The sequence below is a fragment of the Paramormyrops kingsleyae genome, chromosome 15 (assembly GCF_048594095.1).
Source record: "Paramormyrops kingsleyae isolate MSU_618 chromosome 15, PKINGS_0.4, whole genome shotgun sequence".
Taxonomy (NCBI): Eukaryota; Metazoa; Chordata; class Actinopteri; order Osteoglossiformes; family Mormyridae; genus Paramormyrops; species Paramormyrops kingsleyae.
Genome location: NC_132811.1, coordinates 12,336,582 through 12,913,297, shown reverse-complemented (window position 1 = coordinate 12,913,297; position 576,716 = coordinate 12,336,582). Strand labels below are relative to the sequence as shown.

The window sequence follows — 576,716 nt, the reverse complement described above, 5'->3', positions numbered from 1 at the left end:
GCCTATAAGATGGGCCTCGAACCCACGACCCTGAGAAAAAAACGTCTCATGCACTACTAACTAAGTCAGCACACATAATTTTTCAAATGCGTTTTTATTACTGTAAAATTATGCCAAAAATATAACGACAAAAATAATTCGCAAAAATGCAGCTAGCTTAAATGAGGGGTTCAGCAGTGGAAGCCATCGCTGACGAGGTTTATCTACCAGTCACCGTGAACCACCCAATGTCAATGGAGCCAACACACACACACCACATTAGAATTCCTACAAATCGGATTTGAGGGAGCTTTTAAAATTACGCTTGTCTCGCACACGTGAGTTTGGGAAAATTTCGATCCGCATTCAATTATCAATATTAAGTGGGCAATTGGTGGGTCCAAACATATTTCAGGAGGGCTGCACCACCATCTTCCTGTATTGCGGTGTCATTTTGGACTATGCGCGGCCGGGGGAGAAAGTCCCCTGGTGACAGAGTTTTCCCGCCGAGTTGATTTAAAGCAGACCTTGGGCTGGAGATTTTTGCTGGACCTGGAAACAGCTCTTGGTGAGTTTATGGAAGAGCACCAAGTGGCAGGACGGCAAGGTGGCACAGTAGGTAGCGTGATGTCACTGAAAGCACTAGACACCCAAATGTGTTAAGCGGTCTAAGAGCACCAATTTAATTCTTAGATGTGATTATAATTAATGTACTGTTCTTGACATGCACTGTCCGTATTTAATCACAGACAAGTTTCAAATCACGTTACTGTTTATTAGAGTGACGGGTGGAGTTACAAAGCACCCTGTTTTTGGGAAACGCTTTTTTAAAAAAAAGTTCACTACGCTTCTCGGAAACTGGCTCAGGTAATATCAGGACCAGTCAGTTCGACAGGATTCACCAGTAACCGCCTATGAGGCGGAGACTGGCGTCTGCCCGGGGACGATCTGAAGATTTTAATCGCCTGTACTGATATATTACACCTGCTTCCTGTTCATTCGTACTGTTCGTTTCGCTCTTACTATTGTTCAGTGCTGTTTTATGGTCAGCCTAAAAGCAGCCATTGCTCAAGAACCTCCTGCAAATTTATTTGTTGTATAAAATATCCACTTGTATAACAATAAGCTTCAAATTGCATGCTATGTATGTCCCTTCAAGTAGGTCATTTTGAATGCAGTGGGTAGAAACAAATGTACTTTAAATATATGGTTTAAATATGGTTGACATTTTTTGACTAATAATGCGTGTTAATGACACACTTCCAAGGTAATCCAGTTGTGCAAAATGAGATATACGGATTTTATGTTATCAAAACATCTTTAGAATGACAGGAGATGTTGAACAAACAGACATACAGAGGAGCAGCTGAATGATTCGGCTGTCCATCTCCAGGAGATCATCCTGTGGATGAATCTGCACCTACATTGTCCATCCATCCATTCACCATCCTGCCACACCTTGCTTAAATCACTATATTCTGTCTTCCATGTTACTTTCCTTAATTTCCTTCGATCTTCTGACACAAAAGTTTTTTTTTTTTTTTGTCTGTGTTTAGTACCATCTGTCTTCATTGTTCCAATGAATGTTTCAGGCGTTTCCATGGCACTGGTCAGACAACTTGTGTTGGTTGTTGTGCTTTGTTAAATTAACACTTTATTTTTAGGCCAAACAGTTCACTGTTTTGTATTATTAGCCTGAAGTATATTTTCCTACAATTTTCCACACCCTTTTTGGTAATAATAAGCAAACTTCTGTCTCCCCAGTTCCTCATCCTTTTGCAAACTGGTTATAACTGAGAACGAAACCCATTACTGACCTGTCGTTTTGTCCTTGACTCTGCAAACCAGAGCCCTTCTTACCTGGAACGTCTCCTACACTGAGCAGATTAGCTTGTCTTCGAGATCACTTCCATCTTGAGTGTTTCAAGCGCCTAATCAGGGCCTTTGAAATGTTTTTATAGCCCTAGCTTGCTCCGTGCCTTTCCACAACTTTATCTGAAAATTGTTTTCAAGGTGCCTTGATCTTCATCTTAGCTTTGAAAGCCCTGCACAAATGTGGGATCTTAAAATTATTGCCTGCATCTGGAATCCATTCAATGCTTTGTCTTAATTCTGAAGGCAATTGTAGCTAATTTTCCTAAAATGTTATGGGGGGGGGGGGGTGGAGAAACAACAAAGACTTTTTGTAAAACAAAACTTAATTTTCTTCTTCTTCAATGTACATAATAGGGTGTGGCAATGGATTGTAAGATTGTACATCCTTCATCCTTTTATTTAGTACAGGATGAGAGCATACGAACATAGGGCATATTGCACAGTGCTGTGCAGGGTAAACAATATTATGGGTGTAACGATGCTGCCTTCTCACGATTCGGTCCGGGGATGATTCAGGGCTCACGGTTTGATGCACTCACAAATATATTCAACAAGCTCAACATCTCACAGTTCTTATTTATTCATTTTTGTGCGTGTACATATAAAAAGAGCTATTTTCAAACCTTTTCTTGTTTTCTAGCAGTTTTTCTCTTAATTATTGTACAGACTCCAGGGCAAAATGCAAAATCTCAAAGTAAAACTGAGGTTTTGCTTATTGCGCCCTCTGGCGTTAACATTAATAAATGATTTCGTGCCTTGTTACACCCCTACAATACACACATCATGATTTTGAATCGCGAAATTAGACCCCTAAACAGTCTGAAAGTTACATGTGCGCCTGCTTTAGTCAAAATATCAATCAGTCGTTCTTTACTGGTGATGTTATGGACAAGACAATATCGGTTTTACCACGGTTTAAACTTACACCTTCCCGAATACTTTACTACGGTACGAAAACCTCCCAAACAAACCTAGATGATTTGCATAAACCCCAGTCGGCAATGCAATAAATGTCCTGTGCATTCTCTGCGGTAGACAAAATATTTATTTGCTAAACGAAACAGTGTTGAATATGCTGTATTTATCTTTTTTGCTTGTTTACATGCTGTAACATTCTGGAGAATTTTCGATAAAAACACAGAAACCATTGAAATTATAAAGATTTTTGTGCAGTTTTAAAAGCCATGTCTTTTATGTGTTTTTGCTCTTGTAAAACCTTTCCCTTGTTTTCTCTGTATGTCACACTGTAGGTAAAGGGTAATGTTATTCCCTGCCACTGTTTAGTTGTGTATGGGTGGTAGGACAATAAAGTGCACCCGTTCATCGTGAAATTCCATTACTTGTCACCAGGGGGAGAACGATCCCATTTTTTCCCCATGTGTTCTTTTCAGACGCCTTACTTTGGTTTGCTTTTGTTAATGGCACGTATTGATGCCATTTATACTGCTCAGTGGTACCGAACTGGAACATGGCACGCTCCCTGCATCTTCAATTTCAAATCTAAAGAAATTGAAAAATTATTCCCAGTTTACTTTTCCCCATTTCTTCAGAGACCCCTAACAAGCAGAGTACTACAGAACTTATAAAGCATATAATTTTTTCTAGAGCACCATTTTGAAGTACTTTGGGTCATTTCAACAACCTCTCGGAACTGGAAACATATTACTTTTTGGATACAATTGAGCTTTTTGACCACAGCGCCTCCTGCAGTGAGACTTTTTGTACTGCCGCCAAGAACTGTCTTGCATGATTTTATTCTACATCAGTTTCTACATTCTACATAGTTTATTCTACATCGTTCCTGAATCGTGTTTTCTTTGTACATATTTTTTGCAATTCTTTAGATTCCTTGCACGGTTCCCCTCAACAGTGTGCTTAAAGGACACACTTCCTGAACGCTGTCTGTGGGATTCACCCCCTGAATATTTAAACATGTCATGGCACTCTTCCATTGGACAAGAGGGGACTGCAAAGTCTGGACCATGTCACTGGCTGCTCCTGTGCTATCAGGCAAAGTTTGCTGGCTCAGAGTCTCTGGGGCCCGGCTGGGCGGCGATGGCCTGTCCTAAACTGAACCCAGAATCTCGGCTTTTCCCATTATGCCTAGGAAGTTCCAGGTGCTGGGTTCGAGTGAAGTCCCAGCACGGCGTCTCCCGCCAGCCCACGCCGTGGATTCTTTCCTGGAGACCCTTCACAGCACGGTTGCTCAGCGCCACTCGCAAACACAAACATCGTGCTAGAATTCCCCTCTCATTCTCCCTGAAATGCTTTCATAACGCAGGACAGTGACATTCGTTAAATCCTACAGCTGAATCCTAGCAAAATAATACAATATTGGGTGGTCTTGTGCCTTTTTTGTTTCCAGTAAGCTGTTTGCATCTATTTCTGTATGTTTCTGGGTCTCACTCCTTATGTTCCTTTGCTCGTGTCTCTGCAGACGGAAAGCCTCGCTGTCGTATGATCGAAATCTGCACGTCACCGCTTCACAGGAACTGCTCAGAGTTTTCATTATAGACAAATCGTTTAATAATGTCTTACTGCTTATTCATCAACCTGAATATGCCTCAACCCCCCCCCCCCATAGTTATTTCCACTGGCAAAGTCAGTTCTTATCTTGTGGCTTGGAATTGTCTTTATTCAGCTCAAAATTTCCACATTTATTAAAGCCAGGCAACACAAGGCCGAGGCCAGGGAGTTTGTGTCTGTTTTATAGGAACCTGTGTCTGTCCCCCTCCGGCTGCTTCTGTGTGTACTGGGGGTTTAAGGGGCCCCACCTGTTAAGTGATGATGCAGTACATTCAAACATTGATTGAACGCCTGGAGGTATGAAGGAGTCTGCTGGCCTACTGGACCGCGTTGCCTTTTACTACCGAATGGGTTACATAACCAGCTAAGTGAATAATTTTGCTGAATTCACAGACGGTCTCTGGCTGGAGGTCGAAGTCTCCCGTTCTATTCATCCGCACAGGGAAGCTCCATAACCTTATAGCTTCTTTATAACTCTGGCTGTGGTTCGTCATCAGGAAATATATAAGTGAGCATGGAACCAGTGATGGTTAAGGCCAGGATGATGTTTTTTTTAAGGCCGTGGGGGGCAGCGTGTGGCTCAGCTAGTTAGGACGTTGTGCCTGTGATCGGAAGGTCGCCAGTTTAAATCCCACGATCATCAGAGCGATTTCACCGTTGGGTGCCTGAGCAAGACCCTTAACCCCCAGTTGCTTCAGGAACCGTCTGACCCTGCTTTCTCTGGAAAAAAAACAGTGCATTGTTTTGGATAAAAGCATCTGCTAAATGGATAAAAATGTAAATTTTATTCCCATTGGATAGTATAATTTTCTCTGTCACGGAGATGAATTTAGATGTTTGCTTTTTTCCCCCTTGCTGCAGAAAAATGCAGCGTTATCCTTCAGTTTTTTTGTTGCATTGCACTGAGACACACATATGGAACAGTTTTCTTTCATCACAAAAACAAAATGATAGTGAAAGGCAACACAGAGTCCCATTTGTACTCTACTGGCTGAAGTCTCACCAGGTGAAAGAAGGAAACTTCAATCAGTATGGTTGGGATATAACTTCTCTTCTGTCAGCGGACTGTCAGGCCAATCTTTATAACATCCCTTTTATTTATACAGATATCTGGATTTATGCAGTGTTAAATGAGGAAGCCTGCTACTGATGTCAAATTGTATAGACTGTGATTATGACCATGGAATAAATTGTATTATATTCCAGAAGGAAGGTCGGGAGATTCCAGGAGGAGATAGAAATTTTAAACAAACAAGACTATACAATATACACTCACCTAAAGGATTATTAGGAACACCATACTAATACGGTGTTTGACCCCCTTTCGCCTTCAGAACTGCCTTAATTCTACGTGGCATTGATTCAACAAGGTGCTGAAAGCATTCTTTAGAAATGTTGGCCCATATTGATAGGATAGCATCTTGCAGTTGATGGAGATTTGTGGGATGCACATCCATGGCACGAAGCTCCCGTTCCACCACATCCCAAAAATGCTCTATTGGGTTGAGATCTGGTGACTGTGGGGGCCATTTTAGTACAGTGAACTCATTGTCATGTTCAAGAAACCAATTTGAAATGATTCGAGCTTTGTGACATGGTGCATTATCCTGCTGGAAGTAGCCATCAGAGGATGGGTACATGGTGGTCATAAAGGGATGGACATGGTCAGAAACAATGCTCAGGTAGGCCGTGGCATTTAAACGATGCCCAATTGGCACTAAGGGGCCTAAAGTGTGCCAAGAAAACATCCCCCACACCATTACACCACCACCACCAGCCTGCACAGTGGTAACAAGGCATGATGGATCCATGTTCTCATTCTGTTTACGTCAAATTCTGACTCTACCATTTGAATGTCTCAACAGAAATCGAGACTCATCAGACCAGGCAACATTTTTCCAGTCTTCAACTGTCCAATTTTGGTGAACTTGTGCAAATTGTAGCCTCTTTTTCCTATTTGTAGTGGAGATGAGTGGTACCCGGTGGGGTCTTCTGCTGTTGTAGCCCATCCGCCTCAAGGTTGTGCGTGTTGTGGCTTCACAAATGCTTTGCTGCATACCTCGGTTGTAACGAGTGGTTATTTCAGTCAAAGTTGCTCTTCTATCAGCTTGAATCAGTCGGCCCATTCTCCTCTGACCTCTAGCATCAACAAGGCATTTTCGCCCACAGGACTGCCGCATACTGGATGTTTTTCCCTTTGCACACCATTCTTTGTAAACCCTAGAAATGGTTGTGCGTGAAAATCCCAGTAACTGAGCAGATTGTGAAATACTCAGACCGGCCCGTCTGGCACCAACAACCATGCCACGCTCAAAATTGCTTAAATCACCTTTCTTTCCCATTCTGATATTCAGTTTGGAGTTCAGGAGATTGTCTTGACCAGGACCACACCCCTAAATGCATTGAAGCAACTGCCATGTGTTTGGTTGATTAGATAATTGCATTAATGAGACATTGAACAGGTGTTCCTAATAATCCTTTAGGTGAGTGTATATGTGGTTAGTCAGTATCCCAGGTAATAAAATTAGAACAGAACATATACAGAGCTCACAGAAAGTCTTGGAGGGTTGCTTAATTCTGTAAAAATGTTGCAAATTTCTTGGTTTCATAACAAGAGTCCATCGACAACCAATGTTTAACATGTCTGCACATACAATATATTGACAAAAGTATTGGGACACCTGGCCATTACACCTACAGGAACTAAATCCATTCTAAATTCATAGGCATTAATTTGGAGTTGGTCCCCCCTTTGCAGCTATAACAGCTGCCACTCTTCTGAGAAGACTTTCCACAAGATTTTGGAGTGTGCCTGTGGGAATTTTTGCCCATTCATCCAGAGGAGCATCTGTGAGGTCAGGCACTGATGTTGGACATGAAGGCCTGGCTCACAATCTCCATTCTATTTCATCCCAAATGTGTTCAATGGGGTTGAGGTCAGGGATCTGTAAAGTTCTTCCACACCAAACTCACCCAACCATATCTTTATGGACTATGCTTTGTGCACTGGGGCACAGTCATGCTGGAATACAAAAGGTCCTTCTTCATCTGTTCCCACGAAGTTGGAAGTGTAGAATAGTCCAAAATGTCTTGGTATGCTGAAGCATTAAGAGCCCCCTTCACTAAAACTAAGGGACCTTTCCCAAAGCCTGAAAAACAACTCCATACCATCATCCTTCCTCCATCAAACTTTACAGTGGGCACAAAGCAGGCAGGCAGGTAATGTTCTGGCATCTACAAAACACAGGCTCGTCCATCAGATTGCAAGACAGAGAAACGTGATTCATCACTCCACAACACATATTAGAACTGCTCCAGAGTCTAGTGGTGGCATGACTTACACCACTCCATCTGATGCTTGGTATTGCGTTTGGTGATGTGAGGCTTGAAAGCAGCTGCTCGGCCATGGAAGCCCATTCCAGGAAGCTCCTGGAGCGGTCTTTATGCTGGGGTTAATGCCAGGAGGAAGTTTGGAACTCTGCAGTTACTGAGTCAACAGAGCGTTGGCTTTTACGCACCGTACGCCTCAGCACTTGGCAACCCCGCTCTGTTACTTTTTGTGGTCTGCCACCTCGTAGCTCAGTTTCTGTTGTCCCTAAATGCATCCACTTTGCAAAAACAGCCACTTACAGTTGACCGTGGAATATCTAGCAGAGAAGATATTTCACCAACAGATATGCTCCAAAGGTGGCATCCTATGACAGCACCACGCTTGAATTCACCGAGCTCTGCAGATCGACCCATTGTTTCACAAATGTTTGTAAACCTGACTGCATGGCTAAGTGTTTGATTTTTTTTTTTACACCTGTGGCAATGGGTCTGAATGAAACACCTGAATTCAGTGATTAAAAGGTGTGACCCAGTACACTTTTCCATATAGTGTATCTTCCGCACAGATATTTTCTTTTTATGTGTCATATTTTTTTGACTCATTTGACTTCTGACTCATCCAGTTCTGTTTTTGCCTTTTTGCTATTAATTGCAACTGACACGCAAAGGGATACTGAAGTTACTGAACACGGACATTTAAAGTTTTATTTCATTGCAAAGGTGTTACTGATTAAAAATCATCCAATGTGACTACTTGTCAACCTGCTGGCCTGAGTTTTTAACACAGAAGAGGCTCCTTCTGAACTATAATTTCGGTTTTACTTGAAACTACTGGTTGTTCCCAATTATGTATTCATTTGTAAACAAAGCAATGATTTTTGCTATAGAGCCAATAAATCTGCCATATTTATAAGAATTAAGCAAGTGTCTCAAGACTTTCTTTGAGGACTGTATTGAAAACCTGTATAAAACCTGTATAAAGCCTTATAAAACCTGTATAAAGCTCGCTCATCTGCATATCGTTGTTATTTTATGGGTTGTGCTTTCTGTGGCACCAGGTCCTATCATTTTCCCTAAAATGAGCACTTGTGAGTCTAGAGAAATGCCATATTTTGTAGCCTTTGAGATCTGAATTCTGAGGGGTATGGAAATTTTATGAGTTTACAGGACAAGCTCTGAATTTTGAGGGAGATGCGATCCAGTTGTTTTTTCCCTCAGGATTTAAGTGACCCACTCTGACTGAACACCCTTAAGTAGCACAGTGATTTAGTGACTTATTTCTGATTGAGATTCTGCAGATTGCATTTCTGGGGTGGGAGACTTACTGATGTGCAAATGTATGGTAGATAAAAAGGGGTAACAATTAAAAACAGCAAACAATGGATTAAAAGTTAACTGTTAAACCAACTGATAATGTCACACCACGCTTGTATATACTCAGGGATGTTTGTCCAGTCTGGAGGTGCATGATAAGTCCACTGAAGCACATGACCTTGTCCATGCCTCCTCGACTCCATGACCCTCCTGATTACCCCACAGTCGCAGTTGCTTCCTGCCACCCCCGCTATCTCAATTAAAGCAAAACAGGACTTCTTAAGAAGATATGTGGTGAAGCACTTTAGACTGTTTTCTTAATCTGTGACTCAAAGACTGATACCTTCATCTGAAGTACAATCAGCTGTGACCCCCCCCCACCACCACACCAGGCCACATCTGCTGGGCGGCTTGGCAGAGGGAGGATGCGTGATTTGTAAGGGAAAGCTCCTGGGGGAGGCTTTTGACGGGGGGGGCAGAGGTGAAACGGACAGGGAGAGTCCGGCCCTTCCTGCGTTCCTAAGGCCCAAGATCCTGCTGTTTTGGGAGCAGTCTGAGACCCTTTACTTGCCCCCCTCCTTCCGAAGGGTGGGGCATTCTGCTCACCTCCCCATGGAATCCTCACCCCTCCCTTACATGCAACAGTACATCAAGCTTGCAGTTTTTGAGAATCTACGCTTTGCATCCAATAAAATTCGGGGCAGATCATATTAGATACAATATGGTACATATTATGGAAACCCCTATCCACCCTCTATCTTTGTGTTGCTAGTATAAGGCTGTAAATATTTTCATATCAATGTCAGAGCCCCCATTTTGCTGGGAAACCCTGTAAAATCTGTGCCTATTCCTGCCAGTATTTACATTAAGTCCGTATGCCAAGGATCGCGGATTTTTATGAGGTCATTCTTGTGCAAGGAAACAGAGTAGCTGCTTTTGTACATTTTGTACATTAGCGGAAGGACTGTGGTAAACAAAAGTAACAAAGTACAACAACACAAATGCAACTGTTACACAGAATACAAAACAGTATTACGGGAGCACTGGAGCGTGGGGTAGCGGACCTGTGTAAGAGACTCAGGCCGTCATCGGCAAAAGGCAGCTAGTGATGGCATGTAGAATTTGGTTTGCAAACTGCTCTGGGAGAAGTTGTTCCTTAGTCCGGCTTAGCAGACATAATGTCTGTAAAATGTTATTCATCCTTATTTACTGCAGACATATAAAATCTTTGGAGATATATGTTGGGGAAAAAACGGATAAGATGGTGTTCGGCGGGGAATGCAGGTGATCAAAATCTCAATCATCATCGCCACAAGCTCCCTTCTGTTGTACACAAGCATCCGCATCCACACACAGTGTCTGAGGAACACACTGAAACTGACGATGCTGAAGACTCCTTATTGACTTTCAGCTCTACAATGTTCTTTTGAGTCCTGGGTGTGAATGTTGCTGTTGCCCTGATCACTGTTGATGTGAAAGTGAAGCTCATGACTATTGACTGTTAATTATAATGACCTATAATTGTTGATTGACTGAACACAAAATTGCAGTTAATGACACAATTTGACTGTGGAAATATTGCATACATGTCATTATGAAGATCCAATGAGTTTTGATATATGTGAGATGCAGCATGCTGAGCATCACTGTTGCTTCACGCCCTGTGGTGTGTGTGTGTGTGTGTGTGTGTGTGTGTGTGTGTGTCCTGTGATGGATGGACAGCCCATCCAGAGTGTCCCCTGCCTTATACCCTGTGTTTCCATCTGGCATACCAGGAATTTTCCCAGTGGACTGATGTGTTTGTTGGACAGAAAAAAATATTGTGGGGGCCCCAATTTTTAATCCCAGTCCAACGCTTCCCCATATTGGATAACTGGACAATGGATGTTATTATTTGACATTTTGGTGCAATACAAAGAACACTTCTGAAGTTATTTTATTTCATTTATAACAGATTTGTTCAGACAGGGGCCTCACCACAAACCGAAAACATGCTGTTATCGTAAGTGATGTGCACACATGGCTGTGTTGCTATGCACAGCTCCAACTCCATTGTCAAGTTTGCAGATGATTCTGTGGTGCTGGACCTCATCTCCAAGTTCTGCCCAAGCTTGATGGGCCGAATGGCCTCCTCACGTTTGTAAATTTCTTATGTTCTTATGTGTGTGCTTGTGTAGGCCTGTGTATATATAAATATATTAGTCTATTTTATTATCCATCTTAAATGATCACTTCTGTATATTTAGTATATATAGTCTTATTTAACTTTTATTGTCCATTTTACCAGCCCTCCCCACTTCTAACCATTTAAATAAAATTAACCAACAAAAATTTATTAATTGTTGTTTGTCTCTCAGTCTATATTAGCATCTCACAATGAGTTGTATCTGTATAACTATGCATGCAACAAATAAATCTTCAACCTTGATGTGGCTGAATTGCCCTTCGTGTCGGTTACATCCTGGAAGGGAGGGATATCAGTCAGTGTCAGGCCACATGTATGCGCACACACATGTTTTTGATCTATGGGAGGACATGGAGAACATGCAAACTGCACACGCAGGAGCCGGGGTTCAGACCAGCCCTGCGGGCTGTCCATCAGAGGATATCATTACATTTATTACAATAATATTTATTTCATGGAGTAACTGTGCCAGATGTCACCCGTTGGGTCTGGCAGCAGGGTGACGGTGATTCTGTGTACAACTCATGGAAGATCTGTCACCCACCAACGTTATTCATGGGGTTTGGATTTGGCTGGTATGTTTAAAACAATCCCCCTAGTTTAACTTCACCTGGCAACCTTTTTGTACTATATTATTGAAGGGGCCATTCAACGTTTGGGAGGGTCTTATATTTTTATATATTAAGCACATTTGGGATATTTTTTGTGCATACAGTAAGTGATTCTGCTGCAAGATTTTGTGATGCACACAGCCTGAGAATGTAGCACACGTCCTCACAGAGGGCAAAGAAGCTAATTAAGGCAAGCTGGCTGATTTGGAAAGTTCACCATCCGCATCTGCAGCTGAGCTTTGCTCATCGTTTGGCGTTAATGAGTACAGCATCCTGCCAAATCCTACAAAATGGCCTGAAAATGTTTCTGGGACGCACTGCAGCAGATGCCACTGAACGGGACAGCCAGCAAGGCTCATCTCTCCCTGACGGAGACAGCGCGGCATGCGAAAGCAAACATGAGCTAACAGATTTTTCAGAAGCAACAATGACCAGATCTGTGATGTACATGTAATTGCACGAATGTGTCACACATGTCTGATGGTTTTGAGTGCGAGGGAATATTTATTTTATGCAAAGATGTACTGTGATGTTTCTTATCTGTGTGGTGAGCATCGTTTTTGGTGAACTAAACTTCGTAATCATTTACATGATAACCCTGGCTGTTTTCACCACATGAAGATTATATCCAAAATCTCCTATCACCCATAAGTCTGTCAGACCAGTGGTCTGTTTCCAGGCTTTTAATCCTGTCATGTAACTCCAAGGAGCAAAAGCACTAACCTGGAAGGAGGTATTTGCTGGGTAGTGCAAGTCCTCAAGGGCAGTGTTTCCCAATCTGGTCCTTGGGGACCTGCAGACAGTCCACATTTTTGCTCCCTTCCAACTCCCAACCAGACAGTCCACATTTTTGCTCCCACCCAGCATCCCAACAATATAGAAATACATTTTAAATAAATGCAGTCTCTACTCATTACAATCCTAACTAGTATTTTCTAATCTGTTAGGGAGCTGGGAGGGAGCAAAAACATGGACTGTCTGTTTGGGAGTTGGAAGGGAGCAAAAATGTGGACTGTCTGTAGGTCCCCGAGGACCGGATTGGGAAACACTGCTCAATATGTAGTGCAGCCTGGATGGGGACTCCCCTGGAAAACCACAGCATGACAGCGTTTGTGACTCCAAGTCTTTGTGCCTTTGTTCTTTATTGTTATGACATGCTAAAGATACGGCTGTTGTTAAAGAAGGTATTTCCCTAGTTATGTCTAACTGTATCATACATTTTTACCCCATATGAAATTTATTAGCACTATTGCTGACTGACATGTGATTAACAGACATCTCTCTGTCTGGTCGTTCCCAGCAGGGACTCTCAACCTAACCTTGGACACACTACATATACAGTACATTGTTTTTTTTCTATTCCAGCTGAGCTTCTCATGTTCTCGCTGATCCTGGTGGAGATGTTTTGGCAATGTTGAGTCTGACATACATTATCATTTTGGTCAAACTGCATGAGACTATTTTCAACGTTTGTCTGTATTTGCATATTTAACAGGATAAGCATTGGTATTCCTGTAGTGTTGCAGTGGATAAATTGTTGATGGATGGATGTGCACCAGTCTCTGACTGGATATAACACACAAGACATGTGCCATTTGCACATGGCACTAAAAGAGCAGACCAAACACTTTTTTGCATTACAGGGAGTGAAAGTAAAATTGTTTTCGATCACGTATTTCAAGGAAAAATAATAAGATTTTATGTGATTCTCAAGTAATATATACATTTTTGACAAATTACTAAATCAGAGAGAGGCCTTTTTGGGCCCCCCTTGACCCAGGGCCCAGGGACAACTCACCTAGTCCCCCCCCCCCCCCCCCCCCCCCATCACCAGCCCTGGTCCAAAATTTACATACATGCATCTTGAGAAGCTGATGTCACAGTCTCTAGGTGAATCAGATTCTCTTCAGGAGTGGTGAGCACCATGCATGAGCATTATAAATCTTTAAACGAGATGCATCACCAAGGCTACTATGACCATTAGGCCAGGTAGCGTTCCCATACTGCACCACGGTTCAAAGCGTTTGCATTAGCGCGGCGTCCGTCCTGTCATGTTACATTTTAACGGTCTGCCGCGTTCAGAATCCCAGGTGGTGTCATTACGGCCGTGGAACTGTGCCCTGAAACGTTGCAGGTTCTCTGTGTGACACAGAAAAGGGGCTTGGAAGCACAGGTTTATTGGGGGCGGTGCCGCCGTCTTTGCAGTTTACGAGGACAGGGTCGTTGCGGTGCGGAGCGGAAACATGGAAAAAGCTGTTTCGGCCAGAAGGAGAAATAAAATGAAACTGCGCTTCTGGGAAGCAAAATGAACTCTTTGGGTCTGGATGGAAGTTATTAGGGACAAGAAAGAATAGAGGGAATTAATTTATACCTTTAGTCACCAAAAAGGTGCAATGAATCAATATTACTGACCCAAATCACCTGACCTTCCCTTCTGAATGGACCGAGCCTGTACCCGCCTTCATAACATATTAAACTCTCTGGAAAATGTGTGAGGTTGTGGAAAATATATCTGACGCATATTATTAGCAGAAAATTTTTAGGAGGCGTTTGCAGACAAAATATGAAGGTCCTGTGAAGCGTTTGGATGGTATGTGTGCAATAGGTGGAATTTAGATCAGTTTGGTTAATGCAGCCCCTTATACATACAGTGATTTGTGATTAAATGCAGTTAGCAGCTTCCAGTGCCTGAGCGTCACTGGACCCTTTGGTAGTTGGGAAATATCCAAAATGAGTTTTCTCAGTCTAGGTATCTAAGACGATAATATATCTGCTATTATCAACTAATTCCTGTTGCGTTTAACCCTCCATCATGGGGAAATCCCAGCCCCACTACCCAGAACTCTTTAAAAAGATTGGGCAGATTAAATCATTCTTCACTGACTGATAAAGTGTAACACTGGTGTATCTTACCCTGGTACAAGGCAGGCTGAAGTGAGACCAGAACATTCTTTCCTGGTTGCCAGATTTGGGTCAGAGATCCAAAATGAGCATGTGCCCTAAGAGAACAAAGAAGATACTTTCTAAAGGGGTGTTTTATTTCTCCTCGTTCATTCTAGCACAATATTAAAAGTTACTCCAATGGCTACAAATGTCTGGCAATGGAGAGATCAGGTCAGCCAAGCGCAGGCTGGTCATGGATTTTTAATTCTTGGTACATTCCTCAGATATCAAATTCTGTACAGTATCGATGTATTATAGCTTTTAGAGAAAACTGTTTTGCATTTTTAGAAGGATGTTTTTCTCTTCTGTGATCAGAGGGCATTGCAATGGGATGACTGCTCTTATGGAGTTAATGTCCACTACTGGGCAAAAATTGGCCCAAACCCTAACTGGCCAGCATTAAGCTGTGGCCCATATTTTTCAGCACTGCTCCTAGTGCATCTGTGACATTCATGGACCCCCCAGGCTCACAGGCGACCATATAGTATCACAGTAACAATGTAAACAATCACACCTCATTGTACAAATATCCATCAATCAGAATAAAAAAACAAAGCTGACATCTGCTTATTTTATTAATAATCTACACAATGGTTGTGTAGGGGTGTTGGAAAGGTGCCCACGTCAGCACGATGAGTAGGAGAGTGTCTCGGGGTGGCTGTTTTTTTTTTTTGTATTTCCATGCCTATGCAGCTGGTCCTGTGGTAACTGTCGCATGCCGCTGATATCTGATAAGGCTTCTTTTTGGTTCCTGTTTTTTTCCCCTTTCATTCACAGGATATGGAACTGATTGCAACCCCCTTTGTTAACCATGGCATGAACAGGAAGGGTCACCCCTGCGCGGTGCTGAATGGGGCCGTAATGGTTTCTCAATCCGCACGAGGACAGTGTCCTCCGTAGCTCCACCCCTGTGAAGTATGAATCATCGCTGATTTCCCTGAAGGATAAGACGCCAATATGAGTAAGACTGCATGCGTGATTAATCTGACGCCATCGCTCGAGCCAAAAATGATGCGCTGATCATACAGATGTTGTTTATTTGGTCACCAGAGACATTTGCTCAAGGTGACGTATGTATCTATTAGCTATAATGTAGTTTTTATACACCAGGGGTTTCAGTGAAGTAATGCACCATGAAAATCTTGTCTAACAGCAGCTCTTCTCTTTGGATCAGAACCAGAGATTATTTCAGATCTGTATTCACACATGTTCTTTGTCCTGACTATTCATTCTGTTGGTAGTTGAGCTCATATTGAGGTTGTCTATATTTTCCAGCCTAGCTGTGTCTGCTGTTTCAAAATATCAGCATTAGTATCACCAGCATGGTGGAGCAATTAAGCCTGGGAAAGATGGAGGCGAGAGACTTTTATTTAGATGTGGTTTGATGTTTCCTGCCCTTGATCTTTTCCTATGCAGCATTTTTTCTCTCCCAGACACAAAGTCCTCAGTATGTACTCATTTCAGTTTTTTTTTTACAGGAATCCCAAATAGCTGATTATCTCTATCTGCTTTTTCAGAAATAGTCAATCCGTTGTCTCATTTTGATTGAGAACTCTTACCACCAGCTCAGAAGGACTCGGCAACTTCTATCAATCAGAAATTTTGGTTTGCATGTTAGCGATGCACTATTGTGTTTGTCTGTTGCCTTCAGAAAATAGGAAAATGCCACCAGATGGGAACATGAGGAATGGGTACTGCATTCGAATCGGAGGCTGGGAGTAACGTGGGGTGGCTTTTCATTTACTTCCTATGGGTCCACCAGTGTTTATGCAAGTAGGCATCAGACAGTTTGGTGTAAACAGCCTGAAATGCTGGAAGTGAAACATGCACGAGTTACGGTTGTCGATAGGCAACAAGATGGTTTCCAGAAGTGATTTTGCAGATCCGGCCACCATGTGACGTACCAGATGTATAGACCACCTGGAGGGGGTCACAGTGGTTCCACTTATATTATGTACTGTTATACAATGTTGGACATTTCAGGTCCAGAAGCTACAAATCCAGACCAAGATTTAGTTTCTTCCAGCCAGCTGAGTATTCTGTGACTGTGACTCTTTATGCTCAGCTGGTTGGTAGAAACAAAATCTTGGTCTGGATTTGTAGCTTCTGGACCTGAAATGCCCAACACTGCCATTATACGGGACACTTTCATGCTTTACGCTGCTTCCATTCATTAGTCACTCACTGGTTTATCCCAATGGGTAGGGAAGCCAAGAATCTTGGTGTAGCAGAGCTCATTTGTCGCTTTGCTCGTTTTATATAAAAGGGACTCACAGGGTACTTTCCTTTCAGCTGGGAGGGTAGCAGTTACTTCAAGGTGATTGAGGAACAATAGCAGTGTCTCTCTGGGAAAAGCCCTGCATCTGTCTGATGTAATCGACTAATTACAGACCAATATCTTCTTCAGCCCATCTGCCTTTGCTAACTCCCAAATTCACACGATTGCTGAGAACTTATGAATGGGGTTGTAAACTGGCTTTTTGATGTACTGAGAAATCCAGGTAGATATAATCTGTCATAGAGTGACTTTTAACTTTTTTTTTTTCAACATTTCCAGCTCCAAACACAAACCCAAATTACCGTATCAGGCTGCAAGTTGCCACTTTGGCACATGTGAGGCCACCAGGAGATGGATCTCCTTCACACTATCATTAGATTTCTTTAACTGTGTGTGGTTTCCAGTAGCGATGTACAGCTGATGCAGATCAGCATTTGAGTGATGTTTATGAAGACCAGGTCTGCTCCTCTAGGTGTTTCTAGCCTCCGTGAAGCAACCTTGGCAAAGCTAGTCTTGTGTTTGAGATGACAGAGCCCAGGTTTGATCTCAGGTAACTGTATAGCACAGCGTGCGAGTGACTTTTTTGATGTGGGTCAGTTCTTCCTGCAACTGCTCACCTTTACGGCACAACAGGTGTTTCCAACCCGTTTGGACCTGTTAGACCCGGTTGACTTTGTGCATGATGAAAGCAGGGCAAGAGTAAAGTACCATGCCTTTAAGGCAGAGGCGGCCAGTGTTATTCAGTGGGTACACCTATATGTAAGCCTGAAAGACACAAAATTAGATTGCTATTGATTTGTCACAAATGTCTTATGCAAATAAATAAACAAACAAACTGTACATTGATCTGACAACAATTCAAAATTACAGGTACTCCACAAAGCACTTTATGTATATAGACGGCAGGGGCAATTCTACGAATCTGCCCTGTAGCAAAAGCTTGGCACTCAGTTGTGTTTTGTGTAGAAATAGGAGAAGCGGTCTTTAACTTCCTAAACCTTGAATACGTTATTATAGTTTGCTGCGTCTGTTTATTACACTCTATTAAGAAACCGGCAGTGCTATTAAAAGTGGTTAAAGTTTATAATCACGCTATGATCTTTTTAACTGGGTCAGCACAGTAGTGAAAAGCTTAGCACCAGCCCACAGCCGCGAGGTTCAGGGTGCTGCGTACCGCTCCGCGTCAGTTCCATCTGGTTCCGGCGCCGCTCCGCACTCCCCTTATCCGGACGCACTAAGCACCGCTGCTTGTGGAATATGGCACGGCGTGCGAGTGAGCGTGTGTGGTGCGCGTGCCTCGTGACGAGCTGGCACCGTCGTCCCGGGGCGCGGCGCCGCCCTGTTCCTCCTGGGACGGGCTCCAACTTACTGGGACGCCTGCCTGGGCGGCCGCTTGCGGAAATTCGCCAATGGATGTTTTCATTTAAGTCTGATGATTTAAGTTCCCAACCGACAGAGGAATGTAGAGGCGTGATAAATCAGTGGTTTAAATGAACAAACAGTTAGAATCCATTTCAGGCTTTCAGTCGTATGATATAGACTCTTATATTGCCTGATCAATTTCAGATATAATACATTTAAGAGTCATTTAAGTCAGTGCTGTGATTATTAAACTTATTTTATTGGAAACATCCATATAGACACAGTGAGTGTGCCTTAGTGAACAGTGAGTGTTCCTTAGGGCACAGTGGGTGTTCCTTAGTGTACAATGAGTGTTCCTTAGGGCACAGTGGGTGTTCCTTAGTGTACAGTACATTGTTCCTCAGGGCACAATGAGTGTTCCTTAGTGTACAGTGAATGTTCCTCAGGGCACAGTGAGTGTTCTTTAGGGTACAGTGAGTGTTCCTTAGGGCACAGTGGATGTTCCTCAGGGCACAGTGAGTGTTCCTCAGGGTACAATGAATATTCCTTAGGGCACAGTGGGTGTTCCTTAGTGTACAGTAAATGTTCCTTAGGGCACAGTGGGTGTTCCTTAGTGTACAGGGAATGTTCTTTAGGGCCCAATGGGTGTTCACTAGTGTACAGTGGGTGTTCCTTAGGGCAGAATTCCAGCCAGTACGGCTTCAGATCCATTAAGCCTTTCTTCCAGTTGGCTGGGTATGATTGGCTTTTCACCTTTTGCCCTGGGCTCACCATGGGCAATGAGGTCTCCTATTCACAATAGATGAATGTAAGCTTTGTCGTGAGGGCTGTTTGGACCATGGTTGGTCCGTAATTTGAGTTGCATCATGGACTTTATTGGAGCTATGTTTCCTTTTTCCAGTATAATTTTACTGTTCCTTATTACATATTTATTACACTGTCACTTTATGATTTATTGCTTTCACTGTCTTTATAATGGTGGAATTGACCACCTAGCATTTCACTGCAGGATAGTTGGACTGTATCCAGTGGCGTCGTTAGGCCTATTTCAAGGTGGCTGAAGCCTCCCTAAAATATTCTTAAGCCCCCCTAAATAATTTGGTGGTTTTTTTTAAGTTTTTTTTTTTTACTTATTCTATTTATTTTTATTTTACAAAAATTGCAAATTCAATATAAAGACGCAAGAATATGAGTTTAAATAAATAATAATATAAATCTGTCACTATTCACTTGAATATGATCATAAATCTGTTGGTTCCTTTCACTTTACAGCTTCGTTATCCAATCCGTTCCAGTTGTTCACAGGGAACGCCCACATTACTGAAAATCCAGTCCACGTTTTCACTGCTACTTTACACTCCGCTGCATCTACACCTGCGGACACACTAGGGTACATGCTGCACACAGCAAGACAACATGCCTATACGCAAGTTTTTCAAGAAAGTAAGTCTTCATCACTGCTGGTAATAACAATTAGTTACTGTAGCTCCAGCTAACAGCAGAGAGTCCCATGTAATTAACCCCCTGGGGTCAGCGGTCCGGCGGTGGGACGCTTCAGCATCTGGGTCACGACAGAGTGATTGACCGATTTGCCACTCTTAAAAACAGACGGCATTCTTTGATGCTTCCACCCACCAAGTAACTGGTGCAGCCATAAAAATTATGTACTTTATTTTCAGTTTTTTTCTTGTTGTTAATGCAGCAAACACATTTCCTGTGTTTTGTTGTTGTACTGTATTAAAAAACAGACTGAAATAAAACAACAAATCTATTGGTGGCCTAAGATGTTTAATCTGTCCAAAAAAGTTGAAAAGCAATTTTTCAGTCTTTGTTTTCTGTTTGTGAAATTTTGTGCTCATGCGCTACGTTTGTTCATATCGTGTGCATTTCTTGGGGGCTAAGCCCCCCCTGTGACGCCCCTGACTGTATCCCTCACATGTGACAAATAAACCCCTTGAATCCTTATGCATTGACTAGACCTCCTTTGCCTAATGGGAATGATGGCAGTGGTCTTATAGCTGGGAAACTAGGAATGGGGGGGAGGCTCCTGTTTCCTGAAGTGTGGGGGAGGGGGAGGCAGTGCGTTAACATTAATGAATAATTCACAGCTAACTGTAGTTACAAAAAATGATGGGCTGTAATCTTTATTGGTGGACCACTGTCTTCTCTTTCTTCTGAGGGACCTTCATCCTGGGAGCTCATGCTATTCCAATATTGCTCTGTTTTCAATAAATGACTTCCCAGTTAGTGGGAGAGTCATATGGCACCAACTCATGGGCGTAAATTATGGGGGGTGGAGAGGTTGTAACCGCCCCCAATAATCAAAACCGGCTAATACAACCCCCCCAAATAATCATGTCTACCCCTAAATGGGTGGAGACCTCAACTCCCCCAATCCCAAGAAGCATGTGCTGATGAGCCGGTGACACCTTCAATGGGACTGCAGTCAATCATACACTAAGATGACAATGCATACATATACTTACTAACCTGACTTTACAATAAAAAAAAATTCTCAGAGGTAAATCTGTGGAGGAATTTTTGACACTGGGAGACTCTGTGACATCATCCTATCACCCTTTACATCACCGGGATTGAGTTCTGATGCCATATTTGATTAATTAAAATAAATCTAATTGTAACAAAGTATCAGAAGAATTCATGTCAACTGTTTTTCCCTCCAGATTGGAACGGACTGACTTGAAGATATTTAATTGCATATATTGTGGCACTGGGCTGTTTACACTTTGGTTGGATTGCAGTTTAATGTAAGCCAGGACCGTAATATATTACTCCTATTTACTGACCAGATCATGTTACTTAAAAATGTAAACTATGTATTAAATACACGTACGTTTCACATCCAGGCGGATAAGAAATTTCCTGTCGTCCTCCCTCCCACCCTCAATAAGATGAACACCAGCTGAAGATGAGACTAGTGGTGGTGGGGGGTGGGGAGGGCGTGGCCATACTTCGCTAACTTAAAATGAAAGATCCCATTGACCTTTCACATGCTGTTTATTTTACGCCATAGGAAATCTCACTAAATTAACTTTAGAACTTTAGCTTTAAGAAATATTCCTCAGAAATAAAAGAATATTTATCTTATAGTATGCAATAAAAGTTGGAATGCTGAAGAATTTTTGGCATCGTGTGGCTCTCCTTTTTAGACAAACACGTATATATTCATCTGAATTACATAAATCTGCGTATGCAAAATTAAAGGTACGTCAATGTAAGGCACGTGCGTATCATAAACATGCTTCCCTTTAAATTTAGCCCCAGGTATAACGTTGAACATAATTTATCTTTAATGAATGACGTATTCAAAGGAAACAGACTGGCTTCAGCTGCAGAGCACGTACTGCGTAGCTGGCGGACTGAGCGGGTTTTTAAATGCTGGTGCTCAGATGAAGATTCTGGATTGAAGCTCGAACGGCGTCTCAGCAGCTTGGCTCTGCTATTTAACTTTCCGTGACGGGACTTTGTTCTGCTGGGTTGGAGACAGATCAGCGGAGGGGGGAGACGCTGGCCGTTTCATTGCATCCGCCGGGGAGGCTAGGGAGGTGATTTTTGTGGAGGAATTTATGACACGAGGAGATTGCGTGTGACGTCTGTCTTATCTCCCTTTCTGCCCTCTCACGAGCAGGATTGCGTCTGGGGTACTTGTTTAATTACTCGAAATATCAAAGGAAAATTAAGTATCCGAAGGATCCAAGTAAACTGCTTTGCCATGCAATGTGTAAATGACTGACTTGACGAGATATACAGTAACTTAGCTTACGCTAGCCACTCTGCCAAGATGTAGTTACGCAGGAATCCATTCCTTAACGGCGCAGATGTTTTGTTTTTCCCATGTTACCGTAAAAAACACCGTTAGAAAAAGTGCCATTAACCCCTAACTTATTATACAGCTGTTTCAATGGTTAGAGACGCTTGCTAAGCAAATGTATGGCATTAACGGTAATTTAGGGGTAATTTCGAATGCCAAAGGGATGAAAATTGTATTGATGTTATATGAGTGTTAGGAAAGTTCTTTAACGACTTTTGTTCTAAATTGGTCTGTGAAGAACAAAAACTTTTCTGTAAGTAATGTGCCGTGAAAGGACAGTGGTCACCTCATCAGTGAATAAAATGAGGCAAGAAAATGTACATTGATTTGATTAAAACAGGTTAGAATCCTGACTGCGACACACTATAAAGCGCATCGGAGCCGTCAGCTGGGTTTGTGGCTGTTCTCATTTATTGCGGTCTCCTAAAAACATGATTACGCCCTTCAGAGACTTTAACGTCATAATAGGATTTATCAACGCCATTTAGTCTCTGTCATTTCTCAGAATGGTCGGGAAAAGTTTGGTAATACTGTTACACCAGTCACGTGTCACATTAATACACAGAATTCAAAACGCTCTTAAATTATATGAAGTCTCATGAGATGTTTATGACTTTATAGTCAGACAGCTGGGTGAAATTTGTGCTACTGGCTGAAAACCGGGAGTGAAGAGAGGTTAGCGGGAATTACTTTTTTGACCACGAAGGACCAGGGATCCTTGAAGGTCTTAATGATGCTGGTTAATTATGTCTGATTTTTAAAAAGTTTTCCAAACTACATTGACACTGCAAATGTAATCATTACTTATTTACTTTGTTTATCTGTCTTGATTTATTTAGAATATCTCTATTTATGATCTCCAGTATGCTTTCTGAGTAAAACTTTGTAATACCTTATATGGTAGTGTATAATGAGTCCCAGTCCATGCTGTAGAGCCTGGGTGGGCAATCTTATCCGCAAAGGGCTGCTGTGTATGTGGGTTTTTGCTGCAAATCCGTAATTAAATTACTAATTAGAGGACTGATTGGCTGAAGAGTCCTAACACCTGGGTTTGAACAGCTGACCTAAAGGTTATCCCAAAAACCTGCACACACACTGGCCCCTTGCGGATAAGATTGCCCACTCCTGTTGTAGAGGCTCAGATATGTTTCAGGTTCATTTATCCTTCCATTGGAAAAGCTCACAGTACTCATGGGGAACAGGATTAACTAGGATCTGGCCAGCCAACAATGATAATACCTGAGCACTGACTGAATTGAGTTTTAGTTCAATTACTGTGTTTTCATGGTGATGGAGTGGAGCGTTGATTAACACTGTTACCTCAAACCTCTGAGACCAGGGTTCAAGTCTTAACTCCACACACGTATGCATGTTCTTCCCGTGTCGTCGTGGGGTTTTCTCCGGGTACTCTGGCTTCCCTCCCGCAGCGCAATAATATGCTAAGGTTATTTGGAGTTCCTAATTATTATTGTGTGAATGGAGAGTATGTATAAATAGTGTAGGTCCCCTATAATGGGTTGGCGCCCCATGCTGGGTTATTCCCTGCCTTGTGCCTGTGGCTTCCAGGATAGGCTCTAGATCCCCTACAACCCAACACAGGACAAGCAGGTATAGAAAATGGATGGATATTGTATTATATATTTTTTTAATTCTTTGAATATACTCATGGGTGAAGTGACAGGGGCCCTAAAAATTGTAACATAATTGCATTGGTTTGGGTGGGGGCCCAATATGGTATGCTGATATGCTAACAAGGGGCCAAAAATCTCTAGTTGTGCTCCTGCATATACTTCTAGCTTTTAATACAGGCTATAGCCATGTCACCGCAGGGCCACGGGTGTCTTCAGGGGAAGGACTAGGTGGGAATCATTTATCCCTGAGCACTTGCAACACAACGCTGCTCAAATTTGTGTCATAGGGCTGGTGCCATAAAGTGGCTGCTAACTACTAACCTAAGCCATATGGGTCTTGTGTCAAACAATGGCCTACTTGAACAGGGAATGTAATGACCGTGCCCAAGTCGGAGTCACCACCGTGCCAGTGGCTCTGGCAGCCACAGCAGAGGTCTGGTCTCGTCTGGGAGGGCTGACATCACGATGGAAAAGCCGGAAAAATCCCAGCATGGCCAGATGCTCCGGGCGCCTTGGAATGTAGCTCTCGAAGTGTCGTGTGGTAGAGGGCGGAGTGTTGAAAACCACACTTTTTCCTCTTTTAATAGAAATCCTGACCTAATTGTCTAACACAAAGTGTGATGTGTGAAAAAACATACAAGCTGCTTTTCCCTGAGCTGCATGGAATCATGCTGAGTCTTTGCTTTGCTCATTGGGAAAACAGGGTAATTTCTCCATTGTTGCAATGGGTATATGACAACTTCCCTACTCTGCTGTCATGGTTTCTGTCCTGTCCAAAACTTCTGATACTCTAAAGCCTCTTATACTGTAGCATTTTCATTCTGCCTTAAATATTAAAATTAAACACGAAAGTTTGTGAGACTAACCTAGCAAATTTACTGCAGCGTCACAACTGATGGAATGAGTGGAACTGAAGGAAATAAAAAAATATTTAGTAATGTTTAGGCTTTGGTGCTGCATTGGCTTGGGTATCATGTGTGTGATGCCCTGTGTTTCCTAGTAGGATCAAGTTTGACTGCAACTCTGTACTGAATACGTGGTCATGAAAGATCATCCATACATCCATTTTCTGCTACTCATCCGAGGTCTGTTGTGGAGCAGCAGTCTGAACAGGGAGGTCCAGACCTCCTCCTCCCCAGCCACCTCCTCCAGCTCCTTTGGGGGGGATACTAAGGTGTTCCCAGCCCAACCAAGAGATATAAGCTCTCCATTGTGTCCTGGGTCTGCCCCGGGGCTGCCTCCTGGTTGGGTATGCCCAAAATACCTCCCCAGGGAGGTGTCCAGGAGACATCCTTGATGGATGCTCAAACCACCACAATTGGCTCCTTTCGATGCAGGGGAACAGAAGTTCTACTTTGAGCCCTTCCTGAAAGGGTGAGCCCAGACGCCCAGAACCTCTGCAAAGGAAGTTCATTTCTGCTGCTTGTATCTTTCAGTCACTATCCAACGCTTGTGACCATAGGTGAGGGTAGGAACATAGACTGACTGGTCAATTGATAACTTTTGACAGCGTCTGCATTACATCGGCCTGTTGATCTCCCACTCCATTCTTCCTCCAAGACCTGGAGATGTATGCAAGGTTAATGGATGGATGGATATCTGATTTATTAAAAATGTCATTTTCTACTGTATAAAATTTGTAGCAAGATGCTTCAAAGTGTTACATAGCCTGCAGTTGAGCTTGAAGAAGCTATTGGAGAGATTTTTTTCTTCCGTGCTTGGGATAGGATTTGTTTAACAGAATTTAAAAATTGTAAATGTTTCCATGTGGAATGTAGGATTTTTTTAATGGTCATTGTTTCTCTTTCCTTTGAGACATGAACTTTTGCGGATGGCACGTCTCTGTTTTTCCAAAGGAAGTGTTGCAAATCTGCTGCTCAGCCTCTGAAGGAACATCTCACCATCGTGTCCTCCTCTGGGGAGGTGCCACGTATCCAGATTTGGGTCTCCGTACTTCCTAAATGTCATTCAGCGAGTGATTGCCAGTAGGTATTCTGAGCCTTTAAGCCCATTTTCTCCAACATTCATCACGGAAACAGAGCAGTTTCGTGGAAATGGGCCCAAGCTCCCCCTGATGGATTCTGGTGTAAATGGATTGGGGGGGGGGGGGTGGGGGGGCTATGGTGTGCTCACTTAGGTTGTGGGGAAGCTACTGTCAGTCCTTGGTCCTCTCCCAGGATCTTAGCTTGCCTGCTCATTTCCTGCTCCTCAGCCCAGGCTCGGTACTGTGAAGGTGAACATTGATCATGCATTCAGATCTCCAGCCAATGGGTCCGTCTCTGTCAGAACTGCCAGCTCTTGTTTCGTGTCCCAGGAAGTATTTTAGACACAAAGATCCATTATAGGTGACACACTGATTAATAACCATTAATTCATTAAACTATGCGTTCCTTTATTCTGTTTATGCCATTACAGAAGCTCAGATTGCAGAGAAATATTGTTTTATGTCCCAGGCTTCAAGGTTTGATTTGCCTTTGTTCATGTACTGGGATTATTTTCACAGAGACTGCTCTGTCATAATTTTCCACTTGTTGACTAAGCAGTTGTGAAGTGTCTGTTGTGGGTTTTAATAGTGGGCATTGTTCTTCATTTAGAACATGGAAAATACAGCTGTTTTAAGACAAAAGGATGATTATTAACCTGAAGCATCCGTTTAATCCATTTGTATGACTTTTTGGTATGAATACACTGAAGCTTTTGATGGTAAGCATCTAATTCAAAAGTGTCGATGGGATACCTGGCAGAATTTAACTGAGCCGACTCACAAAAATGTTTGAGGGCAGAGCAAAAAATGATTGGTTCAGAGAGATAGCCAATCAGATTATAGAGGAGATGGGTAGAATCAACTAGAGGAGGCGGGACCAACCAGTCAAATGCCTCCTCTAGATGCTCGGACCCATCTCCTCCCTCGAGCTTCATTCACATTAGATGCTAAGCTAAGCTATACCTGATATGTGGCTCCATTCATCTTCCTTATCCTGCACTGGTTGGTGGCCTGGAGTCCATCCCAGGCAGCATAGGGCACAAGACTGGGGTCCACCATGGATTGGATGCCAGTCCAATATGGCTGAAGGAGACACTTGCCCACATGTCTTTGAGATTCCAGGAAACACAGGGAGAGTATGCTAACTCCACACAGACATAGCAGGGGTGGGCCTTGAACCCACAACCCTGGTGATGTGGTGTGTAGTTTTTCATTGGCCAAAATGTAATATTTCTGTAATTAATTAACGTGTATTGATAATGGGCTTTCATTTCGGATAATGAAGTGAAACCATGAAGCCTCCACATTAGTGAGGAATCCTTTATATTACACACTGGGTCAGTACCTCTGACCGCCACAGGTGGCATAGTCAATGGTGTAAGTTTAACTCTGGGTATTGCAAACCTTTTGTGTGTCCTAGGTTGTTGTAATTGCTCAGAATTAACTTTCTTCCTTGCTTTCTTTCCTACTATCTGAAAAAGAACGATAAATCTTTTTCCTTTATTAACCTTTCTGTGTTGTGAAATATATCCATACTATCCCTTTTTTAGTTGTTATGCGCTGAGCGAACATACACTGTGGCTTGTCAGTGGGCATGGGTCCTTGGGTTTGTTGAGCATTAACCAGTGCGTGTTAATATCATTGGGAAAATCACGTTGAGTAAGCTTGCGCTCCTCCAACTAGCTCACTAGAAATTCAGCTATAAAAATCAGTGGACGTGGCATTTTGTCAGTGAAGTTCATGCATGTATGGGACCAGATGTGGGGCTCATCCAGTCGACCTGGAGGGTCGGTACCATTTCCCCCGTGAGGATTACTGTGTTTCGGTTTGGCTGATACTCTCCTCACACCAGGAAGTTCTGCTTGAGAGTTTTGGCATCCTGTCTAACTCAAGTCAAAGCAAATGAAGACCCACCGAAGGTGGCTGGATTCCTAGCTTGGCCTTCGTCTTTGGTTTACTCTCGTCGTTCCCACAGCTGACGTCACGTGGAAACCTCACCTCATCAGAGGGGCTCAGTGGTAGGGCGTGCCTGTTGTCTTGTATTAAGAATCATTTGTATAGATTTGTTGTACTCCCTCTGTTAGTTAAAGAAAACCCAGCTATGTGTAATTAAATCCGCATGTCTGCCCTAAAGCAAAAGGGTGTTTTATCGTTAAATTAATGACTGTATTCCTCAAACTTTGCATGACAAACCTCCTGACATTCCAATTAAAAACCAGTTCAGCTCTACAATAGAAACCGAGAACTAGTTTGTTGCCAAATTGTTTTAGACTGTAATTTTAAATTGTAATTTAATGTTTTGGTTTCAAATAATTCAGCAGTTATCAAACCAAGATCTTGATAGCAGTTTAATGAAGAATTAGACATTCAAGAAATATCAACAAGCCTAAACACAACCAGATTACTTCCCTGATGCTTTTTCTTCTCTGTTTCCTTAAAAGACATCTAATGCTGTTCTGCTGACAATCCTGGAGAGATTTGTAAACGATGCTTACCAACTTCCTGTTTGTTTGGACTTTTTAGACAAGAAAAATGCATTTTTGGTTGCGTGTACCGGTTAATTACTGTATTGTCTAACATTTTAACATGTATTTGTCACTGTTTATAGTTTATTGTAATTACTCCAAATCACTTAAGTGTACGCTTCATGATAGAGACTCCCTTGTTGCTATTAAACTTTATAATTCAATCAATTTTCTTGATTGGCTATTTTCTAATTAGGGACCTATGGCATCCATCTGAAATGCATCTGCTGTAAAAAAGATGATTGGCTGGTTAATGAAGGATGGATGGACACGTGCCAAAGCACCATTAAGTGAAGCTACATTCTGGAATGTCTGGGGTAGTCAGAGAGGTGGGACGGTAGGATGTTCAGGACCCTTCCTTGGGAAACGGTTTGGTGTGATCTCCAGTCCTTAGGGCACTATGTTTATTTTGTAAACAAGGTTTACCAAGCAACAAAAAGCAGTAACAGCCAGTGGGAGCAGGTTTACTGCTTTTGGGAAGGGGGAGGGCATTTTATGATGTGTTCTCCGTGAAATGTTTTTTTTTTTTTTTGTCTTTCTTCATATGAAGCTTGATCCAGCATATTCTGTAGTTGTAGATTCTGAATGGGGGGCTTGGATAGAGAAGTGACTACTGTTATTTTTCATGGGCAAACACTCTATACACTTTAATCCTCCAGATTTTTTAATATGACCTTTTTGGGCCTTAAATTAACTTCAATGTCAACCAAAGCCACAAATGATCATAAATATTTACTTGCTGACCACTTCTGTGAAGTATCACTGATTTTATTTCCCAGCTCATTATTTATCAGAGTTTTATAGGTTACTTGTACAGTACGCCAGAATCTTTCTGTTTAATGCATTTAAGTAAAACATAAACACTCTGCTACTTCATTATCATCATGTCCAAACAATTTTGCCCAGTCATTGTATCACAATGTAACCAAAAGTTCTGCGGTGTTTGACAGGGGGGTAGCTTCTGGACAAAGGTAGATAGTTCAGCTGCAGACAGACCAAGATTTTGTTTCAACCAGCTAGTTGAGTACTTTGTGACTGTGACTCTTTGTGTTGCAACCAACTAGTAGAATATAATCTTGGCCTGGATTTTTACTTTCTGGACCTGAACTAACCACTTCTGCTTCTGGACGAGTCTCTCCAAGCCTGGGAGCAGCTGCTGAGTCATGGCTGTTGTGGGCTTGATCACTGCTTCTTCACACTGCTGGTGAACTCCAAGGCGCAATGAGAGTAGGGAACATTTTCAAAGGTACATCTCCTCTTTAAACCCCCTTGGTCAGTATTCAATGGACTTTCATAACATTTCAAAGCTTATTTTACCAATACTTATGGATAATGCCTGAATATTTCCACAGATTAGGCCTTAGCATCTTTCTAGACTTTGCATAGTATATGAGGTTGTTTTTACTTCCTAACATAAATATTTGCTTTTGATTTTAACATTTGATGTTAAAATGGATGATGGCTGGGTATCGAAAAGATGCTCGAAACATTTTCACATTGCTGGGTGATTTCCAGCTGAGAGAGTTTCGACCAAGTCTGATGTCTGCAATCTACACCACAGCACTACAGTTCCCTCCCCCTTCCTCTCCCTTTTGGTAAGAACTCCCCCCTTTAGAAGCTTGCTCTGGCTTACAGTGGTACCAAAAGGCATTATATTTGACCCATTAAATCCAAAAAAACCCAACAGTTTGTTAAAAGCCATATATGGGATGTGATACTCTTGAGATAGTTGATTGATTTAACAATGTGATTTACTGCAAAACTCTCCTGTAATGCAATGGCTCTGCTCAAGTAATCTCTCTCAGCAATCTGCTGTAGTTTATTTCATGGGGGTCAGTGTGTGGCTCAGAAACTTAGAACGCTACCTGTGATCAGTAGGTCACTGGGTCAAATCCCAATCTCAGCACAGTGATGTCAATACTGGGCCACCGAGCACGGCCCTTAACCACCTATTGCTCCAGGGATGGCCTGCATCTGCCCCGGCTCCCTCTCAAAGTAAACATGCATAACTTTGGATAAAAGCCTCTGCTGCATAAGGAGAACTTAAAAAACAAACGCATATAATAGATATCCTTCAACACCATGAGCCAGCACAGCACTGCTCCTGGCTGATTAATCCACAGGAGGATTCAGCAACACCACATCTGTGGGAAAAGTTAAATTATCACGGTTAATTTTAAACTTTATTCCCAGGCTAAATTATCCTCTCCTGGCTGAAATTCCGTATGGTACAGTCATTCGACGGGAAGTAAAAATTCTGTCTTGATTAGTTGCCTTTTTTTGTAGTTAGAGGTTTGTGTCGCAATGGTGATCCTCTGGCCTGCTCGCATTATTAGCTGACTGGTGTGGCTGAATTCCAGCTGTATTTCTTCATCTGGAAATGTCCAGTATCCTGGCCGGATGGTTTGCATGACTGGTCACAGGAAAGCAATGTGGGCTAATTTAAGGCCCTACATTTCAGCTTTAGTCATACCCTGTTCCCATCATCCCTGTTCTGTTTAATGTTTGCTTGTTTAGAAAAAAAAAAAAAAAAAAAAACAGGCTGCCATGGAAACCACAGATTTTTTTAAGCATTAATGTCATTGTGCGGCTCCCATAAGCACTAAATGTGTTTGTAGTTGCTGGGTTATATTTTCACGTAGGAAACTATGAGAATTGGTAACTGAAACTGTGCTGCAATAAAGCAGGATTTAGTCATACGGAAATGGTCACTCGAGAGAGAGTCCCCTGGCAGGCGTGCTGAGCAGAGCAGCGTGACACAGAAACACTGGCAGCAGATGTATGGCTGACTGGGAGGAAAGCCTCTCCTTTTGGGGATGCAGAGGACAAGCACGGCACCAAAGAGAATACCAAAATGAAGGAGCTGAACCTCCAGGTGCATTTCTCGTGGGTCTGGGAACACTGCAACTAACTGAACAACTTATACCTGTGCAGTTGGTGGGTGGTGGGTGATCTGCGGTTCTGTGGGTTAGGCCTGTGATCAGAAGGTTGCCAGTTCAAATCAGACTCACATTGCTGTTGGGCCTTACTTAAAGGGGCAGTTCACCCCAAAACTGAAAAAAAAGATATGTTAAAGATGAGCAAGATGCAATATGTGCAAAGAAGCATTACAAATGTACCTGTAATGAAATGGCAAATAAAGCTTCTTTTCTGTACTGGTGACCAGATTCACCGACCTGAGATGTATCAAAGTCCTAACGTGTCCCCCCCACACCTCCCCCCCCCCCCAAAATACCCTGTATGTCATCTACAGCTACATCCTGCCTAGTGTGAGACTGAGTCTTTGGGGATTATCTGTGAGACTCTGGTGTGTTTGTTTCAGCTCTGGATCTTTGACTCTCCGTTCATTGACTTCACTGCATGACAAAAACGTCTAAATACCAGTCCTGTTGTGTGCTACGTACCGGTGCAAATGCTTTTTAGACAACCCAGCTCTGAGGTACTCTTTCGTGCTGAAATACTGCTGTATATCTGAACTTTTTCAGGCAATGCAAAACAATGTGCTTATCCATTCTGTCAGCTAAAACTTGAATGCATTGTGGAGACTACTGGTATTTTCTTATCTAACCAAACTGTATACTGGTCATCAGTAGCTCCCAGGCACTCTGTGGCTCAGTGTGCCTGTAATCAGAAGGTCCCTGGTTCAAACCCAGCCTCAGCACGTCTGCGGGTCCTTGAGCAAGGCCCTTAACCCCCAGCTCCCTGGGTGCCCCAACAGGTGGCTGCCCTTCGTGGACAGCTTACTCTACAAAGACCAAGACAATTAAAGACAATTTCCCCACGGGGATTAATAAAGTATCTGTTTTTGGTACTGGAAATACTGGAGGAAAGGAATGGTAAGCTGTTGAAGGAGTCAGCAGTAGAAGGACAGTGAGAAGTCAGTCTGTCAACCAATCAAATGGTTTTCACAGTCAGCAGATCGAGGCTTTCACAGTCAATAGAAAAATCTGCAGAGTCACAGCACAGCAATGCTGGAATAATTGTATCTTTCTGCTTGCTAGCTGACAATAACAAATGCAGCATATATCAGAGTCCAGCAGAGGACTGGACTGTGAGGCTGTTCTGGATGCAGTGGGCCTCATCACAACAACGTTTCTAGTTCATCTGATGTCAAAGGTTACTTCTAACATTTTCTGTGCAGCTAAAATACTTCAGAGAGTTTGACTATTTAATCACATAATTCCACACTGCAATCTGAAATGAATATCACACTAGATACATAGCTGCAAACTGAAACATGTGAATTATACGCAAAGCTCAAGGTTTGTGGAGTCATGAATAACGACTGTCAGATCTATGCTTTTATTTCAACCAGTGTGTATCATATTAAGAGCATCTGCATAGTAAATCAATGTTATTTAATTTGACGTTTTTCCTAATGCTGATGCTGGCTGATGCTGAGTCAGTATAGTCAACCTTAGCTACTCTCTAGTATAACTGCAGCACGTTGCCATGAGTTGTGGTCAAACTGCCATTTTTCTAGCAATATCTGTCCTTTCCTGGTGACAAGAACATGGCCACCACGTATTATCATTCTCTTTCTGTGTGGTAGTTCAAGAGTCCTCTTAAAAATGGAATGCAGCAAGGGTGAAAAAGCTTCCAGTTTCTAGGGTTTAAAATAGGGATGGGCCGATCCACATTTTTTCAGTTCCGATCTGATATACAACTGCCGATACCGATATAGATTCCGATAAAATAGCTCTTTTTACTTTGTTATACTTTATATATTCATTTTTTAGGCTAGTAAATACAGATAGAAAAAATGTATGACAAAAATATTTAATTATGCTGCTACAAACATACCTAACGTACTGTTCCATCTCGTTTGTACGTGTTGTTTTAATCGTTTTTGAGGCATTTGCAGTTCAATATGAATATCTTCAAAACAAGTATACACAAGTGGCGAATGCTTAAAATCTTAACACAATTTTTCTCCCATTGGCGTCAGCTCAGTTACACTTTGTTGCGATGGCAGCCCCTCTTGTAACACAAGCTGCAGCGAATTTGCAGAATAGTCCATATTGGCTACTCCTAAATCATCCATTGCTTTTTTTTTCTCGCTCAGCTTTGTTAAGTGGGACTGTCCATTAAACGCTATTCCCACCTCTCAAAACTTTTTTTTTTTTTTACAAAGATTGCAAATCGCTGTACTACTAGTTTCCGTTAGAAGCGTAAAATACTTCCATATCGTCACGTCTTATCTTACGCTTCTCGTACTGCGAAGGGTATGCGCATAACGTCACAGCAGGCGGACGTCACTGTACTCACATCCACTGAGTAGCAAAAAATACTGAGTGGTAGCGTTAGCGTTCGATTTGAATGCCGCACGAAAAAAAAACATGCAAAATGGGAAAGAGCTGTCGTGCAATTCATTGTACAAATAGATTTAACATGAAATATGAGCTGTGTTTTTAGAGATTGCAAAAAACTAAATTCGTAAGTATAGGACGTGGATCGGTGACGCATGGCCGATAACCAATCCATCAAATAGTTCTGGATCGGTGCCGATATCGATCCGAATATCGGATCGGTGCATCTCTAGTTTAAAAGTGGTGGACAAATCTCTTACCTGTAATCCTGCCCAGAAAAAATGGTCAGAACTCTATTCAAATGAATGCATCTGCAAAAAGAAACAGGATGTAACTGCAAGTAATGTTATCTGTGAAGGAGAGTCTCATCCGAGTAGATTCCATCGATGTGTCAATTTCCAAGAGCCGCTGATCCGGAGGTTCTACCAGAACCCAGCATGCTTCCCGTGTCCAAAGGCCAAGGAAACCTTAAGTAAGAATGTGCTTGCTAACAAAGTATTGATGGATTTATGATGGGAAACAGGAAATCCATCAGCAGAGTGGTGCTCAGAAGACAAAAGCAAAGCAGATACAGTGTGCATCTGTGTTTATACATCAATGCATTTTCCATCCATCTTCCAACAGCATATCCATGACATTCATAAAAACAACCTGCATCCATAGTAGTTCAGTACTTGTGGCACAGTGCCTCACTGAATAGTGCTGCTACTTCACACCTTCTGGGTGGTGGGTTCATATCTGGCTTCTGTTCTGTGTGTAGAGTTTGCATGTTCTCTTTGTACCACGTGTATTTCCTCCTGCAGTCCAAAGACATGCTCTCAGGCTAACAGGTGTCTCTGAATTGCTGAGGCTTTTGTGTGTGTGACCTGCATTGGGCTGGCATCCTATCTATTGTGTACCAAGGCCTTGCACCCTCTGCTGCCTGGTGTAATCTCCAGGCAGAGGTGTAGGGGCAGGACAGGCAAAGCAGGCAATGGCCTGGGGCCCTGAGCTGGGAGGTGGGGGCCCCCGAGGGCTGCCTATTACATAGTACTTTGCAACAAAAAATCTGCTTTATTTGTACATTCTGCTTTTCACAGTAAAATGAAAATAGAGGAATTCTGTTTATTAAATTGTCTTTGTTGATATTATTAGTTTAGACTTAACGCGACAATAAAGCTAATCAATTTTACCATGCGGGGGGAGGGGGAGTTGGACGGCCCCATGGAGTTTTTTTGCCTACAGCCCCCGGAGTCCCTAGAATCGCCTCTGGCTCCAGGTGACCCTGACTAGGATAAACAGTTGCATGACGATGTTTAGATGCATGTCCAGTACTCTGCTTTGATATATTACGTTGATTAACTGTCCCGGCCATTTACTTCCAAGATCTGTCCAGCTCCTCACCACTTACCCTGGACAGTGTCGTGCAGAAAGTGAGGCAGCTGAGGTTACAAAGCAGGGGCCCCTCCCTGGACCATGATGCCAGTCCACCGGATACTTATACTCATAGCAATTCAGAGACACTGGTTAGCATGTTTCGCATGTTTTTAAAATTCGGGCAAAACCTGGAGAACCTGGAAGAAACTAGTGCATGATGACTGGTAAACAAAAATAAAAATTACAGGAGTGGAATATGCTGTATGGTGATGTTTAAGTATATGCCATTCAAAGCCTGTGAGATATAATGCTTATTCATAACTGAACTGGAGCTTAGATATCAACAACACCAAAAATAACCACAGAATATGGCTTGGCACCATTTCTTAGGAACATCTGAAGGCTCTTCTGTGGATGCAGTTACAGCCACAAGTTTTGTAAATGCCCTTGGCACCTTGCATGTTGGCTTGATCTGATTTTTCTCTTTCATATATTTCTGCAAGCATTTACAAGTCACTTAGGAATTGCTCATGTATATGTTATGCTTTCTCGGTAGATTTGCTAAGTAGTATACTCAATTATTCGCAACCCTCTCTAACGTAGGTTTGGCTATGTGCTCTGAATCACGGTGCTGCCAACGAGTCCCGTTTCAGGCTCTGCAGGCTGGTTTTCTTTCGGTGCTGATCTGCACTTTTCCCAGTCGCTTTCCAAGCCCTGCAGAGAAGCATCACTATATAGCATGATGCTGTGACCGCAGTGGTCGACATGTTTGTTGTTTGGTATTTACTGCGGAAAGTTCCTAATCGCCACATTTATGTCTGGCCTGTGTATCTTGTTGCAAATACAACTGTAAATTTTTTATTTTATTCTTTCCACTCTCCTATTCAGAGTATTTTTGTGATATATTGTTGACCAGCGCCTGTCAATTTAGTCTTAATGTGCTGTTGAAAATATTATTTGAATTCTGACTTTTTCTCTCAGAATTCTGACTTTAATGTCAGAATTCTGACTTTTTCCTCTCAGAATTCTGACTTTTTTTCTAAACTCAGAATTCTGAGAAAAAAGTCAGAATTCTGAGAAAAAAGTCAGAATTCAAATAATATTTTCATGGTGGCCCTAATCCTCTTCCGTAGTTTACTCTGTTTTGTTCATTTGGTTTTTGAATGAATATCAAATATCATCCTTAAATGACAAAAACCTGCAGTCTGATACTTTGACCGCCAGATGCTTATAGGGTAGAAATTTTGTACAGCCGTGACCCCAATTTACCAAATATTATCCTCTCACTAATTCAGGTTGCACACAGTACCGGTGCTGACCGGGCACCCCCCCAGAAATCGGCCGGCTAAGTCAGTGCCCGCTCAGAAGATGGCGCCCCAGGCAGCTGCCCATGTCGCCTAATGGACCTACAGTACATACAAACAAATCTGTATAATTCAACAAAGAAAATATAAAACCTGTATATATCCAACGATTGTGCAAAAGGGTGCACATGAAAGTGGGAAACCTTTTTGTTACTTTTCAGATATTGCCCGTACCACTACCTAGTATTGGTAATAGAGAAGGTATTTAAACCATCTAGGCCTAATTATCGTGATAGTATTGTTTGTTTATGAACTATTGCATTAGGCCTGCCTAATTCAGAACCCCCCTCCGACTAGTTATGGTTGCCTCTAACTTATTTGTTTAATAACTTTCAGAAACACACCAGATTAATTATATTGTGGGTTTTTAAAGTTTTAAAATCCAGCTGAACAACAAATGAATGAACTCAATGAATAAAATATTAGATTAGTAATTGAATGGGAGTTAATGGAACTATGGTTTATGGAGGCAGTGACGGTGGGGAGGAGAATAAGGGGTTTAAAGCATTGGACAGAGTAGGAGTAAAGGGGGAGTCAGGTTTCAGTGTGTGAGGGCCGCTTGAGTTTGTGAAGTACTGAAGCTGTCTTTGTTTCAACTGGGGACTGAGTCAGCCAGGAGTGAGTCTGAAGGGGAGAGAGGGGGAGAAGAGGTACGGGGACGGGACTCCGCGGCAGAGAAGGAGCAGCACGGGCTAACTGTTGCTGCACGCATTTTCAAGTGAACTTCGCTAATCCGTGAATGACCGAAGATGCAGTCTCGGTAAGAAAGCACTTTGTAACATTAATCTATTTCTTATTTGTTTTACTTATTTCATTTCTTTATCTTACCTTTTTCTTTCATCCGCAGTCTCGCCCAGTGGTCCCTTGGTCTGTGTGTCGTTCTGTGCTACTGCGGACTTTCGGCTGAAGTTGAAGTATTGGAAGGTACGTCTTAGTCTTTATAAGAATGCGACAACTAATGTGCGCTTGATATGCATATTTGACTTCGTAAGGTTATCTGATTTGATATTTCGTGCGCTAAAAAGATTTATAACAATTGATTTTGTGCGACCAAATTAAAAAATACGCACGTTTTGTTCAGAGACTGCAGTTTATCCCAATATTTCCGAGCTAGAGAAGGAAACCAAAATTTCCGTTATAAATCTCAGAAGAGCATCATTCGCTAAGAACGATATTGGGACCGTCAGTCACTGCTGGGACGGGACTTTGGCGATAACAGCTCATATCAGATATGGTGGTACGAAAGAGCATCCCCATGCGTCTCAAGCCCCTTCCTGGAGATAACCTTACCTCTCACATAAATCAAGTCACACTTTGCTCAGGCGTGCGTGTGTATATATGTGTATATATGTGTATACACACACACATACGTCACACATACGTAATATCTTAGGTGTCCCAAATCACCCTAATTCACATCATTGTATAAAACCATGCATGTACAATTCTTATATTGTAATATAACAAAAAGAGAACGGTTCAGGGGCTTAGTAAACTGAGAGGTTTAGACGCGCCTAGTGTTCGCTCTCACTATATTATGCTCTCAGCGGACTCAGCTGCATTAAATCTCCATGGTGCTGAAGTACGCCCGAGCGCGAAAAAACTCATAGCTTCTCATATCATACTAAATCGTTAACTCGATACGAAACGTTAATCTTATCATCACCGCTACTATGTTTTTTTTTTTTTGTTTTGTTTTTTTGCTGTCCTTAAGTCCCTTAGCTATACTAAGGCAAAGAGGTGAGAGAAGCATCTGTGACTCATTGACGTCTGAAGAAAGCCACCGTAGAATGATTCACCAAATAGAACAAGGACTAATTTATCTGCGAGGGAAATGCTTCCAGGTTTTGGTACAAGGGAAACAACAGTTTCTAAAGAAGTGAACTATGTTCTGATGTCGATTCTGATTCTGTGTATAAAAACCTAATTATTGCTGCACCCTTGTTAATTTATTAACCTAAAAAGACGACTGGCATCACTCCAAAAAAACTATCCTCTCATTTGCAATGCATCAGCCTGTCTTATCTGGGTGGCGCAGTGGGTAAGGCACCCCTTCCAGGTTTGGTGTTTGAATCCGGCCCTTTTGCTGAGTGGGGTTTCTCCAGATGCTCTGATTTCCTTCTGCAGTCCAAAGACATGAACTGGCATTTTTAAACTGCCCGTGGTATATGTGCCGTTTGATGGACTGGCTTTTTGTTCAGCCCGTACACCTGCATGCTTTCATCTCCTGGTACACCTGCAACCCTGTAAGGATCAATGGATGTATGGAAGAGGCACACACAATCCAGGCTTTAAGAGACAGCTCTCTTCAACAGTAATTAATAGCATGCAGGCCTAAACCAAGGCTGGAAATTAAACTCGGCATGGACCAAACACGGACTGGCCAGTGGGAAGTTTGAAAATCTTTTTGATGGGCTGGTCTTTCCTTCCATTCCCCGTCATTATATAACCTGTATACTAGAGGTGACCAACCTGTTAGTCGATCACAGTGGATGATCAATGCTTTATGTAATTGGTGGCCAATCAGGTGATTGTAATCGGCTAAATATACTAAGGGAAACCCCTTCACCCCCCCCCCCCCCCCCCCCAGTCATTCGCAAAATAAACTGAGGGACCCCAAAAAGCCAGACTGCTTTTTGGTTCCAGTCTGTCCCTGACCTGAACAGTAGCCCACTGGCTAGTAAAAAAATGCATGATGGATTGCACTCCTCACTAAGATAGCTCAGTTGGGTTCCACCCCTGGTGTAAATGCTAAAATCCACTTTTTAGTAACAGGAAGGACCCATCTGTGGGAACGTGGACCAAAGCACTGACTTGTATGGAGAGCTCAGCATCACTGTCTCCAGCTGCTCCAATCATGGGCAAAATTAGCACTTGACCTGCTGCTGCCATTTTTCCAGCATTTATGACCATGACAATTGGCTTCATTCATAGCCTTTTCAAAAATGATTCAGTGCTTCCTTCTGTTTACGCCGTTCAGTTCTGTTTCGATCCCAGGCTTGGCATTGCTATGTGCAGGAAGGATGGTGGTTTCTGATAGGAAGTGAGGCCTGTCTGTCACCTTGATTTGATTAGTAAAAATAGACTCAAATACCATTATTCAGGTAGCAAATATCGCTAAATTCAGTCTTTGTCCATCTCGCTCTCTCATGAAACACCCCGAGGTGAGAATGAAGGTCACACATTTTTCCATCGCCCCCTGGAGTTGTTTTTAGGGCTAAGGGCCTTGCCCAGGGGCCCCACGATGATATGATTATTTTGAAGGCCACAAGATTCTACCCAGCGACCTTCCAGACACAGATACAGACGCTTAAACCACAGATCCACAACCCAGATTACAGCATTCACACTTATGTCATCACATGAAATGTATGCACAAATGATTTGTATAAAAACATGATATATTGTTTCCCGTGTTTAACTTACATCATGTCAGTCATAAGTAAACAATTTTAAAGGGTTTCATTATTTAAAGTGACAGTAGCATGAATTTGTTTGACAATAGTGTTGCTACTAAGTGTCCTGGCTGAGAAGGTAAATGCAATAAAGGATTAACAGACCAATTAGACCCACTCCCTCATGTTGGTACTGTAATCATCTCTTTGCGATAGACTGGTATTCAGTGGCAGTGTTTGCCACCACTCAAACCATGAGTTCACGTAGGACCCCAAGATTTAGGTGGCCCCAGTTGGCCAGAAAAAGCCACTACAGCAAATGTTAAATGAAGATGTTCCTTATTTAGGATATGCTGAGGCAACACGTTCCACTAACCATCTAGCTATGGCCTTATAACTATTCAGTAACTATTTATTTAAATTTTGAAGTATATGAGGGGGGGCTGGGAGCCCCAAAGTGACCTTTTGAGTGGGGGCCCAGAAACAACAGACCCACCCCTGCTGGCATCGTACCAAGCGTGTAACCCACACATATACAGTACCCTGTGCTTCTTGGGATAGGATCCAGGCCCCCACTGTGACACTGACCAGGATAAGTGGCTAGAAGATGGATGGATTCCACATCCATGTGTTCTGCATAATTCAATTAAGATGTGCCTAATTATAGATAAACTATCCACGTTTCAAGAAAAATTGCAATCCAACTATCCTCAACAAAAATTACACATCATATAATCCATCATCCTGTGTGTTAGCGAAAATTTGAAAGATTATACTCTATTTATTATTGCACTTTATGTAATGTCTCCAGTTATCAGAGGAAGTCAGAAGAAATTACTGTAAAACAGCTAAATGTTTGCAGTTAAATTTCCATGTCAGCTTTATCTATGTCTTGATTGTGCTACAAATGAGGTTAACAGAAAAATGACATATTTACTAGCATGAAAATCTGGAAACATATTTTTTTAGATTTGCTTAGATTAAGGTTGTGGTTTATAGTCTTTGTTTTAAAGGCTGAAGTTGGGACATTCAGCGATTATTGTCAGTGAAACTTTAACCTACAGTTTTTCCCCTCAGTGCAGTTCTGAATGCTACAAACGATCTGTGCTGACATCTGTGTGGGTAATCTTGGGCCTCTGACCGGATCTCAAGGGGAAATGAATGTTCAGGACAAATGCGTCACCTTGGCCAACAATGTTTAACAACTAATGAAGGCCTTAAATACAGTATGAACATGATCTTATATACCCTCTCCAAGCAGCCCACCGACACCACCAGCTCTGAGAGCACTGGCGAGTGAAGGGTTCTTCTCTGAAAAAACTGCTGTTTTCTGTTGCTTGTATGAAAGTGGTCCCAGAAATATGAGAAACCTGGCTTTGTTTTGAAATGCCGGCCATTAAGAGTGACCGGCCTGTGATGGATTCGTTTCTGGGAACTGGGAAAATGGTTTGAAAAAAGGCAGATACCATATTGTATCTGAATCACTAGTGGGTTTAAGTGGGGCACCCTTTTTATGAGATTATCATCCCCTTATAATAGAGGTGGCCTTCAGTTTAATCAGCCGCCAGATATGAGGCCTAGTAAATGAACAGTTAGAATTTCTGAGTAACATTACCCCAATGGGCATCAAACACAGCAGGATCTGTCATTTGATGTGAAGGCTATAAGATGCAAGTAATGCATGAGTGACGTTCTTCATCCTTCTTCTGAAACCACGCATCCAGTCTGTTGTCACGGTGAGCCTGGTGTGCATCCCTGGTAGCACAGGGGACACATACTTACACTCTTACATACTTACACTTAAAGTCCTTCATAGAAAACCCATGCAATCACACAGAATTTAGTAGGAGAAAACCTGTATATGCAGAACTTGGATGCACAGGTGGAAAGATCAGGTCCAGAAAGTACAAATCCAGACCAAGATTTTGTTTCAAGCAACCAGTTGAGTTCTCTGTGACTTTGACAACCAACTCAACTGGTTGCTTAAAACAAAATCTTGGTCTGGATTTGTACTTTCCGGACCTTTCCACCTTGGCCTGGGTGTGTAATTCTGCTGGGTGTGTAAAATCTGAAGATCTGCCTTTACTTCACATGAAAATTCTAGACCTTTCTTTTCAAAACTTCAGGTTAACATTATCCTCCCAAACTTCTCCTTGTTAACCTACCCGTTCCTTGTTTGTGTGTACTTTGGCCAGGCTAATTATAGGTTTGAGGATTAGTTGATGAAATATTTTCTTCAGCATGTCTGGTGGCAAACTCAGCATGGCACTAAACGGAGACTGAGCGTGATCTGTATCACTGGGGAGGTAAAGTCTGTCTTCTGCCCCTCCTCCATGCCAGGCCTGAGTTTGTGTGTCTGTGTGTGTGTGTGTGTGTGTGTCTGTCTGTCTGTGTCTGTGAGCGAGCTGACTGTGTGGGTCTAGGCCTTAGAAGGGTGGGCATACGCTACGGCTGGGTGCCTTCGGGGCTGGGAATGTTTACAAGAATCCGGCAGTCCAAACAGTGGTGCCGGTTTCGCCGTGCAGGGCCTGGCTGGGTGTCTGGGTAAACCAGTCAATGCTGAGAGGAGTGACCCACAGCAGATAGCTGTGATTGGCCATTTTATTTATGATGAGAAATAAATAAAATCCTTTATTGGCCATTGCACAAGTAAGAGTAGAGGTGCATTGGAATTTGTCTCCTCACCAACCCCATCTTGCTCCTTAGAGGTATATCTCAGAGGTCACAGCACCGGGCCTACCTTCATACAGCACCCCCTGGAGCTGGGGGGGGTGGTTAAGGGCCTCGCTCAAGCACCCACAGCCACATGCCTGTTCTGTTCAGGCTTGAACCAGTGATGCATGGTAGGTTCTAATGGACCTGTTTCAGATGCAGCAACTTCAAATGTCAACAGCATCCTCACCATATATAGGTCTTGTTTAGTACAGTCATGCAGGTCAGCTCAGCTCAGGCCTCTGGTAGACTTTTAACGTCGAACATCTCCTTGCATATGTAGATGTTGAGAGCGGGAGATCTTTCACGTCATGGCTTCGCCTTTCAAGCTCTGTGGGCTGATTTTATTCACATTTATGTCTCCCATGAAGCCGCTGAGCACTTTTATTCTGTCTAGTCATTTATGGTTTTATGTAAACTGCATAAATGAGCAACTGTGTCGAGTCTAAGTGTTGTTTTGGAATCACTGTGCTGGAGCGCCAGGAAGCTAGCGCAGTTATATATTACACATCGTTTGGAGGTTTCTGGTGGTCTGAGCTCAGTGGGAATATCTAAGCATGATCTATGGTAAAAAAAACAAGCCGAAAATCAGGGTACATCAGCAGACATTCATGTTTTCTCACAGTAGTGTGAGCCCCCACCTTTTTATAAAGAGTCAGCATGGGTTAACAATAACAGGAAAGGGTGTCTTGGTGGTTCCATGGCTTCTATGATGTCATCCACCTGGTGCGTCAACAACTAGGCATCTGGCAACCGTTTGTGTCTCTTATGTGAGGGAATCCCCTTCCCTGAATATAGCTGTCTGTCCTGACTCACTTCAATTATCTATTGCTTGTACCTGAACATGTGTTGAAGTCGTGGAGGAGATGTTCTCTATGCTTTTGTATAGTTTTGTATACTTCTGATGACAGTTTAATTTTTTGAAAATTCAGGTTATTTATTTAATGGACTGAAGGCAGGTTGGAAGGCTTTTCCATATTTGTGAGATAATCTATCTCACCATAAATCCTGTGCAGCGGAGGGTACAACACTGAGGTACAGCCTGGACAGGATAGCTGTCCATCACAGCGCACATATGTAAAGGAATGACAGAGAGAACAAACAAACCACACACACACACACACACAAGCCTCCACTCCCAAATCCGTGAGTCAACAGCACTACCCACCAAGCCACTGTGCCACTGTTCTTAAAAAGCCATCCAGTACATAAATGGTAAATATTTTCATGTCCTTTCGGGGTGTGACCACTGTTCAGGTGCCAGCAACAGATGTCAGAGGCGGAGAAGCCAAACTGTATATTGAGGACTGGAAAATTAGCATCAGAATGGGGACCAGCGTGAAAGCAAGTTACTGTTCTACGGGGGCTGCTGAATGTCCACCGCAGGATTTATCGTGTAACTCCTATGCGAAACATTTCCTTTGCTTTGGACGAAACCCTTGAAATTAAGTGAGTGCTTTGTGCAGCAAGTGTACGCCCCTCCCTTATCCCGCCTCGGGGAGCTTATTAGTTTGACTAAATGTAATCACAGCCTTGGTGACAGAAAATATCATTTGGATTGACATGGTAATAAAATCTCATTAAAAGTCCAGGGAGCGTCTTCAAAGAGAGTTTGTTTGGAAAGCCAGACGTCTGGCATACTCACGGGAGCTGCATGTTGCCTGCTGCCTGGTGTTGTTTCTTCTAGAAGGGTCACCGCCCTGCTGGGCTTAGACTCATCCCTCCGGTCAGATGCTGGCTTGCTGTTTCCCAGCAACATGTCCTCTGTACCCCGTAGGATGAATTTCCCCAGAATATTTGTCGGCGCACTTGGAGCTTTGTGTTCAGCTTTAGGCTTTGGACTCGCTCTTCATCTAGAGTTAATGGCGACTCTTGTCCATGAGGGCTTGGTCTGGCAGCGTCGTCCGCCTTTTCCGATTGACGCGGAGCTCCAGTTTTGTTTTCCAGGAAACATCTCCCGTTCACTGCTGGCAATCTGTTCCCAGTCATACTCGTTTCTTCAGTCTGGCTGGGGTGCCCAGCACCCGCGGCCGGTCCGGTCAGAGGTCCATTCATGCCCGATCGCGGTCGCGTTGCTTGACTCGACCGCCACCCACTGTGAGGCCCTGACTCCCGCCGTTCTCACTGTGACCCCTTTAATTCACTGTGACGGGAGTTTCCCTGATGAGACATCCCATAATTCATTTCTCCCATTTCTGTACAGGCAGAGCCGCGAGCTCCTGCTGCGGTTTGGAGAGAGAAGCCAATTCGTGGCTGCTCACTGAGGACTGGCCACAGCCATTAGCAAACTCTCTCAGGAGCATTGCTATTGGTTTTAAGGTGCACCCACCAAGGTTAGAAAATAAACATGCTCACCTGGAAATATCTGTCCAGTACCTATACTTTATCTTAAGGGAGCAGGTCAGTCTAGCAGAGTCAAAATGCAAGAGCTATACAGGCCAGGGTGAAGTTTGAAGTTTGAATTAGTTATTGGTCGGTATTGATGAAATTTTGTGGTTTGAACTCATAATGTCATTTAGCAGAACACTGTCCTTCCTGCCTCACAGATAGACAGACAGACGTTTGAGTTGTCAATGTCTCCTTCAGTAAAGTTAATACGCTATTAAGAGAACTTCAGTATATTTTATGGAAAGCTGTTTGGAGAGTGAAGCTTTGAGGAGTGATGTTCCAGTGCTTCAGTCAAAAAGTAAAAGTCAAAACAGCTGAATTTAAATACAGAAACCGTATGAAATCATCCTTATGCGATGCGCTACAAAAACAGCTGGGGATTCACTGTTACAGTTTTTAATTACATCCAGTTTTTTAGAGGCTCACTCTAAGGTTAGCATTGTTGCCTCACACCTCCAGAATTGGGTGTTTGGGTCCTTCCTTTTCTTTGTGTGTGTGTGTGTGTGTGTGTGTGTGTGTGTGTGTGTATGTGTGTGTGGGTGGAGTTTGCATGTGTGGTTTCCTCAGGGAGCTCTGGCTTCGTCCCTCTTGCTCGAAGGAGGTTTACTTACACAAAAATGTTCTGAGGGCAGAATGAAATATGATTGGTTCAGAAAGATAACCAGATTGTGGTGGAAGTGTGTCCAAGCAAGTACAGGAGGCAGGACCAACCAAGCAATTGTCAACTAGAGATGTCCTCATTTTTCATTCTGCCCTCAGAACATTAGGGTGGCATGCCATCCAGGCTGCACTCCAGCCTTGTACCCTTTGCAGCCTGAGACTAGCTTCACTCTCTCCCAGTGACCCTTCTCTGGATAAACGGTGCATCAGAATAAGATGTTGGATGGATGCCTGGGCAGTCTCTCAATTTCTGTATCTGCTGCATCACAGTTCAGATCTCGGTCGGCAGGCTCCCAAGGACAGCTTATCCTGTTCTCTCCTTATGCATATCTCTTTGTGAGGGCTGTGTACTGAGAACTTAAACTTTCTTAAAAACTTAAAGAAAAATAACTAGACAAATATGGTGAAGGACAAGTATAGGAATGTGTGTGAAAAGGTTCTTAGTCTATATTGTAATAAAATTTAAGCCACGTTCTCTTGTAAATTTAGTGCAAAACAGCTGTACCCTGGGGTTCTGGAAGTCCTCCAAGAATATTACTCAACAAGTCATTTATAAAATTAAGCTTTTGGTCTGAGTACTCAGTTTTCTCTAACACTTAATGTGGGTGTTGAGCTGGAGACACTGGGTTGATACAAACTTGGCCGTTATTCAGTGGTGAGCCCAAACAGTTAAGGCAGCACTTAGATGTTCAGTGGAATATCAGGAGGATCTCAGAATGAAATACTTTCTGTTGGATCTGTCATGTTTGCCCGTCTTCTGCGTGTATGAGGTCTGCGAACGTTGCCGTCCCCAATTCATCACCGGAGTCTAGACATTATGGCTTCTACCTGAGCTCTATATCTACTAAACCCATCAACATCTTCGCCCACCACACCTCAGACGTTGAGCTGGCAATAGTCTTGGGGAAGACCCCTCCCCTCCCATGTTAACTGCCATCTTGTGGTGTCCCCCCCCCCATGCATGGAGGACGATCCAATCAGCATGCAGAATGACCCCGTCAGATCTGGCAGCAGCCATGGGGAGATTCTTCATTTTTTTTTTTTTAAATCAGCGACACCATCTCCAGCAGCTGCTTTCTGTCTTGCATCTAGACAGCTCATCTCCAGGGAGAAGATAAAAGCCCAAGTTCAGCCTTTGTTTCTTCTTGTCGTTGAAAAAGTTGGAACACGAATGCCCAAGTTTCATGTTTAAGGACTTGTTGGCCGGGGAGGTTGCGGCTTGAGAAGGGGAGGGCGTGTCTTTACAGAGTCGAGCGACGTCGCTGGCAGCAAGACCATATCACTGTAATGTTTTACCTGGAGTGCATCTAGTCGCACCGAGGCAGTATACAGGCTGAGGCCTATTTTATTCCACATCTTGGTAAAGAGCAGTCTGACTGAAAAAATACCATTGGGCATAAACATGGTAATTGTCGCACACTGAGATCTGTGATCTCAATGTATTATATATTCAACTGATTCTATAATATATCCTAATACATAGATACTGTAAAATATTAAATATAATTTTCCTTGCTATTATTATTATTATTATTATTATTATTATTATTATTACAGTGGCATTATTACAGAGCGTTTCTGCTCTGGCTCCACGTGTTCTCCACGTGGAGTTTGCACGTTCTCCCCGTGTCATCACGGGGTTTCCTCCAGGGTCTCCAGTTTCCCCCCAAAAGCATGCTGAGGTGATATGCAGTTGTCAAATCATAGGAATGAATGCGATGATTGTGCCCTGCAATTGGTTGGCGATCCATCCTGGGTTGTTCCCTGCCTTGTGCTCATAGCTTCAGGGATAGGCTCTGGTGACCCTGCAGAAGACAAGCAGTACAGGAAATGGGTGGATGGATGGATGGATGGATGGACGGATTATCCCCTTTTACTATTCTCTGTTCTATCGCAGGCTTCTATTTGGTCTTTAACAAAAAAACTGTTCTAGGTTTTTTTCAAACCTCACTTTTCAAAGTTAGGTTAAAAAAGACTAGTATAATAGCATAAAGCAACCTTTATAATGATGAGAAGATCAACAGGATGTGGAGACTGGATAATGGAACAGGGTGATTTTATTAGTACGCAAAGGATGAACTGAACAATGCACTAAACAAACGATTTTTAACTCGGACGATTACAGCCTACATCCAGGAGGATTGGATCATTCCTTCCAGACACACACACACTGTAATGCACAATGATCTTGCTTGTCCCCTGACCTTGCCTCTACCCCAAAATATTGGCACCCTGTGTTATAAATGATACTTCAGTAGTGTAGTAATTTTTTGTGGTGCATTTGCAGTTGGGACAATTACTTTGCAGAGAAAGGCTGGTCTTTCTTGAATACAAGAGACAGAAATTTGTCGATGGGCATCTCTCTCATTTCAAAATTGTGAGGAACTCTCGATGGGTGTCATGGCAACCATCAGCACGCTCTACGTGAAACATCCATTGGAGTTCTATGTTCCGCCCGTGATCTGTGTCAATTCTGAAAAGATTCTTGGGTTTAGGGGGGTGAGGGAGGGGTTGTGGTTTCCTGCTGGAAGGGAGCGCTGCTGATCTGGTTTCTGCAGAGTGATTTTACACAGGGAGACGATCAGCTGACGGAGCAGACTGCTGCAGACATGGAGAGGGGATGATCTCTCACTGAACCCTCAGTTTGCTGCTGGTTATTAGCGACTGTCTGCTGCACTGTTTTACACTTTACAGAGAAGGAATCTGGAAGAAATCAGGTTTCTTAAAAGTTGATTTCACAGTCAGCCTGCAGATCTGTTTTTGTTAAGTCGCCTTTATTATTGTATTATACATCAGTTGATGGATCTCTGATACTTTTAATATGAAACAACTGGCTTTTGTTTAGTGATGTTTTCTCCTCTTAACAAGGACCTGATTTACAAAAAGGCGCTGTAGGTTTTGGCGTGCTGCTTGCTTTCCATAGGATGATGCAATCTTCACTTCTTTATTGTAACTGTGAAGTCAACTGAGAGCTGCTGGATTAAATCTTAACTGAGTTTGGAAGTACTATTTTTACGGTCCCTTTGGGGGTTATTGAAAAGAAAAGTGATTTATTTTTGAGGATTCAGGTTAAGTGTGAAAGAGCAGAAATTGTTGCCCTTCTTCTGCTCTGTGGAACATGAAAGACACACTCCATCACTCTGTATCTATCTCTTAGCAATAGTGACTCCATCCCCCCCCCCCAAAGACATTGGTGGTACAGCCTGGTGCTGTGTTCCCTGATAATGCATGAATGATGGACAGAGTGATTCCCAGTTGAGCGCCTTGGCAAGTTTGGCAGGGATACTAGCACTTGATTATCTATTACCATGCAGGCTTTTTCCATGCTCTAGGAGTCCCGTGATTAGCCAGCTTGTGAAAGTAATTTAAATTAAGTTATATAGATCCACAGCAGTAGTATGAACATTCACATTGTGTTGTCTCTAAATATAAATGTCATATCTGCAGTCTGTTGGGCTTTTCATATGCTTTCGCGATTTTGCATTTTAACCAGATCAGACTTGGCCATACCACAAAATTCCACATGCCACGGGACATCCAGCCACACAAAGATGACTGAGGAACATGGGGTTGCATCATTTTCTTTGGCTCGAGCGTATCCTACCGTCTGTTTAAGGAGCATTCTGGGATTCAAATCAGCTGTGCTTTCTGGAGGACCTGTTCTAGGCGTCACTTGAACGCAGAGACACAGGCCAAAGTTCCCAGTCTACTGAGGGTCGAGTGGCCAGTCATCACACTGTAGTGCTGCGTATTCTGTGTGGGTGTGTGTGTGTGTCCCAGGAAATTGCACTCCACTTCTCCAGCTGAGAACAAGGAGCCGGTGAAGGTCTCTCTTTAGTTTATCACAGTGTTTCCCAATCTGGTCCTCAGGGACCTACAGTCGGTAAATGTTTTTACCCCCCCCTTGAGGTCCCTAACAGACAGTCCACATTTTTTTTCCCTCCCAGCTCCCAGTAGAGCAGAAACATGGACCGCCTGTGGGTCCCCAAGAACCGGAATCATCCAGATGATTTCCCGATTAGCAATTGTGACCCTTAAGTCTGTTGGTCAGACCCTGTGGTTCTGGACTACCAATCAAGATCAGGAGTTTGTATGATGCAGAGTGCAAAGGCTGGATTGGGAGTGTGCAGAGTATAGGCTTTATTACTGTGTGTAAGCTCACAAGCCACTCTAATGGAGGGAGAACCACAGATGGTACTGTGCTGGTTGTGAATTTTGGGAACATGCCCAGTCGTCATTCTCCAGACCTGTAATCGGTGCCCCCTGTGGCAGGTAGATCTGTCACAGGTGCAGATTAAGCAGGCTATGTAACCCAAGAGTGGCTGTTGTCCTCCTTATCGTCCCTGTCAATCAGTATTTTGAAATTAAGGGTCTTTAATGGCTGCTGATTTGATGGTCTTTGACTGATAAGAGTGATGTTGGGAATCTTGTAAATGCATTTAGCTGTTGCCCATCTGTTTTGAGCTTCTTAGGATTAATTTTTCAGAACTGTTTTAGTGTGATTACATCAACCTTCTGCGGTATATCATACTTATGATAAGAATTACTGAATAGCCCATAGCAATGACGGGTCAGCCAAGTACCCTGGGTGCGTCAGGGTCCTTGAAACAACACATTCATTTAACAATTTGGAAACAATTATGTTGGTATGTGCACCTTTTGGCAGGTCTGTGTGTGCACCTTTGGGAAGGTCTGTGTGTGTACCTTTTGGCAGGTTTGTGTGTGCACCTTTGGGAAGGTCTGTGTGTGTACCTTTTGGCAGGTCTGTGTGTGCACCTTTGGGAAAGTCTGTGTGTGCACCTTTGGGAAGGTCTGAACAATCATGCTCAAGAATGAGCAAACCTTTCCTGATTTTTGCTTGCAACTCTTGTACAGATCCAAAGAAGATGTGAACATTCCATTACACCTCAAACCTGTCTGTTTACCAAGGCATATGTCAGCTTCTTGAAACCTGTCTTCATTTCAGCAGATGCTTCTCCTAGAGATGGTGGAGGAGATGGAGGGAGAGGACACTTTTCACACTTGCCCTTAAAAGACTTTAGAGGCAAAGGTTACATTTTGGAGCCACACTAGCAAGAAAGGCAGCAATTTGAACCGCCCTGCCATTTCCACAGTGGTTTGTTTTAAATGTAGCCCACAGCTGGCCAAACACAGAGCTGGCTAGTTAGAATGCCTTGTCAGGTTTATGACAGACAGACAGACTAATTATCTTACATTTTACATTTTGCTTTAAGATTGTATAAAGTTCTTATTCAGAACAGGCATATTCTTCTTAAAAACTTGGAGACTGACAAAGTGAAACTAAAGAGCAAAGCAGAAGTTATAGTTTCTAGAAAATACGACCAGAATTACAGTAGAGGACATTAAAGCCATAGATTTGATGAAATTGTTATTTTAAATGATTTAAATGTTTTGTATGCGACTTTTGCATAATGTCTTACGCATGCTATATCTAAAAGTGGTATATTGAGTTTAGCTAACATAAATATATAGGTATAGCTAATCTATCTTTAAAAATAACTCATGGGGAGTTGATATATATATAGGAATATTACCCACATACAGAAAAATAAGTTATGCTACGTCAATCTACAGCTGACTTGGAAACAATCCAGCAAAACTATTATACTAGCATAAACATTACTTTTAATGCAATTAATATTTTCCAGATGATAACAAGAATGAGTCTGTGGTGTGGGAATGTTTGCCGTGAATCCTACAGATGAGATAACATTAAGCACAGCTGTGTATAAGTAAGATTTACACACTAACAGACGCCAACTTGTTCTCATCATTAATGAAACAGACCAAAATCATCCGAGGTCCCAGACCTGGAGAGAGAGAGAATAACGTCAGCTCTTACGACCGCTTTACCGTGAGAAGTGATTCAAGAACGCAAAAGGCCATGAAATAGCAGCTCCTTGGGGACTCCTTCAGATGACAACAAAGAAGACTCATCTTTATTCTAAGCATAGTCAGCTCTGGGTGAATCTCTACCAGAGCTTTGATATTACACGCCCAATAATTTCCGCTAACGTTGCTCATATGTTCTTATGCAATTGAATGTGCTACGCAGTTTTGAATTTGTTGGCACAGATACATCATCATTCTTTTCACTTTTTCAGTTTGACACACTCATGGTTTCGTTGACTGGGACAGAGTATTAAACACTGCGCTAAATGTCTGTTTCACTGTCCAAAGCCACTGTCCCTTGTTCCAATAATATTTCTTTATATCGTATTTAGCCTCTGTTCTTTAGTTTCACACAAGGTATTTATAGTGCTTGCCTCTAATTTCTCAGCCTTTACACGCCAGATTATACAAACTTCAAAGTGTTTTTAATAAAATTTTTGTAATAAGAAGGAATGAGTGGAGTAGTGGTCGAGTCAATCCATAAAACAAAGTTCTGTCATAAACATGACGTTTTCACTTCTTGCCGGTTACGGTTGATATATCCCAAGTTCCATATGTTTGGAATAGCTGGATTGTCTTCAAATCGATGGTCTCTTAGATCTCAGATTACCTTTAGTGGGGACCCGCAATGCCGTTCCACCCCATAGCGTCTCGTTGTGTTCTTAGCCACTCTAAGTCAGCTGTGACGGGCCATACTGTGGGAAAATCCATGCCAATGGAATCCCGTATACAGGGGTCGCAGGCTAGCATCCATCTTGACAGAGACCAACCTCACATCGGCTCACACGGTAGTGTGTGAGTGGAACACGTATTCATCTCTGACATTGTTTTCTTCATAACCGAGCAGGGTCGAGCTAAGATATTCTGTCACAAGATATAACTGAGCCTAAGAGTCTGTATTTTGGTCATAAGTCAATTTTGAGGAACGATGCAGTTGTGGTCTTTTGCTTTTGTACAGAAGCACAGATTAGCAGGTCTTTTGTAAGCTCACTTGCAGTGCATGTATCGTCTGAGATGGAACGAATGCCAGACTCCAATTACTGCAAACTTAGCGTGGGCCCACTGACATCATGCAGACCATGTCACCGGCAGGAAATGAAGTCCGCAAGTGCAGCGCTCCAGCTCTCCCTGGGCGCGTCACATACCATCGAGCTTTGTGCATCGTGATAAACATCTTGTAATGGCTTCAAAATGCATCTGTGGAAACCTGTCGTTGTGCTTTTCTGGAGCTCTGCATCCATGATCTGTCTGTCAGCCCTACCGCAGAAAGTCGATCACGCCCATACTCACGTTTCATAGTTGCTCTGCACTTCGCCACATGGAATATATAAAAACTCACGTGTTACGTAGCCTTCTGATGTCAACAAAGCAGATTGGGGAGCCAAGCTTATGATATTCTTCTATACAGTCTATTGTGTTTCAAAATATTGTATCCAGTGCAAGGGCATAACTTTGGGTTAAGCGTTGGGGGGCGTTGAGGTCTCCTCCCATTTAAGGGGCTCCAGGGGGTTGTATTGACTGGTTTTGATTATTGGGGGGTTACAACCCCCTCTCCTCCATAATTTATGTCCATGGTTTAGTATATCCGTACAATGCAGGAGAAGAGGTTCCACTTGTTATGTCCAAAATGTTAGACTAATTAGGCAGTAGGTAACATAATTAAGGGTTCCAGTGCAATATTAGCTTCAAGCCTTTCTGCAGTTCTCATAACCTGGTCTGCTCCAAAATATCCAATCAGATACACTAATTGAAAAGCTTGCTTTGAATGCAGGTGTCAGCTGAGTTTAACCTCAAAGTTTTGTCAGTGGGTTAAAGTAATCCTGCACCATCTATGAACTTCATTTGGTCAGCGATGACAGCAAGGATGATACCACAGCTAACAAGATTTCTCTAGGAATCCGTGTCCTGCAGAGAGAACAGCCTCGCTTGTTCTTCGTGAATGTTGGACGTCCGTCAAGTATTCGAGCTCAAGAGCTTCTGTTTAACAGTCACGACCTCACAGTCCATTTTAGACAGCCCTGGGCAACCAAAAGATGTAAGACCTTTCTTTTGCAGCTTGCCAGAATTACATTATGTTCTGTTTACTTCTAATGGCAAAGTGTGTTTTCTCTACCCTGTGCCATAGAAGGTCCGTCAATAATTTATGATGGAGGGGTCAACACTCTCGAGTGTAGGTGGGTCACGTCCCCTTTAATCCCTGCTGCTAGCACTACTGTATGTCGTTAACAGCAGGAAGTGACCTCCAGACCTGCAGCCCTCAATGTGTTTGCTGTGGGTGGATCATAAAACACAAATTAAGAGGTGCTGTTCACTGCAGAGGAATGAGAGGGCTTCCAATGAATATGTGTGGACTTTTCAAGGCTGCGGTTTTGAGTCCACCCTGGAGCCCCTCCTTGTTGGTGGATGGGTAGTTTCTGTAGCCATCTCTCCTGAGGGGCTCTGGCCTGCATTCTTCCTTGAACTGAGGCAGGCATCTCTTATTTTGTTGTTGAGAGTCTGTGGGGATTAGCATATGCATCTGAAAATTGCTAATGTGGCCTAGAAACAAACGTCGTGTCAGGAGTTCATTTAAGAAATTTTGGTCCAGCTTTTCTAAAAACAGTGTAAAAAAATACTGAGAGGTTTTTTTTTTAACAAGTTGCTCAGACACATGTTGTTTTTCAGCTAGCTGTATCTTCCAGAAATGCCTGTCGGACTTTGCTGTAGGTAGATGTAATGCACAGATGTGAGAAATTGCTAGGCTGTCGCAATCTAATGTGCGTCATTGTGGTGAATCGTCCTTTACCCATTTCTGGCTGCTGTGGGGTGTTCAGCTATTAGATGAATAGCCCTGACTCAGGTGAAATGTGGGGAAAAACGGCTCACAGAGCTGAGGAATTCAGGGAGGCTGCCCGGCTCGTTTCAGCCAGCTGTCGCTTACCGATGCTCAGAGGCTCACATGTTAAAGAGGCTTAACCCCGCGTGTCAGTGTGCTTTTATGAAAACACCTTTAGGGGCTACTCGTGTTATGTGTGTTCCCCGAAATGTTAAGTCACTGAACGCGGTGGTTGCAGTCTGTGGGGTTCCATGTGATCCATGGCGGTGTTCAGGGTGAGGAGCCTCAAGGTAATTACTGGGTCATCGATTCTGAGCCAAAACTTACATTTCAGAGTCCCGTCCCTATGTTTGACTACATTTTTGGTGTTCCGGGGCCGTGGGAGTCTCAGCAGGACAGGACAAGGTTGTCGATTCGAATCTCACGATTGGCACAGTGGCTTCACTCCTGGGCCCTAGAGCAAGGCCCCTAACCCCACCCACTCTAGGGGCCCTGCTTTCTGTCTATACTTCACTTTGCATAAAAGTGTCTGCCAAATACGTAAAATGTTAAAAATTAGCCTTTAGACATTTAGCAGATTCATTCATTGCAATCCTTTCACAGAGACACACACCACCCATTACTGTAAAATAATAATTATTAGTATTATTTCCATCACCTACAATGGGTTGGCACCCCATCCTGGGTTACTCCCTGCCTGGCGCCCATAGCTTTTGGGATAAGCTCTGGACTCCTGCAACCCAGCATAGGATAAGCAGGTATGGAAGATGGATGGATGGATGAATATTAACGTCATGTATCTTCCATATTTTATTTTCAGACATATTGAGTATTGAATTTATTTCTTGTTGGCGTCTGTTATTTTCATTTCATCTTTCTGTTAAAACTGAATGAGCAGGGGACACACAGATAACCATGTGATCTTGCCGTGAGGCTGGCTGAGCAGCCTGCCCTCCCCTACCCTTAACTCTAACCCCCCCCCCCAAATTTCCCGGGCTCCCTTAACCCTTTCTCTCAGTTCCACCCGCTGACACGGATATTGACTGCGACTTGTCACTCAGTGTTCAACAGATTACTCTGGCCCTAAACCCGGAGGGGGGCTGTGTTTGCAGCCCATTGTCAATCAGCGCTATTCTTCAAGTGGTTCGGTGGGGAGGGCTGGCCTGGTGGGGGGGTTGGGGCCGGCATTCAACATTCCAGACATTGCTGCATATCTTATGCAAATTCCTCTGTTGGGGTTCCGGAATTTACATGGAAACACTAGAATGAAGAGTCGAGTTGTGGAGCTGTGAGGAAATATTAGTGCAGATTGACCCCCAGGCTGGTTTACAACGCTGCATGCATGGCAGTCTGGTACTTGAGCCCTCAAACTTGCAACGCATTAGTTAATAAAACAAAAGTATCTTGAGGGAGCCATTGGAATATCAAGACTCAAGACTAAAGAGTTCTTTATTGTCAACACTTCCATGTAGCAGTGCATAGTGTATCGAAATGCTGTTTCCCTTGGGCACCCTATGGTGCTGCACATAATTACAAACACAATAGATTAATGTAAAACATGAACAACACTATACAATCAGTAAATAATATATAATCATAAAGTGCACAAAACTATGTTTGATTTTGTGCATGTATGCGGTGTAGTAGTAGAAATATTGAACCTTACTACATAAAATTTCACTGCACAAGTTGAATACAGTGTGTACTTTTCATTTACAGTGTCATTGACGTGGGGTTGAGGGCTTTGCTCAGGGGTGAAATCACTCTTCCTTTTGTGGAATATGAAGCTTCAGATCACAGGAGTCCTAACCTACAAAACTGCACGCCACCCCAAGAAAAGAAACTGCGCCCGAACAGGGACTTGAACCCTGGACCCTCAGATTAAAAGTCTGATGCTCTACCGACTGAGCTATCCGGGCTCTGGAATGTAGGGGTCCATCCCACATTCTTGGAGGTTTGAGACCATATGCTAACTATTGAGCCCCTATTGCCTACAATGAGGTGCTTCTCATTTTTATGGTGTCCCGCTATCCACTCAAGACATATAGAGATATCTCAGAAAGAGCATCACACTGGTGCTCAATGAGAAGACGCAAAATGTCTTCAAATATTAAAGTAAGCTATTTCATTCTGTAATATGATAACCAGTTTGAACATAATTTACATAATGCATCACAACATTTACTCAAGGATATATTAACTCATTTTACTACAATAATCTGAGTCAAATTCTTAAACCACAGAAAGTGACATTCAAATAGTTGAGGTAGTCTGAGCAGTAAAAGCGATTATAGCTCTAAGGAGTAGGTTAGCCTGGCTGCCCGCAGTAGCCGCTGTTATAAAAAGCTCAAAGCATCAGCCCATGGAAGGTGACTGACGATTTTAGCCAAGGAGACGCTGAAATTTATCGTTGACATTTAGATGTTAGACTGGAGATCTGGCTTCTTTGAAAGAGCATACCTGACAGGAGAGCAATATTGTGTTTTCTTTCCACTTTGGTTGTTCCTGCTCAGGCTCATTTCCAGAAAACCGTTCAAACACAAACATGCTTGTTATTGTGTTTGGGTCCAAGCCTAGATGCTTAGTGGTAGCTGTAGTGCAGAAATGACTTAATAGTTGCCTGAAGACACATATTATTTAATGTGCAAAGGTAATGGAATTTGTGAATTCAGTGCTGGGAGCTAGTGGGAGGAGGGCTGGGGCAAGAGGCGGGGTCTTCATAACCCCTCAGGTCTCCATGGTTACCAGCATTGTGCCTACCAATGCCTCTAATAATAAAATAGTTAGTGTAATGTCGGGTCAGCCGAATTGAAATGGCAGAGATGTGTAAGTGCATACCCAAGATGATTTGTTTCTGCACCTTTTTCAAGTTTAATTGGCTATAGCCTGACGTTTTGTTTGGCTTTATGGGCCTTAAGCTTTGGTGAAACTTGCTGGCTTTGGCACTTAGTCGACTGACTGGGAGTATTTATCGTGTTTAAATCTGAAGGCCTTGAATCAGGAATTATGGAATTCCAGCGTGGTCTTGCAGTAAATATCCCCAATAAATATCAGCTACATTCATTTAAGCTCCTTTCTTTTAATGTGGCCTGTTAAGTGCTTTTAATTTTCAGTTCTGTATCTCCCCAAACACACATATCCCACTTGAAAGTCCTTCAGAGAGCCCCGTCATCAGATTTTGCTATGATGTTAAACGCTTTGTGTCCGACGTGTGCATAAATCTGAAGATTCCCGCAGCAGGTGTGCCGCCGGGCTGATGCCAGAGGTCAGTGGTTAGTCCAAATCAAAGGAAGCTTGACAATTAAAGATGGTTTAAGGGTCACCATGTGCCCGCATTAAACCTTCAGCCTTCATCTTGGAAAAATATTCCAGTGGCCTTGTTATATTATTTTTAGTTATAACGTCAATTAGCTAGTGATTCTCGCCAATTCAGCTTTAGCTAGTAACCTCCAGGTCACAAGACTCTAACTGTCGGTCTTTAACCAGCATGTGTTACGGTACATACATAGCGTTTTCAGAATTCAGTATTGATTTTTGGTGATGTAGTGTTTGTCTGATTAATGCTTAGGAAAAGCAATCTCAGTGTAAGTGTAAGATGTGAGAAAGAAATAAGGAGCAGCAGTGCGACCCTCAAGACGGTAGGAACATTTCTGCTGTCTGCATTCTTGGGATTGATGGATCTTGGTGTTTATTTCAGTTCGGTTTGTTGTAGTTACCAAGGTGGTGCTCATTCAAGCCTTTACTTTTATTTTTCCATCCAGCATGTAATGGAAGAATGTGTTGCTTAGTTTACTAGTCTAGCACAGTTCAAAGAACAATGCTCTCCTCAACTACATTCTTCTCAACAATGGTCCCTCCGGCTGATATCTAGAAAGAAAATTAGCGCTTTGAAATTCAGATATTCTGATTCCACATCTGAGCTTTGATGGCACTTCATCTCATGGCCTCTTGACTGTACTGCAGCCTGTTATCAATATTTCACATTATGTTTTCCTAATGTAAGGTTTTGTAAGTACGCGTATTCTCTGTGCATAGAGCCACGACTGTCTGATGGTAAAAGGCCTCTATCCAGTTATTCACATCCGTTTGGCTGGATTTCTATGCTGACAGCAGATGTTCAGAAGTTACCTGAGAAGCAGAAAGCTGAACGAATATCTGACTGGTACCTTTAAAGCAGCATTACTCAACCCAGTCCTGGGAGACCCCCAAACGGTCCGCATTTTACCTCCCTCCCAGCTCCCAACACACTTGTACCAGGTATCTGTTGATCTTGATTGTTTGTTTCATTCTTGATTGTTTGTTTCATTCTGGATTGTTTGTTTCATTCTTGATTGTTTGGCTGCAGTACACTGGGATCTTTGATGGAGCAAAAATGTGGACCGTCTGGGTGCCCTTGAGAAATAGGCTGAAAAGCACTGCTTTAAAGCTTATGTCTGAGCTTCCGGAAAACATAAGATAGCCTTAAAGCTAAGGAGCAAAGTTTATTCTAGCATAAAATCACAACAGGTCATCAGCCTGTGGTTCTAGTTCAAGGCGTGATGACCGCCTACCTGGGAAACCCCATGATCCTTCTGGACTCCTGCTGAACCTGCTTGGGGAGATTAGAGACAACCAGCTCCATTTGATATGCATTAAACACTTTCACACTTTTAATTGAGCTTGCTGATTAAACGAAATCCCCCCCGCCTTCCTAGCAAATAACGGGCCCTCCTTGTTTTCTCTCGTTATTGGTAACAAAACAGCTGGCTGACAGACTCCAGTCTTACAATGTGCTCAGAAACATTCAGAACTTTCCCAAACAAACTGAGTCAACCATCTATGGCTGATGTACATGCAAAGCAAGAAGGAGCATCTAGACAGCTGGTAGATGTACACTGATGTCAGTATTGTAACGACACCAGCTGTAAAAGTTTTTTTTAGACAGTTCTGCCTTCAGCCGCACTGGAGTTAATATTGTCTGGCACTACCTGCAGCAGATACACTCACTGTTCTTAGTGACAGAAAGTTCACAGCAAAGCCCTGGAGCCTGTACTATAGAGGCTATTATGTCGAACAAAGGAAAAGTTATTGTCAAAAGAGTTCCAGGAAAGTTGGAGTTTTCTTACAGTTGGCCAAGTTTACAAAGTCTGAGCGAAATACACTATGTCACTGTGTGTTGAGGGTGTCCGAAGAACCAATGGGAAATTAAACCTTTCTTAAGCTTAATGCACATACCCACACATACTGCTTCCAAAGAAAGGGCCTTCTTTTGTATCAGCATAGCTTACCGAGTCACTTGTCTTCCCTTTCTTGTTGTGCTTGGATACAAGCTGAACAAAAAGTCTATGAAATTCAGCAAAACACCAATCTGTTTTCCATCAGTTGCCTTTGACACATGTCAGTCGGTAGAACTTCTTGTTAAATATTTGGGGATGAATGCTGAATTTGTGCATTTCTGCTGGCTGTTTTGGGATTGGGGGGATAGTCATTATCTCCTGTTCTTCATTTGGTGTTAGGGAACAAACACAGAACCTACGCCTGGGTCCAGTAAACAAGGCCAGATGGCCTCTTCACAGTGCTGCCACATCAGCAGAAAGCTCTCGCCTGCCTTGCCGAGACTTAATTTATTTTTCTGTTAATCAGAGCCTCCCCATCCAAAAAAATACACTTGCCCGAGCGAACCCAAGTGCAATCTGCGACGTGGCCATTTCCCATGAAGTGACAGGAAGAAAGCTGCTGTTTTTCTGTGCGTCTCCAGGGAACACTGTGTCAATAAATATGGATTTACAGTCGGCCCTCCGTATCCATGGGAGATTGGTTCCAGGACCCCAAAAGTCCCTTACAAAAAATGACATAATATTTGCGTATAACCTACACACATCCTCCCATATACTTTAAAGCAGTGTTTCTCAAACCAGTCCTCAGGGACCCCCAGATCCCACCTTTTTGCTCCTTCCCAACTCCCAGGGAATTGGGAGGGAGCAAAAATGTGGACCGTCTGGGGATACCCAAGGAGTGGTTTGAGAAACACTGCTTTAAATCATCTCTAGACTTATAATGCATGATACAAGGTAAATGGTTGTTATCCTGTACCGTTCAGGGAATAAGAATAATGACAAGGTAAAAAGTCTGTACAGATGCAGCCATCGTAGTGCATATAGAAAATATCATTAAAAATAGTGAATTATTTATAAATGAATTATAAGTTCTCACACTGCAAATTCAAGGTTTGCTTTTCGAATTTTTTTGGGAATATTTTCGATCCATGGTTGGTCGAATCTTGAATCTGCAGATGAGGAACCTGCAAATACAGAGGGCCGGCAGTTTTCTTAGGCCGAGTTCGGGTCGGGCAAAAAGAATATCTTTTATTGTTCCTTGGGTTGATTTTAGTTGCTTCCAGACCACATGACATAGTGTGGCGGGTAAGGTTTATCACCCCCTGTGTGAAGCTTATCGCCCCCTGCTGGCGGGTGGTGGATTCACTGTGTGCCATTGCATGACAGCAGCTTGGTTTGGGAACAATATTCATGGCGTTCTGTTACTATGTTTTCTGTTTAAATTGCTACTCATTCCTAGTCCCAAATTGCTTCAGGGTACAGCAGAAATCTTGAGTCTTGGACTCAAATCTGTTCCCAGTCTCTCTTCAACCCTCTTCTGTGGCATGGTTACACAAAAAATAAACATCAGCCGCTATTGAATATCCTTACGCTAAAGCCACATATTAAAGCAATCAGCCTTAATTATCTGGATGTTGTTCTGGCTACAGTTTTTACCTGCAAGTAAAAGGTCAGGGGAACCCAGCAGTGTGTTTTAGTTGGATGGTTTGGGGAATACCCTCACTACTTAAAGTCGTAGTGTGTGACATAAGTACCTTGATGAATTTGAACGTAAAGACTTTGCTTTTAGCTACTGGTGGGCAATTGCTGGGTCTAAGAGCAACTGAAATGTTACAACATGTAGTGAAGGAAAACAATTCAAGGTGGGAAAGTGGCTCAGTGGTTTGGACTGAAACCTCAAGGGAAAGAGGTTTGAATATGATGGGAAAATCACTCTCTCAGTGTATATTGAGTTCCTACTGTATGTTCTCGCAGTCTTTGTGTGAATTGGCTGGGTATTCTTTTCTGTGAAGAACCTAGAACCCTTAGTTTGGTTGTTGGGAATTGGCAGCATATGTTGAAGTGCTATCTCTATTTTTGATGACACTAGATAAATTAGTATTCATATCATCTGTTGTTGATCATTTAATATAACATAATGTGTGCATTATAAACAGAGGTGGAGATTTTAGGTCCAGAGAGTACAAATCCAGACCAAGATTTTGTTTCAACCAACCAGTTGAGTACTCTTTGACTGTGACAATATATATTCTCCTAGTTGGTTGAAACAAAATCTTGGTCTGGATTTGTACTCTCTGGACCTGAAATCTCCACCTCTGATTATTAATAGCTTATCTGCTGTAGGGCTTACCTTATATAGCCCCATCTATGCTGCTAGTTTGCACCATGCTGTTCAGTCAAAATGCTTATTAACTTTTACTGTAAATGCTTCTAATCACTTTACAGTCTTTTAGAGCTTTCATTTTGACTCTGTTCCCCTGGTTACTGGGTTGGATTCCATAGTTTTTATTTGAAACAACTTTTATAAGAGGAAATTAAAATGTAACTTGAACATGATGTAGGAATGAATATTTTTGACCCAAATCAGTTGTCAGTTGTTGTGTCGTCAGTCCCATTAGTGCCCAGATTAAATGTTAAAAATAAGCAGTAGCTGTACTCACTGGTAAACAAATTGATTGTTTAGACTCAGTAGAGGAATTTCAATGGTGATCCTCAGCTTCCAGCTACTTTATAGCGAGCTGCAGAACATATGCTCGAAGTCAGCATGGGCAGGGAGTATAGCATTGGGTCCAGCTTTGCGTGGGGATAGTAGGTTGGGCAACTGGTACCACACAGACCTACAGATGGTTCGAGGGAGGCTCTGTCCACAAAATGGCCCCGTATGTCAAAATCCACTTAACGGGGGTAAACTTTGTGTTGGCTGATTATTAGCTATCACTGATGAATGCCAGATGACAATATCCCTATAGCCTCACACAAAATGGACAATTGTTCTGTGGGTCCCTGTTTAATGGGGAACATGTGGAGAGGTGCAGATAGAGGTGGGGAGTCAGGAAGGCGTGGGAAGAGGTGGGGCCGGGGTTTTAGGTGGAGAGCAAGCAGATGTTCCAAGCTTCCAATTCCTGAATTTCCCTTTCGCGAACTAGCTGAATTACAGGCAGAATCCAAGGATTTTTTGGTGGGAGGTGGAGAGCTTTGCTCTGGGCCCCAATGGCAATATTGATCTCCTGATTCCAGGATTTGAACCAACAACCTTCTAACAATACAGTAAGTAACCAGTGTGGAAGTAGTAAGTAAGTATGGAAACCAATACACACACCAGCCTTACCTGTTAAGCCACACCAACCTCATGGATGTTGGGTATGACACGTCAATGGCGCACAGATAAGATGGAGGTCACAACATAGAGAGGGGTGCCATCTGTGCCATCTGTGCCATCTGTGCCATCTCTTCACTGTCCTTGACTTTATTTGCTCATGCTACACTAATAAGGAAGGCACAGGTGTTTCTGGAATGAGTGGAAATACTGGAGGACTACATTAAGCGAGTCATACAGAGCAGCACCACGTCGATATCTCAAGTCTGAAAGAGCTAACTAAAATAAAATAATGTAAAATAACTTGCCAGGTTGTGTTTCTGGCGGGGGGGGGGGGGGGGGGATCTTGGGTCAATGGCTGAAACTTGATATGCCTGGGATATTACTGACTGGATGTGAAACTGAATGTAGCTTCTGGAAGCTCTAGGTCTCTGTAGAACCGCATCTCTCTCCTGCTGTTTTGCTGCGTGTCGGTTTTTATGCGGGCAGATCTGAGGCCACCTGTGAGTGCTCAAGCTGAGCCTAGTCTTACAAGTCAAAGGGAGGCTGCTTCCGGGCCTGAATTAAGGCAATTAGGCTGAATTACTGTGCAATTTAAGACCAAATGGCTTAAAAATAATACAATTAAATTAATAGACCGATTTATTTTCTTGCTGCTACTGCTAAAGGTTGTATGTATTTGGTTTGTATATATTTTGGGGACCATATACTGAGGTGTGTTTTTCTGTTTTGCAGAGGAGTCTTCAAAGGCCCAGCTTGACCTGACGGAGTTAATTGGCGTCCCCCTGCCTCCCTCGGTCTCCTTCATCACTGGTTATGAAGGCTTCCCGGCCTACAACTTCGGGCCCGGTGCCAACATCGGTCGACTGACCCGAATGTTCGTGCCCGATCCCTTCTACCGGGACTTTGCCATCATGGCCACTGTTAAACCGACCACTAACCACGGCGGAGTTCTCTTCGCCATCACTGACGCTCTCCAGAAGGTTGTGCACCTCGGTGTGGCGCTATCCCCGGTGGAGGACCAGACCCAGAGGATTATATTGTACTACAGTGAATCGGGGTCCTCGCGCTCCCAGGAAGTGGCGTCCTTCAAGGTGCCCGACATGTCCAACAAGTGGAACCGCTTCACGCTGACGATGCAGGAGGACGAAGTGCGACTCTACATGGACTGCGAGGAGTACCACCGCGTGGCCGTCCAGAGGAGCCCCTGGCAGCTTCGGTTCGAAGCCAGCTCTGGCATCTTTGTGGGCAATGCGGGGGGCACTGGCCTCGAAAGATTCGTGGTAGGTTTTGTGAATCGACCTCTATGTGTAGCTATTGGGCTCCTGTTGGCAATAACTTTACATTTTAGCATATAACCTATTTAACAGACACCTTTATCCAAACGACACACATTTTTTTGTATGAAAGGGTCTTGCTCCGGGGCCCAATGGTGAAATCACTGTGTCAAATCTGAGACATGAACCAGTGCCTTTCTAATTAGGGGTGCCATAAAAGGAGGGAAGTTAGGATAATTCCAAGGGCCCCTGGGTGATGGGGGCCCTAAAATACTTGAAACATAATCGATGTTTAGACCCAATGTTTACTGAGCACTTCAGTGTTAGGGCTCCTCCTTCCCACCTCATACAGTTGAGACCAAGCCAGCATCATGCCTTCTTTGACTACCACGATTTATCTTCCACCATGTTGGGTTGCTGTTGATACTAGCCCAACAACCGAATTATCTTATTAATTCTTCTTAAAGGATTAAAGATATGGCGTTTTTCTCTGTAGCTACAGTTCAAAGCGGATTTTTTTTTTTCGTTCGGCCATCATGTGGCAGTTCAAAAAACCCCGGAAAGTAGTAGCAGAGTGCTCCGGCAGGCGTTTTTAATTAGATTTAATTTCTGTTGCATGGGAATGAAAAGGAGGAATGACTGAGTGTTGATCTGAGTTTCAGATTTGCCCCTGGACTATCGCAGACTGCCCAGCATTGGCACATCGCATCCTGTTCACAAAGAATGAATTAATTCATGGCGAAGCTTGTCGGCCACCTTGGAGTGAATGCCTGCTGTTATTCACATTGTTGGGCCATAAGTGCCAAGCCTAAGTTAAAATTAAGCAGACAAATAAGGCAATTTAGCAAGGTCTTGTGGGCTAGTGTTACATTCCGTCTGCAGACACTAATGAGACTTACATGTAAAGTTAACCAGGAGCTCCACACATCTGCGGGAATGGTTGTTCTGTCATTGAGCGCAAGCTTTGTTTTGGGGGTTGTGAGGATGGTTCTTGCATAAGCTCCCGATGCATTAACATCTCTGAAAAGCTGTTTGCTCAATCCCTTTCGTAAGACGAGACAAAGAGGTCACTAGGTGACTCTCTCTTGTTTGAGGTCACAGATTTGTGGTGGGGGAACGTCTGAGGTTTTGTGAATGATCTTTTCAGCTGTGATCGCTGAAAAGCGAGGAGTGGCTATTAGACTGCCTGTGGATTTAGAAAGGCATTTTCTACAAGGCATTTGTGATTTCATTCAGAAATATATTAGCTGGGCTCTGATTCACAAATCTGCCAGACGGCTAAACGGCACGATGCTGTAAGTGGTCAAGAGGCATTTGTTGTGGAATGTGGCGCAGATGGTATCAGTTTCAAATGCTTTATAGGTCCTGGGAGGGTCCAGCCTGCCTGGTCTCCCCCTCTTTCCAGCTTCCGTCAGTCGGCCCTATATGCTCATAAAAACAGAAGACGGCTGTGAGTCCCGCCACTCAACAACGCAGTGGCAGTTGAAGTGTAGCCATATGCAAGCTTCCTCATTGGCGCCCCCTTCTGGCAAGCTACCCAGTTTTACTTTGTCTCTGACATATACATGTCAACATAGTAGCAGCACACACAGTCAGATATGGGTATGGATGGTATGGTCATGTCCCTACCAATATTGTGGGAGGACCGCGTGTTTAGGGACAGGGGGGTTCGGGGCTGATGTGGTCCCTACCAGTGTTGAAACCAAATCTATGCCCTGCTGACCAGAAGGTGCCCCCTGAGAAGATGCCACCCTAGGCATTTGCCCATCTTGCCCTTGGCAGGACCCACCACTGCAGCAAGATCACATTTGAATGTCACAAATGGGCAGGGGTACTAGCGACTTACGACTTCAGGAGAAAAGCAGATACACAGGGAGTCTTTGCATCCGGCTTTGCCATAAACATTATTACACAAGCCCGCGTCATTTGCTTGGCAGATGTTTCCATGCCAGGCCTGACGGCTTCGTTTTACAGCTAAATAGTGTCAGTTAAGATTCCCCCTTAAAGGTACAACAGCCGTTCCCTTTCAGGAATTGCTTACCCTGAGAGCTCGCCGTCCATGGATTTATATCCTCCATGTGTTTCTCCATACGTAAGGACAATCAATATCAAGCTCCAGGAGATCCAAGAATTTTAAATACTATGTTCTCTGAAGTACCATGACCCTGTGTTGGATGACTGTTGTAGGATGGATGGAAGAATAGATGTTCTCTGTAGTACAACTTAAATGTAAATATATGTAGCATGATAAATCCAGATCTTAAAACTGACTGGCATTGGTCCCCTGTGAATCACGTTCAGATACAATTAATGACCAGGGGTTCGTTCCCTAAAAGCATAGCTACTAGAATAGGGGTGATTCTAGGATTTTTTCAGTCTGGGGCACATAAGAGGAACCATAATTTTGAAGAGGGTTCTGCCTTAGGATTAGCCAATGATATCTTTTAATTGGTGAGTGACAGGGGAGATGGTGCTCTGGGAACCAATAAGCTTTCAACAGGTTTAGCCACGCCCCTGAGCCAGAACAACGTGTCCGTAGAATGTTTCCACTCACCTTAGATCACAGATAAGTGAGTCTGTCACTGTGATTCACCGTGGTATTTTCAAGCCAGATGAGTCAGTAATACCGCCCCCATCCAGAATCTCAGCGGGCAATCAAGTACTGCAGTAAAATGGGGACTCTGGTCTCTGTTCCCACACACTCATCCTTACCTGATAAGTTGTACCCATTGATTCAATCCCAGGTGGGTGCTGTACCTGTTACCCTGGCAACAGACTAGTGTATTTATCCCACCGGGGATCAGTGAAAGCAGAGTCAACTCTTCGCTGGAGAGTGTGAAGAAAGCTGGGGGTGGGTGGCCGGGGAGGGGGCCCTGCATGTTGTTTACAGGACTGAGCATGTGTCATCTGCGCTTGTTTGGAGCGGGCTGGTAAACACACTCCCACATCCTGCGGTGACATGTGGGGGGGCTTCTCCATGTGTTCCTGTCACAGACGGAGAGCTGGGCCCAGTGGGACGTGTCTGCGTGCATTTTAAGCAAATGATCGTTTTGTGTCTAGTTTTATTGTGGAAGCAGAGCATTTGTGGACAAGCGAGACCACATGCCAAGGCATTCAGATATTAACTGGCTACACATGTACTTCAGGAAATGCATGCAATATACACCCATCTGACTGTCTTCCCACTGCATATCCAGTTCAGGCTCCCACGGGGGCGGGGGGGGGGGGGGCGGGTGGCTCTCAGGCAGCAGAGGAGGCAAGGCGACAAGGGACCGATTAACTGATACACCTATTCTGATTCTGAGTTTGTGGCTACTTTTACTTAATTGCTTAATTTACTTAATTAACCTAGCTCTGAAAGAATTTTTATGGGGTCACGCCATTTACATATTGTGCCGTAAGTGTTTTTGATTATTTTTTGATTATATAATCATATTCAGAACCAGTCAAAAGTTTTTGCACACACTGGGATTTCTTACATTTGCATGTTACTTGCTAAATTTACTAAAAATACACTCAGTAGTCCTTGCTAACAGATACATTTACAGTATGTTCACCATTTGAGTATCTTTTTTGGCAAGAAAATGTCATATCTTTGATTCATCGAAGTAGCCTCCTCTAGCAGTTATAACAGCAGAGCAAATTCGAGGGATTATTTCTACAAGGGACATTAAATACTGCTCTGTTTCATGAGATGAAAGAGTTAACTGGTGCATTTAAAGATAAAGGACAACCTAGAATTTGACTATGTCATCACCACATAACCAGTCAATAGGATGTCAGACATGCACTGTTACATACTCTTTCCATGTTATAAAAGAAACTTTTCTTTTACTTATATTTTCATTTATAGTTGTTCACTCAACTTTCCAATGCTTAACAAGAATGAAACATCTGCAGTTTATGAAAAAAAAATGGAAAAGTGTTGTGGTGTGCAAAAACTTTTGACTGGTAGTGTATATTACTGTTAGTTGCGAACATGCATATTGAGTTCTGCAGTTCAACGTGTTGTTTTTGGTTAGAAGGCATTATTGGTTATAAGTGCATTATGGGGGAATCCAGCGACACACACCGTGGTGTGACACAGCTGGACATCACACCAGTGCACTGCTGTCTGACTCCTCCCCTTTCTCCTACACTGCTGCTCATTCCTGTCATATTACTGACTACTGTGCTCTTATGCTTGCGTTCAGTCTGGGCTGTGGATCCATTTCCTTTGCTCTGTTCATCATCATCTCTTCCTTCTCCCTGCTCTCCATCTCCAGTGTCCATTCCAGCAAACCTCTGTGTGTGTCTCTTTGAAGCATCTCCCTTCTCCTGTTTCCATCATGTTATTAGTTTTTTGTGAATCTGCAACGCAACTATGGCAACCTTGTTTGCTTTCAGATGCTCTTCAGATGGTTACATTAATCCCCCACACGGTCTTCTGCTGAGCAGCTGGATGTGGGCTGTCATGCTGCCTGGGCCTTTCTTTGGGGGTGGGGGGAGGGGGGGGTTGCTTTTCTGTAGGCCAGGATGGCAACAAGGGGACACAGTGACAGCGTTCAACTTTATCCAACATGTCCAGCAGGAACTGTAAAGGTATCAGTGGACTTTGGCAGTCAGGGTGACTCATCAGACTGGGACACCCAGTGAGCAGCCAGGAATCATTAACGGATTAGTAAAGCGGCAGACTGGTGTGAGAGCTGGCTGCCTCTTCACGAGTGCTGGCAAAGGCCTGATATTCACACCACATTCTCCATTGGGATGACCCAGCCAATAAGAATTCAGGCGTGGCCAGATGTCCCCTGATTGGCTGTACAGAGCCACTCAGGGGCCTGTGGCCATCGAATCAGAATCATCTATCCCAGTAACCCAGACTCTAGGCCTGCTGTTGTTTTGCACATGGTCCAGTTTTCCAATTTCTCCAAAAAGCCCATCATCTAATCGTGCGTTTGTGTTTCCCGATCTTTGAGGAAGAACAATCCGAGTGAGCTTGCCTTCTCTAAAAATTGTCACAGGTTTTGCTTTTCTCCAGCAGCTGTTTATAAACTCTGCAGCTGTCCTTGAACTGGATGTCAGTCCTCATGTTGCTCCTGTTCTCTGGCCTTAATGTGGCCGGTAAATTAAAAGCAGGTATTAATATTATCGTTTCTGGAAAGCACAGGATGGGACGCTTTGCGAGGAGAAGGGAGATGCTTCAGAGAGACACACACAGAGGTTGCTGGAATGGACACTGGAGATGGAAAGCAGGGAGAAGAAAGAGGCGGTGGGGGGTGAGGGGGGGTGTGTTCTGGGCAAACTGCATTGTGATCAAACCAGTTAATAGAATATGGGCATAAAAGGAAATAGATTCTTACAAAGGAAAACCAAAAAACAGGAAAGCAGGTAAATGGCTCTTTGTGAAATATTTCAGGTGACTTTGCATATTGCGCAGATCGGAATTGCTTTGGCCTCAATCCATAGGCAACATTCTTCCTGTCGTCAGAGCCAAGACTTGGAGTGGGCCGGGTGAATGTGGCTATGTAGCTGTCATCGCAAATCTGTCTCTTACGTTCTCTTACTCTCTCCCCCTAGGGATCCATCCAACAGCTGGTTCTCAAGTTCGACCCCAGAGTCGCAGATGATCAGTGCGAAGAGGATGATCCCTATGTGAGTGCTCTGGGCTGCCTTTAAATACGGGATACAGCTGTGGAAGTTTCTGATAACTCCAGCGAAAAGCAGAGGGATAGCACACTCTAGTGGTAGAATAAGAGCAACGCGGCAATGAGCATCTGGAACTTTGGTTTGCCGCGAATCTGGTGCAATTACTCGCTTTAGCAAAAATGTTACAAACAGAATGAACCTTAGTTGTTTTTTCTGACTTGAGAATCTGCATTTGATCGCTACATTTTTTAGGTCACGGGTGGTTCTAACAAGCTAATGCAAAGTGCATTAAGAAAAGAAACGCCTTGTAGCTGGATTCCAGTTTTACCCCGAACCACATGAGATATCTGCGTCTCGGAGGAATTAAATATAAATAACACTGTAAATATAAATGTTAAATAGCTTTGAATTTATCCAACAATGTAAAACTTTTCTTTTGTAAATGACAAAAGATCTATGCCTTGGCTCAAAAGAGGCAGCTACTGACAAAAGAAAAGAAATTATTCAGTACACGACTTAACGTGAAGCTCCTGGTATTAAATGTCCACCGGCAAATTTTATGAGCTCCATTTATCAGCGGTGAGTTGCCACAGTTTTTCAGGAGAATTTTTTCCCCCAGGAGACGCGCTTGACGTAGAGAAGCTAAATGAGAGCGATGTCCGAATGTCACCCGGTGACCGTCTCGAGGAAAAAAAAGGGGGATAACAGGCCACGAGGCTGAGGCACGTGCTCTTCTTGCAGGCATCGGGTGACGGGAGCGGGGATGACGTCACAGACTCCAGGGAGGTGCCGGATGAGCTGAAGAAGCAGGTCGAAGAACGGGAGTACGCTTGGGTGAGTGAGTGCCATAAGAGGAAAAATCTGGAGAACGTTCCTGGACAGATTAGGCCATGGAAAATTTTTTGGAATTTATGAGTCCTTCTAGATTCCGAGTTTCAAAGCTTTGTGGGTCTGCTAGCAGCTGGGACCGTGGAGACCTGCCACTTGTAGAGGTCCATGATGCCTTTGGACTTTGTATGAAGGTCTACATTTCCTGTCCTGGAAAGCAGCTGGTGAACTACATACTCTGGTATCTGGACCCTGTGCTTAGTATCTTAGTGCTGTGTACACCACAGATTAGAAGCTATTATTTACCCTCGCCATATGGATCTTGTTAAACTGTTTTGTATTTTCTATTAAGAGGCTTGGACATTTGGCCCTAAAACCAAGTTTACTTTGAAACATCTCCCATCATCTGGCCATGAGGGTGGGATCATGGCACCAAAGCTGACCTGGACCCTTGCAAAGACCCACATTAGATGCTCAGTCGTACACTGGTTTTGGCCCCCACAGGGTCAAAAACACACAGCTATCTGCACTAAACACTTGGACTAATAATGGTCATCCCTCACACATTATCATCAGCATGCCTTTTAGGAAGCTCTCCTCTGAACTGCATGTTAAGGTTGTCCTGATGACTGCTCTCGTTTGGTTAATGTTCCGAACTGCAAATTGCCCCAAATGGAGGAAAAAAATATAACATTCAAGAACTGCTGTACGCATTTCTGGATGTTTACCGGTCAAATGTGGGGCCAGAATCTGTTAAGAAGGTGAGCAGGAGACTTATGGACCTGGAGCCTGCAGAAAAGCTCCTGATTTATTCACACAGATGCTGGTCAGTGATACTCTGTCTAGCACCCCTTTCTGGCTCAGTGCAGTGTTTTCTAAATGCTTTTCGAAGTGCCACATGTCATCAGCTGCATGAGACTTGAATTTAGTGCAGATAGACAGCACCAGGTCTTTCTGCATTACAGCATCGGCCATTGTGATAGATGCAGTGTTGGACTGACACACTGCATCCATAAAAGCCCATCCCTCACTAGCGAATTAGTGTGTGTATCTTATATAATTTAGTACACGATGCGTTTATTCATAACGACTGATGCATATGAATGCAACTGGATTGTTCGGTTAACTCCCAGCCAAACTCGTTTCGGGGCCCTAAGGCAAATGTGATTAACCCAGTTTGTCATTTGTCTTCTTCCATCCCATTCTGATAGGCTGATCAGATTGGGCGCCCCCAGGTGGTCACTGGACCTTAAGCAGTCGCTTAATTCACTTATGCCTTGGCCTGAACCATAGATCAGATATATTTAGTAAGGAATAACAGAGAGGTTGATAATAGCCATTTACATTATAGCTGACCTTGTGTGTCGTAAAGTGTTCTGACCAATGGGCTTCTGAGCATGGAGCAGTGGGTGGCGGTCACATGTGCTCCCAGCATGCACCACTTCAGTTGACTGGCAATGCTCGCTTGGCCTGAACACCACATTGAACCTCAGGTATTTGCCCTTTTATTTGCGGGTGTGAGTCCCACAGCTCATAAATAGGAAAGCAAGATGGGGGGAGAATGTGCAGCCCTGCAACAAAGAGCACTCAGTGGGCAGTCAGTCGCTGTGTAGCGCCCCTTGCAGGAGACCAACCGGAAGTTCACTTTTAAGTAACCTTTGCTTCACTTTTGTTTTCCCCGTTTACGTCAGTCATTCTAACGTCCCTGGTAATAACACTAAGCAGCCCTGTTATTAAACAAGTAACATCTTCCCCAGGAAACATGTTTACACTGATATAAACAACTGTGCGCATCCATTCATCTTCCATAACCACTCAACCAATACAGGGTCATGGAAAGCTATGAGTAATCAGGCTGAAATATGCAGTCATTTTTTGCCTTTAAATGGTATCTCCATTTGATGCATGCTGCATGGGCTAAAATATGCAAATGCTATATTCAATTAAATTCAGTTCAGCTTATTTTTATAAGCTGAAGCACGCTCTCCAGCATACGTGCCTCAGAGTGCTTTAGATATATGTATGTAAACAGACACAGTACACAGTGTAAGCAGAAAAGCCAGAAGACGCTGGAAAACGGGGTGAATCTCAATATGAGTACTTGACCGTACTCATCAGTAGGATATATCAGTTGCTTCCTTGCCAAATGAGAGCAGTCCCATGATCCATTGCACCTCAAGTTCGTTCTTGGAAGGCAAGATAGCGAGACTGGTCTTGCCAAGACCACAAGTATGGTCTTTACGTTCTTGGTATTAGGATTCTCCCTGGAACAACAACCTCTTCGGGTGGACTGGTGGGGGAGAGATCCTCTGGGGGTCAAAGGTCAACTGGCACACTAACCATGTTAGTTTATTTAAATGTCCTTACATGGAGGAGAGTTCCGCTATAATTTTGATACTATTTTTGTCTGCCTCTCTAGTCAGAGAACAGCCAGGGTGCGCCAGTCCCAGCCCCACCAACAGAGCCCTACCATGATGAGGATGTGACTGAGTACTCTGGCCAGCCGACCCCCAGCGAGGAGCAGACCACCGTCCAGCCAACCCCCACTGCAGAGCCAACCACGCAAAGTGAGAATCTGCACCCCTCTCAGCTGTCTGCGTCCTCTGGAGGTCCTGGGGCAGGGCAGGCTGCCACAGATGAAGCCAAACGAACTCTCTCAAAAAATAACAAGTTTAAAAATAAATTATCATTTATCTTTTATAATCAAGACTGCATTTGAACAGGATCTAGGTTACAAGTTATGTCTCAGATAGGACACTGCGGTGTGGAGCTGAAGCTATTTATAATTAGCACGTACGGATGCTCGTTACTTTATGTTATTTTGACTTGGTTCAGTAGCAATACACATTCAGGAGTCCCAAACTCTGAATTCATATATGTTCGCATGCTAGTGATATGTTGTACGCTACATTTTACTGATGCCGGGTGATGGCTAATCCACACAGCCAGCGATTACAAGCATAAACATCTCATACAGTGTTTAACAACATATCGTACAGTGTTTTTTTTGGTTTTCATTTGTTTACTTTTCAATTAGTTACAGCAGTTTATTTTTGATTTATTTACTTATTCAATGACAGCAGTTATTTATTTAGCTATTTATTTATCACATCATATTTATATTTGAGTTGCGGTATTTTATGCTTTCGATGGGCTCATCAGAACGCAACCCCATCGTATGTCAAGGAGCATGTGTAGTATACATTTATGGTTTGTTTTGGTTCATGATTGGTGAAGTGGTAAATACCACTGGAGCCACTAGGGGGAGACAAAGCTTGTGGTTGGTGATAAATGTTCACTTAAAGAAGAAAGCATTACCATAAAAGGAATAAGTACAGTTTAGTGCCTCAGATTCCCCCAGAAACTAATGTGGCATGAATTCGCAATATCCTTTTTTAATCTTAAATCAGCTGAGGCACCTGTTTTGGGGCCAGGGAGATTTCAGCCATTGCATTCAGCCAAGCACAGTCTACAGCCATCCCTGTGTATGGGATTTATTGGTGTAGTTGCTCACCAGCAATGTCGGTTGGGTGCCTTTGCAGGGTCAAGTCATACCGAGGAGGTGGAGGACAGAGAAACATTCCAGACTGTGAGTGGGCTGTCTTCACTTTGACAGAGAGAATGTGCTCTTTTGGTTGTCAGGTTTGTAGAACCTGTTTCCTGTGGGTCTCTAGATGTCTCCAGGACCCAAGGGGGAGCCGGGCGATCCAGGAGTAGCTGGCCCACCTGGACCAAGGGGCCCATCGGGCCCTTCAGGAGAACAAGAGGCCCAGCCGGGTCCCAGGGGCCCGAAAGGACCCCCAGGGCCCTCTGGAGCTCCAGGAACACCAGGGAAAGATGGACTCCCAGTGAGCTATGTTCACCTCTTCTGCACCTGGTCGAAAAGCCCCTTTCATGCCCCCCGCGTCTGCTTAGTTTGGGATTTTCGGCACGCGCTGGAACGCAGCTCGCTTCAAAGGCTCTTGTAATCCGGCAATTTGGACTTCGGGCGACGCGCTTTAATGTGAGGTTTTATGACGCCTTTCCACTGACTCCAGGAAAGGAAAAAAACACAGTTCCGTGTCACCACGGGAACAGTCAGGGTGGCGACTGGAGTAACACAGTCCCTCTGTAAATCACATTCCTCAGTGGGCTTTTATTAAGTGGCGGCTAATTCCCGTCACTTTGGCACTGTGAGAGGGGACAGTGAAATGCAGCACCTCATTGGTTGGATAAAGGAGAACACAATAGCAGTGAAAGTTAGCCAGTACACTCTCCCTTTTTTTCCTGTTAAGAACACTCAGTCCTCTCTCTATAGCTTGGCCCGTTCGACTCCTTTGTTTCTAAATCTGTTCGGCGACGTTCCCGTTGGTGGCTTTCATCGAAAACAAGAGAAGAAATCATTAGCAATATTTCTGTGTAACTGATTAATATTCATCTCAACGTGGCAGGTGATTCGCTCAGTTTCCATTGTAGTTGACGATGGTGCATCTTGTGGTTGAGTCTGTGGTTTCCTGTAGTGCGGAAGATGTGTTATAATTCATAATTGGGTGACACAACAAACGAATAGCGACACCTGCCAGTGGAGTCCGGATGCAAGGCGCTGATGGGATCACAGGGCAGAATTTGCAGAACTTACTTTGTAGGTCTTTCTTCCCTTCAGCTCCATCTTATTTGGATCCCTGCTCATACATTCAAACATGAACCAGGGACATTAGTATTCTTGAGTCTGAAGTGTTGTTCATCTGGCTAAATGATTGACTTGCCAGAGGGTGTAATGCGTTTTTTCTCTTCTTTTTCAGGGTATCCGGGGTAAAGATGGAAAGCCAGTAAGCACCGTCTGTCTGCAATTGACATTTATAGTCATTCTAATGAGTGCTTGTATGGTGAGAAAACAGACCCAAATATGGGCAGATCTGTCAAGCTCCAGTCCTCCCATTGGCTTCCGCTGGCTTTCTGGTGTCAGGTGCTCCGTGTGAATTACCTGTGCGCTTGATAGTCACGAAATCCCCTCTACTTTCTTGGATTCTCCATGTTGAAAAGCTGGTATTTACCAGTTCAGATTCTTTAGTTGTGCCACATTGCAGATGCTTTTTCTACAGATGGCCTTCAACGTGTTGTCATTCCTAATCTGCGGATGTTTAAAGGCAGGGGAGAGATGTTATGTCTTATACGTCACCAAGAATGTAAATCCCGAATTGGCCTGAAGCCCTTCGTGTTCCGTCTCTGACCCTCACGTTCTGCACCTACCCCCCGAGTCAGCCAGCCCCTGTCCAGCATCTAACGTGCAGCATCTAACGGAGCCAGTAATGGGAAGAAATTATGAGGAAATGTTTCGTGAAAAGATGAAAACAAAACCACTCCCCGGCATCATTAATTTCCCAATTACAGCAACTGAAGCGCAGTCACCTGCCACACGCACTACGATGCATACAAACACAAACTCACCGCTGCCTTCAGGGTATTCCGTGCCATTCTGTTCCGCATTATAGTGAGACTCAGAGCTCCCGCAGTCCTCTGTGATCGATTAGCCAGGGCTGTGGCCGTCTCTGGCGGTATGTGGAGAGCACACTTGTTGAAATAAGAGCAATGGCGACCATACAACCCCACTCACTTCCAAAGACTTTGTGCTGCCCCTGGGGTTCAAGGCATTTACGTTTACCAGTGTCTCAACAGCCCTCCACATGGTATTAAGTCAGCCTTGCCTTTTTGCATGTGGTGCCCCCCCACTGGAGAAAATAATGCATTTTTGTTTCTGTCCTCTCATGCATTCAAGTTAACATGATTCAGCTTATTTATATAGTAGCTTTGAAAGTTATCGTACAATTAACTATCGTTTCTGGAATGCAGGCTGTCGACAAATCCTCAAAAGCTACATTCCAGCCAAGGGGGATGCAGTAGCTAGAATAAAGCTGTTTTTTGTTTTAGGCTACAACTTCTCATGGATTGATTTTTCATTTTATTAAATTGAGCATTTTATGTTCCCTTCGCATGCAGGGTGAAGAGGGACCTCAGGGCTTCCCTGGCCTTCCAGGAGAACCTGGACTCAAGGGAGAAAAGGTATTACCATTCATTTATATAGGACATGCCTCTGTGACATACTAATATACTCTACGGCATGTTCAGCAAGTGTGCTGGACTGTCTGCCAGCTGATAGTAGGGACAGTTCAGTACACTTCAAAGGTGCGTGTCTGCTATTACTCAACCACCAAAGAAATGAAGCATGCATAGATTTTACACTCGACAGGAAATATTTCCCAGAATGCATTGGCAAGTGAAATGGAAAGGCAGAATGACCATAATAAGTACCGGTTGTGTTTATTGAAAACACTCATATGTTCAAATAAAATAAGCTTGTATTTTTAGAACAAAATAGCTATACGTCACGTTACGGTACTCCGGCAGCAAAACAGATGGCTTAGAAAAGTGTGCTAGCATGTAGTTTAGCATTCAAATTAAAACATAGAACTAATGTATTCAGGAGATATCTACATGTACTAATTGTATTTAATCAAGGCTGCACCTGGTCTACAGGACCAAATCATTTTTTTATAACCTTAGCTTTATAACTTGAGTAGGTTATTTTTGTGACATGAGGTCATTCATTTATCTGTGGCAGAATGAGCAAAAGGGAAAACACAGACATTTTAGAACCAGCACAAATGTTATTAAAGCAAAGGTTATGGGGAATGTTCTGGAAATGCAAATTCTGCTGCTGTTTCGCATTTAGTGTCCTCTGTACTCTTCTTCCTTGACCTTGCAAGCCTTGAAAAGGTCAACGTGATTATATCTGATTGTTGTTTATTCTTTCTGGATTCCCATAGGGCGATCCCGGTGTGGGTCTTCCAGGTCCTCCTGGACCGCCAGGACCTCCAGGCCTGGCTAGCCGGCCCAAGTTCTCGGTGCGTACATCTCCACCAAATTATTTATTGTACCTGAAATTTTGTTTGGGGTGACCTCTGCCCCCCATCTGGCAGAATGAAATGCGGCTTTGTGAATGCAGTGAGGTGAAGCAGGGAGTGTCAACGAAGACGCGTTAGAGCAAAAAGTGTGTAACGTGCAGCTGCGCTGATTTTCAGGGGGATGTGGAAGGCTATGGCTCAGGGTTCGAGGACTTTGACAGCGACACTGAAGTTATCAGAGTGAGTCTGGCAATAGCCATAATTCTGTTTTATTATTAAGGATTCATCTGTTTACATCTCATCTTAATTGTTTAAAATAATTCTGTAAAAAAGCATGTTATGTATGTTTCTTACAGGTCCTGGAATGAAAAAATTAAGTCTTGAAATGTAGTCTCTGTGAACTCACACTTCAAGGCTTTTAATGAATAGCTTCTTAATGAACCATGTTACGGTCTTGTGTAAGATCACAGTTATGGTCTAGCTCAGGTTTCTTAAACTCAAATTTCAAAGAATCTGTGTGTGTGGATCGTGTATTTTCAACATTTCACTTAATTACTTTGATTAATCTTTAATCATAGTATTAATTACTAATACTGATTCATCATTTAAAAATAATAGGAATTCTCTGCACCTGTTTTGTTGCATATTCAGAAAATTGTGCGTGGGTCTTATTAGTTTCTTCTTGGCTAATTGCTAACAGTTGGAGTGGCAACCAGCACATGCGGCATCCTGCTGGATTTGAGTATGATGTCTTTGTTCTGGACTGTTGTCACCACCAGTGTCAAACCTGTAGCTGATTGGATGCTTTGAACATCCTTTCTTTGTCTTTTCAGGGCCCCCCTGGTCTACCAGGCCCCCCCGGCCCACCAGGAAAGCCTGGTCCTCCCGGGCCAAGAGACGATTCTGCCTCTACAGGGGGCCTTCAGACGGGGCCTCTTGGTCCTCTAGGGGCCGCAGGAGAAGATGGAAAGCCTGGCGAAATGGGGAAGCCTGTAAGTACCTCCTAAATGAGCCTGATCTGTTTATAAGTTATTTCCAGTGTTGGTTTGTTAAATACTGACGCCAAAATCAGGAAATAGAAATCTGACATCTAATCACACCCATATCAGACATTTAAAAAAAAAATTATACAAGGTACAATACATGTAAACAAAATACTTCATGTGGAAACTATGGGACTGAAGACCTTGAAATAATATTACTATCGATGTGCTTTTTTGCAAAAAAATCACCCTTAGCCTATGACATGGGTGATCATGATCATGTTAAACCCATGTTGTGTCTTATGACTAAACATTTGTGGCTTCCTAATTTTATGACCACTCAGACTACACTTAATGAGATTCTGGCAAATCAGCCGTCAGTCAGGACAGGCTATAGGTGCATAAACTGATTAATTGATAAACGAATTGATTAAGAACATATTTCAGAATGTCGATAATTGTACGTGAACTTCATGTTTGGCTTTTTTGAAGGTTGCCTGGGCCCATCTCTATCTGAAGAGCGTGTTATTGGGGTAGAATCTGGTTTCTGTTTCATTTCGGGCTCCATGTTGCAGCCAGTAAATCAGCTCGCTGAACCAGTTACATCAGAGGGGACCCACTGTCTCTCCGGCCCCCTACTGGCTTCTTATTCCTGGGCCCCAATGCTCCTCGCTGAGTGTGGTTCCCCCTCACTGGCTCGTGTCTGTGAAGCATACCCAGATGGCCAAAGGCTGGCGGGCCCAGCTGTGGACCATAAGCAATCAGTCCCACGTCTCTCTGTTAATGAAGTGTTTTCTCTCTGGATCCTGTCGTCTGGATGTGTTTGTGATGTCGGCGGTGAGGCTGCCGCTTGTTTTTCTGCTAGCAGCTCTCGGGAAGGATCTGTGGTGCAGGTTTTCGCACACGAGCTTGCGGTGCTGGATGCAGGGGAAGCCGTCTCAGAGTTAACGAGAACACGCTCAAGGACTCCTGTGCATCAGCTAGAGGGTCGAGCACCTGTCCTGACTGCATGGACCAGTGTTATAGAAACCGCACAGCCCTAGGGCTCCTGCTCTGCCTCCTGCTCTGCCTGAGGACTTCACACGTTCTCCCCGGAGGGGAGAACACCCTAGGAGGTTCCCTTGCCTCATGCTCTATACTGCCTGGGATAGAATTAGAATTTGGTGATCAGTGGTTATGGTTGACACACCACAGCACACAGTGCACAACAGCGAAATGTGTCCTCTGCATTTAACCCATATGTGACTTTGTGACATAGCAGGGGGCAGCTAATTCAGCACCCGGGGAGCAAAGCTTGGGGACGGGACCTTGCTCAGGGTACCTCAGTGGTGTCTTGCTGGTCGGGAATTCAAACCTTTCAATCTTTCAATTACAAGTGTGCTTCCCTAACCATTAAGACACCACTGCCCACCAGTGGTGCTCCTGCCTCCCCTTCCCCCAGTACCCTGTATTGAGTAATTGGTTAGAAGATGGATGGATGGATGGATGGATGGAAGGAAGGAAGGAAGAAGCATCAGTGACTAAACCTGCCATAAAAATATGTCATCATGCCCCAGTGGGTTGGACAGCCAGTTGACCTTGGACCCTCAGAGGATTTTTTTCTTCCACCAATTTTTCTTTCTTTCTTTCTTTCTTTCTTTCTTTCTGTACCATTCTGCATTCTGTGTCTGAAGACTAACAGTTGACTCCGGTTGTTGAGTTCTTAGGATCTACCACCGAATGACCATAGACAACTAACCAGAAGCTAAGAAAACAGACACTGGCCTCATTACAAAAGTAATGTTGTACCTTCCCGAAAATTTGGAGGTGGTCACTTTAAACTTCAGGTGATCATGTAACCATAGAAACAGAAGGATGTGCTTAATAAATTGAGGCAATATGTTATCACCAGTCAAAAGTTACAGGAGTGATGGGCATAAGCCCGCAATGAGTTAGGTTTGTGTTTCAAGCCATGGATTAGTTGATCTCACTTCTCATTGGTTACTCTGTTGGCTCCCATTGGGTTGGACAGGGCAGTAATTGACAGATTACCACAGGTTCCAAAGTCTCATTTTTACTGAGTGCTGCTGTCAGAGAGTGTCAGGCTCCTGGTATGAGTTTGTGGGGTTGACCCTCCTACCCCATTCAGGACTGTCACAGGGAATCGGCCTTTTCAACCCGATCCAGATGGAATCTTTTAGTTACTCGCAGAAACACATTTTCTCAGATCTCTTTGCAAAAATGAAACAGTGGCACAACTGCATATACTTAGCTTTTCTTGTTTGTTTGTCAGCTGGTGACAAAACCAAGTGTGACAACCTGGAAAGCTTTTTAATGAATTTATTGCATTGCTCTTTTTCAGATTGACTGCATTTTCACCTTTATATATAAGTGCAAGTTCATTAGCAGCAGAAAATAATTCATATTTTACATAATTTCACTGTTTTTTCTTTACCAACAGTTAAACACGCACATTGAAGCTATTATTATAAGCTCAGAGCATCCGTAGGCATTTGTAGGTATTGTTCACCTTCTAGATCCTTCTAAGGAGTTCTAAAGCTGCTGGTTGGCTTTTTCAGGGGGCTCCTGGGCTGGATGGAGCACCTGGGCCAGAAGGACAGAAGGGCGAGAAGGTAAAGCCTCCAGATGTGAAGGATATACCAGGCTATGTGTAGGAGAGATGAACCAAGTAGATTTTCATCATTTTCTTTCAGAAATTGCCCCATTAATGAAGCGTGAATATAGAATATATTCTTGCCATATTTCTATGTTTTGACTCGCTAGTACTTGATGCTGGAGTTGTTGATTTTGCTGAGGTAATAACAATTATATCACTCTCACTCTTTAATAGGGTGACCAGGGCTTGACTGGACCTCCTGGACCGAAAGTAATTTCAAGTTTACTAACTCAGAGCTGTGGTTTTTGCAAAGACATTATTCAAGTGAAATGGCCCTGATTATCAGGGATGTGTGTTTCAAGTTTGATGGAAAAGGTCTGACCTTTGGATTCTTGCTACTCAGGGTGATTCAGGAGAACCTGGGGCAACAGGTCTTCCAGGACCTATGGGAGCAGAGGGTCCGGCTGGATTCCAGGGCCCCCCTGGGCCTCCTGGGCCACCAGGACGAGGCTTCGGTTTAGATCTGCAGGTGTGAATTTCCTCCTCTTGTTTACAGAGGCTGGATTTCTTTCCTGCCTTCTCATTGAGCTTGTTCTGAGGTGTTCTGTGGTGTGTTGGCTCTTGCAGGACTTGGAGGGGTCTGGAATTCTGGGCATGTTTGAGGGAGCTGGACCCAAAGGACCACCGGTAAGAGGATCTCCCCTCAAGGCTTCCTCTGTATCTCCCTCCATTCCGATCGTGCCAGCTCTCCACCACATCGAAATGGCTGGCAGTTTGCAGGCATGCAAAATCATGTGTGCTTGAAATAATTTTTTGGCCGCGATCTTCGGAAGGGCCTACCTCAGGCGGCCGGCTCCGGATCCATGGGTTTATGTTAGATAAACTGTGGACTGAAACATGAGGTCAAGCAATGCTCCTGAACCACTCCCCTTTCCATCCTTACAGGGTCTTCCTGGTCCTCCGGGTCTTCCAGGACCTAAGGTAGGGTGTTTTCACAGCCCTGGACCATGATTTTATGTCCAGTTCTCTAGCTAATGTGGTCCCAAATGGCCAGTAGTGATGCATACTCCTTCCCCACAGGGCAAGGATGGAGCCGATGGGGTCCCTGGCATCGGGCCCAAGGTATAGGTCTCCCATGATCCTTTGCCACCCATCCTGTTTGACATATCCAGCAGTTACAGTTAGCAAGACTAGGCAGTACATGGTCGCTATAGTGATGTCATCAAAACGAAGACTGGCTTCACTTTAAGTCATCACCAAGCACCTCGCGTTTCCCAATCGATTTTCCCTTATTAGCAAGTGTCAGAGGCAGGATGATGATAAGCATGCCTAGCTAAGTTTACGTCACATTAATGAATTTATAAGTCGCTTTCATCCAACTCAACTTGCAGAGAGCAAATCAGTGTCATCATCAAGGTCAATTAGCATCCCTGGAGCAGGTGCCCACGGGCTTAACAGTGACACGATTAGTGTGTGACCAATGGGATTTGAACCCACCAGCTTGGCAGGGGCACATATCCTTAACCTACTCAACAACACACTGGCCTCTATTCATTTGTCTGTTGTGGGTATCTTTTCACCCTTTGCCTTTTCACCATCTAGGGCTCACCTGGAGATCCTGGGCAAAAAGGCCTCCCCGGCCCTGCGGGGTCAACCGGCTCCCCGGTGAGTGCTCCGCATGTCCCTTTAGGGGAGGGGCCCAAAGTGAATAATAATGCTCTTAACATGGTCTTAACCATAGGTGACACCAAAATGAAAGTGTTTTTTTTTTTTTAAAGAAAAGGTAGTGATGGCCAAATGAAGCTCCATGAACCATTTGCTATATTTTTTGACCCCACTAGATGGTGCTCTTGATTTGTTTTGGAGCATGCCTTGAACCTTTTTTGAACACCATCTAGCGGGTTCAGAAAATACAGCGAACAGTTCATAAAGCTTCATTTGACCATCACTAGGACATTTGAGGAGATGCCCCTGTCCACTTTCTTCATACAGCTTTTTTCTCTACAGGGAGTAAAAGGAGAAAAAGGTGATGCAGGTCCAAAGGTACACCCCAGTGTCATTACTGTCATTACAGCTCTGCTCATGGCGCTTTGACTTACGAACAAACTTGGTCATCATGGATGTGCCTTTCTCTGCCAGGGGGAGCACGGTGCAGATGGGATCTCTATCACTGGACCTCCCGGGCCGCCTGGACCTCCGGGATCCGTCATTAACCTTCAGGAAGTAAGAGGCTACCATTCACTACAAAAGATGTTTGCATAGTATTTTGGCGATAGTGCTAGTGCACTGCTATACTGGCACACTGCTATACTGACACACTGCTATACTGGCACACTGCTATACTGACACACTATTATACTGACACACTGCTATACTGACACACTGCTATACTGGCACACTGCTATACTGACACACTGCTATACTGACACACTGCTATACTGGCACACTGCTATACTGACACACTATTATACTGACATACTGCTATACTGACACACTGCTATACTGGCACACTGGTATACTGATACACTGCTATACTGGCACACTGCTATACTGACACACTATTATACTGACACACTGCTATACTGACACACTGCTATACTGGCACACTGCTATACTGATACACTGCTATATTGACATACTGGTATACTGACACACTATTATACTGACACACTGCTGTACTGGCACACTGCTATACTGACACACTATTATACTGACACACTGCTGCATTGGCACTACTATATTGACAGACTGCTATAGTAACACACTGCTATATTAACATATTACTATATAGACACTCTTATACTAATACACTGCTATAGTGACACACTGCTATACTAGCACACTGAGTCAGGGTAATATTCACACTCTGAGCATTTCATCACTATATTCAGATATTTTTTCAGGTAATATTATTAAAAAGAATCTTAGTTCAATGTCCAACTAATATTTCTGACTAACAAGGTTTTTCACCAGTTTTCCTCAGTCTGTTACGAACATCCCCCTTCAGTCACCTGACTAGTTAATGTAATACCAGCAAAGTCAACAGACGACTGGTCGCCTCTGTGTGATTGTAGGTGCTGTAGACAATAGCAGTTCAGGTGCCCCCATGATTTTCCTGATTGCCTCCCCCCTCCCCTGCTCTCCTAGCTCCTTCTCAATGACACCGAAGGGCTGTTTAATTTCACTGAGATGCTGGCACCCCAGGGCTCTCAGGTGAGTAGAAGTGAACCCTTCATACCCTGTGTAATGCTCTCTGTTAATCCATCACCCAAATACAACATGCAAGCTGGAACACAAGCTAATTTCCACCTGATGTAAATTTTGCTTGTTTTTATATTCTTGGTAAACTTGGGCGGTGCTCTGATTACAGATGCTGGCCTTTAGAATATCTGCATGAAACATGGCTTGATTATGGCAATGACCTCATCTTAGTCTTTTAGTTTTGTCCCTGGTACGTTGTGGCTGGATAAGTACCACAGTATTAATCACAGTCAAGCACACGTCATGTGACTGGTTGCTTTAATCAGAGTGATTTATTTTTTTCCACCTCATTTATTTGACCTGATCTGTAATTGCCACCTGTGCTCAGGGACTGAAGGGACCGAAAGGGGACTCTGGAAGTGCAGGGATCCCGGGACCTGCTGGCCCTAAGGTGAGGGAGGATGTGGGACCGGAGATGTGGGACCGGAGATGTGGGAATGAGGTTGTGGATAGGCAGCTCCATTTAGCTACGAAACTGGACTCTTAATTAGAGACCAGATATAACCTGCCTCCTGCAGAATGCCTTGTTCAGCAGTTAAAAAAACCCCACTTCACTTGTGTTTTATAAGCCGTACAGGGAATCCATTAGCAGGCATTTTAAGAATTAATTCTTACTTTTGTGCTCAGTTGTGGTGGATTTTAGATTCTCCACCTGTGCTGCTGGGTGACACTAAGCTTTGAGTCTCTGTTCAGGGTGAGAAAGGAGAGCCGGGCCTCATCATCACTGCAGAGGGCTCACTGATAACAGGACCACTGGGGCCAAAAGGAGTCAAGGTCACTGTTTTGCTTCCAGGGTCAAAGGTCATGATGTTGATTGAATGAGTGCTCCTGTGCTCACGACATATATCTGTTTTTCTCGGTTCTTTAGGGGGAACGTGGCTTGTCTGGAGCTGTAGGAATCATGGTAACACTTGTTTTTATGGAAAGACATTGACACTTATTTAATCCTGAAGGAGGATTATGGAAAGTAATGTTTTCACCGAGTTTAGAACCCAGGGTTGTCAACTTTCATGCATCTGGCGTGACACTCACGGTTTTAGACTCTCATGCCAGAAATCTTACAGCAAATTAGTATTATTCTGTTTATTAATCTATAATTAGTTACATCAAAAGTATTGGGGCAGTTTGCAGTCCCTACAGACTATTTACAAAGTCATAAAACTGTTACATACATGTAAGTGCATGTGCAGATTTGTCTTGAATTGAAAATCTCCCTCCAGCCAGCTGACCAAGTTGGCAAGCTTACAAGCCAGGGACCTTTCATGTGTTAGACTAACATGATAACCTGTTCACTACAGAAACTCACATATAAAGAAAGCTGCTGATTTTATGAATGACTAGTCACCAAATGACACTTTATTCTTACATGGTATTTCATTTGTTTTCTATTTGACTGCTGCCTCCAGGGTGCCGTAAGGGGGAGGAAAGCTAGGACGATTCCAAGGGCCCCTGAGCGACAGGGGCCCTAAAAAATTAGGAAAATAACTGGATTGGTTTGGACTGGGGGGCCTAATATGATATGCTTTCATGGGGCCCAAAATCTCTAGCAACGCCCCTGGCTGCCTCACCTATAACTGTTCTCGATATCTGGCCCCGTCTGAATGTTTAGCTATTCTCACACTTGCCCTAAAATGAGCTGCACTTGGACTCTCGGTCAGGGGAGACTGTGTTGTTTTACAGGGGCCTATCGGACCACCAGGGCCTAAAGGAGAATTTGGGTTTCCCGGCCGGCCAGTAAGTACAGCTTCCTATATGTCAGCTTACACGTGTTGATAAGTAAGTGAGGGACACCGTCACGTAAGCAGCTTGCCGTAGCCGAATCTCAGGAGACGTCTACGGCCTGCTCTGTGTTTGATCCTACACTGTATGCCCTCTTCACTTTAGGGTCGTCCCGGTATGATTGGAATAAAGGGAGAAAAAGGAGAGACGGTGGGCCTGCCGGTAAGTTTGTCCTTAGCTGGAACCTCAATGTGACAACAGCAAACATGTGCAGCTGGTGATTTATATTATCCTCTACTACTGTTCAGATCATGTGACTAGTTTCTTGGGCTCTCATTGGCTCACCGCATTCTAAAGGGTTTCCTCAAGAGAGTAAGCACAGAAACTTTTTAACATTGTGGATTTTGAATGTCGAAAGTCTCTGCGGTTCTTTTTCAGAGTCAAGTAAAAAACAACAGCCTGATTCCCAGACAAATAAAACAGTGGATAGAATATAAACATCCCAGTAAACGGTGTATCTCCCCATCTAGTGAGATCTCTTATGCTGACCGCATCAACTATTACCAAGGTTTCCCTCAAACCAGCACTAAGCTGGAGCCAACCAGGCGATTACGTAAGTGTGCGTTGTGATTTGACATTATCACCAGCACTCAGCAAGATTTTTACGAGGTACCAGCCATTCCCTCTCCGACTTGGCTGAATCACTGTCGGTTTTGCTGGAATTGGAACAATTGAGTTCGAACTGCAGGGCGTTCAATTTGTACACCAGACACGCTTGTCAGGGAAAGATAAAACTGATTCTAGAAGCTCAGTGTTTGTTCATCTCTAAGAATGACTGGAGGTACATTGTACACACATCGCCACAGTAGGCGGTGTTCCAGAGAGACGACCTCAACTTTCACAGTGTGTTGCAACCTAGTGACTTTCCAAAGTTCCAGAATTACCACGCAGATTCTGACCTCAACACAACTGCAGAGCCAGGGGTGAAACAAACAATTAATGTGGAGCAGCAAGCCCTGTTAGATAATTTTGTTTTGAATCTGGGGTTTAAGTTTAAAGTTTTTATGTGAGCCATGTAGGACTATCTAACCTATGATATGGAGAATGTCCAGACATTGGTAATCTAATTTAAATACAGTGGAAACCACTTATTGTGATCACAGATATAGTGACCAACCACTTATATGGAGCAAAAAGCTTGGGACAAAATCATTCCTGTACACATACTATTTAAATAATTCACTTATAGTAATCAAGTAGTCCTCTTACAGTGTTCATTTTGGGTCTTTTTAAACGTGACAACATATGGAAAAAATGAAAACTGCGGTAATTCTTTTTTTTATTTTTACTTTACTTTGATAGCCCTACTTTGCCTTGCGGTAACCCTTCTGCTTCTGGCTTAGCTACCTGAGGCTAATGCTGTGTGCACAGAAAACATGACGGGACAAAGAAAGTCATTTCGTCTCAATGATAAATATAGACTCATCAAAGCTTTTGATAAAATGCCAAAAACGAGCCACCGAGATGTAGCAGCGAAATTACAATAAGCGTTTTGAGACAATGTGAAAATGCACTGTATAAATAAAACTGACTTAAATATTATTTCAGCACTATACTGTATTATAGTCTATTGAATTATATACAGTTCAGTAATTTAATTTGTGCAGTACTTTCATTTGGAAAGCGTATGAAACAGCTGTACTGTATTTTAAAATCGTCAACAAAATTAAGAACGACGCTGTCTGTTTTATTACCTTATATTCATGTAATGAATATATAAATTGGACGGTAATCTGCCTTAGATATAAAGAAGAAGAAAAAAATCGGTTGTACTGATCATCCGCTTATAGTGATCAATTTCACCCCAACAGACGTGATCACTATAAGCGGTTTCCAATGTAATCAATTACTGTAATTAAAATGGAAATCCAGGAGCATCACTAGAGATTCATGATAGAGGGTATAAACCTTTACTTGGCAGGTCTGTTTTTAGTGAAAATGAATGAGAACAGACTATTTTAATTAATTAGTGTACATTTATTGGGGGGTGGTTAAAATATTTCAGAAGGATAAAGCCTGGTGAGTGCAGTCCTCAATAGCCACAGATCGGTGATTCAGGCAGCTGTGAAATATGTTTTATTTTTGTATAATTCATCCGTCTCAGTATGACATATGATGTGAATCTATGCATTTTAATGGTGATTTAATGTACGAGGGTCAGTTTACGTGCTGTGTTAAAAAGAATAACCTGTTTAATGAGCTCCTCCCATTCACAGGGCCCTCCTGGCTCCCCCGGACCCCCAGGGCGCCCAGGCTTCTTCAGCTGCCCCAAGGGGGTAAGTCTGAGTCCCAGCTCAGTCAAAGACCTGCAGTATGCTTTGAATTTCTGCCAGCCTTTGCCTAATTCTTGACGCTGAGGTGCTGTCCTCTGAATTTTAAAGACAGTTTTCCAGATCCCACCCAGACCTCACTGCAAAACTCCAGTAAGTGATAGAGAACCCTTTGCTAAACAGGGCCGGTGTGTCCGGGTTGTCTTGTCACTCGCTGTCCCCCTCGCAGTGTCCCCACCATCTGTTCTCTGCTTCCACCCTGTCTCTCCCCTCCGCACACCAGCATTCTGACGATCGTCTCCCAATCAGGATCTTTATTGCCACACGACCAAGGCGGGTGGAAATCTTTGTCACCACAGCTTGCTATGACAACAGACTACTAACAATTAGGGCACAATGCAGACAGAGAGGAAGGGCACAAGATACCCAACAGGGATGGAGTAAATGCAAGGTGTGTGCTCAGGGGTTCTGTACCCCTTCAAAGTCACCTTGGACCCCCTCCACTAGACCAGGCTAGCCAAGCCTGGACTGTGGCCCTATACATGCTGATTAGGGTGGTCAGTGCAAATTCAAGTAGTGCAGGACAGAACGTTAACACAGGCACAGTACAGACAACAGATAGATAGAGTCCCATTAGAGGGTGGAAAATGTTACAGTAAAACAGACTATAAATCTGCATGCATAGGATGTGTGTCCCCTGCTCTGTGTTGGTGCGCAGGGGCTGGAGAGACAGCTGGGAGCGGGGCGGGGCAGGCAGACTGGGCACCCCTCCCCAGAGCATGTCGCATGACCCGTCCTGCCTCTGGGTTTGGTTCTGTTGTGGCTTTTGTCTCACAGTTAAGGCTAAGTGTGGAGATCCAAGATTGTCCTCAAAAAACAAAATATGCATTGTCTGTTCTGGTCAGAGCAACTCACAAGAATGCTTCATCTCAGCGGTCAGAGGGCACGAAGTGTGGTCAAAACTTTGCAATAAATATTTTGTCAAATTGGTAGTAACTGCTCATTACTTTTGTCCGGGCCAATATCAGACACAATGTTGGTTTTTGCATATTTTTGGAGGAGGACAGTTTTGAAATAACTTTATTTATATGAAAAAATGTGCGTTTGGGATCTGTATGAGTTTAACGTGACTGCATCTCTGTGTACCAAACAAAACTCCAAATGTTCCTGTGACTAACATTTATTTCAAACGATCCCAAACCTGTTAGTGTCACGCTATTGGGATGCATTTTTCTTTTCAGCCCATTTGGGTTTAACATTTTGTGCTTGTTACTCTAAAACAAGCCTAAACGTCTCCTACTTTTTAGATGTTTCTTGCTGTATGTTAGAGATTAGAAGTGGCTTGTAAGCTTTTCTCCTGGCCTACTTACTTAACATTTTGTCTTATTCAGATTAATGGCAACAGGGAATCGACACCAGGTGAGTTAAAATGGATTTGTGTGACGAAAATAATAAACCTGGATTATAAATTGCAGTGGTGTTTACAAAACAGTGAATGTTTAATGCAATATGTGGGTTAATGGAATAAGTATTAAGCTATAAGGCGAGTATTTTACATATATTGATTGAAGTGTATAGGAAGGACGTGGTGTTTACCTGGCACATTATGATGCAGATGTAGGGACAGCTGTTATTGGCTGAGAGGACCTGAGTGCCCCTTTTTGATCTTTGATGATCACGCTAAATTAACTAAGGGTTCCCTCCCCAGTCAACAAATTCCACCGAAGGTGTCAAGGCAGACTGAGCAGGGCGTTGAAAGTTTGCCTTTACTTCTAACTTTCAGCACATGCGTTCACCATCCTGTTCTGTCTCCTTAGAATCAGGAGATGGATGTCAAAGGACATTCGTGGGCACCAAGGGAGACAAGGGGGAGGCCGGGTTCCCGGGACAGCCTGGAGAAACAGGTACGCTCCAAACCCCCCACGGGCGATTCCCTGGTATCTTTCACTCCATCACTGTCTCATAGCTGAAAAAAAAAAGATAACATCATTTATTGCTGCTGCTTATCAGATATGTTTCCTTCCACAGCTTCCTGGAATCCTCCAATCTCCAGGGTAAGGCCTTTTTTCATATAGTACTGTGCAAACGTCTTAGGCTGCCAAAGGAAATCATGTTTAAATGAGCTTCATGTTGGTGTAAAACTGTATGTCAGAGCCTCTCCTAAAGTCACCCCAGTATTTTCAGAAACCATCTAAAACACCCATGAATTTTTTACTCGACCACTACTACACCTCATATGGTTAATCAATACCTCATTAACTTTTTAAAACTAATTAAATTAATTAATTCAGAGAGCTGTTGGGGAAAATTAACAAATACATGGAATGGCTGAGATGCCCCTGAGGAGAGGCTTGGTAACTGAAGCCATCCAACAAGATACCAGTAACTTTTTTGGAGAACAGGAGAAATTATTGTTAGTTTTTATTGTGTCACTGTTAATTTGCAGGTGTGGTGGTGTAAAGGTTAGGGGAAATGCACTTGTAATCGAAAGGTTGCTGGTTTGAATCCCTGACCGGTAAGGTACAACTGAGGTACCCTGAGCAAAGTACGGCCCCCACGCACTGCTCCCCAGGTGTTAAATAATACCTGCCCACTGCTATATCACATAGCATTGTTGTGCTGTGGTGTGACGATTTTTCACTTTCCAATGCTAAACTGTATTTTTTTTCTAAGCAAGTATATACTTACGACGCAGATAAATAGTTTTTCACATTTCCTTTTACTGCCTAAGACTTTTGCATAGTGCTGAACGTACAAAAGTCAGGAGGTGCCCTACTTGCAGGTAGCAGATTGTCTGTGTGTTTGTCGCTGGATCTCATGTCTGTCGGTTTTGTAACGAGCTGCTGTGGTTTGTGGCTTAGGCAGCGAAGGCGGGAGTTATTGCCTCCACATACTTGCATCAACACGTTATAAAGTTTGCATTTTCATATGGGATCTGCAGGCATATTTTTATGTGGTGTAAAACGGGATTAATATCCGTCCTCCATTGTGCCCGAGCAGTAAGGTCTGTTGCCAGCATGGGCGTCCATCGCTGCACCCCTGGGCTGCTGGGCACTGTGCTGATGCCCCCTGTCTGACTCCTGTCTCTGCCCTGTGCACCTCCCAGGGGGAAAACGGGGACCAGGGCTACAAAGGAGAGAAGGGAGAGAAGGGAGAGGCCGGGGTAACAGGCCCGCCAGGGCTGCCTGGGAAGTCAGGCCTCGTGGTGAGTCATGTTTCTATGGATACCACACGGTGGGCATTCCTCTATCGCCATGGTGATGAGAGTGCCTCACCAGCTAGCCACATCTGTCTGATATAAAGACCTGGGACTAGCAGCACATAACACAATATGGGCTGGGTGCCTTTTTTTATAGCTGGAAGCAAAGCATTATAGGTAATTGGTTTTCACCTGGCATTATATATTGTCTGGTTTAAATTGGATAAAACGAAACATTTGTTGCACTAATGGACCTTTGGATGCTGGCCTTCTGGCTGAGACTGGTTGAAAAATGAATAAGAAAGGCTCTCAGCATTCCATGGCAGGACACGAGTGTCCTTTCAGACAATGTATCCATCCATGCTAGACCAGTAATACTAACTAGGTATCCATGGTGAAGCCACCTGGATTCAAAAGCTATTGGAGTCATGCTTCCAAGCTCCGCACCTTCATGACAGCAGAGGGAATTCCCTTCTGGGTGGTGAATTAGTTATACTGGTGATAAACTGGATTTGTGGGGATGTGTTTTGTCTTAGGGGCCAAAAGGAGAGTCTGTTGTTGGGCCCCAGGGCCCCCCTGGAATGCCAGGCCTACCTGGCATACCTGGATATGGTAGACCAGGACCACAAGGTCCACCAGGACCCCCAGGACCGCCAGGTCTACCTCCACGCTTTGGGTCAGGTATCAGTGCATTATTATCTTATATATGTAATAAATATATATTCAGAATTAGTCATTGTTCCCCTTCTAATAGCAACTAATGTCCTCTCAGGCTTATGAGACCAGTAATTTATGAGGCAAGTAATTTGTGTGATGAAGGTATTGAACAAAGAATAAGTGCAAATTTTTGTGTTCCAGCTGTTGCAGTCCCAGGACCGCCTGGCCCGCCCGGCCCGCCTGGACAGCCCGGATCCCCAAGCAATGGGAATTCGGTGAGTGGGCACATTAACATGGTCAGGGCCCCCTCCCAGTATGTTATACGATGGTGTAGCCGTCAACACAGGGCCAGTGCAGTGTTCTTAACAGTAATAATTGTTGACCAGGGTAGAGGTGGTGGATGGGGGGATTGAAATTTAATTAATAAAGGTTAGTTGAGGGCCCTTTTTAAGCGGAAGACCCTGGGATTCAGCCCGGGTAAGCCCATGCATTAAACACATCACTCGGCGCTTTGGTTACTAAAAGTTACCCAAGACCCCCAAAATAGCAATGCCAGAGCCTCGAGTCCCTCATTTCGCAAGCTGGAGGGGGGGAGGATTGGATCCGCCTTAGCAGATTTCACCGATCTGGGGGGTGGGCAAAATGGGCAGGTCAGTAACCCGCAGCCCCCTGCACATCCCTGTTCCCATCTTCTAACTACTTACCATGAACAGGGATGCATGCTTATTCTGGGCAGTATAAGGTATTGGGGTTAGTTACTCCCCAGACAGGATGTAAGTTCATCACAAGGCTCTATTAATGATCATCCAGTTACCCAAAAAGAGCAGAGAACAGCTCGGCCTTTTGAGGAAAACGCGGAACCCCCGGTTCCTTAGAATGTTTCTGTGCTCAGGTCACTTAATATGTGGCTCCTGTCTCAGGTGGTGACATATAAAAACGTGGAGTCTTTGTTCAAGCACGCACACCAAGCCGCAGAAGGGACAATGGTGTACATCTCTGACAAGAGCGAGCTGTACATCCGAGTACGAGAGGGCTGGAGAAAGGTCCAGGTAACACCCCCTGCCTCTACACAGTGTCCCATGTGACTGAGAGCCGTCGGCCATCTTAATGATTTTATCCAATGAGAACAGACGTACCTTTAGTGCCAACACGAACAATAACAGCAACATGCCGGTTCCTCGGTGTCCACTGTTGTGATAATCCCACCCCTCCCCCCACAGATGGGGGAGTTGATCTCCATGCCGGCAGATAGTCCATCCGCTGCTATGCCGAACGGCATGGGCCGGCCCGGGGAGTACAGCAGGCCCGACGTGCTCAGCCGGGTATGACCGCATGCACCTCCTGCACCACACAGCCAGGCTATCTTGCCGGGAAGATCCCTAACTGGGGCGATTTTCCCTGTGAACTTTCTGTATCTTGCCATAATGAGAGGTTTCACTCACTGATAAAAATGTAGATATAGAAATTCATGAATACTAGAGTTGTTCTTGAGATGTGCAGCTACCATGATCTCCAACAAGAGTTATGCGTGTGCATATATAAATGTATCAGAACTTTCATTACATTTAGTCACTCAGTCACTTTATTCAAAGTGACATACATTTCTGAGAAGCCGATTCAGACCCTGGAGCAATTGAAGGTTTAGAGCAGGGGTGGGGAAGCTGGTCCATGGAGGGCCGGTGTGGGTGCGGGTTATTGGCATCGCCTCTCAATCAGCCAATAATAGTGGATCCCCAAGACTGAAGTTCAGAACCACTGTTTTATTATTGGCCGATTGAGAGGTCATCCAAAAAACCCGCACCGGCTCTCAAGGGACAGGTTCGCCACCCCTGATTTAGAGCCCAGTGGTGACATCACACTGCCAATCATGGGCTTCAAACCAGCAACCTTCTCATCACAGACAGCATCCTAACCCACTGAGCCACACGTCACCCCCCCGCCACACACAAATGGAGATCCAGCATGAGAGTATCCTGAAATATCCTGGCCCTTCTGGCCCTGGAGGCACAGTTCATTTTTCGGTCACCTGATGCGCGCCATGTGTCCCGCAGGAGCCGCTGGGCTACCTGCCCGGATACAACATGCTGGCACATACCATCCACACCGGACCGGGGGTGAGTGCAATAAAACCGTCACCTGGGTGACTGCAGCCCCGTTGCATTCTTCAGATCCGGACGCTGTCGCCATGGAATTACAACGAGGCGACAAAAGCGTGTAATTTCATCTTTGCGTCGGCTCAGAAACGCCGACGTGGCTCCTGTCCAGGCCCATAATGACTCCCGAGTCAAAACGCGATTTCGCTGTGGTCGACTATTCCCGTTTTAGGACTAAATTGCCCCCTGTCTATATGCAGCGTTTAGAAGAGGCCACTGGATTTCCGAGGCTGGTTAGACACATCTACATGCCTGCAGAGCTGGTCGTACGATTCTAGGCCTCCCCTGACCGCCTCTGTCAGCAACGTTTCTCTCCGATGCACAAGAGTAAACACCAGATCGAGGCAGATATTGCACCATGGTGCCACAATACCCTGTCCTGTTCTGAGACTGGACAATGTAACAAATTCACTTTGAATTAGCGCTTCACAGGAAGGCAACACATCCTTTAAATATGACTAAAGCATCACACTGATGATTACAAAGATCAGTGTAAACATACTGTACAAAAGTCGTAGGCAGTCAAAGGAAATGTTTAAAGCTATTTTTCTGGGTAGTAAGTATATAGTTGTTCAGAACAAAAGCACAATTTAACATTAGAACATATGCAAATTAAGAATAACACAATAAAAACAAACATGAATTTCTCCTGTTCTTCAGAAAGTTACTGATATTTAGTTAGATGGGTAGTTGAACACCGCTTCAGTTCCCAAACCTCTCCTCAGGGGACCCCAGCCGTTCCATGTATTTGTAGAATGTCACCAGTGGCTCTCTTAATTAATTAATTAAATTAGTATTTACAAGTCAGAGAGGTATTGCTTAGCCATATGAGGTGAGCTAGTGAAGTCATCAGGGGTGCATTGGATGATTATTGTAAATACTGGGGTGACTTTAGGAGAGGTTTTGAAATGGTTAAGCCAACAGACTTTTACAGGCATAATAGCATAGTTTTACCCCCATGTGAAGATCATTTAATCATCATTTTATTTCACTGCCTGAGACTTTCGCACTTAAAATTAAAGATGACATTAAAATGATCCAGAGCGTAAATCATCTGAAAATAACAGAATTTAAGTTTTAGTGATTCTGGGAATAAAGATGTGCATAAATGTTTCCCCAGTGCGAATGAAGGTAGCTTGATTTCTGTGAATATTTAAGGTATGTGTAATTCATTTCGAAAATGCAACGCGTGTGAATGAATGTGTCGTGTTTAAGGAGAGACGCAGCATCACCATAAGTGTGTGAACCTTGCTCTCCAGCTGCACCTGGTGGCCCTGAACGCTCCGTTCTCGGGGGACATGGGAGGGACCCGCGGGGCAGACTTCCAATGCTACCAACAGGCACGCGCCATGGGCTTGGAGGCCACCTATCGGGCCTTCCTATCCTCACACCTGCAGGACCTGATCACCATTGTCAGGAAGGCCAACCGCCACAACGTGCCCGTGGTCAACCTCAAGGTGTGGTAGCGCTTGTTCACCGAGGTTTATCTGACATAGTTTCCTGTCTGGCAATGGGAAGGCCAGTGAAAGGAAAGATAAGGATTCTAAGGAGAATCTGTTTTACAGTGAGTTACTTAGCTCATTGGATAGCACCATTGTCCAGGGTTTTGGGTTTGAATTCTGCCTTTGCTGTGTGTGTGTGTGTGTCCACAATGTGATAAAAACCTGTTATTTTGACATTGGGGGGACCATATTTTTGGTCCCCACAAGGAAAAGCTCAATTTTTACGTTCTACGCTTAAATATGTTACGTTGTTTAGTATCTGTAAATTGACCATAGTGCGTAAATGTGTGTGTGTGTCCTGTGATAGACGGGCATACCTTTGGGTTAAAGGTCTATGGTAGCGATGGCCAAATAAAGCTTCATGAACCATTTGCTGTATTTTTTCGCCCCACTAGATGGCGTTGCATTGGGGCATGCTTTGAGCCCTTTTTTGAAATGAGCACCATCTAGTGGGATTGGCAAGTATAGCAAGTGGTTTTAGAAGCTTCATTTGGCAATCACTAGTCTATGGCATTTGCTGGTCCCTGCTTGTAATGCCCCGTGTGTTTATTATTGCATGTAGTTACAATGTTGGAAAACAACAAGTTAAGTTCAGGATCTGGGGATTTTATGCGGGTGATACCTGTAACTGGAGATGCCGATGAAGGTGGAGACTTTACCACCAGCTTCAGGAATGCACAAGCAGGGCCAGGCCACAGGGGCCTAAACGTAGATATTGTATAGGAATAGAATGGAGTAGCACCATATTGGAGGTCACTACACCCTGAACCTGTACTAAATTATATTCCTCTCTAATGCTCAAGCAATCTTTTGAACAGTTTTATAAAGTTTTTACAGTCAGTGAGCAGCAGTCGGTATTTTTGTTTAACAGCACCAGTGTGAAGGACTGTATTACTGCTGTAAAAGCAAAGCTGGCCAGTCAGGCAGGAGAACAGCCAGTGCTGGAAAACAAGAGTTTTCCATCATCTTTCCAAGAAATACAAACGGTTTACTCTCTATTACTCTGTTACGGGTCATTAGAGTAGCACGTTACAAGTGCCTTTTGGTGTTATAAGCATAAGGCCTTATAAGCCTTATGCTTATAAATCCTATAAACGGCCCTCATCAGGACAGATAAAACATATCAAATAAATATGGTGCTGCTTTGTTTGGTTGTTCTTGCCATATTCCCCCAATCCAGGCCCTGATCATTCTCTCCTTCCCACTGGACAGGGGGAGACACTCTTTACCAACTGGATGTCCATCTTCTCCGGAAACGGGGGTGTGTTCCAGCCAGACATCCCCATCTACTCCTTCGATGGCCGGAACGTGATGACGGACCCCTCTTGGTGAGTGAGCCGCTTGCACGCCGCTTTGCCCGATGACTCTGCACAGTTTGGGGCTAATCACAGGTTATGTGTGCCTCTAATGGTCCAGCCTTATCTGTAATGACGCACAGTTATCACTCTCTGTGTGGCAACCAGATGTGGCCACCCTGTCAGCTACTTAAGGTGGCTGTATGTGTCAAATCATATCCAGACAGAACGAAATACAGCATGTCGGTAAGATCAATCTGTCGCATACTTAAAATGACATAGCCACCTTGCTCATTCTATGTCACTTTGGAACCATAGAGGACACAGAATGTTTTTGATGCAATGGACCCACATACAGATCGCAAATATGCGGCAGCTCTTTTAAAATGCACGCCAATTCCACGGCAAATGTTATACAGTTACAGCATAAATTGAATTGTATTATTTAAAGTACAGTGCACTGCAAAGCATGCTGGTAGCTGCATAATTAGTCCTGCTGACCAACCCCATGGCATCACATTTATGTCAGCCAATTGAGGGCAGTGGGGGGGATCAAAAAACTCCCATAAGCAGTAGTCAAAAACTCCTATAAGCGCCTGGGTATTTCTCAATATGTGTACTTGACTGTACTTGTGTTCTCGTGTACCCATTTTACGTCATCTTCCACTGCCAAAGACCAGTTCCAATACTCAAGAACAGAAGTACAGAGGATGGTAAAAATCACCAGATGTCATAGTTGTCCTGCCTGAAATACTAAGGATACATTGGTTGCATCCTTGCTGAGCGAGACCAATCCCATGATTCATTGCATCTCAAGTTGGTTCCTGGTATTGAGAAACACCCTCTATTGATGTACCATCACAGTCCCACAGGCCCCTCACAGTCAGACTCGTGTGAGTTCCTCTTCATATTCTTCAGAAAACTTGGAGCTCTACATAGTGGAATCTTTTACCAACACAACCCAGTAAACAGACAGTTATTTTTGTCAATGACAAGAAAAGTAGCGATATGTCGGAGGTTTGTATGAAATGAGAAGTTAAGGGGGCGGGAACTTGTGACCACAATCCAGAAGGCAGAGGCTGCGGTGGCCGCGGGCCAGGACCTCCTCAGACGGTCATGGCTGCCCCCGCCCTGCTTGCTGCACTGTTTGTTTCTATTCATACATCAGCACGTTAAATATAGCAGCAGTTATGCTACACAATCTAATTCACTGAGACACGTTTGAGGCTCAGGAGCCAGTTTCTTGGCATGGCTGGGCTTGTAAAATACTGTTTTTGTAAAGGCTGGCCAGGGCTTCTGTCCCGATTCTCAGCATACATGGTTCCTGCCTGTGAAAATATCACAGAGTATCTCACTGCCCCGACTGGACATGAAAAAGCATTGCATCTTTGGCTCCTTTGCGGGAATGTTATCAGGATGTTGTCAGAACGTTTGCGTGGCTGATCACGACCCACGTTCCGCCATGATTCCGAAGAAACGTTCCAGCCGGTCCAGTTTTCTTTCAGTCATTTCGAATCAACTTTATCATCATGTTTGGTTCAGTTCCCCAGTCTTTCTGGCACTTCGGAGGACTTTTCAGTTTAATATCTTATTTGGGGGGCCTTCATTGCTCCTGTCAGCCTACCAAGTCCTATAAGTCGCCATGGTTACCTTTCTGTGGCTAGGACAGATGTCCTGGTGAAGGATCTGCATCTGTGTGTCATCGGGGTGCTGAAGAGAGCTTGGTCTTGTTTAGGGCCCTATTCCAGTGAATACCTCTGTAATGAGTCCTTGTACACTACACTATCTCTCCCCCCGTGTAGATGTACGTACATGTTAGAGCATCCTGCTCACAACGCAAAGGACATGGGTTTGAATCCCAGGAAACACACATTAATTCGTGACTTAGAATTAGAATGCCTGTATTGTCATTGTAACAAGTTACAACGAAACTCAATGCGTGTGATTCCCCAGTGATGCTTTGAGGTACATATGAATATTAAAGGGGGAAAGATAAACTAGATTAAGATAAATAAGAAAACAACCATGAATGTATAGTATCCAAAATATGTAAGAATATAATTAATGTAGAAGAGGTACAGAAAGTGATTGTGCTTATGGTATACAGCAGCATGTTTGGCAAACCTATACATTTCACATTGTACTATATACTATATATTTATGTAGTATGAGGCAGCAGTGCAATTATGACAGGTGAATATAATGTCAACTAATTATACACACACACACACACACACATATATATATATATACACACTGTATATAGAGATGTGCACTTTGGATAAAAGTGTCAGCGAAACAGCTAAATGCTTGTGCGTATGTGTCTGTGTATCTCTGAAACATGGACTTGGTGTTGCAGGCCCCAGAAGATGTTGTGGCACGGCTCTAACATGCTGGGGGTGCGGATGACGTCCAGCTACTGCGAGGCGTGGCGTGCGGGTGACATGGCAGTGACAGGTCAGGCCTCCATGCTGCACGGCGGCCTGCTGCTGGGCCAGCACTCCCGTAGCTGCTCCAACCGCTTCGTGGTGCTGTGCGTGGAGAACAGCTACGCCCTGGATGCCAACGGGAACTGAGGGCAACTCCCCCAGGCCAAAGACATGGCCTGTAAAGGGCGGGCGGAAAATACCAGTCGCCCCCTACAGCCTGTTCACATGTAGCTTTCTGAAAAGGTGTAAATATATGTAAATTGCTTCCGGCCTAGATCACTGCATCATCGCCAAGCTCTGCTCAGCAAGGGCTCGTGGAAGCTTTACTTACACAAAATTGTTCTGATGGCAGAATGAATAATGATTGGTTCAGAGAGATTACGAGTCAGACTGCAGATGAGGTGGGTCCAAGCAACTAGAGGCAGTGGGACCAAGACATCTGATTGGTTGGTCCCACCTCCTCTAGTTCATCTATTTCTACCCTCAAAACATCTGATTGGTTGGTCCCGCCTCCTCTAGTTAATCTATTTCTACCCTCATAACATTTCTGTGTAAGTTAAACTCCAATGAGCTCAGCGAGGTCATACCAAAGAACAGATCTTTCACCAGACAGCGGATCGCTCTTCCCGAAGCCACTCATCACTATATGCATCAGTTTGGGCTGGTTCTTGAGAGTTTTAACACGAGGCTTTTACGGTCCTGGCTGGTGGACAGAGTTTGTGTGGTTTATTTTGTCTAGTTGGCACTATTTGTACATCTTCTGTCTGAGTTGCCACTGTTCTCTGGGTCAAAGTACGATTATTGTTCAAAAAAATGTGGTTCATATTTCACCATGGAAACCTTTTGTGGTTTCTTAACCAGGTTAAGTCAGTTAGACATACTGCATAATTTAATATTCCATGGCATTCACTACAAATTACAATCTTTCTTGTTTTTATTTTTTGTTGGCAGGATTTTTAAAGTGGTATGTTATTGATAGGATGTCATTTGCTAACAGTTTTTTATTTCTCTCAGTATTTAAATTAAATGCAATGTTTTATTTATACTGACACAGCACATAATCTGAACAAAAAGTGATTTAGTTTAAATAATTTATAGTTCACTGAATCAGACTGGGACCTTCATTCAGAACAATGTCTTGTACAGTAACAGGTTTAGGTTAACAAATTTTGATTGTTTTATATAGTTTTTGTAAGAGATACCTCGATTTTATAAAACATGGCAAAACTTTTTAAAATAAATTCCATTGCAAGTGTTTCGATTGCTGTCAGTTTGTGACGCCAGATAGTCACACTTGTCCAAGAGAAAATGAGGAAAGACTAATGTTAGTGCATAGAAAATGAGTATATTCATGAATCTGGTGCTCATTAAATAAATATTTTTTACAAACCTGACTGTTTTATTCCTGCAATTACTCTCAGGTTTCCCGCAAAAACTACAAGCAGTTCGCACTGCTGTCAGTGACTGGGGCTCCGCTAACTTGCGCCCAGCGCACGTTCAGTTGTCAATGGCTGGGGCATCTGTGCCAAAAGTCGGATGCCATGGGCAGGGGCGGAGCCAATTGCCACCCCCAGTGCCACCCCGCTGGAAATGGTAAACATTAAAGGCAAAGATTTGAGCGGAAAACTGTAATTTTCCGAGTGCCCCTGAAGGCATCCCGACGCAGCAGTACCCTGTGCGTGCTGCTTAGTGACGTGTCATTGGCTGAAAGCTCTGGCAGTGGCGCGCGTTCCTACATGATCCAAAACACACCCGCGGTATTGATAACAGCAGGAGTTAAGCAGGTATTTATAACATATTACACCATATTACCAATTCCTAATGAGAAGTGGTCACACACTTGCAGTACATAAAAAATAGCAGCATGAAACCGTTGCGAACTGTCTGCTCCATGTCTCGTTTAAATTAGCCACGAGCCCTGCTCGTGCTGATATAGATCGTCTTTTAGACAGCGTCATTGTACATATGTATGTTTTAGTGCACATGCTGAATTATAGTGTTGTTTAATTTTTTTTACACAAAAAATGTGTGTCGGTGTGGTAAGTGTATATGTGGAGAACCAGTCATTAGTTTTCTACTGCATGTAAGCAGGCTATGCATGTCATACTTCACTATACTGCAATGTGAGGGTTTAATTAGCTACATAGATTAATTAATCTATTTAAATAAATAAAAAAAATATTTTTTCCTTCATTTATCATATTTATATGGCCCCCTCGGCCCCCCTTAAATAAAAGTCTAGCTCCGCCACTGGCCATGGGGACAGCATGAAAACAATGGAGCGCAGCTGGAGAAGCGCGCTGCCTCTATAGAGCCCAGCCTTCCCGAAAGCTACAATAATAGAAATTATGTTTTCTTAAGAAGAAGAAAAAAAACGTTGGGGAAGAATAATTAGAGGCCAATGTCCGCGAAAAGAGTGGCGTAGCGGATCTCAGATTTGCTTCGTTTCTTCATCCCGCGTTGTTTCTCCTGGCCGCAGTTTCATGCGATGACATTTTAACTCCCAGCTGGAAAGATAAGAGGCGCCTTTGATGTGTCTGCCTGCAGCTCAAATTTTAAATAAGATCGTAACAAATGCTCCAGGTTAGCTGGGATGAAGTAGAGCGATGTGCTGACTCGGAGAGCTGGTAATGACAGAGGCCCCCGCCAATCATTTAAGATGCGGCTGAGTGAGATTGCTGCCCTATATCTGGCTGCCGACTCACGCATCTGGCGTGGCACTCACGCTTTCAGACTATAACGCAAGAAATCTTACAGCAAATCTATATTATTCCATTGTAAACCTAAAATTTGCTACATCAAAAGCGTTGTGAAAGTTTGCAAACCCTGTAGACTATTTAAAAAGTAATAAAACTGTTACAGTTAAATGCGTGTGCTGATATTCTCGAATTGAAAATCTCACGATAGCCGGCTGACCTTAGTTGGCAACCCTGTCTATATTACTAAGTGATTTTATTTATTCAGCGCAGTCATTACACCAGCAACACAAACTGACTCCTTTTTCTGTTATTGTGGTCAGCATGTTTAAACCACACACTGATAGTCACTGAGTCAACGTTTGAAAAACACTGGGAGGTGTGCAGGACCATGTCTTTCCGTTGCTTTGTGTAGGACCAGCGGAACAAAAACCGCAAACTCAATACTTAGGCCCAATTAACAAAAGCATCGGGAAGGAGAAGACGAACTGGCAGGCAGACCGGGGAGAGGAGGTTAAAAAAGAAGGGTAAGTGATTGACACTGAATAATTGACTCTTCTGTGCAGGTCGCCAGTTACCCCTAAACATTTAGCAGTGCCGCGGGTTGATTTCTGTACAGTACTTCCAAACCGGACAGACGCACCATCCATTCTTGAAATATCTAAATCTGGACACGGACACACAAGAATAAAATGTGGTTGCTTGATTTCTTGTAACTCTGAGGCTTACTGTCCTATTCGTCCAGCTTTCAGCCATAACCACGTGAATCCCCTGTTCGCAACCTCCCCTCCCGTCGCACGGGTTTTCCCGCTCGCCGGGGTCCTCCGCCTCTGAACACACCGACTGGCATGCACACAGGAAGGGTGTTTCTACGAAAAGAATCCCATAACTGCCAGCTTGGGAACCGTGGCGGCAACTCGAGAATGGGGTAGCTTCTGAAACGCAACCTTTTGAAACGACCAGTAGTAGGAAAACATTCTGCTTGTCAGGGCAGAGGTGCCGGATTTTTTGATTAATAGAAGCAGATCCGTTTTGACTGCAAATAAATTCGCTTACGTTACGATTACCGCCACCTATATTACCAGTTCTGGCCAGCAGATGGCGGTAATCCTTTTCTCCTAATAGGGTACAGGCGCCCAGCGTACGGAGGGGCAGACCTATGTTAATTATTCCACCCAGCCTCCAAAATATGCATTATTAATCAGGCCATATTAATACAATATGCGGTATAACTTTGCAGCGCACACTGATGACAATTTTAATATCCTCAAGAATTTATCACGCCAGAATAGAAAAACAAGTCACCCCCATTAACGGATTGTTGGACTCTTGATTTGAGTTTGGCAGAGCACAATTCCAGAGACGCGCTTTCAGCCCGTGAAAGTGTTAAGAGATTTATAGCCGTGTTATGAGTGCCATTGCTTGCGTGTCGCAGTTACACTGAACATCAAATCGCCCTTCCCTTCTCCTTGAAAAGTTCCAGAATCATCTTGTTGGGGGGGGGGGGGACCGTTATCAGGGACCATTTTCTCTGAAGCCTCTGATAGAGAAGAAAAAAAAAACAGTGGACTTAACAAAGCAGAACCTGGAATTAGACAGAGCTGCACTTAAATTTCAGGCCTGCTAGTTTCCAAGCTTAGACAGAGCGGCAGCAAGAGTCACATTCTATTGATGAAAGAAGCCTACTTCATTGAAACAGATCTCCTTCAAAGTGAAAGCCCACTTGTATTCTTGGTGGGTTTACTTTAAAGCACATGCGGGGACACAAACACGACTATTGTAGTACGTCTCTATAGCCTGTTTGCTTTCTAAAATATAAAGTGTTGTTTTGTATATACCTTTGTGTTTAGATAATCTGCTTAAGTAACAGAAATTACATTTTATCTTAATTTTTGCCCTTAGTAACATAGCAATTACTGTATTTTTTGTCCCCATTGATTTTTACAAGTAATATAATATACAGATATCAAAGACTGCATGTTTTGACAGTGTGATTGGGTTTCATTCACACCCAGCTGTCTGCCCAGTTCAGTAAATCCTTCTGCCAGAAACAATACAGGTTACGTACGACCTGTTCCCACACTTCTGACAAGCGTTGAAATATTCCATAACGAGCCCCGGAGGATAGAGCGCCCTGGGATTATGGTGGATTCTTTTAGGGCATCTATAATGCAAGTGTGGATGTATTCCCATGTTCCTCGATATTGTCCTGCCTCTTTCAGAATGTGCTTGCGGTATGAGTAAGAAAGTACAGCAGCAGGTTGCAAAAACATGGTGGTGTGATGGACATCCAATGGGCTAGAGGCAATTCTAGGATTTGACTCTTAGGGGGGCACGTCCTCCAGTGTGGGAACCACTCTTTAAAAAGAAGCACAGAACACCACCCATGATAAAATTGCTCAGAATCAAAATCAGAAAACTTTATTAATCCCAAAGGAAATTGCTTACATTACGACTGCACAACACACAGAACAATAAAATGAAGTACAAAGATTGGTGTAGCTAAATTAAATTAAGCAAAAATGTTCTGAGGGCAGAAGGAACGATGATTGGTTCAGAGAGATGACCAATCAAATTGTACAGGAGACATCTAATTGGCTGGTCCCACCTCTTCTAGTTGCTTGGTCCCACCTCCTCTGCAATCTGATTGGCTAGCTCTTTGAACCGATCATTGTTCATTTTAGTGTAAGTACAACTCCCATGAATGATAAAAAATTGCCAAGGGGGGAGGGGCTACAGAATGTGTGTGAAAATACAGGACAAATTGCTAAATTGTTTTAAAAAAATAATTTGTCAGGGGGGCTGAGTCAAGTAAATAGGACGGCTGAAGCCCCTCTAAAGAGGGTCTAGAACTGCCCCTGGAACAGACCTAGATTATTTTGCTTTGAATCTGCAGATTTTGGTTGCCGTGTTTATATCACTTCTAGTGGTGTCTTATAACAGGGCAGAAATACTATGTACCATCAGAGGCACAGGGCACACTGACCTAACGCTTGCGCCTTCATGTTCCTGGGGATTATATTGCTTCAAGTTCCCCGTCTCTCTCTGGCACCGAATCGTTCCTCAGACGAAGACGTGTGAATCGCCTGCAAGGTAATTGTTCTGTGACAGCATTCAGAGCTGCTGTCCCTGGGGCCGTGTCCCATCGCCGGGGGCCTGCTGGTGGCCCCCCTCATCTGTTTTTGCAGTTGTGACTTACCACCAGATGCCACACTATGGAAAGGCCACACATCTGCAGGGTGCCTGGGGTCAGTCATGTGACCTCCCCCCAGTGCAAAGGTCAAAGGGCACCTGGATCTCTCCCACCGGCACTTAGAACGCCACAGGATGCGTTTTTCTGAGCGCGGGACATGCCAGGCGGATGGTAACACAAGGGTCCGCTTGTTTTCTCTGGCCCACACCATAGCAAATCGACAGCATGGCAGCGAGGTTATGGAGACCTGTGGCAGGATTCAGCAGCTCCAGATTGAAAGCTACTGTTATACCATAGATATAAATATGTCCCTCAAATAAATTCAATGTCCAACTTACAAAACAAACTGGACGAACTATGTTGCTTTTCCCAAAAGTAAAGTGTTAAATTATGTTACATCCATACACTGTATCTGGCTTTATGGTTGTAAGCAATTTTGTGTTCCATAACATTTTCAATGGTACATTAATTTTACTGTTATTACAGTTTTATCTTAACATCCTAAAACTGCATTTTGTCTTTTTTGTGTATACATAGAGTACATTAACCTTTATTTTACCAAGTATTACCAGATGTGCAAGGTACTTATAACAGCAGCAGAGTTTTGTACACCGAAACATTCAAGACTTTAGAACAAACTATATACACATAATCGAATACATTTTTTGGTATTCTCGTGTTAAATTCTTCATATGAAATTAGAGTAACTACATACTTAGAGGTGGTTTTAATATGAGAATTAAACATATTTATATTATTTATTTTTCTTCTGTCGAAGGCATGTCAAAAACATCTCGGCTTCATCAATGACCATCTGCACGCTTATGGGCCTGATACCTCAGATATTTTAAACGAGATTCTCTGAAAGAAGTCAACTCCGTGAGTAGAAATTAAACGTATAATTTCATGTATTCATGGGAACATCCTTGGAAATTTAAATAATTTCAAAATAATCCTAGAGTCAAAAGCTTTAACAATTACCATTTCTTTGTCACAAAGCGACTGAGAAAACCCGCAGGCTTTTAAACCGATTTTCACCTGCCTGAATCACATTAACTGCTCCGCTTCCTTTCATGTCAGCCGCGGCCCAGCCCTCGGTTGACCGAGGCGTGTGGTTCTGCCAGGGGAGTCCCCCCCCGCCTCCTGCACATGCTCAGTCGGGACCGTGACCGCGGGCCGGGTCCATTTATGCTGCCCGGCCGGAGCGGAGCTTCCAGTACTGCGGACGCTGGGGTGCCGGAGTGCGATGTTCTCATGGAGCTTGTCGGCGCGGCGCACTTTTGCTCACGTTTCCTTTCACAATGCACTTAGGACTTCAGTAAGATGTTTGTGTATTTTGAGATTATCCTTTTCTCCTTCGCCTTCATCGTCTGCGACTTTGTGTATGCGCAGGGTAAGGAGTACTTTGCTTTAATTTGTGCGGTTTAGCGCCAGCGTGTTTAATCTGTCACGTTTTGCCCCGTGCTGACTTTTATAGGCTAAGCTGTAAAGGTAGCACTATCTCTCATTTTTTACCGATTTAAACCAGAGTACAGTATTTATGCGACTTGAGCGATTTATAGCGAGCTGACATATATAGTTATGAGTCCGCATGCTTTATTTCTGTATAATTTTTGTCATCTAGTAATAACAGGCTATATGTCTTACTGACCTTTGCATGAGAAATAATGTTTCCCTTCCACAGTGTTGTAAAGCCTTGATTGTTACTGTGGTATGTGTGCGTCTTTCTAAACCCTAAATTCTCCGTCACACCGTCTCGTTATCCACTATTCCTTAGAATTTAGTAGCTGATCCTCTGTACTGTACTGCACGCTTTCACACGTGTGATGTTCAGTCTCGCCCGGAGCACTTTTGGCACTTGTATAACTTTTTAAAGTACTTTTTTGTACGGTGTTGCGCTTTGTTGTATGAGTCCGGTACTGCGTGTTTAGGCGATCCTCCAGAATACCGCATCTACAGCATCTTATTACTGCTTCATTGGTAACACGTTTGTCAACCCGTTATTTATTGATTTTATTTTGATAAATAAAAACGTAAGTCCCGCTGTTTTAAGCGATGCCACCAACTGCAAATGCAATTTTAAAATTCGTCAAGCTCATCGGTCAGTTTTATTGTCTCCGCTTTGCGAATGACATTTAACTTTGAATACATATTTAGTGATTCAAGTTTAGTGCTGTTTTCAGCGCGCCTGTGGGGAATGGCTGTAATCCACACTTGTTACACAAAAATCTTTAAATATGGCCAAATATTCGCGGTTTTCGATTCTCTGTTACTATTGAACTACAAGACTAGGTGGATGAGTTATAGCAACCAATTTAATTAAATTTATGTAAACGTACACCTAAGCGATGAGAGAGGTGAGATATAACTGTTCCTTTAATACCTCCGTCCAGTGCGGTATATTTTGCCTCAGTGGGTTTGGTTTCCGTTCTTAAGACGCGTTTAAATCTCCAGCGTTGCCTTTTTAGTTGAAAGTTAGAGCAGTGCTTCGCAAGCCATTACTTATGTAATGAGGGGGCCAGTTACCTTTTGCAGACTATACATCTGCAACCAATTTGACTTCTTTTAAGTTAAACTTAGGAGAAATTAATATAAATAATTTGTAGTCAGGTTGTTTTTTGTGATATGGTTTATGTAAGCGTAAATACCACAAACTAATCACGCTTTTGTTGTCTGTAAAATGATTTGAGTAATATTTTATATGTGAGATGTTCGCATGCATTCCCTGAAGAACGTGCTGGAATCGGCTTGGTTCTGTGGAAGATGCTGATGACTAATGGCACCCGACTTCAAAGCAAACTTGTAAAACGAGTAACTTTTTTTTTTTAAACCGTGTTTTGTTTTTTAAAAAATCGAAGCTGGCGTGTTATATTGCGTAGTATTAAAAAACGCGTTCTTGGCTCGTACGTCGGCGCTGTGAAGCACATTTCAATGTTGATCTTTGTGCTGAAGTTTTGCCGTGTTTCGCACGACATACAACCTTTGCTCAGCTGCCGACTTCATTTGGATGTCCAATTAAAATATACAAAATTGAACGTATACCTTAAAATATGGTGTCAATTTCAGAACAACACGAAGATTAATATCAGTTTTTTACAATGTTGCATATCAAAAGAATGACGGTCACTTGGCTTGACTAATTTAGTACGAATTACAACATGAAAAGTAGGTGGGACGTAATATTTGGAGTAAGTCGTGCCTTCACAGGGACCGGGGTGTTAATCTGTACAACATGAAGCCAGGCTTTTGACAGCATACCTCGGAGAAGGGGGATTATGAGCAGATGTTATATAATTGTGGGGGGGGGGGCATTGTTTTTGTTTAATCCAAGGCCAGAAAGATTTGAGCCAACTCTGCTCACCCCCACCACTCTTCACCTGAACATGTGCAGTTCATTACATTGATTTTTTTTTGTTGTTTTAGAGAAGAGGGTTTTTTTTGGGGGGGGGGCTTTGTATTGTTTTGGTCTCTGCTAGGCTTTCTTGGGTCTAGATTGGGCACATTTACATCTGGAGTTGTTCTTTAGTACAGGGCCCACTGACTTGGGGAGGGACCTTCTGAATTTCTTCTTAATTCTTTTAAATAATTACAGTTCTGAAAACAAAAACATGAATGGAAGGTGTCTGGAGGGCATTTGACCTCTGCGTACTTCAACATAAAACCCCAATTAACTCATTTGTTTAAAGTCGTAGACTCCTATTAAAGGAAGCCAATGATTAGAATTCAGTGTTTTTTAAACATAAACACAGCCAGAAAAAAATAGTACAGCAATATTCAAACAATATTAATGTATCCCCTATGGTACAAAGATGTTCCCCGGGATCCATTTCTGTAACTTGAAAGCTAGGGTACAACTGGCAGACCCGTGTGGGTACAGCACTAGTGACAAGTAATTGTAACCTCATAAGTACAGATTGGTGAGTTTTTCTGACAGTGTAGAACAGTCTTCTGGTCTAACTGTTTAATTCACACTGCTTACATTATGTAATAATAGCTGAGAAATGCGAGCAGTTGAATGGTATGGGTGGGCAGTCCATGTGCTGGAACGTCATCAAAGCACCAGGAGGTAGATATTGCGGCTGTAAGGTGATTTACTTCATGGCTGGATGGTCACTAAACAGGGACCACAGTGTGAGATAGGGCTACCCAACATCTGATGATGGTTTAGCCCAAGATAAAGATAAAGAGGTTTCTACTCTGAAAATATTTCAGGGGAGGTCAGACGTGAAAAGAGCAAGATTTTTTTAAAGGCAAAAGAAAGAAATGTCTCATTCCCCCCTTTGGATCATTAAAAAAGGGCTCCTGGGTCATAATCACTGCAAATGATTTGCTTTTTTCCATGAATATTACTGTATAGAACGAGCCTTTCTTTGTTAAGGTTCACATCCTCGAACAACAACAAGGTATTTAAAATGTGAAAACTATTTATAAATTATAACAAGAATGTTTGGGGGCACGACAGGCAAAAGTCACATCCAGTCAGAAACATGGAAAAATGGGTTTGTTTCTCATTACAAATGTTGTCTGTTTGGAGAAGCTTTTAGCTCTGGTGTTTGGCCATATCAGAGCTGCTCAATTATGCCAAAAATCATAATTACAATTATTTTGGTCGGTATTGATATCACGATTATTTAACACAATTATTCATTGACTTTGGAAATATCATGCATTTATTGAACTTTTTTTTGACAGTGGATTTCCTTGAACTGGAAATATAATTTAACTGAGAAACAAATAAAAAGTTGTAGCTGGATTTTTAACACATGACAAAATGGGAGCATAATTGCAAAATGCAATGCAGCACGACAATCGATTTAGCTTGATTAATTCATTTTTATAATTGTTTTATAATTGCAATTCAATTAATCGCCCAGCCCTAGGGCATATGCTGTGGAAAAGTGTAAGTTCTTCACTTTGTCACTATCTCCAGGTGTGGTAATCTCCGGCAGGTGGTCTTGGGTGCAGCTCATAACCATGACTTAGTTTAACCTACGTTGATCCACTTGATTATGAATGAGCTTGTAGGCTATGGAATGTGGTTCAGAAGTGCCGAATGAATGATTTAGGTTCTTCGTTTTTCAAGTGGGTATGAAAAATGGATGATTGAATGTCTTTCACGTCTAAAGGTCCTCTCACAGAGTTGTATCTCAAGTGAATCAGAACGTCTTATGGGGGTCAGTATCCAAAATTATTACACGCCTTCACTTAATAAACTTATAAAAATAAAGAGAGGAAAAGTAATGCAAGTTAAAGTAGTTCTTCTGAAATATATCAGTCAGATTTTCATGTAAAATCTGACCTGCTGACCTTGATTACACAACAGGATCTCTGACTGTATGTATCAGCTGTTCCCTTGAGGTTGTCTCTCTGGAATGTGGGGATGATATAAATTACTGGAGAAATTGGTTTTCATGACACTGTCTGCCCTGGAAAGGACTTATTCTGTTAGATACAGTTGTGTAATATGCACAGAGGACCGAGGCTCTGTCACACCTCCACAAGCGTAGGCCTACAAGAATGCGGTATCAAGGTTAGGGTTATGGTTAGGGTGAGGGTTAGGGTTAGGGTGAGGGTTAGGGTTAGGGTTAGGGTGAGGGTTAGGGTTCACACAGACCAAAGAAGCATACAGCTCATATTAAAAATGAAATTACTCCATGATGGACTGTCGTCCCTGCAGGATCAATCCTTCCTCATGTCCTGAGCTTCCTGGGTTATGCCTCTGGGCCACCACCCCGTGCTAGATAAGGGGTTTTGGAAATCGGATGGATTCTTCTTCTCCAGCATTCCCACTTTGGTTTTTGAGGCTTCATCATGGCTGAATTACTTTCTGTTTTATAAATGGACAAATAAAATACCGTTTTATTGTTCTGTTAAGTCTGTGATAGGCGGAAATATCTCCAACTGCAAAAGGGGCAGGGTATATGAAATCGTCAAATATTGTCTCATGAAGTTGGAGGGGAAAATGGAGGATGGTCAGGGTGAAATAGAGAAAGCTTGGCTTGTCCAGTTAATGCTTGAAAATTCTATATTATCTATAGGAAACTACAGTACTTATAGAAGTTGTCATAAAAGCTTCCTGCTACACTTATAAATATTTACTTTTTGTCCATAGCAATATATATATGTTTTTATTTGAGAAAGCTGGGTCAGACAATTTCTGGGGTAGTTGGGGGGGGGGTTAAGGGTCTTGCTCAAAGGCCCAACAATGAAATCCATCTGGTGAGGCTGGGATTTGAACTGGGGACCTTCCAGAATCACAGCATTATAACCTACTGGGCTACAAACCAGCTCCCATATAAATACTGTTTTAGGAGTAAATTTTCAACTATTAGTTCCTCCAGGGACAGTGTTAAAGTCTCATGCAAAACATCTTGTACAAAATGTGAAAAGGTCTTGATGGTCTGTTTATAACTTATTTTCACATCTAGCTTTATGTCTTGAGCTGGACAAATAGTTCTAGTCATGGTGAGCGGAGGATGAGAAACAGGCTGTTGAATGAGGTCCTACAGAGGTATGCAGGCCCTTCCAGGTCGACGTGTCAGCTTGTGATTGGTCGCAGCTGTTTACTTCTGGTATGTGACGTTGCCATGGTATTTTTTTATGCCCTGAGAAGCAGCAAGCCACTGGGAGATGCTGGAAATCAAAGCTTCGTCTGCAGCGAAGCTGTAGGTATTTTGGGGCACAAGCTTCAGGTTCAGGCTTCACAAATGCAAACTAATGTTAGGAAGTTCCTGTGTCATTCACCAAATCATTTTGCCTGCTTTATTATTGGCTCATCCTTGTTATAGCCCCCGCCCCTTGTGCATTTTCTCGAGCATCCTTGCTTCAGAATCCTCTGTTCCCTCCCACTTTTGAGTCTGGCTAGCTTGGCTCCTGCTGGGACCGTCGTGTTTCCTCATTTCTCCACATGGGGTGCGTTCATTAGGTGTGTAACCACCCTTTGTGCTCTTGCCCATAACTCTGCTGCATCTCTGTTAAGCAGTACGGGTTAAATTAGGTTAGGTACCTCTCATGAGGGTAGTATACTGCAGGAAACTCAGTCTGGCAACCTTCAGTTAAGTTGCCAGCGTGTTATGTTGACACTGAGCCCATATAAACCTGAGAAGTTCACACCTTCCCTGTGACTGATCACAGACACGTCGGGATGATAGGGGATTAGACATGTGTGCCCATGTTTCAAAGGTTCTGGGTTCAGATCCCATTTCCAGCTGAGTAATTATGTCACTTTTGGTCCCTTGAACAAGGAACATAACCTCAGTTTCTCCAAGGATACTATCTCACCCTGTTCTGTGATCTTTGCATGTACGTTGCTTTTGTCCAAAGCATGTTTCTTGTGTTTGGCTTGCTCCGGAGGACTCAATGGTTCACTGCAGCTTATGTAATTAAAACAACAGCTCGTTTAGCTTTTAAGAGGCGCAGCTACAGCCGTCCGGAGGACGCAGTTGGCTGCCAGATTTTTTTCTCACCATCGCCACAGAGCCTGAGCTACATGTGCCAGGATTGGTCCTCTGAGGAGAATCATAGAAGTGACCTGTGTTGGACGACTTGCATACTTAGTGGGTCCAGCTGTTAATTCAATTCAATTCATATTTATATAGTGTGCTGCAATCCGTTGCTACAACATACAGCTCTGGAAAACATGAAGAGACCACTCTATATGTTTTAAAAAATCTGCATTTTTAAATCCTGGTTTAATCCTGGTTCTGCTAGCAGAAGGCTAGATTGAGCAGCAGGCTGCTTCCAGGCTCAAAATTTCTAAGATGGAACACAAGAACAAGGTGAAGCAGGAGACACTGGGAACAACCAGAAACTAGCCAGGCAAAGGGGATACGTGACTTTCTAATGCCAAAGATGACAATTAACTTATCTGAGAATTTCTTATGAATCATAGGATGACATCAAGTTACCTTCAAAAGGAATGGGAAACATTAAGTGCAGGTGTGAAGTGCACTGTTAGGACAGTTCGTATCAGGCTCCTAAAAGAAGGACTGAAGTCCCATGAAGCGAGGAAGAAGCCCTTTGTTAATGAGAAACCGAGAAGAACCAGGCTGCAGCTTGCAATATACATATATTATTCACAGACACACACCCATAAATTGAGAAATGACTGAAACAAAAAATTGTGTTGTGATCTCTTAAATTTTTCCGCAGCCATATATATAGAATCATACAAAAATAGGGAAAAGGGGAGACAGAAAGAATGAATGAAAGAAAGAAAGTCAAATGAGAACAAATATGGAGAGAAAAAAATTTCTGGGGGTATAAGGTCAACTGGCTGACCAACCCCCCCAGGGCACGCTAACATTATGGAAAAAAGAAAGAATGGACCTACTTGTTAAAAGCGAAGTGTGAGCTGAAGTAACTGCTACAGCCAAAGCCCATCAATGATTCGGTTCTCCAGGCCGGCCTGTGTGATTTGGCAGATTGAAGGCTTCACCCACAATGCTACGGTTCATAAATCACATCTACAATGTCACGCTTCCACGCTGTGTCATCTTCCAGATCCTGGCGTTGACCCCTCCACTCCACTTAGAAGACCATGAAGCTTCTCGCAGCAAGAGCCAGTTCTCCGCAAAGACATCCTGAATATGGTGTGATCGATCCATGCGATTTGAACGATGGACACCAAATAACAGTGGTGCACTTGGCCCCGTTCATTCCCTTGACTTGCATGCTGAGAGGGATGGAGGGAGAGAAAGGCAATTGGACGTCACGTTGGTCATGTGACGGCCAGGCCCTCCCACACCATGCGGCACAGCTGGGCTCCCAGTGCCTGGGCTCCACTTGAGCCCGGTTGGCCGCTGGACATGGGCCTTTCCTGCCGTACGATTCACTGGTGTCCTTTTATGGAGCACTCATACATTTTTTTTAAACTCCCCCCCACGAATTAGCGTTTCCCGCGTAGCTGAGAGGAAGAGTTTCCAAAGCGTTCACCCTGCGGGGGAAGGGATGGTCGCAACGGGTGTTATTGAGGTTTGGTGCAGGGGGTTCCATTGCTGTGGTTTCTTTTGGGGGGGGGGGGGTGAGTATTTTTATTTCTTGGAAAACAAGTGTGCAGTGGTAACCCTTCCCCATGTACCACATGTTGGTGAGGATGTCTGTGTAAACATAGACTGAGGAAGGCCTTCATATTGGATTAAATGATCTTGCGCCCCCCCCCCCCCCATTTTGCCCTGATGTTCATTGTGGTTCATTCTGGTATCTGCAAGCAGTGTTTCAAAAAATAAAATACCACAGTCCACTTATATAAAACCAACAGAGCCCCAGAGGGCACAGAATTCAGATCAGCTCAGTTCATCCAAGGTCTCTCTCTGAATCAACGGTCGGCAACTTTTATCGTCGCCACAAGCCTAACCCCCCCCCCCCCACCACCATGGCTGACAAGTTTCACCATCACCACCTGCCAAACACGTAGCTCCAGAGATTATTTTCCATGCAGAAGTAATTCTTTCTGTAAATAAGGTTGGAGACCCCTGTTCTAAATTCTCACTACATTTTTTTGTTGTGTAGACACTGGTCCTAGTGTGTAGATGCACCTGCACCGTACCAGGTCCGATCCACTTTTATCTCCAGAACCACTTAAAATGTAGATGAGTGGTGTGTTTAGAGAAACCTTTCTGCACACCACTGTAGTATTGGCCTGTTTTTTTTCCACTTGTGACCTTCCTGTTAGTTTTAAAGAACCTGGCCATTCTCCTCTGACCACTCTCACTGACAAGGTGTTTTCGTCAACAGAACTGCCAATGGCTGTTTTTTTTCGTTCCTCACAGACTATAGTATGTGAAAATCCCAGCATGGTGGCTGTGTTTGAAATTCTAGAGCCACCAACCACATCTGGCTCCTAGAATCACACCACGTTTAAATTCGCTTAGATCACACAATTTAGCCATTATAATGCATAGCAAAGAGTAACTGAACATCTTGACCCTGCCTGCTTGCTGTATGTATTCCCCGTGAGCCACTCTGCTTACCGAAGTCTCTTAAATGCAAATAATTTATAAATGGCAGATTACATTTTTCTCTTGCATTTTATTTAATTTGATCAGTTGGTTAGTGGGTGTACACTAGTAGCCAACTGTGGAAACACCTAGCATTTTTGGCATTACGCTTTAAAAATTACTACATGAATATTGACAGTAATGTTTATAAACAGGAATGTTATAAATATTGTACATTGGATGATTAAAATAAGTAACTGGAGCAAGAGTTGAATAAAGTTCTGCAATCTCTAAAAACTGGAAGCGTTTCCACAATTTTGGCTCCTAAGGTACAAAGTGGATCGTGAGTCTTTACAAATAGGACCTGAAACAATGAATATGTGTGGTACAAATAAACAGTTTATTGCAGCAAGCCTTGTCATAGCATTCTGTAACTGAGATTCTATTCTATAATTGGGATTCTGTCCTGTAATGGAGATTCTTTTGTCAATTGCCTACATTGCCTACCCCTAGTCAGTACCGATACATTTCATTCATGAGATAATTTTCCAATTCCTGATTGGCCGCTGATTCTGCATGGTCGTTTTCTACTATAGACAAAGCAATATGTATGTCTATCATTCAAGGCCTTGCACCCATGCTGTGCTCTAGATGGGTGACCAAGCACCAGAAAGGTCACTGGGCCTGTTGATTCGTAGGGAATAGTGTGGCCTGGTTTATCTTGTTGTCAGAAGATCCCTATACTCCTGTCTACCCACGGATTGAAAACAGCTTCACCGCCCACTCCAGTTCTGCTCTAATGGCTTGTACCAGACATACTTGGATACATTAGACATGAAAAAACAGCACTTAGTGCTGGAAATGTTTTATCTTGACATAAGAAGCAATGTTTGCTGTTATTCTTTTAGTGCAGGGCCTGGTACAGGGACTGCGTTTAGACGGACAGGTAGAATGAAGTTGATGAAAGAGCGCAGCTTGGAGCAGATGCAAATGGAACAGGATAGCGTCTGGTCTCAGATGAAAGCCCCGAAGAGGCTTCCATTGCCATAACGATGAGGTCTTCTTCAAAAACATAAACAGATGATAATACATATATTGGGGAATTATCTTCCTCTGTGATTATTTCGAGTAACATCCCTCTAATGTCCGGGGTGAATTTTGTCTTTCGATTTTTCCGCCGCTTTGTCTGTTTTAAATCTGGGATATCATTCACCAGTCCGGACCTTTCTCTGGGCAAATGTCTGCCTTTCTTTCATTCGGCCTTCCTTTTAAGGAGGTGTCATATTTTAACGTTTTGGAAGAAAGGGTTTTTCGAGTCCCTGCATGGAAATTACATACCGGGGATCTTTAGATGGATTTTCTGACCCAGTCGCTGGGACAGGATGGGCAAATGATGGCATTCAACATCTTAAAAGGACTGGCACAATGTTCTGTGAACCTCAATGTAGATAAATACCAGTAAACTGAAATTCGTGTATGGAAATCATTTTAAAGAAGAATTTGAAGCCTGCTACTTCTACTCCCAGCATATCTGAACAAGAATAAATGTATGGACAAATACGTTGTAATATGGTCCACATTGACTGGATTTATATGATTTATTGGGTAAATGATCAAATACAGACCAGGAAGGTAAAATAAATGGTCGGCCAGGCATGAGTATATACACAGTGTCTTCTTTTGTTTTTAAATATCTGTTGTGTAAGTTACGATCGGGCACAGCAAGTGAATGTGTGTTTGTGTCATGAAGAGTTTGTTTAGGATTTTTTTGTCGGGTTGGTGTGGATCGGAAACTCGGATGTAAACATACGGGAGAGAAGAACCAGGCTGGGATCTGTCTCCTGCCTCCCTGGGCAGACACGCTGGCCCTGGCTGCCAAGCTCCATACCTTGTGTCTGCTGGGAGGCTCTTCCTGTCACCCCGGCATCCATTCCAGGGCTCCTCTCGGCACAGCCTTCTTCGGTTTAATGGGGCCGAAACTGGTTTCAGTATTTAGAATCAGTAATGACGCGTCTTTGCTGCCTGGGAAATTAAAATGATTAATTGAAAATTCTGCTTGGCTACAGAAGTATTTTCAGCCTTGGAAAAGATGGGCAATAAAGCACACCTGCCACTAGAGGTGGAAAATTCAGGTCCAGAAAGTACAAATCCAGACCAAGGTTTTGTTTCAACCAACCAGCAGAGTACTCTGTGACTGTGATTATACTCAACTGGTTGGCTGAAAGAAAAACTTGGTCTGGATTTGTACTTTCTGGACCTGAATTTTCCAACTCTACCTTCCACAGCTGGTGATTCCCGGGAACAGTTCAAATCTCCTAACATGCATTTAGATCCTACCTCTTTGCCAATAGGTTGCTTTATAAAGACTATCAAAAGAAAAGACCTTCAGCAATTGGGAGGATTTGGAGTTTGCTAGTCGGCATTGACTGTCTCCGACTTACGGAAGTTTGAGCTGCTGATGGCTGAGCCTTCAGAGCTTGCAGACCCTCTGAGGTCCTGCTAGCAATGTGCTCACCTCTCTATTCTCTTTGCTGTCCCTGCAGATTCCTCATGCTGTCACCATGCTGCAGAATTGTCACCTTGCAGAGAAGCCTGCGAGCAGGTAAGCCATGGGGAGACTCAAGCCTGCAGGGTGGGTTGGGGGGGGGGCTTCTCTCGGAGCCTTAGGGCCAGCTGAAGCTGGAAAGTACATCAATAATACCGAAACGCTGATTTCTACCTTGGAGGTGTACATCTCAGACTGCCACCTGAACCCCAGTATCTTCAAAAAGAATTACTCTTGAGAATTCCCTAAACGTAACTAACTTTTAAAGTTTTTTTTTTTGTAATTCATCCAGTCTGTGCAAGGAAAAACCTAGTAATAGTAATAGTGACTGTTTATGGCCTTTTTCCCATGATGAATAGTAGAGTGGATCGTTACAGAAGCCAACCATAAATGATTTTCTCGCACTTGGCTGGTTGAGTTGCACCATCGAGGTTCACGTCAGGGAAAGGCAAGCTGCCAGTAGCTGGTGACGTGCAGGAGGGAAGCGTGCAGCTTCACTGCATCCGTGGTCCATTAAGCTGCAGCGAGAAGGGCAGCGCAGTGAGGAGCCAGCTGCAGTGAGTGCTGAGGTGTGACCATGAGTTCCCGTGGAAGGTTCTGGTTAGGTTGTTTGATGAGAACATCGATGATGCCTCTGTTCTCAAGTGAGCCTGCTTTTCTCTCTCTCTCTCTCTCTCTCTCTCATTATTTTTCCCTCTCTCTCCCTCTTCAATCATCCGGAAGACTTTCATAGATTCCTATCAATCAGTCTGCCTCCCCCCCCGCAGCAAACAGGCACATTAACATGGTCAGAGGTCCCCTTTTTAGTGGAGGGTCCTGGGCTGCACTCTGGGTAAAGCCCCTACAGTAAAACACCCCTGTCGCACGGCGGCAGCCTTGTGACCCCTCCCTCATCGCCCAGAGCCAGGGCGGTCTCCACCCCCTGCCATGACCTGCCGGGGAGCATCAAAGCTAGTCCTGTTAGCCTTCACAGAAACCTGGGGCCGGAACGCTGACCTCGCGTTATCGCCGTCCATTTACATCCCAGAGGGACCATTCCTTCCAAACAGACAGTGCCATCTTCCACGATTCAAGGCCACTCATCTGTATCTCAGCAGATCTTTTTTTTTCCCTCAGCAGACATGTGATAAATAGCCAGCATTGGCTGTTACTCTTTGTGGAACAAACTGAGGTTTTTTTGCAATGTTCTGAAAATCTTTCTGACTGATCACCAAGAAATTATTGCCTCTGGGATTTTTACGATAAATCCTGTAGGGCTGTACAATTGTGCGATTCATTTGTAATTTTTGACCTTTGATGGATAAAGACATAGGAGGGTTTTTGATCTATTCCAGGTACTTCTGATCAGGAATTTAAGCACTCTCAACATGAAGGTGTCTCCTGTCTTGGCTTCCTGTGCATCTTCTGCTTCATATCGTCTGCAGAAGCATGGCATGACATGCATATTCGCCGTATCCCACGTTGCTGTACACTCCACTACACTTTGCTGATTCATCGTATCCCAACTGACTGGATATGAACCAACGGGACAGTTTTCACACTGGGAATAGGCCGAGAGATATTCCAGAATGTGCAGTTAATTTTCATAGCTGTGAATGGGGTTTTTACTGGTCCGTCGCTTAAAGCTTCATGTGGCCATTGTACTGGACGGCTTCCACACCGCTTTGGCGAGACCGCTGACGTCCCCTAATGGAGACTAACAGGGATTTATGATATCATTAAGAAATGTAATAGGATTGCAAAGGAAAAGAAAAATGAACAGGAGAAGCTGAGAAGAGGAGAAAAGATACCGCACCATTGCAGTGTTACCTAGGGCATCATAAACACTCCTGTTTCCTCCTAAATCATCGAGCCTTTGGGGAGGGCGGTCACTCCCTCAGTTGTCACTCGTCACACTCTGCCTCCAAATTCTGATTGGGCTGTTCTCCCGCCCTACTGTGGCCCTAACAGCTCAACCAGGCCCAGCTGGGTTTCAGTACCTGGGGAACTTGTTAGTGCAGGACTAGTGATCCAGTTAACCCATCTCAACCATTTATCTGCCTCCTATTATCTGTAAATGCCAACTGGATGATGACTGAAATTTTCTAACATTCATCATGCTTCTCTTATGACTTCCAGCTGCCTCTGATAAAAAGTGAATCGCGTTTGAAACACCTTCTCCAGCGATTACCCAGCTATTGCCCCGAGTCTATGGTAAGCACCTTACAATGACACATTGGTTATTGACAAAGGTTAGTGTTTGTTGTCATATGAGGGTATGTATGCAATACTGTAATACGCAAAGGGATTGATCATTGATTTGAAAGCCTATCCGTCGTTTGCAAAACTCAACATATTCATTAGTACAGCAAAATATTAAAGGTGGCTTCCATGCAAGTTTGACAGTTCCCAGCCCATTTACCACTAATTATAAGCCTATTACCTTGTGCAGCTTTTAATTTATAACAGTAGACAATCTATTAAAACCACATTGCAATTAGAGAGCAAATCAATGGCTTTTATTTTCTTTGGCCCAATCACATCATCCAGTCTCGCTGGCCGAAAAGGATTCTTTCTATAGTTTTTAGAGCGTTGCAGCCCATTCCAGGAAACCTTGAGTACCCCCTCCCCCCACCCAGATGGGTCTCACACGGCTGCCTCAAATTGCAGAATGTAATTTTCCTGGAGAGTGGTGTGAAAGTCTTGTAACAGGATTTTTAGAGAGCAGTGCTTGGCTTGTGCCTTGCTGGGTCCCTGATCCTCTTGAACTGCATCCTATACCTCATGTAAATCATTTTCCTTGGAGTCCTGGCAACGATGGTGTCTTGATACAGTTCTTCTTTTCGTGTGCCAGGTGGCATTAAAGGCCATTTTGATGCTTCGTAAAATAAATTTCAAGCAATATTCCGTCCATTTCGTTAGCTGTCATGCACAGATTTGCCTTATAGTATAGATCTGCTTTGAACTAATTTGGTGTGCTGTCCTCACGGTACCAGTCCTCGATGTTTTTAGTAAATGTCTTCTTTTTATTATTATAATCACTAGTGCTTTATCTGTGTAAAATATTATCAGCTGATACTGTTTATAGCCTCTTTTTGATTCTTTTGCTGTAGCACTGCACACTGGAGTTGTGCGTTTTTGAGGCCACAAGGTGGCGTACTGTAACTGGGAAGCAGTTGTATGGGGATGGCATCTTCAAATGTCTTGAATTCTTCAGGCGAACTTGAACTTGTTTTTGTTGTTTCAACAGCATGAACTTTGGATCTGCATCAACTCCACGTTGCCAGGTAAGGTTGTTTCTGAACGAACCACCAAGAGATATGCGTTATATATATATATATATATATATATTGACCCAAGCAACTTTCATAATAAAATTACTAGAACTTCAAAAGGTGACCTTTTGGTGCCCGGTCAAAGTCCCCAGTCACTAATCACAACGTTATGCTTTGATAAAAGTCAAAGGAGGATAAATGTGAAATCGAACACTCTTCATCGCTCATAGGGGCGTCCAGGAAGTTGGACAGTTGGGTGGGCCTTGGATGCTGTGAGCTGGCCATCTCTGCAGACTGTCGCCGTCAGTGCACACTGGTAAGGCCTATCGGGCCCAAGGAGTGACATCACAGAGGACTGAAGGACACCCATGGCCCAATTTTGTGTTCATCTTAAAGGAATTTGTATCTAAATTAAAAATTAATGACCTTCCCATTTTCTCAGTCGAAAAAATGCATTTTAATACAGTACATCTAACCTAACAAACATCATAGCCTAGCCTAGCCTACCTTAAACATGCTTAGAAGACTTACATTAGCCTACCGTTGGGCAGAATCATTAACGCAAAGCATATTTTATAATAAAATGTTGAATATCTCACACGATTTATTGAATAACAATACCCATCGTAAAGGACCATCATAATCTGGGGAGAGTCGGTATATATCTTCATAGACTGGTACCCAAGTGCATGCTAATGGCCCTTACACTGTCTGCGTATCCACTGTCTATGAAAAACCTCTGATTGCTATAGATATTTGTTGTTGAAAAGGTTTAAGTCAGGGGTACCCAATCTTATCCGTAAAGGGCCGGTGTGTATGTGGGTTTTCGCTGCAACTCCCTAATTGGATTACTAGTTAGAGGACTGATTGGCTGAAAGAATCCTCACACCTGGGTTTGAACAGCTGACCTACAAGTTATCCCAAAAATCTGCATACACACCGGCCCTTTGTGGATAAGATTGGCCACCCCTGGTTTAAGTTAATGTTTTACTCAGGTGCCACCATCTGGTTGGAATGGGTAACTACCTTTAATGTTCACATGGCTTGTTTCTCTCTTGACCGGCAGGCATCATCCAAGAATGACATCATTAAAGTATGCAAAAAAGACTCGGAGGTAAACACTCTGGCTTTCTTGTGAAATGGCCCGTGAAAGCCATGTGTACTGTAAACAAGTTTAAAAAAATGAGGGCCGAGTGTGATTGCACTGATGGAGGCAGAATGCTCGCAAGTACAGATGCTGTGAGCCCTGAGGTTCTAGGTTCTTTCCAAATGAGAACCTTAAATAGAGACTGAACCAATAAGGGATCTTACTTTACTTGGGTGCTTCCTGCTTTGTGCCCCTTGCTGCCTGCAACGGGCTGCAGTCATGGATGGATGGATGGATGGGTTTTTACTTTGTGAGCATCAGACGCTGAATTTTTTTCAGTGTAACTTCTCCTTTGCTTTGTTTTATATTTACAAGGCTTTCTGTACTATTTGTCTAATATCATCTGACCTCTTTTATTATCAAGGCCTCACTTTTGGTATTACAGCTTCTGAGTGATATCTTACATCACTTTCACTCTCCCTTTAGAGGAAAATGTTTAGCTGTCTTACCATGAAGACATCTCTCCTGAGGAGGGACACATTTACCGGAACCTTTTTTGCATGTTCTCCTTTAATTTTGCTAACATCGTTGTCACACAAAAGAAACTAACCGACAAAACATTCGCTTCTCACCAGATTCCTTCCAGCTTACTGTAGATGACCACTTTACTTTTCCCCTGATTTACTCCATGACCAGTTGGAATTGTGACCAAGGGCATTGCTATGATTTTGGCTGCTCATTCTGAAGTGGTGAAGAGAGGGAGGTGCATTTTAATTTCCAGATTGTGTGTGAGAGAGTAAAGAAGAGGTTAGTTCACCATGTCGGTACAGTATATGCTATATAAGTAAAGACTAGAGTCATGGAAATATGGAGTGTTTAGACAGAGGAGCTCATATTGTGGTATAATGGAACACAAACAAAATCCAACACAAACATGGTGAGTTCAGTCCACCATTGCGATTCACTTTATCCGCCCTCATCTTGCCCTCAATTTTAACAAATGTAGCCATTTCCTAAATGCACTTTCTAAATCTGTGCCCTTCATCTGTCTGTGGGATGTCATTCAAGGTCAGAGAAAAAAACCTGCTGTATATAAAAGTGTGGATATCTAAAGACCCTTAACCTGACTGAAGTGAAATATTTACAATATTTATGTTGTATAATTCAGGAAGCTGACATCTAAAAATGTCCCATAGCGGTTTTATATCATGAATGTCTGACAGGCGAATGATGTATTTACTTTGTCATATTAATTTTTCAGAAACCCCTGTACAGCTGCATCACCAAAAATGAAAGTAAGTTGTATGTTTTTTTTTCATTTTGGCATTTCTTTCGCTTTGTAGGACTGCAGAGTGTTATGGGTCTTTGTAGAATTAAAAATACTGCAGTTCCTGGTCCTTCTGCCTTTTTTCTGCCAACCTAAACCTACGACCAGAAGCTGGACATGTGTGTCCTTGTATCTGAAAGGAACTTGTCAGTAGAGAGATGTCCGCTCTCTGCCTTGACTTGCTGTAGTCTGACTACAGTTGTCAACCTCTCCTAAAATCCCTGTTTGTATGTCTGGGGGGTAAAACCTTACATCCATCAACCTTCAGAATGACTCTATGTGTCCTCAGTGAATTAAAGGTGCTTTTTTCGTGACCAACCATTTGATGGGCTGAGATGATTCATTTTTGTTGTTGTGGTAACTGCACTATACGTCCTTATCTAACTAATACTCTCCCAATCCTGTGATAGAGTTAAATAACCTTGAAATGCCAAAGAGATATTCAGTGTGCCTTGGGAAAAGAAATAATTGCTTTAATTTACATGAGAAAAGTAAAAAAAAAAAAACTGTTGATTTCTAGTGACGTTTTTGCTTTTCTGTATATTAAGAATGTAAGAGTTTGAAAGGAAATGTTTACATTTAATTTTGCAGCGTTAGAGTGTGGTGGCTCAGTGGATCGCTGTTTTGTCCCAGACCTTCATGGTTGGGGGTTTGAATGCCATCTCCACTGTGTGTGTGTGTGAAGTTTGCATGTTCTCCCAGTGGCATGTGGAAGTTCTAAGTGGTCCATTGTTAATTTATTATCATCTATAAATATGTATGTATTTCTAATACAGTCAAATGAAAACAAATTAGTTTTATTTATAAAGAACATTTAGCACAACCGCAGCTGTCAAAAATGCTGCACAACTTATAAGAATATTCTGAAGATAAATACATATAGAACAAATAACAACAAATACAAAAACCATCTCATGCTAGTTTAAAAGCCAAGGAGAAAAAATGGGTCTACATTTAAAAATAATCACAGCTGGAGCAGACCAAATATGAAGAGGAAGACTATTCCAAAGCTTAGGGCCGACCAACTAAAAGACAGGGCCACCTCTGAGCATCAGTCGTGTCCTTGGCATGATCAGTAACCTTTGATTGGAGGACCTAAGTGATCGGGAGGAAGAGTAGGGATGCCGGAGATTGGTGAGATTGGAAGGGGTGGAGCCATTCAGAGCTTTTAAAGCAACCGATCAGGTTTTTAAGTCGATCCTTTAGCGAATGGAAAGCCGGTGAAGAGCAGCTGAAATTGGTGTGATTTACGTTATCGTCTGCCTGCTTGGAATCTGGCTGCAGCATTCTGGACTAGCTGTAGACAACCAGGAGACAGCTGTATACTGTTTTCTGGATTTTCTGTTTATTTCACTTGTTTGCATTATACATAATGTCTTTACATCTTGTCTGTTTGTCAATATTTATTTATTTATTTGTCGGTGTACTACACACTTGCTGCTGTTTGCATCCAAATTTCCCCCTAAGATCAATAAAGTCAATTTTAATCTTAATCTTTGACCCAAAGATGTGCAGTTAGGCTAACTGATGTCTCAAAACTGTCTGTTTTGTGTGTACATATACACTCACCTAAAGGATTATTAGGAACACCATACTAATACGGTGTTTGACCCCCTTTCGCCTTCAGAACTGCCTTAATTCTACGTGGCATTGATTCAACAAGGTGCTGAAAGCATTCTTTAGAAATGTTGGCCCATATTGATAGGATAGCATCTTGCAGTTGATGGAGATTTGTGGGATGCACATCCAGGGCACGAAGCTCCCGTTCCACCACATCCCAAAGATGCTCTATTGGGTTGATATCTGGTGCCTGTGGGGGTCATTTTAGTACAGTGAACTCATTGTCATGTTCAAGAAACCAATTTGAAATGATTCGAGCTTTGTGACATGGTGCATTATCCTGCTGGAAGTAGCCATCAGAGGATGGGTACATGGTGGTCATAAAGGGATGGACGTGGTCAGAAACAATGCTCAGGTACGCCGTGGCATTTAAACGATGCCCAATTGGCACTAAGGGGCCTAAAGTGTGCCAAGAAAACATCCCCCACACCATTACACCACCACCACCAGCCTGCACAGTGGTAACAAGGCATGATGGATCCATGTTCTCATTCTGTTTACGCCAAATTCTGACTCTACCATTTGAATGTCTCAACAGAAATCGAGACTCATCAGACCAGGTAACATTTTTACCAGTCTTCAACTGTCCAATTTTGGTGAGCTCGTGCAAATTGTAGCCTCTTTTTCCTATTTGTAGTGGAGATGAGTGGTACCCGGTGGGGTCTTCTGCTGTTGTAGCCCATCCGCCTCAAGGTTGTGCGTGTTGTGGCTTCACAAATGCTTTGCTGCATACCTCGGTTGTAACGAGTGGTTATTTCAGTCAAAGTTGCTCTTCTATCAGCTTGAATCAGTCGGCCCATTCTCCTCTGACCTCTAGCATCAACAAGGCATTTTCGCCCACAGGACTGCCGCATACTGGATGTTTTTCCCTTTGCACACCATTCTTTGTAAACCCTAGAAATGGTTGTGTGTGAAAATCCCAGTAACTGAGCAGATTGTGAAATACTCAGACTGGCCCGTCTGGCACCAACAACCATGCCTCGCTCAGAATTGCTTAAATCACCTTTCTTTCCCATTCTGACATTCAGTTTGGAGTTCAGGAGATTGTCTTGACCAGGACCACACCCCTAAATGCATTGAAGCAACTGCCATGTGATTGGTTGATTAGATAATTGCATTAATGAGAAATTGAACAGGTGTTCCTAATAATCCTTTAGGTGAGTGTATGTGCCCTGTAATGGACTGTTATTCTACCCAACCTTGTGCCCTATTTTGCTTGGAATAGGATCTGGTGACCTTGTCGAGGAAGTTGGATTGGTTGATATTTAAATTTCTGAAACTTGTACATACATTGGACTTGTGTTTTAGGTGTATAATAATTTGGTTGATTATAGTTGTGTATACCCAGATTGTTGGTCTGGGTGTGCACAGTTAATGGTTTGTGTTGGCTCTTCTTTGTGTTTTCGTGTGTGTGTGTGTGTGTGTGTGCGTGTGTATGCACATGGTTCCCCAGTGGGTTCCGTGTGCTGCAGCTACGCAGGAAGACACACCAATTGCCGGGAGTTTTGCCAGGCCATCTTCCGCACTGACTCCTCCCCCAGCGTCTCCCAGATCAAGACCGTCAAGGAGTATTGCCAGGACGTCAGCCCCCAGCTGATTGGCTGTGTGGGAAACTACACCAAGTCCTACCCAATCAGGAGCCCCGTCGACAGTGAGTACAGTCACTGGGGTGCCCTGAAGAGCTCTGGGGCTTTTCCGATCAGCCACCCACTGCTGACCATTCCGCCATGGTGGAAATCGTAGGTTCTAAGTGGATGTTTCTTTTCAGCCGTGCTCCCGATTAGCCGGGGCTCCGTGTACTTGTGGGATTCAGCCAGGGTTACTGTCGATAACTAAAAGTAAAACTAAAACTGTTAAAAAAAACTTAGCAAACTTAAATAAGATAGGAAATTTTTTTCTTAAAAAAAACTACAACTAATTGAAAACTATAAAGAGACATACCTGAAATAAAAACAAACTGGGACGGCTGAGTGGCACAGTGGGAGCAGGGTTCGAGTCTCCGCCATGGCTCCATGTGTGTGTGGAGTTTGCATGTTCTCCCCGTGTCGTTGTGGGGCAGGGGTCTCCAACTCTGGTCCTGGAGAGCTGCTATCCAGTAGGTTTTCTATCCCAGGTAAATACCAGGAATAGGTCTGGCTCATCAGAAGCCAAGTAGGATAGAAAACCTACTGGACAGTAGCTCTCCAGGACCGGAGTTGGAGACCCCTGTTGTGAGGTTTCCTCCAAATGCGCTGGTTTCTCCTCACAGTCCAAAAACATGCTAAGGTTAATTGGAGTCACCAAATGGAGTGTGAGTGAATGGAGGGTGGTGTGCCCTGCGATGGGTTGGTGCCCCATCCTGGGTTGTGCCCTGCGATGGGTTGGCGCCGCATCCTGGGTTGTGCCCTGCCTTGTACCCATAGGCTCCAGGCCCTTCTGCTACCCTGAAGAATAAGCGGTTACAGATAATGGATGGATGGATAAAAAATAAACATCAGATATTTAAACATCTGATACCCTTTTAAGCACTATTTAGCTAAGGTAATGATTTGTTAATCTTTAACTACCATTAATAAGACCTAGAACATGTTGTGCACTGTGTATTTATGTAGGATTCTCCAAAGATCAGACACATAAAATATCTCTATAACCTTGTATATCCCTAGAAATAAAATTCCTAAAACTAAAAATGAAACTAAAATATATAACAAGTAAATAATAACTAATAAAACCATACTAACTAAATGTAAACAATTTCAAATGAAAATTGAAAATGATATGAAACCAAATTAAATATCAACACTATAATAACACTGGATACAGCAGCTGTGACACTGGCCCCCTGCCCCCCCCCCTGCCCCCCAGGTCTGTTCTGCTGCGACCGAGCGGAGGACACACACTGCCAGAGCGCATGCCGGCGCATCCTGCGCACACGCACCACGGAGCAGGAGATCATCGACGAACTGATCTCCGAGTGCGACCGGCAGCCCCTGCCCCAGGACCCGCTCTGGCAGTGCTTCCTGGGAAGTGCACACTCACCGCCCATCAGCGACCCTGACCCCCCCTCCACCGGCAGAGTGGCCTGCGCTAAGCTGCACTGCTGCTCCAAAGCCAATACCTCATTGTGTAGGTCAGTGGGCGGCCTGCTCCACCTGTCACGGAAATAGGGGCTTGACTTTCTGAGCATTAGCAAAGCTGGCGCGGTTATAATGGACGGAGAGTGGTTATAATGGTGGATTTAAATGCATGTATAGGGCCAAGCTCAGCATTAGATTGTGACAGGCCCAGTTGCAGATCTAAGATCTAGGGTGGATTCTCTTGGGGGGCGGGGGGTGTTTGGTTGTAAAGTGTTCAAAAGTTCTGTCTTTGAAAATTTTGACTTCCTTTCAATTTAAATTTTTTTTTAATCTTTGATTGATTAGCATTTGCCCAGTCTAGGGATGGGCTCCGGTGGTGCCTGGGGGAGACAGCCCCCACCCATGGACCTGCCATGTGACTATTTTAATGACCTCCTACTCAGGGGCGATTCTAGGATTTGACCCTTAGCACGGCTCAGCCCCCTGAAGGAATACGTCACGTGACCCCCCATGATTAATTTTTCTGAGGAGGGGGGGGGATCCCCACAATTTGCCAAGGCCGCGGCACAACATGTAGTTTATACAAAAATATGGGACACATTACTTACTTATTTAGAAAACTATATTGGGGGGCTGAGATAAAAAAAAAGGGAGGTCCGGATTGGCCTATGCACCTCCTTGTTTCATTTGTTCTCAATATTAGTATTTACTTTGTTATTTGATAGATTTAATGCTTCTATTGTTTTATTTGTTCATACGTTACTTGTATCCGGAATATAGTTCTAATAAACAAATCCTAAAAAACAAGCAGGTTTAGTATACAGTCATGCACTGCTTAACGACGGATGCGTTCGGAGAAATGCGTTGATAGGTGAATCCGCCGCTGTGCGAACATCATGCAGTGTACTCACACTATGCATTACAAGGTATATTGTTTTACAGTAAACTTTTTTTATAAGTAGAAAGAGTACAACTAAAATAACAATAAATAGTATAGTATACTAAATAAATAAACCAGTAACACAGTTGTCATTGTGAAATTAAATGAAAATGAAATGATTATACTTTTGATCCCTGTACTGTACATAAGAACATAAGAAATTTACAAACTAGAGGATGTCATTCAGCCCATCAAGCTCGTTTGGGGGGAACCCAACTAAAGTAATAGCTGAAAGTTGTGAAAATCTTATCTAGCTCTGGTTTAAATTAACCCCAGGTTTTAGCTTGCAGTACAATAACAGGAAGACTATACCATACTCTAACTACATGCTGCATTAAGAAGAGCTTTCTCAGATCCATTTTAAAATGTTCTCCTGCTAATTTCCACCTATGGCCAGGAGGTCTAGTATTTAAACTAATATTAAAGTAGCCATTTGGCTGAACACCTTACATTTATGTATGTTAAATTTCATCTGCCAGGTTATTAGCCCAGTCACTAATCAAATCAAGATCCCGTTGTAGCCTCTGTTCCGCTAGTTCAGTATCTGCTACACCACCCACCTTGGTGTCGTCTACAAACTTAACCAATTTAACTGTACATATTGGTGTCAATATCGTTAATGTAAATTTGGAATAACAGTGGTCCTAATGGACAATAAGCCCTGGGATACCCCACTATGTAACCCCACTACATAATTGTATGTGCTACACTAGCAGTGCATTGGTTTGTTTTCACTAGCATTGCCACAAACACGTGAGTAGTGAATTAATCTACGATGTTACAACAGCTATGACGTCGCAAGGTGACAGGAATATTTCCATTAGCCCCAATATAATCTTATGGGACCACTACCGTATTCCGTATATATGTGGTCCGTTGTTGACCCAAAACGTCGTCTGTACTATGTAGAGCCAGTGGAATGGGGTTATGGATCGTGTTCCTGGTGACAAAGTGCCGTGGGACTGGGGGTCTCGCTGACACGTGCTGTGCCCGCAGGGAGATGTGCCAGGACGTCAGCACCAACTGGAGGAGCCAGACCTGGCAGGAGTTCGACCAGATGTGCGAGTACAACCCCGTGGAGGCGGAGCTGGTGACCTGCTTGGCTGACATCCGTGAGCCATGCCAGCTGGGCTGCAAGGACCTCACCTACTGCACCAATTTCAACAACAGGTAACCCAATGAGAGCATGTGCAGCAGCCACAATATGACAGACAGGAAGGTCCTACAGAAGCTGCGATGTAGCCGATCACAGCGCCACCTGCTGCACCAGTCGAGATTGCAAGAGAATATTATTGGGTGAATTCAAACTTGTTATTGTTCATTATACTTTGTCAGTCCCACATTACCATTTTGAAGTGTGCAGTTTTGTAGTGCGCTAGTCTATGGTGCAGCTTTTAAAGGAGTAGGGAGTAATGGAAATGACGATAACCAACCAAAGCATACTTGCTGGAGGGTGATGGCTGTCCAGCTGAGACAGCTTCTGCTTGACATTGGGCGATGAAGCCCGAGGGCCTCAGTTTATACTAGTGATACTAGAACAGTGTTTCCCAATCCGGTCCTCGGGGACCCACAGACAGTTCACGTTTTTGCTCCCTCTCAGGTCCCTACCGGGAGCAAATATGTAGACTCTTTGGCAAGGATCTGGATGGAATCAAAAATGTGGACCAGCTATGGTCCCCGTGGACCGGATTGGGAAACACTGCGCTAGAAATACGTAAATTGGGTAGCATGATTCTTATTTGTATGCGTCCTTGTACTTTCTATGCCAGGAGACTTTGTTTTCCCAACTTTGTCCAGTGCTTGCTTGGCACTACCAGTGTGACTGGGGGGCATCGCCTTGCTGTTATTTTGTATACTGTTGTGTATAATGGTGGATTCTTTCTATAAATTCAGCTATTCAGTAAACCTTCTACACTTTTAGGCCAGAAAGCAATGGTGGGAAGCTCTCCTTATTAATAAACCGTGGCAGTAAGTTAAATGCCTGATTATCCAGGCCTATTAATGAGTAGATGTTGGTGTACATTCTACACTCCAGATTTCCATTGGCTGATGTCTTTCTGTGAGTCTTCCAGTCACAAGGCGGAGTCTCCAGCTTTGCAGCTCAACACAGTCTGTATTCGGGATGAATAAGGAGCGGCCTTTGGGTAGCTGGAGAATGACATGTCCACTCGGTAATGGTAGCGTGTCATTGTGGAAAAAAAACATGGGCGCTCCAGAATACTTGTCATTTGCAGCATGTGACTGCAGCAAACTGGGTCGCCCTCCAGTCAAGGAGAGGGCTGGGCGAGCTGTCGGGCTTGGGGAAGACCAAGGGCAGAGCACCGCCTATTTCAGCATGCCCTCGTGTGGGAGCTGATCAAAGGGTTGAGCAAACATGACACAGTCTGTTGACGTGCACCATGAGGGTAATTTGGATAGGAGAGGGGGGTCTGAGGCAGTGATGGGAATGACCTAGGGAGGTTTAGACAAACCCACGGGGGGCACCCTTTGAAAGCTTAAGGAGGACTGTACAACAAAACAACTGTACATCACACAATGGATGCAACCTGAGACTCAACAGGGTTAAGTTGGCTTTTCGGACCATTTTCACCTCACATGGTTCTTCAGGTATCTATGGCTACCTCTTTTTTCTATGGTCACTCATGTGGTTTCCAAGCCATGCTACAAGCACAGGCTCAGGTATCAGATCATGCCTGAAGTGACCTTGCCCCGTCTTTCTCTCGTTTGGGTCTCTCGTTTACACATTGTTTCTCGCCTTCATCCGTCTGTGTTCTTCTCTCTCTTGATTTGTTTATATGGAGCTTATATGGATGCTGTTTATGCATCAGCTTAATTAACATTAAAATAAATTTCCCCCGATTTACTTTACGCAAATCGAGAGTGCGGCTTTGATCAGCGACACGTCTGGACCCTCAAAGACTGCTCGCAGAGGGCCTGGAAACAGTCCGGAGACTCGTCCTTTGTTTTCACTGGAAGATGCCTTTGAACCCCTATTTATATGACGGGATGGCTGTTTCCACTGGGAGTTCAGACAAACAAACGCTGACTCCGATTTGCCTTTGAAGAGCTCTTGGGGAAGGTCGTCCCAACTGCTGCTTCTGGAGGGTTCAAAGCCATAACTGGGGTGTCTTTACCGGCGGCTGCAGAGTGGAGCCCAAATGGGCCCAGGGTACCAATAGCTACGTTCTTCCGGAACGGGGGGATCACCTCGCCGAAGGGTGTTATGGACCTATCCTGACCCTAATAACAGCGGGGATTTACGCCACCCCTCGCCTTCCCCCTAGCTGAACAAATAAATTCCACACCCTGCTGCTTTTGTTGATGTAAAGGTGGTGCAGGGCGTTTTTCACATTCCACCCACTAGGGGGTGGCACAGTCTCAGGTCAATACTGGTCCGTCACTTTGGAGATCAGTGTCCGATTCTCAGAGAGGAAATCTCTAGCATCATGCCGAGAATTCCAGCAGATAGAATTGAGTTATGGTCCAATGATGCCCAAATTCTGGGGCAACTTGTTCCCCCCCCAATGACCCAGAATCACTGTGGTAACTTGCTCTAGGAAAACTTTTGTTACGTGGCCAAATGGCCTCACGGTTTTACCAATGTCCTCTGAATGGCCATGCCTTTGTTTTTTTTGTCAAAATCTCATTCTTTTGATAGAAAAACACTATGAAATATGATCATTTTAGCTACAATGAATAAGTTTAAGGCAATGGAAAATGTCTGGTAATCTGATTAGGACCAAAACCTATCCATCACCCTAACAATGGTGAGGAGGTTATGGCTGGGAGTGGCAGCTTTACTGAAAGGCTCTATTCTTTATGGACTGAGGAGGAACTTCCTAGTTCAACAGAGCCGGAGTTTTACATGGCACAGATGTAGCAGTTAGCCGCTAGGAAATCGGCATCTGATGATCTGACCACACCAACCTCGGACTGGAAATACCCCTCCACCCGCGAGCCGGGCCACACTGGAAGGCTATGAAAGGCCAAGACTCTCTGGAATCATTATGAAAACAGCGCCTGGCGCTCCAGGTTCCTGGAGAACCCTGCCTCCGTGCTGGGCATGCATCTGCGGCTTGGCTGCTTTCCGTGAGGGCAAATGGCCCTGGAGGAGATGCACGATTTGGGAGGATCCGCTTCTGGGCTTTTGCAAAAACAAATGGAGCGTGTTTCACAGCCTCTTTTGGAGCTGTCGCTCGTGATGCTCGATATGAACTGCTGGACCTTTGGGTGTGAGTCCTTGAGGGCCCCCTTGTGTGCCAGCTATCCTAACACCATTGCCTCCATTCTTCCCCCTCCTGGCAGGCCGACGGAACTGTTCCGCAGCTGCAACGCCCAGTCTGACCAGGGGGCAATGAACGACATCAAGCTGTGGTCCAACGGCACCATCCACATGCCCTTCATGAGCATCCCGGTGCTGGACATCAGGCGGTGCCGGCCCGAAATGTGGAAGGCGGTGGCCTGCTCGCTGCAGATCAAGCCCTGCTACAGCAAATCACGTGGAAGCATCATCTGCAGGTGAGCCATGCCCCCTCCCAGCCCTGACCAACCGTGTGGTTTGGAGGCCTCCCAATCCCCCCCCCCCCTTTTGATTGTATTTCCTTTACAGGGTTTCCTGAGAATTGCCCCCAATTGCCACGTGTTCTGATCTTTTCTCAGCTCTCATCTTTAATGCCGTCCAGATTCGTCGACTCCACGGCTGAGAGAATATCCGGTTGAGGCCCATTAAATGTTCAAATAGTTTTTCTAGCCTAATGAGGATAATTAATCGACTTAAGCGGGGTATGGAGTCTACGTTCAACCTTTAAAAAGAAAAAAAACTGAACCACAGGGTTCCTTTGTTGTGTCCTTTAAACATCATGGATGCCATTTGTAAACACAGGGAAAGAGACCGGAGGTTGGCCAAACCCAGTACGTTCTAGTCCCGCTGCCTCTGGTTTTAAGTCGTTATGCATGGATCTGTGGTTTTATCCCCCCTCCCTATAATTACAGGGCTGCAGAGGGGCTGGATGAAAATATAAAAACTACGGTAAACCACCTGTGCTGGTGCTACACACTGATAGATTCTGATTTTCATAACTCTACATTGTAGTCCACATTACCCCGATTCGGGCTGCAATTGGAAGGGAATTGATTTAGGTTAGGATTTACATTTTCCCAGTGTAGAGCACTGCACTACCAAAACAAAGATTGTGGGCTTAAATCCCAGAATCACAAGACAGGGGACGTGATGTCAAACTGTCCATTGTGCCAATGGATGGTATGAGGTTTCCCCTGATGTTGAGAGGAATGGGAACTGTATCTCAGACATGGGGAAGATGTAAATTTTGGGACACAGCATCAGTAGTGTGCCTTTGAACCACAGGGTGTTTCGGCCTTTCAACACTAGACACCCTCATCAAAGGTGGCCGGCTACAGCGTGATCAGGCCTGAGCTTGCGTCTTCTTCCCTAAGTCAAGCCTCGAGCTGACCGCCTACCTTGTTCCCCTCTTCCTGGAGGGTTCTGACCTGGGTTCTTTGAGTGGGGGGGTGAAGTGGGTGGGGATTAGTGAGTGGGTCATGTTGATGTTCTATGAGCTCAGCAAGGGTCCTTCCGCTTGAACCATATCCACTGGCTGCTACTTTTGGCCGCTTCAGAGATTGATTTAAGAGAGAATACCTTTAAAAAGTGTCATTTGTCATGATGGCCAAATGAAGCTTCACAAATCATTTGCTGTATTTTCTGACCCAAGTAGAAGTGACCCCACTTCATAAAAGGGCACAAAGCAAATGAAGAGCACCATCTGGTCGGGTCAAAAAAAAACAGCAAATGGTTCATGAAGCTTCATTTACCCATCACTAGTAATTTGGGGGGTCACTTTTGATTCAGTTCATAGTACCTGCCACTCCTTCTTTTAGCGAATAGTGCTTGCGTATTACTTGTGAGACCGAGTAAACACTATTCCAGTGATGTATGTACTGAAATTAAGTAGAGATGGGCCAATCCACATTTTTTTAGTTTCGATACAATTACGATACACAACTGCCAATACCGATACAGATTCCAATACGAGAGGTCTTTTTACTTTAATATTTTAATATAATAAATATATAATATATATATTTGTTCTTTATATATAATTAATATTTTAAACTATCAAATACAGATTCAATAAAATCTTTAACTAGGCTACTAGAAACATACATAGCATTCTGTTCCGCCTCAATTATACATCGTGTTTTAAGCGTTTTTGAGGCATTTGCAGTTCAATTTGAATGTCTTCCAATCAAGGACACGCAAGTGGCGAATGCTTAAAGTCCCCACAATGTTTCTGTCACTGGCACCAGCGTAACTTACACTTCTTAGCAGCCCCTCATGTATCACCAGCTGTGGCGAATGAGCAGATCAGCCCAAGCCAGTGACTCCCAAACCATCCGTTGCTTTTTTCATATAACTCATGTTGTCTCGCACAATTCCATGCGCTTCGTTTAGTGGGATTTTCCATTAAATGCTGCTCCCGCCTCTCAAAGCTTTGCCTTTACAACGATTGCTAATCGCTGTGCTACTAGTTGCTGTTAAAAGTGTGAAATATTCCCAGATCGTCACCTTATCTGTTGTTCTTACGCTACTTGTCCCTCAAAGATGATGCCAAAAACTAAATAAGTAAGTATCGGACAGTATCGGACAGGGATCGGTCATGTATGGCCAATACCCGATCTGTTAAATAGGCCTGGATTGGCGCTGATACCGATCTGAATATCGGATCACTGCATCTCTAAAATTAAGATAACACCTCGCCACCTGCAGTTTTGTGGATGGGAATGCTCTTCTACTTAATTACCTGGACACTAATTCGTTCTCCACCCACCTTGGAAAAGCAGCAACATTTTCTTGGCTTGCGGGTCAACCAATTTGAAATCACTCAGTTGTAGCATACATGAAACCATTCATACTTTGTTTAGCTTCTCTAAACAAAAGACGTCTAAATACTGTCAGATTTGGAGAGTGCCTGTGATTATTGTAAAACAGACGCGCTTCTCTGGATGGTATGACTCCTTTCCTAGTGTGTGTGTGTCTCTGCTCTGGCCAAATGTGCAGTTTTCCCTCCCTCTGATGTTTTTAATATGTTATAATGTTATAATTTTAACAGGATCACATTCTGATGCCATTGCTGGAATCCCAGCTGGCTTCCTTGAATAGGCTGTATCACAAAAAAAAACTAAATAAAAACACATGCTGGACAAGATGTTAAACGAAACACCGAAATGGCAAGTAAATTTAAACAGATCTCTGACAATTTCTGCTAGGAGCTGGCGACTGCTAATTACAGTGATCCTTCAGACGCAAAAGGAGGTCTTTGCTTTGACTGCATTTATAGCTGCGTGACAGTTTGATGCCACAGCCATCACATAATAAATGAGATGTTTCTTCCCCCTCATTTGAGGGGCAAATTGAGTGAAGAACAACCGTTCAGACAGAAAAGAAAAAAAAAATGTTAATCTAAATGCAGTACGTGGTTGATGTCCTGGTCGGGCCCTTATTAAAATCAGTGATGTCAATGGGTGCCTCTGACATCATACCCTCCAGGTCAGACTGTGTGGACATTCTGACCCAGTGCGGCGACCGCCGGCGGTTCCGGGAAGGACAGACTCCGGAACGCATCTGCGACATGCTGTCGCCCACCGACGACCCAGAGCGCTGCATCCCACTGGAGAGATACCTCAGTGAGTTTGTATCCAGCTACGGTCCGCAGGAAGCTGCTCAGAAAAATGCCCGCAGCATTTCAGACCCTCCTCAGATGAGATATGCAAATCGGCCCCAAGAGCTAACCAATCATTAAGCCAGAATTGCTCAGTTAGTTAGTGATCTCCAGCTCCTGTCCTGGAGAATTAAACGCCAGGAACACACAGATGTGCTGCATCAGAAGCCAGGTAGGATAGAAAAACGACTGGATAGTACCTCTCCAGGACCAGAGCTGGAGACCCTAGATTTAAATAATGAGAACTTAAACTACCTGTTAACAGATCATTAATATCTCATTGTTTTACTTCAGACTTCCTGATGGGACATGCATTCTTGGTTCAGATATGCATATAAAAGGCTGATGGGTTGTAGTATCCCATAATCAGAGGTGGATAGTTCAGGTTCAGAAAGTAAAAATCAGGCCAAGTTGAGCACTCTGTGACTGACTCTTTAAACTTAACTGGTTGGTTGAAACAGAATATTGGTCTGGATTTTTCCTTTCTGGACCTGAACTATCTGCCTCTGCCCGTAATGACCAGAATCATAATCACCATTATTCCAGATTTTGACTTTGACGTATTTTCGTTTAGTGACCGGGTTCCGTTCCAGCAACCAGGTCGTTTAGCGAAATAGTCATTAAGTGAAGTGACTGCAGAGATTGCTGGTTACTGCTGTCTTTTGCCGATGAAATTCTCGTAAAGTTACACCAGCGTTACTCTTACTCTGTTATACGTTGTTGTCAGGTGTACAAAAGAATTCTCACATTGGCTAAAATAATTGTTTTTAATTACCGTTGCATTTGCGAATGGTTGCTAACGGAGGCAGTTGCTAGACAAGGAGAGGGTGTAATAATACCGGGAAAAACGCAGACGAAGATCGGTGTTGCCTAAGGACGGGTGTACTGCCGCCTTACAGGCCCCAGTACGCTGAAGGACGTCATGGAGGAGGTCCTACACCCCTGCAACCCAAACCCCTGCCCCCTCAACCAGCTGTGCGAGGTCAACAGGAAGGGCTGCCATCCAGGCCTGGAGTGCTTGCCTTACCTCTGCGTGCCAGGTGCCTCTCCCATGCCGGTCCAGATTTCATCCCAGGGAGGAAGAGCATGGTCCTCAAGGAAATACGAGTCAGATGTTCAATTAGTGCATGAATTTCGTAAAGAACATCTGAGATTTAATATTCACATTCAACAAGAAATAAATATGTTAGTTGTATTGGGATGTTTATTTTCATAATTTTTTTGCTCATTGTTGTCCTCAGTAATTTTGAATGTAATACGCTTCTTGCAAACGTCAGACCCATCCTGCACTCTTGCATATGAATATACTGTAAAATTCATCTGTTTTTCATGCTTTTAATATATTTTGAACCATCTATACTTGTGCCGTGTATCTCGTTAAGTGCTGAAGGTCAGTATAACTGCGCTGGAAAGGTCAGGATAATCTTGCATGCCACCTGTGTATGACCCCTGTGCTGCTGTGACCTACACGCCACCCCTGTGTTTCGGTGTCCCATCTCTGACTCCCTAAGCGTCTGCGTGGTCTCTGTCTCCACAGGCTGCAAGCTGTGTGAGGGCTCAGAGTTCCTGGTGCATATGGAGACTCTGATCCAGGTGCCCTCACTCAACGGCCAAGCCGGCTGCTACGAGCTCTGTGTCTGTGGGCAGAACGGCCGGCTGGAGAGCTGTATGGAGATGCCCTGCGTGGATACCTCCAAGACCTGCACCGTGGGAGGCCAGAGAAAAAGTGGGCCCCCCACTCGCCGGCACCCCCCCACGCCGCACCACAGCGATTCGTCTCAAACCTGAGTACCACAAATCCCCTGTATTCAGTTGCAGTTGCTCCCAAAAGTGTGTTTATCAGTGTTTATCTACAGTAAGTCTTTTGGGGTTACTGTCTGAAAACCTGAAGCTCATTAAGCGCATTTAACAGATGCTTGCTGGATCATTTGGCAAAATTATGGACTCTCTTTGGTCTGGTGAGCTAACACTAAGACCAATCAGCTAACGCAAATAGTAGCCAATGGTGGAGCAGTTAGCAGTAATCGCGTGTAGCGCTAATAGCAGCTAGCGCTAATCGTAATTATGAGAAGTGTACCTAAAAGTCGCTCCACAAGAACAGTGCTGCAGTGGGCCTATCTAGCCAAACCACTCCAGCTGGGGCTATATTTGGTGTTTGGGACTTCAGTGAGGAGTGTTTTGTAGCAGGCACATGGCACATGGACCAAAAACACCCCCCCCCCCCCCCGCACACACCATCATTTACACCAATTTTGCACACAAGCACTAAATTTAAAACGGAAAAAGAAGCAACCGCACTTTGGCATTTCCTTCCTGCGGTGATTTTATGGTGCACCCACAACAGCCGTCACCGGGGGCAGCCCTTTGCTGCTTGTTTAGCGCTGGTGTGCATGTGTGTGCGTGTGCTGCCAGGCAGGAGGAATCCAGCTGGAGGGAACATTGGCCTTCTGTGAAGCTGCGCCACCTAGTGGCCAATCTCAATAACTTTTTTGAAAAAACCTATTCAGTCAACAAAAATGTTTTTTTTTTTTTGGGGGGGGGGGGGGGTAGGGGGAAATGCACAGGTTTAAAAGGGGGTGTCTTAATGCACAGGATTACCTGGGTTGAGGAATCTTGTTCAATAAAATTTGGAGTTGCCTGCTGTCCTGTATTCTATGGGGTCGTCCCGTATTGAAAAATAAAATACGATTAGTCTCACATTTTTGCTTCCAGACCGACCCCCCCTACAAACCCCCCCCCCCCCCCCCGAGTCAACGACAACACTATAGTAGAAATGTTAGATAGCCTCTGACCATGTAAATGCACCTCTGGATGTAAAGCTGTATTTTTAATGTCTAACAGACACCCGTCCTGTCTTTTCCGACAGATCACGGGACGTCCTTCATGGTGGACTGTCAGCCGTGTTCCTGCTATGCTGGGGAGGTCATCTGCTCCAGGCGGCAGTGCCTCGGGGCGGACAGCTCTGAGGACGAGCGGCGTCGCTTCACAGGTGGGGGCACGATCTGCCTGTACATATGTAATTCAACGTAAGGAAAAATATATGTGCATAAGTTACTGTTTCAATGTGTTTGAATGCCTGCTCTGTGTGGATTGGCATCCCATCCAGGGTGTCCCCTGCCTACTGCCTTCTGCTGTCTGGGATGGGCTCCAGCTTCCCATATTGGATAAACGGCTGCAAAAGCATATAATTATAATATTTATTGCTATATAATTACATGTACTTCAGTGGAGTATGTCAATATACCACTGCTAATGAAAACCTTTTGGGGCTGAGAATCTGAGACTTTACATCCAATAATGCACTTCACGCTTCACAAATCTGCAAACTTCTTGACCCTTTCATGTCCCTTACTGTCAGAGGTGTGTCTTCTGTGTGTTTTGGTCCTCCGAACACAAGGGGGCACCATTAACTGCACTAACTGCGGCCCCAACCCCCCACAGGCCTCCCGTGCCACTGTCCCGACCAGTTTGTGCCGGTGTGTGCTTGGAACGGCCGCACGTACCCCAGCGCCTGCGTGGCACGGTGCATGGGCCTTCAGGACAGTCAGTTCCAGTTCGGCTCCTGCTGGGACCACTGGCCCTGTTCCCCGAACCCCTGTCCAAAGAACCAGAGGTGAGGGGCTTCCCAAATCATAACGTGAGGCAGACCAGAAGGGTCGCCTGACCGATAAGGTAGTATGCCGTCTGCTTGGATCCCAGGGGCAGGCTGTTACAACCTTTGAACAAGGTACTCAACCTGAGCTATGTTTAAAAATATCCAGCTGTATAAATGGGTAGAAAATCGTTAGCACAGAAAAAAAAGTGTCCGTCAGAGAGGTAAAGGTGATGAAAGTCTGTGTGTGACAGAGCTGCCAGGGAGGGGGAACCACAGCGGGCTTGTTATCCTACTGTGTCACCTGCACAGGGCCTTTGCCTTATGTGTGTTTAAGGACCCCCCCCCCCTCCCCTGGCTCTGCTGATGAGGTGATCCTGTTATGGCTAATTTGTCTCAGCAGTGTATGAGGTTGTTTGTTCACATCAAATCCTGGGGAGTTTTGCTCGGTGTGCTGGTCATCATTAAATACTCCCCCACCTTTCGGGATCTGTCCCTCAATGCCGCGAGCTCTCAAGGATTAATTTCCCGCCTTTTTTCGTTTAGGTTTTTAACTGGCCTGAAGCAGAAAGCCCCGCCACCGACTTCCTTTTGAACTGGGGATGTCTAGGGGCTATAGCCTAGGGCCCCAGCAAATATCAGGGGCCCTGCCTGGCAAAATCAGGGCCCCCACCTTGGGAAAGAAGGAACGGATACTTAAATGAGCAAAACCTGAGTGTCCATGCTGATGTGAGCCTAGGGCCCCCAGATGAAAGTGAATGTGCCCCTAGGGACAGGGGTAAAAAACCGTGTCACCCCTCAACGTGTGTTCTTTTACACGGATGCACTCGTGAACAGGTCTAACCCAGTGTGAGGCAGGGGTCTGCACAGAGAATCCCCCTATGTGTCCAAACACAAGGCCTTTTTGGGGATGATTCGGTACCAGAACAGGCGAAATGAACGTTCCTCATCTCTCGCAAAAGACGCCATTACTTGGGACGCTGTGTTGTTGCCGTTGGGTATAATGTCTCTGCTTTACAACAATGGAAACGTGCTTTATGTTTACTGTGGCTAAATTTCCAAAGGGAGGGCTTTTTGGGTCATGGCCAACATTTGTTGTTCCATAAACAAGCCTGTTAAAAGTGAGATCTTTTAATAAGGGCCCTGGATATATGTGTGTGTGTGTGTATACACACGCACACTATGGTTTACAGCTGTTGTCTTTGATCTTAATTTACAATAATGAATACAATTAGGTAACTATTTCGTTATGTTGCAAGCTTGCTTTTAGTGTGCCGTCTTGAGTAGCAGAGAGGTGATTTCTGGTTCATGTTCACAGAATTAATTAGCATGTTATTATATAGGATGTGAGGCAGGGAGTGACCTTGAATCTGTCCTTTAGGTTGTTAATCTTTCTTCCAGTGAAATAAGTATTTACACTTCTTCTCTAAGAGACATACAGGTCTGGAGGTTAACGCAGTTCTTCAGAAAAAGCCAAGATATATATATTTTGCAGCAAATGACTCAAATTAAAAACTCTGTAATGAGGCTGTCCTTTAAATCCCGGGTACTTTGCCTTGTTTCCTGCCTGCTTTTAAATCCTGTCATTATGCTGCGTTAGGTAAAAGCAGCTCTCCCAGACAGCACAGTAATCTGCGTTTTTTTTTCCCTCTTTATTGGTTGTTCCCTGGTGTACGGAAATCAAGGCTGAGTGCAAATTTCCTGACAGCGTGTCGCTGGCTTTCTCGCCTCAGATGTATCCCGAAACGGAGGGTGTGCCTCTCCAACACCACCGAGTACCCCTGCAGGCAGTACGAGTGTGTCAGCAGCTCGCTCAGCTGCGATAAGACCGAGCTGGACCCCGCGTGCGATGCCGCCAATGTGGAGCACTCTAACCTCTGCCTTCTCTACCAAAGAGGGAAGACCCCAGCCTACATGGGCCACTGCCAGGTACGCCCACAACCAATGGTGACTCTACATGTCAGGTGACCAGCTAGAAGTTTCAGTGCCTGCTGTCGTGGGTGGGATACCCTCATGGCAGGAGTGTGTCTTCTGTGGCTTAAGTGATAGCTGGCCAGTTTGGGACCAGTCTTGGACCTTCAGTGTTCAGTGTGATGTTTAGTGAATCCGGGGACCACTGCTCCTCATGGGCTTCAAGCTTCATTGACCACTGTTCCTCATGGGCTTTAATGACTGCTGTTTCTCATGGGCTTCAAGCTTCAATGACCACTGTTCCTCATGGGCTTCAAGTTTCAATGACCACTGTTTCTCATGAGCTTCAATGATCGCTTTTCCTCATGAGCTTCAAGCTTCAAGGATCGCTGTTCCTCGTGGGCTTCAGTGACAACTGTTCCTCATGAACTTCACTGACTGCTGTTTCTCATGAGCTTCAAAGACCACTGTTCCTAATGGGCTTCGCTGACCGCTATTCTTCATGAGTTGCAAGCTTCAATGATCATTGTTCTTTATGGGCTTCAAGACTTGGTGACTGCTGTTTCTCACGAACTTCACTGATTGCTGTTCCTCATGAGCTTCACTGACTGCTGTTCCTCATGTGCTTCAATGGCTGCTCTTCCTCGTGTGCTTTACTATCTGCTGTTCTTTTTGCTTCACAGACTGCTGTTCCCTCTGGGCTTCAGTGACAGCTAGCCTACTTTAGACAAAGCTGAAGTTACATCTTCAAGTTTCATGCTCCATTGACTTTTTTCTTTCATATCCACATTTCAGAAGCCACTCTGATTCCTGATATGTTTGTTGTGAGGTGCAGAAATCGATTAGGCTGCTTTTGCATGCAGTGGCATGAGCTCTGTGGAATGCCTTCGGCACAGGTGCGTTACTTTCACTGTTTAGCTTGTAGCTTTGATTAAAAAAAAAAATAACAACCTCCTGGATTTACGTGATCTCACCGGTGAAAGGAGAATACTAGACTTTCTTGTGGGTAATGAGTGACAAGAGAGGTAAGAGCCATGAGAAGTGAGGAGAGACAAATGGTATCCTCCATGGAGGAATCAGCAAAAGCACCACGTCCTGACTTAGGTTTAGTCTCCCTTAGACAGACCAGTCAGCCGCACAGGGCTGAACCCCCTTTTCCTAATCAAGGTAACAAGACTTTGAGGAAACATCAGTACAAAACACCTGCTCCCTCCAGTTTCAAGTCTGTGTGTGTATAATCGCATCTCAGCCACGCTTTTTAAAATGAACATAAGCATCCGTCATTCCCTGCAAGGCCACTTGCTCGCCTTTGGGGTTAAACAGACGCATGCCTCTGTGACGCTGCTGGTCGAGTTACAGTGTCTGATTGAAACACAAGATGAAATGCCTGACCTCCACATTCTCCTCCTTTGCTAGATGTTATGTCTTATTTAATGACAGCGGCTAATATGCTGATCCGTTAGGTGCATCTTCACCCTGCTACCTGCTTGCTCTTTTTTTATCATCCTCTCCTGTCTGTCTTCTTGGCTAAGTGACTCCAGGATCACCAGATTTGTTATCATTTGGGGTAGCTGTTGTTTGGGGTAGATGTCATTTGGAATAGCTATTGTTTGGAGTAGTTATTGTTTAGCATAGCTTTCAATTGGAGTTGCTGTCATTTGGGGTACCTATTGTTTGAGGTAGCTGTCATTTGGGTTAGCTATTGTTTGGAGTACCTATCATTTGGAATGGCTTTTATTTTGGGTGGCCATCATTTGGGATACCCTTCATTTAACATAGGTATCTTTTGGGGCATCGTTTAGAGGAGCTGTTGTTTTTGCTAGCTATTCTTTGAAGTACCGATTGTTTGGAATACCTATCAGTAGGGGTATCTTTCATTTGGAATAGCTATTGTTTGGAGTAGTTATTGTTTAGGGTAGCTTTCAATTGGAGTTGCTATTGTTTGAGGTAACTATTGTTTGAGGTAGCTGTCATTTGGGATAGATGTTGTTTGGAATAGCTCTCATTCTGGGTGGCCATCATTTTGGATACCCTTCATTTTTAGGTAGGTATCATTTGGAGTAGCTGTTGTTTTAAGTAGCTGTTGTTTGGGGTGGCTATTGTTTGGAGTCGTTATCATTTAGAGAAGCTATAGTTTGGGGTAGATAAAGTTTCATTCCACTTAGCTGTTGTTGCTACGCTCTGCTTGTTCTGAGAAACACTTAAATTGGAAATGTCTGATTTCAGAACACCTCTGAAGGCAGACCACTCATTAAACACTGTTTTTGCTTTCATGTTACCGAATGAGCAGGAATTCTGCGGAGATGTTTGTGCCAAATTAGAGCCAAATTAGGAAGAGGAAGCTGACTCTGCTCCCTTTTCAAAATGGTCCTCAGAAAGCCCCCCCCCCCTTGAAAAAGGGCCGCAGGAGGAGCAGGGAGGATGTAGAGGGGTGTGGCTAACCGCAGGGTGGCACCTGTGTGCCCCACAGGATGCCTGCAGGCTCTCGCACCCCGTTTGCGGGCACAACGGCGAAACCTACACCACGGTGTGCGAGGCCTACTCGGACCGCGTCGCTGTTGACTACCATGGGCGCTGCCATGCCGTGGGCACGGTATCTGAGTTCTCCTCCGACACTGTCTGCGGCGCCGTGCGCTGTCCCCCCCTCTCCACCATGGACTGCAATCCTGTCACTCCCCCCGGTAAGTATACCCCATCTCCCTTGTGTCATTAAGAATGCAGAGATGGTCACCTACAAATCATTTAACACATACCAATAGAACTTTATTAATAAAAACCTGAATTATATCCATGTTTCTTAAAACAAAATGGTATACCAGTACCACAAACAGACTAGTGGACATGACTATACACCCTCCCCTTTGTTCTGATGATTCTGTGGTCCATGCCCCGCCCCCTTCACCAGCCACTCACATTCTCTCTGTCCACCCGTGAACAAATAATAATTTATTTTCAAAATGTCAGAGGCCCATATTAAACAAAAGGCCAGTATTTGCACATTAAATGCTGGTTTAATTGATCTGGAACCAACTGGGGGTCATTTCCAAAGGCCTTGTGTTTGGGTAAATTTTACATAACATACTAGGGTTTTGTGGGATTACTTTACACTTAATCATAAGGGCAGATAAATCCAAAAGATTAGTCCCTTGGTTGTTAAATGACCGGCGTGTTTCAGTGATTTTCTGCTTTTATGGTGAGAGTTGTTCCTTGCAGTTTCCCCATCACAAGTCCTCTTAACGTTATGAAGATGTCCTCTAGAGGTGTTTCGGTTCCAGTCTGGTTCCTGAGTTCTCATGGGTGGGGAAGGAATAGCTAGCAAGCTCAGAAGGCATGATAAGCGGGCGTGATGCTCGGGAGAATGTGCCGCATTCGGATCCCTGACCTGGTGGGCTGGGACCTTCAGGTCCGGCTGAGGATTCTTGGTCTCTGTTCTGGGAGGCAACGGGCATAATGCCTTGTTTTCACAGGGGCCTGCTGCCCACTTTGTGCCGGAATGCTGCGGATCGTGGTCAACGCCGGCCAGATGGACGTCTTCGCGAAGGTGAGGGAACCTGCTACGCTGGATTCTCAATGCCGGGGCTTCATAGAATTACCTGAACACGCCGTAATTGTTTAAATGACGTGCAAACAGTGCGCACATGACTGGGCAGGAGTATGGGATGTTAGATAACGTTATAACCATGGATGCCCCCCCCCGTAGAGAAAATTCTTTGGAAACATACCACGCGCCCCCAAACCATCTGCCTTAATTGTTCTGTTTAATTCCAAATACAGAAAGGCAAGTCTGCCTGCTATATCGGGCTGATTCTGATCCTAAACACAATGTATTCTGCGTAATGTGATCATAAAAAAAAAGATTTGACCCCCCTCCTCCGCTCTACTCAGGTACTGGTAACAAATTAAGAAAATCCATTAATGCATATCCCGGAGTATTAAAGAAGAAGCCTGGGGTTTTTGGTTCTCCTACACGTGATAATGTTCCGCTACTGTCTTTGGGTGAATCTCAATTTGTGTACTTGACCGTACTTGTGTTCTTCTGTACGTCATCTTCCATTGCCGAAGACCAGTTCCAATACTCAAGAACAGTACTACAGAGGACAATGAAAATACCCGGCCCAAATATCAAGGATACGTCAGTTCCATCGTCCCTAAAACAAAAACTATCCCTTGATTTAGTGCAGCCCGAGCTTGTTCTTGGAAAGCAAGGTGGCAAGACCGGTCTTACCAAGACCACAAGTATGATCTTTGTGTTCTCGGTATTGAGATTCACCCGTTTAATTCTGTGACGCATAGCAGCGTTTACTGCTACAGTTTGTACTGTCAGTCAGATTCAAATCTGTTGGTAAAAAAGTGCCCACAAGAGGGCAGTGTGGTGCTTCCACTCTTGACACAATACAGCCCCGGGGGACGCACAGGTGCACAAGATTGATTATCCACTTGAAGAGTATTTGAGCAAAACTTAATCGTATTTGCCTGTTTTTGTGGTGGGATGAGTGCCTGATTGATTCACCCACCCACGGTACAGTAAAATAAGTAAATGAGAGGATTCCGAGGACGTTTTCAACCTGAGGTAATCCTTCGTGAAACACACCCTCAGCTATCCCTGAAGTTTGTATAAACCAGGGGTGGCCAATCTTATCCGCAAAGGGCCAGTGTGTGTGTGCAGGTTTTTGGGATAACCTGTAGGTCAGCTGTTCAAACCCAGGTGTGAGGACTCTTCAGCCAATCAGTCCTCTAATTAGTAATCCAATTAGGGAGTTGCAGCGAAAACCCGCATACAGACTGGCCCTCTGCGGATAAGATTGGCCACCCATGTTATAAACAGTCAACAAATATTTCTGCTAAATTATTGCAACCTTCCAGAATGTTCCCTGTTTAAATAACCATGCCACGGCGCAGTTGTTGACGTGACTGCGGCCTCCTGCGTTGCAGCTGAACGACAACCAGCCGGTCACCGTCCACGACATCCTGCGTATCCTGAGGCTTCACGTCTCGGTCCCGCAGTGCGACGTCTTTGGCTACCTGAGCATCGACTCAGAGATCGTGATCCTCATAGTGCCCGTGGACCAGCAGCCTACTCCCCTGCAGGTAGGGGGCGCCGTTTGCTGTGCTGTCTGTATGATGCCATTACCATACACTGGTGTGCGGGTTGTACCTTTCTTATAAGCCCAGGGGGGGTTGGGCAGCCAGTTTTTATAATTACATTTAATTATTTAGCAGATACTTTTATCCAAAGCTAAGTATAATTCAGAAAGCAGGGTCAGACAGTCCCTGGAGCAGCCATGGGACTCAAACCACCAACCTTCTGATCACATATACAGCATCCTAACCCGCTGAACCCCTCACCACCTTCCTTGCTAGTTTTTGGTTCCTCTCCTCTATTGCCTTCTGACTTTTTCTTTCCATCTTCCCTTTTTTCCTGTTCCATGTACCTTTCTGTACAGATAATGTTATAATGGATTTCCACACTTGGGTCTAAACCCAAAACCCAGCCACTTAATCCAGCCCTTACAGCACCGGCCCCCCTCAGCTACTTTATTGAGTGCAAACATCGTCCTGATGGATAACTGACAATTCTTTACTACTGCTTACGTTACATTATGTAACCATCACATTACTGCACCACCCATAGTAGTGCTGGTGCATCATGGGAATGTCACTCCTGTATCTGACCTTAGGATATACCTTTCTGTCTGAGAGGTCATTCTACTCTACGCCCGTAAACACATCTATTATAATTGGCTGCAGGAGAATCATGTTTCCGTGGTGATCCGCTCATTGTACCATAAACATAAACATCTCACCCCCAGCCAGAGAATTAGAGGAGAAATTGTCCCTCTGTTTATGAAATCTTCCGTCGCACCACTGTCCAGGGGGTGGGTTTATATGAAAGGTTCTGAACGGGCCCAGTTTGTCAGCAGGCCGCTCACATACGAGCGGCACATACTGCTCCAGTAATCAGAACAAAGACTGAGTCAAACCACCGATAGGCATGGCAGCCCCGGTCAACAGGTTAGACTGCTTCAGTGCCGAACATGAGATGGTCTGGAGATGCCTGGAATATGAATGGCTGCCAGTTCAATTAGAAAGGCTGACAGTCATTAAGGAACATTAAAGGGAAGGTCTTCGGATGCTGGATTTCAAACACACTAAAAAGACGGCTATCATTTCAACCCACAGTTTAGTTCTAACGACATACTAATTTCATGTTTGTATGTGGTTGTCCTGTGTGTAGTTGGGGTGGGTGGGCAGTTCACTTTGTAGCCTCAGATCTCAGGTGTCATGGGCTTGACTCCTACTGTGGGTTTTGTGTAAAGTACCTGGGTACCTGGGTCATTTTCCTCAATAAATTGTTTGTTTTTCCCCTCCATAATTTTCTCACCAGACCAAATCCAAGTGCTGGAAAAACTGAACATGACTTTATAACATCAGCCAGAAACAAGGAACTGAGGGAATTAACACCCCTGGTCACATGACTCCCTAGATAGCCACGCCCCCTTACAGTCATATTACCTTCTCTTGTGTCAATCTAAGATGTTGTTCTCTTCAAGTCTTCACCTGCTTTTGGGGTGGCTTATTTTAGAAGGGCTTAATAAATAGAATTGCAAGAAATGTTTAAATGAAGTGCTACTTCTGTGACTGTAACAGTATTGTGTGATTCATTAAGAGGTGATTTCATCCTCTTCCTTCTAAATGGCCACTTGGGTTCTTCATCAGTAGCTGGTTTTTTCTCCATTGAGAATAATTTAGATTTAGTTTCCTCGCACAGCTAAACTCTAACAGTTCAGACCAGTCAGTTTTCTGCGTGGCCTACAGGTGGCGCTGTGCTCTGCCAGGCATGTACCTGAGATGATAGTTCTGTCTCTCCTCTCCACCCCCCCCCCCTCCAGATCGAAGCCTGCAGTAAGGAGGCTGAGAAGATCGACTCCCTGATCAACTACGGCAGCCCCTCCCTCATGTCCCACGTACCCCTCTCTGCATTCCTGACCTCGGAGGTGAAGGTCTCCACCATCAACTCGTCAGGTCTTCCTGCAGCCAGGTCCCAGGCCAGCTGCCTGGTCTTCAGCCTTCTCCTGATGGTGATCGTGGGCCTTGGAGGCACCTAGCTATCAGCTCTCTACTGCCTCCTGCAGTTGGATGTTGAATATGAACCCTGGACATGCTTTCAATCCAGACACAAAGCTCTTCCTTCCCATGACAATCAGCATCACTCCTAAACTGACTAATCAATTTATGTATAAGGAGCAGCTTGTGCCAGCAGCATCCAAAGGGGTCCAACAGAAAAGGAAATTACTGAATCCCAGTCCTTGTTTTTAAATAACATTGTAGCACTTTGTCGACAAGAGAGGGACCAAGCAGCACGACCTCTATGGGGAGGTGACGTTTGGGTGATAGACTTACACTATAACACAGGTACAGCATTCATTCAGGTTTTACATAAAGGTTAGGAACGCTGAACTGGAACGAGGGCGGGCAGAAACGTGAAGCGCAATATTCTAGAAGGAAAAAAATGAATCTGTGCTAATCTTTATATGCCATACCAATGAATTTTTATCTCGGAATGAAGAACTATAGTCATGTTCATAGAAGTGAAAAACAGCATTTATCGAATAGACCCAAAGTATATGCTGAATATCTATATAACTTAATGCAATATTTTTATAATGTTGTCGAGAATCTGAATGGTTATATTTTGAAAAGTGGCTCAAGACTGACGTTTTTGTATCAATGTAACTGTCATTATTCTTGCATGCTGATGTGCGTATCGTGTCGTTCCTTTCAGTCTGTTCTGCCCAAGGTGGCTCCCCCTTGTCTCATTGTTACCGTTACCTTTGTCGTGTTTTATGTTGTGTTTGTTTTTTTTTAACTGTCTATTTCCTGTTTTCCGAAATTAAATGCGATCGTGCGGATAATATAGAAACCTGAGCACTTAAGCCCAACTGTGTCTGCGTGTCGCGTTACTACATATAACCGCACGGTCTGCCCTACTGTCAAAAATCCATCGAGGTATTTCAAGTACGATATCCGACGTACGTCGAAATCACAGCACTTGCCGTGTGCAGTCGGATTGTCTTGTAGAGGGAGTCTCCTGTGTCACGCCAAATTTTCAGGTGATCTCATTTTACTCTCCATTCACACATTTTCTCCAAGGAAGAAGACGTATCAAATTAATGGGGAAAAAAGCACGGGCCTCACATGAATAAAAAGATATTAAGAACTTTTATTGTTGACTGAAAACATCATAGGACAGTGGATGAAATGTGACCATTTTAGCAAATAACTATGCAATATTTTTTTAAGTATGCAATAAGTTTGATTTGAGACATTCTTTTTGCAATTACATATTATGACCACAAGGGGGTAATAAAACAGTATTTTTGTGCACGGTCTCACCAGTCTGCTACGGTGACCTGCAACAGAGACCTACTTCTCAAATAGTCGTATCAGGTGTCTGATTAAACCTCTGCTGGTTCCTTTTGATCCACTTTTGATTTACATGCTCAGATGCGCAAATACTTTCTTCTTGTATTCCATGATCAAATGAAAAGCTGTACGCCTTTCTCATGGCTCGCTGACGGGGAACAGGAGAGGTGAATGTGTGGATGCAGGAGTCATTTGTGGCTGAGCTCTTAATCAGCTGCTGTTGACCTTCTGCCCATGTCCGATACCCTCCTGCAGGGATATGAGGGCCTGCTGTGATATGAGGGCCTGCTGTGATATGAGGGCCTGCTGTGATATGCTCCCTAGAAAGAGAACCTGTCTATTGAAGGATGATGCCTATAATTGCACAGTGGTGGCAAAATCACAGGTGGGGGATTGAGTATAATGGCCTGTCTACATTTTTGGGTAACTGGAAATCCTAGGAGTACAGATTTAGGGAGTCATGCTCTGTTAATCCTTCAGAGTGAAGCCCTAGTTGTCCAGAAAACATGGTCAACCTTGACTGCTGTATTTCACAGAGCCTTTAAGCTGCTGGGGATCGTTAGCAGGCGGCCGTGATTCTTACTTGTGGCTCATTTACGTGTCTAGGGAAGAGCCGGCAGAAGCAGCCCGACGATGAGCTCACCCTGGTGTTTTTGCCCCCGATCTGCCCCATAGAGGCCACCCCTGCCCCAGAATGATGGCCAGAAACCAACAAGGAATCTACACATTAGCGTAATGGACGTGGCATGTATCAAATGCAATCATAGGTGCCGGAAGCCGACGCAGGGAGAGTAATCTGAATTAATTGCTGCGAGAATCCAGCACTCTACGATTCTTTTAAGGTCAAGGGATTCATGTACTCAGCTTTTTACAGTGTTTGTGAAATTAGAGCCATGGTCTCAATTAACCTTTAAAGGCTGGAATCATCTGTTGTCCTGACTCTGATTCTAACGCCACCGACAAATATAAATCAGCGTTCATGACGTCAAAGCTACCTGTCTGATAGCAAACGCACCTAGTGCTGCGGCCACTTCCACAGGCCTTGTCCCGGTCAGGAGGACAAAGCTTCCAACATGGGGCCCATCTGCAGCCTTCATGTCCGCTATGATTAGTGAGCAACGGCCCCCCCGGCGCTCGCACCTGTCAGCTGCCCCCACGTCGCCCTCGGCCCGCCCGCTCCTGCTTAAATTCGCCTTCGCCTCCGCCTCTGGTGTCTCTCTCACCTTCCATGGGCTGCGCCAGGCCCCGTCCTCATTCAGCAACCTCCTTCCTCTCTTTCTGCCATAAACTCGACCCCAGACCAGGCCTTTTGGTCCAGATATTTGCCTCTCACACCTCCCTTTAGTTCTCCTAACGGTTCTATCTAACCGTTCATTTGCCCGGTTCCATTCAATCACCCACATTTACCCACTAAATCTGCTTTCTGTTCCTGGATACAGAGCAAACAAGACTAATTCTCGTCTCTATGACAAAAAGCATTCCTGACCCTTCTGCTCATTCAGTGCCATGTGACGACGATGCATGGCTTTAGACTGTCGTCTTTTCCTCTTAGATAACAAGGCCCCTTCTTTCACACAAACTGAAGAATGCAAGGCAGACACGGGAGAATGCATCCTTTTCCCTCTGAACTGAAGTAAGCTATGTCCGGCGAATGAAAACTAAACGTACTCAGCTAACAAAGAACATATTTTCTGCATGCCTGAATCACTCGCTCGCTTTATGCGTGACCTGAAACTCATCTAACTTTGCACACGAGTATCGTGAATGCAGCTGAAAGGTCATCTCTGTAAAGAGCTAGGTTTCTCACCTAAGACACAGTACAACCTCCTTCAAACAGTATGCAAGGCCATGATGGTATCTCAACAGGAAAGAAGCCATATGTCTAAAATTATAGACTATTTTATATTGGATGTTTCCGCAAATGTTAGGTTGTCATAATAAAGCATAATAAAGGACCTTTCGTGGAAAGAGAAGCTGTAATGATTTATGCAGAAAGGACTTGCTTTTTATTGTACTGTAATTTTATAAATGGCAGGACCTATGCATTTCTAGACTTTATAGTATTTCTATGTCTAATTGGCAAATCATCTGTTGTTGTTTCATAACTATGGGAGGGGGGGGGGGGGCAACCCGGGAGCTTCCCAAGTCCATAATCATTAGTATCTTTATTTGTTTCCTTTCCTTTTTGTTTATGAAGTATATAAATACCCAGAGACCTGTCAGATAACATTATATAAAGTCAGCATGGCAGCACCGTGAGTGAATGAAATTACTTGTATAGAAAGTAAATAGGTCATGCTTTTGGGCACATGATATTTTGTGAAAGAGCACACTGTCATCGTTGCTAAGATGCTGTCTGAAAACACCCTTGTGTCAAGTTAATCGTAACACAAAATGTAAGGATAAATGTTTACATCATTTTGAAAACTCATAAATATCATTTACATCATTTTGAAAACTCATAAATATCAAATATATCCAATGGTTAAAGCTTTGAAGGCTATTGTCATAGTGTGGATGTATCTATGATAACGTAATCAGGACTACAATGGCACACGCGTGGCACTTTCTGGTTTATGGCTTTTAACATAATTAACCCAAACCTGTCGTCTCCCTGCACCCCTCCGAGAATCTTTCCCAGAGACAGGGGTGGGGTGGTGGGGGTCACTGCTGTTGGCTGGGTTCCAGATGGCTGGCCTGGGGAGGAGTGGGGATTTCGACAAAGTCACACCAACCAGAAATAGGGTGGGAGATAATTTACCCACTCATCCGTGATCTGTTTTAGGGAAGCCTATTCCAGCATTGGCCAATTTTTCAGCAAAATCAGGGAGTAGAATATTATGTGGCATTAAAGCTATATATTTCGATATGTGGCGTTCTGCTGTGATTCGGCCTTTGGGTATAATTTACCCTCGTGTACATAACTACCGCTAAAGCCTATGGGCCTGGGAAGGTGGTCAGACAATGGCTCAGTCACTGGTCCCTGTCACTGCCTGTAGACTTTGGGGGGAGGGGTGTGAACGGGTCAGAGGTTTTCGGTCTTGGTGGATCTGGAAATAAGTAGCAGAAAAGTCGAATAGGATAAAACAGGACAGTTATCTGCCGGCATTATCTCTATCTACACCGTGTTTTACAATGATGTGCAGTTCCACAGTCACTTGCGATATTTTTTAGTCATTGCAACAGAGATTTTGAAATGCTGCCTGTCGATTGTTTTATTTTACTAGCAATACAGCTAATTTTTACCCATGCGGTTGTCCGTTGCATGAAAAGCACTCCAAACCCCCAGCGGTCTCGATTTCCCGATTGCAGTTTTTTGATTCAGCTTTTGTAGTTTTTTGTATGGTTAAATGCCAAGCTGATTTCTTTCGGAAAGCGATAAAATGTTCTTGACGAAAGTTCTCTCTAATATGGTAAATTTGTAGAGTATTTCAAAAGTATAAACCAACAACAATTTTTTAAAAAGCTTAAATTTGACGCCGGAGGCCGTCATCGGCAAATCTCTGATCTCAGGCATGAGGATAATGGTCGTGAAAAGTACCCATGACGGAAAGACATTAGGTTGGTCATGGATGATATCAAATGTACCTATGGCTTTTTTAAAATAAAAAGAATATATTCTCACCGCAAATGGCTTTATATAGCCTACCAAATTATACGATTTTGCTGCTGTTTGATACACGTCTCCTGAAATATCATATTTTGTCCTAACACCTCACAACTGCATAGGCTACATTATATTAGGCTATACATTATTTTTAAATTAAAAAATGCTAAGAGGTTATAACGACCGTGAAAGAAATGCACCCGAAGAACACTATGAGTGGGTCCGATAACCCGGGTATTTTAAACTGAAAATAGGATATGTTTACAGTGTGCAATAAATGATGCGAACTTAAGAGTGTCCTTCATTAACTTCTCGAGTTACGCTTTCCATTTCCAGACAGTACTTATTCCAGCCCGGTGTAGACACACTTTGGTAGATATATAGTTCGCTAGCTACGTAGCAACTGTGGATAAGTTTGGTTTACAGGGGGACCCCTGCCAGCAAAGTTTGTCTAGTTGACGAGCGTTTTAAAAATCTAACGAGTATTTATTCTTAATATTCATTTCATAATGATTCTAATAAACGATTTACAAGCGATCTAAATGGGAATTCCTACTCAACTTACTTGCAGCCACACAACGTTCTTCGCACGTCTATAATTAGAAAGTTAACAGTAAGTTACGGCTATGAAGACACATGCTACCGGAGTGAAACGCTTATTATATTTGTACAGGGGCAAGTTTAGCTGGGCGAGTTTCGAAGCGGGGCTGTTCGATCTGGGCGGGGCAAGGTGGCCGCGCTAGCCAATCAGATCGCTCTCTGCTCTTCTCAAGCAAAGACTAGAGAAGTTGTGAGAGGCACAGCTAGTCTGGAGTAAGTGTGAACCACAATGGATGCGGTACCTTGTGCTCTGGTGTTAATGGTCCTGTTCATGGGAAATGGCATTCAGGAAACTCGAGGTAAGCGAAAAGGGGAACTGAGCCGAATGGGGGATTCTTCTTTCCATCTTGATGACGGGGCGTGATTTCGGATCTTGCGTTGTTTCTCTTGGTCTTTGTTACAAGATGCGTCTGCCCAAAAGACTCCAGTCTTTCCAAAGATGGCGCAGGTCAGAGAGATCTGCACTGTCAGGAATGTTTATTGTTAGGGGAATATCCCTGGGTGGGAGCAAAAAAGCAGTGGCGGAAGATCTAGAAGTCACCCGCACCTAACTGTGCCTTAGCCAAGGCAGTGACGAAAGCGTTATCTACAGTGGCCAATTCATTTGCAACCTGCTGTGCTTCAACGCTGTCGGATTTAATGCTTCTCAGGAGCGCATACTCAACTGGAATTCAGGGTGTTCACTGGCTGTTGTTATCACACCTAATAATTAGGGTCTTGATGCATGGTGAACGCTGGCCCCCGCCCGCCCTGAAGATCTTCGCGGCGAAGTACTTGTGGCCGGATAATTGTCCCAAGAGGCATGCATATTTGGAGAATAGCCGTGAACTACAACAAATGAATTAAAATTAAAAACACGAGTTGCAGCGCGTTATTTTGTAGCCTACAGAGTAATGCGTGCAAATGACCGGTCAGGGTTACTTTAAAACCCGTGTGAAATCATGCAGTATTTATCTCACATAGTAGCTGCTTTCTCCTAAAGTCTTTCATTCGTTTATTTACAGAGGTCATGAAAATGCGCGCTCTGTACAACTAATACGTTCGGATATGTTGTTGATCAATCAGAGAGCACGCGCTGCCATTCATGCTCTGTAGCTGGAGTTCTCGTATTTTTGGATCGTTTCGAGAAAACGTGCAGTTTTTTTCGCATTATCTGTACTACATCTTAACTCATTTAAGTCACGTTTTGAAAGTAGTAGCTTTCGCATAGAGACCCGTTATGCCATTCGCGTATTTCTGTAAGGTATCGAATATATTATCGTGCACCTACTGTTAACTGTCATGTTAATGTAATTAGTGTTCAATTTTACTGCCCTTTTAAAACACTGAATACATGCCGAAGACCACGAGAAGTCGAATTTGTTGTGTATGGCAATTAGCAAAACACTGAGAACGGAATATATTGTGTTGCACAAGTGCATCGGACGCGTATACAGCATCCACAGATTGCCCCTGTTCAGAGATCGATTAATGGGAGTGCGAGCAGTACAACTTTCAAAAATTTTCAGGATGATTCGGTTGCACAACTTCAAACGAAGGAACAAAATGTACGCGAAAATCTCGACGGGAGATCGCTGTGGTGGAATGGGGAGGGGGTCTCCGGTGTAGGGAAGCGGGGTCTGCGTGAACCTGGCGACGCGAACATGAATGAATCGGGTTCCATTTGCGTCACAATGCGCCGAATTAAACGGACTGAACAAAGCCTCGCGCGGGACCTGTCCCTTCGTGTTTACCATGGTGTCAGCAATGCGCCATGTGTCTTTTACGTGTGCATGTATATATGGCTCTTTCCCACTCACTCTGTCACCTGCCATTCATAGATGCGCCATGCTGATATTTGATAACGGCTGAACGAAATACGTGCATTTCTCCGACAGGCGCAGTGAATGTAGTTATTTAGTTTGCTGGATTAAACGTGGTGCACCGCTTCATAGTCTCGTGCTTTTGGTGCGACACAGGCAACATATACGTTTTCATAATTGGGATTGTCAGAGCGAAAGCCTATGGATGCCATTGGGTCTGCATTAAGTACAACAGCGCAGACGAATCCAGCTGTTCCACACACAACCTGTTTGTGTCTTGGGCTGGTGTCTTCACAAGTACGAAAATGTGCTTCACGTGCCAGCAGCTTCACGGTGTATGCTTTGGCGTGTTTGTTGCCCATCTGACGCGAAAACGGCGTTTCTCGCCTTGCACTGCCGTTGCCGCAATAACTCTGTGACTTTGGAGGTGAGAGAGGTGTGTCATTTAGGTGGTGCATCTCCGGGAATCCTATCGCAAATATTACCGACCTCCGCAGCCATGTTAACTCGAAGAATCACTGGAATCTTCAGGGCTATACAATTAAACCATTTTAAGATAATATTGATATATCAAGATTAATTCTCTCACACGAAGACCTTCCTATAAGCAACAGCCCCAGTCCAGATCTGCGTCTGTTGTATCACAAATCTGCAACAGTGCGTTACAGACAGGGTATTGCCAGTATAAGATGACCAATGTACAGTATCTCGTAAAAGAACACAAATTGCCCCGCATTAAAGTTAAGAGAGCCATACTCGATTGCGGAAGTTGTACAGGTCTCTGATGTGTTTGGAGTGGAGATTACCAAACGCATTTCGCATGTTACTGAGAACTGTATCTGAAACTTTTGAAACTTAGTTTCAAATGTGGGACGATTCTACCTGTAACAATCTTTGTTGTGTTTGTTAGCATTAGAAAAGCACAATCACCGAAGGTAATATCGTGTAATATTTTAACTTCTTAGCAGTAATATATACAAAATATTCCAGATATGAACTAAATATCTATTCTCCTAAGTGAAAAGTAGGGGTTAGGAAACAGTTCCTCGTTGGATCTTCTGTTTTTTCCATATCACTGGTGCAAGAACTAAATCCGTAATACCGGTGGTTAAAATTTTTATTTGTGAAGTGTAGGTTGGTGTTGCGAAGAGGCAGAGACTTCGTGACTTCATTCGTTTTTCATGTATAGCGATCTTGTTTACCGTCATAACGCCGGCGTTTTTGTGCGCGTTTTCCCTGCATTGCCTAACCTTCTCATAGGCAAAGCCGCATTTGAAATGTGCGCAGTCAATTTGGGAAACTGGCCGCTGCGCTTATTAGGCGAAGTAAGTGGGTCTTGGTAGAGAGTTTTCTGGATGCTCAAACTGCAGGTTTGTCAGGGGTAGGGAGGGCTTACGTCCCCAGGAGGCAGCCTGCCGTTTTTTCCCTGCAGAGTAATAATAAAGAAGACAGTCTCTTGCTCACATTCCGACCGCTTGTAATCCTACTATAAGGGGGTGGAAAGTTACCGTTTAAATTGTCATTCGCGCAGCTATCTGAATCACGGCTCTGCCGGCTCCGAATTGCCTAGAAAAGGAGCTTAGGTCTTGTGTTTCAACCACCTTTTAAAGACCCTTAGGCGACGCTTTTCTGTTCCCCTGTGGTCATCTTTATTTCGGCAGTGCGTTTGAGCCTACCGTCTGAACTCGTGCCCTTAGAAATACTGCCATTTCAGTTATCCTTGTCCGTTGGCTACTAGCGATAGGTTAGCCTAGAGACCTAATCTTTAAGAGGTTCATCATATTAAATTCTCTGAAATTACGATAATCGCAGCACTATGAGGTTTAGGGAAACGCAGATCTGGACTGGGGCTGTTGTGCTGTGTGGAATTCTCAAACTAGGGGCATGGTTGTTAAAATATCTCAGCTAAACAAATCGTTGGGGGTTAGTTCAGATTCATTTGGAGCTACATTCAGGGCATTGACACACTGGCCAATGCAGGGGGGAGGCAGCACTTTACAGGGCTCTTTGAATAGGCCTACATAAAATATACAAAAAATTGGGCAGGGTGGCCCCAGGTCACATTTTATCTGGGGGCCCAGAATTTCTAGCTATACTCCTGGTGGAGGCTGGTTGTAAACTGGGCTCTGTTGGACGGGGGGAGAAGGCATTTATGATGGGTAGGGCTGCTGAGCATATTGGATATGAAGAGGCTGCTTGTTGTAATCTGCTGTTAAGTGGCTCATCTGCGGCGTCTGCTTGGGTGCCATTATTTGAGAGTGAGCCCTAAATTTCATTCTTTAAGTGGACGGTAAGGTCACTAGTGCACGGCTGGGATGGAAATGCACCAGGCTTGTGTGCTGATGTCCACCATTGGGGTCACCCCTCCATTGCTCTTTGAGGAAACCCTAAAGTTTTTGGGGCGGTCTGGACATGAGGCTGGCGGCCGGGCGGGTGGTTGGGGGTGGTTGTCTCTGGCAGATGCCACTGATCTATCCCCCCCCCCTCCTTTGTACCCAAGGCCACATCTGGTCAGGACAAAAGGGCTGCATTAATGGCTGGGGGGCCCCAGAGTAAAGGCTATGACCTATGCAAAAGACTCCCAGAGCTACAGCCAATAAAGGCTGGGAACAGGGGCTCCTTGGGCGGGGTGGGGGGTGGGACTTGTGCCATGTGGTCACAGTGACTCACACCCCCTTCCTCATTTTCCCCCTCGTGGTGCCTGCACACGGATCCGGAGGCAGCGATGTAGGATGGGCTGGCGGGGGAGGGGGGGAGGGAGAGGGGAAGCGGGGATCGCTGTTGCCAGGAGACAGGAGTAATTAATTCTTCTATGTGATGTCGCAATGAGTTGAGGCCAAATGGGGGCTGATGGGAAATAGGGTGGGGGGGCTTGTGTGAGGGGACACCCCCAACCCCTGCTGCTGAGTTCCCGAGTGCTGTCCACTGCTGCAGCCTTGGAGAGGCCTGATCTCACACGTGTTCCAAGAAGCCAGTCTACTGAACTGGGCAGCTTCTGAAGCCACGTTGTGTTTGGGGGACACTGGGGATGCACTGCGGGGGCTGTCCTCTTTGTTGGGGAGACCCTGCTTTGCTCACGTCTCCCCTCCCCCAGTCACAGTGAATCGTAGGCATTGCTCAGTTATTGCTGTGGATCTGAATGCTGAGTCTGCAGTGGTCTTGCACTTTGGTGTACTCTGAATTCTACTGGCCACCAAAGACTGAAATGCTGGTATCAGTTTGTCTTTTACCAAATCAGGCCTTGTGATGCACAACAGGAAACCATTCAGGTTCTGCATGCTGAAAACATAATCCTATGTGTTCAAAATGAAATCCTTTTGTTATTGAATGTAAATCAAATCTATATACATGCAAGATAGGATTCTGAAAGCATTTGCAGTACACATGTGCCAGTGACTGTTTTGGTCAGGAAGGCCTTCAGATTATTCTTGTATACCAAAACAGTAGGGCTGCTCGATTATGGTAAAAATCATAGTCCCGATTATTTTGGTCAGTTTTAAGATTATATGATTATTTAACATGACTACTCATTGACTTTGGAAATATCATGCATTTATTGAACTTAAAAATATTCCCTTTTAAACAGTGGATTTTCTTAAACCCTAAATATAATAAAAGCAGGGGGGAGGTGCTGGGTTTATAACACAAGACAAAATGGGAGCATAATTGCAAAACAAAATGTGGCACAATTATTTTAGCTTTTGTTTTGATGATCGTTGGAAGCCAAAATCATAATCGAATTTAAAATTTGATTAATAGCCCAGCCCTACGAAACTGTGTCCAACCATGGAAATTTAATAAAAATAGCGTTTGTGACCAAACAGTTACTGTGATGTAGTGATGACATGGCTGGCGTGTGCAGAAAACAGAGGAGGTTAATGGGCTAGTATTTTAAATAGTATTTTTAATCTTCTTGATTTGACAGCCTCTTTAAATAAGAGATTCTTTAGCACATTTCGCAGTGGGTTTTATGAAGAAGCAGCTTCTCTTTCCGTAGATTGTATTTGCATCGTAATCAAACTGTTTAGTGTTAATGTCGGTTGTGTCTGGGTTCTGCCTCAGACAGAACAAGATAGGGGTGTATCCTGGAAGGAACAGTGAGGAAGTTATGATTCAAAATAATAATTATCTTCATGACCCTTTTGACCTTGACCTGGATAAAAGGTTGAAGGATGGATGGATGGATGGATGGATATAGTCATTTTGACATTGGGGTCACTCCCGGCCGCACGTATTAAATCGTGTCGGGTCTGTCAGGTGGAAAACAGCCAGGTGTGTGTTTCGGATTCTGGGGTTTGAAATACAAGCTGCGTTCCAGGTCTGAGGGGAGAGACGTGCTATTAGCATGGACAGGGTGGGGCAGGGGGTGAGGACAAGGTGGGGTAGTGATGTGAGTGTTAGGGTGGTTGGGGGTGTGAGGACATGGTGGATAGAGGTGTGAGAGTTTGGATGGATGGGGGTGTGGGGGACATGGTGGACAGGGGTATGTTCTGAGAGTGGTTCTCCTTCCAGTATCTCTACCCCGCATCTGCTGTTTGGGGGGGGGGGGGGACTCCTGTCTTTCCTTATGCGCTAATATTCATGTGAAGCCTGTCTGCACCCCCTCCCCCACCACTGAAACTTCCATTGCCAGGGACCACTCACTTCTCAGCAGGAATTGCGTCAGATGGACTGCCCTGTGGCAATGCCCCCATCCGCACACATGCTGACACATACTCTGGTCTGAAGGGGTTTACCCAGCCTCTGGAGCATTTACCTTCAGCTTGTCTCATGGTATATATGGGTGAGCGACTTGGGGGAGAGGTTGGGGGTTTGGGGGGTACAGTTAAGGGAGGGTCAATTGCGTATGTAAAAGCAGTTCTGATTTGATCTACTACCAGTGGGAGTACCAATGGACAGCTTCAAATACAGATTTATTCTCGTATCTGACAACCTGATTAATTATTCAGGTTTTGCTTTGGGTTTCTGCCAAGAACAGCTCCTGGTGCCGGTCCGAATCCCCCCATCCTCACCTGCCGAATTTGCTTCGCGCGGATCCGACTGCGACCTCTGGCGCTACAAGTCCGCTTCCAGGACGTCTCAGCTTGCTTACCGCCCTCCCCATCCCGAAATAGTTTTGGCATCAGCACCATCTCTGCCATCTCAGCCCTGCCCTTTGCCAGGAGCTGACCTGCTGCCCGGGTATTTGGGCGCGTCCCCTCCCGGAATGCGTGTCCGTGCTCTTCTATTGATGCTCCGTCCAGAGAGGAAACTGCCAGTTGTTTTGTAAACTGGTTTCCTTCTGTGTATATGCCTTTTCCGACCTGTCACATTTAAATCTTCACGTTAATATATTTTCCTTTGCCTGCGCGCGTGTGTGTGTGTGTGTGTGTGTGTGTGTTTGCGAGGCTTTTCCCAGGCAACTGCTCACCTTACCCAACTGAAGTGTGGCAAAGGTGTCTGAGAATCGCATAGCAGCTGCGATGTTCTTGGAGGAGAAGAGAAAAGCGCGAGGTCCTGATTATGGCTGTGGAGGGAGCGGCGGGGCTCCGTCACGTGGCTGAAGTCTGCACCGCGACTCCCCCGGAGAAGTGTGCCTCGCTAGCGGTCTTGACCCTAACCCACCTATTCACTACGTTTCGCAGCGTGATTCACCCTTCTTTCGCTAAGGTTTCTTGTTACTGTATAGGTACTGCTCATCCAATGGTGTGATGCACCCCCGAGGGAAAGGGATCGGGCCGGGGGGGGTGTTCATCTTAAGATCCCTGTGGAGTCTCTCGAACCCAGGAAAACAAGGGAACTGAAAGCCAAATTCGATGGGAGGGACAGTGGGGGGGGGGTACCTGTGTGATTTGGGTCTGCTAGTGAATTTGAACCCCGCCGGGATTTTTACCATCATCATCATTCTTCTTTGTCTTCTTATTTCTGTTTGTTTGTTTATTTATTTGTTTGTTTATTTATTTAGTGAAACAATGGGCCCATTTGTCCGTGTTTGTCATTTATTCTCATACATGCGAAAGCACGTTTAGGTACCCTTATGCTGACACACCGGGTGTGAAAATGCTCGTTAAGGAAAACGCAGGTTTCTGCAGAGCGGTAGCACGGTAGGTCGAGTCTATCGATGCTTTTCCACTGGCATACAGGAACCGAGCCGTACCCAATACCCAATTGAAGTGGTGAGCCTTTACAGGAAGCCATGATCATTTTTTCAGAGAAAGCGATGAGGAGAAAAGTGAAAACTTTATGAAGTCTACAGGTTTAAAACATAATTTAGTAACCTTGTGTTAGGAATGTACTGTCTATTGTTTTGTGTCAGCCTGAATTGCTTTGGAGAAGATATTCAAGTTTTAAATTGGGTATTTGTGGAGGTGGGTGAAGGATGCAGTGCTTAAAATTGTGTAGCTTGTAATTTATATATGATTTTCTGCATTTTACATTGATATTTATGGCCTATGTTAAATGTGTTTGGCCCATCTGCCATTAGAGTAACGTTATTTTATCGGGTGCTATTTGCTTTTGGTGAATCCTCACAAAAGCAAATGCTTTCTGTTTTTGTATGTGGCTTTTACCCTTATAGATGTTTGTGCAGTGTGTGTGTGTGTGTGTGTGTGTGTGTGTATTTTTTTTAACAAAGAATCCTCCTCATACAATGCGAAGGCTTTGCGGATTAAATTACCGCGGACTCTATGCTCTACTCGCTTTTCGTGAGGTGTAATTTTGCAGCAATGCACGTACAATCTTCAAAGAAGTGAGTTCGAGCGTAACACTCTTAGCAATTTATGAATCGTCCTCAGTTTGTTTCAGGGGAAATGTGTCTGCTCCAGTCACAGGCAAGTCAGCACTATGAAGACCGCTTAAACTGAGCCCCCAACACTGCTTAGATACAAGAAAACCCCTCAAAAAAATAAAAAAATAAATAAATATATATATATATATATATATATGTATTTAATTATTAGCAATAAAATTATTTTCACAGTTAGGCCTATATTTTCATTGTCGCTGCGTGTGTACACACGGCAGAACGTAACACCTGTCACAGGTCTTTTTTATCGTGTACGCATATAGGCTACATAAAATCGGACAAAATCTGTTTTCCTTTTTTATAAGAACATATACTTCTGTTTCTCGGTCAGACCACAGGAACACGACAGGAAGATATGTACCGGTACCTCTAATTGCATCCGTTTTTGCTTTTTCGAGGTCAGTACTTAAGCGGCCCGGGTTGTTGTCGAAGCCTGCTGAACGGAATACAATCTATTGGATTAATGCATACGGAATATCATTAAAGGCGTGTTTTATTTTATAAACCGCAACATCTGTGCTTATATATAATTTTAAGCATTTGTCCGTATTTAAGTTTTGAGTAAAACGTCAACTAAAACTGGAAGTACACCAACTGTATTCATCCATTTAAAAAGCGCACAGAGGGTTAAGCAGCAACTGACAGGTGAGATATTTAAATTTTTCATTGTAGTTTGTAAGCGAATTTGATGACTACATGCAACGCAAATGTATTGAATCTTTTATGCATATCATTATGAAATTGTAAGTACTTTTTGTGGTGTGATATCCACAAATCAGAGATATTATTTGTGGGAAATTATTACATTGTAGCTCTGTCTTATGTGGATGGGCCGGCTACCGAGAGTTACCCCCCCCCCCCCAAATTTCAATCAGAAACAATTTGATGGAAATTTAGCATACTGAAAACTCCCAATAAATGCTAGGTTTCGTGACTTGTTAACAATGTTACGACTTTATTTCATTGACACAGATGCCGTCCTCCGTCTTTTAAAATGAATTTATGCGTGACCGTTCATCTGATACTCCTCAGATTAGTGTTCTCCACATTTGTGCCTGCTGGGAGAAAATGCTAATTGCCTCACATTTATTCTTGTGTGTATTTTGGAACCGAAATGAATTTACTATTAAGATAACTGTCAGAGAGCTCCTGGTTTAACTAATGGCGCTGCTGACGCCAGCCTCTGGCCCAGCTCTCCCTGGGATTTCAGCGGCTGTTGTTTCGTGTTTGTCTGCTTCATCACCCACAGTTCCGCGATAAGGGCTGTGTACTTGTACTTTAGACTGAACAAACTCTCCCGGCTGCCTGTCCGGAGCTTAGGCGCTCCGACGGAGTCTGGACTGACGGATGGTCCTTGTCAGCAACACCGCAGAACCTTTAATGACGTGACTGTAGCGGTCCTGCTGATTATGGTGCGGGGATAACTCGAAGAAGGCAGTAGTGTGGTTAATCACCACCCCCTCTCTATTTCAGATTATTTCCAAGGCACCCGTCCTTTTGCGTCACCCCCAGATCGTCCTTGAATGATAAGCGAGCTCAGCCCGAAAGGACGCCGTGGAAGTATGGCTGAAGGGTTGTCTGATAGGGCGGAGGGCGGTAGTCTGCTCCTCCAGTATGTAGCAAACTCGCTGGCCATAAATTCATATGACCCTCTTCCTATCTTAAATTTTAGCCTGCTCCAGACCTCAAACACCGTAGGGTCAAGCCTTTCACTACATCCTTTACCTTTGGGGGCTCGGGGGAAGGGATACAGTAAATGTATTATAAATTTAATTTATTGCATATTACACTAAATGGGCAATGTGCAATGTCCAGACATCGTGGTTCTTAGCACTTGAAGCAGCCCCTTGAGACGCGTTTAGTGAAATGCATTAGATCCGAGTGGGGCAGCGGGAAATAACGCAGATTCCGGCCAAATGGTTGCGGCGTCGTTGCCTCATTCTTGTTTACTCTCAAACAAAACCCAGCCGGCTTCACCGGCTCCTTTTCCCCCTGCTTCGCTCGGCTGTTCACGCTGCGCTGTTTTTCCGTATGATCACACGGCGTGAGTTTCGCCTAATATATTTATATTTTTACAGTTCTCCTACTCGAAATGGTGTGTCTCATATTTTGGGATCCGGTAGTGGAATTGCCATTGTGTAATGCGTCACAATTGCGGTCAGAGGCACTATGTGGCTGTACTGTTTTGCAGGAACCACGTTACGCGTGTTTCGGATGCGAAGATCGTGCAGTGAATTATGTATTAAAACCGGTGTCTGACCAAGTTGTTAATGTCTGTTTGTTGGCAGTTTCCCTTTCCCATTGGGAACGGATTTATTCTTGTTCCAGGTGCTTACCGCAGGCTATTCACAGCACGTTTTAATAAATACATGCAAATAAACACTGAACAGTACCGGGTAGTGTTTTGTAGAAGTACAGCCGCAACTTCATCCTATATAGCAAAGAGGCACTGATATTGACCACACATCTCTTACTAAGTTACTAAGGATAGTACTGGATAGTAGGCTACTGACAAAGATCATAATAACGAAAACAATCCTCCGGAATGTCTTGCACTGTGCAGGAATCTGCCCTATTTCCTGTGGTATGCGTCGATGTTATATATATAATATATGTATGTATGTATATGCATAAATTACTGGAATCTGTTACTGGAATCTAAACATTGATATGCCGCCTTAGAATCTTTACGATTCACATCCCTTCTTCTTTTATTTTTCTTAATCATCGTCAGCGACATTCTGCAGTTAGCCCGACTGGGTTATTGGTGATTAGCAGTAATGCGGAAAATTGGAGTCTGCGGTTAAATCGGCTGGCCCCTTTTCCCTTGCCCATGGTGGCGCACCTCCGTGTATGTGCCTCTGATTGATCCCGAATGTGTCAATGCTGAGCCAGTCGAGCATGGCTTTAGGCACCAGCATAGATTGAGTGTTTCTCCTCCCTGTGTTGATCTCTGGTCTATTTGGGAATTTCGAGAATGCCTGTCATTCCGGATTGTTTGTTTTGGCTTTTTATAACCTGTCCCGTTCAATGCAGACTCCAGACAGCTTTAACATCATTAAAGAAGGCCAAGCAGAGGCACCCTCACCACATAGTGCTACCATAAGCAACACTAATCTTTGGGGATTCCTGGTCCCTGACTGTTCTAGGTGCTTTGCCTTACATACATTACCTAGAACGCTGTGGACTGTCTGGCAGAGAACTGGGAGGGAGCAAAAATGCGGACCATCTGGGCATCACCAAGACCTAGTTTGAGAAACTCAACTCTGTAGCAGAGGATAAGCAAATACTGTAATTAAACAAACAATAAGACATTGCTTGGGGGTTTAACCTGGGAGGGGGGGTTCAGCTTGAGACAGTCAGTGTGAATATGACATATTTTGGATATTATTTGCTGCTGTTTCTTCATATAGCCTACAGTTCAGTCAAGTGAGGAAAAAAAACTCCAGATCAGCCTTCTTTCTGCCCCCGTAACACCTCCTACTGTCTCCATGGGACTGAGCAAATGCCTAATGTCGGGTCAGAATGACAGCGCCCCCTTTTGGTAGTAAAGTGCATAGGACTGTTCTTGAGCAGGGTTTGTCCTTGGTCCCCCTCCCACCATGGCATGGCCAAGGCCTTCTGGGTCAGTCGTATGGAGTGTCTTTTGGTAACAGGACACACCGGCTGCCATCTGGAATGTCTTTTTGCATTTTGTTTATTTTTCTGTTATTTGCTGTGTCGCCTCTGTATGGACTTTTGAGTGGTTGCCCTGACCTTTGCAGGATGGCCATTCAGATCCTCTTTCTCCTGGCTTATGACAGAACGACGTAACCTTGTTCCAATTCAAAGGCTGATCTCTGTTTTTCTCCTCTGTCTTCGGCTCCCTTTCTCTCTCTGTCTCTCGCTATTTCCCCCTGCCCCGTTCTCGCTCCCTTTTTTGTTTTCATTTGCCATCTGATTGTATCTGGTTTTCTTTGCTGTCCTGGTCCACGTTTTGATTTGTGGTCCGCGCATTAATTGAATGTTTTCTATGGCTCTGTGCTGAAACCAGAATTCCCAGAACAGAGCTGTCAGGCGCCTCAGGTCCTCTGTGGGTTACTTTCTCTGCGGCCTTGAGCCGGCTCAGCTTGGGTAAATAACTCTGTGGTAAATAGTACGGATCCTTTTCAGTAAAGCTATGCCGCGACGCAAATAAAGAGCGTGAAGTGGCATTTGCTGATGTTTACAGTCCAAGGCCGCTTCCTGGGGAAATGAGGTGTAATTTAATGGCACTATTGAGTTCTCGGAGAGAGAGAGAGAATCCGCTCATGTACGACTGAGATGTTATGTAGCGCCTGCGTGTCGGCACCGAAACTCTTGCGTCAAACGGGAAATAGCTTCCGAGCCACGCCCCCTGGCTTGCATCAACTCAGGGCCATGGAACTGATTAGAGATGCACCGATTGTATCGGCGAGCTATTGGTATCAGCCGATATAACAACAATCAGCCGATGGTTAAAAATTAGCTGATATTTACTGCCGATAATTCCCTTTAAAATGGTATCCCATACTGCTTCGCACACCCGTGTATTAACCAGTTAGAAAAATGTCTGCTGTGTAGAGTTATTTTAATGTTGGCGAAAATGACGTTACAAATGCATTTTGCAGAAATTGTTCTGATAGAATGTAATGAGAAGGATCTACCAATAAACATTTCAACACCGCACTTTAAGGTGAGACAGGGAAGAGTATGAAGAGTTTCCAAAACACAAATCCTGCAGTACTGCAGAGTAACGCCGGCCCATCAGTAAAGCAAACATTTGATAGCAAAAAGACAATTCAAAGCAGACAGTGCAAATCAAAAGGTATTACTCAGAAAATTACAGTTTATCACAACTGGTGATCAGCCCTTCTCTGTTATAAATGTTATAAATATATAAGGTGTATACAGTCGGTGTTTTCTTACCAAAAAATAAATACTTTTACATATTTTTCGAATGTAATTAATTTTTACATTTATTTGGGTGGAGTGTGCGGAAGTTATTGGTGCATCACTAAAACTGATTATTAAGAGAATCGTTGCCATTGACACTTAGCTATGTGGAAAGAATTGTGCTTATATGAAGGATTTTCAAAGATGGACAGTGTTGGGGTTGGGGGACACGCGGCCTCTCCATACCTCGGCAGTGTGTGGAGATCCACTCGGGTAAGAGAGGAGCTGGGAAGAGTTCCCTTCAAGGACAGAGCCGCGTGCCGCCGCACCTCCTAACAGGAGGTGTCATCGGGGAAATTATCATCAACCATGAACGCTTGATCGTGGATGGATGGACAGCAATCCGGTAGCTTAAGAGCTGTCTGTGTTTTGGTGTAGTAGATGAGTCTTTTTGTTGGTTGGGTCCAAAGCTATGGAGGTATTAATGTTCCACCCCTTTGGCTTTGCCCCCCCCCCCCCCCCCCTGTCTCTTGCAGCCTTACAGTGCCACTGCCACACATGCGCCAACCTCACCTGCGTCACGGACGGCGTGTGCCACCTGGCGGTCACCCGACAGGGCGGCGGCGTGACGGTCCAGCGCACCATGTGCATCGCCGAGAAGGACCTGATTCCGCGCGACCGACCCTTTGTTTGTGCCCCCTCCCTGAAAGACGACACCGTCTACCCTGTGTGCTGCAGCACCGACCTCTGCAATAAAAACCTCAACCGGAGCTTCTTCCCTGGTAGGCATTGGAGGGGGGGGGTTAGGGTTATGGTGGTCTATTTTGTTTCGGGAACCACCCCGCAGTCTATAATATATAATTTGCCTTCATCTGCCATAATATTTGCATTTCATTCATTTAAAAGACGAGTGCAAAGTGACATTTTTTTTGACAAACAAGGACAGACAGTTCCTGGAACAATTGGGGGTTAAGGGCCTTGCTCAGGGAACCAACAGTGACATCATCTCCCCATGACAGGCACAGTCTCCTAACCCCACTGAGCCACATGCCTCCCCCATAATCATTATGTCTGTCCTACAATTTGACATCATGTTTAACAGCCATTAAACTGGCTTCTCCATACACTACCACTGAAAGCTAACCTTTACCTACGCTTACGTGGCTTTTACCAGAACTGTTCTCTGATGGGGTCAGGGCTGTGCATGATGTATGTGTGTTATCATCTAATGCGGCAGAATTTTCCTGTGATAGAAGTTCTGAAATAAAGCTGATATTTTTTTTTTTATCTGATTGCCATTGGTCAAATCTTTTTGATTCTCTTGAATATTGGTGAAACTGATTCTCCGCCGAGATTTTTAATTGATCTTATTCTTTTCCTGCATGGTTTGTCTATGCATCCGGAAATTAAAAATCAGTATAATGACGTGAAGTGCAACCGGAAAATATTTGCATAAGTAAAGCAAACATATGTTTCGGAGAACTCAAAGATTCCCTCCTCGGCTTGCATCCTGCCTCTGAAAGCTTTGGGTCACACATCGTGTTCCTGGCAGAGTACTGAACTCGCGTGTTTGCATGCGTCGCAGAGCAGAAGCTCTTGAATATATCGATTCAGTAATGTTACTCCTGTATGCCCTATCTCGTACTGACGTCACTTGCTGGTTCACCTGCGTAGAGGATGATCCGCATCCACCTGGATGAGGAGCAGTGATGTAGGAACCGTAGCTAATAATTGAGCTTGTTAGTGGTTAATGTTAGTTGTGTTGCGTTGAAGTGTGCTTCATAGTACCTTACTGCAAAAGCCGTGCCGTGATTGAAGCTCTCTGACCACAGATTTATCGATATCACCGCGGGCAGAAACGGAGGGAAATGGCTTCTCTCTGCCGACCGAAGAGTCAGCGAGAGCAGAGTCCCACGTTTCGGGCTGGAGTGTCCCCAAGTGGGTGCTGTTCCGCTCCCAGAAGGATGACAGCCCGTAATTACGTGACTTTAAAAGTCCCCTGGGGAACGGGGTGCAGATCTTTTCGCTAGTTACCGAAATTTTGCATGTGTCTCCACTTTTACACCTTCTGAGAGAACTCCTGCCTTTTGGAAAACTGCCATTCTGTAATGATTTTTCTCTTAAAAGGGACCCCTCCATATTATTAAACATGTTCTTGACTCTGTTAGACAAGAAATGTTTGCAGAGCAAGAGCGATCTGCCTTTTTCGAATATGGACAGTGATTTAGGGACTCGAAGGCATTTTCCTCAAAACCTGAACAGCACACGTGTAGAACTGGGCTGAAAGGAGATAATAACCATGTTTTCCAGGATAATGGGACCATCTTCCTGTTTTCCCCACTGAAGATGTACAATAGCAGGCAATCTCCCAGGATACCTGTTTTTACACTCCATTTTACACCGGCCTGCTTCCGGTTACCTGCTGGCTAGAGACGTAAAGATACTTCACTGACATTATTGGTGGACTTTCTGCGGGGGGGGGGGTTAATGCTTGTGATAATGAAGAACGGTGCTGACATCATGCCTACGGTAATGACGCTTTACTGCGTCTAATAGTCAGCCTGTTTGAGATTCATTAGATGTATGGGGTTGACCCGTCTGTCACCATATGTGTCACGCATGTCAAGCTGTCTACTCAAGCTAAGTCAGATTGCATAACACCCATACAAATATGCCCCTGTAAAACAAAAAATCAAAATTAACATTTTGTCACTAAAGCTGCCAGAAGCCGCATCTTACAGGACAGTAAATGTCACCGGACCCGCTGTTGACATTTTGCCGGGGTCACCGTTGCAGTGAGTGCTGTCACATCCGTGAAAACGCCCCTGCCAAGTCGATTGGTCTGCCGTGAAAACACGGGCGCTCAAAAGGTCAAACACGCTTTGCTGGGGCGGGGGGACAGAGGCTGACTTAGGAGGAGGGATGAAGTTTTGGTTTTTAATTAGTTGCCTCAGGTGCGAGATGCCCTCGTGTTGCCTTTTGTATGGTATTCCTGCAAAGCCTTGCTTGATTGGCCGACCAGCGGTGACATGGGCGCGGATTGGATGGCGTGTGTCACATGATCATTCTGCTGCTAACGATCACAGACCAGCCGGTTCTCTGGCTTCAGCAGCTAGGCTGGAACACTGGGAAGCTCTGCAATGAGGGTACCTCAAATCTCAGAAAAACTATTTCTTGACAGACTGTTTGAGTAAAAAGTTTCATTAAAAAAAAGCAGGATATTGTGTTAATTCTCCTCATGGTGAGACTCCATGTTGTGGCTGGCTAAGGCAGGGAAATTACATTTTCTAATATTTCTGTTCAGCACAAATTTTAATTTCTAATTTGTATAAATGCTGTTTTCTGTGAACTCTGAGTTCACATACTTTTCATTCTCTACCATGAGTTTCTTCTGTATATCTATTTTTTAATTTGGTGTCTTGGTATTTAAATGTAGCATTTGTAGGAATCCAAATGGAGATTCATTGTGCAAGGATATTCTATTCTGTTCTATTCTGTTGGCTGATATTAAGCGCAGCACAGTGGCTGAGTGTGTAGCACTGCAGCCTCGTCCTTGCAGGTGTGCGGCTTTCAATACCCCCACCTCTCTGAGTGTGTTTGCTTCCCTGTTCCCTTTCATGCGTGTCCTCTGTACAGCCTGGTTTTCTCCGGTCGTCCATGATCACCTGTTTGACTCCAAATTGCCCAGAGTGCGAGTTCCTGCCCTATGATGAACTGGGGAGTGTGTAAATGCAGATGCACCTGCCCTATAGACGTGTTATTTTCAATTTCCCGTTTATTGTTAGCACTTTACGTAACTGAAAGACATTTACTGTAGAACAAGTTAATAAATATTGGTAATATTATTTTAAATAATAATAATTTCACAAATAAATCTATAGTTGTTAACTTTTGTAATTGATTAGCATGAATAAACTACTGATAAAAATTAATGAAAAGTCATCTAACCAATTCATTAATTGATGGGGGAAAAAATTATTTGTAAACTGCATGACAAATGCCTTGATTTTGGGAAAAGCCACAACTTTTGGTTATTGGTATGCTGCATGATGAAAGCTCGCCCCCCCCCAGTGCATGCGAATGAGCTCATTCCCACCGCTGTGTCCCCCCCCCCAGACCCCCCCTCAAAGACCCCGCCCCTGGGCCCCGTGGCGCTGGCAGCTATGATCGCAGCCCCCGTCTGCGTGCTGTGCTGCGTGCTGGTGCTGGCCTTCTACATCTGCCACAGCCGGGCCGTCATCCACCAGCGCGTGCCCAGTGAGGAGGACCCCTCGCTGGACCCCTTCATCACCATGGGCACCACCCTCAAGGACCTCATCTACGACATGACCACGTCCGGCTCCGGCTCGGGTGGGTATCGGTCTGGCACGCGAACGGGGATATCGCTCGATTTATGGACAGACTGGCTGAAATGGATACGGGGGGGGGCACCCCAAAGGGGCCCCATTAAACTCATCCTCGCATCTCCACTCCGTTGCCCTGGCACCCGGCCTCCCCATCCTCGGCTCTGAATGGGCGATTCAGAATTGCTGCCTTCATTCCGGCGGGAAGCTCCACCCGCTGGAGCTGGTGCCCGGTGAAGGCCGCTTCAGGCCGTGCTTCTCATTCCCGCATGGCCGCCGCCTCCTGCTCTCTGCCCCGGCAGTGCGTATGGCCGCTCGCTCTGCAGCGTTTTTTCCGCTCCTAGGCTAATGGCTCGTTTGGACATTCCGGCGACCACCTGCTGCTTTCTCTTTAATTATGTCTTCCTGTAGCGCCCACCCCCCCCCGAATTTATGGCTAGGTGCCTCTGGTCGAGGCTTTTCCGAATCCTCTAATTTGACCAATTGAGTTTTTTCCACACGCACGTTTTTTGGGCCCCCGTGAACCCTGCGATGCCTAAAGTGCATCTGAAATGCACCTGCTCCTGGCTGCACTGTAATGTTTTAATTGCCATGCATTGATGCACTTTAGGCGTGGAGTCCATCCACCGCGTGTCCCCTGAGGAACCAGCATCTGGTACAGGGTGTACCAGTGGTTCCTGGGATGGGCTCCAGACTCGCAAAGATCCTGGACGGGATAGATGGGTTTATAGACTTGTACTGACGTATGTGACCCTCGCGTCAGGCCTGCCGCTGCTGGTGCAGAGGACCATAGCCCGGACCATCATCTTGCAGGAGAGTATCGGCAAGGGCCGCTTCGGCGAGGTGTGGCGCGGCAAGTGGCGGGGGGAGGAGGTGGCCGTCAAGATTTTTTCATCGCGCGAGGAACGTTCCTGGTTCCGAGAGGCGGAGATCTACCAGACTGTCATGCTACGGCACGAGAACATCCTGGGCTTCATCGCTGCCGACAACAAAGGTGGGGTCACCGTGGCAACCGAGGGGGGTATTACCTTCACTCTACAGGGAGGAGCCTAACAATAATAATAATAATAATAATAATGATAACAATAATAATAAGAAGAATGACGATATTGATAGTAAATAGTAAATTAGTAATAGTCAACAGTAATAGTCATTTTTTTCTGAAATGTTACTATATATTTGCTCATTTTATATTATAAATAATATTAATTATATACCTTACCTGGGATAGGATCCAAATTCTCTTTAACCTTGTACTGGATAAGCATGTAGATGATGGACGGATGTATGGATGAATGGATGGGTGGATGGATGGATAATAAAATATAAATAATATCAACATAAGTAATATATTGTAAATGTCTTTATGCACGCTGGTATTTCGTGGTTGTACACTGCTTGAATTTTGCTTTGACCCTCTGCTAATTGAGATTTCAGAATGCATCCTGCATCCGAACTTCTTCTTGTGAATAATTATGAATTATTTGTATTTCTGACTCTATTCACCGTACACTGATGTTACGGATTTTGCCTTTTTTCTCCCCCAAAAAGGTCTCCTGTTATGTTTCACTCCCTCACCCTCGCTGTTTTTTTTTTTTTTTTTTGTTGAAATTTCAGATTAAATCTAATTAATTTCCGACACTGTTGCTCCAAAGCTTATAACGAAGATTTAGGGACATTTACAAGTGGATTGGAAACAAATTAAGAGCCTCACCCAGGGGCGAACGTAGCATATTGTGCAAGAAATGAGAGAGAGTGAGAATGAAGCTTTAGAAAAGGGGGCCGTCTCGCAGTCCAAGGCCAAAATCCGGGGGGGGGGGGGGGGGACACTAATTTTAGACCAGCCATAAAAAAAAAAAGTGTAGGCGTAAGAACACAAATGGAAAGTGGCATGGTGATCCCCCTGTTAGACCTGCTAGGTCAGCCAGCACTATTATTCACCATGGTTTGAAAGGCAGACTTCTGACTTAAATCCCCCTCCAGATAACGGCACGTGGACACAGCTGTGGCTGGTGTCTGACTACCACGAGCACGGCTCGCTGTTCGACTACCTGAACAGGTACACAGTTACCGTAGAGGGCATGATCAAGCTGGCCCTGTCCACCGCCAGCGGACTGGCCCACCTGCACATGGAGATCGTGGGCACACAAGGTTGGTGTACATGTTTTGGGGGACGGGGTCTGTCGTTTGGGGCAGCCCTTTGGCTAAGAGTGAGATGTGTACATTTCTTTTTTGTACTGAGCTGGTTTGTGGAACCTGGTCAGTTTCGCTCCATGGGGTTCAGAAAGTGACAGTCCCTTCTGCATCTTCCCACTGGAAAACAATGAACCCTCTATCTAATTCTCTACCGCCCCCTGCTGGCTGTCTCCATCAGGAAATTTTAATTTTCTAAAATTATACTTTTTCGTCTGCTCAACCTAGGCAAGCCGGCCATTGCCCACCGGGACCTGAAGTCCAAGAACATCCTGGTGAAGAAGAACGGGACCTGCTGCATCGCTGACTTGGGGCTGGCGGTCCGCCACGACTCGGCGACGGACACCATAGACATCGCTCCCAATCACAGAGTGGGAACCAAAAGGTGCAGGGGAGCGGGATCAAGGATACTCGTCTAGAAGGTCCTTGAAGGCATTGCTCACGTTCTACAATCTGCCTTTCAGGGCAATTTAAGCAGATTCTTCTGGCCTTGAGCGACAGACATGCCTGTCTGTTATTGGCTGGCACATGAGTGTGGGGGATGGGTCCAGCAGGGGATTCGTTGAGGATCTAGGCTTCGCTTTTTCGCTCTCGATGAGATGAATCCGTCACATACCTCATTTGTTGGGAGGTCCGCTAATTCTCCAACATTCCTGGTTGTACCCCTGCCCCCCCACCTTTGCTGGTGCACCCTACTGTTACGGGAAACCCAGCTCACCACCTGAGCCCTATCTTAAATTAAATGGGGGGGCATCTTTTCCTTGATGCCCTGCTTCCCTCTGCACTGTACAGCCCTACATCCACTCAGGTGCTGTTGTCAGCAAGGTGGAGGGAAAGCAGGTTCTGCGAGACCCTCTTATTTTAGGACGCTGTCTTTTTCTCTCCTGGGACAGCGACTGCGTCTCTGGTTCTTCTGCACACCCATCCCTCAGCGGTCCCTTTCTCAGGTTCTGTGTCCCCGCTAACGACGTGTCTCCAGTGCTCCGTTCCCTAGCAATGCGTGACCTCATGCCCTGTGACATCATCACCTGCTCTGTCTCTATCCCCCTTTACTCGTCCACGTTGGCTGAGCAGAAGAAGACTGACAGGCAACAAGAACTGGGAATGGTCGTGCGGGGGGGTTTCCATCCCCTGTGGTGACCTTGTCAGAAAGACTCCCAGGGATCAGCCCTGTTGTTGATGCACAATGTCTCCTACGGGAGTGAAAGGGTTAAATATCTTTTCAGACGCTCCTTGGACCTTTGTTTAGTGAGTGTTTTTAAATAATAAATGTTACAATAAAGTTGCATGAATGATTAATACTGTTGGTAAAAGTAATAACGGCCATACCGCAGTGAATAAAGACTGAGAAATGTGCTGTGAAGAGTGACAGCTCTGGGAGCAGCGGCTATGCTTCATTCCCGGGGGCCGGCATGACTTAATGAGCCAGGCCCATTTGCGAAGCGACCGGCTGACCCGTCTGCAGCGCCGACCCGTTTTCTACGGGAGCCGAAACACAAATTTACACCGAAAAAGTGTGAAAGTACAAGACTCAGTTTTGATAAAGGGAACTGATTTAACCCATCAGTTGGACCTGTGGCCAGATCTGTTGAAAGCACTTTGACCGTATAATTTCTCCCCAAACAGATATATGGCCCCAGAGGTGCTGGACGATACGATAAACATGAAACATTTCGACTCATTTAAGAGGGCTGACATCTACGCCATGAGCCTGGTCTTCTGGGAGATCGCAAGCCGCTGTTCCATTGGTGGTAAGATCAATGGCCGCGATCCTCGTCTGCCCAGAAACTCCGTTCCAGAACTCCTTGTAGCCAGTTCTGAAGAGAATCCCATGGCTTTTCCCTTTTTTTCTCCTTTATTTTTTTTTCAATCCTGCTGACCTCAAGCAGCATTAAGTTTTCATTCAGAGTTTTCTTACTTTGGCTGTGATCACTCATCCATCTGTCCATTATCCTGGTTAGGGTCATAGGGGTCATTATAATGTTTTATGGAAATGATTCACTGAATTATAAATATTTCATCCACAAACTCTGAATTATTCACCAGCTTTCCACAGAGCCTTGCCTGAATGTGTTCTCCAGTAGTCTGATCTTTCCTCTAGCCCTGTACCACATTAGGAAACATGGCACCACACCCATCTCATGGTTCTGACGTGTTACATTCAGAGTAGAACCCAACCTTGGTCCCCTTGTGTACAGGTATCCATGACGACTACCAGCTGCCTTACTTTGACCTGGTTCAGTCGGACCCCTCAGTGGAGGAGATGAAGAAGGTGGTGTGCGAACAGAAGCTCAGGCCGAACATCCCCAACAGGTGGCAGAGCTGTGAGGTTCGTGTCCTTCCCTGCCTGCCCTGTAGGGGGCGACAGAGATGCCCTAAGATTTCCTTGCCATTCCCCTGCTGTTCTTCCTCATTCCTCTAGGAATTTGTGTTTAAAGCAAGAGCTACTGCTGGCTTTTCATTTCTTAATTACTCATTTCTTACCAAACCAAGAGGCCACCTGGGAGATTTATTTGCGCGATTAATGTTTTGGGTTGCCGTGCGCGTAATGAAACACTTTGATACAGAGATCTCAATGAGCATTTACCAGGGCTTCATTTAGGTCTCCTGTCCCCTGGGAAAAAATGAGACACAGTGGCTAGACCGCACTGCTTCTCACATGTCTCCAGGCCCGACCCCCCCATTCTATCATGGAGGTGGAGTCCCGGCATTTGTGATCTGTGTGCCTTAGGAACAGGCTAGAATTAGAATGAAGCCATTTTACAGTAATAACATCCCGTAATTCAATCTCTGACCCGCTGGAGCAGCGAAAGCGGGCGAGCCGTTTAGGGAAGCTCCTGCCAGTGAGGCAGATGCGTATGCCCGTCTGGGGATCGGATGCCGTCCACGGTCTTCTCAGTGTCTGCCGGAGGAGGCGTCCTCCGTTTCGTAGTGGACTGGCTGGATTTTGGATCTGTTGAATCAGAGCAACAGATTCCTGCTGCGAAATGACCAAATTTTATTTTATTTTAGATATTATTGGAAAATGAGAAGCTAAATAAAGAGCCTGGTTTTCTGTCATGCTTCTTTTCCTGATGATATTTTCTGTGATGGGGGAAAAAAATTGACCCGCTGGCTTTTTGTTTTTTGCCCCCATAACCCTGCTGTTTACATAATGATGGTGGGCTTTTTTGGGAAATCCTGACGGAGGGCAGTGGTTACACTGACGGAGAATGATGCCACTGGTGTATTTTTAAATAATGAATTATTTTTAAAAAAGTACTCTGATTGCCATATGGCTAGATATGCTATTGACTAAAGGTCACTTTCAGGATATAACTGAATCAGATCCAAGCCTCCTGTGGACTGCCGATATGCACTTTTAACAGCCTCTCGTAGGAATGCTGGGCCTGTTGCGATTCTCAGGTGCTGCTGTGAATCCAAAGTGTACTTAAGCGAAGGAACTGTTCCTGATCTATACAGGAACTCTAATGCAGGCAGCTTCTGAGGAACATCTCAGGAGCCATATTTGTTCATCATTCAAATCCTTCCTATCGATTATACTACCAATATTTTTGATTATTATTTTTTTAAATTTTATTTTAATATTATTTTATCAATATTTTGATTTTTTAATTCAATTTTATAACTTCCTGGCAATTAACCCAAAGCAGAAGAGAGGTTTTTTTTTTACACAAATGTTTGTTTTTTTTCTATTCGTAATTATTTATCGATTTAGTTGTGATTAACTGATTCTGCTTACCTGCCATTATCAAGCATTTGAGTGCTTCTGCTTAAACACAAGTCATTTATGGCTGTATGAAAGCCCTGCCCCATTTGCATGGGTGCTGAACTCGTTAAATTCCCTATCCGTTCGTGTCTTCTTTTCCCCCCCCGAGATATTCCAGAGCCTTTATACGCATTGTAAGCTGTGAGACGCTGAGGTTTTCAGCAGATTCCAGTGGTACATACCCCCCCCACCCTTTTTGTTTCATTCATGTTCTTAAGAATTCTTCGGATTTTTCACAGTTTCGATTCGCTGGATCCTGCAGAAACTCGCGTAGCGAAATCCTGGACATTATGCACGCCGTTTTGGAAAAAAGCCATTGCTGGGCAATTAAAAACGAAGGAAATCGAGCGAGGGGGGTTTGGAGAGAGCCGGCAGAGCCAACAAATCGATATTTGTAAGAAGGCACACTGGTGTTTGCCTGACACACGCTCTCTGTGTGATTTCCTTCGGTTTCATCACCCGAGAAACGCTACAGCTCTCCAGTTAGCATTGCGGTTGAAAAGGTAACAATGATATGCTAGTTGTTAGTTCTGCAGGTCTGAATTGAACCAAGTAGTCCTGGGTATTGTGAGGGCCGCCTTGAAGAATAGACGACTCGCAACTCAGGGCTCGGCGGGGCTTGAAGACAAGAATGAACATTATTAGTTATGAAGCAGCCTGCGGTTTTTCGTGAGAGCCAGGCTCTCCGGGAAGGCCTTGGGGGCCTGACAGCTTGGTGTGACCGTGACCTCACCTGCCTGTCTTCACCCCTGTGTCTCTAGGCTCTGCGAGTGATGGCCAAGATCATGAGGGAGTGTTGGTACACCAACGGGGCGGCTCGTCTGACAGCACTGCGCATCAAGAAGACCCTGTCCCAGCTCAGCCAGCAGGAGGGCATCAAGATGTAGGCCAGGAGGGGTCGAATAGTGCCCCCCATGTTTCTTCAAAGCTGCTGCTCCTCCTCTGCCTCCTCCTCCTCGTTCTGGGAAAGAGGAACGAGCCATTTGACAGAGGGTCCTCAGTCTGACCCCCCCCCCCCCCCACCCAAACATCTCATCTCAGCGCCTAGACTACAAGGCTTCAGGAGAGGCTGTACTTTCCTACCTCACCGAGGTAACAGCGGCTGGATCACTGACTGATAGAGAAAGGCAGGCTTACATCATACAGGCGTTACCTCCATCCTTCCCCTGATTCTCCGTGGACTTCTCATTGTGCCTCTGGACCACCTTCCCCACCCCTCTGAACACACAGAGCCTCCTCACCTCCCCCCTCAAGAGCCATAGACCAGGGTTTATTTCTAATCACCTTTGGCTCTGTCCGGAGAAACTGCAGAAAGCCGATACAGGGAAGGCAGAAGCGCCATTACAAAACACACCTTAAACACGTGGTGTGTTTGCATTGACCAGTGTGAAGAAATATCCCCCAGAATGTTATACATAATTGATTCTCTGAATGGGTGGATGAAGTCTGTTACCTGGTTGCTAAGAACCAGTGTTTTAATTCATTTTTTTTGTGCTTGGAAGTCGATCATCTGCTACAGGATTGTCTCTTTTCAGAAGTGATAGTGACAGATTTGTGCTCACCCCTTAACCCATATGATATAGATCATTGTTTCATTTTTTATTTGAATCAAACTCGACATGACCTCATTCAGTCTTGGCAAACATGCTATGACATATGCAAAAATTATATATACTTCTGTATATTTTATGAATTTACACCAGAAAGTGCCACTTCGGAATCAGTCTCATTGGCCCCCATGCGTTTTTTTGTGTGTGCGTGTGAGAGTGTGTGCACAAACGTTTTCAGCGGAGTCATACAGGTGTCGGCGGATGGTATGCAGTGTATCGATTATCGACTGCCTATGCCTGTCTCCTCTGGCCTGCCCCACCTCGTTTGGAATCAGCTTGGGTCGGCTCTAAACTCCACCCCTTTTTTCTGGGCAGCGCTCTACCGTGTTGCTGAGACTTATGGCTGCTCTCTTGCCGCCGAGCTTTGTCTGAACGGGGTGCGGTCAAAGCGTCGCTTTAAGAAAACACTTCTCAAGATGCTGTACAAATGTGCATGTACAAATGTGCATGATTTTTTTTTAACCTGCTGAAATTATGAACTCATGATTACAGTAATATAACAAATAGACATATATGTCGTGCCATAGGTGTTACAGCATTTTGTAGATTTCCCCCCCAGGATGGAGTGTGTGTGTGTGCGTGCGTGTGCGCGTGTGTGTGAGAGAGTGTGAGTGAGAGAGAGAGATTTAAAATTAACTATGTTTATGGTAAATTACTTAATTTGACCAAGCCTTAAGGGACCAATGGAAGGCTTAATTTTCCCCTTTTTTAATCTGTTTATTAAGTAGGTACTATGATCTGTATGACAAACAAGTAAAACTAAAACGGAATAAAAGAGTGTTGTGCTTTTACCGTATTATTGTATCCATAGCCATGCAGACCGAAACTGAAGACTGGTCCTTTTCTGCACACTTGAAAGTTGTTACTGTCGGTACCTCACGCTGCTGTATTCAGGATGCCCTTTAAAGAAAACCTCACTTTGTTGGTGAAGAATATTCGTAAAATTTTAGCGGGCAAACAAATGAAAATGCATATACGAAAACACTGTTCATTCATTTTTAACCGTTGTTTTAATGGCAACAAGTGCACTTGTGGGGAAAACGTCGCATGTGTAAGCGCAGTCATGCGGCCACGAGTTATCGTTCATTTTCTTTATGTATATTTTGAAGCCACTGTGCTGCTATTGTTTGTGCGAGCAAGGACAAAGAGGGAACAACACTCCTTATCGGCAGCTGCGTTGTTACATACGCCCTTTAGTAGGTGTGCCACTAACATTTAGTCCTGAGCCTGTTAACAATGGTATGGGGCAGCCACAACTTTAAAGGTCTCGATTATAACGCATTATTATTTAGTTAATGAAAATTCTTAATTAAGCAGTTACTTTTATACAAGTGTGAATGGTACCATTTTGTCCTGAAATCGACTCTTCAAATGATGCCAGTACTATTTTGATTCGTGTTGAAAATGTATACGTTCAGAATTAAGTATTACACATTAGTGTTTTGGTGTTAAAATGGGTCAGCAGCTGTTGCCTGTACTACGAAGCGGGGTTACTGGCTTATCGGGGTAACTTGTCGGATTTAAGGTAGTCTGGGCAAAAATGTAAGTGAACGCATAAGAAGTCCATTTAAACTGTGGTACCTTAAATCCGACAAGTTACCCCGATAAGCCAGTAACCCCGCTTCGTAGTACAGGCCACTGGAGATGTAAGCTTATCCTAACCTATGAACGGTGAGATGCGTGTTGCGTCTTACCTTATTAACAAACAATGGTCAGTGGTGCAAATATATTTTTTATTTTTAGAGAGAACCAGTAGCAAGCCACATGCTCTGGGACACGGCATTTTCATTATACCCAGCTACTTCAGCCACGGGTAGCTCATTTCTGCGCAACGTGCCACTACTTAACCACCAGCAGCCTTTTTTGTTTTATATCAAAGTTAACCAAGCTGAAACATACACATCCAGGTATTCCTCAGCGACATGCAGGTATCTATATGGTCCTGATCGGACCAGCACACCAGCTATGACTTAAACCATATGTACACCTCTGGTTTCTTTAGCGGAGGCTTGTCGAGCCTTAAGTGTGTGTACAGCAGCGACATTCTTTTTCTTTGGAGGGGAAAGGGTACGGTCAGACAGATTAATTAACCGGCAGGCTGCGACCCAAAATCCGAAAGAGATCCGGCGACCCCACGGGTGAGTCGCTGTCTAGCGGGTCGCAGTCGATTCATTCATATTGCGCACGACGAAATAAACGTGACAGCGCGCATGCGTCAGTCGGTTTCTGTCGGATGTTTGCAGGCGCAAATACCTGGTCATCGAGGCCCAGGGCCGGAGAGACCAAGTTATATTTCCGATCGGGAAAAGGAACGGCTGCCGTCTGAACGGCGTAATTGTGAGGAAGGAAAGAATGAGCCTCAGGTCACAAGGGGGTGTAATTAGCTTTAAACCTGCAAGGTTTTTTTTCCCCTCTTTTTTTGACTGAGACCATTGTGTACAGATAGAGGAAAGCTTTTACATTTTTAGTGCCTATAGTTTGATTATATTTTTAACTGATCTTTTCCACCTGGAATGATGCACTGCATGAACCGAATTCTGACGTTTGCATCACTTTTTATAATTTGTAAATAGAAATATTATCGATGTTTAAAATATAAAAAAATGGCTTATGTGTTTACCTCATTGTACATAAACATATGTTTACTTTGCTTTCTTTTCTAAGAAACTTAAATAGTAAATTACATCAGCCGGTAACACTAGTCATGCATTGTATTGTGTTTCTGTTTTTCCGGAATTGGCTAGTCGTTACGGAATACTCAATTTTCTGTATTTGAAAGCTTTTCTCAAGTTAATTACGCGGTTTCTGAGTGGAGGCGAATGTAAGGAATACAATGCAAAATGTCTTGTTTACTTTGGGTAAATGCATTGAGTTCTTTGGTGTGTACGAGGAATGAATTATGAGAAATGGGGAACATAGCGATGACTGATGCTTAAGTTCTAACAGTGCTTGTAGAAAGTTGCAAAAATAAAATATGTTTACTTATATTTTGCAATTTTTTCTTCCTGTACCAAGTTGCATTGTAGCTGTTAGATATTACTAGAATGTTGACCTAATTAAAAAAAAAACACCCCCCAGCTGACATGACGTAATCGGATGGTCTAAAATACATGTAAGGACGTGTATCTATCTGACATCATGCGATATACTTGGCTACATTAAAACGAGAACTTGGCGTGCCATAGCTACGTGCTAAATACAGAGACGTCGTCAGTCGATATAGTTGGGTAATTGAACAAACTCAATTATGTTAGGAAAGTAGTGCTTGCAAAATTAGCTGCAGCTCTTCGGAAAAGAGGCATTCTTTTCATGAAGGCTGAAGTTCTGTTTGATATAGGCTTATGTAATATATTTTCAGCGTAACCTATAAAAGAATACTTGTGCAGTATACCCATTTTAGATAAATAGTCTAGATTAACGAAACCAAAAAGTATATTAGATTAGATATACATTTTGAAAAATAAAAAGATGACACATTAAAACTACACAAAGAGGTTAGACAATACGACAAAAGACGACTGAATGTCAGGAAGATCCCTTTATCATCCACTTTCCTTTGGAAAGTATTGATTATTTTGTTTTACCTTGCATTAGGCCTACATATTTAAATGCATTCATCCCATCCATGGTGTTACCGTCGTTGTGCCCTGTAATGGATTCCAAGATCACCGCGCCTTTACTTGCATAATCGGTTATAGAAAATGAAGTGGATATTATATGCAGTATGAAATCACGAGGGCGCTTCTACAAGTGCATACACAATTTTCATATTTATGTAAAACAGCACACGTTGACGGTGTCAAACGTGCCGTGTATTAAACCAAGTAACGAATTAGACATTTCAGATAACGGAACGCACACTTTATTAAAGATCATTTTATGTAAAAAAAATAATAACATTCAGTTCGTGACGTTCAATTATTTCTACTCGATAAAAAGCAATACTTTATGTGGCAGAGAGTTTTAAATATGTTTAGATGAACCCGATTGTAGATGAGCAATGTAATAACCTCCAGAAATTTCCTAACGGATTACGGTTCTTCTTGTGGCATGTAGGCATTTAAGGAGAGGCAGGCCAGCGTAAAATGCCTGAATCAACTGACCCATTGAAAGTGCACAGTATCGTTTACGACTAGCCTACTGGGACAATGCTTTGTATGGTGTGACAAGTAAGACCATTCTACAGTAATCTCCTACAACTACTCTAGTTTCAGTTCAGATATTATTGTACCGAAGGGCAAAACGGCTTATTTACATGCTCTATAATCAGTTTCAGGTTTGTATATTTCTTGCATTGAAAGATAGCTTGAGTACTAAAATTATGCATTCGCGGCTGCAATTAAGACTGTAGCTCATAATCACTGGAGTGGTTTCCACGTTCTGAACTTAACTGAATGAAAATCTTATAAAATGTAAATAATATAAATGCTTTTCTTTTCTATAAGGAGAACACATTTTCCATTAACGTAATTCCCTTGACATAATTCGCATTAAATAGTAAACATACGACACTCATGAATGTATAGGCCTACATACAAAATAAAACAATTTGTGGCTAAACTTGTGTCGTTCTGTAAAATAGGCGATTTTTAAAAACTAAATCTTTTGAGTGAACGGAAATCATTTCGGCAACTGTACTAATTCGTTTATTTCGCTCAATGAGTGATTAGTCGTTCAGTTCCTTCAGTTTTCGCTGAATACTTTATGGTTCAGTTAATTGAGGAGTGAACTACAGTAGATGCTGTTTAGGAAAGAGAGACCCGCTCTTTCGCCACCCACTGGTAAATCACGTAAAGAAGTCTGTCAGACGCGGAATGGCAATTATAATTTAACTAACATCCAATGACATATGCAATGACATATATATATGCGATTAATCGGTTTTAATAATAAACATTTAATAAATGCAAACACTTTAAATATATTTTTATTAAAAGGGATCACCCCCATTTGGAATATATCCAAAGGAGACCTGCATGGGGATTGGAAATATCAGTGGCTACCTGTCAAAACGACGGATTAATGAACGATTCTTAGCAACTTCTTTGAAATCGAAATAAAAGATTAACTGGTAAAAAAAACATGATTTTCATATCTAATTGTGACATCACAATGTCCGAGACAATCAGGGGAGAAACCTGTAAACGCAGTGTTATACTGCACTCTACTGGAACGATTGGTAATGTCGCAGTGAGAAGTAATCCCTCTGATACATGCAAGCCTGGTGTTCTGTCGAGTTAGGCTACCGTAGTGCTAATCGATAGCCCTAACCCTAACTCTTACCCTAACCCTAACCCCCCAGAAACCCCTAAAACCCCTACCCTAACCCAAACCCCTAAAACCTAACCCTAATCCCAAAACGGTGGAACTGCACATGCGCAAAAAGGCTCGGTAGTACGTCTCGATAGGTAGCTCAACTCGTCAGAACACAGGCATAACATAACCGTAAATAATTATATACCGGAGCATGTGATCGGCCGGCATCAACTACCTGTTACCCCTTTTAACTTTTTAGGTTGTTAGTCAATGTAATAACGAAAAATACACTCATATTCCTGTGCTACGAACGAAATATCACATGTAAAATTAAGTATTAGAGTTCAGTCACGATCATAACCCCAAAGATTGCTCAGAACAGCTGAGTCAAAGAGCAATGTGGCGAGAACCAAACACTATGAATGAGAAACATTAATTTATTATGATTTTTAAAAAAGAAATGCGATATGGCGATTTTAAAAAGCACTGCAAATATGGTGCATTAGTATTTGTCTTAACATTTGCTTTCATTTTATTTGGGCATTTAGCTATTGTGTATCTGTATTATTCCGATGTTCAGAGATGTGCAATGTCTTGGTACTGTTCTACATCACTATGGATTGCCTGTTACCACGGAGATAATTCCTGCAACCTTGTCCACTCTCTCGAATCTTAAGAAAATTAATATACTAAATTTAGTCATATGCAAAAAATGTTATGAAATTAAAAGGAACCGGGTGCAAATTAATTTGATGTAGCACTTATAATAAACCAACATAATTTTATTGTGAAGAGTAACATATGAAGGCTAACTGCGGTGTGATATTTGAGTGTAAAGGTTAGGATTTCCAGAATACAATGTATATGCAATGTTGCAGTGAACATCTTTGATCTTTATCAGATTAATAATTTAACGTTATTAGGACTTAATTCCAGAAAGGATTCAATTGTAAAAAACGCTCGTTTTTCCACCTGTAATGATACAGATAATTAGTAGATAAACCGTGAAATAGGTGTTGGTGTTGGGTTTTTTGGATTATGTTGTTCTCTGTAGCATTGGCCACTTGTTATTAGTAGGATAGTGAGCCAGCTTTAGTGGAATCATTTCTGTTCATTTTTATATTACCCACTGCATATTCCTCTGAGTATATAAATCCCAGGCTTTTGCATCAAGGATATGCAAGAGAAATATATCAAGAGCCTTGTGGCGAAAAGCAAAATTAATCAGTCTGGAAACTGCTTTGTGGGATATTCTCTACATAATCAATCACTGTCTAGAAAGTGAGCCTTTATCAAAGAGTCTAGAGGAAGGAGAGGATGCCTGAAATCACATGTTGAGTTTAAACATAATTCTTGACTCTCATTTATTGCATTTCATGAAAGATATGCAACCGATTCCTATGAGGATCATAAAGATGCCGCGCTGATCACATTGTAGAACACCTCAGTAAAACTGAAAACAGCTGTAAAATCCTTTGGACATTTTGATAGTAATGTACATTTTTTTGATGACAGTTCAGCAAACCTTCTGCAGTGGTAGATGCTGTAGAACTAACTCAAAGGCACAAAACTTTATACCCTATACTTTATATCTTACACATGGATGAACTGCAAATTGGCATCTTTAAATTGCCCCATGGTGTGTGATTGTGTGCCCTATAATGGACTGGCATCCCATCTAGGGTGTCCCCTGCTTCGTGGCCTTAGCTTCTCTGTGATCCTCCACTAGATGGACCGATATTAGTCATTTTGAATAAATGGAGCAAGTAAATGGAAATAAAGCAGAAATGTAACTGGATGAAAAGGCAGTTTGATAATGGGATTTTTATATCAAGTAGGTGATTTTGTGGCCAGAACAGCTGGTTTTGTGTCCATTCAGAAATCAAAATTGGAATCTTATTCCCCAAGGGGGGAATGCAGCAATGGGCTTGCATCTTGTTGCAAACCTTCATATTGAGCATAGATGGCGATAAAGAGCAGAGCACTATGCAGGATGGGCGTGGCACCGAGGCTTGCAATAAGAGTAATGGCTACCCCTCTGATGAGATTCAGTCAATGTTATTACTTATCAACACGTTGCACTTCTAGTCCTCGTTTTAAATTAAATGTATAGTAATTTGCGGACATTCAGCAAGCCTTAATAGTTTTTATTTTGGTGTTTAGGGGACATGCCCTATGTGCAACTAGAAGGAGGTTTTTTAATAATGATAAGGTGATGATGAAATGGTGCATATTACCTGGAAAGCTGTCAGAGTACTTGTTTGTTAAGTGGTATTTTATTTGACCGAGTACAGTGTTATGGATGTAACCTGATCTCGCGGCACAGGAGAAGTTAAACTCTAAATATGGGATTGTAGCCTTATTTAAATGCATCCAAGGCATAACATTGATGCAAACATCACAGCCATGTAAGGAGGCCAACATATTGAGCAAATTGCATCTCTGATTCGAAGAATTTGGTCGGCGTGTACATGTGTGTATGAATACAGTACCAGTCAATGAAACAGTCGGAAATTACCTGGACACTGGCATACTCATTGCAGAGGATACTTGTCAGGACTAGATGGTCAAATGAAAAATAATTCAAAATTCTAAATTAGGAATATTGCTTATGGGAATGAAGTCCACAGAAAAGGCTTTAATTCTAAGCGAATCATCGTGAATCTTTCTCTAGCCTTTTTTGTCCCTGATCTGGCCGCAGTGCCGAAGCAGCATTTCATCAGCTGCCTCCCTGTGCTCTTCCAGACCCCCTCCTCCTTGCCCATTGCCCCACCCAATCGTCCCCCTCCCCACCAGTGCTCCTGTGGTCTGCTGACCTCATCCCACCCACCAACATAGATCGCTCAAGCTCACGGGATCCTGACGGAACGTCCACACTCTGCCCAAGCCTTCCGTCGGCCAAGTTGCTTTTTATCACGACCGGCCTGTCATTTCTGGCTGAAGTACTGCTGCTTATTTACCTCTAAACCTCCAGCGCATTTGCCGTGCTGTGCATTTAATAAAGAACTCGGGTGCCGTAGCGGCCTTTGCCAGTCAGCTCTTCTGGTTGTAGGTTGTTTTTGGTTATATATTTTCACATTATTTTTGCATTAAAACACTGAGGACCCTGTGGGTCATTCCTTCACAGCTGTCTTGCTCAGAAAATAAGCAACTTCCTTTTCCTTTTCACCCCAATGCAAAGATGTTCCGCTCATTTTGTTTATTTACTTACATATCGATTACCTCCCTCACAGCAGATTGCCTGGCTCTCCAGATTATTAACCCTTAAAAAAACAGACATTTTGAAAAAGGAAGAAAAAGATGAATGCACATCAAAGGATAAGCCTATGATTGATATTACAGTCATTACTTAATCTGTGAAATAATATGTAGGTCAATTACGGTGAAATATAATGGAAGAAATATTTATTAACCATCATTTGGTAAAATAGAAATAAATCACAGGAAATGCTTTTCTGTACTATCCTGAAAACCGCCCTTTAAAAAAGCTGTCGGTGGACAGAAGGATTGTAATCCTCGCTGTCTTAAATGACTCAGTAGCTTGGGAGGGTCCTGACAGTGTGAGTTGCCCCCCCCCCATGACTTCAGTGCCACAAATCATCCCTACCTTCCATAGACAAGCCCAGAAACATAGGACATTGAGCCAGGATAGAGTGCTGTGTTACTATTGAGCCTTGTGCTGCGTCCCTGCATTGTGATGTCATAATTTGACAATGCAAACCCTTCCTGCATTCTCAGCTGCTTGTTGGCGATTAAACAGAAGCTGTGTCGTTAGGGCAATTTGTAAGGGCACAGCACCTTCGTAGATAAAATCTTGTTCAGCGGTCTTACATACCGGCTGTAGTCACTGTCTTGGAAAGACCAAGGAGAGATGACTTCATGAATATTTATGAGGGAGTCACTCCCTGGCTTAATAGGGAAGAGGCTTTGAAAATGCATTTAGGTGCAAAATGACAAATCAGCACTGTACCAAATAAAATGATTTTGTTTTTTAATTTTGATGCGCTGTTTTTTTGTGATGCATTTATTTGCAAGAATTAATGAAAATGAGAGTAATATTCTCAGTCTGCTCCTTGCGTGCTCGAATCAGAGACACATGCTGGCAGGTACTGAACTCCAAACACTGTTATATTGTGCTTCCAATCTGTCATCATTAATTTAAGAGAAGGATGTTGTGCAAATCTGATGAAATCTACCAGAGAGAAAACCTGCAGGGTGGGGGGGGGGTAGTAGGATCTGAACAGGATCTCTGCTCTAAATGAACTGGGCATAACTTTGGGTTGAGCACTAGGTTCAAAGGGGGTCCAGGGGGTTGTACTGGCCGCTTTTGATTATCGGGGGGGGGGGGGGGGGTACAAATTTAATTGAAAAATAATGGTAGTTTCCCTTGAATTGTGCAATTTATCTTATCTTAAACTGTATCTGCACTAATTTAGGACAAGCGTTGAGCAATTTTCTCAGTTTCTACCAGCAACAAAACTTGTGGTAGGTGAAAATGATCATATTCACATAGTTGGTTATGGTGGTTCTAGAGGTGGTCCTTTGCTCTGCTGTAGTGACAACATGTAGTGTAAGATGTTCAGACTTCTGTCCGTCATGCATCCTGAATATGGGAGATATCATCAGGGCTGTCACAGATAATGATGATAAATGTATATTAATGCAAGACTTCAGGAAGAACACAAACACTTTAGCAATGAAACACATTTAGCATGTGTCTGTCAGTTGTAAATTGTAAATACCATGTTAGGTTAACAGTATGAATGAAACTCCATTATAATTACCGATGACTTTTTTCACTATGGACAAAGGGCCCAATGAAGCCACTTGGCTAAATATCGACCAGCTGCCATTGTGTCTTAGTCCGACACTGTGGCCCTCATACAGTCCGAGGTGCCTCAGAGCAAGATGGTACTGTATGCACCAGCCCAGGGCAGGTTTATCTGCATACTGAATCTCAAATATCACTGCTGATACTATCTGAACATTAAAAAAAATACTACTGTCTGTGGCAGATGACTCTAAGTAATTGTGTAAGCCGTCGTGTTCTCAGAATGCCAGAGATGCATCTGGTGTCTGTTCAGTTGTGAAGAGCTGGAACGCCAAGTGAAATGAATCATTTAAGTGTCACATACAATGTGTTGGGTGGTGCAGTGCGTAGTTCTGTCGGAGGCCTCATGCCTGCAGGGATAAGGGTTTGAATCCCAACTCCTCCACTGTGTGCTACGAGTTTGCCTATGACATGCAGTTAGGCTAATGGACAGCTGTAAATCACCATTAGTGTGAGTGTGTGCGTGTTCCCTGCCAAGTTCTGGCTTCTTATTCAGAGTGTATCGGTGTCTCATGCCTTGTGCTACCTGGGAGAGGCTCCAGGCCCTGTATTAGTTGGAAAATGATTATGTAATGTGTTAAAATTGAACAGATCAATCATAGATTAATCCTTAACTACCTTGGAAGCACTGCAGAATGATGACCGTCTAGAGAAAAAGCTGCATGCACGTCGAGTAAATCAGTCACTCCCAGACCTAGTCCAAGGACCTTGCAGTATGTGTTGATTTTGGGTCCATAGTTACCACATTATTTGTATCTACCTGTCAACAACCAGTGGTTTATTGGAGGGCGAAAAGAAGAGCCGCTATTGTTCATTTGAGCTGTTCTTAAGGACAAACATATAGCAGACTCTTTCGACGTTTAGACTTATCTGACGGGTCTGCAATAAAACCAGCTCCTCTGGTCACTCATCTATGATTTCAGAAACACTTCCGTAACTTATTGTCTGTGAAATTAAAAGATATGGCCCATTAGAGTGAGAACAAAAACACTGTATTATCGTATAGCGAGTAATTATAGTTTCACTCTAACCATTCAGGTATTTTCCACGGCAATGAATGAAACGGTATGAGTACAGAATTGCTTGTCACCGTAATAGAAGCAAAACCGTGAAACAAAAAATAAAATATGTAATGGTATATGAAATAAAACAGAACTGGAAAGGAAATTACGTCCACGTTATTTTACTGAAACAGACATGAAATGCATGCAGGACGTAGATGGTATTGTCCAGCAAAATCACGTGCCCTGTCAATGGGAAAATAACGATTTGGGAAGGTTTATGGATTTTTTGGGGTGTATAATCCGCTCTCTGCAAATCAGTACGCAGCAGTAACACGCCATCTGTTAGCTCGGAAGCTGTGACTCAAATATTGTTAAGATCGGCGAAAGAGATTCGAAGCGCTGGGCTGGTGGCGTCGGCGCCCCTCCGGAGCCTGTCGTCCGCTTCGATGGACTGAAGCTCTACTCTCTTCATCCACCAGAATCAAAGCTGAAGTCCGCAAATATGTGGGATCCCTCTTTTTTAAAAAAGTAAACCGGCCGCATTACACTTTCGCTGGCTGAATAATAAATAACCAGTGTGTCATTCGTGCGTGGTTTCGCGGGGAATTGTGCAAAAAAAATGATGAATTTGAGTGCAAGAAGCCGGGAGCAATAGAGGAGGAAACTGCATTTGCTTTTCAATTGATGGAACCTTTTGAATTTGGAAACGAAGGGGATTGAACGGTCAAGGGTTTAATTTGGCGTAATACCGGTGAGCAGTGCTGCACTTTTTTGTTTTGTTGTTCCTACTCGGCAGGCGGGAAATGTAACATTAACTCCGTTTTTTCAATTCGACTTCTTTTTCCAAACACTGTAACTGTTATTTAAAAAAATTATTGAGAATAGTTTTGCGTGCATGCGTACTGTATACGATTTGACTGGCAGCAAATATAAATGCCAGTATTTGTTATACAGCTCCGAAATAGCGCAGTCATACACCTGAATTTATATCTTAGTCATTGCTTGCATTTCTAGAATTTAGTTAATTTATCATTCTACACATTCGAGTCATTGTCATAACGTGGATTTTATCATTTGCACGGGGACGCGTTTCAAGCCCGGAGATACAGATAAACAACACAACCTTTAATGGCACTCAACATCTATTATTAATTTTGACAGATGGGAGCTGCCTTTTTTCACAGGTGATTCTCTTATATTTTATATACGTAGGCATAATACCAAATAGGGCATACTTAAACATCATTGTGTTACAGAAACACAATTCTGAAACCACTATATTTCCCAGATACAGATTTAAGTACTTTTGAAAATTCATAGTGTTAGTGATACGGTACTAACGCATAGGAGAACATCGAGAGACCATTTGATTAACTATATAATAGACGGTTGCTTAAAGTCAAATGCAGACTTACGACCCAATCAATTCAAAAGAATGTGAAATTTGCTTTAATTTTCATTGACCCGGTCTTTAAACCCTGCAAATCTACGAGTTCGGGCCGTACGTATCGTCCCACCGTGAAGTCCCTTCAAATCCTTCTGCTCGGAAAACGCGTTTCTTTAACGACTGACATACGGAAGCTTCCGTGGTAACTTTGTCTCCGGTGAGCCGCCGTAGAAATGGGAGAGAACATGTCGAAGAGGTTAAAGCTGGTGTCGGGCTCGGACTCGGAGATGGAGGAGCGCTCCTTCGTCAACCCATTCCCGGACTGTGATCAGGGGGTCCTCACATCCTCCAATTCGGCGACGGAGGATGACGCCAGCGAGCCTTTCGATGCAAATGGAAAGGTGAGAAACTTTGCGTTTGTTGTTATAATTGCATTGAAGTGTTTGTTTTGAAAATGTGCACTGGCAAGTTTCCTGCCAAGGCCGTTTATACCATTATTATATAGCTATAATAACACTATAAACAGCAATGAATAATATTGTTTTTGCGTTTGCAGGCAACCTCTATATTTTCCCCTTCAAATTAATTGAAGTATTGTGCTTAATGACGTTGATGACAAGTTAAAAGCTAATTTCTTTAATTTCCTTATGTAGGTCTCTGACACTTTCTAATTCCCCCTGCGTGCGTCTGTTACCAGCCCTCAGATGAATGATGTTTCGTAGGGACGTAACCGTCTGTCACAAGGTTGCATGTTTTAATAATTTTGGGAGTATTTCATAAATATTAGCCAGCTAATCCGTTTAATTGAGGACCACAGACTGTTCCCTTGTTTTGATTTTTGTCAAGCACCCTTTAGTTCTACCTTTATACTGTTGGAAGGTAACTAGCGTATGCACTACATCATGTAACTTTTGGGGCAGATCATTAAGTATTCAAAACAATTTGTTTCCATTCAGCTGAAAATGAGAAGCATATTATGTCATTTGTTGTTATGAGAAAAATAAACATCCTGGGTGTAATAAATGGAGCTGTAGTGTCCACCATTGTGTGGGATCAAGACACTGTTACTTTTGAAATCTGTCCAAATGTTTCACAAAAGATGCTTGGCTTTTTCTCATATTGATGAATTTTAATTAGGAGTGGAATTCATTTTTATGAAATGAGGACAAATTTGTTCATTTTAGTAACATGGCAGGGAACAGTAACTCATGTTGTGGCATAGTATGTTCTGACTTTTGTGATTCTCTTCTATTAGTGTTCATTGTTTTTGCATTGTTTGTTAATGTTAGTACTGAAACCATGAAAGTTTAGTGTTTGTTTGTTTGTAATTTAGGGAATTAAAGATCGCTGTCATGTTGTTGCACTCAGCTGTGCCGAACTTGTATAGATTTGTCATTCCACTGTGTAGCCAAGTGCTACAACCCACGTAACAGATTGCTCAAATATAGCCAAAGCCACAGCCTTTCATGCTGTGTGTATTTATCCCGTTCCATTGGCCAGACATGCTTGTCGTCTTACTGCCCACAAATACTCACATTTTCCCTTGTAATATAGAGTGGAATGGAATATCCTTTATTGTTGTCATCCACATACAATGAAACTCGGTAACTGTTCTCCACCAATACTATGAAACAGAATAAAAACATAAATACATATATAAAGAACAATAAATTGCAGTAGTGCAATCATATGATTAGAATTAGCAGTGTTGTATACATATAGCAATATGTGAAGATGAATTTTAGAATTAGGCTATTGTCCCCATATTTCGACCTGGATAAATCTCAGAAAGAAGGGGCAGCCAATTGAAAGGCTTCTGGAGGATTTATAGATCCTTCTGAACACTTGGTTTGCCAGTACAGAAGATCCAGAATCTAGTATGTAGGTTGTCTGTGGGGGCTGTGCTGTATAGGGGGTTAGTGTCAAATATTAGCCATCGCAGTTTGACAGATGTGATTATCCAAGGGCATAGGATGTAGGAACTGGGGGGTGGGAGGGGCTTGTACCCCCTAATATTTAATTTGGCTTTATTCATCCCCCCAAAAAAATAGACCTTTGCATTTAAATTAAGTTGTGTCCCTCCAGTATCAAATTCCATCCTATGCCCTTGTGGTTCTATATGGATGTTTTAAGATCAAACTCAATTGAACCCCGCCCCCCTGGAGTTCTAACATTCCTCACCTTTCAAATTACAAATAAAATCGATGGTTACTGTTTTTGAGGCTGGTGATGTCAAATGCGCTGGGAACTCTGGAGGTAATGAACGAAGGTTCATTTCCTGCTTGTGAAATTAAGTTCTCACGGCTACTGTGAGGTCTTGCATCAAATCTTCAGCTGATATTGCCCCTGGAAGGATCCAAAGTAGGGTAGGATGCGGAGTTTCAGCCTCATGTAAGCTCAGTGATCGAGGGCCGCTTCACTTTCAGGGCCTCAACAGGAATCGCCGTTGTGTTGGGAAGAGGAGTTTCTTCATAAAGCGTAAAAAAAACAAAAAAAAAAAAACATGTGCAGCTGCGGCTTCAAACTCTCCGCACTTGGGCCGGTGCTGAGGCAGGCGTGGGAGGAATCGCATTTCCACATCGCTGCAATATTCCTCTCATCTGAGGTGGAGTCCTGGATGAATCGGCGTATTCTGTCAGGATTCGGAGTTTAAGAAGTGCCACAGAAAACAGACAGAAAACGAGCAAACCTGAGGGACTGATGGAGGTGTGGAAGCTGATTGGCCGGGCACTGTTTAATTGGCGACACGCCCAAGTCACTGGGTCCATTGTTTGCCACTGCAGCCTAATGACAGAAATTGATGAGGGACACAGCACTGGATGGGCTGTCCTCTGATCTCCTTGGTGGAGTAACGAGGCTGCAGGGGCCAACTTCAATCGAGGCCTCGTGCTTGCAAGCTCATTCCCGCCAGCCAATTCTCGGGTCCCTTCAGACACGAGATTGGAGGTGTTTCTTCAAAGATCCAAGCTCCCTGTGAATCGACATGGTCTGGAGCCTCCCGCGACCTGTCACGCTTGAGCAGAGCTGCAAACCGCCCTCTTATTAGCTGGAAACCTGCTTTGCGTAGGCCGGTTGCCGCGGGCTGTTTTGTGATTCTAATGGTGTCGTCTGAAGGCTCCGAATATAGGAAATAGATGTAATTTACTCCATCCAAAAGCTCGTTGTGTTCAGAATGTGCTCTAAGGTTTTCTTTTCCCCCTCAAAGTTTAGTTCGAATCTATATGAGGATTTGGGCATCAATAGATAACAGATTAAAACAGAATAGTGAAACTACATGTATCCCCAAAGGGAAGGTCTCTTTTTGCCGATCTCATTTTGCTCTCCATGAGGTACACAGACACTTATACAGGTGTGAGGAAGCTTGGGGGTCACAGCGCAGGATCAGCCAGCATGCAGCACCCCTGGAGCTGGGGATTAAGGGCCTTTCTCAGGCACCTAATGGCGGCATTGGTCTCTTCACTCCAGGATTTGAACCAGCGGCCTTCCGATCATGGGCCCTACCCTTCCTGTATCCACAGATTTCTTTTTGTAAATAGGGGCTATTAACTAATGTTTTTTACCCTCTATGACTACATTCTTACAGAAAGTAATAGTTGGGGCCCTTTTTGGCTCTTGAACACCGTCTATTCCATGAGGCATAGATGTATTATTTATATATATATATATATATGTATGACCACTCTGTGTGGACAGTAACTGCTGTACTGAGTAGTTATTTTCTTTACTGTGGTGCTCTTCCTGTTAATGAGTCTGGCTGTTCTCCTCGGACCTTCGCTCATTAGCTGGGTCTTTTCACCCACAGAGCTGCTGCTCACTTTTTTGACCATAACGCCATTCTCCGTGATGCGGTAGAGTGTGAAAATCCCAGGAGGGTGACTGTGTGAGATGCTGGAAGCACCACGTGAGGCACCAGTAACTGACAACAGCTAACGACGTCTCTTAGATCAGGTTGATTAGTTGCTATAACATTTATCTGCAGAATAACAACCTCCTTTCTCTCCAGGGGTGTATACATGGGCGGGGCCACCGGGGCACTGGTCCCAGTTGAAAGCTGATTGGTCCCTGCAGTGCCCCCTCCCCTGTCACACCGATTCAAAACATATCATTGGCTAATGGTACAGTTGGCCCCTCTGAATGAATTATGGCCCATACTATACTCTCACCGTGAAAAATTCTAGAAACACTTTGACTTTTTTACGTGCTGCTGTTTGCAGGAGAAGGCTACTTGTGTTAACGAGCAATTAACATTTCACATTCACTGTATTTGGTAGAGCCTTTTGTCCAAAGCAACATCCAAAGTGAGGCAAATATCACATTACAAACGTATAGCTGTCAAGGAGTTTGACGAGGCATTAGTGCAGCTAGGCTGAGCGTCCAATGAATGCCCAGGTTCGAGTGTAAGCAGCCGGTATTGCTGGCCGATATTTAAACTTCATCAGTATTCAGAGTTAGCAGCACCAGCTCTAAAGACAAATACAGAAATAATTTTCCGTAGTGGAGGCCGAGGGATGCTGTCTGCTCATTAACCGCTTACAATCTCACTACGGTCTCCCGCTTTGCTGGTGCGCACCTGCCGGCATGATACGACGTAGCTGCTACACATTCATGAGATGTGCCCACAGCCCATGTCATCCCCCTGTCTGAGCACTTGTCCCTCAAGGTCTGTGCACGTCACATGATCCATCAGGTATTTGCCTTTTTAAACTCCTCGTGATTCTGACCAAAAGCCGCAGCGATCTTTGCCTTCTCTCCCACCTCCGATCTGTGACGTGATCCACTGTTTATGCATTAATTACTCGAGTGTGAAACCTGCCTGCTGACTTATGATGCAAAGACTTTGTTTGCTTTAATGAGAAACATATTGGCTGTGTGGAAATACAGATGTTTCACAGAACAATTTAGCTAATTACCACCTGCTACAAACCCCTGGCTTTCATCCTTTATTTCTACCCAATATTTACAGCAAATCTTCCGATTTAAAGGCACATAAATCATTCATTTAATTAAAAGCTCTTCTAAAATGTGCATGTAAGTGTGTAGAATTGAAGCTTTAACTGTGTGTGTGTGGCTTTCTGTAAAAGTTTTTCCAGCATTAACATAATTTCAGACCCCAGGCAGACATGACTGTGTTTATTTCATTGTTTAGCTGGCCTGTGCTCACAGTGAGCGGAATTTGATGAATCTCCGTGTGTTTTACTTAAGAGATTTTAGCTGATGTCTCCCGATTCCAGTATTTTGGGGAGGATATCTTATGGGGCAGTGGAGATCTCGTTGATAAATGGTATCGTCCCCATAGATAACAGTCTTGGTGAGATGTATTTTACTGGCTCACATTAGAGCCGTGTTCTCGCTACGGTCCCATAACTCGGAGGACAGTTGTGGAGGTGTATTCCTGTTTTCGGAGCCTCGTAATTGCGATTGTCCAGAGATATTGAAATCGAGTGACAGTGGGAATGTTGTAATAGCAGTGTGACTGTGTCGGAGGTCCTTATTAGTGTCATTCAGGAACACCATGGTAATATGTGTACTTCCAGGCACAATTAAGAATGAAGTTGGAGCGGTTGCTGAGTGAAGAGAGATGAATAAATTATTCATTTTGTTTTCGGAAATTAGCCGAACTCTTTTCCCCACTAATGGGGGAGTTTTGTTATGTGTGTGTCACTTATCAAAGCAGAGAAATTTGCACAGGCGTTTGATGGCAAACTTCAAATGCACGCTATTCTCTCATGATAATGAATGCTCTCTTACAGGCAATTTTTTTTCATCCTTGATCTACCATGTCATTTCCACCTTTCCAAGCTAAATGTCATTTATTCATTTATCGTTTTGTGAGTGTCCAGGTCTGTAACCTGCTGGTTGATCTGCTGGCACTGGAAGATTATGCTAAATACTGGTGTGGATGACAAGGGCAAATTTGTCATTTTTCCTTGAAAGGGGAACAAAGTGTATTCTGTGTATTGATCTATTTGTATTTAAAACTGTATTTAAATGAAGCTCTGCCTGTTTATGCTTACAATGTAGTTGATATCTTTGGTAACACTTTACTTAAAGCAATCATTAAACTGCATTATACATTCCATCATAATGCATTATTATGCACTCATGAAGTATTATAAACACAGCTATAAATATTTATAAAAAGGCATGACACATAGCCATGTTTATTATGCATAATGTATTATCTATGCAGATCTCGTCTGTAATGCACTATAGATACCTTCACCAGTGCAGTACAAAGCATCCTTAATTCTTATGCTGACCATTATAATACATTATATAGGTATCTGTAGTGCATTATAGATGAGATTCATAATGCATAATACACATGGCTATAATATGCTATGCCTTTTTATAAATATGGCTGTGTTTGTAATACTTTATTAATGCATTATAATCCATTATGAAGGTATGTATAATGCATTTATATGACTGCTTTAAGTAAAGTTTTGCTATATGATTTTATTTTATTGGATCTATAATAGTCAGTTTTTTTTCCCATTTTTTTGATTAGTCATGACAAGTACACACCTGTCACTCACTGCAGCATGTTCTGCAGATGTACCGTTTATTTTGGTAGCATGTAGTGGTGATCTTCCATAGCAGGATGTTCATGGCTGGCTCCTGGGTTAAAGGCCCTCCATGATGGTAGGAGAGATGCGGAATGTATCACTCTGATCCCGCGGCTGCCGGAGCAGGGATTTGATCAAACAAAGCTCAGCCTGTGTGCCCCCATGGTGTCAGGCGTGCCGGGGGGTGCCTGCTCTCAACTCCCTTTTGTTTCGGCGTGTTTTGATCAGACGTCCCTCAGGGCAGGCTGGGTAGCCTGTCAAAGGCGCTGCTGTATGATCTCGGCGGGTGCTGTAAGCTTCCCTTTGTTACCGTGAACTCCTTCGCTACCGTACCCTCGTGTTCCCAGCATCCTTTGTTCTCATAGCAGCCGGCAAATACCGGGCTCTCTGTTGTCCATTTTTCTCCAGTATTTTTTCTGTGTCTGTTTTGCCCCCTTTACTTGGTTTTTGTGGAACTACTACTATGACATCATTCGGGTTTCTGTCACAGCCAACCTGTGCTATCCCTGTGTGCTGTGAGGTGTTTATGCATGTAGTGAAAGGACCTGGGTGGGTCTCAGCAGGTTAGGATGCTGTGCCTGAGATTGGAAGGTCGCCGGTTCAAACTCCTGTGTTGGCTGAGTGATTTTCCTGTTGGGCCCCTGAGGAACCCCAATTTCTCCAGGGACTGGTTCACCCTGCTTTCTCAGTTGTATGCTGGTGGATGTTACCATGGGGTGTAGAAATGAGGGCTTTGGGTGTGGCCTGTGGTTCTGCTGTTGAACTCAAGGGTGACTCTGATAGTGGCCTGGCGATAGGCACTGGCTGGAGCACCCATAGAGATTCCTGGCGAACGGCAGAGACCGTCACTGAAAATGACTGAAACTGAGGTTTAGATATCTGAGGGGAACTATTTGGGGACGAAGCAGTGATGCATTGAGATTTCTGAGGGGGATGGATTGGAAGGTATCCACCATCATGTCTGTGCCATTATTGACTGGTGTGCCATCTTTTCCCCATAGATCAGCGAGACCTTCAACAAGAAGGTCCAGAACAAAATCAAGGATCTGCTGCAACAGATGGAGGAAGGCCTGAAAACCGCTGATCCACACGACTTCTCAGGCTACACTGGCTGGACGGGTCAGCTGGGGGCTGTGTGGTGCTCCGCTGTCTGTCTGTCTTTCTGTCTCTCTTGTGCTCTGCTGTCTGTCTGTCTTGTGCTCTGCTGCTTGTCTGTCTTTCTGTCTGTCTTGTGCTCTGCTGCCTGTTTGTCTGTCTTTCTGTCTGTCTTGTGCTCTGCTGCCTGTCTGTCTGTCTGTCTTGTGCTCTGCTGTCTGTCTGTCTTTCTGTCTGTCTTTCTGTCTGTCTTGTGCTCTGCTGCCTGTCTGTCTGTCTGTCTTGTGCTCTGCTGCCTGTCTGTCTTTCTGTCTGTCTTGTGCTCTGCTGCCTGTCTGTCTTTCTGTCTGTCTTGTGCTCTGCTGCCTGTATGTCTTTCTGTCTGTTTTGTGCTCTGCTGCCTGCCTGTCTGTCTTTCTGTCTGTCTTGTGCTCTGCTGTCTGTCTTGTGCTGTCTGTCTGTCTTGTGCTCTGCTGTCTGTCTTGTGCTCTGCTGTCTTTCTTGTGCTCTGCTGTCTTTCTGTCTTGTGCTCTGCTGTCTGTCTGTCTTGTGCTCTGCTGTCTGTCTCTGGATGGTGCTCTGCTGTCCATTTGTCTGTCTCTCTGATTCAGTATATAACACAGCGTATCTTCAGCTTAACATCAAACTTAGCATTAGTGTTTTTTCTTTAGTCTTCGTTTTGGAGGCTTTGAATGGTCCAGTAGAAGGATGGATATGGTTTGACTGGTGTTAATAATCTTAATGGTCTTATTGGTCCTGCCCTTCCCAACAGGGATCGCGCTTCTCTACCTCCAGCTCTATCGCCTCACTCAAGACTCGAGTCACCTGCAGAGGGCGCTGGACCACGTCAAGCGGACCCTGCGCAACCTGAATGGCCGACGGGTGACGTTCCTGTGCGGCGACGCCGGGCCACTCGCAGTGGGGGCCGTGGTGCACCACAAGCTGAACAACCGCACCGAGTCAGAGGACTGCATTGTCAAGTACGCCCCCCCTCCCATCCCTGTTCCCCCCCCAATTAAGCACTTAGCCTTTTGGGGGCGGCTTTCTCCGAGTGGTGTACTTAATTAGAGGGGCTGCTGGTTTCTGTGAATGAGCCGATGTCAGAGATGTGAATAATTCAGCGACATGCTTCCGCAGTCCTGGTATGAGGGTGAGGCGGGTGCAAATCATGAATAATATTATGCCTCTAATTAATGTTGTTGCGATTTAGTCTCCCGTTCTCAAGTAGCCATTTTCACAACATTTTGCGGAGATTAACGCTGCATTTTTTTTCCACTGGCACATTTATTTGACGCATTTTGATGCTTAGTAATTTAATCAACTATATTAAAACAAGAAATACTGGGCTGGGGGGGGGCTCTCCAGATCATCTCAAAGCATCTTGCCCATCTGGTTTTCCAGGGTTTTAATGTGGGGGTGTAACCTGAAGTAGGCTGTGAGGTGGGCTGATCGCCTGGTTCCCTCTTGCATCCCAGACACCCTCCTGAAACAGTTCTTATTGCTAATAATTGCTAATGTTTGTTTTAGCACAATAAGAGTAACAATCGAACATACTGATGAGTTCAGGTGGTGTGTGTTATGGCATTCATTCTAGCATCAGTAATAACACTTAATAATATTACTATGATAATAATAGCAATAGCCGTAATAATAATAGGAATCGCATGTCACAGCTCCACCTGACTCTGTTCTCCTTATGTCTGTTTTTCTCTTATGTATATGCTGTTAATTATTATCACTGCATTAAAAGAAGCTTTAGCACTACTGAAATTGCCTTCTGCAAACAGTAGGGGGCGCGGTTGTTTAGGCTTCACACCGAGTGTAATCTTTGTGTTGTCAGATAAATGAGATAAATCATCTGTGGAAACCCGTCGTGTTTTTTCTGATGGATATTGACTGTAAGTCATTTTTCCTCAGTGTTACTGTGCATAAAATCAGAGTTTTCGTTTAATGATATGAATATAAAGTGTCTTAACCCGAAAGCAAGTTTAAAGTCAATTTCTGCTCCTGATGCCTTCTGGCAGTGAAAGTCGTTGTGAAATGCTTATACCTTTCAGCAGCTGTATGATTAAATAGCAGTTAAATTGTGCATTGAGTTGGTGGAGGCCTTCGTTAGTGTGATTCCTGAACAGCTCTTAAGACTTTCGGCAAGGCCCACATCTCTGTTCTCCCTCAGTTTTGCAGAATTGCCAATTTTTTTTCCTCTGGCACTTTGTGATGAAACTGCCTTGCTGTGGCAAAGCATTATGGGAAAGTGGCTGGCATTTGGGTAGAATGGCCACTCCTGTGCTGAATGGCAGTGATGGATCTTCATTGTCCTTACTGATGTTTATTTTTTTTGATCAGTCGGTGAGTGTTGGGAATGGCTGGTGAAGGGTTTACCTGTTGTATCTCATGTCCCATGTCCCTCCTGGTCCCAGGCTCCTTCAGCTCCAGCGCTCTGTCACCCTGGACTCGGACATCCCCGACGAGCTGCTCTACGGCCGTGCCGGGTACCTCTACGCCCTCCTCTATGTCAACAAAGAGATCGGCCCCAACACAGTGGAGGAGGCCGTCATCTCCAAGGTGACCGCTCCCTCCTGTTTGCAGGGCGGGTGTGGGTCGGGGTCAGTCGTCACCTTGGGGGCTCATTCTGCAACCTCCACCTCTGGAGTGCTTGAATGGGGGAGGGGGGCTGTCGTGGTGGCAAAGCCTATATTATATTATATTTCATTACAGGAGTCCATTGTGCAGCAGTGGTACCAGTATGGGGAGTGTGCTGCTGTGGATCACGCGTTTGTGTGTTATGTATATGTTACATTGTGGGGACTAAGTGTCCCCACAATGTGAAAAATTCTGTTATTTTGATGTAAGTGGGGACCATTTTTTTAGTCCTCACAAGGGGAAAACTCAGTTTAATAAGAATCTGTGACTGCAATCGAAAAACTAAAAATGTCAGAAGTATTGTATTTGTATTTGGTTACTTATGGTTAAGGTTAGGGCTGGGTGGGGGGTAAAGGTCATCATTGTTGGGATTAGGGTTTTGCTCATAGAAATGAATGGTCCCTACAAAGATATGAATACAAATGTGTGTGTGTTTGTGTCTGTGTGTGGATGGAGCCTGGTGCTTGAATTAAAGCCGGTTAGCGGTGGTGATGCCTTGTCTGTGTGTCCCTGGCCAGTAGCCGTCTTATATCTCTCCAGTCAGAGCGTGCCGGGCTTCCGCAGTCTGCTGTTTCAGTGTTTGGGAGCAGAGGAGGTGTCTCTGGCTATTAAAGCTGCTTGCCAAACACGGTGTAAACACTGACCTTATGCAGCGGGTGAAAAATCCTTGCAGATTCAGAATCCAACCTAGAAGCAGGAGGCTGTTAGATGCACCCTCTCCGACAGACTGTTTGATGGGCTCTTTCATCCACCTACACTGGCCTGCACCCAGCTCCCTGCCATTAACTCCACACCCAGCATTGCACCGTTCCACAAACATCTGATGCATTGTCATAGTCGGTTATGTCTACTGTTGACATTTATTTGTTTTTCTTTTTTATCGGTATTCCCTTTTTTGTGTCCCAGAATTGTCTTTTTAATTTTGCTGCACTGCATTGTGACATCGTGGCGATTTCAGCGGTCTGAGCGGGTTACTGACGGGTTCCTTGGCGGATCTTGCCCAGTCTGGTGTTGCCTTGATGACCGACGTCAGATCGGGTTGTATATCAGTGGTTACACGTGTAAGTCTTCATCAGACCTCTCCGACACCGCATTGACCGTGTGGCTAGTCAGGACTGCAGCCCCCAGTCACTCCAAATGTCACCAGCTTGCAGCAGCATGCTTGTCTAATGTGGTAAATTAATCACGTGGAACTCCATGTGGCGTCTGCAGTGAGCCCATTAGAAGGGCATTGGGTGTGGCAAGGGGGTCGGTGGTATTCATACAGGGTCGATTACCCATAATTCCTGGATTCAGTAGGACCCCAAAGAACCTGACTGTCTAGGTCTCATTCAGCCCCATTAAAGTATATTTACCTTGCGTGTAAGTACATGCGTACAGCCTGATTTGTCGATTAGCTATCACTACCACCAGGGGGTGCTGTGTAAACCGGGAAGGTGGTGTGAGATACCAGATGGGGGGGTGGGGTTTTACTGGGAGATTCGGCCTGCTGCAACGCATCCTTGCTGCCATGCAACATGCTCCTGCCCCCCGGCCCCCCGCCCCCCCGCCTTACCTTGTGATGCTGGCAAGCCGCTGCTCCTCCGTATCCAAATGGAGACGTCCTCGGCTTGGTTTGGTGTGGGGGGGCTGGCACTCATCATGAAAACGTGTCCCGCTTTGAATCCGTTCCCTCGTGGCAGGTGCTGACACTCCCGTCCCCTCCTGCTGGCATGGGCAGGAGTAATGCTGCGCGCCACAGGCTTGACAGGCGTGTGCGGTAGGCGGGTGAGCGTCCTCTGCTGGACGTCGTCGGGATTGCAGAAACGATCGATGAGTGGGTGGGCTGCTTTTGCACGTACATATAAATGACAAGTTGAGGGTCTAATTTGGTGTTTTGAGAGAGGCAGGTTTGGTACCGGTCCATTTATGTGTTTACATTAAATACATTTTCCAGTGTTTTTTTTTTCCCCTATGGAAGATTCTCTTCCCCTTCTGACCCTGTGCTGCTGGTTTTTCATCCTGTAGTTTTTGGATGCTTTTGATCTTGCTGCTCTATGCATATTAATTTCCCTTCTGGAATTAATGAAGTTTATCTGTCTGTTTATTTGTGCAGCCATTCATTCCGCTCTCTCTGTCGAAGAAGCGGCTGGATTCAGTCGGCCTTTGCGGAGAATAATGGGCGACTGCTGGTCGATGGCACTGTCTTAGGCTGCGTGTGGCTTCATTACACATTCTGCTGACGCCCCCGTTTCTCTGTGTCGGTCTCTCGCCTGCTTCTCATCCAGACGCTCAGGTTGCTGACGCTGGAGAACCGTGGTCAGGCTTGGGCTTGCGGTTCTTTATGTATGGCCCGTCTGGTGCGGGGAGGGGGATCAACACATCTCCCCCATGCCCATTTTGCATGAACCCCCCCCCCCCCATCCTCCACAGCTCCAGAAGAGAACATCCTTCTAATGCTGCAGAAGTTCAAACAAGGGCATAGGTTTGGTGGGGTCCAAATCAACCCCCAACACCCCGCCTCCCTGAACACACACAGTACTCCCACCATATCAGTATGGACATGTCCAGGTCCCTACCCAAATCCAAAGGTGCTGCTAGAGATTTTGGGCCCCATGAAAGTGTATTATATTTCATGCCAGATCAATCCAGTTATACTCCAATCCATTTTTTAGGGCCCCTGTTACTAAGGAGCCTTTGGAATCATCCGATTCCCCCACCTTTTATGGTGCCCCTGCCAAAATCTGCCTTGAGTTCATACCAGCCATCTGTTGGGACATCCTTAACTGAAGACAGTACTTCGGGTTAAACAGGAGGTGAAATCTGTCACGTTACTTGATTTACGGATCTTTCCCTGGTTGCAGGTTCGAGCACCAGGCGCAGTTTCTGTGGCATATGTTAAAAAGACTGTAATTGTGTGTGTGTGTGTGTGTGTGTGTGTGTGTGTGTGTGTGTGTGTGTGTGTGTGTGAATTGTGAGTATGTCAGGCCATCTGCAAAGCAATTAAAGCGCAGCCATTTACTTCTGTCGATAAGCTGGTCCAAACTGGTATTGATCCATGGATTTTTTTTTTCCTTGCCTGTCAGTCATCAAGCTGAAAAGCCCCCCCCCCCTCCCACCTACAGTTAATTTTTAAATGCATGCAGTAATTGCTTGGCTCTCTAAATACACTTAATCATTTTGGTATAGATCAGCGTTTTCTAACCCTTCGCCATCCACAGCGAACGCTGCTTTTAATTAGACACGAGTTATTAACTGAAATGCCCATTTTAATTAATCCATCTGTCTTTGTGTTAGTTATTTGTGGCAGGCCTGTTTTAGCAAAGTAGTCTCGGAGATTAATATCAGTAAATTTAATTTTAGTGAATCCTGAAGTAAGATTTTATTTTATGGAGTAACGTTATGCTGCGGGTAGAAGTATATAGTGTAGTTCCTGGCGTAGTTCCTAGCACAGCTCCTGTCTACACCTTTAGTCATGATGCTCAAATCGTGTAGCTGGATGTGCTGTTTGGGTGGGTGTGACTTACGTAAGAGCGCTGCTAGACTAGACTGACATTATGGGATTCAAGCCCCGGATGATAATGGAGACCTTAAGCCCCTCCCACTGCCCCTTCCACAGCTGTCGACATTGGTGACTCATTGATGCTTTGGAGGTGATCCGTCATGTAAACCCCATCAGCAAGGAGACTCTAACATGGCAGTCATCAATACCTAAGCTCACCACAGTCTGGGGGTGGCAGTGATCTCCTAATGAGACCCTGCAAATTGATGGTTAACCCTTCGATCCAGTGGGGGATGAGCAGAATGTGGTCGAAGGGCATTAACTGTGTACTGATGCTGTTGTGATGATCATATGCATTAGCGAACCTGTTGACTGCTTTTGCAGTCCCAAATCTCACCCTTTGTCCGTCCACGTGTAGGGTAAATCACGCAGAGATCGTTAGTTCACGCATTTTTTTTTCTAGTGAATTGTAGTTTAAGTTGAACAGGATGACTGAAAGATTGCTACACTAGTGCTAGCTGTTTTAATACCTGGCTAGTCCTATGTTTCAACAGTAAGACCAGCTACTGCCTTATTTTAGTGCTGACACTAACTGTTCCTACATTTCAGCATTGGCACTAGCTATTTTAGCGTTAGCACCTGCTGTTCCTCTGTTTTAGCGTTAGCACTAGCTGTTCCTCTGTTTTTAGCGTTAGCACTAGCTGTTCCTCTGTTTTAGCGTTAGCACTAGCTGTTCCTCTGTTTTAGCGTTAGCACTAGCTGTTCCTATATTTCAGCATTTGCACCAGCTGTTGTAGTGTTAGCACCAGCTGTTGCTTTATTTTAGCGTTAGCACTAGCTGTTCCTCTGTTTTAGCGTTAGCACTAGCTGTTCCTCTGTTTTAGCGTTAGCACTAGCTGTTCCTCTGTTTTAGCGTTAGCACTAGCTGTTCCTATATTTCAGCATTTGTACCAGCTGTTGTAGTGTTAGCACCAGCTGTTGCTTTATTTTAGCGTTAGCACTAGCTGTTCCTCTGTTTTAGTGTCAGCACCAGCTGTTAGTATTGTACCAGTCAGCCTTTTGATGCTGGATGATCATGGTGTGATTTGGCCATGATGAGCCCCTTGAGAGGGACCACGGTGGGGGTGTGATAGCATATATGTGTAATCCTGCTGTCCACTGGTGCCTCTTGAGGTCGGCAGAATAATCACCCTGAGTGAAAATAAATGGTTGACCCTGTACAATGGATCCAACGATGACACTCTCACCTATGTGTGTAAAATTATTGTGCACCTATACTCATACAAATGCAGAATTAAGGTATCATCCTGAGCTCTGCATGTGAAAAGGTGAGATGAGGCCTGACACTTTGTCATAATTCAGCTTTCCTTAATATTGACAAGGTCCTCCGCCCATGTCCTAGATACCAATTGCAGTTGAGGCATTGCCCGTTGCTCCACCTGCTTTTCTCAGCCGGCCGCCTCATTGGTGTATACACCTGTCATTCCAGCAGGAGCGTACCTGAAGAGCTGGAAACGGACAATGCATTTGCTGGTGTTTACGTTTCTCCGGTGTTCCCAGTCTCCCTCACTGCCTGGTCTATCTGTGCGGTTGCTGGCATTGAGAGCAGCCTTCCTGCAGTCTGCTATTGGTTTGGGCTGGGGGGGGGGGGGGGGGCAGGGGATTATGGGAAACCCAGAAGTAGCTAATATCCTGTGCCAGTCGAAATAGGGTGAGACCACTATTCTTTTTCTGTGGGGGTGGGACACTTGTGAAATGGGGTGGAATGTGTGCTGTGACCCAGCTCCTTGAAGTTGGTGGGTATCTTACAGGGAGAGCAGTGACGCTCTCCAGCTAGATCACGGACACGGGGAGTACAGACAAGCACACTTTTCTGGAAACATATTAAAGGGACCCGCCGTTCAGTGAGTTTAAATGAGCTGCTTTTTGGAACTAGAATTACTGTGGTTTACCCATTTTCAGCACAGAACTTAAATCTCACATTTATGAAGTTTATAACTACCTTTAGCTAAAAAGCAGAGGAGCACCAGTGTGTGAATGTGTACTAAATCTGATTTAGATGTAAGGTAAAATAACTGACTTAAGCTTTAATGATGGAGATTAACTTTATTGGCCTTTAAACTGGTTGTGTGTGGCTCTGGACTGGCATCCCGTCCAGTGTGAACCCCGACCTTGTGCCCTGTGCTGTCACGCAGTCCCCTGTCCAGAGAAGCCTTGCAGCTGTCCATGGTGCTGGCAGTTCATCCGCACTCTGGTCTTATCTCACCCTAGGTGGTGGAGGCCATCCTGGAGTCGGGGAAGAGGCTGTCCACGGCAGAGAAGAAGACCGAGCGCTGCCCCCTGCTGTACGAATGGCACAGGAAGCAGTACGTGGGGGCGGCGCATGGCCTGGCAGGCATCTACTTCATGCTGATGCAGGTGAGAAGTGGGTGTGGGGACACACCTGGGGGTGTGGTTTGTGGGGGTGTGGCCATGCCTGGGGCTGTGGCCAGTGGGGGCAGCGACAGGTGAAGGGGTGTGGCCAGTGGGGGCAGCGACAGGTGAAGGGGTGTGGCCAGTGGAGGCAGCGACAGGTGAAGGGGTGTGGCCAGTGGGGGCAGCGACAGGTGAAGCGGTGTGGCCAGTGGGGGCGGCGACAGGTGAAGGGGTGTGGCCAGTGGGGGCAGCGACAGGTGAAGGGGTGTGGCCAGTGGGGGCAGCGACAGGTGAAGGGGTGTGGCCAATGGGGGCGGCGACAGGTGAAGCGGTGTGGCCAATGGGGGCGGCGACAGGTGAAGGGGTGTGGCCAGTGGGGGCGGCGACAGGTGAAGGGGTGTGGCCAATGGGGGCGGCGACAGGTGAAGCGGTGTGGCCAGTGGGGGCGGCGACAGGTGAAGGGGTGTGGCCAGTGGGGGCGGCGACAGGTGAAGGGGTGTGGCCAGTGGGGGCGGCGACAGGTGAAGGGGTGTGGCCAGTGGGGGCGGCGACAGGTGAAGGGGTCTCGTTCGCATCATTCTGACATTGTGATCAGTCCTTAAATACTGGGAATATCTCCTCATATACAATTTACATCACTGTTCTTAATGGGACGCCTTATTTTTTTGTTTCATTTTTAATATATGCATAATGCTGCACTCTGATTTGTCAGATCATTTTTACACATTAGTTTAGCAAGTTGGATCATGGTCTGGAGCGTCAAGTGGCCCTAGATCAGTATTTTAAGGGATGGATCAGCTCTGCTGTTTGGCAGTAAACCAGATCTCCTTGCCTTTAAATGATGGAGAGCCCAATGCTCTTATTAAGCTCCTGTGCACCCAGCTTTCCAGTTTTGCCAGTGGGGTAGGGTTCTGCCAGCCCTCCCCCCATCCTGCTGGTGAGGTTCCCTGGGTCACTGCTGCGGAAAACCTGCGTGTAAATGGGTCAGCAAAAATGTGTGAATTTGTACTCGGGGATGAGATCTGGGTATTAACTTTAGATGTTCATTTTCATGCAACGTGTATAAACCCCCTGGGATGTATGTGCGTTTGTGATTGACATGTTTCTGAATGCGACGTGGCCCCAAACAGTTCAGGTATTGTTAAGGGGATTAGGGGGTGTGTTTCACTCAAATCAAATAAGCCAAACTGCCCGTGTTGGAAAGCAGGATGATTGCTGTTTTGTTTAGATAACCAATTCGCTGGTCTTGTGGGCACTGTGACAAACATCTGAATCTCTGCATGTCTGCGGAGTCCTGGACTTCATGTACATCATCACTTTGAGGAATCTGTTTCTCAAAGTATCTCAACACGGCTCTTTGAGCTCCAGGAGAATAGAAGCTGCTTCACTGCAGGCAATTGTGGAGAGAAGCATGAGTTTTTTGTGGTTAATGTTAGAGTATAGTTAAACAGAACAGAACCCAGGCTGCACTAGGACCCTGGAGGACCTGCAGAGCCTTTGTTTAGAACCTGGAGCCAGAGGCTTCCCAACACTGCCAGAAGAGCATCTGCTCCACTCAGTCAAGCAGGGAAACACGCTTCCTGTGTGGACAGCTGCAGCTCGGTAAACATCGGAGGCAGAGAGATGGGCGTGGCGCACGCTGTTTAGGACAGATGCAGGTGAGGGTCATTGGCGGCAAATCTGTGGCCTCCATTGTGTTCTGGAAAGAGCTGTACTGCATTTGGCCGGGAATGTTGTAGACCCTTTCTGATGATGGTGATGACTCGCGTGAGATCCTTTTCTTCGGCTCTCTGAAGTGCGTGATGTGTGATGTCGTCAGATGCTGAGCGGGCCGCAGTCTGCAGAATGCATTATTCACGAGGCTCTCTCTGCCCTGAACGCTTTCCTCGGAATCGATTCGGGCCTCTGTTTTGCTGTCTGGGATTCCCGATAACTGCCGTTTGAAGCGGGAGCTTTTCCACTGCACCTGGTATCCAGCGGGAGCTTGGAAAAATTGAGAATCCCCCCCCCCCCCCCCCCCGCCGGAGCATTTCTGAATTGAGACTTGAAAGTTTGAGTACCGCGAAGATTTCGACTCGAACATGCCGGAGAATTCCGGACTATCGTAATGCCAGCCCAGCCCTCTGTACCATTTGCCGCTTTCGCTGTCCTCTAAATCCTTGCAGCTACGTAGCTCTGAGTGACTAACCTGGACAGTGTGCAGAAGGAGGGGAGCTTCAGACCCGCACCAAGGTGCGTCCAGGGACCAAAGGCCTCCCCCACATCTCAGCCTTTTTTCCCCACTCCTTTGACATCCTAACAGTAAGGTACCCCCCCCTCAACAGTAGTATGCCCCCTGTGAGACATGCTGATCTAACTTGACACAAAAAATCTCATTCATCCTCTCAAGCAGGAGAAGACTCAGAGTAAGTACAGTAACCCAGCTGGGGTTTTTGAGACCTGATCCTCTACTGCATCACACTCCTTGCATCTAATTCCACCATTTTATAATTCCCCCCCCCCCCCATTCATATGTTATTCTGTCCCAGTAATGCCCCAAAGGTGACCGAGCTGTAAACCTGGAAATGGTGTCCTGGCAGATGTTAACCAGTCCCTGGAGCAGTTAGGGTTAAGGGCCTTGCTCAAGAGCCTAATGGTGAAATTACTCTGCCAGTCACAGGACCTGAACCAGGGACCTTCTGATCCAAGTCATGGAGTCTTATCCCACTGAGCCCAACCCCGTCTTTGACGTATGATGTGTGACACGCACAGCTTGGGATAATCCTGTTTCCCCAGCGGAACCCTCAGCCTCTATCCCCAATGTGGCTCTGCATCACTGTGTCTAACTGAGCGAGCAGCTATCAACACCGACACCAACAAGGACATAACGATTCGTCAGACTGCCACTGGTGGGTCAGGAAGTTTGGCTGGCAGTGAGCCGGTCAGACACTGGTCGGCTTGGTAATAATAGGTCTGTCTGGGACAGGACTGGGGCGCTGGTGAACCTCAGCTGATGTCGGGCTTCGGGGACGTCCAAGGGGTGCCTGGGCTGGTCCCTGCGCGTCTCTGGCATTTACAAGGGACTGTGTTTTGATTATAGTTTCATCGATGATATACAGAATCACACATAAGTCTTCCTGTTGGTACAAGAGGTACTCCCTACCTCAATTCTGATCCCCGGTAATTTTTCCTCCAGATCGCTGTACGCTGGGATGATATATGGCCCTATTATTCAAATCACGGTCCTCGAGGTCCGAGCACTGCTGGTTTTCCAGCCTTCCTTTACCTGTGAGCCAGGCGTGAAGCCTCTGACCAATCAGAATCAGTAATTATTAAACTAACTACCTGGGAGAACTGAAAACAAGGCCTGGATTTGGAATCGAGGTCCAGATTTGAAGAACCCTGACATATGGTCAGCGTAAACGGTGGTGGCGGTCTGCACCATTCTGGAGTCTGAGCCCCTAGGAGACACCCCCCCCCACGCACTGATGTTTCTCTGCATCTTCACAGCCGGGGGCCAAGCTGAGCCAGGAAGTTCTGACGGAGCTGGTGAAGCCCAGTGTGGACTACGTGAGGCACAAGAAGTTCCGTTCTGGGAACTACCCGTCGTCGCTGAGCAACGAGACGGACCGGCTGGTGCACTGGTGCCACGGCAGCCCGGGGGTCATCCACATGCTCATCATGGCCCATAAGGTGAGTGTTTGCCGTGACTTCCCCCCCCCCAGGTCTGCTCACAGTTCCCTCGGTGGTTAAAAATAACCCTCCCGCCTCTCTGAGTAATGTGGCGAGGTCTCCGGCCCAGACACGATCGGTTACTCTCCGCAGAGCGGCCCAGACACGATCGGTGACTCTCCGCAGGCTGGGCTGCTCTCTAAACCCGTCCCCCTTATGGTAGATGCTCCAGGAAGATTTATGCGCCCGTCCGCATCCTGGCCCTCTCTGAATAAGACAAAAAAAAACACCATTTGTTTGTCTAAGACTTGGATCCTACACCTTAGCTTGTGCCCGGGAGATATTCTGGGGACCTACCTGTAGGGGGTGCTGTGGAGGTCCCTAGCTGACTGGGGACTGTTGACCAGCCACTGGGCATGAATGTTCCTGCCAGAGCAGCTGGAGTAACTGGGACAGGGAATTGGGGGCACACTAGTACCCATGTACCTGTTAATGGGCTCTCCAGGGTCATGACACGCGTCTGACCCAGAAGGCCTTGCTTCACATCGCGGTAATGAAAATAAGCTAACTGCCACTGATATTTACTCCGCCCTGTAACCCCTCCTCGTGCTCGCCTCATTTTAGCCCTTACGTGTGCACATTCATGGAGAGGACGACCTTCTGCGGTCACGTGCTGCCGCCCGTCCCAGTTGCGTCGACGGTTGTCCCTTTATTCTTTGTTGCACCAGAACCATTTAGAAGGCAGTAAGCCGCCATTGTCGGTGGAGATTGATGAGGAGCCCAACTGGCGCCCAGCTTTGGGTCTGATGTAATTTAGATGAAATGCCCGGAGGAACCTTATTAAACACAATGCTGTAGGTAAAGAAGTCTGGAACTGAGTATGAAATTCCCACTGCTGTCCATCGTAACCAGGCTGGTGTCCTTGAAGAAATGGGTGATCTGCAGTGACACCTGGTGGTGGAAGTGGGTATCGCCAGTCGACTTTAAAAATGCCGCGCTGCTCAATCGCATTCAGATGCCTGTTCAGTTGGGAGGAAACGTGGTTCTTTTTTTTTTTTCCTTCTGCTTCTTTAATGAGGTCACTTCGTGGCATCATCTGTCCTTTCGAATCCACTCTAACCAGTGTGCATGCTGCCGGTCCTCCCAGATAACTTCCCCGGTAAATGATGACTTGGAGCACCAAGGAAAGTGGAACGAATTTCATATTTTGAGAAAAATTTCTTTCAGACAGCTTGTTACGCTTTGCCAAATGACAAGGGGATTCAAATCCATTTACTGCCACCACATGTTTATTTTGTTGTTGCCTGAGATGAATAAGCCTGTAAAAAGATCCCTTTTAGGATTTATATCTACCACCTCCGCTTTGTGTATGTGTGCAGTTTGCCTGTTCTGCCTATTTTGCAATGGTTTCCTTCAGGTACTCCCTGTGTGTGTGTGTGTGTGTGTGTGTGTGTGTGCGAGAGGTGTGTGTGTGTGGCCTGGCGGTGGACTGGCATCCGGTCCAGAACATACCCCAGCCTTGTGTCCTGTGTTGCCTGGGATCAGCTCTAAGCTGTCTGTGACCCTGACCAGGATAAATGGTTAGAGGATGGGTGGATGGATGGATGGATGGATGGATGGGTGGATGGACGGACAGACAGATGTTAAATCTACACTCTGCCTGTCAGACTAGCTCATGTAGAAGGCTGTGGGTTCTTGTGGTTTTGCTTCATTTTGATGCTTTTCGCTTTTTTTCTTTTGGAGGGGAGAGATTGTCTTGTAGCCATTTGAGGGCTGGCTTAAAGTTCCTGTTTGCTCTCGGCCTGCTTTTATGATCATGGGTTTCTGGTACCCTCTTAGTCCAGTAGCCCTCATAGGCGGGCGGCAATATGAGGATTCAGATGGCGGTTATTCCAGTGAATGGCAGCTCTTTGGTATGGTGACATGTTTTGGGTTTGTAGAGGGGGGGGATCTTGTGAGTATGGTTACACACTGCTTACAGTCAGAGATGTTTAAGGTGTACTAGAGGGCACTAGGTAATCCATCTGACTCACCTGTCCCGCTGAGATTGAAACAAGAAACTGTCCATTTTTTATTTTTTGAGCCAGTTGAAGGGCTTGGTAATTAGTAATGTTCAGAGTTGTTCCAGACAAACTAGTAACGGGTCAGGTGTCTGGTCTTCCCATTTCTGTTGAAATTGGTTTGATAGTTTCGGTCTTAACTAGGCAGGGCTGCCCTGTGGATATAGGCGTGAATCTGCTCTCCATCAGCATGTAAGCGTGCATCAAATGTGAGGAGCTTTGTAGAACTTGGACCTCTGCTTCGTTCTGATGGGCTACATGGGTAAAAAGGTCATGGATTTTTAATAGCACCCTATATAAAAGTATGTGTGAGAGGAAAGTGACTGGTGAGCAGGCCTCTGCGGTGCTGCCTTCCCTTCCCATCCCTCCATCTTTGCCAAGGCTGAATGCCAGCTTGTTTGTGGTCCATTTCCACGTTGTGTGTTTTTGCTAAACTCTCCTGTAGCCCTGATAATGAGCACAGAAGTTGCCCTTTTCTAGAAGTCCAGCCAGGTTAATTAGAGTCTGGTGTCCACCCCCCCCCCCCATGACCCTGCCCCCAGGTGTTTAAGGAGGAGAAGTATCTGAAGGACGCAGTGGAGTGCGGTGAGCTCATCTGGCAGCGGGGTCTGCTTCGTAAGGGCTACGGCATCTGCCATGGCACGGCGGGCAATGGCTACGCCTTCCTCTCCCTCTACCACCTGACGCAGGAGAAGAAGTATCTCTACCGAGCCTGCAAGGTATGGCTGCCCCCCTCTGGCTGGGGGCTGAACTGCAGCCCTTCTCGGGTCACCTGAGGACAGGATGCTGGTCCATTTTTATGGGCTTGTGTCCATGTAAATTGCCTAGATGGTTTTATAGTACAGTAATGTTTTGGTCAACGAACAGACCACATATACAAAAGTGGTCCCATGAGATTATAATGGAGCTAAAATGTTCCCATCACTTAGTGACATTGTAGCTGTTGTAACGCTGCATTACATAATTTATTACTCGCATGTTTGTGGTGATGCTGGTGTAAACAAACCTACTGCTCTGCCAGGCATGTAAAATTACAGCGCATACAATAATACAGAGCAAGCATTACTTGACAGTGATAACTATGTGAGCTGTTAATATATGTACCACATTGTTCATTTGTTGTTATTTTAGAATGTACTCTTTGTACTGTAGCCTAGGTGTGTAGCATGCTATTCCTTCTCGGTTTGTGTACTCCATCATGTTCACACATTGCCTAACTACGCATTTCTCAGAAGGTATTCCTGTCGTTAAGTGACACGTGACTGTAAATTTATATTATTTGAAAGCTTTTTATTGTGGGGGAATAGAAGTATAGTTCCCTTTTATGATGGAACCAACAATTAATTGGAACAAGCAGAAAAATCAAACAAAGGATAGATAGCATGAAAGGATGTCTGTCTATCGGTAGGCAGGTAGGTAGATTTCACTGATTGATTTTGGAAAGGAAGAATTAAAACAGAGAATGGGGTGCATGTTATTCTGCAATTCTACAGTTACTCACAGCATACACCTAGCATGTACTTAATACTCCTAATGAACAGCACTTGCATAACACATGAAGAGGAGGTCGCTGCTAATGAGAGAGACCACCTTTGGGTACACTCTCCCAGGTGTGTCGTCATTGGGTCACAGACTGGTTGAAATATAATGAACGATATTCAATGGACATTATTAGATTAAGTGTTGAGTGTTGGATGGGGGTGAGATGCCCCGGGGTTAAATCCCCCCACAGCTGCCATGTGGGGGGGGCAGGGATGTCCTGGTAACAAGCAGGTAGACAGAGGTTCCCCCCTCCCTCATCTGCTGAATATTTCATAACTACATTACCTGCAGAATTCCTGACTGCCACTGCATGTGGTGAATAGTGAGATTTGATATAGAGAGAACATCTCCGGTATCCCAGCATGCTCCTTTTCTGTTTTGTACCCTGAGGTAGTTTTTTTGGGGCTTCGAAGAGGCGCTGGTGTTCAGATATCTACATGCGTTGAGTCTGTGACCTCAGTTTTGTTCGGTGAGGGGCAGGGGTGACATACACTGTGGCGGACAGCCATTTAAGACACACAGGAGACGCAGTCACTGAAGAAACAGTTCATTAGCAGCTAACCGTGTTCAGGTCTGCATGTCGCAGAGCTGCGCTCGCGGGGTGTCAGCCTGTGGCTTCCAGCTGCAGCCGGAGATCAGCTGAGCATGGTGGTGAAGTGGGCGGCTGCGTCAAACCAGCATGGCCTGGCGATGACGCTGAACTCCGGGGCGGGCAACTCCCATAACGTCTAAGTGTTTGTTTTCGCCTTGTTCCAGTTTGCCGAGTGGTGCTTGGGGTACGGGACACACGGATGCCGCATACCGGACAGACCGTACTCCCTGTTTGAAGGTAATACACCTAATCCTCTCCCTGGCATCTCCTGAGCGTCACATGGGCTCTCAGTGTCTTTAACGAGCTCCCTCTCCACCGCCTGGGTGTCTGACGTAACCGCTCCTGCCAGTTCGCTGGAATCCATTAATTTCACCATCTTCCAGTTCCTGGAACCTGAGCTGCTGGCCAAGTGTCCATATTACATGCGTCTAGCAGCTGGGTTCTGTCTCCGGTAGCTCAGCCGGGTAGCTGGTAGTCATATCACCACTGGAACCTTGAACAAGGTCCTTAACCCCAATTTCTTCAGGGGTCCCAAATGCCTGGTAACAGGCTGCCGCACACATCAAGAGCAGAATCCCGCGTGTGATAAGTTATGCCTCTGCTGTCCGGCCAGAACGCCTTGCACAGGCTAACGCTGTATCGCCGAGGCGTGGCAAAGGCGAGGGCTTCGATTGGAGGAGCCAGTTTATCGCAAAGTGCATTGAGGGAAGAAATATGTAGAAGACGGATGAGAGCAGCTGGCAGAGCTTCTTGTCGGTCTTTGTGGCCACTTCCTGTGACCCCCCCCACCCCAGGTCATGTGTAGCCAGTAGCATCTAATGCCCTCCAAACCCAATGAGGTATAATCTGACCATTTATTGACCATTGAAATCTCTTCTTGGTTACTGTACTCACCTGACTGTACTCTCTGTCCTCCCCCCCTCTTTCAGGTATGGCGGGGGCTATCCACTATCTTTCTGATGTGATCGAGCCTGAAACTTCCTGCTTCCCGGCCTTTCAACTTTGATCTCTGCTTTTGGGTGGATCTCGGACTACCTGGGTTGGGATGACTCAGTGCCCCGGCGTTGACCCCCCCCCCCCAGCCCATGCATGCTTCTCTTGTTCCCCCCCCCCCCACCCCACCAGTTGCCCTTCCCTCATATGAGCGGCCGCTCTCACTGACACGCGCAGTCAGAACGCTCAAACTCGGTTTGTGCTGAAATATGTGGTGTTTTTTTTCTGTCCTTTTTTATATTCGTGTCACGAATGAAGCTGAAATCACCGCCTTTATAAACGAACCTTTTCCTTTTCGAGCGACATGCTCCCCCCATATTTTAAAACCGGATTCATTGTATGATTAACTCGCGCCATGTTTCTGCTCTAAATGAATGTCGCTCCACTGTTTGCGTTTACTTCCTGTTCTGTTCACATGATACATGCCATCGAAGCCTTTCCTCACGATAGATTAAACACTGGATCAGTGTAACCATGATGTGAGTTACTGCGTCTCTCTAAATAGTTTCCCATTCCCACTGGTGCCATTTTTCCGGATTGATCCAGTGAAGCAGGTGCTTTGTTTGGGGGCATCAGCGTGTGGCGTGCAAGCTGCCTGCCTCTCGTTTCGGAGATGGATTGAAACGGCGGCGGCATAGTTATAATTGGATTTATTAAAAAAAAAAAAAAAAAAGGAATGTCCAATGTTCAAATGGCAGCTTTTTGCAGTGTGTGCAGAACTGCTGCAGTGCCGGCTGGGCCGCGTGACGGACCGTGGCTCGTGCCGCCTCCCGCGATCGGTTGAAATCATCCGTCACGGGTTAGCCCCCCCCCTCAGCCTCGTGCGGTACTTGCGTCCTGCTTTCTCAGTCCATAGGAGATATGAAGAAACAAGCATTTCGCATTAGGGTGCCTTTTTGCCATCCAATCCCTCGTCTCTGTTTATATACAAGTGTGAAAATCGCAAGTCCGGGGTCTTTCGAAATCTGGAGTCTTTGATGAAGGCGTCTGGGATCCAAATGGAAGGGGACATTTATCTTTCAACCAGAACCCTGCTTTTTTTTTTGCCTGCCTTATAAAAAAATCGCAAACACTGTTATATATGTGCATTGTTATTTTGCCCATGTTTACAGTGTGTCAAATCCAAACAGTATTTTGGTTCACGGGGAATATGTGATATTGAAAAGATGGAAAAAGGTCAAATGTTGTGGATCAAGACAGAAAAAAAGTCCTGAAATTTCACTGAATGACATTTGCTTTTTTCCTTCTCTTCAAAAGCTTTACACATCTTCAGATCTAAAACAGACCAATCTGAGTGTCCAGCAGAGAGATCAGCCTTTCCCGCCTTCATGCCTCGATGATTTATTTATGTTAACCCCGTGTATGAGGCGAGCCTGAATGTGAATTTTCCCTGATGTTGACTGGTGTAAGCAGCATGGTTTTAAGCAGTGTAATAGCAACACCTTTTGGATTTATAACGCTGAGCCAAAGAGCTTCAGACCACGGGGAAAAAAATCCATCAGCCTGATATATGAATGGCAAGATAGCCGCAAAGGCGTTTTTAACGAGCCGTTCGTCATGCTCCTGGCTGAGGACTTAATTTAAATGTGTACCGGACCTGTCCGCTCGCTGCTGATGTGAAATTTAACCCCCTTTTAGAGGATGAGATCCCACTTTCTTGCAGACATCCGGTAATTTTCCAGTAGCTGCGGTGACGTCCAGAAGCAAGTTTGTGAGGGCATTGCGAATATTTTATACGTTTTAATAAGCTGAGAATTTTACAGGTGGTCTAGGTGACGGCGGGGGTGAGAATTATGAGCAGTCGTAATTCAGTCGGGAACCAGATGCCGTTAATTAAGCATGAAGGGTGGGTGGGACGACTGAAGGATGACATGAGGGGAAGCGTGAGCCTCGTCCGATTTGGTCAAATCTCTTCATAAATTCGGGAAAGCGAGCCGGATTGTGGCAGCATCCGGGCTGCATCATTCCATGCACTTCCATCCAACTCGTCACTATTCTCCAAATTAAACTGTTAACATGAGATGTTATCCCAGAGATGGTTACCTGTGGGACGGCACACTCATGTACTTGGTGGAGGGAAAAAATAAACAAATGTTGGAACTGGTTATCTGACTTGATGGCTTTATTTTGCTTCTTTTAAAAGGTAGACGCATTATTCGCAGTAAAATGCAAAACCCCTTCCACTAATTGTATGCACTGCCTTGCTCGAGGGACGTTTATTCCCATGTACCACATGAGTGGCACGCATGCTATATTTCCTTAAACATTTTTTCCTTAAACCATTTAGATGTCTATCATAAGCAGTGAGGTTCCGCATCATTACCTATTGCAAATTAACTTCTCTACACTCAAGGCTTTTGTATTTATTGTTGCTAGTTAGTAACTTTCAGCATGTTATAGTCTGCTTCATTTTTTAGTGAAGGTGTTGTTTCCTGTTTGTAATCTTTGCCGTTTCTTTAAATCTTAAGTCTGATAATATCTTTACTTCCGGGAGTCGAGACAAAGCCGTTCCATTCTGTCTTCCTTTGTTTGCAGACACGGTTTGACCTGTTTTCCTCCAGTAGGCTTTGGGCCGCGTGTCCTTGGCTTGTGCAGCGTCCCCCGCTCTCTGCGGTGCGCGTCTACTCACTGGCCATCGATCCGTTTGCTTTCAAGTCTTTTCTGTTCTTGTTTGTTTTGATCCAGCCGTTTTGTTGACAGACCTGCAGTAGCTGAATGCATGGAGGCCAGCACGTTGGGACTGTGATACCTGATCTTTCTCCAGGTCTTGAAATCGAGAGTGACCACCTAATGCACACATTTGAAACTGCTTTACACTGCATTTTCCTCTTGGATTTACCCTTATTTAAATGAATTATAACCACTTCTAAGCTCAGATCAGTTATAACTAACAGTGTCTTTGACCTTAAGACCTTTTCATTACCCCATGTAACATGTGGTCAGTACCATGCTATAATAATCATTAAGTCCTACTGCTGCCGTTGACGTAATCGTGATCCCTGTCCTGAGGAGTCAGTCAAGATTTGTCCTTCGGACTCCAGTCTGAAGAGATGGCTACGTGGGCCGAACCAGCAGAGGCATGTACAGGGCAATTGCCCTTAACTGAAAGCTGATTGGCCCTCGGAGTGCCCCCACCCCTGTCACTCACCCATTCAAAATACCATATCATTGGCTAAAGATAAGGTTGCCCCCTTTGTACGAATTGTGGCCCTTCAAGAATCCCAGAATCTCCCATGCCAACTGCTTGAAACTGTCATATTGTGGGTGGGGTGTAAATCAGGGTGTGTGGAAACGTGCTGCTGTAGGATGGAGAAGCACAAGGTGCTTTGCATGGTCACTGGTCCTTCTGCACATGATGTCCATTTACCATATGCATTCACCCAAAGTGACCGCAGTACAGGGAAGGATTACAATTTAGGCATGTTTCAGTGGATTTGAACCTATGCCTCTTTCACGTTGTTAGAACAATACTCTATTTGCTGAGCTGTAGGAGCTGTCTGAAGGTTTTTCCTCATGTCTTTCCAACCCCAAGCACTGCTCCCCGGGTGCTGAATTAGCTGCCCCCTGCTATGTCACGATGTCACATATGGGTTAAATGCAGAGGACACATTTCATTGTTGTGCACTGTGTGCTGTGGTGTGTCAACAATGAGACAGGAAAAAAAAAAGATTATGCCTCAATATGGCAAAATACTGCATGTATATGAGCGTATATGTTCACATTACACATTACAGCAGTTCTTTATGTTTGACAGTTGAGTGTACATTAGCTACTGTTTACATAAGCACTTCTCACTCTGTCTTATTTTCTTTTTTTTTACGGTAGCAAAGGAAACATTTGCAAACTGACTTTTATTCCCTAGAAGAATTGAGCTTTATTTTTTAGTTTATAAACAGAACGTTAGTTTTGTTTTGCAGAGAAATTCAATGATTATTCCACCACTCCACCAGCAGAGAAGGTGAATCTTAAGTACCTCTGTCCAAACCCATTTCCAGGTTGCATAGTTAAACATGGTACACATAATTATATGTGTGGTCAAAATGAAAGATTTTACATATTTTTCATAAACTCCCTAACACATTTTTAAAAATTGTGTCAGCACAAAAGAGGCCACACAATTTGCAGCCTTTAAAAGGACCAAGTCTGGATTAATGTCCAGTGGATTATGGGATTGTTTGGGGTTTTGTTTATGTAATTTAAAAATGACGTTGTACTATACAAAAAATAGATGATATACACTGTAACTTCTCTAAACTGCTAGCTGGGTTACTATTAACATTAGCAAAGTTATTTATCTGGGGGCTTTTCCACTAAGCAGGATTTGTTGCTTAGCCAGATAACTTGTCGGATTTCAGGTCGTCTGATCATCATGTGTAAGTGGAGGAAGATAAAACCCATTTTGCCCAGACTGCCTTAAATTCAACAAGTTATACGGCTAAGCAACAAATCCTGCTTTGTGGAACACCCCCCTGGTCTGTAAATTATTCATGGAAATGTAGTTGCTTTAATCACCATGCTATCTTTGTAAATATGAGACTGAGGAATTATTCAGTCTCTGTCTGACTAATGGTTAATTGTGTTTTTGTAATTTTGGTGAATGAATTTGAGTAGAATCATTTAATCCTGAGGGGTCTTTGTTCTGATGGGCCCTAAATTGTTGCACACAAACCATTTTAAAACAGGCAGGTCCAGCCCTGCTGTGTTGTGTCATTGCTATGATGACTACCACAGGGAGGATTGTGGGACAAGTTTGATTCCTGACAGACACCCTGGTAGGGAATGTTTATAAATCTCTGAAATCCTTTCATCTCCCCCAAACAAAAATAGCCACCATATCAGCAACACTTTCTGATGATTTTCTGCGTTTCTTTTTTTTTGTTAATTAAAGCTTTTGTCTTCAGCTTAAAAACACACAGCCTAGAGCAGGGGTCTCCAACTCCAGTCCTGGAGAGCTACTATCCAGTAGACTTTCTATCCTACCTGAGTTCTGATGAGCCAGACCTGTTCCTGGTATTTACCTGAGAACAGGTTTGGTTCATCAGAAGCCAAGTAGGATAGAAAACCTACTGGATAGCAGCTCTCCAGGACTGGAGTTGGAGACGCCTGGCCTAGAGATTTTAAGAGGGATCAGGTCACAGACTATCATCCAAACTGTTGCATTTATTACACGATCCAACTGCAGGCATTTGAATACATATCGACATCAGGCCACAGTACCCTGTGAAACACTTAATTCACTGTCCAGCGCACAGATTTTCAGCTCTTGTAGTATCCTTTGAAAAATGCCAGAATTCTCTCTCTGCTTGCAGCAAAAGTGCAAAATAAAGGTACTGTCACAACTCTACCGTGTCTGCAAATTATTTCATTTTATATTCCTGTACATCAGAGGCCTGTGAACTCAGAAGTCGGTCAGTTAATCGCAAGCAGACAAGCCGGACCTCCAAACTCTGCGGGGACCTTTAACTGCGTAAATGACTCTTGTTTTTCTGAGACCTGCCTGCTTTGTTGTTGTTCCCTTTGGCGTCCTGCAGTGTTTTCTCTGTAAAATAGTTTCCCAATTCCCACAACCTCTGGTCTTCTTTGCACACTTTATTGCCTCCAAATAACCCTCAGCCTGATTGGAATCCTCATGTGCTTCTCCCACTGGCGAATGGTGCTTGCAGCCGCGCCTCTTTTGGTAAATGATCGTTTGCTTCATAACACCAAAATGTGCTCCATGGATAATTTCCTTCTCGCGCATTGCCGGAAGGTGGAGACGAAACGCGCGATTTCAGCCCTAATTTGAGCTGCTGCTAGCGGAGCGTTTACCTCCTGGAGCGAAGCCATCTGCTCGGAGACCGGGGGCCGAGCCACGCCGGTGGAAACACCGTTGACGTCACTCGCCATGATTACATTAAAGCTGTCGTCTTCTTCGGCACAACCGCTATCCTGCACTGAGCATATTTTCCCGCCATTTTAATCTTCTGTCAGACACAGTAGCACAATTCTCATACACAAACACACTCATACACTCATGCTGATGTGTGTACACACTACCCAGACAGGAGGGATCGGCAGATTACTTGAGTCACCTAAGCAATAGTCTAGTTTTCAGGTAAAACCAGGTCAATCCTACCCATTAACACAATGATGCAAGCTTGTTAGCGGGAGTGTGAGAAATCGACTAAGATGTCACCATAAACAGACCGATTTGAAAAGACTAAATTGGGTTTAATGTGAAATTAAGAGAACAATGGAAAAAAAATGCATTCAACAGTCTCATTATAAGCACAGAAGGAATTTCACATCCAGGCTTGGGTGTCATGTGACCTCCGGTGGTTTTCCCGGTTTTCGTGTTTGGGGGCACTATGCTCGGGAAGGCTGGGGGGGGTGACAGGCACTCGTTACATTTGGGGGGATCATCGCGACCCTCCTTCCCGGCGATGAGCTATCCAATCAGACGAAAGAAAGAGAGAGAGGCTGGGACACGTCGATCAATCGCCGGAGCCTGAGGAGACGTTACTTCTTCTCTGGGGTTGAGAAGACCTGCTCGTAGGGCGGGGGTGAGTGGTTGCAGTAGGATGGGGGAGGCGGGTAAGAAGCCATCATGTGGGCGGAGCTTGGCTGCACCTGGTAGGCGGGGGCCAGGGGTGGTACCATGACGTTGCTTGGGTCACCGTAGGTCTGCATCCCAGGAGGCTGTGACCCTGTGTGCCCCCCCCCAAAAAAAAACAGCCAGTCAACAAGCACACAAACCTCAGGGAACACAACATCATCAAGCAGATGCTCTTCAGCGAATGAGAATAACTGGGTCGTCACAATGTGAACGGTTTCCAGGTTACTTCCTGCCTTTTGACAGGAAGTAGGAGATGTAGCTTACAAGACAGAGTGCTGACTAAGAGCAGCCTGGGGCAACAGGGATGGGTGCTTTAGCACATGCTAAGCTAATTGGTCTCTAGTAGGCAAGTAATGATTCACTCAGTTCACCATTTGGTTCGATTCACAATATTGGGCTCATGATTTTCACCCACAATGTTTTTGGGAAAAAAAAATAAAAAATTACATTTTCCTACTCTATCTACGGCTACGTAAATATTCCTTTTGTTAAATTAAAAAAATACTTCCATTTAAATTTCTTAACCAACAATAATTATTTACAAACAGTTGTAAAGGTTGGCATAAAATAACCTATTAACCAAAATATTTCTTTTATTAAAAATTAGTAAGTTAATATCAGATAGATCTTTTCTTAACCATTTTGCCACAGTGTCAGTTCCACGGGTTGCATTAGCTGTTTGCACCTTCTGCTGTCTAAACAATGCAAAGACAGCCAGGAAAAAGGAAGAGATCATGCAGCCTAATAATTGCGATTCATTTTTATTTCCTTGATTCGAATCATCATAAATTTGTACTGTGGTTTATTGTTGCACAATGTCATTACATGCCTAGTCGCTAGTCAAAATAAAGTGCGGTACCACATTTTGTTTTCCAGTCGTGTATCTTAGATGCTTCCACAAGAGTGGGAATATATGAACATCAAAGTTAAGATTAAAGCAACCAATAGACCGCTTAATGCACAATGACCCTCGCTTGGTTTTTTACAAAGGAAATCTGCGGTTAAACGAATGATGGCTAATTGCATAATGATGTCCAAAACATACAAACATACAAACATAGTTGCTATCAAGTCCTGAAATATGAAAACATAGCAAACTGGAACTGTGGCAGTAGAAGAGAAAATTAGCAAGAAAATAAATGAGTAAATCAGTGTATATCTATCCATCCATCGAACTGCATTCCGAGATCTTTAATGTGGGTGAGAATTGCGATCTGTATAATTTTCTGTATTCATTTTCATAAGCTGACAATCTTTGGCCAATGTCAGCACACGTGCTGCATTAAGGCTTAAGCTGTACGTATCCATCAAAAATAGGTAAGACATACATAAAAAACAGATAGTGGATGTATATAGTAGGAAGGTAGAAAGATTATTATTATTCAAGCTATAAAACAACATGCCGTTGAAAGGCAATCTGAAAACTATAATCAGATATCTACCGTGAACTAAACCCTACGCATGCTGAACACATGGTGGCGCCATCCTCCCAGCTGATCCTTTATATAACATCCTAATGAGTCAATTAGTTTAATCAGGGTCACCTGGGTTTTGTTAACACTGCGTGGCAGCCTGGTGATCAGTTGTCATGGGAACACCAGCGGTTACCTGTATCCAGCTCCATGCAATTTCTCTACCTCTCACAGGCTCACAATATATCTATCCATCTACCCATCAATCACCTTCTGAGACCTTTCATCTGGGTTAGAATTGCGGTCTATATAATTTTCTGTATTAATTGGCCCATGCATGATTTTTGTTTTCTTCCGTTATGTAGTTCATTGACAAGAAATTTTAAGCCTTTAAGGCTTAACCATCCATATCCATCAAAAATAAATAAGAAATACACCTTTATTTCTAATAGGGAGTCATTTCAGAGTTAACGATAGGTATGTATAGATATATTAAACATAGACTGGCAATTACATTACGACCAAAGAGCATTCCCTTTAAATCAGACCTTTTACATTAGGGCTTTGAAAGTTTCTCATAGTTGGACCAACAACACACACAAAAATAGTGTCACAAGGTGATGGTGGAGTACTTCAGCTCACAGTCTGCTGCCTGCATCTGTCCATCTGCTCACGCTGTCATGCGAGCGCCATCGTGCAGCACTTTTTTTTTTTCCACTGCTGAAGAGCAACAAGTAACAAGCCAACGTAAGGCATCCACAGTAAATGGTTATAGACGGTTAGAAAAGTACTTGTGGGTTATTTTTCCTTCCACTGCGTTTTGACGGCAAATTCAGCTATAGGCTTCACAATGCTTATCCAGGACTGAATTAGGGCAGAAAAAAATTATGCTGTATCAATGAGGGGGAAAAAACTGGGCCCCATACAGCTCAAGGCCCTGGACAAGAGGCTTTTCCATCTTAGCCTCTACATAAGCACAGGTGGGGCATCCACTAGAGATTTTGGGCCCCATGGAAACATACAGTATCATATTGGGCCCCTGGGGCACCTTGGTCCTAACCCGCCCCCCCCTTTTTGGTGTCCTTGAGTTCAAGCACGAAAAAAACAAACTTTGCCTAACTTTGCACAAGTGAATTTGGCCTGGGTAAAGCTGTCTTTAAAGCATCGTTCAAAGGTGTTTCCCTGTTTACTTTTTGAAACATGCCGTCAAGTTCGCGCCCAATCAGTGTGTTTGAAACCCAGGAGGCTGGAGCCCCCCAAGCCTAAATAGAAGCGGGGATGCCTTTCTGACAAATGGCAGCATTTGTGACCCGGGGAGTAAGCGCCGCTAGAGTCATTAGCGCCGTCTTTCGATACCCTGGGCCTGAGCTTGGCTTGTTAACTCGTTAGCGGGGAGGTGGACAGACAGTGTCAGCTGTGTTAAATCATTCCTGATTGAGAGGTCACGGTACGACAAGGGGTTACTCGCCCCTGCTGTCCCTCACCAGAAAAACAAAGTATAATTGACTTAATGGGTGCTGAAGAGCAGTAGCAGAGGATGGAAGGCTGCCATAGTGGATGGGGAACCTTAAATGGGCAATCTCCCTGGCATGGCATCTCCCCGCCCCTGAGAGCGGTGGGGTGCTGTCAGTTTGCTCAGCTGGATGTCAATCAGCAATTACAGCCAATCCCCTCGAGGACACATCACTTTGACTACTCTCTCTCTCTGCCATACTCCCCGAAGGGTGTTTTGAGTTCTGCCTGCTGTTGACATGCAGACAGTCTTCCGTTTGCCTTGCCAAAAACGTCCTCGAGAATTTCAGCCGTAATGACACGTCACTGGCACGCGTGACATACTGGAATTCATATGCATTTATAATCACCACGAATAACACTGGCGATTCTTAAAGTTGGGACTTGTCAGTGTAATACCGGGCACTAATAAATCATTTTGTATATAATTGTATTAATCAACTACAAGCAAATGTACCCTGAGCTAATTCAGTGTATTCTTCAGATTTTAAAACTTAAAAAAAATTGATAGAAAAAAACAAAAAAAAACAAACCTAAGTCCATCAAGCAATTTTCTACATGACTAACTGTTATAATTAAAGTTATAATTAAAGTCAGACTAGAAACAAGAGAAATCTGCCAGGCTCCTGTTTTCCTACAGGAGGATCGTAAGAAAGGCTGAGATCCCTAAAGCAGAAGTGGGATTGCAGAACCATCTGATCGTGGCAGTTTTTTTTATTGCATTTTTTCCTCTGGAGTATTACACTTATTCAGAGGTAATATTAACAAGTGTTCCTGAGCCACTGAAAGTGCTGAAGCAGGAAAATATGAATCCCTTTTTTTTAGTGTGTCCCCCCCTGCGCCCCCCCCCCCCAAAAAAAAAATAGTCACTGCATTTCAGGCACGGCACCCAGACTGGACTATCCATCACAACAGACGATGTGCGAAGTAGTAAGTAAGCTGATGGGATTTGGGCCTGCTCGAACCCGGAGCCGTGCCAGTATATGAGGAGGAGAGGGGGACTATTGCTTGGGTGGCTGCGGTGACAGGCAAAGGATCGTCACTAGGGCTATTTTAGGGAGACTTTAGCGACCCCCCCCCAAATAAATTAATTAGTTGAAATCAGTGGTCTAAACCCATGTGGCACCATAGTCAAGCTTCACTACCAGTGCCTCCCCCACCAAGCTGTGGTTAACTTTATTGTGGGGGGGGGCGGGGGGGCAGTTTGGTGCTCACAGTTAGCTAAATTGGTGCCCGCTCAGTGGTCCAGAAATTGCCCACCTTGCCCTTGCCAGGATCTGCCACTGGTTTAAATGCTGAGTTCCCCTTCACATTCAGTAAAATCAGAACCCCCCCAGTACAGGCATAACCCCCCTTTTCATAAATTTCCAGGGTTTCTAGGGAGAGGGGGGGGCGCTGGAGGAGCTGCCAAGTGCAGGGAAAGACGCTCATCGCTGATGGCAGACAGAGGATCAGTCTGCACATGGATATGACTGAAATGCTAATACTGCGTTCACACATCCTTCTCCAGTTCCTCAGCATCTTCCCAGCACTACATCCTGGTGCCTCACACAGCAGCACAGATAAATACACCGGTGGGTACGGTAGGAGGCTACAGCTCGCTCTGCTGTCTTGGTTTACCTCTATCCTCCTTAAAGATGGATAATCCGGATGGGGATCGTGATTAGTTTAGCCAATGGGATGCAATTACAAGCTTTAATCACTGTGTTTACATTTATATAACAGGATTATCCTGATAACAGGATTATGAGTATTTAAATTTTTTTCTATCTGTTTGACTTTCCCCTGGATAGTCTTCAGGGAGAATAGGTTATTCTCTTTGGCTGTGAAAGTTTTGACATGACAGTCACATCGGGAACTCATTGTGATTTTTGGAGAATGCAGGTTAACTTTCTTCAGAAATATTTTTCTTTTTAAAAGCAGTGAAGGTTTGACTTGGGTTTGTAAGCCACAGGGAAGCAGGCAAACCACTTTTGTAAGTCTCAGTGTGACAGTTTTTTAGTCCTAAGGACCAGTGCCTTTCCTGCAGAAAATACACACTGTTACAGTATAAACCACTGATACTTTTCGTACACATGTCCTGCATTTAATCCATATCAACTATGCAACCCAAATGCATAACTCAAGGAGGGTATAAAGGCAGGAGAAGTGGTGCTGCGAGCATTAATCAAACGGCACACTCTGGAATTTATCCGTGACTCACAGGCTTTCCGTACTGCAACGGCAGCAGAATGTAATCTGCTCTCTCCTATTAAAGCACACGGCAGCATGTGGACGAGGCCTGGACACAGTGTCTGTGCAGATGGTGCAGTCGGGGGGGGGGGATGGAACGAACGAGGCGGCGGGCCTTCGTTATGGGCATGGCGGAATCCGTGTGATCCTGTCCACGTCATACATGGTGAAAGATTGCTCACTCGGGGAAGAGACATGTGACCAGAAATGAGGGAAAATTAAAAATGATTCAACGCCATTAATACACTAATCAGCTGCCGTGGCTGCTGGTAAAATTTGGCGACGGGGAAGGGATTATGACACTGGAGGATTGATCAGCCAAATAAGTTTAATCGTTCCATCTTTCCCGAGGTGGGGTGGGGTCCCTGATTTTGTTGGTGGGGGGGATACTGGTAGTGAAGCTTGACTCTGGTGCCACATGGGTTTAAACCTCTGGGGAGTATGTTATACTATACAGTATTCTATAAAGCTCATCACTGTCATTACAGAGTATGTTATACTATACAGTACTCTATAAAGCTCATCACTGCCATTACAGAGTATCTTATACTGTACAGTACCCTACAAAGCTCATCACTGCCATTACAGAGTATGTTGTGCTATACAGTACTCTATAAAGCTCATCACTGCCATTACAGAGTATCTTATACTGTACAGTACCCTACAAAGCTCAGCACTGCCATTACAGAGTATGTTATACTCTACAGAACCGTAGAAAGCTCATCAGTGCTACTAATCAGGGTTTAAAGTAAATATTTTCAGGGTTGTCACATCCTGCCGGCCATGTCCGCCTGACCCTCCTGTCTCCTTCCACATGTGACCCTGATGAGCCACACTTGATGTTTGTTGCCCCGCATTAATCTATATGTTTAAGTACCTGTTTGTCTCGTCCTTGCTAGTCTGGTCATTAATGTTGCTCCGCCTGTCAGCTTGTGTCCTTCCCATATCTAGCCTTCTTGTTTTGATCCCTCATGGTCCAGATCATTTCCAGTCCCTGTTTGTTTAGTTTTGTTCTAATAAAGCCCCTTTTGTTTCACCCAAAACGCCTGCCCTCGAGTCGAGCTGTGACAATGCTAAGCTGAATTTGGGATAAGCTGAACTAATTTGGATAGGACACTTATTGAAAAAAATCTGTCCAAGAGAATACTGCAGTTGAATAGTTTAACTATTGCTGTTTTAAGTATATAATATTAATCTTGCCACAAATCAATATATTGGAAACCATCTATCCATCCATACGTCCATATACGCCCATCCGTCGATCCATCCATCCATCCATCCGTCCATTCACCCACTTTCTCCTGGACAGAGTCATGGGACATGAGTCACTGATCAAACTTAAGGACCATCTAGTAAATACATTTCACAGATATGATGCTTTTGGACACACACACACACCACACACACACACCACACACACACACACACCACACACACACACCACACACACACACACACACCACACACACACACACCACACACACACACACACACACACCACACACACACACACACCACACACACACCATACACCACACACACACGCACACACACAACATTCATATCTCTGTGGGGACTCTCCATTCATTTCTGTAGGCAAAACCCTAGTCCCAAGAATGACAACCTTACCCCCTACCCAGCGCTAACCTTAACCATAAGTAACCGAACAAAATGCAAGATTTTTTGATTGCAGTCACAGACTTTTATTAAATTGAGTTTCCACTTGTGGGGACAAAAAAAACATGGTCCCCCCCAAGGTCAAAATAACAGGTTTTTATCACAGTGTGGGGACGTTTGGAGATGGGGGTGTACATTATGTGGCCCAAACATCATGGTACAGTATAAATCATAAAACAATAAAACTTCTCAGTTTCAAAATTTGATATGTTGTCTTTGCTTGTTTGTCATTTAAGTACGGGTTTATATGATTAGTAAATCATTGCATTCTTACGTTTTTTCAGAGCGTCCCTACTTCTTTAGGAAATGGGGTTGGAATATATATATATAACCCCCCCCTCCCAGACACACACAGCAGAGCTACCCACTGAGCTGCCCCCCAGCATCTCAGCTTTCACATAATGGCGCATGTGAAAAGCATTTTGGGGAAAATATTTTTAAATAGCTTTTGAAACACCCGGGCTCTTTCAATTTGGTCTCTTTAAATGTCATTTTCCATCAATTTTGCTGTTTTAACAAGGATGGAAAATTTACGGCACCTCTCCAACATGTTGGCTTGCTCTTATAAAAAAACTACCATCTACAAAAAGAAAATTAAAATTTCAGCATATAAATTTCACTAAAACAGGCGTCTCCAACTCCAATCCTGGAGAGCTGCTGTCCAGTAGGTTTTCTATCCTACTTGGCGTCTGATGAACCACAGCTGTTCTCAGGTAAATACCAGGAACAGGTCTGGCTCATCAGAACTCAGGTAGGATAGAAAATCTACTGGATAGTAGCTCTCCAGGACTGGAGTTGGAGACACCTACACTAAAATATCACTATTTTATTATATTAACAAATCTAATTTATATATCAAAAATGTATGAACTTCAGCATGCAGGGGCTCAGTGATTAGCACTGTGGCCTCATACCCCCAGGGCTGGGGGTTTAATTCTTGAGCAGCTTTGTCTGTGTGGAAACTGCATATTCTCCAGTTCCCATCCAGTCCCACATGGACTGCTGTCCTTAATCGTCTGTTGTTCATATGTTGCACTGAGCCAGAATCCACTATCCATCCATCCACCCATTCGCTGTAACCGCTTAACCTATTCAGGGTCCGCTGGGGATCTGGAGCCTATCCCAGAGGCTACGGAAGCAAGGCAGAGAACAACCCAGGATGGGGTGCCAACCCCTCACAGGGCACACACACACCATCCACTCACACACACCATTCACCCACACACACACACCTATGGGGTAATTTGGTAACTCCAATTAGCCTCAGCATGTTTTTGGGCTGTGGGGGGAATCCAGAGGAGCTGGAATCCTGTCCTAGGAAGTGGAGGGGGGCACCCTGGATGGGATGCCTATTCATCACAGGGCTCTCACGCGATGGGTAATTTACAGATACCAATTAATTAGTTAATTCATTCTTATATTGTAGAAGCAAATCTATGTCAAAACACTGGGAAATATGTACATTCTGCATCTGACAGTTGGGCATGGGATGCGAACCCATAACCTTGGTGTTTAAAAGCACAAACAACTATTTCCTCAGGTGGCTCAGTGTTTAGTAGTGCTACCTTACTAATTCTGGGATTGAGGGTTCAAGCCCCACCCCTGCTCTGGGGGAGGAGTTTTCTTGTTCCCCATTCGTGCCATGCAGGGTTCTGCCCCCATACCCTTATCTCAGCTGGCATCTCTGAATTATCTGCAGTGTGTGTGTTTCACCTACAGAACCGACACATCATCCAGCTTGTACTGACTTCCGGCACCACCCTAAGTAAGATGGATGGATGAAATGCTTGAAATTCTCACTGCGAAGTTCTGTGTTGTCTATTTAACTGGCTTGCTAATTATTCTGGAAGACTCGCCTGTGTTGTAGCGTTTACATTCTGTGGACCATGGGATCCTCCCTAAACTCCAGATAATCATCCTGCCATCCTCATACGTGATGCACACTCAAAGTGAATCCTATGTTTTGTATTCTACACGCTAGCAAATGCGTTGTTGGTTTTGCAGAGCATCACCTGGTGCCGGCTTGCCGAACTGACTGCATAACAGATGAAACAGATTTCCCTTAGCCGGTAGTTGTCAATCCTGACTGAAAAACCTTGTTTTTCCTTTATTCATCTGTTCTCAGCCTCTCCATTTGTCTGGACCCCTCACCGCGGCTAACAGCCAATAACAGCAATTCCTTCAGCTTCCTTGGCATCTTGCAAACGCCGAGACCTCGCCAGCATCATGTAATCGCAGCCTGTGGTACAGTAATGGGGGTGACTGCATGCTGGCCTTGAATGGTAATTATCCCTCGGTATCCTTAGCTGGCGGTGGGGGGGGGGGGTTGTTTCAATGACATTACATGTCGATCAGGTGGGGGGGCAGCGACGGGGAGCCCACACACTCGCAGACGTGACGGAGCTGGATCGAAAGAATCATACCGTGAGCACGGACGGAATCAGGGATGACAGGCAGGTATAAAAATAAAAACGCAACGAGTCCCCACCTACGAGGCCTCGGTTTCGTTACGTTAAGTTTCATCTGTTACGGCTCTTCAGAGTGGTTCAGCCAACTGTCAGGAAAAGTTTGGGGATGAAGTACGTCACCGAAAACCGTGACAAAATCTCGCCACGGTAACGTAGTCATTCCACCACGCAGGAGGGATTTAAGTGTGATGGTGGATTAACTAGCTTCAGGTAGCAGCTGCTACAGAGCTATCTGGGTGCATGGGATGGCAAAATTGGCTTCCGGCATGTTAGTATTGGTGCTTCTGCATAGCACCGGTATATAAATATAGCAGTGACGATACCGCAGTGACGATACCGCAGGGACGATACCAGAGGTCTTGGCGCTTCGAGGCATCCAGTTATGGTCAACTAAAACTAAGAAAACATTTTCATAAACTGAAATAGAATAAGATACAAAAGTCAAATAAAAAACTACATCTAAACAAAAACTAAAACTATTGCCTCGAAAACTGCTTCGAATACTATGTAGATTTAGTAATGATTTGTTCATTTTTATGACCAGTAATAAGACCTGGAACATGTTTTGCCCATTTTGAGGACATCACTGCATAATGTGCGCTGCTTATTCACGTAGGATTCTCAAAAAATCAGGCACATAAAATGGCTCTTTCAGTGTATCCTTAGAAATAAAACGACTTAAGCTGAAATTGAAACTAAAATAATTTCACCCTGGGATTAATAAAACATTTCCTCATCTTAAAATATATAAAACTGAACAGAAATACTGTTCAAACTAAAAACTAATAAAAACCAATATAATCACAGTGTAAATTAATGATAAATAAATTGGATTCTAAATAAGATCTGTAAATAATATAAAAATAAAAACTAAATAAAAAAAATCAAAACTATAACAAAACTGGTGGGAGGATGTAGTGAGTTTGGGGGGGGGGGGGTCTCACAGTGAGTTTGGGGGGGGGGGCTCTCACAGTGAGTTTGGGGGGGGGGCTCTCACAGTGTCAGATGCACGGCTGGTGTGACGGCCAGATCCCTGCTCACCTGGGGTGGAGACAGGCTGTCTGGTGAAGAACACGTTGAAGGCAGGCTCTTCACTGACGGGCGACGGGTAGGACCGTCTGCGGATGAAGAAGCCGGCTCCACAGCAGAAGAGCACCCCCATCATCAGCAGCAGCCTGATGGGGAGGGACGCAGGTTAGGAGACCTGGCGGGTGCAGGATGCATGCCCTGCCCTGACACAGAGCTCTGCTGTGGTGCTGCTGACTCACTCCCCAACCCACCTGTTACACCATATCAAACATTGTCAACATTTCCCACATGCTGCAATAAAATTGCAATTCTTTACTGTCACAGATTGTCTTCATGGTAGGAGATGCTCACAACATAACCTCAGTAACTTACAGCACCTTCTAATCAACTACCTTCCACACAGAGCGGCCGCTAGCACCCGGGATCATTTTGACCTTATAGTACAGTAAGGACACTTTGTCTCATTATTTTTGTAGTTCTGCAATGTATGCAGAGGAATACAAAGGGGCAGGGCCACAGGGGACTCACCCTAGCTGAAAGCTGATTGGCCCCCTTCCCTATCACTCACTATTTTGAAACATATCATTGGCTAATGATAAGATTGGCCCCTCTGCATGAATTATGGCCCGTCAGATGCCCCCTGCCAAACCTGAAAAGATCCTAGAATTGCCCCTAGATTGTAAAAGGCGACTGACTTTCATGTGACATCATGTACTCACGTCAGGTTTTGTTTACAGATGATCTTCGGTTGACCCAGTGGTGTCCTGGGAATTAAAGCACATTGGCTATTCTGTCAGTGAGCTGTAGTCTGTGGCTCAAGCTTGTCAGGGTCAGACCCTGCGACACCCTTCGAGACACATGAGGCTACATGGCAGATGATTAAATATGCCGGCATCTGCTCTGTGAGTCCAGGTTTTCAATCAACAGTCTGTTACGTGCTGTTTAACGTGCTTACAAGAAACCAAGAAATCGAATAAATGAAAAACTAAAAAAAAATAAAAATTCACATTCCTATATAAGTACAAACTTACAGAGTACTTCATATCAGAATTCTGCTGGTTGACCTATCACATCAATAGATATAGTCTGACAACTTTAATAAGTGATAATTTATTCCATTAAATATGAATTGGATCACAGTGGTGAAAGCTTTAGATAAAGCTGCCCAAATATCCAAAACTGCAATATAATTTGAAAGGCTGTGCAATAATAATCCTTGCTGTGACCCTAATCTCATGGACTTGCCTTTTCATATATCCCAATGTGGTTATAAAGCCGACCGCCATGCCTATTAACATAATAGTGTAGCTCACTTTCTGGAGACACGTGTGCTAACAGCACAGCGGCTGCCTGCAGTCCAAACCCATGTCTTTATCTTTGTGTTTAAAAGCAGAATAAAGTGAATTTCAGGTCCTAAGCTGTAGGTTTGGTAAGGACTTTGGCTCTTCTGGATGACGAGCAGAGGCACAGGACATGGAGATGAGGGTCCTCAGGGGGGTACCCAATGTTGGGGGGGGGTACCCAAGCAACAAATTAAACTATTTTGCTCTCTGAGTTAAGCTAATGAAGTCGCAAAAAATGGACCATCGCTTCTTCTAATGTATACAGCGAACTTTACACTCCTAATTATTAACAAAAACATGAGCACAATGGTGTGTGGCTCATGGGGTTAAGTGACTGTGCCCATGATCATAAGGTTGCTGATTGAAATCCGATGGCTAATAGGGGATGATCAGATGGTTGTGGGTTCAAATCCCATGGCTAGTAGGGGATGATCAGAAGGTTGCTGGTTCAAAATCACATAGTAGGGGCTGATCAGAAGGTTGCTGGTTCAAATCCCATGGCTAGTAGGACATGATCAGAAGGTTGCTGGTTCAAATCTCATAGTTAGTAGGGAGTTGTTATTGTTCGGCCCAAGGCTATAGTGGAATTAAAATTTGGCTCTGGACTTTGGGGTTCCCCATGCCAGATTTTGCTGAGTGTGCCAACTCACATACCCATCGTCCCACTGGGAAGGTGCCCAGTAGGCCAGATGGCCAGTGCAGCCCTGGTTGGGCCCTGGAGCAATGTCCTGATCCCCTCGTTGCTGCAGGGACTGGCTGAACCTGCTATCTAAAAGGTATTAGATAATTAAAACATAATGAGTAGATGGGCTTCCCCTGACACACCCATGCCCTCCATGTGTTTCATGTGTTACTCATAAGATCTCCTCTAGACCATAAATACCTCATTAAACTTTGCTCATAAGGACTAGACAGAGAACTATGAAACTTTTTTCCACTCTCTACTGCCATGTTCTTAAGTTTATATTATCACTCCTAGATGGAAAATGTAGACATCCCCTAAAGGGCCAGTGAACCCCCTAATGTCTATAACCAGCTCTACCAGATTAGAAAAGCATTATCATCACGGCTAGCTGAATCTCCCGGCCCACGGTATACATATAGGCCCCTACTCTCAGCAATGTTCCTGCTGCAGAAGTTGAGGGCCATGGCTGAGTGCCTACACTAATAGTGTTTCTGCTATTACGTGATGTTACGCGAAGTTCAGAGGCCTTTCCTTCCACCTCGTTCCCATCTTACAGATCCTGCACTTATTTTCGCAGAGGTTTCAAGGTGTCTTTGGGTCTCCCTGGCAGGGAGTGCTCTCCCTGTCATTGGAAAAGCCAGGCAATTTCTCCCAGTCGCTGATCTTTGGGATGAGCCAGAGACTGTTGTTACTCTTATCCCCCAGTTGTTCCTGGCTCAGTATTCAGCTGTGCACCATAGCTGGCCGGCCAACGCATCCATCTGCCCGCACCAAGTGCCAAAGTATACAGACTGCTCTGCACCATGATTGTACCAGAGCCCATCAGAGGATTCAAGATTCAGGAGATTTTTATTGTCAGTCCATCAATATACAGGCATACACCTGGGATGAAATAACGTTTCCCTGAGCCCCATGGTGCTATATTTACTAAAAAAATATACTACAACATGCTAAGATTGACAGATCGTCTCATATATACTTCAGATACTACATTTACAGATTGACTAAACAATATACATCACATACTACATTTATACAATGACTAGACAGTGTACTTCACATACTACATTTACACATTATCTAGACAACATACTTTACGCACCACATTTACACAGTGAGCAAACAATGTACCTCACAAACTACATTTGTTTATTGACTAGACCAGGGCTCATCAACCTTTTTGAAACTGAGAGCTACTTCACGGGTACTGAGCCATACGAAGGGCTACCAGTTTGAAACGCCCTCCTAAACTTAAGAACATAAGAATTATACAAAACAGAGGAGGCCATTCGGCCCATCAAGCTCACGTCCCTTTGGACGAAGGGGTCTACCAGTGAGTATTACCCCGTTTTCTCCCTCCACTATCACCAGGTTCACCAGTGTAGTAATTCATCCAGTAATAGTTACCCACGCTGTAATGACTGACACATTGTGCTTCCTTGTCGCTTGTTACATCTGTAACTGGCAGAGTTGCTATTAGGCAGATTAAAAGATGCTACTGTCCAGCTGTTACTCCCAGCAACAGTTGCTTGGATTCAGAGGTAATTTGCTGATGTTTGTCACCCACGGTAAGTGAACGCCCTCTCAGAACATGCTGCCCTGCGCAATTGCTCGTCTTGCCCTTGCCAAGATGCGCCACTGCCCTGCACATTGTTTAATGAACTGAACACAGTCCCCGGACCACAGGTCTATGACATTCACAAACGTCTTTATGCTCGACAGGTACATGCACCAAGATAGAGATCTTATAAATTTTTCAGAGCGTACAAGTTGTTCTGTGGGCGTTAAATAGCTCCGTTTGTACAATCTAATAAGGGAATGTTGCCATCGAAGGTAACTCTAATCCCCGTAAAAAGCGCTGATGATTCACATGCAGTATTCTTAGAATAACTGAATTATGCGTAGGTGTGTAATTTTTTACTTCAACGATATAATCGACGTGACATAAGGAGTGGACAGTTTCTAAAAGACCATAAATTTGCCATGGTTTTCTAAAGAATATATGCTATTCTGCCTATGTCCCTGTTCCTTAAGTCAGTGTTTGTCAGATCAACCTCCAAACCCACCCTCCAGACCCCCCCATCTAGTACAGATTTATCTTCTGTTCCAGCACCTGCACACCTAGGGATGGATCAAAGGTGGGGTTAGAGGTGGCCATGGCCCCCCTAGCAAATACCTGGCCACCCGAATTGCCACCCCTCCCAAAAGAATAAGACCAAAATATGGAGCATTTCTATCTGTAAACCAGAGCTGCACAACCTCTCAATTGTGGCATTTGTGTCTTTAACTCGATAACAAGATGATTAATGGATAATGCTCATGATGGGCAAAATGCACTGAGAGATACTTTGTTATCTCTCCTGGAAGTTTTGGGAGTCGCTCTCAAATTGACAACAGCTCAGCGACACCCGTGAATGATGCGGAATGTCCCGGATATCCGTCGCTCTGCTATTCAGTCGCAATTTTACCAATGTTACCTCACCCCACCTGGTTAGCAAATTTTATTTCCACCCTCTAGCCCCAGTCAGCAAATTTTACTGTCAACACTGTGCAGTCATCAAATCTATGGTATTACCCTCATACTGGCCAAGCCTAGCCAGCATCCCCGTCCGGTTGTCCCTCATCTGTCTCCCTGAAATCAGCATGCCTTAGATGGGATGTCTGAAGACACAAATAGCATAAATGACAAAGATTAAACAATCACAGCATGGAAGATGGACACTTAGAACAGTTATACAGAATTAAAAATCTGAGTAGGAAAAAGGTAGAGAACAAGAAAAGAATTAAGATTGACTTTATTGATCCCTGGGAGTAATTCTAGAAGTTCTGAAATAGGTTATATGAGTTAGCTATGGATGAAAAATGAACCTCGGGGGACTCAGTTGTCCCCTGCGAAAAGGTGCTTTGGCACTGTGTTACTAGGCAACATCCCGTTGGTGGAGAGGACGAGATGCATTGGCATTGAGCTTCTTCCACTTCAGCCTGAACTCCTTATGGGGTAGGGGGCATCATATGCTTATGTGGGTCAGCCGTTAGCGGATAGCAGTTAGCATCCTTGGGCATGACAAAATGCATGTCATTGCAGTGTAATGCTAACTGAAAGCCCCCAGTCGTGGTCCTGTAGAGCAGCGGCGGGAAGCTCTATGGTTCAGATTGCCCGCAGACATGGGCCCTGTACGCCAGCCCCAGTGCCCAGCAATACACCTGCACTTCCGCTCTTATTTAGTGATATCACTGATGTTTTAAATCAAAATATACCTTGCAATTATACCTAGTTATCTGGCTGGGGTATTACTAATGAAATTCAGGCAATTTGCTCAATGGCACAGCTGATTTCCCAAAATGTCATTTCAGTCGCTGTAGAATAAACCTCACTGTTGCGTCCCCAGCATCTCTTAGGTCACAGACTGTGTACTTTTGCTGCCCCTGACACAGGCTTACATTCAATCAGTCTGTCTCAGTTTAATTACTGTGTGTCTTGAGAAACAGAAGACATATCGCAGTATCAAGCCTCATGACCCATAACCTCACCGTAACCATTCTGACAACAAAAACGGTGCCAGAAGCCACTGACAAGCTGTCTCAGCTATTGAACAGAGGAAGCTATTCTGACACTTTCCTCTTGTATGATATATTGGTTGATTATTTGGTTTTAGAGGTTTTAAAAACACACACACAATTACCGAGTATATAAGTAATATTCAGGCTGGGAGGGGCTTCTGATGTCTGGCATGGTAGCGGTGTGAGTATTTTGGCTTGTCTCACGCCCTATAGGGTCGTCGTAGTCAGGGGGGGTGGGGTGGGGCAGTACCTAATTGTATATAAGTTGGCGTCCGGAAGGGAATAGTGTCTGAACTTAGGCGATTCGGCAAGCCAGCTGAGGTGGGGCAGCGGGGCTGCATGGTTAATCTGCGCCCCCGCCCCCCCCCCCCCACTGTTTCACGGATTAAAGCGGTTCGCACCGCGGGATGCCGGCATATGCAAAGGTTATTCTCCCAGTAAGCCTGTTGCAAGCAAGATTTGCTGCGGTCCCATTTGGGACATTATTCCATGTGTAAACTGACGTTCTTTGGGTCTGCAGTCAACGGAGCAGTAGGAGCAGGTCCATGCTGCTGTCATCTGCCGGGGACAGGTAATATGTATCCATTTGGACCATCGGTTGGCCAGTGTATAGTGTTTATGGCTGATTGTGATAATGTGTTCCAGGGTTATCCTGGGGCGCTGCACTTCACTGCTGTTTTGTTTTATCCCTGTGATGCGGCTTTTGTAACGTTGTAGCCTCAGCGCTTCTTGCCGTGTGTTTGGTCATCCGGCCGAGTGGGGGCGGTGTGGAGTAGTCCCATGCGGATGAGCTGCATGTGCACGGTCGTGGGGCTGGATTTATCGGGGATTCGGTTTTCTTTCTTTCGGCGGCATAGTGCTGCCGGAAGTCCTTTGATTATTTGTATTTCCCATTTGCACGTATTTGTTTTGGGTAAGTTTGTTATTTTTTATTTAAATGCATGTTAGCTTTTGGTTTTGCTTTGTGTGTTTTTGAATGATTTGCCTTGTATTGGGGATGTTTATTTGGTTTGCAGTGTGTTTCTTTTCGTCGTATATTTTGGGGTAATTATATTTGTACATGCCTCACGCTGATTAACAGACCGTGGAGTGTAATTATAATCCCAATCCTCTGTTGTATTTATATTTCAGGGGTAGCGGCCTGAGTCGGGTCCTGTCTCGCTGGTGGTGGTCCTCACTCTAGCTGGTGCAATTTACTTGGCCTAGGTACCTATTGTGCAGGTGCTTGTAGGGGGGTAGGGGCCCTGCGAACCGCCCAGAGGTCCAGTCTGAGCGAGTGTCATCTGTCCTCGATTGGGGAATGCAATGTTGTGAGCTCTGGAACCAGTGCTAACTGCCCCAGGGGTATAGCAATCCTGTGTTGGGCCAAATAAACTGTTGATTTGAGCTGCGTCTCTGTCCTACTTCGTTACACGAACGTCTATATCTATATTCCTGGGAGTATGTCTCTGGGTGCAAGGCTTGGGGTGGCGTAGTCTGCAATTTTGGGTATCTCTTCAGGGTCTTGGTTATGGACTGCTCATGCCACACCATCATCAATGTCAAGAAAATACAACTTCCCATTACAGCCAGTTATGAACCACTGGTCCAGTGCTGCTCAAACGGAACCCACAGTGCTGCCTGAGAACCCACATTATTTCTTGGTCTGTAACTCACAACAATTTACTGTATCAGGGGGGTGGCAAATGTAAAACTGGTGGAGTGGGGGGGGGGGGGGGGGGGGGCGCTCAGTGGTAATAATAATAATAATAATAATAATGGGCTGCATGGTGGTGCAGTGATTAGCACTGTTGCCTCCCTGGTTCCAGGCTCCATGTGTGTGGCATTTCCATGTTCTCCATGTGTTCTTGAGGGGTTTCCTCTGGGTATTCTGGTTTCCCCCTACAGTCCAAAAACCTGAGGTTAATTTGAGCTGCCAGATTGCCCACAGGTGTGCCTGTGTGAGTGAATGGTGTGTGACTGTGCCCTGCGATGGGTTGGCGCCCCACCCCCGGGATAGGCTCTGCAGCCCCCTCAACCCTGAATAGGACTAGTGATTACAGAAAATGAATAATAATTTAATGAGTAATAAAATATCATAATTAAAAATATATTATATACACTACTGTGCAAAAGTCTTAGTCAAAGAAAATCATGTTTAGATGATCTTCATGTTGGTGTAGAACTATGGTATGTCTGTCAAAGTGTGTTAGCTTAGCCATTTCCGAGCCTCTTTTAAAGTCACCCCGGTATTTGAAGCAAACGTCCAACACACCCACACATTTTCTGACTTGACCACTACCACAAATCATTTGGCTAATCAATACCTCATTGGGTTATTTAACAAATTTTGCTAATCAATTAAATGAACCGGTGGAGAAATGTAACAAACACAAGGGATGGGTGAGGTGCCCCTAAGAAGGGGTTTGGAGACTGTGATCTAGCCATCCCACAAGATATTATAGAAACTTTTTGGAGAACAGAAGAAATTCTGGTTTATTTTTTGTTACTGTTAATTTTATTATTTTCTACTGTTGAATTATTTTTTTCTGAGCACATACTGTACACACTTTCTCCACACTTTTCTTTGACTGCCTAAGATTTTTGCCCAGTAATGTATATAAAAACAAGCCCATAGGGGATGGGAAGCGCTAATTGATACGTAGGGAGGATCCAGTAACGCACAGAACAAATCCTTGATGTTAAACAGCAAAGGGAGACTGGAGCTCCCACTTAATAAACCCCTCTTAGCCTGGAGACATGCTGGATTTCATTATTTTTAATGGAATTTTGAAGCTTTGAAAACATAGCTGAGCACCATTACAGCCGACGTAAATCGATAACGGTTTCTAAACAAGCCAGTGAGACATCAGGGGTAGAAATGTTTTTTTTTTTTTCCATTAACAACTTGTCCCCTTTCCATAACTCAAAACAAATTTTTCTAGAAGGCACAGTTTGATACTAGCTTGTAAGAGTGAACATGAAGCAGGCTTTTGAAATGCAGCCATCCATTACTGCATACCCACTATAGAGTCATAGGCAGCTTGGAGCTCACAGGCACCTCAGACACCTTGGATGGGATGCCAGTCCATCACCAGGCACACAGACATACATACGCTCTGGGCGATTTAGATTGGGTGTGGGGGAGGGTACAATATGTGGGAAAATATAGGACAGATCCCATATCCTTGAGGACCAATACAAGATACAGTATTTTATTTTTCAGTATAGGCTGATCCCCGAATTTGCAAGATAGGTGGAACCTCTACCCCCATCATTCTGCGGACTGGGGGTTTGGAACCCCTAAAAACTGGATGCACCAGTCCACCTACGTGCCTGTTATTGCGATGCAGAAGGAAACTGTAGTACCCAGAGGAAGCCCATGGAGACAGGGGCATATACACAAACTGTGCACACAGAGCCAGGGGCAGGAATGGAATTCGCAATCCAGGAGGTGTGAGTCAACAACACTGCCGATTGTCACACTATTTAATGAGTTTACAGAGGTTTTCCCAACTATTTTCTCCAGCGTGCTTCACTGGGGTCTTTGTTTCATGTACTGTATGATTTTACAGAGTTCCATCAATCCCTTGCAGAATTTACAGGGTACACTGATGTTCCTCGGTGCTAACTCCGCAATAGCTTGTACATTGTGTCTCTTATTTGAACCAACCCTTGATAATAAGGACTTCTTTAAGGATCAGTGTAGAGTACTAATGTCATTTGCAGCATGCTCAAGTGACCGAAAAATTAAAAGGGTATTTTAATTTGAAAAGCAATTTGCCGAATCAGGAAGGATGACATCTCTTGCACATACTTATCCAGTTCAGGTTAACACCGGAGGCTTAGAACCTATACCAGGCAGCCTGGGGTTCAAGGTTTACACCCTAGACACATTTTGGGTAATTTAGCAACTAGCTCACCAAGGCATATCTGGACTGCGGGATTAAACTGGAGAACCTGGAGAAAACCCACACAGCATTCATACTTACAGAGCCTGGGCAGGATTTGAGCCCCAAACCTGGTGGTGTGAGACGGAACCACAGGGGTACTGGCCCCAGTTGAATGCTTATTGGCCCCTGGAGTGCCCCACCCCCTGTCACTCACCAATTTTAAACATATCATTGGCTAATGATACGGTTGGCCCCTCTGTGTGTATTATGGCCCCTCTTATGTCCCCCCACCTTAAAAAATCCCTACAGGCAAGGCCGCTATCCACTGAGCTACCATGCTGCGCTTAACTTTAGATGCGATGCCAGTGTTAAGATAGTTCTCAAAGTAAGAGCTTGAAAAACCTGCTGAGTCAGGAGGAAAGAAGAGATGAAAGCTCAGTCCGTCACACCTCCAAGGGCGGCTCTCTATCGGTCACATGGCGGGATGGCGGGGAGCTAGATGGATTGGCCCCTGGGTTCTCCAACCCATTTTCATTGGCATTGAGCCATGTCAGTCATACAAAACAAATTGCAGTTTTACCATATTTACTTATGTATGTGTGCAACTAGAATTTTTGTAGCTCCCAGGATGAACTGCATGCAAATGTACATACAGTCCATCCTCTTCAGATGCCCCAACACCCCCCCAATTTTACTCTTAACCCCAGTGTCCCCTCCTCCCATGCCCCCTGCCATGAATTAACCTGGAGGCTCCGCTGCCTCTGTACGATCCACAAAGTGAGACGCAAAGTGAGATGGGGTGGTTCTAAATAAAATCTGCATTTCCTGTCTCCTCTCTGTTATTTTTGGTCCCGTCTCGCTGCAGGATTGCTAATGTGGTATATTAGCTAACGGCACGAGACACGTCTCATCTGTGTGGGGGCGAAGCTTGCAGACGGAAGACTGCCTACGTGTACGCACACACGCGCACACACACACACACGCGCGCACACACACGCACACACGCGCACACACACACACACAAAGCCAGCACACGGCTGGAGACCGCCAGCTTCCTGACACCCCTGACAGCAGAATCGGGACCTGCTGTGAAACGGGGCCCCTCCACAAAGACAGCCAGCAGCGGGGGCCATTCTTATCAAGCATGGCTGCATATCCAGAAAACAGAAATCTGTCCCAAAATACAAAGTTAAAAGTCTGCAGGAAATAGTGCCAAAAACAAAAATCAAAAACAATACAGTGGCTCAATGTGTAGTGGCGCAGGCACACACGCTGAGGGGGTTGGATCCCACATTTGCTCTGTGCGTGTGGATTTTGCATGTTCGCCCCCTGCATTGCGTGGGTTTCCTCCTGCAGTCTGAAGACAGGCACCTACATGAACTGGTGACTCAAAAATGCCCTTTTTTGTGGGACCTCTGATGGTGTTACGCCCCCCTTGCTTTCTCTTATGGCCGCTCTGATATGCTGGGATCACCTTCAGCCCGGTGACGGCTGTCGTGACCCCCCCCTCTTACCCCCCAAACTGAGACTCCAAGCTGCCAACACAGGCCCGAGAGCCTGCAAACGTCGCACAGCTACGGAGGGGGGGGAGAGGCAGCTGGCAGTGGGCTGCAGCACCGATGGAACCATGAAGGGCAGAAAACAAAAAGTTTCTCTGCAATATATAACTTTCCTTCAGAATTTCTCTTTACAAGTTATAAGAAATTCAAAATACTGTACATACTGTAAATGTATTTGATAGCAAAGAATATTGAGTGTATTTTTAGTAAATGTTAATTGACATGTAGTAACATGCAAATGTAGAAAATCTCAGTGTGTGCAAAAACATTTGACTGGTAGCGTAGCTGCATTAAAATCTGAATGTTTTCCGTCTTTCCTGTCTGAACACCTGTAGCATCTGTGTATTTATTACAGAACTGATTTGCGAGATTCGTGGAACTGGTGATGCACAGAGTAACGGCACGGGATAGTGAGAGAACCATAGCTCTTATCAGAGCAAGACTGCAGGTGGATGGATGGGGATGGGTGGGACTGGGGTCAGGGGGTGTGGTCTGGGTGGGACTGGGGTCAGGGGGTGTGGTCTGGGTGGGGAATGGGTAAAGGCAGGATGGTGCTTACCAGAAGTACCACAGCCTCTGTATGGACAGGGCCCTGACGCAGCAGCGAGTGCCACAGCAATCCTCATATGACCGGCATCTGCAAAAACAAAGCCCAGTTACAGCTTCCACCCCGAGCACAGCGCCGTGGTGATGGAGATTATGGGATGCATGTGGGCATTTCCGCTTACACGTCGGCTGATTATCTTATATTTCGAGCCTGTTGGTGTCCTAAGTAGCTGCGGAAATCCCACACCAAGTACACTAGTCAAAATGAGTGATCATGAACTTCATATTACCCTATGATGTTAATTTGTTATAGTCAATTTGCAGCCTCATATCTTGCTCAGAGTAGAAAACCAGCATTTCTTTTTGGATTCCCACCCTTATTTTTTCCAGTACTGCTGGAAAAACCCATTGAAACATCACCCATCCATCTGAATGCTGATTGAAGACCAAGAACTAGAATTTAGTGATCAGTGGTCATTGTCAACACAGCACAGCACACAGTGCACAACAACGAAATGTGTCCTCTGCATTCAACCCATATGTGACTTTAGTGACATAGCAGGGGGCAGCTAATTCAGCGCCCGGGGACCAGTGCTTGGGGGCGGGACCTCACTAAGGATACCTTAGTGGTGCCTTGCTGGTCAGGGATTCGAACCTGCAATCTTTCGATTACAAGTGCACTTCCCTAACCATCAAGAAACCACTGCCCACACTATAGTTCATGATAATCTGGCCACATAGTATCAAACTGCTGACTTTGTTTCACGTAAGCGATGGAGTCTGGTCAGGGCTCTGCTGGTAAGGATTAGCTTTCAATGAGGACCTCCTATGAAGCTCCCATGCTCATCACAGTTAACGAGGTACAGCGGGTCGAAGCTGGGTGGTGCTCGAGTGCCTGATGGCCGTGAGACAGTCTGGGAGGGAGATTAAATGGAGCTCAACTGGAACCTGGATTGGCAGAGCAGATCTGAGACCACGGGCATCACCATGGGGGTCTCCCCAGAGCTGGAGATTCCTTGCATCATTCCTCAGCGGTTGTGCACAAGCTGAGGTCTTAATTATATATACAGCCACCACAGGGAGCCCAGATCACATGCTGGCTGAATACAAATCCATGGCCTGCTCAAAAATATCACTGTCCAACTATAAGCTTGGTGATCATTCTCCACAATTCCATGGACAGCAGGGGGAGCAGTAGTTAAGGCTGTGTGTAGACAACAGGAGATCTGCCACAGTACTCTTGACCAAAACGCTTAGCTTTTATTTCTAACATTAAAAAATCTCAGAAAATGCAATAGCAGTGTAAAACTTGTATATTAAGCGATAAATGCAAATATATAAATGTAGGTTGGTTGTATTTTCATTAAAAATTGATTTTTGATGTTAAATAATCTGCTGTGTATGGCCACGCTTGGTAAACATATGCACACACACAAACATCTGTCCTTATGGAAACATTCAATATTGTTCTTACACCTCAAAAGGCCACTGATTAAAAAATAATGTGCTGGATGTGCTAGAATCTGGCTGTTCCCTCTGTTGGCTGTGATTCATTCTACAGCAGGGCAGAGACTTAGATCCTTAATGCTGAATGCTAGCAAGATGTTGCCAATTGTCCTATAAAGGACATATCACAGCAGCCACTGAAGCAGGGGCCGAAACCAGCGCGGATACTCCCTCTAGTTTGGGAATCAAACAGCCCGTGAGGAGTCACTGTAAAATGGATTGGTGCTGTGCTGCAATTGTTCAGCCTGTCCACTGTGAGCGCTGTGTACCTGCATCTTTATGAGAGATCTTCCTCACTGTCACCGTGTGCATTTGACAGAAACTTTTAGCTTTTGCTAAACATTTTCCATCAGTTTCTCTCAGAATATTTCGGGGGGGCATGACACCTGCTTCTCCAATCATTTAAGTGTAATGTTTGCAGTAAAGCATTATAAATGAAATCCACTCGATTTTAATGAACTATTTTTCTGTTTAATTGAGGGAAAATCGCAGAAGAAACTGCCCTGTAGGTACACAAATGACTGGAATTGAGACAGATCTGAAAATTAACTGTATACATAGCCCACATATTAAGAGAGAGTGAGACAGGAATTCCCCCATGTTAACAGCATCAAGGTTCTGCAAGGTTCGTCGTCCATAATAGCTAAACACTTCCAGCTTCATTTTAACTGGGCTATTATTCACATTCCTACTGGAATTCCTACTATTGATTATATCAGTACAACTGTGCAGAATCCCAACCGTATTTGAATAGTTAATCAGCCGGGCTAATAAATAATTCAATAGACACTCAATGGCCAATTTCCCCCTGTTTCTGTTTGTTGTGCATTAATGCCATCGTACAATATCTGCAGCTCAGCCCAACACTGATTATGCACCTTTTCCTTCCTCTCTTGCATTCCCAGTAACTTCCACCACTTTCTTGTTTACCTTTCTCAATTATCAAAGAGGGTGAATACACCAGCTATTTGCCGGATCTTTCATTCCCAGCTTGTCTGCTTAGATTTACCATTCAAGTGCTACAGGTATTTATCTGTCTGTATCAGTCTCAGTCACCGGAATCCACACCTGCAAGAAACAAACAAGCCTCCCCAGATCTGTCCACCAAAGTACCTCACTAATGAGCATCTGCATTTGTGGCCTTAAGTGCTAATTGAGTCTTTTTCTGAGATCCATTTCAGATTTCCAGTTGATGAGGCCCTGTCACGGTTTCCTGGACATATAACAGACACCCACAGAAGTCCATTTGGTTCAACCTGGACCCAGCACTGTAATTTCCGCAGGGATATGACAACAGAGCGCAACCCCAAGACAAATGTCAAAGGCTCTGACGGCCTCGCCTTCTACCCAAAGACCCGTCATAATCATAATCACTGTGAGCTCTGCTGCGTCTGGAGTGATTCACAGAGTGCCCTTCTTCACTGAGTGCCATAACTTCACCGTTAACTTCCTGATTGTGCTCCTATTCAGATGATTTTGCTGTAAGATCCTTGCTTTCCGAACTGCCTGACGCTTCACTGCTGATGGATTCACACAATCGTGGAACACATCTGTTGTTAAGTGACATCTTCACTATAACACAGTATCTCTCAGTGAGAACTGTTGAAAGAGAAACTCTATTTATATACAGCTGAATCAATCGATTCTTTAGTAAAAGTCATGCAGGAACAGTTTTGTGCTCACTTAAAATTTCACTCGAAGATTATGGCATGATTGTTACTGAAAGATGTTCATCTATAGCTTTCGGAGAGGATTTTGCTCATTTCATCTCCTATACTGTTATGTTCTTTTTGTAACATTTGTCATATTTGTCTATCTCTGAATCATGCTGGTGCCCATGCAAATGTTTTTTTGGTGACATGGTCTTTTAATCATGGGCGTAAATTACGGGGGGGATGGGGGGCTTGCAGCCCCCCCAATAAATCAAGACCAGTTAATACAACCCCCCCAATAATCATGTTTCCCCCGTAATGGGTGGAGACCTCAACCCCCCCAATGTTCCAGCCAAAGTTACGCCCTTGCTTTTAATCATGTGCAGTTAGCCTCAAACCTCCAGAATGTTGGGCTAAATTCCGCCCCCCTCCATTGTGTGTGGCGTTTACATGTTCTGGCCACATGTTTGACCATCTGTGTGTGTGTGTGTGTGTGTGTGTCCCCTGTGATAATTCTCTGATCCAGGATGCCTTCCGTCACATACCGTAATCTTCGTAGGATACACTCCAAGTTCACAGCCACTCCACGCTGGAATAAAAGTATGTCTCTCGGGGAGAATGAGCCTTTAAATCCTCAGCAACCAAACAGAAAGTTTCCACACTCAAAGTAGAAATACACTTTTCTTTGGGTGGGGGGGTAATAGCAAACTATTCAAGACTTAAGCCAATAAATACACATTTATTTGGGGAGCTAAAAAGCTCCCCTAAAATAGGCCTAATAATGCCACTGGTTATGGCTACTTTGAATGTTATTGTTAAAATCTTATCACAAGTTCTACAATTACACATTGTATTTAAAATGATGCAGTGCATTGTTCAAAAATTTAGCTGATTCCAGTACCTTCCCTGGTCACACTGTTCAAAAAGATTTCAGGAAATTCCAGAGAATCCCTGTCTACAAAATCAGGGAATGTTTCCTCCACCTTCCCCCTTCTTAGACCCCCCCACACTGGCTAATTAAAATAAGTAACACTGACTGCTCTTGTCTGCCTGCTCTTAGCCAATATCAGTGCAAGTTCAATACTATTTGCTGCTTATTTTTTGTTGAGTCCTTTGGGGCAAAAGCACGCAGATTGACGGTGCATAAAAATAAACCGAATTGAACTGAGCTTAATATAATTTCCGAAAAGACATGCCGAACCTCTGCTGTTACTTCAATCGATGTTACTCAAAGGCTTTCAGGTGAAAAACTCTCAGTGGTTCACCAGGAAGATTAAGCTACACAAATTAATCTGGATACAACTTTGGGTATTATGCTTTAACATGATTAGTGTCCTAATTCGAGTCTAGTCATTGCACCTCAAACCGTTCTGCTGGTGGCCAAATAGCAGCGTTTGACTGGGTGAGACTCCACCCAATCAGAGTCTTGCAGTGTTATCCTTCACCAGAGGGATTTTGTTGTTTCTGGAGCCCCAGTCAAAAATCCACCCCCCAAATGTTTCAGAGAGAAGATGAGTCAGAAGATCATATCTAGGTAACTTTTTAGCAGAACGTGCTGCTTCAGCATCTCCTAAATAAGGAAGGAGTTTATTTAATATTTTGTGTAGTGACTATTTGGAGCCAACAGGGGGCCCCCAAACATGCCGGGCCCCACACAAATGCGTGCCTTGAGTGACGGTAAACACCACCTCTGCTCCTTCAGCAGGGCAAAGGGGGCACGTGGAAGCAGCATCCCTGGTCCCGATCTGTCATCCTTTCCTAAAACAGGGCTCTGTTTAAACACGGAACCTAACGTTCCATCCCACCCTAACCCTAACTGCCAGCCACAGACAGACGGACGCCAACAACAGCTTGGCTTCTGGTCTACGGAATCGCTTTTAGAACAGGAAGGTCGCTGAGTGGAATTTGTCAGTCATTTGCATAAGAGCTGCGTTGCACCTTCATAGCACTCCAAGTCATTTAGAGGTACCTAATTCCACCACAATAGAAATATACAGTCTGTTTTCAGCCTGATAACTTATTTTGTGGATTATTTAAATCTGAAGGTACTTCTCAAGAAAAAAAAAATATGGAGCTGTTTCTAAAAATATTTTTAAAAACATTATGTGGGTGCATTAAAAACATGCATATTCATACATTTTGTAGATTTATAAACACAAGTTCTGTCTTTATTGGCAGGGTTCCTTTCGGGATTACTAAAACGGTGCGGAACACCACTATCTACAAATACCCAGTAGCTAATTACTTCACTTGGCAATTTTAAAAAGGCCACATAACACAGTTTAAAATAATGCAAATTTTTTGAAAGCTCACATGTTGGAAAAACTGCCACCGATGTACCCGTGACCTGTAAATTAGCCCTGTGGTGACAGCCAGTCCCTGTCAGAACCAGATGCTTCACGAGCAGCAGCCCCAATTGGACCGTGCATTGGTGCCAGCCAGACCCAAAGAAAATGTAGAACACAGAGAGAGAAAGAAATAAATGAAAAAAGCAGAGGCAGGCAGTGAGATGAATGGAGGAGCTGACTGACCCAATGAGCAGACAGGGGCCTGGGCCGCTGGGGTAGTGATGGGCAGGTAATTCAAAGGTGAGCATCCTTTCAACACCGGTCAGTAAAACATGGCAGTGTTGGGGTCTGCAGTATCTGCAGGATTTTTCAGGAGCTCCACCCCCCAGCACTCCGACCCAGATTTTGTTACTTCCAGTCTGATAAACCCAGCCTGGCTTGCTGGAGTGGGGGTTAGCAGTTGCTTTTATAAAAAGTGACATATTTTTGTGAGAAAGCAGAGTGAGACAGTCCGAGGGTCCCCTCCTTCCCGCACGGCGGTGGGGGGCTGGGGTACCTACTGAGCCAACTGGTTAGCTGGCTCTCTTTTGCCAGGGGGTGAGTAATCTGCCCCCTGGTCTTATGAATCCCAGCCCCTCTCCCCCCTCATTCAACAACATGCCACGCACACATGGAGGATCTCGGGGTGGGTGTATCTCGGGGGGGGGGGGTCTGCTAGAAGCTATTCCAGATAGCATAGGGCACAAGGCTAGTTGGGATTTCAACCTATTGCAGGCAACAGACACATGCAATGCACTACGGAATTTCAGAAATTGAAGCTAAACATGCCACATCCTCATTCTCCTACTTTCAAGACAATCATGCCAGGTGGGGTAATTCACTCAAATAAATTTATCGGAGCAAACTGATTGCAGGAATTAATCCGCGTTTTAGGTCCCCCCAGCTGTTAATCATATGTTGTCGATTTGATCAACCACAACCCCCCCCCCCGCCCCCAAGAGCGGCACTGAGGGTGAGGCAGCCTGTGCTAAAAGGACATGTGAATCTCCCCTTTGGAGGAAAATTGCATTCAATTGCATTGAAGACGTCCCCTGAAATGCCAGGGGGCAAAATGTCAGATGAAACAGGAAGTAGAGGCACCCTGAATGAAACGAGGGCACAATCCAGCTTGGTTTCCGTCGGCAGGAATGCCCCACCAGCACTGATCTTAAAAGTGATCTTCAGCACAATTGTCGGCTGGCTTTAACCTTTCCTGGGCCTGTTTACAACACAGATGAGGTCCCCGTCTTTCTGTGGCAACCTCTCCCCCTCCAGATGCAGGTGGACAAAAGCAGACAAGTCTGGCGATGGTGGGGCGGGGGCGACTGCGGGGGTGTCGCCTGGGAACTCTAAGCTTGGACCAGGGCCTGTCACCGACCCCCGGGGAGACGGTGTTAATGAAGTCCAGCTGAAAGGAATATTGCGGCATCCAGAGAGACTCCGGAGCTCATGCTGACTGTCGCTGTTTTCGGGTGACTGCTCCCGGCTGCGGAATGGGACTTAAGTGACAGAGTCACACACAGACTATTTCCACCACTGGTGAGAGTTTATTTTAAAGTACTGTCAGTAGTATGAGGAATGGGTGGCAATAGTGGGCAGGTGAGTGGGCCTTATTAAACACTCTTTCCACACGCGAGCTGCACACCAGCCCCACGCTGTCAGAGGCCGACAGCTAAATAGCCAAGTGCAGCTTCTGCTGCTTCTCCCCAGTGACGCCTCACTCCTTTGACTTTAGGCAGCATTTCGTCCTGAACGGTCAGGGAGACTTTACCAGTTATATTTCCCAAAATGCATCAGTGCATTCCGACTGACGCAGACAAATTTGCAAATATAAACATCTGAAGCCACCCGAGGAACCAAAATATTTGTGTCAAAATGAATAATGTAAAAATGAACGGACACAAAAGGTACATGAATGTTCAAAAACCTAATTTAATAGATAAGAAATTAATGGAATATAATTTATGACACATAGGTGGGGAGATCTGTGGTAGACTGGAATGGCGCATTACAAGCAACCTTCTACCTGAAGTACAATTTCTGCTATAAATTCCAGTTGTGCCAGATGTGTGAAACACACTAAACAGACCCAGTGGAATAAACACCATAAATTGCTAAATTGCTGTAATTCACCAATAAAATCATTGTCCCGAAATCCCGGGACACTAATCCACCACGTCTACCTATGAGTCATACGGAGGGTGTGGCCATGCAGGTTAGAATGCTGTATCTGTGATCAGAAGGTTGCAGGTTCAAATCCCATGGTTGACAGAGTGAGTTCACCTTCAGGGATCCTTGACCTGGCTTTCTCAAAAGTGGTTAATGCTTTGAATAAAAGCATATGCTGATGATATTTACACATAAATATGACCCTGCAGTAGGAGAACAGCTGCTATCACTTTCATATTCACCATGTTCCCTGTCATGCAGAATGAATTATATGTTTCTGAGGGAGACAAGGTGCTTGACAGTGACTCCATGGGTGCAGCATTGAATAAATGGCTCCTCCGTGGCTATAGAGAGTCTGCTTGTACATGCGGACGACATCCCTGGCATGAATCTCGCTTTCTGCTCCCAGCACGGACCAACTGCTCAAGTGGCTGTAATTACTTGACGGTTTCAGTAGAGAGGGGTTCTGAGCCAAAAACGTTCGTTTATGATCCCGAGTGAAGACGTGCCATCCAACTTAGTCGTCCAATGGCTCTAACCGATACAGTGTCTTTTTTTGGAACCTGAACACCGAAGAAAGTAAACTTGATAGTTCTGATCTAAGTTCATATTTTAAAAAATGCTTCTGACAATTTCCTATCTGCCTCAACCTTTAAATAAAACGCTTTGAGGCCCTTTTCCCCTTCAAGTCCGTATTCTTCTTTTTACATCCGCGATTCCTTTCCGAAGAGCAAAGGGAAAGATGAAATCCATTTATTAAATTCCCTACAGAACCACAGGCCTCGGACACCTGCTTCCAATCTAATTTATTCGCTGGTGTTAAACAACACAAAGACCACAATTAGAAGTTCGCTTTAAAGCCTCTGTACGGCTCAGGGGTAAAATTCTTATCTAAGACACAGATACCTGCTGAGGAGAACGTGTCTGTGAGCAGATTCAATCGTTATTCACAAAGTGAGTGTGACGCCGTTAAATTTAATTTCACAGCAGGCATCGCAGACAGCTGATAGTATTTATTAGGCAAAATGAGTCTTACGGTATATCCTATGGATATCTTTCAATGTTTTATCTAATTGAAGCAACAGATAAAAAGATCTGGAAATAAGTCCGTTATTTTCACGCCATCAGTAACTTTGCTGGCTCTACTGATGTACTGAATATCTCCAATCGTGAGCAAGAGTTATACATAGATGCCATATATCTGGTTTGGCTCAGGTACACAGTGGCAGGCTTTCTGTCACAAAGTCTTGTGGCTTGAAGTGTGTAAAGACAGCAAACTGAATGCAATGCATCAGTGCAGTGTATAGCACGCTGTATAGTAGGGTGACCAGATAATCCATGTCAGGGAGGACACTCTGAGCTAGGACAGGAATTGTAAATTACCATATCAATTAAACGGACTTGGATTTCACTTGAGCACCGAGTTCTTGCTATGTGCTGATTGGTCAGTCTCCTATAATCATGCATGTGTCACTAATGCTAATGTGAAACAGCTGGATGAGTCTTTCAGTCAAGGAAACAAACCAGTCAAAGCACAAGAAGAGCTGAACTATTTAGCCGAGCACAGGAGCCTTTTAATTTGGAAGTAGTTTGTAAAACCCGAAGTAGCTCAAAGTGTCCTCCCTGACATGGATTATCTGGTCACCCTACTGTATAGAGCCTGGACGCCCTGAAGGCAGTCTGAAATGGGGCCTAGTCTGGATTACAGCACGAGCAGCTTGACTCAGAACTGGAAATGCCCGGAAATCACTAGAAGAAATAAACAGTGTTTTCATTCAAGATATGTTATATTTGCAATATCACCTGATTTGGAAGACATTACAGCCACTCCTCAGATTACGATGGGGTAACGTTCCAATAAACCTATCATAAAGCGTTAAATATCTTAAGATGAAAATGCATTTTAATACAGTACGTTGCTGTACTGTAAGTTGCTTTCAATAAAAGTGTCAGGCAAACATACGAAAAGGCAGCAAGGCCTAATGTGTCCCTAACTACTGGATATGCACATATTAGTTTTTAGCGGATAATTTGCCAAGGTGAAAGGCCCTTGGGGCATTTGGAGGAGGTCCTGTCAGAGCAGTGATGGAAGAGCAGCATTTCAACATAACTCACCCCCGGATGCCGGAGCCCCACGCTCCAGCTAAGTCAGCAGAGTCGGCGTGGATCTCGCTGCCAGCTTAATCATCAGCAAAATAACATAACCAGGAAAGAAAAGCAGCCACATTCAGGCGCCCTGTCGACTGAAGGTCAGCCATGAAGGTGGGCGTCCTGACTTTAAAACAGGCAGTGCTCTGGACACCCTGGAGAGCCTTCCACACCAGGCCACAGGCATGTAAAGACAAGCTAATCAAATACCAGTCAAATGAAATTCTGGAGTAGACCTTTTCAGACTCTTTGTGCATTTCTTCTTGCTGCCTCAGGGGGTGCTATTCAGTAGGGCTGCCAATCCATATTTACCGGCAAGCAGTTTAAAATAACCCCAAAAGGACTGAGTTTTGACACGTACCGCAACCGATCAATGGCTTCCTCAAAGAAATGTAAAACTACATTTACCACAGGACATTTCTACCCTTGGGTCCAACAGCAGACCCTTTTGGAGACCAAAAAATATTTAGGCCTTTAAACACCATGCTACTGCGAGTGTCTGTGTGTTGGTTCATAGGCTCCTACTGACCACTGCACTACAGTACCATACGTGCCCCCCCCCACCCCAAAGGCCTTGAGTGAAAGTCCCAGGGCTATGGGCTACCCTTCCTGGAGAAAGCGGGGCTCAGTTTTTTTTCCAACATTCGACCCATAAATTTGTGTGGGGACCCCCAAGGATTGAAGGCCACAAGCAGTCATTACACTGGGGGGGACAAAATGACCTTGATACAACCCCTAAAAGCAGCTATACTGAGATAATTTCCCATGCATTATGTTGCTTTTTGCACAAATAGCCGAAGGAATGAAAGGACTGAGAATAACCTGCCCTTCAACCCCAAAATGGAGATGAAATGCTCGCCTTGCATAAATAGCTACAGAGATTTCTACTGGATCCCTACCAATGCAAAACTGTCACATCAGATCAAATCCTTTCTGGAATGAAAAAGGCTACCAAACTGACAGTAGGGGGGAGGAGAGACACAGATACGTCACATCCGAATCAGGGAGTTTCACTCATGTTCACACATGTTCTTTTACCCAAAACAAGCTGGCATAAAATTTTGGTGTTTGGCTTTAAACAGTAATAATAAGGTTAGAAGATGGGCAGGAGTTTGTCTTTGGCTACCTCTGGATGGAGTTAAAGGTCTTGCTCAAAGGCCCAACAGTGAAATCATTCAGCTGACCCAGATATTTGAAATGGCAACGTCCTGAACATAGGCACCACACCCTAACCCAGTGAGCCACACCCGACCCCAATACCCCAGCCGCCCATTCGATTATTGTTTATTTTTTCCTCTCTCTCCTCTCAGTCCAGCCCCAAAATGTTACTTCTTAGTCCTGAAACTTTCTCAGATAAACTTACTGCTGGGATGTGTGATTCTGCTTCCATCCGGGGAAAAAAATGTCAGGGGGGATGCTTGTGCACTCAGAGATTCTCCCGGGATCTGGATACCTGAGAGAGTCATCGACACCAAATGCTGAGGCGGATTCTGGTGTCCAGCAAAGGAGGTTGGGTGGTGCAGGCCTCGTTTCCCAACCACTTCCTACAGTACCTGTTGATTCACCCTAAGGCCCCAAATTAGGGTTAGCAAACTCAGGCTAGGGTTAGGGTTAGAAAAACTATGGCATATCCAGACATCAATAAGTGTTTTTATAACAGTTCTTCTCCCCACACGGATGAGAAACCACAATTCAGCTTGCTTTAGTAGCATATTGCCTACTTTCCAACTACCTGTTGATTCACCATAAGGCCCCAAATTAGGGTTAGTAAACTCAGGCTAGGGTTAGGGTTAGAAAAACTATGGCATATCCAGACATCAACATGTGTTTTTATGACAGTACTGCTCCCCACACGGATGAGAAACCACAATTCAGCTTGCTTTAGTAGCATATTGCCTACTTTCCAACTACCTGTTGATTCACCCTAAGGCCCCAAATTAGGGATAGTAAACTCAGGCTAGGGTTAGGGTTAGAAAAACTATGGCATATCCAGACATCAACATGTGTTTTTATGACAGTTCTGCTCCCCACACGGATGAGAAACCACAATTCAGCTTGCTTTAGTAGCATATTGCCTACTTTCCAACTACCTGTTGATTCACCCTGAGGCCCCAAATTAGGGATAGGGTTAGCAAACTGAGGCTATGGTTAGGGTTAGAAAAACTATGGCATATCCAGACATCAACATGTGTTTTTATGACAGTTCTGCTCCCCACACGGATTAGAAACCACAATTCACCATGCTTTAGTAGCATATTGCCTACTTTCCAACTACCTGTTGATTCACCCTAAGGCCCCAAATTAGGGTTAGCAAACTCAGGCTAGGGTTAGGATTAGAAAAACTATGGCATATCCAGACATCAACATGTGTTTTTATGACAGTTCTGCTCCCCACAGGGATGAGAAAACAAAATTCAACATGCTTTAGTAGCATATTGCCTACTTTCCAACTACCTGTTGATTCACCCTAAGGCCCCAAATTAGGGTTAGCAAACTGAGGCTAGGGTTAGGGTTAGAAAAACTATGGCATATCCAGACAACAACATGTGTTTTTATGACAGTTCTGCTCCCCACACGGATGAGAAAACAAAATTCAGCATGCTTTAGTAGCATATTGCCTACTTTCCAACTACCTGTTGATTCACCCTAAGGCCCCAAATTAGGGTTAGTAAACTCAGGCTAGGGTTAGGGTTAGAAAAACTATGGCATATCCAGACATCAGCATGTGTTTTTATGACAGTACTGCTCCCCACACGGATGAGAAAACAAAATTCAGCATGCTTTAGTAGCATATTGCCTACTTTCCAACTACCTGTTGATTCACCCTAAGGCATCAAATTAGGGTTAGGGTTAGCAAACTGAGGCTACGGTTAGGGTTAGAAAAACTATGGCATATCCAGACATCAACATGTGTTTTTATGACAGTTCTGCTCCCCACACGGATTAGAAACCACAATTCACCATGCTTTAGTAGCATATTGCCTACTTTCCAACTACCTGTTGATTCACCCTAAGGCCCCAAATTAGAGTTAGTAAACTCAGGCTAGGGTTAGGATTAGAAAAACTATGGCATATCCAGACATCAACATGTGTTTTTATGACAGTTCTGCTCCCCACACGGATGAGAAAACAAAATTCAGCATGCTTTAGTAGCATATTGCCTACTTTCCAACTACCTGTTGATTCACCCTAAGGCCCCAAATTAGGGTTAGTAAACTCAGGCTACGGTTAGGGTTAGAAAAACTATGGCATATCCAGACATCAACATGTGTTTTTATGACAGTTCTGCTCCCCACACGGATGAGAAACCACAATTCAGCTTGCTTTAGTAGCATATTGCCTACTTTCCAACTACCTGTTGATTCACCCTAAGGCCCCAAATTAGGGTTAGTAAACTCAGGCTAAGGTTAGGGTTAGAAAAACTATGGCATATCCAGACATCAACATGTGTTTTTATGACAGTACTGCTCCCCACATGGATGAGAAACCACAATTCAGCTTGCTTTAGTAGCATATTGCCTACTTTCCAACTACCTGTTGATTCACCCTGAGGCCCCAAATTAGGGTTAGGGTTAGCAAACTGAGGCTATGGTTAGGGTTAGAAAAACTATGGCATATCCAGACATCAACATGTGTTTTTATGACAGTTCTGCTTCCCACACGGATGAGAAACCACAATTCAGCTTGCTTTAGTAGCATATTGCCTACTTTCCAACTACCTGTTGATTCACCCTAAGGCCCCAAATTAAGGTTAGCAAACTCAGGCTAGGGTTAGGATTAGAAAAACTATGGCATATCCAGACATCAACATGTGTTTTTATGACAGTTCTGCTCCCCACACGGATGAGAAACCACAATTCAGCTTGCTTTAGTAGCATATTGCCTACTTTCCAACTACCTGTTGATTCACCCTAAGGCCCCAAATTAGGGTTTGCAAACTGAGGCTAGGGTTAAAAAAATTATGGCATATCCAGACATCAACATGTGTTTTTATGACAGTACTGCTCCCCACACGGATGAGAAAACAAAATTCAGCATGCTTTAGTAGCATATTGCCTACTTTCCAACTACCTGTTGATTCACCCTAAGGCCCCAAATTAGGGTTAGTAAACTCAGGCTAGGGTTAGGGTTAGAAAAACTATGGCATATCCAGACATCAACATGTGTTTTTATGACAGTACTGCTCCCCACACGGATGAGAAACCACAATTCAGCTTGCTTTAGTAGCATATTGCCTACTTTCCAACTAATTGTTGATTCACCCTAAGGCCCCAAATTAGGGTTAGCAAACTCAGGCTAGGGTTAGGGTTAGAAAAACTATGGCATATCCAGACATCAATAAGTGTTTTCATAACAGTTCTGCTCCCCACACGGATGAGAAACCACAATTCAGCTTGCTTTAGTAGCATATTGCCTACTTTCCAACTACCTGTTGATTCACCCTAAGGCCCCAAAGTAGGGTTAGTAAACTTAGGCTAGGGTTAGGGGTAGAAAAACTATGGCATATCCAGACATCAACATGTGTTTTTATGACAGTACTGCTCCCCACACGGATGAGAAACCACAATTCAGCTTGCTTTAGTATCATATTGCCTACTTTCCAACTACCTGTTGATTCACCCTAAGGCCCCAAATTAGGGTTTGCAAACTCAGGCTAGGGTTAGGGTTAGAAAAACTATGGCATATCCAGACATCAACATGTGTTTTTATGACAGTTCTGCTCCCCACACGGATGAGAAACCACAATTCAGCTTGCTTTAGTAGCATATTGCCTACTTTCCAACTACCTGTTGATTCACCCTAAGGCCCCAAATTAGGGTTAGTAAACTCAGGCTAAGGTTAGGGTTAGAAAAACTATGGCATATCCAGACATCAACATGTGTTTTTATGACAGTACTGCTCCCCACACGGATGAGAAACCACAATTCAGCTTGCTTTAGTAGCATATTGCCTACTTTCCAACTACCTGTTGATTCACCCTGAGGCCCCAAATTAGGGTTAGGGTTAGCAAACTGAGGCTATGGTTAGGGTTAGAAAAACTATGGCATATCCAGACATCAACATGTGTTTTTATGACAGTTCTGCTCCCCACACGGATGAGAAACCACAATTCAGCTTGCTTTAGTAGCATATTACCTACTTTCCAACCACCTGTTGATTCACCATAAGGCCCCAAATTAGGGTTAGCAAACTCAGGCTAGGGTTAGGGTTAGAAAAACTATGGCATATCCAGACATCAACATGTGTTTTTATGACAGTACTGCTCCCCACACGGATGAGAAAGCACAATTCAGCATGCTTTAGTAGCATATTGTCTACTTTCCAACTACCTGTTGATTCACCCTAAGGCCCCAAATTAGGGTTAGCAAACTCAGGCTAGGGTTCGGGTTAGAAAAACTATGGCATATCCAGACATCAATAAGTGTTTTTATAACGGTTCTGCTCCCCACACGGATGAGAAACCACAATTCAGCTTGCTTTAGTAGCATATTGCCTACTTTCCAACTACCTGTTGATTCACCCTAAGCCCCAAATTAGGGTTAGTAAACTCAGGCTAGGGTTAGGGTTAGAAAAACTATGGCATATCCAGACATCAACATGTGTTTTTATGACAGTACTGCTCCCCACACGGATGAGAAAACAAAATTCAGCATGCTTTAGTAGCATATTGCCTACTTTCCAACTACCTGTTGATTCACCCTAAGGCCCCAAATTAGGGTTAGCAAACTCAGGCTAGGGTTAGGGTTAGAAAAACTATGGCATATCCAGACATCAATAAGTGTTTTTATGACAGTTCTGCTCCCCACACGGATGAGAAACCACAATTAAGCATGCTTTAGTAGCATATTGCCAAACTTCCAACTACCTGTTTATTCACCCTAAGGCCCCAAATTAGGGTTAGTAAACTCAGGCTAGGGTTAGGGTTAGAAAAACTATGGCATATCCTGACATCAACATGTGTTTTTATGGCAGAACTGCTCCCCACACGGATGAGAAACCACAATTCAGCATGCTTTAGTAGCATATTGCCTACTTTCCAACTACCTGTTGATTCACCCTAAGGCCCCAAATTAGGGTTAGCAAACTCAGGCTAGGGTTAGGATTAGAATAACTATGGCATATCCAGACATCAACATGTGTTTTTATGACAGTTCTGCTCCCCACACGGATGAGAAACCACAATTCAGCTTGCTTTAGTAGCATATTGCCTACTTTCCAACTACCTGTTGATTCACCCTAAGGCCCCAAATTAGGGTTAGCAAACTCAGGCTAGGGTTAGGGTTAGAAAAACTATGGCATATCCAGACATCAATAAGTGTTTTTATAACAGTTCTGCTCCCCACACGGATGAGAAACCACAATTCAGCTTGCTTTAGTAGCATATTGCCTACTTTCCAACTACCTGTTGATTCACCCTAAGGCCCCAAATTAGGGTTAGCAAACTCAGGCTAGGGTTAGGGTTAGAAAAACTATGGCATATCCAGACATCAATAATTGTTTTTATAACAGTTCTGCTCCCCACACGGATGAGAAACCACAATTCAGCTTGCTTTAGTAGCATATTGCCTACTTTCCAACTACCTGTTGATTCACCCTAAGGCATCAAATTAGGGTTAGGGTTAGCAAACTGAGGCTACGGTTAGGGTTAGAAAAACTATGGCATATCCAGACATCAACATGTGTTTTTATGACAGTTCTGCTCCCCACACGGATTAGAAACCACAATTCACCATGCTTTAGTAGCATATTGCCTACTTTCCAACTACCTGTTGATTCACCCTAAGGCCCCAAATTAGAGTTAGTAAACTCAGGCTAGGGTTAGGATTAGAAAAACTATGGCATATCCAGACATCAACATGTGTTTTTATGACAGTTCTGCTCCCCACACGGATGAGAAAACAAAATTCAGCATGCTTTAGTAGCATATTGCCTACTTTCCAACTACCTGTTGATTCACCCTAAGGCCCCAAATTAGGGTTAGTAAACTCAGGCTACGGTTAGGGTTAGAAAAACTATGGCATATCCAGACATCAACATGTGTTTTTATGACAGTTCTGCTCCCCACACGGATGAGAAACCACAATTCAGCTTGCTTTAGTAGCATATTGCCTACTTTCCAACTACCTGTTGATTCACCCTAAGGCCCCAAATTAGGGTTAGTAAACTCAGGCTAAGGTTAGGGTTAGAAAAACTATGGCATATCCAGACATCAACATGTGTTTTTATGACAGTACTGCTCCCCACACGGATGAGAAACCACAATTCAGCTTGCTTTAGTAGCATATTGCCTACTTTCCAACTACCTGTTGATTCACCCTGAGGCCCCAAATTAGGGTTAGGGTTAGCAAACTGAGGCTATGGTTAGGGTTAGAAAAACTATGGCATATCCAGACATCAACATGTGTTTTTATGACAGTTCTGCTTCCCACACGGATGAGAAACCACAATTCAGCTTGCTTTAGTAGCATATTGCCTACTTTCCAACTACCTGTTGATTCACCCTAAGGCCCCAAATTAAGGTTAGCAAACTCAGGCTAGGGTTAGGATTAGAAAAACTATGGCATATCCAGACATCAACATGTGTTTTTATGACAGTTCTGCTCCCCACACGGATGAGAAACCACAATTCAGCTTGCTTTAGTAGCATATTGCCTACTTTCCAACTACCTGTTGATTCACCCTAAGGCCCCAAATTAGGGTTTGCAAACTGAGGCTAGGGTTAAAAAAATTATGGCATATCCAGACATCAACATGTGTTTTTATGACAGTACTGCTCCCCACACGGATGAGAAAACAAAATTCAGCATGCTTTAGTAGCATATTGCCTACTTTCCAACTACCTGTTGATTCACCCTAAGGCCCCAAATTAGGGTTAGTAAACTCAGGCTAGGGTTAGGGTTAGAAAAACTATGGCATATCCAGACATCAACATGTGTTTTTATGACAGTACTGCTCCCCACACGGATGAGAAACCACAATTCAGCTTGCTTTAGTAGCATATTGCCTACTTTCCAACTAATTGTTGATTCACCCTAAGGCCCCAAATTAGGGTTAGCAAACTCAGGCTAGGGTTAGGGTTAGAAAAACTATGGCATATCCAGACATCAATAAGTGTTTTCATAACAGTTCTGCTCCCCACACGGATGAGAAACCACAATTCAGCTTGCTTTAGTAGCATATTGCCTACTTTCCAACTACCTGTTGATTCACCCTAAGGCCCCAAAGTAGGGTTAGTAAACTTAGGCTAGGGTTAGGGGTAGAAAAACTATGGCATATCCAGACATCAACATGTGTTTTTATGACAGTACTGCTCCCCACACGGATGAGAAACCACAATTCAGCTTGCTTTAGTATCATATTGCCTACTTTCCAACTACCTGTTGATTCACCCTAAGGCCCCAAATTAGGGTTTGCAAACTCAGGCTAGGGTTAGGGTTAGAAAAACTATGGCATATCCAGACATCAACATGTGTTTTTATGACAGTTCTGCTCCCCACACGGATGAGAAACCACAATTCAGCTTGCTTTAGTAGCATATTGCCTACTTTCCAACTACCTGTTGATTCACCCTAAGGCCCCAAATTAGGGTTAGTAAACTCAGGCTAAGGTTAGGGTTAGAAAAACTATGGCATATCCAGACATCAACATGTGTTTTTATGACAGTACTGCTCCCCACACGGATGAGAAACCACAATTCAGCTTGCTTTAGTAGCATATTGCCTACTTTCCAACTACCTGTTGATTCACCCTGAGGCCCCAAATTAGGGTTAGGGTTAGCAAACTGAGGCTATGGTTAGGGTTAGAAAAACTATGGCATATCCAGACATCAACATGTGTTTTTATGACAGTTCTGCTCCCCACACGGATGAGAAACCACAATTCAGCTTGCTTTAGTAGCATATTGCCTACTTTCCAACCACCTGTTGATTCACCATAAGGCCCCAAATTAGGGTTAGCAAACTCAGGCTAGGGTTAGGGTTAGAAAAACTATGGCATATCCAGACATCAACATGTGTTTTTATGACAGTACTGCTCCCCACACGGATGAGAAAGCACAATTCAGCATGCTTTAGTAGCATATTGTCTACTTTCCAACTACCTGTTGATTCACCCTAAGGCCCCAAATTAGGGTTAGCAAACTCAGGCTAGGGTTCGGGTTAGAAAAACTATGGCATATCCAGACATCAATAAGTGTTTTTATAACGGTTCTGCTCCCCACACGGATGAGAAACCACAATTAAGCATGCTTTAGTAGCATATTGCCAAACTTCCAACTACCTGTTTATTCACCCTAAGGCCCCAAATTAGGGTTAGTAAACTCAGGCTAGGGTTAGGGTTAGAAAAACTATGGCATATCCTGACATCAACATGTGTTTTTATGGCAGAACTGCTCCCCACACGGATGAGAAACCACAATTCAGCATGCTTTAGTAGCATATTGCCTACTTTCCAACTACCTGTTGATTCACCCTAAGGCCCCAAATTAGGGTTAGCAAACTCAGGCTAGGGTTAGGATTAGAATAACTATGGCATATCCAGACATCAACATGTGTTTTTATGACAGTTCTGCTCCCCACACGGATGAGAAACCACAATTCAGCTTGCTTTAGTAGCATATTGCCTACTTTCCAACTACCTGTTGATTCACCCTAAGGCCCCAAATTAGGGTTAGCAAACTCAGGCTAGGGTTAGGGTTAGAAAAACTATGGCATATCCAGACATCAATAAGTGTTTTTATAACAGTTCTGCTCCCCACACGGATGAGAAACCACAATTCAGCTTGCTTTAGTAGCATATTGCCTACTTTCCAACTACCTGTTGATTCACCCTAAGGCCCCAAATTAGGGTTAGCAAACTCAGGCTAGGGTTAGGGTTAGAAAAACTATGGCATATCCAGACATCAATAATTGTTTTTATAACAGTTCTGCTCCCCACACGGATGAGAAACCACAATTCAGCTTGTTTTAGTAGCATATTGCCTACTTTCCAACTACCTGTTGATTCACCCTAAGGCATCAAATTAGGGTTAGTAAACTCAGGCTAGGGTTAGGGTTAGAAAAACTATGGCATATCCAGACATCAACATGTGTTTTTATGACAGTACTGCTCCCCACACGGATGAGAAACCACAATTCAGCTTGCTTTAGTATCATATTGCCTACTTTCCAACTACCTGTTGATTCACCCTAAGGCCCCAAATTAGGGTTTGCAAACTGAGGCTAGGGTTAAAAAAACTATGGCATATCCAGACATCAACATGTGTTTTTATGACAGTACTGCTCCCCACACGGATGAGAAAACAAAATTCAGCATGCTTTAGTAGCATATTGCCTACTTTCCAACTACCTGTTGATTCACCCTAAGGCCCCAAATTAGGGTTAGCAAACTCAGGCTAGGGTTCGGGTTAGAAAAACTATGGCATATCCAGACATCAATAAGTGTTTTTATAACAGTTCTGCTCCCCACACGGATGAGAAACCACAATTCAGCTTGCTTTAGTAGCATATTGCCTACTTTCCAACTACCTGTTGATTCACCCTAAGGCCCCAAATTAGGGTTAGTAAACTCAGGCTAGGGTTAGGGTTAGAAAAACTATGGCATATCCAGACATCAACATGTGTTTTTATGACAGTACTGCTCCCCACACGGATGAGAAAACAAAATTCAGCATGCTTTAGTAGCATATTGCCTACTTTCCAACTACCTGTTGATTCACCCTAAGGCCCCAAATTAGGGTTAGTAAACTCAGGCTAGGGTTAGGGTTAGAAAAACTATGGCATATCCAGACATCAACATGTGTTTTTATGACAGTACTGCTCCCCACACGGATGAGAAAACAAAATTCAGCATGCTTTAGTAGCATATTGCATACTTTCCAACTACCTGTTGATTCACCCTAAGGCCCCAAATTAGGGTTAGTAAACTCAGGCTAGGGTTAGGGTTAGAAAAACTATGGCATATCCAGACATCAACATGTGTTTTTATGGCAGTACTGCTCCCCACACGGATGAGAAACCACAATTCAGCATGCTTTAGTAGCATATTGCCTACTTTCCAACTACCTGTTGATTCACCCTAAAGCCCCAAATTAGGGTTATCAAACTCAGGCTAGGGTTAGGATTAGAAAAACTATGGCATATCCAGACATCAACATGTGTTTTTATGACAGTTCTGCTCCCCACACGGATGAGAAACCACAATTCAGCTTGCTTTAGTAGCATATTGCCTACTTTCCAACTACCTGTTGATTCACCCTAAGGCCCCAAATTAGGGTTAGCAAACTCAGGCTAGGGTTAGGGTTAGAAAAACTATGGCATATCCAGACATCAATAAGTGTTTTTATAACAGTTCTGCTCCCCACACGGATGAGAAACCACAATTCAGCTTGCTTTAGTAGCATATTGCCTACTTTCCAACTACCTGTTGATTCACCCTAAGGCCCCAGGCTAGGGTTAGGGTTAGAAAAACTATGGCATATCCAGACATCAATAATTGTTTTTATAACAGTTCTGCTCCCCACACGGATGAGAAACCACAATTCAGCTTGCTTTAGTAGCATATTGCCTACTTTCCAACTACCTGTTGATTCACCCTAAGGCCCCAAATTAGGGTTAGTAAACTCAGGCTAGGGTTAGGGTTAGAAAAACTATGGCATATCCAGACATCAACATGTGTTTTTATGACAGTACTGCTCCCCACACGGATGAGAAACCACAATTCAGCTTGCTTTAGTATCATATTGCCTACTTTCCAACTACCTGTTGATTCACCCTAAGGCCCCAAATTAGGGTTTGCAAACTGAGGCTAGGGTTAAAAAAACTATGGCATATCCAGACATCAACATGTGTTTTTATGACAGTACTGCTCCCCACACGGATGAGAAAACAAAATTCAGCATGCTTTAGTAGCATATTGCCTACTTTCCAACTACCTGTTGATTCACCCTAAGGCCCCAAATTAGGGTTAGCAAACTCAGGCTAGGGTTCGGGTTAGAAAAACTATGGCATATCCAGACATCAATAAGTGTTTTTATAACAGTTCTGCTCCCCACACGGATGAGAAACCACAATTCAGCTTGCTTTAGTAGCATATTGCCTACTTTCCAACTACCTGTTGATTCACCCTAAGGCCCCAAATTAGGGTTAGTAAACTCAGGCTAGGGTTAGGGTTAGAAAAACTATGGCATATCCAGACATCAACATGTGTTTTTATGACAGTACTGCTCCCCACACGGATGAGAAAACAAAATTCAGCATGCTTTAGTAGCATATTGCCTACTTTCCAACTACCTGTTGATTCACCCAAAGGCCCCAAATTAGGGTTAGTAAACTCAGGCTAGGGTTAGGGTTAGAAAAACTATGGCATATCCAGACATCAACATGTGTTTTTATGACAGTACTGCTCCCCACACGGATGAGAAAACAAAATTCAGCATGCTTTAGTAGCATATTGCATACTTTCCAACTACCTGTTGATTCACCCTAAGGCCCCAAATTAGGGTTAGTAAACTCAGGCTAGGGTTAGGGTTAGAAAAACTATGGCATATCCAGACATCAACATGTGTTTTTATGGCAGTACTGCTCCCCACACGGATGAGAAACCACAATTCAGCATGCTTTAGTACCATATTGCCTACTTTCCAACTACCTGTTGATTCACCCTAAAGCCCCAAATTAGGGTTATCAAACTCAGGCTAGGGTTAGGATTAGAAAAACTATGGCATATCCAGACATCAACATGTGTTTTTATGACAGTTCTGCTCCCCACACGGATGAGAAACCACAATTCAGCTTGCTTTAGTAGCATATTGCCTACTTTCCAACCACCTGTTGATTCACCATAAGGCCCCAAATTAGGGTTAGCAAACTCAGGCTAGGGTTAGGGTTAGAAAAACTATGGCATATCCAGACATCAACATGTGTTTTTATGACAGTACTGCTCCCCACACGGATGAGAAAGCACAATTCAGCATGCTTTAGTAGCATATTGTCTACTTTCCAACTACCTGTTGATTCACCCTAAGGCCCCAAATTAGGGTTAGCAAACTCAGGCTAGGGTTCGGGTTAGAAAAACTATGGCATATCCAGACATCAATAAGTGTTTTTATAACGGTTCTGCTCCCCACACGGATGAGAAACCACAATTCAGCTTGCTTTAGTAGCATATTGCCTACTTTCCAACTACCTGTTGATTCACCCTAAGGCCCCAAATTAGGGTTAGCAAACTCAGGCTAGGGTTAGGGTTAGAAAAACTATGGCATATCCAGACATCAATAAGTGTTTTTATAACAGTTCTGCTCCCCACACGGATGAGAAACCACAATTCAGCTTGCTTTAGTAGCATATTGCCTACTTTCCAACTACCTGTTGATTCACCCTAAGGCCCCAAAGTAGGGTTAGTAAACTCAGGCTAGGGTTAGGGGTAGAAAAACTATGGCATATCCAGACATCAACATGTGTTTTTATGACAGTACTGCTCCCCACACGGATGAGAAACCACAATTCAGCTTGCTTTAGTAGCATATTGCCTACTTTCCAACTACCTGTTGATTCACCCTAAGGCCCCAAATTAGGGTTAGTAAACTCAGGCTAGGGTTAGGGTTAGAAAAACTATGGCATATCCAGACATCAACATGTGTTTTTATGACAGTACTGCTCCCCACACGGATGAGAAAACAAAATTCAGCATGCTTTAGTAGCATATTGCCTACTTTCCAACTACCTGTTGATTCACCCTAAGGCCCCAAATTAGGGTTAGTAAACTCAGGCTAGGGTTAGGGTTAGAAAAACTATGGCATATCCAGACATCAACATGTGTTTTTATGACAGTACTGCTCCCCACACGGATGAGAAAACAAAATTCAGCATGCTTTAGTAGCATATTGCCTACTTTCCAACTACCTGTTGATTCACCCTAAGGCCCCAAATTAGGGTTAGTAAACTCAGGCTAGGGTTAGGGTTAGAAAAACTATGGCATATCCAGACATCAACATGTGTTTTTATGACAGTACTGCTCCCCACACGGATGAGAAACCACAATTCAGCTTGCTTTAGTAGCATATTGCCTACTTTCCAACTAATTGTTGATTCACCCTAAGGCCCCAAATTAGGGTTAGCAAACTCAGGCTAGGGTTAGGGTTAGAAAAACTATGGCATATCCAGACATCAATAAGTGTTTTCATAACAGTTCTGCTCCCCACACGGATGAGAAACCACAATTCAGCTTGCTTTAGTAGCATATTGCCTACTTTCCAACTACCTGTTGATTCACCCTAAGGCCCCAAAGTAGGGTTAGTAAACTTAGGCTAGGGTTAGGGGTAGAAAAACTATGGCATATCCAGACATCAACATGTGTTTTTATGACAGTACTGCTCCCCACACGGATGAGAAACCACAATTCAGCTTGCTTTAGTATCATATTGCCTACTTTCCAACTACCTGTTGATTCACCCTAAGGCCCCAAATTAGGGTTTGCAAACTCAGGCTAGGGTTAGGGTTAGAAAAACTATGGCATATCCAGACATCAACATGTGTTTTTATGACAGTTCTGCTCCCCACACGGATGAGAAACCACAATTCAGCTTGCTTTAGTAGCATATTGCCTACTTTCCAACTACCTGTTGATTCACCCTAAGGCCCCAAATTAGGGTTAGTAAACTCAGGCTAAGGTTAGGGTTAGAAAAACTATGGCATATCCAGACATCAACATGTGTTTTTATGACAGTACTGCTCCCCACACGGATGAGAAACCACAATTCAGCTTGCTTTAGTAGCATATTGCCTACTTTCCAACTACCTGTTGATTCACCCTGAGGCCCCAAATTAGGGTTAGGGTTAGCAAACTGAGGCTATGGTTAGGGTTAGAAAAACTATGGCATATCCAGACATCAACATGTGTTTTTATGACAGTTCTGCTCCCCACACGGATGAGAAACCACAATTCAGCTTGCTTTAGTAGCATATTGCCTACTTTCCAACCACCTGTTGATTCACCATAAGGCCCCAAATTAGGGTTAGCAAACTCAGGCTAGGGTTAGGGTTAGAAAAACTATGGCATATCCAGACATCAACATGTGTTTTTATGACAGTACTGCTCCCCACACGGATGAGAAAGCACAATTCAGCATGCTTTAGTAGCATATTGTCTACTTTCCAACTACCTGTTGATTCACCCTAAGGCCCCAAATTAGGGTTAGCAAACTCAGGCTAGGGTTCGGGTTAGAAAAACTATGGCATATCCAGACATCAATAAGTGTTTTTATAACGGTTCTGCTCCCCACACGGATGAGAAACCACAATTAAGCATGCTTTAGTAGCATATTGCCAAACTTCCAACTACCTGTTTATTCACCCTAAGGCCCCAAATTAGGGTTAGTAAACTCAGGCTAGGGTTAGGGTTAGAAAAACTATGGCATATCCTGACATCAACATGTGTTTTTATGGCAGAACTGCTCCCCACACGGATGAGAAACCACAATTCAGCATGCTTTAGTAGCATATTGCCTACTTTCCAACTACCTGTTGATTCACCCTAAGGCCCCAAATTAGGGTTAGCAAACTCAGGCTAGGGTTAGGATTAGAATAACTATGGCATATCCAGACATCAACATGTGTTTTTATGACAGTTCTGCTCCCCACACGGATGAGAAACCACAATTCAGCTTGCTTTAGTAGCATATTGCCTACTTTCCAACTACCTGTTGATTCACCCTAAGGCCCCAAATTAGGGTTAGCAAACTCAGGCTAGGGTTAGGGTTAGAAAAACTATGGCATATCCAGACATCAATAAGTGTTTTTATAACAGTTCTGCTCCCCACACGGATGAGAAACCACAATTCAGCTTGCTTTAGTAGCATATTGCCTACTTTCCAACTACCTGTTGATTCACCCTAAGGCCCCAAATTAGGGTTAGCAAACTCAGGCTAGGGTTAGGGTTAGAAAAACTATGGCATATCCAGACATCAATAATTGTTTTTATAACAGTTCTGCTCCCCACACGGATGAGAAACCACAATTCAGCTTGTTTTAGTAGCATATTGCCTACTTTCCAACTACCTGTTGATTCACCCTAAGGCATCAAATTAGGGTTAGTAAACTCAGGCTAGGGTTAGGGTTAGAAAAACTATGGCATATCCAGACATCAACATGTGTTTTTATGACAGTACTGCTCCCCACACGGATGAGAAACCACAATTCAGCTTGCTTTAGTATCATATTGCCTACTTTCCAACTACCTGTTGATTCACCCTAAGGCCCCAAATTAGGGTTTGCAAACTGAGGCTAGGGTTAAAAAAACTATGGCATATCCAGACATCAACATGTGTTTTTATGACAGTACTGCTCCCCACACGGATGAGAAAACAAAATTCAGCATGCTTTAGTAGCATATTGCCTACTTTCCAACTACCTGTTGATTCACCCTAAGGCCCCAAATTAGGGTTAGCAAACTCAGGCTAGGGTTCGGGTTAGAAAAACTATGGCATATCCAGACATCAATAAGTGTTTTTATAACAGTTCTGCTCCCCACACGGATGAGAAACCACAATTCAGCTTGCTTTAGTAGCATATTGCCTACTTTCCAACTACCTGTTGATTCACCCTAAGGCCCCAAATTAGGGTTAGTAAACTCAGGCTAGGGTTAGGGTTAGAAAAACTATGGCATATCCAGACATCAACATGTGTTTTTATGACAGTACTGCTCCCCACACGGATGAGAAAACAAAATTCAGCATGCTTTAGTAGCATATTGCCTACTTTCCAACTACCTGTTGATTCACCCTAAGGCCCCAAATTAGGGTTAGTAAACTCAGGCTAGGGTTAGGGTTAGAAAAACTATGGCATATCCAGACATCAACATGTGTTTTTATGACAGTACTGCTCCCCACACGGATGAGAAAACAAAATTCAGCATGCTTTAGTAGCATATTGCATACTTTCCAACTACCTGTTGATTCACCCTAAGGCCCCAAATTAGGGTTAGTAAACTCAGGCTAGGGTTAGGGTTAGAAAAACTATGGCATATCCAGACATCAACATGTGTTTTTATGGCAGTACTGCTCCCCACACGGATGAGAAACCACAATTCAGCATGCTTTAGTAGCATATTGCCTACTTTCCAACTACCTGTTGATTCACCCTAAAGCCCCAAATTAGGGTTATCAAACTCAGGCTAGGGTTAGGATTAGAAAAACTATGGCATATCCAGACATCAACATGTGTTTTTATGACAGTTCTGCTCCCCACACGGATGAGAAACCACAATTCAGCTTGCTTTAGTAGCATATTGCCTACTTTCCAACTACCTGTTGATTCACCCTAAGGCCCCAAATTAGGGTTAGCAAACTCAGGCTAGGGTTAGGGTTAGAAAAACTATGGCATATCCAGACATCAATAAGTGTTTTTATAACAGTTCTGCTCCCCACACGGATGAGAAACCACAATTCAGCTTGCTTTAGTAGCATATTGCCTACTTTCCAACTACCTGTTGATTCACCCTAAGGCCCCAGGCTAGGGTTAGGGTTAGAAAAACTATGGCATATCCAGACATCAATAATTGTTTTTATAACAGTTCTGCTCCCCACACGGATGAGAAACCACAATTCAGCTTGCTTTAGTAGCATATTGCCTACTTTCCAACTACCTGTTGATTCACCCTAAGGCCCCAAATTAGGGTTAGTAAACTCAGGCTAGGGTTAGGGTTAGAAAAACTATGGCATATCCAGACATCAACATGTGTTTTTATGACAGTACTGCTCCCCACACGGATGAGAAACCACAATTCAGCTTGCTTTAGTATCATATTGCCTACTTTCCAACTACCTGTTGATTCACCCTAAGGCCCCAAATTAGGGTTTGCAAACTGAGGCTAGGGTTAAAAAAACTATGGCATATCCAGACATCAACATGTGTTTTTATGACAGTACTGCTCCCCACACGGATGAGAAAACAAAATTCAGCATGCTTTAGTAGCATATTGCCTACTTTCCAACTACCTGTTGATTCACCCTAAGGCCCCAAATTAGGGTTAGCAAACTCAGGCTAGGGTTCGGGTTAGAAAAACTATGGCATATCCAGACATCAATAAGTGTTTTTATAACAGTTCTGCTCCCCACACGGATGAGAAACCACAATTCAGCTTGCTTTAGTAGCATATTGCCTACTTTCCAACTACCTGTTGATTCACCCTAAGGCCCCAAATTAGGGTTAGTAAACTCAGGCTAGGGTTAGGGTTAGAAAAACTATGGCATATCCAGACATCAACATGTGTTTTTATGACAGTACTGCTCCCCACACGGATGAGAAAACAAAATTCAGCATGCTTTAGTAGCATATTGCCTACTTTCCAACTACCTGTTGATTCACCCAAAGGCCCCAAATTAGGGTTAGTAAACTCAGGCTAGGGTTAGGGTTAGAAAAACTATGGCATATCCAGACATCAACATGTGTTTTTATGACAGTACTGCTCCCCACACGGATGAGAAAACAAAATTCAGCATGCTTTAGTAGCATATTGCATACTTTCCAACTACCTGTTGATTCACCCTAAGGCCCCAAATTAGGGTTAGTAAACTCAGGCTAGGGTTAGGGTTAGAAAAACTATGGCATATCCAGACATCAACATGTGTTTTTATGGCAGTACTGCTCCCCACACGGATGAGAAACCACAATTCAGCATGCTTTAGTACCATATTGCCTACTTTCCAACTACCTGTTGATTCACCCTAAAGCCCCAAATTAGGGTTATCAAACTCAGGCTAGGGTTAGGATTAGAAAAACTATGGCATATCCAGACATCAACATGTGTTTTTATGACAGTTCTGCTCCCCACACGGATGAGAAACCACAATTCAGCTTGCTTTAGTAGCATATTGCCTACTTTCCAACCACCTGTTGATTCACCATAAGGCCCCAAATTAGGGTTAGCAAACTCAGGCTAGGGTTAGGGTTAGAAAAACTATGGCATATCCAGACATCAACATGTGTTTTTATGACAGTACTGCTCCCCACACGGATGAGAAAGCACAATTCAGCATGCTTTAGTAGCATATTGTCTACTTTCCAACTACCTGTTGATTCACCCTAAGGCCCCAAATTAGGGTTAGCAAACTCAGGCTAGGGTTCGGGTTAGAAAAACTATGGCATATCCAGACATCAATAAGTGTTTTTATAACGGTTCTGCTCCCCACACGGATGAGAAACCACAATTCAGCTTGCTTTAGTAGCATATTGCCTACTTTCCAACTACCTGTTGATTCACCCTAAGGCCCCAAATTAGGGTTAGCAAACTCAGGCTAGGGTTAGGGTTAGAAAAACTATGGCATATCCAGACATCAATAAGTGTTTTTATAACAGTTCTGCTCCCCACACGGATGAGAAACCACAATTCAGCTTGCTTTAGTAGCATATTGCCTACTTTCCAACTACCTGTTGATTCACCCTAAGGCCCCAAAGTAGGGTTAGTAAACTCAGGCTAGGGTTAGGGGTAGAAAAACTATGGCATATCCAGACATCAACATGTGTTTTTATGACAGTACTGCTCCCCACACGGATGAGAAACCACAATTCAGCTTGCTTTAGTAGCATATTGCCTACTTTCCAACTACCTGTTGATTCACCCTAAGGCCCCAAATTAGGGTTAGTAAACTCAGGCTAGGGTTAGGGTTAGAAAAACTATGGCATATCCAGACATCAACATGTGTTTTTATGACAGTACTGCTCCCCACACGGATGAGAAAACAAAATTCAGCATGCTTTAGTAGCATATTGCCTACTTTCCAACTACCTGTTGATTCACCCTAAGGCCCCAAATTAGGGTTAGTAAACTCAGGCTAGGGTTAGGGTTAGAAAAACTATGGCATATCCAGACATCAACATGTGTTTTTATGACAGTACTGCTCCCCACACGGATGAGAAAACAAAATTCAGCATGCTTTAGTAGCATATTGCATACTTTCCAACTACCTGTTGATTCACCCTAAGGCCCCAAATTAGGGTTAGTAAACTCAGGCTAGGGTTAGGGTTAGAAAAACTATGGCATATCCAGACATCAACATGTGTTTTTATGGCAGTACTGCTCCCCACACGGATGAGAAACCACAATTCAGCATGCTTTAGTAGCATATTGCCTACTTTCCAACTACCTGTTGATTCACCCTAAAGCCCCAAATTAGGGTTATCAAACTCAGGCTAGGGTTAGGATTAGAAAAACTATGGCATATCCAGACATCAACATGTGTTTTTATGACAGTTCTGCTCCCCACACGGATGAGAAACCACAATTCAGCTTGCTTTAGTAGCATATTGCCTACTTTCCAACTACCTGTTGATTCACCCTAAGGCCCCAAATTAGGGTTAGCAAACTCAGGCTAGGGTTAGGGTTAGAAAAACTATGGCATATCCAGACATCAATAAGTGTTTTTATAACAGTTCTGCTCCCCACACGGATGAGAAACCACAATTCAGCTTGCTTTAGTAGCATATTGCCTACTTTCCAACTACCTGTTGATTCACCCTAAGGCCCCAGGCTAGGGTTAGGGTTAGAAAAACTATGGCATATCCAGACATCAATAATTGTTTTTATAACAGTTCTGCTCCCCACACGGATGAGAAACCACAATTCAGCTTGCTTTAGTAGCATATTGCCTACTTTCCAACTACCTGTTGATTCACCCTAAGGCCCCAAATTAGGGTTAGTAAACTCAGGCTAGGGTTAGGGTTAGAAAAACTATGGCATATCCAGACATCAACATGTGTTTTTATGACAGTACTGCTCCCCACACGGATGAGAAACCACAATTCAGCTTGCTTTAGTATCATATTGCCTACTTTCCAACTACCTGTTGATTCACCCTAAGGCCCCAAATTAGGGTTTGCAAACTGAGGCTAGGGTTAAAAAAACTATGGCATATCCAGACATCAACATGTGTTTTTATGACAGTACTGCTCCCCACACGGATGAGAAACCACAATTCAGCTTGCTTTAGTAGCATATTGCCTACTTTCCAACTAATTGTTGATTCACCCTAAGGCCCCAAATTAGGGTTAGCAAACTCAGGCTAGGGTTAGGGTTAGAAAAACTATGGCATATCCAGACATCAATAAGTGTTTTCATAACAGTTCTGCTCCCCACACGGATGAGAAACCACAATTCAGCTTGCTTTAGTAGCATATTGCCTACTTTCCAACTACCTGTTGATTCACCCTAAGGCCCCAAAGTAGGGTTAGTAAACTTAGGCTAGGGTTAGGGGTAGAAAAACTATGGCATATCCAGACATCAACATGTGTTTTTATGACAGTACTGCTCCCCACACGGATGAGAAACCACAATTCAGCTTGCTTTAGTATCATATTGCCTACTTTCCAACTACCTGTTGATTCACCCTAAGGCCCCAAATTAGGGTTTGCAAACTCAGGCTAGGGTTAGGGTTAGAAAAACTATGGCATATCCAGACATCAACATGTGTTTTTATGACAGTTCTGCTCCCCACACGGATGAGAAACCACAATTCAGCTTGCTTTAGTAGCATATTGCCTACTTTCCAACTACCTGTTGATTCACCCTAAGGCCCCAAATTAGGGTTAGTAAACTCAGGCTAAGGTTAGGGTTAGAAAAACTATGGCATATCCAGACATCAACATGTGTTTTTATGACAGTACTGCTCCCCACACGGATGAGAAACCACAATTCAGCTTGCTTTAGTAGCATATTGCCTACTTTCCAACTACCTGTTGATTCACCCTGAGGCCCCAAATTAGGGTTAGGGTTAGCAAACTGAGGCTATGGTTAGGGTTAGAAAAACTATGGCATATCCAGACATCAACATGTGTTTTTATGACAGTTCTGCTCCCCACACGGATGAGAAACCACAATTCAGCTTGCTTTAGTAGCATATTGCCTACTTTCCAACCACCTGTTGATTCACCATAAGGCCCCAAATTAGGGTTAGCAAACTCAGGCTAGGGTTAGGGTTAGAAAAACTATGGCATATCCAGACATCAACATGTGTTTTTATGACAGTACTGCTCCCCACACGGATGAGAAAGCACAATTCAGCATGCTTTAGTAGCATATTGTCTACTTTCCAACTACCTGTTGATTTACCCTAAGGCCCCAAATTAGGGTTAGCAAACTCAGGCTAGGGTTCGGGTTAGAAAAACTATGGCATATCCAGACATCAATAAGTGTTTTTATAACGGTTCTGCTCCCCACACGGATGAGAAACCACAATTCAGCTTGCTTTAGTAGCATATTGCCTACTTTCCAACTACCTGTTGATTCACCCTAAGCCCCAAATTAGGGTTAGTAAACTCAGGCTAGGGTTAGGGTTAGAAAAACTATGGCATACCCAGACATCAACATGTGTTTTTATGACAGTACTGCTCCCCACACGGATGAGAAAACAAAATTCAGCATGCTTTAGTAGCATATTGCCTACTTTCCAACTACCTGTTGATTCACCCTAAGGCCCCAAATTAGGGTTAGCAAACTCAGGCTAGGGTTAGGGTTAGAAAAACTATGGCATATCCAGACATCAATAAGTGTTTTTATGACAGTTCTGCTCCCCACACGGATGAGAAACCACAATTAAGCATGCTTTAGTAGCATATTGCCAAACTTCCAACTACCTGTTTATTCACCCTAAGGCCCCAAATTAGGGTTAGTAAACTCAGGCTAGGGTTAGGGTTAGAAAAACTATGGCATATCCTGACATCAACATGTGTTTTTATGGCAGAACTGCTCCCCACACGGATGAGAAACCACAATTCAGCATGCTTTAGTAGCATATTGCCTACTTTCCAACTACCTGTTGATTCACCCTAAGGCCCCAAATTAGGGTTAGCAAACTCAGGCTAGGGTTAGGATTAGAATAACTATGGCATATCCAGACATCAACATGTGTTTTTATGACAGTTCTGCTCCCCACACGGATGAGAAACCACAATTCAGCTTGCTTTAGTAGCATATTGCCTACTTTCCAACTACCTGTTGATTCACCCTAAGGCCCCAAATTAGGGTTAGCAAACTCAGGCTAGGGTTAGGGTTAGAAAAACTATGGCATATCCAGACATCAATAAGTGTTTTTATAACAGTTCTGCTCCCCACACGGATGAGAAACCACAATTCAGCTTGCTTTAGTAGCATATTGCCTACTTTCCAACTACCTGTTGATTCACCCTAAGGCCCCAAATTAGGGTTAGCAAACTCAGGCTAGGGTTAGGGTTAGAAAAACTATGGCATATCCAGACATCAATAATTGTTTTTATAACAGTTCTGCTCCCCACACGGATGAGAAACCACAATTCAGCTTGTTTTAGTAGCATATTGCCTACTTTCCAACTACCTGTTGATTCACCCTAAGGCATCAAATTAGGGTTAGTAAACTCAGGCTAGGGTTAGGGTTAGAAAAACTATGGCATATCCAGACATCAACATGTGTTTTTATGACAGTACTGCTCCCCACACGGATGAGAAACCACAATTCAGCTTGCTTTAGTATCATATTGCCTACTTTCCAACTACCTGTTGATTCACCCTAAGGCCCCAAATTAGGGTTTGCAAACTGAGGCTAGGGTTAAAAAAACTATGGCATATCCAGACATCAACATGTGTTTTTATGACAGTACTGCTCCCCACACGGATGAGAAAACAAAATTCAGCATGCTTTAGTAGCATATTGCCTACTTTCCAACTACCTGTTGATTCACCCTAAGGCCCCAAATTAGGGTTAGCAAACTCAGGCTAGGGTTCGGGTTAGAAAAACTATGGCATATCCAGACATCAATAAGTGTTTTTATAACAGTTCTGCTCCCCACACGGATGAGAAACCACAATTCAGCTTGCTTTAGTAGCATATTGCCTACTTTCCAACTACCTGTTGATTCACCCTAAGGCCCCAAATTAGGGTTAGTAAACTCAGGCTAGGGTTAGGGTTAGAAAAACTATGGCATATCCAGACATCAACATGTGTTTTTATGACAGTACTGCTCCCCACACGGATGAGAAAACAAAATTCAGCATGCTTTAGTAGCATATTGCCTACTTTCCAACTACCTGTTGATTCACCCTAAGGCCCCAAATTAGGGTTAGTAAACTCAGGCTAGGGTTAGGGTTAGAAAAACTATGGCATATCCAGACATCAACATGTGTTTTTATGACAGTACTGCTCCCCACACGGATGAGAAAACAAAATTCAGCATGCTTTAGTAGCATATTGCATACTTTCCAACTACCTGTTGATTCACCCTAAGGCCCCAAATTAGGGTTAGTAAACTCAGGCTAGGGTTAGGGTTAGAAAAACTATGGCATATCCAGACATCAACATGTGTTTTTATGGCAGTACTGCTCCCCACACGGATGAGAAACCACAATTCAGCATGCTTTAGTAGCATATTGCCTACTTTCCAACTACCTGTTGATTCACCCTAAAGCCCCAAATTAGGGTTATCAAACTCAGGCTAGGGTTAGGATTAGAAAAACTATGGCATATCCAGACATCAACATGTGTTTTTATGACAGTTCTGCTCCCCACACGGATGAGAAACCACAATTCAGCTTGCTTTAGTAGCATATTGCCTACTTTCCAACTACCTGTTGATTCACCCTAAGGCCCCAAATTAGGGTTAGCAAACTCAGGCTAGGGTTAGGGTTAGAAAAACTATGGCATATCCAGACATCAATAAGTGTTTTTATAACAGTTCTGCTCCCCACACGGATGAGAAACCACAATTCAGCTTGCTTTAGTAGCATATTGCCTACTTTCCAACTACCTGTTGATTCACCCTAAGGCCCCAGGCTAGGGTTAGGGTTAGAAAAACTATGGCATATCCAGACATCAATAATTGTTTTTATAACAGTTCTGCTCCCCACACGGATGAGAAACCACAATTCAGCTTGCTTTAGTAGCATATTGCCTACTTTCCAACTACCTGTTGATTCACCCTAAGGCCCCAAATTAGGGTTAGTAAACTCAGGCTAGGGTTAGGGTTAGAAAAACTATGGCATATCCAGACATCAACATGTGTTTTTATGACAGTACTGCTCCCCACACGGATGAGAAACCACAATTCAGCTTGCTTTAGTATCATATTGCCTACTTTCCAACTACCTGTTGATTCACCCTAAGGCCCCAAATTAGGGTTTGCAAACTGAGGCTAGGGTTAAAAAAACTATGGCATATCCAGACATCAACATGTGTTTTTATGACAGTACTGCTCCCCACACGGATGAGAAAACAAAATTCAGCATGCTTTAGTAGCATATTGCCTACTTTCCAACTACCTGTTGATTCACCCTAAGGCCCCAAATTAGGGTTAGCAAACTCAGGCTAGGGTTCGGGTTAGAAAAACTATGGCATATCCAGACATCAATAAGTGTTTTTATAACAGTTCTGCTCCCCACACGGATGAGAAACCACAATTCAGCTTGCTTTAGTAGCATATTGCCTACTTTCCAACTACCTGTTGATTCACCCTAAGGCCCCAAATTAGGGTTAGTAAACTCAGGCTAGGGTTAGGGTTAGAAAAACTATGGCATATCCAGACATCAACATGTGTTTTTATGACAGTACTGCTCCCCACACGGATGAGAAAACAAAATTCAGCATGCTTTAGTAGCATATTGCCTACTTTCCAACTACCTGTTGATTCACCCAAAGGCCCCAAATTAGGGTTAGTAAACTCAGGCTAGGGTTAGGGTTAGAAAAACTATGGCATATCCAGACATCAACATGTGTTTTTATGACAGTACTGCTCCCCACACGGATGAGAAAACAAAATTCAGCATGCTTTAGTAGCATATTGCATACTTTCCAACTACCTGTTGATTCACCCTAAGGCCCCAAATTAGGGTTAGTAAACTCAGGCTAGGGTTAGGGTTAGAAAAACTATGGCATATCCAGACATCAACATGTGTTTTTATGGCAGTACTGCTCCCCACACGGATGAGAAACCACAATTCAGCATGCTTTAGTACCATATTGCCTACTTTCCAACTACCTGTTGATTCACCCTAAAGCCCCAAATTAGGGTTATCAAACTCAGGCTAGGGTTAGGATTAGAAAAACTATGGCATATCCAGACATCAACATGTGTTTTTATGACAGTTCTGCTCCCCACACGGATGAGAAACCACAATTCAGCTTGCTTTAGTAGCATATTGCCTACTTTCCAACCACCTGTTGATTCACCATAAGGCCCCAAATTAGGGTTAGCAAACTCAGGCTAGGGTTAGGGTTAGAAAAACTATGGCATATCCAGACATCAACATGTGTTTTTATGACAGTACTGCTCCCCACACGGATGAGAAAGCACAATTCAGCATGCTTTAGTAGCATATTGTCTACTTTCCAACTACCTGTTGATTCACCCTAAGGCCCCAAATTAGGGTTAGCAAACTCAGGCTAGGGTTCGGGTTAGAAAAACTATGGCATATCCAGACATCAATAAGTGTTTTTATAACGGTTCTGCTCCCCACACGGATGAGAAACCACAATTCAGCTTGCTTTAGTAGCATATTGCCTACTTTCCAACTACCTGTTGATTCACCCTAAGGCCCCAAATTAGGGTTAGCAAACTCAGGCTAGGGTTAGGGTTAGAAAAACTATGGCATATCCAGACATCAATAAGTGTTTTTATAACAGTTCTGCTCCCCACACGGATGAGAAACCACAATTCAGCTTGCTTTAGTAGCATATTGCCTACTTTCCAACTACCTGTTGATTCACCCTAAGGCCCCAAAGTAGGGTTAGTAAACTCAGGCTAGGGTTAGGGGTAGAAAAACTATGGCATATCCAGACATCAACATGTGTTTTTATGACAGTACTGCTCCCCACACGGATGAGAAACCACAATTCAGCTTGCTTTAGTATCATATTGCCTACTTTCCAACTACCTGTTGATTCACCCTAAGGCCCCAAATTAGGGTTTGCAAACTGAGGCTAGGGTTAAAAAAACTATGGCATATCCAGACATCAACATGTGTTTTTATGACAGTACTGCTCCCCACACGGATGAGAAAACAAAATTCAGCATGCTTTAGTAGCATATTGCCTACTTTCCAACTACCTGTTGATTCACCCTAAGGCCCCAAATTAGGGTTAGCAAACTCAGGCTAGGGTTCGGGTTAGAAAAACTATGGCATATCCAGACATCAATAAGTGTTTTTATAACAGTTCTGCTCCCCACACGGATGAGAAACCACAATTCAGCTTGCTTTAGTAGCATATTGCCTACTTTCCAACTACCTGTTGATTCACCCTAAGGCCCCAAATTAGGGTTAGTAAACTCAGGCTAGGGTTAGGGTTAGAAAAACTATGGCATATCCAGACATCAACATGTGTTTTTATGACAGTACTGCTCCCCACACGGATGAGAAAACAAAATTCAGCATGCTTTAGTAGCATATTGCCTACTTTCCAACTACCTGTTGATTCACCCTAAGGCCCCAAATTAGGGTTAGTAAACTCAGGCTAAGGTTAGGGTTAGAAAAACTATGGCATATCCAGACATCAACATGTGTTTTTATGACAGTACTGCTCCCCACACGGATGAGAAAACAAAATTCAGCATGCTTTAGTAGCATATTGCATACTTTCCAACTACCTGTTGATTCACCCTAAGGCCCCAAATTAGGGTTAGTAAACTCAGGCTAGGGTTAGGGTTAGAAAAACTATGGCATATCCAGACATCAACATGTGTTTTTATGGCAGTACTGCTCCCCACATGGATGAGAAACCACAATTCAGCATGCTTTAGTAGCATATTGCCTACTTTCCAACTACCTGTTGATTCACCCTAAAGCCCCAAATTAGGGTTATCAAACTCAGGCTAGGGTTAGGATTAGAAAAACTATGGCATATCCAGACATCAACATGTGTTTTTATGACAGTTCTGCTCCCCACACGGATGAGAAACCACAATTCAGCTTGCTTTAGTAGCATATTGCCTACTTTCCAACCACCTGTTGATTCACCATAAGGCCCCAAATTAGGGTTAGCAAACTCAGGCTAGGGTTAGGGTTAGAAAAACTATGGCATATCCAGACATCAACATGTGTTTTTATGACAGTACTGCTCCCCACACGGATGAGAAAGCACAATTCAGCATGCTTTAGTAGCATATTGTCTACTTTCCAACTACCTGTTGATTCACCCTAAGGCCCCAAATTAGGGTTAGCAAACTCAGGCTAGGGTTCGGGTTAGAAAAACTATGGCATATCCAGACATCAATAAGTGTTTTTATAACGGTTCTGCTCCCCACACGGATGAGAAACCACAATTCAGCTTGCTTTAGTAGCATATTGCCTACTTTCCAACTACCTGTTGATTCACCCTAAGGCCCCAAATTAGGGTTAGCAAACTCAGGCTAGGGTTAGGGTTAGAAAAACTATGGCATATCCAGACATCAATAAGTGTTTTTATAACAGTTCTGCTCCCCACACGGATGAGAAACCACAATTCAGCTTGCTTTAGTAGCATATTGCCTACTTTCCAACTACCTGTTGATTCACCCTAAGGCCCCAAAGTAGGGTTAGTAAACTCAGGCTAGGGTTAGGGGTAGAAAAACTATGGCATATCCAGACATCAACATGTGTTTTTATGACAGTACTGCTCCCCACACGGATGAGAAACCACAATTCAGCTTGCTTTAGTATCATATTGCCTACTTTCCAACTACCTGTTGATTCACCCTAAGGCCCCAAATTAGGGTTTGCAAACTGAGGCTAGGGTTAAAAAAACTATGGCATATCCAGACATCAACATGTGTTTTTATGACAGTACTGCTCCCCACACGGATGAGAAAACAAAATTCAGCATGCTTTAGTAGCATATTGCCTACTTTCCAACTACCTGTTGATTCACCCTAAGGCCCCAAATTAGGGTTAGCAAACTCAGGCTAGGGTTCGGGTTAGAAAAACTATGGCATATCCAGACATCAATAAGTGTTTTTATAACAGTTCTGCTCCCCACACGGATGAGAAACCACAATTCAGCTTGCTTTAGTAGCATATTGCCTACTTTCCAACTACCTGTTGATTCACCCTAAGGCCCCAAATTAGGGTTAGTAAACTCAGGCTAGGGTTAGGGTTAGAAAAACTATGGCATATCCAGACATCAACATGTGTTTTTATGACAGTACTGCTCCCCACACGGATGAGAAAACAAAATTCAGCATGCTTTAGTAGCATATTGCCTACTTTCCAACTACCTGTTGATTCACCCTAAGGCCCCAAATTAGGGTTAGTAAACTCAGGCTAAGGTTAGGGTTAGAAAAACTATGGCATATCCAGACATCAACATGTGTTTTTATGACAGTACTGCTCCCCACACGGATGAGAAAACAAAATTCAGCATGCTTTAGTAGCATATTGCATACTTTCCAACTACCTGTTGATTCACCCTAAGGCCCCAAATTAGGGTTAGTAAACTCAGGCTAGGGTTAGGGTTAGAAAAACTATGGCATATCCAGACATCAACATGTGTTTTTATGGCAGTACTGCTCCCCACACGGATGAGAAACCACAATTCAGCATGCTTTAGTAGCATATTGCCTACTTTCCAACTACCTGTTGATTCACCGTAAAGCCCCAAATTAGGGTTATCAAACTCAGGCTAGGGTTAGGATTAGAAAAACTATGGCATATCCAGACATCAACATGTGTTTTTATGACAGTTCTGCTCCCCACACGGATGAGAAACCACAATTCAGCTTGCTTTAGTAGCATATTGCCTACTTTCCAACCACCTGTTGATTCACCATAAGGCCCCAAATTAGGGTTAGCAAACTCAGGCTAGGGTTAGGGTTAGAAAAACTATGGCATATCCAGACATCAACATGTGTTTTTATGACAGTACTGCTCCCCACACGGATGAGAAAGCACAATTCAGCATGCTTTAGTAGCATATTGTCTACTTTCCAACTACCTGTTGATTCACCCTAAGGCCCCAAATTAGGGTTAGCAAACTCAGGCTAGGGTTCGGGTTAGAAAAACTATGGCATATCCAGACATCAATAAGTGTTTTTATAACGGTTCTGCTCCCCACACGGATGAGAAACCACAATTCAGCTTGCTTTAGTAGCATATTGCCTACTTTCCAACTACCTGTTGATTCACCCTAAGGCCCCAAATTAGGGTTAGCAAACTCAGGCTAGGGTTAGGGTTAGAAAAACTATGGCATATCCAGACATCAATAAGTGTTTTTATAACAGTTCTGCTCCCCACACGGATGAGAAACCACAATTCAGCTTGCTTTAGTAGCATATTGCCTACTTTCCAACTACCTGTTGATTCACCCTAAGGCCCCAAAGTAGGGTTAGTAAACTCAGGCTAGGGTTAGGGGTAGAAAAACTATGGCATATCCAGACATCAACATGTGTTTTTATGACAGTACTGCTCCCCACACGGATGAGAAACCACAATTCAGCTTGCTTTAGTATCATATTGCCTACTTTCCAACTACCTGTTGATTCACCCTAAGGCCCCAAATTAGGGTTTGCAAACTGAGGCTAGGGTTAAAAAAACTATGGCATATCCAGACATCAACATGTGTTTTTATGACAGTACTGCTCCCCACACGGATGAGAAAACAAAATTCAGCATGCTTTAGTAGCATATTGCCTACTTTCCAACTACCTGTTGATTCACCCTAAGGCCCCAAATTAGGGTTAGCAAACTCAGGCTAGGGTTCGGGTTAGAAAAACTATGGCATATCCAGACATCAATAAGTGTTTTTATAACAGTTCTGCTCCCCACACGGATGAGAAACCACAATTCAGCTTGCTTTAGTAGCATATTGCCTACTTTCCAACTACCTGTTGATTCACCCTAAGGCCCCAAATTAGGGTTAGTAAACTCAGGCTAGGGTTAGGGTTAGAAAAACTATGGCATATCCAGACATCAACATGTGTTTTTATGACAGTACTGCTCCCCACACGGATGAGAAAACAAAATTCAGCATGCTTTAGTAGCATATTGCCTACTTTCCAACTACCTGTTGATTCACCCTAAGGCCCCAAATTAGGGTTAGTAAACTCAGGCTAAGGTTAGGGTTAGAAAAACTATGGCATATCCAGACATCAACATGTGTTTTTATGACAGTACTGCTCCCCACACGGATGAGAAAACAAAATTCAGCATGCTTTAGTAGCATATTGCATACTTTCCAACTACCTGTTGATTCACCCTAAGGCCCCAAATTAGGGTTAGTAAACTCAGGCTAGGGTTAGGGTTAGAAAAACTATGGCATATCCAGACATCAACATGTGTTTTTATGGCAGTACTGCTCCCCACACGGATGAGAAACCACAATTCAGCATGCTTTAGTAGCATATTGCCTACTTTTCAACTACCTGTTGATTCACCCTAAAGCCCCAAATTAGGGTTATCAAACTCAGGCTAGGGTTAGGATTAGAAAAACTATGGCATATCCAGACATCAACATGTGTTTTTATGACAGTTCTGCTCCCCACACGGATGAGAAACCACAATTCAGCTTGCTTTAGTAGCATATTGCCTACTTTCCAACCACCTGTTGATTCACCATAAGGCCCCAAATTAGGGTTAGCAAACTCAGGCTAGGGTTAGGGTTAGAAAAACTATGGCATATCCAGACATCAACATGTGTTTTTATGACAGTACTGCTCCCCACACGGATGAGAGAGCACAATTCAGCATGCTTTAGTAGCATATTGTCTACTTTCCAACTACCTGTTGATTCACCCTAAGGCCCCAAATTAGGGTTAGCAAACTCAGGCTAGGGTTCGGGTTAGAAAAACTATGGCATATCCAGACATCAATAAGTGTTTTTATAACGGTTCTGCTCCCCACACGGATGAGAAACCACAATTCAGCTTGCTTTAGTAGCATATTGCCTACTTTCCAACTACCTGTTGATTCACCCTAAGGCCCCAAATTAGGGTTAGTAAACTCAGGCTAGGGTTAGGGTTAGAAAAACTATGGCATATCCAGACATCAACATGTGTTTTTATGACAGTACTGCTCCCCACACGGATGAGAAAACAATATTAAGCATGCTTTAGTAGCATATTGCCTACTTTCCAACTACCTGTTGATTCACCCTAAGGCCCCAAATTAGGGTTAGCAAACTCAGGCTAGGGTTAGGGTTAGAAAAACTATGGCATATCCAGACATCAATAAGTGTTTTTATGACAGTTCTGCTCCCCACACGGATGAGAAACCACAATTAAGCATGCTTTAGTAGCATATTGCCAAACTTCCAACTACCTGTTTATTCACCCTAAGGCCCCAAATTAGGGTTAGTAAACTCAGGCTAGGGTTAGGGTTAGAAAAACTATGGCATATCCTGACATCAACATGTGTTTTTATGGCAGAACTGCTCCCCACACGGATGAGAAACCACAATTCAGCATGCTTTAGTAGCATATTGCCTACTTTCCAACTACCTGTTGATTCACCCTAAGGCCCCAAATTAGGGTTAGCAAACTCAGGCTAGGGTTAGGATTAGAATAACTATGGCATATCCAGACATCAACATGTGTTTTTATGACAGTTCTGTTCCCCACACGGATGAGAAACCACAATTCAGCTTGCTTTAGTAGCATATTGCCTACTTTCCAACTACCTGTTGATTCACCCTAAGGCCCCAAATTAGGGTTAGCAAACTCAGGCTAGGGTTAGGGTTAGAAAAACTATGGCATATCCAGACATCAATAAGTGTTTTTATAACAGTTCTGCTCCCCACACGGATGAGAAACCACAATTCAGCTTGCTTTAGTAGCATATTGCCTACTTTCCAACTACCTGTTGATTCACCCTAAGGCCCCAAATTAGGGTTTGCAAACTGAGGCTAGGGTTAAAAAAACTATGGCATATCCAGACATCAACATGTGTTTTTATGACAGTACTGCTCCCCACACGGATGAGAAAACAAAATTCAGCATGCTTTAGTAGCATATTGCCTACTTTCCAACTACCTGTTGATTCACCCTAAGGCCCCAAATTAGGGTTAGCAAACTCAGGCTAGGGTTCGGGTTAGAAAAACTATGGCATATCCAGACATCAATAAGTGTTTTTATAACAGTTCTGCTCCCCACACGGATGAGAAACCACAATTCAGCTTGCTTTAGTAGCATATTGCCTACTTTCCAACTACCTGTTGATTCACCCTAAGGCCCCAAATTAGGGTTAGTAAACTCAGGCTAGGGTTAGGGTTAGAAAAACTATGGCATATCCAGACATCAACATGTGTTTTTATGACAGTACTGCTCCCCACACGGATGAGAAAACAAAATTCAGCATGCTTTAGTAGCATATTGCCTACTTTCCAACTACCTGTTGATTCACCCTAAGGCCCCAAATTAGGGTTAGTAAACTCAGGCTAAGGTTAGGGTTAGAAAAACTATGGCATATCCAGACATCAACATGTGTTTTTATGACAGTACTGCTCCCCACACGGATGAGAAAACAAAATTCAGCATGCTTTAGTAGCATATTGCATACTTTCCAACTACCTGTTGATTCACCCTAAGGCCCCAAATTAGGGTTAGTAAACTCAGGCTAGGGTTAGGGTTAGAAAAACTATGGCATATCCAGACATCAACATGTGTTTTTATGGCAGTACTGCTCCCCACACGGATGAGAAACCACAATTCAGCATGCTTTAGTAGCATATTGCCTACTTTCCAACTACCTGTTGATTCACCCTAAAGCCCCAAATTAGGGTTATCAAACTCAGGCTATGGTTAGGATTAGAAAAACTATGGCATATCCAGACATCAACATGTGTTTTTATGACAGTTCTGCTCCCCACACGGATGAGAAACCACAATTCAGCTTGCTTTAGTAGCATATTGCCTACTTTCCAACCACCTGTTGATTCACCATAAGGCCCCAAATTAGGGTTAGCAAACTCAGGCTAGGGTTAGGGTTAGAAAAACTATGGCATATCCAGACATCAACATGTGTTTTTATGACAGTACTGCTCCCCACACGGATGAGAAAGCACAATTCAGCATGCTTTAGTAGCATATTGTCTACTTTCCAACTACCTGTTGATTCACCCTAAGGCCCCAAATTAGGGTTAGCAAACTCAGGCTAGGGTTCGGGTTAGAAAAACTATGGCATATCCAGACATCAATAAGTGTTTTTATAACGGTTCTGCTCCCCACACGGATGAGAAACCACAATTCAGCTTGCTTTAGTAGCATATTGCCTACTTTCCAACTACCTGTTGATTCACCCTAAGCCCCAAATTAGGGTTAGTAAACTCAGGCTAGGGTTAGGGTTAGAAAAACTATGGCATATCCAGACATCAACATGTGTTTTTATGACAGTACTGCTCCCCACACGGATGAGAAAACAAAATTCAGCATGCTTTAGTAGCATATTGCCTACTTTCCAACTACCTGTTGATTCACCCTAAGGCCCCAAATTAGGGTTAGCAAACTCAGGCTAGGGTTAGGGTTAGAAAAACTATGGCATATCCAGACATCAATAAGTGTTTTTATGACAGTTCTGCTCCCCACACGGATGAGAAACCACAATTAAGCATGCTTTAGTAGCATATTGCCAAACTTCCAACTACCTGTTTATTCACCCTAAGGCCCCAAATTAGGGTTAGTAAACTCAGGCTAGGGTTAGGGTTAGAAAAACTATGGCATATCCTGACATCAACATGTGTTTTTATGGCAGAACTGCTCCCCACACGGATGAGAAACCACAATTCAGCATGCTTTAGTAGCATATTGCCTACTTTCCAACTACCTGTTGATTCACCCTAAGGCCCCAAATTAGGGTTAGCAAACTCAGGCTAGGGTTAGGATTAGAATAACTATGGCATATCCAGACATCAACATGTGTTTTTATGACAGTTCTGTTCCCCACACGGATGAGAAACCACAATTCAGCTTGCTATAGTAGCATATTGCCTACTTTCCAACTACCTGTTGATTCACCCTAAGGCCCCAAATTAGGGTTAGCAAACTCAGGCTAGGGTTAGGGTTAGAAAAACTATGGCATATCCAGACATCAATAAGTGTTTTTATAACAGTTCTGCTCCCCACACGGATGAGAAACCACAATTCAGCTTGCTTTAGTAGCATATTGCCTACTTTCCAACTACCTGTTGATTCACCCTAAGGCCCCAAATTAGGGTTAGCAAACTCAGGCTATGGTTAGGGTTAGAAAAACTATGGCATATCCAGACATCAATAATTGTTTTTATAACAGTTCTGCTCCCCACACGGATGAGAAACCACAATTCAGCTTGCTTTAGTAGCATATTGCCTACTTTCCAACTACCTGTTGATTCACCCTAAGGCCCCAAATTAGGGTTAGTAAACTCAGGCTAGGGTTAGGATTAGAAAAACTATGGCATATCCAGACATCAACATGTGTTTTTATGACAGTTCTGCTCCCCACACGGATGAGAAACCACAATTCAGCTTGCTTTAGTAGCATATTGCCTACTTTCCAACCACCTGTTGATTCACCATAAGGCCCCAAATTAGGGTTAGCAAACTCAGGCTAGGGTTAGGGTTAGAAAAACTATGGCATATCCAGACATCAACATGTGTTTTTATGACAGTACTGCTCCCCACACGGATGAGAAAGCACAATTCAGCATGCTTTAGTAGCATATTGTCTACTTTCCAACTACCTGTTGATTCACCCTAAGGCCCCAAATTAGGGTTAGCAAACTCAGGCTAGGGTTCGGGTTAGAAAAACTATGGCATATCCAGACATCAATAAGTGTTTTTATAACGGTTCTGCTCCCCACACGGATGAGAAACCACAATTCAGCTTGCTTTAGTAGCATATTGCCTACTTTCCAACTACCTGTTGATTCACCCTAAGCCCCAAATTAGGGTTAGTAAACTCAGGCTAGGGTTAGGGTTAGAAAAACTATGGCATATCCAGACATCAACATGTGTTTTTATGACAGTACTGCTCCCCACACGGATGAGAAAACAAAATTCAGCATGCTTTAGTAGCATATTGCCTACTTTCCAACTACCTGTTGATTCACCCTAAGGCCCCAAATTAGGGTTAGCAAACTCAGGCTAGGGTTAGGGTTAGAAAAACTATGGCATATCCAGACATCAATAAGTGTTTTTATGACAGTTCTGCTCCCCACACGGATGAGAAACCACAATTAAGCATGCTTTAGTAGCATATTGCCTACTTTCCAACTACCTGTTGATTCACCCTAAGGCCCCAAATTAGGGTTAGCAAACTCAGGCTAGGGTTAGGATTAGAATAACTATGGCATATCCAGACATCAACATGTGTTTTTATGACAGTTCTGTTCCCCACACGGATGAGAAACCACAATTCAGCTTGCTTTAGTAGCATATTGCCTACTTTCCAACTACCTGTTGATTCACCCTAAGGCCCCAAATTAGGGTTAGCAAACTCAGGCTAGGGTTAGGGTTAGAAAAACTATGGCATATCCAGACATCAATAAGTGTTTTTATAACAGTTCTGCTCCCCACACGGATGAGAAACCACAATTCAGCTTGCTTTAGTAGCATATTGCCTACTTTCCAACTACCTGTTGATTCACCCTAAGGCCCCAAATTAGGGTTAGCAAACTCAGGCTATGGTTAGGGTTAGAAAAACTATGGCATATCCAGACATCAATAATTGTTTTTATAACAGTTCTGCTCCCCACACGGATGAGAAACCACAATTCAGCTTGCTTTAGTAGCATATTGCCTACTTTCCAACTACCTGTTGATTCACCCTAAGGCCCCAAATTAGGGTTAGTAAACTCAGGCTAGGGTTAGGGTTAGAAAAACTATGGCATATCCAGACATCAACATGTGTTTTTATGACAGTACTGCTCCCCACACGGATGAGAAACCACAATTCAGCTTGCTTTAGTATCATATTGCCTACTTTCCAACTACCTGTTGATTCACCCTAAGGCCCCAAATTAGGGTTTGCAAACTGAGGCTAGGGTTAAAAAAACTATGGCATATCCAGACATCAACATGTGTTTTTATGACAGTACTGCTCCCCACACGGATGAGAAAACAAAATTCAGCATGCTTTAGTAGCATATTGCCTACTTTCCAACTACCTGTTGATTCACCCTAAGGCCCCAAATTAGGGTTAGTAAACTCAGGCTAGGGTTAGGGTTAGAAAAACTATGGCATATCCAGACATCAACATGTGTTTTTATGACAGTACTGCTCCCCACACGGATGAGAAAACAAAATTCAGCATGCTTTAGTAGTATATTGCCTACTTTCCAACTACCTGTTGATTCACCCAAAGGCCCCAAATTAGGGTTAGTAAACTCAGGCTAGGGTTAGGGTTAGAAAAACTATGGCATATCCAGACATCAACATGTGTTTTTATGACAGTACTGCTCCCCACACGGATGAGAAAACAAAATTCAGCATGCTTTAGTAGCATATTGCATACTTTCCAACTACCTGTTGATTCACCCTAAGGCCCCAAATTAGGGTTAGTAAACTCAGGCTAGGGTTAGGGTTAGAAAAACTATGGCATATCCAGACATCAACATGTGTTTTTATGGCAGTACTGCTCCCCACACGGATGAGAAACCACAATTCAGCATGCTTTAGTAGCATATTGCCTACTTTCCAACTACCTGTTGATTCACCCTAAAGCCCCAAATTAGGGTTATCAAACTCAGGCTAGGGTTAGGATTAGAAAAACTATGGCATATCCAGACATCAACATGTGTTTTTATGACAGTTCTGCTCCCCACACGGATGAGAAACCACAATTCAGCTTGCTTTAGTAGCATATTGCCTACTTTCCAACCACCTGTTGATTCACCATAAGGCCCCAAATTAGGGTTAGCAAACAGGCTAGGGTTAGGGTTAGAAAAACTATGGCATATCCAGACATCAACATGTGTTTTTATGACAGTACTGCTCCCCACACGGATGAGAAAGCACAATTCAGCATGCTTTAGTAGCATATTGTCTACTTTCCAACTACCTGTTGATTCACCCTAAGGCCCCAAATTAGGGTTAGCAAACTCAGGCTAGGGTTCGGGTTAGAAAAACTATGGCATATCCAGACATCAATAAGTGTTTTTATAACGGTTCTGCTCCCCACACGGATGAGAAACCACAATTCAGCTTGCTTTAGTAGCATATTGCCTACTTTCCAACTACCTGTTGATTCACCCTAAGGCCCCAAATTAGGGTTAGCAAACTCAGGCTAGGGTTAGGGTTAGAAAAACTATGGCATATCCAGACATCAATAAGTGTTTTTATAACAGTTCTGCTCCCCACACGGATGAGAAACCACAATTCAGCTTGCTTTAGTAGCATATTGCCTACTTTCCAACTACCTGTTGATTCACCCTAAGGCCCCAAAGTAGGGTTAGTAAACTCAGGCTAGGGTTAGGGGTAGAAAAACTATGGCATATCCAGACATCAACATGTGTTTTTATGACAGTACTGCTCCCCACACGGATGAGAAACCACAATTCAGCTTGCTTTAGTATCATATTGCCTACTTTCCAACTACCTGTTGATTCACCCTAAGGCCCCAAATTAGGGTTAGTAAACTCAGGCTAGGGTTAGGGTTAGAAAAACTATGGCATATCCAGACATCAACATGTGTTTTTATGACAGTACTGCTCCCCACACGGATGAGAAACCACAATTCAGCTTGCTTTAGTAGCATATTGCCTACTTTCCAACTACCTGTTGATTCACCCTAAGGCCCCAAATTAGGGTTAGCAAACTCAGGCTAGGGTTAGGGTTAGAAAAATCTAAGGCATATCCAGACATCAACATGTGTTTTTATGACAGTTCTGCTCCACACACGGATGAGAAAACAAAATTCAGCATGCTTTAGTAGCATATTGCCTACTTTCCAACTACCTGTTGATTCACCCTAAGGCCCCAAATTAGGGTTAGTAAACTCAGGCTAGGGTTAGGGTTAGAAAAACTATGGCATATCCAGACATCAACATGTGTTTTTATGACAGTACTGCTCCCCACACGGATGAGAAAACAAAATTCAGCATGCTTTAGTAGCATATTGCCTACTTTCCAACTACCTGTTGATTCACCCTAAGGCCCCAAATTAAGGTTAGCAAACTCAGGCTAGGGTTAGGGTTAGAAAAACTATGGCATATCCAGACATCAATAAGTGTTTTTATGACAGTTCTGCTCCCCACACGGATGAGAAACCACAATTCAGCTTGCTTTAGTAGCATATTGCCTACTTTCCAACTACCTGTTGATTCACCCTAAGGCCCCAAATTAGGGTTAGTAAACTCAGGCTAGGGTTAGGGTTAGAAAAACTATGGCATATCCAGACATCAACATGTGTTTTTATGACAGTTCTGCTCCCCACACGGATGAGAAACCACAATTCAGCTTGCTTTAGTAGCATATTGCCTACTTTCCAACTACCTGTTGATTCACCCTAAGGCCCCAAATTAGGGTTAGCAAACTCAGGCTAGGGTTAGGGTTAGAAAAACTATGGCATATCCAGACATCAATAAGTGTTTTTATAACAGTTCTGCTCCCCACACGGATGAGAAACCACAATTCAGCTTGCTTTAGTAGCATATTGCCTACTTTCCAACTACCTGTTGATTCACCCTAAGGCCCCAAATTAGGGTTAGTAAACTCAGGCTAGGGTTAGGGGTAGAAAAACTATGGCATATCCAGACATCAACATGTGTTTTTATGACAGTACTGCTCCCCACACGGATGAGAAACCACAATTCAGCTTGCTTTAGTATCATATTGCCTACTTTCCAACTACCTGTTGATTCACCCTAAGGCCCCAAATTAGGGTTAGTAAACTCAGGCTAGGGTTAGGGTTAGAGAAACTATGGCATATCCAGACATCACCATGTGTTTTTATGACAGTTCTGCTCCCCACACGGATGAGAAACCACAATTAAGCATGCTTTAGTAGCATATTGCCAAACTTCCAACTACCTGTTGATTCACCCTAAGGCCCCAAATTAGGGTTAGTAAACTCAGGCTAGGGTTAGGGGTAGAAAAACTATGGCATATCCAGACATCAACATGTGTTTTTATGACAGTACTGCTCCCCACACGGATGAGAAACCACAATTCAGCTTGCTTTAGTATCATATTGCCTACTTTCCAACTACCTGTTGATTCACCCTAAGGCCCCAAATTAGGGTTAGTAAACTCAGGCTAGGGTTAGGGTTAGAAAAACTATGGCATATCCTGACATCAACATGTGTTTTTATGGCAGAACTGCTCCCCAAACGGATGAGAAACCACAATTCAGCATGCTTTAGTAGCATATTGCCTACTTTCCAACTACCTGTTGATTCACCCTAAGACCCCAAATTAGGGTTAGCAAACTCAGGCTAGGGTTAGGGTTAGAAAAACTATGGCATATCCAGACATCAATAACTGTTTTTATGACAGTTCTGCTCCCCACACGGATGAGAAACCACAATTCAGCTTGCTTTAGTAGCATATTGCCTACTTTCCAACTACCTGTTGATTCACCCTAAGGCCCCAAATTAGGGTTAGCAAACTCAGGCTATGGTTAGGGTTAGAAAAACTATGGCATATCCAGACATCAATAAGTGTTTTTATAACAGTTCTGCTCCCCACACGGATGAGAAACCACAATTCAGCTTGCTTTAGTAGCATATTGCCTACTTTCCAACTACCTGTTGATTCACCCTAAGGCCCCAAATTAGGGTTAGCAAACTCAGGCTATGGTTAGGGTTAGAAAAACTATGGCATATCCAGACATCAATAAGTGTTTTTATGACAGTACTGCTCCCCACACGGATGAGAAACCACAATTCAGCTTGCTTTAGTAGCATATTGCCTACTTTCCAACTACCTGTTGATTCACCCTAAGGCCCCAAATTAGGGTTAGTAAACTCAGGCTAGGGTTAGGGGTAGAAAAACTATGGCATATCCAGACATCAACATGTGTTTTTATGACAGTACTGCTCCCCACACGGATGAGAAACCACAATTCAGCTTGCTTTAGTATCATATTGCCTACTTTCCAACTACCTGTTGATTCACCTTAAGGCCCCAAATTAGGGTTAGTAAACTCAGGCTAGGGTTAGGGTTAGAAAAACTATGGCATATCCAGACATCAACATGTGTTTTTATGACAGTTCTGCTCCCCACATGGATGAGAAACCACAATTCAGCATGCTTTAGTAGCATATTGCCTACTTTCCAACTACCTGTTGATTCACCCTAAGGCCCCAAATTAGGGTTTGCAATCTGAGGCTAGGGTTAAAAAAACTATGGCATATCCAGACATCAACATGTGTTTTTATGACAGTACTGCTCCCCACACGGATGAGAAAACAAAATTCAGCATGCTTTAGTAGCATATTGCCTACTTTCCAACTACCTGTTGATTCACCCTAAGGCCCCAAATTAGGCTTAGCAAACTCAGGCTAGGGTTCGGGTTAGAAAAACTATGGCATATCCAGACATCAATAAGTGTTTTTATAACAGTTCTGCTCCCCACACGGATGAGAAACCACAATTCAGCTTGCTTTAGTAGCATATTGCCTACTTTCCAACTACCTGTTGATTCACCCTAAGGCCCCAAATTAGGGTTAGCAAACTCAGGCTAGGGTTAGGGTTAGAAAAACTATGGCATATCCAGACATCAATAAGTGTTTTTTTAACAGTTCTGCTCCCCACACGGATGAGAAACCACAATTCAGCTTGCTTTAGTAGCATATTGCCTACTTTCCAACTACCTGTTGATTCACCCTAAGGCCCCAAATTAGGGTTAGTAAACTCAGGCTAGGGTTAGGGGTAGAAAAACTATGGCATATCCAGACATCAACATGTGTTTTTATGACAGTACTGCTCCCCACACGGATGAGAAACCACAATTCAGCTTGCTTTAGTATCATATTGCCTACTTTCCAACTACCTGTTGATTCACCCTAAGGCCCCAAATTAGGGTTAGTAAACTCAGGCTAGGGTTAGGGTTAGAAAAACTATGGCATATCCAGACATCAACATGTGTTTTTATGACAGTACTGCTCCCCACACGGATGAGAAACCACAATTCAGCTTGCTTTAGTAGCATATTGCCTACTTTCCAACTACCTGTTGATTCACCCTAAGGCCCCAAATTAGGGTTAGCAAACTCAGGCTAGGGTTAGGGTTAGAAAAATCTATGGCATATCCAGACATCAACATGTGTTTTTATGACAGTTCTGCTCCCCACACGGATGAGAAAACAAAATTCAGCATGCTTTAGTAGCATATTGCCTACTTTCCAACTACCTGTTGATTCACCCTAAGGCCCCAAATTAGGGTTAGTAAACTCAGGCTAGGGTTAGGGTTAGAAAAACTATGGCATATCCAGACATCAACATGTGTTTTTATGACAGTACTGCTCCCCACACGGATGAGAAAACATAATTCAGCATGCTTTAGTAGCATATTGCCTACTTTCCAACTACCTGTTGATTCACCCTAAGGCCCCAAATTAAGGTTAGCAAACTCAGGCTAGGGTTAGGGTTAGAAAAACTATGGCATATCCAGACATCAATAAGTGTTTTTATGACAGTTCTGCTCCCCACACGGATGAGAAACCACAATTCAGCTTGCTTTAGTAGCATATTGCCTACTTTCCAACTACCTGTTGATTCACCCTAAGGCCCCAAATTAGGGTTAGTAAACTCAGGCTAGGGTTATGGTTAGAAAAACTATGGCATATCCAGACATCAACATGTGTTTTTATGACAGTTCTGCTCCCCACACGGATGAGAAACCACAATTCAGCTTGCTTTAGTAGCATATTGCCTACTTTCCAACTACCTGTTGATTCACCCTAAGGCCCCAAATTAGGGTTAGCAAACTCAGGCTAGGGTTAGGGTTAGAAAAACTATGGCATATCCAGACATCAATAAGTGTTTTTATAACAGTTCTGCTCCCCACACGGATGAGAAACCACAATTCAGCTTGCTTTAGTAGCATATTGCCTACTTTCCAACTACCTGTTGATTCACCCTAAGGCCCCAAATTAGGGTTAGTAAACTCAGGCTAGGGTTAGGGGTAGAAAAACTATGGCATATCCAGACATCAACATGTGTTTTTATGACAGTACTGCTCCCCACACGGATGAGAAACCACAATTCAGCTTGCTTTAGTATCATATTGCCTACTTTCCAACTACCTGTTGATTCACCCTAAGGCCCCAAATTAGGGTTAGTAAACTCAGGCTAGGGTTAGGGTTAGAGAAACTATGGCATATCCAGACATCAACATGTGTTTTTATGACAGTTCTGCTCCCCACACGGATGAGAAACCACAATTCAGCTTGCTTTAGTAGCATATTGCCTACTTTCCAACTACCTGTTGATTCACCCTAAGGCCCCAAATTAGGGTTAGCAAACTCAGGCTAGGGTTAGGGTTAGAAAAACCTATGGCATATCCAGACATCAACATGTGTTTTTATGACAGTTCTGCTCCCCACACGGATGAGAAAACAAAATTCAGCATGCTTTAGTAGCATATTGCCTACTTTCCAACTACCTGTTGATTCACCCTAAGGCCCCAAATTAGGGTTAGTAAACTCAGGCTAGGGTTAGGGTTAGAAAAACTATGGCATATCCAGACATCAACATGTGTTTTTATGACAGTACTGCTCCCCACACGGATGAGAAAACAAAATTCAGCATGCTTTAGTAGCATATTGCCTACTTTCCAACTACCTGTTGATTCACCCTAAGGCCCCAAATTAGGGTTAGCAAACTCAGGCTAGGGTTAGGGTTAGAAAAACTATGGCATATCCAGACATCAATAAGTGTTTTTATGACAGTTCTGCTCCCCACACGGATGAGAAACCACAATTAAGCATGCTTTAGTAGCATATTGCCAAACTTCCAACTACCTGTTGATTCACCCTAAGGCCCCAAATTAGGGTTAGTAAACTCAGGCTAGGGTTAGGGTTAGAAAAACTATGGCATATCCTGACATCAACATGTGTTTTTATGGCAGAACTGCTCCCCACACGGATGAGAAACCACAATTCAGCATGCTTTAGTAGCATATTGCCTACTTTCCAACTACCTGTTGATTCACCCTAAGGCCCCAAATTAGGGTTAGCAAACTCAGGCTAGGGTTAGGATTAGAATAACTATGGCATATCCAGACATCTACATGTGTTTTTATGACAGTTCTGCTCCCCACACGGATGAGAAACCACAATTCAGCTTGCTTTAGTAGCATATTGCCTACTTTCCAACTACCTGTTGATTCACCCTAAGGCCCCAAATTAGGGTTAGCAAACTCAGGCTATGGTTAGGGTTAGAAAAACTATGGCATATCCAGACATCAATAAGTGTTTTTATAACAGTTCTGCTCCCCACACGGATGAGAAACCACAATTCAGCTTGCTTTAGTAGCATATTGCCTACTTTCCAACTACCTGTTGATTCACCCTAAGGCCCCAAATTAGGGTTAGCAAACTCAGGCTAGGGTTAGGGTTAGAAAAACTATGGCATATCCAGACATCAATAAGTGTTTTTATGACAGTTCTGCTCCCCACACGGATGAGAAACCACAATTAAGCATGCTTTAGTAGCATATTGCCAAACTTCCAACTACCTGTTTATTCACCCTAAGGCCCCAAATTAGGGTTAGTAAACTCAGGCTAGGGTTAGGGTTAGAAAAACTATGGCATATCCTGACATCAACATGTGTTTTTATGGCAGAACTGCTCCCCACACGGATGAGAAACCACAATTCAGCATGCTTTAGTAGCATATTGCCTACTTTCCAACTACCTGTTGATTCACCCTAAGGCCCCAAATTAGGGTTAGCAAACTCAGGCTAGGGTTAGGATTAGAATAACTATGGCATATCCAGACATCAACATGTGTTTTTATGACAGTTCTGCTCCCCACACGGATGAGAAACCACAATTCAGCTTGCTTTAGTAGCATATTGCCTACTTTCCAACTACCTGTTGATTCACCCTAAGGCCCCAAATTAGGGTTAGCAAACTCAGGCTAGGGTTAGGGTTAGAAAAACTATGGCATATCCAGACATCAATAAGTGTTTTTATAACAGTTCTGCTCCCCACACGGATGAGAAACCACAATTCAGCTTGCTTTAGTAGCATATTGCCTACTTTCCAACTACCTGTTGATTCACCCTAAGGCCCCAAATTAGGGTTAGCAAACTCAGGCTAGGGTTAGGGTTAGAAAAACTATGGCATATCCAGACATCAATAAGTGTTTTTATAACAGTTCTGCTCCCCACACGGATGAGAAACCACAATTCAGCTTGCTTTAGTAGCATATTGCCTACTTTCCAACTACCTGTTGATTCACCCTAAGGCCCCAAATTAGGGTTAGTAAACTCAGGCTAGGGTTAGGGGTAGAAAAACTATGGCATATCCAGACATCAACATGTGTTTTTATGACAGTACTGCTCCCCACACGGATGAGAAACCACAATTCAGCTTGCTTTAGTATCATATTGCCTACTTTCCAACTACCTGTTGATTCACCCTAAGGCCCCAAATTAGGGTTAGTAAACTCAGGCTAGGGTTAGGGTTAGAGAAACTATGGCATATCCAGACATCAACATGTGTTTTTATGACAGTTCTGCTCCCCACACGGATGAGAAACCACAATTCAGCTTGCTTTAGTAGCATATTGCCTACTTTCCAACTACCTGTTGATTCACCCTAAGGCCCCAAATTAGGGTTAGCAAACTCAGGCTAGGGTTAGGGTTAGAAAAACTATGGCATATCCAGACATCAATAAGTGTTTTTATAACAGTTCTGCTCCCCACACGGATGAGAAACCACAATTCAGCTTGCTTTAGTAGCATATTGCCTACTTTCCAACTACCTGTTGATTCACCCTAAGGCCCCAAATTAGGGTTAGTAAACTCAGGCTAGGGTTAGGGGTAGAAAAACTATGGCATATCCAGACATCAACATGTGTTTTTATGACAGTACTGCTCCCCACACGGATGAGAAACCACAATTCAGCTTGCTTTAGTATCATATTGCCTACTTTCCAACTACCTGTTGATTCACCCTAAGGCCCCAAATTAGGGTTAGTAAACTCAGGCTAGGGTTAGGGTTAGAGAAACTATGGCATATCCAGACATCAACATGTGTTTTTATGACAGTTCTGCTCCCCACACGGATGAGAAACCACAATTCAGCTTGCTTTAGTAGCATATTGCCTACTTTCCAACTACCTGTTGATTCACCCTAAGGCCCCAAATTAGGGTTAGCAAACTCAGGCTAGGGTTAGGGTTAGAAAAACCTATGGCATATCCAGACATCAACATGTGTTTTTATGACAGTTCTGCTCCCCACACGGATGAGAAAACAAAATTCAGCATGCTTTAGTAGCATATTGCCTACTTTCCAACTACCTGTTGATTCACCCTAAGGCCCCAAATTAGGGTTAGTAAACTCAGGCTAGGGTTAGGGTTAGAAAAACTATGGCATATCCAGACATCAACATGTGTTTTTATGACAGTACTGCTCCCCACACGGATGAGAAAACAAAATTCAGCATGCTTTAGTAGCATATTGCCTACTTTCCAACTACCTGTTGATTCACCCTAAGGCCCCAAATTAGGGTTAGCAAACTCAGGCTAGGGTTAGGGTTAGAAAAACTATGGCATATCCAGACATCAATAAGTGTTTTTATGACAGTTCTGCTCCCCACACGGATGAGAAACCACAATTAAGCATGCTTTAGTAGCATATTGCCAAACTTCCAACTACCTGTTGATTCACCCTAAGGCCCCAAATTAGGGTTAGTAAACTCAGGCTAGGGTTAGGGTTAGAAAAACTATGGCATATCCTGACATCAACATGTGTTTTTATGGCAGAACTGCTCCCCACACGGATGAGAAACCACAATTCAGCATGCTTTAGTAGCATATTGCCTACTTTCCAACTACCTGTTGATTCACCCTAAGGCCCCAAATTAGGGTTAGCAAACTCAGGCTAGGGTTAGGATTAGAATAACTATGGCATATCCAGACATCTACATGTGTTTTTATGACAGTTCTGCTCCCCACACGGATGAGAAACCACAATTCAGCTTGCTTTAGTAGCATATTGCCTACTTTCCAACTACCTGTTGATTCACCCTAAGGCCCCAAATTAGGGTTAGCAAACTCAGGCTATGGTTAGGGTTAGAAAAACTATGGCATATCCAGACATCAATAAGTGTTTTTATAACAGTTCTGCTCCCCACACGGATGAGAAACCACAATTCAGCTTGCTTTAGTAGCATATTGCCTACTTTCCAACTACCTGTTGATTCACCCTAAGGCCCCAAATTAGGGTTAGCAAACTCAGGCTAGGGTTAGGGTTAGAAAAACTATGGCATATCCAGACATCAATAAGTGTTTTTATGACAGTTCTGCTCCCCACACGGATGAGAAACCACAATTAAGCATGCTTTAGTAGCATATTGCCAAACTTCCAACTACCTGTTTATTCACCCTAAGGCCCCAAATTAGGGTTAGTAAACTCAGGCTAGGGTTAGGGTTAGAAAAACTATGGCATATCCTGACATCAACATGTGTTTTTATGGCAGAACTGCTCCCCACACGGATGAGAAACCACAATTCAGCATGCTTTAGTAGCATATTGCCTACTTTCCAACTACCTGTTGATTCACCCTAAGGCCCCAAATTAGGGTTAGCAAACTCAGGCTAGGGTTAGGATTAGAATAACTATGGCATATCCAGACATCAACATGTGTTTTTATGACAGTTCTGCTCCCCACACGGATGAGAAACCACAATTCAGCTTGCTTTAGTAGCATATTGCCTACTTTCCAACTACCTGTTGATTCACCCTAAGGCCCCAAATTAGGGTTAGCAAACTCAGGCTAGGGTTAGGGTTAGAAAAACTATGGCATATCCAGACATCAATAAGTGTTTTTATAACAGTTCTGCTCCCCACACGGATGAGAAACCACAATTCAGCTTGCTTTAGTAGCATATTGCCTACTTTCCAACTACCTGTTGATTCACCCTAAGGCCCCAAATTAGGGTTAGCAAACTCAGGCTAGGGTTAGGGTTAGAAAAACTATGGCATATCCAGACATCAATAAGTGTTTTTATAACAGTTCTGCTCCCCACACGGATGAGAAACCACAATTCAGCTTGCTTTAGTAGCATATTGCCTACTTTCCAACTACCTGTTGATTCACCCTAAGGCCCCAAATTAGGGTTAGTAAACTCAGGCTAGGGTTAGGGGTAGAAAAACTATGGCATATCCAGACATCAACATGTGTTTTTATGACAGTACTGCTCCCCACACGGATGAGAAACCACAATTCAGCTTGCTTTAGTATCATATTGCCTACTTTCCAACTACCTGTTGATTCACCCTAAGGCCCCAAATTAGGGTTAGTAAACTCAGGCTAGGGTTAGGGTTAGAGAAACTATGGCATATCCAGACATCAACATGTGTTTTTATGACAGTTCTGCTCCCCACACGGATGAGAAACCACAATTCAGCTTGCTTTAGTAGCATATTGCCTACTTTCCAACTACCTGTTGATTCACCCTAAGGCCCCAAATTAGGGTTAGTAAACTCAGGCTAGGGTTATGATTAGAGAAACTATGGCATATCCAGACATCAACATGTGTTTTTATGACAGTTCTGCTCCCCACAATTCAGCTTGCTTTAGTAGCATATTGCCTACTTTCCAACTACCTGTTGATTCACCCTAAGGCCCCAAATTAGGGTTAGCAAACTCAGGCTAGGGTTAGGGTTAGAAAAACCTATGGCATATCCAGACATCAACATGTGTTTTTATGACAGTTCTGCTCCCCACACGGATGAGAAAACAAAATTCAGCATGCTTTAGTAGCATATTGCCTACTTTCCAACTACCTGTTGATTCACCCTAAGGCCCCAAATTAGGGTTAGTAAACTCAGGCTAGGGTTAGGGTTAGAAAAACTATGGCATATCCAGACATCAACATGTGTTTTTATGACAGTTCTGCTCCCCACACGGATGAGAAACCACAATTCAGCTTGCTTTAGTAGCATATTGCCTACTTTCCAACTACCTGTTGATTCACCCTAAGGCCCCAAATTAGGGTTAGCAAACTCAGGCTAGGGTTAGGGTTAGAAAAACTATGGCATATCCAGACATCAACATGTGTTTTTATGACAGTACTGCTCCCCACACGGATGAGAAAACAAAATTCAGCATGCTTTAGTAGCATATTGCCTACTTTCCAACTACCTGTTGATTCACCCTAAGGCCCCAAATTAGGGTTAGCAAACTCAGGCTAGGGTTAGGGTTAGAAAAACTATGGCATATCCAGACATCAATAAGTGTTTTTATGACAGTTCTGCTCCCCACACGGATGAGAAACCACAATTAAGCATGCTTTAGTAGCATATTGCCAAACTTCCAACTACCTGTTTATTCACCCTAAGGCCCCAAATTAGGGTTAGTAAACTCAGGCTAGGGTTAGGGTTAGAAAAACTATGGCATATCCTGACATCAACATGTGTTTTTATGGCAGAACTGCTCCCCACACGGATGAGAAACCACAATTCAGCATGCTTTAGTAGCATATTGCCTACTTTCCAACTACCTGTTGATTCACCCTAAGGCCCCAAATTAGGGTTAGCAAACTCAGGCTAGGGTTAGGATTAGAATAACTATGGCATATCCAGACATCAACATGTGTTTTTATGACAGTTCTGCTCCCCACACGGATGAGAAACCACAATTCAGCTTGCTTTAGTAGCATATTGCCTACTTTCCAACTACCTGTTGATTCACCCTAAGGCCCCAAATTAGGGTTAGCAAACTCAGGCTAGGGTTAGGGTTAGAAAAACTATGGCATATCCAGACATCAATAAGTGTTTTTATAACAGTTCTGCTCCCCACACGGATGAGAAACCACAATTCAGCTTGCTTTAGTAGCATATTGCCTACTTTCCAACTACCTGTTGATTCACCCTAAGGCCCCAAATTAGGGTTAGCAAACTCAGGCTAGGGTTAGGGTTAGAAAAACTATGGCATATCCAGACATCAATAAGTGTTTTTATAACAGTTCTGCTCCCCACACGGATGAGAAACCACAATTCAGCTTGCTTTAGTAGCATATTGCCTACTTTCCAACTACCTGTTGATTCACCCTAAGGCCCCAAATTAGGGTTAGTAAACTCAGGCTAGGGTTAGGGGTAGAAAAACTATGGCATATCCAGACATCAACATGTGTTTTTATGACAGTACTGCTCCCCACACGGATGAGAAACCACAATTCAGCTTGCTTTAGTATCATATTGCCTACTTTCCAACTACCTGTTGATTCACCCTAAGGCCCCAAATTAGGGTTAGTAAACTCAGGCTAGGGTTAGGGTTAGAGAAACTATGGCATATCCAGACATCAACATGTGTTTTTATGACAGTTCTGCTCCCCACACGGATGAGAAACCACAATTCAGCTTGCTTTAGTAGCATATTGCCTACTTTCCAACTACCTGTTGATTCACCCTAAGGCCCCAAATTAGGGTTAGCAAACTCAGGCTAGGGTTAGGGTTAGAAAAACCTATGGCATATCCAGACATCAACATGTGTTTTTATGACAGTTCTGCTCCCCACACGGATGAGAAAACAAAATTCAGCATGCTTTAGTAGCATATTGCCTACTTTCCAACTACCTGTTGATTCACCCTAAGGCCCCAAATTAGGGTTAGTAAACTCAGGCTAGGGTTAGGGTTAGAAAAACTATGGCATATCCAGACATCAACATGTGTTTTTATGACAGTTCTGCTCCCCACACGGATGAGAAACCACAATTCAGCTTGCTTTAGTAGCATATTGCCTACTTTCCAACTACCTGTTGATTCACCCTAAGGCCCCAAATTAGGGTTAGCAAACTCAGGCTAGGGTTAGGGTTAGAAAAACTATGGCATATCCAGACATCAACATGTGTTTTTATGACAGTACTGCTCCCCACACGGATGAGAAAACAAAATTCAGCATGCTTTAGTAGCATATTGCCTACTTTCCAACTACCTGTTGATTCACCCTAAGGCCCCAAATTAGGGTTAGCAAACTCAGGCTAGGGTTAGGGTTAGAAAAACTATGGCATATCCAGACATCAATAAGTGTTTTTATGACAGTTCTGCTCCCCACACGGATGAGAAACCACAATTAAGCATGCTTTAGTAGCATATTGCCAAACTTCCAACTACCTGTTTATTCACCCTAAGGCCCCAAATTAGGGTTAGTAAACTCAGGCTAGGGTTAGGGTTAGAAAAACTATGGCATATCCTGACATCAACATGTGTTTTTATGGCAGAACTGCTCCCCACACGGATGAGAAACCACAATTCAGCATGCTTTAGTAGCATATTGCCTACTTTCCAACTACCTGTTGATTCACCCTAAGGCCCCAAATTAGGGTTAGCAAACTCAGGCTAGGGTTAGGATTAGAATAACTATGGCATATCCAGACATCAACATGTGTTTTTAAGACAGTTCTGCTCCCCACACGGATGAGAAACCACAATTCAGCTTGCTTTAGTAGCATATTGCCTACTTTCCAACTACCTGTTGATTCACCCTAAGGCCCCAAATTAGGGTTAGCAAACTCAGGCTAGGGTTAGGGTTAGAAAAACTATGGCATATCCAGACATCAATAAGTGTTTTTATAACAGTTCTGCTCCCCACACGGATGAGAAACCACAATTCAGCTTGCTTTAGTAGCATATTGCCTACTTTCCAACTACCTGTTGATTCACCCTAAGGCCCCAAATTAGGGTTAGTAAACTCAGGCTAGGGTTAGGGGTAGAAAAACTATAGCATATCCAGACATCAACATGTGTTTTTATGACAGTACTGCTCCCCACACGGATGAGAAACCACAATTCAGCTTGCTTTAGTATCATATTGCCTACTTTCCAACTACCTGTTGATTCACCCTAAGGCCCCAAATTAGGGTTAGTAAACTCAGGCTAGGGTTAGGGTTAGAGAAACTATGGCATATCCAGACATCAACATGTGTTTTTATGACAGTTCTGCTCCCCACACGGATGAGAAACCACAATTCAGCTTGCTTTAGTAGCATATTGCCTACTTTCCAACTACCTGTTGATTCACCCTAAGGCCCCAAATTAGGGTTAGTAAACTCAGGCTAGGGTTATGATTAGAGAAACTATGGCATATCCAGACATCAACATGTGTTTTTATGACAGTTCTGCTCCCCACAATTCAGCTTGCTTTAGTAGCATATTGCCTACTTTCCAACTACCTGTTGATTCACCCTAAGGCCCCAAATTAGGGTTAGCAAACTCAGGCTAGGGTTAGGGTTAGAAAAACCTATGGCATATCCAGACATCAACATGTGTTTTTATGACAGTTCTGCTCCCCACACGGATGAGAAAACAAAATTCAGCATGCTTTAGTAGCATATTGCCTACTTTCCAACTACCTGTTGATTCACCCTAAGGCCCCAAATTAGGGTTAGTAAACTCAGGCTAGGGTTAGGGTTAGAAAAACTATGGCATATCCAGACATCAACATGTGTTTTTATGACAGTTCTGCTCCCCACACGGATGAGAAACCACAATTCAGCTTGCTTTAGTAGCATATTGCCTACTTTCCAACTACCTGTTGATTCACCCTAAGGCCCCAAATTAGGGTTAGCAAACTCAGGCTAGGGTTAGGGTTAGAAAAACTATGGCATATCCAGACATCAACATGTGTTTTTATGACAGTACTGCTCCCCACACGGATGAGAAAACAAAATTCAGCATGCTTTAGTAGCATATTGCCTACTTTCCAACTACCTGTTGATTCACCCTAAGGCCCCAAATTAGGGTTAGCAAACTCAGGCTAGGGTTAGGGTTAGAAAAACTATGGCATATCCAGACATCAATAAGTGTTTTTATGACAGTTCTGCTCCCCACACGGATGAGAAACCACAATTAAGCATGCTTTAGTAGCATATTGCCAAACTTCCAACTACCTGTTTATTCACCCTAAGGCCCCAAATTAGGGTTAGTAAACTCAGGCTAGGGTTAGGGTTAGAAAAACTATGGCATATCCTGACATCAACATGTGTTTTTATGGCAGAACTGCTCCCCACACGGATGAGAAACCACAATTCAGCATGCTTTAGTAGCATATTGCCTACTTTCCAACTACCTGTTGATTCACCCTAAGGCCCCAAATTAGGGTTAGCAAACTCAGGCTAGGGTTAGGATTAGAATAACTATGGCATATCCAGACATCAACATGTGTTTTTATGACAGTTCTGCTCCCCACACGGATGAGAAACCACAATTCAGCTTGCTTTAGTAGCATATTGCCTACTTTCCAACTACCTGTTGATTCACCCTAAGGCCCCAAATTAGGGTTAGCAAACTCAGGCTAGGGTTAGGGTTAGAAAAACTATGGCATATCCAGACATCAATAAGTGTTTTTATAACAGTTCTGCTCCCCACACGGATGAGAAACCACAATTCAGCTTGCTTTAGTAGCATATTGCCTACTTTCCAACTACCTGTTGATTCACCCTAAGGCCCCAAATTAGGGTTAGCAAACTCAGGCTAGGGTTAGGGTTAGAAAAACTATGGCATATCCAGACATCAATAAGTGTTTTTATAACAGTTCTGCTCCCCACACGGATGAGAAACCACAATTCAGCTTGCTTTAGTAGCATATTGCCTACTTTCCAACTACCTGTTGATTCACCCTAAGGCCCCAAATTAGGGTTAGTAAACTCAGGCTAGGGTTAGGGGTAGAAAAACTATGGCATATCCAGACATCAACATGTGTTTTTATGACAGTACTGCTCCCCACACGGATGAGAAACCACAATTCAGCTTGCTTTAGTATCATATTGCCTACTTTCCAACTACCTGTTGATTCACCCTAAGGCCCCAAATTAGGGTTAGTAAACTCAGGCTAGGGTTAGGGTTAGAGAAACTATGGCATATCCAGACATCAACATGTGTTTTTATGACAGTTCTGCTCCCCACACGGATGAGAAACCACAATTCAGCTTGCTTTAGTAGCATATTGCCTACTTTCCAACTACCTGTTGATTCACCCTAAGGCCCCAAATTAGGGTTAGCAAACTCAGGCTAGGGTTAGGGTTAGAAAAACCTATGGCATATCCAGACATCAACATGTGTTTTTATGACAGTTCTGCTCCCCACACGGATGAGAAAACAAAATTCAGCATGCTTTAGTAGCATATTGCCTACTTTCCAACTACCTGTTGATTCACCCTAAGGCCCCAAATTAGGGTTAGTAAACTCAGGCTAGGGTTAGGGTTAGAAAAACTATGGCATATCCAGACATCAACATGTGTTTTTATGACAGTTCTGCTCCCCACACGGATGAGAAACCACAATTCAGCTTGCTTTAGTAGCATATTGCCTACTTTCCAACTACCTGTTGATTCACCCTAAGGCCCCAAATTAGGGTTAGCAAACTCAGGCTAGGGTTAGGGTTAGAAAAACTATGGCATATCCAGACATCAACATGTGTTTTTATGACAGTACTGCTCCCCACACGGATGAGAAAACAAAATTCAGCATGCTTTAGTAGCATATTGCCTACTTTCCAACTACCTGTTGATTCACCCTAAGGCCCCAAATTAGGGTTAGCAAACTCAGGCTAGGGTTAGGGTTAGAAAAACTATGGCATATCCAGACATCAATAAGTGTTTTTATGACAGTTCTGCTCCCCACACGGATGAGAAACCACAATTAAGCATGCTTTAGTAGCATATTGCCAAACTTCCAACTACCTGTTTATTCACCCTAAGGCCCCAAATTAGGGTTAGTAAACTCAGGCTAGGGTTAGGGTTAGAAAAACTATGGCATATCCTGACATCAACATGTGTTTTTATGGCAGAACTGCTCCCCACACGGATGAGAAACCACAATTCAGCATGCTTTAGTAGCATATTGCCTACTTTCCAACTACCTGTTGATTCACCCTAAGGCCCCAAATTAGGGTTAGCAAACTCAGGCTAGGGTTAGGATTAGAATAACTATGGCATATCCAGACATCAACATGTGTTTTTAAGACAGTTCTGCTCCCCACACGGATGAGAAACCACAATTCAGCTTGCTTTAGTAGCATATTGCCTACTTTCCAACTACCTGTTGATTCACCCTAAGGCCCCAAATTAGGGTTAGCAAACTCAGGCTAGGGTTAGGGTTAGAAAAACTATGGCATATCCAGACATCAATAAGTGTTTTTATAACAGTTCTGCTCCCCACACGGATGAGAAACCACAATTCAGCTTGCTTTAGTAGCATATTGCCTACTTTCCAACTACCTGTTGATTCACCCTAAGGCCCCAAATTAGGGTTAGCAAACTCAGGCTAGGGTTAGGGTTAGAAAAACTATGGCATATCCAGACATCAATAAGTGTTTTTATAACAGTTCTGCTCCCCACACGGATGAGAAACCACAATTCAGCTTGCTTTAGTAGCATATTGCCTACTTTCCAACTACCTGTTGATTCACCCTAAGGCCCCAAATTAGGGTTAGTAAACTCAGGCTAGGGTTAGGGGTAGAAAAACTATGGCATATCCAGACATCAACATGTGTTTTTATGACAGTACTGCTCCCCACACGGATGAGAAACCACAATTCAGCTTGCTTTAGTATCATATTGCCTACTTTCCAACTACCTGTTGATTCACCCTAAGGCCCCAAATTAGGGTTAGTAAACTCAGGCTAGGGTTAGGGTTAGAGAAACTATGGCATATCCAGACATCAACATGTGTTTTTATGACAGTTCTGCTCCCCACACGGATGAGAAACCACAATTCAGCTTGCTTTAGTAGCATATTGCCTACTTTCCAACTACCTGTTGATTCACCCTAAGGCCCCAAATTAGGGTTAGCAAACTCAGGCTAGGGTTAGGGTTAGAAAAACCTATGGCATATCCAGACATCAACATGTGTTTTTATGACAGTTCTGCTCCCCACACGGATGAGAAAACAAAATTCAGCATGCTTTAGTAGCATATTGCCTACTTTCCAACTACCTGTTGATTCACCCTAAGGCCCCAAATTAGGGTTAGTAAACTCAGGCTAGGGTTAGGGTTAGAAAAACTATGGCATATCCAGACATCAACATGTGTTTTTATGACAGTTCTGCTCCCCACACGGATGAGAAACCACAATTCAGCTTGCTTTAGTAGCATATTGCCTACTTTCCAACTACCTGTTGATTCACCCTAAGGCCCCAAATTAGGGTTAGCAAACTCAGGCTAGGGTTAGGGTTAGAAAAACTATGGCATATCCAGACATCAACATGTGTTTTTATGACAGTACTGCTCCCCACACGGATGAGAAAACAAAATTCAGCATGCTTTAGTAGCATATTGCCTACTTTCCAACTACCTGTTGATTCACCCTAAGGCCCCAAATTAGGGTTAGCAAACTCAGGCTAGGGTTAGGGTTAGAAAAACTATGGCATATCCAGACATCAATAAGTGTTTTTATGACAGTTCTGCTCCCCACACGGATGAGAAACCACAATTAAGCATGCTTTAGTAGCATATTGCCAAACTTCCAACTACCTGTTGATTCACCCTAAGGCCCCAAATTAGGGTTAGTAAACTCAGGCTAGGGTTAGGGTTAGAAAAACTATGGCATATCCTGACATCAACATGTGTTTTTATGGCAGAACTGCTCCCCAAACGGATGAGAAACCACAATTCAGCATGCTTTAGTAGCATATTGCCTACTTTCCAACTACCTGTTGATTCACCCTAAGACCCCAAATTAGGGTTAGCAAACTCAGGCTAGGGTTAGGGTTAGAAAAACTATGGCATATCCAGACATCAATAAGTGTTTTTATAACAGTTCTGCTCCCCACACGGATGAGAAACCACAATTCAGCTTGCTTTAGTAGCATATTGCCTACTTTCCAACTACCTGTTGATTCACCCTAAGGCCCCAAATTAGGGTTAGTAAACTCAGGCTAGGGTTAGGGGTAGAAAAACTATGGCATATCCAGACATCAACATGTGTTTTTATGACAGTACTGCTCCCCACACGGATGAGAAACCACAATTCAGCTTGCTTTAGTATCATATTGCCTACTTTCCAACTACCTGTTGATTCACCCTAAGGCCCCAAATTAGGGTTAGTAAACTCAGGCTAGGGTTAGGGTTAGAGAAACTATGGCATATCCAGACATCAACATGTGTTTTTATGACAGTTCTGCTCCCCACACGGATGAGAAACCACAATTCAGCTTGCTTTAGTAGCATATTGCCTACTTTCCAACTACCTGTTGATTCACCCTAAGGCCCCAAATTAGGGTTAGCAAACTCAGGCTAGGGTTAGGGTTAGAAAAACCTATGGCATATCCAGACATCAACATGTGTTTTTATGACAGTTCTGCTCCCCACACGGATGAGAAAACAAAATTCAGCATGCTTTAGTAGCATATTGCCTACTTTCCAACTACCTGTTGATTCACCCTAAGGCCCCAAATTAGGGTTAGTAAACTCAGGCTAGGGTTAGGGTTAGAAAAACTATGGCATATCCAGACATCAACATGTGTTTTTATGACAGTTCTGCTCCCCACACGGATGAGAAACCACAATTCAGCTTGCTTTAGTAGCATATTGCCTACTTTCCAACTACCTGTTGATTCACCCTAAGGCCCCAAATTAGGGTTAGCAAACTCAGGCTAGGGTTAGGGTTAGAAAAACTATGGCATATCCAGACATCAACATGTGTTTTTATGACAGTACTGCTCCCCACACGGATGAGAAAACAAAATTCAGCATGCTTTAGTAGCATATTGCCTACTTTCCAACTACCTGTTGATTCACCCTAAGGCCCCAAATTAGGGTTAGCAAACTCAGGCTAGGGTTAGGGTTAGAAAAACTATGGCATATCCAGACATCAATAAGTGTTTTTATGACAGTTCTGCTCCCCACACGGATGAGAAACCACAATTAAGCATGCTTTAGTAGCATATTGCCAAACTTCCAACTACCTGTTTATTCACCCTAAGGCCCCAAATTAGGGTTAGTAAACTCAGGCTAGGGTTAGGGTTAGAAAAACTATGGCATATCCTGACATCAACATGTGTTTTTATGGCAGAACTGCTCCCCACACGGATGAGAAACCACAATTCAGCATGCTTTAGTAGCATATTGCCTACTTTCCAACTACCTGTTGATTCACCCTAAGGCCCCAAATTAGGGTTAGCAAACTCAGGCTAGGGTTAGGATTAGAATAACTATGGCATATCCAGACATCAACATGTGTTTTTATGACAGTTCTGCTCCCCACACGGATGAGAAACCACAATTCAGCTTGCTTTAGTAGCATATTGCCTACTTTCCAACTACCTGTTGATTCACCCTAAGGCCCCAAATTAGGGTTAGCAAACTCAGGCTAGGGTTAGGGTTAGAAAAACTATGGCATATCCAGACATCAATAAGTGTTTTTATAACAGTTCTGCTCCCCACACGGATGAGAAACCACAATTCAGCTTGCTTTAGTAGCATATTGCCTACTTTCCAACTACCTGTTGATTCACCCTAAGGCCCCAAATTAGGGTTAGCAAACTCAGGCTAGGGTTAGGGTTAGAAAAACTATGGCATATCCAGACATCAATAAGTGTTTTTATAACAGTTCTGCTCCCCACACGGATGAGAAACCACAATTCAGCTTGCTTTAGTAGCATATTGCCTACTTTCCAACTACCTGTTGATTCACCCTAAGGCCCCAAATTAGGGTTAGTAAACTCAGGCTAGGGTTAGGGGTAGAAAAACTATGGCATATCCAGACATCAACATGTGTTTTTATGACAGTACTGCTCCCCACACGGATGAGAAACCACAATTCAGCTTGCTTTAGTATCATATTGCCTACTTTCCAACTACCTGTTGATTCACCCTAAGGCCCCAAATTAGGGTTAGTAAACTCAGGCTAGGGTTAGGGTTAGAGAAACTATGGCATATCCAGACATCAACATGTGTTTTTATGACAGTTCTGCTCCCCACACGGATGAGAAACCACAATTCAGCTTGCTTTAGTAGCATATTGCCTACTTTCCAACTACCTGTTGATTCACCCTAAGGCCCCAAATTAGGGTTAGCAAACTCAGGCTAGGGTTAGGGTTAGAAAAACCTATGGCATATCCAGACATCAACATGTGTTTTTATGACAGTTCTGCTCCCCACACGGATGAGAAAACAAAATTCAGCATGCTTTAGTAGCATATTGCCTACTTTCCAACTACCTGTTGATTCACCCTAAGGCCCCAAATTAGGGTTAGTAAACTCAGGCTAGGGTTAGGGTTAGAAAAACTATGGCATATCCAGACATCAACATGTGTTTTTATGACAGTTCTGCTCCCCACACGGATGAGAAACCACAATTCAGCTTGCTTTAGTAGCATATTGCCTACTTTCCAACTACCTGTTGATTCACCCTAAGGCCCCAAATTAGGGTTAGCAAACTCAGGCTAGGGTTAGGGTTAGAAAAACTATGGCATATCCAGACATCAACATGTGTTTTTATGACAGTATTGCTCCCCACACGGATGAGAAAACAAAATTCAGCATGCTTTAGTAGCATATTGCCTACTTTCCAACTACCTGTTGATTCACCCTAAGGCCCCAAATTAGGGTTAGCAAACTCAGGCTAGGGTTAGGGTTAGAAAAACTATGGCATATCCAGACATCAATAAGTGTTTTTATGACAGTTCTGCTCCCCACACGGATGAGAAACCACAATTAAGCATGCTTTAGTAGCATATTGCCAAACTTCCAACTACCTGTTGATTCACCCTAAGGCCCCAAATTAGGGTTAGTAAACTCAGGCTAGGGTTAGGGTTAGAAAAACTATGGCATATCCTGACATCAACATGTGTTTTTATGGCAGAACTGCTCCCCAAACGGATGAGAAACCACAATTCAGCATGCTTTAGTAGCATATTGCCTACTTTCCAACTACCTGTTGATTCACCCTAAGACCCCAAATTAGGGTTAGCAAACTCAGGCTAGGGTTAGGGTTAGAAAAACTATGGCATATCCAGACATCAATAACTGTTTTTATGACAGTTCTGCTCCCCACACGGATGAGAAACCACAATTCAGCTTGCTTTAGTAGCATATTGCCTACTTTCCAACTACCTGTTGATTCACCCTAAGGCCCCAAATTAGGGTTAGTAAACTCAGGCTAGGGTTAGGGTTAGAAAAACTATGGCATATCCAGACATCAACATGTGTTTTTATGACAGTTCTGCTCCCCACACGGATGAGAAACCACAATTCAGCTTGCTTTAGTAGCATATTGCCTACTTTCCAACTACCTGTTGATTCACCCTAAGGCCCCAAATTAGGGTTAGCAAACTCAGGCTAGGGTTAGGGTTAGAAAAACTATGGCATATCCAGACATCAACATGTGTTTTTATGACAGTACTGCTCCCCACACGGATGAGAAAACAAAATTCAGCATGCTTTAGTAGCATATTGCCTACTTTCCAACTACCTGTTGATTCACCCTAAGGCCCCAAATTAGGGTTAGCAAACTCAGGCTAGGGTTAGGGTTAGAAAAACTATGGCATATCCAGACATCAATAAGTGTTTTTATGACAGTTCTGCTCCCCACACGGATGAGAAACCACAATTAAGCATGCTTTAGTAGCATATTGCCAAACTTCCAACTACCTGTTGATTCACCCTAAGGCCCCAAATTAGGGTTAGTAAACTCAGGCTAGGGTTAGGGTTAGAAAAACTATGGCATATCCTGACATCAACATGTGTTTTTATGGCAGAACTGCTCCCCAAACGGATGAGAAACCACAATTCAGCATGCTTTAGTAGCATATTGCCTACTTTCCAACTACCTGTTGATTCACCCTAAGACCCCAAATTAGGGTTAGCAAACTCAGGCTAGGGTTAGGGTTAGAAAAACTATGGCATATCCAGACATCAATAACTGTTTTTATGACAGTTCTGCTCCCCACACGGATGAGAAACCACAATTCAGCTTGCTTTAGTAGCATATTGCCTACTTTCCAACTACCTGTTGATTCACCCTAAGGCCCCAAATTAGGGTTAGCAAACTCAGGCTATGGTTAGGGTTAGAAAAACTATGGCATATCCAGACATCAATAAGTGTTTTTATAACAGTTCTGCTCCCCACACGGATGAGAAACCACAATTCAGCTTGCTTTAGTAGCATATTGCCTACTTTCCAACTACCTGTTGATTCACCCTAAGGCCCCAAATTAGGGTTAGCAAACTCAGGCTATGGTTAGGGTTAGAAAAACTATGGCATATCCAGACATCAATAAGTGTTTTTATGACAGTACTGCTCCCCACACGGATGAGAAACCACAATTCAGCTTGCTTTAGTAGCATATTGCCTACTTTCCAACTACCTGTTGATTCACCCTAAGGCCCCAAATTAGGGTTAGTAAACTCAGGCTAGGGTTAGGGGTAGAAAAACTATGGCATATCCAGACATCAACATGTGTTTTTATGACAGTACTGCTCCCCACACGGATGAGAAACCACAATTCAGCTTGCTTTAGTATCATATTGCCTACTTTCCAACTACCTGTTGATTCACCTTAAGGCCCCAAATTAGGGTTAGTAAACTCAGGCTAGGGTTAGGGTTAGAAAAACTATGGCATATCCAGACATCAACATGTGTTTTTATGACAGTTCTGCTCCCCACACGGATGAGAAACCACAATTCAGCTTGCTTTAGTAGCATATTGCCTACTTTCCAACTACCTGTTGATTCACCCTAAGGCCCCAAATTAGGGTTAGTAAACTCAGGCTAGGGTTATGATTAGAGAAACTATGGCATATCCAGACATCAACATGTGTTTTTATGACAGTTCTGCTCCCCACAATTCAGCTTGCTTTAGTAGCATATTGCCTACTTTCCAACTACCTGTTGATTCACCCTAAGGCCCCAAATTAGGGTTAGCAAACTCAGGCTAGGGTTAGGGTTAGAAAAACCTATGGCATATCCAGACATCAACATGTGTTTTTATGACAGTTCTGCTCCCCACACGGATGAGAAAACAAAATTCAGCATGCTTTAGTAGCATATTGCCTACTTTCCAACTACCTGTTGATTCACCCTAAGGCCCCAAATTAGGGTTAGTAAACTCAGGCTAGGGTTAGGGTTAGAAAAACTATGGCATATCCAGACATCAACATGTGTTTTTATGACAGTTCTGCTCCCCACACGGATGAGAAACCACAATTCAGCTTGCTTTAGTAGCATATTGCCTACTTTCCAACTACCTGTTGATTCACCCTAAGGCCCCAAATTAGGGTTAGCAAACTCAGGCTAGGGTTAGGGTTAGAAAAACTATGGCATATCCAGACATCAACATGTGTTTTTATGACAGTACTGCTCCCCACACGGATGAGAAAACAAAATTCAGCATGCTTTAGTAGCATATTGCCTACTTTCCAACTACCTGTTGATTCACCCTAAGGCCCCAAATTAGGGTTAGTAAACTCAGGCTAGGGTTAGGGTTAGAAAAACTATGGCATATCCAGACATCAACATGTGTTTTTATGACAGTTCTGCTCCCCACACGGATGAGAAACCACAATTCAGCTTGCTTTAGTAGCATATTGCCTACTTTCCAACTACCTGTTGATTCACCCTAAGGCCCCAAATTAGGGTTAGCAAACTCAGGCTAGGGTTAGGGTTAGAAAAACTATGGCATATCCAGACATCAACATGTGTTTTTATGACAGTACTGCTCCCCACACGGATGAGAAAACAAAATTCAGCATGCTTTAGTAGCATATTGCCTACTTTCCAACTACCTGTTGATTCACCCTAAGGCCCCAAATTAGGGTTAGCAAACTCAGGCTAGGGTTAGGGTTAGAAAAACTATGGCATATCCAGACATCAATAAGTGTTTTTATGACAGTTCTGCTCCCCACACGGATGAGAAACCACAATTAAGCATGCTTTAGTAGCATATTGCCAAACTTCCAACTACCTGTTTATTCACCCTAAGGCCCCAAATTAGGGTTAGTAAACTCAGGCTAGGGTTAGGGTTAGAAAAACTATGGCATATCCTGACATCAACATGTGTTTTTATGGCAGAACTGCTCCCCACACGGATGAGAAACCACAATTCAGCATGCTTTAGTAGCATATTGCCTACTTTCCAACTACCTGTTGATTCACCCTAAGGCCCCAAATTAGGGTTAGCAAACTCAGGCTAGGGTTAGGATTAGAATAACTATGGCATATCCAGACATCAACATGTGTTTTTATGACAGTTCTGCTCCCCACACGGATGAGAAACCACAATTCAGCTTGCTTTAGTAGCATATTGCCTACTTTCCAACTACCTGTTGATTCACCCTAAGGCCCCAAATTAGGGTTAGCAAACTCAGGCTAGGGTTAGGGTTAGAAAAACTATGGCATATCCAGACATCAATAAGTGTTTTTATAACAGTTCTGCTCCCCACACGGATGAGAAACCACAATTCAGCTTGCTTTAGTAGCATATTGCCTACTTTCCAACTACCTGTTGATTCACCCTAAGGCCCCAAATTAGGGTTAGCAAACTCAGGCTAGGGTTAGGGTTAGAAAAATTATGGCATATCCAGACATCAATAAGTGTTTTTATAACAGTTCTGCTCCCCACACGGATGAGAAACCACAATTCAGCTTGCTTTAGTAGCATATTGCCTACTTTCCAACTACCTGTTGATTCACCCTAAGGCCCCAAATTAGGGTTAGTAAACTCAGGCTAGGGTTAGGGGTAGAAAAACTATGGCATATCCAGACATCAACATGTGTTTTTATGACAGTACTGCTCCCCACACGGATGAGAAACCACAATTCAGCTTGCTTTAGTATCATATTGCCTACTTTCCAACTACCTGTTGATTCACCCTAAGGCCCCAAATTAGGGTTAGTAAACTCAGGCTAGGGTTAGGGTTAGAGAAACTATGGCATATCCAGACATCAACATGTGTTTTTATGACAGTTCTGCTCCCCACACGGATGAGAAACCACAATTCAGCTTGCTTTAGTAGCATATTGCCTACTTTCCAACTACCTGTTGATTCACCCTAAGGCCCCAAATTAGGGTTAGCAAACTCAGGCTAGGGTTAGGGTTAGAAAAACCTATGGCATATCCAGACATCAACATGTGTTTTTATGACAGTTCTGCTCCCCACACGGATGAGAAAACAAAATTCAGCATGCTTTAGTAGCATATTGCCTACTTTCCAACTACCTGTTGATTCACCCTAAGGCCCCAAATTAGGGTTAGTAAACTCAGGCTAGGGTTAGGGTTAGAAAAACTATGGCATATCCAGACATCAACATGTGTTTTTATGACAGTTCTGCTCCCCACACGGATGAGAAACCACAATTCAGCTTGCTTTAGTAGCATATTGCCTACTTTCCAACTACCTGTTGATTCACCCTAAGGCCCCAAATTAGGGTTAGCAAACTCAGGCTAGGGTTAGGGTTAGAAAAACTATGGCATATCCAGACATCAACATGTGTTTTTATGACAGTACTGCTCCCCACACGGATGAGAAAACAAAATTCAGCATGCTTTAGTAGCATATTGCCTACTTTCCAACTACCTGTTGATTCACCCTAAGGCCCCAAATTAGGGTTAGCAAACTCAGGCTAGGGTTAGGGTTAGAAAAACTATGGCATATCCAGACATCAATAAGTGTTTTTATGACAGTTCTGCTCCCCACACGGATGAGAAACCACAATTAAGCATGCTTTAGTAGCATATTGCCAAACTTCCAACTACCTGTTGATTCACCCTAAGGCCCCAAATTAGGGTTAGTAAACTCAGGCTAGGGTTAGGGTTAGAAAAACTATGGCATATCCTGACATCAACATGTGTTTTTATGGCAGAACTGCTCCCCAAACGGATGAGAAACCACAATTCAGCATGCTTTAGTAGCATATTGCCTACTTTCCAACTACCTGTTGATTCACCCTAAGACCCCAAATTAGGGTTAGCAAACTCAGGCTAGGGTTAGGGTTAGAAAAACTATGGCATATCCAGACATCAATAACTGTTTTTATGACAGTTCTGCTCCCCACACGGATGAGAAACCACAATTCAGCTTGCTTTAGTAGCATATTGCCTACTTTCCAACTACCTGTTGATTCACCCTAAGGCCCCAAATTAGGGTTAGCAAACTCAGGCTATGGTTAGGGTTAGAAAAACTATGGCATATCCAGACATCAATAAGTGTTTTTATAACAGTTCTGCTCCCCACACGGATGAGAAACCACAATTCAGCTTGCTTTAGTAGCATATTGCCTACTTTCCAACTACCTGTTGATTCACCCTAAGGCCCCAAATTAGGGTTAGCAAACTCAGGCTATGGTTAGGGTTAGAAAAACTATGGCATATCCAGACATCAATAAGTGTTTTTATGACAGTACTGCTCCCCACACGGATGAGAAACCACAATTCAGCTTGCTTTAGTAGCATATTGCCTACTTTCCAACTACCTGTTGATTCACCCTAAGGCCCCAAATTAGGGTTAGTAAACTCAGGCTAGGGTTAGAAAAACTATGGCATATCCAGACATCAACATGTGTTTTTATGACAGTACTGCTCCCCACACGGATGAGAAACCACAATTCAGCTTGCTTTAGTATCATATTGCCTACTTTCCAACTACCTGTTGATTCACCTTAAGGCCCCAAATTAGGGTTAGTAAACTCAGGCTAGGGTTAGGGTTAGAAAAACTATGGCATATCCAGACATCAACATGTGTTTTTATGACAGTTCTGCTCCCCACATGGATGAGAAACCACAATTCAGCATGCTTTAGTAGCATATTGCCTACTTTCCAACTACCTGTTGATTCACCCTAAGGCCCCAAATTAGGGTTTGCAATCTGAGGCTAGGGTTAAAAAAACTATGGCATATCCAGACATCAACATGTGTTTTTATGACAGTACTGCTCCCCACACGGATGAGAAAACAAAATTCAGCATGCTTTAGTAGCATATTGCCTACTTTCCAACTACCTGTTGATTCACCCTAAGGCCCCAAATTAGGCTTAGCAAACTCAGGCTAGGGTTCGGGTTAGAAAAACTATGGCATATCCAGACATCAATAAGTGTTTTTATAACAGTTCTGCTCCCCACACGGATGAGAAACCACAATTCAGCTTGCTTTAGTAGCATATTGCCTACTTTCCAACTACCTGTTGATTCACCCTAAGGCCCCAAATTAGGGTTAGCAAACTCAGGCTAGGGTTAGGGTTAGAAAAACTATGGCATATCCAGACATCAATAAGTGTTTTTTTAACAGTTCTGCTCCCCACACGGATGAGAAACCACAATTCAGCTTGCTTTAGTAGCATATTGCCTACTTTCCAACTACCTGTTGATTCACCCTAAGGCCCCAAATTAGGGTTAGTAAACTCAGGCTAGGGTTAGGGGTAGAAAAACTATGGCATATCCAGACATCAACATGTGTTTTTATGACAGTACTGCTCCCCACACGGATGAGAAACCACAATTCAGCTTGCTTTAGTATCATATTGCCTACTTTCCAACTACCTGTTGATTCACCCTAAGGCCCCAAATTAGGGTTAGTAAACTCAGGCTAGGGTTAGGGTTAGAAAAACTATGGCATATCCAGACATCAACATGTGTTTTTATGACAGTACTGCTCCCCACACGGATGAGAAACCACAATTCAGCTTGCTTTAGTAGCATATTGCCTACTTTCCAACTACCTGTTGATTCACCCTAAGGCCCCAAATTAGGGTTAGCAAACTCAGGCTAGGGTTAGGGTTAGAAAAACTATGGCATATCCAGACATCAACATGTGTTTTTATGACAGTTCTGCTCCCCACACGGATGAGAAACCACAATTCAGCTTGCTTTAGTAGCATATTGCCTACTTTCCAACTACCTGTTGATTCACCCTAAGGCCCCAAATTAGGGTTAGCAAACTCAGGCTAGGGTTAGGGTTAGAAAAACTATGGCATATCCAGACATCAACATGTGTTTTTATGACAGTACTGCTCCCCACACGGATGAGAAAACAAAATTCAGCATGCTTTAGTAGCATATTGCCTACTTTCCAACTACCTGTTGATTCACCCTAAGGCCCCAAATTAGGGTTAGCAAACTCAGGCTAGGGTTAGGGTTAGAAAAACTATGGCATATCCAGACATCAATAAGTGTTTTTATGACAGTTCTGCTCCCCACACGGATGAGAAACCACAATTAAGCATGCTTTAGTAGCATATTGCCAAACTTCCAACTACCTGTTTATTCACCCTAAGGCCCCAAATTAGGGTTAGTAAACTCAGGCTAGGGTTAGGGTTAGAAAAACTATGGCATATCCTGACATCAACATGTGTTTTTATGGCAGAACTGCTCCCCACACGGATGAGAAACCACAATTCAGCATGCTTTAGTAGCATATTGCCTACTTTCCAACTACCTGTTGATTCACCCTAAGGCCCCAAATTAGGGTTAGCAAACTCAGGCTAGGGTTAGGATTAGAATAACTATGGCATATCCAGACATCAACATGTGTTTTTATGACAGTTCTGCTCCCCACACGGATGAGAAACCACAATTCAGCTTGCTTTAGTAGCATATTGCCTACTTTCCAACTACCTGTTGATTCACCCTAAGGCCCCAAATTAGGGTTAGCAAACTCAGGCTAGGGTTAGGGTTAGAAAAACTATGGCATATCCAGACATCAATAAGTGTTTTTATAACAGTTCTGCTCCCCACACGGATGAGAAACCACAATTCAGCTTGCTTTAGTAGCATATTGCCTACTTTCCAACTACCTGTTGATTCACCCTAAGGCCCCAAATTAGGGTTAGCAAACTCAGGCTAGGGTTAGGGTTAGAAAAACTATGGCATATCCAGACATCAATAAGTGTTTTTATAACAGTTCTGCTCCCCACACGGATGAGAAACCACAATTCAGCTTGCTTTAGTAGCATATTGCCTACTTTCCAACTACCTGTTGATTCACCCTAAGGCCCCAAATTAGGGTTAGTAAACTCAGGCTAGGGTTAGGGGTAGAAAAACTATGGCATATCCAGACATCAACATGTGTTTTTATGACAGTACTGCTCCCCACACGGATGAGAAACCACAATTCAGCTTGCTTTAGTATCATATTGCCTACTTTCCAACTACCTGTTGATTCACCCTAAGGCCCCAAATTAGGGTTAGTAAACTCAGGCTAGGGTTAGGGTTAGAGAAACTATGGCATATCCAGACATCAACATGTGTTTTTATGACAGTTCTGCTCCCCACACGGATGAGAAACCACAATTCAGCTTGCTTTAGTAGCATATTGCCTACTTTCCAACTACCTGTTGATTCACCCTAAGGCCCCAAATTAGGGTTAGCAAACTCAGGCTAGGGTTAGGGTTAGAAAAACCTATGGCATATCCAGACATCAACATGTGTTTTTATGACAGTTCTGCTCCCCACACGGATGAGAAAACAAAATTCAGCATGTTTTAGTAGCATATTGCCTACTTTCCAACTACCTGTTGATTCACCCTAAGGCCCCAAATTAGGGTTAGTAAACTCAGGCTAGGGTTAGGGTTAGAAAAACTATGGCATATCCAGACATCAACATGTGTTTTTATGACAGTTCTGCTCCCCACACGGATGAGAAACCACAATTCAGCTTGCTTTAGTAGCATATTGCCTACTTTCCAACTACCTGTTGATTCACCCTAAGGCCCCAAATTAGGGTTAGCAAACTCAGGCTAGGGTTAGGGTTAGAAAAACTATGGCATATCCAGACATCAACATGTGTTTTTATGACAGTACTGCTCCCCACACGGATGAGAAAACAAAATTCAGCATGCTTTAGTAGCATATTGCCTACTTTCCAACTACCTGTTGATTCACCCTAAGGCCCCAAATTAGGGTTAGCAAACTCAGGCTAGGGTTAGGGTTAGAAAAACTATGGCATATCCAGACATCAATAAGTGTTTTTATGACAGTTCTGCTCCCCACACGGATGAGAAACCACAATTAAGCATGCTTTAGTAGCATATTGCCAAACTTCCAACTACCTGTTGATTCACCCTAAGGCCGCAAATTAGGGTTAGTAAACTCAGGCTAGGGTTAGGGTTAGAAAAACTATGGCATATCCTGACATCAACATGTGTTTTTATGGCAGAACTGCTCCCCAAACGGATGAGAAACCACAATTCAGCATGCTTTAGTAGCATATTGCCTACTTTCCAACTACCTGTTGATTCACCCTAAGACCCCAAATTAGGGTTAGCAAACTCAGGCTAGGGTTAGGGTTAGAAAAACTATGGCATATCCAGACATCAATAACTGTTTTTATGACAGTTCTGCTCCCCACACGGATGAGAAACCACAATTCAGCTTGCTTTAGTAGCATATTGCCTACTTTCCAACTACAGATGCAGTCGCTTGAAATTTCCCCTGTTTCCTTGATGGGGCCATGGCTGGTCCCTGACAGGTCCCTGCTGGGATCTGGGTGGGACCTTGACTGTAATGAGATCCCCCTTGGTGATGTCATGAACAAGGGGGCCGGCATGATCCGCCCCTAAACCTTTTCTGTGTATAACACTTGCAGTGATTTACCTATCCACCAGGAGGAGCAGTGATAAATTAAGCTGCTTTCCCTGTTATCAGGTAACTGTAACTCATTAGTGTATTTTATTTTAGAGTTTTTTAAATTTAATTCACTTCTTTTTTTTGGTGAGACTGACCCAGGATGTGTGCAACACACTAATTACAGGCCTAAATAAAGTAATAAGATGGACAGGATGTTGAACAAAGAGGGACAGAATGTATATTTGAATAGAATATAATCTATTTTGTACTGGTTTTGTATTTTCATATTGCACTGTTTAATATAAATATAACATTAGATGTTGTCTCTGTTAAAAATATTTCACCCTTGACCTAAAACACATTTATCCCAAAGTGAATCAAATGCTTTTATTCAGCACAAACTTAGCATCAATTATCTGAGACCATTTGGAGTGTGATTATTCTATTTTTGTTCAAATCAAACATACACTTTTCAAAAATCTATTTGGTGCTGAGAAAACGTAAAAATCACATCATGAATTTTTCATGACTTTGAGCTTTTCTATATTACAGGAATAGTACAAAACAATAAATAAATAAATAAATATTGGAATAATAAATTTTCACTCCTGATAAGTATGCCAAGCTTCAGAACTGTTCCTGCTTTATGGAACAGTTCACCTATATGTTCTCAAACATATTGAAAATTTGTAGGTTATTCTGTAGGTTATTAAGCCATACTAGGAAACCAACTACCAATTCTGCCAAGAACAGTGGTCAAATATCCAGTCAGAATTAAGCCAGAAGCTTGCTGATGGCTACCAAAAGCTTCAGGTTGATACCTGTTGGACATCTGACCACAGCTGAAATTTGTTTTTGTTAAGGAAGCGCCATCTAATGGTAACACCCTGCAAGTGGATAAATGGGCGGGTTTAAAGGATTACTGAGGCACACCTCCAGAAGAAGGGGGGTCAACTCCTTCGGCTGGTTTTTGGCTGGGAACTGGCTGGCTTTCGGCTGTCAGCCGAATGGCCTCCGGCAGGGCTGGGAAAATTGAAGCGACTTCATCTGTACCTGTTGATTCACCCTAAGGCCCCAAATTAGGGTTAGCAAACTCAGGCTATGGTTAGGGTTAGAAAAACTATGGCATATCCAGACATCAATAAGTGTTTTTATAACAGTTCTGCTCCCCACACGGATGAGAAACCACAATTCAGCTTGCTTTAGTAGCATATTGCCTACTTTCCAACTACCTGTTGATTCACCCTAAGGCCCCAAATTAGGGTTAGTAAACTCAGGCTAGGGTTAGGGGTAGAAAAACTATGGCATATCCAGACATCAACATGTGTTTTTATGACAGTACTGCTCCCCACACGGATGAGAAACCACAATTCAGCTTGCTTTAGTATCATGTTGCCTACTTTCCAACTACCTGTTGATTCACCTTAAGGCCCCAAATTAGGGTTAGTAAACTCAGGCTAGGGTTAGGGTTAGAAAAACTATGGCATATCCAGACATCAACATGTGTTTTTATGACAGTTCTGCTCCCCACATGGATGAGAAACCACAATTCAGCATGCTTTAGTAGCATATTGCCTACTTTCCAACTACCTGTTGATTCACCCTAAGGCCCCAAATTAGGGTTTGCAATCTGAGGCTAGGGTTAAAAAAACTATGGCATATCCAGACATCAACATGTGTTTTTATGACAGTACTGCTCCCCACACGGATGAGAAAACAAAATTCAGCATGCTTTAGTAGCATATTGCCTACTTTCCAACTACCTGTTGATTCACCCTAAGGCCCCAAATTAGGGTTAGCAAACTCAGGCTAGGGTTAGGGTTAGAAAAACTATGGCATATCCAGACATCAATAAGTGTTTTTTTAACAGTTCTGCTCCCCACACGGATGAGAAACCACAATTCAGCTTGCTTTAGTAGCATATTGCCTACTTTCCAACTACCTGTTGATTCACCCTAAGGCCCCAAATTAGGGTTAGCAAACTCAGGCTAGGGTTAGGGTTAGAAAAACTATGGCATATCCAGACATCAATAAGTGTTTTTTTAACAGTTCTGCTCCCCACACGGATGAGAAACCACAATTCAGCTTGCTTTAGTAGCATATTGCCTACTTTCCAACTACCTGTTGATTCACCCTAAGGCCCCAAATTAGGGTTAGTAAACTCAGGCTAGGGTTAGGGGTAGAAAAACTATGGCATATCCAGACATCAACATGTGTTTTTATGACAGTACTGCTCCCCACACGGATGAGAAACCACAATTCAGCTTGCTTTAGTATCATATTGCCTACTTTCCAACTACCTGTTGATTCACCCTAAGGCCCCAAATTAGGGTTAGTAAACTCAGGCTAGGGTTAGGGTTAGAAAAACTATGGCATATCCAGACATCAACATGTGTTTTTATGACAGTACTGCTCCCCACACGGATGAGAAACCACAATTCAGCTTGCTTTAGTAGCATATTGCCTACTTTCCAACTACCTGTTGATTCACCCTAAGGCCCCAAATTAGGGTTAGCAAACTCAGGCTAGGGTTAGGGTTAGAAAAATCTATGGCATATCCAGACATCAACATGTGTTTTTATGACAGTTCTGCTCCCCACACGGATGAGAAAACAAAATTCAGCATGCTTTAGTAGCATATTGCCTACTTTCCAACTACCTGTTGATTCACCCTAAGGCCCCAAATTAGGGTTAGTAAACTCAGGCTAGGGTTAGGGTTAGAAAAACTATGGCATATCCAGACATCAACATGTGTTTTTATGACAGTACTGCTCCCCACACGGATGAGAAAACAAAATTCAGCATGCTTTAGTAGCATATTGCCTACTTTCCAACTACCTGTTGATTCACCTTAAGACCCCAAATTAAGGTTAGCAAACTCAGGCTAGGGTTAGGGTTAGAAAAACTATGGCATATCCAGACATCAATAAGTGTTTTTATGACAGTTCTGCTCCCCACACGGATGAGAAACCACAATTCAGCTTGCTTTAGTGGCATATTGCCTACTTTCCAACTACCTGTTGATTCACCCTAAGGCCCCAAATTAGGGTTAGTAAACTCAGGCTAGGGTTAGGGTTAGAAAAACTATGGCATATCCAGACATCAACATGTGTTTTTATGACAGTTCTGCTCCCCACACGGATGAGAAACCACAATTCAGCTTGCTTTAGTAGCATATTGCCTACTTTCCAACTACCTGTTGATTCACCTTAAGGCCCCAAATTAGGGTTAGCAAACTCAGGCTAGGGTTAGGATTAGAATAACTATGGCATATCCAGACATCAACATGTGTTTTTATGACAGTTCTGCTCCCCACACGGATGAGAAACCACAATTCAGCTTGCTTTAGTAGCATATTGCCTACTTTCCAACTACCTGTTGATTCACCCTAAGGCCCCAAATTAGGGTTAGCAAACTCAGGCTAGGGTTAGGGTTAGAAAAACTATGGCATATCCAGACATCAATAAGTGTTTTTATGACAGTTCTGCTCCCCACACGGATGAGAAACCACAATTAAGCATGCTTTAGTAGCATATTGCCAAACTTCCAACTACCTGTTTATTCACCCTAAGGCCCCAAATTAGGGTTAGTAAACTCAGGCTAGGGTTAGGGTTAGAAAAACTATGGCATATCCTGACATCAACATGTGTTTTTATGGCAGAACTGCTCCCCACACGGATGAGAAACCACAATTCAGCTTGCTTTAGTAGCATATTGCCTACTTTCCAACTACCTGTTGATTCACCCTAAGGCCCCAAATTAGGGTTAGCAAACTCAGGCTAGGGTTAGGGTTAGAAAAATTATGGCATATCCAGACATCAATAAGTGTTTTTATAACAGTTCTGCTCCCCACACGGATGAGAAACCACAATTCAGCTTGCTTTAGTAGCATATTGCCTACTTTCCAACTACCTGTTGATTCACCCTAAGGCCCCAAATTAGGGTTAGTAAACTCAGGCTAGGGTTAGGGGTAGAAAAACTATGGCATATCCAGACATCAACATGTGTTTTTATGACAGTACTGCTCCCCACACGGATGAGAAACCACAATTCAGCTTGCTTTAGTATCATATTGCCTACTTTCCAACTACCTGTTGATTCACCCTAAGGCCCCAAATTAGGGTTAGTAAACTCAGGCTAGGGTTAGGGTTAGAGAAACTATGGCATATCCAGACATCAACATGTGTTTTTATGACAGTTCTGCTCCCCACACGGATGAGAAACCACAATTCAGCTTGCTTTAGTAGCATATTGCCTACTTTCCAACTACCTGTTGATTCACCCTAAGGCCCCAAATTAGGGTTAGCAAACTCAGGCTAGGGTTAGGGTTAGAAAAACCTATGGCATATCCAGACATCAACATGTGTTTTTATGACAGTTCTGCTCCCCACACGGATGAGAAAACAAAATTCAGCATGCTTTAGTAGCATATTGCCTACTTTCCAACTACCTGTTGATTCACCCTAAGGCCCCAAATTAGGGTTAGTAAACTCAGGCTAGGGTTAGGGTTAGAAAAACTATGGCATATCCAGACATCAACATGTGTTTTTATGACAGTACTGCTCCCCACACGGATGAGAAAACAAAATTCAGCATGCTTTAGTAGCATATTGCCTACTTTCCAACTACCTGTTGATTCACCCTAAGGCCCCAAATTAGGGTTAGCAAACTCAGGCTAGGGTTAGGGTTAGAAAAACTATGGCATATCCAGACATCAATAAGTGTTTTTATGACAGTTCTGCTCCCCACACGGATGAGAAACCACAATTAAGCATGCTTTAGTAGCATATTGCCAAACTTCCAACTACCTGTTGATTCACCCTAAGGCCCCAAATTAGGGTTAGTAAACTCAGGCTAGGGTTAGGGTTAGAAAAACTATGGCATATCCTGACATCAACATGTGTTTTTATGGCAGAACTGCTCCCCACACGGATGAGAAACCACAATTCAGCATGCTTTAGTAGCATATTGCCTACTTTCCAACTACCTGTTGATTCACCCTAAGGCCCCAAATTAGGGTTAGCAAACTCAGGCTAGGGTTAGGATTAGAATAACTATGGCATATCCAGACATCAACATGTGTTTTTATGACAGTTCTGCTCCCCACACGGATGAGAAACCACAATTCAGCTTGCTTTAGTAGCATATTGCCTACTTTCCAACTACCTGTTGATTCACCCTAAGGCCCCAAATTAAGGTTAGCAAACTCAGGCTATGGTTAGGGTTAGAAAAACTATGGCATATCCAGACATCAATAAGTGTTTTTATAACAGTTCTGCTCCCCACACGGATGAGAAACCACAATTCAGCTTGCTTTAGTAGCATATTGCCTACTTTCCAACTACCTGTTGATTCACCCTAAGGCCCCAAATTAGGGTTAGCAAACTCAGGCTAGGGTTAGGGTTAGAAAAACTATGGCATATCCAGACATCAATAAGTGTTTTTATGACAGTTCTGCTCCCCACACGGATGAGAAACCACAATTAAGCATGCTTTAGTAGCATATTGCCAAACTTCCAACTACCTGTTTATTCACCCTAAGGCCCCAAATTAGGGTTAGTAAACTCAGGCTAGGGTTAGGGTTAGAAAAACTATGGCATATCCTGACATCAACATGTGTTTTTATGGCAGAACTGCTCCCCACACGGATGAGAAACCACAATTCAGCATGCTTTAGTAGCATATTGCCTACTTTCCAACTACCTGTTGATTCACCCTAAGGCCCCAAATTAGGGTTAGCAAACTCAGGCTAGGGTTAGGATTAGAATAACTATGGCATATCCAGACATCAACATGTGTTTTTATGACAGTTCTGCTCCCCACACGGATGAGAAACCACAATTCAGCTTGCTTTAGTAGCATATTGCCTACTTTCCAACTACCTGTTGATTCACCCTAAGGCCCCAAATTAGGGTTAGTAAACTCAGGCAAGGGTTATGATTAGAGAAACTATGGCATATCCAGACATCAACATGTGTTTTTATGACAGTTCTGCTCCCCACAATTCAGCTTGCTTTAGTAGCATATTGTCTACTTTCCAACTACCTGTTGATTCACCCTAAGGCCCCAAATTAGGGTTAGCAAACTCAGGCTAGGGTTAGGGTTAGAAAAACCTATGGCATATCCAGACATCAACATGTGTTTTTATGACAGTTCTGCTCCCCACACGGATGAGAAAACAAAATTCAGCATGCTTTAGTAGCATATTGCCTACTTTCCAACTACCTGTTGATTCACCCTAAGGCCCCAAATTAGGGTTAGTAAACTCAGGCTAGGGTTAGGGTTAGAAAAACTATGGCATATCCAGACATCAACATGTGTTTTTATGACAGTTCTGCTCCCCACACGGATGAGAAACCACAATTCAGCTTGCTTTAGTAGCATATTGCCTACTTTCCAACTACCTGTTGATTCACCCTAAGGCCCCAAATTAGGGTTAGCAAACTCAGGCTAGGGTTAGGGTTAGAAAAACTATGGCATATCCAGACATCAACATGTGTTTTTATGACAGTACTGCTCCCCACACGGATGAGAAAACAAAATTCAGCATGCTTTAGTAGCATATTGCCTACTTTCCAACTACCTGTTGATTCACCCTAAGGCCCCAAATTAGGGTTAGCAAACTCAGGCTAGGGTTAGGGTTAGAAAAACTATGGCATATCCAGACATCAATAAGTGTTTTTATGACAGTTCTGCTCCCCACACGGATGAGAAACCACAATTCAGCATGCTTTAGTAGCATATTGCCTACTTTCCAACTACCTGTTGATTCACCCTAAGGCCCCAAATTAGGGTTAGCAAACTCAGGCTAGGGTTAGGATTAGAATAACTATGGCATATCCAGACATCAACATGTGTTTTTATGACAGTTCTGCTCCCCACACGGATGAGAAACCACAATTCAGCTTGCTTTAGTAGCATATTGCCTACTTTCCAACTACCTGTTGATTCACCCTAAGGCCCCAAATTAGGGTTAGCAAACTCAGGCTAGGGTTAGGGTTAGAAAAACTATGGCATATCCAGACATCAATAAGTGTTTTTATAACAGTTCTGCTCCCCACACGGATGAGAAACCACAATTCAGCTTGCTTTAGTAGCATATTGCCTACTTTCCAACTACCTGTTGATTCACCCTAAGGCCCCAAATTAGGGTTAGCAAACTCAGGCTAGGGTTAGGGTTAGAAAAACTATGGCATATCCAGACATCAATAAGTGTTTTTATAACAGTTCTGCTCCCCACACGGATGAGAAACCACAATTCAGCTTGCTTTAGTAGCATATTGCCTACTTTCCAACTACCTGTTGATTCACCCTAAGGCCCCAAATTAGGGTTAGTAAACTCAGGCTAGGGTTAGGGGTAGAAAAACTATGGCATATCCAGACATCAACATGTGTTTTTATGACAGTACTGCTCCCCACACGGATGAGAAACCACAATTCAGCTTGCTTTAGTATCATATTGCCTACTTTCCAACTACCTGTTGATTCACCCTAAGGCCCCAAATTAGGGTTAGTAAACTCAGGCTAGGGTTAGGGTTAGAGAAACTATGGCATATCCAGACATCAACATGTGTTTTTATGACAGTTCTGCTCCCCACACGGATGAGAAACCACAATTCAGCTTGCTTTAGTAGCATATTGCCTACTTTACAACTACCTGTTGATTCACCCTAAGGCCCCAAATTAGGGTTAGCAAACTCAGGCTAGGGTTAGGGTTAGAAAAACTATGGCATATCCAGACATCAATAAGTGTTTTTATAACAGTTCTGCTCCCCACACGGATGAGAAACCACAATTCAGCTTGCTTTAGTAGCATATTGCCTACTTTCCAACTACCTGTTGATTCACCCTAAGGCCCCAAATTAGGGTTAGTAAACTCAGGCTAGGGTTAGGGTTAGAAAAACTATGGCATATCCAGACATCAACATGTGTTTTTATGACAGTACTGCTCCCCACACGGATGAGAAAACAAAATTCAGCATGCTTTAGTAGCATATTGCCTACTTTCCAACTACCTGTTGATTCACCTTAAGACCCCAAATTAAGGTTAGCAAACTCAGGCTAGGGTTAGGGTTAGAAAAACTATGGCATATCCAGACATCAATAAGTGTTTTTATGACAGTTCTGCTCCCCACACGGATGAGAAACCACAATTCAGCTTGCTTTAGTGGCATATTGCCTACTTTCCAACTACCTGTTGATTCACCCTAAGGCCCCAAATTAGGGTTAGTAAACTCAGGCTAGGGTTAGGGTTAGAAAAACTATGGCATATCCAGACATCAACATGTGTTTTTATGACAGTTCTGCTCCCCACACGGATGAGAAACCACAATTCAGCTTGCTTTAGTAGCATATTGCCTACTTTCCAACTACCTGTTGATTCACCCTAAGGCCCCAAATTAGGGTTAGCAAACTCAGGCTAGGGTTAGGATTAGAATAACTATGGCATATCCAGACATCAACATGTGTTTTTATGACAGTTCTGCTCCCCACACGGATGAGAAACCACAATTCAGCTTGCTTTAGTAGCATATTGCCTATTTTCCAACTACCTGTTGATTCACCCTAAGGCCCCAAATTAGGGTTAGCAAACTCAGGCTAGGGTTAGGGTTAGAAAAACTATGGCATATCCAGACATCAATAAGTGTTTTTATGACAGTTCTGCTCCCCACACGGATGAGAAACCACAATTAAGCATGCTTTAGTAGCATATTGCCAAACTTCCAACTACCTGTTTATTCACCCTTAGGCCCCAAATTAGGGTTAGTAAACTCAGGCTAGGGTTAGGGTTAGAAAAACTATGGCATATCCTGACATCAACATGTGTTTTTATGGCAGAACTGCTCCCCACACGGATGAGAAACCACAATTCAGCTTGCTTTAGTAGCATATTGCCTACTTTCCAACTACCTGTTGATTCACCCTAAGGCCCCAAATTAGGGTTAGCAAACTCAGGCTAGGGTTAGGGTTAGAAAAATTATGGCATATCCAGACATCAATAAGTGTTTTTATAACAGTTCTGCTCCCCACACGGATGAGAAACCACAATTCAGCTTGCTTTAGTAGCATATTGCCTACTTTCCAACTACCTGTTGATTCACCCTAAGGCCCCAAATTAGGGTTAGTAAACTCAGGCTAGGGTTAGGGGTAGAAAAACTATGGCATATCCAGACATCAACATGTGTTTTTATGACAGTACTGCTCCCCACACGGATGAGAAACCACAATTCAGCTTGCTTTAGTATCATATTGCCTACTTTCCAACTACCTGTTGATTCACCCTAAGGCCCCAAATTAGGGTTAGTAAACTCAGGCTAGGGTTAGGGTTAGAGAAACTATGGCATATCCAGACATCAACATGTGTTTTTATGACAGTTCTGCTCCCCACACGGATGAGAAACCACAATTCAGCTTGCTTTAGTAGCATATTGCCTACTTTCCAACTACCTGTTGATTCACCCTAAGGCCCCAAATTAGGGTTAGCAAACTCAGGCTAGGGTTAGGGTTAGAAAAACCTATGGCATATCCAGACATCAACATGTGTTTTTATGACAGTTCTGCTCCCCACACGGATGAGAAAACAAAATTCAGCATGCTTTAGTAGCATATTGCCTACTTTCCAACTACCTGTTGATTCACCCTAAGGCCCCAAATTAGGGTTAGTAAACTCAGGCTAGGGTTAGGGTTAGAAAAACTATGGCATATCCAGACATCAACATGTGTTTTTATGACAGTACTGCTCCCCACACGGATGAGAAAACAAAATTCAGCATGCTTTAGTAGCATATTGCCTACTTTCCAACTACCTGTTGATTCACCCTAAGGCCCCAAATTAGGGTTAGCAAACTCAGGCTAGGGTTAGGGTTAGAAAAACTATGGCATATCCAGACATCAATAAGTGTTTTTATGACAGTTCTGCTCCCCACACGGATGAGAAACCACAATTAAGCATGCTTTAGTAGCATATTGCCAAACTTCCAACTACCTGTTGATTCACCCTAAGGCCCCAAATTAGGGTTAGTAAACTCAGGCTAGGGTTAGGGTTAGAAAAACTATGGCATATCCTGACATCAACATGTGTTTTTATGGCAGAACTGCTCCCCACACGGATGAGAAACCACAATTCAGCATGCTTTAGTAGCATATTGCCTACTTTCCAACTACCTGTTGATTCACCCTAAGGCCCCAAATTAGGGTTAGCAAACTCAGGCTAGGGTTAGGATTAGAATAACTATGGCATATCCAGACATCAACATGTGTTTTTATGACAGTTCTGCTCCCCACACGGATGAGAAACCACAATTCAGCTTGCTTTAGTAGCATATTGCCTACTTTCCAACTACCTGTTGATTCACCCTAAGGCCCCAAATTAAGGTTAGCAAACTCAGGCTATGGTTAGGGTTAGAAAAACTATGGCATATCCAGACATCAATAAGTGTTTTTATAACAGTTCTGCTCCCCACACGGATGAGAAACCACAATTCAGCTTGCTTTAGTAGCATATTGCCTACTTTCCAACTACCTGTTGATTCACCCTAAGGCCCCAAATTAGGGTTAGCAAACTCAGGCTAGGGTTAGGGTTAGAAAAACTATGGCATATCCAGACATCAATAAGTGTTTTTATGACAGTTCTGCTCCCCACACGGATGAGAAACCACAATTAAGCATGCTTTAGTAGCATATTGCCAAACTTCCAACTACCTGTTTATTCACCCTAAGGCCCCAAATTAGGGTTAGTAAACTCAGGCTAGGGTTAGGGTTAGAAAAACTATGGCATATCCTGACATCAACATGTGTTTTTATGGCAGAACTGCTCCCCACACGGATGAGAAACCACAATTCAGCATGCTTTAGTAGCATATTGCCTACTTTCCAACTACCTGTTGATTCACCCTAAGGCCCCAAATTAGGGTTAGCAAACTCAGGCTAGGGTTAGGATTAGAATAACTATGGCATATCCAGACATCAACATGTGTTTTTATGACAGTTCTGCTCCCCACACGGATGAGAAACCACAATTCAGCTTGCTTTAGTAGCATATTGCCTACTTTCCAACTACCTGTTGATTCACCCTAAGGCCCCAAATTAGGGTTAGTAAACTCAGGCAAGGGTTATGATTAGAGAAACTATGGCATATCCAGACATCAACATGTGTTTTTATGACAGTTCTGCTCCCCACAATTCAGCTTGCTTTAGTAGCATATTGTCTACTTTCCAACTACCTGTTGATTCACCCTAAGGCCCCAAATTAGGGTTAGCAAACTCAGGCTAGGGTTAGGGTTAGAAAAACCTATGGCATATCCAGACATCAACATGTGTTTTTATGACAGTTCTGCTCCCCACACGGATGAGAAAACAAAATTCAGCATGCTTTAGTAGCATATTGCCTACTTTCCAACTACCTGTTGATTCACCCTAAGGCCCCAAATTAGGGTTAGTAAACTCAGGCTAGGGTTAGGGTTAGAAAAACTATGGCATATCCAGACATCAACATGTGTTTTTATGACAGTTCTGCTCCCCACACGGATGAGAAACCACAATTCAGCTTGCTTTAGTAGCATATTGCCTACTTTCCAACTACCTGTTGATTCACCCTAAGGCCCCAAATTAGGGTTAGCAAACTCAGGCTAGGGTTAGGGTTAGAAAAACTATGGCATATCCAGACATCAACATGTGTTTTTATGACAGTACTGCTCCCCACACGGATGAGAAAACAAAATTCAGCATGCTTTAGTAGCATATTGCCTACTTTCCAACTACCTGTTGATTCACCCTAAGGCCCCAAATTAGGGTTAGCAAACTCAGGCTAGGGTTAGGGTTAGAAAAACTATGGCATATCCAGACATCAATAAGTGTTTTTATGACAGTTCTGCTCCCCACACGGATGAGAAACCACAATTCAGCATGCTTTAGTAGCATATTGCCTACTTTCCAACTACCTGTTGATTCACCCTAAGGCCCCAAATTAGGGTTAGCAAACTCAGGCTAGGGTTAGGATTAGAATAACTATGGCATATCCAGACATCAACATGTGTTTTTATGACAGTTCTGCTCCCCACACGGATGAGAAACCACAATTCAGCTTGCTTTAGTAGCATATTGCCTACTTTCCAACTACCTGTTGATTCACCCTAAGGCCCCAAATTAGGGTTAGCAAACTCAGGCTAGGGTTAGGGTTAGAAAAACTATGGCATATCCAGACATCAATAAGTGTTTTTATAACAGTTCTGCTCCCCACACGGATGAGAAACCACAATTCAGCTTGCTTTAGTAGCATATTGCCTACTTTCCAACTACCTGTTGATTCACCCTAAGGCCCCAAATTAGGGTTAGCAAACTCAGGCTAGGGTTAGGGTTAGAAAAACTATGGCATATCCAGACATCAATAAGTGTTTTTATAACAGTTCTGCTCCCCACACGGATGAGAAACCACAATTCAGCTTGCTTTAGTAGCATATTGCCTACTTTCCAACTACCTGTTGATTCACCCTAAGGCCCCAAATTAGGGTTAGTAAACTCAGGCTAGGGTTAGGGGTAGAAAAACTATGGCATATCCAGACATCAACATGTGTTTTTATGACAGTACTGCTCCCCACACGGATGAGAAACCACAATTCAGCTTGCTTTAGTATCATATTGCCTACTTTCCAACTACCTGTTGATTCACCCTAAGGCCCCAAATTAGGGTTAGTAAACTCAGGCTAGGGTTAGGGTTAGAGAAACTATGGCATATCCAGACATCAACATGTGTTTTTATGACAGTTCTGCTCCCCACACGGATGAGAAACCACAATTCAGCTTGCTTTAGTAGCATATTGCCTACTTTACAACTACCTGTTGATTCACCCTAAGGCCCCAAATTAGGGTTAGCAAACTCAGGCTAGGGTTAGGGTTAGAAAAACTATGGCATATCCAGACATCAATAAGTGTTTTTATAACAGTTCTGCTCCCCACACGGATGAGAAACCACAATTCAGCTTGCTTTAGTAGCATATTGCCTACTTTCCAACTACCTGTTGATTCACCCTAAGGCCCCAAATTAGGGTTAGTAAACTCAGGCTAGGGTTAGGGGTAGAAAAACTATGGCATATCCAGACATCAACATGTGTTTTTATGACAGTACTGCTCCCCACACGGATGAGAAACCACAATTCAGCTTGCTTTAGTATCATATTGCCTACTTTCCAACTACCTGTTGATTCACCCTAAGGCCCCAAATTAGGGTTAGTAAACTCAGGCTAGGGTTAGGGTTAGAGAAACTATGGCATATCCAGACATCAACATGTGTTTTTATGACAGTTCTGCTCCCCACACGGATGAGAAACCACAATTCAGCTTGCTTTAGTAGCATATTGCCTACTTTACAACTACCTGTTGATTCACCCTAAGGCCCCAAATTAGGGTTAGCAAACTCAGGCTAGGGTTAGGGTTAGAAAAACCTATGGCATATCCAGACATCAACATGTGTTTTTATGACAGTTCTGCTCCCCACACGGATGAGAAAACAAAATTCAGCATGCTTTAGTAGCATATTGCCTACTTTCCAACTACCTGTTGATTCACCCTAAGGCCCCAAATTAGGGTTAGTAAACTCAGGCTAGGGTTAGGGTTAGAAAAACTATGGCATATCCAGACATCAACATGTGTTTTTATGACAGTTCTGCTCCCCACACGGATGAGAAACCACAATTCAGCTTGCTTTAGTAGCATATTGCCTACTTTCCAACTACCTGTTGATTCACCCTAAGGCCCCAAATTAGGGTTAGCAAACACAGGCTAGGGTTAGGGTTAGAAAAACTATGGCATATCCAGACATCAACATGTGTTTTTATGACAGTACTGCTCCCCACACGGATGAGAAAACAAAATTCAGCATGCTTTAGTAGCATATTGCCTACTTTCCAACTACCTGTTGATTCACCCTAAGGCCCCAAATTAGGGTTAGTAAACTCAGGCTAGGGTTAGGGTTAGAAAAACTATGGCATATCCTGACATCAACATGTGTTTTTATGGCAGAACTGCTCCCCACACGGATGAGAAACCACAATTCAGCATGCTTTAGTAGCATATTGCCTACTTTCCAACTACCTGTTGATTCACCCTAAGGCCCCAAATTAGGGTTAGCAAACTCAGGCTAGGGTTAGGATTAGAATAACTATGGCATATCCAGACATCAACATGTGTTTTTATGACAGTTCTGCTCCCCACACGGATGAGAAACCACAATTCAGCTTGCTTTAGTAGCATATTGCCTACTTTCCAACTACCTGTTGATTCACCCTAAGGCCCCAAATTAGGGTTAGCAAACTCAGGCTATGGTTAGGGTTAGAAAAACTATGGCATATCCAGACATCAATAAGTGTTTTTATAACAGTTCTGCTCCCCACACGGATGAGAAACCACAATTCAGCTTGCTTTAGTAGCATATTGCCTACTTTCCAACTACCTGTTGATTCACCCTAAGGCCCCAAATTAGGGTTAGCAAACTCAGGCTATGGTTAGGGTTAGAAAAACTATGGCATATCCAGACATCAATAAGTGTTTTTATGACAGTACTGCTCCCCACACGGATGAGAAACCACAATTCAGCTTGCTTTAGTAGCATATTGCCTACTTTCCAACTACCTGTTGATTCACCCTAAGGCCCCAAATTAGGGTTAGTAAACTCAGGCTAGGGTTAGGGGTAGAAAAACTATGGCATATCCAGACATCAACATGTGTTTTTATGACAGTACTGCTCCCCACACGGATGAGAAACCACAATTCAGCTTGCTTTAGTATCATATTGCCTACTTTCCAACTACCTGTTGATTCACCTTAAGGCCCCAAATTAGGGTTAGTAAACTCAGGCTAGGGTTAGGGTTAGAAAAACTATGGCATATCCAGACATCAACATGTGTTTTTATGACAGTTCTGCTCCCCACATGGATGAGAAACCACAATTCAGCATGCTTTAGTAGCATATTGCCTACTTTCCAACTACCTGTTGATTCACCCTAAGGCCCCAAATTATGGTTTGCAATCTGAGGCTAGGGTTAAAAAAACTATGGCATATCCAGACATCAACATGTGTTTTTATGACAGTACTGCTCCCCACACGGATGAGAAAACAAAATTCAGCATGCTTTAGTAGCATATTGCCTACTTTCCAACTACCTGTTGATTCACCCTAAGGCCCCAAATTAGGCTTAGCAAACTCAGGCTAGGGTTCGGGTTAGAAAAACTATGGCATATCCAGACATCAATAAGTGTTTTTATAACAGTTCTGCTCCCCACACGGATGAGAAACCACAATTCAGCTTGCTTTAGTAGCATATTGCCTACTTTCCAACTACCTGTTGATTCACCCTAAGGCCCCAAATTAGGGTTAGCAAACTCAGGCTAGGGTTAGGGTTAGAAAAACTATGGCATATCCAGACATCAACAAGTGTTTTTTTAACAGTTCTGCTCCCCACACGGATGAGAAACCACAATTCAGCTTGCTTTAGTAGCATATTGCCTACTTTCCAACTACCTGTTGATTCACCCTAAGGCCCCAAATTAGGGTTAGTAAACTCAGGCTAGGGTTAGGGGTAGAAAAACTATGGCATATCCAGACATCAACATGTGTTTTTATGACAGTACTGCTCCCCACACGGATGAGAAACCACAATTCAGCTTGCTTTAGTATCATATTGCCTACTTTCCAACTACCTGTTGATTCACCCTAAGGCCCCAAATTAGGGTTAGTAAACTCAGGCTAGGGTTAGGGTTAGAAAAACTATGGCATATCCAGACATCAACATGTGTTTTTATGACAGTACTGCTCCCCACACGGATGAGAAAACAAAATTCAGCATGCTTTAGTAGCATATTGCCTACTTTCCAACTACCTGTTGATTCACCCTAAGGCCCCAAATTAGGGTTAGCAAACTCAGGCTAGGGTTAGGGTTAGAAAAACTATGGCATATCCAGACATCAATAAGTGTTTTTATGACAGTTCTGCTCCCCACACGGATGAGAAACCACAATTCAGCTTGCTTTAGTAGCATATTGCCTACTTTCCAACTACCTGTTGATTCACCCTAAGGCCCCAAATTAGGGTTAGCAAACTCAGGCTAGGGTTAGGATTAGAATAACTATGGCATATCCAGACATCAACATGTGTTTTTATGACAGTTCTGCTCCCCACACGGATGAGAAACCACAATTCAGCTTGCTTTAGTAGCATATTGCCTACTTTCCAACTACCTGTTGATTCACCCTAAGGCCCCAAATTAGGGTTAGCAAACTCAGGCTATGGTTAGGGTTAGAAAAACTATGGCATATCCAGACATCAATAAGTGTTTTTATAACAGTTCTGCTCCCCACACGGATGAGAAACCACAATTCAGCTTGCTTTAGTAGCATATTGCCTACTTTCCAACTACCTGTTGATTCACCCTAAGGCCCCAAATTAGGGTTAGCAAACTCAGGCTATGGTTAGGGTTAGAAAAACTATGGCATATCCAGACATCAATAAGTGTTTTTATGACAGTACTGCTCCCCACACGGATGAGAAACCACAATTCAGCTTGCTTTAGTAGCATATTGCCTACTTTCCAACTACCTGTTGATTCACCCTAAGGCCCCAAATTAGGGTTAGTAAACTCAGGCTAGGGTTAGGGTTAGAAAAACTATGGCATATCCAGACATCAACATGTGTTTTTATGACAGTTCTGCTCCCCACACGGATGAGAAACCACAATTCAGCTTGCTTTAGTAGCATATTGCCTACTTTCCAACTACCTGTTGATTCACCCTAAGGCCCCAAATTAGGGTTAGCAAACTCAGGCTAGGGTTAGGGTTAGAAAAACTATGGCATATCCAGACATCAACATGTGTTTTTATGACAGTACTGCTCCCCACACGGATGAGAAAACAAAATTCAGCATGCTTTAGTAGCATATTGCCTACTTTCCAACTACCTGTTGATTCACCCTAAGGCCCCAAATTAGGGTTAGCAAACTCAGGCTAGGGTTACGGTTAGAAAAACTATGGCATATCCAGACATCAATAAGTGTTTTTATGACAGTTCTGCTCCCCACACGGATGAGAAACCACAATTAAGCATGCTTTAGTAGCATATTGCCAAACTTCCAACTACCTGTTTATTCACCCTAAGGCCCCAAATTAGGGTTAGTAAACTCAGGCTAGGGTTAGGGTTAGAAAAACTATGGCATATGCTGACATCAACATGTGTTTTTATGGCAGAACTGCTCCCCACACGGATGAGAAACCACAATTCAGCATGCTTTAGTAGCATATTGCCTACTTTCCAACTACCTGTTGATTCACCCTAAGGCCCCAAATTAGGGTTAGCAAACTCAGGCTAGGGTTAGGATTAGAATAACTATGGCATATCCAGACATCAACATGTGTTTTTATGACAGTTCTGCTCCCCACACGGATGAGAAACCACAATTCAGCTTGCTTTAGTAGCATATTGCCTACTTTCCAACTACCTGTTGATTCACCCTAAGGCCCCAAATTAGGGTTAGCAAACTCAGGCTAGGGTTAGGGTTAGAAAAACTATGGCATATCCAGACATCAATAAGTGTTTTTATAACAGTTCTGCTCCCCACACGGATGAGAAACCACAATTCAGCTTGCTTTAGTAGCATATTGCCTACTTTCCAACTACCTGTTGATTCACCCTAAGGCCCCAAATTAGGGTTAGCAAACTCAGGCTAGGGTTAGGGTTAGAAAAACTATGGCATATCCAGACATCAATAAGTGTTTTTATAACAGTTCTGCTCCCCACACGGATGAGAAACCACAATTCAGCTTGCTTTAGTAGCATATTGCCTACTTTCCAACTACCTGTTGATTCACCCTAAGGCCCCAAATTAGGGTTAGTAAACTCAGGCTAGGGTTAGGGGTAGAAAAACTATGGCATATCCAGACATCAACATGTGTTTTTATGACAGTACTGCTCCCCACACGGATGAGAAACCACAATTCAGCTTGCTTTAGTATCATATTGCCTACTTTCCAACTACCTGTTGATTCACCCTAAGGCCCCAAATTAGGGTTAGTAAACTCAGGCTAGGGTTAGGGTTAGAGAAACTATGGCATATCCAGACATCAACATGTGTTTTTATGACAGTTCTGCTCCCCACACGGATGAGAAACCACAATTCAGCTTGCTTTAGTAGCATATTGCCTACTTTCCAACTACCTGTTGATTCACCCTAAGGCCCCAAATTAGGGTTAGCAAACTCAGGCTAGGGTTAGGGTTAGAAAAACTATGGCATATCCAGACATCAACATGTGTTTTTATGACAGTACTGCTCCCCACACGGATGAGAAAACAAAATTCAGCATGCTTTAGTAGCATATTGCCTACTTTCCAACTACCTGTTGATTCACCCTAAGGCCCCAAATTAGGGTTAGCAAACTCAGGCTAGGGTTAGGGTTAGAAAAACTATGGCATATCCAGACATCAATAAGTGTTTTTATGACAGTACTGCTCCCCACACGGATGAGAAACCACAATTCAGCTTGCTTTAGTAGCATATTGCCTACTTTCCAACTACCTGTTGATTCACCCTAAGGCCCCAAATTAGGGTTAGTAAACTCAGGCTAGGGTTAGGGGTAGAAAAACTTTGGCATATCCAGACATCAACATGTGTTTTTATGACAGTACTGCTCCCCACACGGATGAGAAACCACAATTCAGCATGCTTTAGTATCATATTGCCTACTTTCCAACTACCTGTTGATTCACCTTAAGGCCCCAAATTAGGGTTAGTAAACTCAGGCTAGGGTTAGGGTTAGAAAAACTATGGCATATCCAGACATCAACATGTGTTTTTATGACAGTTCTGCTCCCCACATGGATGAGAAACCACAATTCAGCATGCTTTAGTAGCATATTGCCTACTTTCCAACTACCTGTTGATTCACCCTAAGGCCCCAAATTATGGTTTGCAATCTGAGGCTAGGGTTAAAAAAACTATGGCATATCCAGACATCAACATGTGTTTTTATGACAGTACTGCTCCCCACACGGATGAGAAAACAAAATTCAGCATGCTTTAGTAGCATATTGCCTACTTTCCAACTACCTGTTGATTCACCCTAAGGCCCCAAATTAGGCTTAGCAAACTCAGGCTAGGGTTCGGGTTAGAAAAACTATGGCATATCCAGACATCAATAAGTGTTTTTATAACAGTTCTGCTCCCCACACGGATGAGAAACCACAATTCAGCTTGCTTTAGTAGCATATTGCCTACTTTCCAACTACCTGTTGATTCACCCTAAGGCCCCAAATTAGGGTTAGTAAACTCAGGCTAGGGTTAGGGGTAGAAAAACTATGGCATATCCAGACATCAACATGTGTTTTTATGACAGTACTGCTCCCCACACGGATGAGAAACCACAATTCAGCTTGCTTTAGTAGCATATTGCCTACTTTCCAACTACCTGTTGATTCACCCTAAGGCCCCAAATTAGGGTTAGCAAACTCAGGCTAGGGTTAGGATTAGAATAACTATGGCATATCCAGACATCAACATGTGTTTTTATGACAGTTCTGCTCCCCACACGGATGAGAAACCACAATTCAGCTTGCTTTAGTAGCATATTGCCTACTTTCCAACTACCTGTTGATTCACCCTAAGGCCCCAAATTAGGGTTAGCAAACTCAGGCTATGGTTAGGGTTAGAAAAACTATGGCATATCCAGACATCAATAAGTGTTTTTATAACAGTTCTGCTCCCCACACGGATGAGAAACCACAATTCAGCTTGCTTTAGTAGCATATTGCCTACTTTCCAACTACCTGTTGATTCACCCTAAGGCCCCAAATTAGGGTTAGCAAACTCAGGCTATGGTTAGGGTTAGAAAAACTATGGCATATCCAGACATCAATAAGTGTTTTTATAACAGTTCTGCTCCCCACACGGATGAGAAACCACAATTCAGCTTGCTTTAGTAGCATATTGCCTACTTTCCAACTACCTGTTGATTCACCCTAAGGCCCCAAATTAGGGTTAGCAAACTCAGGCTATGGTTAGGGTTAGAAAAACTATGGCATATCCAGACATCAATAAGTGTTTTTATAACAGTTCTGCTCCCCACACGGATGAGAAACCACAATTCAGCTTGCTTTAGTAGCATATTGCCTACTTTCCAACTACCTGTTGATTCACCCTAAGGCCCCAAATTAGGGTTAGCAAACTCAGGCTAGGGTTAGGGTTAGAAAAACTATGGCATATCCAGACATCAATAAGTGTTTTTTTAACAGTTCTGCTCCCCACACGGATGAGAAACCACAATTCAGCTTGCTTTAGTAGCATATTGCCTACTTTCCAACTACCTGTTGATTCACCCTAAGGCCCCAAATTAGGGTTAGTAAACTCAGGCTAGGGTTAGGGGTAGAAAAACTATGGCATATCCAGACATCAACATGTGTTTTTATGACAGTACTGCTCCCCACACGGATGAGAAACCACAATTCAGCTTGCTTTAGTATCATATTGCCTACTTTCCAACTACCTGTTGATTCACCCTAAGGCCCCAAATTAGGGTTAGTAAACTCAGGCTAGGGTTAGGGTTAGAGAAACTATGGCATATCCAGACATCAACATGTGTTTTTATGACAGTTCTGCTCCCCACACGGATGAGAAACCACAATTCAGCTTGCTTTAGTAGCATATTGCCTACTTTCCAACTACCTGTTGATTCACCCTAAGGCCCCAAATTAGGGTTAGCAAACTCAGGCTAGGGTTAGGGTTAGAAAAATCTATGGCATATCCAGACATCAACATGTGTTTTTATGACAGTTCTGCTCCCCACACGGATGAGAAAACAAAATTCAGCATGCTTTAGTAGCATATTGCCTACTTTCCAACTACCTGTTGATTCACCCTAAGGCCCCAAATTAGGGTTAGTAAACTCAGGCTAGGGTTAGGGTTAGAAAAACTATGGCATATCCAGACATCAACATGTGTTTTTATGACAGTACTGCTCCCCACACGGATGAGAAAACAAAATTCAGCATGCTTTAGTAGCATATTGCCTACTTTCCAACTACCTGTTGATTCACCCTAAGGCCCCAAATTAGGGTTAGCAAACTCAGGCTAGGGTTAGGGTTAGAAAAACTATGGCATATCCAGACATCAATAAGTGTTTTTATGACAGTTCTGCTCCCCACACGGATGAGAAACCACAATTCAGCTTGCTTTAGTAGCATATTGCCTACTTTCCAACTACCTGTTGATTCACCCTAAGGCCCCAAATTAGGGTTAGCAAACTCAGGCTATGGTTAGGGTTAGAAAAACTATGGCATATCCAGACATCAATAAGTGTTTTTATAACAGTTCTGCTCCCCACACGGATGAGAAACCACAATTCAGCTTGCTTTAGTAGCATATTGCCTACTTTCCAACTACCTGTTGATTCACCCTAAGGCCCCAAATTAGGGTTAGCAAACTCAGGCTATGGTTAGGGTTAGAAAAACTATGGCATATCCAGACATCAATAAGTGTTTTTATAACAGTTCTGCTCCCCACACGGATGAGAAACCACAATTCAGCTTGCTTTAGTAGCATATTGCCTACTTTCCAACTACCTGTTGATTCACCCTAAGGCCCCAAATTAGGGTTAGCAAACTCAGGCTATGGTTAGGGTTAGAAAAACTATGGCATATCCAGACATCAATAAGTGTTTTTATAACAGTTCTGCTCCCCACACGGATGAGAAACCACAATTCAGCTTGCTTTAGTAGCATATTGCCTACTTTCCAACTACCTGTTGATTCACCCTAAGGCCCCAAATTAGGGTTAGCAAACTCAGGCTAGGGTTAGGGTTAGAAAAACTATGGCATATCCAGACATCAATAAGTGTTTTTTTAACAGTTCTGCTCCCCACACGGATGAGAAACCACAATTCAGCTTGCTTTAGTAGCATATTGCCTACTTTCCAACTACCTGTTGATTCACCCTAAGGCCCCAAATTAGGGTTAGTAAACTCAGGCTAGGGTTAGGGGTAGAAAAACTATGGCATATCCAGACATCAACATGTGTTTTTATGACAGTACTGCTCCCCACACGGATGAGAAACCACAATTCAGCTTGCTTTAGTATCATATTGCCTACTTTCCAACTACCTGTTGATTCACCCTAAGGCCCCAAATTAGGGTTAGTAAACTCAGGCTAGGGTTAGGGTTAGAGAAACTATGGCATATCCAGACATCAACATGTGTTTTTATGACAGTTCTGCTCCCCACACGGATGAGAAACCACAATTCAGCTTGCTTTAGTAGCATATTGCCTACTTTCCAACTACCTGTTGATTCACCCTAAGGCCCCAAATTAGGGTTAGCAAACTCAGGCTAGGGTTAGGGTTAGAAAAACTATGGCATATCCAGACATCAATAAGTGTTTTTATAACAGTTCTGCTCCCCACACGGATGAGAAACCACAATTCAGCTTGCTTTAGTAGCATATTGCCTACTTTCCAACTACCTGTTGATTCACCCTAAGGCCCCAAATTAGGGTTAGCAAACTCAGGCTAGGGTTAGGGTTAGAAAAACTATGGCATATCCAGACATCAATAAGTGTTTTTATAACAGTTCTGCTCCCCACACGGATGAGAAACCACAATTCAGCTTGCTTTAGTAGCATATTGCCTACTTTCCAACTACCTGTTGATTCACCCTAAGGCCCCAAATTAGGGTTAGTAAACTCAGGCTAGGGTTAGGGGTAGAAAAACTATGGCATATCCAGACATCAACATGTGTTTTTATGACAGTACTGCTCCCCACACGGATGAGAAACCACAATTCAGCTTGCTTTAGTATCATATTGCCTACTTTCCAACTACCTGTTGATTCACCCTAAGGCCCCAAATTAGGGTTAGTAAACTCAGGCTAGGGTTAGGGTTAGAGAAACTATGGCATATCCAGACATCAACATGTGTTTTTATGACAGTTCTGCTCCCCACACGGATGAGAAACCACAATTCAGCTTGCTTTAGTAGCATATTGCCTACTTTCCAACTACCTGTTGATTCACCCTAAGGCCCCAAATTAGGGTTAGCAAACTCAGGCTAGGGTTAGGGTTAGAAAAACCTATGGCATATCCAGACATCAACATGTGTTTTTATGACAGTTCTGCTCCCCACACGGATGAGAAAACAAAATTCAGCATGCTTTAGTAGCATATTGCCTACTTTCCAACTACCTGTTGATTCACCCTAAGGCCCCAAATTAGGGTTAGTAAACTCAGGCTAGGGTTAGGGTTAGAAAAACTATGGCATATCCAGACATCAACATGTGTTTTTATGACAGTTCTGCTCCCCACACGGATGAGAAACCACAATTCAGCTTGCTTTAGTAGCATATTGCCTACTTTCCAACTACCTGTTGATTCACCCTAAGGCCCCAAATTAGGGTTAGCAAACTCAGGCTAGGGTTAGGGTTAGAGAAACTATGGCATATCCAGACATCAACATGTGTTTTTATGACAGTTCTGCTCCCCACACGGATGAGAAACCACAATTCAGCTTGCTTTAGTAGCATATTGCCTACTTTCCAACTACCTGTTGATTCACCCTAAGGCCCCAAATTAGGGTTAGTAAACTCAGGCTAGGGTTAGGGGTAGAAAAACTATGGCATATCCAGACATCAACATGTGTTTTTATGACAGTACTGCTCCCCACACGGATGAGAAACCACAATTCAGCTTGCTTTAGTATCATATTGCCTACTTTCCAACTACCTGTTGATTCACCCTAAGGCCCCAAATTAGGGTTAGTAAACTCAGGCTAGGGTTAGGGTTAGAGAAACTATGGCATATCCAGACATCAATAAGTGTTTTTATAACAGTTCTGCTCCCCACACGGATGAGAAACCACAATTCAGCTTGCTTTAGTAGCATATTGCCTACTTTCCAACTACCTGTTGATTCACCCTAAGGCCCCAAATTAGGGTTAGCAAACTCAGGCTATGGTTAGGGTTAGAAAAACTATGGCATATCCAGACATCAATAAGTGTTTTTATAACAGTTCTGCTCCCCACACGGATGAGAAACCACAATTCAGCTTGCTTTAGTAGCATATTGCCTACTTTCCAACTACCTGTTGATTCACCCTAAGGCCCCAAATTAGGGTTAGTAAACTCAGGCTAGGGTTAGGGGTAGAAAAACTATGGCATATCCAGACATCAACATGTGTTTTTATGACAGTACTGCTCCCCACACGGATGAGAAACCACAATTCAGCTTGCTTTAGTATCATATTGCCTACTTTCCAACTACCTGTTGATTCACCCTAAGGCCCCAAATTAGGGTTAGTAAACTCAGGCTAGGGTTAGGGTTAGAGAAACTATGGCATATCCAGACATCAACATGTGTTTTTATGACAGTTCTGCTCCCCACACGGATGAGAAACCACAATTCAGCTTGCTTTAGTAGCATATTGCCTACTTTACAACTACCTGTTGATTCACCCTAAGGCCCCAAATTAGGGTTAGCAAACTCAGGCTAGGGTTAGGGTTAGAAAAACTATGGCATATCCAGACATCAATAAGTGTTTTTATAACAGTTCTGCTCCCCACACGGATGAGAAACCACAATTCAGCTTGCTTTAGTAGCATATTGCCTACTTTCCAACTACCTGTTGATTCACCCTAAGGCCCCAAATTAGGGTTAGTAAACTCAGGCTAGGGTTAGGGGTAGAAAAACTATGGCATATCCAGACATCAACATGTGTTTTTATGACAGTACTGCTCCCCACATGGATGAGAAACCACAATTCAGCTTGCTTTAGTATCATATTGCCTACTTTCCAACTACCTGTTGATTCACCCTAAGGCCCCAAATTAGGGTTAGTAAACTCAGGCTAGGGTTAGGGTTAGAGAAACTATGGCATATCCAGACATCAACATGTGTTTTTATGACAGTTCTGCTCCCCACACGGATGAGAAACCACAATTCAGCTTGCTTTAGTAGCATATTGCCTACTTTACAACTACCTGTTGATTCACCCTAAGGCCCCAAATTAGGGTTAGCAAACTCAGGCTAGGGTTAGGGTTAGAAAAACCTATGGCATATCCAGACATCAACATGTGTTTTTATGACAGTTCTGCTCCCCACACGGATGAGAAAACAAAATTCAGCATGCTTTAGTAGCATATTGCCTACTTTCCAACTACCTGTTGATTCACCCTAAGGCCCCAAATTAGGGTTAGTAAACTCAGGCTAGGGTTAGGGTTAGAAAAACTATGGCATATCCAGACATCAACATGTGTTTTTATGACAGTTCTGCTCCCCACACGGATGAGAAACCACAATTCAGCTTGCTTTAGTAGCATATTGCCTACTTTCCAACTACCTGTTGATTCACCCTAAGGCCCCAAATTAGGGTTAGCAAACACAGGCTAGGGTTAGGGTTAGAAAAACTATGGCATATCCAGACATCAACATGTGTTTTTATGACAGTACTGCTCCCCACACGGATGAGAAAACAAAATTCAGCATGCTTTAGTAGCATATTGCCTACTTTCCAACTACCTGTTGATTCACCCTAAGGCCCCAAATTAGGGTTAGTAAACTCAGGCTAGGGTTAGGGTTAGAAAAACTATGGCATATCCTGACATCAACATGTGTTTTTATGGCAGAACTGCTCCCCACACGGATGAGAAACCACAATTCAGCATGCTTTAGTAGCATATTGCCTACTTTCCAACTACCTGTTGATTCACCCTAAGGCCCCAAATTAGGGTTAGCAAACTCAGGCTAGGGTTAGGATTAGAATAACTATGGCATATCCAGACATCAACATGTGTTTTTATGACAGTTCTGCTCCCCACACGGATGAGAAACCACAATTCAGCTTGCTTTAGTAGCATATTGCCTACTTTCCAACTACCTGTTGATTCACCCTAAGGCCCCAAATTAGGGTTAGCAAACTCAGGCTATGGTTAGGGTTAGAAAAACTATGGCATATCCAGACATCAATAAGTGTTTTTATAACAGTTCTGCTCCCCACACGGATGAGAAACCACAATTCAGCTTGCTTTAGTAGCATATTGCCTACTTTCCAACTACCTGTTGATTCACCCTAAGGCCCCAAATTAGGGTTAGCAAACTCAGGCTATGGTTAGGGTTAGAAAAACTATGGCATATCCAGACATCAATAAGTGTTTTTATGACAGTACTGCTCCCCACACGGATGAGAAACCACAATTCAGCTTGCTTTAGTAGCATATTGCCTACTTTCCAACTACCTGTTGATTCACCCTAAGGCCCCAAATTAGGGTTAGTAAACTCAGGCTAGGGTTAGGGGTAGAAAAACTATGGCATATCCAGACATCAACATGTGTTTTTATGACAGTACTGCTCCCCACACGGATGAGAAACCACAATTCAGCTTGCTTTAGTATCATATTGCCTACTTTCCAACTACCTGTTGATTCACCTTAAGGCCCCAAATTAGGGTTAGTAAACTCAGGCTAGGGTTAGGGTTAGAAAAACTATGGCATATCCAGACATCAACATGTGTTTTTATGACAGTTCTGCTCCCCACATGGATGAGAAACCACAATTCAGCATGCTTTAGTAGCATATTGCCTACTTTCCAACTACCTGTTGATTCACCCTAAGGCCCCAAATTATGGTTTGCAATCTGAGGCTAGGGTTAAAAAAACTATGGCATATCCAGACATCAACATGTGTTTTTATGACAGTACTGCTCCCCACACGGATGAGAAAACAAAATTCAGCATGCTTTAGTAGCATATTGCCTACTTTCCAACTACCTGTTGATTCACCCTAAGGCCCCAAATTAGGCTTAGCAAACTCAGGCTAGGGTTCGGGTTAGAAAAACTATGGCATATCCAGACATCAATAAGTGTTTTTATAACAGTTCTGCTCCCCACACGGATGAGAAACCACAATTCAGCTTGCTTTAGTAGCATATTGCCTACTTTCCAACTACCTGTTGATTCACCCTAAGGCCCCAAATTAGGGTTAGCAAACTCAGGCTAGGGTTAGGGTTAGAAAAACTATGGCATATCCAGACATCAACAAGTGTTTTTTTAACAGTTCTGCTCCCCACACGGATGAGAAACCACAATTCAGCTTGCTTTAGTAGCATATTGCCTACTTTCCAACTACCTGTTGATTCACCCTAAGGCCCCAAATTAGGGTTAGTAAACTCAGGCTAGGGTTAGGGGTAGAAAAACTATGGCATATCCAGACATCAACATGTGTTTTTATGACAGTACTGCTCCCCACACGGATGAGAAACCACAATTCAGCTTGCTTTAGTATCATATTGCCTACTTTCCAACTACCTGTTGATTCACCCTAAGGCCCCAAATTAGGGTTAGTAAACTCAGGCTAGGGTTAGGGTTAGAAAAACTATGGCATATCCAGACATCAACATGTGTTTTTATGACAGTACTGCTCCCCACACGGATGAGAAAACAAAATTCAGCATGCTTTAGTAGCATATTGCCTACTTTCCAACTACCTGTTGATTCACCCTAAGGCCCCAAATTAGGGTTAGCAAACTCAGGCTAGGGTTAGGGTTAGAAAAACTATGGCATATCCAGACATCAATAAGTGTTTTTATGACAGTTCTGCTCCCCACACGGATGAGAAACCACAATTCAGCTTGCTTTAGTAGCATATTGCCTACTTTCCAACTACAGATCTGGCCATTAGAAATGCGTCTATTTTCACGCGGCATCCTGCAATTCGGCACGCGTGATCACGCGGCACCCTGCAGGCGCTTTTTCAGATTTTTTTAAAACGTTGTTGCGCTTCATATAATATCCACCAGGTGGCGCAAGGAACAACATTCTCTAGCCAAACACCATGGCCAGCTCTAGGGGGCGCCAGCGCGGGATCTGACAGAATTCTCGCGAGACCATTTAAATAACTCCGCAAGTTATTGTCATATACACATTAAAAAAACACCCTCAGAAACCTTCTACTTTCCAAATATATATAGGTAGAAACTAAATATATTTTTACAGCTTCGTGATACGAATAGAAAGAACAAGAGTGACTGACTTAAGCGTCTGCGTCTCGAAGCAGCTCTGATCAATTTAAATTTTTTAATAAAATTTTGATCAATCTGATCAAAAGAACAAAATGGGAAATCGGAAAACGAGCCATTATCCGTTTTGTCGTTTTGGTTTTGGAAACAAAAACTGATAAATACGAGTGGTTTTCCGTTTTTCTTGTTTTGGTTTCACATTAAAAACGGATGAACGAATGATACACGGATTCTGCTGCTTTGCCTCTTTCTCTCTACTATGAATGTGGGGATCGGTGGATTGTCATTCCCTGTTTCACTGCCAGGATTAATTGTATAGAGCGAGGGGTTTTATTATTTCTGTGTGTTTTAAGACTGTTTTTGGGTTGGGACGCCATTAGGGAGGAAGGGAACTTTGTGGTGGCATTTTGTATTGTGTGCAGCAGCAGGGCGCTGGTATGTGTGCCTGGAACCCTGTCAGCACAAGTACGTCGGCAGCATGTGGCTCAGTGGGCTAAGGCTGTGTGCCTGTAATCACAAGGTCGCCGGTTCAAACCCAGCCTTAGCACGTCTGTGGCTCCTTGAGCAAGGCTCTTAACCCCCAGCTCCCTGGGCGCTGCTACGGGTGGCTGCCCTTCGCAGACAACTTACTCTGCAAAGAGCAAGTTGAGGGAGGCGTAAAAACAATTTCCCCACGGGGATCAATAAAGTATCTGTTATTATCATTATTATTAATACGTCGCATAAACGGCGGATGGTCGCAATTAGATCGCATTCCATTACGAAGCATCGCGTTTTACTCGCGAAAACGTCGGATCGTCGCGGTGTTGAAAAGCGTTGCTTGCTTAAACGTCGGATCGTCGCTTTTAAGTCGAAGGTCGCTTTTTGGTAGGGAAAACTACGCATCACGTCGGATCTTTTTTAGAAAAGGGTTTGTTTGACCCTGGAAGTAGTAATATTACTGTAATAAAATTATTTAATGTAGTAATATTACTTGTCATATAGGGCATGGTATGATTTACATAGCTATTTTATATACTGGACATTAAATGTTTCTTATTATCGATAATTATGTTTAAAGATATCCTGTTTATATGACTGTATTTTAAATAAGAGTGCGCACTTGCATGTGTGCATGAAGATCTATTGAGAGATGTCCCACTGTGAGTGAAGACTTGGCAATGTGCTGCTGTGTCTCTGATATCTGATGTGTCCCCTTAATTATCACCAAATCCGAATGTCCGAGTTCCGAGAGCGTCATTTCCGGGCCCACAGTAGACTTCCTGCCTGTAAGTGGCTGAAACTCTCAGTGGGTGTTTGTAGCCGGAGACTTCGTTTTTTCCCGCTCGGAGTCTTCCTTTGTCCCAGTCGCCGATAAGTGAGGTAAGTTTTTACCATTGTTCTTAATTTTGTGTGTGTGTGTGTGTGTGTGTGTGTGGAAGAAAACGGATCGTGTTTTAAAACATATTTTGTTCCCTGTTTTAAAAGAGAAACAGAAAAAAAAGTCTATTTCGTCTCGTACGATTAGTTGGAAAGGTTGGCTGAAAATCATTTCTTTCTTAAATAAATAGTTTCAGAATGATCTTTTTTCTTTTTCTTTTTGATGATACAAATTAATGTTAACAATCGTGTTTTGATTATTTATTGTTACAAACTTTTTATCGCACTTTAACCATTTTAATGTATATGGCTATGCTAAGGTTACCATACTCGACCTTTTGTTTGATGCGTTTGTATGTTACTATTAATTTGAGTTGTATTACTATGGCGTGAGATCACTCTCAAAATACATGTGCATACTGAAAATTCAGTTTAGCAGTGTGTTTTTCAAATATTGAAAACATTTACTTATGAATAAGGGGCATCTAATATTGAAATATTTGCCAGGATGGGGATAAAGAAGTTTGTCACACATGACAATTTTGATGTATTGGGTTAATTTGCAGAACTAATTTTTTGTGTTTTGTTGATGTACTTCCAGACCTAAAAGGCAATTTGCCTTGTTGGACAGTTCTCCACTGAGGAAACGTCCCTCGGCTTACTCTCAGAGCGGGAATACTTTTAACAGAAAGAGGAAATTATCGTTCCTGCCACCACCACCGACACCTCCACCTCGACCTTGTCTCACACACCACTTCCAAGGTACAAAGACGAACATCATTTTACTGAATTACTCGGTTACATAATCCAAATGCTTACCACTGTTTTGTTTCTGTTTTATCCTCAACAAAAGCAGATCTAGTTTCTCCGGGACCATCCAACACACTGAATAGTCACCCAGAGACTGAGGGAGAATCACTGGAATACACCAACATGCAAACATTCAGGGAACAAAGTTAGTAACATAAACTGCATAACTTATAAGTTTTTTTTTTTTATTATTAACACAGTAGAAAATGTGCACGTAAGATGCGTGCAATGATATGGTAATCTGTTTCATGTGTGCGCTTGCACAGGAATTAAACACTGAATTATACGCCTACAGAAAGAACATCCTCTCCGGCTGTCCCACACCCTCTGCACCTATCAGGAGAACAAAGTAAGATTCCAGAACAATCGTGTTTGTTTGTTTTTATGGAATTGCTATTTGTGTGAATGAGAGGTAACTTAGAGAGTGCAGTATTGCACTCAATCATAAAGAATCAGAATACGATACAAGATAGTAATTATGATCACTTAGGGTTTTAGAGTAATTTTTTACTGTCTTATTCTTACAGATAGTCCTTCGAGGACTCAGCTACCCACGGGGCAGCTTGTACCGAGTCAATGCACACGTAAGTTGTAAACAAATCTACATCCACATCTGTCTCGATGTATGTCTAAATATTTAATGCTGTATTCTCTATTGTCCTTACAGCGACCGAGAGGATCCTCCTGCAGATGTTGGGGGAGTTGCAGAGCCAGGTCCAACACATGACTGAAATTGTCACCCAGATACCTACCTTGTTGGGTTACAGTCCTGGAAATGCACCATTAACAATGGCAAGTGCACTGTACAAATTGCTTTATGATCTATTTTAATCAAATTATTTTAGATTGATTTTGGAAATGTTTATTTTTTTTCCTAGTATAAATAATAGTTTCAAGGTGTATAAGTTTATATTTCATATCAATAACATTTGAGTGAATTACTATTAACTCAATTACAGAGATTTTTTAAATACTTTGCGATGTAGCTTACTAGATTTACTGATCTTTGTGCACACTGTTACCCAGGTCTTTCTATAAGAATCTATTATTTTTTTTAGTGTGCAGAGGATGGGAGATTTCCACTGCAAGACACTGAACAACGTTGAAATGCAGTTGGAAAATGTTGAATTTAAGAACAAACTGGTATGATTATGGTTTAAGAAAACTACCTTGTACATAGATAATACATGGATACTAAAATATAATATATACTTATATACATACACATACATACACTACCCAAAAGTATGTGAAATTTTGTATAACCAAACATCTGTTGTCACCTCCAGGTATCCAAACTGTCACTGGCTGGGGGACAAACACTGAAGAAAACAGTCTGGATGATCTGTGGGAAGGTGTTTGATCCCCAGTTGGCTGTGCATCTTAACTGGTGTGGCAGAGGGGATAAAACACCAATGAAAAATACAAAAATCGTCAATGTGATTATTCGTAAGTAAAACCAATGTTTAACCAAAATTAAAAATCGACCTTTTGGGATTTTTATCCTTATTGTTTGAACACAATATGGGTTTAACCTCCCCATGCACGTTTCCCATGGTTTTCATTGATTTTAATGCCCAAAGTTGCTTTTCTGTCAGACTGCAGGTAAAAATTGAACCATCAAATTCTAAAGGAATAACCTGTTTATGATTAGACCTTATTAAATGGTTAATGTCAATGTAAGTGACCGTTGTGTCCGTTCTGTTTTTTAGAGTCTGCATTATGGAACGGCGTATCAGCGACGTGGCGCCGACGTACTTGTGCTGACTGGGGAGTTGTAGTGTTTTTGTTCCAGGCTGCCATCTTCTGCCTGACTGCTTAACCTTCTACCCTGTGTGGACCAGCCCAGAGGTTTTAATTTGCGGTGTGGATGGTGTTTTATTGTGATTGTTAATAAAAGACTGTAAGTGGAGTCACGTCTCTTGCTGCCTTGTATAACGGACCTGAGTGCCTTTTTGGAGTTTTACTTAGCCTAGGAACTATTTCCCTGGGCGCAATTCCCAGGGTGGCGTAATTGGTGTCTTAAGGGGTGGTTCCCCCAAACTCTGAGCCCAGCGCTGCGACACAACATTCATTTGGATAAATAAATAAGAAAAAGCTAACTCGTAACTATTTCTGGCTCCTTTCATTGAATATGTAGCAACTTTCATGTGTATGAATGAGCCATTGTCACCTGGCCACGTCCCTACCCCCCTTTTATGGCGCTGATGGGGACGTACTGTATCTGGATCGCGTTTCACCGCTGCGCTGTTAATCAAATTACCATGCGAATACGATCTGAATACGCACTAATGCGGCTATTTAGAATGTGAATAGCGATCTTCGGGTGAGAGCGGTACTACACGCCCCCGATGCCGATTTAACCTAATTTTAAAAACTGTAATACTTCCGACAATGGACGTTTTGAAAAGGAGACAGATTACGGATTTAGCCAGCGTTTTTTTCATGATTGTACAGATGTAAGATTTCAGCGAGATATAAACTGAAATAGACGCGAAAACTCGACGACGATGCACTGGACCCCCAAGAGTTAAACAATGCAGTTAATCCCTTTTGCTGGCCAAGCATGGCTGAAGCTCAATCGGTGGCAAGGCCACTTAACTTGTCAAATGGTACAGTAATTCAAATTTGTTCATTGCCAAAACAACTTGCTCAAACAAATCATCACCTTTGGTATGGCAAGCAATATGGCTTGCAAAAACAGCAGATTTTTTTCCCGGTGTCATTGTTTCTCGCGCCATATCGTCATTATGTCATATCGGTAATTCATTCTGTATGTAATGGCAAAGTATTTATAATTTCGTTTCTTTTTTATTAAGTTAATTTAGAAAAAAAAAGTTTGGAGCATTTTTTTCGTTAAACGTAAGATTTTTGTTTCTTAAAGTAAAGACCAAGCGGCAGACAGTGAGTTGACCTACTCTGTTTCAATTTGCCTTCTCAAATCACGAATTGACTAAAATGAAATCTATAGATGTAAAATAATAGATATAAATAGTGCGCTATTAGGTGCATATCCAATCATTTGTGCGGAGAGTGAAAGCTAAAACACGTTTTTCGGACATGACGCAAGCGCGATCAGAAATTCATTATAAATTTCAACATTTTAAAGCAACATCAAATGAAGATATGCATGTTTGACAGGTAGCTCGTCTTTTTCAGGGAACAACCGTGGACAGGGGGCCAGCCCATCACAGGGCACACTCGCACACCATTCACTCACACATGCACACCTACGGGCAATTTAGTATCCCCAATTAGCCTCAGCATGTCACAGAGACTCGAACTCGAGTGTGAGGCAACAGTGCTAACCACTGCACCACCATGCCGCCCCGATATCCTAAACAATCAAGTTTTTATTATATGACTGACAACGAATACAACTGTAACAAGTATCAAAAGTGTCACGCCCAGCTCCGTCCGCTCCTCGTGTGTGCCACGCCCCCTCATTATCCACGTGTGCTTCCACAATTGTGCCCAGCTGTTCCCTGTTATTTTGGCTTCTTTCATGTATATTAGTCCACGTCTTCCTTAGTTGGGTGTCCGTCATTGATGTTAGTCGATGTTGTTTACCGTGTTGGTCCTGTCTATGCCTAGTAAAACCCGTTTGCCTGCGCTTTCGGCTTCGCTTGCCTGCCCGCTCCCCCGCACGCACGAATCGTAACAAAAAGTGCTCCAGTGAGTTCTGCAAGTGTTTTTTTTTTAAAAACTTTTTTTTGTTTAAAAAGTGGAAAAGTTGTTGTTCTATTTCGGAGAAGTTCGTTAAGTCTGTCTTATCAGCTTCCAGTCACGAACTGCGGGGTTGAATCTCCTACCAACAGCATCTGAAAGTGCTTGACGAAGGTTGTTGGGTAGTGCATTTTTCCCCCTGGAGCCGTCAAAGTTAACAGAACCTGCCCAGAACAGCGAAACTATCTGCCCTTGGTTCCCCGTCTGGTCCTGTTGAGTCCAGATACAGTTTATTCCCGGTCTCTACTGAAACATGATTTAAAAGTACATCTGGAAGGATTACCCCCTGCATGAGACCGGCGAATATGATGATGGTGATGAGAACGGGAGGTGTTTCTTGGTGTTTCAGGCTATCTCAAATGGAATGATGTCATGACGGAAGGATGAGAAAATGCTGAATAATCTTGATTCGGCGAATTTTCACTATGGAGCATGGAATTCGTCACTACTGGGTTGTTGGTTTATCCTACAGATGCTGAGCCCTAACTGGTTTGTAGGTTGAGAGTCCGGACAGTTAATGGTGTAGAGGCTGAAGAAGGAACACCAAAATCGGCATTACCCAGGTGCGCTGACAGCGAATGGTCTTCGTGAGCAGACTGAGGAGATGACCACATCTCAAAAGACTTGGCAGTCCATTTGAGTATCCACAGACGTTGAAGGAACAACGGATGGATCTGTGGATGTGGATTGATCCGCTGTCGGAGGATGAGTTTTCTCACTGAAACGCGCCTCCAACAAACCAATCCTTGCCTCTAAATTCAGAAGCCTTCTTGTGAATTCTGATATCTGTGGCTTGGAAACAGTGACTGCGACTGCAGCAGGACATCTACGTTCAATTAGAACAGCCTGTAGATTGTAACATTAAAATTAGTTGTGAATATTCTGTTCACACCGCAGACGCATATGAAGCTATACTGCACATGGCACTGCTTGCGTAATAATAAATTAGCAAATACCCACTGATTTCTTTTTTACAAGCCGGGTAGTCCCTGTTCTACTTTTGGTCTGTGGACTCTGCTTGTTCTCTTTGCCAGAATTCTATTGAGACAATATGTATGACACATTTCTGATGATCGTATATTTCTGATCACTTGAATAAATAAGCTTTTTTGGCATTGTTGTTGTTGAGAATATTATATATTTTTGATAACAGCATAACAAAAATAACGTGTCCCGTTGTAAAGTTGTTGCCGTATTGTGTACAAAGTTGTAGCAATATGAGATCCTAATAGTCTATTTTGAGAATAAAGGCATAGCATTATGTGCGTTTGAGTGGCATATTAAAACAAAAATCTAAGAAATAATTGAGAAAACGGTGGTCTATGCTGGTGTATGACGATTGAGATCGCAAAATGGCCTTCAGAAGTTAAATTAAAAACTGCAGAGCATTGTATTTCCTAAGTGCATGTTGGCCTATTCTTGTGATTCATAAACTATTACTGCGCAACTAACGAGTAACACAGCGCAGATATTCCTTGCTTCTTGGACTTTGCACCCTAGCAATACCTTATGGCTTTCACAACCCTTCAAATTACAAGATCTAACCTCAGAAATGTTAATGAGAGGGGGTCGTTCGTGTCACTTTTAAACGTGCCAATTCACCTTCCCCCACCCTATGAATAAAGGTGAGAAGAGCAGGCTCGTGGTGCGTTCCATTTGCCCTGGGAACTCGGATTCCGAGTTTCGAAGCCGGAAGTGATGACATGCGCGCTCCCGTTTCTCGGAGATCTCGGATAACGCAGAGGATCCCGAGTTCAGAATCGAAGATGGCTGCGCTCTTTCTCAATAGAAGGGAAAGTTGTAGCTTTATCCTGTTTAAGCACTACTTCTCATTTGTGGCTCATTAAATCGGTCGCACACACTATATCGTCCAATTTATCTGTGGACGTGTTGCTACGGAGTTTTATACGTGAAGCACCGCGAGTAATGTGTTATCAAGTGATATTGCTAACAATGGCTACCAAATTAACCGTTCTAGAATTGGATTTCATGATTAGTCGGATTATTTGTCGGATTTAAGGTAGTTCGGGCTAATTGTAAGTGAACGAAGATAAAGGCCATTTAAACTGAGGTACCTTAAATCCGACAAGTTGTCCGGCTAAGCAAAAAATCTTGCTTTTTCCATATGGATCCATGGTATTGCTACTTCTGGGGCAAATGGAACGCATCCGACTCGGTTTTTCCGAGTTTTTACCGGATGTGAAGTAATCTCGGATTCTGAAAATCGGATCCCGAGGCAAATGGAAATCGCCATTGGCTCTGGGGGGGTTAAAATGTAATTCAAGATATTTTAAATTACTGCTGGTTAAAAATACTACTTACAGGCCTAATCACAATGAGGTGGTGCTCATGCTGAATGGCACAGACTGTATGGACTATTTAAATTGAGCAGTGTTCCTTTAACTATATTTGATTTTGATAATGAACAGGTTGTCAAGTTAGCAAAATATATTGCGTGTACCGGAGCCTGCGTGATCACTGCATTTTTTAGCCTTCTATGAGAAGAGACGGTTACTCTGTAATTTATGGTCATACAGACAGAAGCTAAACATAATTCAAAACTGTAAAATATTTCGCGAAATATATTTTTTTCTGTTTTATACCATTTCATTGATTGATTCGTTGTAAAATAATGCTTACATTGTCCTTGAAATAGGCTATATAGGAATTAAAAGAATCCATAAAGGCTTGCTTTATGTTATGTTTGTTTATTAACCCGTGTTTTTTTTTTCATATACAGAAAAAAATAAACAATGTTTGATGGTTAAGCTCCATCTTATAGCGAATGTTTTAACGGGTTTTCAGCTTTTAAAATGTATGTTTTCTAACAGGAAATAATACACCCCAACATACCCCTTATATTTAACGATAAAAAAATGCTCAAAACGTTTTTCTAAATTAACTAAAAAAAATAAACTAAATTAGACTAAATATAATCACTTTGCCAATACATACAAAATTGAACTAACGGGGAAAATATTTTTGTCCCGTCAATTGCTTCGATATCACTGTCAGTCACCGCTCTTTCGCGAATGAACCCAGCATAAATATGCAGATGTAAATAAATATATTTAGCATAGACAAATGTATTATTTTAAATTACTGCTGGTAAAAGAGTACTTACAGACCTAATCACAGTGTACACCTTAAATCCGACAGGAGGAACCAGGGCTCGAACCTGCAACCTTCCAGTTACCAAACGATAGCACTACCCCCTGCGCCACCATCTTCACTTACAGGCTTAAAGCACAGACTGTATGGACTATTTAAATTGAGCAGTGCAACCGTTTGTTGTTCCTTTAACTATATTCGATTTTTGATAATGAACAGGTTGCTATGTCAAGTTAAAAAAGTGGAACAGAGCTCTGGAAGCGGAACAGATACCTACGAGATCAAATGCGGATACAGTATCGCGTTATTCACGCTCACGTGCTGTGTTGCTGATAAACAAGATATAGTTTCAGTTCTGTTGCTTTTATATGGAAATAAATACGATACACAAGACATGATATTAGATTAAAAAATAAAACATTTTAGAAGAGAATGCAACATTACAATTGTTTGAACAACTGTGTCCTCAGGCAGCTCGCGGTGATGTTCGCTGCCGCTTCAGTTCAGTGCGTTACATGACTGCCCCCTACTGATCATGTCTTTCCTGTGTCAATGCATTTTCCGTGTTCACGGGAAATACTGCGGTGTCACGCGAGATCACTTTCCTTCCGGCGCGCAATTTGAATGGCCAGATCTGTACCTGTTGATTCACCCTAAGGCCCCAAATTAGGGTTAGCAAACTCAGGCTAGGGTTAGGATTAGAATAACTATGGCATATCCAGACATCAACATGTGTTTTTATGACAGTTCTGCTCCCCACACGGATGAGAAACCACAATTCAGCTTGCTTTAGTAGCATATTGCCTACTTTCCAACTACCTGTTGATTCACCCTAAGGCCCCAAATTAGGGTTAGCAAACTCAGGCTATGGTTAGGGTTAGAAAAACTATGGCATATCCAGACATCAATAAGTGTTTTTATAACAGTTCTGCTCCCCACACGGATGAGAAACCACAATTCAGCTTGCTTTAGTAGCATATTGCCTACTTTCCAACTACCTGTTGATTCACCCTAAGGCCCCAAATTAGGGTTAGCAAACTCAGGCTATGGTTAGGGTTAGAAAAACTATGGCATATCCAGACATCAATAAGTGTTTTTATGACAGTACTGCTCCCCACACGGATGAGAAACCACAATTCAGCTTGCTTTAGTAGCATATTGCCTACTTTCCAACTACCTGTTGATTCACCCTAAGGCCCCAAATTAGGGTTAGTAAACTCAGGCTAGGGTTAGGGTTAGAAAAACTATGGCATATCCAGACATCAACATGTGTTTTTATGACAGTTCTGCTCCCCACACGGATGAGAAACCACAATTCAGCTTGCTTTAGTAGCATATTGCCTACTTTCCAACTACCTGTTGATTCACCCTAAGGCCCCAAATTAGGGTTAGCAAACTCAGGCTAGGGTTAGGGTTAGAAAAACTATGGCATATCCAGACATCAACATGTGTTTTTATGACAGTACTGCTCCCCACACGGATGAGAAAACAAAATTCAGCATGCTTTAGTAGCATATTGCCTACTTTCCAACTACCTGTTGATTCACCCTAAGGCCCCAAATTAGGGTTAGCAAACTCAGGCTAGGGTTACGGTTAGAAAAACTATGGCATATCCAGACATCAATAAGTGTTTTTATGACAGTTCTGCTCCCCACACGGATGAGAAACCACAATTAAGCATGCTTTAGTAGCATATTGCCAAACTTCCAACTACCTGTTTATTCACCCTAAGGCCCCAAATTAGGGTTAGTAAACTCAGGCTAGGGTTAGGGTTAGAAAAACTATGGCATATGCTGACATCAACATGTGTTTTTATGGCAGAACTGCTCCCCACACGGATGAGAAACCACAATTCAGCATGCTTTAGTAGCATATTGCCTACTTTCCAACTACCTGTTGATTCACCCTAAGGCCCCAAATTAGGGTTAGCAAACTCAGGCTAGGGTTAGGATTAGAATAACTATGGCATATCCAGACATCAACATGTGTTTTTATGACAGTTCTGCTCCCCACACGGATGAGAAACCACAATTCAGCTTGCTTTAGTAGCATATTGCCTACTTTCCAACTACCTGTTGATTCACCCTAAGGCCCCAAATTAGGGTTAGCAAACTCAGGCTAGGGTTAGGGTTAGAAAAACTATGGCATATCCAGACATCAATAAGTGTTTTTATAACAGTTCTGCTCCCCACACGGATGAGAAACCACAATTCAGCTTGCTTTAGTAGCATATTGCCTACTTTCCAACTACCTGTTGATTCACCCTAAGGCCCCAAATTAGGGTTAGCAAACTCAGGCTAGGGTTAGGGTTAGAAAAACTATGGCATATCCAGACATCAACATGTGTTTTTATGACAGTACTGCTCCCCACACGGATGAGAAAACAAAATTCAGCATGCTTTAGTAGCATATTGCCTACTTTCCAACTACCTGTTGATTCACCCTAAGGCCCCAAATTAGGGTTAGTAAACTCAGGCTAGGGTTAGGGTTAGAAAAACTATGGCATATCCAGACATCAACATGTGTTTTTATGACAGTTCTGCTCCCCACACGGATGAGAAACCACAATTCAGCTTGCTTTAGTAGCATATTGCCTACTTTCCAACTACCTGTTGATTCACCCTAAGGCCCCAAATTAGGGTTAGCAAACACAGGCTAGGGTTAGGGTTAGAAAAAGTATGGCATATCCAGACATCAACATGTGTTTTTATGACAGTACTGCTCCCCACACGGATGAGAAAACAAAATTCAGCATGCTTTAGTAGCATATTGCCTACTTTCCAACTACCTGTTGATTCACCCTAAGGCCCCAAATTAGGGTTAGTAAACTCAGGCTAGGGTTAGGGTTAGAAAAACTATGGCATATCCTGACATCAACATGTGTTTTTATGGCAGAACTGCTCCCCACACGGATGAGAAACCACAATTCAGCATGCTTTAGTAGCATATTGCCTACTTTCCAACTACCTGTTGATTCACCCTAAGGCCCCAAATTAGGGTTAGCAAACTCAGGCTAGGGTTAGGATTAGAATAACTATGGCATATCCAGACATCAACATGTGTTTTTATGACAGTTCTGCTCCCCACACGGATGAGAAACCACAATTCAGCTTGCTTTAGTAGCATATTGCCTACTTTCCAACTACCTGTTGATTCACCCTAAGGCCCCAAATTAGGGTTAGCAAACTCAGGCTATGGTTAGGGTTAGAAAAACTATGGCATATCCAGACATCAATAAGTGTTTTTATAACAGTTCTGCTCCCCACACGGATGAGAAACCACAATTCAGCTTGCTTTAGTAGCATATTGCCTACTTTCCAACTACCTGTTGATTCACCCTAAGGCCCCAAATTAGGGTTAGCAAACTCAGGCTATGGTTAGGGTTAGAAAAACTATGGCATATCCAGACATCAATAAGTGTTTTTATGACAGTACTGCTCCCCACACGGATGAGAAACCACAATTCAGCTTGCTTTAGTAGCATATTGCCTACTTTCCAACTACCTGTTGATTCACCCTAAGGCCCCAAATTAGGGTTAGTAAACTCAGGCTAGGGTTAGGGGTAGAAAAACTATGGCATATCCAGACATCAACATGTGTTTTTATGACAGTACTGCTCCCCACACGGATGAGAAACCACAATTCAGCTTGCTTTAGTATCATATTGCCTACTTTCCAACTACCTGTTGATTCACCTTAAGGCCCCAAATTAGGGTTAGTAAACTCAGGCTAGGGTTAGGGTTAGAAAAACTATGGCATATCCAGACATCAACATGTGTTTTTATGACAGTTCTGCTCCCCACATGGATGAGAAACCACAATTCAGCATGCTTTAGTAGCATATTGCCTACTTTCCAACTACCTGTTGATTCACCCTAAGGCCCCAAATTATGGTTTGCAATCTGAGGCTAGGGTTAAAAAAACTATGGCATATCCAGACATCAACATGTGTTTTTATGACAGTACTGCTCCCCACACGGATGAGAAAACAAAATTCAGCATGCTTTAGTAGCATATTGCCTACTTTCCAACTACCTGTTGATTCACCCTAAGGCCCCAAATTAGGCTTAGCAAACTCAGGCTAGGGTTCGGGTTAGAAAAACTATGGCATATCCAGACATCAATAAGTGTTTTTATAACAGTTCTGCTCCCCACACGGATGAGAAACCACAATTCAGCTTGCTTTAGTAGCATATTGCCTACTTTCCAACTACCTGTTGATTCACCCTAAGGCCCCAAATTAGGGTTAGCAAACTCAGGCTAGGGTTAGGGTTAGAAAAACTATGGCATATCCAGACATCAACAAGTGTTTTTTTAACAGTTCTGCTCCCCACACGGATGAGAAACCACAATTCAGCTTGCTTTAGTAGCATATTGCCTACTTTCCAACTACCTGTTGATTCACCCTAAGGCCCCAAATTAGGGTTAGTAAACTCAGGCTAGGGTTAGGGGTAGAAAAACTATGGCATATCCAGACATCAACATGTGTTTTTATGACAGTACTGCTCCCCACACGGATGAGAAACCACAATTCAGCTTGCTTTAGTATCATATTGCCTACTTTCCAACTACCTGTTGATTCACCCTAAGGCCCCAAATTAGGGTTAGTAAACTCAGGCTAGGGTTAGGGTTAGAAAAACTATGGCATATCCAGACATCAACATGTGTTTTTATGACAGTACTGCTCCCCACACGGATGAGAAAACAAAATTCAGCATGCTTTAGTAGCATATTGCCTACTTTCCAACTACCTGTTGATTCACCCTAAGGCCCCAAATTAGGGTTAGCAAACTCAGGCTAGGGTTAGGGTTAGAAAAACTATGGCATATCCAGACATCAATAAGTGTTTTTATGACAGTTCTGCTCCCCACACGGATGAGAAACCACAATTCAGCTTGCTTTAGTAGCATATTGCCTACTTTCCAACTACCTGTTGATTCACCCTAAGGCCCCAAATTAGGGTTAGCAAACTCAGGCTAGGGTTAGGATTAGAATAACTATGGCATATCCAGACATCAACATGTGTTTTTATGACAGTTCTGCTCCCCACACGGATGAGAAACCACAATTCAGCTTGCTTTAGTAGCATATTGCCTACTTTCCAACTACCTGTTGATTCACCCTAAGGCCCCAAATTAGGGTTAGCAAACTCAGGCTATGGTTAGGGTTAGAAAAACTATGGCATATCCAGACATCAATAAGTGTTTTTATAACAGTTCTGCTCCCCACACGGATGAGAAACCACAATTCAGCTTGCTTTAGTAGCATATTGCCTACTTTCCAACTACCTGTTGATTCACCCTAAGGCCCCAAATTAGGGTTAGCAAACTCAGGCTATGGTTAGGGTTAGAAAAACTATGGCATATCCAGACATCAATAAGTGTTTTTATGACAGTACTGCTCCCCACACGGATGAGAAACCACAATTCAGCTTGCTTTAGTAGCATATTGCCTACTTTCCAACTACCTGTTGATTCACCCTAAGGCCCCAAATTAGGGTTAGTAAACTCAGGCTAGGGTTAGGGTTAGAAAAACTATGGCATATCCAGACATCAACATGTGTTTTTATGACAGTTCTGCTCCCCACACGGATGAGAAACCACAATTCAGCTTGCTTTAGTAGCATATTGCCTACTTTCCAACTACCTGTTGATTCACCCTAAGGCCCCAAATTAGGGTTAGCAAACTCAGGCTAGGGTTAGGGTTAGAAAAACTATGGCATATCCAGACATCAACATGTGTTTTTATGACAGTACTGCTCCCCACACGGATGAGAAAACAAAATTCAGCATGCTTTAGTAGCATATTGCCTACTTTCCAACTACCTGTTGATTCACCCTAAGGCCCCAAATTAGGGTTAGCAAACTCAGGCTAGGGTTACGGTTAGAAAAACTATGGCATATCCAGACATCAATAAGTGTTTTTATGACAGTTCTGCTCCCCACACGGATGAGAAACCACAATTAAGCATGCTTTAGTAGCATATTGCCAAACTTCCAACTACCTGTTTATTCACCCTAAGGCCCCAAATTAGGGTTAGTAAACTCAGGCTAGGGTTAGGGTTAGAAAAACTATGGCATATGCTGACATCAACATGTGTTTTTATGGCAGAACTGCTCCCCACACGGATGAGAAACCACAATTCAGCATGCTTTAGTAGCATATTGCCTACTTTCCAACTACCTGTTGATTCACCCTAAGGCCCCAAATTAGGGTTAGCAAACTCAGGCTAGGGTTAGGATTAGAATAACTATGGCATATCCAGACATCAACATGTGTTTTTATGACAGTTCTGCTCCCCACACGGATGAGAAACCACAATTCAGCTTGCTTTAGTAGCATATTGCCTACTTTCCAACTACCTGTTGATTCACCCTAAGGCCCCAAATTAGGGTTAGCAAACTCAGGCTAGGGTTAGGGTTAGAAAAACTATGGCATATCCAGACATCAATAAGTGTTTTTATAACAGTTCTGCTCCCCACACGGATGAGAAACCACAATTCAGCTTGCTTTAGTAGCATATTGCCTACTTTCCAACTACCTGTTGATTCACCCTAAGGCCCCAAATTAGGGTTAGCAAACTCAGGCTAGGGTTAGGGTTAGAAAAACTATGGCATATCCAGACATCAATAAGTGTTTTTATAACAGTTCTGCTCCCCACACGGATGAGAAACCACAATTCAGCTTGCTTTAGTAGCATATTGCCTACTTTCCAACTACCTGTTGATTCACCCTAAGGCCCCAAATTAGGGTTAGTAAACTCAGGCTAGGGTTAGGGGTAGAAAAACTATGGCATATCCAGACATCAACATGTGTTTTTATGACAGTACTGCTCCCCACACGGATGAGAAACCACAATTCAGCTTGCTTTAGTATCATATTGCCTACTTTCCAACTACCTGTTGATTCACCCTAAGGCCCCAAATTAGGGTTAGTAAACTCAGGCTAGGGTTAGGGTTAGAGAAACTATGGCATATCCAGACATCAACATGTGTTTTTATGACAGTTCTGCTCCCCACACGGATGAGAAACCACAATTCAGCTTGCTTTAGTAGCATATTGCCTACTTTCCAACTACCTGTTGATTCACCCTAAGGCCCCAAATTAGGGTTAGCAAACTTAGGCTAGGGTTAGGGTTAGAAAAACTATGGCATATCCAGACATCAACATGTGTTTTTATGACAGTACTGCTCCCCACACGGATGAGAAAACAAAATTCAGCATGCTTTAGTAGCATATTGCCTACTTTCCAACTACCTGTTGATTCACCCTAAGGCCCCAAATTAGGGTTAGCAAACTCAGGCTAGGGTTAGGGTTAGAAAAACTATGGCATATCCAGACATCAATAAGTGTTTTTATGACAGTACTGCTCCCCACACGGATGAGAAACCACAATTCAGCTTGCTTTAGTAGCATATTGCCTACTTTCCAACTACCTGTTGATTCACCCTAAGGCCCCAAATTAGGGTTAGTAAACTCAGGCTAGGGTTAGGGGTAGAAAAACTATGGCATATCCAGACATCAACATGTGTTTTTATGACAGTACTGCTCCCCACACGGATGAGAAACCACAATTCAGCATGCTTTAGTATCATATTGCCTACTTTCCAACTACCTGTTGATTCACCTTAAGGCCCCAAATTAGGGTTAGTAAACTCAGGCTAGGGTTAGGGTTAGAAAAACTATGGCATATCCAGACATCAACATGTGTTTTTATGACAGTTCTGCTCCCCACATGGATGAGAAACCACAATTCAGCATGCTTTAGTAGCATATTGCCTACTTTCCAACTACCTGTTGATTCACCCTAAGGCCCCAAATTATGGTTTGCAATCTGAGGCTAGGGTTAAAAAAACTATGGCATATCCAGACATCAACATGTGTTTTTATGACAGTACTGCTCCCCACACGGATGAGAAAACAAAATTCAGCATGCTTTAGTAGCATATTGCCTACTTTCCAACTACCTGTTGATTCACCCTAAGGCCCCAAATTAGGCTTAGCAAACTCAGGCTAGGGTTCGGGTTAGAAAAACTATGGCATATCCAGACATCAATAAGTGTTTTTATAACAGTTCTGCTCCCCACACGGATGAGAAACCACAATTCAGCTTGCTTTAGTAGCATATTGCCTACTTTCCAACTACCTGTTGATTCACCCTAAGGCCCCAAATTAGGGTTAGTAAACTCAGGCTAGGGTTAGGGGTAGAAAAACTATGGCATATCCAGACATCAACATGTGTTTTTATGACAGTACTGCTCCCCACACGGATGAGAAACCACAATTCAGCTTGCTTTAGTAGCATATTGCCTACTTTCCAACTACCTGTTGATTCACCCTAAGGCCCCAAATTAGGGTTAGCAAACTCAGGCTAGGGTTAGGATTAGAATAACTATGGCATATCCAGACATCAACATGTGTTTTTATGACAGTTCTGCTCCCCACACGGATGAGAAACCACAATTCAGCTTGCTTTAGTAGCATATTGCCTACTTTCCAACTACCTGTTGATTCACCCTAAGGCCCCAAATTAGGGTTAGCAAACTCAGGCTATGGTTAGGGTTAGAAAAACTATGGCATATCCAGACATCAATAAGTGTTTTTATAACAGTTCTGCTCCCCACACGGATGAGAAACCACAATTCAGCTTGCTTTAGTAGCATATTGCCTACTTTCCAACTACCTGTTGATTCACCCTAAGGCCCCAAATTAGGGTTAGCAAACTCAGGCTATGGTTAGGGTTAGAAAAACTATGGCATATCCAGACATCAATAAGTGTTTTTATAACAGTTCTGCTCCCCACACGGATGAGAAACCACAATTCAGCTTGCTTTAGTAGCATATTGCCTACTTTCCAACTACCTGTTGATTCACCCTAAGGCCCCAAATTAGGGTTAGCAAACTCAGGCTATGGTTAGGGTTAGAAAAACTATGGCATATCCAGACATCAATAAGTGTTTTTATAACAGTTCTGCTCCCCACACGGATGAGAAACCACAATTCAGCTTGCTTTAGTAGCATATTGCCTACTTTCCAACTACCTGTTGATTCACCCTAAGGCCCCAAATTAGGGTTAGCAAACTCAGGCTAGGGTTAGGGTTAGAAAAACTATGGCATATCCAGACATCAATAAGTGTTTTTTTAACAGTTCTGCTCCCCACACGGATGAGAAACCACAATTCAGCTTGCTTTAGTAGCATATTGCCTACTTTCCAACTACCTGTTGATTCACCCTAAGGCCCCAAATTAGGGTTAGTAAACTCAGGCTAGGGTTAGGGGTAGAAAAACTATGGCATATCCAGACATCAACATGTGTTTTTATGACAGTACTGCTCCCCACACGGATGAGAAACCACAATTCAGCTTGCTTTAGTATCATATTGCCTACTTTCCAACTACCTGTTGATTCACCCTAAGGCCCCAAATTAGGGTTAGTAAACTCAGGCTAGGGTTAGGGTTAGAGAAACTATGGCATATCCAGACATCAACATGTGTTTTTATGACAGTTCTGCTCCCCACACGGATGAGAAACCACAATTCAGCTTGCTTTAGTAGCATATTGCCTACTTTCCAACTACCTGTTGATTCACCCTAAGGCCCCAAATTAGGGTTAGCAAACTCAGGCTAGGGTTAGGGTTAGAAAAATCTATGGCATATCCAGACATCAACATGTGTTTTTATGACAGTTCTGCTCCCCACACGGATGAGAAAACAAAATTCAGCATGCTTTAGTAGCATATTGCCTACTTTCCAACTACCTGTTGATTCACCCTAAGGCCCCAAATTAGGGTTAGTAAACTCAGGCTAGGGTTAGGGTTAGAAAAACTATGGCATATCCAGACATCAACATGTGTTTTTATGACAGTACTGCTCCCCACACGGATGAGAAAACAAAATTCAGCATGCTTTAGTAGCATATTGCCTACTTTCCAACTACCTGTTGATTCACCCTAAGGCCCCAAATTAGGGTTAGCAAACTCAGGCTAGGGTTAGGGTTAGAAAAACTATGGCATATCCAGACATCAATAAGTGTTTTTATGACAGTTCTGCTCCCCACACGGATGAGAAACCACAATTCAGCTTGCTTTAGTAGCATATTGCCTACTTTCCAACTACCTGTTGATTCACCCTAAGGCCCCAAATTAGGGTTAGCAAACTCAGGCTATGGTTAGGGTTAGAAAAACTATGGCATATCCAGACATCAATAAGTGTTTTTATAACAGTTCTGCTCCCCACACGGATGAGAAACCACAATTCAGCTTGCTTTAGTAGCATATTGCCTACTTTCCAACTACCTGTTGATTCACCCTAAGGCCCCAAATTAGGGTTAGCAAACTCAGGCTATGGTTAGGGTTAGAAAAACTATGGCATATCCAGACATCAATAAGTGTTTTTATAACAGTTCTGCTCCCCACACGGATGAGAAACCACAATTCAGCTTGCTTTAGTAGCATATTGCCTACTTTCCAACTACCTGTTGATTCACCCTAAGGCCCCAAATTAGGGTTAGCAAACTCAGGCTATGGTTAGGGTTAGAAAAACTATGGCATATCCAGACATCAATAAGTGTTTTTATAACAGTTCTGCTCCCCACACGGATGAGAAACCACAATTCAGCTTGCTTTAGTAGCATATTGCCTACTTTCCAACTACCTGTTGATTCACCCTAAGGCCCCAAATTAGGGTTAGCAAACTCAGGCTAGGGTTAGGGTTAGAAAAACTATGGCATATCCAGACATCAATAAGTGTTTTTTTAACAGTTCTGCTCCCCACACGGATGAGAAACCACAATTCAGCTTGCTTTAGTAGCATATTGCCTACTTTCCAACTACCTGTTGATTCACCCTAAGGCCCCAAATTAGGGTTAGTAAACTCAGGCTAGGGTTAGGGGTAGAAAAACTATGGCATATCCAGACATCAACATGTGTTTTTATGACAGTACTGCTCCCCACACGGATGAGAAACCACAATTCAGCTTGCTTTAGTATCATATTGCCTACTTTCCAACTACCTGTTGATTCACCCTAAGGCCCCAAATTAGGGTTAGTAAACTCAGGCTAGGGTTAGGGTTAGAGAAACTATGGCATATCCAGACATCAACATGTGTTTTTATGACAGTTCTGCTCCCCACACGGATGAGAAACCACAATTCAGCTTGCTTTAGTAGCATATTGCCTACTTTCCAACTACCTGTTGATTCACCCTAAGGCCCCAAATTAGGGTTAGCAAACTCAGGCTAGGGTTAGGGTTAGAAAAACTATGGCATATCCAGACATCAATAAGTGTTTTTATAACAGTTCTGCTCCCCACACGGATGAGAAACCACAATTCAGCTTGCTTTAGTAGCATATTGCCTACTTTCCAACTACCTGTTGATTCACCCTAAGGCCCCAAATTAGGGTTAGCAAACTCAGGCTAGGGTTAGGGTTAGAAAAACTATGGCATATCCAGACATCAATAAGTGTTTTTATAACAGTTCTGCTCCCCACACGGATGAGAAACCACAATTCAGCTTGCTTTAGTAGCATATTGCCTACTTTCCAACTACCTGTTGATTCACCCTAAGGCCCCAAATTAGGGTTAGTAAACTCAGGCTAGGGTTAGGGGTAGAAAAACTATGGCATATCCAGACATCAACATGTGTTTTTATGACAGTACTGCTCCCCACACGGATGAGAAACCACAATTCAGCTTGCTTTAGTATCATATTGCCTACTTTCCAACTACCTGTTGATTCACCCTAAGGCCCCAAATTAGGGTTAGTAAACTCAGGCTAGGGTTAGGGTTAGAGAAACTATGGCATATCCAGACATCAACATGTGTTTTTATGACAGTTCTGCTCCCCACACGGATGAGAAACCACAATTCAGCTTGCTTTAGTAGCATATTGCCTACTTTCCAACTACCTGTTGATTCACCCTAAGGCCCCAAATTAGGGTTAGCAAACTCAGGCTAGGGTTAGGGTTAGAAAAACCTATGGCATATCCAGACATCAACATGTGTTTTTATGACAGTTCTGCTCCCCACACGGATGAGAAAACAAAATTCAGCATGCTTTAGTAGCATATTGCCTACTTTCCAACTACCTGTTGATTCACCCTAAGGCCCCAAATTAGGGTTAGTAAACTCAGGCTAGGGTTAGGGTTAGAAAAACTATGGCATATCCAGACATCAACATGTGTTTTTATGACAGTTCTGCTCCCCACACGGATGAGAAACCACAATTCAGCTTGCTTTAGTAGCATATTGCCTACTTTCCAACTACCTGTTGATTCACCCTAAGGCCCCAAATTAGGGTTAGCAAACTCAGGCTAGGGTTAGGGTTAGAGAAACTATGGCATATCCAGACATCAACATGTGTTTTTATGACAGTTCTGCTCCCCACACGGATGAGAAACCACAATTCAGCTTGCTTTAGTAGCATATTGCCTACTTTCCAACTACCTGTTGATTCACCCTAAGGCCCCAAATTAGGGTTAGTAAACTCAGGCTAGGGTTAGGGGTAGAAAAACTATGGCATATCCAGACATCAACATGTGTTTTTATGACAGTACTGCTCCCCACACGGATGAGAAACCACAATTCAGCTTGCTTTAGTATCATATTGCCTACTTTCCAACTACCTGTTGATTCACCCTAAGGCCCCAAATTAGGGTTAGTAAACTCAGGCTAGGGTTAGGGTTAGAGAAACTATGGCATATCCAGACATCAATAAGTGTTTTTATAACAGTTCTGCTCCCCACACGGATGAGAAACCACAATTCAGCTTGCTTTAGTAGCATATTGCCTACTTTCCAACTACCTGTTGATTCACCCTAAGGCCCCAAATTAGGGTTAGCAAACTCAGGCTATGGTTAGGGTTAGAAAAACTATGGCATATCCAGACATCAATAAGTGTTTTTATAACAGTTCTGCTCCCCACACGGATGAGAAACCACAATTCAGCTTGCTTTAGTAGCATATTGCCTACTTTCCAACTACCTGTTGATTCACCCTAAGGCCCCAAATTAGGGTTAGTAAACTCAGGCTAGGGTTAGGGGTAGAAAAACTATGGCATATCCAGACATCAACATGTGTTTTTATGACAGTACTGCTCCCCACACGGATGAGAAACCACAATTCAGCTTGCTTTAGTATCATATTGCCTACTTTCCAACTACCTGTTGATTCACCCTAAGGCCCCAAATTAGGGTTAGTAAACTCAGGCTAGGGTTAGGGTTAGAGAAACTATGGCATATCCAGACATCAACATGTGTTTTTATGACAGTTCTGCTCCCCACACGGATGAGAAACCACAATTCAGCTTGCTTTAGTAGCATATTGCCTACTTTACAACTACCTGTTGATTCACCCTAAGGCCCCAAATTAGGGTTAGCAAACTCAGGCTAGGGTTAGGGTTAGAAAAACTATGGCATATCCAGACATCAATAAGTGTTTTTATAACAGTTCTGCTCCCCACACGGATGAGAAACCACAATTCAGCTTGCTTTAGTAGCATATTGCCTACTTTCCAACTACCTGTTGATTCACCCTAAGGCCCCAAATTAGGGTTAGTAAACTCAGGCTAGGGTTAGGGGTAGAAAAACTATGGCATATCCAGACATCAACATGTGTTTTTATGACAGTACTGCTCCCCACATGGATGAGAAACCACAATTCAGCTTGCTTTAGTATCATATTGCCTACTTTCCAACTACCTGTTGATTCACCCTAAGGCCCCAAATTAGGGTTAGTAAACTCAGGCTAGGGTTAGGGTTAGAGAAACTATGGCATATCCAGACATCAACATGTGTTTTTATGACAGTTCTGCTCCCCACACGGATGAGAAACCACAATTCAGCTTGCTTTAGTAGCATATTGCCTACTTTACAACTACCTGTTGATTCACCCTAAGGCCCCAAATTAGGGTTAGCAAACTCAGGCTAGGGTTAGGGTTAGAAAAACCTATGGCATATCCAGACATCAACATGTGTTTTTATGACAGTTCTGCTCCCCACACGGATGAGAAAACAAAATTCAGCATGCTTTAGTAGCATATTGCCTACTTTCCAACTACCTGTTGATTCACCCTAAGGCCCCAAATTAGGGTTAGTAAACTCAGGCTAGGGTTAGGGTTAGAAAAACTATGGCATATCCAGACATCAACATGTGTTTTTATGACAGTTCTGCTCCCCACACGGATGAGAAACCACAATTCAGCTTGCTTTAGTAGCATATTGCCTACTTTCCAACTACCTGTTGATTCACCCTAAGGCCCCAAATTAGGGTTAGCAAACACAGGCTAGGGTTAGGGTTAGAAAAACTATGGCATATCCAGACATCAACATGTGTTTTTATGACAGTACTGCTCCCCACACGGATGAGAAAACAAAATTCAGCATGCTTTAGTAGCATATTGCCTACTTTCCAACTACCTGTTGATTCACCCTAAGGCCCCAAATTAGGGTTAGTAAACTCAGGCTAGGGTTAGGGTTAGAAAAACTATGGCATATCCTGACATCAACATGTGTTTTTATGGCAGAACTGCTCCCCACACGGATGAGAAACCACAATTCAGCATGCTTTAGTAGCATATTGCCTACTTTCCAACTACCTGTTGATTCACCCTAAGGCCCCAAATTAGGGTTAGCAAACTCAGGCTAGGGTTAGGATTAGAATAACTATGGCATATCCAGACATCAACATGTGTTTTTATGACAGTTCTGCTCCCCACACGGATGAGAAACCACAATTCAGCTTGCTTTAGTAGCATATTGCCTACTTTCCAACTACCTGTTGATTCACCCTAAGGCCCCAAATTAGGGTTAGCAAACTCAGGCTATGGTTAGGGTTAGAAAAACTATGGCATATCCAGACATCAATAAGTGTTTTTATAACAGTTCTGCTCCCCACACGGATGAGAAACCACAATTCAGCTTGCTTTAGTAGCATATTGCCTACTTTCCAACTACCTGTTGATTCACCCTAAGGCCCCAAATTAGGGTTAGCAAACTCAGGCTATGGTTAGGGTTAGAAAAACTATGGCATATCCAGACATCAATAAGTGTTTTTATGACAGTACTGCTCCCCACACGGATGAGAAACCACAATTCAGCTTGCTTTAGTAGCATATTGCCTACTTTCCAACTACCTGTTGATTCACCCTAAGGCCCCAAATTAGGGTTAGTAAACTCAGGCTAGGGTTAGGGGTAGAAAAACTATGGCATATCCAGACATCAACATGTGTTTTTATGACAGTACTGCTCCCCACACGGATGAGAAACCACAATTCAGCTTGCTTTAGTATCATATTGCCTACTTTCCAACTACCTGTTGATTCACCTTAAGGCCCCAAATTAGGGTTAGTAAACTCAGGCTAGGGTTAGGGTTAGAAAAACTATGGCATATCCAGACATCAACATGTGTTTTTATGACAGTTCTGCTCCCCACATGGATGAGAAACCACAATTCAGCATGCTTTAGTAGCATATTGCCTACTTTCCAACTACCTGTTGATTCACCCTAAGGCCCCAAATTATGGTTTGCAATCTGAGGCTAGGGTTAAAAAAACTATGGCATATCCAGACATCAACATGTGTTTTTATGACAGTACTGCTCCCCACACGGATGAGAAAACAAAATTCAGCATGCTTTAGTAGCATATTGCCTACTTTCCAACTACCTGTTGATTCACCCTAAGGCCCCAAATTAGGCTTAGCAAACTCAGGCTAGGGTTCGGGTTAGAAAAACTATGGCATATCCAGACATCAATAAGTGTTTTTATAACAGTTCTGCTCCCCACACGGATGAGAAACCACAATTCAGCTTGCTTTAGTAGCATATTGCCTACTTTCCAACTACCTGTTGATTCACCCTAAGGCCCCAAATTAGGGTTAGCAAACTCAGGCTAGGGTTAGGGTTAGAAAAACTATGGCATATCCAGACATCAACAAGTGTTTTTTTAACAGTTCTGCTCCCCACACGGATGAGAAACCACAATTCAGCTTGCTTTAGTAGCATATTGCCTACTTTCCAACTACCTGTTGATTCACCCTAAGGCCCCAAATTAGGGTTAGTAAACTCAGGCTAGGGTTAGGGGTAGAAAAACTATGGCATATCCAGACATCAACATGTGTTTTTATGACAGTACTGCTCCCCACACGGATGAGAAACCACAATTCAGCTTGCTTTAGTATCATATTGCCTACTTTCCAACTACCTGTTGATTCACCCTAAGGCCCCAAATTAGGGTTAGTAAACTCAGGCTAGGGTTAGGGTTAGAAAAACTATGGCATATCCAGACATCAACATGTGTTTTTATGACAGTACTGCTCCCCACACGGATGAGAAAACAAAATTCAGCATGCTTTAGTAGCATATTGCCTACTTTCCAACTACCTGTTGATTCACCCTAAGGCCCCAAATTAGGGTTAGCAAACTCAGGCTAGGGTTAGGGTTAGAAAAACTATGGCATATCCAGACATCAATAAGTGTTTTTATGACAGTTCTGCTCCCCACACGGATGAGAAACCACAATTCAGCTTGCTTTAGTAGCATATTGCCTACTTTCCAACTACCTGTTGATTCACCCTAAGGCCCCAAATTAGGGTTAGCAAACTCAGGCTAGGGTTAGGATTAGAATAACTATGGCATATCCAGACATCAACATGTGTTTTTATGACAGTTCTGCTCCCCACACGGATGAGAAACCACAATTCAGCTTGCTTTAGTAGCATATTGCCTACTTTCCAACTACCTGTTGATTCACCCTAAGGCCCCAAATTAGGGTTAGCAAACTCAGGCTATGGTTAGGGTTAGAAAAACTATGGCATATCCAGACATCAATAAGTGTTTTTATAACAGTTCTGCTCCCCACACGGATGAGAAACCACAATTCAGCTTGCTTTAGTAGCATATTGCCTACTTTCCAACTACCTGTTGATTCACCCTAAGGCCCCAAATTAGGGTTAGCAAACTCAGGCTATGGTTAGGGTTAGAAAAACTATGGCATATCCAGACATCAATAAGTGTTTTTATGACAGTACTGCTCCCCACACGGATGAGAAACCACAATTCAGCTTGCTTTAGTAGCATATTGCCTACTTTCCAACTACCTGTTGATTCACCCTAAGGCCCCAAATTAGGGTTAGTAAACTCAGGCTAGGGTTAGGGTTAGAAAAACTATGGCATATCCAGACATCAACATGTGTTTTTATGACAGTTCTGCTCCCCACACGGATGAGAAACCACAATTCAGCTTGCTTTAGTAGCATATTGCCTACTTTCCAACTACCTGTTGATTCACCCTAAGGCCCCAAATTAGGGTTAGCAAACTCAGGCTAGGGTTAGGGTTAGAAAAACCTATGGCATATCCAGACATCAACATGTGTTTTTATGACAGTTCTGCTCCCCACACGGATGAGAAAACAAAATTCAGCATGCTTTAGTAGCATATTGCCTACTTTCCAACTACCTGTTGATTCACCCTAAGGCCCCAAATTAGGGTTAGTAAACTCAGGCTAGGGTTAGGGTTAGAAAAACTATGGCATATCCAGACATCAACATGTGTTTTTATGACAGTTCTGCTCCCCACACGGATGAGAAACCACAATTCAGCTTGCTTTAGTAGCATATTGCCTACTTTCCAACTACCTGTTGATTCACCCTAAGGCCCCAAATTAGGGTTAGCAAACTCAGGCTAGGGTTAGGGTTAGAGAAACTATGGCATATCCAGACATCAACATGTGTTTTTATGACAGTTCTGCTCCCCACACGGATGAGAAACCACAATTCAGCTTGCTTTAGTAGCATATTGCCTACTTTCCAACTACCTGTTGATTCACCCTAAGGCCCCAAATTAGGGTTAGTAAACTCAGGCTAGGGTTAGGGGTAGAAAAACTATGGCATATCCAGACATCAACATGTGTTTTTATGACAGTACTGCTCCCCACACGGATGAGAAACCACAATTCAGCTTGCTTTAGTATCATATTGCCTACTTTCCAACTACCTGTTGATTCACCCTAAGGCCCCAAATTAGGGTTAGTAAACTCAGGCTAGGGTTAGGGTTAGAGAAACTATGGCATATCCAGACATCAATAAGTGTTTTTATAACAGTTCTGCTCCCCACACGGATGAGAAACCACAATTCAGCTTGCTTTAGTAGCATATTGCCTACTTTCCAACTACCTGTTGATTCACCCTAAGGCCCCAAATTAGGGTTAGCAAACTCAGGCTATGGTTAGGGTTAGAAAAACTATGGCATATCCAGACATCAATAAGTGTTTTTATAACAGTTCTGCTCCCCACACGGATGAGAAACCACAATTCAGCTTGCTTTAGTAGCATATTGCCTACTTTCCAACTACCTGTTGATTCACCCTAAGGCCCCAAATTAGGGTTAGTAAACTCAGGCTAGGGTTAGGGGTAGAAAAACTATGGCATATCCAGACATCAACATGTGTTTTTATGACAGTACTGCTCCCCACACGGATGAGAAACCACAATTCAGCTTGCTTTAGTATCATATTGCCTACTTTCCAACTACCTGTTGATTCACCCTAAGGCCCCAAATTAGGGTTAGTAAACTCAGGCTAGGGTTAGGGTTAGAGAAACTATGGCATATCCAGACATCAACATGTGTTTTTATGACAGTTCTGCTCCCCACACGGATGAGAAACCACAATTCAGCTTGCTTTAGTAGCATATTGCCTACTTTACAACTACCTGTTGATTCACCCTAAGGCCCCAAATTAGGGTTAGCAAACTCAGGCTAGGGTTAGGGTTAGAAAAACTATGGCATATCCAGACATCAATAAGTGTTTTTATAACAGTTCTGCTCCCCACACGGATGAGAAACCACAATTCAGCTTGCTTTAGTAGCATATTGCCTACTTTCCAACTACCTGTTGATTCACCCTAAGGCCCCAAATTAGGGTTAGTAAACTCAGGCTAGGGTTAGGGGTAGAAAAACTATGGCATATCCAGACATCAACATGTGTTTTTATGACAGTACTGCTCCCCACATGGATGAGAAACCACAATTCAGCTTGCTTTAGTATCATATTGCCTACTTTCCAACTACCTGTTGATTCACCCTAAGGCCCCAAATTAGGGTTAGTAAACTCAGGCTAGGGTTAGGGTTAGAGAAACTATGGCATATCCAGACATCAACATGTGTTTTTATGACAGTTCTGCTCCCCACACGGATGAGAAACCACAATTCAGCTTGCTTTAGTAGCATATTGCCTACTTTACAACTACCTGTTGATTCACCCTAAGGCCCCAAATTAGGGTTAGCAAACTCAGGCTAGGGTTAGGGTTAGAAAAACCTATGGCATATCCAGACATCAACATGTGTTTTTATGACAGTTCTGCTCCCCACACGGATGAGAAAACAAAATTCAGCATGCTTTAGTAGCATATTGCCTACTTTCCAACTACCTGTTGATTCACCCTAAGGCCCCAAATTAGGGTTAGTAAACTCAGGCTAGGGTTAGGGTTAGAAAAACTATGGCATATCCAGACATCAACATGTGTTTTTATGACAGTTCTGCTCCCCACACGGATGAGAAACCACAATTCAGCTTGCTTTAGTAGCATATTGCCTACTTTCCAACTACCTGTTGATTCACCCTAAGGCCCCAAATTAGGGTTAGCAAACACAGGCTAGGGTTAGGGTTAGAAAAACTATGGCATATCCAGACATCAACATGTGTTTTTATGACAGTACTGCTCCCCACACGGATGAGAAAACAAAATTCAGCATGCTTTAGTAGCATATTGCCTACTTTCCAACTACCTGTTGATTCACCCTAAGGCCCCAAATTAGGGTTAGTAAACTCAGGCTAGGGTTAGGGTTAGAAAAACTATGGCATATCCTGACATCAACATGTGTTTTTATGGCAGAACTGCTCCCCACACGGATGAGAAACCACAATTCAGCATGCTTTAGTAGCATATTGCCTACTTTCCAACTACCTGTTGATTCACCCTAAGGCCCCAAATTATGGTTTGCAATCTGAGGCTAGGGTTAAAAAAACTATGGCATATCCAGACATCAACATGTGTTTTTATGACAGTACTGCTCCCCACACGGATGAGAAAACAAAATTCAGCATGCTTTAGTAGCATATTGCCTACTTTCCAACTACCTGTTGATTCACCCTAAGGCCCCAAATTAGGCTTAGCAAACTCAGGCTAGGGTTCGGGTTAGAAAAACTATGGCATATCCAGACATCAATAAGTGTTTTTATAACAGTTCTGCTCCCCACACGGATGAGAAACCACAATTCAGCTTGCTTTAGTAGCATATTGCCTACTTTCCAACTACCTGTTGATTCACCCTAAGGCCCCAAATTAGGGTTAGCAAACTCAGGCTAGGGTTAGGGTTAGAAAAACTATGGCATATCCAGACATCAACAAGTGTTTTTTTAACAGTTCTGCTCCCCACACGGATGAGAAACCACAATTCAGCTTGCTTTAGTAGCATATTGCCTACTTTCCAACTACCTGTTGATTCACCCTAAGGCCCCAAATTAGGGTTAGTAAACTCAGGCTAGGGTTAGGGGTAGAAAAACTATGGCATATCCAGACATCAACATGTGTTTTTATGACAGTACTGCTCCCCACACGGATGAGAAACCACAATTCAGCTTGCTTTAGTATCATATTGCCTACTTTCCAACTACCTGTTGATTCACCCTAAGGCCCCAAATTAGGGTTAGTAAACTCAGGCTAGGGTTAGGGTTAGAAAAACTATGGCATATCCAGACATCAACATGTGTTTTTATGACAGTACTGCTCCCCACACGGATGAGAAAACAAAATTCAGCATGCTTTAGTAGCATATTGCCTACTTTCCAACTACCTGTTGATTCACCCTAAGGCCCCAAATTAGGGTTAGCAAACTCAGGCTAGGGTTAGGGTTAGAAAAACTATGGCATATCCAGACATCAATAAGTGTTTTTATGACAGTTCTGCTCCCCACACGGATGAGAAACCACAATTCAGCTTGCTTTAGTAGCATATTGCCTACTTTCCAACTACCTGTTGATTCACCCTAAGGCCCCAAATTAGGGTTAGCAAACTCAGGCTAGGGTTAGGATTAGAATAACTATGGCATATCCAGACATCAACATGTGTTTTTATGACAGTTCTGCTCCCCACACGGATGAGAAACCACAATTCAGCTTGCTTTAGTAGCATATTGCCTACTTTCCAACTACCTGTTGATTCACCCTAAGGCCCCAAATTAGGGTTAGCAAACTCAGGCTATGGTTAGGGTTAGAAAAACTATGGCATATCCAGACATCAATAAGTGTTTTTATAACAGTTCTGCTCCCCACACGGATGAGAAACCACAATTCAGCTTGCTTTAGTAGCATATTGCCTACTTTCCAACTACCTGTTGATTCACCCTAAGGCCCCAAATTAGGGTTAGCAAACTCAGGCTATGGTTAGGGTTAGAAAAACTATGGCATATCCAGACATCAATAAGTGTTTTTATGACAGTACTGCTCCCCACACGGATGAGAAACCACAATTCAGCTTGCTTTAGTAGCATATTGCCTACTTTCCAACTACCTGTTGATTCACCCTAAGGCCCCAAATTAGGGTTAGTAAACTCAGGCTAGGGTTAGGGTTAGAAAAACTATGGCATATCCAGACATCAACATGTGTTTTTATGACAGTTCTGCTCCCCACACGGATGAGAAACCACAATTCAGCTTGCTTTAGTAGCATATTGCCTACTTTCCAACTACCTGTTGATTCACCCTAAGGCCCCAAATTAGGGTTAGCAAACTCAGGCTAGGGTTAGGGTTAGAAAAACTATGGCATATCCAGACATCAACATGTGTTTTTATGACAGTACTGCTCCCCACACGGATGAGAAAACAAAATTCAGCATGCTTTAGTAGCATATTGCCTACTTTCCAACTACCTGTTGATTCACCCTAAGGCCCCAAATTAGGGTTAGCAAACTCAGGCTAGGGTTACGGTTAGAAAAACTATGGCATATCCAGACATCAATAAGTGTTTTTATGACAGTTCTGCTCCCCACACGGATGAGAAACCACAATTAAGCATGCTTTAGTAGCATATTGCCAAACTTCCAACTACCTGTTTATTCACCCTAAGGCCCCAAATTAGGGTTAGTAAACTCAGGCTAGGGTTAGGGTTAGAAAAACTATGGCATATGCTGACATCAACATGTGTTTTTATGGCAGAACTGCTCCCCACACGGATGAGAAACCACAATTCAGCATGCTTTAGTAGCATATTGCCTACTTTCCAACTACCTGTTGATTCACCCTAAGGCCCCAAATTAGGGTTAGCAAACTCAGGCTAGGGTTAGGATTAGAATAACTATGGCATATCCAGACATCAACATGTGTTTTTATGACAGTTCTGCTCCCCACACGGATGAGAAACCACAATTCAGCTTGCTTTAGTAGCATATTGCCTACTTTCCAACTACCTGTTGATTCACCCTAAGGCCCCAAATTAGGGTTAGCAAACTCAGGCTAGGGTTAGGGTTAGAAAAACTATGGCATATCCAGACATCAATAAGTGTTTTTATAACAGTTCTGCTCCCCACACGGATGAGAAACCACAATTCAGCTTGCTTTAGTAGCATATTGCCTACTTTCCAACTACCTGTTGATTCACCCTAAGGCCCCAAATTAGGGTTAGCAAACTCAGGCTAGGGTTAGGGTTAGAAAAACTATGGCATATCCAGACATCAATAAGTGTTTTTATAACAGTTCTGCTCCCCACACGGATGAGAAACCACAATTCAGCTTGCTTTAGTAGCATATTGCCTACTTTCCAACTACCTGTTGATTCACCCTAAGGCCCCAAATTAGGGTTAGTAAACTCAGGCTAGGGTTAGGGGTAGAAAAACTATGGCATATCCAGACATCAACATGTGTTTTTATGACAGTACTGCTCCCCACACGGATGAGAAACCACAATTCAGCTTGCTTTAGTATCATATTGCCTACTTTCCAACTACCTGTTGATTCACCCTAAGGCCCCAAATTAGGGTTAGTAAACTCAGGCTACGGTTAGGGTTAGAGAAACTATGGCATATCCAGACATCAACATGTGTTTTTATGACAGTTCTGCTCCCCACACGGATGAGAAACCACAATTCAGCTTGCTTTAGTAGCATATTGCCTACTTTCCAACTACCTGTTGATTCACCCTAAGGCCCCAAATTAGGGTTAGCAAACTCAGGCTAGGGTTAGGGTTAGAAAAACTATGGCATATCCAGACATCAACATGTGTTTTTATGACAGTACTGCTCCCCACACGGATGAGAAAACAAAATTCAGCATGCTTTAGTAGCATATTGCCTACTTTCCAACTACCTGTTGATTCACCCTAAGGCCCCAAATTAGGGTTAGCAAACTCAGGCTAGGGTTAGGGTTAGAAAAACTATGGCATATCCAGACATCAATAAGTGTTTTTATGACAGTACTGCTCCCCACACGGATGAGAAACCACAATTCAGCTTGCTTTAGTAGCATATTGCCTACTTTCCAACTACCTGTTGATTCACCCTAAGGCCCCAAATTAGGGTTAGTAAACTCAGGCTAGGGTTAGGGGTAGAAAAACTATGGCATATCCAGACATCAACATGTGTTTTTATGACAGTACTGCTCCCCACACGGATGAGAAACCACAATTCAGCTTGCTTTAGTATCATATTGCCTACTTTCCAACTACCTGTTGATTCACCTTAAGGCCCCAAATTAGGGTTAGTAAACTCAGGCTAGGGTTAGGGTTAGAAAAACTATGGCATATCCAGACATCAACATGTGTTTTTATGACAGTTCTGCTCCCCACATGGATGAGAAACCACAATTCAGCATGCTTTAGTAGCATATTGCCTACTTTCCAACTACCTGTTGATTCACCCTAAGGCCCCAAATTATGGTTTGCAATCTGAGGCTAGGGTTAAAAAAACTATGGCATATCCAGACATCAACATGTGTTTTTATGACAGTACTGCTCCCCACACGGATGAGAAAACAAAATTCAGCATGCTTTAGTAGCATATTGCCTACTTTCCAACTACCTGTTGATTCACCCTAAGGCCCCAAATTAGGCTTAGCAAACTCAGGCTAGGGTTCGGGTTAGAAAAACTATGGCATATCCAGACATCAATAAGTGTTTTTATAACAGTTCTGCTCCCCACACGGATGAGAAACCACAATTCAGCTTGCTTTAGTAGCATATTGCCTACTTTCCAACTACCTGTTGATTCACCCTAAGGCCCCAAATTAGGGTTAGTAAACTCAGGCTAGGGTTAGGGGTAGAAAAACTATGGCATATCCAGACATCAACATGTGTTTTTATGACAGTACTGCTCCCCACACGGATGAGAAACCACAATTCAGCTTGCTTTAGTAGCATATTGCCTACTTTCCAACTACCTGTTGATTCACCCTAAGGCCCCAAATTAGGGTTAGCAAACTCAGGCTAGGGTTAGGATTAGAATAACTATGGCATATCCAGACATCAACATGTGTTTTTATGACAGTTCTGCTCCCCACACGGATGAGAAACCACAATTCAGCTTGCTTTAGTAGCATATTGCCTACTTTCCAACTACCTGTTGATTCACCCTAAGGCCCCAAATTAGGGTTAGCAAACTCAGGCTATGGTTAGGGTTAGAAAAACTATGGCATATCCAGACATCAATAAGTGTTTTTATAACAGTTCTGCTCCCCACACGGATGAGAAACCACAATTCAGCTTGCTTTAGTAGCATATTGCCTACTTTCCAACTACCTGTTGATTCACCCTAAGGCCCCAAATTAGGGTTAGCAAACTCAGGCTATGGTTAGGGTTAGAAAAACTATGGCATATCCAGACATCAATAAGTGTTTTTATAACAGTTCTGCTCCCCACACGGATGAGAAACCACAATTCAGCTTGCTTTAGTAGCATATTGCCTACTTTCCAACTACCTGTTGATTCACCCTAAGGCCCCAAATTAGGGTTAGCAAACTCAGGCTATGGTTAGGGTTAGAAAAACTATGGCATATCCAGACATCAATAAGTGTTTTTATAACAGTTCTGCTCCCCACACGGATGAGAAACCACAATTCAGCTTGCTTTAGTAGCATATTGCCTACTTTCCAACTACCTGTTGATTCACCCTAAGGCCCCAAATTAGGGTTAGCAAACTCAGGCTAGGGTTAGGGTTAGAAAAACTATGGCATATCCAGACATCAATAAGTGTTTTTTTAACAGTTCTGCTCCCCACACGGATGAGAAACCACAATTCAGCTTGCTTTAGTAGCATATTGCCTACTTTCCAACTACCTGTTGATTCACCCTAAGGCCCCAAATTAGGGTTAGTAAACTCAGGCTAGGGTTAGGGGTAGAAAAACTATGGCATATCCAGACATCAACATGTGTTTTTATGACAGTACTGCTCCCCACACGGATGAGAAACCACAATTCAGCTTGCTTTAGTATCATATTGCCTACTTTCCAACTACCTGTTGATTCACCCTAAGGCCCCAAATTAGGGTTAGTAAACTCAGGCTAGGGTTAGGGTTAGAGAAACTATGGCATATCCAGACATCAACATGTGTTTTTATGACAGTTCTGCTCCCCACACGGATGAGAAACCACAATTCAGCTTGCTTTAGTAGCATATTGCCTACTTTCCAACTACCTGTTGATTCACCCTAAGGCCCCAAATTAGGGTTAGCAAACTCAGGCTAGGGTTAGGGTTAGAAAAATCTATGGCATATCCAGACATCAACATGTGTTTTTATGACAGTTCTGCTCCCCACACGGATGAGAAAACAAAATTCAGCATGCTTTAGTAGCATATTGCCTACTTTCCAACTACCTGTTGATTCACCCTAAGGCCCCAAATTAGGGTTAGCAAACTCAGGCTATGGTTAGGGTTAGAAAAACTATGGCATATCCAGACATCAATAAGTGTTTTTATAACAGTTCTGCTCCCCACACGGATGAGAAACCACAATTCAGCTTGCTTTAGTAGCATATTGCCTACTTTCCAACTACCTGTTGATTCACCCTAAGGCCCCAAATTAGGGTTAGCAAACTCAGGCTAGGGTTAGGGTTAGAAAAACTATGGCATATCCAGACATCAATAAGTGTTTTTTTAACAGTTCTGCTCCCCACACGGATGAGAAACCACAATTCAGCTTGCTTTAGTAGCATATTGCCTACTTTCCAACTACCTGTTGATTCACCCTAAGGCCCCAAATTAGGGTTAGTAAACTCAGGCTAGGGTTAGGGGTAGAAAAACTATGGCATATCCAGACATCAACATGTGTTTTTATGACAGTACTGCTCCCCACACGGATGAGAAACCACAATTCAGCTTGCTTTAGTATCATATTGCCTACTTTCCAACTACCTGTTGATTCACCCTAAGGCCCCAAATTAGGGTTAGTAAACTCAGGCTAGGGTTAGGGTTAGAGAAACTATGGCATATCCAGACATCAACATGTGTTTTTATGACAGTTCTGCTCCCCACACGGATGAGAAACCACAATTCAGCTTGCTTTAGTAGCATATTGCCTACTTTCCAACTACCTGTTGATTCACCCTAAGGCCCCAAATTAGGGTTAGCAAACTCAGGCTAGGGTTAGGGTTAGAAAAACTATGGCATATCCAGACATCAATAAGTGTTTTTATAACAGTTCTGCTCCCCACACGGATGAGAAACCACAATTCAGCTTGCTTTAGTAGCATATTGCCTACTTTCCAACTACCTGTTGATTCACCCTAAGGCCCCAAATTAGGGTTAGCAAACTCAGGCTAGGGTTAGGGTTAGAAAAACTATGGCATATCCAGACATCAATAAGTGTTTTTATAACAGTTCTGCTCCCCACACGGATGAGAAACCACAATTCAGCTTGCTTTAGTATCATATTGCCTACTTTCCAACTACCTGTTGATTCACCCTAAGGCCCCAAATTAGGGTTAGTAAACTCAGGCTAGGGTTAGGGTTAGAGAAACTATGGCATATCCAGACATCAACATGTGTTTTTATGACAGTTCTGCTCCCCACACGGATGAGAAACCACAATTCAGCTTGCTTTAGTAGCATATTGCCTACTTTCCAACTACCTGTTGATTCACCCTAAGGCCCCAAATTAGGGTTAGCAAACTCAGGCTAGGGTTAGGGTTAGAAAAACCTATGGCATATCCAGACATCAACATGTGTTTTTATGACAGTTCTGCTCCCCACACGGATGAGAAAACAAAATTCAGCATGCTTTAGTAGCATATTGCCTACTTTCCAACTACCTGTTGATTCACCCTAAGGCCCCAAATTAGGGTTAGTAAACTCAGGCTAGGGTTAGGGTTAGAAAAACTATGGCATATCCAGACATCAACATGTGTTTTTATGACAGTTCTGCTCCCCACACGGATGAGAAACCACAATTCAGCTTGCTTTAGTAGCATATTGCCTACTTTCCAACTACCTGTTGATTCACCCTAAGGCCCCAAATTAGGGTTAGCAAACTCAGGCTAGGGTTAGGGTTAGAAAAACTATGGCATATCCAGACATCAACATGTGTTTTTATGACAGTACTGCTCCCCACACGGATGAGAAAACAAAATTCAGCATGCTTTAGTAGCATATTGCCTACTTTCCAACTACCTGTTGATTCACCCTAAGGCCCCAAATTAGGGTTAGCAAACTCAGGCTAGGGTTAGGGTTAGAAAAACTATGGCATATCCAGACATCAATAAGTGTTTTTATGACAGTTCTGCTCCCCACACGGATGAGAAACCACAATTAAGCATGCTTTAGTAGCATATTGCCAAACTTCCAACTACCTGTTGATTCACCCTAAGGCCCCAAATTAGGGTTAGTAAACTCAGGCTAGGGTTAGGGTTAGAAAAACTATGGCATATCCTGACATCAACATGTGTTTTTATGGCAAAACTGCTCCCCACACGGATGAGAAACCACAATTCAGCATGCTTTAGTAGCATATTGCCTACTTTCCAACTACCTGTTGATTCACCCTAAGGCCCCAAATTAGGGTTAGCAAACTCAGGCTAGGGTTAGGATTAGAATAACTATGGCATATCCAGACATCAACATGTGTTTTTATGACAGTTCTGCTCCCCACACGGATGAGAAACCACAATTCAGCTTGCTTTAGTAGCATATTGCCTACTTTCCAACTACCTGTTGATTCACCCTAAGGCCCCAAATTAGGGTTAGCAAACTCAGGCTATGGTTAGGGTTAGAAAAACTATGGCATATCCAGACATCAATAAGTGTTTTTATAACAGTTCTGCTCCCCACACGGATGAGAAACCACAATTCAGCTTGCTTTAGTAGCATATTGCCTACTTTCCAACTACCTGCTGATTCACCCTAAGGCCCCAAATTAGGGTTAGCAAACTCAGGCTAGGGTTAGGGTTAGAAAAACTATGGCATATCCAGACATCAATAAGTGTTTTTATGACAGTTCTGCTCCCCACACGGATGAGAAACCAGAATTAAGCATGCTTTAGTAGCATATTGCCAAACTTCCAACTACCTGTTTATTCACCCTAAGGCCCCAAATTAGGGTTAGTAAACTCAGGCTAGGGTTAGGGTTAGAAAAACTATGGCATATCCTGACATCAACATGTGTTTTTATGGCAGAACTGCTCCCCACACGGATGAGAAACCACAATTCAGCATGCTTTAGTAGCATATTGCCTACTTTCCAACTACCTGTTGATTCACCCTAAGGCCCCAAATTAGGGTTAGCAAACTCAGGCTAGGGTTAGGATTAGAATAACTATGGCATATCCAGACATCAACATGTGTTTTTATGACAGTTCTGCTCCCCACACGGATGAGAAACCACAATTCAGCTTGCTTTAGTAGCATATTGCCTACTTTCCAACTACCTGTTGATTCACCCTAAGGCCCCAAATTAGGGTTAGCAAACTCAGGCTAGGGTTAGGGTTAGAAAAACTATGGCATATCCAGACATCAATAAGTGTTTTTATAACAGTTCTGCTCCCCACACGGATGAGAAACCACAATTCAGCTTGCTTTAGTAGCATATTGCCTACTTTCCAACTACCTGTTGATTCACCCTAAGGCCCCAAATTAGGGTTAGCAAACTCAGGCTAGGGTTAGGGTTAGAAAAACTATGGCATATCCAGACATCAATAAGTGTTTTTATAACAGTTCAGCTCCCCACACGGATGAGAAACCACAATTCAGCTTGCTTTAGTAGCATATTGCCTACTTTCCAACTACCTGTTGATTCACCCTAAGGCCCCAAATTAGGGTTAGTAAACTCAGGCTAGGGTTAGGGGTAGAAAAACTATGGCATATCCAGACATCAACATGTGTTTTTATAACAGTTCTGCTCCCCACACGGATGAGAAACCACAATTCAGCTTGCTTTAGTAGCATATTGCCTACTTTCCAACTACCTGTTGATTCACCCTAAGGCCCCAAATTAGGGTTAGTAAACTCAGGCTAGGGTTAGGGGTAGAAAAACTATGGCATATCCAGACATCAACATGTGTTTTTATGACAGTACTGCTCCCCACACGGATGAGAAACCACAATTCAGCTTGCTTTAGTATCATATTGCCTACTTTCCAACTACCTGTTGATTCACCCTAAGGCCCCAAATTAGGGTTAGCAAACTCAGGCTAGGGTTAGGGTTAGAAAAATCTATGGCATATCCAGACATCAACATGTGTTTTTATGACAGTTCTGCTCCCCACACGGATGAGAAAACAAAATTCAGCATGCTTTAGTAGCATATTGCCTACTTTCCAACTACCTGTTGATTCACCCTAAGGCCCCAAATTAGGGTTAGTAAACTCAGGCTAGGGTTAGGGTTAGAAAAACTATGGCATATCCAGACATCAACATGTGTTTTTATGACAGTACTGCTCCCCACACGGATGAGAAAACAAAATTCAGCATGCTTTAGTAGCATATTGCCTACTTTCCAACTACCTGTTGATTCACTCTAAGGCCCCAAATTAGGGTTAGCAAACTCAGGCTAGGGTTAGGGTTAGAAAAACTATGGCATATCCAGACATCAATAAGTGTTTTTATGACAGTTCTGCTCCCCACACGGATGAGAAACCAAAATTCAGCTTGCTTTAGTAGCATATTGCCTACTTTCCAACTACCTGTTGATTCACCCTAAGGCCCCAAATTAGGGTTAGTAAACTCAGGCTAGGGTTAGGGTTAGAAAAACTATGGCATATCCAGACATCAACATGTGTTTTTATGACAGTTCTGCTCCCCACACGGATGAGAAACCACAATTCAGCTTGCTTTAGTAGCATATTGCCTACTTTCCAACTACCTGTTGATTCACCCTAAGGCCCCAAATTAGGGTTAGCAAACTCAGGCTAGGGTTAGGGTTAGAAAAACTATGGCATATCCAGACATCAATAAGTGTTTTTATGACAGTTCTGCTCCCCACACGGATGAGAAACCACAATTAAGCATGCTTTAGTAGCATATTGCCAAACTTCCAACTACCTGTTTATTCACCCTAAGGCCCCAAATTAGGGTTAGTAAACTCAGGCTAGGGTTAGGGTTAGAAAAACTATGGCATATCCTGACATCAACATGTGTTTTTATGGCAGAACTGCTCCCCACACGGATGAGAAACCACAATTCAGCATGCTTTAGTAGCATATTGCCTACTTTCCAACTACCTGTTGATTCACCCTAAGGCCCCAAATTAGGGTTAGCAAACTCAGGCTAGGGTTAGGATTAGAATAACTATGGCATATCCAGACATCAACATGTGTTTTTATGACAGTTCTGCTCCCCACACGGATGAGAAACCACAATTCAGCTTGCTTTAGTAGCATATTGCCTACTTTCCAACTACCTGTTGATTCACCCTAAGGCCCCAAATTAGGGTTAGCAAACTCAGGCTAGGGTTAGGGTTAGAAAAACTATGGCATATCCAGACATCAATAAGTGTTTTTATAACAGTTCTGCTCCCCACACGGATGAGAAACCACAATTCAGCTTGCTTTAGTAGCATATTGCCTACTTTCCAACTACCTGTTGATTCACCCTAAGGCCCCAAATTAGGGTTAGCAAACTCAGGCTAGGGTTAGGGTTAGAAAAACTATGGCATATCCAGACATCAATAAGTGTTTTTATAACAGTTCTGCTCCCCACACGGATGAGAAACCACAATTCAGCTTGCTTTAGTAGCATATTGCCTACTTTCCAACTACCTGTTGATTCACCCTAAGGCCCCAAATTAGGGTTAGTAAACTCAGGCTAGGGTTAGGGGTAGAAAAACTATGGCATATCCAGACATCAACATGTGTTTTTATGACAGTACTGCTCCCCACACGGATGAGAAACCACAATTCAGCTTGCTTTAGTATCATATTGCCTACTTTCCAACTACCTGTTGATTCACCCTAAGGCCCCAAATTAGGGTTAGTAAACTCAGGCTAGGGTTAGGGTTAGAGAAACTATGGCATATCCAGACATCAACATGTGTTTTTATGACAGTTCTGCTCCCCACACGGATGAGAAACCACAATTCAGCTTGCTTTAGTAGCATATTGCCTACTTTCCAACTACCTGTTGATTCACCCTAAGGCCCCAAATTAGGGTTAGCAAACTCAGGCTAGGGTTAGGGTTAGAAAAACCTATGGCATATCCAGACATCAACATGTGTTTTTATGACAGTTCTGCTCCCCACACGGATGAGAAAACAAAATTCAGCATGCTTTAGTAGCATATTGCCTACTTTCCAACTACCTGTTGATTCACCCTAAGGCCCCAAATTAGGGTTAGTAAACTCAGGCTAGGGTTAGGGTTAGAAAAACTATGGCATATCCAGACATCAACATGTGTTTTTATGACAGTTCTGCTCCCCACACGGATGAGAAACCACAATTCAGCTTGCTTTAGTAGCATATTGCCTACTTTCCAACTACCTGTTGATTCACCCTAAGGCCCCAAATTAGGGTTAGCAAACTCAGGCTAGGGTTAGGGTTAGAAAAACTATGGCATATCCAGACATCAACATGTGTTTTTATGACAGTACTGCTCCCCACACGGATGAGAAAACAAAATTCAGCATGCTTTAGTAGCATATTGCCTACTTTCCAACTACCTGTTGATTCACCCTAAGGCCCCAAATTAGGGTTAGCAAACTCAGGCTAGGGTTATGGTTAGAAAAACTATGGCATATCCAGACATCAATAAGTGTTTTTATGACAGTTCTGCTCCCCACACGGATGAGAAACCACAATTAAGCATGCTTTAGTAGCATATTGCCAAACTTCCAACTACCTGTTGATTCACCCTAAGGCCCCAAATTAGGGTTAGTAAACTCAGGCTAGGGTTAGGGTTAGAAAAACTATGGCATGTCCTGACATCAACATGTGTTTTTATGGCAAAACTGCTCCCCACACGGATGAGAAACCACAATTCAGCATGCTTTAGTAGCATATTGCCTACTTTCCAACTACCTGTTGATTCACCCTAAGGCCCCAAATTAGGGTTAGCAAACTCAGGCTAGGGTTAGGATTAGAATAACTATGGCATATCCAGACATCAACATGTGTTTTTATGACAGTTCTGCTCCCCACACGGATGAGAAACCACAATTCAGCTTGCTTTTGTAGCATATTGCCTACTTTCCAACTACCTGTTGATTCACCCTAAGGCCCCAAATTAGGGTTAGCAAACTCAGGCTATGGTTAGGGTTAGAAAAACTATGGCATATCCAGACATCAATAAGTGTTTTTATAACAGTTCTGCTCCCCACACGGATGAGAAACCACAATTCAGCTTGCTTTAGTAGCATATTGCCTACTTTCCAACTACCTGTTGATTCACCCTAAGGCCCCAAATTAGGGTTAGCAAACTCAGGCTAGGGTTAGGATTAGAATAACTATGGCATATCCAGACATCAACATGTGTTTTTATGACAGTTCTGCTCCCCACACGGATGAGAAACCACAATTCAGCTTGCTTTAGTAGCATATTGCCTACTTTCCAACTACCTGTTGATTCACCCTAAGGCCCCAAATTAGGGTTAGCAAACTCAGGCTAGGGTTAGGGTTAGAAAAACGATGGCATATCCAGACATCAATAAGTGTTTTTATAACAGTTCTGCTCCCCACACGGATGAGAAACCACAATTCAGCTTGCTTTAGTAGCATATTGCCTACTTTCCAACTACCTGTTGATTCACCCTAAGGCCCCAAATTAGGGTTAGCAAACTCAGGCTAGGGTTAGGGTTAGAAAAACTATGGCATATCCAGACATCAATAAGTGTTTTTATAACAGTTCTGCTCCCCACACGGATGAGAAACCACAATTCAGCTTGCTTTAGTAGCATATTGCCTACTTTCCAACTACCTGTTGATTCACCCTAAGGCCCCAAATTAGGGTTAGTAAACTCAGGCTAGGGTTAGGGGTAGAAAAACTATGGCATATCCAGACATCAACATGTGTTTTTATGACAGTACTGCTCCCCACACGGATGAGAAACCACAATTCAGCTTGCTTTAGTATCATATTACCTACTTTCCAACTACCTGTTGATTCACCCTAAGGCCCCAAATTAGGGTTAGTAAACTCAGGCTAGGGTTAGGGTTAGAGAAACTATGGCATATCCAGACATCAACATGTGTTTTTATGACAGTTCTGCTCCCCACACGGATGAGAAACCACAATTCAGCTTGCTTTAGTAGCATATTGCCTACTTTCCAACTACCTGTTGATTCACCCTAAGGCCCCAAATTAGGGTTAGTAAACTCAGGCTAGGGTTATGATTAGAGAAACTATGGCATATCCAGACATCAACATGTGTTTTTATGACAGTTCTGCTCCCCACACGGATGAGAAACCACAATTCAGCTTGCTTTAGTAGCATATTGCCTACTTTCCAACTACCTGTTGATTCACCCTAAGGCCCCAAATTAGGGTTAGCAAACTCAGGCTAGGGTTAGGGTTAGAAAAACCTATGGCATATCCAGACATCAACATGTGTTTTTATGACAGTTCTGCTCCCCACACGGATGAGAAAACAAAATTCAGCATGCTTTAGTAGCATATTGCCTACTTTCCAACTACCTGTTGATTCACCCTAAGGCCCCAAATTAGGGTTAGTAAACTCAGGCTAGGGTTAGGGTTAGAAAAACTATGGCATATCCAGACATCAACATGTGTTTTTATGACAGTTCTGCTCCCCACACGGATGAGAAACCACAATTCAGCTTGCTTTAGTAGCATATTGCCTACTTTCCAACTACCTGTTGATTCACCCTAAGGCCCCAAATTAGGGTTAGCAAACTCAGGCTAGGGTTAGCGTTAGAAAAACTATGGCATATCCAGACATCAACATGTGTTTTTATGACAGTACTGCTCCCCACACGGATGAGAAAACAAAATTCAGCATGCTTTAGTAGCATATTGCCTACTTTCCAACTACCTGTTGATTCACCCTAAGGCCCCAAATTAGGGTTAGCAAACTCAGGCTAGGGTTAGGGTTAGAAAAACTATGGCATATCCAGACATCAATAAGTGTTTTTATGACAGTTCTGCTCCCCACACGGATGAGAAACCACAATTAAGCATGCTTTAGTAGCATATTGCCAAACTTCCAACTACCTGTTTATTCACCCTAAGGCCCCAAATTAGGGTTAGTAAACTCAGGCTAGGGTTAGGGTTAGAAAAACTATGGCATATCCTGACATCAACATGTGTTTTTATGGCAGAACTGCTCCCCACACGGATGAGAAACCACAATTCAGCATGCTTTAGTAGCATATTGCCTACTTTCCAACTACCTGTTGATTCACCCTAAGGCCCCAAATTAGGGTTAGCAAACTCAGGCTAGGGTTAGGATTAGAATAACTATGGCATATCCAGACATCAACATGTGTTTTTATGACAGTTCTGCTCCCCACACGGATGAGAAACCACAATTCAGCTTGCTTTAGTAGCATATTGCCTACTTTCCAACTACCTGTTGATTCACCCTAAGGCCCCAAATTAGGGTTAGCAAACTCAGGCTAGGGTTAGGGTTAGAAAAACTATGGCATATCCAGACATCAATAAGTGTTTTTATAACAGTTCTGCTCCCCACACGGATGAGAAACCACAATTCAGCTTGCTTTAGTAGCATATTGCCTACTTTCCAACTACCTGTTGATTCACCCTAAGGCCCCAAATTAGGGTTAGCAAACTCAGGCTAGGGTTAAGGTTAGAAAAACTATGGCATATCCAGACATCAGTAAGTGTTTTTATAACAGTTCTGCTCCCCACACGGATGAGAAACCACAATTCAGCTTGCTTTAGTATCATATTGCCTACTTTCCAACTACCTGTTGATTCACCCTAAGGCCCCAAATTAGGGTTAGTAAACTCAGGCTAGGGTTAAGGTTAGAGAAACTATGGCATATCCAGACATCAACATGTGTTTTTATGACAGTTCTGCTCCCCACACGGATGAGAAACCACAATTCAGCTTGCTTTAGTAGCATATTGCCTACTTTCCAACTACCTGTTGATTCACCCTAAGGCCCCAAATTAGGGTTAGCAAACTCAGGCTAGGGTTAGGGTTAGAAAAACCTATGGCATATCCAGACATCAACATGTGTTTTTATGACAGTTCTGCTCCCCACACGGATGAGAAAACAAAATTCAGCATGCTTTAGTAGCATATTGCCTACTTTCCAACTACCTGTTGATTCACCCTAAGGCCCCAAATTAGGGTTAGTAAACTCAGGCTAGGGTTAGGGTTAGAAAAACTATGGCATATCCAGACATCAACATGTGTTTTTATGACAGTTCTGCTCCCCACACGGATGAGAAACCACAATTCAGCTTGCTTTAGTAGCATATTGCCTACTTTCCAACTACCTGTTGATTCACCCTAAGGCCCCAAATTAGGGTTAGCAAACTCAGGCTAGGGTTAGGGTTAGAAAAACTATGGCATATCCAGACATCAACATGTGTTTTTATGACAGTACTGCTCCCCACACGGATGAGAAAACAAAATTCAGCATGCTTTAGTAGCATATTGCCTACTTTCCAACTACCTGTTGATTCACCCTAAGGCCCCAAATTAGGGTTAGCAAACTCAGGCTAGGGTTAGGGTTAGAAAAACTATGGCATATCCAGACATCAATAAGTGTTTTTATGACAGTTCTGCTCCCCACACGGATGAGAAACCACAATTAAGCATGCTTTAGTAGCATATTGCCAAACTTCCAACTACCTGTTGATTCACCCTAAGGCCCCAAATTAGGGTTAGTAAACTCAGGCTAGGGTTAGGGTTAGAAAAACTATGGCATATCCTGACATCAACATGTGTTTTTATGGCAGAACTGCTCCCCACACGGATGAGAAACCACAATTCAGCATGCTTTAGTAGCATATTGCCTACTTTCCAACTACCTGTTGATTCACCCTAAGGCCCCAAATTAGGGTTAGCAAACTCAGGCTAGGGTTAGGATTAGAATAACTATGGCATATCCAGACATCAACATGTGTTTTTATGACAGTTCTGCTCCCCACACGGATGAGAAACCACAATTCAGCTTGCTTTAGTAGCATATTGCCTACTTTCCAACTACCTGTTGATTCACCCTAAGGCCCCAAATTAGGGTTAGCAAACTCAGGCTATGGTTAGGGTTAGAAAAACTATGGCATATCCAGACATCAATAAGTGTTTTTATAACAGTTCTGCTCCCCACACGGATGAGAAACCACAATTCAGCTTGCTTTAGTAGCATATTGCCAAACTTCCAACTACCTGTTGATTCACCCTAAGGCCCCAAATTAGGGTTAGCAAACTCAGGCTAGGGTTAGGGTTAGAAAAACTATGGCATATCCAGACATCAATAAGTGTTTTTATGACAGTTCTGCTCCCCACACGGATGAGAAACCACAATTAAGCATGCTTTAGTAGCATATTGCCAAACTTCCAACTACCTGTTGATTCACCCTAAGGCCCCAAATTAGGGTTAGTAAACTCAGGCTAGGGTTAGGGTTAGAAAAACTATGGCATATCCTGACATCAACATGTGTTTTTATGGCAGAACTGCTCCCCACACGGATGAGAAACCACAATTCAGCATGCTTTAGTAGCATATTGCCTACTTTCCAACTACCTGTTGATTCACCCTAAGGCCCCAAATTAGGGTTAGCAAACTCAGGCTAGGGTTAGGATTAGAATAACTATGGCATATCCAGACATCAACATGTGTTTTTATGACAGTTCTGCTCCCCACACGGATGAGAAACCACAATTCAGCTTGCTTTAGTAGCATATTGCCTACTTTCCAACTACCTGTTGATTCACCCTAAGGCCCCAAATTAGGGTTAGCAAACTCAGGCTAGGGTTAGGGTTAGAAAAACTATGGCATATCCAGACATCAACATGTGTTTTTATGACAGTACTGCTCCCCACACGGATGAGAAAACAAAATTCAGCATGCTTTAGTAGCATATTGCCTACTTTCCAACTACCTGTTGATTCACCCTAAGGCCCCAAATTAGGGTTAGCAAACTCAGGCTAGGGTTAGGGTTAGAAAAACTATGGCATATCCAGACATCAATAAGTGTTTTTATGACAGTTCTGCTCCCCACACGGATGAGAAACCACAATTAAGCATGCTTTAGTAGCATATTGCCAAACTTCCAACTACCTGTTGATTCACCCTAAGGCCCCAAATTAGGGTTAGTAAACTCAGGCTAGGGTTAGGGTTAGAAAAACTATGGCATATCCTGACATCAACATGTGTTTTTATGGCAGAACTGCTCCCCACACGGATGAGAAACCACAATTCAGCATGCTTTAGTAGCATATTGCCTACTTTCCAACTACCTGTTGATTCACCCTAAGGCCCCAAATTAGGGTTAGCAAACTCAGGCTAGGGTTAGGATTAGAATAACTATGGCATATCCAGACATCAACATGTGTTTTTATGACAGTTCTGCTCCCCACACGGATGAGAAACCACAATTCAGCTTGCTTTAGTAGCATATTGCCTACTTTCCAACTACCTGTTGATTCACCCTAAGGCCCCAAATTAGGGTTAGCAAACTCAGGCTATGGTTAGGGTTAGAAAAACTATGGCATATCCAGACATCAATAAGTGTTTTTATAACAGTTCTGCTCCCCACACGGATGAGAAACCACAATTCAGCTTGCTTTAGTAGCATATTGCCAAACTTCCAACTACCTGTTGATTCACCCTAAGGCCCCAAATTAGGGTTAGCAAACTCAGGCTAGGGTTAGGGTTAGAAAAACTATGGCATATCCAGACATCAATAAGTGTTTTTATGACAGTTCTGCTCCCCACACGGATGAGAAACCACAATTAAGCATGCTTTAGTAGCATATTGCCAAACTTCCAACTACCTGTTGATTCACCCTAAGGCCCCAAATTAGGGTTAGTAAACTCAGGCTAGGGTTAGGGTTAGAAAAACTATGGCATATCCTGACATCAACATGTGTTTTTATGGCAGAACTGCTCCCCACACGGATGAGAAACCACAATTCAGCATGCTTTAGTAGCATATTGCCTACTTTCCAACTACCTGTTGATTCACCCTAAGGCCCCAAATTAGGGTTAGCAAACTCAGGCTAGGGTTAGGATTAGAATAACTATGGCATATCCAGACATCAACATGTGTTTTTATGACAGTTCTGCTCCCCACACGGATGAGAAACCACAATTCAGCTTGCTTTAGTAGCATATTGCCTACTTTCCAACTACCTGTTGATTCACCCTAAGGCCCCAAATTAGGGTTAGCAAACTCAGGCTATGGTTAGGGTTAGAAAAACTATGGCATATCCAGACATCAATAAGTGTTTTTATAACAGTTCTGCTCCCCACACGGATGAGAAACCACAATTCAGCTTGCTTTAGTAGCATATTGCCAAACTTCCAACTACCTGTTGATTCACCCTAAGGCCCCAAATTAGGGTTAGCAAACTCAGGCTAGGGTTAGGGTTAGAAAAACTATGGCATATCCAGACATCAATAAGTGTTTTTATGACAGTTCTGCTCCCCACACGGATGAGAAACCACAATTAAGCATGCTTTAGTAGCATATTGCCAAACTTCCAACTACCTGTTGATTCACCCTAAGGCCCCAAATTAGGGTTAGTAAACTCAGGCTAGGGTTAGGGTTAGAAAAACTATGGCATATCCTGACATCAACATGTGTTTTTATGGCAGAACTGCTCCCCACACGGATGAGAAACCACAATTCAGCATGCTTTAGTAGCATATTGCCTACTTTCCAACTACCTGTTGATTCACCCTAAGGCCCCAAATTAGGGTTAGCAAACTCAGGCTAGGGTTAGGATTAGAATAACTATGGCATATCCAGACATCAACATGTGTTTTTATGACAGTTCTGCTCCCCACACGGATGAGAAACCACAATTCAGCTTGCTTTAGTAGCATATTGCCTACTTTCCAACTACCTGTTGATTCACCCTAAGGCCCCAAATTAGGGTTAGCAAACTCAGGCTATGGTTAGGGTTAGAAAAACTATGGCATATCCAGACATCAATAAGTGTTTTTATAACAGTTCTGCTCCCCACACGGATGAGAAACCACAATTCAGCTTGCTTTAGTAGCATATTGCCTACTTTCCAACTACCTGTTGATTCACCCTAAGGCCCCAAATTAGGGTTAGCAAACTCAGGCTATGGTTAGGGTTAGAAAAACTATGGCATATCCAGACATCAATAAGTGTTTTTATGACAGTACTGCTCCCCACACGGATGAGAAACCACAATTCAGCTTGCTTTAGTAGCATATTGCCTACTTTCCAACTACCTGTTGATTCACCCTAAGGCCCCAAATTAGGGTTAGTAAACTCAGGCTAGGGTTAGGGGTAGAAAAACTATGGCATATCCAGACATCAACATGTGTTTTTATGACAGTACTGCTCCCCACACGGATGAGAAACCACAATTCAGCTTGCTTTAGTATCATATTGCCTACTTTCCAACTACCTGTTGATTCACCTTAAGGCCCCAAATTAGGGTTAGTAAACTCAGGCTAGGGTTAGGGTTAGAAAAACTATGGCATATCCAGACATCAACATGTGTTTTTATGACAGTTCTGCTCCCCACATGGATGAGAAACCATAATTCAGCATGCTTTAGTAGCATATTGCCTACTTTCCAACTACCTGTTGATTCACCCTAAGGCCCCAAATTAGGGTTTGCAATCTGAGGCTAGGGTTAAAAAAACTATGGCATATCCAGACATCAACATGTGTTTTTATGACAGTACTGCTCCCCACACGGATGAGAAAACAAAATTCAGCATGCTTTAGTAGCATATTGCCTACTTTCCAACTACCTGTTGATTCACCCTAAGGCCCCAAATTAGGCTTAGCAAACTCAGGCTAGGGTTCGGGTTAGAAAAACTATGGCATATCCAGACATCAATAAGTGTTTTTATAACAGTTCTGCTCCCCACACGGATGAGAAACCACAATTCAGCTTGCTTTAGTAGCATATTGCCTACTTTCCAACTACCTGTTGATTCACCCTAAGGCCCCAAATTAGGGTTAGCAAACTCAGGCTAGGGTTAGGGTTAGAAAAACTATGGCATATCCAGACATCAATAAGTGTTTTTTTAACAGTTCTGCTCCCCACACGGATGAGAAACCACAATTCAGCTTGCTTTAGTAGCATATTGCCTACTTTCCAACTACCTGTTGATTCACCCTAAGGCCCCAAATTAGGGTTAGTAAACTCAGGCTACGGTTAGGGGTAGAAAAACTATGGCATATCCAGACATCAACATGTGTTTTTATGACAGTACTGCTCCCCACACGGATGAGAAACCACAATTCAGCTTGCTTTAGTATCATATTGCCTACTTTCCAACTACCTGTTGATTCACCCTAAGGCCCCAAATTAGGGTTAGTAAACTCAGGCTAGGGTTAAGGTTAGAGAAACTATGGCATATCCAGACATCAACATGTGTTTTTATGACAGTTCTGCTCCCCACACGGATGAGAAACCACAATTCAGCTTGCTTTAGTAGCATATTGCCTACTTTCCAACTACCTGTTGATTCACCCTAAGGCCCCAAATTAGGGTTAGCAAACTCAGGCTAGGGTTAGGGTTAGAAAAATCTATGGCATATCAAGACATCAACATGTGTTTTTATGACAGTTCTGCTCCCCACACGGATGAGAAAACAAAATTCAGCATGCTTTAGTAGCATATTGCCTACTTTCCAACTACCTGTTGATTCACCCTAAGGCCCCAAATTAGGGTTAGTAAACTCAGGCTAGGGTTAGGGTTAGAAAAACTATGGCATATCCAGACATCAACATGTGTTTTTATGACAGTACTGCTCCCCACACGGATGAGAAAACAAAATTCAGCATGCTTTAGTAGCATATTGCCTACTTTCCAACTACCTGTTGATTCACCCTAAGGCCCCAAATTAGGCTTAGCAAACTCAGGCTAGGGTTCGGGTTAGAAAAACTATGGCATATCCAGACATCAATAAGTGTTTTTATGACAGTTCTGCTCCCCACATGGATGAGAAACCACAATTCAGCTTGCTTTAGTAGCATATTGCCTACTTTCCAACTACCTGTTGATTCACCCTAAGGCCCCAAATTAGGGTTAGTAAACTCAGGCTATGGTTAGGGTTAGAAAAACTATGGCATATCCAGACATCAACATGTGTTTTTATGACAGTTCTGCTCCCCACACGGATGAGAAACCACAATTCAGCTTGCTTTAGTAGCATATTGCCTACTTTCCAACTACCTGTTGATTCACCCTAAGGCCCCAAATTAGGGTTAGCAAACTCAGGCTAGGGTTAGGGTTAGAAAAACTATGGCATATCCAGACATCAACATGTGTTTTTATGACAGTACTGCTCCCCACACGGATGAGAAAACAAAATTCAGCATGCTTTAGTAGCATATTGCCTACTTTCCAACTACCTGTTGATTCACCCTAAGGCCCCAAATTACGGTTAGCAAACTCAGGCTAGGGTTAGGGTTAGAAAAACTATGGCATATCCAGACATCAATAAGTGTTTTTATGACAGTTCTGCTCCCCACACGGATGAGAAACCACAATTCAGCTTGCTTTAGTAGCATATTGCCTACTTTCCAACTACCTGTTGATTCACCCTAAGGCCCCAAATTAGGGTTAGTAAACTCAGGCTAGGGTTAGGGTTAGAAAAACTATGGCATATCCAGACATCAACATGTGTTTTTATGACAGTTCTGCTCCCCACACGGATGAGAAACCACAATTAAGCATGCTTTAGTAGCATATTGCCTACTTTCCAACTACCTGTTGATTCACCCTAAGGCCCCAAATTAGGGTTAGTAAACTCAGGCTAGGGTTAGGGATAGAAAAACTATGGCATATCCAGACATCAACATGTGTTTTTATGGCAGTACTGCTCCCCACACGGATGAGAAACCACAATTCAGCTTGCTTTAGTAGCATATTGCCTACTTTCCAACTACCTGTTGATTCACTCTGAGGCCCCAAATTAGGGTTAGTAAACTCAGGCTAGGGTTAGGGATAGAAAAACTATGGCATATCCAGACATCAACATGTGTTTTTATGGCAGTACTGCTCCCCACACGGATGAGAAAACAAAATTCAGCATGCTTTAGTAGCATATTGCCTACTTTCCAACTACCTGTTGATTCACCCTAAGGCCCCAAATTAGGGTTAGTAAACTCAGGCTATGGTTAAGGTTAGAAAAACTATGGCATATCCAGACATCAACATGTGTTTTTATGACAGTACTGCTCCCCACACGGATGAGAAAACAAAATTCAGCATGCTTTAGTAGCATATTGCCTACTTTCCAACTACCTGTTGATTCACCCTAAGGCCCCAAATTAGGGTTAGCAAACTCAGGCTAGGGTTAGGGTTAGAAAAACTATGGCATATCCAGACATCAATAAGTGTTTTTATGACAGTTCTGCTCCCCACACGGATGAGAAACCACAATTCAGCTTGCTTTAGTAGCATATTGCCTACTTTCCAACTACCTGTTGATTCACCCTAAGGCCCCAAATTAGGGTTAGTAAACTCAGGCTAGGGTTAGGGTTAGAAAAACTATGGCATATCCAGACATCAACATGTGTTTTTATGACAGTTCTGCTCCCCACACGGATGAGAAACCACAATTCAGCTTGCTTTAGTAGCATATTGCCTACTTTCCAACTACCTGTTGATTCACCCTAAGGCCCCAAATTAGGGTTAGCAAACTCAGGCTAGGGTTAGGGTTAGAAAAACTATGGCATATCCAGACATCAACATGTGTTTTTATGACAGTACTGCTCCCCACACGGATGAGAAAACAAAATTCAGCATGCTTTAGTAGCATATTGCCTACTTTCCAACTACCTGTTGATTCACCCTAAGGCCCCAAATTAGGGTTAGCAAACTCAGGCTAGGGTTAGGGTTAGAAAAACTATGGCATATCCAGACATCAATAAGTGTTTTTATGACAGTTCTGCTCCCCACACGGATGAGAAACCACAATTCAGCTTGCTTTAGTAGCATATTGCCTACTTTCCAACTACCTGTTGATTCACCCTAAGGCCCCAAATTAGGGTTAGTAAACTCAGGCTAGGGTTAGGGTTAGAAAAACTATGGCATATCCAGACATCAACATGTGTTTTTATGACAGTACTGCTCCCCACACGGATGAGAAAACAAAATTCAGCATGCTTTAGTAGCATATTGCCTACTTTCCAACTACCTGTTGATTCACCCTAAGGCCCCAAATTAGGGTTAGCAAACTCAGGCTAGGGTTAGGGTTAGAAAAACTATGGCATATCCAGACATCAACATGTGTTTTTATGACAGTTCTGCTCCCCACACGGATGAGAAACCACAATTCAGCTTGCTTTAGTAGCATATTGCCTACTTTCCAACTACCTGTTGATTCACCCTAAGGCCCCAAATTAGGGTTAGCAAACTCAGGCTAGGGTCAGGGTTAGAAAAACTATGGCATATCCAGACATCAACATGTGTTTTTATGACAGTACTGCTCCCCACACGGATGAGAAAACAAAATTCAGCATGCTTTAGTAGCATATTGCCTACTTTCCAACTACCTGTTGATTCACCCTAAGGCCCCAAATTAGGGTTAGCAAACTCAGGCTAGGGTTAGGGTTAGAAAAACTATGGCATATCCAGACATCAACATGTGTTTTTATGACAGTTCTGCTCCCCACACGGATGAGAAACCACAATTCAGCTTGCTTTAGTAGCATATTGCCTACTTTCCAACTACCTGTTGATTCACCCTAAGGCCCCAAATTAGGGTTAGTAAACTCAGGCTAGGGTTAGGGTTAGAAAAACTATGGCATATCCAGACATCAACATGTGTTTTTATGACAGTTCTGCTCCCCACAGGGATGAGAAACCACAATTCAGCTTGCTTTAGTAGCATATTGCCTACTTTCCAACTACCTGTTGATTCACCCTAAGGCCCCAAATTAGGGTTAGCAAACTCAGGCTAGGGTTAGGGTTAGAAAAACTATGGCATATCCAGACATCAACATGTGTTTTTATGACAGTACTGCTCCCCACACGGATGAGAAAACAAAATTCAGCATGCTTTAGTAGCATATTGCCTACTTTCCAACTACCTGTTGATTCACCCTAAGGCCCCAAATTAGGGTTAGCAAACTAAGGCTAAGGTTAGGGTTAGAAAAACTATGGCATATCCAGACATCAATAAGTGTTTTTATAACAGTTCTGCTCCCCACATGGATGAGAAACCACAATTCAGCATGCTTTAGTAGCATATTGCCTACTTTCCAACTACCTGTTGATTCACCCTAAGGCCCCAAATTAGGGTTTGCAAACTGAGGCTAGGGTTAGGGTTAGAAAAACTATGGCATATCCAGACATCAACATGTGTTTTTATGACAGTTCTGCTCCCCACACGGATGAGAAACCACAATTAAGCATGCTTTAGTAGCATATTGCCAACTTTCCAACTACCTGTTGATTCACCCTAAGGCCCCAAATTAGGGTTAGTAAACTCAGGCTAGGGTTAGGGTTAGAAAAACTATGGCATATCCTGACATCAACATGTGTTTTTATGGCAGAACTGCTCCCCACACGGATGAGAAACCACAATTCAGCATGCTTTAATAGCATATTGCCTACTTTCCAACTACCTGTTGATTCACCCTAAGGCCCCAAATTAGGGTTAGCAAACTCAGGCTAGGGTTAGGATTAGAATAACTATGGCATATCCAGACATCAACATGTGTTTTTATGACAGTTCTGCTCCCCACACGGATGAGAAACCACAATTCAGCTTGCTTTAGTAGCATATTGCCTACTTTCCAACTACCTGTTGATTCACCATAAGGCCCCAAATTAGGGTTAGCAAACTCAGGCTAGGGTTAGGGTTAGAAAAACTATGGCATATCCAGACATCAACATGTGTTTTTATGACAGTTCTGCTCCCCACATGGATGAGAAACCACAATTCAGCATGCTTTAGTAGCATATTGCCTACTTTCCAACTACCTGTTGATTCACCCTAAGGCCCCAAATTAGGGTTAGCAAACTCAGGCTAGGGTTAGGGTTAGAAAAATCTATGGCATATCAAGACATCAACATGTGTTTTTATGACAGTTCTGCTCCCCACACGGATGAGAAAACAAAATTCAGCATGCTTTAGTAGCATATTGCCTACTTTCCAACTACCTGTTGATTCACCCTAAGGCCCCAAATTAGGGTTAGTAAACTCAGGCTAGGGTTAGGGTTAGAAAAACTATGGCATATCCAGACATCAACATGTGTTTTTATGACAGTTCTGCTCCCCACACGGATGAGAAACCACAATTCAGCTTGCTTTAGTAGCATATTGCCTACTTTCCAACTACCTGTTGATTCACCCTAAGGCCCCAAATTAGGGTTAGCAAACTCAGGCTATGGTTAGGGTTAGAAAAACTATGGCATATCCAGACATCAACATGTGTTTTTATGACAGTTCTGCTCCCCACACGGATGAGAAACCACAATTCAGCTTGCTTTAGTAGCATATTGCCTACTTTCCAACTACCTGTTGATTCACCCTAAGTCCCCAAATTAGGGTTAGCAAACACAGGCTAGGGTTAGGGTTAGAAAAATCTATGGCATATCAAGACATCAACATGTGTTTTTATGACAGTTCTGCTCCCCACACGGATGAGAAAACAAAATTCAGCATGCTTTAGTAGCATATTGCCTACTTTCCAACTACCTGTTGATTCACCCTAAGGCCCCAAATTAGGGTTAGTAAACTCAGGTTAGGGTTAGGGTTAGAAAAACTATGGCATATCCAGACATCAACATGTGTTTTTATGACAGTACTGCTCCCCACACGGATGAGAAAACAAAATTCAGCATGCTTTAGTAGCATATTGCCTACTTTCCAACTACCTGTTGATTCACCCTAAGGCCCCAAATTAGGGTTAGCAAACTCAGGCTAGGGTTAGGGTTAGAAAAACTATGGCATATCCAGACATCAATAAGTGTTTTTATGACAGTTCTGCTCCCCACATGGATGAGAAACCACAATTCAGCTTGCTTTAGTAGCATATTGCCTACTTTCCAACTACCTGTTGATTCACCCTAAGGCCCCAAATTAGGGTTAGTAAACTCAGGCTATGGTTAGGGTTAGAAAAACTATGGCATATCCAGACATCAACATGTGTTTTTATGACAGTTCTGCTCCCCACACGGATGAGAAACCACAATTCAGCTTGCTTTAGTAGCATATTGCCTACTTTCCAACTACCTGTTGATTCACCCTAAGGCCCCAAATTAGGGTTAGCAAACTCAGGCTAGGGTTAGGGTTAGAAAAACTATGGCATATCCAGACATCAACATGTGTTTTTATGACAGTACTGCTCCCCACACGGATGAGAAAACAAAATTCAGCATGCTTTAGTAGCATATTGCCTACTTTCCAACTACCTGTTGATTCACCCTAAGGCCCCAAATTACGGTTAGCAAACTCAGGCTAGGGTTAGGGTTAGAAAAACTATGGCATATCCAGACATCAATAAGTGTTTTTATGACAGTTCTGCTCCCCACACGGATGAGAAACCACAATTCAGCTTGCTTTAGTAGCATATTGCCTACTTTCCAACTACCTGTTGATTCACCCTAAGGCCCCAAATTAGGGTTAGTAAACTCAGGCTAGGGTTAGGGTTAGAAAAACTATGGCATATCCAGACATCAACATGTGTTTTTATGACAGTTCTGCTCCCCACACGGATGAGAAACCACAATTAAGCATGCTTTAGTAGCATATTGCCTACTTTCCAACTACCTGTTGATTCACCCTAAGGCCCCAAATTAGGGTTAGTAAACTCAGGCTAGGGTTAGGGATAGAAAAACTATGGCATATCCAGACATCAACATGTGTTTTTATGGCAGTACTGCTCCCCACACGGATGAGAAACCACAATTCAGCTTGCTTTAGTAGCATATTGCCTACTTTCCAACTACCTGTTGATTCACTCTGAGGCCCCAAATTAGGGTTAGTAAACTCAGGCTAGGGTTAGGGATAGAAAAACTATGGCATATCCAGACATCAACATGTGTTTTTATGGCAGTACTGCTCCCCACACGGATGAGAAAACAAAATTCAGCATGCTTTAGTAGCATATTGCCTACTTTCCAACTACCTGTTGATTCACCCTAAGGCCCCAAATTAGGGTTAGTAAACTCAGGCTATGGTTAAGGTTAGAAAAACTATGGCATATCCAGACATCAACATGTGTTTTTATGACAGTACTGCTCCCCACACGGATGAGAAAACAAAATTCAGCATGCTTTAGTAGCATATTGCCTACTTTCCAACTACCTGTTGATTCACCCTAAGGCCCCAAATTAGGGTTAGCAAACTCAGGCTAGGGTTAGGGTTAGAAAAACTATGGCATATCCAGACATCAATAAGTGTTTTTATGACAGTTCTGCTCCCCACACGGATGAGAAACCACAATTCAGCTTGCTTTAGTAGCATATTGCCTACTTTCCAACTACCTGTTGATTCACCCTAAGGCCCCAAATTAGGGTTAGTAAACTCAGGCTAGGGTTAGGGTTAGAAAAACTATGGCATATCCAGACATCAACATGTGTTTTTATGACAGTTCTGCTCCCCACACGGATGAGAAACCACAATTCAGCTTGCTTTAGTAGCATATTGCCTACTTTCCAACTACCTGTTGATTCACCCTAAGGCCCCAAATTAGGGTTAGCAAACTCAGGCTAGGGTTAGGGTTAGAAAAACTATGGCATATCCAGACATCAACATGTGTTTTTATGACAGTACTGCTCCCCACACGGATGAGAAAACAAAATTCTGCATGCTTTAGTAGCATATTGCCTACTTTCCAACTACCTGTTGATTCACCCTAAGGCCCCAAATTAGGGTTAGCAAACTCAGGCTAGGGTTAGGGTTAGAAAAACTATGGCATATCCAGACATCAATAAGTGTTTTTATGACAGTTCTGCTCCCCACACGGATGAGAAACCACAATTCAGCTTGCTTTAGTAGCATATTGCCTACTTTCCAACTACCTGTTGATTCACCCTAAGGCCCCAAATTAGGGTTAGTAAACTCAGGCTAGGGTTAGGGTTAGAAAAACTATGGCATATCCAGACATCAACATGTGTTTTTATGACAGTACTGCTCCCCACACGGATGAGAAAACAAAATTCAGCATGCTTTAGTAGCATATTGCCTACTTTCCAACTACCTGTTGATTCACCCTAAGGCCCCAAATTAGGGTTAGCAAACTCAGGCTAGGGTTAGGGTTAGAAAAACTATGGCATATCCAGACATCAACATGTGTTTTTATGACAGTTCTGCTCCCCACACGGATGAGAAACCACAATTCAGCTTGCTTTAGTAGCATATTGCCTACTTTCCAACTACCTGTTGATTCACCCTAAGGCCCCAAATTAGGGTTAGCAAACTCAGGCTAGGGTTAGGGTTAGAAAAACTATGGCATATCCAGACATCAACATGTGTTTTTATGACAGTACTGCTCCCCACACGGATGAGAAAACAAAATTCAGCATGCTTTAGTAGCATATTGCCTACTTTCCAACTACCTGTTGATTCACCCTAAGGCCCCAAATTAGGGTTAGCAAACTCAGGCTAGGGTTAGGGTTAGAAAAACTATGGCATATCCAGACATCAACATGTGTTTTTATGACAGTTCTGCTCCCCACACGGATGAGAAACCACAATTCAGCTTGCTTTAGTAGCATATTGCCTACTTTCCAACTACCTGTTGATTCACCCTAAGGCCCCAAATTAGGGTTAGTAAACTCAGGCTAGGGTTAGGGTTAGAAAAACTATGGCATATCCAGACATCAACATGTGTTTTTATGACAGTTCTGCTCCCCACAGGGATGAGAAACCACAATTCAGCTTGCTTTAGTAGCATATTGCCTACTTTCCAACTACCTGTTGATTCACCCTAAGGCCCCAAATTAGGGTTAGCAAACTCAGGCTAGGGTTAGGGTTAGAAAAACTATGGCATATCCAGACATCAACATGTGTTTTTATGACAGTACTGCTCCCCACACGGATGAGAAAACAAAATTCAGCATGCTTTAGTAGCATATTGCCTACTTTCCAACTACCTGTTGATTCACCCTAAGGCCCCAAATTAGGGTTAGCAAACTCAGGCTAGGGTTAGGGTTAGAAAAACTATGGCATATCCAGACATCAACATGTGTTTTTATGACAGTTCTGCTCCCCACACGGATGAGAAACCACAATTCAGCTTGCTTTAGTAGCATATTGCCTACTTTCCAACTACCTGTTGATTCACCCTAAGGCCCCAAATTAGGGTTAGCAAACTCAGGCTAGGGTTAGGGTTAGAAAAACTATGGCATATCCAGACATCAACATGTGTTTTTATGACAGTACTGCTCCCCACACGGATGAGAAAACAAAATTCAGCATGCTTTAGTAGCATATTGCCTACTTTCCAACTACCTGTTGATTCACCCTAAGGCCCCAAATTAGGGTTAGCAAACTCAGGCTAGGGTTAGGGTTAGAAAAACTATGGCATATCCAGACATCAACATGTGTTTTTATGACAGTTCTGCTCCCCACACGGATGAGAAACCACAATTCAGCTTGCTTTAGTAGCATATTGCCTACTTTCCAACTACCTGTTGATTCACCCTAAGGCCCCAAATTAGGGTTAGTAAACTCAGGCTAGGGTTAGGGTTAGAAAAACTATGGCATATCCAGACATCAACATGTGTTTTTATGACAGTTCTGCTCCCCACAGGGATGAGAAACCACAATTCAGCTTGCTTTAGTAGCATATTGCCTACTTTCCAACTACCTGTTGATTCACCCTAAGGCCCCAAATTAGGGTTAGCAAACTCAGGCTAGGGTTAGGGTTAGAAAAACTATGGCATATCCAGACATCAACATGTGTTTTTATGACAGTACTGCTCCCCACACGGATGAGAAAACAAAATTCAGCATGCTTTAGTAGCATATTGCCTACTTTCCAACTACCTGTTGATTCACCCTAAGGCCCCAAATTAGGGTTAGCAAACTAAGGCTAAGGTTAGGGTTAGAAAAACTATGGCATATCCAGACATCAATAAGTGTTTTTATAACAGTTCTGCTCCCCACATGGATGAGAAACCACAATTCAGCATGCTTTAGTAGCATATTGCCTACTTTCCAACTACCTGTTGATTCACCCTAAGGCCCCAAATTAGGGTTTGCAAACTGAGGCTAGGGTTAGGGTTAGAAAAACTATGGCATATCCAGACATCAACATGTGTTTTTATGACAGTTCTGCTCCCCACACGGATGAGAAACCACAATTAAGCATGCTTTAGTAGCATATTGCCAACTTTCCAACTACCTGTTGATTCACCCTAAGGCCCCAAATTAGGGTTAGTAAACTCAGGCTAGGGTTAGGGTTAGAAAAACTATGGCATATCCTGACATCAACATGTGTTTTTATGGCAGAACTGCTCCCCACACGGATGAGAAACCACAATTCAGCATGCTTTAATAGCATATTGCCTACTTTCCAACTACCTGTTGATTCACCCTAAGGCCCCAAATTAGGGTTAGCAAACTCAGGCTAGGGTTCGGGTTAGAAAAACTATGGCATATCCAGACATCAATAAGTGTTTTTATAACAGTTCTGCTCCCCACACGGATGAGAAACCACAATTCAGCTTGCTTTAGTAGCATATTGCCTACTTTCCAACTACCTGTTGATTCACCCTAAGGCCCCAAATTAGGGTTAGCAAACTCAGGCTAGGGTTAGGGTTAGAAAAACTATGGCATATCCAGACATCAATAAGTGTTTTTTTAACAGTTCTGCTCCCCACACGGATGAGAAACCACAATTCAGCTTGCTTTAGTAGCATATTGCCTACTTTCCAACTACCTGTTGATTCACCCTAAGGCCCCAAATTAGGGTTAGTAAACTCAGGCTACGGTTAGGGGTAGAAAAACTATGGCATATCCAGACATCAACATGTGTTTTTATGACAGTACTGCTCCCCACACGGATGAGAAACCACAATTCAGCTTGCTTTAGTATCATATTGCCTACTTTCCAACTACCTGTTGATTCACCCTAAGGCCCCAAATTAGGGTTAGTAAACTCAGGCTAGGGTTAAGGTTAGAGAAACTATGGCATATCCAGACATCAACATGTGTTTTTATGACAGTTCTGCTCCCCACACGGATGAGAAACCACAATTCAGCTTGCTTTAGTAGCATATTGCCTACTTTCCAACTACCTGTTGATTCACCCTAAGGCCCCAAATTAGGGTTAGCAAACTCAGGCTAGGGTTAGGGTTAGAAAAATCTATGGCATATCAAGACATCAACATGTGTTTTTATGACAGTTCTGCTCCCCACACGGATGAGAAAACAAAATTCAGCATGCTTTAGTAGCATATTGCCTACTTTCCAACTACCTGTTGATTCACCCTAAGGCCCCAAATTAGGGTTAGTAAACTCAGGCTAGGGTTAGGGTTAGAAAAACTATGGCATATCCAGACATCAACATGTGTTTTTATGGCAGTACTGCTCCCCACACGGATGAGAAACCACAATTCAGCTTGCTTTAGTAGCATATTGCCTACTTTCCAACTACCTGTTGATTCACTCTGAGGCCCCAAATTAGGGTTAGTAAACTCAGGCTAGGGTTAGGGATAGAAAAACTATGGCATATCCAGACATCAACATGTGTTTTTATGGCAGTACTGCTCCCCACACGGATGAGAAAACAAAATTCAGCATGCTTTAGTAGCATATTGCCTACTTTCCAACTACCTGTTGATTCACCCTAAGGCCCCAAATTAGGGTTAGTAAACTCAGGCTATGGTTAAGGTTAGAAAAACTATGGCATATCCAGACATCAACATGTGTTTTTATGACAGTACTGCTCCCCACACGGATGAGAAAACAAAATTCAGCATGCTTTAGTAGCATATTGCCTACTTTCCAACTACCTGTTGATTCACCCTAAGGCCCCAAATTAGGGTTAGCAAACTCAGGCTAGGGTTAGGGTTAGAAAAACTATGGCATATCCAGACATCAATAAGTGTTTTTATGACAGTTCTGCTCCCCACACGGATGAGAAACCACAATTCAGCTTGCTTTAGTAGCATATTGCCTACTTTCCAACTACCTGTTGATTCACCCTAAGGCCCCAAATTAGGGTTAGTAAACTCAGGCTAGGGTTAGGGTTAGAAAAACTATGGCATATCCAGACATCAACATGTGTTTTTATGACAGTTCTGCTCCCCACACGGATGAGAAACCACAATTCAGCTTGCTTTAGTAGCATATTGCCTACTTTCCAACTACCTGTTGATTCACCCTAAGGCCCCAAATTAGGGTTAGCAAACTCAGGCTAGGGTTAGGGTTAGAAAAATCTATGGCATATCAAGACATCAACATGTGTTTTTATGACAGTTCTGCTCCCCACACGGATGAGAAAACAAAATTCAGCATGCTTTAGTAGCATATTGCCTACTTTCCAACTACCTGTTGATTCACCCTAAGGCCCCAAATTAGGGTTAGTAAACTCAGGCTAGGGTTAGGGTTAGAAAAACTATGGCATATCCAGACATCAACATGTGTTTTTATGGCAGTACTGCTCCCCACACGGATGAGAAACCACAATTCAGCTTGCTTTAGTAGCATATTGCCTACTTTCCAACTACCTGTTGATTCACTCTGAGGCCCCAAATTAGGGTTAGTAAACTCAGGCTAGGGTTAGGGATAGAAAAACTATGGCATATCCAGACATCAACATGTGTTTTTATGGCAGTACTGCTCCCCACACGGATGAGAAAACAAAATTCAGCATGCTTTAGTAGCATATTGCCTACTTTCCAACTACCTGTTGATTCACCCTAAGGCCCCAAATTAGGGTTAGTAAACTCAGGCTATGGTTAAGGTTAGAAAAACTATGGCATATCCAGACATCAACATGTGTTTTTATGACAGTACTGCTCCCCACACGGATGAGAAAACAAAATTCAGCATGCTTTAGTAGCATATTGCCTACTTTCCAACTACCTGTTGATTCACCCTAAGGCCCCAAATTAGGGTTAGCAAACTCAGGCTAGGGTTAGGGTTAGAAAAACTATGGCATATCCAGACATCAATAAGTGTTTTTATGACAGTTCTGCTCCCCACACGGATGAGAAACCACAATTCAGCTTGCTTTAGTAGCATATTGCCTACTTTCCAACTACCTGTTGATTCACCCTAAGGCTCCAAATTAGGGTTAGTAAACTCAGGCTAGGGTTAGGGTTAGAAAAACTATGGCATATCCAGACATCAACATGTGTTTTTATGACAGTTCTGCTCCCCACACGGATGAGAAACCACAATTCAGCTTGCTTTAGTAGCATATTGCCTACTTTCCAACTACCTGTTGATTCACCCTAAGGCCCCAAATTAGGGTTAGCAAACTCAGGCTAGGGTTAGGGTTAGAAAAACTATGGCATATCCAGACATCAACATGTGTTTTTATGACAGTACTGCTCCCCACACGGATGAGAAAACAAAATTCAGCATGCTTTAGTAGCATATTGCCTACTTTCCAACTACCTGTTGATTCACCCTAAGGCCCCAAATTAGGGTTAGCAAACTCAGGCTAGGGTTAGGGTTAGAAAAACTATGGCATATCCAGACATCAATAAGTGTTTTTATGACAGTTCTGCTCCCCACACGGATGAGAAACCACAATTCAGCTTGCTTTAGTAGCATATTGCCTACTTTCCAACTACCTGTTGATTCACCCTAAGGCCCCAAATTAGGGTTAGTAAACTCAGGCTAGGGTTAGGGTTAGAAAAACTATGGCATATCCAGACATCAACATGTGTTTTTATGACAGTACTGCTCCCCACACGGATGAGAAAACAAAATTCAGCATGCTTTAGTAGCATATTGCCTACTTTCCAACTACCTGTTGATTCACCCTAAGGCCCCAAATTAGGGTTAGCAAACTCAGGCTAGGGTTAGGGTTAGAAAAACTATGGCATATCCAGACATCAACATGTGTTTTTATGACAGTTCTGCTCCCCACACGGATGAGAAACCACAATTCAGCTTGCTTTAGTAGCATATTGCCTACTTTCCAACTACCTGTTGATTCACCCTAAGGCCCCAAATTAGGGTTAGCAAACTCAGGCTAGGGTTAGGGTTAGAAAAACTATGGCATATCCAGACATCAACATGTGTTTTTATGACAGTACTGCTCCCCACACGGATGAGAAAACAAAATTCAGCATGCTTTAGTAGCATATTGCCTACTTTCCAACTACCTGTTGATTCACCCTAAGGCCCCAAATTAGGGTTAGCAAACTCAGGCTAGGGTTAGGGTTAGAAAAACTATGGCATATCCAGACATCAACATGTGTTTTTATGACAGTTCTGCTCCCCACACGGATGAGAAACCACAATTCAGCTTGCTTTAGTAGCATATTGCCTACTTTCCAACTACCTGTTGATTCACCCTAAGGCCCCAAATTAGGGTTAGTAAACTCAGGCTAGGGTTAGGGTTAGAAAAACTATGGCATATCCAGACATCAACATGTGTTTTTATGACAGTTCTGCTCCCCACAGGGATGAGAAACCACAATTCAGCTTGCTTTAGTAGCATATTGCCTACTTTCCAACTACCTGTTGATTCACCCTAAGGCCCCAAATTAGGGTTAGCAAACTCAGGCTAGGGTTAGGGTTAGAAAAACTATGGCATATCCAGACATCAACATGTGTTTTTATGACAGTACTGCTCCCCACACGGATGAGAAAACAAAATTCAGCATGCTTTAGTAGCATATTGCCTACTTTCCAACTACCTGTTGATTCACCCTAAGGCCCCAAATTAGGGTTAGCAAACTAAGGCTAGGGTTAGGGTTAGAAAAACTATGGCATATCCAGACATCAATAAGTGTTTTTATAACAGTTCTGCTCCCCACATGGATGAGAAACCACAATTCAGCATGCTTTAGTAGCATATTGCCTACTTTCCAACTACCTGTTGATTCACCCTAAGGCCCCAAATTAGGGTTTGCAAACTGAGGCTAGGGTTAGGGTTAGAAAAACTATGGCATATCCAGACATCAACATGTGTTTTTATGACAGTTCTGCTCCCCACACGGATGAGAAACCACAATTAAGCATGCTTTAGTAGCATATTGCCAACTTTCCAACTACCTGTTGATTCACCCTAAGGCCCCAAATTAGGGTTAGTAAACTCAGGCTAGGGTTAGGGTTAGAAAAACTATGGCATATCCTGACATCAACATGTGTTTTTATGGCAGAACTGCTCCCCACACGGATGAGAAACCACAATTCAGCATGCTTTAATAGCATATTGCCTACTTTCCAACTACCTGTTGATTCACCCTAAGGCCCCAAATTAGGGTTAGCAAACTCAGGCTAGGGTTAGGATTAGAATAACTATGGCATATCCAGACATCAACATGTGTTTTTATGACAGTTCTGCTCCCCACACGGATGAGAAACCACAATTCAGCTTGCTTTAGTAGCATATTGCCTACTTTCCAACTACCTGTTGATTCACCATAAGGCCCCAAATTAGGGTTAGCAAACTCAGGCTAGGGTTAGGGTTAGAAAAACTATGGCATATCCAGACATCAACATGTGTTTTTATGACAGTTCTGCTCCCCACATGGATGAGAAACCACAATTCAGCATGCTTTAGTAGCATATTGCCTACTTTCCAACTACCTGTTGATTCACCCTAAGGCCCCAAATTAGGGTTAGCAAACTCAGGCTAGGGTTAGGGTTAGAAAAATCTATGGCATATCAAGACATCAACATGTGTTTTTATGACAGTTCTGCTCCCCACACGGATGAGAAAACAAAATTCAGCATGCTTTAGTAGCATATTGCCTACTTTCCAACTACCTGTTGATTCACCCTAAGGCCCCAAATTAGGGTTAGTAAACTCAGGCTAGGGTTAGGGTTAGAAAAACTATGGCATATCCAGACATCAACATGTGTTTTTATGACAGTTCTGCTCCCCACACGGATGAGAAACCACAATTCAGCTTGCTTTAGTAGCATATTGCCTACTTTCCAACTACCTGTTGATTCACCCTAAGGCCCCAAATTAGGGTTAGCAAACTCAGGCTATGGTTAGGGTTAGAAAAACTATGGCATATCCAGACATCAACATGTGTTTTTATGACAGTACTGCTCCCCACACGGATGAGAAAACAAAATTCAGCATGCTTTAGTAGCATATTGCCTACTTTCCAACTACCTGTTGATTCACCCTAAGGCCCCAAATTAGGGTTAGCAAACTCAGGCTAGGGTTAGGGTTAGAAAAACTATGGCATATCCAGACATCAATAAGTGTTTTTATAACAGTTCTGCTCCCCACATGGATGAGAAACCACAATTCAGCATGCTTTAGTAGCATATTGCCTACTTTCCAACTACCTGTTGATTCACCCTAAGGCCCCAAATTAGGGTTTGCAAACTGAGGCTAGGGTTAGGGTTAGAAAAACTATGGCATATCCAGACATCAACATGTGTTTTTATGACAGTTCTGCTCCCCACACGGATGAGAAACCACAATTAAGCATGCTTTAGTAGTATATTGCCAACTTTCCAACTACCTGTTGATTCACCCTAAGGCCCCAAATTAGGGTTAGTAAACTCAGGCTAGGGTTAGGGTTAGAAAAACTATGGCATATCCAGACATCAACATGTGTTTTTATGACAGTACTGCTCCCCACACGGATGAGAAAACAAAATTCAGCATGCTTTAGTAGCATATTGCCTACTTTCCAACTACCTGTTGATTCACCCTAAGGCCCCAAATTAGGGTTAGCAAACTCAGGCTAGGGTTACGGTTAGAAAAACTATGGCATATCCAGACATCAATAAGTGTTTTTATAACAGTTCTGCTCCCCACATGGATGAGAAACCACAATTCAGCATGCTTTAGTAGCATATTGCCTACTTTCCAACTACCTGTTGATTCACCCTAAGGCCCCAAATTAGGGTTTGCAAACTGAGGCTAGGGTTAGGGTTAGAAAAACTATGGCATATCCAGACATCAACATGTGTTTTTATGACAGTTCTGCTCCCCACACGGATGAGAAACCACAATTAAGCATGCTTTAGTAGCATATTGCCTACTTTCCAACTACCTGTTGATTCACCCTAAGGCCCCAAATTAGGGTTAGTAAACTCAGGCTAGGGTTAGGGTTAGAAAAACTATGGCATATCCAGACATCAACATGTGTTTTTATGACAGTTCTGCTCCCCACACGGATGAGAAACCACAATTCAGCTTGCTTTAGTAGCATATTGCCTACTTTCCAACTACCTGTTGATTCACCCTAAGGCCCCAAATTAGGGTTAGCAAACTCAGGCTAGGGTTAGGGTTAGAAAAACTATGGCATATCCAGACATCAACATGTGTTTTTATGACAGTACTGCTCCCCACACGGATGAGAAAACAAAATTCAGCATGCTTTAGTAGCATATTGCCTACTTTCCAACTACCTGTTGATTCACCCTAAGGCCCCAAATTAGGGTTAGCAAACTCAGGCTAGGGTTAGGGTTAGAAAAACTATGGCATATCCAGACATCAATAAGTGTTTTTATAACAGTTCTGCTCCCCACATGGATGAGAAACCACAATTCAGCATGCTTTAGTAGCATATTGCCTACTTTCCAACTACCTGTTGATTCACCCTAAGGCCCCAAATTAGGGTTTGCAAACTGAGGCTAGGGTTAGGGTTAGAAAAACTATGGCATATCCAGACATCAACATGTGTTTTTATGACAGTTCTGCTCCCCACACGGATGAGAAACCACAATTAAGCATGCTTTAGTAGTATATTGCCAACTTTCCAACTACCTGTTGATTCACCCTAAGGCCCCAAATTAGGGTTAGTAAACTCAGGCTAGGGTTAGGGTTAGAAAAACTATGGCATATCCTGACATCAACATGTGTTTTTATGGCAGAACTGCTCCCCACACGGATGAGAAACCACAATTCAGCATGCTTTAATAGCATATTGCCTACTTTCCAACTACCTGTTGATTCACCCTAAGGCCCCAAATTAGGGTTAGCAAACTCAGGCTAGGGTTAGGATTAGAATAACTATGGCATATCCAGACATCAACATGTGTTTTTATGACAGTTCTGCTCCCCACACGGATGAGAAACCACAATTCAGCTTGCTTTAGTAGCATATTGCCTACTTTCCAACTACCTGTTGATTCACCATAAGGCCCCAAATTAGGGTTAGCAAACTCAGGCTAGGGTTAGGGTTAGAAAAACTATGGCATATCCAGACATCAACATGTGTTTTTATGACAGTTCTGCTCCCCACATGGATGAGAAACCACAATTCAGCATGCTTTAGTAGCATATTGCCTACTTTCCAACTACCTGTTGATTCACCCTAAGGCCCCAAATTAGGGTTAGCAAACTCAGGCTAGGGTTAGGATTAGAAATTCTATGGCATATCCAGACATCAACATGTGTTTTTATGACAGTTCTGCTCCCCACACGGATGAGTAAACAAAATTCAACATGCTTTAGTAGCATATTGCCTACTTTCCAACTACCTGTTGATTCACCCTAAGACCCCAAATTAGGGTTAGCAAACTCAGGCTAGGGTTAGGGTTAGAAAAACTATGGTATATCCAGACATCAATAACTGTTTTTATGACAGTTCTGCTCCCCACACGGATGAGAAACCACAATTCAGCTTGCTTTAGTAGCATATTGCCTACTTTCCAACTACCTGTTGATTCACTCTGAGGCCCCAAATTAGGGTTAGGGTTAGCAAACTGAGGCTATGGTTAGGGTTAGAAAAACTATGGCATATCCAGACATCAACATGTGTTTTTATGACAGTTCTGCTCCCCACACGGATGAGAAACCACAATTAAGCATGCTTTAGTAGCATATTGCCTACTTTCCAACTACCTGTTGATTCACCCTAAGGCCCCAAATTAGGGTTAGTAAACTCAGGCTAGGGTTAGGGATAGAAAAACTATGGCATATCCAGACATCAACATGTGTTTTTATGGCAGTACTGCTCCCCACACGGATGAGAAACCACAATTCAGCTTGCTTTAGTAGCATATTGCCTACTTTCCAACTACCTGTTGATTCACTCTGAGGCCCCAAATTAGGGTTAGGGTTAGCAAACTGAGGCTAGGGTTAGGGTTAGAAAAACTATGGCATATCCAGACATCAACATGTGTTTTTATGACAGTTCTGCTCCCCACATGGATGAGAAACCACAATTCAGCATGCTTTAGTAGCATATTGCCTACTTTCCAACTACCTGTTGATTCACCCTAAGGCCCCAAATTAGGGTTAGCAAACTCAGGCTAGGGTTAGGATTAGAAAAACTATGGCATATCCAGACATCAACATGTGTTTTTATGACAGTTCTGCTCCCCACACGGATGAGTATACAAAATTCAACATGCTTTAGTAGCATATTGCCTACTTTCCAACTACCTGTTGATTCACCCTAAGACCCCAAATTAGGGTTAGCAAACTCAGGCTAGGGTTAGGGTTAGAAAAACTATGGCATATCCAGACATCAATAACTGTTTTTATGACAGTTCTGCTCCCCACACGGATGAGAAACCACAATTCAGCTTGCTTTAGTAGCATATTGCCTACTTTCCAACTACCTGTTGATTCACTCTGAGGCCCCAAATTAGGGTTAGGGTTAGCAAACTGAGGCTATGGTTAGGGTTAGAAAAACTATGGCATATCCAGACATCAACATGTGTTTTTATGACAGTTCTGCTCCCCACACGGATGAGAAACCACAATTAAGCATGCTTTAGTAGCATATTGCCTACTTTCCAACTACCTGTTGATTCACCCTAAGGCCCCAAATTAGGGTTAGTAAACTCAGGCTAGGGTTAGGGATAGAAAAACTATGGCATATCCAGACATCAACATGTGTTTTTATGGCAGTACTGCCCCCCACACGGATGAGAAACCACAATTCAGCTTGCTTTAGTAGCATATTGCCTACTTTCCAACTACCTGTTGATTCACCCTAAGGCCCCAAATTAGGGTTAGCAAACTCAGGCTAGGGTTAGGGTTAGAAAAACTATGGCATATCCAGACATCAATAAGTGTTTTTATGACAGTTCTGCTCCCCACACGGATGAGAAACCACAATTCAGCTTGCTTTAGTAGCATATTGCCTACTTTCCAACTACCTGTTGATTCACCCTAAGGCCCCAAATTAGGGTTAGCAAACTCAGGCTAGGGTTAGGGTTAGAAAAACTATGGCATATCCAGACATCAACATGTGTTTTTATGACAGTTCTGCTCCCCACATGGATGAGAAACCACAATTCAGCATGCTTTAGTAGCATATTGCCTACTTTCCAACTACCTGTTGATTCACCCTAAGGCCCCAAATTAGGGTTAGCAAACTCAGGCTAGGGTTAGGATTAGAAATTCTATGGCATATCCAGACATCAACATGTGTTTTTATGACAGTTCTGCTCCCCACACGGATGAGTAAACAAAATTCAACATGCTTTAGTAGCATATTGCCTACTTTCCAACTACCTGTTGATTCACCCTAAGACCCCAAATTAGGGTTAGCAAACTCAGGCTAGGGTTAGGGTTAGAAAAACTATGGTATATCCAGACATCAATAACTGTTTTTATGACAGTTCTGCTCCCCACACGGATGAGAAACCACAATTCAGCTTGCTTTAGTAGCATATTGCCTACTTTCCAACTACCTGTTGATTCACTCTGAGGCCCCAAATTAGGGTTAGGGTTAGCAAACTGAGGCTATGGTTAGGGTTAGAAAAACTATGGCATATCCAGACATCAACATGTGTTTTTATGACAGTTCTGCTCCCCACACGGATGAGAAACCACAATTAAGCATGCTTTAGTAGCATATTGCCTACTTTCCAACTACCTGTTGATTCACCCTAAGGCCCCAAATTAGGGTTAGTAAACTCAGGCTAGGGTTAGGGATAGAAAAACTATGGCATATCCAGACATCAACATGTGTTTTTATGGCAGTACTGCTCCCCACACGGATGAGAAACCACAATTCAGCTTGCTTTAGTAGCATATTGCCTACTTTCCAACTACCTGTTGATTCACTCTGAGGCCCCAAATTAGGGTTAGGGTTAGCAAACTGAGGCTAGGGTTAGGGTTAGAAAAACTATGGCATATCCAGACATCAACATGTGTTTTTATGACAGTTCTGCTCCCCACATGGATGAGAAACCACAATTCAGCATGCTTTAGTAGCATATTGCCTACTTTCCAACTACCTGTTGATTCACCCTAAGGCCCCAAATTAGGGTTAGCAAACTCAGGCTAGGGTTAGGATTAGAAAAACTATGGCATATCCAGACATCAACATGTGTTTTTATGACAGTTCTGCTCCCCACACGGATGAGTATACAAAATTCAACATGCTTTAGTAGCATATTGCCTACTTTCCAACTACCTGTTGATTCACCCTAAGACCCCAAATTAGGGTTAGCAAACTCAGGCTAGGGTTAGGGTTAGAAAAACTATGGCATATCCAGACATCAATAACTGTTTTTATGACAGTTCTGCTCCCCACACGGATGAGAAACCACAATTCAGCTTGCTTTAGTAGCATATTGCCTACTTTCCAACTACCTGTTGATTCACTCTGAGGCCCCAAATTAGGGTTAGGGTTAGCAAACTGAGGCTATGGTTAGGGTTAGAAAAACTATGGCATATCCAGACATCAGCATGTGTTTTTATGACAGTTCTGCTCCCCACACGGATGAGAAACCACAATTAAGCATGCTTTAGTAGCATATTGCCTACTTTCCAACTACCTGTTGATTCACCCTAAGGCCCCAAATTAGGGTTAGTAAACTCAGGCTAGGGTTAGGGATAGAAAAACTATGGCATATCCAGACATCAACATGTGTTTTTATGGCAGTACTGCTCCCCACACGGATGAGAAACCACAATTCAGCTTGCTTTAGTAGCATATTGCCTACTTTCCAACTACCTGTTGATTCACCCTAAGGCCCCAAATTAGGGTTAGCAAACTCAGGCTAGGGTTAGGGTTAGAAAAACTATGGCATATCCAGACATCAATAAGTGTTTTTATGACAGTTCTGCTCCCCACACGGATGAGAAACCACAATTCAGCTTGCTTTAGTAGCATATTGCCTACTTTCCAACTACCTGTTGATTCACCCTAAGGCCCCAAATTAGGGTTAGCAAACTCAGGCTAGGGTTAGGGTTAGAAAAACTATGGCATATCCAGACATCAACATGTGTTTTTATGACAGTACTGCTCCCCACACGGATGAGAAAACAAAATTCAGCATGCTTTAGTAGCATATTGCCTACTTTCCAACTACCTGTTGATTCACCCTAAGGCCCCAAATTAGGGTTAGCAAACTCAGGCTAGGGTTATGGTTAGAAAAACTATGGCATATCCAGACATCAATAAGTGTTTTTATAACAGTTCTGCTCCCCACATGGATGAGAAACCACAATTCAGCATGCTTTAGTAGCATATTGCCTACTTTCCAACTACCTGTTGATTCACCCTAAGGCCCCAAATTAGGGTTTGCAAACTGAGGCTAGGGTTAGGGTTAGAAAAACTATGGCATATCCAGACATCAACATGTGTTTTTATGACAGTTCTGCTCCCCACACGGATGAGAAACCACAATTAAGCATGCTTTAGTAGCATATTGCCAACTTTCCAACTACCTGTTGATTCACCCTAAGGCCCCAAATTAGGGTTAGTAAACTCAGGCTAGGGTTAGGGTTAGAAAATCTATGGCATATCCTGACATCAACATGTGTTTTTATGGCAGAACTGCTCCCCACACGGATGAGAAACCACAATTCAGCATGCTTTAATAGCATATTGCCTACTTTCCAACTACCTGTTGATTCACCCTAAGGCCCCAAATTAGGGTTAGCAAACTCAGGCTAGGGTTAGGATTAGAATAACTATGGCATATCCAGACATCAACATGTGTTTTTATGACAGTTCTGCTCCCCACACGGATGAGAAACCACAATTCAGCTTGCTTTAGTAGCATATTGCCTACTTTCCAACTACCTGTTGATTCACCATAAGGCCCCAAATTAGGGTTAGCAAACTCAGGCTAGGGTTAGGGTTAGAAAAACTATGGCATATCCAGACATCAACATGTGTTTTTATGACAGTTCTGCTCCCCACATGGATGAGAAACCACAATTCAGCATGCTTTAGTAGCATATTGCCTACTTTCCAACTACCTGTTGATTCACCCTAAGGCCCCAAATTAGGGTTAGCAAACTCAGGCTAGGGTTAGGATTAGAAAAACTATGGCATATCCAGACATCAACATGTGTTTTTATGACAGTTCTGCTCCCCACACGGATGAGTAAACAAAATTCAACATGCTTTAGTAGCATATTGCCTACTTTCCAACTACCTGTTGATTCACCCTAAGACCCCAAATTAGGGTTAGCAAACTCAGGCTAGGGTTAGGGTTAGAAAAACTATGGCATATCCAGACATCAATAACTGTTTTTATGACAGTTCTGCTCCCCACACGGATGAGAAACCACAATTCAGCTTGCTTTAGTAGCATATTGCCTACTTTCCAACTACCTGTTGATTCACTCTGAGGCCCCAAATTAGGGTTAGGGTTAGCAAACTGAGGCTATGGTTAGGGTTAGAAAAACTATGGCATATCCAGACATCAACATGTGTTTTTATGACAGTTCTGCTCCCCACACGGATGAGAAACCACAATTAAGCATGCTTTAGTAGCATATTGCCTACTTTCCAACTACCTGTTGATTCACCCTAAGGCCCCAAATTAGGGTTAGTAAACTCAGGCTAGGGTTAGGGATAGAAAAACTATGGCATATCCAGACATCAACATGTGTTTTTATGGCAGTACTGCTCCCCACACGGATGAGAAACCACAATTCAGCTTGCTTTAGTAGCATATTGCCTACTTTCCAACTACCTGTTGATTCACTCTGAGGCCCCAAATTAGGGTTAGGGTTAGCAAACTGAGGCTAGGGTTAGGGTTAGAAAAACTATGGCATATCCAGACATCAACATGTGTTTTTATGACAGTTCTGCTCCCCACATGGATGAGAAACCACAATTCAGCATGCTTTAGTAGCATATTGCCTACTTTCCAACTACCTGTTGATTCACCCTAAGGCCCCAAATTAGGGTTAGCAAACTCAGGCTAGGGTTAGGATTAGAAAAACTATGGCATATCCAGACATCAACATGTGTTTTTATGACAGTTCTGCTCCCCACACGGATGAGTAAACAAAATTCAACATGCTTTAGTAGCATATTGCCTACTTTCCAACTACCTGTTGATTCACCCTAAGACCCCAAATTAGGGTTAGCAAACTCAGGCTAGGGTTAGGGTTAGAAAAACTATGGCATATCCAGACATCAATAACTGTTTTTATGACAGTTCTGCTCCCCACACGGATGAGAAACCACAATTCAGCTTGCTTTAGTAGCATATTGCCTACTTTCCAACTACCTGTTGATTCACTCTGAGGCCCCAAATTAGGGTTAGGGTTAGCAAACTGAGGCTATGGTTAGGGTTAGAAAAACTATGGCATATCCAGACATCAACATGTGTTTTTATGACAGTTCTGCTCCCCACACGGATGAGAAACCACAATTAAGCATGCTTTAGTAGCATATTGCCTACTTTCCAACTACCTGTTGATTCACCCTAAGGCCCCAAATTAGGGTTAGTAAACTCAGGCTAGGGTTAGGGATAGAAAAACTATGGCATATCCAGACATCAACATGTGTTTTTATGGCAGTACTGCTCCCCACACGGATGAGAAACCACAATTCAGCTTGCTTTAGTAGCATATTGCCTACTTTCCAACTACCTGTTGATTCACTCTGAGGCCCCAAATTAGGGTTAGCAAACTGAGGCTAGGGTTAGGGTTAGAAAAACTATGGCATATCCAGACATCAATAAGTGTTTTTATGACAGTTCTGCTCCCCACACGGATGAGAAACCACAATTCAGCTTGCTTTAGTAGCATATTGCCTACTTTCCAACTACCTGTTGATTCACCCTAAGGCCCCAAATTAGGGTTAGCAAACTCAGGCTAGGGTTAGGATTAGAAAAACTATGGCATATCCAGACATCAACATGTGTTTTTATGACAGTTCTGCTCCCCACACGGATGAGTAAACAAAATTCAACATGCTTTAGTAGCATATTGCCTACTTTCCAACTACCTGTTGATTCACCCTAAGACCCCAAATTAGGGTTAGCAAACTCAGGCTAGGGTTAGGGTTAGAAAAACTATGGCATATCCAGACATCAATAACTGTTTTTATGACAGTTCTGCTCCCCACACGGATGAGAAACCACAATTCAGCTTGCTTTAGTAGCATATTGCCTACTTTCCAACTACCTGTTGATTCACTCTGAGGCCCCAAATTAGGGTTAGGGTTAGCAAACTGAGGCTATGGTTAGGGTTAGAAAAACTATGGCATATCCAGACATCAACATGTGTTTTTATGACAGTTCTGCTCCCCACACGGATGAGAAACCACAATTAAGCATGCTTTAGTAGCATATTGCCTACTTTCCAACTACCTGTTGATTCACCCTAAGACCCCAAATTAGGGTTAGTAAACTCAGGCTAGGGTTAGGGATAGAAAAACTATGGCATATCCAGACATCAACATGTGTTTTTATGGCAGTACTGCTCCCCACACGGATGAGAAACCACAATTCAGCTTGCTTTAGTAGCATATTGCCTACTTTCCAACTACCTGTTGATTCACTCTGAGGCCCCAAATTAGGGTTAGCAAACTCAGGCTAGGGTTAGGGTTAGAAAAACTATGGCATATCCAGACATCAATAAGTGTTTTTATGACAGTTCTGCTCCCCACACGGATGAGAAACCACAATTCAGCTTGCTTTAGTAGCATATTGCCTACTTTCCAACTACCTGTTGATTCACTCTGAGGCCCCAAATTAGGGTTAGGGTTAGCAAACTGAGGCTAGGGTTAGGGTTAGAAAAACTATGGCATATCCAGACATCAATAAGTGTTTTTATGACAGTTCTGCTCCCCACACGGATGAGAAACCACAATTCAGCTTGCTTTAGTAGCATATTGCCTACTTTCCAACTACCTGTTGATTCACCCTAAGGCCCCAAATTAGGGTTAGCAAACTCAGGCTAGGGTTAGGGTTAGAAAAACTATGGCATATCCAGACATCAACATGTGTTTTTATGACAGTACTGCTCCCCACACGGATGAGAAAACAAAATTCAGCATGCTTTAGTAGCATATTGCCTACTTTCCAACTACCTGTTGATTCACCCTAAGGCCCCAAATTAGGGTTTGCAAACTGAGGCTAGGGTTAGGGTTAGAAAAACTATGGCATATCCAGACATCAACATGTGTTTTTATGACAGTTCTGCTCCCCACACGGATGAGAAACCACAATTAAGCATGCTTTAGTAGCATATTGCCAACTTTCCAACTACCTGTTGATTCACCCTAAGGCCCCAAATTAGGGTTAGCAAACTCAGGCTAGGGTTAGGGTTAGAAAAACTATGGCATATCCTGACATCAACATGTGTTTTTATGGCAGAACTGCTCCCCACACGGATGAGAAACCACAATTCAGCATGCTTTAATAGCATATTGCCTACTTTCCAACTACCTGTTGATTCACCCTAAGGCCCCAAATTAGGGTTAGCAAACTCAGGCTAGGGTTAGGATTAGAATAACTATGGCATATCCAGACATCAACATGTGTTTTTATGACAGTTCTGCTCCCCACACGGATGAGAAACCACAATTCAGCTTGCTTTAGTAGCATATTGCCTACTTTCCAACTACCTGTTGATTCACCATAAGGCCCCAAATTAGGGTTAGCAAACTCAGGCTAGGGTTAGGGTTAGAAAAACTATGGTATATCCAGACATCAACATGTGTTTTTATGACAGTTCTGCTCCCCACATGGATGAGAAACCACAATTCAGCATGCTTTAGTAGCATATTGCCTACTTTCCAACTACCTGTTGATTCACCCTAAGGCCCCAAATTAGGGTTAGCAAACTCAGGCTAGGGTTAGGATTAGAAAAACTATGGCATATCCAGACATCAACATGTGTTTTTATGACAGTTCTGCTCCCCACACGGATGAGTAAACAAAATTCAACATGCTTTAGTAGCATATTGCCTACTTTCCAACTACCTGTTGATTCACCCTAAGACCCCAAATTAGGGTTAGCAAACTCAGGCTAGGGTTAGGGTTAGAAAAACTATGGCATATCCAGACATCAATAACTGTTTTTATGACAGTTCTGCTCCCCACACGGATGAGAAACCACAATTCAGCTTGCTTTAGTAGCATATTGCCTACTTTCCAACTACCTGTTGATTCACTCTGAGGCCCCAAATTAGGGTTAGGGTTAGCAAACTGAGGCTAGGGTTAGGGTTAGAAAAACTATGGCATATCCAGACATCAACATGTGTTTTTATGACAGTTCTGCTCCCCACACGGATGAGAAACCACAATTCAGCTTGCTTTAGTAGCATATTGCCTACTTTCCAACTACCTGTTGATTCACCCTAAGGCCCCAAATTAGGGTTAGCAAACTCAGGCTAGGGTTAGGGTTACAAAAACTATGGCATATCCAGACATCAATAAGTGTTTTTATGACAGTTCTGCTCCCCACACGGATGAGAAACCACAATTCAGCTTGCTTTAGTAGCATATTGCCTACTTTCCAACTACCTGTTGATTCACCCTAAGGCCCCAAATTAGGGTTAGCAAACTCAGGCTAGGGTTAGGGTTAGAAAAACTATGGCATATCCAGACATCAACATGTGTTTTTATGACAGTACTGCTCCCCACACGGATGAGAAAACAAAATTCAGCATGCTTTAGTAGCATATTGCCTACTTTCCAACTACCTGTTGATTCACCCTAAGGCCCCAAATTAGGGTTAGCAAACTCAGGCTAGGGTTAGGATTAGAATAACTATGGCATATCCAGACATCAACATGTGTTTTTATGACAGTTCTGCTCCCCACACGGATGAGAAACCACAATTCAGCTTGCTTTAGTAGCATATTGCCTACTTTCCAACTACCTGTTGATTCACCCTAAGGCCCCAAATTAGGGTTAGCAAACTCAGGCTAGGGTTAGGGTTAGAAAAACTATGGCATATCCAGACATCAATAAGTGTTTTTATAACAGTTCTGCTCCCCACACGGATGAGAAACCACAATTCAGCTTGCTTTAGTAGCATATTGCCTACTTTCCAACTACCTGTTGATTCACCCTAAGGCCCCAAATTAGGGTTAGCAAACTCAGGCTAGGGTTAGGGTTAGAAAAACTATGGCATATCCAGACATCAATAAGTGTTTTTATGACAGTTCTGCTCCCCACACGGATGAGAAACCACAATTCAGCTTGCTTTAGTAGCATATTGCCTACTTTCCAACTACCTGTTGATTCACCCTAAGGCCCCAAATTAGGGTTAGCAAACTCAGGCTAGGGTTAGGGTTAGAAAAACTATGGCATATCCAGACATCAACATGTGTTTTTATGACAGTACTGCTCCCCACACGGATGAGAAAACAAAATTCAGCATGCTTTAGTAGCATATTGCCTACTTTCCAACTACCTGTTGATTCACCCTAAGGCCCCAAATTAGGGTTAGCAAACTCAGGCTAGGGTTAGGGTTAGAAAAACTATGGCATATCCAGACATCAATAAGTGTTTTTATAACAGTTCTGCTCCCCACATGGATGAGAAACCACAATTCAGCATGCTTTAGTAGCATATTGCCTACTTTCCAACTACCTGTTGATTCACCCTAAGGCCCCAAATTAGGGTTTGCAAACTGAGGCTAGGGTTAGGGTTAGAAAAACTATGGCATATCCAGACATCAACATGTGTTTTTATGACAGTTCTGCTCCCCACACGGATGAGAAACCACAATTAAGCATGCTTTAGTAGCATATTGCCAACTTTCCAACTACCTGTTGATTCACCCTAAGGCCCCAAATTAGGGTTAGTAAACTCAGGCTAGGGTTAGGGTTAGAAAAACTATGGCATATCCTGACATCAACATGTGTTTTTATGGCAGAACTGCTCCCCACACGGATGAGAAACCACAATTCAGCATGCTTTAATAGCATATTGCCTACTTTCCAACTACCTGTTGATTCACCCTAAGGCCCCAAATTAGGGGTAGCAAACTCAGGCTAGGGTTAGGATTAGAATAACTATGGCATATCCAGACATCAATAAGTGTTTTTATAACAGTTCTGCTCCCCACATGGATGAGAAACCACAATTCAGCATGCTTTAGTAGCATATTGCCTACTTTCCAACTACCTGTTGATTCACCCTAAGGCCCCAAATTAGGGTTTGCAAACTGAGGCTAGGGTTAGGGTTAGAAAAACTATGGCATATCCAGACATCAACATGTGTTTTTATGACAGTTCTGCTCCCCACACGGATGAGAAACCACAATTAAGCATGCTTTAGTAGCATATTGCCAACTTTCCAACTACCTGTTGATTCACCCTAAGGCCCCAAATTAGGGTTAGTAAACTCAGGCTAGGGTTAGGGTTAGAAAAACTATGGCATATCCTGACATCAACATGTGTTTTTATGGCAGAACTGCTCCCCACACGGATGAGAAACCACAATTCAGCATGCTTTAATAGCATATTGCCTACTTTCCAACTACCTGTTGATTCACCCTAAGGCCCCAAATTAGGGGTAGCAAACTCAGGCTAGGGTTAGGATTAGAATAACTATGGCATATCCAGACATCAACATGTGTTTTTATGACAGTTCTGCTCCCCACACGGATGAGAAACCACAATTCAGCTTGCTTTAGTAGCATATTACCTACTTTCCAACTACCTGTTGATTCACCATAAGGCCCCAAATTAGGGTTAGCAAACTCAGGCTAGGGTTAGGGTTAGAAAAACTATGGCATATCCAGACATCAACATGTGTTTTTATGACAGTTCTGCTCCCCACATGGATGAGAAACCACAATTCAGCATGCTTTAGTAGCATATTGCCTACTTTCCAACTACCTGTTGATTCACCCTAAGGCCCCAAATTAGGGTTAGCAAACTCAGGCTAGGGTTAGGATTAGAAAAACTATGGCATATCCAGACATCAACATGTGTTTTTATGACAGTTCTGCTCCCCACACGGATGAGTAAACAAAATTCAACATGCTTTAGTAGCATATTGCCTACTTTCCAACTACCTGTTGATTCACCCTAAGACCCCAAATTAGGGTTAGCAAACTCAGGCTAGGGTTAGGGTTAGAAAAACTATGGCATATCCAGACATCAATAACTGTTTTTATGACAGTTCTGCTCCCCACACGGATGAGAAACCACAATTCAGCTTGCTTTAGTAGCATATTGCCTACTTTCCAACTACCTGTTGATTCACCCTAAGGCCCCAAATTAGGGTTAGCAAACTCAGGCTAGGGTTAGGGTTAGAAAAACTATGGCATATCCAGACATCAACATGTGTTTTTATGACAGTACTGCTCCCCACACGGATGAGAAAACAAAATTCAGCATGCTTTAATAGCATATTGCCTACTTTCCAACTACCTGTTGATTCACCCTAAGGCCCCAAATTAGGGGTAGCAAACTCAGGCTAGGGTTAGGATTAGAATAACTATGGCATATCCAGACATCAATAAGTGTTTTTATAACAGTTCTGCTCCCCACATGGATGAGAAACCACAATTCAGCATGCTTTAGTAGCATATTGCCTACTTTCCAACTACCTGTTGATTCACCCTAAGGCCCCAAATTAGGGTTTGCAAACTGAGGCTAGGGTTAGGGTTAGAAAAACTATGGCATATCCAGACATCAACATGTGTTTTTATGACAGTTCTGCTCCCCACACGGATGAGAAACCACAATTAAGCATGCTTTAGTAGCATATTGCCAACTTTCCAACTACCTGTTGATTCACCCTAAGGCCCCAAATTAGGGTTAGTAAACTCAGGCTAGGGTTAGGGTTAGAAAAACTATGGCATATCCTGACATCAACATGTGTTTTTATGGCAGAACTGCTCCCCACACGGATGAGAAACCACAATTCAGCATGCTTTAATAGCATATTGCCTACTTTCCAACTACCTGTTGATTCACCCTAAGGCCCCAAATTAGGGGTAGCAAACTCAGGCTAGGGTTAGGATTAGAATAACTATGGCATATCCAGACATCAACATGTGTTTTTATGACAGTTCTGCTCCCCACACGGATGAGAAACCACAATTCAGCTTGCTTTAGTAGCATATTACCTACTTTCCAACTACCTGTTGATTCACCATAAGGCCCCAAATTAGGGTTAGCAAACTCAGGCTAGGGTTAGGGTTAGAAAAACTATGGCATATCCAGACATCAACATGTGTTTTTATGACAGTTCTGCTCCCCACATGGATGAGAAACCACAATTCAGCATGCTTTAGTAGCATATTGCCTACTTTCCAACTACCTGTTGATTCACCCTAAGGCCCCAAATTAGGGTTAGCAAACTCAGGCTAGGGTTAGGATTAGAAAAACTATGGCATATCCAGACATCAACATGTGTTTTTATGACAGTTCTGCTCCCCACACGGATGAGTAAACAAAATTCAACATGCTTTAGTAGCATATTGCCTACTTTCCAACTACCTGTTGATTCACCCTAAGACCCCAAATTAGGGTTAGCAAACTCAGGCTAGGGTTAGGGTTAGAAAAACTATGGCATATCCAGACATCAATAACTGTTTTTATGACAGTTCTGCTCCCCACACGGATGAGAAACCACAATTCAGCTTGCTTTAGTAGCATATTGCCTACTTTCCAACTACCTGTTGATTCACCCTAAGGCCCCAAATTAGGGTTAGCAAACTCAGGCTAGGGTTAGGGTTAGAAAAACTATGGCATATCCAGACATCAACATGTGTTTTTATGACAGTACTGCTCCCCACACGGATGAGAAAACAAAATTCAGCATGCTTTAGTAGCATATTGCCTACTTTCCAACTACCTGTTGATTCACCCTAAGGCCCCAAATTAGGGTTAGCAAACTCAGGCTAGGGTTAGGATTAGAATAACTATGGCATATCCAGACATCAACATGTGTTTTTATGACAGTTCTGCTCCCCACACGGATGAGAAACCACAATTCAGCTTGCTTTAGTAGCATATTGCCTACTTTCCAACTACCTGTTGATTCACCCTAAGGCCCCAAATTAGGGTTAGCAAACTCAGGCTAGGGTTAGGGTTAGAAAAACTATGGCATATCCAGACATCAATAAGTGTTTTTATAACAGTTCTGCTCCCCACACGGATGAGAAACCACAATTCAGCTTGCTTTAGTAGCATATTGCCTACTTTCCAACTACCTGTTGATTCACCCTAAGGCCCCAAATTAGGGTTAGCAAACTCAGGCTAGGGTTAGGGTTAGAAAAACTATGGCATATCCAGACATCAATAAGTGTTTTTATGACAGTTCTGCTCCCCACACGGATGAGAAACCACAATTCAGCTTGCTTTAGTAGCATATTGCCTACTTTCCAACTACCTGTTGATTCACCCTAAGGCCCCAAATTAGGGTTAGCAAACTCAGGCTAGGGTTAGGGTTAGAAAAACTATGGCATATCCAGACATCAACATGTGTTTTTATGACAGTACTGCTCCCCACACGGATGAGAAAACAAAATTCAGCATGCTTTAGTAGCATATTGCCTACTTTCCAACTACCTGTTGATTCACCCTAAGGCCCCAAATTAGGGTTAGCAAACTCAGGCTAGGGTTAGGGTTAGAAAAACTATGGCATATCCAGACATCAATAAGTGTTTTTATAACAGTTCTGCTCCCCACATGGATGAGAAACCACAATTCAGCATGCTTTAGTAGCATATTGCCTACTTTCCAACTACCTGTTGATTCACCCTAAGGCCCCAAATTAGGGTTTGCAAACTGAGGCTAGGGTTAGGGTTAGAAAAACTATGGCATATCCAGACATCAACATGTGTTTTTATGACAGTTCTGCTCCCCACACGGATGAGAAACCACAATTAAGCATGCTTTAGTAGCATATTGCCAACTTTCCAACTACCTGTTGATTCACCCTAAGGCCCCAAATTAGGGTTAGTAAACTCAGGCTAGGGTTAGGGTTAGAAAAACTATGGCATATCCTGACATCAACATGTGTTTTTATGGCAGAACTGCTCCCCACACGGATGAGAAACCACAATTCAGCATGCTTTAATAGCATATTGCCTACTTTCCAACTACCTGTTGATTCACCCTAAGGCCCCAAATTAGGGGTAGCAAACTCAGGCTAGGGTTAGGATTAGAATAACTATGGCATATCCAGACATCAATAAGTGTTTTTATAACAGTTCTGCTCCCCACATGGATGAGAAACCACAATTCAGCATGCTTTAGTAGCATATTGCCTACTTTCCAACTACCTGTTGATTCACCCTAAGGCCCCAAATTAGGGTTTGCAAACTGAGGCTAGGGTTAGGGTTAGAAAAACTATGGCATATCCAGACATCAATAAGTGTTTTTATGACAGTTCTGCTCCCCACACGGATGAGAAACCACAATTCAGCTTGCTTTAGTAGCATATTGCCTACTTTCCAACTACCTGTTGATTCACCCTAAGGCCCCAAATTAGGGTTAGCAAACTCAGGCTAGGGTTAGGGTTAGAAAAACTATGGCATATCCAGACATCAACATGTGTTTTTATGACAGTACTGCTCCCCACACGGATGAGAAAACAAAATTCAGCATGCTTTAGTAGCATATTGCCTACTTTCCAACTACCTGTTGATTCACCCTAAGGCCCCAAATTAGGGTTAGCAAACTCAGGCTAGGGTTAGGGTTAGAAAAACTATGGCATATCCAGACATCAATAAGTGTTTTTATAACAGTTCTGCTCCCCACATGGATGAGAAACCACAATTCAGCATGCTTTAGTAGCATATTGCCTACTTTCCAACTACCTGTTGATTCACCCTAAGGCCCCAAATTAGGGTTTGCAAACTGAGGCTAGGGTTAGGGTTAGAAAAACTATGGCATATCCAGACATCAACATGTGTTTTTATGACAGTTCTGCTCCCCACACGGATGAGAAACCACAATTAAGCATGCTTTAGTAGCATATTGCCAACTTTCCAACTACCTGTTGATTCACCCTAAGGCCCCAAATTAGGGTTAGTAAACTCAGGCTAGGGTTAGGGTTAGAAAAACTATGGCATATCCTGACATCAACATGTGTTTTTATGGCAGAACTGCTCCCCACACGGATGAGAAACCACAATTCAGCATGCTTTAATAGCATATTGCCTACTTTCCAACTACCTGTTGATTCACCCTAAGGCCCCAAATTAGGGGTAGCAAACTCAGGCTAGGGTTAGGATTAGAATAACTATGGCATATCCAGACATCAATAAGTGTTTTTATAACAGTTCTGCTCCCCACATGGATGAGAAACCACAATTCAGCATGCTTTAGTAGCATATTGCCTACTTTCCAACTACCTGTTGATTCACCCTAAGGCCCCAAATTAGGGTTTGCAAACTGAGGCTAGGGTTAGGGTTAGAAAAACTATGGCATATCCAGACATCAACATGTGTTTTTATGACAGTTCTGCTCCCCACACGGATGAGAAACCACAATTAAGCATGCTTTAGTAGCATATTGCCAACTTTCCAACTACCTGTTGATTCACCCTAAGGCCCCAAATTAGGGTTAGTAAACTCAGGCTAGGGTTAGGGTTAGAAAAACTATGGCATATCCTGACATCAACATGTGTTTTTATGGCAGAACTGCTCCCCACACGGATGAGAAACCACAATTCAGCATGCTTTAATAGCATATTGCCTACTTTCCAACTACCTGTTGATTCACCCTAAGGCCCCAAATTAGGGGTAGCAAACTCAGGCTAGGGTTAGGATTAGAATAACTATGGCATATCCAGACATCAACATGTGTTTTTATGACAGTTCTGCTCCCCACACGGATGAGAAACCACAATTCAGCTTGCTTTAGTAGCATATTACCTACTTTCCAACTACCTGTTGATTCACCATAAGGCCCCAAATTAGGGTTAGCAAACTCAGGCTAGGGTTAGGGTTAGAAAAACTATGGCATATCCAGACATCAACATGTGTTTTTATGACAGTTCTGCTCCCCACATGGATGAGAAACCACAATTCAGCATGCTTTAGTAGCATATTGCCTACTTTCCAACTACCTGTTGATTCACCCTAAGGCCCCAAATTAGGGTTAGCAAACTCAGGCTAGGGTTAGGATTAGAAAAACTATGGCATATCCAGACATCAACATGTGTTTTTATGACAGTTCTGCTCCCCACACGGATGAGTAAACAAAATTCAACATGCTTTAGTAGCATATTGCCTACTTTCCAACTACCTGTTGATTCACCCTAAGACCCCAAATTAGGGTTAGCAAACTCAGGCTAGGGTTAGGGTTAGAAAAACTATGGCATATCCAGACATCAATAACTGTTTTTATGACAGTTCTGCTCCCCACACGGATGAGAAACCACAATTCAGCTTGCTTTAGTAGCATATTGCCTACTTTCCAACTACCTGTTGATTCACTCTGAGGCCCCAAATTAGGGTTAGGGTTAGCAAACTGAGGCTATGGTTAGGGTTAGAAAAACTATGGCATATCCAGACATCAACATGTGTTTTTATGACAGTTCTGCTCCCCACACGGATGAGAAACCACAATTAAGCATGCTTTAGTAGCATATTGCCTACTTTCCAACTACCTGTTGATTCACCCTAAGGCCCCAAATTAGGGTTAGTAAACTCAGGCTAGGGTTAGGGATAGAAAAACTATGGCATATCCAGACATCAACATGTGTTTTTATGGCAGTACTGCTCCCCACACGGATGAGAAACCACAATTCAGCTTGCTTTAGTAGCATATTGCCTACTTTCCAACTACCTGTTGATTCACTCTGAGGCCCCAAATTAGGGTTAGGGTTAGCAAACTGAGGCTAGGGTTAGGGTTAGAAAAACTATGGCATATCCAGACATCAACATGTGTTTTTATGACAGTTCTGCTCCCCACATGGATGAGAAACCACAATTCAGCATGCTTTAGTAGCATATTGCCTACTTTCCAACTACCTGTTGATTCACCCTAAGGCCCCAAATTAGGGTTTGCAAACTGAGGCTAGGGTTAAAAAAACTATGGCATATCAAGACATCAACACGTGTTTTTATGACAGTACTGCTCCCCACACGGATGAGAAAACAAAATTCAGCATGCTTTAGTAGCATATTGCCTACTTTCCAACTACAGTATATTTATATTTTGGTCATAAAGTTGATTACGAACAGCAGCCAATCACAGTGAAGATGAGTGACATCAGCAAGATGTCCAGGGTCACCTGTACCTGTTCTGAAAATGCCAATCTCTCCCCTCGATTCAGCCACGCTGTAGTTTGCTTCTATTTAAAATTGGTTCCTGTGCAACAGACCACTGTCCGTCTCCCGGGGGGGCCTCCATTCTCCATAAAACTCCCACGCGAAGCTCTTTCCAAACCTGGAATCCGCAGCCCCCTCCATGATTAACGGGGGTTCACATAAGGGGGCAGAGTTTAACGGTGAGATCCCAGACCCACAACAAAACCATCACGTCCTTCATCCAGGGCCACAGACCAGGGTTAGAAATTGGCAACATTATGTTATTGCTCTTTTTGACAGCACGAATCAGAGAGATTTCCTGTGAGGTGCTACCCTTTCATGAGACCTTTTTTAGCTCTTTCCAAAAGGGATTCAATCTGAACTGGATCCAATTGTACTGGGAAAAAAAGAAAGAATGAGCTGCTCAATAACTTCAAGCAATATGTCTTCATCTGTCTTATTTGCCCATTTACGATGGTGCTGAATAAATAATCGGCCTGTAATAACAATCAGTGTTTTACAAATGGTGGCATCCGACCACAGAGCAAGGACACGGTGCCGTCATGCGTGACTCATTGAGTGAACATGTACGTGTGCAACCGGCGTGTGGAGAAGCCCACTGTGTGTGGGGGGGGGGGGGGGTTGCTCAGGGAAGACACTGCAGGCCAGCAGCTCCTCCAGAGCACAAATTTAATTATGCCCAAAAAAATGCCATGGCACATTAGTGAAAATATTAGCTGGATCTTAGTATTTCTTACAGCTTTGTGAAAATGCTGAAGGTGCACTAGACATGAGATGAGTGTGATTAATTACGAAATTTATTTCTATTTACGTTTATTTATTTCTAGATATCAACTCACGCTTATCCCAGATTTAACTGGCAATCTTTGTTTACGTAACAGGATCACTGGTGCTTATTTAAAACTGGTGCTCCCATTCTAATTTGCCCAATTTACGGTCCATTCTTGGCCATTCAGGTTGAAAATAGACTTTCGGCTTGACACACTTTTGTTGATTTAAGCAGAAAGACACTCAGTTTCCCTGTGAGCCGCATACTTACATAAAATAGATGGGGTAGCCACCCTCGAAATACCAGCAATACTTCTTGGCTTCTATACACTGCAAGGCAAAGGGGGGGGGGGGGAGAGAAAGGAGATGAAGTTAATCCATATGTCGCATCAATGTCAGAAATCCTCAGACCAGTTCAGATGAATCTGGGCAGATTGGTGACACATGTGTACACATGGGGACACACGGGAACACTGGACATGAACAGCAAGCCATGGAAAAGTGCTCTGTGTGTCGAGCTCCTCCACTGAAGTGCCGAAGATCTGGCCCAAACTCATTCAGCCCAAAGAAGGTCCCATAAATATCCAGGGTGACCTGGGACCACTACACACTCTCAGCTACATTCTTTTTTTTATCAAAAGTAAAATCACAACAACACGTATTTTGGTGGACTGGTGACCTTTGTATTGCCCTGTGAGACGGGGCTAGCCAATCAGCGATCCTTTGTAGACGGGGCTAGCCAATCAGCGATCCTGCCCTTAGTGTTTAACATCCAGCTAGCCCGAACACCCGATGCGAAGTATTGTTACCATCCAATGTGCCGTACTGAGCGTTCTGAAAACCCTGTCTCTCGTCTCCTCGCCCTTGTTCCCGCCCTGCCGATCCCATCCTGCCGATCCCACCTTGCCTGATCCCTGCCTGATCATTTGATATCTTCAGTAAAAGTCTGGTCTCCTGCCTTTGGGTCTCCTGCCCTGTCTGCCCATGTGTGACAGTCACAGTTTGGAGCACCTCTATAATCAGAATCTTGCAATCAAAACAAGCACAAATCTACACGGCAGCTTAATAAACGTGGAAGGCAAATTATATTGAGCATACAGTATTTAGAGTCAGTTTGATTCAGGTACAATTGCAGGTGTTATTATATCTTTTTTTCGCATTTTGGTGCATTCGAGTTGAGTTCTTTTGACCTAAAAATGTGAAATAAACCCTTTTCACAATGAACATCCATTAACAGCTGAACGTAACTGTAATCATTGTGTGCTGAATGGGGACTCGACACACCAAAGACCATGTCGTACTTGGAATGCTCTCATTAAAAAGCCATCAATTAATAATAATAAACTCTATCAAAGACTCCAAACACTGACAGCCATTCACACATAAACCCAAATTCATAATAATATAGGATATCAATCACAGATTGCAGTTTTTGTTTATCTCATCTGACATTTTTATGAAGTTGTTTTAATTTTTTTTGTTAAATATGATCTTAATGACAGTGAAAATTTCTTTATCTGATTGCACAAACTATTCTGCCCTTGTAAACACAACCCAGTCTTGTGGATTGATATGCTCCTGTATCTCATAGAAAACTCATTGAAGAACACACACCGAAATGATCACCATGTCAGCCTGTGCAAAAATGAACCTACCACTTTATGTATGAAGCTGCCCATCTTCTCTGTCTCTTCATCTGTATGCCTGGTTATATAACTGCCAATTAACCTGCCTATCTATTTGTCCATCCTTCACTTCACTCTGTATATCTATTAACCTCTCTCTCTGTTCATCCACTCTTCTCTTTCTTTCAGTCCGTATATCTCTCTGTGTATCTCTCTGATGTATCTGTCTATCAGTCTGTTCATCGATCAATGTGTCATTGGGTCCATCTTCTAGTTTGTGTATCTGTGTAATTGCCCAGGCTTATCAATCGATCACCTATCCATCTCTCTATTGGTTACACTGTGCTGTCTCATGTTAGCGTCACCCTGAGGACCCACTGCATCTGCCCCACACGTGAAACTCTCACCTGCAGGCTTTTGCGAAAGCGCTGTTTACGGACTTTCTGCCACTGGGCCTCTGCTCTCCTCTGTTCCTGGCCTCATCATCAATCCCCGTCACTTTAACGGGAGCTGGGTTACGTGTGGTGGCCCAAGTCGCCAAGGGATACCACGTAAACGTAATATTGTATGCGGGCAGGTCAGAGATGGCGATCTGTTTCAGGCGAGCATTTAATTTGCCTGAATGACGACCAGCCGTATCCATGGTGATATTTTTACACCTTTACAGTTTTGTGCTACCTTCCATTTACATGGCTAGGAGTTCACTGTAGCTATTTAGATGAAGCATTTTAAATTAGGGTAAAGACAGCATATGCTCAGAATTGAACTCTTCATAAACCCCAGGGCCCCTTATTGAAAATGAAAGCTTCTTCCACTCCACGGTCATGTATCTCTTCCTCTACATAGAAGGATGTAAATTAGTCCATTACCAACAGCAGGGAAGGAAAATACTATATATACCACAAAAAAACTATCCAAGATATCTTGGCAGTATGCTGTGTCACACACTTAAATTGCACATCCATTTATCCATTTATAGTGTATTGTGCTGCAAACGTTTAACAGTAAGGTGTTGTCAGCTGTGTAGCACATGATGCTTTTTTATCTCATGAAACATTTTTTTTCCAAGGAGATTAAAAAGAGCCCTTCATTTTTCAGTGGCAAATCTCTCTCTCTTCCGTACTTCATCATTCATCCATTCGCAAGTTAATTTACCCTTGTCCATCTGAATAGGACACATGAGTTCCAGCTTACCCATGGTGCTCCTGACAGGAAATCAGGCTTATAAAGACAACTTTGGCTATCAGATATCATATTCGCGCAAGATGGAAATTAGGCCCAAGATGAGTCACTCGAATCCATGGTGATTTTCAACAATTCTGCACCTCGCTGGACTTACGGTTATGAGTTTGCCAAGCAATTTAAGTGAATCGCACTGCCTAAGGGCAACGGTAACAGTGCCCCCCCCTGGGACAGGCAGTCTTCAGACCAAAGATTCAAATCCATATTAACCTTTATACTGTATATTACATTCCCCCCGGATCAATAAGGTTTATGTAACCCAGTAGCATTTAATCTGAAATAACATTCCATGTGTACTAAGCTCCCCCGATCTTTCCTGCAGCTCAACAAGTGGAGCACTGCACTAACAAAGGTTGTGGGTTCCAGTCCCTAGGGGCACACATAATCGGCAGTCCTTTATTAGAAGTTGCTTTGGATAAATGCATCGGACGAATAAGTAAACAGAACATGAATGAGCATATTACCAACAACAGGAAGATGCCTTGTAAGGAGCTGGGGATGAGGTCACTGGCCATCAGGATACAGATATATATAGACATTGTCTTATTCTCCCCCATTTACCTAGACCCCAGTTGGACGCTGCTAATCCTCCCCACTACCCACTGCCAACATCCTGTTTGCTGTCCATACTCCGGATAGCCTCCCGCTATCTATAAAACGAGAATAGAAAACGACTTTACACCACAGCTCATCCTTCCCCCAAGACAACATGGCCCTCACCAACCAACGTGCAAATATAGCAGCCACTTTGGTGAGTCACTTCTACGACTCGCAATAATCATCTACCACCTGAGTCTCTGACAGGCTTCGCCTGCGTCCTTGAAGAAAAAGCGCCTCATTTAAATACTTCGCTACTAGTGGACTAATTTACATGAAGTCTACACTGAGCAAGGTCACGGCATGTGGACCCGAAGCACGGTGGCACGTCACCCTCTCACTGCACCCAACAGCGAGCGACTGCCGTTCAACTGTAACTCTGTCAAGCTGTTATCCTTCCAGGTTCCAAAGATGACCATAAAACCAGTGCCTCCCCCCCCCTCTCTTTCACAAATGATTAGCCAGGATCTTGACAGGAAATAGCAGAATAGTTATATTTTTGTAGGAAATGGCCTTGATCAAAAGTGAATCCCTGGAAGAGCAAGACATTATGGAGAAAAAAGACTGAAACTCTGAGAACTGAAACTCCCCAGATGCATGAACAACCACATCAACACCGAACCGATAAATTATATACATTATATACATGACTGTGCGAAAGCCTGGTGTAGTTGTAAAACCATGATATAATGCCTGTCAGAGTGTGTCAGGTTAGCCATTTCAGTCTCTCCTAAAATCACTGCGGTGACATTTAAGGAATGCATGGAATGGCTGGGGTGCCCCAGTGGAGAAGTTTGGGACATGAGTTCCATCCATCTGTCCATCCATCCATGTTTGGTCATAGGGGTCTATAGGCTCTGGCTACTTCCAGCCATCCTGCAAGACCAGTAACTTTATGGAGAACAGAAGAGATTCTTGCTAGTGTTTATTGTGTTATTATTATTGAGCAAATGTTGTGATGTTAAATTATATTTAATCTGAGCAAATACACACTGCCTTTTGAACTGCAATGTATGTGGTATATAGGTATATATATATATATATATATAACACACAATTTTCAGTTTCACTCATCTCACAATTGACAGGTATGCTTCTGTGTTACACTTTAACACTTTTTTTATACACTTTTTTTTGCAAACTCCAGTCTGGCTCTTCCCTGGATCTTCATTGACTTGGGTCTTCATTCCTGCTTTTAGGAACCTGATACAAACTGTCCTAGCTGTGCACTTCACGCCACTTAATGTTTCCCATTCCTTTTGAAGGTCACTAGAGGTCATCCTCCGACTCATGAGGCATTGTCTGATAAGTTAACGGTTACCTGTGGCGCTCGAATGTTGCTTCTGTCCTCTACCTGACTGTTTTTTGGTCATTCCCAGTGTCTCCTGCTTCTCTTTGTTCTTGTGTGCTGCTGTTTTAGAAACTTTGAGCCTGGAAGCAGCCTGCCTCGCAGTGTGGCCTTCTGCCAGCAGAACCACGATATATACCACGATATATATATATATACAATTTCACATCTCACAACATAAATGCACATGGCTCGCTGGAAAAGCTTTGGCATCACACCTCCAAGCCTCATCATCAGCCAAGACGCCAGATGCAGATTCCATCTGACAGATGGAGAAAGGTCATCACGTCAGATGACATGTTCCCTCATCGACAGTCACAGTGGGGGGGGGAGCCCTCTCCATCATGCCTGGCTCGGGCACAATGGTGCCGGCTTTGTTTACAAGCGGTGGGCGCCGAGGACGCGCACAGGTTGTCACCGCCGGAGCGGGACACACGCAGGAGACGACAAAGGGACGCCAGTCCCCCTGAGCCACCGCTGGAAGAATGAACAATGGGAGGGAGCGTGTGCAGATGGTGAGCCAGAGTGCCCCCTGCTGGAGGCAAGGAGAACTACCCCACTGTCACTGGTCATTGTGTCACCAGGAGACAAATAATCTGGGTTTACACTGTCATCAGAAAGTATATCCTTACATCTATCTATCTATCTATCAACCATTAACCACATAATCTGGTCAGGGTCACAGGGATAAAAATAACAAAAAACATCAGACGTACCACTCTTCAATCAATCAAAACACTCTTTTTAAGTACAGGTAGCACTGTAATACATAATTACAGAGCTCATCTGACTGCTGCAAATAAACATACTAAAGTCATACCAGATTACCCACTGGATCTCACAACACACACACGAACACAGACACACGTATCCATATGGAGGATGGAGAAAATAGGGATTATGGAAGAGCCTGTCGCAACGCTTCAAATCCAGTGCAAAAATAACATCTTTGTCTGTTAAATGTCTTTTTCAGAGCGACATCTTGTCTATTCAAAAAACAGCATTTAAATCAATGTATTTAATCTGATTTGGCTTTCATTACTCAAGTGCTGAAGCGAAGCATTTCAGTTTGGCAGCCAGCAGATTCATTTCAGTGCCACGATTTCATTTCACGCTACAATGTCCTTCAGCAACAGTACCGAACCAATGGTCCGGGCCACAGGGATGGCATCCCCACCCACGGATTTTGATAATCCCGGAAGGATCGTTATCCAGTTCACTCTAGAGCAGCCAGGCATACTAGCATCGTCGTGTGACGCGTTGCACTTGTGTGACACGGCGGTCTACCAGGGAAACGGAAATTCGTTCGAGTGGAATTTCTCAGCTTCAGCACCCAAGCCATGCCTTAATAACTACCTATCATTTATATCCCAGTATACTCGCTCATCCATAGCTAACTGGTACACAATCCTTCTAAACAGATTAGGGTGAAATTTAAAGTAGAAAGAAAGTCAATTCACAATAGACTGAATAAATTTACCAAAACAAAAAGGCATTTCTGAATTTAAGACACAAAACTAACTTAGATTTTCATTAAATAGGCCTAATTACATATGCTGTGCGAGAGATAGGCACTTCATGACACCCATACGTCATGGAAAATGTCAGGGAAACAGAGAGATGTCAATACCATGTTTCTAAATGAATGAACAAACAAGCAAGCAAGCAAACAAACAAACAAACAAACAATGCCCGATTCTTGAGCTATGCTCAAAAATTTACACAACTCCCACATTCACTGTCATCCGCCTACTCCCATCAGTTCTGTGGTAGATTATTATCTGTACACATCCAGCCTGAGTAGGCAAAGGTGGGATATTAGGAGGAATTGATCAATGAATTTGTCAAACGTTAAAACACAGTGGGACTCCCAAGAAAACTGCTAACAGCAGTTAAAAAGTTGCTGCTTGCTCCAGTAATGAGGCAGTTAGACTGAAGAACGATGTAAGATCATTTTAGAAATTAATGTAGCTGCAATGATTTAACTGTCCATAAACAGAAATGTATGTAAAAACTCATGTAATTTCTGTTCATTTAGCCAACAAATTAATTTAATTCATATGGTGCAAGTCCTGTATCAACCCTGATTCATAGTTAGCAAGTGTTGTTATGCTTCCTGATTGAGTTACAGATTGAGGTTTTCAAGATAATGAGACAGAGCAGGTCGATTGTATCTGAAACGGACAAACACAAATGTAAACAAAGCAAGCTGTTGCTAATGGTACGTGCAACCATTAAGAGAAGAACACAGACGTTGCAGGACGCTAGGGTAAACATGAGGTACTGCTACTAACAAGGCGTTAACCTGAAGAACTTAACATTGGTGCCTCGGTATTGATAATTCAACAATGACGGCTGATGTTTGCCAGCTGGTAGAATATTGACTGCAGTAGAAACTGGAGATTACTAAGACACTGTGTTTGTCACACAGTCTATTGACAGGATGCTTTTAAAAAGTATTTACAGTAAGTTATATATGACCTCAACGGTGCAACAATCGAAACTCCCATTAGTGCAACCGCATGTGTAGCTCTCTTTAGTAACTTAATGCCCAAATGTACTTCCTGTTTCTTCCATCAATGGAACGGAAGGATTTGCAGTAGAAAGAAAACAAGGCTAGAAACCATGCAGACCTTTCCTAAGGGCTGCTTTATAGAGTGTATGCTTTGTTTCTGCCTAAGACCGATGCCTGTTTATAACAACATAGACTATCGGGTTTCTGTTAGCTCATATAGTAATAATCACAGAGCACAGGCCAGTGGAAGCTAAGCCTAGTTCGTATCAGTTTTGTGGGTTTGGCTTTTAATTCTAACATTGTCCAGCACTGTCCAGATAGCGTGATGACATCCCACATCTGCCCTTGCACAAAAACGATTATGTCGTGCAGCCTATTAAATAAACATGCACTTCCTGCCCCTATGGCACTATCCAGTCTGCTTAAGCTCCAGGGTCCAGAACAACAATGCTGCAAAACTGCATGGTGATTCTTAGCCTTTTCCAGAAAACATCAAACGCTGTGAAGCGTAATTTATCAACTCACAGCCGGGGTCAGAAGACACCTCTCTTGAAACCCTTTTACAAACAGTAGTCATCTCCAGGATGCATTTTCCATAACCTCCTGCCCATTGCAGGGTAAATCAGTCTGTGGGAAGTACAGGGAACAAGCCAGGGTACTCCTTCAGTGGGGGGTGTGAGGCCGCCTTTGGACACACCATAGGACACCACCATTTACAAAGTCTTTTGATTTCATTAAAACAATTATTTAACGATCAGACCAAATCTTCATTCAGTTACCCACCACTCTTCTAAAACCACACCTGGTAGTACTTGGCTTAGAAAAACCGGCTTGTGATTATAGCCTTTGGTGCTATATTTGGAGTACAAATAAAGAAGAATTCCAATGGCCCAAAAAAAAAACCAAACAAAAACAAACAAAACACAATGAAACAATTGGCCTGAGATAATTTTCTAATTTTACATTTGTCAAATGCTGGTAACACTGTGGGTAACACTTGCCACACACTTCCAGGGCTGTGAGTTCGGATCCTACATTTGCTCTGAGTGTGTGGAGTTTGCATGCTCTCCTTATTCCCTGCAGGGTTTCCTGCTTTAAACATCCAGTTATGTGAACTGGTACATTTCACCTGACCACTGTGAATCCCCTGTAATGGACCAGTCTCATTGCAGGATGGGACAGATGCGCATGTAAGGTAACAGCAGGATTATTAACAGCATTAAGGTAAGATACAGGATAAGTACTGTAACAATGCCATCGAGCAGTATCAAAATAAGACTACAGTACTTAATGTTATGTTGTTAAAACCCCACCTTTTATTTCAAAGAGACATAATATATGGCAGGAAGCTTTAAACAATTTATTTTGAAAACTCCACCTCCACAAACACGGTAAATATCAAGATCTTAATAGCTGCCTTAACAGCGACGTATCCTTGAAGAAGCCGGGAGTGTAAAAACAAAACTATATACACCGCTCTGTTCATCCTGGCAGAAGTTGTTTGGTTAGAAAGACAAAAATAGAAAGATTAGCGCGCGTATCTGTGCATGATTTTTTACCGAGAACTGTAAATTAGACTATTTTAACTATCCCGTTAAATGATTATTAATTTATCGGCCCGAACCCATTTTAATAGTACATTTCATCACAAGCCAAACACTGACAGTACCGCACAACTTTAACGCCCAGACTCCTCATCTTCCAAATACTGTACTGGAAAATGTACGCATTTTCCGTGTTGTCCCGTCTAATAATTAACTAGTATTCATATCTTATGGCAGCTCCATATTTTTCTTTTGTTAAGAGGCTTATGGCATATTGTTTCATATGGTTTTGGTAGATCAAGGGATTGGATTCAAGTCATGAGAATGATATATAAAAAGCGTATACGGGAAAGGAAATGTGAGAATAATTCTTATTTGGTAAATGACAAATATGTGATCTTCATATAGAACTAAAATGAAATGCAAGCCGGCCACTTAGAGATCACAACAAGCGTGTCTTAACCGGGTCGTAATGTAATGAAATTAAGGATGATTACAAAGCAAGATCGCACATACTGTACAAGACATCTGCCTACTGCATCTCCACTCCGCACTATATCGACTGTACGAGACCAATAGGCTACACAGTTCATTGTGCCCGTTGGGAAATAAATGACAAATAACCTGAACGGCAACTTTATTTCAGTTCGTGGTCTTTTTCTTATTATGTTTTAATGATGTTTCACGGAACTTTACGCAATTTTTCAGATTCAATGTTTTGTTTCTCTTAAATGCTGCTTTTGTGGTCTGCCGTTTAATGTTAATGCTCCACAAAAAAGCAATTGTCAGTCATGTATTGAATTTATTCTCTTTACACTGTAAAGAGTTTCATTGCCCGATGAACAAACGTAATTGACCACAGCCTACCGCCTGTAGAAAGAAAAGTATAAAGACAATCATTGCACAATACGCATCATGTCTTGTAATACATTAGTCCAAAAGCTTATAGCGGGATATGGAGATCGGCTTGTATAACAAAAAAAAAAAAAGCAAGTGCATCGACACACAGCATACGATGCACAGGAACGACGGAGACATGCATTGATGTATTGTATAATTATACATTTAGATTTAGATTATGGATTAGAGTAAAATGCACAGCTGGGTAATATACGTATTATCCGGCTAGAAACATCTTCTAAACAAGTAAATGTGTAACTTACCTCCGATAACAGCCAAACAGATAAAATAATCCCACACATTTGGTTTTTCATGTCTGTTATTATTCCTCAACTCCGCCGAAAGAGACACAAGTACGTGTGTATCACAATGTTGATTTCATCTCCCCAAAAGGCGCAGCACACGGACGGTGAATCCGCGCCTATCCATTCATGTTGGGCTTGTCTAAAACAGCCGGTGATCGGGCGGATAGTAGATGTCGGAGATTACCTTTCTGTTAAATATCACCGTAATGCCTGATTGCTTCTGCCTCTACCGTATCTACAGACATCGGCAGCGTGCTCTCTTAGGGTATAAAACCGAAAGGATTGTTCATAGCCTCCCGTCCGCACAAAGACAAAGAAGATAAAGGGGAAAATAGCGATCAATGGTTTATTAGTCCGTGCTCGATTTCGTTGAAAATTATGGGTAAAAATCGGAAAGAAGAGCAGCGGGATTTCGGTCAAGGGACAGGGGGGTGACAAGGCGAAGGTGAACTCATCGGGAACTCCACGGGTGTGTGCATTGGGGCGCAATGAGTGTGTTAGCGGCCAGGGCGATCATGCCTCAAAGGAAAAGGTGGGCACTGCATGGGTGATACCAGGAGATGGGTTAGGGCGTTAAAGTAACACAGCATGACAGCGAAGTCTATATAATATATATACAAAACAATCAACAGATTTGAGTAGATGGAGTTTTTATACCAATAATAAAACAACGAATAGTGTTATCATTTCCCAAACAGGAAATCTGCCAGTTGTATCAAACACTTATCATAAGGACGAGTGTTACCCATATGTCATGAATCTGGATGATACATTTCTCTTGGGGGGATGAAATATGCGACAAAAACAATGGGCAAAAGAATCAGCAGTATTAGGTTATTTTGGTGCACAGGTGTACGGTATGTTGATAGTGAAGGTGGTTTAATACGATTAATGCTGATTTCTTTATTTCTTATTGCATTTTGGACAAACAGGCTTCCATTTGATAAAGCAACGTGGAGACACTGAAAGCATGCATATTGAAAATGTTTAAATAACTAAAATGATTTTTGCAATACCTGAGGTGCCCGTGACCATTTGACAAGCAGAGATACCTTCAGCCCCTGACACCCTGACTACTGTTGAGGTTATTTTAAAATATATAAAAAAAACATTAGGCAACTCTTATAAACCTTATCTGTGTGGTGTAATGCTCTCTTGGTAGGTAGATATATTGTTTTAACGTATAATGGCATGTACCCACTTCTGGTAATTATTAGGTGGCTATACAGTAATCTGCTTTTTTAGAGGCAGTATACCTGCATATGCCCCACAGCCCGACACACACACACCTCTGCCCCTAAACCACCAGCAGATCCCATTGGGGTGCATCTTCAGGCAGGAATCAGCCAGAGGAGGGGCCAGTAGCAGAGCCATCTGAACAGTCCATTCAACACAAACCCAGCAAACCTGAACTCAGCACCACGGACAGATACTCGCCTCGACACCGGTTTTAGGTCGTGGATCCTCCTTTGTGTGTCTGATCCAGGGTTTTCCAAGTCTCTCTTTTGCATGGTGCACTCTTTCTATGTTGGTTCTTAAACTCGCCAAAAAAACACTACAAAGAAGAGTGTAGTTTTTGGGAAAATATGGTCAATGGTATGCAAGGGGTCATGCAAGCCAAAATTCTGAGGGGGCACAGTTAGAGTAGGGCGGCAAATGACGCAGTTTTCTGCAGTTTAACAGGACTGGGGCTTTCTGTCATTTAAAAAAAAAAAAAATGCTGATTTTTTTCCTTTGTATCTCAATAGCAAATGGAATTTAGTGTTTTGCTAACTATAGCCTGTTATAGTGGTGGTGGAAACTTTCAGCTTAATGTTCTGATACTCACAGAGCTCTCCTTTAGTAACATTAATAGATTATTCAGACTAATCTAAGGTAGCCATAGGTCAAATGATCAAAAGATTTACGCTACCTTCCAAGGTATTCATTAAATGACGTTTTTTGGGATTATCCATCCATCCATCCGTCCATCCATCCATCTCCACTTGTCCTATGCAGGGTCAGTGAGGATCCAGTGCCTATCCCGTAAGCTGCCGGAGGTAGGAAATAACCCAGGATGGGACGCCAACCCGTCAGCGTTTTGTACCATTATGTTCATTCGTTAAGCAACTAATGTAAATAATAACAATAATATGTACTGTATATGTCACGTTTCAGACATGAAATAAATTAATCAACGTAGCAATTTGAAGTGACCTGAATCATGCGATTAGTTCAACTGATTGGTTGATTAAAAACTAGGTCATAAACGACAGAATGCGAGTCCTCCTGTCTGATGGTGCTGCCCCTGCGCTAAGGCAGCCCGTGTTTCAGTTTGCCGTCTCCTATTCCTAACAGATCAGTCACATGGGCCTGACTGGCTACAGGTCCAGGGTGAAGGAAACAGTTACACATGCAGTCTTCAGTCATTACTAAGAAAGAGTGCATCCACGGAGACCAGGGTGAGGCCAAAACGTACTCACAAAACATCATAACATTCAGAACTTAAAAGACTTAACAAAGAGAGTGTTTTCAAAAAGCGAACATACCGTAAATATATATAAGCCAGCAGGGAATATACTGAAACACTGCAGAACTCTATTGGAAGCAGGAGTTTTGGTCAGCAATGGAAAATTTGTTTTCTAATAAGGCCATTGCTGAGGACTGGGGAGGATCAGGTTAAAGGTTCTGCTGATTAAGGACCACTTAAGAGTTAACATATATATATATATATACACACACACACACACACACACACACACACAGGTTTGTAATTATATCTTTGTGGGGACTCTCCATTAATTACTATGGGGAAAACTCTAATCCCAAAATGACGACCTTAACCCCTACCCAACCCTAACCTTAACCTAACCTTAAGTAACGAAACAAAATACAGTGGTACCTCAGTTCTTGAACTCATTAGAACTTGAATCTCTTAAAAGTTGAGCCAACCAGTTCAAAAAAAAAAATTACCTAGAGCTCGATCTGAATCTCAGAAGTTAAACCGTGAACGCTGACCTAAGATAACTTGCACGCGCCGGGAAATGATTCACGCTGCACGTCTCTCAGCGGAAACAAAGGGTAAAGCTTCAGTCTCAGCCTCGCATGCCCTGTGATAGCATCGTGTATGTTTACACTAACTGAATACATATATTTAGACAGTAAAAATACTTTTAGACAATGATAGACAGTAACAGTATTATTATTATATAATAAAATACATTTCAAAATAAAGATTTCTTATTCATTATTTTAATATTAATAATAAACCATTAATACGTTTAATTATAATAATATTGTTGTGCGGAGTGGACGGAAAGGAGACAAAGGCGCAGACATCAGGGTATCGGGGAATACGGGGTTTAATTACAGGTAAGGCAGGCAAAACGCAGACGGACAATACAATGACTGGACTGGGGAAACAAACTGAAACGCGGACTAAATACAGAGGACTGATGACAACAACCAGAAACAGCTGATCACACGGGGATTCCACACGGGGTTAACGAGGGGGCGTGGCACACGGAAGGAGCGGACGATAGGGGCAGGACACATTGTTTTTTTTAACTTTACACATTGTTTGGATACATTTATTTTCTTACTTTACAAATTACTGTTTTGATAAATGTGCTTAGATGTGTTTAGTACAAATATGCTCTTCTTGTTTTATCCGGTTCATTTTGTGTTTAAATGATAAAAAAAAAAAAACATTTAGGTGTAATTTTTTGGGGCTGGGAACCAATTAATTGGCTTTCCATTATTTCTTATGGGGAAAATTCGATCACAACTCGAACTTTTTAGGATTCGATCCGGAGTTCTGAACGGATTAAATTCGAGTTCTGAGGTACTACTGTACAAGACTTTTGGCATTTTTTTGATTGCATTCACAGATCTTTCTGGAGACCTGACAAAAAACAGGTTTTTATTACATTGAGCGTGACATTTGGTCCCCCACAATGTAATATAAACCTAATCCACACACATGGGCGTAAATTATGGGGGGATGGAGGTATTGTAACCCACCAATAATGAAAACCAGCCAACACACCCCCCTGGACCCCCTGTGTGTGTATGTATGTATGTATGTATCTGTGTGTTCGTGTATGGTGTGTGTGTATGTATGTATATATATTCATTTACTTCATCAGGTGAAATTGTAACAGCATCAGTTTTGATGCACTTGGTAGTTCTATTGTAGAAATCAACTTTTGCATACATCATTTGTTTTTTGCTGCATTTGGTATGATGCAATATCTGCCACGACCGCCTCAACGAAAAACCACACGAAATGCACCAAACACTCAGGAATCCTGGGAGCCAGGCTGCTGATCGCTGGCGTGATGATTGCTGCAGCCTGTGCAGTGTGTGAGGGATGAAAACCGCGAGCAGAGAGGATGACACTTCTGTTCTCATCAATGTCTCATTGAAGACAACCGAACTTCAGAAACAGCATTGATGTTTCCTCAACTTGCAGACACATGCGCAGCAAGAGGCAGATGCCGTGAAACTAAAAGACATTGTCACATCGATTCATTTTCCATTTATTCGCTCTTTTTTTCAAATTCAAAGCCTGTCAGTTATTACATCTGCAGGAACCCCGGAATTCAGTAAATTGTGCCGTCAGTCCGAAAATCAGCACGACTGGAGCTGCTGTTTCATAAGATGCTCCTGCTGCATTTGAAACATCGAGCAATAGGCCAGACTCATTATAATGTGTCAAATTAGCATGTTCCTGTTCCTGGTGAGACTATCAGGAAATGTTGTGCTTCAGAAATCACCCATACAGTGACTCAGGCATTAAAAGAATGAGGAGAAAAATGAAACGGGATGTTTCTTAACTGCAGCCTGGAGAACATGAAAAGGCTTAACAAAATATAACAAATCTTAGAAACAGAGAGCGTGCAGGCTGACCCCTCGGAACAGAATGTCATAACCCTCATATATTTCATTGACAGGGCAATATTTTTTCACTTTTCCTTCTTCTCAAAAAATCCATCGACCAAGAGTTTCAGCTGTAAAAGTACTTGTTTTCTGTTGGTATCCTCTTCTTGACAGCATATCATCACTCCTGCAGGTGTTGATAGTGATTTATACTCTTTGGATTAAACTCTGCCAAGACAATGAAAAGCAGTGGCCCTATATAGCACTTACACAGTAGGTACGTGTTTCTTTGCTTGAAGCAGGAGATTGCCTGTTTTAGAGATATTAGACTGCATTTTGCAGACTCATTAGCTGCTGAATGACCTCCACCTGGATGAACAAAGACATGCACAATAACGCTATGAGAAAAATACAGAAACTGTACTATACTACAGTACACTACACGCTTAAATGAATAGCACACAATAAGGCAGACATTTTATATAAGTGGCTTAATACATTTGATTTATTATATTCAAGAGATATGTTTAAAAATGAAATAACTGTTTGATGCAAAAAATATTTTTAATGTTAAAGGTTGACTGGGTTCTTAATTTACACAAGATGCTGATAAATTTGCTTGCCTCACATCCTAAATTGCTCTTCAATTTTGTGGGAGTGAATACAATGTATTTTTTTAAATTGCATAGATGGAATTAATACACAGTACATTATCAATATGTTATCAATGTACTAAGCCCATATGAATGTATATAACACCACAAATTATTAATATGCACCGCAGTTACACAGTCAAAGGAATGGCATGCACTGAACAGGCTTGGCACTGTACAAATTTATTTGAAAGCTGACAGAAATGGGAGGAGCTGCGTCACAGTACTGCCTTTATTAAATTCACACTGCATGTAGCCACAAATACCATGTGGGCCACAAATTAGACGAGCAACACTACTGTACTTGCCATATTTTAACTTCTGCAAACTGGGAATCACGCTGTTATTACATATTTTAATATCGCCTCCTGTTGTAGGGCCCTGATTAGTTTTACAGGACTCAAAGGCTTTCTTCTGTCCGTGCGATTCCACGGCGCTGTCAATGCATGTGAACAGATGACAGACCAGGCCCTCCGGAGCCTTCTTAGGGGAATCCTAAGAAAAATGCACCCCCCCATCAATGATCTCCTGGCTATCCCAGCAGAGTACACTCATAATGGGGTGCTAACCCATCTCATTTTTTCATTGAATGATCCAGCGGTGTGGTCCTGTGAGGCGCCATGATCAAAACAAACCCACTGCTTCCTAAGATCCCAGTACAGAGAATCAATGGTTTTAGAAGCCCCTGGAAACCACCTTTGATCCGTCACAAACCATGGTCAGTTATCCGTGAAAGTAGATAGAAATCCAATCGCCTTGGAATCACCCTGTTTTGGGGAAAGTCTTTATACGACAGTTACATTATATATTCAGTTGGCTGTTAATTATTAAACAGCCAGCCGTCATCAACATCGTCAAGATGTATGGCTCTTTAAACCGCCCCCCCAGCACGGGCCCACCAAACCTCGGTAAAATATGTTTGTAAGTTTTTCCTCAAGATCTGAGCTGAAAAATAACAGTCAGCCAATCTGGCTTATTCTATATTTAAAGACAAAGAATTAAAAAGCAGCATATTGTGCGGAGGAGAGGGGGAGAATTTGAAATGTAAGGGAATGCAGTCATTTATTTATATAGGTCCATTGTAGGCCTGTGTGAAGCACATGCTGGTTCTGGTATTTCGACTGACCACCAAGCCTGGCCCCACAGATAAATCATTCATAAACGCCAGCTGACTCCATGTTCCCTAATTGTGTGGACAGGGTTTATATACACTCAGAGTAGAGAATGCATGTTCTAGATGTATGACACTCTTGGGTGCTGCTTGGTGGAGTTTTGTTTGTTTATTTAAAAGACTGCTGCATTTGCTGCTTCTAAAGGGGCCTTGTCCCTTTCCATTGTCCTGTTATTTCACATCTTTATACTGCCTTTCCCCCAACAACCTACTATAAGCATGAATATGCAATAAAAGCTCTGGGTTTACCTTTAAAAATATGCAGTAAATAAATAATTCATTATACTGTTTTTGCAGCTATTTAAATGCATGTGTGTATTCACGAAACCATATGGGGTTCCGGTGCTTTACCTTTATTTTTATGATAATATATGATTCATCCTAATGCTTGTCCTGGTTCACCAAGAGGGCAGGATAAAGCACATCACTCTAGCACACATGATAAACAATCGAGAAAAAAAAAGATACACCCCCAATGTATCACAGTGAATACAAGTTTTGTTCAGGACAAAACAAAACGCTTTCTCCCTTAGGGATGTGAAATACGAATTAGTTGAAGAAATCAAAATGATTCCCATATTTTGTGATATGAGCGCTTTTCATAAATTTGATCTTTTTAAAGTAAATTAGACTGCAGTTTGAAATCCATCAGGCTGACCATTTCAGTCTTTAGACAGAGACAAGAGAGCCTTTATGGCAGAGAATAATACTGGTTTCCATGGCAATGCAAAGAAGGAGAACACAAGTATGTATGAATAATCACAGTGGTACAATTAAACAATGCCAGAATGAGGTAAGATGACATGGACATCAAATCTGAGTGTCTAAATACTGTAATATTGTCAGCAAAATTATGTATGCAGAACATTATGTGAATATAAGAATCTAACACGTAACGGAGTCTTCTCCTACGTCACCATTATCCATATAAGGGGTACTCTCTTTGACTAACAGGCAGCTCTTCTGATGCAAATTGACGACCTCAAAGAGTCTTTTTTGAACGCTATTTCCTGCGTAAATGGAATATTCGTCAAATGAAACCACCTGAAATGAGATTGTTTTTTAAGGGGCACTTAGCACAATTTTTAAAATACAGCCGATCAAGCGGTTTGGTAAGAACGATAGGCGGTTTAGGTAAGGGAGCAAAGTTTTAGGGTGAGGCTAAAACTGTGAAAATCATCTATTTTGAACCAGCAACATATATGCAGCTGCATTCAGCGTCCTCACGTAATTGCACCATTATTAGCAAACCTCTAGGCATAGAACATGAAACAAAATTTGCAGGAATAATTCAACTATCTGGAAACAGGCACCTTATTATCATTAAAATTCATATTCACGTTACAGAATTATATCTGAGTAAACACTTGATTTTTTTCTTATTTCAAGTTATATGTTTCATTAAATATGTTCTCAACTGATTTTTTAAATGCATGTTGCATTTCAATTTTACTCTATACTCGTGGGTCTTTCTAATAATTATTATTTGATTTTGGGGAATCAAATCTGCATCATGATCTTAAATGCCGCTAAATTCACACTACACGTCCCAAAAGTGACAGCAATGTCCAACCTCCTAGGATTTATTACCACAACACATGGTTTTATGTGATCTAGGTATTTTGCATAAATTATCCCCAAGCGAGCTCGATGGGCCGAATGGCCTCCTCTCGTTTGTATAGTTCTTATGTATACTCCAAATAAACTATACTCCAAAGAGAGAAACGGGAGCCGGAGGCTAAATAGGCCTACATGGGCAATCAGAACAATACGTCTGCTGCACTGTCGATCTGCATTACATTATCTTGATATATACACACCTGCCCTTACAAACAACCGCACAAATGGACTGGTCAATAAAATATTGATAATATGGAAACCAAAGAAATCAATCCAGTCCAAAGCTCAATGTGAGTGAAAACGGCAAAGCACGTGTCTTATAAAGCAAAGTTTTGATAGAACAATCTTATGCGACACCTGAAATGCAAGATAAAAGAAGCACACGCATATCTATAAACATCTTATTCAAGACAGCAAGAATATTTAATCAAATTAGTCTTTTGTTCTAGTTATGCGCATTTCAACCCTATTCGGTTGAAACAGGCTCACCGATCACCGATCTCTAGAGTTGGAGTGGGTCGATGAACAAATTTACTTGTTCCTGTTTCGGTTTCACGTCACGTATATTCGATCTGAATTGGATTTGAGGACAGATGTCCTGAAACACTAATATAATGCGTTGCAGCATAGGATGCAGTTTGGTGCCCATCCCATTTCGGAGAGCTAAAACTACACAACGCACCATGAATCTGTGCTAATGAAAGTTATCACAGTTCAGCAGACACACGGATATCCCTTGCAATGCTGAATCTGGTCCTCCATTAACTAAACCCTTATAACTTACAAATAGCACAATACCGTAACTGTAGATGACCATAAAAAAACAAGACATCGTCCTGAAAAACAAGCCCTGCGTAGTGATTCAGGTGACTGTCCTGAAGGTGGAAATTTACTCCTTTTTATGAGGCAATAATAAAAAAAAATGGGTCACCACTGCCCCCTGCCGGACTGGCGACGAAGTATTCTTGTATCCATCTACATTCATCGTTTTCTCGAACGAAAGCAAATCTATATTACGCTCAGCAAGCTTAGCTTTTAATGCCATTTATAACCTTTTATTCAAATGTACTTTTTACTTGCTGTAGAACATGGGCAGAAAAGGCATTGTCAGCTTATTTGAATAAGACAATAAAAGATCTATAGTGTAAAAGTCATATAGCCTTTACTGCTACCAAAAGCCAACACAAGACACGCCCACTTGATAGTAACGTCACGCTATAAGACACACCCACTACGTAATTTAATGTCTACGTAAAACATCAGTTATACTTCAATCAATAAATGAACTGAGGACAAACATTGATAAATGTAAAGCATTAGGCTTTGACGGGTACAATTTATCCAGTAAAATCGAATTGAACAGGAAATTATTTAGGTTAGACCAGTTAATGAATAAGCTACATAAATAACCAGTCTTTTTGGGTGAGTTGAGATAGCCTAGTTACCAACATGTCTATGGAAGGCTAAAGCTTAAAAAGGATATATGCAGGGTAGTTGCTAGAGATTTTGGGCCCCGATAAAGCACATCACGTTGGGCCACCAGCCCAGACCAATCATATGATGTCACAAATTTTTAGGGCCCTTAAAATCGTCCCCCCTTAAAGCACCCCTGCCCATATGATTTAGAAAGGTACCAGACACACGTCCTGCTACAGGTTACGCTCCTACATGTTCTGCCCCTGTATTCCAATCCGCAGACAGACGCTTATCGGCCAAAGCAGTCGTTGCCAATCCAACCTGCACCATCCAGGTCAGGCATCTTCTCCGCAAAACTGAGGTTTCTCTTAGAAATTGTGTTAGATGAGGGTAGCTGACTTTCCCATGATCCCGAAAGCACTCTCTGCTCTGTGGAGTCTTTAGCTCAGTAAATCATTTACCTCCATATGGAGCTGGTAGGCAAACTGTGGAGGGTCCAGGAGGTTCTTGAGTAATCTGCGGGGGCACCGGACCACCTCTACTTAGTCACCTTCACTATGCAGGATCACGGAGCTGCTGTAACAGGCAGCTGCTCAGGATGAAGTCAGAAGCTCAAGCCTCGTGTTGGATACTTGTGGAATTAATACATTGGAATACAATGTATACCGAGAAACCCACTTACTCTCCTTTGGGCTGTCCTGACGTTTAAATCCTATCCTCTGTCCTGACGTTTAAATCCTATCCTCTGTCCTGACGTTTAAATCCTATCCTCTGTCCTGAGAATGGCAGAGGCTGTACAGTTCCCCAAGTCTTTACCAATTATCGGTTCCTCCTCCAAGTTACCTTTGACAAGAACAAGTGCTTTCTTCCCCAAGTAGAGCCCTATACGGTAAAACTTACACAAGAATTTTTATTTTTTATTTCTTTTGAAGAATCAGACATTAGAAGTGATGCTTCTGTAATTTGTAATGAGCTAAAAAGGCAGACATTGGCTCTTTTGGTACTAATGGCTAGAATATAAATATTTACGATGAATATAATGGCATTTTTAGTTTCTCTAGACAAAACCAAACCAAAGACAAAAAAACAAACCAAAGATAAAAACTGTGTATTGGGCAGGGAGAAAGGCAAAGAAACGTTTGGTAAAATGAGAGCTCACCAGTAAATTATGGGGTAGGTTTTTAATAGCATTTATATATTAGGTGCATGCTATAGAAGGGATTATCTTTGGTTAAACGGGTAATATTACAGACAAAATGGTTTGATTTATATATTAATGATGTCTGCTCGGCAGAATGAAATACTTACCACAGGTGGAGAATTCTCGAAAACTTTCTCCAGTCGTCGGATTGGCAGAGATGGGTCTTTATTACCTTTTTCGGTTTTTTTCAGGCTCCTACCTGAAATCTTTTAAACAGGTAACAAGTCAAGCAATCTTTTTACATACTTCTAACATTTTACACGTGTGTGAGCAAACAGGTCTGCTCCCCAGTTGCCCACTCATCAATACATTGGAATACCATAACGCCAGTCCTCGTCTTCAAAGTCTTCCGTCCCCTACTCTATGATTTGTAAAGACACAAGAATTTACCCAATCGGTTCTTTTATCCATTATTCATTATTTTATCACAGAGTCAAAGTCGTCAGTAAATATCGAAAATGGCCATGTTTCCAACATTCAGTCCTGACACAGAGCATGTCTCAACCAAAGCACTCTGCATTCATCTTGTTACATCAGGAATTTTAAATTAATAAACACTTTAGACTAGTGTTAATTAACATCAGAGGAAATGTACTGTATATAATTTAAATAGCACAACATCAATGGTGGCTGACAAACAGGGGCGTGCACGAAGTTCTGGCCCCCCTGATAAAATGTCACTTTACCCCCCCACCCCTTGCCAAATTTTACATATAAATTCATGCATTCAAAGGTCCCTATGAAGTTCTGGGCCACCTGAATCTGCCAGGGCATGCATGCCTCGGTAGCGCCCCCTGGTTCCCACCACAGGCCTGTGGTGGTGTCCGCTTCCAAGGCTGACTGAACTGGCCACATTCCTGGTAGCTCGCCTCAAACGGGCCCAGATCGATGGCTTGCGGCTGCCACACGGTGATGTATGAGCTGGGTCTGGGGGCAGCGGGTGTCCCGGGAGCTCTGATAGACGTTCCCCTGTCAAGCGGTCCGTCACATCAATTCATCCCTGGCATAAACTCTATTAATAAACGGGCCTTGCCCCCCAGTTACGACAGCCCTGGGGCTGCGGCTTTCTATCGGAATTAATCACGGCAGCTCCCGCCGTGGCGGTAATGAACGAGGACGGCCTCTGCCGCCGCACCGTCGGAGGGCCTGCACACATATGCTGGGAAAATATGCCCAGAAAATTCTCCCAGTCAGAGCGTACAAATGGAGGATGGGCAGTCATGCTCTGGGCTCTCATACTGACAGATTTTATGGGTCAGAATGGCCAGAAACTAAATGCTGAAACCCAAACAAACACACCCAAAGACTGACGTCACTGTAAGAGTATGGATTTCCCTATTAATATAAACATATACAAATATAAAACGTCTCTGTATTAAAAGAAACATTGAGAATGAACACTGACTTAAACAGTGGACATTTTTCTCTTCAAAAGGATACAAAAACAAATTTCATAGTAGCTTTTTTTTAGGGCAATGTGCTTATGTCCAGATGATTGTAGGTTTGAATCCCATAACCGGTAGAATAATCCTATCACTGCTAGGTCCTTAACCCCAGCTTCTTCAGAGGTACTAGATGCTGGCTAGCTCTGATCCCAAAACTTTCTCTCACCTGTACATGCACATGTCTCTGTGTCTCTCATGAAGAACAAGATGGGATTGGTGAAAACTATCCAATTTCCCCCACGGGGAAGAATAAGGCACTTTTCTCTATACTGAATTATTTAACCAGGCGGATACAGTGTCTCTCTCTGGTTAGGGATGTGATGGTAAGCTTTTAATACATTGCCAAGGTTGCAAAGACGTATTACACAAGGGATATATTACATAGTACACAGAGCTACAATAAATGGGAGGCATCTATAAGCCTGTGGAAAAGGGGCTAGCATTAGTGAAGTATCTGGGTCCCATTATAGAGAGAGGGTTTCTGTCCCCAGAGAGTATATAAACATAGTGATAGAAGAAGAGACAAACTCACATTTCAAGACAGGATTCATGAAATTCAAAACTTTAGCAGGTGTGGAGAACAGGAAAGGTCTGAAGGAGCAGGGCAATTAAAAAAGAGGTATGTCACGGTGAGAGAGAGAAGCTTATTTTTCACATTTAGCTTCTGAGCGTATTGCATTCATCCAAGGTCACGTGTAATTGTCAGGGTGCTTTGAAAGTGGACGAGAAAAACAAAGTAGCGTGGGATTTGGTTGTTTTGCCAATATGGAAAGATAAGAGAAGTAAATTGGTCGAAAGGGCACTGAAAAGTACTTTGCAGCTATGTGTCACGGGGCTGGAGTGGGGACTGGAAAATTCATGTCCAGAAAAGAAAAATCCAGACCATGATTCTGTTCCAACCAACTAGTTGGATACCATATGACTGTGACTCTTTAGATTGAACAGGGGTTGAAACAAAATCTTGGTCTGGATTTTTACTTTCTGGACCTGAACTTTACACCTGTTGAGTGAATGGTAGAAACTAAATCTAAAACAGGAATTAGAGCAGCTGAACTGAATTATGGGATATGCTGTATCATCTCATTACATGGGTGCAGCTTCTTTGCCACCTGTTACCACACTAACCCTTTCATATGTATTTAGAGAGCTGCACTGTATTCTTTAGACTGTTATGGGTTATACACCCTGCCCAACAATACAATACTGAGAGCCCTACTGGGATTTGAACTTGCAGTCTTCAGGTCATGACTGCATGTCTTTAACCCCATAGCTACCTGCCATCTACACGGTGGCTTTCGCCCCCCAGGACTGCAGCATTGGTGGCAAGCAAATAGCTTAGCCGCTCATTGCTAGTATGGAGGTGAAAATGGTGAGGCGGAGAACATCCAAGGAGCTCGTCTGTCACATCAGAAGGAGAATGAATGACGTGTAGGTTGCGGTGTCCTCGCCTCCACACTCTGAGCCCTGGTTATGGAAAGGTAAACACGCTTCCCTGCCCCTTTAATGATCCTCCCCGGGGGGCCTGTCCTCCATACGGCACGCTGTTCAATCCCAGCCTGCTTTGAACGACTCGAGCGGGTGTTCGGTCACCCTCTGTCTGAGCTACAAAATGCTCTGTCAGCGAGAGCGTCAGTCCCCCCTCCCAAGCCCAGGCGAGGAGCCTCCATGGCACATGCTCATACTGAGCTCCCCCGTGGAGATCCTTCCTTCCTTCCGCCCGCCTCTCATCTGCCGTTCATCGTTTGCTGAAGCTTTTCACGCCACAGGCTTGTGGGCGGCGTGACCCATTACTATGCCCACTGGAGGACAGGGAAGGACACGAAAGACCAAATTTAGGAACACCACAGTTCAATCTACTGTATAATAATTAATAGCCAAGATATTCAAAAATAGGAAATAGGACACATAGAACATTAACTTTTACAAAACACCAAAAATCTCTAAGCTCTACTTCTCCACTGACTGTGCCTTACTACTCACCTCTTGTGAATATGCACTTGAGTTATATTTAAGGATGCATGGTCGCACCTTGTGTATATTGAGAATTCACTGAACAAAGGTCTTCAGCGATGTTCATCATTCATCAAGGCATTCATCAGCGTAGAAATGATTATTTCTCATTTACTGTATCTAATCCACTTGTAGCAAGAGGATGAGTGCCAGTTGGGCAATGGATGATAAACCAAAACTTGTCTCTAAACATCTGATTTGACAAAGAAATTAGCTGGATATTGTTGCTAATTACTAGCTAATAAGTAGATAACACACCCTTAACAAATACATACAATTTCCCAAAATATTGTACATGGTTTGGATAACTATGGGTGGCAGAGATAATATTAAATAATGAGTGTGATACAATGGGTATCGGTTCCCATCATTAACAAAATGGTATGACCAACTTCCTATTGGTTATTTTATGTTCTTATTGGGAGTGATTAGCAAGGCAGGGTAACCTTGCCCACTACACCGATTTCAAACCCTGAATTGAATTGAGATGTTTTATTAATGAGGAAATTCTCTTTTTGCCTACCCAATCTTGCTCTCCATGAGACACATATACAGGTGAGAGTAAGCTTGGGGTGAGAGTAAGCTTGGGGTGAGAGTAAGCTTGGGGTGACAGCACAGGGTCAGCCAGTGTGCAGTGCCACTGGAGCTGGGGGTTAAGAGATATGTGGCTATTCTCCCTTCCGGCAATCTTCCGAACGCAGGTATACAGACTTAGCCCAGTTGAGCTACACACACGAGAACCACCAAAAACCATCAATATCCTGTCCGGCCAGGGCACCTTCCTGCCATGGGCAGCCTTCCCAGTGCCCCCTCTGTACTGAAATGAACAGCCAGCTCTGTCTGTCTTCAATCCCAATACATTAAAGGACAGGGTCAATAAAACAAAGCAGCCAGAGGGAGGATGAGCAAATTTGGCCACAATTATAGTCATACGACAATGTCGGACAAATTAACAAATGTTACAAAAATAGCTTGTTGTGAAGCAACAATACTGTACTCCCATCCATCCTCCAACCATTAAGCCAGTGCACAGTGCAGGGTTGTCAAATTTGGTGAACAGGCTGTTAACAAAATAACAGGTTATCATCGCATTGTGGGGTCATTTAGTCCCCACAATGCAATGTATACATGACACACACACACACACGCCAATCTAGAGACATAGCCTAAATGTATGTTTTGAGACTGAGGGGGAAAAAAACTGGAAAATCCACAAGAAACCCATGCAGCACAGGGAGAGCGTGCAAATTCACCCCACGTTGTGAAGGCAGGATTCCCCCGGCCTGTCATTTATGTGGAATAGGTGAATAACAAATCTTCTACACTAGATGGCACTAGTACAGCAGTTAAATTCCCATTATCCTGGTCACCTCAGAAACATCAATATCTGGATTTGAGTCTTGTTCTTCTTGCCTGGGTATAAACACTGATATTATTTGTTCATCCTTATAAGATTTAGGTTTCTTTTAAAAAAATACTGGAAACACATGCTAACAGAATCATAAAAATGCTTAGAAGTTCTACTTTCACACTATGACATGAATATATTAAATCTTAACATTCAGTCTGCTTCACCAACGAACTGCAAATACTGCAAGCCATCAGTATGGGATGTTATGAAATAAAGACACGGGGCCAGCAGGTGGCAGAGTGGTTACCAACATGGCACTTTTTTGAGCAGGTAGGAGTGCAGCTTTGGACCTTGAAGAAAGGCAGTTGCTTTGGTGCTGCACCCAGCTGTATTTATAGGTAAACTCCTAACTCCACTTTGTTGCTTAACAGATGGTTTTTAATCCAATCCTGACATCAAATGCCTGTTTACTGGAGAACATTAAACACTGGAGTTGCTTTATTTAATCTATGTTGTAAGTACAGTAGTGGGGATGGCTGAAAAACATCCGGTCTCAGCTCAAAAGGGACGAGTTTTTAGTTTTTGTTGAATATAATTATTTTTGTATAGAACAGCAGACAAAACCTGGAAGAACATCAGGAGAGAATAACTACGTTAACGAAAGCAAATGATCAGGAGACTGGATGCACAAGGCTGCAGAGGACAGCAGACCATTCAAGGTCTCCTTTGAGGGCATGTGAGACGTGGTGGAGCCTGTGGCTGGGGTCAATATCCTGGAACATGACCTTGCAGCTCCCAAAGCTGCCCAGACCAGCAGCATCGATGCATGCTTTCCTGCACCTGTAATCTCAACACCAGCTGCAGTATATGGAGTAATTATAGGGGTGGTCGAGTTAAAAATACATAAAACAGAATAGAAAACGCAGGTGTATATGCTGAATATAGCTGGAAGATGATTTCAGTGGTGATCAGTTTACCTTGCTACTAATCAGACTCTCGCATACTGGATCAGCTTGTGTGTGATGTCATGGTGGAGGGATTTATTTCCAGCAACCAATGGTAACATAGGGAGGGACTGACTCCTCAAATCACATGCAAATTATGAAGTCAGCTGCAAGCCACATTAAAATGACAAAGACCTGCACTGTTCTTCATATGCATGAATTAAACATTGTTTCCAAAACATGAGTTGCTTTACATACAGGGAGATAATCAGTAGAGGTACAGTAGTAACCAGCGTAGTGGCATATAGAAAGTCAGAATTTTTGAGCCCATGATGTAAACACCACCATTATAAAATAAGGTTAGAGTAAGGCCGTTTTAGTGTACAACCTATAGATGATGCATCTACCACAATCATCAGCAACCTCTGTATCACATTTGTGGTATTGTGCTATAGCTACAGACACTTTTTGATTGGACAGTTAGTCCATTTACTGTGAGAAAATGCTTTACGCAGTAGGGGGGGACAGGGTACCATAAAGATAACCGATTTCAGCTGTTTTTCTTACTAAAGCGATAAACATCTGATTGCGTTTGGTATCAAAGGAAGGCTGGCTGTCCCCGAGCAGAACTCCACACATATGAACATCGTGTTTCCCTAGGGTGCCACCCACACCTCCCACCGCATTTCCACGTCTGTGCTGATCTGACAGGACACGTGAGAAGGCCCTGCGGGGACAGAGGGAGGCAGCAAACTCCCCGGGCTGACAGCAGGACACCTGAAGGTAACCTCTGTGAGTCAGTGCCTGGAAGGCTGCTTCTGGAGAGCAGATGGTGTGGCTATCACATTCCCTATGGATATTAGGCACTAAGTGTGAAGATTAAGAAAGCAGGTCACTCTGGAGGTGACATTTCTCACCTTACAATATCGCTGGAGACACTTGGGAGAGGCAGAGCATCAAAGAAAACGTCAAAACATTCTGACATCCATTCTTTCAATAAACCAAGATCCTGTTAAAAGGTACACAAATTGCAATTTTATCAGGTTTGAAGGATTTTACTAAAAGAGGATAAACCCGAAAGCAGGCAGCTAAAGTTCCACTTAAGCAGGAAGTTTACTCTGAAATATTCAGGTAAACACCCCAGCTGTACCAACAGACAGGAAAGTGTCACTTTGGGTATAAGTATTAGCCAAGCAACTAAATAGCAATATTTCTAATTTATTAACATTAGATTCCACATTAGCTATTCAGATTTATTGTGCTAGTATGCAATTACAAAACATTATAATCAAATATCCCTGATGTATTGCTGGTTTTTGTGCTTTGGCAAACACTATTCGGTTTCTTTAAACATTTCACGCAAAGCTTCACAGTGTTGTGGGTAAGCGAGAAAAAAAAATCTTATAACCAAGAAAGATCCCTGGGTTGCTGGGAACATTTATTTGTGGATTCAAAGGTATTCATGTTCAAATCTGTTCCATAAAAAAGATGTAGTTAAATGGAGACAAACTCGGATTAACAGGAACCAGTTGACAGGACAGCTAAAAGCTTTACTCGGCATAAAAAGTAAAGTATATGGTGAATATAATTATTGCTTCACAGATACAAACCCGAGAGCTGACCGTAAACATGGATCTACAAGTTTAGGGTCTAAATTGTGCAATGGCTTTTTTAAACTGTTTTATTTAAACTTACTTTTAAAACAATATTAGCATTCTGTTTTATATACATATTTACCTCCCCACACCTCCCTTAAACGAATCAGTTCTATACTGGTAAATAACAAAAGAAAAACAGTTCACTTTTGCAAATGGCAAACGAAACAAACGAAAGGGAAGGCGCCAGCCTGTTCTCTTGTGCCTTAGCCCACGAGCGTAGCCCCAGACGCCAGAGGAAGAAACGACCTCACTGCACCACGTGGCTCAGTTCCGACTTATCCAGCAGAGTTAAAGCAGCACAAATAAAAAAAAAAAAAATAATTAAGAAAAAGGTGGTTTGGCTTCAGTCTGGACGGCGAGGTGGGTCGAAAGGGCCCTTCAGAAGATGAACTCTCCAGGAACCTCCTGCAGGGTCCCAAAGGGCTCCTCGAACTTGAAGCGCTTGGAGACCGCCTTGGGCTCGGGGGTTATGCTCTCCTTGTCCGACTGCCGGCACTGTCCCAGCGTGTAGGCGGCCATGACGATGAGCTCCTCTGACACGGGGCCCTGCTCGCCTTCGCCCGACTCACTGATGGTGAGCGGCACGGAGCAGGTCTGCCCTGATGCAGTGTCACCTGCCCCTTCTGCCTCCTTCGGGGGAGGGGGCAGCTGGAGCCAGGGGTGTTGAAGGCACTCCTCTGCTGTGGCGCGCTGCCTGTGAACACGATCGGTCGGTTTGTCTGGGTCATTAGCACGAGTGAGCATGTGTACATACAGTACTGGGCAAAAGTCTTAGGCAGTCAAAGAAAAAGTGATCTTAATGTTGGTGTAAAGCTATGATGTTTGTCAAAGCACATTAGCCATTCCAAAAATCTCCTAAAAAGTTACCCCAATATTTGCAGCAACTGTACAATAGACTCAAACATTTTTTTGAGTTGACCACTAACACGCTTTATTTAGCTAATCAATATCTCATTGAGTTATTTAGCTAGTTGATTAGATTAGATTAGATGAACTTTATTGATCCCAGATGGAAATTAATTGAGCTGCCGGTGAAACGTAATGAATACAAGGAATAACTGGGGAACCTTAGATATAACTTTCTAAACTTGTTACTGTTACAGGTTTTAATGTTAAACTGTATTTTTGAGCAAAGATACACTTACTACACAGATTTATTTAAACATTTAGTTTGATTGCCAAAGACTTCTGCACGGTACTGTATAAGTGTGAGGTCCAGTCCGTTTCACAAATTACACATCAGAACAGCGTCACAGCTGCTCACCTCTACCAGACTACTGCTGGATCAAAATTACCAGTTGCACAAGTACACATACAGTCCTGTGCTGCTACAGTGTGATTCACTGAGGAAACTGCTTCAGCCTCCCTGCTATTCTGCAGGCTAATACTGAGAGGCTAAAGCAGCACATCCCGATGGAGGTCACCCCTTGGCTGACTTACTGTGGCTCTTTGATGAGCAGGGATTTCATGAAGTCAATGGCAGGTTGCTCAATGCCCTGTAGCTCCTCTGTCGAATAGCTGATGTTGATCTGAGAGATGTTGAGAAAGGTCTCCTGCTTGTCGTCACCGAGGAAGGGAGAGGTTCCCGTCAGCATCATGTAAGCCAGCACGCCGATACTCCTGATGGGGGAGAGGGATGCAGGTCAATCGAGGCACAGGGATGCAGTGGAAATGAGGCTCAAGGCACCAGAAACATATTATTTAAAGCATGATGCCAAAGTGCAGCCATGTATTAATACGGCATAATACTAAATCAGACATCTGGAAACCATATATAAGGCACATCTCTTTTGCTTTATAAAATCAAACCGTAATTTAAAATTTACAGTCCTGCATGTGTGGAATTTGCATGTTCCCCCCCATGTCTGCGCATCATTAGGTGAACTGGTGTCTATGTTGTCCAGGGCATGTATGCCTCATCCACTGTAACTCTGTAAGCACTGGGTCAGTGCTTATAGATAGGAGGCTGTTTTTTTATAAGATTAGCGGAAGCTAATGACAGCCAGGGTCATGATCTATTATGAGAATATGATGAAAATTATGAAAATATGACGACAGGTTGGGAAACTGCAGAAAGACCACAACGGGGAACCCCAAACACACTCACGTGTGCGTGGCAAATGTTACTACCGCAAAAACATTCATGGAATGACTGATTAGAAAGTAACGATTTGGTTCTAATTACAAGTCAGCTTACAGAAGTTTTAATTAGCGTTTGACACAGGAGTTAGGAAAAGATGTATCCAAGTGCTGGTCTCACCACATGTCTGTTGCTGTGCTTATTGGCTCATAATTTAGAATCTCTGGAGCTGTAAACAGAAAAAGGTCATTACATTTTAAAATAAAATGATAAAACTGCAAAGCCCTAGAACAGTCATGTACTAAAATCAGACAAAGCTCACATTCCTGTCATTAGAACATGCTCCTTTTCCTGGACTGAGTAAGCACCAACTCACCCACGTACTCTGGGGTGCCCATGATCTCCCGTAGCTCCTGGTTGCTGCTCACCATGCGTGACAGCCCAAAATCCACTATCTTTATGTCTCCAAGGGGAGAATCACTGGTCAGAAGGATATTCTGCGGCTGAGGAATGATGAGATGGATGTCAGAAAAAATATATATACAGCATTGTTGATTTGTAATATGTGTACAAAACTCTATTAACGTCTGTTCCTCTAAGAGAGCTCAATAAGAGACATTTGCACAAAGTCTAATCCCTCTCTTTTAGGTGGCCCAACATTTCTACCTAGTAGAAGATCACTGTGTGTTAGAGGCCACACCCACTAACCTTGAGGTCCAAGTGCACCACACTGTTCTTGTGAAGGTAGGCGATACCCTCCAAAATCTGCCTCATCAGCCTCCTCACGTCCTCCGGCTTGAAGGCTTCATCCCGCTCTGCAACGCACTGGTTAAATATTTCTCCCCCGGCAGCACTGTGGGAAAACACACAGACACATACATCAGTACACCACACAGAAAGCAACCAGCGGCTTGTTCAGACTCCAAACCTATTACAGAAGCTCAATATTCATAAAATCACTCATTGAGTTCTGACTGTCCGGGGTGGGGAAGGGGGAGGGGGATTAAAGGGTCATGAAAGGTGGGGTGATCTGGATCATATACCTGGCGGGTTAAGAGATGGTCTCCCATTCCAAAGACACCCCGAGACCAAGTGAGCCACTACCAAGTGATACAAGGGGGTGTCATTAGTTCTCAACATTAAAGCAGATGGATGATGATGGGGGGGGGGGGGGAACAGTATTTCCTTTTTCACATCCACCAGCTCACAAGTTAGCTTGCAGATGGCATGTGGCTGAGTGAGTGCTGGCACTTTTACTTCCGCCAACAATAATCTTCCCCTTTTGAAAAGGGAAAGAAATTTCCAGTCCTATTATCACTAAACAGTTAAAACTAATCTCAATCTCCCTCAACATCCTATAAATCACAGGTACCAGCTACACATTTTAATAATTGTTTTGTGGTGATTTTCAAACCCTTAAAAACTTGTGTAAAGTTTGCAAGTCCTCTATTCCTTACAGTAATAATAACAAACATACTAAATATGTCATAAATGTCTGAAAAAGCAGGTGTTTGCCTGCACTGATTAGGCCAGATTCCCTATAGGGATTAGGAAACACTAAAAGGATGGATTGTGCAGACAGGGTGAACAGGGTCACTTCCTGCCATTCTAACAGCCAGCTGGAAGCTCGGTGCTGAGGGAAAACAGAGAAGCTCAGAGGCAAACTGTTTATGGTGTGGGCTGGAGTCGCTGCCGCGGTAGGATGGGGGCTTACGCTCCGGGTTATCCAGGGTCAGTGTTACTGCTGCCAATCCCTAATCTGGATCGCCACACAGGCCGGTCCCTAAGTGGTATTTCAATGGTGAGGTTGGGTATGAGCTTCCTGTCTTTATTTAAATACACACAGTAACAGACTTATGCAAATGATAGTCAGTCTGTCAGAGTGTGAAGCTGAGACTCTGAAGAGCAGAGATAGTGGGCCTATGGTCGACTGGCAGACAGACAGGTGGTGTGCAAAGGGCACCGCATCCGAGGTCAACTGGAGCCTGACTGTCTCCTGGGCTTATGAAGAAGAAAAAAAAAGAGGGATTCTATAAGTTTTAAAAACATGTGAATGAGACTCATGCTACATTCAAATTTGACCATATATTCACCAAGAAATTTCTGTAAAATGGCAGTTTGGAAATCACATGCAATTCCCTCCATAACCACTAGGTGTCTGCATGGCGACAGACGAGTGGGATCACCCGAATGGAAAGCCTTGTGTGTATCAGCTGTCTGTTGGCTTACTCCAATTGCTGCGGTCACTCACTAATTACACAGGGAGAATAAACACATTGAGGATGGCTTGGGAAAATATTTTTCCGCCGTGTTTATAGTTTTTGCTTCTCAGAGACTCGACTCAGGTCTTTTCATTCGGAGGTGGTCCTCCACTACCCTTTTAAATCACATCCCAGCACCATACAAATTTATGCCAGGCACAACATGGCCACCCAGCTCACAGAATGCTAGACTTAAAACCTCCTGAGGATCTAGCCCCCCGATGACTGGCAGAAATGACGCTGCTCTCTGAATAAATGTGAGTTCATGCAGACACCAACAGCCTGGAAAGTTTGCAGGGTGTCAGCCACCCTCTCGGAAAATGGCTCATGGTCAGGGCGCCCCGTGCCTCTCTGTACAGTCTTGGGACGAAGGAAAATGCAGACGTTTCTCTTTCTGCACTGGCCAGCTGTAATTATAGTCGAACGCTGCCAGGTTTGTACAGTTTGTGCAGAATGGAGAGAGGAGGACAGAAGCAGCGACTTTGCGGAAGCAAACCACAAACTCCAGGTATTAAATTTAAAAACACAAAAAATGAGCCTAGCACTGGTTTTCTCAAGTGGCCTCTATTCTCTTAGACCCCATTAGTATTGTCTGTTTTTACTTTATGGTCACACCCCTTAGCTTTCAAGACCAGTTACTACCATCGGACTAAGATACAGCCTATGACTGACAGGGGAGGGGGGAACAAGCCGAAAATGAAAACCTTCTGGTGACCCTGAGAAGGGACCTGTGGCACTGTAACTTGTCATAGTGTGGGGGTGAAAGGGACTATTATTCTCCTAGCATGGCCTCCATTAGCTGCTGAAGCATACGTTTCAAGGTCGTGTGCGACTTACGGAGGCTTTTCACTGGGCTTGTGTGCAGAAAAGGCGAGGCTGGGTTTAAAGGCTTATGAAACATCCCAGAGGGTTTACGACTTACAGTAAAATACACCATAAAGATCAACACACTTTATTATATTGCAGATATATGATAGAGAGAACAGTGGATACACTGAACCTTACACCTTATTAAACTGAAGCCCTCTTTGCAGTTTAACTGGAGCAGCTGTGTCAGTACTAACTTTCACTCTTCTAGCTTTGGCAGTGGGTGGGGGACTTCAGTGGTTTCACATGACATCCTCAATTAAATCATCCTACACTACAGGACTTCCATTTCTGGGCCAACAGAGGAAGCGATTCATCAGGGTCTTTTGCAGAGACTGATTTAGCTGACCGACGTCCCGTCCTCCCGCGTCCTGCTGGTCAGCAGCGGCTGGTAAGAGACTGAAGATGTCGCAAACAAAAAGGCTTTAACAGAGGAGACTAATGGAGCCTATGTAGTGCGTGACGGGCAGCAGGGAGCTCTGTAAGGGCTGCTGACAGGGTTGTCCCCCTCAGGATCTGTAATGAATCACACAGTGTAGTTGAAGAAAACCCCCTCACTCCACTTCATTTCCCCTTCCCCTCTCCACCTCTGATGTACTGGGCCAGCCACTGCAGTCCTCCGGGCTCACGTGCGGTCACAGAATAATACCGCGCCCCCCCACAGCTGTGCGGATGCCTTCATGGTGCTGCTCAGACAGGAGTTTCCGCGATCCGCCCTCATTTCCATTACACCGCGGGCTGGCCTGGCGCTCCGTTTAGCATACCACAGCTTCCGCATGAGAAAGACCCTCTCTTTGAGACTCGCTCTAACCAGCTATCTTTTTCCCATCAGTGAGTTGATGGGAACCACACCCAGGGATTCCCCGCAACAGAAACTACATTAATACAGAAAACAAATAGCTCCCTTACATTTTGAGCTTAAACTCTTCAGCTGACCTCCACACTTGCATACAAGTAATACAACACAAATTCTGAGCCTTATACTTAAAATTTGAATAGCTATTAAAAAAAAACAGTGCATTTTCCTCAGTACTCAGACTCGGCATTCTGACAACACACAGATGCAACAGCCTCGCTGAAGTGTCCAAATCTATTTCAAGATCTCGCTTTGTTTACGTAAATGCATTCGGGTAGATTCCAATAAAGCAGTCATAGCTTAGGACGCTAATCTGTCAGAGAAATTAATCAGCTAATGTGCTGCTTGATCCTCATTAGACTTTAATTATAGGCAGTTTGTCTAAAATGAATGGCTGGAACAGTAACACAGGCTCAAGGGTAATGCTGGCTTTGGCTGGCAGACATTAACGTTGCATTTTGTGACTTATATCTTCCATCTATTAACTTTTAAATTTTGCCCCACTGATTGAAATGTATGTTTTCAATAATTTTATACAATGTTATTTATGTGATTAAATCATTCAAATGACTATCTACTGCCTTAAAATTAGTGCTGTCCCAAACGATTATTCTTTAAATGATTAATCTAGCTATTTTTTTTTTGATTATTCGACTAATCTAACAACTAATTTATTGATTGATCTGATGATAAATTTATTGATAAGCAATTATTTTCAAGTTAGTCATTTAACACAACAATTCACTCCCTCCCCCCCACACACAAATCTGAAATTCTCATTAACATTTCAATTTATTAAAACATTTCTTAAACATCAAAGCAGGGCTATTCAACTCACGGTCCTCAAGGGCCGGGTTCCAGCCTTCCTTCACCTGTGAGCCAGGTGTGAAGCCTCTGACCAATCAGAAATCAGTAATTATTAAACTAACTACCTGGGAGAACTGAAAACAAGGCCTGGATTTGGAATCGAGGGCCTGAATTGAATAGCCCTGCATTAGAGCATTATTTAAAAGGGCAAATCTTAAGAGATTCAATAGGATTTCTATGTTAGACTGAAGTTAATAATCACTGCAATAGTTTGTACTTAATTATTTCAGTACACCAATTTGACTTAAATGTTGAAATGGATGCTAAAACATGGAATGATTTCATAACTAGAGAAACATGTTTTTAAACACTAGCAAAGGTATCTTATAGTTAAGCTTACTTCAGTGAGCAAGGAACGATTTAAGGCTACAGTGTGTAAGAGTAGTCGTAAACGATAATTTGTCTCACTCTTACGTGACAGAATAAGTAAACAGAAAATATAAAATGGCTGAAACAGCGTCATTAACATCAGCTACAGTAGAGTTGCAGAAAAGGTGTCATGACTGAAGTATTCCCAAACTTTGGAAGACCGCGTGCGAGGCTTTTTTGCCGCATGTTTCTCCAGAGGCTCCGGAGCTCTGCTGATAGATGCAGCCACAACGCCTCATGCGCGGGGGGGCAGGGGAGGTGGCAAATTTCATTTTTGCAGGGTGGTAGGCGATGTCTCATTAATATTTATAAGAGAAGTGCTACATGATTGGCCAGTGCATGCCTTACAAAATAGTGCAGCAGTGAAACTAGCCAGCTTATTAGTGGAATAACTTTGTATTGTAAATTAATACTATGCCACAAGTCCAATAAATAAAATATTGTAGCTTTCGAGTGGCGAAGAGATCATCAGGTGGACAGTAAAGTTCAGTTATTAGCAAGCTGTTATATTGCACGATTCTTAAAAGTACAGCGTTAATGTGCTCCCGAGGGGATAAAGTACTTTCCCTTACAATATGTTTAGCTTATGACTTTGCAGTTACAAAACATTTACGTCGTTTTACACAATGCGCCGACACTAAAATTCCATGTCGACGCATTTTTATAATCGACGTCGTCGATTAATCGTCCCAGCCCTAAACCAAATTAAACCTTCCCTCTAAAGCATGGTTCTTTTGCAACAAATTAATTTTATTGACCTCAAAACAACTGGTCTCCTCTGTCTGCAATGCTTAACTACAGTCCCAACCAAAGCCCATACAGTTCATTGACCCCTCATACATTGATTGCTGCAAGATGTACACACCACCATTGTGGGGATTTTAGTAAGACTTTGCGTTTTTCATAATTTCTGTCTAACGTAAATCCCTTTCAGTCAGAGGGAAAGGAGATGTTAGACTGTCATTACCCTGGATTTTGCTGTCATCAGCTTCAGTGTTCTTCCGCTCTCTCATTGGATAGTTACATTTATTTAGCAGTCGGTTTTGTCCAAAGCGACGTACAAGAGCATGATGCAGAAAGCTTGGGGTCAGAGAGTAGGGTCAACCAGCATCCCTGGAGCAGTTGGGGTTAGGGGCCTTGCTCAAGGGCCTAACTATGATATGATTACTTTTCAGGCAACATTCAACCCAGTAGTATCCTGTACATATGTATGATACGGAGCTGCAAGAGGCCACCTGGTTGAATGGCTTTTACTATTAAAAGCTTTTTTGTTCACAATTCATCTATCTTTTGAGACATACATCCATGCATTTTTCATATCTGCTTGTCCTATGCAGGGCTGTGGGAATGTGAAGCCCATCCCAGAAGCTACTGGTGCAATGCAGGGAGAATACAGGGCCCAGTAGACACCACTCACATACACACATTCACACATACGGACGATTTAACAACTCTGCCCTAACCAGACACGCAGGGTCTTTGATGAAATTCCTTTCATGATCCGTTAAGTCTAAAAAAGAATGGTCTTCTGCATATGCTGTCCAAACAGCATGGGCTGAAATCTTCTACATGACTTAGCTGCATGTTACTGTACTCACTTCCCTGGAAGAGGCCCAGCAGTAGCCCTTCCCACACTGCGCACCCATCTCCAAAAGATTAGAATGCAAAGTGTCTTAGCACCTCTCAACAACAGCCTGACAGTTGCCCTCTGCGCCTGGAAGACTTTGCTCTGTCGACACTGATCGAGGTGCCTGATTGCGCACATTGTTCCCACATGACTACAGATGCAATATATTGTTACTGGTACTTTCCTGGTTTGCCTGAACAGCCGTAAATGCAGCACAGTAGCTGTAAAGCCAGCCATATCCCCTTTGTATGGGGAAACATGACACCAGGTGCAGCTTCGGCAATTTGTCCTTTTAGATCTCAGAGGATTCGAACGGCTGTGGCTCAAATCACTGAGAAAATGACACCCATCAACACAGGATGTGTGGAGAACTGAAGAAACACACCCAAACTTCATTCACAGATGAAAACCGGCAAGGCTGCTGGTGGCATGGATGGAAACATGACACGAGGTGCGATGTCGCCATGCTGCGGGAAGCCTTCCCCCCATATATGGCAGGGAACGCACATCCTCCGCATCTGCTGCCAGCATGTACCGAACTATCCCACGGTCTCGGAAGCATCTGCCAGGGGGCATCAGAGCTGGTATACCAGCGCCATCCGGGAATGGCAATGACTCGCAATAGATGGGATTCCAACAGGAAAACATGTGTGCCAGCAAACCAACACAGAAAGCAGCAGGATGTCAACTCAAGTGGGAGTATGCTTCTGGAGGATTTCTGCCTTTTTTCATGACTTTACGTGTACTCACAACTCCAGCACCAGGATCATCTCGCTGGCCGTCTCGTAGACCTCGTGCAGGTCCACAACCCATGGGGAGGAAGTGGCCAGCTCCAGGACGGCGATCTCGTGGATGATCTCTAGCCTGCAGTCCTGGCCCTTCCTCCTCTTTCTCATGAACTTGGCGGCATATACCTTTCCTGTGCATTTTTCGACGTACTTCTTCACAACAGCAAACTTCCCCCTGCATGAACAAGGAAAAGGAAAAAGTTCAGTCATTCACCAAATTTGAGAAAGACTGAGCCCCACCTTCCATGCATTCAAGGACCAGAAAGGAAGCTAATCAACTAAAAATAGTGCTTCGCCAAAGAAATTTAGCTTTACATTTAATATTATAAGGCCTTGTGTGGTGATCTTTTAAAAAAAAAAAATCTAAAGATGCAAAATAAGTAAATTATTTAACTACTGCAATCGGTACAGAGGATCACCAAAATTTACTGCATTAAACTTCTTTCACAAACACAAGAAAAGCAAACTAGTTCAACAAGAAAATGAAACAAAAATAGATGGAATTCAATAATGTCCGCCTGACAGGCTACCAAAACTCTAGTCTCAGAGCTGCCCTTGAAGTCACTCCCCCACCACGAGACACAAACACACAAATGCTCACACAGAGGCGGTCTGCGGAACTCTCGCCACACATGGGGCGGGGGGCCTGGGGGCTTGTGCTGCCTGACTGAGAGGGGGAGGGGACCACCAGCACTCTCATGAGAGCCGAACATCTCTTTGTCTGCCCACATTTCTAAGAGATGAAGTCATCCCCTAAACCAGGCTGGCCTTTGGGCTCATACAAGTGCCTGCTTTGTGTGATGACCCACTTTAATGGGCCAGATTGGTGTGAGGGAATTGGTGGTGCCCAGACCCCAGCTCGAACCCCGCATTATGGTCTGCTGTCCCCTATCTCAAACACACACACACACACACACACACACACACACACACACACACACACACACACAGAAATGTTAACTGGCCGGGGCGTGCATATGCACAGTGAGTATGTTCTTGTCCAGAATGTGACACACCCTTTCATTAAGTTAGCAAACTGTCTGTCGGTCCATGACAGCAACACTAACAGACCACAGTCCCCAGCTAACCAGCAATGAAATTTTGATGACCAATTACAAACTCAAAAGCCTGTATTTTACCCTCCATTTTTATTGCTTTCTTTTGGAGTGCTCACAATAACAACAACAACAACTTAGTGACAACGTTGTGGAGATTATGGAAGACTGATAGATATCTGTGTGACCCAAGCATCCATTGTCTGTACCCAGATGTCCTCACACTTCATTTAGCTGGCCCCTAGGTCACTGGTTCCCAGCAGCCTTTTCAAACACGGCACACCAACCTTGACCCCTGCTTGGCTTGGAGGGTCACACAGGTGGGCAATCATGAATTGCCAATGTCTAGGGTGAAGGTGGAAGCCCTTTGATGGTGAATTAAGTAGTCCTGAGGGTTAGGTCTGCAGCATCACAGCAAAGTCAGGGAGATGTTGATGCACAGTGATGGCACCATGGGGTGTGTGTGTGTTTTGAGAGGTATACCCTGCAGAAACATCTCTATGGTCCTCGCAGTTCTAGCTCAGAGCTTTTCTTCCATCTCTGTTGTTACAGCTTGCCAGGTCCATTTCTACATCCACCACAACCAACAGAACAGCACATCATGAGGGTGGAAAGAAAGCAGCGTGAAAGCTTTCATCCATGTCTGAATTGGAGGTTTAGGCATCAGAGAGCAGCAAGAACACAAACATACTGGCTGACTGTCTGTGGGCCAAGAGGAGAGAGGTGCTAGAATGTGGGACAGGGCTGCCACATTCACAATCTCAGGTCGCTTTGGGATTCCACATTCTCTATTTTTAAACGGAACCGACACAATGCATCTTTCAGAGGTAAGGAGACAAAGGCATGCAGCAGGCTAAAAACCACAGAGCCCAGTGTCATTGACCACCACATACAGCTGGCCTGCCGAAACAGGATCTCATTTGAGATGAGAAGCTTATAGGGGTTTAGATAAACGAAGTGCATTTACAAAGTGCACTACACACTATCACAACACAAGCCACATCACATCGGACCCTCAGTGCAAGTAATACACAGCTGAGTATCATTCATGGTTCTGACTGAACAACTGTGCAAATTTTATAAAGAACAGAAACATGAGAGACTACACTAAACTAATCCTGTCTAGTATCAAACGTTTTCTTTTAAATGCCTACCTTAACATAGGATAATGCTCATTAAAATCAGAGAACCTTCACAGAGATGAAAGAAAAGGTGTGTGTGGCCAGGCTCTTGGAGAGTGCATTACGCACATGGGTTCAGGTGGTACCTCCCCATGTGGCCCAATACATGTTTTGCTTAATATGTGTGATGTCTGCAAGCAAAATAAAACACTGATATTACAGACTCCATGAGCACTACAGCACTACTTGTAGAATATGTCAAATTCAATTAGTGGAAAATTTAACACCTGTATGGAACCCCATGGCAGCTCAGTTAATTCAGATCTACATACATGTAAGGTTCTGATACAAATGAAAAGATGCCTTATATACAAGGACACTTAGCCATCGATTAAAACATATTACCAGTTTTCATATGGTCCATCTTCATCATCTAAATTAATGATCACCACAAGGCCTTTACTACCATAAAGATGTGAAGGAACACACAAGAAAACTAATGTCAATACATCCATAAATGAGGCAAGGATGCAGAATGCAATCCAGTCTGTGGCCTGGTCCTGAGCAATGCTCGTCAACTTCAGGGTAAGCATCAGTCTTTAATTACTCCCACTGCAAATGCCTTCAGTCTTATTCTCAGGGAAGTTTGTCGAGTCACAAAAATGAAGATTTAGCCAGCTGCTAAATGATATGTTGGAGCAGTTTAGAACATCTTAAATGCAATATACTTGCAGAGAAGTACAGAAAATAACATTTCACCACTACAGTAAACCTTAATCTACACATACTCAGGCCAACACTGTATCTGATTTAGTTGAGGACTACCATTAAAATAAACATTTCTGAGTATCTGTAATTTAAACACTATTCAAACTCTGTGACAATGACATTTCACTGAAGTAATGCCTCTAAGTAAACTAAGTGTTGTAAGACATACAGCTAAAGAAAATGTGTGATTAGATCTGAGAAACAGCAACATTTTATTTTTACCATATCAATTTTGCAGTAGATATAGTTAGATGTTACATAGTTTGCAATAAAAATATGACATTGGTAATTTGGTATTAAAATCTAATTCTAAGGTGATTCCTGGGGGCCTATAGATTGCAACCAGCTATATTATTCAGGCAGAGCTTGTGTCTTTAGACACTTATGAACTCCGGCAGTGTAAGCTAGCGGCTTCACAAGAATGAGAGGTGGGACTGAAGTTTCACGAGTGGTGATAGACAGCAACTTACAGGCAATGCCAGAGTGGCAGTGCAAATTGAAGCAAGCAGCTTTTCTTTTATGGCTCCAAAACAGATATCCAGTACAGTTATATGTTCACTTGAAAACAGTTGAGGTTGTGTGTGTATATGTGTGTGTGTGCGGGGGCATTTCTTTCCATATCTGTACTCATTGTCAGTTAATTATTTCCTTTTTATTAATAAACTGCTCTGCTGAAAGCTTCCTGCTCCAGAATAACTAGAATTAATAGATTTAAAACTGTACAGACATTGAGCTAGAAAATGTATTTCCTAAAATTGAGGCAAACTGGGGGGTGGGGTGGGGACCTTCACTCCGGTATTACAGTCACTCTTCTGCAATTCTTAACATGCCCAGAAGTATAACAGCCATCAGGTCAAAAACTCTATATGATTTCAAGTTAACTCTGCTTCTAATCAATAACGTGTTTGGATTTGAAAATCTCCTTTAAAAGCTTTTCCATGTCACGTGTAGTGCAGTTTCATTGTACAGAAAAAACCTAGATGAGACCATGAAGTATTTACAAAGTCCAACATGCCTTTCCAACAAAAGAACACATTACAAAACAGAACAATGAAGGTAGTACTGATTATTAGGTCATTGCCCAAATATAAAGAAAGTCAAAAGAAGCTACTTTTATTAAAGAAAAAGGGCTTATCGATGAGTGCTGGCTATTCTTCTAGAATGCAGGGAACAAACAAGATGCTCCTACAGGTTAATGAGAGATATGCTCTTGTACACTCAATATCAGTGCATAGACCCAGATAATTTTAGCACGTAACGTGCATAATTACAGCATTTACGTATAAGACCTTGGTTCTCTGATATCTTCAATTCAAGAAAACTTATGGTGTGAGATTGCAACTTTCACAAACACAATTTCACCAGCAATAACTAACAATTTAAATCAAGTTTAGAAAGTGGCAGATTTTCCCTTAAAACATTTGCACACCAACATATAAAGAGACTAAATGAAAGCTGCTTAATCACAGGTGTCTTACAGACACTATTCAGTGGACTTTGCCTCTACGATGACGCTGCAATGTACACTTATTAGCATTTCCAGGCTACCTGGGCACAGTTATGTTGCAAGGAATTTATTACTGGAAATGCAAACAATGTTTCACAAGAACCACAAGTCACGGCAGCTTGTGATCCTGCAATGTCATCTTGATTTGTGCCGACTCATGGCAGTTTACATTAGCAACTGCATTCGATGCCCAGGGTCATTTTCTTCCCATGCTATACACACAAAAGCTCTGATCCAGCACTGATATACTGATCCAGCACTAATGGATCAGTACTAACGGCCCTCTGAGTCACATGACCTCATTCCACAACACATGTGTCTTATATTGTGTGACCTACCACTTCTAAAACAGTTTTTACAAAGAGGTGCAAATGAATGCCAGAGAAACTATGGTCATCCACATCAAGCGCAAGCAACAGACAATGGAGCTGAACTGGACTGCAATCTCTGAGAAATCTCACCAGGGGGAGCCCACTAAAAGCCTTTCCTTCAGGTCCAGGGACCCCTCTCTAAACAGTCCTCTGTTGCAAAGCAGCTGCAACATGGCTAGACTATGTATGGAATGAAGCATGAAAAGAAGGCTGGCTAAAATAACCAGAGTACAAAACAAGGAAGTTAAAGTGGACTTTTTTGGTCATCCTGTGAGGATACACAGTATTAAATGATAAATGTAAAAAAAAAAAAAAAAAACATGGATACATGGATATTGAGTTCCCAAAAGTCCGAAAGTGATGAACCTAACAGAAGGATGCCAAGTTTTCAGAAAGTGAAATATTCGGCTTTGTTCAGCATGACGGAATGTATCAGTAGCTTGTAACTGCAGAGGACCATTTACACCTGTCAGAAATGGACCAGTTACTACTGTGTTAGGAAGATGAAAACTACATATCCTTTGGAGTAGGAGAAAACCCCCAGGCCTTAGAAGAGAGGGCTCTTTAAACACACAGCCTCTTGGCTGAAAGTGAGGGCCTGTTTACTCTGCATGCCTATGACGTCAGACAATAATGCCCAAAGACATGTGACTTAGCCAAGGCCATTCATTCCCATGGTCAAAGGCACAGAAGCCCCCCCCCTATTTCAGGATGAAAACCATCCAGATCTTTGTGGGGAAGTTAAATGGCCAATCAATGTCAAAATACTTTGGTAGCCCTTCGCCTAAATAAACAAACAAATAAAACCAGATAGAGCTACAATGCTGTATTCTATCTTGAATTTATATTCATAGCCATATTTGTGCCAGAATTTATATTCATAGCCATATCTGTGCTACCTTTAAAATGCTGAAACTACTATTGTGTTGAGCAAGTTATTTTCTTGTGCTACTTTAAGGAATCATGCAGTCAGCTTTGAGTTGCCCACTAGCTTAAATGAATTCGTCTAAGATAACAGGAACGCCCCACTGGTCTGAATGAATGTGAATAAGAGGGAGCACATTACCTCGGTGTCACCTGCTGTAACCAAAGCCTTTGGTGAGGAAGGCAAAGAGGAAAGACAAAAAACACAGAGGCAGGCCCGGCACGTAGAGGACGCCATCGCCGTCCGGGCACAGGCACAAACTAATTGAAAAGCGGAATGGTGATGTCATGGTATCCTGCTTGACCGGGAAACACAGGGCTCCTTTCTGTCAAGGGGGAGGCTGGGAAGGACTGAGCAAAGGGACCAGACGGAACATCCGACAACCTCTCACAACACCCATCCCCATGCTAGGCGGAAAACCAGGGGAAAGAGAGGGAAAAATTTTAAGCCGATGACATGATGAAAGCTGCAACTGCTGTTAGCCATGGTAAATACATCCTATGGGGAACCATTTCAGTCTCAGATTACCAACTATGCAACCTAAAAGGACAGGATGAACTGAGATAACTAGCAAAGCGGGATGTAAGACTGATAAACAGTTCAATACATCACCAATTATAAACCTTCAGAGTTAGCAACTAATGTTTGTTTATAATAAAATAATGAAACAAAAGGAATCATTTACCATCACTATTTCATACAACATCTACACAAAGACTTTTATATAGTATCAGGCCTTCATTAAAATGCCCCTGACCATGTTCTAAGCATCAACAAACATAAGTGCTGAAGGGAACAGTAACTAGCTAACACCTGACTGGAATTGTTTAAGAGCTGTGGGGTCCCACGTGGTAATAGTTCGAAAAGACCCAGTATATTTCAGATGCATATGAACAGCAAATTGCGTTTTAGGTAAGCGAGGACCATCTGGCTCAGACTAGCAAATTAAAGCATTTGGTTGTAATTATGTTCTTAATTCCCAAACGTTACATAACCTGTCTTTCTTTTCTGCTTCACAAAGGTATTATTGGCCATGCCCACTGCATTATATACAGATACTGGTTTTAAACACAATATAAATTACCTCATGGCAAGAGTGCCTACAGATACATTAAGTTGGAGTCATCTTGCAGACTTGCAATTACACAGACGTCCATAAGTCTATAATATATACTGCAGTGATCAGACGTGACACTACGCACACAGTGGGTGTTGTATAGAATGTTCCTGGGGTATTAACCTGCTTTCGCATGACTCTTTCCTGTTTGCTAACTGTGCTGATTACCCAGTCAAAGTCTGTTACACAACCCTCTTGCAAACAAGTACCAGGTGATGCTTGGAAACAAGTCTTAATGGAATTGATAGAAATTTTTAAATCCACAACTTCTTGCTTCCCCAAAATGTATAAATGAATTTGCACATAAAATACATGAGATCACTGCATAATACAAAAAAAAGAGCTCAGCAACATGGTACCATTCCCCTATGAAGAAAACCCAATCACAAACCATCTACTGCCATAAACAACTCAGTCTTACAAATACTCTACATGGGACATGTTTTACAAGTGGCATGTTTCAACCCAGAAAACTCCTGTCCTCTAAGACAAGGGCTCTGCAAATACAATGCATAATTAAAGATTCTTGTTCTAATGGTCCTCAACTTCTTCTGAGGGACTCAGTCCATTCTATGTATACGTTGGCACGTGATATAATTAAGTAAACATTAAAATGATCAAGCTCTTTAGAATTACACACAACTTTTTGCATTAGCTCCAGGTCAAACAAGAAGCATAAAAACATTCAAATATTATAATATAGTGAGCAGTTTTGTTTTTCATGTATTTAAAAAAGTAATTATGACATTATTTGCTGTAAAACCAAACATAGTCATCCTAGTCAGTGTTTAGAGCTAGATGTTTCAGTTTGGGGCAGACCTGACCACAATTTATTTCCTTGTCCAAAACAAGGACCGCTGGTTTCAGCAAAAATTAGCTATATATTATATCATGCAAGTTGCAGGACTGAAGAACCCTCACTCCACAGACAAAAAAGACAAAACCTTATTAAGTGTCATTTATCCTGTTTCTGATATCTTGTTCTTGTTGGTGAGAAGTGTGAAGGCATCTTTGTCAGCTCAGTCGATAAAACCCCATGTAGTCAGAGTGCATTTAACCCATAATGTAAAAATAGGTTTCATACTTCTATCATTTTACAGTTCTCATTAGGAAACTGTCAAAGTAGCTTCTCATACCACAGCCTAAAAAGGAGAAGAGAAAATTAATTTGGCTATTTATACACTGACACGGCTGCAGGTTAAACCTAAGAAGTTATTTTTTAATAAATATGGATTATGAGCAACACTAAACTATAACAGCTTCCTTGTATGCACTGCAACGACTGAACCATTTACCCACAGCAGGTACCTTGGAAAGAGGCTGTATTTAGTACACAGTTTCACACTGCATTAATTAAGAAAATGCAGCTCTCATTACTTGGAAATATCACACCTGCTCTTATAACCAACAGCTTGCTTTACCCTATCGTCTACATTAGTGGATGAATGATGCCAATGGCATGCACATTGGAATGCTATATGGCTGCAATCAAACCACCCTCTGAGTCAAAATCCAGACTTGATTTTTTAAATTATTCAAAGAACGAGTATCCACTAAGGTCAGCTCTGAGTTCACAATCATACTCCTGGAGTAATTTCTCTGTGCGGCAATCAAGGTGCTATACTGTTTTGAAATAAGTGCCCAACCAGACAGTTAGCTTGTCAAAAGTAATAAAGTACAGCCCATGGGTTCTCAGTAACTGCTGACTGCTACAATCACCCTTCTAAACCTAACATGTAATCACTAAAACTGGCAGACATCAAATGCCGACCAGTGCTAAAAGCAAGCCCATAATTTGTCAGGATCATTAAACCATAAATGCTGAGGCCACATCAACATTTCAAGACTTTCCCACCCTCCAATAACTTCAATAATAATTATCATAACAAGAATTAAGTATGAAAAATACCATGTGGTTCATGCTGAAAATGGGTCAGTCCATGTCAAATCATCACATTTTCGGACCTCATCGTCACAGATTTTAACGAAACTTGACATGCTGATTTGGCCACATGAGTAACTCATGAAACTGAAATTGGGCATGTCTTGGATCAATATTGAGGAAGATTTAAGCGAACAAAGTTTTAACTTTTTTGGAGGGGGACTATGAATTTGACTAGCTATATTTACCTTAATATAAGCTGCACAGAAATGATAGTCATATTGTTTTAAATAACTGTCCAGCTCTGTAGATTGAACAAATAATATGCCATCCCCATATGAATAATTACTATGTAATAACTGATTAAAATATTAAAAATTCAATAACAAAAAAAAAACATATTTCAAAATGGACACATTTTTTACTAAAGCTAGCTCATAATGTCATGAACATTTCCAGAAAATTTGGTCTTTGGTTTTTAAGTTGTTGCTGAGATATCTTGACTTAAAGGTAGCGTCACATGGTTTCATATCACTAATGGGCCTTTTTAATAGCAGACAAACTGAAATTAAATAGTATAACAAGCACAAGTGTATGTAAAAACATTAAGGTTACAAATATGCTACACTGAAATTTAAGGAAAGCTTCATTAATGTCATTGCGCACACATGTACTTGCCATACTATGGAAAAGGCCCACATGGCTAGTAATCATGGCTAATAAATGCCCTGCATTCATCGGAGGTGAGTGAGGTGTGCAAATCGGTCCAGTGTAAGTGCACACTGAGGGAATCACTCGACTTTGAAAGCAGCAACGGTTATGTCATGGCTACATATGACAATAAATGGTGGCTAGGATGTGTTGAAGAAGCTATGCCCAGCACCAGAGAGTTCAGACAGAGCTTTTTACATCCTCATGGACCATCTCCATCCTATTCATTCCCATGCCACCCTGATAGGCTTGTTATGGATCATCAGGATGTGCTTTTAGTAGTTGTACCTGTGACAGCAACAGGGCGGACATACACAATTTCAAGCAAAGACACAATAGCTGCATCAAAGGCTCTGATGGACTATAAATTGAGAGTACAGCCAGCCCCCATGCATTCGCGCTTCGTGAATTCACAGATCCGCAAAAAATACATGCACGTTTCCTTTACGTATTTTATTGAATTGTACCTTGCTTATGTATACGACTTCTGTCAATAAGTTTACAGTCCCGTTCGTCTACTCATTTTACCTCACTGTGAATGCAAAAGAAAACGGCAGCCAATGCTGTGTTCTATGAATTAAAAGGGGTAACATTAGTATACTGTACTATAAATGTGCTAGTGTGACAAATATCCGTTAGGCGATACTGTACTCTATTTTTGCATCAAACATTTGTTTTTTTTCCAAAGGTAATATATTAAGCTAACTTAAATGAAATTGAAGTGTTTTGGGAGCATGACTGGGGTCATATTTAGGGTTTAAACTTTAGAAATAAGCACATATTATAATTTTTAGTGACTCTACCAAACATCCGCAAATCCTCCTGATTCACAAGGGGTTCTGGAACCTAACCTCGCGAATGTCCGAGGTCTGACTGTATAGCAGTTGTTTATGTTCTTACATTCCCACCATCCCTTTAAACAGTACTGCTTGTATGCAACTTATGCATTATTACACCAATGTTGAAATGCTTTCCTTGCCCAAGTAGCATAAAAGCCTATCTAGTTTGTTTATTTTTTATTCGTTTTTCAGTTTTTTTACAAATGAAGGCCCCTTTTAGTAGGCCAGTGTCTAGTTAAAAGTGCAAACTAAAGAGGAAAAATAACTATTCTGATTGTACCATTAATTCTCTTTTTTCCAGTTACTTTGGCAATATTGACTTTTATTCATTTTTAATAGTAATTTAAAATGTTTTAATTTAAATTATTTTTCCACAGCTAGTTCTGGCAGTAGCTGTAGTTGTCATGAAAAACAATAACCCTGTACCATGCATTGATCACTAACTGCTAATAGCATTGAAATGAACTGTGGTTTTGATACACATTTCACATAAGTAATGATATCTCAGCAACCACTCAAAAACCAAAGACTAAAATTTTCTGTTCATGACATTATGAGCTAGCTTTAGTAAAAAACTAATACATTTTGAAATATAGTGTTTTTTGTTATTGAATTCTTAATATTTTAATCAGTTATTACATAGTAATTATTCATATGGGGATGGCATATTTGTTCAATCTACAGAGCTGGACAATAGTTTTAAAACAATATGACCTTATATTAAGGTAAATATAGTAGTTAAAGTCATAGTCCCCCCCCCCAAAAAAAATTAAAATTTGTTCGCTGAAATATCCCTCAATATTGATCCGACACGCCCAATTTCAGTTTCATGAGTTACTCATGGGGCCAAATCAGCAGTAAGTCTTGTTAAAATCCATGACGATGAGTTATGAAAGTGTGGTGATTTGACATGGGATGACCCAAATCAGGTCACAGCACAAAGCTGAGCGTGAAACAAGGCACCACATCAATGCTTGTTCATGGCCTACACATATGGTTGTCTTTCAGAAATATGGTAGACATGATTTTATGTTGAATCTATATGGAATGTGAAACATACAGCTCATCTTTCTCTTAAATAACACCATCACTATGGCAGAATGTTTAAGAGACTGGATTTTACATTAAACATTAACATAGGAAAGAAAAATATGTTCATCTGGTTGACATAGCCAGTATAGCATATTCATATTGCGATCGTTTAAGTACATTGAACTAAAAAGCTTGACTGTCTTTGTCCTTTTATGCTGCAAAAGGATTGATTGAATCCCTTCTAAAACAGGATCCTGGAAATACCTTCAGGCCAATGAAGCTTTAACTAAAGGTGGCAAGCACTCTTCAATTATTTATGTATTGTGCATATGACATTTGAACGCACAAGTCTACAGGAGCTGACCAAAGGCAAAACATCTGAGGAGATCTGGGGTGGTTCACAAATCAAAATGCACAAGACAACAAATCAATTTGTTTAAATCATATATGGCATATTGTTAAACTGTAAACACTAACCCCAAATCAAACTGAAGACCAAAACCAAAATCATTAAAATTTCACCACTGAAAACAGGTTAGATAACACCTCTATTGAGCTATAACTGACCTTCGAGCATAGAGCACTACCGGGGTAGTAAACAACCCACCTGCCAGTCCAACAAAAAGTGGATGGTTACCTTTAATTCTCTCATGACTACATTGTTAGCCCCAAAATAATGCTTTTTGGAAACAGCAGTATGTGTCACTAAGCTGCCCGTTTCCCTTGTTTAAATTTGGTATGGATATGGCTGCCTATAAAAGACTCTCAATCTCAGGCACAAAATCAAAATACCTAGTAACAGTCATATCCCTTAGCGTGACTAATACCTGAGCAGTTCATTTCATTTGATATGTCTAAACACTGGGTAGTTTAAGAAAATCCCCATGTGATAAAGGGTATTTTAAGTGGGCCTTCGGGAAAATTTCAGCTAAAAAAACTCTTTTTTTACTCACTGTGTGCTTTCCAAAATACAACCGTCTTAACATACTTCACCCTTATATGGAGCCTCCGTTTAAAGAGGGCAACGGAATATCAAATGCAAAGTTTAACAATATATATTGTTAATGAGGAATATCAGTATTAAAGTCTCACTATAAATCGACAAGTCGTAATAAACAATACATTTATACTATGCGGCAATTCATAACAGAATCTCACCAGGCTTTCAGGTACTGAAGTTGAATAAAACGGGTTTTTCCATCATCAGAGAAATTACGGAGATGCATTAGGACTGTTTTTACAGGGCAAAACCAGGGAAAGAACCTTAAAGACAATCTTGTAAAAATACTGTAATTACAATCCCCCGTGACCGCCTTCGCCTCTGAGGGTGACCCATTTGGAAACGACTTTGGGTACACGGCAAGGGGAACTGTAGTTCTGCTAACGGAGCATATTCTTTATTTTAATGCCAACAACACTCAAAACTTTGGTAGAAGTGGCGACGACAAACCAACTAAAACAACAGATAGGTATTTCGTTCTAAAAGCGGTCAAGTTAAATGGAAATGTATTAATATATGTCACAGTGGGAGGAAGAATGATCAGCTGGTTTACCTGCCCAGCTCTCGACCGGGGATAAGGCTGTAGTGGTCGTGGAAGGCATCGGTCTTGATGGGAGTCCTGATGTCCGACAGCAAGCCGCTGCGGCTCTGGTTTGCTTCCACGACCTGCCCATAGCACCTCGTACGGCTTTGGCTCTCAGCGCTCCGTGGACATTCAGGGATCATCGCGGTCCTGCGTCTGCTTTCGCTGGCTGTCTAAGAAGGTTTAAGCAACCCCCAGCCGGCCCGATAACCGACCGCGGATAACCGCGCTTTAACTCACTGCTGACCGACTTGCTGGCTAGCTCGCGAGCGCATCAGTACTCGACGCGGCTAACTACGTCTAAACGCGCGGACATGACTGTCGAATCTCTTAGGAGAAGGAATTAAACTTCCAGCAGTCATTGACACCTCCCCAGAGCAAGTTTGAGGCAGACCGGCTAATTGTAAAGAGAAGAAAAAGTTTGTTTTCGGTCCTCTAACTACTCCTTCGGTTGTCACACAGCCTGAACGCGCTTTATCCGTCCTGTTGAGGGTGAGGTTCATTAACGGCCACTTTCAAACTGAGCCTCCGGTCGCCGTGGTAACTTGTCTGATTGGCAACTCATCCGGCTGGAGGGGGCAGGGCTCCGGCAGGCACTGATGATTGATAAGCCATTTAGCCAAACGAAACGAAGCTCCGGCGCCTCTTTCCGCTCCACCTGATTGGTTAGGCTTTGACGCGATAATGCGGAAGCTGATACCTACATCTTTACCAAGTTAATATTACTGTTCGCTAGCGGTGCTCGGGATTGTTTTCGGCATTTATAAGCAATTGCTTTAGCAGTCGTCTAACAGTAATTACTTTAATGTGTTTTTGTTTACTTTAAACGTGTTTTGCATATTTACGAGTACCCTTTAGTAACAGTATTTTAAAAGTGTATTTATTGTTTTTTTGATGATGTGGAGAGACGCATTATAATTACTTTCCCATCATGTGGGACTCAGACACGCTGCCCTCTGTTGCTGATGAGAGAAGGCAAATTAAATTTTGGTTAGCAATTTTCCTACATTTTCAAAACGATAAAAACGAAGATTCGTGAATACATCATATAAAAAAGTTACCTCGAACCCCTGAGGTCACATTTCGAGTCCCCTTACCACGCATGATATAGTTTGGTTCGGTAGTTATTTACTACCTTGTGTTAAACTGCAAAGAACGGCAGATCAGTTAATCATCTGAACCTTTAGCGTTTTAGTAAAAAAAACCACCCAGGACTTTAACCACTACAGGAGCTGCTGGTTCCAAACAAATTATTAAAACAAATTTTGTTGAATTTAAAAAGAAGGTATTGCATGCCTTCAAGAAGTAGTTCAGCCATCTTCCACACTAATGAATACCATCTTAACCACTCCCCTGACAAGCTCGAGCCTCTACAATAAGCATTAATTGTGATCATACGCAGTACCTCTTACAGTATTTGCAGCATATCCCCACACATTGCCAGTATGTATGAAAGTTATATAGCGTAACATTTTAAAGAATGATTCTGACAAATGTCCTAACTGCAACACTATAAGCCCTAGGCTAGCAAGGAACACCTCCATTATAATAAAACACAAATCAGATTCCATAATCCTCTTCCGGCATCAAACCAGTAATCTTTCTGTTGTAATATGTATTGGGTTTGGAATATAGTTAAATGATACAGGTAATATTACTGATTACGCTTTACCAAGTAAAAAATTAAGGGGTTTTCTTGCCATGCATCAGTATCTAAAACTTGTAGAATTTGCTACTGTGTCACAGTTTCCCAAATAGCTGTGACTCCCCACCCTCCAAAGTCTGAAAGCAGTTTGCATTAATACCCCAAAATGTGCTGACTGCATAACGCTGTATGGTGTGGTCAGCAGCCTCAGTGCACCAGCCGTTGCATGTCATTAACAGCTGGTACTTCAGCAGAGCCAACATCCTCATTCTGTTTCTCCAAGTGATTGTTTCGTTTCTCATTTTTATACGTCACAGCAAGTTATATGCTGCATCCAAAATGCCAAGATCAACCCAAATACCCAACATGGCACAGACTGTAAATAGCAAACCAAGCGTGTGCAAGTGTGTGTTTATTGACATTCATCTACAGTAACGATAAGACAGGAAACACAGCCTGAGTAAATGTGACCTGTTGTTGAATCAAAGCAAACCAGCCTTTATATGAAAACAACTTTGACAAGAGTTTTTCCAGCAGAAAGATCAGATATGTAAAATAAGGAACAGAAGTAGAGAGCAAAGGATTGTGGGATACAATAAACACACCAGAACATCACTGTCTCCTATTCTTCTTTTTGTCATGTTCACTTAGAAGGAATATATTGTTTGAAACATATTCTTCGTTCTGTCAAAAAAATGGTTCACATTTCTCTTAAAAGTACAACAACAAATCATGCCTTTTGGAGGATATTATTCATACAATATGAGATGGGGGCACATATATTAATTTAAACAAACAAAATGTTCACTTAGAAAACTTAACAATACATAGAGAGAGAATACTTTCTGACCATAACTGTTACTGCATATTCTGATTAAACTTTTGAATCAGCATTGATTAAATATGTCTTCCAATAAATAGTACTATTACAATAATTGTACCTCAGTTTTATTAGTCAATTTGTGCCCCATTATTAATGTACATGAGCTGCAGGCTCAATTACCTTCAGTTTTAGCAATTTTGGTCACATATTTCCCTTTAGCCGATGCAATCATAGTTTGTTTACTATTTACAGAAAGCAATTTCAACAGAGTCTTGAACAAGACACTGGAAACCAGCAGTTATGATCTGTACACATCAGCAAAGAGCGTGAGTGAGAATTCAAAGTACAGCAGGAACAAACAGGCAACACAGGTTAAAATTAGACAGAAGTGAGAACACAGCATTCCGAGTCTAAACACAAAACGGCTGAACAAGTAGGTGGTACAGTAGTTGTGCTTGGTCATGCTCTGACATTTAGAAAGTGTCTTTACCAGGAAGATGGCTATATATGATGGAATATTAACAGCACTGTTTTGAATTGCTGGAAGAGACTGACTTGCAAGAACAAGTCAAAAGAAGCAAGTAAATTCACAGTGGAGCACTTTAACAAAATCAGAACACTCAGCAGGTCATTGTGTGCAGGTGGAACCAGAGAACTCTGCAGGTCTCAGGGTGTTATGCAGAGTCAGAGAACTCTGCATATGTATGTTACATAGACCAAGAGAACTCTGCGAGTCATAGTGTGTCACATAGAGATGGAGCACTCTGCAGATGTGTGTGTTATATAGATTAAGAGAACTCCTCCGGTCATAGTGTATCATGTAAAGTCAGATAACTCTGCAGGTCATGGTGTGTTATGCAGAATCAAAGAAATGGACTGGTGTGTGTTGTGTAGGGTAAGAAAATCCTGTAGGTCATAGCGTGTTATGTAGAGCCAAAACACTTGGCAGGTGTAAAGCCAGAGAATTCTCCAGGCTATAGCGTGTATGTTGAGCCAGAAATCTGTGTATTTTCTCTTCGTTCACAGAAAGAACCTATACACAAGTACAGTAGTGAATGCAAGTTATAAATTACAATTTTACTTAAGTTCTTGTCAGTGGTACTACTTACAATTTACCCATTAATAATTTTCAAGGGAATGATGAGGTTATGGATTTATGGCAAAAGTAATCTATGGTGGAATTTTTGCCTCTTACCATTACAATGATAAAAATTAACAGAAACCTTTCCTTTCAATGTTACACTTTGTACAATTGACAGTCATATAAAAAAAACAAAACTTTACAAAATCACACATTCAAAATTATTATCCCGACTGCAAACGTATTTCTAAAAATAAGAACCCTTATTATTACGTTACCTTTAACATCAAAAAGATTATAGAAAATAGGAAAATGTAAACATTTATAATTACACCAAATGCTTTTATAAAAAAGTAATAATTTTTATTATAAAGCACGACAGAGGATTAGCTCTTATTACAGCTTCCCATGCAGACGTTTGATTGGATTTTGATTCCTCTGTTTCTTAACACCTTGTGAATACCGCACACTTTTCAGTTGTCCCCTTAGACCCTACCACGTGTACAGATATAAGTAAGAAAATCGATTTATAAATGTAAACATATTGCATTAACAAATGCATACAGGTAAGATGTTATAATGAGCATATTGCAAATGGGCCACTTAGGATTTTATATCATACTATGAATTATGAGTAAAAGTAGAATGGAGATCGACCAGTTTCTACACCCCAGTCTCTCTGTGGTTAAACAAACACTTAAGTATATTTATTGAGATGAAAGATGTCACATTGGCATAGAATTAAAATGTACAGAATTCATATTCAGCTGTGTCGCCCTCAAACCCCTTACGTTTCTACAGATTCCTCATACTCCCAGCTCTTCTACTCCATCACATGAGTGCATTTCTAGAACTCGGAGAACCGTCAAGAGGAACCATCTTGGCATGGTATATCTAAGGCAACAGTCTGGAGAAAGACACTAGGAAAGCCCTTATGGACCGTTCAGGGTACCATCCAGGGTGTCCTCTAGTGATTCCCCCACGATACCATCCGGGGTGTCATCCATAGTGTCTTTTAGTGAATCCTCCATGGTATAACCACTACATGAGTGTATGCTACATATGTTGCCTTGCCATAGCCCCATTCTTAGTATAGCATAGACGTACTTGGTGAAAAATGGGCGTTAAAATGTTTACTATGGTATAAATAGAGTAATTATTTAGCAAATAAAGCTGTCATCATTCTGTACAAAAATATATATACAGACACTGGAAAGTCCTGTTTGGTCTGCAGTCATGGAACATTCTTCTTAAATGACTGAGATGAGAGGACCCCTGAGATGGGGGCGGGGTCCTTGGTGACATCACTGCAGGGGGGGGGGGCGTAGGTATACTGCACTCGCATAAAGGCGTTAAATTAGGAGAAGCCTGGGAGTGACCTGATATAGACTTTGCATACATTGGATTTTATGAGTGCACATGCAGGTCCATTAAAAGTCACATTCATTTCAGAAGGATGTCAAATGGCTTTGCCGTCACCTGGACGGGTCGCTTGGGGTCATCATTCTAGACCAAAAGTGCTGGTTTCCTCCACGGCGATCAACAGCTTCTCATACAGCATCGTGTAGGAGGGGTATGAGGGGAGATCCAGGCGGTTGAAGCACGTGTGTGCCCTGGAACAGAGCAGATCTGTGTTGGAAGACTAGAAGGGCACTCTTCATGGGCCGGAAATAGCCCGTCAATCAGCAGCTGCTCATATATTATTCTACTGCAAATCTGTAACAGAAACTCAAATCTGAGTGGAATCTGAGGAATGCGAAACATCCGGCAATGACTGAGACAGTCATTACTAAGGAAACTGCTGAGAGAACTTTTTGATTTGTTTACCCCTGGGGAGTCACAAACTATGCATTTTCAAGCACTGTGTCTGGGATCTCAGGTGCAGTGCGCTCCCGGGACACGAGACCAGCCCATGGTTCATCTGCGTGTGAATCCTGACCAGTGTCACCTGCTTGTTTATCTCCCTATGGGTCCCCATGGTGACGACAGACACATTTTGTACATTATTCACTTCCTCTTAGAACAGGAGGGGCTACCAGTTTCTTGCTGCCATTACTTTTGAAACTGCAGCATGCATAAATAAAGTAGCTCATCTATCACACTTGGCAGCTTGGTCTGCATTACAGAAACATTACCATGCGATTTCCTGCGCGTTTCTGTTAATCAGCTGAAAATAATTTAGACCTTTAGCAGAAGGTATAAAAAACTGCAATGTATAAGTAACACAAGTAATAATGTAAATATTGTAAATGATGTGATTCGCAAAAACGCCTTGATGTACGATACAGTAGCTACATTTAACAGTATTCAAACAAAATCAACTATAAAAGAAGCATCTGCAACAAATTTACATGCACATGACCATCTGTCTGGTGGAAAACCTCTGTGTATAGAGAAGGCAGAGCCAGACCGAGACAGTCACATGACTGACCCGAGCAGGGTCATGTGCTTAATGATAGGCTTGCGCGCCTATCCCATCCATCTGGCAGAGGCCAAGCCTACAGCACATGGTTGTGGTTACCATGACAGCAGATCAGGGAGCTCTGCAATGAAGGCCCAGTATCTCAACTTCCACCAAAGAAAAAAGACTTTTCAGCAGTTATACTGCTGAAAATGTGAAAGCTAACAGATAATATGAATGTATCACTGTCATAATTCAGTAGCTGTATATATAATTAAATAGGTATATTATATAGTGAGTCTGGAGCTATCCCAGGCAGGGGACACCCTGGATGGGATGCTAGTCCATCACAGGACACACACTCACACATACAGTCACCCATTATGGGCAATTTAGTCACTGATTCTCCAAACTTCAGATTTTAGGATTGTGCAAGGAAACCCATACAAACATGCAAACTGCACACAGATAGACCCGGAGGCAGGATTTCAAGCCACACACAACAGTCCTAACCGCTCTGAGGTCGTTGGCACCCAGACCAAAAAAGGTGTAACATTAACATAAATCCACTACCAATGATAATGTAGCTGAGAAGAACCCACAACGAATCGTCACATTTATTCATCTAGTAGACACTTTTATCCCATGGAAGACAAGAAAGCAGGGTCAACCAGTCCCTGGAGCAACTGGGGTTAAGGGCCTTGCTCAGTGACCCAACAGTGACATCACTCGCTTTGGCTCACAGAGTGCTAACCTGCAAAGCCTCACGCCACTCGGCAGTCGAATAAAAGCCCTCTGAGATACCTGCACCACTCCATACTTAGGGGGTTATAAGTCAGGGTGTTTCATCTCTGCTGTGGGTGTGGTCTGCCAGTCAGTGATGTGGCGGTTAGCTCACCTGGGCAGGGAGGAGACCTTGCCCCACTTCTCGATGCAGAACCGGCGCATGCCATTGCTCCCGCGCAGTGTGGCGAAGCCCTCGTATGGCACGCTGGATGTGCCCGTCACGAACTGCAGCAGACGTAGTCTCTGCTCGTTGTTGAAACGCTCCACCGCAGCCCAGAACCACCGGATAACGATATGTCCGTCGTGGTAGCCTGGAGGGGGGAGATAAGGGGATCCTTGCCCAGTTTGCATGGTCCTGCCAGGCCTGAGCCTTGTCCTCCGAGAATTGTATCCTGTCTTAATCAGGAAGTCCTACAGATTTTGAAAAATGCTTCTGATTTGATGCAGGGTGCACTGGTGAAGCTAACACTGGCACTGCAGTCTTCTAGAACAACAGACCACTGTGTCATCCAGATGGAGATGGCTAGAGAACGGCTGGATAAATGCCCATAAATAATACTATAAAAAGTGAATGTCAGAGCAGCTACAAAAACATAGCTTTTAGCAACGGCCCGTGAACATTAACCAAGACAGCCTCTCACTGATTCTTTAATTGCTGGCCTCCTTTAGACAAATTGGTATTTGTTTTGGGGGCCGCAATGAGATCCCACATTACATATGTAACAAATGGTAGTCCGCTGTAGGTTTCGGGATGGCGTTTGACCTGCTCCAACCAAACAGAAAATTATATCACTTTAAAACTAAACTTTAGAGGAAAAAAAAGCAGACACGACCCCTTGAACCCCTGACCCTGGACCAGTGACCGCTAAGGCAATTTAGGCTTGATAGAAGATTATTTTGGAGGTGGACAAAATAGGAGAAACTCTTAACAGCAATATCTAGGATACAATGGAACTTAGGGTGACGCTTCAATCCTTCTTGGAATGATGTCATACAAGAACTGTGTGCTGTGGGATACAAGAGCATTTGTTAAGAAGAAGAGCCTCCAGATGTTTGAGTGATGAAGGAGGTGGAAATCTATAAATCTCATGACTGGGGAGGCCTGGGAAGGTATTTGACTTCATTCTAGTGTTCATGGAGCCGCTTCTGAATTCGTTCAGAGGCGTACATGGGTGTATCTTCGTGGCTCAACAGGCTAAGCCTGGCTTCAGTAGACTAGTCACACGTCCCTGAGCCCTTGAGCAAGGCCCTTAGCCCCCAGCTCTGTCTACTTGGAAAGCAAGATGGGGTAGGTGAAAAGAGAATTTCCCCATGGGGACCAATAAAGCGTAATTGTTATTATGAGTGTTTGAAGCATATGGTAAAATCACGATGGCTGTCCATACATTATTAAGGCATCGAGGGCTGAAGGCATTCTTTGACTTTCTCTAAATGTAAACCCATCCCAGGTGAAAGATGACTCCACAGACCTTTTTTCCATTGCTCAAGGGTCCAAGTTTCTTGCTACTTACAGCAGGTTATGTGTCTTTTCACACCAGCCTTGAATACCAGGCATCTCTTAATAACAACCCTGCCATAAATTCTTTCTGAGACTCATGATGAGCAGTTTTTGCTAAGACTGGGTCACAGAGTTGCTGATTCAGTTCTGTGGTGGCGATCGACCTGTTAGGTGTCTGTCCATCTCTGTCACTGAGCTTCCACTTGCCACCACTGTGCCTCTGTCGTGATTCAGCTTATCCATGTTTGACATATGACTTTGAGACTTTTGAGACTGTTTACAAGTCATATGGCTATTTCTGTGACGGATGAACCTGGAATTCTGTCTCGGACCGATTTCCCTGATCGGAACTCACCTAAAACTCACATGTCAAAGTTTTAATTGTTAGATTTCTCTTACAGCTGACACATGCTGTTAATACGCATTCAACCTAATATGACTCACCTTTGTCAGCATGATTTATTTATTTCAAAGCATATGTTATTTTTCATGCAGTGCTTCCATAATATATTTGCTTTGAAAAGAATTAGAATGTAAAATATATTTCCGAAGTTTATATGTATATGTAATCTGCATTAAAATCCCTACTCTTGTAACATAGAATACTTGCCTATGATGTAATGGCCTGTAATAAGAGCAGCTAATACTTCATATGATCACTGTGATTTTTCTGCGTTACCAACTTTCTTATGTTCGGACAACAGTGATTTCACATCAGTGACGTTGAGTTGTCTTGTAAGTTTCAGCTCTAGAGCAACATAATGGTTGAAAGACTTTGCTCCATGGTCCAAGACAAATACTCAGTTGATGATTCTTCTAGTCTGTTTCCCAGACAGCTACACGCCGAGCTGTCGAGGTGCACGTACCTCCTCTGTATTCCGTGTTGCTCCTCCAGTCGTTCAGGTCAATCTCCGCTGTACCGGCGATGACCAGCTCAAGCTCCCTGGCATCGAACACCGACACCAGCCGGGAATCCACCACCTACGGTGAAAAATAATAAGGGGTCGCTGTGGTAACCGACTACGTCATTGTTTCCAGCAGTGACTGAATCATGATATGGGTGATGACAGGTCACATGGCACCTCGTAGAAGCCCCGGACGAGCGCTTCTGTCTGCTGAACCACGCCCCGCTCCACTCTCCATTTCACCATCCGCTCTATGTATTCCTTCTTGTTTTTCTCTGTCACCTGGATGTTAGCCCCACCCGACTTCAGCTCCCGCTCTGTAACCTACCACAGGAAATGACATCAGAATTACATCACCCGTTCTCATATGGTGCCTGATACCTTCCACTCTGCTTGAAACTTAATGCCTTGTTCTTCTGCTGGGGCCAGTTCATTAACGTGTGTCGGATCCCGCAAAAGCGAGTGAGGGGACAACTGCACTAATCATGTCACACCAGGCTCGCGGTTCTGTGACAGCTAGAATCCTACCTGACCAAAGACCTCTTCGTTCACAGTGAAAGTCAGATCTAGAATGTCGGTGATATCGTTATCTTTCATCCATTGTAAACTTTGGTGGAACTCCTCGTCCAGGTATTCAAGATCACTCAGGTCAGTTGGGCTGTAATGCATTGAAAACATCAGAACTACTTAATATCAGAATATTTAATTGGTGTATGACAGAGGCCTAGTTTGTTATGTCAGAATTTTATTTGGGTTTTGAATTCCTCCTTCCTACTAGGCTGGTGCCATGAAGAGAAGTTCACTCACAGCCTGAGCAGAGCCTTGTAGAAAGGCCGGGTGAAGAAGGCGTCCAGCAGGTACTGGTGAATCAGCGCCAGGCCCAGAATACGGCCGCTGAACCGGAACCTTAGGAAGACAGAGACGGAGACAGCGGTTACCGCTTGACTGCCGACCTTCCAATGGGAACTTCTCTGGTTTGATGAACTCTTTAACACAGCTTTATAATTACGGAAAACAATTACTTTTGAATTCCACAATTTCATAGATTTGACTGTCTACTGCAGTGTTTCCCAACCCAGTCCTCAGGGAACCCCAGACCCCCAGTGCACATCCCCCAGCACCCAACAAGTCTGTGTCATTTGGTGTTCGTGATTGCAGAGGGAGCAAAAACATGGACTGTCTGGAGATCCCTGAGGACTGGATTGGTCTACAGATAAGAATCAAAGATAAATACATACATGACCATGTCAGCTAAAGTCATCAAATCACATATATTTCAAGGCTAAAACTAGAAAAAATGATTATGCAACTAAGGAGGGGTAAAATCATTGTCATCTCACAAGGTTTCATGGGAATCAGAGGGAGTATCAGAGCAGATGTGTGAGAGTCCTGTCTAGGCTGCATGACAGAGTGGGTCGTGTCACGCCTTCCTGACTGGGAAGGACTCTCACGGTAAAGGTTGATTCTGTTAGGCACAGGGAGGATTGCCGGGACGACACAGCAGACAATGTGATCTGGGCTGCCACCGCGGATAAATACAGGCAGAGCCACATGCTCTCAGGTTACAGACAAATGAAGGCATGAGGGATCTCTCAGCCCTGAGGCAGAACCTGGGCTGTCCTGGTGCAGGACCAGTTACACTGGTGAGGGCCGCCCAAACAACCCAGATAAAGTGGTACACCTCCTCTTCCAAAAACGTCTCTAACATTTTGTGCTGATGTCTAAAATTCTCAGTGGCTGAAAAGGACAGGTCCAGTAACACTAAACCATTTCTGGTTGAGGTGTGTGGTCCAGAAAGACAAACAATAGGTTCACAAGAGTGTGAGACATCTTCTCAGATGACACCATGAGAAATTACACCTCTGTGGCTGAGTCCTCTGGGCTGACATTACAGTTTCAGCCCAACTGGGCATCAACCCAATGTCCTCAACAACCCCGGACCTATACGACTTAACACCCCCGCCCTTCAAGGGACACATTCAGCATGCCTTGCATATTAGTAAGCCATGCCCCTAGCTCGACATCCCGGGCTTGACAGCTCTCATAACCAGCCAGCTGATGGGAAAATACTTCACATACGCCTGTAGCCTTGGCCACCTCAATTCACAGAAAACCATCCGGCCGTTTTACCGTCACTTGTTGGGCTGGACATACGACCCAAGGATACAGCCAAGGTTCACATCATGATTTAAAACAAAGAGATTCATAAATCTGTCAGGACTTTCACTAAGGGCATTAAAATCATGGCCCTCAACACAAGCTTTGCAAAAAGGTGCTCTCCAAAAGTCACAATTTGCCAATTATGCTTGTAAAACTCTTAATATTACACTGTTAACAGCTGCTAAATGGGGATCTCTATGCTGAAGAAAGCATCCATCCATCCATCCATCCATCCAGTTTTCATAGCTCCATATCCAGTACAAGGTAATGCAGAGCCTAGAGTTTCTCCCAGGAAGTACAGGCCCGAGACTGACTCCCTGGATGGAGAATCCCTGCATCGGACACCAGGGAAACACATTCAGTCCATTACTAAACTGTAATCCAGATTGCAAACTCACCATACACATACTGTCGGATGTTTCCAGAAGCATTTCAGATGTTATTCGTTCTGCCCAAGTTCACAATTGCAAGGGAACTTGCGGAATCGCTTGCTATTACTTAACCACTACACCACCTACAAGTCCTTGGGAGACGGTGCTTCCAACAGAAGGAATTCTTCTACAAACACAGCTCTCAGGGCCTGATAAGCTTCGTTTTGAGCAGATATTTAAATGCTACACTTTTGGATAAATGCAATCCAAAGTCTTTCATTGTGTGTGGTATTGCTGTTATAAAAATGTTCATATACACAAAATATGACACAAAAAAAAAAAGAAAACCAAAATATGAAAAAAGTGACAGCTGGGACTGAGAATGTCAATCCTGGGAGCTGTAACCCCAAGAGCCATGGATGGGGTCATTGTTGCTTGCTTTAGTAACACAGCCTCCTAATTAATGGCCTTGATTGAAACAGCCAAGCTAGCAGGCCGGACTCTGCTTTCCAGAACCTCACACAAATCTAATTCTGCTTGTGTGGCTGTCATTTTGCATCCACAATGACTTTTTATTACTCACAACTTGTTTTCTGATCTTCACCAGTATTAATCTTCATATCAACATATCAACATAAACACTAATGAAAATTTAATCATTTCCAAATGTTACAGAAATGTTTAATTTATTCATAAGTAAACACTTCTGTAGTTATATTGCATGGTTATACAAAAAGACATGCGCAGATATGGCTGTAACTGAGTGACAGAATTTTAATTGCATTGGACAATTCTCTGTTTTTCTACAGTGGTTGAGAAACATGATACCCAAGGACAGTAAGGGGATCGAAGTCGAGAGAGCAATGTTCTGTAGGGTCATTCTACATCAAATGAGGCTGTGACAGGAAGGGTGAAAACAAAACCTTTGAAGTACTGGAATTTCAAGCTCAAATTTTACGTCCTATGACAGACTAGCCTGGGATAGGCCACAGGCCCCATGGAGACCCTGTACTGGACTGGTTGGAAGATGGATGGATGGAATTATAAATGGTAGAGTATTAACTACATCCAAAATGAATAAACTTGAACTTAAATGTGGTTGATAGACCATAATATTTTCAGGCAGATTTTCAGTATTCTGTTTGTTTTTCATATATTAACAATAATTGAAGTTGGCTACAGACAGAAATTAAGTGTAAATACATGGGTGACGATGTCCGATATTTAATCATATACATTTCAGGGTCACAACAGGGCATATGGAAAAATTTTGAGGCAGACATTGTAAAAACATCATCTGAAAAAGACCTATGGGAAATGGGGCACCTTAGGCGCTGAGTCCGGTCCCAGCTGCGTGACCGAACAGGCCGCTTCACGCCTTCCTGACGGGGGAGGACACTCACAGTAAAGGTCGACTCTGTCCCGTCAGGCACAGGGAGTATCGCCGGGATGGCACAACGGCTAAGGCGATACGGATGAATACGGGTAGAGCCGCGTTTAGAATCACGCTCTCAGGTTACAGAATAACGAAGGAATGAGGGATCTCTCAGCCCTGGGGCAGCGTCTGGGTTCTCCTCGTGCAGGACCGGTTTCGCTGGTGAGAGCTGCCCAAACAGCCCAGATTTGGTGATACTTCTCATTCCTAAGACACATGGCACCAAACTTGTTTTAGATATTTATTCCACCCCGTCATGCTGCTGCTTTTCTACCATGTTTACATGCGCATTACACAATGCACATAAACCCTTGTATCACACTGTCCTTGCAAGTTAATTACTGTGAAAACCCCTCCCTTCTCACTGCATGTTACACCGTGGTCCTGGGAGAATGCTATTTTGTGCCACTGTATAACTGTATATGGGAGGTAAGACGATAAAGCCGGGTGTGAAAATTAACATGACTTGACAATATTACCAGGTGGTCAAAATGGAACAGATCCAGTCAAAGAACACTGGTCATTTGTTGCAAACACTGGCAAATGGCTGGGACAATGGAGAACTGAGAGTGGTTGCACTTATAACAATGAGGCCCTATCAAAATAGCCCAGATAAGCTCCATGGGGCTGGAGCAGGTGGTTGCGTTTGGCTGGGGCAGGTCGCAGCCTTGCGTGACTGACTTATCGCCTCTGAGCGGATCAAACACACAGCCGAGGCGAGGCCCTTACCACTCCAAGTGATTCTCGACGAATGCTGACATGGGGCTTATCTGCACCGTGTACGTGTCGTTGGCCGAGTACTCAAAAAGGCCGTAGTAGGGGTTGAAGAGCTCCTGGGACAGCAGGAAGAAGAACTCCCTGGAAGGGCCGCTGTAGTCGAGGCTGGGAGGGGTCACAGAAGTCAGAGAGGGGGTCAGGTGCTGGCAGCAAGTATAAAGCAGGAAACATTTAACTGAGAGAATGTGTCGCTGATCACAGCACATTTGTTGGAGTTTGAGTTCATGAAGTAAAATGAAACAAACCAGCATTTTAAAGAGTGAAATACAGTATAGCTGCAGTTTTATATTCAGCGCTTTTAAATTCAAGGTCACACCGATTCTTACAGAGAGATTTAAGGTTTTCTTAAGCAGCCTTTGGATTCTGACCCTGCCACTGGAATATCAACATAGATAGTAACACATTCATTCATTCATTTTCTGCATTGCTTTCTCCTATAATAACAAGCCAAGCAAAACCAAATAGTAGCAAAAACAGGGGCTTTTCCGGTAATGCCCCATGCAAGCCTCCGCCTTTAAATCCGCGCCACTAAGCGGCCTCTCGACACCGTACCCTTCCTCTCCCACGAAGGTGATGTAAAGCTTGTTCCTCTGCAGCTCTTTACGCGAGTAGGTCATGACCTGGTTGAAGGTGCCCTCCAGGAGGTGTTCTCTGCGGATGAGCAGCCTGTGGCAGAGCAGGGCCCAAAAACAACTGAGCGGAGGAGTATCTACCAAGGACCAAGCAGCCATTGAATTGATCAAAATAAAGGAAGGAGAAGGAAGTTTCTAACCACCCCCCCCCCCCCAACAAATCAGAAGTCTTGCTTTGCGGTTTTCAGCAATATAACCCATTAAGAGGCAGAACATGCTGGGACAGAGATTGGGTCCTTTTCCATAGCCGTTAGCATTAGCATCCCGCTCTCCCCCACACACTGTACAGATCAGTGGCATACATCTGCTCTCCACATTTACTTGATTTTTCCTGGCCCTTGTCCATAGCCCTTGGCCTCCAGTTTCCTGTAGAAGTTGCGAAGCTTCGCCTCAAAGTCCCTTCGATAGGGGGCTGGGGCGCGGGCTCTCTGTAGGGCTGCCAAAACAAGCACAAAGAGTCCCATTAGGGTTTCCGACGTGTGGGGGATTACCGGGGCCCGTCAAGGCCGAATCGGAGGCCTTCGGCAGGGTGTGGCGCGCCCCCGCCCTTCAACGTCAAGCTAAAGCTTTCACCCGAAACCAAGCTGGGAACATCTGACAGATGTGGCATGGCAGGGGGTGGGAATGGGAACTGGCTACGCATCATTAACCTCCATTAAACAGGCAAAAAAAAAAAAACAGCAGAATGGTGCCTTTGCTCCGTTTCTGGGTCAAGCCGATCCAAAGGGAAAGCAAAATGTGGAAATGAACAGCCCGAGATTAGCGGACGTGCTAACTGCTAAACAAAGCGCTTCAGATACAGTAAGTAAATAGAAACTAAAGCAGAATCACGCCTCGTGGCACCATCTCTGATCTTACGTATTTAACTTAGGGTAAATATAACGCGCTAACGCGGTGACGTGTTTGACATCCTTGTACGTTTTATCGGGCTTATCAGACAAGGCTTATCTTAGAAGACAAAGAACAGGGAGCAAAACAAACAAACTTTCACAGAAACATTCTAAAGAACACTACAAATGCAGCATATATAGATTCTTAAATAGGAAGGGCTTTTTAGTGCACTGCTATATATTAGCCACCTTTTGAAAGTACTAAAGTATAAAGGATTCAGTTATACCTGAAAGCATTAAAACCTAAAGTAGTTTACCACTTGAATTTTTATTATTATTAATTAATTAATTAATTGATTAATTTTTATTTTTTAAATATGCAGCCATGGTGACACAATAACTGCAAATTTAGCAATCAACATCTTTTTGCAAACAAACACCAAACCCGCAAATGGGGGGGCGGGGCCTTTTCTGGCTGGTCCCTTCAGCAGTCAGATGATGGAGGGCTGTGACTCGTACCTGGGGAGCTCTGGGGCGAGGATCCTGGTGAGCATCGGGGCGAGAAGCTGTACCCAGGGTGGAAGGAATGCGGTGGGATGTACGACATTATGTCCTCCTCAAACAGGCTATGGGGGAGAACGAACGTGGGCTAGCGTCACTGTTCAGGAGACACACAACTACGCAGTGCTAACAAATGAGTTAGCAGTTTCCATAATAGTGCTGGACACAGGAGGGGACTCCATGGAAGGTGTATGATGTGAAGCTCAGCAGGTCAGGATGCTATGCTTGTGATTGGAAGGTTACTGGTTTGAATCCCAGAGTCAGCTGAGTTATATCACCGATGGGCCCCTAAGTAGGATCCTGAACCTCCAATTGCTCTATTTGACCCTGCTTTCAATTCTATGTTGCTTTATTATTATTGAGCATATGCTTAATAAATTAATTGTCAATAACCATGCAGGTAGCACAATGATTTAAGCCCTGAGGTTCTGACCAGAAGCCTTCCAGCTCAAGTCCCAGGACTTGCCCTGCTTCTGCATCTTGGTGTTTGATTTCATCTGGCAATGACAACAGAGCAGCTCGACCAGATATTTTCCCCCCAACAGTTGCTAGGCAGCATTCCTCCCAGGACCTGTATGCCCTCAGGGAGTTGCGTTGGGTCCAAAGAGCACCAATATCCCAACCCACGCACCCAAAGTGTTGTTTTAGCGAGGGCTGGGCCTACAGCGAGTGAACCAGATAGCACCCAACGCTCGTACCTCAACAACATCACCAAGTCTGCATCACACGACAGCTTTTCGACTCCCTGGGTGCCTTCTGTCCTGATGTAATGGATCTTCTCCCTGAGGGCCGGGGAAACAAGATTACCTCTCTTTGGCCAATTAAACCCTTGTGCAACACCATTCTTCAGAGCCTTATCTCTGACATGTAGGAGTTGTCGAAACAGCGAGGTCTTGAGGCACTCATGAAGCATGTCACCCTGCCGAATTAGGCCTTCTCTTTGAGCAGTGTGGAGTTCACGGTAAATACTCGGCCGTGGAAAGTTCTAGAGATAACAATCGAGCTTCGGCACAGCGGGGCCGCCCTCCGAATATGAACCACATGTCTTGAGCGTTTCTCTGCTGCACGCAACGATATTATGACTGTCGGCCGCAAAGTGACCCCGACTCTGGGTAAAAACATCTCCATCGCTGGCCTGGGCTGGGATACACCAGAGGGACAGCTAAGGGCCCAGTTAGAGCTGTACCTCAGCGTGTGGTTTCTGCTCAAGCTGGGCTGCCGTTCCTGAAGCATGTCGAAGATGTTTGGCTGCCGGAGAAATGCCACGATCTTGTCATTGTATGCTGAAATGAAAATAAAACAATGCGTTATTTGTTTTGCGCAGGTACTCTGGAATGTCTTAGTTTTCACATATCCCATCCAGCTCTCCTTTGAGACGTACACATAAGTATATACAGGTTAGAGAGACGTTTTGGGCTAGAGGGGAGGGTCAGGCCATTTGTCCAGCACTACTGGAGCATTTTGGGGAGTTAAGTACTCAAGGGACCAACAGAGACGAAACTGTCTGGCTGAAGACGGGATTCAAACCGGCAACCTTCTGATCACAGGCGCAGAAACCTAACCCACTAAGTCACAAAAGCCACACACCATTGGAAACAGGAGGGGGAGGGGTCATAATCTGTAATATGTGTCTCCATTTTTCCAGCAACATAAGGAGAGATGTGAGTTTCAGGTCCAGAAAGTAAAAATCCAGACCAAGATTTTGTTTCAACCAACCTGTCGAATACTCTGTGAATGTGACTCCTTACTGTATGTTAACTGGTTGGATGAAACAAAATTGTTGTCTGGATTTTTACTTTCTGGACCTGAAATTTACACCCCTCCTTAAGAGTGTAGAAGGGGGGAACCTTCACAGGCAACCAGTGATCACTGTGCAGGGAAGCCCTGCGGTGAGGAAACAGCACAGTTGACCTTTCTGGGGTGCAGGCAATTCTTTGTCAGCCAAAAATGGCATTTAAGAACAAAAAAGACTTTTAAAATGTCATTGGAAGGGTTATATTGTTCTTTAGTTGCCAAGTATCCCTTATCCTGCCGGAATCTCGAATACTTCTGAATGGTCCAGATTCGTTGTTACACACAACGAGATTACGTTGGTGACTTCCAAAGCTGATGCAATGCAATAGAAGTAAATCATATAAATGATGCAAACAATATACATAAGAAGTCAACAATACATAAAACTAAACATATATTGAGCTAGTCATATATATCATCTATAAAAGATGAATTATAAAGAGACTATGTAAGAATAACAAGTGCAGAAATGACTATTATCTTCACTTGTGTTTACACCCAGACAGAACTTCATGTATAATCCTGAGCTCAAGTTCGAACTGAAAGCCTTCAGTCAGAAGAGCCTGTCCATCTCTAAGCGCCCGTGCTGTATAATTACAGCCTGTCCCAGGAGGCCACGGCCGATGGGCCTTGATAAGCCTCCCTTTGTGGGCCGGCCGGTACCGGCTCAGCTGGCGGTGTAATTAGGAGATCCCCTTTTAAAGCAGGCCTCTCGGGTTTCGGGCCGGAGTCACGCACGCCTCCCCCCTCGGCGGAGGGGATTCCGTGCACCGGGATGCCGTGTTTGCGGAATATCCCCAGCACATAGTTGGAATAGCTGAGGGAGGGGGGGAAGGGTTCAGCCTGGTGGCGGGGGGATGGGGGGGGGGCGCTCGCGGAAAGGTGAGGGGAAGAGATGGCAAGAGCAGCTCCTCACTCCTATTAAGTGAGAAACGCTGAAACTATTATAAGTATATATGCAGAAATACAACAGACAGTCAACAGAATAAAAAAGACAAACGGAAATAGAAAAAAACAAAAACAAAAACACATAATCACTGATTATACATTTACCCTGTGTGTGTATTTCTTTTTTTTTTCAAAATAATTAAATTGTTAATATAATTAGAATTAACTTTGTTGATACCAGTGAGAAATCCTAGATTAGATTAGATTTTAAACCCGCCCCACCTCCTCCATGTGTGTAGAGCTTTCTAATTCTCTCCAGTTTGTGTGGGTTCCCTCCCGCTGTCCATAGAACGCTGTTAGAGTGACCGAGGCCTTTAAATTGGCCACAGCATATGATATACTTGAGTGTGTGCGTACATAGCATACGTAAGGCACTCCATTCCTCACCACCGTACCGGATATGTGGCTGCCAGATGGGTGGAGAAACATCTAGAATGATTCACTTAAAGACTGTGAAGCACATTCCCAGGCGTGTGCCTCATGAATCTCAAACCGCAATTTTGTGGAAGAGCTTCTCGTATCTGGTACACACCCAGTGGCACAGGGTCCTGATGGTGCTGGTTCCGGATGGCTGCCACCAGGCTGTTCCCAGGCCTCATCAGCAGGGCGGCACCTCGACTCCGAGATACCTCAGAGGCCTGAGAACCAAAGGGGCATGTCAGTCAGGCGGCAAAGGGGACACCTCCTTCCTGAGACAATAGTTTGGAATCTGAAGGCCCTAAGGAGTTATTTAATGAGCTGGAGGTTCTGGTGAGCTTATTGAGTCCCCAGACGTCGGCTCTCCGGCTTATTTATCTTAACATTGCCTAGCAGGTCCTTATGCTGAAAGATGCATGAGGACGATGCAGGATGGTTAACAGGATCTGAGCTACACCTTGCAGCTGCACCAAAGCTGATGCGGCCTGCCCCCTACAGGGAAAAGCGCAGCACTGCCGCAGCTACATGCAGCAGTCTACAGCCCTGCTCGGGTTGCCCCGCCCACCGCCCGCCGCCCGCCCACCCACCTCCCCCGCGCTGTAGCTGCGCAGGCGCTGCAGGTGCTGCTTGTGGGTGAGGTGGTTGGGTAGGCGCCCGTCCTGCAGCGGGATCCTGGGGTCGATGAAGGTCGTCGCCCGGCTGTTGTGGTCCACGAAGAAGAACTGCAGGGACAGGAAGTTCAAACACCAGCACATCTTGGAAAAACACACATTGTAAACCGGCCATTTTGGACACTTTCTGTCCTACTAAAGCCTCAAGCCACTTCTTTGAGAAAACAAATCCTCTTTTCAATTACATCTCTTCGGGGGTGAACATTCAGGTTTTTTGTGCTAAAGCTCGGCTTTTTCACTCCGTATCTTGGGTCCCTTGTCCTGTGCAGATGAGCAGGAGCTTGTAGGTGCCCTTTGTGAAAGACAGGGGGCGCTGGAGGCTCAAGCAGCTGATCCTACCGCTCGTTCAGTCTATCTATCTATCTATCTATTTATCTATCTATCTATCTATCTAACAGAAAGCAGGGTAAAAAAATCCTTAGTGTCAGGGGAGGACCATGGACACCCTGGCAGCTTCAAGGGGCCTAGCACCTTATAGCCTCTGGGGGGTCAAAACTGTGTGCCCCCCAAGGCCACACTTTGCTAGAGGGCCCAGAATTTGGGGGTTGAGGGCCTTGATTGGGTGCTTAGTTGTGAGATCATTGTGCTAATCCTGGGATTTCCGCTCATAGGCACAGGATCTTAACACCCATTCCCCCCCCCCCCCCGATAGGTCTCCTCCACATGAACCTTCCTCGCTCTAATGCTATGTGACTGTCCCTGGAGCAGAAACTACCACATAAATAACATCCCTCTTTACATGTGTCTCTGTTGGTGTGTGTTCCGTTGGGGGCCTCTACCTTGCCCTGCTGGTCGCTTTTGATCTCCCAGCCTCGCGGCAGCTCCAACTGTGTGTCGGCGAACTTGTTGAGGAAGGCCACCAGGTCACGGTTGTGCTGGTAGCGCTCGAAGTTGCGTGTGTCCCTCCTTATTTTCAGGATCATGTGCTTCAGGCAGGTGCTGTTGGTGAACGTACGGTAGGCACCCTGGTGTGGATGGGGGGCAGGAGAAAAATTAACGATCTTGAACCAAAAGAAACAGGCTTTACAGTTTCTGTTCCACCTTAAAACCACCTTAAATACCTCTGTAAAGCACTTAGTGACAAATTCAAATAAAATTGCCGATTGGTGGATTAGCGGAAATTAGATTTTTGACTTAAAATGCTTCAGTGACTATGAGTCAATTCAATTTTTAAGCATTGGCTATGCAATTATTTGAGAAAATACACACAGATTAATAGAACTTAATAAAGTAACAGAAATAAACAAGGCTAGAAAATATTTTTCACAGGAAGCTCTGTCAGGTCGTTGATTGGCTGATGTGGGAGGCGGGATCAGATTACCTGTTTACCTACCTGGACACACTTTCTTAAAGGGACAGGCATGTTCGTGAACCTACACCAAGAGTTTGGATGACAACACGCACTGCCTGTTCTTTAAGGCTCACAGTCCTCAACCTCATCAGGAGTTGTAGATGGAAACATGCAGCAAACTCCCACAGAGAAGTGAGACAAAATGCCCATACTGTGGGACTATAAGTGTGGGTAATAGAGAGCTGTGTGGCTTAGCAGGTTAGGATGCTGTGCTGGTAAACAGAAGGTTGTTGGTTTAAATCCCAGCACTGGCAGAGTAGTTTCACTATAGAGTTCTTGATAAAACCATATTAAAATAAATGAGGATGGATGTTTCCCTTTTCTGCCATGAAGGTTATGGCAGGCTGGAAAGACATAGAAACTAATGAGTGTCCCCCATCCATGATGGAGGCTGGCCTGCTGCACAGGATACTCACGTGATTGGCATGGAGCACATTGAAGAACTCTGGGTGGGCAATGAACTTGACTGCTGGGCACTGGAGAAGCAGGCTGACCTTCTGGCTGCTGACTGGGGATGTGGGGCCTTCTCTTCTGAGCTCTACAGCCATGAGGAGTGATGGAGAGGTCAAAAGGTCATCACACAGGTCATCAAAATTACAATTTCTTCTTAATGTGTAATGTCTGCTTAATGTTTAATCGTTGCTTTTGGTTGATTTCTACTTTTTGCCTAATGTATACAATATTTTCAGGCTCTAAATTAAACATTGAATGTCTAGTGGACTATTTCATTTGGTAAGCAAGTGCCAGAGATCTAGAAACAAAACAAGAGAAAAGCATTATGGGAAATTTATATATAGCAGAACTTTTTGCCAAAGCTCCTTACATTAGAGGATGAGATTACATTTTTTTAAGCATACTCCTTGGGATTCAAACTCACGGCCTTTGTTTTGTTAGTGAAATGTTCTACTTGTCAAGCTATTTGCAAGGACAACAATGTCAGATCCCCTGGGTGGTGGTGACATACCATTGACCTGTGGCGGAGAGTCATTCTCGGCATCGGTGCTGCCTATTCGCTCCAGCCGCCTCCCGTTCGTTTCGTCCTCTGTGGCCATGGTCCTCTGGATGTTCTGGTACCTGCTCAGGGAGACAGCTTTATTTAGTGTTCCAGTGTAGACCTTCCTACACATCCTACACGAGACTCTGGAGTGTTCCTTCCTGCTTAAGAAATTAAGAATGAGGCACATAAGACAAGACTGTCCTCAATCTGAATGCTGCGCTTTCCAGGAGGTTCAGTGGCCAGTAATTCTATCCATCCATTTTCTGTATCCATTTGTCCTATTTAGGGTTGCAGGGGGTCCGGACCCTATCCCAGAGACTGCAGGTGCTAGGCAGGGAACAATCCAGGATGGGACACCAACCCATCACAGGGCACACACATTTGGTAACTCCAGTTAACCTCAGCATGTTTTTGGACTGTGGGGGGAAACCGGAATACCCGGAGGAAACCCCACAACCAGAAGCAGAGGACATGAAAACTCCACAAACATGGAGTCATGGTGGAGACTGAAACCCTGGACCCAGTGGTATGAGGCAACAGTGTTAACCACAGCGCCACCATGCTGTCCCAGTCAGAAATGCAGAGGAGTAAAATGCCCATACAACTCACTCTCAGGCCAAAGTTATAGATCCTCCCCACCCAAGGATTCCATATACAACCAATTTTGGTGTATTTTCAACACGAATGTTATAAACATTCACTTTATGAACAGTTCACTTCATTTTCATTATAAAGCGGGATTTCTTCCTTCCGTATATGACTGTTATAGCATAAAGGATACACAGCCTGTGGTTTTGGTTCTGTTGTATTTCACTAGCACAAACTGGAGAATGTGAGATTAGGCAGCAGGGCTGTGGCTATCGCTCCACACACACACACACACACACACACACACACACACACACACATACACACACACCCCCGCACACACACACATACACACACCCCCACACACACACCCCCACACACACACACATACACACACCCCCACACACACACCCCCGCACACACACACATACACACACCCCCACACACACACCCCCGCACACACACACATACACACACCCCCACACACATGTGCAGATTTCGTACTTCATGTAATCGTGTATGTAAACAGTTAATACACCAGCATAAGGGGTGGAATAAATAAAGCAGAACTGAATAAACAGAAAAATTATAATTAGTCAATAATAAGCTATAAATAAGTTAGATGGTCTGTCAGTTAAAAGTTCAGATGCACTCTTCCTTCCGTATAGCAGAATCCCATTGAACACTGACTGAAAACATAACTTACAGATTACCAAGGTTCTCATTTTAGTCTTTTCCATCAAAAAGACCTTGGGACGCTTCCGGCAGTGGTTAGTATGTCATGGGGAAGCATGCTGTGCATAGCACAGTGACCCTAGGAGGCGTCAAGCACGTTCAAGCATGAGTGATTTCCTCAAGGTCAGCCACTCGAAAGGCACCTGGGGGCGCTCCTGGCCCCTTCCGGCAAACTCTGCTGTCTTAAGTGAACCTTCTCTTAAGAAATCTAAAAAAACACTGAAAAATGCTGCCAAAAACAAATGAAGGATAACTTTTTTTTTTTGGTAATGACCAGTTGAGCAACAGCAGCAACAACAGCATTCCCCCAGAGCAAGATGATATTTTAAGAACTTATTTTATTGAGCAGATCACATGACTATACCACCGAGGGAGGGGCTTATAGAAGTCATAATATTGTCAAATTCAGTAGAGCTGATGTGCAGGAAAGGTCACAGAGGTGCATCATGGGAATTCAAAAACCACCCCAACTGCTAATACATGCTGCTTCATATTATATATAAATTATATTTTCTGCATAAACTTTCTATTGCCTCCTTAAAAACAATATTGTGCTGTCTGGGCTGTTGTGCTGTGTTATCTAATCTCAAGGTTACCGACAGCCCGGGAGACGAGCATCTGGGGGGAGACATATTACCAACCCAATTTCGGCAGCTCAAGCGATTCGGTTACTGCCGTGCTTGACGGAGAAGGTAATGTTGGGGAGCCAGACAGCCGAAATATTAAAGATTTGAAAAATACCCTCCTAAAACATAGAAGAAAAATCAATATTAAACTTTCCACGGCAAAGAAAAAAAAAAATCATTTGTAGCACAGGTTGCATTCTCACAAGCAACCTGAAGATGGCAGTACTACCCCATTATTTTGTCATGCTCATTGAAGATTTGTGAACTACGGTGCTGCTATTTACAACAATCAGCCATAACATTAAAACCACCAGTCTAATATTCTGTAGGTCTCCCTCATGCCACCAAAACAGCTCTGACCTGACAAGGCTTGGACTCCACAAGACCTCTGAAGGTGTCCTGTGGTATCTGGCACCAGGACATTAGCAGCTTTTCTGTTCAGTCCTGTATGATGTGAGGTGGGGCCTCCATGGATCGGGCTTGTTTGTCCAGCACGTCCCACAGATGCTCAATCAGACTGAAATCTAGGGAATTTGTAGGCCAAGTGAATACCTAGAATTCTTTTTAATGTTCCTCAAACCATTCCTGAACATTTTTTGCAGTGCGGCAGTGCGGATAACAGGGAGTACTGTTCCCATGAACATGTTCTTGTCTGCAACAATTTAGGCAGGTGGTACGAGTCAATGTAATATCTGCATGGATGCCAGGATCGAGGGTTTCCCAGCAGAACGTTGCCCAGAGCATCACACTGCCTCCGGCAGCTTGCCTTCTTCCCATAGTGCATCCTGGTGCTTACAGCAGTAGACAGGGGTCAGCATGGGCACTCTGACCGATCTGGGGCTATGCATCCCCATATACAATAAGCTGTGATGCACTGTGTTTTAACACCTTTCTATCATATCCAGCATTAACGTTTTTCAGCGATTTCTGCTACAGTAGCTCTCCTGTAGGATCAGATCAGACAGGCTGGCCTTCACTCCCCAAGTACATCAGTGAGCCTTAAGTGCCCATTACCCCATTGCTGGTTCACTGGTTGGCCCTCCTTGGACCACTTTTGGTCGGTACTGACCACTGCATATCGGAAACCCCACAAGACCTGCTGTTTTGGAGATGTTCTGACCCAGTGGTCTGGCCATTACAATTTGGCCCTTGTCAAAGGCCCTCAGATCTTTACACTATAAAGTTCTTCCAACACATCAACTTCAAGAACTGACTGTTCACTTGAATAATGTATAATTTCACCCTTGACAGGTGCCATTATAACAAGATAACCAATGTTATTCTCTTCACCTGTCAGGGTTTTAGTGTTACAGCTGATTTGTGTATGTATTTGTATTAAATGCACAAAATAAATAAATTAGTTTAAATATTAATCTTTACATACATTATCAATCAACACCTATTCTGCTGGATATACAAGACTAACAAACATCCAAAATGGATATGCACAACCATTAATTCTACTTTCCGTACAAGTATTAAGGAAGCATTCCTCTTGCAACCTCTTACTCTGAACTGTATCGCAGCCATCCTAGGGCATAAGTCAGCAGTACGCACTGGACAGCATGCCAGTCCATCGCAGGGCACATACATACTATTGGCAATTTAGCAATTAGCGTAACTCTGGTGTATTGCAACAGCAATAAAGGGTTTTTCATCAATCAATCAATGCATGTCTTCTGACTGTAGGAGAACCTGATGCCACGCAGGGAGAACATGCAAACTCAACACACATCGAGTGCGAGGCAATACTGCTACTGGCTGAGCCGCCCTATCAGTGGCCCTATTGGACTTTGGTCGAACGCCTATAGCAGCAAATAACTTCACAGACAGCGTGAAGGGTTACGCTATTTATAGCAATATAACACTGAGCTAACATTGCATTTACATATTTCGCAGACGCTTAAGTCCAAAGCAGCATACAGGGTAGGCAGATAGTAGATTGCAAGCATTCAAGCTGTCGAGGAGAGTCCTCTAGGTAAGAGTGCAGCTAGGCTGAGCTCACAATGAACACCCAGGTACGAGTGTAAGCAGTACTGGAGCTACACAGCAACTACACAACTTTACATAACCTTTAACAATGTAAGAACTTAATAAGACTCAAGGGCCAGTAAATGCAATTCAAGAAACGTTCAACAAACAATTAGGTTAGTAGAGGAATTCATGGAACTGATGGGTCTCAAGGTTTCTCTTAAAGGAAACCCTACAGGCATCAGCCTTGACCCTGCAGCAGTACCCGAGAACCCCTGCCCTCAGCTTCTTGTGGCGTTCATCTCCACCTCCTTACCTCCTGTTGAGCTGCTCCATTTGCTGCACAGAGCCGGATCTCTGGATGCTGTTGGACTGGCCAGCCGTGCTGGGGTGCTGCCAGGTGGTGGTGCGGTTGATGTGGTCCACGTAGAACACGCGCCCGTGGCTGTCGATCCGAGCCTCCCAGTCTGCAGGAACGGGACAGGGTACGAGATCCCAGTGAGGGTCAACAGCCTGGAAGGCGCATCCAACCCCCAGGGGGTCAAAGGTCAGGTGTGGAGAGCCAATCATCATCCCGATGCAGTAGCTAGGCAGTGCAGCAGTTAAGGAATGTGGCAACAACTTGATGGTAGCTGGTTCAGATCCTCATGCTGGTTTTGCTGTGGTACCCTTGTTCAAAGCTCTTAATGTGAATTATTCTAGTAAGATGTCCAGTGTAGGCAAAAATAAAACTTTAAAATAAAAGAATCAAACAACTGGACCTAATTGTGGACATTGCCAACATGGAGCTAAATGAAACACACACAGTATAGTCAGCAAACGACTAACCGTACAGAGTATATTCCACTAAAAATCTACTTATACAACTAGATATTTACTTCAGGATTTCAGCACAATGATGCCAGAGCTGATGTGTGGTTCAGTAGGTTAAGTATGCTGTGCATGTATTTGGAAGGTTAGTAGTTCAAATCCTAAACTCAACAGAATGATATCACTGCAGGGCTGGCTCTATGTTTGCCAGGGTCCTGAGCAGAGCTTTACTTGAGTGGCCCCCCTACTAAGAAAACCGATGATCATTTCACTTTATTCATAATGTAGATAATTCAGAGGCCCTAGACACATTCTACTTAACCCCCAATTACTGCAGGTACTGGCTGACCCTAACCCTTCTTAAAAATGTATGTTACTTTGGATAAAAGCTTTCATCTAAATGTAAAGATGTCTGCCTTTCCCCATCCATCCATCCCCATCTTCTGTACCTGCTTTTCCTATTCAGTGTCACAGGGGTCCAGACCCTATAGGGCAAAGGCAGGGACCAACTCAGGATGGGGCGCAAACCCACTGCAGGTCTGCCGTTATCCAAATGCAAATGTTAAATGTAACACTGTGCCTGACCGTCGATCCCCAGCCTGGTCACCACTAGCATGTGTCCTGAAAACCGTTGGAAGGCTCACCGGCAAAAAGAGGAGCCCGTTGGGCTGTGCCAAATTGGGTTAGAAGCCCAATGCACCACGGGGTGCCTGGATGCTCCATTAAAAATCTGATGCGTAGCTGGTATGAGGAGGAGGAGGTGGAGGAGGAGAAATGGCTCTTAGAACTAAGAAACGAGGTTACGAACTCCCCCGCAATGCCTCGACTTATTACGGCCGGTGTGGAAAATGGAAGTTTGTAGGAATAAGAAACGTAGTTTTAAAAGTGCCCCTGTACCCTCTTCTGCACCCTGCAGGGAGGACATGTTGTTCGTTCTGAAAGCTTCCTTTCTATCGGACTCCGGAAAAAAAGAAACGGGCATTAACTTCTTATGTCAGGCATGAAGAAGAGCTCAGTGGCGATCAGAAACTCCATTCAGTTTTATTTTGTTCCCCTAAGCCACAGAGAGATGCTGCCTTTGGCCGGACGTTTCAATATTCGACACACGGAGCAAGAATGAGTCCATATATAGAAATGCACAATTAGTGTGGTCTAATGGGGCTATGAACGGGGGTCTTCAGGAGGCTGGGGGATTGTAGACAGGCAGGATGTAAATGGCCATCATTATTAGCCAGCCAATAAAAGATGCATTTGCCCAGGGGCTTAGATTTGGGTATGAACGATAGGGACATGTCCCTACTTCTATTGTGGGAGTAGTATGTGTTTTGAGGGGGCGAGCAAGGGTTTGGGGCTAATTCCGTCTCCAACAATGCTGAACCCAAACCAATGGCCTTCAATTTGCTGGATGTTTAATGTGGCCGGTAGTGTTGCTGGGTGATGCGGCAGTTGAGGGTTGGGGGAAGTGGGTGAAGAGGCAGCGCTCTGTCGTGATGATCTCAGATTCCCAAGAAATGAAGTACTGTGATGATATGGTGATTGATTTTATAGGAGATGCAGGGGATGATGGGAAATGGGGGGGGGGGGGGCATGTGCATCGTGGCGTAAAGTCGAATGCCCTCGCTGGGGTGCACTGAAAGGGACAATCTGTCAAGCGCCAAAGGAAGACGGGTCGACTTCCCCTCATGACTCATTCGGGATTTATAAGCACTTTCAGCACAGGCCCGTAATTTGCCCTAAAAAAAGCCACAGCAGTGAGCGTTTCCCTTTCTCTGTGGTCAGCAGCTGTCAGTGTCCCTAGGATGCTGCTGTCGGTTGGTTCTTTATTTTTAGCCCTTTGACTGGATGCCAGATTCAGAGTTACAACCAAAAAAAAGCCCATCGCTCCCCCGCACTCCGCTTCTGACGCGGGATGGTCCAAACGGTTAAACGAGGGGTGCCAAGCCATCGCTAAATGGCTTACGGCCCATGTCAGGTCCGGGATGGCCCCATCCCACCCGTCGCCGGAATCGATCCTGAGTCCACTTGTTATATATTTAGACCGCGGCCCCTGTTCTGCCTCTCAACTGCCTGTCACCATGGAAACTGAGAGCCCAGGTCCCAGATGTGATAGATAGGCCAAGTCCAACTCATCCAGAGAGAACGGGCTCCGGAGAGGGAGGCAGGCATTGGGACTTCAGAAAGCGCTTGTCTAATGGTCCTTATCTGCAATAACGCTGAAAGCTGAATTCCTCACTCTGAATAAACGGTATGTCACGTCAAAGCCTGAGATAGCTGAGGATGGCTCACGTTACAGAGTCCTTCACCTTCTCTCTCTCACTAGGTGATAGAGTCGCGCACTCCCTAAATCATTAAAGCATATTTCACTTGCCGAATTCACTCGCACCTGTAACTACATATCTCAAGCATCTAAGCCTAATTTGAAAATATTAATGCCATCCAGGGTGTCCCCTGACACGTGCCATGCACTTCCCTTCCCAGGATAGGTTCCAAGCTCACTCTAACTCTGTAGTGTATTTCCTTGCTTTTTAAATGCTGTAAACCTGAGCTGTAAATATAAAGAAATGAATCATAATTGTTACTGCAATGCAGAGATTTTTTTTTCTCTCAGATATCACAGTTATAGGTTGAATACTGTTATTGCTATGCAATACTTATGAAAACAATGACTAACACCATCGTCCGCAGTCAAGGGATGAAGTGAAATGTGATGAATCTGTGATTCAGAGGTTTGAGCATCAGAAGACCCCCTCCCCCCCCCATTAAGAAACTTTAAAAAAGTCTTTAGAAGGCCTTTGAAAAGATCCAAAGTTCAGAAATGTGTGAAAGAAGAGGAGAGCCAAAATTCCAAAACACCACTGTGACATCACTTTAACGCATCCTTGTTGAGGGCGGCATGGCAATGCTCACTTGGTGGCAGTGGCTCGTCGACCATGGGGTAGTGGTGAGAATCTGGTCGCAGCGTGGGAAGCTGACTGACAGCAGGGTGGCTGCAAGGGAGGGGACAATTGCCTGCAGGAACAAGAGAAACACGGCGGCAAGTGGTCAGGCGATTCAGGATAGAAAAATACAACATGGCTCACATGACAAGATACAACAGAATATACTCATTTACTACCATGCATTTAGCTATTTGGCTAATGCTTTTATCGAAAGCGTAATTAAGAAAAAAAGCTGACAGCCCCTGTAGCAAATGGGGTTAAGGCTCTTGTTCAAGAGCCCAATGGTAACATCACTCTGCCAACAACAGGATTTGAACCAGCAACCTTCTGGTCACAAGCACAGGATCTCTAACCCATAGGATCACACATGGTGCCGTTTCAGTCCCAACCAGATTAGGTGCAAATAAACAAAGACCAGAAGAAAAATCACCTGTCCAGGATGAATGAATGAATGCTGCATCCTTCCAAAAATTAGTTTAAGGGGACCTTATGCTCATTTACCTCTTAGGCATGAATAAACAAATACCTGAGCAGGACTCACTGTTCCAGAGTGAATGCTGCCAGAATCCGAATACGGTGGTGTGATACATTATGGTTTTAAATCCCCCAAGATAAATCCCCCTCTGGAACCCTGTCAGGATTAACAGTCAGATGAACATTGGGATCGAAACCAGGATCAGACTCTATATCACTATTTGGATCAGAAATTGGAGTGACACTTGGATCAATACTGGGGTCAGCACTCAGGTCAATGTCTGGATCAGGGCCTAGATCTGCACTTGGAGCAAAACTTATTGCAGCTAGATTAGCTCTTGGACTATTGCTTTGATCAGCAGAGGGGATTGCAGGGCTGAGAGGTCCAGTGGGGAGAATACAGCAGTGAGGGAGCTAAAACTACATCCAGCTGGTTAAGATGTAAAAAGGGTTCTTTCATAGCACAGGTGCCAGTGGGCTTCAAGCCCAGCACTTTTTGTCTGACCACCAAACATTTCCATTTACTGGTTCGTGGTTTCAAATACATTATCATGCAACCTGTTTCCAGCGACAACCAGAAGGTTTGGCTTCCTTGCAATGTCCTATAAGTCTCTCAAAAATGCCTTGGATGTGTTAATTAGGAAAGTGTACATGGGAAACGATCTCATCAGCGGAGGAAGCGCTGTTTGCAGGCCCGTGTGCCGGCTGTCATGAAGGAGCTTCTTCAAGCCATTCGTTAGAGACGTAGCCATATTTCGGAATGGGGTGGGCATGGCTGTCTCGAGGGGTGGGCACCCTCCAGACTCTGGCTGCTGCTCGCTTTGCTCCCTAACTCCTGCCGCTGCTCGCTTTGCTCCCTGACTCCTGCCGCTGCTCGCTTTGCTCCCTGACTCCTGCCGCTGCTCGCTTTGCTCCCTGACTCCTGCCGCTGCTCGCTTTGCTCCCTGACTCCTGCCGCTGCTCGCTTTGCTCCCTGACTCCTGCCGCTGTTCGTTTTGCTCCCTGACTCCTGCCGCTGCTCGCTTTGCTCCCTGACTCCCACTGCTGTTCATTTTGTTCCCTGACTCCTGTCGCTGCTCGCTTTGCTCCCTAACTCCTGCCGCTGCTCGCTTTGCTCCCTGACTCCTGCCGCTGCTCGCTTTGCTCCCTGACTCCTGCCGCTGGTCGTTTTGCTCCCTGACTCCTGCCGCTGCTCGCTTTGCTCCCTGACTCCTGCCGCTGCTCGCTTTGCTCCTTGACTCCTGCCGCTGCTCGCTTTGCTCCCTGACTCCTGCCGCTGTTCGTTTTGCTCCCTGACTCCTGCCGCTGCTCGCTTTGCTCCCTGACTCCCACTGCTGTTCATTTTGTTCCCTGACTCCTGTCGCTGCTCGCTTTGCTCCCTGACTCCTGCCACTGCTCATTTTGCTCCTTGACTCCTGCCGCTGCTCGCTTTGCTCCCTGACTCCCAAAGCTGTTCGTTTTGCTCCCTGACTCCTGCCACTGCTCATTTTGTTCCCTGACTCCTTTCACTGCTCACTGTGCTCCCTGACTCCTTTCACTGCTTGCTTTACTCCTTGACTCCTGCTGCTGTTCACTTTGTTCCCTGACTCCTGCCATTTTACGCCCTGACAAGCTCAGATTTTCCCCTGCTTCTTCCATGTTGCGTGGCTCTCGGTACTATCAAGCCCCTGAAAACCCCAAACATGAGGGAAACTGCCTTTCCAGCAGACCTGCTCTGTGGAGAGATACACTGGTGTTACTCCTGACATCATGCTGCACATATTTAAGCTCACCTGACTGAATCATTTTCAGTCACTATTTCAGTCACCATTCTCTGTGAAGTTTTCACTGGTTTTCATAAAAAAAAACATCTTCAACTTACTTTTGCAAAAGCAGCACTTATTTTCATGGTGTAAGTTGGCCAATAAGTACTAATGAGGATGTTTGCTGGAGAAGCAGGCTGCATACAATGTGACTTGCAGGAACAGAAGCTGAAACCCCCCCCAGGTCTGTCATCATGACATCCTAACAGGCAGCTCTCCACCATCCATCCATATTTCCTTACTTCCTTACCCCACTTACCACTTACCAGTATCAGTGGTCACCAACTGGCGGACTCTGGCCCTAACCTGGAACAACAGCTCCTTGACATGTGAGAATGATGTGCCAGAAAATTCTCCGTCCCCATCCACAGGGAATTAAAGGCGATGTAAAGCTGTTCCGCTATTCAGGGGCAGTAAAATATCTTGGCAAGAAGAAAAATGCTACTGCCACAACCCCCCCGCCTAAACCCACCCCACTTGGTCAGCAAATGTAAGGACGGGTCCTCCCCACTGCCTAACCATAAATTTCAAAGCCACCCCCACCCCCGTTGGCAAATATTACCATTACCGCCAGCACTAGACCTAACGTGAATTTTACCCGCATCCCTCTGGCATCAGAGGTGGAAAGTTCAGGTACAGAAAGTGTAGATACAGACCAAGGTTTTATTTCAACCAACCAACAGTCAGAGTACTCAACTGGTTGGCTGAAACAAAACCTTGGTCTGGAGTTGTCGTTTCTGGACCTGAACTACCCATCTCTGCCTGGTGTAAAAACACCCATGAGCCAAAACATTCTGACTACCCAATATGACGAGAATGTTGACTATCTTGGACCACTCTGAGTAGGTACTCACCACGGCTGACCACGAGCATCCCACAATCTTTTCCATTTCAGAGAGGCGCTAACCCAGTAGTCTGGCCGTAACAATTTTGCCCTTATCAAAGCTCTTCTGCATCAAACATGCCAGCTGCAAGTGCTGAATGTTAGCTTACCGTCTAATATATCACAGACCTTAATATGCACAATTTTTATGAGACAATCAATGTTATTTGCGTCTCATGGGTGAAGTCATAATGTTTTGACTGGTCTCTGTATATATTCCTTCATATAATTTATCAGGACAAATGGAACAAAGACGTACTGTCCTCTGACCAGATTAAAGTTCATTTAAAACATGAAACCACCCTTTTGAAGTCCATTAGCTTTATATTTCCAATGAAAATTTCCAAAGTGGTCACGAAGATAGCTGGAACGCGACCCTGTTTTTTTTCTTTGATGTACTGGGAAAAAAACACTCAAAACGAACAAACCAACTAAGGAAGTAGCGAGATAAGTGTGGCAATCTGTAGATGCTGCCATGGAGACAGAGCCGAGAGCGGCTGCTGGGGGGTAATAAACTCAGCAATGATCGATTCACCCCCCCCCCCCCAAGTCTTTTACCTGTCTGAACTTAACTTTTTATTTCTGTTCTTTCTTCTATTCATAAGTTTCTATTTTGGTTCAGTTTTACAGTGTATGACTGTGTGCCCTGCTATGGACTGGCATCTGCGTTGTGTCCAGTGCATCCCTGCCACCCTGGGCTGGGTATACTGGCGTCCTGGTAACGCCACTGAGTTGCGAACATCATAAAGAAAAGTGTCACTTAAACTTAAAGAACATTTTCAGGGTGGGAGTCCATCCTTGCAGCTGTACACCAAAGACCTCACTTTAATGCTCGTCTTACCTATTATTTTAACCTATTTTGTTCATTTTAGATTTCATTAACAATAATACATGTAATACACGGTGCAGATATTGGTCGTTTCGTTGAAATGGGTCAGGGAGTTTGAGGATTCAATCAGCGCAAGGTGACAGAAGTCAGTCGCACGTCTGCCGGGAGGAGACCGCCTGCCCGCGAGCTTCTTTACTAATTGCTTCTCTCCAGCGCCACGACAAGAGATGAGGTCCCTGCCCTTCGTGACCCACTTGCAGTGAACAAACAGGGCTTCACAATGTTCTGTCTCCATTTATAAAGCATTTTTTTTGCTTATAAAAACAGACGGGAGAAAAATCATCAGGGCTCTTAATAGAAAATCAGAGGACAGGACAGCAAGATGTGTTTAAATTCTTTGTGCCAGTGATTGTAGTTACCAGAGTGATTTCACCACTGGGCCCTTGAGCAAGACCCCTAACCCACAATTGCTCCAGGAACTGACTGAGCCTGCTCTCCCAATTGTAGGTCACTCTGGGTGAAATCATCTGCTAAATTAACACAAGTATGGATAGTGAGCATGTTCTCTTCCCATTTGTGCTGTGCCTCAGGGTATATTGTTACTAGATTGCCTATAGTGTGTGTGTGTGTGTGGCTTGCAATAGTGGAATTTCTTTGGCTGTGTACCTGTACTCAGCATAATGAAAATAAAGTTTAAACTAAGGTGATCTAACCTAACAGACCAGCACCCAAGACTGGATGTGTTGTTTCTCAGGTCCAATTCAAAAACCCACCTTGGGACACCCCCGTCCCACCAGTGTAGGGACTGTTTGTGGCCAACTGGGGACATGCAAATGAGTGGTACCAGACACGGCTGCAGTCAGCGTCCTATGCAGTGTGTCCCCTGCCTTGTGCCCTGTGCTTCATCATGATTGTTTGCTGGATAAATGGCTAGATCATAGAAGGATGGATATAATATTAACTCAGTGACAAAAAACGTTAAGCACCCAGACGGAGTGGTGTAAATGAATTGAATGTGCATGTGGTGAAAGGTCATGTGACTGTATCGCAATGATCATAATATCAGATGAAATGACCAACAGAGTTGGCAGTATAGGCACACTGTTGGTCCCATGTCAGTAGGGGGCGACACGCAACCAGGCCTGGATACATGCAGCGGTACGGTGTGGAATGGAGTCATACAGCTGTTATATCCTCTCCTGTGGCAAGTCGGACCACAGGTGTTGAAACAGGCCCTCGAGATCCTCCAGATTGACACTGGGTCTGAGTTGACGTCTGAACTGATCCCACACATGTTCAACTGGGGAAAAATCGGGGGACCTGGCTGGTCACGGGATGACCTCAACATGACGCAGGCAGTCCATGGACACGCGTGCTGTGTGTGGAAGGGTGCTGTTTCAGGAGGGGCAAGACATGCGGACGCAGGATGTCACTGACGTACCACTGTGCCGTCTGGGTCCCCTTCATCACTAACAGAGATGACCTGAAGTCATACCCTATGGCTGCCCACACCATGATGTCATACCCTATGGCTGCCCACACCATGATGTCAGGAGTAACACCAGTGTATCTCTCCACAACATTGACAGGATTGGTCCTCTCCCCTCGGCGGCGCGATATGCACACACAACGGCTATCCGTGGTAATGCAGAACCGAGATTCATCCCTGAACATGGTACGATGCCACTGGTCATCAGTCCATGCCTCCCAGTTACGGAACCACTCCAAAAGCAGCCGTCTCTGCGTTATAAATGGGATGGACAACTCGTAGTCTGCTTGATGCCAGGGGTGTTGCAGAGAGTCCCAGGCACATGTCATAGGGATCTGTAATTCTTGGTGCACAATACGACAATCCTCCCTTGGTATGATCTGTCTTGGGCTACCAGAACTTTCACAGTGTGAATGGATGCCCTCACGTGCCCATTGATTGGGTGACTGTGACATCTGCATACCCCACATGCCGGGCAATTGCATGATATGATCACCTGGCCTCCCGCAAACCCGCAGTGCGAACCCCTATCTCCATCAAGTGCTGTCTAATGCGTCTACAAGGCATCCTCTGTGTCTAGATGCACCAGCTCCTTGCAAATCGAATCATTTACATAGCCATCGCTGCTCTGCATGTGTACCAAATTACACCGAAATCGGACCATTACTTCTGGGTTTTGTTCGCTTTTGTTACATGCACACACACAGGCTCACCTTCGGTCTGACTGCTGGGCCCGGCCACTGGGGACTCCCCACTTTCCGTGCTGCTCCTGGGATAGCCATCAGTTGAGCCTAGCTCCCTCCGCCAGCAGGGGGCGCTGTCTCCTAGCCCCCCCGGGCTCTGTGAGTCAGCCACCGACTCGAAAGCGCTGCTCTCATCCTCCTCGTCCTGCGAGGAGAATACGTTGCTCTCAGAGAGGCGGGCGCTGTCCGCCGAGGAGAAGCGCGGATGTCCGCAGGGGTGGCCGCGAACCTCATGGCATGATGGACTGTAGCAGGAGGTGCTGTAGCAGGAGGTGCTGTAGCAGGAGGTGCTGTAGGAGGTGTCACAGAACTCACACTCGCTTTCCCGCAGCAGCCTGGGGGAGGCGCCCTCACCCTCGCTCTCCAGCAGCTCTGACAGCTCCTTGACGGACCGACTCCGGGGGAGTCCCTTTCCGCAGGGTGCCTCCGCAGCATCCGTGGCCTCTGAGCCTCCGTCCTCCTCGTCCCCGTCTGGCCTGAGCGTGGGCTCCTCAGGGCCCAGCTCGCTGCCATCCTCGGGGGCCTCCATGTCGCACTGGGCGGAGGGCAGGCTGTAGAGCAGCCGGTGGATGCGAATGTAGTGGGTGCGTGGCGTCTCTGGTTCCCCACAGGATGAGGCAATCACCGTCTCCAGCTCCGACACTGGGAGTGAGCACGGCCGGCTCTTACGCTTAGGGGTGTCCCGCATGAGGGGGGAGCTCTGCTCCCCGTCCTCGTCCCCCTCGGCCGTGGTCGACTCATCGGCCTCCTGCACCTCGGCTCTCGTGCCCGTGTCCTCAGCCAGGGGGTCTGGGATGACCACTGACCCCTGCTCCGTCGCCCCCACCTCTCCTGACTCCTCTGACTGTCTGGCCGGTTCCTGATCGTCCTCCTCATTCTGTGGAGTGGGTAACACTGGGGCCTCAGCCTCCACATCGCTTCCTCCTTCCTTCTGTGCCTCCTCCGGGGGGGTGTCCTCTGGCTGGTCCTCGTCGGCTGCTGCTGGGGCCACATCCTCCTCAGCGGGCCCCACAGGGCCGACCTCCTCCGGCAGGGTATCCGGAGGTGGAATGGAGGTACCCGCGTCTAAAGTGTTTTCGTAGGTGGGGGGCTCAGGCATCTCGGGGTCCAAGCTCAGTGCGTCACTGGCTGGAGGCTCATCGGCCTCTGCCGGGACCTCCACCTGCTCCTCCGCCCCCTCCTCCACCTGCTCGCCTGAGGGAACCGCACAGTCGGGCTCAGAGCAGACGGACACCTCCTCGTCATCTGCCAGAGAGGAGTACAGTTTACCTAAAGGCACTCAGACACTCAAAGATGATGAACATTTATTAATGTCTGCCACATGCCCATGCAATCCAACATACACTCAGTGACTCATTATCCTAACAAGCCTCTTCATTTTATCATATTCCTATTACCCATTAATTTATTCATGCGTGGTCAACATTCTTCTTTAAGACTATTAAACATGAATATGACTTGAGGACACTGGTTTAATTAATAGCAAAACAGGCATAATTTTTCCAAAACAAAGAACACTGTGTTGCAAGAAACTAAATTTATTGTGAATCCTGTGCTAAAAATGCGAACAGTGTGACATACGATCACTAAAAAAAGCTCTTTCTGCGCTGTTGTTTATCGCTCCAAAACAGCCCTCACTGAAGGTCACTAGGTATGAATATCTTTTACATCTTCCGTAATGTCAGTGTCAGATGCAGCCGCTACTCCAGCTGCACTGCAGAGAACCTTGGGAGAGACTTGGCCCGGATAGTTATGATTGCGCAGAGGATCGTGGGTACCAAGCTCCCTGATCTGAACAATGTTTATGCCAGCCGACTATGTAGGAAGGCTAGCAACATCATCAAGGACCCCACCCACCCGGGTTACAAACTGTTTGCCCCCCTCCCATCGGGCAAAAGATTCAGGACCATCAAGTCACGAACAAAGAGACGGAGAGCAGTAGCCTTCGTCACACTCCTTCCCACTACAGAACACTGACCATTAATCACTTCCACACGTCTGTATTGCTGCTGATATGCACTTGGTCACTTTAATCACATTGACTGTAAATACCTATAATCTGTAAATAATTTAGGAGACTGTAGACTGTGTGCACTGTAGACTGCACTAGCGAATATATTTTTGATATTTTATTTTACTAATAGCTATCTTAGGTTTATTTATATTTATATCACGTCTATGAGACTGTATTTTATGTTAATGTGGTACATTAATGTACGTCTTTGCTGCTGAGCCGTGAGCTACCAAAATTTTTTTGTTGTATTTCTGATATAATGACAATAAAGTCTCTTATCTTATCTTACTGGGTCATGGTTGCTGGTTCTGGGGTCCTACTTAAAAAGGCACTTTGGGGCCTGCTAGTGTAGTGACTGTTTATGGCCAACAGGGGGCCGGCACGAAAATGCCTCTGATCTACAGAGATGCTCAGTAAATCTTCAATTTTTTTTCCCTGTCTAAACCACAATAAGGCTGCACCCCCGACTCCCCGCTATCATCATAAGAACGTGATTGGCTGGAATAAAAATGTTGGAGACCTGGGTGGATGGGGGAGGTCAGCTCGAAGCGGAACTGCAGCTGCCCGCTGACGTGGTCCGTTGGCAGTCTCCGGCTGAGGGTGTAGTTCACCACGCGGTCCCTGGGGGGGGGTGATGGATACAGACAGTCAGCCGTACACACATCTCTCTGACCTTCCCACACTCTCCCTACAGGGCATCCAAACGGTTTAAAAAACAGGGTAAGTGATTAACTGTGATTCTCAGCAGAGATAATTAACATTAACAGGCAAAATGCCACCTTGCAGAGCCTCAGACTGATTAATTACACCTTCTAATTGAAGCTGTGCATGGAGCTCAAACACAGGCCGATATTACAGCATCTAAGCTGATTAGAGCATGAATCCTGAGCCCCGGATCCCCCCCAATGCCTTGAGAGCCCTGTCCCCTGACCCTGCCCAATCGGATCGTCCCCTCCCCCTCTGGGTCAGGCTCTGCCCACTCCATATAACACATGAGCAACCCTAGCCCGCCCACCCCTACACAATGCACCCAGAGCTCCCTCCCGGCTCCAGGCTCCACCCACTCCCACCTAATGCACCCAGTGCACCCCCCCCCCCCCCCACCCCTGGCTCCGCCCACTCCCTCCCGATACACCCAGTCCTCCCCCTACCCCCCCGGCTCTGGCTCCGCCCACTCCCTCCCGATGCACCCAGTGCTCCCCCTACCCCCCCGGCTCTGGCTCCGCCCACTCCCACCCGATGGCGTGCTTCTCCAGCAGCCGCTGCACCGGCACTGACAGCTTGCCCAGGAAGCGCTTGATGATGGGCCGGCTCTTGGCGAACTTGTCCTTCACCTCGATCTCCAGAACGTCCGTAGGCAGGGACACGAAGCTGAAGCGCTGCCGGAGAGGGAGGAGCCAAATGGTCAGCTGACAATGTGGGGACTTTCTGATTCATTTGGTAAATCCCGGTAAGGGGGTAACAGTGTGAGGAAGTGGCCAGCGTGAGAGGCACGGCAGATAAGCTCTCTGCTGGCTGCTACATCCAGCCTACTCCAGCTGCTGTCCACGGTACTGAGACGGCAGACCTGTGGTTACTGCTGTCCAAGGTGCTTAAAGGTCCCCTGTCTGATCTAATGCCTGACCATGGCAGGATGGGCTTTTGGGAAAACAGGGCCGTGGGAATGATGTCACCATGAGACACATGTAAGGTTGAAGGTCTTCAACGCCTAAATAACATCTGTGAAATCTTTAAAGTGAGTAAACACAACTGACAAAACACCTCCAAATCCCCCATCCAGCAATATGGTATGGCCCAGAATAGCACAGCACGTCCCTCTGTCTACTCGTGGGAGGATCCACTAACTTGGGGGGGGGGGGGGGGGGTGTAGAGAGACAGGTATACCCGCTTGGAATATCCTCCTCCTGTCCTTGTTCTTCCTTTGCCCAATGAAATGCATGAGTGCACAAATAAGACCTGAGTTATTTGTGCTAAAGGACACATGGTAACAATGATGAGAGGTTTATTCGATCAATCATCACTCACTGTCACTTCATGCATAATCCATTTCATCTCCTCCATTGATACATTATTCCCTATAACTAGAAAAGCTGTTGAAAAATGTATAACATTTTCACTGACAGATCCTATAACTACATCTCAAAGGTAACACAACATTATTAATATATATATACCTTTCATATTTAAAATATTACAGGACAAATTTGGAGAAATGGCCAGGGATTCCAGTTTTAGTTTGTGCTGAATATGTAACACAGGACTGAAGAGATGGATGATAAAACAGATCATTGCAAATCAAATCAGACATCAGGCAGCAGCGCAGGGTCACTGTGAGAAATGCAGCCTCTGCTCCGAAAGGTCTCAAAATCCCCAGTCCGGCCCCTCACAGCTGCTGTGACCCTGTCCCTGGCAACGCCGGCCGCATAAATCCAACATTCGCTTGTAGAAACATCGGAGACACGGCGACTTGATAAGCATCATGACAAGGGCCTTCTCAGAGAATGATAAGGCACGGTGCAATCCTCCACGAGACGCACAGTGGGATTAAACACCCAGCATCCCCGTACAGACATGGGAAGAATTAAAATAAATACTCACTGTAAACTGATGTGATGAGATTTCTTTGCTTAAAACAAACTTTTACAGTCCTGTGATTGCATGTTGGCTGAAAACTGGTACTTGAAATAAAAGCATATTAAAATAAAATTAAATACATGCACTATATGGACAAAAGTACTGGGGCACCTGCAGTGTGTGAAATTCCCGTCAATATTCGGGGGGGGGGGTCCCTATCTCGCTATTGTTGCGCAATACAGATCTTGAGACCCCCTTAAAATTTTTCTTTTGAGGCTTTCAGGGGGTCTCATGGGTTAATCGGGGGTGTCGGACCCCGCCGGACCCCCCCCTCGTATTTCACACACTGGACACCTGCCCTACAGGAACCTTTTATGACATTCACTGCAAGCTCAGTCCAGCTGCAGCTATACCTGCCTGACTCCTCGACAGCCTTATGTTCGTAACGTGCTACATGCCTGGCTTGTAGGTCGCTTTGGACAAAAACCTCGGTTAAATTTGAAAAAATGTACACTGCCTTGGGTACTTTAATTATAAACACTTCTGTGGCTCCCCAGCGATTCTAATCTCTGGATCTTTTATGCTAAAAGTACAACAATGACGGGGTGGAGGCACATACATAGAAGACTATAGCCCATGTGCACCATGGAAACGGGCATTGGCATCCGAAACTGGCCAGGAGATTCACTTTATCCACACGCACTCAAACGCTGTTCACGGACAAACGTGATAAAATAGGCCCTTCAACAGACACTTCACATTCCACCTGCTTCTCCCCGGTGCCCGGAGGGAGAGACTTGTGTTAATCTCGACAAACAGAGACCCAGAAAAAGCTTCTCAATATTCCAGTCTCCCTGGACCATGAATATACACTGATGGAGTATGATGCTGGCGTGACCGTAATGAAATGGCTCCCTGGCTCTCCTGGCATTTTACAGTATATCCCTCTCAGTCTTCAGGAAGGAGTCAAAACCCTAACCCAAACTGTGCCACCCCTCATATTCTGAAGCAGGTCCTGAAGCATTCTCAAGCATCACCTCTACATAGTGCGACACAATGCAATATGCGTCTGTATCATATGCACATGCACCCATATCCTGCGCTTGTGTGTGTTGCTCATGTTTGCTTCATGCGCAGCACAAAACATGATGGTGCCTGTGATGGTACGTTGTACTGGTAGCAAATTGATAGTTCCACTTTGCCGGAGGCGCCCCCTGCCCCCATCCACCCCGTGTTTCAGCCCCTGAGATGGAGCCCAAGCTGAGTGTCCTCTCACCCAAGAATTCCTATGTACCTGGATTCCAGTACTTCAGTACTTGTCTTACCAACATGGCTGTGGAGCCAACGACTTGACATAAAGTACAGTAACAGTCTGTTCCCAGCACAGCAGTAAATGTACTGCACCCTCACGTGGACTGAGACTGATGAGATGGTCCTCCTGCCAGGCCAGGCGGGGGGTTGCAGTGACACCCAAACAAGTGACGGCTGAAGGATGCTCTAGGGAGCAGCTGAAAGACCCCCCCCCCCCCCAAAGCACGCCCGTCCAGCATACACGCCAAGGCAGACAGAACCTTTAACTGGACTATAAATCCCACACCACTGCAATGTGTGACAATTCCAGGAAATGCTCCTTACTGAATGAGGAAAAGGAATTATGGGAAATGTAGAAGCTAACGTGCCGGCGGGCAGGACAGACTGCCTTACATCATGCCTGGAGGGTTTCAGAGGGACAGCAGTCGCTGGCCGGCCCGGGCCGGAACCCAGGAGGACCGCAGACAAACCTCACCCTCTGCCCTTCTAAGCCCTAAAAACGCCCATTTTTAACCACCATTCATACATTTATTTTCCATTAAAAGATATTTTTCTTCTCTTCACTGCTATATTTTATCTATTTAAATGTCTGCTTCAGCTTTCTCCATAACCCGCAGCTATTTTGAGTTCAGCACCATTACATGGATTAAAATTAAAATATTCATGTTGATCTCTCGTTAAAAGTGCTCTTACTCTAATGGCTGCTGTCCATCACTTACCTGCGTTATTCCCAATAACAGCGACCATGAAGCAGATCCATTATCCAGCCTGAGTTGCACTTCCTATCTCCACTCCGTTTCCTCATGCATATGTTTTATTTACTTAGTAGACACTTTCATCCATGAATTGGCCAAGAAAATAACACACAACATGACAAGAAATTCAGTGGCAGGCCAACTGGGAAATGAAAAATGGCCACAAAGGTGGGCACAGCTGTGGGGGTGGGGGGGGGGGGTAGAGTTTAGCGGGACCTCCCCCCAGAAGGAACCCCGCCCCAAGAGAAGTCAGCTGAGGGATCAAACCAGCCTTCTGCAGGTGAGAGAGAGTAGAGAATGTGTTCCTACACCAGAGGCACTCTGGCGCCCTCTACTGATGAATATTTCATAGGTGTCCTGGCAGCAGGAAGGTCAATGTGAAACGGCACGCGCTCCATTAAGTATGTTTCTGTTTCCCGTATGAAATGTATGGATGTGAAAAGCTGAACGGTGTGGGGTGTGGGGCGGGGGAAGCTGCAAATGTTATGCAGAAACTCAAGCGGAACAGAACCCCGGAAAAACTCAACATTTCTAACACGTTTGATGGAACATCCATCAGTTGTGCTGTGAGACAGGAAGGCAGTTTTAAGCAGCAGGATGTGATGTCATAGTACTGCCTAGAGCAGGGGTCACCAACATGGTGCCCGCGGGCACCAGGACGCCCCCAAGGACCACATGAGTCGCCCGCGTTCTAATAATAGCACAACTCACGAGTGACCAGCATCTAAAATTTAATTTTATCCAGTTGCTATTCTTCTTTAATCATGTTTGCATTTATATACATTTGAAAATGACAATATCAATATAAAAAAAAGCATTTTAAACATGTTTATTATACAGAGCAAATTTGTTATTTAAGAAGAGTGTATCAAACTGGTAACCCTTCGTATGGCTCAGCAGCCGTGAAGTAGCTCTCAGTTTCAGAAAGGTTGGTGACCCCTGGCCTCGGCATAACCGGCACAAACAAACTGTTGCTGATCTCTCGTAGCTGCCAGATGTCTAGGTGCCCCAAGTGTGAGAGAGAGAAACATCCAGAACATGAGGGGGAGGGCGTTTTGCAACTGGAAAACTGAGAAAAGAGCTGCTTTCACTCGTGTGAAATACTGACTTTTAGTTTGGATTTCATCTGCTTTCAAGTCCTGGTACTATTGGGGGTTACTTGGCCAAAGTAAATATTGGGGCGTATACGTCCCTCCCAGAATTCCACCCGCAGGAAACGGGAGGGACGAATACCCCCCAATATTTAATTTGGCTTCATTTGTTTCCTCCAAAGATATACCTCTGCATTTGAATTTATTAAGTTGTGTCCCGACCCCCAATATAATCACTCTCCTTGCCCTGGCATCCATATGTACTCCTAAACACTTATCCTGGTCAATGGAATTCCACTAAAATTAATGCTCAATAGCTGTAGAAAACCTCATCATCATCACAACCATTAAAGCCTGGACCATTCAAATATTTCCTATGAATTATAATTACTACTAATATTATGATTCTTGAGAATAAGCCTACTGTTGTTTATATTGATATATGTTATTCATTCAGTTTTATGGCTTACAAACTAAGGCCATAGATCCGATGACGTTTGCTCTTTGCTTGAGGCCAGGTGCTGGGGCCGACTCCAATGATCCTGGGCTGACAATCAAAGGGCGTGTCCACTCTGAGCACCGCCCTGGGGGGCCTCATAGCTCTCTGCACAACCCCGATGGAGGGACCCTGGAGGCGGTGCCAGGATGGTACTCCCTACGACTCTGCGTCACTGTGCCATTACCTGGAGGCGGTTGCCGTGGAGACAGAACTCCCTTCACAACTCCTGCAGCCTGTCTTACTAACTCTGCCTGAGGTCAAAACATTACACTGTAAATGTTTTAAATAGGATTTATTCCAAGAAGCTTGAAATTGCTCACTATTTTACCAGGGCTCATATTATAAAGCCAGAACAGATTAAGACAGGTTAAGACACAACACATCTATCTGTGGGATTCAAACCCACAACCCACTGTCACCCTGTGAGGATACCACCAGGGATAGAAATAAATACTTGCAATTCCTTTCCTTCCTTGGGACATCAACACCATGTCATGAGGAGGTTTACATGACAGAACCCAGGACAGGCTGATTGTGGGGGAGGCAGACAGGCATCGCTTCAGAGTCATCCGTTACATTGTGCACTCCAATGTGTCTCATCCGGTACATGTGTCTCATCCGGTACATTGTGCACTCCAAAGTGTCTCATCCGGTACATTGTGCACTCCAATGTGTCTCATCCGGTACATTGTGCACTCCAATGTGTCTCATCCGGTACATTGTGCACTCCAATGTGTCTCGTTGAAATGCTTCTAGGGTGAATGGACAGTATGAAGAGCCAAAGTGACCTGAGATGGAAGGCAGTAAATGCAGGGCCGGGGGGGGGGCGGGGGTTATCTTATTGAAGTCCTGAGTAATGGAAGCTAGCCAGTTCCCCAGCAAAGGAGGGGGGAGGGGGGATGACAGGAAATAAACCCTCTCTCCATCCACCTCTTCAGGAATAAATTTTGTGATGGGTCTGGCAATCCTGCCGACAGTTCCCCTTGGTAGATTTTGCCCATCAGGGGTGGGGGTGGGGGGGGGTCTTCCTCCATAGATTTCACCGACCAGAGGACTGAAGCAAATTTCGAGGGGGGGTTCAAACATGTCATTTTACTACCTCACTAAGCCCCTGATAGGTAATTTAAAAAAATCTCAGGGAGGGTGTAGGAGTTCAAACCCATTATTTTACTATGTGGCTACGCGACTGTACCCCTTGCCTTCCAGGTGCCCGGAATATTCTTTTGGAAAAACCGGAAGACAAGGAGGAACCATGCAAATACACCAGGATCTGCTTTCTCATATGATGACAAAAACGGGCATGTCCCCAGAAAGTCCCCAGAAAGTCCCCAGAAAGGCTGCCTTAATGGCTGTTATTTATATTACTCATGTCTCTGATCCTTTCTCACTGCCAGTGTAGCCACTGCAAATAATATTTTTACACCAATGAAACTACCTATTTCACCAATGAAAAAACCTGCAGATTACTATTAACTAACAACTAATTCTTCAATCCATGCACCCACCAACTACTTATTCAGTAAAAGGCATAAGGTCATTTCTTTAGCTGGGTATTAATTACAGTATTTATACTGTAGCTTGCTCAATGGTACTTTGGCACAATTCCATATCCTTAACCGGCACAAAGTCTGTATCACATTCTGACGCTGCTTACAGAAAGCTCTATTTTTTGGCGATTAGTCCTCCATCTTTGTTTTCAGAAGTAGAGGAAGGACACTGTCATTCAGATGACAGTCATGTCCTTCTAACAGTCAGTCTGTCCTCTGTCTGAAGCCGATAGGGCTTACGGCCGGTATTGCTTTCCTTCAGGACGGCTGGAATGTGACTAACACTATCCACACAGCCGGGCCCAGGTGTGCAGCCTGGCATCCATACTGGCATCACAGGCCTTGGCATTGCATCAATGAGCCACCCCCCCCCTCCCCCCCACCCCCGTTCCCCAAAGAAGGAGCGATGAGGCATGGAGGAAAGGGCAGACGCTCCAGAGTCAGTCGCCTCTGTCTCGCTGTCATCTCCTCGTTAAACTGCGGGTACCGTCGGGGCACCGGAGATAAATCCAAATGACCGCCTGCTTTGAGGGATTATTACGAGGTGCGATCCTGAGGATAACAGCCAGTAACGACAAAGAGGAGACAGAGGAATCCATCAATTCAGGCACTGAACACGGGACACTTTGTTTCTGCACGCCAATAGACTATTCTCTCACCAACCGGAACAAAGTTAAAAATGAATTCCGATCATATAAGAATCCATTGAAAAACTAATAAAAGCTGGTCCCTATATAGCTGTGTCCTGTTACAAAATAAAGCTACTTAGAATTGCAAGGTAATGCTACACTTCAATTCTAGCCTAACAGAATGCACCTATTTAACATAAACCATAAACATATATAAAAAAATATGTATAGGCATGCATAGGACAGAGTGTAACAATGCTGGAGTAATAGAGGGTGACCTTTGACCTCAGTCCCCCTGAGCTATTTATGAACCTGTGTGCTATAAATGAGGCTGAATTTATTTTACCTTTATGGAACGCTGACTACCTTGTGGGTTTTCTGTCCTGATCCCTCACTCCAGAGGCCCTAATTCTTATGCTGCACCAAATTCCTTATAAAGCTTTAGGCTTTCTCCTTTTATGTGAGACGCCTCGCCGTCAAATACAGATGTACGCGCCAGGCCACTCTCACCATCCAAACACCGGCTGTTCACTATTTTGCAGCGTTTTTGGAAAGTTAATTATTTACGTTCCACACATCCTGGCTTTAGGTCCAGCTGTAAACAACATGAATGTATTATCATCTGTTGCTATGTGATAATGAAGCGGAAGCCACAGCAGCATAATTCTGAGATGTCCCTGTGTGTGGCATTTTGGTGGTGGTGGTGGGGGGGGGGGTCTGTTTTTCTGGTCGTAAACAACGCACGTGTCATTCTGCGTGTGGTGAAACCATTCGCCCCGAGATTAGGCGGCCCCCTTCTCAATGACAGGTGGCGACGCATCTACTTTTAGTCTTCACAGGAAAAACAACTCTGCCTCCCACGGCAAGCTCAAACTTCTCGGATTCTTCGCTCGCTCTCTGCCCTCGGAGACACCCCCGGGCAATCAGCTCGATGCGAGAACTTCAGCTACCCAACGTGGCATCTTAAGTACCTCGTGTTTGCCGTATGTTTTAAAGTCACCTCTGCGAGATGGTGTCTGGATATGAAAGCTCTACCAAGGGCTTGCACACAATCCAAATCCCAAACTGCATTCCTCGAATGGCAGGTACGATATTTGCACCCCCCAGGCCGCATCATAAATGCAAAACCTCCCATGTGAACAAGCTGGACTTGATTCACCACATTCACCTTCATAAAGACCTTCCTCCTACCACCTTTCCAATGGCCTGCCATCCGTGACTCTGCCGGGAGACCGATGACGCCATCATCCCAGCCTTTTGTCTGCAGACCCCTCCATGCAGCGAGAAGAAAACATCCTGGCTTGCTATGCAAAACCCAGGCACGCTAAAAACTCACGCAACTGTAACGGATATCCATTACTGTGAGTATCACTAGAATGGAGGTCAAGGTAGCATCATATGTCTTAAGTCTACATACAAAGAAACAGAAAGCAATCTTAGGGCTGTAGCAGAAGCAAGAGCAGAACTTGTTGTCTTAACCTTGGTAGCCGAGCTAGTAGTTTTTATGCTGATAGAAACACACCCACTATTACACACTATTTACAACCTCAACTCTGAACTTCTGAGGCTACTCTGCTAGCCACTGAGCCACCATAACAAAGATGATAACAACAATAATTTTACATGCAGGCTTTACAATATGGTACCAATATATAAATTATTAATGTGATATCTAATAACTGATATGTTTAGCATTCAGCTCGGGATTAATACTATAATCCTTTTCAAAACCGACTAAGATGTAAGCTCCCGCATTAATGGACCTGATGTGGGAAATCTGCTGCATACTCCGACTATCTTCGGTTAGCACTCTGCTTACTGAAATCTCAAAGCACTTAGTTCCTAAAGTGTGCATCAAATAGGCCGACACCGACTGAGGGAGGTGGGTGGGGCCACCTGGAGAAGACCCGCCCCTGTATTGATGAGCCAATCACAGACTAGCCACCCGTGACCCAGGCTTCATTCACTGTTTGATTTCCATTTTGTTATCGGCATAAACCTGCTGGGGGTCGAAGAATGGTCGACAGAGTGCGATTTTTCTTTTCTCGTGGATGCCGCACGGCGGCGGGCTCAGTGCCGACCCCATCCGTCACGCATGGAGGCAGCACGCCAGTCTGGAAAACTCCCTGGGATGCGGATTTCATTCAGTGCTCTCTGCTCCCCTGGAAAGGTGTGGGCGTCTCGGCTGATTAAATTTCACTGCAGTGCAGCACAGAAACACTTTGATACAAACGCGGGAGGAACCGGCGAGACCTACAGATGGTTTTACGCGCACGGACAACAGAGACGAGATGATTAAGCAGCAGCTGTGTAATTATTATGCACCGGAACTGTGTATGTGATGCAGGCGACATTCCGATGCAGTGCCAGAGATTAAGCAAAGCACGAATAGCCACAGACAAGTGAACACCCACCTCCCGTTGCCACACGGGGTTGATGGTGTTGCAGGCCACGCCCGACCTCTTCTCCTGGCCGTGATGGGGCAGGGAGGGGAAGATGCTGTGCTTGCCCGGCTGCACAGAGATCTTCAGGTATGGGTCGGGGTTGAAGAACATGCCCTTCTTCAGCCCGACTGCCTGGAGATCTGGACGGGGGACAGAGAGCAGAAGGTCTCAGCATGACCTGATGGTGCATTAGGAGGCAGGGCAGGGCGGGGGAACGCAGACACTGAAAAGACGAGCCATTACATCGTTCTCTAAACTGTTACACTCCACAAATACGAGAGCCATTCCCCCAGCTGAGTACGTTGCCACCCTCCCCAGAAGGAAAAACCAGAAACTGAACTGACAGGGATGTTTTTTTTTACCAAAACAGTGATACTCAACCATAAATACGCAAAAATTGTAAATAAAAAACAGAAACCTGGAAGTAGTACTGTAAGTTAACCGAGGACACATCCATCGTAGTAAATCACAATACAAGTAATATACGAGAACAAGGCTTGGGTGGTATCAAATTTTTCACTCAATCACACCGCCCAAAAATTACACCACGGAAAATGAAACTCTGACGGTATATTCAAAAGCGATGCTATCGTGATATTTAGAAATCTTGCCGATAAAATTTTCTGAAAAGAAAATACCACGATATGCCGTATTACTGTGGTACCTCACAAGCCTCACCCTAACATCTGGAGATGATCTGTAAAAAGGAAATAAAAAATGGGGCTTACATCAAGACCAGAGAAACACTGCTAAGCAGTGGGACAGAAGGGAAAGACAAGTAAGGGTAACTAAGCCATCCTAGGACATAATAAAAAGCAGTCAGATGTCATGCCGCAGTGCAGTGGTGTACAATACAGGCTTCCTGCACCAAAGGACATGACATGTAGCATGAACAGAGAGCTCCGCCACATGTGGCGTTTTGACATGTACTACGACCTCTCTTATAAAAGGCTGCCCCCCCCCCCCACCCCCCCAGGCATGTAAGAGGCTCACACTCCTCTGCTCTCGTGCCACATGGGCTGAGGGGAGGGTGGATGCTGGAATAGGGGGAAGCAGATCCAATTTCCATGATTATTTACAAAGTATAGGGTCACATTGGGCCTGGAGCCTATCCCAGGAAGCAAAGGACACAAGATCGGGTATCTCACACATAAACTCCTGGCAATTTACACAATTTTTTTACACATTTTATTTATTTAGCAAACGCTTTTATCCAAACGTCATACGTTTTGAGAATGCAGGGTCAGATAATCCCTGGAGTAATTTGGGGTTAGGGTCTTGCTCAGGGTCAACGGTGACATCACTCTGGGATTTGAACTAATAACCACCCCCCATAGTGAAGGGTGAGAAACAGCGGCTGTTCACAGCCCCACAGCAGTGAAAGTGCTACCCAATGAGCCACCGAGGAGCCTTTCCCAAATAAGCAGACCTAGGAAGCCACGAAGAAAGGAGCCCAGCATCTCTGGCATGTCTATTGAAGCTCGGAATTCTAGCAGCTATGGGCCATGGTCTCTGTCTGATGGCACCGAAGCCCGCTCAGAAACGCCCCGGCACGCAGGATCCTGAGCACGCCGGGCAGTCCATCAAACAGCCGAGCAGAGACAGAGTCACTTTCAGCACCGTTTAAAGATTCATGTGAAGGAATACCTTACACTACATTTTGTTTGCAGATAAATGTAAAATTCAGAGAGGCTGCCTTTCATCATAATTCATAATAAGACTTTTTTTCTTGTTTTTGAATTATAAATGAACTGGGAGAGTATTTAACATTAATCACCTGCAGATAAACTTCAGTCTAGATAACATTGGGTTTTTCATCTACTTCCAGGCCTAAGTGCTGTAATAAACTTGTTTTTTTGGCAAATGCTGCACTTCAAAGCACAGAAATCGTGTTCTGGGTTATGATTCCTTCTGTGATATGACACCTTCACATCGTCCAGACCGTGTAACTGATGGTGGGACAGGGAACAGATCAAAAGTTTTCAGGGGGACATATAAATCACTAAGCTGACCACAAATTTTTTTTTATGAAGATGAAGTTGTGAGCAGATTGGGAGAATGGAGCATGGACTTGATTGGTTGATGGTGGTGGTCATGGAGATGATTGGTTGAGGGTGGTTGGTTATGGAGCTGATTGGTGAAGAGGAACCAAAGAAGCTGATTGGTAAATTGTTGCTTACAGGCTGGCATAACAATTGATGATAGGAAAGATGCATCCTCTTAGATTCCCAGGAACTCATCAACTAAAAGAGATGGCAAGGGATTGGTAGGTGAACGCTAGATGGTGAAATCAGGAAAGAAGACACAGGAGTGCTTGTTCGAGAACCTTTGTATGCAGGCTAGGAAGGCCAGACACCCTAAGGCTTGTAAATTCACCACACTGAGACAAGCAACCTTGACTAATCACGAGAAATGGCAGACACATCGCCTGCGGTACAGCCACTCTCCCCTTGTCGCCTTTCCAGTTTCCCTCATTAAATTGCAAACAGAGGTAGCTGAGAGGAAAAAATGATTCAGTTATGCTGCATTTTCAAGGTGGCAACACCATATTGGAATGAGTGTCCCTTCTCTCTGTAAACGCTGGTTGGCAGCCATAAGTGACTATGAACAGGGGTGAACAGGTTTTATGGTGTGGGGCATAAGAGGGGCCAGAATTCATACAGAGGAGCCAACATTATCAATAGCCAATGATATGTTTTGAATCACTGAATGACAGGGGAGGCAGCCAATCAGGTTCCAACTGGGATCAATGCCCTTGTGGCCACACCTCTGTTTATACCCCTGACTATGAATTTGAGAGGCTTTTCCCTTTGCTATAATGATAGTCAAGTGAGAAATGCACAGTATGAGGTTTTAGCAAATGTTTATAACTGAGAAGAGCATCTGAGTGTCCATCAATCCCGTGAGCGTGCGACGAAAATAAGTTGCTCTTTTGACGCAGTATGTGGAAACACCAAGCTTCCATCTGTGGCTGGGGGCGTGAAGTTTGCCAGAGTGCCCCCCCCCCCCCAGGGAGAATACCATGGTAACGATACGACACTGCCTTAGAAACAGAGCACAACAAAAAGCACAACTTAAACCCAAGAAGCAGAGAAAAGCCTGCAGCCGCATTCAATGTTGATGTGACACCGATTAAATCTCCACATCACCTATTGCCATCCTAATGCTTTTCAGATGCCTTTCTGAAGCCATTAGCGTCCATTTCATACGCCTCCAGCAACAGATAACGCTGTATGGGTTTAACCATTCCCTTAAATTAATAGCTGTAAACTTAGTAGGAAACATTTTCATGGCATAATCTTAAAGTCAAAAATTATTTTTATATAGGTCTCTCATCACTGATTCACCGATGCAAACTGGGAGCTACAAAAAAACAAAATAGATAGTTCCAGAACGATGGATGATGAAATAAACTGCATAACAAATAAAAATGGGCAGATCTTGCTTTTTTTGCCTTGAAAAGACCAAAGTAAATCATCACTGCTCATTCCTTTTCATCTCCTTGACCTACATCGTCTCAGAAACGTAGCATACGCACAGAAACTATACAAACAGCAGTAAGCACAGGGCAACCATAGACACAGAACAGCCTGTAAGGCAACGGTCTCAAAATATCAGCCTTGGGCTTGGTCCGGCCCATGACCTGTTTTGTAATCATTAAAAAAATCCTGCCTGGCAATCAATCGTTTTCCTGAGAAAAAAAATAAAAATCATTCGGCTATTTTATAGTAATTTGCAATTTGCAAATACGATGAGACTCCCAGGTGACTAATTGTACAATCCCCCAGGGCTGGACTGGCCATCTGGCATACCGGGCAATTTCCTGGTGGGCTGATGTGAGGGCGGTCAAAATTCCAACCCCCCCCCACCCCCTATCAGTTGGCGAAATATATCGCTCGGCAAAAGTAATCATGCAAGAACCCTAACTGCTTAGCCAGATTTACCATGGGGCTGCAGAGGACCCCAAAGTCCAGCCCTGGCACCCCCCCTTTACCGACCTCAGCACTGCCCCCCTGGTTTCAATGGCTAGAAAATCCCCTAACGCAGGAGAGGACAATTTATTGGGATAACCTTTAACTCAGCTGTTCAAACCCAGGTGTGAGGACTCTTCAGCCAATCAGTCCTCTAATTAGAAATCCAATAAGGGAGTTACAGAAAAAACCTGAATAAGACTGCCCACCCCTGCCCTAGGGCTTGCCCCCCCCCCAGTTACTTAAGTTCCACACCTCTGCTCTGAGGAATAGCTTTGTAGCGGCACAACCTGGAACCTCACGGAGGCCCTTGATGGACACCCCGACGGAAGTGTGAAGAATCAGGCGGGATGGGTGCTCACCTGACAGGGAGAAGCTGATGAGTCTGCGGCTGCCGCGGTTGGACGGGACGTCCCCACTGGTGACAGGCTTCAGCACCTGCGTGGGCCGTAAAGGGCATGATGAGGCAGGAGGGGAGAGAGAGACTAAAGGAGACACTGACGGACCAATCAGCCGCATCCACTCTGCTCCGCCCCCCACATCCTGTGACAGGCTACTTATGAAACCCATTATCTTCGTCAAACGCTGCACCTTGGGGCCTTGGCTAACGGCCCGATCCATGGGGCTCATTATCGATAGGTTGTCCAGGAATGGGCTAAGAGGGCGAGGTCTTCCCAGAGGATGGATACCGTTTCTGATCCATCGTGAGCAGGCTGACCTGGAAAACGTTCAGTTTGTACGCCACCCAGTTCTGTAGTCTGACCCCAAAGGAAGGGCAGCACAACTAAACTATGTTGCAGCTCCACCTTTGCCTTCTCTTCTGAATGTTCAACACAGATATTCCTGCAGGGGATTCTGCATCCAAGAGGGAGTGGGTGACTGAGCCAGGCCTGGCCCAAGGCATAAGCGAACTATGAGGCTGCTAAGGGCCCAGCAGCCACTAGGGGGCACCCCATCTGGTCACCCTGTCAGAATGGGAAGGAAGATGACAAATGATAAGTAGGTTATTCAAATTTTGATTAGGGCCCCAAAAAGGGCGGGGTTGGCCCTGGACAGAACACTCTCAATTCAGCACTCTCACTGCATCCCTGTACCTTTAAGACCTGGTGGGTGGGCAAACTGAACTATCTCCACTTTTGAAACAACTTCCTGATTAAATGCAGGGGCCAAAACACAGTGTATCCAAAGGACCCAGCACACGTGCATACTGTGCGTAATGTTCCTGCAAACCGCAGAGATACAAATGCTTCTGTGATTTCCTTTGACAACATTAATTTATGCGTTTTAAGAAAGAAATAAATAAATGAAAATAAATACATTTTAAAGTGATGTGCGTTCAGGGAAGAGCTGTTATTTACCAGATAATAATATGGTATTATTATCAGCTAATTTTCACATAACTAGAGACCACTTCAAATTTAATTCTGCAAGGGTGGTCCACGCAGAACACAGGTTTCTTAACCCAGGAGTGACAAGAACACAGACAATGAAGCATTACACTCCTTAAGGTGGTCCTTAAGGTGGTCCTTAAGGTGGCGCCTGGCATGATTTATCAAGGAGGATGACCTTTCAGTAACAGCCTGGTCCTCTTCAACAACGGCGGCATTTATGCAACATAGTGGCACAATTTTCTCCTTGCATAATCCAATTTACAGATGGACTCATTTACACATTGCTTTTCCATCTCTCCATTTAATTTACATTTTTAATTTGACGGATTATGGCTATTTAGGAAAAAAAAAGGCATTTCTCACAAAAATGTCCCTCCCCCATACACAACACCCCCTAAATAACACAGAAGTAAAATCAAACAGGTATAATTAAGTGATCAGACTGATCTGAATAACACTGGAGGTGTCATGGCCCTAGTTCATTACTTATGATCCACTCAACAGAGGAGGAACCTATTGGATAAAGTGGAAAAACGGAGCCCTTGTGGAGTGTACCATTCCTGTTTGGGGGGGGGGGGGAACACAAGACAATGTCCATACACCAAGCTCTGAAGCAGAACAGTGCAGATTCCACACTGATCTAAAAGTCATGTGGCGAGACTGGAGACGGCCAGACAGGGGCCTTGAACACACACACATTAAAAGACACACATAGAATCGCAATCTGTGCTTATATATAATACTGTTACTCACTTTCCTGATGCATTTCATTATGGTAATTCATTACAATTTATTCATTTATTATACTATATTTATTTTGTCGGGTGTGAAATATTTAATTTCTCCCTGGGATCAATAAAGTTTCTTTTATCTTTATCTGATTAGTAATATTTCACAATATTTCTCAACGAAATTCAATAAAAAGAAGCGATAAATAAAAACAAAGCAGCTCTTTCCCATCGGGAGCATCTCAGGCCGTCGTTCAGTAGAGGAAGCCCTAGGAAGACAGGGAAGCTGGAGGATGTGGGAGTTTCCCTCCTAACCTGGCTAGACAGAATCAGTCAAAGACGCTCCTGTGCACTCAGGGCCAAGATACCCCTGTTGACAAGCAATATGCGTGTTAACGATTCAACACAGATAGGCAATTAATGGGAGTTCTTAGCGCTTGTGTGTCTTTGATAGCTATGTGACATTCCGATAAAACATTAGAATAATTATTTGAGTGACAAAAAAAACAGATCGATTCAAAAATCTGGTCAAAGTGCCTCTGATGTGATTACATCAGTTCAAAACAATTCAAATTTAGAAGGAAAATGGCCAAAAACTGACAGAGCTGTCATGAATTTATGCAGTGTTGGTACTATTACTGCATATTTTAGGGAATATCTTTTCATGTTAAGATGTTCTGACTGACTTCAGTTACCTACAGTCTCAGATGGTTCCTTCTAAAATAGGGTAGTTCAGAACATGTTAAATCTATAATTTATACAATCAGATCTGAACTGAATGATATTTTCATCAGATCGTATAGAATGACTGTTGAATCGATGCATGTCTGTTCCTTATGTTTAGCTGTATTTTTTATGCCGTATCGTAATCCAAGTATCTGGATGCATATCTTATTGTCTGGGAGGAAGAGAAACACCCGAAAAGGTGAAACTGTATAAAACCATTGCTCTATGATAACACAATATAAAACCAACAAAGGTATTTGAAATTCTACCTTAAGATTTAACAAATTGGCTTCGAGCTCAGGCAGTGCAAGCACAAATATACTATAAATACAGAAAAACACCCGGAGCTAAGGATTTACCCTAAGGCTTGTCTATTACACAGGGGACATGGAACCTAATATCAGAATCCAAATACCCCCCCCCCCCTCACCCCCACCACCACCCCCCTGGCCCGATTCTCATGGTACGTTCCATTTGTTCTAATTCACACTCATTCCCCTGATGTTAGCATGTTAGGCCACACTTACGTTCATTTATTTGGTTGTTTGTTGTGGGCTCTCAGGAATATCATAGTAGTGATCACCTCAGACTAGAAGCACTAAGCATCTATAGAGGGGAGCACGACGTTAAGTTCTTGAATCGCAAAAGTTCTTGTCGTGTAGTTCTTACTGATTAACATCTCGTTTATACCAGCTTTACCTACTTGTAGTTATAGAGTTGACAAAACAGGCTCACATGTACACTGCCAGATATGACTCCTATAAATGTCCAACCATGCGTGTTATCTGAAATACAGCCACTTCAGAGTAAAAGAATGTCTTAACTTGGTCAGAGTCAATGGGGTGGAGCCTGTTCTAGGCAGTCTGGGGCGCAGTCCAGTTCATAATGGGGTGCGTGCACACACACACACACACACACACACACAGTGGGCTGTTCAGCAGTGGGAGGAAGTGAGAGAACCCACATTATACAAGGAGAACATGTAAATTCCCCAAACTCAGAGCAGAGTAAGGATTCAAACCCACAACCCCAGAGGTGTGAGGCAACAAAGCTACCCATTAAGCCACCATGCCACCAAATCATGGTAAAATTTAAGAGCAAAATTAAATACTTAGACAAACAAAATGTCTAAACCTCTGTGCTGAAATTACAAATTGAATGTTTGTGTCACGTTCACCGTTGAAAAGCAACAGCAACTCAAACCGCTGACACATCTCCTATATTGGCTGACTGAGACACAGCAGGGGTAGCCAATCAGAGCTGACCCCTGGAAACACATGTTAGTCAGCTACTAGAGGTAAACAGCCAGTCTTGAGCAGTTAGAGACAAGAGCCTTAGGTATCCGCTTAAGAGTGACATTAATAGGCCAAAAGAAGGTGGTCTCTGTTTGTTGAACTTGAATCCCAATTGGGACTGAGCCAGGTGGACGGGGCAAAAAGCACATCACTGTCAATATGGCCCTGACATTCCTCCCAGGGGCAATCTGATACTACAAAACTACACACCAGTCATTTCCAGACTTTATTCTCCACAGTAGGCCTCCACTCTTATGTTCTGAACTGAAAGAAGAAGAGGCAATTCACAGCTCATTTACTTTAAGCCTAGAATAAGCTGATTAGGAGCAATGAGATCATACAGCAAGGTAACCCTGACCCAGAGGAACTCTCCCACTAGGATCCACATTTTCGACCAGGGGGAAACTGGCTGAAACCTAAAAAACCTACAAAAAATACACCTCCCAAAACCAAGTACCTAAAAACAAGGAGCAATTCACTTAGACAGAAAAAGTAAATCTTTCACCAGCAAAGTTTAAACTCCAAAATTCTGGGAATCATGCTGGCTAGCTGCAGATAGCTGGGATCACCAATCAATAGCCTTCGTCTGCAAGTCACCTCAGAAAAGGCCCATAAAAGGTTCAGGACCATATATGAGGAACTTCCTCCCACTGACTAATGTCATAATCAATGCACTTAGCAAACACTTTAGTTAAATGGAATTTTACACTTAAATATAATAGTACAGTGTTACAAAGTTGGGGCTTGAACAAAAAATGAAAGGAATTCTCTCATTACAAGCCAAGGTCCTTGCGTATTACCCAACCAAAATGTGTTTTAAGTAAAGCACTCGGCTACCAACAAAAAATTTTCCCCTTTCATCTCAACATTAGACAGTTTTAACAGGTGTATTCCACTGAATGCACAGTTCATTCTCAATAATATGAAACAGTGATGACAGTTCTGCCTTTGGCTTCCAGAAAGTTATGTCCGGGGGGGGGGGGGGGGGGGGGGGGCGGTGATACTCACCGGCGTGGCTACGTTCTTCACCGTCACACTGGGTGTGGTCGCTCTCAGTGCTCCGCTAACCCCGTGGTAGTACTTAAAGCAGATCTTCGTTTCCGCTGGCAGGAGAAACGTGCATGAGAAAGAAGAATCAGATTTAGCCAGAGGTGTCTGATTCTCTTCCAAGATGTGACACAACATTCTCAATGACAAAGGCGCAACAGCACAGAAAAGGACTGGAGTGCAATTTCCCAGGAGAGGCCAGTTGTCTTGGGTGCTCTATAGTCCTTGCTTTGGGAGAACTACTATTAACTAGTAAGTTCAAGTCCTACAGGTTATGAAAGGAAGAACATTCCAAAATTTCCCCCTGGGATCAATAATGTCCATCTTAATCTTAAACTTAAAACAGAGAACCAATGCAAAGGGGTGGAAAAAGTCATAAACGGTCTCCCAGCATCCTCTATAGTGCTTTAAATGGACAAAGTCTGTGCTTGGAGAGCATTGTCCCTATAGGCTGGAAGAGGGAGTTTTAACAGTAGGACACATTATACCCAGGGGTGCTAGACAGAATTATAGTCAATGGGAGGAGGACACACAAAGATGTGCACTAATATGTAACACATATACTGTACCTGAATAAAGTGTGGTGACTGACTTTTACTGGGCCATTGGGCAGTGGACAATTACAGAGGGCAGTGTTGTAAGCTAACATCTCTAGGGCTGCAGGGCTCAATGCTTTCTCCTACCCTCTCTTGGGTTCTCCTTTTAGTGACCAAAGACCGGTGATTTAGGGATGAAGGCAGCTCTCTGTGGTTCTGTATGTGTGCCCTCCTTTCTGGGGTGTCCCCTGTCCTGTCCCCTGCATTTCCTCATCCATGCTCAAAGCTTGCCTCGAGCTTGTATTGAAAAAGTCATTACAGAAAATGGAGGGATAAATTTTTCTTTAAAGAAACCACTGACCAATAAAAAATACTCATTACTTTGTATTGCTCCAGCTGGCGAATGCTAACCTCTGCAGTGGATGTGAAAAATAAAGCCAGCTTCCGGATCACAGAAATGAATATCCGTATCCTGAATAGATCCTGTTGATAGGGATGTGGGTGTTTTTGGTACAGAATTCTAGTGTGAACTCCATATGCTAAATAAAACCCATGAAATTGCAAAAATAGACATGTAACCGTTCTGGGGAGGCTGAAGGAAGCTGCGATCCTGACTGCTCCAGTTTCTCCGTCTCTCAGAATAACCCAAAGCCGGCACACTGTCACATTACAAACGGGGACCCGTCTGAGAGAAATGCCATTGTCCTCCCCAGACAGCTCACTTACGCACGAAACTCCCGGAGACATGTTCCATGCAAACAGCTTCGACCAAGTTTAATGATTTATTCAGAGTGTACCGTAAACTCTGCTATTGCATTCGACACACGGGCATCTCTGAATCACCTGTAATGTGGCTGTGTGTGCCCTGTGACAGACTGGCATTCTCTCTAAGATATATCCCTGTCTTGTGCCCTACGGTGCCTGGAATAGGCTTCAAACCTCCAGGGAATAACCACATAAGAGATGGGTGGATGAACAGTATTATTTATTTCAATATTAGCTGAAGACACTCTAGATTCCCAGCAATTTACAAAGTTTAGGTAAACTAGAGATCCTGAGGGTCAGGTTAATTTAATTTGTTAATCAGATTTGCCACGATACTTACACAAATATATATTTAAGCTCTCGTTGGAAAATGTGACCAAAAAAACAGGGACAATTCAGATCCTTCTAGTACATTTTCAAGGCTGAGGCTCTGTTAGAATTTTACCCTACCCAGCATGCTTTGGGGTTTCCATGGATCGAAAGCAAGGAGACTTTTGGGGGAATCTGTTGTTAGGTCTGAGCTTATTCATTTCGCATCACATCTAGAGAAACAAGGAATGATTTTAAACAGGATATAACTAAAATATTAAAGTCTGAGAAGCTTTTACAGCTTCTGACAGTCACCTATACCAGCAGCCTGGTGAGCTGGGATCACAGGTAGTATTTCTGAGCACCGCACACTGAAATTTGGGCAATGTTTCTCATTCTATCGCCATGCTGATTCACATGGTGAGGCTGAACTAATTTCAGGCTATTTCAGACACACAGGACACATACCAGCACACATTGAAGTGTAAATGAAAACTTACTCGTGTCACATATATTTGAAATGACTTTGTGAAACAAAATATCCATCCATCCATCTTCTATACCTGCTTCTCATACATAGGGTTACAGGGGTCTTCACCCAATTCAATAAGCCACAGGCACAAAGCAGTTAATAATCGAGCATGGGGCACCAACCCATTGCTAGGGAGATACACCGTTCATACATATAAAATAGTAATTAAAAAACATATCAAATAAATACATTTAAATAACTGAACATTAACAAACCAAAGATCACATTCCAGGAAACATAAATTTAAAGTCACAGATAATATTTGATCCATCAACCCAATTTCCACTGCAGCAGAACCGCTCGTGGTGAGTCTGGAGCCTGTACCAGGCGGCACAGGGCACACCCAGGATGGGATGTCAGTCCAGTGCAGGGCACACCCAGGATGGGATGCCAGGCAGCTTAGGGCATGCCCAGGATGGGATGTCAGGCGGCACAGGGCACACCCGGGATGGGATGCCAGGCAGCTTAGGGCACGCCCAGGATGGGATGCCAGGCAGCTTAGGGCACACCCAGGATGGGATGCCAGGCAGCTTAGGGCACACCCAGGATGGGATGCCAGGCAGCTTAGGGCACACCCAGGATGGGATGCCAGGCAGCTTAGGGCACACCCAGGATGGGATGCCAGTCCAGTGCAGGGCACACCCAGGATGGGATGCCAGTCCAGTGCAGGGCACACCCAGGATGGGATGCCAGTCCAGTGCAGGGCACACCTGGGATGGGATGCCAGTCCAGTGCAGGGCACACCTGGGATGAGGTGCTAGGCAGCATACGGCACACTCGGGATGGGATGTCAGTCCAGTGCAGGGCACACCTGGGATGGGATGCCAGGCAGTATAGGGTACGGCCAGGATGGGATGCCAGGCAGCATAGGGCACACCCTGATAGGATGCCAGGCCAATGCAAGGCACGCCGTCACACATCACGATCAGCTTAGAGATCAATTCACTTAACCTCATGTTTTTGGAAGGTGGATGGAGGTCAGAGGATCCATAGGGAACCCGCAGAACCTCAAGTCACGTTTGCTGGTCAGGGTCATGGGGACTCCAGTAGCTAATGGCAGGCAGCACATTACACAGAGCACAGACACAGGGTATAGCCTGCATGGGGTGCCAGTCCATCACAGGGCACTCACTCAGCACAATCACACACTACATCCGTCTTTGGACTGCACAGGAAATCTGCATGAAGATTGAGAACTTCAAACATCATCAACCCTGGAAATGTAAGGTCACCAGGCTGCCCAGAAAGCCACTGCACCCTCTCATGGAAATATTCTAGAATATAAACACACAGCACACCCTTGTGCAAAATAATTGAAACAAGTTGTCACACACACATGCATGCAATGGCCGGGGATCTGCTAGTCTGCACAGCCAACGGGCAGAGACTGTGCCGGATCGGCTCCCCATCCTGGCTTATTCCCATACATTTTTTATCAATCCACCAGGTCCTAAATCCAGACCCAAGGTGATAAATATGAATTAATACTCTTAGCTTCTTAACTGCGTTCAGTCTGTCTGCAACTTGTTTTAATTAATTTGCACAAGGGCGTACTTCATATTTAAATATGGCTGAAAGGTGGCTAGGTATCATCGATGCTAGAACCAGACAGATCTGTGTTTAGGTGAAAACACAGAACAAAGGAGTGGAGGACACTAGACTGACTGTCAGTTTCATTAGATTCAGCCTGAAGGCTGTTTTTATAGCGCTCTCCTTTGAGTATTTCACCCTCACTTTGCGCTGTAAAGCACAGAAAGCAGCCAAGAGATGGCATGTTAACAATCCAGAACCATGCAGCACCGGGGATTTCACACAAGCTGTGACGTGACCACTTACGCTCTGCGAAGTAGGAGCAGGAATCGATCCTCCACACGATCTGGCCCCTGTGGGAGCCGTTCACCCCGCGGTTCTTGTAGTCCAGAAAGTTCTCTGACAGAACCTCATCTGGAAAGCGGGACACACACACACACACACTGACTCAAAGCCCCCATCTGTCTGCCTTGTGCTTTTAATTGTCTATTTTTGTTTCTCCATTTGAGGAGACACTCAATACATTAAAGCCTGGCGATAAAAAGGGAATACAGTCCGTGGCTAATATGAAAAATAAACTCAGAGGCACTAATGCTGCAGACGCCTCCGAAATACACCCAGGTCTTCTGCAGAACGGCTGTCATGCTGAGGCCCAGATAAGTAACGACTCGAAGATGCCGAACATCAAGGAAGCTCCTTCTCACCCCGGACTATTACCACTGCTGCTGGAGTGCGGCGTTACCACCGGGAAGGATGCTCATTAGCTACAAACGGTTCACACAGAAACAGCGGGGATGGACTCAAAGCTGAATCTGCGGTGGGGAAAGGGCTCCAACGAATCATACGATATGAGCCAGACAGAGGTACACTAATGAGGAAAACTGCACTGACCTTAATCTGTTTGAGAACAGCCAAATAGATTAAAGATGGGGAGGTTTACTATAATGTATGCACTGTAGTTTTTTTCATGCCTTTTCTGTGGCATCTTCAGGGGCGGATTAACTTATCTGAGGTTCCTAGGTTCCTCAGCACAGGTGTTGGCGATTTCAAGATTCAAGAATTTATTGTCATATGCTCGTGGGAGTTGTACTTACACAGAAATGTTTACAGGGCAGAAGGAAAAATGATTGGTTGAGAGAGATAGAGGTAGGTCCAAGCGACTAGAGGAAGCAGGACCAACCAATCCAATGTCTTGGCCCTGCCTCCTCTAGTTGCTTAAATCTGCCTCCTCTACAATCTGACTGGTTATCTCTCTGAACCAATCATTTTTCTTTTTTCCCTCAGTACAGTTTTGTGTAAGGAAAACTCCCACGTATGTCGTGTACAGAGTAAACAGGCAGTTCTAGTATGCAAAGAAAATCTTGCTCTTCTTGTCCTTCTGGCTACCGGTAAATACAAATTAACCAAAAAAACAGAGATCTCAAGTACAAATTAAGGTATTTTTAGTAAGCTAACAAATGCACTTACGATAATGACAATAAGTATATAGCCAGTATTTAAATAACCGATCCATTTTTCATACTGGTTTTGCCACGGCCCTAGAGTACAGCCTAAGCCTGCGCATTAATCCACCCCCAGGGGTCTTACTTTTCAAGTGAATCTGCTGCAAAGCCGGCCATGATCTGCTGGCTTACCGATGAGGTACATGCCAATCCAGTCGCCTGCATCCACCTCCTCCTTGATGTCCCAGCAGAGCACGATGTCCTGCGATTGGCCGATGGTGCAGACGGAGCTGCTGACCGTGAGGGTGGAGCGGCTGTCGCAGGTCACCAGGTCGGCGTCGCTGGTGGAGCGCGGCAGGGCGGCCCCGCCGCCGTGGGCCTCGCCGTTGTGGTACTGCTCGGCGTTGTAGCTGTACCGCGCCGGCTCCTTGCAGCGCCGCCGGTTCTGGGAGCCCCGCGTGGGCGACGCCATAGCCGCCAGACCCAGGAACCTGTTCTGGTACAAGTTCTGGGAGAGACCACGGGGAAGGCATCGCAGGTCAGGCAAAATGGAATCAGGGGTGCCGTAAAGCGCTGGGGGGGTTAGGATGATTCCACGGTGATTCTTGAGTGACAGGGCCCTAAAAAATTTGGAACATGATTGGACTGGTCTGAGTTGGGGGCCCAAAATGATAAGCTGTCATGGGACCAGTGTTCACATGTCATGCTACTCATGGTCTAACTATGAAATAATGAATGATGCAGCCCAGGAGACACACATAACTGTCCTGTTTAATGAATACATTCTGTATAATGGGTAACCAGACATCTAACACTAGGCATAATGTTATAATATAATGTAACATAAAACAGTCAGAGACAATAAGACAGGAAAGATATGATATGTTAGCTGAGCATGTGTCACTCGGCGCCCGGGCAGCTCTAGGAGTTTACATTCGGTTACATTCTAAGGGCTCCGAAAGGGTTACAAACCATCCTAGCTGTCCATCATGTGGGTTCTCATTCAGCATAGCCTGACAAAGACTAAGCCAGGCACCCAGCAGCTTGGAAGAGCGCCAGATTGCGGCAGATGCTGATGGGGTGGGGGGGGGGGGGGCGGGGGTGTTCCTGTACGGCACATGCTCTTATAAACTTCAGACAGCCATATAAATTCATGACACATGGCCGAGAGGGTGACGGGTTTTGCTACGAGGCCTCCAGCACTGGCGGAATCCACAAAATGAGAATGCAAATGAAGGGAACGACACGGCTACGACACGGCGGCAAAGAGATACGGGGGAGATATTTCCTCATTTCTCGCTTTGTTATTCTCTCATCCTGCACACAGAGAGGCAGGAGAAAGTATCACATGATCCTCAGGACGAATTTAGTCTTCCCCCAGAAACTTTGATTAGCACAGTGCAATAAACCCAGATAAATATCTATCCCGCCTGTGTTTGGATTTGTTTACTGGCGCTTGTTAAGCTCCATGACCCCCACTGTGCCTATCCCACCTGCTTCCACTCAACAAGGGCAACCAGCTGCCATAATTGAAGCCGACAGGAACAACACATTATAAAATAAATCAATATTCTCTGTAAATGTAAGATATCATAATAATACAACGTCAAGCATAGAGGCAAGAGAGGAAAGGTATGAAATGCTTAGCTAAGCATGTGTCAGTAGATGCAGGGGCAGTTCTATGTGTGGGGGGGAATAAGAGAGACCATAATTCATAGAGAGGGGCCAACCTTGTCATAGCCAATGATATAGTTTGAATTGGTGAGTGACAGGGAGGGGGCACTCTAGGGACCAATCGGCTTTCAGCTGGGGGCTGAGCATCTGAGGCCCTGCCCCTGTAAAAATGAGTGCCATTAGTTTCATCTGAAGTGCTTCATAAGATCTGTATTTCAGTAAACTAAACATTTTTATAAATGAAATGTGTAAAAATGCTACTTTTCAGGAAACATTAAACTTGCGTAGTATCTGTCTTCAAGCTACTTATTTGCGTCAGGGACACAGGGGAGCCTGGGACCTATTTCGGGCAGCATAGGACAGAAGGCTGGGGTACAAGCCAGTCCCTCACAAGTCTCACCCCAGCATACACTATGGGAAATTCAGAGACATGCCTTGGGACACCTGCACGACATGGGGAGAACATGCAAATGGCAGACATGTGGAGGGGCGGGGCAACAGTGCAACTCGTGCATTATAAGTCATCCAGATGAGTGATGAGTTGGCCCAGAACAAACTCTTCGAGTCTTCCGGAAAGGTTTTGTGAGTTTTGGTGCTCTCAGGTATCAGGGCCGCATACCCAGTTCCTGGATCTATAAGCATCTGCTCCAAGGTCATCGCAAAGAACACAGTAACTGGCTGAGCCTCCAGTTGCTAGCATTACACTATGAAAGGGGGGACGACAACATTTTGGAGATTTAGTGCATACTTCCTCTTGCAGCTGGGACCCATCTCCTTGTAAATGTGTCCGGTTTAAGCCTGCAGGCCCCTCTACCCATCTATCCTGAGCAGAATTCATCCAAACTCCATTAAAAAATCCACCCAGAATCAGCGATTCACATGTGATGTGTGGGCAAAGGTTTATGGATAAATATTAAAACATTCAAGAAGCATATTCTGCCCAAGAACACATGAATTGTTCAAGGTCAAAGCAAATGCTTTCAGTGTTACTTGAAGGATTTTTGGGTTCCCAATAGAAGGGAAAACACAATCTTCTCTCCTTTGAGGTCTGAGAACTCTTCCAGCAAGCAAATCACTGTATCTGATTTTGAGCTGTGCTTACATAGTCCTGTATTGCTTATATTGTTCACAGCATAAACATAGTAATCCATCTATTTTGCCATTTCCTATGAGAAATGTTCCAGTAAGCAAGTCCCATAGTGTTACTGTCTGAACCAGCAACCTGGCATACTGTCCTAATGTCAGCTAAACCAACTGGACAAAGAAACAACGGAGGGGACAAGCTCCTAATGAGTTACTTTACATTACTTTCCATACCATGGTTGGTTTCAGAAAGTAATGTGGACATTGTGCCAATTTGTGGATGGAGGAGCATTTATAGGAAGCTTTCATTTGTGGGTAAATCTATACGTCATATAAATGAAAGGAAAAAGCAGCACCTAAAAGGCTTTCAAGGACACCCCATCCAGGGTGCCCTATTCCATTGTTCTCTGTGTTTCCCGGGATTGGCTGCAGGCACAACGCGACACGGCACTCATGGAAGATGGATGGATGGATGGATGGTTTCAAATGCATCATAATTGACATCGCCATGCACCAACAGAGACCACATCTATATATAATATTATAGATATTATAGGTTTCAAACCTGAGTGTTTGTGTAGTAACAGACCTACCTGGGCGAACCTGGAAAGCTCCTTGAAGTCCTGACAGCTTAATATCAGCCTCTCCATAGATGCACTATTTGTTTTATTAGTAGAAGAGCCTACTGGAGTTTAGCGAAGTGATTGACATCTTGTGATGTCATACTGTGTTTTTTTCATAAAGTCACTCAGAATAAACTTCTTCCTTTTCAAGGCAAACAGTCAGGGAGGTGTCCTGTCAACCTCTCATCATTTTTTTACTGCTGAAAAGCTTGGGCCATATTTATAAATATATTTGAAAAATTCATGAAGGACCAAAAAAAAAACATAAACCATCTGTCCATCCATCAATCCATCTCTTTTTCTCCAATGTGCTTTTCTCATTGAATTTCACAGTAAATACAAACCATCCATCCATCTTCCACAACCGCTTATCTGCTACAGTAGGGGCAGCCAACCCCCAGTCTACAGACTAGTACCAGTCTGCAGACCAGAATCAATTGGGGTAGAGTTGCCTCCTGTCCTGTATATTATGGGATTGTATGGTACTGAAAAATAAAATGCCCTGTCCCATGTGTAGCCACGGAAATAGGAGATCTTTCCCACATTCCCATGTATATTGCGTTGCCCCCCCTTGGTAAATTTTACCAGCTCTCGTTTTACCAGCTCATGAAATTTTTTGTATGACATAAACCGCAGACATCAAAAGGTTGGGAATCCTTACATCACACGACGACTGTCTTTATATAAACTAGCATATTTTAATTTTATGAGCTATTATAAGCTAGATATTGGTTAATACTCGTTACATTAAGACTGAGCAGCACAACAATAAGCACTTATTAAGAAATATTAGTGGTGCGGCACTGTCTGTGCCTGTCTGTGCCTTTTAGCATTTCTTGCATTAGTGAAAAAAACAAGCGAATCAGCAGGCTTCTTACTGATCTGAGACTGGGGGGGGGGGGGGGGGGGGTCTTGTACATCACCCCAGTGAATTATTTTCGCGAGACGGGAGTTTTAGAATCAGCAGACTAAGTGATTTCAATCTCCAAATCCAGTTTTACTCTGGGTTACTTCCTGCCTGGGGACTGAAGCTCAATCCTCCATAATACACTTTGATTTGCTTAGCCAAGAAAGCCACTGTTGTAGTTGAGAAAATGCAGTGGAGACAACAGTTCATCAGGCCATATGGTAACACTGCTGAAACATTCTGTAATAACTACTTTAAAATGTGAGGCACTGGTAGGAGGAATTTTACGCTACACCTGTAAATATCTGCAGTGCTAAACACTCTACATGTTTTAATGCAAACATTTTGACTAACAAGTCAAACTGAAATTGACCCCCTCTCTCCAAGCAAATGGTTATGTCCTTTTTTTCCCAGACTTATCCTCATTTTTGTGACCTAAAAATGACAGAAATGTCCAGAATTTCACTCTGTTTCATGTAGGCGCTGGCTTTCTGTGTGCATTTTTGTGTTGTTTTGTGACGCATCTCTTTGCATCCTGCCCCCAGCATCATTTTTTGGAAGGCAAAATATGGTCATCTTAAGGCTAAGCCGGAACACTACTGCACTCTATTAGAACACAACCATCTACTTCCCACAATATCAGGCATCTCAAGGCTTCTCACTGCTCATTAAGTTCCATGCATTTAAATATGATTTTCTTCTTCTAAGGTGTATACGCATATGTTACATACACCAATGAGCCAAAACACTAAGACCACTCCCAGGTAAAGCCAATAATGTTATCTATCTAGTAGGGTAGTAGTGTGTGTCAAAGTCTGGCATATATTAGATGGTAAACTAACATCAGGTACACGTAGCTGACATGCTGAATGCAGAAGAAATGGGCAGGGGTAAATATCTGATAAGAAATCATTACGGTCAGACGACTAGGTCAGAGCATCTCAGATAGGCCTGTGGGGAGCAGACAGTGAGCTGTGGTGAGTACTTAGTGAGAGTGGTACGAGGAGGAAAAAACCATGAACTGCTGATGCAAGATGTGAGTGAAGGCTATCCTGAGTGATAAAAACCAACACAAAGGTTACCGTAGTGAATTACATACACTTTATGAACAAAAGTATTGGGACATGTGGCCATCGCACCTACAGGAACTTTTATGACATCCAATTCTAAATCCATAGGCATCAGTAAGGAGTTGGTCCACCCTTTGCAGCTGCAGGTCAACCGCTAGTGAAGTGATTGTGAAGTTGGAACATCTATGAGGAAGTGTGGTTGCAAAACAATAGGCCACACAAACTCAGAAAGAGACCTGATATCCCAACATCAATACCCAGTCTGAATGGCAGCAAATCCCACCCGCCTCTAAGGGGAAGCTTTCCCAAAAGAGCAGAGGCTATTATAGCTACAAGGAGCCGACCAACTTCATATTAATACCCTTGAATTCAATATGACATGTTAGATAAGCTGGTGTCCACGTACTTTTAGCCATATATGGTATGAGTTCCATTGTCAGCTGTCGGCCATCCATATATTTTCCCTGGTCATGTACCTCATGTAATGTTCTACTTGAAAAGTCTGGTCTGTCCATGGTGGGATCCTAATTCAGGTTTTGTGAAATATCCATGACTTAAAAATTTGTTGAAATGTTTTTAATGTAGCACCAATGAAAAAAAAAATTAGAATTTTCAGTTCTGTATCGATGAATTATGAACTTTGATGTTGAATAACAACCTGGTGGATATAGGATGTCATACAAGCTTGGAAGTCAGGGAGATCTTCATGGCTGGACCCGGAGGGCCTTTTTAAACAGCCCTCAGAGTACCGAGAGACACAGCTGTGTTTGGGCGACTAGGATGCTAAAGCGCTGAAGCTTGTAGGTAGCCCTACTGGAACGGAGAGACGTGGCAAGAAGGAGGGGAACCATAAACAGGAAAAGCAACGGCTGTGGCTGAGATCGGGGCAAGATCACGGTGCAAACAGTCACAAACATTTATATGAATGGCATTGATGGAATCTGATGTTGAGGCAAGCAACTGTTATTATTCAGGAGAAGGACACTGACCTTAACACTACACAGGTGCAGTAGCATAATGACTCGTCAACTGAAAGCACTTCAATTCCTGAGGAAAAGCGAACAGCATTATTCCAATGTGGTTAAGACTGGGGTGACACTTTTCATTGAAACAATGCTCTTTCTGCAATTCATGGGCTAATTGGAGTTTAAACTTCAACAGGAGGTCAAGACAGTTCTGGCACTAAAGCTCACGAATAAGAGGAATTAACGTAACAATCATTTTTAACATAGCAGAAATTTGTCATGCTTTACAGTTAAATGGGCGACAGATGTTACCACTCTGTCATTTCCTTCGAATACATTTAAGACGTCATGACTGTTTTTGATGTTTCGGATGGATGGCTAAACGTTTTTTTTTTTCATTGGTATCTTCATCATAGACGGCAAAGCATGAAGATATCAAAAGAAAAGGGACATACATGGAGACAGGCTGGTGGCATGTGCATCGTCTGATGATCTCATGTTGGCCAAAGTAAAAATCCTGCAAAAGAAGTGAAGACAGCATAAAAAACACAGACATGCACGCACACACACACGCACACACACAGACACACACACAGACCGGGCAAAGCAGAGCGTGGCAGACAGAAAACAGTTTCATAACATGCAGAATAAGCCTTACTGTGGCATGTAAACCGATGCCCGGGTCAGTGTCACCTCGTACTTCAAAAAGCAGAAGAAACCCTGCTGGACTCTTTTAATTATTCTCTCGTTTGCCTGCATTTGCATGATTATCATGGTAGATCTCATTAACAAATTAAATTAACCTGACCTGCATGATCTCTAGTTCGCTGATACTTTGCGAAGTACTTAAAGTCTAGACTGTCTGAAGCTGATATGTAAATAGATCATCCATCCATCCATCCATCCATCCATTTCCAGAGCAGTTATCTGATGCTGGTTAAGGTCCTGCGGAGCCTAGAGCCTATCCCAAGCAGCACAGGATGGGCTGCCAGTCAATCACAGGGCACAAACACACAGATTTACACTACAGGCACTTCAGAGATACCAGTAGCCAATATGCATGTTTCTGGACTGTGGAAGAAAACCAGAGTATCTGGCAGAAAATCTACATGAGGTGGGGAGAACATGCAAACTCCACACACACAGAAGGCAGGATTTATCCCCAAACATCACTTACACACAGTGTTGCCTCTACAAGAAAAGACCAAATAATTGTAATTGGAATAACTGAGATACATATTCATTTACTTAGATGGCATTTATCTTGTGAATATGCTCGCTTAAGGTAAGATCTATGCACGTCTGCATCATTTCGATCCCGATTCGTTCTTAGCCTGAACTCTACATGAGTTAATCAGCCCATCAGCCATCATAGGATGCCCACGGCTCATTGGGTTTTCAATGCAAAAACATGTTTTTTGGCCTCTTATGTAAACTGGGGGCCTGAGTCTTTGACAGCCACCCCCAAAGAACTGAGCCTAATGGAGCCAAACAACGGAGAAGCCCTGCCTGTCCCCTCGTTCTCAGCCTTATTACAAAAGATTACGAACAACCATAATGAGGGCATCCCCAAAGCAGCCTTAAGTATAGCCTGAAAAGAGCAGAAGACTAAAGAACTTGACGGCAACTCGACATTCAAGCAGAAGTCAAGCAGACTGACTGATGACATAACTACTGTAGGATTAAAAGGTGCGACCCAGCGCAACGAGTCAGCGTATGCGCTGGCGAAGAGCTCCGTGTCACAGCAGGGTCTCTCCCGACCCGCTCTTACCGACATCAGATGGATCAGCTACCATGCCAGTCATATAGGTTCAGATCACAGCCAGAAGAGGCAGGGCGACCCGACACGTCCAATAATCCTTACACTGCATGCCTGTCTCTGCTATTCACCTTGCATTTGCAGCAAAACCGTTCCGTTTCCGCTGTCATCGCTACTGCAAGGCTGCGCCGTGTGCATTTCTGTATAATCGACAGCTCGGGACCTTTCTGAGTAGCTAATTCGCAGCACACTAGCTAAACAATAACTGGAGAACAAGACTGCAGGAACAAGCCACCTGACACTATTTACTTCAGAACGGAATTAATGTGATGTTGTGCTTTATGCTGTAAAGGCCGGAGGCCAACATACTACGAGAGACGATGACATGCTGAGAGTGGCTGCGCACTGAGACACGGCTGCGCACTGAGGAGATCCAGCCTGGCTGCGCACTGAGAGACGGCTGCGCACTGAGGAGATCCAACCTGGCTGCGCACTGAGACACGGCTGCGCACTGAGGAGATCCAGCCTGGCTGCGCACTGAGAGACGGCTGCGCACTGAGGAGATCCAACCTGGCTGCGCACTGAACTCCCAAACAACAATTCAATTTGATATTTCACTTCGAATTTAAAAATTAAATTAAATTCATCTGTTACATTGGATAACTCACCTCCCTCAACTCTGGAAAGCCTCTTTACATTCATCGACAGCTATTTCTACAACCTGGACATCATGACTACAAACGATAGGAAGAAAGCAAAACGGGATTGGTCCAACATACTACCGTCTGATAGACCTCAGCAGAGAACATCACGATATTCTTTCCAGAAGGATCTCCATGTCAAATCTATTACCCTTGTCATCTGTGGTGCTTATATATGTCTCCCTGTCTAGATCTCTAGACTCTGCTTTATACGCAAATACGTAAATACTCATTTGTGGCTTTCTGAGTTGACGCCACTGATACCTCATAACCGAAAGACTTTATTGCTAAATCCAGTAACAAGGTCTGAAAAAGTCTGAATGAACAAACAAATGGCCCGATCAATAAGTTAATTGAAGACTTCCTAGGAATCGATTTAATGCCCTCATTAAATATCTAATCCCACCGTGGAGACTTCCATACCTGGGGAATTCACAAGTATATATACATCCCGCATTGTGTTAAGCGTGACCTAATTCTTTAAGAATTGCATAAAAGAATGTGTGCATACAGACATAGCATTCGTTTCTTAATACCGTTCGACGTGAAATATGGAGAAGTTATGAGATATGACAGGCAGAATCAAGCAAGGCCTTCTGAAGACTTGAGGGACATCAGCAGAGGCTTCACAGGCTTCTGGGGGGATCTCAGGGCAGCTCAAGTTACCGTTTTCCAGCTGTACTCCCCTGGATCTGGGCTTCCCGAAATATCCACTGGGTTCCAGAATCCAGTCCAAAGAACTCAGGTGAAAGCATCCCCCTTCTGAGAAGACCTGTAACACTTGAAGTAGGTTCATTAATCACCCTTGTCTAAACCTGGCAATCTGTTGGATTTTTTAAGGTAATTTCAGCAGCGGGCAGATGCCTTCTCTAAGCCATAAGATCTCCAGGTGATATTCCGGTGCGTCTACCTCATGTGTTCGCTGACTCCTCGACACCTGACCTGACACGGCTGCAGAATGTTCTTCACGGTATTCGTGTTAACTGACCTTTGAAGCTTTTGGGGTCTTGTTTATCCCCCATCCATCATATTCTTCTGCACAGACTGAGTGTTGTATATCAGCTGCACTGTAGCGCTGGCCTGTCAGTGACTGTAGCACTATGTGAGAACTACACCTTACAGCTTATCATACCAGGCCCACCGCTCATTGGGTTTTCATTGCAAAAACATGTTTTTTGGCCTCGTATGTAATCCTATACCCGTCTTAGGCTGAATCCTAAACTGCTACAAGTCTATAAGGTAATCATTACTATAAACTATCTTATATAATATTTCAGGGGGATTATTCCGTAAAGTTCCATGAAGTTTCTTGTTGCTAGCCATCTTATTTACCGCTAAGAAACAACCTTTTTAGTTCCTATTTATGGATATTCATATAAGCTTTGGCACAACCTGCTATCGGCTATGCCGATAAAGTCAAGAGGTCATATTATAAAATATTTCACTCTGGGGAGGGTTATAATAATCTAGATTAACAGAAAATATCAGTATCATCAATCTGCCCAAGATGCCAATACTCTTAATCCCAGCCAGGGCGTGAGCCTGTACACAGATTAATGATGCTTGTCAACACAGCCCTGGTCTCTCAGATCACAGACGCCATGTCCAGATCCTGCAGATTGCCTACACTCCAATGCCGTCCCGCCACCAGCAGCTGCAGACCATGATTATCTTCTGGCTCGACATGCTCACACGGAGCTGTCAGGGGAACATCTCACCAGGTTCATCAGAGCCCACACACCGTGAGTTTACCGTGATCGACGTTATCAGGACGGCAGACTGTCTGCTGTTAAAATCACAGGTCTGTCAATTTCAAAACCCCCAAACTTCCAAGTAAACTTTAGTATGTCTGACAACATTAAAACAAAGTAATAATTCTATATAATTCCACATAAACTACTGACTCTTTCACTTTCACTGCCTGTTTTACGATTGGCACCTATCATGCTTTAACAGACTGTCTTTACATAAAAACACTGACATTTATGAATAAAGCTAAAGCTGATGGGAGTTTTAATTACATAAAAATGTTTTGAGGGCGGAATAAAAAGTGACTGATTCAGAAAGATAACCAATCAGATTGTAGAGGAGCCCTGATCATCCGCTCTTTCCGTGTGCCACGCCCCCTCGTTAACCCCGTGTGGAATCCCTGTGTGGAATCCCGGTGTGTTCAGCTGTTTCTGGTTGCTGTCATTAGTCCTCTGTATTTAGTCGGCGTTTCAGATTGTTTCCCCAGTCCGGTCATTGTATTGTCCGTCTGCGTTTTGCCTGCCTTACCTGTAATTAAACACCGTTTAATTTCATTTCCCCGCGCGTACAACTTATCTTAGGTCAGCGTTCACGGTTTGACTTTTGAGATTCATATCAAGTTCTAGGTCATTTTTTTTCGAACTGGTTGGTTCGACTTTTAAGAAATTCGACTTCTAATGAGTTCGAGAACTGAGGTACCACTGTACTTTTGTTAATCTTTTGCTTTAAAAGATATGGAACACCAGCAGAAAACAAAATGGAAGTGAGTCACATGGAGTAGACTGGATTACACAGTAATGGATAGATTTGGTTTCACTCAGATTTACAGGCACTGAATAATTAAGGCTGCATTAAGAACTTGTCAGACATTTCCGTTACAATAAAGGGAAAAGTTACGCACTGAATAAGAAGAACAGAAGGGTAGCTAATTATATTGCATATATCACGTTTTACACAGTAGCCAGTATAATATCTTTGGAAGGTAACTGAATTGGCATCCCACCCTGGGTGTCCCCTGCCTAGCGCCCCCTGCTGCCCTAAATAGGCTCCAGCATTACTGTGAGCCTGTACTGAACAAGCCATGGGAAGATGAATTGATGGATGGAATGGTATTTGTTGGAATATGTCTTGGAAAGTCTAAACATAGCAGGATGATTTGCATAAAATCTGTTTCAGACAGCAAAGCATTACTCATTTTAACATCGAAAACTAAACCATTAGGGGAATCTCACACTAGGACATGCATTTCCTCTCAGCATTTCCCCCAAATGCCTCTTTTATGGGTATAATCACATTACAAAGACATGTTCCCAAATGAATCTAATATAAAAAAGAAACAGTTTTCCTGTTTGAACTTCTTAATCTGAATGTCCGTATAACTACACGAAATCCCTGTTACCATTTCCTTCTTAGACGCTATCCTGCAGATGCTCAATGCAAGTTATTAGGTGACTGTCCTGACAAATTTCTTATCATTTTCCTTAAGATTGTAATTGCTGCTATTGTTAGAGCCAAGCAAAGGCTGCATTTGAACAAGACTGCATGGCAATATATGTATGTGTATGTACTATATATTTCATGCAGTGCTGAATATATTTGGACAATTCTCTATTATATTGTAAAATGAGTACTTAATTATATAACGAGCACAGGAATGCATATTGTGCTTCCGTACAAAATGCCTAAAACTTATTTACAGTAACCACTAAAGCATGTGGTTAGAATTAGGCAGAATAAAAAAACTGAAAATTATTGAAAATAAAGACAAAAAAATGGGACAACCAAAAAGGATGACATACCATCGCACAAAGAGATTCTGCATGTGCTATCAAGACGGCGGCCATGTTTGGAGGGTGCAATTAAAGGGGCAGGATTTTAATTACGTTAGAGCTCGCACGAGCACGGCGGACGGCGGCCATGTTTGGAGGGTGCAATTAAAGGGGCAGGACTCTAATTACGTTAGAGCTCGCACGAGCACGGCGGGAATCAAGGCTCCAAAGACTGTGACACGGAATTCACAAGTATATATCCCTCCCCCCAACCCCCACCCTCCGAGCCAGCTCTACACGCACCATGAACATGCACACATACACACCATTGTAAAGGGATCTACCTACAACCACAGGCGAAAACATCAATCCCGCTGCAGTCGAATACTTCCAGATGTGCACACTGCAGGGGAAATAAACCCTAAGCCAAATCCTAAAACTCCGACTTTTTTTGTAGAAAATCTGATTTAAATATAACTATCTGTCTGCTAACACTGGAGAAAGCCATCAGACGCTCATTCTACTGTTATACACCTCATTGGCATGACAGAAGCTCAGACACTGTCAGCCTGACGCCCTGAATATTTCATTAATTCCCTCTGATTTGTTATTTTATATATCCTTTATATCTCGCTTCAGAGGTGAATTGCCCACAAAAGACCGGGCTCCTTTTATTGCACCAGCTAAGTGTATATTTACCCAGAAGATCGCAGGAATTTGGCAGAAGATTCCAGTTCAGGAAGTGCTCAAACAGCCACTGTCAACAAACCGACTCCCTATCTTCCGGCCAGCACCTACACGTCCTCCTCACTTACTGAGGAATTAGTCACAAAGAAACAAGACCTTCAATGAGGTAAGAAGACAGAGAGCTTCACATAAAGCTGGGAGGAGATGTGTTTGCTCTGTCCCACCAGAGTAAACACAAAGTGAATTCTTAAAAAAAAAAAAAATTCACAAGAGAAAACAGACAATCATCTAGCTGGTTGCCTCCAGTATTTTCAGTTCAATAATGCCTTTCTGTCTTTTATCACTGAAATGTTAAGACATTGCTTTACAAAAGATTGCTTACATTAAGACTACTTGAAAACAAGAAGTTATTAACATAAGTCCTAAAATCCTTGAAAAAAAGCTGGAAATCTTCCTCTTAGCTTTGTGATTGAGCAGGACCTGACTAACTAACTTGTATGTAGCTTTGGACAAAAGGGTCTGCTACACTAACAAATGAAAGTAAATGTTTACAGTCCATTTAAATAAAGAGAGAAAAATCACACAGCCCTGTATAAGTGTACAAAACAGGAATGTGATTGGACACGATATAGAATTCCTCTCTGCCATCAGCCAATAAAATTGATGTATTTCTTATAAGGGCAGATGAGAAGCGTTCAGGCTGTGAACAGGAAGTCCCATAAAACACAGTAATGCAGTGGAACATAATTTAAACTGCTGATTAGGTTTTAGTGGAACCAAGGCCATCTGTAGACAACTGGATGCCTTTACATTTTAACCATGTCTGGACACAGGAACTGCTTTTTAAAGTGATGACACAGCCAAGAGGAGAAGATCTTTTAGCATCCTAATGTTTCACAATGTTTCCATCCATTTCAGTCCCACTCTAACCCTCAGGGACACAGAGATGTTCCCCATCTGGCTACGCACTAATAATATATCATGTTGCATTCCATTAGGAAAGCCTCGCTGACTCATTTAACTGACGTTACAAGTCAAATTCAAGCATTATTCGAAGGCTGGAACAGAGGGGAGAGTACGAGCCAGACCTGGAGAGCCTTTTAAAGGGGAGGTAATATGACAGAAATGAATTCCGGCTCGCTGAAAGCAGCCTTACTGGTATGGTCACAAATAACCCTGTATGAAAAAAATAACTGTTAACACTTCAAGCTAGCCTCAATAAACAACTAACACTATTCTTGTGTAACATCACCCCCAAAACAGATACATACCTATGAAAGATTCCTGTGCAAAAAAAAATTATGCAAAAACAGAAAAAAAAAAATAAATATATATATATATATATATATATAAACACACACAGAGGTTTGTAATTATATCTTTGTGGGGACTCCATTCAAAAACTCTAATCCCAACATGACGACCTTAACCCCTACCCGGCCCTACCCTTAACCATAAATAACCAAACAAAAAGCGAGACTTCACAGATCTTTGTGGGGACCATTTCCCAACATGACGACCTTAACCCCTACCCAGCCCTACCCTTAACCATAAATAACCAAATAAAAAAGCGAGACTTCACAGATCATTTTTAGGTCTTTGTGGGGACCTACAAAATGGTCAAAATAACAGATTTTTATCACACTGTGGGGGCCATTTGGTCTCCACAATATAATATTAACATAATCCACACACACAAATATATATAGCCACCCATTTTCCAAAACCCTTATCTTTCTGGGTCACATGGGGTCCAGAGCCAATCCCAGAAGCTACAGGCACAAGGTGGGGAACAACCCAGGACGGGGGGGCCAGCCCATCAAAGGGGGCCAGCCCATCACAGGGCACACTCACACACCATTCACCCACACATGCACGCCTATGGGCAATTTAGCACCCAAAGGAAACCCCACAACAACATGGGGAGAACGTGCAAAATCCACATATATGTAACCCAGGCGAAGACTCAAACCCAAGTCCCAGAGGTGTAAGGGCAACAGTGCTAACCACTGTACCACCACGCCGCCCTAAAATGACAAAGATTCATAGTAAGAGGCGCTTTGTAGGAAAATGTAAGAGTTTCCTTCCTTTTCAGCATGTACGCCTTCTGGATATTTGGGGCAGCTGTTCCCGCGTGGAGACCCTGGGTGGTAACCCTTGTGTTTCTGACTGACTGCATGATCTGGATGCCGGCACATGCAGTCAAACGTACACAGAGGCATTAAGGCCGTGCTCCACACCGCTGTAATCGCTGTAATCGCTACACTGTTTGGTGCTCACCTCGCCATCACTGTACACAACTTAAACAAAACAAAGCTTATATTATACAATAAACAGAAACTGTTTCTGTTTATTGCTGTTGTATTTTCCTTTCAAGTGTTTCTCTCTTAATGTTCCAAAAATAGATATGACAGTCTTGTTGTATTTCACTGAAGGTACGATACTCACTTACTATAATAACACGCTGTCCTGCGATTCTGGCAATAAACGTAATGTGTTTTTCTTAAACCACCTGGAAACAAACTGGCTCAATTTCAAGAGAGGTGTCTCTGTGGGCAGAGGTATTATATATTTTTTTTCCACACTGTTGTACTCCACAAATCTACAAGCATCAAAAAAGTCTGCTATTGTTGGAAGATGCTCTCTTTTTCAGCAAGACACCCTTAGAGTGTCTATTTCTATATTCCTCCATGCTTCCTTATAAATAACCACAGATTATTACATCATTATTCATGTAGAAGTATTACGCATCCAATGTGCTCTCTGGAATTCAGCTCATACAAACACACAAGCAGACAAACTAACAACAAAAGAAACTAAACAAAACAATGAAAATTTCTATTGACTCTTTTCAGGAACTTTTAAGTATATAATACTGCCTCCAATTGCAAAATAGTTTTGATTAATCTACTGGAAAAAAATATGGTCTTCCATCCTAGATTTCCATTAACTACCCAGAATCAGGGAGAGGAACATAGCTGAGAAAGACACATGTTTTTACAAAAAGGGTCCCACAAAGAGAGAACCTCCCCCTCTCTGTCACTGCGTGACAAACCCACTTCGCCGTGGGACATCGGCTCTGTTCTTCTTGACAGCCTTTGTTTGACTTTTTGACTTCTGACCTCTCTGTCGTCCCATTGCTCAGTCCATCTGCCAGGATGATCTCTGAGCCGTAAAGCCGGACGCAGTAATGGTTCCTTTAGTCCATCCCGTCTATAATCCCACCGACGCTCACGCTCCTTTGTCTCGTCCTCCGTCCCACCTATTTCCCAAAGCCTGTCATTGCTAACACCATTACTGTCCACTGTTGACTAATTAGGCCACCCACTCATAACCAGGGCCATTGTTCTGCAAATCATGTGTACTGGGCCTATCCACCCAAAGCAAGGACTCTCTGCCACGTAATACATATCAAAATATAGCGACAACAACACACTTACTAGCTAAACTTATTGTACACTACAAGTTTCCGAAGTTTGTCTTATTCTATCTCTGTTGTCACTGCAGTATATGAGAGGATGTTCTCCCTGTTAACTCCCAAACGTTTTCTCTTCCCTGTGTGAAGAACTCAAGCCTTAAGCAATTTTCAGAAACATACAGAAACTTGCCTTTGATATCAGTGAGGTTACGGGCAAAATGTTCAAACGAAAGCAAACAAGCTAAAACCCCATATAATGATGTAACAAATGCTTCGTCTAAACAAATTACCTAAAGCAGAGAATCAAAAATAAGAAAATTACTTCTTCAATCAGTATAATTTGTTGGCCTATTCCTTATAGAGTTTTCGTTAAACAGCATCAATAATTGGTTATTTTTAATTTATGCATTCAAGGTACTACAATTTCTAGTCTTTTTCGAAACCTAATTTTCTGAAAGCTGCATTATACAGATTTATATTCCAAATCCATAACTGTGCTGCTTAAACAAATTACTAACATCATACATCAATTGTTAGTACGTTTAATTAGCAAAGCTTAACATGGGCATAGTACTGTATTTTTAATTCTACATAGGGTGTGTTATTACTACCTGTTAATTTGACCATTAAGGCCAGACTAATAGTCAGCATTCAAAGGCACGCAGAAACCTGAATGATCAGACTTTGCACTCTAATCATCCATTCATACCTGCTATATATGTGACAGATCGCTCTCCTATTATAGAACCCAGCTGTCCCTGACTCCCCCTCACAGGTTAAACCTGATTGTCAAGAGGCCCCCTAGCACCAAAGCAAAAAGTGACTTCCTGGGATTGTTCAAGCTGGTGGTTCAAGCAGCCTGTCAGCTGGGTCCTTCAGTCCAGAATCATCAGTGTGCCCCCCCCCCATACAATGTAAGTGTAACACCCTGGAAGCTGAGGAATTTGCACATATCCCCTCTTCCTGTGCCCCCCAAGTCAGAAGGCATTATCGTTAAAATATTATGAAAGCGCAACAGACATTTATTACTGACAATACTGATTCTGTGCACCAAAACTTTTCCTTTCAAGGACTTTATGTTAAAGATATCCAGAAACAAAGCAATAAATATTTCATGATGTTTTGATGTAAGTTCTGAATATATGTCCAGCCTTATATGCACACATTGAAGCATTCTGGTACGTAATGAGGTACCCAATCTGAGGTCGACAGGGATGGGTCTTTACTGAAATTTCCCCAAGTGCCGAGCTAGTACAGAATCGTACTTCAGCTCATTCCGAAATCCTTGAAGATCTCAGGGAACAGTGATCTACTACTTGCATGAATTTCAACCACAAGCATTAAAATGTGTCTCGAAGCTGTGTTTTCTGGAGTGTTGATGTGGGAACATGTCCACACGTCACACCTGTGTGAGCTGCCTTCGGCACTGTCTGAGCACCAGAGTCAGATGTATCATTAACAAAGCCCTATGAGTAATACACAGGTAACGTCTCAGAGCCCTGGACCACCACTGTACGAGAATTTCCATCCTCAAGGTCCCCGAGGCTAAATCCAGTGTCATAGGAACAACGTGGACGGAAATTCCTGCACTAAATATGCATGACAATGTAGCCATTAAGAATCATCTCCAAAGCGTCATGGCGTGGCAGAGAAATATGACAGTGCAAACAGCTAATTACTCTGGGTCAGGTAATGATACACCTATTATAGAGGGAAAATCGCTTTCATTATAAATATCACCTAAGGTTAATAAGGCCAAACTGAATCAGACACCATCCTAATTTAATTTTAGTTGACACCTGCATTAGTTACAGAGAATTCTCAATCTGCAATATCGTAAGAAAACAGCACATTCGGCATTTTACACGGAGCTTGGGCAAGAACTGTGAAATATATTAAAGCCTAATGTATTTTCATTAGAAAGGGAAAACAAAAAACTAATTTTCCACGGCAAAACGCTGCTGGCCGATATTATCTTAACTATTTGACAGAAGCGATCTTAATGTTGCTGTGTTTTAGGTGATCACAATGATAGCCTCAGACTGACTATCTGGAACAAATTGAATGATAATGCTGGCCTGTATATCTTCCAACCACTTATCCTGGTCACGGTTGGGGGGGGGGGGGGGGGGGAGGAGGCTATATTTTGCAGCACAGGACACCATGGGTACATCCTGAGTGGGATGCCAGTCCATCATATAGAAAAAAACATATGCAAACTCAAAATCATACAGTAGCAGCAATGCTGAGACGCCATTTAGCCCGACTGCGTGTCTTTGGACTGTGTGTCACGAGAAGACCATGCAAACTCCACACACACAATCCACACATGTACAGGTAACAGCACTGGGTTTTACTTCCCTGTTTGTACTTGTCGATGTCAGCAGTCCTGCTCTTTCTTGCACTGTCCTGCAGCGTTTCCACAGATTGCACACTGTGCGCTTTACGTTGTTACTGTAGGTTGTGTGTTAGTCTTGTGTTAATTTATGTAGCGGTTTGGTCAGAGACAAACGCTATTTTGTTTTTAACTGTGTACTGTACTAACTGTGTCTGGTTACAAATGACATTAAAGACCTGCTTGACTTGTGCAAGCACAGGAAAAGCAGTCAAAAATAAATGTTAACACCATGACACAGGAGTATTATTGGACAGGAATTACTTTCAGGACAGACGAATACACTTGTCAGGCAAATTCAGATGTCTTTTCTACACTATAAAATTTACAGGATTGACACTGTTCAGATTTATAATACAAGTATTTGACTGGGGTAAACTGAAGTAAATGACATTCAGACTCATTTTGTAAGTCTAGCTTGAGGAGTGGTAAATAGGGCACATCATTACTCTGTGCTTTGAAAACACTTAATAATTAGCAGGACTTACTGAATAACAGGTCAGTAGAATAATACATCACAGGTGTATAAATTTAATTTTAACGTTACTTCTGTTCACACGTTACAAGTCTGTGTTACGCTGCATACACTGACTGCTTGCGTAAAAGTAATCCTTGCAGGATAATTACTGTACCATACCATGTCTTAACTGGAATAACCTCTTTAATTAACCCATCATTAATGAGGTCACAACATAAAATATAAGCTTTGAAAATTTAGGAATCGCGTTTAACTTTATACAAAATGCAACTCGCAGTTCTCTTATGTCTTATCTCTGCTTATTTGCTCAGCGCTGTACTAACGCTGTTACCCAGGACGGATTTTGTAAATTTTGTTCAAAATTTAAGTGTCACGCAAGGTATGTAGTCAGCGTTACTATACCGTCGGCACCCTGGCTTGTTCATCATTACAACCAGAATTCACGTCTCTGCCTTCCACAGATCCCCATTACATATCGGAGTTCAATGTGCCTTTTTTCAGTCATTTAAATCCAGTGTAATTTAAATTATGCATCGATGCAATTAAATGTTGCAATGACAGGTGGTGACAGAAGAGCCAATGGTCAATACCACCCCCTGCTTCTGGGTGTCCTGACTGTCCGCAATTTACAGACTGAGTAGTCTAATCTGATAATTTAGTGTACAGTTTAAGCCTCGCCTGACAAAATTTCCTCTGCGTCATACTACGACATGTTCAGCACAATGACTCACTGTTTTTAAATCAACGACTGATGAGTTTACAAGCCTAAAATAGGATATTACCTTATGCAAATGCTTTAGGAAATAAGCCAGTTAAATAAAACACTTAAGAAGACCATTTCCGGGATACTGATAGCATTACTAACAAACGTGCCAAAAATGTACGATTTAATCACTACACACAATGTCTCAAAGTAGCATATAATATAATCTATACCTATACATCAAAGTTTTTAAATCGCCATGCATAAAGTAAAGGATGTTTGCATCTCGCAAAAGAACAACTGCACAACTTATTTACAAAACACTAGCGGTTAGTATGTTTCATGCTAGGAAACTTTGAGCGATCTAGTTAAAGTTGTTGCTAGCCTATATAGTCTCCGAGGAGTGCTGCAGATCAGAAAAAGTACAGATGTAACAGACATACACACAGGAAAACAAACGCACAGACAGACACGCAAATATACACGCAAATACGGGCTGACTGATCGCAATGGTGATAATGAGTGCATGCTGCTTTCTATTTTGAAAACAATGCACCATGTGAATTATTATTCCTACTATTCACTACCGATGCTACATGCAAGCATGATAACTCATCGGACGCATTCCTTCGTCATTTGCTCTCAAACTGGAAATCACCTCGGTTTCATAATAATCGCTACACTCAGCCCCTTTCGATCTGGGTTTTTCGGCGTCGCCCGTAATAGGTCCTCTCGCTGAGACAGAAAGGGCCGATCGGGATTAGCTAGAGCCGAGGGAAGCCCCTGACACAAAGAGCCTCCATCGCCAGCCTCCGTCGGCCGTGCGCGGTGCGGCGGCGCCACATGCATGCCTCAAACGCGGCCACGGACGCGTCGTTTTCCGCATCGCGGAGCGTTAAGCCATGCGCAGGACCCCATTGCGTCTGCCGCAACACGGCGTCGCCTTGCTCCGCTCCATCACCGAACGAAGAAGATCCCCTCCGCCGCTCGGAAACACCTCCCACGTCCACCGTCCACAAAGAAACGCAATAACACAACCTACCTGGGATAATATCGCTTGTCGGTGAATCATACTCCACTCTGCCAACTTTTTTTTTAATGTCAAGCTGCTGGGGGTGGCGGGTTTTACATAAAGCCCGTACTAATGAGATCACATCCTCGCAGTGCCGTATCACGCTAGCCTAGGAGCTCCTCCACTCCTTGTTACATCCCCCTGGTCTCCGCTCCATCCATCCTCCTCTCTGGGTACCAGACAGCTGCAGCCAATAGACGGCTTTGTCTTTGCATATCTACCGCTCCAGTCCGGTCCACTGCCGCCCCCACCCCCGACCAAGCTTCCTCCACGATCAGGCCGAACAAATGCACGTTTGTTTCCAACAATGTTAGGCTACGCAGAAAGAAAGTGGCAACTTCATCGTGGTACCACTAATGAACCCACCCCCCACTATTCTTCAGTACATGGTTTTTGTTTAATGACTTTTAAAAATAGCTGTACTATTCGATTCGCATGAATGAATAATTAAGAATGCTGTTTTTATTTAGAGCTCATATTAACACTTTCCACATATATTTTTACTATATACATATATATATATATATATATATATATATATATATATATATATATATATATATATATGTTTGTGTGCGTGTGTGTGTGTGTGTGTAATGGGTTATATTATGTTCAAATTAAAATAGGTCATATTTTTGTCAACTTTAGGTACGTTGTTTGATTCTTTTTTCATTTTCTAATTTGTCACTTTTTTAATTATTTCTCATATGGCTCAGAATTATTTCTCGTATGGCTCAGCTATGCATATTTTAATAACAGTAAAGTAAATAATTATCTATCCAGACCACTTATCCAGGACAGGACCACAGTGAGCTTGGAGCCTATCCCAGGGTGCACTGGGAGCATGCTGGATGAGATACCAGTCCGTTTAAATTAGAAATACCTATTTGACCAACTGCACATTTTTG

At 43.5% G+C, this 576,716-nt stretch overlaps 7 protein-coding genes and 1 non-coding gene across 14 annotated transcripts; 4 read left to right on the top strand and 4 right to left on the bottom strand.

Moving 5' to 3' along the window:
* Positions 1-36,923: 36,923 nt before the first annotated feature.
* On the top strand, positions 36,924-100,828 carry LOC111840113 (collagen alpha-1(XV) chain). Of its 2 annotated transcripts, XM_023804597.2 has the most exons (42): positions 36,924-37,164; positions 37,252-37,328; positions 63,435-63,982; positions 69,533-69,607; positions 70,343-70,435; positions 72,849-72,996; positions 73,972-74,018; positions 74,104-74,277; positions 75,211-75,237; positions 76,406-76,468; positions 77,233-77,310; positions 77,488-77,550; positions 78,144-78,302; positions 80,852-80,905; positions 81,124-81,159; positions 81,293-81,418; positions 81,517-81,576; positions 81,835-81,870; positions 81,970-82,011; positions 82,492-82,554; positions 82,897-82,932; positions 83,029-83,112; positions 84,037-84,102; positions 84,479-84,541; positions 84,844-84,924; positions 85,019-85,054; positions 85,831-85,884; positions 86,035-86,091; positions 88,146-88,205; positions 88,311-88,352; positions 89,591-89,618; positions 90,017-90,103; positions 90,228-90,253; positions 91,306-91,404; positions 91,935-92,079; positions 92,257-92,330; positions 92,976-93,104; positions 93,276-93,377; positions 94,107-94,169; positions 95,468-95,665; positions 96,923-97,038; positions 99,365-100,828. In XM_023804597.2, the coding sequence occupies exons 1-42, from the start codon at positions 37,154-37,156 to the stop codon at positions 99,579-99,581; spliced, it is 3,843 nt and encodes a 1,280-aa protein (XP_023660365.2). In that variant the 5' UTR covers positions 36,924-37,153; the 3' UTR covers positions 99,582-100,828. The 2 variants fall into 2 exon arrangements, with proteins under 2 accessions (XP_023660365.2, XP_023660366.2); XM_023804598.2 differs by lacking the exon at positions 88,311-88,352.
* On the bottom strand, positions 56,134-56,206 carry trnak-uuu (transfer RNA lysine (anticodon UUU)). The gene has a single exon. It is a non-coding gene; the product is annotated as a tRNA-Lys (tRNA).
* Positions 100,829-106,508: 5,680 nt separating the features above from the next.
* LOC111840092 (reversion-inducing cysteine-rich protein with Kazal motifs-like) lies at positions 106,509-150,253 on the top strand. Its single transcript, XM_072699843.1, has 21 exons — positions 106,509-106,716; positions 117,805-117,863; positions 119,925-119,999; positions 121,036-121,072; positions 121,291-121,376; positions 122,127-122,174; positions 123,409-123,442; positions 126,548-126,745; positions 127,939-128,203; positions 130,087-130,260; positions 133,396-133,608; positions 136,658-136,794; positions 137,729-137,869; positions 138,367-138,555; positions 139,696-139,818; positions 140,271-140,442; positions 142,155-142,350; positions 144,803-145,013; positions 145,800-145,873; positions 147,265-147,420; positions 149,223-150,253. The coding sequence occupies exons 1-21, from the start codon at positions 106,647-106,649 to the stop codon at positions 149,436-149,438; spliced, it is 2,874 nt and encodes a 957-aa protein (XP_072555944.1). The 5' UTR covers positions 106,509-106,646; the 3' UTR covers positions 149,439-150,253.
* A 4,854-nt stretch (positions 150,254-155,107) lies between these two features.
* LOC111838972 (TGF-beta receptor type-1) lies at positions 155,108-183,342 on the top strand. 2 transcript variants are annotated; one of them, XM_023802472.2, is made up of 10 exons: positions 163,837-163,947; positions 164,105-164,194; positions 168,979-169,224; positions 172,559-172,792; positions 173,549-173,779; positions 174,769-174,936; positions 175,207-175,363; positions 176,605-176,729; positions 177,177-177,307; positions 179,509-183,342. In XM_023802472.2, the coding sequence occupies exons 3-10, from the start codon at positions 169,086-169,088 to the stop codon at positions 179,632-179,634; spliced, it is 1,311 nt and encodes a 436-aa protein (XP_023658240.2). In that variant the 5' UTR covers positions 163,837-163,947; positions 164,105-164,194; positions 168,979-169,085; the 3' UTR covers positions 179,635-183,342. The 2 variants fall into 2 exon arrangements, with proteins under 2 accessions (XP_023658239.2, XP_023658240.2); XM_023802471.2 differs by lacking the exons at positions 163,837-163,947; positions 164,105-164,194 and adding an exon at positions 155,108-155,262.
* An 8,383-nt stretch (positions 183,343-191,725) lies between these two features.
* On the top strand, positions 191,726-217,989 carry lancl2 (LanC lantibiotic synthetase component C-like 2 (bacterial)). The gene is made up of 10 exons (XM_023802470.2): positions 191,726-192,199; positions 193,067-193,236; positions 200,406-200,523; positions 201,272-201,479; positions 202,920-203,064; positions 208,895-209,041; positions 212,528-212,710; positions 215,292-215,468; positions 217,048-217,120; positions 217,813-217,989. The coding sequence occupies exons 2-10, from the start codon at positions 193,069-193,071 to the stop codon at positions 217,887-217,889; spliced, it is 1,296 nt and encodes a 431-aa protein (XP_023658238.1). The 5' UTR covers positions 191,726-192,199; positions 193,067-193,068; the 3' UTR covers positions 217,890-217,989.
* Positions 217,990-223,016: 5,027 nt separating this feature from the next.
* On the bottom strand, positions 223,017-451,187 carry vopp1b (VOPP1 WW domain binding protein b). The gene is made up of 5 exons (XM_072700119.1): positions 450,651-451,187; positions 440,888-440,946; positions 246,381-246,458; positions 234,814-234,947; positions 223,017-224,562 (listed from the first exon to the last, which is right to left on the bottom strand). The coding sequence occupies exons 1-5, from the start codon at positions 450,699-450,701 to the stop codon at positions 224,375-224,377; spliced, it is 510 nt and encodes a 169-aa protein (XP_072556220.1). The 5' UTR covers positions 450,702-451,187; the 3' UTR covers positions 223,017-224,374.
* Positions 451,188-468,561: 17,374 nt separating this feature from the next.
* On the bottom strand, positions 468,562-492,214 carry LOC111854416 (serine/threonine-protein kinase 17A). 3 transcript variants are annotated; one of them, XM_072699807.1, is made up of 7 exons: positions 479,267-479,451; positions 478,699-478,911; positions 471,810-471,954; positions 471,478-471,604; positions 471,282-471,330; positions 470,462-470,641; positions 468,562-469,715 (listed from the first exon to the last, which is right to left on the bottom strand). In XM_072699807.1, exons 1-7 carry the CDS (start codon positions 479,434-479,436, stop codon positions 469,400-469,402), a joined length of 1,200 nt encoding a protein of 399 aa, XP_072555908.1. In that variant the 5' UTR covers positions 479,437-479,451; the 3' UTR covers positions 468,562-469,399. The 3 variants fall into 3 exon arrangements, with proteins under 3 accessions (XP_072555908.1, XP_023688106.1, XP_072555909.1); XM_023832338.2 differs by lacking the exon at positions 479,267-479,451 and adding an exon at positions 491,618-492,214 and having other exon boundaries at positions 468,765-469,715; XM_072699808.1 differs by lacking the exon at positions 479,267-479,451 and adding an exon at positions 491,223-491,319 and having other exon boundaries at positions 468,765-469,715.
* A 1,472-nt stretch (positions 492,215-493,686) lies between these two features.
* On the bottom strand, positions 493,687-576,127 carry LOC111854418 (E3 ubiquitin-protein ligase HECW1). Of its 3 annotated transcripts, XM_072699832.1 has the most exons (31): positions 575,779-576,127; positions 561,533-561,594; positions 561,102-561,159; positions 554,948-555,263; positions 553,620-553,727; positions 549,603-549,697; positions 544,817-544,892; positions 540,454-540,623; positions 530,870-531,012; positions 530,154-530,254; positions 527,849-528,864; positions 527,590-527,764; positions 521,368-521,469; positions 517,967-518,117; positions 513,698-513,807; positions 513,150-513,271; positions 512,162-512,347; positions 511,299-511,433; positions 510,827-510,932; positions 508,739-508,835; positions 508,251-508,334; positions 507,511-507,617; positions 506,483-506,597; positions 506,082-506,195; positions 505,482-505,634; positions 501,594-501,692; positions 501,315-501,444; positions 500,964-501,110; positions 500,748-500,862; positions 498,496-498,694; positions 493,687-496,809 (listed from the first exon to the last, which is right to left on the bottom strand). In XM_072699832.1, the coding sequence occupies exons 3-31, from the start codon at positions 561,126-561,128 to the stop codon at positions 496,698-496,700; spliced, it is 4,611 nt and encodes a 1,536-aa protein (XP_072555933.1). In that variant the 5' UTR covers positions 561,129-561,159; positions 561,533-561,594; positions 575,779-576,127; the 3' UTR covers positions 493,687-496,697. The 3 variants fall into 3 exon arrangements, with proteins under 3 accessions (XP_072555933.1, XP_023688109.1, XP_023688110.1); XM_023832341.2 differs by having other exon boundaries at positions 527,590-528,864; positions 575,779-576,126; XM_023832342.2 differs by lacking the exon at positions 575,779-576,127 and adding an exon at positions 575,395-575,681 and having other exon boundaries at positions 527,590-528,864.
* Positions 576,128-576,716: the final 589 nt, after the last annotated feature.

Bases quoted from the DNA above. Each gene is read 5' to 3' on its own strand.
- LOC111840113 (XM_023804597.2), top strand. The intron at 81,871-81,969 runs GTAGGGTGTTTT...CCTTCCCCACAG, and splicing joins CGGGTCTTCCAGGACCTAAG to GGCAAGGATGGAGCCGATGG. The intron at 97,039-99,364 runs GTGAGTGAGCCG...TTGGTGTTGCAG, and splicing joins GTGATGACGGACCCCTCTTG to GCCCCAGAAGATGTTGTGGC.
- LOC111840092 (XM_072699843.1), top strand. From the start codon at position 106,647: ATGTTTGTGTATTTTGAGATTATCCTTTTCTCCTTCGCCTTCATCGTC. The intron at 142,351-144,802 runs GTACGCCCACAA...TGTGCCCCACAG, and splicing joins CCTACATGGGCCACTGCCAG to GATGCCTGCAGGCTCTCGCA. The intron at 145,874-147,264 runs GTGAGGGAACCT...CCTGCGTTGCAG, and splicing joins AGATGGACGTCTTCGCGAAG to CTGAACGACAACCAGCCGGT.
- LOC111838972 (XM_023802471.2), top strand. From the start codon at position 155,193: ATGGATGCGGTACCTTGTGCTCTGGTGTTAATGGTCCTGTTCATGGGA. The intron at 169,225-172,558 runs GTAGGCATTGGA...CCCCCCCCCCAG, and splicing joins CAACCGGAGCTTCTTCCCTG to ACCCCCCCTCAAAGACCCCG. The intron at 172,793-173,548 runs GTGGGTATCGGT...CCCTCGCGTCAG, and splicing joins CACGTCCGGCTCCGGCTCGG to GCCTGCCGCTGCTGGTGCAG.
- lancl2 (XM_023802470.2), top strand. From the start codon at position 193,069: ATGGGAGAGAACATGTCGAAGAGGTTAAAGCTGGTGTCGGGCTCGGAC. The intron at 212,711-215,291 runs GTGAGTGTTTGC...CCCTGCCCCCAG, and splicing joins TGCTCATCATGGCCCATAAG to GTGTTTAAGGAGGAGAAGTA. The intron at 217,121-217,812 runs GTAATACACCTA...CCCCTCTTTCAG, and splicing joins ACCGTACTCCCTGTTTGAAG to GTATGGCGGGGGCTATCCAC.
- vopp1b (XM_072700119.1), bottom strand. From the start codon at position 450,701: ATGAAAAACCAAATGTGTGGGATTATTTTATCTGTTTGGCTGTTATCG. The intron at 234,948-246,380 runs GTAAGCACCATC...CCTCCCCATCAG, and splicing joins CAGAGGCTGTGGTACTTCTG to GCTGCTGCTGATGATGGGGG. The intron at 224,563-234,813 runs GTGAGCAGGGAT...GGGGGCACACAG, and splicing joins ACAGCCTGTCTCCACCCCAG to GGTCACAGCCTCCTGGGATG.
- LOC111854416 (XM_023832338.2), bottom strand. From the start codon at position 491,790: ATGATCCCTGAATGTCCACGGAGCGCTGAGAGCCAAAGCCGTACGAGG. The intron at 478,912-491,617 runs GTAAACCAGCTG...TTGTTCATGCAG, and splicing joins CCCGGTCGAGAGCTGGGCAG to GGGGAAGTTTGCTGTTGTGA. The intron at 471,955-478,698 runs GTGAGTACACGT...GTTTTCCCACAG, and splicing joins ATGATCCTGGTGCTGGAGTT to TGCTGCCGGGGGAGAAATAT.
- LOC111854418 (XM_023832341.2), bottom strand. From the start codon at position 561,128: ATGCTACTGCACCTGTGTAGTGTTAAG. The intron at 507,618-508,250 runs GTACGAGCGTTG...TCTCCCCCATAG, and splicing joins GACTTGGTGATGTTGTTGAG to CCTGTTTGAGGAGGACATAA. The intron at 506,598-507,510 runs GTACGAGTCACA...TTGTTTTGGCAG, and splicing joins CTCGCCCCAGAGCTCCCCAG to CCCTACAGAGAGCCCGCGCC.